The sequence below is a fragment of the Eulemur rufifrons genome, chromosome 26 (assembly GCF_041146395.1).
Source record: "Eulemur rufifrons isolate Redbay chromosome 26, OSU_ERuf_1, whole genome shotgun sequence".
Classification (NCBI taxonomy): Eukaryota; Metazoa; Chordata; class Mammalia; order Primates; family Lemuridae; genus Eulemur; species Eulemur rufifrons.
In genome coordinates, this window is record NC_091008.1 from 4,950,342 (window position 1) to 5,527,057 (window position 576,716).

The following is a 576,716-nucleotide window of genomic DNA, read 5'->3' on the forward strand; positions in this document are numbered from 1 at the left end:
GTGTGTTGAAGGGGACTTTCAGAGGACACGGAATAAAATTCCATTCCACAATGTGACGGATCATCAACAGTTTTTATAGTAAATACGCCGTTACTGTTATTTCTTGATCAGAATAAAATCACTCTCCAAACTCAAGATGGTAATCTTAAAGTCAATTAAATGAATAGGATAGTCACATGTCATTAAAAGTTTCTTGCTATAAGTATGCGGAAAAATGTCTAATTTAAATGAGAAAGAACTTAAGATTATACGTAGTCATTGAGAATAGTTTGAAAGTAGCACCATTTGTTTTTTAGGGTACAAACAGAATAAGTACTTGGTGAGGTCCACAGACAAATGAAAACGTACTGATTTACATGTATGACTAACTGAAACGCAATATCACTGCATTTCCCCAAGTAGTAAATTCAATATAACCTATATGTTAAAAAAAAAACCCACCAACCCCCACACAAAAACAAACAAACAAAAAAACCCCCCCAAAAAACCACCAAACCATATTGTCAAGCAAAATATTTTTAATTAGTAGGCTGATCATAAATAAATCCACATAAAAGATTTAACAGATTACAAAGAGTTTTGTGTTTCCTTTGTGGACTCAATTCATAATATGCATTAATCAACCTCATTCTCTAACTGTGACAAAAAGAGTTGTCATCCAACAATGCAGCACAGTTTAAGCAATTCATATTTTGTAGTTAAATTTTTACATTTTCTTTACAAATGTAACATTTATGTACATCATATATATATACTTTTTCTATAGTTCATGTACTGAAACTCTATTGGTTGTTTTTTTTTTTTTACAGGGAAAATGTTGAGTTCATTTAATGAATAAGAATCATTCCTTGTTAAAAAGTAATTCATATAAACGAGTTAACACGGTACCACTGCCTTTGGGCATCTCTTGTCAGAGTTCAAGTCCAGAGTGTTATGTTAATTATAAGAAGAAAGCATTTATCTAATTTTACATTATGACGTATCATTGCACAGAGCTACGTGAATTTGCCAGCTTGCAATGAACAGCGCGTGGCACTGCCAGCCTGCCGGAAAGGGGTAGAACCCATTCAAAACCTACGTGGTGACGCGGCGTCAGCATTACCGCTAATTTAGGCTGGAGAAAACCTGCCACTTTCTTTCTCCCCCTGGCCCTGGTGCCAAAGCCCCAGACGCCAAAGGCCCAGGGCGCCGAGCACCGTGTCTCGTAACAACACAGGACTGCACCGAAATTGCCTAAGCGCTTCTCTGACAGATTAAGCTCTATACCTAGGTGTGGATTCTTTTTCTTCTTACTCGATGTGATTCCACTTCACTTACAAATCTGCTGCTGAACGTGAAGCAGAAATTCATAGTAAGAGAACGCAGCTTCTGTCCGGTCTTCGATCAAATGCTGAAAAAATTCCGTTTTGGCAGGACTCTCGTCTCTGAAGAAGAGAAGAGGGCATCTGTCTAAAAATGCATACTCTTAAAAAGAATAATTACACATTTAAAATAGTACTGATACCTGGAGACGTCAGAAAACGGAACTCGGGTTATGAATCAAGTGACGACATTCTAACACCAGAATATACTTTGCCATTATTTAAAGTTTGTTTTGAAGACAAGCAATTGCATACAGATTGCACGGGAAAAGGCGACTTCATGATTAACTTGCAAAACTACTTACTTCACCACGTGAAGGACTGGGCTCAATGGTCTGCTGTCTCTAAGCCACGTTATAAAGGATCTGGCTCTTTCCGATGAAAGCGTGTCTAGTTCTGGAAGATGTGTCTGGGGAAAGGAATTAGGAAATCATTTCCTTTCTTATAGACTTCAGCAGTATTTAGAACTAAATCATGGTTCCCGTTACCACCAAACACCTGCCAGCACTCGGGTCCCCAGCCGCCAACAGCAGCAACAAGACAAACAAAATTCAAATGGTCGACAAATACGTTTCTATTTTCCTGGATAAGTCAATACAATATGTTTAGTAAGTATTTATTCTACCTGAATATTGAGCTTTTCTGGATAAGTCAATAAAACGCACAATATTAATTAGCATGTCACTGGTGTTGTGTGGCACCTTTATGCTTCTTCTAAAGGAAATATTCAAATGAAGGGGATTACCATTGAGTCCAAATTCCCTTAACAATTATACATTATATCCTAGTCTGAAATTAGACGTTCTGGGAGAATTTCATTTAATTCATTTCCTTTAATCCTTAAAGTTCAAAGGTAAGGAATTTCAAAGAACAGTGTGGATGTGTAAAATGTATTTTAAAACTATATGCAAGACTATTTTAAAAAGATCTAAAAGTCTATTATTTGTGTGTGTGTATATATACACACACACGTATACATAAAGGTAAGATTTATTTTTCTTTTTAAAAGCCAACTTAATAGTAGACTAAATAATTCAAAGTATATATAGCATGTAATAAAATTTAAATTAAAATGTTTGTGTTAATTACATTCATAATTCATGTCAGTGTTTAAAAAGTATAAAAACAAAAACATTTCCATTTTGATATAAATTTTTCAGATATTTTCTAAGTGTATACAGAGCTATTATTATTATACATACAAACACATTTTTAAAAATACAAATAGGGTCACATTATACTTATACATGTACTAGACTCTCTTCAGACTGTATTCGTTTTTTTTTTTTTGCCTTTTGAAAGAGACAGGGTCTCACTATGTTGCCCAGGCTGCAATGCAGTGGTTATTCACAGGCACAACCATAGCTCACTGCAGCCTTGAACTCCTGGGCTCTTCTTGTTTCAGTCTCCCAGTCCACTAGGTTTTAGTCATTAACAAGCAAACACACACAAATAAGTCACAAACAAGCAAACAAAAAGTTAAAGTTGTACAAAACCCACTGACCATTTTCTGTGGTATGGATGCAAAATTAGGATACCCAAGCACGTCCTCTATGAAGTTATTGTCACAGCCTTTCCCAATCCAAATATAAAAAACCTAAAAACAAAAGGCAACAAAATATTAAAACTCCCTAATAGTAAAGAAAACCCATTATAGCTAATGTTCCTCAAGATTATCATGCATAAAAGAGGTAAAGTATCTCAAATACAGTAGGGACAAACAGAAAAGTGACATGCAAACCTATCATTGGTACGTTGTAAATCTCCATCTAAGAATCTAGAGTGGTTCATATCTTCTTTGCTTAAATTCTAAGGTTTCCCATAAAATATATTTTACCTTCTTCTTTACTTACTTCCCCCATAGGAATGCAACGTTTTAATCGGGATAATCGACTCACTGTTTCCCATCCACTATTTCAATTACTGTCTCTATATTTTAACTCATGTGTTTCCCTCTCTTCTGTGGCTGTCCTAATTCTCTTCCAGCTCATGAGGTACCATTTTGAAGCTATCCTGACCATTCTGACACCCTTCACCGCTGGCCCTGTCCAGAGAGTTCTAATCTCCTAAATCATCAATGAAATTTCTGACAATGGATGTAAGCTGAGCTAGGTGAACTCTTGCGGTCCTTTTAAATTTTATGATTCTGTATGGTAAAGTCCTTGAAGACAGGAATTTATCTCTTCTCTTTATCAAGTATATATACTCCATGATAGTAAACAATCCATGGTATTATAGTTTATTAACCTATAATATACATCAGTATACAATTACGTCCAACTAGAAAAGTTTACAGTGAATTGACCTCTAGTACCAGTAACCAATCTTTTTTTTAAGAGACGGAGCTCGCTGTGCTGCCCAGGCTGGTTTCTAACTCTGGGCTCAAGCGTGCCCGGCACGGGGAGGTGCAAAGGCGCCAGGAAGGTCGGTAAGAGAGGGGAAGAAGAAAGGCTTTCTGGAAGAGACCACCAGGGAGCATCTACCCCCTTATCGCCTCTCAGTTCCCAATCCACCTTTCACTGTCTCCTCTAACAGGGCTGGACCCTCCAAGTGTTTCTTTTTCCCAGCTGAAACAGAGTGAAGCTTGTCATAGAGGGTGCTTACAGAGCCACAGTCCATTAGGAAAGCGCCTTCTCTGGTCAGCTTCTCTGCGGACAGTTTTTGAAGAGGTGGCTGAGGCACAACCCTGTCATTAACGTGCACTGCGCCCTGAAAAGACAAAGACAGAGTGTGAATGAGCTTACGTCGCTGCCGCCATAGACTGGGAGGGAATGGCTACTCTTTATGAAATACTGGAAAATGACCCTTGAGAGCTTCGTAGGATGCAAAAAATATTGATCATGTGTTACCATCTTGGCTGCAGAATCACGACCTTCAGATGTATTCAAATTAAAAAAGCGAAGACATGAATATGTAAAACAACCTATCACATTTCCTTCCCTTTTGGGGTTAGGATATACGAAAAGTGTAACTGTTGACTGCTGCACAGCAAGACACCTTTTACATTTCTTTAGTGACACAATACTATGCCTGGAATTCATACTAATTCCAAAGAATATAGTTTTCACATATGGAAGAAAAAAGACCCTCCACTACATATTGGCACACTGAAGTTATTATTGGATACCAGATTTGGTTTACTGTGTAATCAAAATTTCAACTGATCATATCAGAAACAGTCAATACCTACAAAATACAAACGGAAATGTCCACTCTACAACTTAGCTTTGTAATAAATATTATAACCAAACCCACAAGATAAATTACTTCTCATATGAAACCGTTTTTTAAAACTCCATAACCACTGATAGTATCTGAGAGTCCCATCATCCAATCAGATCCAAAGCTTGTGTCCTTAATTCATGTATTACTACCATGGGGGTGGTGGGGAAGAATGGAAAAAAATAGTTGATATTATGTTATTGCCTTAACTGTAGAATCAAGACACTCAAGTATGCTCAAATTTAAAAATTTCAAAGGCATTAAGATGCCTACCTCGTCTGTCAATCTGTCTATCCTGTATAAGTTGGGATGAATCATCTTCATCAGATGGACAAGTGGCTGAGACTTGATCTGACACATGGCGTACACGCGATCATCCAGGCGTGTGCTTGTCCCCGTTCTAAATGCTTTCTACAAGGAAAAAGATACATGTTTTGAAGTAAAATATAAATATTAAAGCAAATAGGTATTATCAGTCCTGGAAAAAGCATGGAATTCAAATCAGACACACCGGGAGTCAACTCTCAGCTCTACAATGGAGCAAGTTGCTTAGCTTCTCTGAACTGTACTGTCCCCGTAAGACAGAAGGAAAATAACACCTCCCTAGGTGGCTGTGAGGATTAAATAAGACGATAGCTACAATGGTGCCTGGGACATGGAAAGATGTTTGGTAAATATTAGATCCTGTCCTGAGAATCTCTTTAGAAGGACAAATTAAGAGTGAGCTATGGGCCGGGCGTGGTGGCTCACGCCTGTAATCCTAGCACTCTGGGAGGCCGAGGCGGGTGGATTGCTCGAGGTCAGGAGTTCGAGACCAGCCTGAGCAAGAGCGAGACCCTGTCTCTACTAAAAATAGAAAGAAATTATATGGACAACTAAAATATATATATACAAAAAATTAGCCGGGCATGGTGGCGCATGCCTGTAGTCCCAGCTACTCGGGAGGCTGAGGGAGGAGGATCGCTTAAGCCCAGGAGTTTGAGGTTGCTGTGAGCTAGACTGACGCCACGGCACTCACTCTAGCCCGGGCAACAGAGCGAGACTCTGTCTCAAAAAAAAAAAAAAAAAAAAGAGTGAGCTATGACCGCACCATTATTCAAATTGCTCACACATACAGAACAAAGAGAACATACGGTTTCACTAGAGTCATCGTGTATTTAGATACCTTCATTTTCCATTGACCTGTCTCTTTGGCTTTTCCAATGCTAGAGTGTATAATCCCTCTAGTTAAGTATTACAGAACAACCACCTGGATCGCATTTTTTTCATATATGTATTTGAAAAAATTTCAAAACCCTTATGAAATAAAACAGTGCATGGAAAGCCACCTGTTTGAGAAGGGCCAAGACGTAGAGAGGGAACAGCTTGAGGGAGCTGGGCGCTACCAGCGCGGAGTGCTGCAGATTGGAGACGGTCGAGCCGTAGGCCGACAGCGGGTCCACGACGGCGTTCACCAAGGCGTCCCTGGCATCCGACAGACTCGACGAAACCGACCGATCCACAGCTGTGAAGCAACCGAAATGAAAAGCATTTCACCATTAGATTCCAATAAGCACAGTATCAAATGTGTAAGTAGTATTTAAAAAAAAAAAAAACAAAATTTGAGTTTTTAGCATGGAAAAATGCACTTCTGATCCCTCAGTTCAAATGTCTTAATATACATTTTTTTCTGAACTAAATCTGACAATCAGAACAAGCTTAGGTTCTTTTGGACGTTTTTGTTTTAATCTCTTAAGTCTAAAACACTTAGCCACCACTGATGTTAGGGAATGTATACTGTCCGTCTACTGAGAAAGCCCTGGGCAGGTTCCCAGTATTCCAATGGAAGTCACGTGCATCATTTTTTCCTGCACAATCAATGTAGATTCTCCAATCTGAGTTATTATCCCTTGTGATCCTCTAAAATCTTCTTTACAGAGCATTCTAGGTCAACAAATTTTTGAAGAGGGCAAAATGAACATAGGTTTTCCACGCAGACATTGAAGAGACGTATCAATGTGAAGCTTATTTTCCTTCAGGAATATATTTTATTAAAATAGAGATAACCTATGCATACGCCTAAGCATTAAAAATAAAATTAGACTGAAAAACAGTTATGGTATAATTAATTCAAAATCTAGATACAAAACGATAGTTAAAAAACTGGGATCCTTTAGCGAATGTTATTATAAATTTGTCCCAAATGAGTATTAATGACGGTTTTTCTCTAGGACTTCATGAGAAATAGCAAGACTTATTTCATGTCTAAATTAATCTATAAGGCAAATTTGTTAACAACAAAACATTCAGTGCTATATTAATTCCCTAAAGGATTCTTTTTAAAGCTGACATACGGTAAAATCTGTATTTTGAGCATGGTTCTATGGTGGTTATGTGTTGAGTACACAGTCTCTTTTTGGTACAACCCCACTCTGTCTCAACCCCGGCAATCACTGATCTATTCTCCACCTGATAGTTTTCTCTTTTCCTGAATGTCATCCAGATAGAATCGTAGCTATGCACTTTTTAAATCTAGCTTCTTTCACTTAGCACAATGTCTTTAAGAGTCATGAATGTTTGTTCAAGTATTGGATAGTTCGCTCCTTGCCATTGCTGAGTTGTATTACAGTGCATGGGTATACACCATAGTTTGTGCATACATTGATTAGCTGAAGAACATTGAGGTTTTTACCAGTTTTTAGTGATTACGAATTCCCCAAAAGATTTTTAAACTAAGAATTAGCAAGAAACATCAGAACAGTCTAACTGACACTGCGGTGAATAAAAATGTGAAGCATATACTTTTTGAATAAGAGATTTCTAAGGTAAAAGAAAAACAACCTGGCTTCGGTTTTGAAGAGAGAAAAATGTGTTTCACCTATTCCTTCATTTTTTGACTCACCCATGTTTGCCAGGAGGCAGATGGCGGCTTGTACATCCACTCCTGCGTACACATCTGCCAGCGAACTTACCACTGGCAAGCAGAGCGTGTGCACTCTGATCCTCCGCTCACCTGAACAGAACCATGAATGAGTGGTATTGCAAAATACACGGCACCAGAACAGAAACAAAGCAACCATGTCAAAATTTTATTCGAGCTATTGTTTTGGCTGGATTCAATCACCAAGAAGATTGTGAAATGCAAAAATAAAGTTTCCTGGTTAACATGCTTTAAAGAAAATCACACACTCTCGAATCTAAAGGTAGACTTAGGAACATATACTATAGTTCATATACAGTTGAACGTTAAGTTCTAGCTTGTATTTTAACAAACCACATCCGACAGAATAAAATTATCAGAAAATGTAAGACGGTCAAATAACAAACGAAGGCCTTAATTGCTATGCAGTTGTTAACTTTATGGGGCAAGAAATAATGCAAAGGAAAGATGGCAGAGCTGGATTTAGCATGAATTGTTTGCCAGAAACATACAATCCTAGGGATGGAATCTCCCACAAATCAAAAAAAGTATATCGGCCGGACGCGGTGGCTCACGCCTGTAATCCTAGCACTCTGGGAGGCCGAGGCGGGTGGATCGCTCAAGGTCAGGAGTTCGAGACCAGCCTGAGCAAGAGTGAGACCCCATCTCTACTAAAAATAGAAAGACATTATATGGACAACTAAAAATCTATATAAAAAAATTAGCCGGGCATAGTGGCGCATGCCTGTAGTCCCAGCTACTTGGGAGGCTGAGGCAGTAGGATAGCTTAAGCCGAGGAGTCTGAGGTTGCTGTGAGCTAGGCTGACGCCACGGCACTCTAGCCTGGGCAACAAAGTGAGACTCTGTCTCAACAACAACAACAACAACAAAAAAAAAAATTATATCGTTTAAAGATTCAAAAGTGAGTGTTAAAAAAAAGAAAGAAAATAACAGGACATATATTTGATTAACGAATGCAAATTCCATTACTTCCCATTGTTCTCCCCGCCCCACTGAAGAGCGTGGGACGGGAGGGGGGACTGGCGCTGCAGGCTGAACTTCACCTCTGTCACCGTTACCTTTGCTCGATGTGTATAGCAGGGCCGTCTGAAAACACACCAAGGACGTATCTGTCAGACTTTCTTCGATCGACAGCTGCACCGCGAACCCGGCATCAGGGTTGATGTTGGCAAGGGACAATAAATCGGTGGAACGGACAAAGAAGTTTCCATGAAAAGTGTGCATTGAAAGACCTAAAAAAGAGAAAACTTCATATAAAAGATGAAGGTAACAGCAGGATCTTTAGCTCAAGCTAAAGTTACTTTTTAAAGTCACAGAGGTCTCTGATTTTGAATCAAAAAGCTAACCGGGGAGTACGGTTGAAGTGTAGGCAGAGTTTCTAAAATACTAACTCAAACAACCAATACAGCTTATATATTAATAAAAGGCAGGCTGGGAGAGGTGGCTCATGCCTGTAATCCTAGCACTCTGGGAGGCCGAGGCGGGTGGATCGCTCGAGGTCAGGAGTTTGAGACCAGCCTGAGCAAGAGCAAGACCCCGTCTCTACTAAAAAAAATAGAAAGAAATGATCTGGACAGCTAAAAATATACATAGAAAAAATTAGCCGGGCATGGTGGTGCATGCCTGTAGTCCCAGCTACTCGGGAGGCTGAGGCAGGAGGATCGCTTGAGCCCAGGAGTTGGAGGTTGCTGTGAGCTAGGCTGACGCTACAGCACTCTAGCCTGGGCAACAGAGTAAGACTCTGTCAAAAAAAAAAAAAAACCAACGCAGACTATACATTTAATTTATATTGATACCTAATCTTATTAACATTTCTCATATGTGATTTGAAGTCAGACATAGACCTAATGTACAAAATTAAATAAATGAAGGTTACCACACAGCTCATCTCAGACTTAAAATAAGGGATCAGAATCCCTCCCCAAAAAATTCGCATAAAACCAAGGAAATATAAATTAAATAATTATGAAGGCAAAGATCCTTAATTTGACAATTTTCATTTAAGATCTTCCCTATTCTCCTAATTCTCTTTCTCGAATGATTTCCAATATAAGCTTTCTTAGGTTCTTTCTGAGTAAAGCAAAACATTACTTTTGTCCACTTATTCAAGTTATTTTAAAAAATTGGGCGATTAGTCAGTAACTATAACTATATATATATATAGAGAGAGAGAGAGAGTTTTTTAGAGACTGGATCTCACTCTGTTGTCCAGTCTAGAGTACAGTGTCATGATTATAGCTCACTGCAGCCTTGAACTCCTGGGCTCAAGTGATCCTCCTGCCTCAGCCTCCTGAGCAGCTAGGACTATAGGTGTGCGCCACCACACCTGGCTAATTTTTCTTATTCTTTTGTAGAGAGGGGGCGTTGCTATGTTGCCCAGGCTGGTCTTGAACTCCTGGGCTCAAGCAAAGTGCTGGGATTACAGACAGGACCCACCGTGCCTGGCCCAGTAACTATATGTATTTATAACAGGGTGGGAGCTAAGTGGAGCAAACAGAAAGTCTTCCAGATGAACAGTCATCATCATAGGTAGGCAATACACGAAATGCTTCTTGATTTTGATATAAGTATTTAACATAGAGCATTAAATTTTACAACTTCATACCTTTAGTACACCTTATTCTCATAACAGCTTCGAATCCAATTTTTCTTGTGAGATACCGTTTTAGGTCTTTTTGTAACTTTTCTGCTTGTGAAGGGTTGTGAGTGTAGTGGAAAGACGGATAATAATAGATGCATCCCGCAGAATACTTGGACATGCAAGCTTTAGAGAGAAATACAGAAAGTATTAGCCACCGAAATAATAATATTTTGCTTGTCCAGTAGCATTACAGCCTCCACAGTATGAATAAATATAAGTCATAATGAGAAAATTCAAGCTGTCGAAATACGAATAGCACATAAATCTGAGAAAACAGAAACATTTACAAAATGTAACATACAATAAAGTTTATTATTGAGCAGAATGGTAAGGGAATCATTTTAGACAAACAAAACACTAAGGGCATTTTATATTTGCATAGTGCTTTAGAGTTCACTGATAGTTTTCATAGATAGATATTCTGTAGCTAATTCACAGGACGTTCTCCCCCCATATACTGAGAATGCTCCCTGAAGAGTTTAGATTTAGTTACGTGTTAAAATGTTGGTGTAGACAGATACACACAGTGCTGTCTCCTTACCTAGAGAAGCAAGATCAGAATACTGTGAACTCAGAAGGAATAAATCCACCGCAGTCTGCTGTCCTGAGCAATCTAGAGCGAGTTTCTTATAAAAATCAGTTGCAGGGCCAAGATGCTGGACCACCTAAGTCAACATATCATAAAGAAACAGCTAGAAATCTTTAATTATGCACACATTTTTATGTCACTCTTATAATAAGAAAGAGGATAACCTCTTTCCCCCTACCAAACTACAGAGTTTTTAAAATGTCTAGGCAGTGGGCATAGATTTCCTACAGTAAGAACAGCTTATGTTTACAAAAAAGCACGTATGCACCAGCGCTGCTTGAGATGTTTGATAGAAATTAAATAATTTAATTTTCATAACACATATTTCACATGGTTTTTATTATTTACATTTTGCAGATGAGGAAACTGAGGCAAAAACTGATTAAGTAAGTAACTTGCCCAAGATTACACAGTTATTGAGAAGTGGATGCCAAAATATAAACCTAAGAAGTCTGGCTCCAGAGTGAGCGCTGCTAACTGTTGTTAAAACTGTTACATAATAACATGATAGAATAAACAACTAAGGAAGGTTTTCCTTTTGGTATGAGGAAACTTGAGCTGAGATGGTGGCACTGGAGAAAGAGTCTCCAAGCTGTTTTTTTTTTTCTCCCAGAAGAGAAAAAAAAACTTGCTAAGAGTCTCCAAGTTCTTAATCACCATGTTATATTGCCTAACAAAATGTTAATGCTTTTTTTTCTTTTTTAAGATAAGGTCTCACTCTATCACCCAGGCTAGAGTACAGCGGTGTAATCATAGTTCACAGCAGCCTCAAACTCCTGGGCTCAAGCGATCCTCCCACCTTGGCTTCCAAGTAGCTGGGATTACATAAATGAGCCACTGAGCTTGGCTTAATCCTGTTAATTATACTGTATGATCATTATGTTACAGTTTACTCTAATATAAGGAATAAAGGGTATGAAGGAATACGTAAACCAGAACAGATACTGAAGCTTTTGAATACCAGGCAGATAGAGAACATTTTTGAAAGTTAAACAAGAAACAAAACTGTATCAAAGAATTCATTCCTGGGTTCCAAACATCACAGTAATTTATAATGGACTATAATAGATCAATGAACTGAATACTAGCTGTATTTGTTGATGAGTTTAAAAAATACATTTGTCCTAGTTTATTTGAAATCAGCTTCTTTCTCAAAAGCAATTTAAAAATATAATTTCTATGTAAACTGAAATATGGTACCATTTTTCTCTGGCAAATTGGTGAATAAAAAAGCAACAATACTCAGTGGTAACTAGAGAATGAGAATCCTGAAGAGTACAGGTCAATAAAAAACCCTAATAAAGAAAATTTATTTAATAACTTGAATAAAGTTTATGCCTTCTGACCCAATAATTTTACTTCTAGGAGTTTCTCCCAAGGACAAGCTGAATATGTGGCTAAAGATTTGTGACACTATTAAAACTGTTCAATTCATCCTTTTAACTGTTATGGCATTTTCTCAAATATAAGTTGAAGTTTCACAGAACTCATGTACAAAACAAAAAGGAATGTTCTAGTTTATTATTTGAAATAAGAGATTAAAAATGCCCTCACCAAATCTTCATGTAAAACCCAAGTACTTTTACATTTACTAAAAGGTACATATACACATATATATGGTTTTTTTTAGAGTTCTAGGGACCTCAGAGAATGCCCACAAAATACTCGCCAATGAAAAAGGCCAGTTAATACCTCACAAATTTAGAAAGTAAATAAAGGCAAAAAAGGGGGGGGGGGGGAAGGAGGGAAAATACCAGTTAAAAAATACAGTATGTTTGTATGATGCCCAATTATGCCTATTTGTGTGTTTGTATAACTAAATGCTAATATCTTCATGAGATTATAGACAATTTATACTTTTCTTCACTTTCCAAGTTTCAATAATTATTTCTGAGACAGGGTCTTGCTCTGTTGCTGGGGCTAGAGTGTAGTGACATCATCATAGCTCACAGCAACCTCAAACCCCTGGCCCTCCTGCCTCAGCTTCCCGAGTAGCTGGGACTACAGGCACACACCACCACCGTGCTCGCTCGGCTAATTTTTCTACTTTGTGTAGAGACAGTGTCAGGCTCTTACTCAGGCTGGTCTCAAATTCCTGGCCTCAAGCAATCCTCCCTGCTCATCCTCCCGAAGTGCTAGATCAGAGGTGTGAGCCACCACACCTAGCTTCACTTTCCAAGTTTTATACAATGATCTGTATTATATTTATAATTTAAAAGTTTATTAGTATGAGCACATGAAATTATAATGGCTTGCATTTAGTAAAGTTTACCACTTATGTAATAAAAAAGAGCACTGGAGTCAGAAAATCAAGCCACATCTTTACCATTAAATAGCAAGATACTTTCCTCATCTGTAAAACGGAAGGGTTACAATAAACGATTTCTAAATTTTCTAAGACTTGTACAGTAATAAAAATAATATACAGGCTGGGTGCGGTGGCTCACGCCTGTAATCCTAGCACTCTGGGAGGCCGAGGCGGGTGGATCGCTCAAGGTCAGGAGTTCAAGACCAGCCTAAGCAGGAGTGACACCCCATCTCTACTAAAAATATAAAGAAATTATGGAGACAACTAAAAATATATATAGAAAAAATTAGCCGGGCATGGTGGCACATGCCTGTAGTCCCAGCTACTTGGGAGGCTGAGGCAGGAGGATCGATTGAGCCCAGGAGTTGGAGGTTGCTGTGAGCTAGGCTGACGCCACGGCACTCTAGCCCAGGCAGCAGAGTGAGATGCTGTCTCAAAAAAAAAAAAAAAAAAAAAAAACTAATAATATACTGCAACACAAAAACAAAGAATTTGAGTTAAATTCTCTTACCAGTTTTTTTATTATTAATGATGTAGAAAAGTAGAATAATAAGTAATTACACAGTCCATAGAGGTAGAAAACAGCATCTTGAACATGACAGAGAAACTAAATGTACAGTACCTTTGTACTTGACCTCTGATTAGGATCTTCTCTGGACTGCAGCAGCCCTGCACCCAAGGAAGGTAACTGTGTCTGAAATACAGACACACGGCCACCTGTTGGAGACATTAATTTAAAGGCAGCCTGAAGCGCAGGACCAAGGGCACTGTGAGTTTCTCTCGTATTGGTGAACATATCTGGTAATGCACTCAGTAAGTCTTTTATAAGCTGGGAAAACAAAGATTGAAAGTTGAATTACTGAGCATTCACGGCAATATTCTTAAAAACATTCCAGAGTATACTACGTGTCCCTGCGTTTCTGGGGACTATAAACTGAGGAGTCAACAGACAGGCTACCTACATTGTTACTGTTTGCAATATTAATATATCAAGTAAGCAAACACCACACATTTCAGTTAACAGTTGAAATAACAGAGATATTTTGATACGTTAAGAAAAATAAATCAATCTCACCTCTTTACTTTCGTATAGATTCACAAGTAAACTGTCCGGTGTAGGCAGGAAAACATCTATGGGAAAAACATATATTTTCATTAACAAATCAAGTCAAAAGAATATAACAAATTAGAAAATGTTAGGTGTTTTTTTTTTTTGTTTTTTTTTTTTTAGAAAATGTTAGTTTTTATCAGGTCATACATGTAATACATACTATAATATTACTTTATTAAGTATATATGCTCTCTATATATTACACATACTTGTGTGTATAATATATACACAGGCATAAAAAACTTAGAATCAAGTCATTTCCAGAAAAAAAATTATTTCAAAACAGATACCAAAGTGCATGAAATTATTCTCACAGCATATAACGTGTATTGTAAAATAAAGCAGCCCCCATCTCAAAATCTATAATTGGAAAAACTTATTTTTCTGACCGCCTACCATCTATATCGGACACAATCAACATTTGAGGCTGTGACAATCCTTCTTGTAAATTGTAGAAATGAATAGTGCTATCAAAGGTCATGAATCCTATTCTTGTTCGTGAATCTCCAGGAAGCCTAAAGATAAAAAAGACAATTTTAAATTCAAAGTGCTCAGTAACATATTTTCTTTCAGAAAATCATGAAATAGTAAACTGAGTCTAATTACATATACGCTTTTTTATGGGTGACCAAACACTGACCCCTATTCTAAACTAATATATATCAGAAAAGATCAAGGATGAAATTTGCCATTTTCAGATGAAACCACTTGACATATTTAAAATTCACACTTCAGAAAACCGAACTACTCCATATTGAGATAAGAATAAACCAAAACTAAAAACAAAAGGATTAAAAAACACAAAAGATTGCTTGCTAACTTGCCTTTGAAACATATTCTTTTTCAGTGAAAACAGTGAAAACATAACTCATATTTTCAGTTCCAATTCTACCACAATGGTATATTTTGTTTAAGGGCAGAATGACAAATGAGTATTTTCTAAGAAAAGATTGAATATAATGCAAATCAGATTTTAATGTGTAAAATTTTAAACAAAGACCCCATTAAAAAACATGGAAACATTTATCTATCATCAATCTTTTAAAATTTTTTCAAAAGTGAATGCCACCATATAAAAGAATAAATTGCCATTTCCTTATTAATAATAAAACCGATGCCTCATCTTACAAGAAGTATATTTCACAGTACCACCAACTATGTTAACTTCAGTTATGCAATTTGTTTTAGCAATGCCTTTAAAATATCTTCAAATATCTTAAGATGCCAAAACAGAATGTGCATCAAAGCATGAAGGATTACTAGTGTTATGGAAAACTGACTGGCCTAGGCAAAGAATTTATGACTAAGACCCCCAAAAGCAAATACAGCAACCACAAAAATAAATGAGACTTAATTAAATTAAAAGGTTTCTGCACAGCAAAGGAAATAATCAACAGAGTAAACAGACAACCTACAGAATAGGAGAAAATATTCACAAACTGTATACCCGACAGAGGGCTAATATCCAGAATCTCCAAAGAACTCAAACAAATCACCAAGAAAACAACAAATAACCCCATCAAAAAGAAGACAGAAGACGTGAACAGATTTTTCTCAAAAGAAGATAGACAAATGGCCAAAAAGCATATGGGAAAATGTTCAACATCACTAATTATCAGGGAAATGCAAATTAAAACCACAATGAGATACCACCTTACCCCTGTCAGAATGGCCATTATTAAAAAGTCAAAAAACAGTAGATGTTGGCGTGGATGCGGTGAAAGGGAATGCTTATATACTGCCAGTGGGAATGTAAACTATTATTGGACAGCCGCTATGGAAAGCAGTATGGAGATTCCTCAAAGAACTATTAATAAAAGTAGAGCTACCATTCGATCCAGCAATCCCACTACTGGGTATCTACTCAGAGGAAAAGAAGTCATTTTATAAAAAAGACACCTGCAACCGACTGTTTATTGCGGCACAATTCACAATAGCAAAGACATGGGAACCAAACTGAGTGTCCATCAACTGATGAGCAGATACAGAAAATGTGAGATACACACACACACACACACACACACACACACACGCCCCATGGAATACTACTCAGCCATACAAAGGAATGAAATAATGTCCTTTGCAGCGACTTGGATGGAACTGGAGACTATTATACTACGTAAAATATCTCAGGAATGGGAAAGCAAATACCCCATGTTCTCACTTAGAAGTGGGGGCTAAATAAGGGATATGCATGGTCATAAAGAGATGTAATGGGCATTGGACACTAGGAAGGGTGGAGGGTGGGAGGAAGGCAAGGGATAAAAATCTACCTATCGGGTATAATATATGCTATTCTGGTGACGGGCACACTGAAACCCTGACTTCAGCATGACATAATTCATCCATGTAACAAAAAACACTTGTACCCCCTAAGATACTTGAAATCGAAAAAAAAAAAATCTGGTTATGTCTTCATGTCATCAGTTTCTTTTACAAGCCAAGATCAGTGATACGCAGACCGTGGCGACCAGAAGCAGCACTCAACAAGGCAAGGACTCTCGAGCTCAAATGGAAGGTGGATGAGAATCTTTCGGAATCCCCAGAGCACTTGTGACAAAGTATTCACACCAACCACCCCCGACACGTCTACACACGCCAAGACCCACTGCGGCAGCCAAGCACTCTTACTAACAATCTTAAGTCATATCTCTCGTGGGTGTTGGAGTAAAAAAAGCAATGTGCAAATAACTTTGTTTTCCAGAGTTTTGGGAGGTTCATTTTTAAATCTAGTTGAAAGGCTCCTTCATGAGCAATCTTGGCAGACACAGAAGAAGGAACGAGAGCCAGGTATAAACCACCTAGTCTATACTCTATTTCTATTTCCACAACACACCCTCAACACTCATGTGCCAAGAAGAAGAGCTCAGTTTCTGGCTCCCTAACGTAGTGAGCACAAAGATGATTCCCTCCTTCCCTTTATCTGGCAAATTCTCTCATTAGTGCAATCAAAACTAGCTTATAAAAAATTCCTTGCTTAGGCGTAAATTACGGCTAGATTTCTCTCACATAGATCCTTTTTTTTTTTTTTTTGAGACAGAGTCTCGCTCTGTTGCCTGGGCTAGAGTGCTGTGGAGTCAGCCTCGCTCACAGCAACCTCAGACTCCTGGGCTCAAGCGATCCTCCTGCCTCAGCCTCCCGAGTAGCTGGGACTATAGGCATGTGCCATCATGCCCAACTAATTTTATATATATATTTTTTTAGTTGCCCATATAATTTGTTTCTATTTTTAGTCGAGACGGGGTCTTGCTCTTGCCCAGGCTGGTCTCGAACTCCTGAGCTCAAACGGTCCACCCGCCTCGGCCTCCCAGAATGCTGGGATGACAGGCGTGAGCCACCGTGCCCGGCCTACAGATTCTTTTTTTAATAAATTCTTTCGTTTATTTTAAATTTTATTTTATTGAAATAGACAAATAAAATCGTATGTATCTATCGTGTACAACACAATGTTTTAAAACATATAGGCCTTGTTGAATGGCTAAATCCAGCTAATGAACATATGCACTTCCTCACAGTTATTATTTTTACAGTGAGAACACTTCAAATCTAGTCTCTTAGCATTTTTTAAGAGTATAACATATTGCTATTAACTATAGTCATGATGTTGCACAATACATCTCTTGAACTTATTCCTCCCATCTAACTGAAATTTTGTACCTTTGACCAACATCTCCCCAGTCCTGCGAGCTACTACCAGCACCCTGTCCCTGCTAACAACCATTCTGCTCTCTACTTCGATGACATCAAGTTTTTTAGATTCCACCTATGAGTGAGATCACGTGGCATTTGTCTGTGTCTGTCCTGTTTCATTTAACACGACGTCTAAGGTCATCCATGGCATCACAAATGACAACACTTTTTTTTTTCTTGTTAAAAGTGGAAGAGTATTCCATTTGCACATAATCCACATTTTCTTTTTTTTCTTTCTTTTTTTTTTTTTTCAGATAATTTCTTTCTATTTTTAGTAGAGACGGGGTCTCGCTCTTGCTCAGGCTAGTCTCGAACTCCTGACCTTGAGCGATCCTCCCGCCTTGGCCTCCCAGAGTGCTAGGGTTACAGGCGTGAGCCACCGCTCCCGGCCAATCCACATTTTCTTTATCCACTCATCCACTGATGGACACTTGGGCTGATTCCATATCTTGGTTCTTATGAGAAAGGCTGCAATAAACATGATGTGCAGATGGCTCTTCAACATACTAATTTCCACGTGAATCACCATACGACCCAGTGGGATTTCTGGAGCATATGTAATTCTACTTTTAATTTTCTGAGGAACATCCATACTGTTTTCCATAATGGCTGTGCTAATTTACATTCCCAAAAGTTTGCAGGAGTTCCCTTTTCTCCACATTCTTGCCAACATTTGTTATCTTTTGTCTTTTGGGTAATAGTCTTGTCTAATTCCTCACACTCAGGCCAAGTTCGGCTTTCTGGGCCCCAGTGTTCAGATCGGCTAAGTCAGAGGGATAAGTTAGAAAAGATCTAAGTTCCTGACTAAATATGAAACTTCTATGACTTTATGATTCAGATGCCAAGTCATAAATCATAATAATTCGAGTAGCAGGATCCTTATTCTATAGTAGACAAGAAGTACCCTTTAGTTGATGGATGAATGTAACCAAACTTAATAAAAGCCAACTGCATAAATTGGTAATAAACATTTCCTATTTATATACACACACACACAAATATGAGGAAAAAAAAATTCTTACTTGTCTAGATTTTCCAACAGCGACTGGCACAAAATTGTCAAATATCCAGCCTCCACTGCGTTATGAGACACATCTAAAACAAACAAGTAAACTGCAGGTTGGGGAGGACGAAGCTGAAAGGAATAAAAATAATGTTATTTAGTAGGTACAAGTTATTCTTTTTACATCACTATCACTACTGGGTATTTGCTGAATATAGTATACCAAAGAATACACAAGTAGGCTTGCTATTTTGTAAGATTTTATGTGCTAATAAAAATGGCATTCCTTTCTTTAAATTTTTTTCTTGTAAAGCTGGTTGTGGATTAAGGCAGTCAATACACAGTAATGGCCAAGTAGACGGGTTAAACGGTTTTCTGGTAAGGAGCGTTGGCTAAGATATCTTTTTTTTAAAGAGACAGAGTCTCACAATATCACCTAATAAGATGTCTTTTTTTAAAAATTCAGCTTGTTTATTATTTAATGCTAAGCTCTCTTTCCATAAATCCTTTCCTTATTCCTAAAAACATTTAAAAGTAAGTTTTAAACCTGACAACCTGCCATCAGTACCGGCTACTGGGCCACCTGGTGTAAGTGCAAAGTGTAAAGAAACTGCTTGTATTTCCAGAGACTCAAGAGGCTGAGGCAGGAGGATCACTGGAGACCAGCCTAGGCAACATAGTGAGACTCCATCCCTCAAAAAAAAAAAAAAAAAAAGAAAAGAAAAGAAAAGGAAAAAATCAGCCGGGCATGGTGGCGCATGCCTGTAGTCCCAGCTACTCGGGAGGCTGAGGCAGGAGGATCGCTTGAGCCCAGGAGTTTGAGGTGATGGTGAGCTATGGTCATGCCACCGTACTCCAGCCTAGGCGATGGAGTGAGATCCTCTTTAAAAAAAAAAGTCCTTGTGATATACTGTAAATATGTCTTTTTAAAAGTCTTTATGTTGATAATTGTTTTGTTTTGTTTTTCGAGACAGGGTCTTGCTCTGTTGCCTGAGCTAGAGTGCAGTGGCATCATCATCATCATCATCATCATAGCTCACTGCAACCTCAACCTCCTGGGCTCAAGCAATCCTCCTATCTGAGCCTCTCCAGTAGCTGGGACTACAGGTGTGCACCACCATGCCTGGCTAATTGTTTTATGTTTTGTAGAGACAGGGTCTTGCTATGTTGCTCAGGCTGGTCTTGAACTCCTGGGCTTAAGCAATTCTCCTGCCTCAGCCTCTCAAAGTGCTGGGATTACAGGTGTGAGCCACCACGCCCAGCCTTTATGTTGGTAATTGTTGAAGCCTGGTGACAGGTTAAGGGTGGTTCATTATACTGTTTTCTCTTCTTTGGAGTAAGCTTGAAAATTGCTGTTATAGAAAGGTAAAATAAAAGAATATAATAAAAAATATATAAAAATATACAAAAAATACGCCAACCAAGGGTCATATGAATCATATGGCAAAAATTAAAGGTTATTTCTTGCTTTACCGCTTCAATTAGATTAAGATTCCTAAGGGCCCAGAACAGAGTTGTGAACATAATGTTCTAAGGAAGGTAAGAAGTTGAGAGTAAAAGTGATCAAGAGAAAGTTTATTACAGTTACTATGGAAACAGACATGAAAATAGTAGTTAAGTGGACATAAACTAAACTAGACACAAAAGGCCATAAAAATTTCAAAATAAAGATGGATTAACCAGCCTGAGCGAGAGCGAGACCCCGTCTCTACTAAAAAATAGAAAGAAATTATATGGACAACTAAAAATATATAGAAAAAATTAGCCGGGCATGGTGGCACATGCCTGTAGTCCCAGCTACTCGGGAGGCTGAGGCAGAAGGATTGCTTGAGCCCAGGAGTTTGAGGTTGCTGTGAGCTAGGCTGACGCCACGGCACTCACTCTAGCCTGGGCAACAGAGTGAGACTCTGTCTCAAAAAAAAAAAAAAAAAAAGATGGATTAAGTACCAGGAACTTAGCGCATATTAGTTGCTCTTATTCACCTATTTTTACTAGGAGTTTTTTTTTTTTTTTTGATTTTTTTTTTCTGTTTTTTTTTTGGGAGACAGGGAAGATAACTAGGAGCATTTTAAAGTTCTGCAGACGAGGATTAGAAATGAGGATATGGAAGAAACATAGTTATTATAAATACATTAAAAATGAGAACATATAATAAACAAGATGGGCAGAACTTGGGCCAAGAATTCATTTTTGCAAGTGGAAAAAAGAATGAAATCTTAGAATCAATATAACTAAAGAATTGGTAGAATTTTATGATTGAAACAGAAAGAAAAATTAGAATGAAGTCATATCCATCTATCTTGATATCTATACTGGGTGAACTAGTAAGATGGTGATATCTTTAGACCCTGGGAACTTACGTTTTTGGCAAAAATGAACATTTTTCTGTTTTGAGGGTCTTAAATGCTAAATGGTAAAAGAATATCCACATTCATTCCATGCAAGTAATCAAATCAAAATGACAAAATTATAGATGGTAGTGCTCATCATAAAACATTACTAACATTTCTTAATGATGTAATACATTCTTCTAGGAGATCAAATAACCTTTAGAAAGAGTATTCTACTGGGTAAATATCAACTTTCTGTACTAGTGTTAAAAATTAATACTATAAACAACTTCAAAATCCGGGTAAGAATTCACTAAACACAATCACAGATGACCAAAACAATTGTGTCCCACAGCTAATTTCAACACTGAACAGTTACCATGTAATCTGAAGAAGCAATGAACTCCACAGTGGAATTCTGAACTTCTGGTCGTTTATGAGGTTCTCCATAAGATCTGGTGAGGGGATTATACATGAATTCTTCAGGAACTAGAGAAGAGGTAGAATCCAATACAAATTTAGTAACACAGCTTGTAACTAAACACACATATACATGCCTAGAAATAAACACCTTTATCATCAATATGAGGTTTACCAACAGTTCTGCAAACATTTAATGGTAAAAATGAATCCCTGAAAAAAATAAAAAGAAAAAGAATAAAAATGAATCTCTTAAAAGCCCTCTTTTAAAAAAGGATAAGGGCCAGGCACATTGGCTCACGCCTGTAATCCTAGCACTCTGGGAGGCTGAGGCGGGCAGATTGTTTGAGCTCAGGAGTTCGAGACCAGCCTGAGCAAGAGCAAGACTCCATCTCTACTAAAAATAGAAACAAATTATATGGACAGCTAAAAATATATATATAGAAAAAATTAGCCGGGCATGGTGGAACATGCCTGTAGCCCCAGCTACTCGGGAGGCTGAGGCAGGAGGATCGCTTGAGCCCAGGAGTTTGAGGTTGCTGTGAGCTAGGCTGACGCCACGGCACTCTAGCCCGGGCAACAGAGCAAGACTCTGTCTCAAAATAAATAAATAAATAAAATAAGATAAAGCAATGAGGAGAGAAACCAGCTAATGACAAAAATGTCAAAAAATGTTGAAAATAGTATTAAAATGTTGATTTCAAGAATCTGAAACTCACCATCGTTAACTCTGTAGCACAAATTGCATTTCCATCTACGTTGATCGATGAAGGATACAAAAGGGTTAATGTAAGTTCGACAAGATCGGCATCTCACGATGGTATTTGACGTTATCACCGGTAATTGCTAGGAAATAAAATAAAGATGTTGTAGCAGAAAAAGGGGAAACACAGAACACGTGCAGCTCCGCTCCACATACAGGACAGAAACCCGAGTCATGTTTTGTGCAGTTTTACCCTGACATGGATTAATAAAGTCCAGGGATGCGCTGAGCAACGCAAGCAGCAATCAAATTTCCTCCTTCTCTTATCACAAACTATAAGATAACACTAAAGTCAGACCAAATGTGATAAAAGTTACTTGTTAACAAGTAAAGCCTCGTTGGCCAAGAAAATAACGTAAGTTAGAGCTCATCAGCTAGACTCAAGAAATACCATGCGAGAGAAACATATGCCATACAAAAATGCCTTTGTTTCTGCCGACCGACTACACTGGCACTAGTCTATCAGGCCAGGCTGGACAGACAGCCACAGTCGTCCCGGTGGGCGTGGAGCCGAAAAGGCCAAGCACAACATGCCTTTGTGAAAAATACATCCCTATGCTTACTTTGGGAAAGGAACTTTATATGCAACGCAGAAAATTAAGAAAATATGAAAAAAGATTAAGAGATCACACAGTAGGTCCCTGAATTAAACCCTGTTATCATTTTAGGATATTTCATTCTGGCTACACATGAACATTTATATCTTTGCATTTAATTTTTTTCACATATACTATTTTTATTACACAACGACATATCCTTTGTAAAAAAAAAAAAAAAATCAGGAAATAAAGTTAACTGGAAATGAGAAAATAAAAAAAAATTACCCAGAATTCTACATCCCAGAGATGTGATATTTACTTCCAGAAGGTATCACATATGGTATCTGTATTTAGGGAAGAACTCTCATCTATGTATACAGGAAACTAACTGTCTTTGTTTAGAGATTACCATTGTGATAGTATTGTAGGTAACTAAATAGTATTTACTGAATGAATGAATTCATGGTACTTATTGCGTATTATAACTGTTTTACTTTCTATTCATGGTGATCCTTTCTGTAGTTCCTCGGAGGAAAGGAAGCTCCACGAGGAAGCTTCCAGACCTTCGCACCCCCAGCATCTGGCATGATGGGTGGTCAATAAATTTTTTTTGGATGAATGAGAGCAAAAGAAACCCAGTACCAGGAGGAAGGGTAGAAAACCACAGTAGTAATAAACCATGTGAGAGAAATGCAACTTATTAAGTACAAATAAAATGTCTCCGAATAATATTATTTCTGAAGTTTTAAAAATTTAGTTTCCATTCAACGTATTTGCATGAAATACCAGAAGGATGTATAAAAATCCAGCAAGCTGGGTATTAAACCAAACAGACTGCAGAAACGTAAAACAAGTAATGTTTTTGTTCAACAGATCTGAAGTGCTGGACTTTCCCTATTATCACAAAGGTTACTGAAATTGTTAAGGAATGATCAGTTTTCCTCTCTAAGTGGACACTACTGTTGGTTCTTCCTTTGGGTTTAATATCTACCTGCTATGGCCGTTCTAACTGCAAAAACTACTAATCTTTTAAAATCCACGGCAGATTTCATCACATATGGAGAATTTCTGTCCCTGTGCCCAGAGGGAATGACTTCTCATATTGCGCGCACTCCCTAAATATCTCATAGAAGGCGATTAACTGCACGTATTAATATCCTCCACTGTAATTATTTGTTTTCCATCTTTGCCCCCTGTTAGATAAGAACTTTTGGGGGGTCAAGGCCAGTGATTTAATCATCTCTCTGTCACCGCTGCTTAGTGTAGGGCTCGTCCCAAAGCCGGGTGCTCAGAAAACGATTGCAGCGTTGAATGCGACCGAAATGATTATTTCTTAACTTCAAACAAAAGAAGAGGAAGAAAATTCTACGAAAATGCAAAATCTAAGTGCCTTGTGCACAGCACACACATCGGTACCCACAAATATTTTAAGATCTGTTACTTTACCGTCAGGTCTCGGAAGGGATGCAACAACAATCCTAAAGGAAGTTTGGCTTTGTTCAGCAAAGCCTGAGTCTGGGGGATATTCGTCAAAGTGCACCGAAATGAACTGCAAAAAAACACAAACAGCGTGGAGAACGTGAGCTCTCAGGAAAAGACACTGATGTAGGTGAGACAATTGAGAACATTGAGGGGTATGAGTGACAATCATCTGGGCATGTTATCACAACTATAAATGAGCAGGAAGGTCCTGAATAAGCAGGTGTACGTGTAACATATGTCAAAAGACGTCAATTAAGGAGTCAACACTTTCATGGTGGAAAAGCACTACACACTCAGGAAAAGACAGTTACTCCACTGTGGCCAGCCTGGAGGATGTGAAGAGGAGTGAAAACACGAGTGAAAAGGCCTCTGATTTTTACGGAACTGATGGTCTTCCCGCTCACTGCCCCCTTTCCACCTGTTCACCAACCACTGTTACTACAAGACTCATCCAAGTTGCCGTTTCTTCTGAAACTACTCCCCAAGTCGGGAGGAATGACCTCTTCCTCTGTGATCTGAGATACACTCATGCTTCTACGACATCAGCAAGTCTGATCTGCTTTAGGTGGTTGTGTGTCTTGCCTCCTTGCCCGCCTGCGACCGGCCCATTCTGTCCTTATGTCAGCCTAGCACCGTCACCCTCCCAGAGGAAGCGCTTACGACTTGCAGGGTTCCAAGTTAAGGTCAACAAAGAATCAATAAAGGAGCAGCCAGGGCCGGGCGCGGTGGCTCACGCCTGTAATCCCAGCACTCTGGGAGGCCGAGGCGGGAGGATCGCTTGAACTCAGGAGTTTGAGACCAGCCTGAGCAAGAGCAAGACCCCGCCTCTACTATAAATAGAAAGAAATTAGCCAAACATCTAAAAATAGAAAAAATGAGCCAGGCATGGTGGTGCATGCCTGTAGTCCCAGCTACTCGGGAGGCTGAGGCAGGAGGGTCGCTTGAGCCCAGGAGTTGGAGGTTGCTGTGAGCTAGGCTGACGCCACGGCACTCTAGCCCAGGTAACAGAGTGAGACTCTGTCTCAAAAAATAATAATAATAATAATAAAATAATAAAATAAAAAAGGAGCAGCCAAAGAAAGAAGAAGCAGAGGTACTAGAAACCAGGAAAGAAATTTTAAGAAGAGGGGTTACTATTACGTGGAGATACACAGACATCTGTTTATTACAGGCGGAATGTTCTTGGAACACACCATGCTTGTCCCTGAAACACACCATGCTTGTCCCTGCTTCAGGACCCCCACATTTGCTCTTCGTGCCGCTTGGAACACCTTTTCCCAGAGGCCACGTGGCTTTTGCCCTCTCACTTCAGTCAGATCTGCTCATATGTTTGCTCCTTGGGAAAACTGTCCAGACTCCTTAACTAAAAAGAGTCCCCCTCTATCCTCCCTCCCTCCCTCTGATTTATTTTTCTTCACTGTAACACGCTGATATTATACACTAGCTTGACGATTCATAGTATGTCTTCCCTAACAGAATATAAGTTCTGTGATCCCACAGAGAACAGGAACTTTGTTTTGTTTACAACTGTATCCCCAGCACATAGAAACAGTGTCTCGCACCTAACTTACAAGGCATTCAGTAAATACTTACTGAATTAATGATTTAATCTTTTCTGCTTTTTTTTTTGGAGAAACAGTCTCACTCTACTGCCCAGGCTGGAGTGCACTGGGGTGATGAGAGCTCACTGCAGCCTTGAAATCCTGGCGTTCAAGCAATCCTCTTGCCTCAGCCTCCTGGCTAATTAATATCATACTACTTTGACTATTTTTGACAGTTATACAGTGTTTTCATCAAAGCATATTACTTAAGAACGACGATAAAACAAATACCTACTCTGGGCTACAGTTTAGTTTTTTCAGTTCTAAATTCAAGTTAGGGACAGGAGCCCAGACAGGAGTCCCGGGCAGGATGTTCCTCTCCTGCGTGAGGTTCACAGGTCGCAGGCTTTCTGGCTGGGGAGCGCTCTGAAGACTCAGTCCTCCCAGGCTGGAGGACAGCTGGCTCATGCCAGGGTACTGCTGAAAGAGCAATTCAAACAAAACAAAAGAACAAACATCCATAAAATGGCTTATACTCTTACAGAATTTCAACACACACAAAAAGCAAAGAGGTAAGAAAATTTAAATCTGGCTTGGTAGTAGAATGACGTAATAAGGCAGTGCATTTAAAGCATACTTGAAAAAAACTCAAAAGCAAAAATACTGAGTAAGTTTAAATCTTATTAGCAAGACTAAACCGTGCAACAAAATTTCAACAACAATACTTTCAACGTCAACAATTTGGTTTCCCTGAGTACAGTTCATACTGGAAAGGCAGGATAAATGCTTGTTTTCAAGTTGTTTTCAATTATCAATTTTCATAATAAGGAGTTGACGCCACAGAAATGTGCAATGGTGTTCAATGAGTTTTGCTTTGCTTATTTTTTCTATCTTTCCTATACTTTTAGTATTATCATGAATTCATGGCTATTTGTTAACTCAAACTTAAACTTCAGTGATTCGTATGATATTCAAACTACCCAGTATTTGGCCAGTGAGGACCCTTTCAAGCTGACCCCAGGGTCCTTTTGATATGAACCTATTAGTGTTTGTTAGCTTCCTTGCTTTTTCACACAACACTTTGTACTTTTCCTCCTCCAAGCCCAGGATTATTCATTTGTTCAAAAAGGAATCTTGGTTCCTTTTAAGTAGGGATGGTATCTAGAAACCATAATCTGGGTGATAAACGTGCTCATAACCATTGTGCTCTTATTGCTTCCAGACATTTGGAACAGGGAGAGATACAAAATACACATTCTTAAATACGAGAAAATAATGAATTCACAACGATATATCTAATTCAAATTTAAGATGACAAAATTTTAATTTAACAACTTTGATTTTATACCTGTATCTTGCTTCTCCCTTGCTAAAAATCTTGGTTCCTAATGGTAACAGCATTACTTGTTTTATCCTATAGTATACTAAAACAGTTTCAAAATAACAACATCAATATCATTATAAACGTCAGATTATTGATGTTTTAAAGGATACAAACAAAGGTAAAAGCAGTAACAAAAGAAGTTATAATATGACTGTATAAAATTTAAACATTTCCCCAGGGTCAAAAAATATCATTAAAATTAAAAATAAACGTCAAGCTAAGGAAAAACTGCAATATACATTAGACAAAAGACTTACACTTCTTAGATATACAGAACAATGGTGAAAGACTATAAACAGGGATTTCAGTAAAGAAACACAAAATAATTTTGAAAAAAATATTTTTGCTCATACAAAATAATCCTTGGTATACTTAGTAATACAGAGAAATGGGCAATCGTGTGCACTTTTGCTGGAACTATAAATTGGCAATGACTTCTCCACACCTGACCGGTGACCGCTGATCAACTCCTGACTGCCTGACGTCTCCATCCGTGTCTACTGGGCATTTCAATGTAACAGGGACAACCAAGTTCCAATTCCAGATCACTCCTCCCTTTGTCTTCACGACCTAATACACTGCCCCTGCCCCGCTGCTCTGCCAAAACCTACAGTCACCCCCGATGCTTTCCCTTCTCTCGCCAACCACAGCCAACCCAGGGGCACGTCACCTTCATCCACGCACTTTTCATTATGTCACTGGTGCCCCTCAGGGACGGTCGTCTATTTCCTGGGTCATGGCAAAGCTTCAATTTGCCCCCTGCCTCTACTTCTGTCCTTCCCAGTCCTCCCATCTGCAATCCATCCCTCACACAGCCGCCAAAATGATCTGCTAAATGGGTAAATTAGGTATCATTCCATTGCACAAAATCTCCGGCGTCTCCCCCTTTGCACGTGGGTAAAAGCGAAGCTTCTGACTGTGGTGCTTCCCCGGCTTAGCTGTGTTTGCACTTGGGACCCATCTGAGTCACCGGGGACTTGGCAGAGTGGGTAAGTCCTGCAGCTTGCACGGTGTCCTCACGTGACTGAACAGGTAACGTACCTGAGGATACTGCTGGAACCCCGGGTACGCGGGGCTGCCGGGCTGCACGCCCGCACTCAGCGGAGCCGCCGCGTTCTGGTAGCCGGGCTGGAGGGTCGGGTAGCCGTAGCCAAAAGGCTTGGCCAGCTTTGAAGGCGGAGCAGCGGCGGGGGCTGGAGCTGGAGCGGGAGCAGGGTCGGATTCGGGGGCGGGATCGGGAGCAGGGCTGCTCGCTGATGAAGAAAGCATGTCTGACAAAGGGAAACACACACCGTTACAGTCTTGACTCCTGGGTGATCCCAAACCTTTGGCATTTCCCTTTTCCTTTTTTTGCACTTTTTATTGTGAGAAATTTTGAACACACACAGTAGAAAAGAATAGAATAATGAACCTCACATACTATCACTCAGCTTCAATAATTAACAATAATGTGCTGATTTTGTTTTACATGTTGTTCTACCCCATCTTTTTTTTTTTTTACAGGTGTATTTATAAGAAAACCTCGTATTTCATATCACTTCACCAATAAAAATATTTCAGTTGGTATTTCTAACAGACACACACACATAGTAATTTTTTTTTTTTTTATTCTCTCAGCAGGAATGGGGCAAAAAAGCAGAAAACATAGCAAAGCAATACAAAGGGTGCCAACCACTCTTTTTTCTAACCTGTCTTTTATCTGACCCTGCCATCTATATAAAAAGGCCATGGAAGGTATGATTCCACAGTCCCCTAGAAGTCTGCATTCTTTGCCCAGGCAAAACTGTAAGTACAGTATAAAAGGTAGTGTCTAGAATAATGTCCAGCTCCTAGAACAATGTCTGGTATGCAAGAGATGCCAAAGAAAATTTATTTAATAAATGAATAAAATGCACTTTAAACTTTGCAATAATTGTAGAAAATTTAAACGTCATGTGCAAAAACAGCAACAACAAAAACAAACTCTAAAAGTTACTCTGCTACATGCCACCATTATTAACAACTTGGTACGCTGTTAGTCTTATTTTAAAGTCTACTCTATAATGTATTTTCATTTTATTCACATAAAAATGATATTCTTCACCAGCAGACTCTGCAAAAATATGTTCTTAAAAGCATCTCACTTAATAAAATTTATTTTTAAAAAGTATCTTGAGGGGCCGGGCGCGGTGGCTCACGCCTGTCATCCCAGCACTCTGGGAGGCCGAGGCGAGTGGATCATTTGAGCTCAGGAGTTCGAGACCAGCCTGAGCAAGAGTGAGACCCCGTCTCTACTAAAAACAGAAAGAAATTATCTAGACAACTAAAATATATATAGAAAAAATTAGCCGGGCATGGTGGTGCATGCCTGTAGTCCCAGCTACTCGGGAGGCTGAGGCAGGAGGATCGCTTGAGCCCAGGAGCTCGAGACCAACCTGGGTAATACGGTGAGATCCTCTCTCCGAAAAAAATAAAAAAATAAAATCTTCTAAAAAGAGGAAAAAGATTAAGAACATGATAACAAAAATAAAAAGAAGTCCTTCTGCCTCCCAGAAACAAATTCAAAGTTGTTATGTGACAGTTAACACTATTAAGTTAAGACTCAGAAAAATATAGCCTGCTGATTACATGTAATATATGTTCATGTTTGAAAGCAACTGATGGTCAATAATTTCTAAAACAAACATCGAGCAAGCACAAAACAACAACTTACCTGGGTAGCTGCCTCCTTCCAACACATCGTAACTGTTGGGCATTGGAGAAGCGCTGCTCGTGGTGGAAGAGCTGTCCACACCTAGAAAGAAAACCAAAATACCTACTAAGTTTAAAATGACAACGTCTCTTGGAGCAGCCTTTGGCAATTCTGACAAAGATGTTTTTCCTGAACTAGGAAAATTCCTGACTCTAGTAAAAAAGTAAAATGTTTAATGAAAGACATTTAAAAAACCATATATGAATTTCTGTTCATGAGAACGGGGGATGAGAGTGGGGAGAAGATGAAGCTGATGAATGGGGGAAAATTCAGTTCAACACATGTAGGGTATCTTAGAGAGGAGAGACATCAAATATGAGAAGTAGTCAAACACATAAATATACATTTGAGGTTGACCGAAATGTTAATATAGTCACACCTTAATGATTACACCTACCAAATCTCACACTATTAAATGTATTTTTTTTCAGTATTAGGACATTTTAAGATAATTAAATTTTAATGACTTTAATAACACAGCACATCTGTATGAAGTATTAATAAAAGGGGGGTCTATGGCTTTGGCTGCCACCTAACATGCTGCTAAGCTTTTCTGTGCCTCAGTTTATTCATCTGCAGGATAGAGATTAAGTAGTATCTGCCATATTTAATAAGGAAATACAAACGAAAGGCTCTAATAATGTTAGACTGTGAGAATTTTTATTATGTGTGTTCATTCAAACCTGTAAGATTAAGAGGAAAGTTCCACGGTACTTTATGAATTCTGGTGATAGGTCAAATGGATAGTAGAACATACAATATATTTCTTTCATTCATTCAATAAATATTTCATTGGGAACCTATAATTATCCTAGCTGGATACACTGGAGAATATGCTAACGAATAAAACCGGAAATGCACATGGTCTCTCTCCTGTGTTAGATGCCTTGGTCTCGTTCTCAGCAAGACAAAACTCTGTGGTCCAGGTGATCCCTGGCTCTTAACACCAACATTGTAACTGGGGTGTATCAACTGTGATGTAAAAAGAATAAGTATGAATGATTATGTTTCACTGAATAATTTGGAAGCCATGACAATCGGGCATATTGACTCAGGGTCTAACAGTTAATATCATTTGTGGAGAAACACTTCATCCTCAGGAAAGAACAGGACGTGAAGGCAAAAGACTGCAGTTACAGCGGACTCTGTCATTTACTTGCCGTGTAACTTTAGGTTAGTTACGATCATCAATATTCCCTTCCGCAAAATAAGAACAAGTTTTACAATGTTCTGTGTGAGCTTTTCGATGTGCTTGTGAGGCTTAAATGAGATAGCGAATATGAAGCCACCTGTAAAATAAGCAAGAGGTGGAAGACACTCATATTTGCTAAGCAACTTCTTCATGACAAATAGAAAAATGATGCACAGACAGACCATTCCTCTTACTGAAGAACGGGAGGGCAGTAACGGCTCTTTGGTTTTGTTCCTTGTATTTGTGAATTTTTAACTACAGCAGAATGCTGAAACATAAGGTCAAAAGTCTTGCAGTAATAGCATTAAAAAACAACACACCAAAATCCAAATACTCATCAACAGATGAATGGATAAACAAAATATAGATGATATCTATACAATGGGACATTATTTAGCCATAAAAAGTAATGGAAGTACTAATATATGCTCCGATGTGAATGAACCCTGAAAACTTGCCAAGTGAAAGAAGCCAGATAGAAAATGTCATGTATTGTATGATTCTATTTATATGAACTATCCAGAATAGGTAAATCTATAGAGACGGCAAGTAGACTCGTGGTTGCCAGGGGCTCAGGGGAGGGGAAAATGGGGAGCTACTGCTTAGTGTAGGGTTTTCTTTTGGGATGATAAAATGTTTAGTTCTATCTAGTTCAATCTAGTTTAGTCCTTCACAAAGTTACAGAAAACTAGATAGAGCTGGTGGCTGCACAACGCTGTAAATATACTAAATGCCACTGAATTACACAGCTTAGAACAGTTATGTGAATTTTATCTCAATAAAACCAAACACTTTACCGAGACATTTCAACGGGGAACAGACATTCTTTTCAACAAATGGTGCTGGAACAACTAGATATTAACATATCCACATAGGGAAGAATGAAGCCGAACCCCGTCCTTACATCTTCCACTACCCTTAACTCAAACTGGATCGAAGACTTAAATGTAAGTTCTGAAACTACAAAACTCTCAGAATCTAGTAGGAGTAAATCTTCATGATTGTGGGTTAGGCAATAAAATGCGTAAGCAGCAGCAGCAAAAAAAAAACAGATAAACTGGACTTCATCAAAATTAAAACCTGTGCTCCAAAGGTACTACACTACCAAGAAAGTAAAGAGACAGCCCACAGGAGTAAATATTTGCAAATCATATATCTGATAAGGGACTTGTATCCTGAATATAGAATAAGCTCTTACAACTCAACAATAAAAGGACAGCCTAATTAAAAATGGGCAAAAGATTTAAACAGATTTAAACTCTAAAGAAGGTAAACAAGTGGCGGATAAGCAAACGCAAAGATGCTCAACATCACTAGCCATTAGGAAAACGAAAGTTAAAACGAGATACCACTTCACATCCACTAAGATGGTTATAACCAAAGAGACTGTTACAAGCAAGTTTTGGCAAGGATGTCGAGGACTTGGAACCCTCAGGGGATTATAAAATGGTGAAGTCACTTTGGAAAATAGTTTGGCAGTTTCTCAAAAGGTTAAATATGGAGTTCTGGGCCAGTAGTTCCACTCGCGAGAAATGAAAACATAAACCCACACAAAAACTTGGCGACAAATGTTCATAGCAGCATTAGTCACAGGAGCCAGAAAGCGGAAACAACTCAAATGCCTACCAGCTCATGAATGAGTAAATAAAATGGGATTTATTCACATAATGTAATATCCTTCAACAATAAAAAGCTCACTGATATATGCCACAATGTAGATGAACCTTGAAAACATTATGCTAAGAGAAAGAAACCAGTCACAAAAACACACGTATATGATCTATTTATACGCAATGTTCAAAACAGACCAATCCATAGCGACAGAAGGAGATTAGCAATTGGCTAGAGCTGTGTGAAGCACGGGGAAGGTAAAATGGAGGGTTGACTGCCAAATGATACAGAGTTTCCATGTTGGGGGGATGAAAATGTTCTGGAATTACATAGCAGTGATTGGCTGTCCAACTTTATTCAATATACTAAAAGCAGCAAAAGAGCACAATTTAAATGGGTGAATTTTATTGCAATAAAACTGTTATTAAAAAATACCGTGACATTCTCTCTAATCAAGAAAAACTTTCCCCCTACCATCTTAGGTCTAGATGCCTTCACACTGTCATCAGAGGAACTTTAAAATTTGTCCTTCTCACCTGCATCTCTCACCTGTCCCTGTACCATTCTCTCTCTTGTACCTCACGATGCAGGTACACCAAACTTGAGATCTTCACCCAGTACATCAAATTTTCTTGTGTTTACGCACGGCACATGTTGGTCTGTTAGCCTAGATTTCCTTTCCTCTGCATGGCAAATTCCTACCTACCCTTCAAATTTCAAATCCTTTGTGAAATCTCTCCTATATGCCAAGGGAAAATAATTTCCTCTCCTATAAATAGGGGCGTTTTCGTCAACCCCGAATGACTGTACCTTTCAAGTTGTACTGTAATCATACATGACATCTGCTTCTCTATCATTTGGAGGCCGGAGCTATGCTACTATATTGAAACCGCGACACCAAGCAAAAGACTGCTTTCAGCAGACAAGCTGGTTTCAGATGAAGGAGCAGCTTTGGTCCCAAACCCTAGATAGCTCCAGGCTGCCTCGGTCCCTTCACACTACAATTAGTGATAACAAATATTCCGGGATCAAATGGGGCAGAGTATGAATGTAGTGCTTGGAAAGAATTTCCCCTCATTCTTTGACTGGCTCTAGGTCATCGCTTGAAAGAAAGGGGTAAGGTATAAAAGGGGTGGGGGGGGTAGCTGAAATGCGAGGAAGCAAGGAGGAGAATAGATCAAAAGAAAAGCTCAGAATCCCTGAAGCTGGGGGAAACCAGCAGGAAGTATTTAAGCCTTTCTAAAAAGGCTTCAGCTGCTCTCTCTCTAAAAGACAAGCAGCACGGAACCACAGAGGCAATGTACGTATTATACTGTTCAACTCGAAATTAACTAGATAATTTGAGATTTTATTTTCTCATCATTTGCATAAAATGTGGAAAAAGGCTGGGTATGGTGGCTCCTGCCTATAATCCCAGCACCCTGGGAGGCCGAGGCAGGAGGATTGCTTGAGGCCAGGAGTTCAAGACCACCCTGAGCAAGAGCGAGACCCTGGCTTTGCGAAAAATAGAAAAATTAGCCGAGTGTGGTGGCGCATGCCTGTAGTCCCAGCTGTCTGGGAGGCTGAGGCAGGAGGATCGCTTGAGCCCAAGAGTTTGAGGTTGCAGTGAGCTATGATGACACCACTGCACTCTAGCCCAGGTAACAGAGACTCTGTTTAAAAAAAAACAAAAACAGGCCGGGCGCGGTGGCTCACGCCTGTAATCCTAGCACTCTGGGAGGCCGAGGCGGGTGGATCGCTCGAGGTCAGGAGTTCGAGACCAGCCTGAGCAAGAGCGAGACCCCGTCTCTACTAAAAATAGAAAGAAATTATATGGACAACTAAAAATCTATATAGAAAAAATTAGCCGGGCATAGTGGTGCATGCCTGTAGTCCCAGCTACTCGGGAGGCTGAGGCAGTAGGATCGCTTAAGCCCAGGAGTTGGAGGTTGCTGTGAGCTAAGCTGACGCCACGGCACTCACTCTAGCCTGGGAAACAAAGTGAGACTCTGTCTCAACAAAAAAAAAAAAAAAAAAAAAAAAACAAAAACAAAAATCCACCATGGAAAAAGTGTAAGTCAAAGTCTATCTCCACCACCTACCAGTGGAGAGAATGTTACTAAATGCGTCTCATTAGTAACGTGCTTTATGACAATCCCTACTCCACAGGGCTGCTACTAATATTATGATTTAGCAGCTACAGCAGACATACATCACACAGATATCAGAAAGAGACGCAGGAAATGTTCTTCATTTCCTCTCTCCCCTCTCCCTATCCCCAAAGAATGCTACAAAGAGGGGGAAAAACAAAATAAGAAACTCCTGATCGATAAATCCATTTTTTTCCCTAAGATTTCAACCAAACTTTAACATTTAACATTGCTAACCTAATAACTTCTGATTTCCAAATCTGCTAGCTGAGTTTTCAGCACTGTTCGATAATTTTTTTAAAAAATTAGAGAACAATCCCACATAAACTAAACAGGCAAAAATCTCATGAATATAGGGAATGAATAACACAGCAATGCTTAAAAAGTAGAGCACTCCAGGCTGGGCGCGGTGGCTCACGCCTGTAATCCTAGCACTCTGGGAGGCCGAGGCGGGTGGATCGCTCGAGGTCAGGAGTTCGAGACCAGCCTGAGCAAGAGCAAGACCCCGTCTCTACTAAAAATAGAAAGACATTATACAGACAACTAAAAATCTATATAGAAAAAATTAGCCAGGCATAGTGGCGCATGCCTGTAGTCCCAGCTACTCGGGAGGCTGAGACAGGAGGATCGCTTAAGCCTAGGAGTCTGAGGTTGCTGTGAGCTAAGCTGACGCCACGGCACTCACTCTAGCCTGGGCAACAAAGTGAGACTCTGTCTCAACAAAAAAAAAAAAAAAAAAAGTAGAGCACTCCAAATCAGTCCTTTGTTAGATACTTACACCCACACCTATTTGAGCCACTTTTCTTGAAACCTCTTTATATAAAAAAAAAATTATTATAACTGGGTAGGGTTTAAAAAAATAAAACTAAAATCCCTTTTTTTTTTTTTTTTTTTGAGACAGAGTCTCACTCTGTTGCCCAGGCTAGAGTGAGTGCCATGGCGTCAGCCTAGCTCACAGCAACCTCAAACTCCTGGGCTTAAGTGATCCTCCTGCCTCAGCCTCCCGAGTAGCTGGGACTACAGGCATGCGCCACCATGCCCGGCTAATTTTTTTTTTTGTATATATATATTTTAGTTGTCCATACAATTTCTTTCTATTTTTAGTAGAGACGGGGTCTCACTCCTGCTCAGGCTGGTCTCGAACTCCTGACCTCGAGCGATCCACCCGCCTCGGCCTCCCAGAGTGCTAGGATTACAGGCGTGAGCCACCGCGCCCGGCCTAAAATCCCTTTTAAAGCTAGGTTTTCTTCCCCTCCCACTCCTCACTCAGAATGTCTCTTTAATTTGCAATCGGCAAAAATATCATTAAAAAACCATGAACAGGGAATACCTGGATTCTAGTAAACATATCAATAATATAGTCTTATTATTTTGCTACATAATGAAAAAGGCACAGGAGTAGGATAACGTGCAATAATGCTGCACTCACTACTGTCATGAGCCCTTAACTACTTTCCTCCTACTCCAGCAGTTTGTCTCTCACTAGAGATAGAGACACCTTCCTTTTCGATACCTTTCTGCAGAGAGACCTCAGTTTGAATCCTCACTCTGCTACTTAGCGGTTGTGCGACCATAGGCCAATGTTACTTAACATGTTCAGGCCTCGGTGAACCCATCTGTCAAACAGAGCTGAATATTTCTGCCTTGCAGGATTATTCAGAAGAATAAACTGAGATAAGAACACAATCTCAACATGAGTAATGACAGCTAATCTTTTTGCGTGCCTACCATTTGCCAGATACTTGCTGTTCTAAGCTCTTCACAAAAGAATATCTTCAATCCTCAAAACAACTATATGTAATTGTTACTATTATTATTCCCATTTTACAGATGAGTAAATTGAGACTCAATGAGTGGAAGAAATTTAAGCTGGGCGTGGTGGCCCATGCCTGTAGTTCCAGCTACTCAGAAGGCTGAGGCGGAACAATCACTTGAGCCCAGGAGTTTGACTCCAGCCTGGGCAACACAGTGAGACCCTGTCTCTAAAAAAAAAAAAAAATTAGAATAGAATAAAATAAAATAAAATAAAAAACTTGCCTACGGTCATAAAGCTAGTAAGTGACAAACTCAGGGTTTGAATCTAGAAAAATTTAAACAAAAACCCAGAGAGACACATTAGCTCTTTTGTGCTAGGACTGGAAGACAGTAAGTGCTCAGAAATGTTAGGTATTATTAAAATCTAAATGCCTTGAGTTAAGAACTCAGGAATTTTTAATCTGTAATATATTAAATAAAAAAATTTGTTAAACAGGACAAGGTGATAGGAGGGAAGCCAGGAATGCTAAATCTTTCTGATCTTCCAATTTTTTTCTACCTAAGCAAATGGAATTTTCAGCAATTGTACCTTATTATAAGCAGAACAAAAATGGGAACAATGACATACAAAATGACACATTTTTGAAATCTGCAATATAAGGACCATAAGATAGAAAAGTAAGGTGAAGCTAGGATATAGCTAATATATACACTATAAAAATACTTTTGGGCCTGGGAACAATGATCCCTCAGTAACAATAAGCACACGTTGCAATCAGATCTTGGTTTCTAAAATACCTTCCTCCACTAAAGGAGCCAGAACTCCTTGGAGAAATAAATGGTCCATTCCAGGGTCGCACGCAGGGCAAGTACAAGATGAGCAGGAACGTCTCACTGTAGCCTTAAAGTACTTAAAACAAGTACTCAAGTACTTAAAATGGGACCATTTTAAAAAGACATCAGAGCTGGGGTGAAGTAGTGGTCCCTGGCCAAATCCAGGACAAGTTGATATCAAAATAACTAATGACAGTAATGGATTATAACTCACGGAATAAAATAAAAATCTGCGAGTCAGTATGAACCTAAAGAAATCAATAATAAAGAAGGAAAAAGTTCTTTACAATAAACCCAACTCATCAATATAGAAGGAATGTCTAAGTTTGAAAGTCATCACAGAATACCAAAACTAATTGGTGACAGTCTAACAAAGAAAAGGACATTTACACAGTCTCAAAGAATCTCCCCACAAATTACTTCTTAATTTCAAGGGGGAAAAGGAGCAACTTTATAATACAGAAACATGGCGGATACTACCTTAATCAAGCGATCAAAGTTAACCTCATCAGTATGAGATCAAGGTGACATCATGTGTCTCAGGATGAACTGAGAACACAACATCACTGTAGTGGTAATTGCGCCCCCCCCCCAAAAAAAAAAAATCGCATGATCTTAATCTAATCATGTGGAAACATCAGATAAAGCCAAATTGAGGGACATTTTACAAAAAAACTGACCTATGCTCTTTGAAAATGTCAAGGTCAAAAAAAGAGGAAGGCAGGCTAAGGAACTGTTGCAGATTGAAGGGGTTGAAATAGCCATGAAAACTAAACTCAATGCACGATCCCCTGTTGGATCCTGGACCATGAAAACAGCGATAAAAGATCTAATTGAGACAACTGTTGAGATTTGACTTTGGACTGTGTATCAGACGTTATTGCATCAATGTTCAATTTCCTGATGATTGTACTGTGGTTATGAAAGACACTGTCCTTATAATTAGGAAATATATACTTAAGTATTTAGGGGTAAACTTCATGGTGTTACTTTCAAACACTGTAGGAAAAAAACATATAGACAGAATTATAAAGCAAATGGGGCAAAAATGGTTTATCTGGGTAAACTGTATATGGGAATTTCTTTTACACTCCTTACAACTTTTCTGTAAGTTTGAAGTTATGTTAAAATAAAAAAATTATAAAAAATTTCAGAAAGGTAGATGGGTATGTACATATTTAGAGTTAGAAAAATTACTTCCCCCCAGCCCCCTCTATTTTTACCCCCTCAAATCGTGTAAAATTATTTAAATATGCAGAAAAAATAGAAATTTTTGGTTGAAAAATTGTTTACAGAACAAATGCTCCCATTCGATTAAAAATACCAAAAGGAGAATCATGGTCATGTATAGTAAATTTGAAAGATCATCACTTACTGGTTCAGTCTTAAACTATAGGTTGAAACATCCCTAATCTGAAATCTGAAAGACTTCCGGTCCCAAGCATTTCAGATAAGGGATACTCAAACTGTCTTGGAATTGATCAAGGAACCGAACTGTTTAATTTTCAGCAGGGTTCTACAAAGGCAGAAAAAGATACGAAACAGGTTGTAACATATAACTAACAAGATAGGAACTCCTACTTCATGAAGCGGGAAAATAACTCCAAGTTCTGGGTCTTCTAAAAACATGACAAGAAGGGCCAAAAGGACTTCACGGAAACGCTGTCCTATTTCTCTATCACCACTATAAAATCCACATGGCTCATTTTGATTAGATGAAAGTAGCATGCAAAGCAGAAAATAAAACATTATTCCCCAGAGGGTGCTAGAGCAAACGTCGGCCAAAAGCTTCAGCCAGGACTCATTCTTTTGCGTGTGACACGGGAGGAAACGTATTTCTGAAAGAAGTGAGCACTCCACCATCATGAGAGAGGTACTCTGTTATTTACAAAATGGTCAAGGTGTCCAAAGGAGGAAAAACAAAACACACACTTCGAGTGACCCCACCTTCTATAGCCCAAACCCAGTGAGTTCATCATGGTACATCTTCAAAGACACACTTTTTTTTAAAGGCTAAGTGAGACTGTGGAAATAAAAAGAAAACTTGAGTAGGAGAAGATCGAGAACTGGTGTAAAGCTAAAGCAGACCTGCTTCCTCATCCTCCTCCTCCTCTTCCTCATCATCGGAAGTTGATGACAAGGGAGTCGGTGCGGAGCTAGCTTGATTATTAACATAGTCACCATACTGCATGCCTGTAAAGTGGAAAAGCACAAACACAAGAGTCAAACCAACAAGAAAGATGAGGAATAAACTTTTGACATTGCATTAAAAGTGAGAAAGAACTCTTGACATTCCAAAGCACATCCCAGCATGCACATTAATATGAGCAAATTCATTACCAAAACCAGAACCGTTAGAAAATCTCTTGCAAAGCTGTTTAGTAAAAGCAGCTTTCGTATGACCTGGTTTAAGTGTGGAAAAAAGTACCATGTGTTACACTGATGTTTAGAAAACTGCAGCAAAGTTCTCTGGACATTTGGCGGAGCTCTGTACACGGTTACCTTTTTTGAACTTGGGGCCCTTGTGGTATACTCCCTTCGGCACTGTGCACTCCTGGTAGGCAGTGAGCATTTCTACCCAACTGAATTTGCACAGCACACGAAACACGTGCAGAAACTGGGCACCTTCCTCCTGCTAATGGCCCTTTGATGGTGACTCCGTTCCCATAACGGAAAAAGAATGACAGTTAAGGAAAAGAACTGTATTCAGTATAGTTCTCTGCTCACAGAAGGTACTCAAGGGAAAAAAAAACGCTCATGAACGGTGGCCCTACAATGACAGAAAAGTCAATTTTCTGAGACAGACAGTCACGTAAGCATCGTCCTAGTGCCTACATGTGAGTCCGAAGTAGGCGAATGAGGCTGGTGCTCTGGAAGATGCGCCCAACAGGCCAATTCGGGGGAAAAGGCACAATAACTGCTACTAGGAACTGTATGATACTTCCCTTAAAAAAAAAAAAACGCTGATTGGGTATTTCTATTACTTAATCTGGTAGAATCAGGACTTCAAACATTAACATCCACACAATGTCTAAGAGGGAAAATAAAAATAACCTTAATTAAAAATGAAAACACTACATAATGAAAACACTTGCGGGAAAATTTTATAGCTCTACTTTGAAAGAAAGAAAAAAGAAAACCCAGAAACAGTGGGGGTTTTCAAGAATTCTTCACACCACTGGAAGTATAATAAAGCCCTGCCCACCACGAAGGGCTCTTATGTCCTCTTTGTTTTTTTTCAGATCACCTTTTGGATTAGCAGGGACAAACAACTCATCTCCACAGTAAGAAAAAAAGCTATTAAAGAATAAAATTTGAGTTTAGATGAGAAGCAAAGGTTAAACTGCAGATAAGTGAAGCTTTAATCTTCCAACTGTGACTAAAAAAGTCAGAAAAATCTGCTAGCTTTGTTGAAATATCTTTTAATAAGTAGGTAAAATAGCAGTTACCACAAATTCATCTCAGAAAGTAAAAATCACTGTAAAATAGGTTCAGGCAATACAAAAAACAAACTTGATACCTTGAAAGACCACATTCAGAGTGGCATGTTCCTCTAACAAAAGCCTAATAAAAATGAAAATTTGACTAATATTAGACCTTGAGTTAAATAAACTAGAAGTTTATGACAAAATAGGTTAACAGGAAAAAGGTTTTATAGAAAAGAAATTCTTCAATTTAAGAACTTGTTTAAAAATGGAGTACTTTCTCAAAACACAGTTAGCGCTGCACTTTAAAAAGCACACATATATGTAGGTACATAATAGGAAGAAACAGAAAATTCCATTTATTGTGCTGAGCTAAGCAAGGCCAATGAGTAGGAGAAAAATCAGAAGAAAATCCATTTCTTTCATGACTGAATATGCAGGCTGTTGACTCTGACTAATCAAAGGAGCCAAAGTACAGGGCATGTTTATATGTGTTATAAAATAGATATTTTCTTCTCTTTCTCCACAATTACTGAATGAGACCAGATTGATTTCATTTATTATTAGAAAAATAGCCAATGCTTAATTGGAAGCAAAAGATGGCTATATAATGATAAAAAATTTATAAAGCAACTAATTAATGCATAAGAACAAAGCTATGAATAAGACAGACTAGAGTAATATTATTTATTGTGGTTGTCAATGAACCATATTAATAGAATGTCATACAACACACCTAAATTTTCCTTTCTTGAAAAAAGGTACAATTTGCTTTGTGAAGAGGTTTTTTTTTTTTTAATTGTGTATTCATTTTGGAAATATTGGCTTTTTCTTTTCTTTTCTTTTTTTTGAGAAGAGTCTCGCTCTGTTGCCTGGGCTAGAGTGCTAAGGCGTCAGCCTAGTCACAGCAACCTCAGACTCCTGGGCTCAAGCGATCCTCCTGCCTCAGCCTCCCGAGTAGCTGGGACTACAGGCATGCGCCACCATGCCCGGCTAATTTTTTTCTCTATATATTTTTAGCTGTCCAGATCATTTCTTTCTATTTTTAGCAGAGACGGGGGGGTCTCGCTCTTGCTCAGGCTGGTCTCGAACTCCTGACCTCGAGCGATCCTCCGTCTCGGCCTCCCAGAGTGCTAGGATTACAGGCATGAGGCACCATGCCCACCCTGTCCTATTTGTTTTGAAAAGTGCTGGAGATTGAAGTGTCAATATTTAACCCCTTCTCCAGCTAAGACTCTTAATATGCTCAGAATTTAGCCTACAATTGCTTTTCAAGTAAACTCCTGTTAAATGCTTGGGAATATTGATTGGAGAAGAATGTGACATTTTAGTTAATCCACAGAGGAATGGCAGGAGCTTCAGGATAATAATTATTCCACATTTAAGTGCCCTACTCTAGGTGTTAGGTGTAGCACACACCGACTACAGCAAGTGGGGAGTGACAGCCGGAGAGGGGTGGACAGCCGTGTCATCCCTTCTGGGACAGGTGAATGGTTACGAGCACTTCCGGAAGCGCCTCTATGCAGACCCTCGTTAAGAGCCAGAATCTCCGTATGAGATACGTACATCAAATATACGAAGTGGTGGAACAGGACATCCTCTCCCCGAGCTCAGCCGGAACCCCCTGGAGAAAAGTGCATGGAGTGCCAACTACCTACGGCCACCACCTCTGCCACCAAACGGAGAGGGAATGTTAGGTCCTAATTTACTCTATCTTAACCGGCACCTCCAAGGTCAGAATCTAGCAAACTAGGAGGAAAGAAACACTTTACAAATCTACCATGATGAAGGGCCCCGATATTGGAAAAAGGACATTCAGTTTAAACTGCCTTCCATTAAAGCACCTTCAGGCCAAACTTTCCAGTTAGACCATATCCTTGGGGCTGTTTCCTGGAAGATATCTTCATAGTTCCCTAGATACAGCTATACTGGGAATAAATCAAGATAACCACAAATCCCTTGTGGAGGTTAGATATTTTTAAATTCAGGAGTATAAATTCAGGAGTTCAGACTTTTGAGCAACTATTAGCTTTCCCAAGCTGGAAACGAGGTACATACGCTAGATAATTTCTCAAGGGTCCCCACAAAAGAATCGTTTTAAGGGAATTAATTTCCAGGTATCAATTTTTCATAAGTACTCTTTCCTAAAATTTATCCATCTAAAAAAGTGCCTGTGTTCACAACAGCCTTTCTCTCACTTTGCAAAGGAAACACACAAACTTCACTCATCCTAAATCTCACTAGGACGCACTGCTCTAATGCGTACAAATCTCACCGGTGTTCATGGGAAAGTTTCCTCCTTCCTCAAAGGATTAATCAAGGTACCCTAAATCTACAGACTTTCATCTGCTTTGACAGACGTGTTTCAGTTAAGGATAAAATGTGCTATTAATAGAAACAGGATTGGTTCTCAGTGACAGATTCTTAGTTCAGAAAGATGGAAAGTAGGATGGTAGGAGTAATGACAAATTTATTTAATTAAATAACTCTGCCTTTCGGCAGACTCCAACCACTACTGTTAAAGAACCCACTGCTTTTTGAAAGAGTCTTGTGAGAATGAAGGAAAAACAATAGGAAATACTGGACAGAGAAACACTGGACAGAGAATGTCTTCAAGCACGACATTGTGCATGAAGAAGAGGACTGTGGATTCAATTCCACATTCTGTCACTTATGCTGGTGTGTCCTTGGGCAAGTTATTAACTCTGTTCTTCACCTTACGTCATCTATAATGGGGCGTTACTTCAAATGGTTGTCGTGAGGATTAAATAAATGAGTTTAATGTATCTCAAATGAATGGTGCTTGACGTATTAATACATTAAACGCTAAATAAGTATTAGCTATTATCACTAAACTATAAAAACATGTTTTGTGTATATTTAATTAAAAACAATTATTCAGCTGTTCTTAGTACCCATCCGCAGAGGAAGTCATTAGTACAAAAGAACCCTCCACCAACCTGACTAGTACACTCGGTCATGCTAATGTTTGCAAAAACAAATAGAATAAATTTTTCAAGATACACTGGATAAAACTGACTGATAAAAATTCTATATGTACAGAGCTTTTAAAGTATGGGAAGTAAATAAAAAAAGAAATAAATAAAAAAAAAAAGAAAAAAGAAATAAATAAATAAAAAGAAATAAAAAAAATTCTATATGATTGCTTTCAGAGTCAATGTGAGATGTACAGTACACTAAAGCATTTTACAATCTATTTTATCATAAAATACTTATAGTCAATGCTTATTTTATTATATCTTATAAAATATTTTTACTTTCTACATCCTTTTAACAATAAAATATTTACCAGTAAGTGAACCTATTAGTACTTACTAGTATATGCTCTGACATATTTTGAGGACTATTTTTGCCAATCAGGTTATGTGGCAATATCATCCATGAAATAAATGACCTATGTCACAGCTTGATGTTTTTGATAAAAACACATTTAAACGGTATGGTAAGGTATCATACTGACAATGGTATAAAGAAATTCACAATAATTTGAATAACTGCTGATACAGTAATACAAGCACTGGGTTTGAAGGCAGAAGGTCTACACTGGGTCTTGGCAACCCCTCGGAGAGAGTCTGTAGGTCTTTAGATAAGACACCTAACCTCTCTCAACTTCAATTTCTTCATTTATAAAAGAAAGGTGAGATATGTTATGCCTGTACCATATGATGAGCAAGTGAGATAAAGTTAAAGGTATTTGCAAATTGTAAACTGCTACGTGAAAGTGATATTAATGTTAGCAACTATCTACAACCTGGAAAATAAAATCTAACAACAATTATTTCTGACATGTAACTCAGAAGGTTAAAAAGATCCAAAACAAAACAAAGCAAAACAGAACAATATTGCTTTAACAGAAGTCTTCCAATGCCATTCTAATCTACTTCACGTGAACAAGGTTTCTCGTCAATCATATGTATGAAAATGGAAACTAGGAATGAAATTGATCCAAACCCTATCATATTCTAACAATGAATCATACGCAACCCCAGATACAAAGCTATGGGGGCAGGAGAGAGAGCCCATTCATTTCACTGAAAGACGTAGTTCTAATTAAAAATGTACTTCTTATATAAATAATATCAAAATTCATGACATTAATGCTGTTTTGACCAACTTTATACTAATAATAAAAATTGTAAAGATAGCTTAATCCAAAAGAAAAAATGGTAACATTTAGAGATTTATGGTCATAAAAAATAAAACACAGTTTAAAATTTCAATATTCTTGTGGCAGAAAAGCACAGAATGATAGAAGAGTTTCTAGCTTAAGAATATATTACATTATTACATTCAGGGGAGGAGATATGACTTCAAAGAGAAAAACAAAACATGTAAACTTTCCAAATGGTAAAGGACTTATGTGGGTATTTTGTAAAAAGATGATAGTAGATATCATTCCAGGAAATACATCTAAAAGAATAATGTAACAACTTTGTTTTAAAAGTCAACATACGTTAAAAATGACATTAACTACAACTATTAATATTTAAATTTTTGATGAAAAATTGTAGGTGTCAATCTGAAAAAAAAAAGTTCAAGTAGTTATGTAGTTTTTTCCAAAAATTTTTAGGGGATACTAATAATAAAAATAAAAATTTGAAGTCTCCCCTCTAAAAACCAGTAAAAAAAAATGCTTACTCAGGAGAGCAACTAAGCAAGGGGATCTTTGCAGCTGGGAGGGGAAAGGCTAACCTCTTTTAAGTCTTACCAGGCCCACAGCGCATCTGTGCATATGGCCCACGGTCCAACCACAAGAGACTCCAGTCATGCAGACTACAATTTGCACAAACATATATGGTAGCCCCGACTCAAAACAATTAGGTCGTTTACCTTAGATCTATCAAAGACACAGAGGCCACTAAAAGACCAACCTCTTAAGAAAAACGAACAATAAAAACTACAAATGTCTCCAGTATTATCTTTTCTGTTGCTTAAACAAGGAGCTTATCTTTGGTAAATCAAGAGCTTGTCAACGCCCAACAACAACAAAAAATTCAGCCTTATTTTTTTTTTTTTTTTTTTTGAGACAGAGTCTCACTCTGTTGCCCAGGCTAGAGTGAGTGCCGTGGCGTCAGCCTAGCTCACAGCAACCTCAAACTCCTGAGCTCAAGGGATCCTCCTGTCTCAGCCTCCCAAGTGGCTGGGACTACAGGCATGCACCACCATGCCCGGCTAATTTTTTCTATATATATTTTTAGCTGTCCATATAATTTCTTTCTATTTTTAGTAGAGACGGGGTCTCGCTCTTGCTCAGGCTGGTCTCGAACTCCTGAGCTCAAACGATCCGCCCACCTCGGCCTCCCAGAGTGCTAGGATTACAGGCGTGAGCCACCTTGCCCGGCCAAATTCAGCCTTATTTTAAAGAAAGAACAGAAGACCGAGAGACCCAAGTTAAAAATCTTTTGCTCCTTTATTTATTACAACTTGTAGTCTCAGGCAAGTTTACTTAACCTCAAAATCTCACTCTTCTCATCCGTAAAACAGGGATAATATCTATGTCATAGGATTAATATGGGAACTAATGAGATAATAAATATAAAATATCTGGTACATTTTATGTGTTCAATAAATGGCAACGTCTTCTTTTTTCAAAATCTATTTAAAAAAAAAGAAAAAATTATGGTTGTTTAGCAGGAAAGTGGTTCACAAAATAATGCTTATAGCAAGATGGTAGGATGGTATTTAAAGTAAGATACTCAAAAGAAAATACGGTAGAAAGAAAAACAGCAGGAACAGTGCAAAGGATCAAAAACAGCAAGGTATTTAAGAAATGGGAGGCAGCCATCAATGTAGAAGACATAAAAAGACACCATTCACTTGGTTAGGGTGTTGGCCTACCCTTCAGATTTTTCTGTTTATGACCACCAAAACTTTCCTACGAGCCCTTCATTTTGAAGGCAAATGCTTATAAGAACTAGATTCTATTCCCAGTATACCCACTGGCTTGCTGGGAAACAATGCACACTCTTTGGTGCTGCAGTTTGTATTCCTATAAAGCCAAATAAGAAAATTTATAATGTATAATCTGATCAATGTACAGAAAGACCTCTGTTGACCACGTAAACACTCAACATATATAAGCAGTGAGATCAGCCTAAGAATTTATGATGTTTTTTCCTTTTCTGAGTTTTAGAACATAAGAGAGAAAATTCTTCATACCCAAAATTAGAAGCTGTCATTACATAGTATATAGTCTCTAAAATATTACAATGATTGCTCTGGAAAGACAAACTATAGATTCCTGAAAACAGTTCAGCCATCTCTGATCACATGAAAAATACAGCATATTAACCCGAAACATCAATACTTAGGAATTTCAGCCAGACAGAAAGTAAACAAGAATACTGCCAAAAGAAAAGACAATGTGGAGAAACAGTCAAAATAACACATTTTATTACCTGTCACTTCCTTAACACATAGAGAATATTAAACAAACACATAAATCAGTCCGTCAATGATGTAAGAGTGTAAGTTACAATTTCATTTTCACCCCTTTCATTCCTTAAATTGTTCCAAAGGTTACTTTCTATTATCAATAATGACAAGCACTGAAATCATCAAATAGGACATGGAGAGTCACTAAATAAGGAAATCCTGGTTGCTTTACCCTAAAAGAAACGAAAATAACCTTTTTGAAAATAGGAACTAAATGTCCCACGACAGAGGAATGGATTAGTAAACCATAACGCATCAACACGATGGATTATTAGCCATGAAAATAGCTATGAAGACTACAGATAGATGAAGAACTGTGTATATAATCTGATAAATATCAAAGCAAAATACAAAATGGTATATAAATTATGATTGCAATAACGTCAAGTATACAATCGAACACTGGAAGTTCATACATAGGAAAGACAATAGTTGTGTCTGGATTGGGATTATAAATGACGCTTTTTCATATTTGCTATGGATTACAATTACGCAGTTTGACTTTTTATAATCAGCTCTTTGAATAAGTGTGTTACGTGTGAGTACATACATAAAAAATAATAAATTTCTCAAATACCTTTCTGTTGTGACAGCTCTGACGGCTGTGTCCCGGAGGCCACAGGCTCGACAGGGTGGCTTGCCGGGGGAGGCATTCTTGCTGAGGAGGCTGCAGATAAAACCGTGGGTGCTCCCGGGCTGGACTTGAGAGGCAGAACATTTTGTATAACAGGACAGGATAAAGAGTCTGCAACTGAAGACAAGAGACTATTTCATCCACAGCAACAAACTTGAAATTCGTTAAGATAAACTTACTAAACAAAATTATTTGAAATTCTTACAGAAACTTCAATCATATCACATTTGTCTAATATATCTAGGAAAGAAGGTGGTCCAAAGAAATGATTTTCAAAAATAAGCACCACATGTACTCACCATCAAATTGGTTTCACTGATCATCACCTAAGAGCACATTTAGGAATAACATTGATCAGGTGTCGGGCAGATGTGGGGGGGAGGGGATGGGGGTATACATACATGATGAGCGTGATGTACACTGTCTGGGGGATGGACACGTTTGAAGCTCTGACTCAGGGGGGTAGGGGGGGCAAGGGCAATATACATATCCTAAACTTTTGTACCCCCACAATATGCTGAAAAAATAAAAAAAAAAAAAAAAGAAATGATTTTCAAAAAAACTAAAAAATTTCTCATCAAATGCTCTAATAAATTTTAATGGCAATTTTCACAAAACATGCACAAGCTTCCTTACCTTCTTCAACAAAATGAACTCAAACAGCTTTCCTGTACTAATGATCTGTTAATACTAATTATTGTACTATGCAACGGTGTCTCAGGTAAGAAGATGAATGGAGGTTATTTGATGCTGAAATAATGTGTTCTGAATTCCATAAATGCCTCTTGTATCAGCTCAGATCTCATTGTGCATTATAAACGGCCATTTCTCATTGGCTGTTTCTAACCAATGTCTTATTTTGCATGTAATTAAGTAATGGCCTGACCATAACACTAGGCTGGCCTTCTGGAATAAAGTACAAGGGGGTCAATGTCATGGCTCAAATTACCAAATGTCTCTTTGGGGACAGAACTGTCCCTGGTTGAGAAAAACTGGTACTTCTTGATTCAAGAGTAAATCTTTTGTCTTTTTTTGATAATTAAGGTAGTTCCTTAGTTCTCAGTAGCTCCTTAGTTCCCTGTTACTTAGAACTCACTTCTTCATGAGCCTCTCAAAAGAATACTGCTCTATTAATACAATACTATAAAGGAAACCCTATTTTAAGTAATTGTTCCTAAAATTTTTTTAGGACCTAGGAGAGATTAAATAAATTCTTAGTTAATAGTACCACCACCACCCACTCAAGTTGTTCAAGCTAGAAATTTCAAGTCATCTTTGATTCTTCCTTTTCCTTCATAAACTATACCACCCAATCCTTGAAGTCCCCTCTATTCTGTCTTCTGTATAAATGAATCCCAGACCAGATCACCATTCCTCACCTAGATAATTGTAGGAATCCCTTTCTAGCTGGTCTTCCTGCTCTACGTTCCTCCTCCTCCAGTGGTCTATTAATACCATTCTGTTCGCACAAGTTCTAAAACATAAATCTGATGGCGCCACCATCTTGCTTGTAAACCTCTGATGGCTGCTGATTACACACACGGGACCAGACACGTGTTTTTACTTCATTAATCCCCTCGCCTGTCCAATGCCACAACCGAAGCTGGACACACTGGAAAGGGGACGACTGACAAAGATCAGTGCTGAAGGAAGCGAACACAAAGATGGACATCTCGTTTTCTGAGCGTGAAGGAGGAATAAATGCAGGAAATCTTACAAGTGGTGGGCACAAAGTTGAAAAAAGATGCTAAGGTTCAAGAATATCTTTAGAAAAACTGAAGGAGGAGTGTGAGGGAGCAAAATTACGTTATTCTCATCTCACAATTCTGCAATCGCACAAGTTTCCAAAGCTGAAAATAATCTCTTGTACTGTGCTGCGTGCACCAATCATGAGCATTTTATTCTAACTCATATTTCTTTGTCCAGATAATCATCTTCTGTAGGGTATTTACTTTGCTTTTCCTCAGGTGTATCACCACCCAGAGATGACAGAAAGAATATTAACTTATCAGTGGCTATATTTTAGTGTCTTGTGTGTAGTGGACTTTTATAGGATTATTTAAATGCTTATTATTTTTATACAAGTAGCATTTTAAATGCTGCTTCTATAAAACTGTGCGCCGTAAAACAGCATTAATCAGACACTACTATTTTATGAGATGCCATCAAGACGTGATTCTTATTAAGTAAGAAATGTTGAAAAATAATTAATTTTAATCAAAATAATTTTTCTGGCCAAATTCTACATCTTGGCAACAAGACATTTTGCCAGTTTTCTGAATTGTGTGCTTCTCAAAACAAAGTGAAACTAAAAATAAATTAAGAAAATGACTTTAAATGAATCTACAGAGTTTTGGTGCTCACCTTGCGTCAAAAATGGGTATCTTTACACCCCCGAGTCACACTCAAGACTATTTCATCTCAAACTAAAAAAGAGCTTCTATACTTGCCGAAGTTAAAAACTAATACAGCACCCAAAACATACATACTTGGACTTTTTAATAAAATCATGTGACGTTCTAGTGCTGAATTATAATATACTAACATGCTTTTCTAAAATAAAGAAGCAAATGAGATGATATTTAAAGGTCCTTTTTATTCCATGTTTTCAATGTGAACTCATCAACTGCCTAAAAAATAACAACGTGTGTTCATCACCATATTTTTGAGATTTGCTTAACTCAGGTTTATACTTTTGGATTTCCAACCCTACAAATTGCTTGAGGACCTTTAGTATATCTGAAAATGAACCCAGTATAATCAAGTAATAAAAAAAGGCAATCACTTTGTCAATTATTCAAAGGCTGAACTTCACACAAAACTATTCTTAATGCCTAAGGTTCTCATTTTAATATGACAATATAATTTAAGAATGTCCAAAGGAATTAAGTTGCCGGTTTTTCTAGAACATTCAACTCAATATTCCCAAACCTTGTACCTAGGCCCCAAAGGCACCACAGCAACTCACAGGGCTCCAAGGGATGTTTTGAATTTTCAGGAAAAACACAGCAATATGTGTCACATACCTTATGAACTATCACTACTACTAAGTTATGCGGGGCACTGTGAAAAAATATTGAGACATATCAACTGAGAAAGTTTCGGAACCTCTGCAATATTCAATCTTAAAATAGGTTTTAAAAGTAACCTCTAATTCTTTTGAAATAGTGAAGAGCAAGTCTCATATTAACCTGAGATATATTTGTCAACTTCTGAACCACAATTAAAAAGTAATTTACCAATCTAAAAGAGGAAGAAAAACCCCACTTAACACAAATGAACTTCTAAAATTATATTATGATGTTCACAGTACAGTACTAAGATTAAAAGAATGAAAATATATAGGCCGGGCGCGGTGGCTCACGCCTGTAATCCTAGCACTCTGGGAGGCCGAGGTGGGCGGATCGTTTGAGCTCAGGAGTTCGAGACCAGCCTGAGCAAGAGCGAGACCCCATCTCTACTAAAAATAGAAAGAAATTATATAGACAGCTAAAAATATATATAGAAAAAATTAGCTGGGCATGGTGGCGCATGCCTGTAGTCCCAGCTACTCGGGAGGCTGAGACAGGAGGATCCCTTGAGCTCAGGAGTTTGAGGTTGCTGTGAGCTAGGCTGACGCCATGGCACTCACTCTAGCCTGGGCAACAGAGTGAGACTCTGTCTCAAAGAAAAAAAAAAAAAGAAAATATATCCCACCTCTTTGCATAAAGGACCAATTACCACAGTTATTCAAATGGAGAATAATTTTGTAACTATTCTTTCATTATTTTTTTAATAACAAACCTTTCACAATTAGTTGTTTTGTTCATTAGCCAAGTGACCCATATTTCCCTGACACATTTCAGTAATAAATTGGTTCCATCCAGGGTGCCATTCTTATCTCGGAAATAAAATAGGAATTAACTGTATCTGCTTTGTCATGAAACTCACAAAATCCTTAAGTCAGAGGGACCTTATGATGAGTTGATCTGTAAAAGAACAGTTGAAAGAAGGGAGAAGAAAACAGAATTTCCAGAAAACAGAAAGCCCTGATTCTGAGAGGGACAGAGAGTCAGAAGAAACTGTCTGACCTCAGGCTATGCAACTTGGATAGCTTTCCTCATCTGTAAAACAAAAGGACTACGGTAAAATTTGGATCTGTTTCAAAGCATCACTTAAGTCAGAAATAGATTCCCAAGATTACCCTGGTGATTCTAGTCCGGCTCAGTCAATTGGGTTTGAAGATCACAATCTGTGCACAACCAGATTTGGGAACTGTGACAGACACTTGAAGTTGACTCACCCGAGACCCAGTCAATGTTCTCTCTTTCTTTCTCGCCTGTCACTGCTATGGAGGCCACCATGCTGAGGGTTCCTTTTCCAGCCTTCCCTAAAGCTAGGAATGATCTTTTAAAACAGCTTTGGCAAGTGATACATGAAATGAAGTCTGCCAATGCCACCGTTCTATCGCCATCCCCTTTCCTCTCCCTTCTTTCTGCTTATAACTCCGATTGGTGTCTACAGGTATAGAAGTATACTGTTTCTATAAAGCAATATACTAGGGATGGCGGAGCGGAAAGAGAAAGGACACCAAGATCACCTGGATCCATTGCAGCCACTCAAACTTCTTATTATATGAGAAAAATACCCCCTTTTCTGCTTAAACTACTATTTGTTGCTTGTAGTTGAAAGTGTTTCGAAATGACAGGGCGATGAATGAATAGATGATCTCCAATGTACAGTTCAGATCTAATACTAAAATTCTAATTTTAAATAATCTAATTGTCCAAGGAGGGATTCCTTTCCACAATATCCTTGACATATGGCTAACCAGACACTGACATACAGTCAAAAGACATCACTCAGGAGGCCGGGCGCGGTGGCTCACGCCTGTAATCCTAGCACTCTGGGAGGCGGAGGCGGGAGGATCCCTCGAGGTCAGGAGTTCAAGACCAGCCTGAGCAAGAGCGAGACCCCCGTCTCTACTAAAAAATTAGAAAGAAATTAGCTGGACAATTAAAAATATGTAGAAAAAATTAGCCGGGCATGGTGGCACATGCCTGTAGTCCCAGCTACTCGGGAGGCTGAGGCAGGAGGATCACTTGAGCCCAGGAGTTTGAGGTTGCTGTGAGCTAGGCTGATACCACGGCACTCTAGCCCGGGCAACAGAGTGAGACTCAAAAAAAAAAAAAAAAAAAATTAAAAAAAAAAAAGATAACTATGCAAAGGCATAAAATACATCATTAAATATTGACAGCGATCCCAATCATGGCAAGGAACCAGGCTAGCCAACGCAGATGTGTAGGTGGCTAGTTAGGAATGAGTGAGGGGAGAGGATTCAGGGAGATGCTGCAAAATATCACAGTAAATAAAGCAAACATGTTGCAAAAGTGAGCTAATTTCCAATTTTTGCATTAGGCAATATCTTTCTTTTTTTGAGACAGAGTCTCGCTCTGTTGTCTGGGCTAGAGTGCCGTGGCGTCAAGCTCACAGCAACCTCAAATTCCTGGGCTGAAGCAATCCTTCTGCCTCAGCCTCCCGAGTAGCTGGGACTACAGGTATGTGCCACCATGCCCGGCTAATTTTTTTCTATATATATAATTTTAGCTGTCCAGATCATTTCTTTCTATTTTTAGTAGAGACGGGGTCTCGCTCTTGCTCAGGCTGGTCTCGAACTCCTGACCTCGAGCGATCTTCCCGCCTCGGCCTCCCAGAGTGCTGGGATTACAGGCGTGAGCCACCGCGCCCGGCCTAGGCAATATCATCTTTAACCTTCATGTAAATAATACCCTGATTGGAAATGCACTGATCTTCAACCATGTTTTGGTGAACTTTTCATTCAACCTACCAGTACTTGTCGGGTTGTTGTTGGCCGTAGCCAGGGATCCCGTGTGGTTCCGGAGGAGATTGTCTTGGGTTGACGGAAGGCCTGCGGCTGACCACGACAGGGTGTTGTATCCTGAAAGACTCTGCTGCTGGTGCTGCTGCTGTGATGGTGGGGGTGGAAGTGGCGATGGATGGCTGATGGCTGTATTGTGACCGGAAAATGAATGATCTGTAACCGGCCTGACAGCTGGAGCATTCTGCGAGGTAAACACTTGCCCATATGGATCACCAGCAGGCAGAGAGGGATAGGAGACGCTAGGATATGCAGCGTTGGAAACAGTTGACATAGCATAATGACCACAAGTAGAGGGAAATCCCTGAGAAGCAACAGAAGAGTTGGCAGAGTACATGGCTGGACTATTGTAGTGATTCACAAAGGGGGAGTGTGGCTGGGAGGCACTCGTATGCAAATGAGATGCTGATGACGCGGCACCTTGGAAAGATCCGGGAGTGGATCCCCCAACATGAGGGGCAGGAGGACCCCTGCCATACATCTGCTGGGCTCCTGGCTGTTGGTGTCCTGTGCTAGGAGTCACCACGTTCTGTGTTGGAACTGTATAGAGACCAGAGTAGTAATCGTCACGCTGGGTATCCAATGGCAATGAGGTCATTTTTCCAGGTCCTTGAGAATAATGTCCCGAGGGAGCAATATAGTTCTGATGGTGCAATCCATACCCAGATGGAACCGGCATTGGATTCTGTGCTGGGCCTGAAAAAGAAAACAGTATTTACAGGGATGGGCAAAGATTTAACTAATATTTAAACATGGTTCCCATCTAAATGGTCACCCAGTTAATTTTCTTCTCTGTAATTCCAACTTATTGCATAAGATACACACTGTTACAGACTCATTGTGGTAGGAAGCCACCAAGATGGCCCCAGCGGTCCCCACCTCTTGTTATTCACAGCCGTGTGTAATCCTCCCTCACAAAGTACCAAGATTGGTCTGCGTGACCAACGGTATACAGCAGAGGTGATGATATATCACTCCAAGATAAGCCCAGTCTTAGGCTCTGGCTGTCTTATCTCAGATCACTCAGTCTGGAAGAAGCAAGCTGCCAAGCTGTGAACAGCCCCACAGAGAAGCCCATGCACTCAGGAACTGAACTCTCTGGCCAACAGCCAAAGAGAAACCGAAGCCTCCCAACACCCACATGAGTGAGCTTACAAGCAGATCCTTTGAACTCAGTAGAGTCCTGAAATAACTACAGCCCAACTAACAGCTTTACTACAAACTCATGAGAGACCCTGAGCCAGAACTACCCAGCTAAACTAAGCGCAGTACATTGACGGTTTGAGAGGTTCCATTCTGGTGAGTTTAGTCTTGAAAATGAGCCACGTGGGCGACCTGAGACCAAGGTGGATAGTGATGAGCCAAAAGCTGTAGTGGAAGCGAATCCATCTTAACCCATGCATCAAATAGCAGCAAGGTTTGACGTTACTATGCCAACAATATTGGACCATTTGAAACAAATGGGCAAGATAAAGAAGCTGGACAGATGGGTTCCGCATGAATTAAATGAGCATCAGAAGAGAAATCATCTGGAAGCTTGCCTTTCTTTGCTGTCACGACATAAAGGAGAACCATTTCTACACCATATTGTTACGTGTGATGAAAAATGGGTTCTTTTTGATAATCATAAGCGTTGGGTACAAGGGTTGGATAAAGATCAAGTGCCAAAACACAGTCCAAAATTGAATATTCATCAAAAAAAGCTAATGGTGTCTGTTTGGTGGTCTGGTGCTGGTATTATCCACTACAGCTTCATGAAACTTAGTCAGTTGACTACAGCGAATGTCTACTGCAACCAACTGGACTCAATGAGGAGGATGCTTGTGATTAAGTGCCAAGATTGGTCAATAAGCCAATCCTCTAGCAAGACAACGCTCAACCACATGTCACACAAACAATGCTGCTCAAACTACAGCAGCTGGACTTGGAAACTCTCTGTCATCCACCATATTCACCAGACCTTGCACCAACTGACTCCCACTTCTTCCAGGATTTGGACCACTTCCTGCAAGAAAAAATACTCAATTCTCAACAAGCTGTGGAAAACGCCTTTTGCGATTTCATCATCACTTGCTCTCCAGGATTCTTCACTGCTGGCATAAACAAGCTACCACTGAGGTGGCAAAATTGGGTCTATAGTTTAGGTGCATACTTTGATTAATGGTACTGCTTCTTGTTTGAGATATAATAAACTACACTTCTGATTTTAAATCAGACGTTTCATATTTAACGACCTAACAGATGATTCTAACAAATTATCTACTCACTGGTACCAACCTGAACTGAGAAATAAACAAAAGATTTTTAGCAAATAGTCTATATATCTTTTCAGTGGAGCTGCTTAGCTGGTCAGTTTGTTGATATTATGTACCAGCTAGATACAGCCTCTGATTTTCTATAAGCCTCTATGCCGTCTTCAGCAAGACTAAATCATCACAAGATCTACCCCAAGGATGTATGTATCCATCTCATGACATAATTTCCTTTCAGAGACTAGATTTCAGAGACTAGGAAAATGGATTCTATTCCTCCTTTAAGCAAACCTGCCATGAAAATTAAAATTTATAAAACAAGTATTTCATGGAATATCTAGTCACTGCACAAAAAAAAAAAAAAAAAAAAAAAATCATCACAGGATCCCTAAATAAATGAGTTGCTTTAGGGCACATGAAATATGATTTGGCTTGAAAAATTTCAAAACCCTCTAACTGACTTTCCCTTCTTTATTCCATTTTCATTTCCCTCTAATTCATGACCAATGCAACCACAGTACTTTTTAACACTCCCTATCACACAATCTTCAGTGGCTCTCCTTCAGTCCAGATGAAGTTCAGGCTTCTCAGGACTGTCTCCAAGAACCTCCACCAACAGCCCCAACATACCTTTAAAAAGTATTCTTTCATTACATTCTCTCCCTTGCACCACTCAAAGTACATTTTTAAAATTCCTTACCTTTGATTCACGCATTCTCACCTGACAATTCAAAGCCTGCTCATCATTTTAAACACAGCTCAAGTTCTACCTGACCTCTTTCCTTAAGTTTCCACTCCTACTTCAACCAAAAAGAACCGCTCCCTTTTCGGAACTCTTAGCACCATTCCCATCGGGCTTGGTGAAGGAAATAGATACTCAGTGTCTACATTCCTTTCTTCCCTTACTAGGGTGGAGCGGACTCCCGGAGTGCAGAGAACATTCACATTGGCATCCCCAGAGTATCTAGCACAAAACATCACACAAAGAGGAGCTACAGAAATACTTGCTAAGAACTGTGAATTAAATTTATACACAACTGCCAGGATCACAAATACGTGTTGCATAAAATCAGGTTCATTTGCTTAAGATCCAAATGGATGGTACAAGAAGTAACTGGAGGGACAAAGTCCTTAAGAGAGAGGGAATGGAGTCCTGTACCCACGTCATCTGTGGATTCATCTCAGGTCAAGCAGGAACAATAATATGCAGGAAGATTAACAGGCTTGGAAGTGGGAAGATCAGTACGTTCTCTTCAGATTGCTTTCAATTTCTTAGTAAAAAGAAGTGAGGTGATCAGCAGAGAGGGAGGTGAGAAGAGAGGATACTGAGGGTTTGTGGGAAAAGGGGAAGGTGCCGCATTGAGAATGGAGCAAGAAAATACCTACAGGACCAACTGGCCCTGAGGGACCACTTAAGATGTACTGTCATAAATTTAAAGTAAAGGAAACCTCAATCAAAACAGGATGATTCCAACATTAAAGAGCCATTTCATAGGGAAAAATTTTTACATAAAAAGGTTACCAGCCCTATCATAAATATGCAAGATTGATAAGTAATATAAACATATAGCAAAACACAAAAATATAGCAAGACGCCTGAATAACATTATGATAGTCACAATTCCCACTACAACACAACTATGGTTTAAAAAGAAAAAAAAAATGGAAGAGAAAGAGAGAAGATAAAAACAATAAACTGTCTCCAATTCTACTAATCCTGAGATTTCCATAACAGCATGGTCATCCCCCCATGACATAGAAGCAACATTTTCAATATCAAAAATGTTTCAAAAGTCTTTTCCTAAATCAAATTTTAATACTTCTTTTCCAAAGTCAGATTAAAAATTTTCATTATCTTAACACAAATGTCAAAGTCAGCAAAGTACAAGCTCCTCTGTCCTACTGAGATAAATTCATACTAACGTTGACAGGTAGAAGCAGATCCAAGAATATTTTAATTCATTCATCACTGAACTACCAAAAAGTAGGCTAATATCCAGCCAGCATGCCCCCTAATAGGCATTTTAACAATCATCCTTGTTAAAGTATTTCATACTTCTGAACCAGGTGGTGAGCAGTCGTAGCTCTGGACCTGTTCCCCTGTTTCACCCCTCCGTGCTGGTCCCTGTCCCAGACCCCCAGACCTTCTCATGATCCGACCACTAGAGGACTTATGCCTGGCACAGCTGGAGGATTAGGATCTTGCTCCGGTTTCAAGGCTGGTATCCATTTAGTGGCCAGTACACACAGTACTACTTGCTGAATATTTTGAATATACTACCTCTGCCAATCAAGTATCAATAACTGTGCTAAAATACAGATTTTTTTTAGCAAGCATAAGAAACATGCATACACGCCTAAGGAGTGTGCAACTAGAAACCTTAATGACTTCAAAAATGGGGAGTCCCAGATCACATCTGGATACGCTGGATTATTGGAACACAAGGCTATAAGAGTTACAGAGCATTCAAAGCTCAGAGAGAAATGTTTCCTTGTATTCTCTCTCTCCTGTCTTCCCCAAACTGCAAACACACTGGGCTAGCTGTCCCAGTCACTGCTGGCAGATAAAGCCTACAGACAAAGCCCATGTCACCATCTGGACTAGATCTCACTGCATTAAGTACAGATTATTACTGCCACTACATCAGTTATCCGCTTTGGATGCCACAGCAGTGAGTGCTAAGAGTGAGGGGCCAGAGAAACCAACAGAGGGTGAGACTCTACTACATGCCAGGGACTTTGCTTTTCCGGGTAGGATCTCACATAAATCTCACGACAATTCTGTGAAGTTTTTTAAGTATCACTATCACTTTCTCTAGGCAAATAAACAGGGCCATGAATGCTCACCAATTCATACACATTCAAACAGTTGGTAAGTTACAGAAAAAGCCAGGCCTCACTGCTGGTTCCAAAGCCAGGCTTCCAGTCATTTCACAATACCCGCTTCTCAGAAATATTAGCAAAAACAAGCTAAGACTTGGCCACTACTCCCACTCTTAACCTCATGCTGCTTCTCCTGAGTTCCTAGCACAAGTGGCTTTCGGCGCACAATTTTAGGAAACTTGTAACGCATTAAACCTACCTTCCTGCAAGCCAGCCAGCCAGCCAGCCAAGGCAGATGGCCTATCAGTGGAAACCTTCTAAGAGTGGATTTGGTGGGGAACGGAGGCTGGAGGAAGGAGAAAATAAAGACTAAAATAGTGACTGGGTCTTAAGTACACGACAGGGCTGGGGCGGGGGCGGGGGGGGGGGGGGGGCGGCCACACAGATTCCAGTCTTCAAAAGCAATTAATGAGTAAGAAGTCAAGTTCACTTAGGCAATTGAGCACCTACTGCATGCTGCTACTGGGAATATGATAAAGTACGGTCTCTGCCCTCTCAAGAATATGGAAGGAAGGAGACTCTCATTGCTAAGCACCGTCTAGGGCCGAGTACTTTTAAAATAGTAGCTCATTTAATGTAATTCTAGCAACACCTCTACAAAGCAGGGATTATTATGCCTTGAAGCTCAAAGGTGTAAGTTAATTTTCTCCCACAAAGAAGTGAGCTGTATCAAAGCCTGCAACCTTTTCACTAGTCCACAACTTCTGGACCATTCTGAGTATGCTAAGACTATTAGAAATAGGGCCTTCTCCAGGGCTGAAGATAACACAATCTTCTCCAGCACGGTGCTTACAACGAAGATACCTCACTTCCAGGAAAGTCCACTGAAGACTGGCTCAAAATCTGTTCAATTTCAATGTCTTCAGCATCAAATACTTCAGGATTTACAGATGAATTAGAAACAGGAAGTTAAATAACATACTATTGGTGGCAATTAGTGTGGTTTATGAAAATTATTACCACTATAATCTTAGAAACCTGAGGGGGAGGGGGTTAGGTGAGGAATGAAAAGATTGCAAATAACTAAAGCAATACATATAGCAATAAAAAATAAAAATTATACTCCGATAAAAAAAAACTCGTTTATATATAGAGTCAATACTTTGTTAAGATCCTCGATATATCTATTAATCAGCTTAGAAGGAAATTCTGTATTCACGGAGTTACATTAATACCATGGCAGTATCTTCATTTCAGGACCTGATGCTTCTGGTTAGCTATAAATGAAGACTAGATATCTGAGACAGAGATCCTGCTCTGATCAAAAGGAACTTAATTCAGACACACTAGGGAGATTTATATCATTTTAAATTTTGCATGTGCTCTCAAAGTTGAAGGGTTTCCTATAACTAACCAGATAGTACTGCTGAGTGAATGGTATGTTTATATATATCTTCCATAATGAATTCTAACAATTTGCAGTAGTATCTCATCTTTCCTGCATTATTAATGACAATAAAAATGATAAACCTGCCAGCAGTTGTACCATGCTTAAAAATGGCAGATGGAAGAAAACACATTTTCATTTGAAGATGAACACCATGTGCTTCCTAAAAGTAAAATTAAAAAGCAGTGGCTTTTTGTTAAATCTGGGTGTCTTCTGCTCAAACAAACAAAACTTTTAAAAGATCCCTTTCAATTCAAGCCAATTAGGAGCAATTTTGGAGTTACATCATTACCAATCCATTATTTCACTCAATCCTTCTATATTTGAGGATTGAGATTTGGAAGGAATCTCAAAAGGCAGAAAAGAAGTAAAAGGTGGAAAATATCCAACTAATACTTCATACGGAAATACAATAATTCTAAAAGTCCACATTATGCTCAGTGAAAAACTAAAGTATAGAAATATAACTTCGAGGAAGGAAGTGTAAGAAAAAGATTTCACAGACTCAACAAAGTCCAACTGTATCTTGAAATAAGTGGAGGAAAGCATGTTAGCAGTTAAACAAGCAAGCAAGTAAAAGTGATTACGAAGACTCAGTTTCCCACCTCTTTATTCCCTACCTTTCTCAAACAATGTCAAAGTTTCTAAAAAGAAATTTATTAGTGTCTGTTAATAGAAGGACATCTGGACTTGGAATTAGAAGCAAATTGTACTTCATTTAATAAATGTTTAATGAATACCTATAACTGGCTCGGTACTGTTCTCATTTCTAAATATACACCAATGAACGAGAGAAAGAAAAAACTATTACCTTCACAAAGCTTACACAGGAATTGGAGAAAAATGTACCCACTTAACCTTTCTGGATCTTGATTTCATCTGTCAAATTAGGGAACTGAAGTAGGTGTTTTTCAGATGGTGTTTCAAAAACAACTAGACCTCCACCTCTCTTTTAACCACATTTGCTTAGATTTTTTTTTCTGATTTCTCTATCAAGGCTTGCTCTATACATGATTTGCTTTGAAAAGACAAGTATGTTTTGAAAAACATTTGCTAACCGTTTGTAAAAGAAAAAAAAAAAACAGACTTTTGTCTCTCTACTCTCACTCCGCATAGATCACTACTGTGACCGGCCTATGTGGGGGTTTTATCTGTACCAAGCAATTCTCTGGCAGACCCCAACTGCATGTCCTCTGATTCAATTCAATTCTGACACCGTCTACCTGAAGTTGGAGTCAGAAGCCACGTGTAGACACTCAATCCAAGACTGCTCCCCAACTTCAGATGCCAATAGCAAGTAGTACCTTGTCTCCTACACTTCTTTTTTTTTTTTTGAGGCAGAATTCTGCTCTGTCACCCAGGCTAGAGTGCCCTGGCGTCAGCCCAGCTCACAGCAACCTCAAACTCCTGGGCTCAAGCGATCCTCCTGCCTCAGCCTCCCGAGTAGCTGGGACTACAGGCATGCGCCACCATGCCCGGCTAATTTTTTTCTATATATATATTTTTAGCTGTCCAGATCATTTCTTTCTATTTTTGGTAGAGACGGGGGTCTCGCTCTTGTTCAGGCTAGTCTCGAACTCCTGACCTCGAGCGATCCTCCCGCCTCGGCCTCCCAGAGTGCTAGGATGACAGGCGTGGGCCACCGCGCCCAGCCTCACTTACATTTCTGATCAAAAAACTATAAACCATTCTAGTGGGGTTTCTATCCTTGGGTTCGATTACTTTGCAAGGACAGCTGAAAAAACTCAGGGAAACATGTTTACCAGTTTATTATAAACAATATTACAAAGGATACAAATGAACAGCCAGAGGAAGGAGACGCACAGGGCAAAGAATTGGGGAGAATACCTTCGCTCCACATGTTCAGGAATTCAGAAGCTCCTCAAATCGTATTGTTCAAGAGTTTTTATAGAGCTTAATCTTCAGTCTACACCGCCCCCCACCTGCCCACCCACCCATCATTTACCTGGAGGTTGGTGGGTAGGAACTCAAAGTTCCAACTCTCTGATCACTTGGTCTTTGGGGTGACTGGCTCCAGCCTGAGGCTATCCAGGGGACCCGCCCTAACTCACCTAATTAGCATAAACTCAGAGGTGAGCAAAAGGTGCTCATTATGAATGACAAATGACTCCAGGAAATGACAAGGGTTTTAGGAGCTCACACAGGAACCCAGGACAAAGACCAAATACACTTCATGTTATAACACACCCCTGAAGTCAGTGATCTCCAGATCCCATTCCAGTTCTACGGTTCTGTGTTCTGTGATGTTTTATACTCGTATTTCCGACCTATTTCTTTTTCACCATGTCTGGAATTCCATACAGATATATTAAAAGACAAGCTAGTTTATGTAGGGCTGAAGGACAAATCAGAAACCCAAATGACTGTTTAATCTTTCTCTGTAGATGCTGATCCCATGGAGCAAAAAGGATTTTTTTCTAAGATTAGCGAACAAAACAAAAACAGCTTTGATACTGTTTCTCTAAACTAATCCCTTACACAAAAACAAAATAAAAAAACCTGACCCTAATTCTTTATTTTAATTTCCGAATGCCTTAGCATGACATTGAAGGCCTTTCTGCAACCTCGTACCTTCCAACTGTTCTTTCAGCTTCAGTGCCTTGGCTCTCCCAAACACCCAGCACCCTCTTGACTGCTTAGTTTCAAAACATGCCTTGCATTTTCACATTCCCAGACTTTATTTGTTCATGCTGTAACCTCTGCCTAGAGATTAGTCTTTCCCTCCCACCCCAACCAGTCAAATCCCTCAAGGCCGGCCACAGCGGAAGTCAAAATACAGGTCAAGATAGGAGAGAGGGAGGTAGAGATTCTGTCTTATACCCTAACCTTGAGTACCCCAACCGGTTAGCATGCAACAAATGTTGAAATGAGTACTGCAACAATAAAGGACAGTAATGATTATAAACAGGAGAAATCAAGCATCGTCTATATTTGGCATCAAAACATTGATTTGTTCTGACAGATTTAACATCCTGCTAAAACTGCTCACAAATAACATCATTACCCGTGTTGAGTACAGGAGAACACCAACAACACTGTTCACATTCAAAAACCATTATAGTAACCAACGACTACTGCAAGTAAAGTAGGTAATATTGACAAGTATGGCTGACCCCAAGAGTATTAAGGCTAAACCATCACTTTCGATTATGAAAAAAATTCAACCTCTGATTCTCAGGATGAACGATCAACTTTATACTGGAACAGCATCAGCTGTAAAACTTAGACGTTGGCTAAACTGATGTCTAAAGTCCAGTGAATTCTCATGAGCAAATTAGATAAAACAGGTCAATCCCTTGAAGGGCAGCAGCATAGCTCTGTTCTCTTACCAACACAGGACAGATGTTATTTTTTTTTAATTCAATTACTTTCCAAGGGTCTCATCAAGTCTATAAAGAGAGTTCCCCCTCCCTGGCCCCTCTATTCACGAACATCCCAAACCTGCAGATTAGGGGGTGGATATCCTAGAGACGATCATTTTCCAGCTGAAACTCCTGCACCCTAAAAGCCCACGACCTTAGCCTCAAAGAGACTTTCCCGTGGCCTCGGCTGCTGCCCGAATGCAGGCCTGGCCTCAGAGCACGGCCAACTCCGGCACGTTTTTCTATTTCTGAAAGTGGAGCCAGGAAAAACAACCAGATCTAAAGATATTCGTTTAAATCCGTTTGACACCTGCTCCCTTTCAAACACTACGAGCAAACTCCAAACGCCGGAGCAGCAGCGGCAGCAGCAGCGGCGGCGGCGACGGCGACAATGACAGATCTCGAGGCCGAACTGGGTCAGGGTTACAGTTACACTTCTGTAGCATATTTACACCCTTTTGTCTACAAACTTGAGCACAAACTTAAGTTCCCCTCGAGGCAGCGTGACCGCTGGGCCTCAGGGACCCCAGCGATGTTCCCGATGCGGGGAGGGCCCGGTCGCCCTGCCGGGTGGCCGCTCCGCCGCTCCCGGACCACGCACTCTGCGGCCTCGGCCGCTTCCCGGCTCCCTCGGCGACCGGGTCGCCCGGGGCCACTCGCCGCAGTCCAGGCCTGGGGACGGGGGTTGGGCGGGGACCGCGGCTCCCGCTTCCGCCGCGACCCCTCCTGGCCCCCGGCGGTTTCGGGCCTGGGGTCCCATTACGTAAACGCCCCGGCCCCGGCGTCCCCAGGCCGGCCCCCGCCCCCACGCCAGGGCGCCCTTCCCCCCACCCCACCCCCCGCAGGCGCCCCGCACCGCTCCTGCCCTGCCCTCCCCCAGCCTCCGCCCGCGGCCTCCGCACCGCGCCGCACCCCGCCCCGGCCCGGCCGCTGCCCCGGCGCCCTCCCGGCCCGGCCCGCCCGGATCCGGCCGCGCAGGCCGCCCAGCCGGCGCTAGGCCCCGCGTTCCGCCCGGGCCGCCCGCCTCACCGTTCTGCTGGGGCTGCGCCGGGCCCAGGCCCGGGCCCGCGGGCGCGGCCGCTCCGCTGAACTTGGGCGGGATCCGGGCGCTGGCGGCCGGGTGAGGGGACCCGGCGGGGGCCGACATGACGGCGCTGCTGGCGACGGCGGCTCCGCTTCGGGGGAGGTGGGCGGGGGGAAGGGAAGGCGGGGCCGGCGGGGCGAGAGGAAGAGGAAGGAACGCGCCCGGCGTCACCGAGGGAGGCCCCGGGGGCCGCGGCCGGGCAGCTCACGCTCCGCCGCGGGGCCCAGCGCTGTGGCTCGGCCGCCGCGGGCGCGGGGATCCCGGCCCGCCCGCCCCGCCTGGCCCCGCGCCGCGGGACTCCCAGCCCGGGTCGCGCCCGGTACGCGCGGGCCTCGCGCCGCCGCCGCCGCCGCCGCAGCGCCCCCTGCAGGCCGGAGCCGAGCGGGCGGGCCGGGGCGGGCCCGGCTCCCGCGGCCTCAACGCCGGCCCGCGATGGCAGGTCGCGCCCGGGCCGGGCTGCCTCCGTTCCGGGGCTGGAGGGCTGAGCCCAGGTGCGGGAAGGGACCGCGTGGCCGCTCCCACCTGGGGCGGGGGCTGGCCCGGCATTACTGGGGGGTGGGGATTTGCGAGCTGCAGGGGTGACGTCCGGAGCCCGGGGACAACGCCAGACCCCGCCGACCCGCGCCCCCTGCCTCGGGAGAGGACCGTGCAGTTTGGTTCGGGTTTTCACTCTTTATTCCTCCTCCCCAAATTCCAAAGGAAATATGGCAATCAAGCTCCATGTCTGTTGGGAATGTGTAATTCCTCGGCAAAGAAAGCAAACGCTCCTCTGTGATAAACACAGGAATAGCCATAAGAATAAGAATTCATTAATTAAAACTTTTTCCACCGACTTCAATAAAGTATCTAGGGAAGAGAAAGGGAAATGCAGTAAGGGAAAGCCGGAAGACAAACTTGATCTTCCCCCTTTTTTTTTTTTTTTTTTGCTAAGGCTTGGCTTGTCCTGTTGGTGTTCGGAGAAGTTGTGGCATCCGGAAGAACTCAGATTGTTCAGTCTACGTTAGTGACATCTTTACCTCTGCCTGGTCTGCCCCAGCGCGCCGACTGCCAAGCCCTGGGCTACATTTCCCGAGTCGTTTTGCCATCTTGGAACCGTCCGATGATGAGCGTGCCGTCATTCTGTATTGCAAATGAAATTGCTCAGAAACGCTGAATGCAGAATGGGATCGAGCAAGACGATATTGACTGAAAGATTATGCAAAGCATAAAGTGCATTGTCGTCCTGGTATAATCCAAAACTTCTCATTCATTGTGGCCAAAAATTAATGATACTTGGTATTTAGTGCACTAAATGAACTACAAATAGGATGTTAGCAGTTGGATTTATATTTTTGAATGCTAGGAATTTCAACTACGTTATGCACGACTACGATATACACAAAAGGGGCAAGCCCTTTTCACGGCGTTTCCAGCTTCTCTACAGAAAACTAAGCCCCAGATGAGCAAAAGATCACACTCTGCTTCATCGAGGAGATTACACAATTACGGGTTCCAGCGTTTCCCAGGAGTCCTTTGAATTTGGATTAAGGGCTACAATTTTGTGGGTAAGGGAATAGCTAGGCAATTGGCTTTCTGCCCCTGGAATGTATTCTCGTGAGTACAAGAAGCCAATTTTAATCAGAAGTATATGGAATTAAGGGGAACCCTGTCTCTTAAGGGGATACATTGGGGCCCTATGTTTTCATAGATCTTCCCCACGATCTTTAGCACCTAAGCTGCTTCCCCTTGTTCACTAATTTGCCATAGAATTTTTTCTAGCATGTTTGTGATGGTATTCAGGACACACTACCCCCAAATATGACACCCTAGCATATTAAATCTTCTATGCTGAAGGAATTTGAGAAATGGCAGGTGCAGGAAGGATTCTGACCTCCCCCTAAGGCAGGTCGTTACGAGCTTCATATGGGAGGTGTCCTCTCTGTGGCTGGAGGAAAGAAGCATTCTTATCTCTGAAGGCCTAAATGAACAGGCCTTGCTAGATTTCTCTTACTTTACCACTGTTAGCTCACACCTCTTTTTGTCCTATCACGTTTTTCCATGACGCTCTGCTCTTCATCACACTTAGAATAAAACATTGAGGATTAACTCAGGTTTCTTCAGGTCTTCATTTCCTTACAAAGGCTCCAGTGTCGTACAGAACTTATATTAAATAAATTTATATGCTTTTCTTTTGTCAATCTGTCTTTTGTTATGGGGACCCCAGCTGAGAACCTAGAAGGATAGAAGGAAAAGATATTTTTCCTCCTCTACATTCTTTTACATGACAAATCCTACAACTTTTATAAAAATATGTTATTTCACTCTGTTGCTTTAATTTCCATTACGGCTGTCAGTGAAGAAAAGGATTAAGGATTAAATGAACACTTACCATGTACTAGGCATTGTGCTTGTAATTTTAGATATATATATATTTTTTATCAAGTCCTCAATAATTCTGTTGAATATTTTTCGTGTCTCCATTTTACTGGTGAGGAAACTAAGGCTTATAAAGTTCAAGCAATCTTAGTAAAAATCATGCACTTGTATTAGTCATTAGCAAAACCAAAGATCAAACAAAGGTCTGTTAAATTCCACAAACTTTGCTCTATTCCCTATAGCCCAATCTACTGGGTTAATTTACATTTTTCTTCAGAAAGCTATACTGACTATGATAATTGTTTTGCTTGTCAAAGTATTTCCAGTTTTACATATTTAGAATTTGTTCCAGTATTGGTTAGACTGGTGGATCTCAAAGATTTTGAAATGCAAATTCTTAGGCCCAACCCCAGACTTACTGAATCAGAAACTCCGGAGATGGGGTCCCAGCAACAAGCTCTCCAGGAGACTCTGATGTACCGGAAAGTTTGAGATCCACTGCTTTTGAATTGCAAAGTTAAGCTGAATTGGTTCATTCTTTCTTACTTAGGGAGATGATGGTGCTTTCTGTTCAGGACATCTCTCTAATCTTTTGCAAACCCATAAAAGTGATCTTTTGTAAATTTGTGATCATAGTATCATGAATGCCAAATATTATAGTTCCCATGTCAACTCAGATTCTTTGACATGCAGTGTTGGGACAGAAGCCGAGGCCTAGTCTGTGTCCAGTGGGAAAGGGCCATAATTGAAATTAATCCCTGCCATGCATGCAGAAGAGAGGTTTTTGATGAGTGTCAAATTGTGACGCACGTGCCATGAGTTGTCATCCCCAACTTAGAACTCGTGTTCTCTATAACAGAAGTTGTGGAAACCTTGGGCAACTGAACAGCTATCTCTGTCTCAAGAAATGCTGGTTCTTTCTCTATTGTAGCCTGACTTCCGCTATTCCTCCGCCAAGTTTTTTATTCTCTAGTTTTAAACCACGTTTGACCTTTGTAGATTACCCTTTCTCTGTTAGTGGCATTCTCTGTTAGGTGTCCGCCTCCCTGTACAAAGAAACACTTTTCTTCTTTCTCCTCCTTTATCAGATCTGTTTACAAATTTGTTACATTTTTAGCAGGATAGGTATTGGGGATACAAAGATGAATAAGATACAGTCTGTCCTCAAAGGTACGCAGGATCTTTTACATATTTTCCTACAGATTTATATTTGTTTTTTTTTTTTGAGACAGAGTCTCACTCTGTTGCCCGGGCTAGAGTGAGTGCCGTGGCGTCAGCCTCGCTCAGAGCAACCTCAAACTCCCGGGCTCAAGTGATCCTCCTGCCTCAGCCTCCCGAGTAGGTGGGACTACAGGCATGCGCCACCATGCCCGGCTAATTTTTTCTATATATATATTTTTAGCTGTCCAGATAATTTCTTTCTATTTTTAGTAGAGACAGGGGTCTCGCTCTTGCTCAGGCTGGTCTCGAACTCCTGAGCTCAAGCAATCCACCTGCCTCGGCCTCCCAGAGTGCTAGGATTACAGGCGTGAGCCACCGCGCCCGGCCTGGATTTCTTGATTTAAACAACCTTGCTGTTTATTATTTTTTTCCCTCTGTGCTCCTTGTGAATCTTTGCTTCTTTTTTCCATTATGGCATTCCCTTTTGAGTTTCACCACTCATTATCATGAGAAGAATTAATTTCACTGACCTTTACATTGATTATTTATATTGATGTCATTTAACTATCATGTAAATCTCAACTAAGATACAAATTTAAGATTCTCAAAAAAAAAAAAAAAGGATGGAATTATTAGGCAAATAATTACCACATAGTCAACTTACGCACAAAAGTGCATACACTTACAGGAAATTCTCTCAAGTTCTCACACGGACTATTTGGCTATGATTTTAGACATGCTGTGATTTTTGTAGTTATCCACTTATGCAGCCTACAGCAGTTTAGAAACCATGTATCACAAAGCAGGGGAAAGAAATGCTGTTAAGATAGGTAGGTTGAGAGCAGCAATCACTATTAGTTGGCAGAATAAGTATAGGAAAGACAAGAAAATTGGAAAATGGAAGAATTAGAAATGCACAGTAGTCCAAGACAATTAGTTAAATTGAACAACTTTATGTATTCCACTGGGACTATGATAAACATAGCCAACAAGTCTCTGACATCTGAGAATTTATACCCTGGTATTCTAAAGGGAATAGAATGAAGGGAACTATCACTTACTGAACACCTGCTATATAACTTGATAGCTTCCTAGAACATCACTAAATATTAGGGCCAAAACAGATATCCACAGCTTTGTCCCTCAATCACAAAGAAAAATTAAATGATGCTGTGAACATGTTTCAGAAGTCAAGTGGGATATAAAACCCATTTTTAGAACCTTAGAAATTCTTTTTTTTTTTTTTTTTTTTTTGTTGAGACAGAGTCTCACTCTGTTGCCTGGGCTAGAGTGCCGTGACATCAGCCTAGCTCACAGCAACCTCAAACTCCTGGGTTCAAGCGATCCTCCTGCCTCAGCCTCCCGAGTAGCTGGGACTATAGGCACATGCCACTATGCCCGGCTAATTTTTTCTATATATTTTTAGTTGTCTGGCTAATTTCTTTCTATTTTTAGTAGAGATGGGATCTCGCTCTTGCTCAGGCTGGTCTTGAACTTCTGAGCTCAAACAATCCTCCCACCTCGGCCTCCCAGAGTGCTAGGATTACAGGCGTGAGCCACCGGACCCAGCCAAAACCTTAGAAATTCTTTTACGTATGAACTGGTTCCAAAAGCTCCATCGTTCAGCCTCGGTATTCACAAGTCCAGAGTAAGGCATGCATTTCCAACAAACAGAAAGCTGAGACAGTCCTTTGAAGTTTCAGAACCATGCTTACTCTTCTCCTTTTTGCCAAATTGTACAGTGGCACCTCTCAGACTTCAATGTGCATATGAATCTCTTGAGGCTCTCGGTAAAATGCCGATTCGGATTGGGTAGGGTTGAGATGGCCTGAGAATCTGCATTTTAACAAGCTTACAGGTTCTGGTTCCAAAGGGCATCTTTCCGTTTACATTTGAAAGTCCATTAAGGAAAGAAATGCCCCTCCTTGATGATCTCAAGGCACTTCTCAGCAGCTGCAGTATATTCACACCTGCTACCACTTGTGTTCATGATGTGCAGATTAAAATGTGCCTGGCATTTCCTACCTTCCTCCAGCAAGAGTACCACCTTAGTTAAATGCTGGAACCACCTCCTAATGGGTTAATGGCTGCCTGATGTTGACACTGAGCCCCTTGTCACATATTCAACAGTGCACCCGTTTGTCAATTACTTTTCTTTGATTATTTTTTTGTTGTAGAAAAAGGGTGAATTAGTCTGCTTGGGCTGCCAAAACAAACTACCACGAACTGGGTGGCTTAAACAACAGAAATGTATTTTCTCACAATTCTGGAGGCTGGAAGTCTGAAATCAGAGTGCCGACAGGGTCGGGTTCCGGCGAGAGTTCTCTTCCTGGCCCAGTCGCCTTCTCACTGTGGGGAGAGTGAGAACCAGCAAGCTCCCCAGGGTCTCTTCTTGTACAGGCATCAGTTCTATTGGATCAGGGCTCCACCCTTAAGACTTCATTTAACCTCAATTGCCTTCTTAAAGCCTTCTCTCCAATGTAATCACATGCCAGGGGTTAGGGCTTCGACATAGGAATTTTGGTGGCACACATTCAGTCCATAGCAGGTGGCGTTTTCAGATGGCATGATTCACTCTGTGCTCTTCAGAACTGTATGTTATTATTGTTGTATTTGTTTATTGTATTGTATTATGACAATCTTTATTACTATGAATTTCCATTTTTAAATCTCTGCTTTTATTGTCTTTCTTCAAATTACTCTTCTTACGACCACCTTGAAAATTTTCACGCTTTCACTGACATAGAAACAGGTGAGGAAGCCTCAGGGCTCCCCTTGGATCTTGGCTCATTTTCTCTTCCTTGGTGGTCTGCGACGTCAGTGGGCTTCTGTCGCCATCTGGTGGACCACGTGTAGAAGTGCTCTGACTTGAGCCGATCCTGCCGTGGAAGAGTGTGATTAATGAAAAGTTTTCCATTCGTGCAATTGATCTGAAAGGAATGCATGGGAATATAAAAACCAAATGGATAAAAAATAGTTTATTTCTAGGCAATTAAAAAGGGTCACAATTTTTATGTGTTGGATTACCGACTAGGACAATTACACAACCAAAGAAATTAAAATCTTCTTTAATTCTGGTAGCATCCTTCAACTCCACACCCCATGGCATGTGACACTTTATGAGCAATCCCAGCACCGTGGACCAACGTAAGTGACGCTGTGTGTGCAGTGGTCTCACTAGAGAGGACAGGAAGTTCTCTACCTGCATCCATTGCTATCTATAATCCCGCTTGTCCTACACCTAAAATTTCAACATTAGGAATCTACTTTTTTTCTGATAGGATTGTCCTGTTTCTTTTTATTTAAAAAAATTTTTTTTCCTTTTTTTTTTTTTTTTTTTTTTGAGACAGAGTCTTGCTCTGTTGCCGGGGCTAGAGTGTCGTGGCGTCAGCCTAGCTCACAGCAACCTCAAACTCCTGGGCTCAAGCGATCCTCCTGCCTCAGCCTCCCGAGTAGCTGGGACTACAGGCATGCGCCACCATGCCCGGCTAATTTTTCTATATATATATTTTTAGCTGTCCATATAATTTCTTTCTAATTTTAGTAGAGACGGGGTCTCGCTCTTGCTCAGGCTGGTCTCGAACTCCTGACCTCGAGCGATCCTCCCGCCTCGGCCTCCCAGAGTGCTAGGATTATAGGCGTGAGCCACCGTGCACGGCCTATTTTAAAATTTATATAAAGCTTCATCTTCATTTTAACCTGAAAGTGTCAGGGCAGGGACGTGGTGGGAGACAGTGCGTGGCAGAGGGAAAGCAGTTGGCAGTGCCGGTCACCACATGGGCCCAGCACGTGGCGGGATCGCGCTCGGCTGGGCCGTGGAACAAGTTCTGGTCGGTGAGTTATGAGTTAAGATTTTTAAGGCCGGGCACAGCGGTGGCTCACGCCTGTAATCCCAGCACTTTGGGAGGCTGAGGCGGGAGGATCGCTTGAGGTCAGGGGTTTGAGATCAGCCTGAGCAAGAGCGAGACTCCGTCTCTACAAAAGAAAAGAAAGAAAAATCAGCCAGGTGTGGTAGCACGTACCTGTAGCCCCAGGCACTCCGGAAGCTAAGGCAGGAGGATGGCTTGAGCCCAGGAGTTTGAGGTTGCTGTGAGCTCTGATGACACCACTGTCCTCCAGCCTGGGTGAAAGATTGAGATCCCATCTCAAAACAAAAACAAAAACAAAAACAAAAACAAAAACAAACAAACAAAAAAGGATTTTTAAAAATCCATCCGATTCTAGGCAAGTAGTTACCATTTGACAATAAGGCAGCAGAGCAGATTTCATAACATTCAGTAATCTTCTGGGTTAATTTCCTCCGTCATTTTTCCATTAGTAAAACAAATGAGACATCGAGTATACAGCATGCTCAATGTCATGCTCTCCTACAATGAAAGTGGTATGAGATGCGATAACATGTAATGAAATTATTTTTTTCATACTTACCAGAACAGAGCCACATAAATAAATGCTGCCGATGTGAAAATAAAAATAAAAATAAAAATAAACGCTGCCTTTCAAAGCTGTCAGCTTGGGTAATATGCTTATTTCATCCGGGATCTAGTACGCAATATACACTAGAAATCATAAGCTTCTCCCCAGCCCCGATGCCTTCGCCTGTTGGCTGCCCTCCACCAATTGCTAAGCTGCTCCTAAGCCAGCTATAAAGGACACTCAGTCCCCTAAGGGGTAGCACCTGATGTAAGTAGGGAGGCGTTCGCAGTCCACCGAGTCACATCAAACCTGACCCTGCCCTACCTATACTAGACTGCGTACTACTCAGATGAGGGCCAGCCCTACTGTTGTAGGTTTCCTGGAAGACTCGGTTTCTTCCTTTTAACCTCTGACCTGGGTGGCTTGGTGCAGTGGACAACTTACGAGGCCACTTCTGTCTCGTTCCACCGTGTCCTTTCCTCCTACCCTGCTCTACTCCCTGATTCTCAGTTACAGGGTTACTGCCAGCCGGGCTTTCGCTACATGACCCTGCAGTTGCTATTTCTATACTACTTAGAGTCCTCTTTGATCTCTTTTAGTCGTTGACCACATTTTACCACTTAACAATTATTTATATTAAACTGTTCTGTATAAATAGCTGGGATGGTTTTTGTCTCCTCATTGCATCCTGGCTGACGTAGTGAGGCACAGGGAGGAGTTGGGAATGACTCCACGAGACGCCAAAGCCATGCTATAAAAGAACTAAATAATTTGACTTCGTGAAAATTAAAGACTTCTGTTTTTTGCATGACACTTTTAAGAAAATGGAAAAAGCATGTCAGTCCAGTAAAAAATATTTGCAATACATAGATCTGACAAAGACTTGTGTACACAACATACAAAGAAGCTCAGAAAATAAGAAGACTGTATTCATTTGCTAGGGCTGCCATAACAAAATACCACAGGGGGGCGCCCTATACAATCCAAATTTGTTTTCTTACAGTTCTGGAGGCTGGAAGTCCAAGATCAAGGTGTTGGCATGTTTGGTTTCTTCTGAGGCCTCTCTCCTTGGCTTGCAGATGGCCATTGTCTGGCTGTGTCTTCACATGGTCTTTCTTCTGTGTGTGCATGTCTGTGTCCTCATCTCCTCTTCTTGTAAAGACCAACGAGACACTTGTAGATTGTACGGTAGGGGTGTCCCCCTGTTGGATAATCCTTTTGCATAAAGTCTCATCTTGCCCAAATCCAGATTTGTTTTTATTTGCCATTTCCTTCCAGCTCACCTTGTTTTCAGCAGTGGGGCGATCTAATAGGAATTAAGCCAGTAGATAGCCCACTACAACCTGGTAAGGTATGTATTATGCAGAATCTGTTATATAATTTCCGGGACTTGCATAATGAAAGTAAAAAGATGAAAATGCTGGGTGTCTTCAGAAGTGCCACTAAAGGTGCAAGAATATGTTTTCCTTTTTCTTCCATAGTCTCTCTCAACTTATCATGGTGTCTTTTTTTTTTTTTTGAGACAGAGTCTCGCTCTGTTGCCCGGGCTAGAGTGAGTGCCGTGGCATCAGCCTAGCTCACAGCAACCTCAAACTCCTGGGCTCAAGCGATCCTCCTGCCTCAGCCTCCCGAGTAGCTGGGACTACAGGCATGTGCCACCATGCCCGGCTAATTTTTCCTATATATATTTTTAGTTGTCCATATAATTTCTTTCTATTTTTAGTAGAGACAAGGTCTCGCTCTTGCTCATGCTGGTTTCGAACTCCTGACCTCGAGCGATCCTCCCACCTCGGCCTCCCAGAGTGCTAGGATTACAGGTGTGAGCCACCACGCCCAGCCTATCATGGTGTCTTTTACTTTTTATTTGCTGTCATTATAAGTAAAGACAAATTAAACTTTTTAATTATTAGCATGAATTTTACCATTTCTCTTTATATTATATAGTACAATGTCGATTTAAATGCAAATATCAGAGCACTTAACTCATGTGGAATTAGCAAAATTACACAATTCACACTTCTTAGCTCGTACGTGCCTACGCATTTTGTTCCCAGTAGGAGAATGCAAACTCTGCACAAAATTCACTCAACTCTTTTTTTCATTTCTTGATAGGTGCCCATTCTACCGACACTCTACTTTCAGCTTACTAACAAATAAGGAGAGATGAAAGAAAAAGGAACTATGAATTCTCCTATATTTCCTTCTCCTTCTATGTCATTTTCAGCATAAGTGGTTGGCCGATACTGGGACGTAGCATGAATAAGAAAGGATGTGATAAGGTTCCTTGGCTGCTGGGATTTCTTAGAAGGCCATTCTTTTTTTGCATTCAAAGCAAACTCTTCTTTGAATGAAACTGTGGCTTTGCGGGCTGTTCGCCCCTCCCTTCCGTCATAGACCTGCATGCTTACCTTTTGCTCACTTGGAGTCTCTCTGAAGCTCTATCTCCTCTACCGTCACCACCATCCTCGTGCAGGCCACCATCCTCTGCCATTTGGACCACAGACATAATCTACCGCCTAGCGACTAGTCTGTCTGCCTCCATTTCCCCCCCTGTAATCCACTCCACCCACTGCAGCCAGAGGGATCGTCTCAATACCAAATCTAATCCTGTTAGCCTCAATAAAAAACCCTTTAAAGCTTTGATCATAGGGATAACACTCCTTAATATGGCCTATAGACCCTGCTCGTTTTGAGTTTACATTTCCCCCCTGGTTTCAGTTTGCAGCACGCTTCGTCTGAGCACTATTCATTCCTGAACACTAACCAGCCCTTGCAGCTCTTTGCTTATGACCCCATTTCTTTTGACCCTTTCCTAGAGAACTCTTTCCCGCCTCCGTCCGGCCCTTTCTTCCATTACTTAAATTCCACTCATCCTTCAGATTCAAGTTCAAATATCCCTTCCTCGGGGAAGCTCTCCCTTACCTCTCTGACAAGTTCAAATACGTTAATTATTCTTTCTCATAGAACCACCCACCTGTCTTCGTAGCACTTACCAAGCTTAGGATTTTATATTTGTTTTTGTAGCTACTTGATTATTAGCTACCATTTCCAGCGTATAAATAAAGGAAAGAGAAGAAGCCTCTTCCCTGCATAATTTTTTTGTTTTCTTAACACTTATGAGAGACGGTGATTAATCATTTATGCAGATTACTTGACTAATGTGTCTTCCAGAACAGACCAGGTCTTTTTTGTTGTTGTTTCTGCCCCTCCCTCCATACCTGGAACCTTTCCTGATACATAGTCGGAGCTCAACAATTAATCTTTGAAATGATAGCCAAATTGATCAGACTTTTCCTTCTCTTTTTTTTTTTTTTTTTTTTTTTGAGACAGAGTCTCACTCTGTTGCCCTGGCTAGAGTGAGTGCCGTGGCGTCAGCCTAGCTCACAGCAACCTCAAACTCCTGGGCTTAAGCGATCCTCCTGCCTCAGCCTCCCGAGTAGCTGGGACTACAGGCATGTGCCACCATGCCCGGCTAATTTTTTCTATATACATTTTAGTTGTCCATATAGTTTCTTTCTATTTTTGATAGAGACGGGGTCTCGCTCTTGCTCAGGCTGGTCTCGAACTCCTGACCTCGAGCGATCCACCCGCCTCGGCCTCCCAGAGTGCTAGGATGACAGGCGTGAGCCACCGCGCCCGGCCAGACTTTTCCTTCTTAATTCTAAAGAATTGCTGTTTTCGGTGACTGCCCAAGTAGCATTGCAAATGACATATCCTCACGATGTCTGAACACGCCGTCCTTTTCTCTTTTGTCTTCAGTCTCTTTCAAATTTTCTTGCAGGATGGGTAAAATCCTCTGCCCCTTTGAGGTGGGGAGGTTGAGGCTTCACATGACCTCGCTTTAGCTTGTCTCTCTCCACTCCCACTCCCCCGTGGGCCCCTTCCTTTTCTGGCTGCCACTGACAGCGCCCTTTGCTGAAATCCCCTCCTCCTTTTCCTTTCGGGGCCAGTCTCTTAATGTTTGCAACATCCGGGACGGTTTAGAGGAACTCCTGCCTGGAAATAGAAGTTCTTTCCAGACCATGATATAAATTCCTAGTAAAAGCAAATGAATGAGTATATAGCAAGAAACACCCTTTCACAAGGAAGTTGCCCCGGAAGTGGGCTGTTGTAGTAAAAAGGAGGCATCTGCCTGTTACGTAGTCCCCGTAGCCTGATCATTCCTGCCCAGTCTGGAGTTTTCCATCGCGTTGTGTGGTTTGCTGTTCCAGCGCTCAGCAGACTGTGTGCGTTGCGCTCTGTGCGTTGGCACTTGTTACATAGCAAGTGCAAACAGCTGGGTTTCTTGCCGTTCACTCAGTGCCAAGATATTATTCCTCGTAAGACTTTTTAACTGCTTTTGCAGTTAGTAACACCGGTGCCTGGGAAATCAAACATTTTATCTCGCGGTTTGTTAACTTCATGCTATTTTCCAGATGTTTTCTAGGGCTGTTCCCCCGCTGTTGATTTGTAGTGGCGTTGATATTTTCTTTCTATAGCATTTTATTCTTTTTGAGCAGTGATATTTAATTTAGTTTGGGGAAATGTCTTTTCCAAACTTTTTGTGTCTGATGACATGCAGTTATTTTGTATCTTGTGTTAAACCCACAAACTATGGTACTTGGCCGGATAATAGACATGACTAGACAGAAGCAGCTTTGGAAGAGCCGTTGCACCAGACTTTCACTTTCACAGAGGCTTCCAGAAACACTGATGGATTACAGGCCCGGGGCATGTCAGAGACGGGGACATTCTTTACTCAAATCCCCTACTTATTCACAACAGAATGACTGGAGCTCATAGATGCTAAGTAATTTTACCCCGGGCCACACAGCTAGCTATTAGTAAGATCAGAATGAGGACCAAGTCTCCTAGGTATAAGGGAGAGGAAACCTTTTTTCCACGCTCCTCACCTGGAAGAGAACATGTGAATCAACATGCCCCCTTCAGCAACCTAAAGATTCATTCATTGGCAAGAAAAGACGCAGGACAAACTCCCGCTGCCAGTCTAAGGAGTCACCCACCACTCTTTCCCAGGGAGCAGCTGGCACGGTTAGCCCTCTCTTCCTGCAGGCGTGCACTGGTGACATCGTGCAGATGGAATGACTCCATGCAAAGTCACCGTGCCAGGAACTGTTTCCACAACACCACCCTCCAATCCCTCCTTTCTCCCCCCCGAGCTCTCTCCAACCACACAAACCCACCAAGGGCCTCTTAAAACTTTCTCCATCCATAGCAAGAGAGAGAGAGGGAGAGACAGGGAGAGAGGGAAAGCAAAGACTCAAGTTCAGCACGCTGGAACGTACACGCGAGGCAGAAAAATTTTGCAAGTTTGACAACAGTTTATAAATAACTCGGGGAGGATCTTGCCGACAATGGGAAGTATACATGGGAAACACCATCGTTAAAAAGATGTACTCTTTGAAAATGAAGGATGAGAGCATACAGACCAGACCCCCAAAAGCTCACCAGAAAGTCTCATAAAACGATAGCTAGGCTTACATTATAGTACACACGTTTTAAACTCTGGATCTGGGCCGAAAACCTCACCTGCTTTAGGTCTTCAAATAGACACTTAAGAACTGCGGAATGATACAACTGACCAGCAGAACACTTTAGGGTTGGGTTGTAATCTATAGACTGTCAACTTGGGGGTAACTGGTAAAGTCGTTTGTGGTCTCTCTTTGTCTGTTTTAATTGATGATCTTTCTCTGCAGCCAGCCATACAGGAGAAACTGAGACACAGCGGCTGCGTTGTAAATCCATACAGGCAATAAGCAGCGTCCAGAAAGCAACCCTGCTTGCTTGCTTTGCTGGAAGCCTTCCTCGTGGGCTCAGCGATGACTCATGCACGGAGGGCAGCGGGACTTGGGCTTCGAAGGCACGTCGGGGCAGAAAGGAGCCCGTAGCCTGTTGCTGAAATCGGACCAGACGAGTCGGCCATGGCAAAGAGAGCCTGCAATGTGAGCTTTGAAATCCCAGTCAAAACCCACCCCTAGGAGAATATACCTGATTAATCTTGATTATTTTTAAACACTTTGACTTCTTGTCATCCTTGCAGCACGCACACACTTCGGTTTGTGAGTACCTTTGTCTTGTAACATCTGCCAATCCAGGACACATTCGTGGTTAGCAGCCTGTGGCTGTCCAGCTTGGCATCACCTTGGAGGGCCGCCTCTTCCTTCTCCTGCAGGCCGGGCCAGACTTCACAGCACTCAAACGTTTGCAGAACAAGGGCCTACTGTCCCAAACGTCTGAGTCACCAGCGCCACCCCCTCTGTGTTGGTTAACTTGGTGATCACCAGCAGTTAACTGAGAAACGTCTCATTAATTAAACAAGTGATTATATCACTGGACTCTATGGAAGTGACTCTGTTCTTTTTTTAACCTTTGCAAAGGGCTCCATTTTGACCCCTCCCACCTTGCACCATTCTAAGGCCTGAATATTTCCAGCAAGTCTGATTCTAGAGGGAAAATAAATTTCTTTGAAGGATTGTGGAATTCCTCCCTCCCTCCTTCCTTCCTCTCTCTCTCTCTCTCTTTCTTTTTCTTTCTTTCTTCTTTTTTTATTTCAGCATATTACGGGGGTATAAATGTTTAGATAACATACATTGCCTTTGCCCCACCCGAGTCAGAGCTTCAGGCATGTCCATCCCCCAGAGGGTGCGCACCGTGCCCATTAGGTGTGAGTATACCCGTTCCCTCCTCCCCCTCCCACCTGCCTGACACCCGATGAATGTTACTACTGTATGTGCACATAAGTGTTGATCAGTTAATGCCAATTTGATGGTGAGTACATGCGGTGCTTGTTTCTCCATTCTTGGGATACTCCACTTAGTAGAATGGGCTCCAGCTCCATCCAGGGTAATACAAGAGGTGCTAGATCACCATCCTTTTTTTTTTTTTTTTTTTTTGAGACAGAGTCTCCCTCTGTTGCCCAGGCTAGAGTGAGTGCCGTGGCGTCAGCCCAGCTCACAGCAACCTCAAACTCCTGGGCTCAAGCGATCCTCCTGCCTCAGCCTCCCAAGTAGCTGGGACTACAGGCATGCGCCACCATGCCCGGCTAATTTTTTCTATATATTTTTAGCTGTCCAGCTAATTTCTTTGTATTTTTAGTAGAGACCGGGTCTCGCTCTTGCTCAGGCTGGTCTCAAACTCCTGACCTGGAGCGATCCTCCCGCCTCGGTCTCCCAGAGTGCTGGGATTACAGGCGTGAACCACCGCAGCCAGCCCACCATTGCTTTTTGACACGTGGGTTTTCTTAACCTCTATCTGCGGAGCTACAGACGAATCCCATTTGACCAGCAGATGGGGCTCTTGACACTTGAATGGTGCTTGCGTTAAGACGTTCACTCCTGGATTGCTCATCAGTCACCTATTAGTCAGAAGCAGCGTTTACTGAACACCTGCCCAATCCTGCTGCCGCTTCAGATTTGCACGATCACGGTCTTAGGCCCATCGCAACTGAGGTTTACATGCAGTAAAGGTGTCAAGTGGACACTTACCATTTCACCAAGAAGAAATCTCTCCCTTTGGAAAACTGGGTTAGACGATTACTGAGATGAGATGTTTTCCAACGCTGATCATCACGATTTGAGGCCTGGGCTGAGGTGACGTCAGCCGTCTAGAACTCCTTTGCGAAGGAGCTGATACGTCTGATCTTCTGCCGCCGCCAAATACCTCCCAGCAACTCACTGGCTAGAAAATGTATCTTTTTAAGGTGTTCATGATCATAAAGAGGATATAGCAGCCATGGAAAGTGGAGTAACATTCTAAAATTGCACATAAATTCTAGATTATTATAATAATATCTTTTATCTATAAGTGGATGCTAATACCATCTTTTTTTTTCTAGGTATCAATCAAATACTTCAACACAGGGAGTAGAAAAATCCAGATATTTATCAAACTTTGTTTTCTCTTTGCCTCTCTCAAAGGTCTCTTAGCGTTTTCCGTTATCAATTATTATTTTATAAACAGCCACATTCAATTATATAGGGAGGTAGGTACCTTGTATTTTCCCATTTCTAAGTAATAGATATGGCGAGATAGGAGTTGCAGTTAAGCGGGCAATGGCACTTACAACTGCTTCAACCATCCAATCGATTTGTCAAACATTTAAATAATATCTCAGAGGTGGGCTGGGACAAACTCCTAGCTCTACTTACTAAACATGGACACGTGTCCCTTTGGAAAAGTCATGCTCCCCCTTGGTGTAAATGCCTCTTTACTGAGGCATCCAGAGGTTGACGTGCTCATCACACAGTGTGGACCTCACAGTTTTATGTCCACTGTCCCTGTGCCACGCGCCTGGTCACCATTCTGAGAACAGGCAGATGTACGGGGACAGGCTTTATACCCGCTGTGTCTCAGGGTCTTTTGTGTCCACACGTGCGGGCAAGCTCTGCTTTTTCTTTCTCTACCCACCCTCTCCGTGAAAATGTCACATTAGCTGGCCATTACTCAAGTGACACTTTAGTAAGGAAATTGCCTCAAGAAGATTGGTTGTTTTCTTTGTCATTCAAATTCATTCTAAACCTCTTCCTCTGAGTGTTTTCAAAGGAAGAGAACAGTGTTGGTTCACTAGCCTTAGTTCGGCACTCTCTAGAATTTTTAACCCTTTTCAAACCTAATTCTTCTCTTTGAGAGGATTTCTTTTCTTTTTTTTTTTTTTTGACAGAGTCTCACTCTGTTGCCTGGGCTAGAGTGCCGTGGCGTCAGCCTAGCTCACAGCAACCTCAAACTCCTGAGCTCAAGCAATCCTCCTGCCTCAGCCTCCCGAGTAGCTGGGACTACAGGCATGTGCCACCATGCCCAGCTAATTTTTTCTATATATTCTTAGTTGTCCGGCTAATTTCTTTCTATTTTTTAGTACAGACGGGGGTCTCGCTCTTGCTCAGGCTGGTCTTGAACTCCTGACCTTGAGCTATCCTCCCGCCTTGGCCTCCCAGAGTGCTAGGATTACAGGCGTGAACCACTGCGCCCAGCCAAGAGGATTTTCTTTTGTTGTTGAAAAGCTTTGCTGTTCCAGGAAACACAGAAAATAAAAATAGTTAGCATAATTAAGGGCGTACTGTGCACCAGGTATTGTTCCAAGCACTTTTCTTACTAACTCACTGCATCCCACAAAAATGCTATGACATAGTACAATTAAGCCCATTTTGTAGATGAGGGAACTGAACCTCAGAGAGGTTAAGTCACTTGCCAAAGGTGGCACAGATACTAGGTAGCAAGCCTACAATCTGGACCCAGAGGAAGGACAATTTAGGTTTACAGAGCAAGAGCAAGATATATTCTCTGCAGAATGGCAAATGGGTGCTCCCGTGGTAACAAGAGGGCTATTATGGAAATTTGGAAGACAGGTGAAAGCAGAATGTTCCCTCGCCCATTGATTGGCTTCACTTGTTATCAACTTATGGCCTATCTTCTTTAATCAATGCTCACACTCACTCCCCTACTCTCGGCCCAGATTAATCTGAAGTAAATCTCAGATAATGAGATATGTACTAATCTGTAAACAAATACATGTTTTCGAATAAATAAATTTATCAGCATATAGCTATTAGGCAAAAACTACAACATTCATTCAACATTCCATAAATAGCAATCGCATTTCATAAATTGTTATGAAAAGGCAGTCATATAAATTTAGCCCAAATACCATAATTCTGATCTATTTAAATCCTATCATTATTCTTCTCGATGTGTTTACTTGTGACAAAACAGTATTACTGCCTGACTTTAACACTTCTCTTGTCTCCAGCCACTTCTGTGCTTTGTTTTCTTTTTTTGTTTTTATTTTCATATTAATTTCTTCTTTTTTTCGTTCTTTTTTTCTCTTCCGAGTACCAATTTTTTTTTGTTTTTATTTTATTTTCATATTAATTTCTTCTTTTCTTCATTCTTTTAGACACTTCTATGCTTTGGTTTTTTTTTCTTTTTTTTCCTTTTTATTTATTTTTACTTTAGTTTATTATTTCATTTTCATGGCATAGAACAGCAAGACACTTCTATGCTTTGAAGGTTTTATGTTGCCGTAGACATAGCTGAAGGTTTTTCCCCTGTGACAATCCTGGCCAGTTCCAACAGGCTGCGAGTGAAGTGACCCTGACACTTCTCACTGAGGACCCATCAATGTGGGACGTATTTTTCCGAACTGTTCACGAAGAGCGGATGGTTCACCTTTTGGGAAAACACAAACCAGCTGTCAGAAAGGCCCTCTTTGTGCAATAGTTCAGATTACAGCAGCGTTGGGCAACCCCTGTAATGGATCATCCGCCTTCGCTGTCTGAGATGCTGGGATTTCGTCACTTCAGCGCGGTGCTGCCGGGGTTGCACAGGCGATTTGCTTATCTGTGACTGTCCGTGGCCTCTGACCAGATGTTTTTGGGTACAGTGATTGCAATGCCATGTCCCCTTCTAACAGGGGGTAAAAACTGTGGGGCTGGGGACCATAGATAGTTCCAAGAAGAACAATCCTTTCTTTCTTTTCTTTTTTCTTTCTTCCTCTCTTGCTTTTTCTTTTCTAGTCTTTCTTTTTCCCCTCCCCTCTGCTTCCCTTCCCTTCCTTTCTTTCTGGAAGGCTTTCCTTCCAATGCACCTGGGCAGGGCGCTGAGAGGCTTGGAGCAGTCGGTTTTACCGACTCCTGCACCTACCTGCTGTGTAGACGACGCACCTTACTTGAGCACTCACTTTCCTTCCCTGAGATAAGGGGCGATCATAGTACCTGTGTCATAGGTTGCTGGGGTATTAAATGTATCCAACGTATATTTAAAAGTTGCTACTAATTGTCAAATGTTCTTCCAGATGCTGCAGCGAATGTAACAGTCAACAACATAAATTCTGGTCCTCTTGAGATTATATTCCAGAATACACACACACACACACACACACACACACACACTATATATACACATGAACAAATAAATGCATAATGTCAGGGAGTTAAGTGTTACGAAGGAAAATGAGGACGAGCGCATGGTGTTTAAAGGAGGCAACACAGCCGCTATATAGCGCCAGCGTTGCGACTGCGCCTGCGCGGACCGCCCAGGACGCAGGGCGCAGGCGCAGTGGCTCCGTCCTGCCCGTTTCTGGCGCCGCCGCCGGTTCGAGCCCCGCCCGATCCCACAGGTGTGACGTCTTCCCCACCCCCCTCATACCTGGGTGAAGGCGCCCAGGACGAGAACTCCGGGGTGACAACCCAGTGTCGCAGTGCGAATTTCCGCCCCGAGTCTTGCTAATACCTGGCCAGGTTGCGATTTCCGGCCCCGCTCAGAAAAGGGGACTCGGCACGCGGCCCCTCTCCGGTCCTTGAGGCGACACGCGGCACCTGGAGGCCCCGAGTGGCGTCGGGCTCACCGGCTGGAGGACAAGCGCCCGAGTCTGTGGCGAGGACTGAGGCGTCGAAGCCGCGCGGCGCTTCTCCCGCGCGTCCCCGCCGCGGCGCGGGGTCACCAGGACCGTCAGGATCGTTTTTTCCCTGGCTGGGGCCCAAGGGCGTCCTCAGCCGTCGGGTCTCTAAAGAGAGCCCCGCACACGGGGAGAGTCCTTTGGCCACGGCCTGGTGTCCGAGGCCGCGTCCTGAGGTCCCCGAGGAGGGGGAGGCGGCGTCCGCGCTCGGAGACCTGTCGCTTGTCCTCAGGCTGCGACCTCCCGCCTGCGCGCGCGCCCGGGGCGTCCTCGGGGTCCCGGGGCGCAGGGTGGCCGCCTGGCCTCAATCGGTGCAGAGTTCCTCGTCCTCTCGTCCCCGAAATGGGAACGCGAGTCGGGCTCCATCAGGACGAGGTGACAAGCGGCAGCCACGGGCTTCTGCGGCCGCGTCCACGCTGCTCCCTCGGCCCGGAGCCCTCTGCGGTCCGGGGCCGGCGAACCCGCTCGTCCCTCGGTAAAATCCCGACAAAAACCCGGCGGCCGCGCGCTCTCCTAAGCGCTCGTCACGCGTCGGCTCATTTGTCCCCGCAACAGCCTGTGGGACACGTGCTGCTTATTGTCCCCGTTTCACAGCTAAGCAAACCCGGGCGGCCCGGCCCGCACCCTTGACCGCTGCCCTTCCGCACTGACCCCCTGATAACGTAATTAATGTGCTAATGGCTCTAGCAACGCGATCACGACAGACAAAACTGTCGCTGCGGCCGAGGCTTCCCGAGGGACGCCTGCGACACAAGCCGCGTCCATGCGGCACGATTTAACAGAGAAAATGCAGATTCTGAACGGCGGGGTCACAGGCGGTGGCAGCACCCGGTCTGAACCGGGCTTGGCTGATGACAGATCTTTCGCTGATGACTCATCAGGACGCCCTTGTCCCCAGAGCCCCCCCTGCCGGACGGAGCAGCTTCCGCTTCCGGTCTCTGCCGGCCTTTGCGTGGGCTGCGCCCTCTGCCGGGAACTCTTACCTGTTTTGTTTTTTTTTCCCCTTGGTTGTGCAGCTACTCGGGCTTTGGATGTCAGCTCAGGGGTCACTTCTAGGCAGCCCTCCCTGTCTTCACTGTCCCCCCCCCGTGCACCCCAAGACTAGATGAGGCTTCCAGTTATGCGCTCTTAAAACGACTTGCACGTTCTCTTGTCACTCGTTGCCAGTTTAATCATATTGTCGTCTAGTTCTGTCCCTCTGGCCTCTTAGTCCCGGCCAGCCCCAAGTCCAAGGTCTTGGTTCTCCTCTCTGAACTACTCATACCCCAGGGCAGCGGTCCCCAACCGTTTTGGCACCAGGGACCAGTTTCATGGCAGACAATTTTTTCCACGGCCTGGGGGTGGAGGGATGGTTTGGGGATGATCCAAGCGCATGACATTTGTCGTGCAGTCAAACCTCTCTGCCGATGACAATCTGTATTTGCAGCCGCTCCCCAGCGCTCGCATCCCCGCCTCAGCTCCAGCTCAGATCATCAGGCGTTCCATTCTCATAAGGAACGTGCAAGCCAGATCCCTCGCATGCACAGTTCCCAGTAGGGTCCGAGCTCCTATGAGAACCTAATGCCACCGCTGATCCGACAGGAGGCGGAGCTCAGGCGGTGACGCTAGCGATGGGAGCGGCTGTAAATACAGATGAAGCTTTGCTGGCTCACCTGCTGCTCACCTCCTGCTGTGCAGCCCGGTTCCTAACAGGCCACGGACTGGTACCGTCCATTGCCCCGGGGTTGGGGACCGCAGTCATAGGGTCCATCTCCTACACATACAGCTAAGTCCCCTCTGCAGGCTATCCACACTCAAATTTCTATCTTCATCCCAGACACCTCCCCTGACTCCAGGCTCCTGCACGCTGCGTGCTGTTTGCCATCTTCACGGGGGAGGGTGGAGGGTCTCAGAGGTGTTTCAGGCTTTATGCCTCCTAAACTGAGCTCCTCGCCTTCCTCCCGGCCCGGCTTCCTCCCATCTTCGCCACCTAGGCCAGTGGCACCTCTGTCCTTCCAGTGACTAAGGCCAAACACCCCAGGGTCATCCTTAACCTCTCTTTTTCCATCATGGCCACTCCAGCCTGTCAGCAAATCTTACTGGCTTCACCTATAGAATCTAAACTCTTCTCCCTGCTCCACGGCCCCCATCCTGGCCCAGCCTCCGTCCCCTCCCTCCTGGACATCCCAGCAGCTTCCTCCCTGGTCCCTTCCCCCACACTCTGTCCCCACCCGCAGCCAGAGGGAGCCTGGGACACCTGAGTCAGATCAGGGCTCTCCTGGCTCAGAGCCCTGCCCCGGCTGCACCTCACTCTGGGTAAGAGTCAGAGTTCTCGCTGCAGCCACCAAATCCCTAGTGAGCTGTCCTGTCACCTCTCTGCCCTCATCTCCTCCTTGAGAGAGTGAGAAGAAACGCTGCTGAGAGCTTCACCTGGATGTCCCCAGCTGAGCACACACAAACTCAATGTGTGCGAGCCTAGCAGTTTCCCACAGCCCCTCTCCTGGCATGCGTGAGGCCCCTACTCCGTCACCAAGGTCCCCTTTAGTCCCCCTAGTGCCTCACTCTTAGCGCCTGAGGTCTACCCACCTAGCAATCTAGGGAAGGTCCTCTCAGATCTCTGATTTAGCCCCCACCCTCCCCATCCTATGCAAACACCACCGTTCCCATTTGTCACCTGCTAACATACTATTTATCCAGATCTTTGTCTGTCCCCTCCGCTAGAATGTTAGCTCCTGAGGGCAGGGACTTCTGTCTGTCTTGTTCACTGCTGTGTGCTCACTCAAAGCTACGTACCCAGTTCCTAGAACAGTGCTCAGCATTTGGCACACCATAGGTGCTCAATAAATACCTGTGAATGAATGGAAAAAAAAATAAAGCAGTTAATGCAGATGAAACTGTCAACAAACGTTAGGTGTTACTGTTTTGGCCAACCCTAATATAGGTCCAAAGGTGTGGCCAGACCACGGCTTAGCTGGGGAGGAACTGACCTTGTTTAAAGACTGGATGCGGGCCGGGCGCGGTGGCTCACGCCTGTAATCCTAGCACTCTGGGAGGCTGAGACGGGAGAATTCTTTGAGCTCAGGAGTTCGAGACCAGCCTGAGCAAGAGCGAGACCCCGTCTCTACTAAAAATAGAAAGAGATGATCTGGACAGCTAAAAATATATATAGAAAAAATTAGCCGGGCATGGTGGCGCATGCCTGTAGTCCCAGCTACTTGGGAGGCTGAGGCAGGAGGATCGCTTGAGCCCAGGAATTTGAGGTTGCAATGAGCTGTGATGATGCCACTGCACTCTACCCAGGGCAACAGAGTGAGACTCTGTCTAAAAAAAACACAATTCTTGTCACCTTTATTTTGTTCTAAAACCTGCCCAATTTCCTACCAACAATGTTTTCCCTCCATGGTCCTCACCTTGGCTGCTCATCACAGTTAGCTGGGGAGTTGGGACATTTAAAAAATCCTGATGCCGGGGTCCCAGACTAATCCCATCAGAATCTCTGGGGGTGGGGCCATGGCCTCATGATTAAAAAAATTCCCCAGGTGATTCCAATATGCATCTGTCTCCATTCCCTTCATTCCACCTTTTCTTTGTCTCTAGTAACACGCTTGAGCCTCTAGTTCTTTTTTGGAACATAGCCTACGGTTCTGCCATGCCCACACCTAGCCATTTCGTATATTGTACTTTCTTGGGCTCTTTCGAAAAGGGCCAGGTTTCTGGTGTCCATCCTGTTTATTTTAAACTGGGCACCAGTGCTAAGGCTGGAACTAGGGCTGCAGGATGGCGCCGGGGAGACGGTGCCATGAAGCAACCGTCCAAGAACACAGGTGGAGCTTAAAAGGGAAGCCCGGGTGGGCCTGAAGAGCTGCGGCCAAGACAGACCCTGCGGGCGAGCTCGGGGGCTCTGCTTATTCTCAGCCTGACTAGGGAAATGGAGAATTTTCCTTTTAACTTCTTCTTTCCACTCAAACTAGTTTAGGACAGAAACCAGCCAGCCGACCAACGTGGATGCCAATGAACAGGATGACAGGATGGGACAAGGACTCCAGGGTGGGGGCACAGGGAGCTCCAGGCGGGGCTGGGATGCGGAGCCACCACACCCTCGGAGCTCTTTCTCCGACCCTCCTTTCCCCTGCTTGCACCGTGGTTTTACTGCTGTCTCTGGTGAACAGGTTTCTCTGCTCCTCTAGGCATTGTTTCCTCATAGCTTCCTTTTGAGTTTCTGTGTTCCATTTCTGGCTAAACAAAGACACTCAAACCACTCTCTGTTCCAATTCCAAATTTTGCAGCGCAGGATCTTAATGGTTTTGGGTCAGGCATTGCTTGTGGCACACAATTTCTCTATGGCCCAACCAGCAGCTGATTTTGTGTGCAGTTGGTAATTTCATTTCCTTTGGATGGGGGAACAATTTGGCTATAAAGTGCACTTCTGATAACTGGGGTTATAAAGCGTGGGCTCTTCCACCTCCATCATCTCAGTTTTACTACGATGAAATCAATACTCATTGATCAGAGGGGATCATTGTGGTTATTTGTCAATTCTCTGACAATGTGACCGTCAGCCTGAGACAAGTGACTCAGGTTGGAGAACATACCATTGTCGGGACAGTCACCCATCGTAGTGATAGAACACATGGCGTACCAGCTGGTTTGTACGCACCACTGTGTGTGCACAGCTACCATGTCAACCCAGATCTTGTCATTACTCAAATTTAGATGCATAGTAAATGTCTCCACAACCTACTAGTTGTGGGACGTTTGAGCAAGTCGTAACCTCTCTAAGGCCAAAGTGACTTATCTGTAAGACAGAGGATAAAAATAATACTTATAATATATATTTAACAGACCTGTTTATATACACAGATGCTCCGTGGCATTATGTTAAAGAGATCTCAAATTAGGATGAATTCTCAAAAAAAATTCTACCACCGTTTGCTACAACCCAGCAATGCTTACCAGTAGGGGTCAAAGGCTATGGGTTCACTTTCTCTAGACCCGAGGACAGAGTGAAAGGGGTGGGGAGAAAGCCCTTTGCCAATTGGTGACTCTCGCAGGAGGCTGGTTTAGAGATAAGCATTATTGAACGGGCTTCACTTTGCCCTACACCAAAGGTGATGAAACTGACAGATGTCGTCACTTCCAGAAAGAGCAGGGAGATAACCTCCCTGTCCAGCCAACATTGCTTTCGTATACGACAGACTGCACGCAGGGGACCCCTGAATCTGTAACTCCCATGGAGGCTGTCCTGTCATCTCTGGCTCTAGTCCTGCTAGAGATTTTCGGGGAGGGAGAAGGAGATCATCATTTTTAAATCATCTGTCATGTGCTAAACACTGTACTGTGTGCTGTGTGCAACACAGCAGCCCCGCCTTATCTGGGGGGATTCACATTCCAAGACCCCCCAGTGCATGCCTGAAACTGCACATAGTACCGAACCCTATTATACTATGGAACCCTATATGTACCATGTTTTTTCATATATATATATATATATATACACACACACACACACACACCTATGATAAAATTAAATTTATAAATTAGGCAAGTAAGAAATAAACAATAGCTAACAATAAATAGAACAATTATAACAATATACTGTAATAAAAATCATGCGGGTTTATGTTTTACTATTCGCTGTATGTGATTTTTCCTGAATGTCTTTGATTTTACCACCCTCACCCTTAATATTCTCTGCAAAAGAAGGGAAAACATTTTCTAATAAAAATTTTTTTACAGCATCTTTTATTTTATTACAGTCAATAAATATACTTTCATATATGCAATCATTATGGAATTCATATTGTAAGGCACTAAATCTCCAAAGTTAAAGAATAATTTCTTTTTTCTTTTTTTCCCCCTTTCATGCTGCCCTAGTGCACTGTGCTCTCGAATCTCAGACACTAGAACGTGAGAAGCAAAACTACTGACTTAATTTTGAATTTACAAGTTTACACTTAGAATAATTAAGTAGCTTCAGAAATCTCAAGTAGGAAATTAATAGGCCGGAGGCCGCACTAATAATCCTGACATGGTTTGGTTATCACTTGGTTTATTCTTATCATTCATTGACCTTTTTGTTTACAAATCTAAGCTGAGTGACAATTCTAGAGAGCGCTAGCTAACAGACACATCCGCTCACGCCGGGCGTGCATCTTGCTTCAAACCGTTCAAGTTCACGTCTTGAGCCTCTTACTGAGCAGGGAATGTTTGTCTGCGCATGCGCCCTTTCTCTTCCTGCTGGGACTTTCTCTGGAGTCCGCGGTGCCGCCCCTGAGCGATTCCAGCTGTGCTTCCCTGGGCACCTGCAAGACAGGCACCAAGCCCACCTCTCAACCAACCAGACCACCCAGCCAACAAAAAACACAGAAAAGCAAAGCCAAACAACACTGGTTGTTCCTTCCTAACCCCCTTGTTAGTATCTGCAGCAGCGGACACTTGAAATGCGACGTCGACATAAGACCTGGGACTCCAAGGCTTCAGAGAAATGTGTGCCAACTTTGCTAACTCCAAAGTGGCATTTCCTGCACTGATATTTTTTTTGCAAGATCCTTTTCACCGTTTGATGAACTGGTTCTTAGAGTTGCGATTCTGTCTTAGACCCGAGAAGCTGCTCTGGAACATCAGACAGTAACCGATTCCTGCCACTGGTTGGTGTCGCTGGAGGAGACAGAAGCCACCCTGTTGGCAGAGCGTCTGCTCCCGCTCAAACAGCCCCATGTTTTTTTCAGTCGCGAGAAAGCCTTTGCTGACTGGCCTGGACGTGCAGCCGGGCTCCGGGCACTGAATGTCCCTTTATGCCTCTAAGCCACGAACAAATAACAAATTATGCAACGAAGCCTCTCCAGGGTCTGCCTTTCTGTTCCCTAACCCGGGGTGCTCTTTCTCACACCGCAGGCAGCGCCAGGGGAGAATGGAAAAGCCCTGGGCTGCGAGCACAAATGCAGGAACTGGGCCACTGGGTGCCCGATGGTTGCCAGGCCCGGCTGCCACCCGAGGCTGGCACGAAGTTCATTTCGGAACCCGACTCTGGCGCTGGGGAACCGATGACGCTCGTGCTGGCTGCGCAGCGCAGCGCGTGGGAACCGCAGAAGCGCAGCGCGTGGGAACCGCAGGCGCGCGGGCCATTGCTACCAATCTATGCTGAAGGCCTCCTTGCAGGTCTGAGGGTTGGTTTTCTGTTTTTGTTTCTCAGACGGCAACGATCCTGTAAGAATGGGCCTTTGGCTTTATTCTTCCCAAACGATATGACACGTGCTTTGCAGATTTAATTGTGCATTCAACAGTGCAACACGAAGCACACCTGAGCTTAGCCCAGTTTTGTTCAATTGTTTGTAAAAAAATAATTTGCATTCTTTTTCCTTAAATTCCCAAAGTTTTAAACTTCCCCTCTACAAGTAAAGTAGCCGAACTTTACCTCTGTTTTGCATGGAGTGTTCTCAGAAATCACACTTGCAGTTTTGGCTCCCAGGGCTTCTTCTAAAACTAAATCGAGGACGATATAATGGAGAAGGCAGAATAACATGAATATCTTTGAAAAAAACCTTTTTGGTATCTATACGAATCACTTTAGTGAAGAATAGAGAGGTAAATGTCATATCGCTATTAAAATTGCTTTTAGCCCAGGCGTCGTGGCTCACGCCTGTAATCCTAGCACTCTGGGAGGCCGAGGCAGGAGGATCGCTTGAGCTCAGGAGTTCGAGACCAGCCTGAGCAAGAGCAAGACCCCATCTCTACTAAAAATAGAAAGAAATTATATGGACAGCTAAAATATATATAGAAAAATTAGCCGGGCATGGTGGCACATGCCTGTAGTCCCAGCTACTTGGGAGGCTGAGGCAGGAGGATCACTTGAGCCCAGGAGTCTGAGGTTGCTGTGAGCTAGGCTGACGCCACGGCACTCTGGCCACTCTAGTCTAGGGTGACAGAGCGAGACTCAGTCTCCAAATAAATAAATAAATAAATAAAAATTAAATAAAATTGCTCAAAAATTTTTATTACGTTCTTTCATCATTATCATTGAAGTGGCAGTGAGCCCATCTTAACCTACGTCTCATTCACTGTATTCAAAGGAAATGCTTCCGGCCCACTGCTAACAAGGCTCAAGTTCTGAGTTGACTCAGACTCATGGTGACCGATTGCCCCAACCTACGCTCTCTCTTCCACCTGGCCCTGTGGACCAGATGACACACGGGCTTGTGAGCAATGCTGGCCAGGTCTGGGCTGAGCACACTCTCTCTGAGTTTGCAGTGAGTTTGCTACAAGTGACTCAGGATGACACCCCAGTTTCCAAACGTTAATGATCTATTTCGTATGCTCCATTGAGTCCTCGCTTCTCAGTCTCATCCTAACCCCAAAAGCCTGAGGAGCCAGCAGAAGTTGAATCTTAAAACTATACCTCAAGCAACAACCAAAATGCTCTATCGTTTTGATAGTGCTTTTTACTTTCTGATCTGTGTCCATCACAGAAAAATAAACGAATTTAATCACGTGATATAGGGAAACAAAGGATACATTTTTATGACAGACTATAATTCTGAATGACAAACAAAAGTCCTCAAATTAAATTGTAATAAAATAAAACTATTTTAATAATTTAAGTACCAATGACTGAATATTTTAATAATATTTTAAATATTATTTTAAAAAGAAAAGCAAAGGAAAAAAAAATTAAATACAAAGTTGAGTGATTCAGCATATAGCAAAAAATTGTTAACCTATAGCCTATAATGTTTATTATAAAAACTAAACAGTGTACTATTTCAGTAAAAGCTAAGGAGTTACACGAGTGCAAACTGAAAATTTCAATTTCACTAAGAGTCCATGTAGGTGTTATTTTTCAGCTTTCTTTTTCTAGTTCTAAATGGAAAGTTGTACATTTATTTCTGTCCTGCCTCATTTCCACGCCCAGACTGGGGCAGGGGGAGTTCGAGGGAAGGAAAAAGGAGACGTCTCAAACATCCCTGAACTGACCTGTTAGAATCCCATCAAGTTGGTCCACCATGAACTCCGCATCTTCTTCAGTGAAGCACATAGGTGGTTTTATCTTAAGCACATTTCTATGGGGTCCGTCGGCACTGAGCAGCACACGTTTTTCTTTCATCCTAATGGGTGCAGAAGATACACGTGAGTGCCTACAAATGGTGACTAAGATTATTTAAGAATGATTGAACACAGAGCGGTTAAACATTCTGCAATCAAGAAGGCCACATTTATAAATTGCACGTGTCTTAAATTTTCCTTTTTCAGAGCGGCAGGAGGAAGTAAAACAGGCTTTCAAGTGGGTGGGCACTTTGGAGCCGGGAGACTGAACAGGTGGACGTGGGTGACTTTACTTGTAGATGACGTGCTGAGCTTCGGCCGTGGCTGGGGTCCTTTGCTGACGGTCCTTCACTAAGTCAATTCCGATAAAAAGGCCAACGCCCCTGAGGGAGGTGGAGAAAGACACACACTCTAGCAAACACTGCGTTGTCACAAAAAGTTAAAAAAACACTGTCCCCAAACTTCAGTTTAATTTCAAACTTCCATGCAACATGCCAATGTAATATTCACAGTTGTTTCTAGTGTTTGTCATCCAAGCTTCTTCTCAATTATTTAAAAAAAAAAAAAGGCTTAAAAACAACCCTTTCATGCTATTTAGTTTCTTAGGACGATAACGAAAGTAAATGTTTACATACATCTATGAAAAATGTCCAGCTTTTCAGGATAATAGCATTTTAAATAATTTTCAATAGATTCTTTAGTGTTACTTTAAGTTCCTTCTTTTTATCTTTGGGCGCTGAAATTATCCCAGCTTCATTAACAGAGAAAAAGTATAAAAGTCGGGAAAGATATTCACCCAAATGCTAACAGTGGTGATACCTGGGTTCTGGAGTAAAAAATGATTTTTGATTTCTCTGAGTTTTTTTTTTTGTGTGTGTGTGTTTTGTTTTTTTGTATATAAGATAAAATCTTAACTATTTTCATTTTGAATGAATAACTACAAGACAACTTCATGATAAACATACCTAATATCTCCTATCAAAGGGTGTTTAGCCTTCTGCTTATTCAGTAACTCAGTAAGATAATTCCCTACTTTTGTGGCGTTCCCTTGAAGGCCTTCATTTTCAATTATATCCAGAACAGCCAAACCAACAGCACAAGATACCGGATTTCCTCCAAACTGTAGAAAAAAAGATAGATGAGAAACCATAGCAGTTGAAAGAGCAGTATTGCTCCATCCATGAGACATTATATATTGAAGATACAATTTCTTTTCTTTTCTTTTTTTTTTTTTTTTTTTGAGACAGAGTGTCGCTTTGTTGTCCTGGCTAGAGTGAGTGCCGTGGCATCAGCCTTGCTCATGGCAACCTCCAACTCCTGGGCTCAAGCGATCCTCCTGCCTCAGCCTCCCGAGTAGCTGGGACTACAGGCATGCGCCACCACGCCCGGCTAGTTTTTTTCTATATATATTTTTAGTTGGCCAGATAATTTCTTTCTATTTTTAGTAGAGACGGGGTCTCACTCTTGCTCAGGCTGGTCTCCAACTCCTGACCTCGAGTGATCCACCCACCTCGGCCTCCCAGAGTGCTGGGATTACAGGCGTGAGCCACTGCGCCCGGCTGAAGATACAATTTCCATATAATTTTCTCTTATAATATTAGTTTCTCAGATTATAGCACAATTCCATTCATTCAGGATTGAGTGAAAATTCATTCCAAATTATCTTCTCCAACACAACTTCCACTACATAACCTGTCTGAAGAAGTATCAGGGAGTTTATTGGCTTATCCAAATAAAAAACAGACATTCAGTTGGGAATTAAGATTTTCAGAGTGTGGTTCAGTGAGGAGATAGGGGTTTCTGCCATTGAAGAGCTGGGTGAAGGCCGGGGGCGCGGTGGCTCACGCCTGTAATCCGAGCACTCTGGGAGGCCGAGGCGAGAACATCATTCGAGGTCAGGAGTTCAAGAACAGCCTGAGCAAGAGCGAGACCCCGTCTCTACTAAAAATAGAAAAAAATTAACCAGACAACTAAAAATATATAGAAAAAAATCAGCCGGGCATGGTGGCACATGCCTGTAGTCCCAGCTACTTGGGAGGCTGAGGCAGGAGGATCGCTTGAGCTCAGAAGTTTGAGGTTGCTGTGAGCGAGGCTGACGCCACAACACTCTAGCTGGGGCAACAGAGCGAGACTATGTCAAAAAAAAAAAAAAGAGAAAAGAAAAAGAGCTGGGTGAAAACAGCTAAGCAATGACATTTTCTCCAAATAAAATTTCCCAAAGATAAAAATTTAGTGTTTCTTATGGCAGCCATACAATATTTACAGTCCTGAGTCATCTGAACACTTTAAAAGTCTATTGGAAACTTAAATATGATACAAAACAAAGATCATATCACCTTTAATGAAAGTACCCAAACCTCTAGAGTTTAGCAGGGCCACCATCTATCACTGGAAAAATTAAGAATTCTATTTTAGGAAGGGGAAAGGTGCACAAGGGAAAATACAAGGAGCATTTTGCTAGACAGAATGAAATCTACTGAGATCAAAGTCTGGCTAGGCGTCCTGGCGTGGCTAGCTGGCAAAACTGAGCTTTACTCTTTGCTACATTTGCAAGAAGTGTAAGAACATGCATTATGATTTTCCCTCTTAGCGTTAAAGGTGGAGACTGGAATTTACCGTATTGAAATACTCCATCCCAGAGCTGCTGAAGGCTTCTGCAATTTCCTTGGTTGTGACCACGCATGCCATGGGGTGGCTGTTGCCCATTGGTTTTCCCATAGTGACGATGTCTGGAACGAAGTCTTCGCCGTACATCTGGAAGCTCCAGAAATGTTTCCCAACTCGGCCAAAGCCCACCTGAACTTCGTCAGCTATAAACACACCCCCTGCGCCGTGCACATACCTGAAAAGCAAAAGAGACACTCTAATGCCTTCAGATCACCGAGAGTCCCCAAACCCACCCGCAAAGATACAGATTATCGAAGACAAAAAAGTGTTGTTAACCTGAAGCCTTAGTCGTTGCTAGAAACTTTTCAGTGCTTCAAGCCTCATGTAGGCATCACCGATTTTGCAATATAATCATGTAATTTCTAGATTAGATAGGGCCCATATTGTTCAGATTTGTGCTGCTTAAAAAGTAAGCCATATTGCAGCATTTTAAGCAAGAAAAGGAAGACTGGAACAATTAGCTTTTAGCAGGGTTCATCTTCAGATGTTTACTAATTGCAAAGTCTTGTGCACCAGCCAGCGAGAGAGGACGCCAGGCTGGGAGCTGCGGCCAAGCCCTGAGACGCCCCGGCTGGGCCAGGACCAGACCCTTTGTTTGCTGGATCTTGGAAAAGGCTGGGGGGTGGGGGAGGGGGGCGTCCGGGAGTCCCGGATGGCAGGCACTCAGGTGTGGCTATTTGCCAGCTAATCTGGAAGGACTTCAGTATTTCAGCCACCAGTGTGGCCCCTACAGAACCGTCACAGTGCCCTCAGTGTGACCAAGGATGCCCACGTCAAGTACGTACTCTGCCACTTTCTGGAAGTAGCCTGCTGGAGGGATAATTTGTCCGCCACAACTCTGCATGGATTCAGCAATAAAGGCAGCGATCTATACAAGAGAAGACGGGGTCAACGTCCATTAGGCCCCCCTCGTGCCCCCTGAGAAAGAGGATCTCTTATCGAGCGGGTTATTTTAAAAAAATGGCTACGAATAGACCCGTTGCAAATGGCAAATGGGCCATTTGATTAAACAGAAAGGAAAAGATGTCTATGTCGGGGAAGCAACGGATTTAGAACATTAGTTGCTGAAATTCTAGGCCACTGTGAGAAATAGAGGCGATGACTTCCAGTTCTCCATCATTAATTTAAGTGCAGTGGTTTCACTAGGATGAGCTGAATAAGACTGACGTCTTGATCAGCCTTTGATATAAACCTCTAAAAATTTAGCCAGGTTTCAAAGTCATCGTTGTGTTGCCTCTTTCCTCAGCTTGGTGAAATTCTGCTTGAGGCTGGAATTTGCACCAAGGAAAACAGGAGGGTGACTTGTGGCCACACACTGTCATCACTGTGCTATGTTTTTAGGTCCTGCCCTAACGCAGGCTTAACTCAATAGTGAGCAATTAACAAAACGACCCACAGATGAAGTGTTCTAGAGGCTAAGAAAATACGAAATAGCACTGAAGTAGGAAGAGAAAGTGCAAAAAATGTACGAGATAAATCAAGAGAACCAAAGGTCTAGTTCAGGCTCTTAGTAACTGTATTTACCTTGGGTTAAATCCTTCACTTTTCAGTTCTTTAGTTTCTTATTTGTAAAATGAGGCTGTGGGACTCAAGAGATTTCTGCTCTAAACCTCCCCAACTTTGCCAGCATATCTAATATTTAGAAGTCCCCACCTTACATTTGCTCTCTGCTTTCAGCACTGCTAATAAAAGAAACAGTTGAGAAAATGTGAAGTCAATCATGAAGACAGGAAGACAAAAATATTTGAATTCATTGGAAAAAAGCAAAGGCTTCATTTTTATTTTAATTATGGATTTTTTTAATTGCCGCATCTATGCCATAAGTCAGTTTAAAGGCAAAGTATTGTCAAGTTGCATTAAAAATCCACAAAAGTAACCCCTAAACGGGCTGAGAATGGAGCATGAAGCTGAAGACTAAGAAAATGAAAAACCCGTTTTTCCTGCTCCTGAGGACGCTGGTTCTGTCTTAGAAGGCCAGGCCCAGATGGGAAGAATATGTTTCTGCCTTGGCTTAGCAGGTGTAGACCACCCCCAAGCTCTGTGGCTTCAGGAAGGTTGAGCAGGTTGAAGGGAAGCACCCAGGGTCCCTCGTGGGTCTGGAAATCTGCCTGGGTCTTGGGGCCCCACGGCCACCATATATGGACCCCTGGGGCCATTCTCAGTTGGAATAGTCCATCCCTGAGTTATCACCTTTCCTAATTCTCTCTTCCTCTACCCCGCTGGACCAGACCCTGCACGCCACTGAAGAGGTCAGAATTAGGCCACTAGTTCTGGAAGGGACATAGCGATTATATTTCCAGGCTAACTAAACGCAGACCGTCTAGAGGCATGACTGTAATAATGCACTTCTTGAAATACGAACCAAAGAGCAAAGGACAGAACAGAAAAGGAAGTTAGAGCTAATCCTTGGCCCTCTCTCCAGTGAATCACAACAGTTTTGATCCATCTTGCAAATGATGTTAAAAATATTGCCAAAGCTGCAAATACAAACCTTCCTTCCACCGTTATGAGCTTCTTCGATAATTTTCTTGACTTCCTCTGCGTACGCACTGGCGGGGTCTGCGTGGTCTTCTCTGTATCTTCCCCTGTAAGTGTCTGGAACTGGTGCCTGAACACATCAAATCATGCGGTTTCTCATTATTTGCCTCTTTGACAAACTTTTTTTTAAAAAAGGTATTTTCCCGCAAGGGCCTGTTAGAGAGGTGATCATATGGATTTTAAGTGACGCTAGCTACTTCTGTTCTTTTTTCTTTAACATCTTTGGATTCTGAGAAGAACTGACATCTTTGAGTTGTGAACAGGAGCTTGGATTTGCGCCCAGACTCTAATAAATGAAGACTGTGTCCCTAGTCACATAAATAGCAAATTTGAATCAACAAGTGTGATTATACTACTTGAAAATGTCAGTGAATGAAAACTGTACCAACCAGACTTGATTTAAAATGAGCCAACACTTATCAACTGTATGACAAATTGTAATCATTCAGAACACTAAAAAATGCCTTAGAATGACTGCAGATCTTAAAAATATTGAAAGAAGGTATTGACGATTCTCTTAAGGAAGCCTGTTGATCCTCAGTTATTACAAGCACACCCAATGAACTTCACTGTTTCAACAACTTGATTGGTTTCTTTAGTTTACTTAATAAATAAATCTATATAATAATTCAGCACAGAGCAATTTAATTTTAAATAGTCAAACATACTCAGTTCAAGTCTGAATTGAGTTGGCATCAGTGATAGAAAAAGCAACTGATAATCAAAGAGCAAAACAATCAAAATGATAGCTCTGGATAATATACTCTCTTGCTAAACTAATATGCCTGTTATAATGTTCATCAATGAACTTCAAACCATTTTCTGTCATTATCTAGCTCTTTGACTCTAGCAAGTCACATAATTGCTCCAGATCTTAGTTTATTTTTCATGATTTTAAGTATTGGGCTGGATTATCACTAGGCATTCTGCCAGCACTAACAGTCGGATTTTAAGATTCGAAGATACTTACCACATGCACAAATTCTTTCTTGACGTCTTTGCCCTTCCGAAATTTGTATGGACTGATCTCAATTAAGGATGATAGGTGACCATGATAAGCGCTGAAAAGAAAAAACACAGTAACCAAAATCGCTCCAGGATAACCATACAGGAGCTAATTTTTCACGGCAAGACTGGCCATTTAATTTGTCCAATTCTTCTGATACATGCAATAAAACCGAAGAGCCAAATTCGTGTCCTCATTGACAATTTCTTTTTAGTAGGGGAAAAAAAACCAGATTTCTTTAGATGATATTGCTAAATTAGATTGTCTAAATATGAAAAGTTATTTTCTCTATCTTCATGCAAAACTTTACATGTATGTATTCTTTATATGTATTTGATAGATACATTCTCTTAAGTTTTAAAAACAACTTTATATCATAGAATGAGCCCATGTTTCTATTTGGGGGTGATTTCTAAAGAATCTCCAATTGCAAATATCGGGCAAATACTAGTTGGGAAGGAACAGAAGGTCTCTTCAAGAACTCAGATCGAGGGGTGATCAAAAGGCTATGAAGTTCCTTTCTCTCACTATGAAAATCCAAGTGCCTATGATATTCCTGTTTCTGTTTCTTGTCCGGAGATATAACTGGGAGATTGGAAAGGAAATTATAAAAGGCCCATGAATGGATAAAGCAAAGAGGAAGAACGTGCCCTACCATAGATTAAGATATGCTACAAAGCCATAGAAATCAATGAGCGTGGTATTGGAATAAGAACAAAGATACTACTGGAACAGAGACAAAGCTCAGAGACGCTTCCAGACAGACATGGCAACAAAACGTGACTCCAGGTAGACTCACTCCAAGGAGTAATTACAAAGGTAGTGGAAGAAAATGCAGGACATCCTTGTGATCTAGGGGGGTGGGGACAGGTGTGGGAAGAGCGATATTAACAAAACTCAGAAAACACAAACTCAAAGACAAAAATCTTCTCTATTTGATTTAATCAGAATCAAAGATTTCCACTGAAGGACACCAAACACTAAGTTAAAAGACAGATGATAGGCCGGGCGCGGTGGCTCACGCCTGTCATCCCAGCACTCTGGGAGGCCGAGGCGGGAGGATCGCTCGAGGTCAGGAGTTCGAGACCAGCCTGAGCAAAAGCGAGACCCCGTCTCTACTAAAAATAGAAATTATATGGACAACTAAAATATATATACACAAAAAATGAGCCGGGCATGGTGGTGCATGCCTGTAGTCCCAGCTACTCGGGAGGCTGAGGCAGTAGGATCGCTTGAGCCCAGGAGTTTGAGGTTGCTGTGAGCTAGGCTGAAGCCACGGCACTCACTCTAGCCCGGGCAACAGAGTGAGACTCTGTCTCAAAAAAAAAAAAAAAAAAAAAAGACAGATGATAGATTGAGAAAAGACATTTGAAATCTCTCAAATGAAAAGGGCCTAAACGGATGATTCTCAGCTCTGCCTGCATATTAGAATCGCTTGGCGAATCTAAAAGAAAATTAGGATTTCCTGGAATCCACCTCCAGAGATTCTCCCTTAATTGGTCTGGGTGGGGCCTTGGCATTTAAAAACTCCTTCCCCAGATGAATATAAATTGCAGCTAATGTGGAGATCCTCTGATCTAGACTATACAAAGCAACAACCAACCAACAAGAGAAAGATATACATTAAACATAGTAGAATAGTCGTGTGTAGGTGCGGGAGGATGGGAATAAATGAGAACAAGAGACGCCTCGAGGATGTCCACGTCCTAATACTCAGAGCCCGAGAATATGTCGGGTTCCCTGGCAAAGCGGACTCTGCAGGTCTGATTAAATCAAGCAGTTGGAGGCGGGGAGCGCCTGGGACCATCCGGGTGGGTTCAAGGTCAAGTGTGGGTTCAAGGTCAAGTGCAAGAAGGCGGCAGGGGTCAGAGACAGAGAAGGGGGAGGACGGAAGCAGAGGCTGGAGGGAGGCGATCGCTGACTGGGAAGACATAGGAAGAGATCACGAGCCAAGGGACGCAGGAGGCCCAGGGAAAAGGCGAGGGACCCCCTGGAGTCCCCACGATCGCAGCCCCGTTGATGGCTTAATTTCAGCTCAGCGAGACTAGTTTGGATTTCTGAGCTACAGAGATGTAAGAGAATAAACTTGCGTTGTTCAAACCCTTAATTAAGTGTGTGATAACTAGCACAGCAACACTAGAAGACGAACACACTGACCATCGCACAGGGCACAGCCGCCTCCAGAAGGGCACAAAACGGGACACGTATCTAATTCCACCCTCTGCCCCCAAGGTGGCGGGGGGGACCTCGCGTCCCAGACTTACTGCTCAAGAGTGATCACGTCTTGGTGGCCTCGGAACTGCCGGGCCAGGCGTAAGGCTAAGTCATTAGCTTCGGATCTGTTAAGAGAACAGACAGGGGACAATGTGACGTCATCGCTTTTTAAGCTACCTTAAATGTTAATTCCCAAAGTCGTGAGATTACATTTATTCCCAAATGTATAAAGGAGTCAGTGGAAGGCCTCTCCTTCCCCTTCGATCTCGCCCACCCTGCGACCCCACCGCTCCCTTCTCATACAGGGTCCCTCCGCGCTTGCAGTCAAGACTGAGCTACACAGAAGAAAGCGAATAAAAATTAAGGCGTAGTGTCCATGGCAAACGTCAGCGCCGTTCAGTCACATCAGCAGATGAGCGGCTTTGAGGACACCAGGAGCCGCGTTAAGGCTGATCTTAGCACAAGGCATAGGGACAGTCCGGGGACCATCAGCTGGCTATGCCACCTAACTACGCTGTATTGACCCAGTATCTCATTCGTTTCCTTATCTCTACAGTGAGGATCCTATTTTCTCATTCTGGTTCAGAGTCTAAACATACAATCCAGACACAGAGGAAGACAATAATCATCATTGTAATATTCACTCTCTGCCACACACTAGGCTGAGTGTTACATTTGTTCTCATAACAACTGGGCAAGACAAGCATTGCCATCTCCTCTTTAAGGACGAGGAAATAGCCCCAGAGAGGTTAAGGAACCAGAACGAAGTCTTACAGTGCGTGAGAAATAGAGCCAGGATTCAGACTGAAGCCTGTTTAACGTCAAGACTATAATTCTTTGTCCTAGATGTGCCCTGTCATATCCAGTCTCTGGGGACAGTATTGTTTGCAATTAATTTCTCTTTGCCAGTATAGAATTCCTTAGGAATGGAAGTCAAATATTATGCTTCATTTATTAACGGCAATAATGCCTGATAACAACAACAAGTTAGATTCTAAGATATCTTCTTCTTCTTTTTTTTTTTTTTGAGACAGTCTCACTCTGTTGCCCAGGCTAGAGTGCCGTGGCATCAGCCTCGCTCACAGCAACCTCAGACTCCTGGGCTCAAGCGATCCTCCTGCCTCAGCCTCCCGAGTAGCTGGGACTACAGGCATGCGCCACCACGCCAGGCTATATATTTTTAGCTGTCCATATAATTTCTTTCTATGTTTTAGTAGAGACGGGGTCTTGCTCTTGCTCAGGCTGGTCTCGAACTCCTGACCTCGAGCGATCCTCCCGCCTCGGCCTCCCAGAGTGCTGGGATCACAGGCGTGAGCCACCGCGCCCGGCCCTCAATTTCTTTTAAGAAAACAAATCAATCAAAAATCTTACAAACGTTTTAGGTTGTTTAGTAGTTACTTCCTTGCTGGAATTCCTCATGCATGCTTTGCAAGAACTGTCTTGGCCTGCGGATTCCTTAGCTACTGATTCCTTCGCTACTACTTACTCCAGCCCCGAGGAGGTGAGCGTCATTGACCAGTTAGGTTCAGAGCCATGCAAGGAGGCCGAGGAAGCAGAAAGGCCAGGCCCATGATGTGTGCGCGCTGAGCGAACGGCCAAGGATCTCAAGCCTTTTTAGACATCTACGCTCCTCCACGAACCGAAAGGAAAGGTTTGCAAGACAGTAGACAGTTTGGTAGAAACGGGGATGGGTAGGAAAGCGGCAAACATACCCTGAATTTGTAAAATAACAAACGGAGAGTTTCTCCGGCAGGGTTGCTGAAAGGCGTTTGGCATACTCCACAATGTTGTCGTGGAGGAATCTAGAATTCGTATTTAGCACTTCCATCTGTCTCAGGGCAGCTCTGACCACTTCTGGGTGACAATGTCCCACTAAAATTGGAGACAAAAGTCCAAGAAATATAGTTACCATGCTAAGTGCCTGGGAAGTCAGGGGAACTAGGAAGCAAGGAAAAAAAAATAGTTGAGTTTCTTTCTCTTATGCATTTTGCTGCAACTTTTCCCTGCTAGGACTACTGGCCCCCTCGGCAAAGACCCTGCAGCCACTGCAGCTCCCAGACAAATATTAACTGTTCCAACTCTGCCTCTTCCCATAAACATCGTCCTCAGAGCGCCACAGAGACAGGACAGTTACCATGGGCCACGTTGTTGATGCAATCCAGGTAGCGTTCACCTTGCTCGTCGAACATGTACTGCCCCCGGGCCCGAACTATCTTCACGGGATCCGCAGCAAAGAAAACTTTGCACGAGGGCCTAGAAAGAATCCAAGGAAACATTTTGGTCTGATCGGACGTCTCAGTATTTTTCCTTCTCCGGGAAGGTCACCGTCAGTGGAAAATGACAGTTACATAAAGGACAGGGAAAACACAACTTGAGTGACATCCTTGAGCAGCCTGGAACCTTCTACCTTAATCCTCCTTTGTGACATGGCTCACATTTCTTGTGCTTGTTATGAAGTTCACCGTGATGTGACAACTTACTCAAAGGACTGTGAATCAAACCTCTGACAGCTCGAAGCACACAGACCCGTAACCAATTTTCCTTTGGGACATTTTGTTCTACCAGAAAAAAAAAAAAAAATAACCAAACTTTTCTTGGGGGTCTTATTGTGTGTCAGAAACTGTTACGTATTTTATAAGTATTATTTCATTTAATCCTCTCAACAATCCTATGAACTAGGGGTTATGATCATTCTCATTTTTACAGGGGAGGAGACCAAGGCACAGAGAAGTTAAGAAACTTGCTCAAGGCCACACAGCCAATAAGTGAGAAAATCAGGATTTGAAACCAGGCTGTGTTATCACAGCCCAAGATACCTCTCTCTCTCTTTCTCTCCTTCTTATCTAATTTATAAAGAAATAAATAGCACTGAAATCTAAATACAAATAACTTAGAGTTAAATACAATGAAGATTTTATAGATCATTTCAATTTCTATGTATTTTGACTGGTACTTGTCCTGTCAAACTGTCCTATTTTCCATTCGTTTATTTTTTTATTTTTTATTTTTTGTAATTTTTTTTCAAGAGTTACTGTTTTCCATTCTTAAACAATGAAATTCAATTATTCTTCTAACCCCTGCCTGCATTCTTTCGAGCATAATGAAAAGTCACCCAGATTTTCAGTTATTTGAATGAAGAGAGTATAAATTTTAGCTACAGAAACATCACAAGTACCTTGTCTTGGTTTTATGGTCATTTACAAACTACAGTTGAATGCACACACACACACACACACACACACACATATTTATTTTGACGATCTTGCATATACACAACCCCACACACACTGAAGGCAGTTCCGGTGGTAATCAGACATTGCATTAGACATTACATATTAAATCAACATCTAACTGTTTAGAAAGCATTTTGATTATTGTGAGCAGTAGGTGCTTTCAAATTTTCAAATTGCTTAAGGTTGCATTATCCACCACTGCTATTTTTGAATATCATCAGCTAAAATGAAAATCATATTCAATAAGAACTTCATATTGGTTCAAACTCAGCTGTTAGTTTATACTGACAAGTTAAAACCCAAAGACAACCTTTGTCAGGAAGGTGAGCTGAGAGGCGCAGACTTCCCCTGGCCTTTTCAACCTGCTTCCCCCTGGCCAGGGGGACTCCAGGCAGGATTCTCCACCTTCCAGCCTGTCTGTCCCCGGCCATATTCCTGCTTTCACTGAATCTGTTCAGCCCTGTCAGAATCCATTAGGTCTTCACTGGAGTCTACATGGGGCCGAACACTAACAGAACGAGTGATCAGAAAAAGGGGGGGCGATTATCTGCTAATGTGGGAGGAATTTGACCATTTTGACCCCACTTTGGCTTGCGAGAGATCCGACAAGGCTCCTAAACATCTAGAAATTTCCCTGGGTGAGGTCAGGAACCTCAGTATGGGAACTTGTCCAGCATTTAGGGGAGGAGGATATTAGTTCTTTTCTTTCCTCGTTGCCCGGTTCTCTCTGTTAACTGCAGATTAACATCGCAGACAGGTGACTTTGCAGGGTGAGGGGTCGCTGACAGCCACCGTCATCATTTATTTTTTCATGTCCCTTTTCAAAAGCCAGACGCAAAGCACGAACACGCTCATTTCGTCTGCCCAGCCCTGCAAAGTAGAAGGTTCGTCCTACTTTCCTAGAAGAGGAAATTAAAGCGACTCGACAGGGGTCGCACAGGTAATGTGACACCCAGCGAGGGCCGGGGGGGCCCAGGTCAGTGTCGTCTGGTTGTCACGTCGTTGGCGACACGGGCAGCCCAGGGCCAGACCGGGGAGAACCCGCATTTCTAGACCCAAGCGGGGACCCAGCTGGGGACACCGCGCTGCGGGGTGGTGGCGTCCGAGGGAAGTTTGGGCTTTTCCAGAAGGTGGTTCCAGGTTTTTCTCCCCGCTGGGTTAACCCTTTACCGCTCAGTCGCCAGCACTAGTTGGTTGTCGCAGCATCATGAAAACTGTCCTGAGCTCGCAGTTTCCAAACACTCTGGAGTTGGGGACCGGGGAGGGTGGCGAGGAGCCGTCAGTGTCACCAGCGCCCGTCGTCGCCCGCCCCCCGCGCGGCCCGGCGCTCCGGGTTCCAGGCGCGCTCCCGGGAGCCCGTGCAGGCGGGGACGCGCGTGCGCAGGAGCGGGAGCGCGCGCCGGGCTGGCAGCCGCCCCCCGCCCGGGGTCCCGCCCGCGGCGCTCGCCGCGTCCCCCTGTCCTCGCGTGTCCCCCGCCGGGGCCCTTACCCGATGTGCTTGCCCCGGAGCGCCAGCGTGTCGCGCTTGCTGTACAGCTCGCACATGGTGACAGGTCCCGGGCACCCCGCGGGGACCCCCGTCCGGTCAGCGCACGTCCCTCGCGGACCCGGGGCTGCCTCGGCGGCCGGGGGGCTCCCTGCGCTGGCGCCCGAGGTCACCGGCGGCATCAGCCAGCCGGGGTCGTGTCCCTTTTATGTGTCGCCCTGCCGTGCCCTTGGCCAAGCCCCTCCCCCCGCCCCCCCGCCCGGCGCCTGCGGCGAGTCCCGGACTGGCCGCCCCTTCGCCACCCCCTCGCCGCCCACCCCGCCCCGGTCCCCTGCCCGCGGGTGCCACCGCCGCCTGGCCCCGTAATTCCTTTAACCCTGCCTTTCATTGTCCTAACTTTGCCTTTTTCCTCCTTTCCACTTTCTTTTGGCTACACTTTGTTTTCTTGTAAAAATTCAGAGGTAGGCGCTCCCCGGAGCTACCAAGACCCCCGTTTTCTCCATTGTCACCCGGCGCCGTAGTCCCGTCCCCAACCTGCCATGCACGCCGCACCAGCACGTGCCCTAACGGCAGGTGGCGGGACGCAGCCTGTCACCTCCGCCGCAGCGATGTCTACGCAGGGTTTCAAACATCTGCTTTAACGCTGATTGCATTTCCGATGTCCCCAGCCATGCAGGTGACAAAACGCATTGACACAATTGACCTATCCCGTCTGCAAACAGCCCCGAGAGCTGAGCGTGAGTTGGACCCTTTAAGAGACGCGGACAGCGAGGCTGCTCCCTGTTGGATAATCACGCGTCTACCTGGTGGCGAATGAACACCGGGTTCGTCTCTACAGGTTTCTCGACTTCCTTTACGATGCTCTTCTTACGCGGGTCAGATCTGAGGTTAAACATGTGGACAGAGAGGACGCTGGTGAGCTATCACTGTGCTCGTGGCAGGAAAGGTGAAGGCTCGCTCAAGGTCGCGCAGCCACTTGGCCGCTGGGTTGAGACTCGATCATTTCGTTGTGTTTGCTCTGTGTTTTGAAAGGGCAGCAGAGAAAGCCTAATCGCTGTATCAACACCTGTGATACATATTTGCAACTGCACTTTCTCCTGCGAAACGTTTTTATTAATTTGCATTTCTGTACGGCAGGAGGAGCATCAACACCTGTGATACATATTTGCAACTGCACTTTCTCCTGCAAAAAGTTTTTATTAATTTGCATTTCTGTACGGCAGGAGGAGCAGCGTCGCGTTGCCTAAACTAGGAGGAGAAATGAGCTCTGTGAGTAGCAGAGAACTCAAAATTCCAGGGTTTATAAAGGAAGGGCAGAAGGCACTTTGGAGACTCGCAACACACCCCAATCGCGTCATCTGGGTCTAGTTCTGGATTCGAAAGATGCTGCCAACTGGACATCTGCTCGCAAGGCACCTGGACCTGGCGAAGTCACTCTCCCTCCTCAAACGTCACAGTTCCTTGGGATTTCCAAGTGCCTTAATGCTCTTTAAATGACCCTGGACTAAGTCTTGGGTTCTAGATCTGGTTCTTCCCTAAACAGGCTGGGCTTCTTGACCTTTCCGAGGTCAGAGTTGTTTGTGTTGTAAAACAGTCTCTCTCCCCGGCTCCAAGGAGTACAAATGAGGTCGCGGTTTGGTGTCTTTGAGGGTTGGGTCCTTCGCCCTCGTCTTTGTCCCAAGGTAATCCACGATTCCCTTGGATTTAAAACCCATCGAGGTGCCACATTTACATCCCACCGAGACCTTTCTTCTCAGTCCTCGCCTCTCGTACTTGCTTTCTTTGTTGACACCTGCACCTAAATGTCGCATCGGACATCCCAGACCTAGACGTGCTGGACGCAGAGGCGCAGGAGGTGCGGCGCGCGGCGGACGGCCGGGGTGATCACGGTGGCCGGGGTGGCTGGGGTGGCCGGGGTGGCAGCTGTGACCGCTGGGGCTCCCTTCGTCGCGCGGGCACCGCCAGCCCCAGGTCCGGGCGGAGACTCAGCGCCCGCGGCCACAAAGCGGGAATCCGGTCACACCTGTCTGTCGTCTCCTACCCGAGGGCGCAGCCGGGACAGGTTGGGGAGAAGGAGAGAGCCAGGGTGGCGGAGTAGGGGTAGCGGGTCCAGGGTGGTCGGGGGAGGGTCAGGAACAGAGAAAGGGGACCAGGGACGACGCGGGGGGGGGGAGGGGCGAAGTGCAGGCCAAGGGGGGCGGGGGCCGGGTGAGGGGGTAGGAATGAGGGCGGGGGTGGCCTGGGACATGTGGAAGCAGGAGTCCGGGTGACACTGGTTTGGGTGGCCTCGGAGGGGGATGGGAGGCTTCAAAGGAGCAAGGGGGCCTGAGACGCAAAGTGGGTACCAAGTGGCACCTTCATCAAACCTCCACCAGCGCCCTCCGCGCGCCTTTCGCGACCCCTTGGGGACGGGAATCGCCCAGGGGTCCCCGGCTCCCGACGCCCACCCCCACCGACGGGCGGGGGGAAGGATCCGACAGCGAGTGTCTGTGTCCTGCAGGTCAGGGCCGGTCCCGGGCGGGGACGCTCTGCCGGGGACGCGCGGACACCCCCGGGGTGGGTCTAAGGGGCGGGCGGGTTAAGTCTAAGGCCGCGGTCCCCAACCCCACTCCCGGGCCGTGCAGCGACACCGGTCTCTGGTCTGTGGCCCGTTAGGGACCGGGCCGCGGAGCTGCACCGCCCCTCTGCCCCCAGCCCCGGTCCGTGGAAAAATTGTTTTCCATGAAACCGGTCCCAGGTGTCCAAAAGGCTGGGGACCGCTGGTGTCAGGGGCAGGGGCACGGTGCAAAGAGAGGGTCCCCGAGGGGCGGAGCAAGGAAGGCGCCCCCGGCTCGCTTTTCTCTTTTCCTCTCTGCTCTGAATTCCCATCATCAACGTGCTTGACCAGCTTTCCCTGGTGGTGCGGACCGCGCGGAGCTCTGGGCCCCGGTGTCCCGCAAAGCCTAGGCCGGGGACAGGAGCCAGGTCTGACCTTGAGTGTCCTGGGAATTGCGTCCTCGCTCGGGGCAGCGAGTCCCGCAGTAGTTGCCACTTTAGTGTGGCGGCCTAAGCTCTGCCTCTTGGGTGCCCAGGGTGCCCTTGTTTTGTTTGGTGCTTAAATGTTTGTTATGGCAGGAAATAAAAACGAGCTGCTGTTCCAGGTCTGAGTTTACTTTCAGCTGCAAATATTCTCACCGTTGCCCTTGGGCTGCAGGGGAGGTTCTGGGATTCAGATACACAAGCAGTACAAGATAATTGAGGACAATTTAGGAAATGGAAGAAAATGAAAATCTGTTCAGGCCTGGCCGGCGCGGTGGCTCACGCCTGTCATCCCAGCACTCTGGGAGGCCGAGGCGGGAGGATCGCTCAGGGTCAGGAGTTTGAGATCAGCGTGAGCAAGGGGGAGACCCTGTCTCTACTAAAAATAGAAAGAAATTAGCTGGGCAATTAAAAATAGAAAAAGTTAGCCAGGCATGGTGGCATGCACCTGTAGTCCCAGCTACTCAGGAGGCCAAGGAAAAAGATGCTTGAGTCCAGGAGTTGGAGGTTGCTGTGATTGAGGCTGACGCTACGGCACTCTAGCCCGGGCAACAGAGCTAGACTCTGTCTCAGAAAAAAAAAAAAAAAAAAAAAAAGAAAAAGAAAAGAAAATCTGTTGGATCATGTCATTCAGCATTCAGCATTAACTGCTATCAACATTTTGAAATATTTCCTCAGTTTTAGTTGTATTGATGAAATAAATGTGTAACAGTAATATATAACGTATAATTTTTGCAAGTTTAGCATTAAATTTTTTCCTGATTTTTAAAATTTAACATGAACTTTCATCTTTCTAAAAATTCTTCAGAAACACTGAATGGGTGCTTAAAAGATGCATTCTAGGCCGGGCGCGGTGGCTCACGCCTGTAATCCTAGCACTCTGGGAGGCCGAGGCGGGAGGATCGCTCGAGGTCAGGAGTTCAAGACCAGCCTGAGGAAGAGCAAGACCCTGTTTCTACTAAAAATAGAAAGAAATGATCTGGATAGCAAAAATATATATAGAAATAATTAGTCGGGCATGGTGGCACATGCCTGTAGTCCCAGCTACTTGGGAGGCTGAGGCAGGAGGATCGCTTGAGCCCAGGAGTCTGAGGTTGCTGTGAGCGAGGCTGACGCCACGGCACTCTAGCCCGAGCAACAGAGCGAGACTCTGTCTCGGGGGGGGGGGGGAGGGGGATAAGCAGAGGAGAGGATGAAAGTCAGAGCCCTAGAATCATCATTTAACGATTAGAAGAGCAAGAGCTGGCAGAAGAAAATGAGAAAGAAAACAGGCCAAAGTTTTCATGAACATCAATAAAGCTTTATAACAGTACAATTCATTATCATTGTTTGGATTAATATTGGAATAATTACACACTTTTTACATTATGAAAATAAGTCATAAATAGTGTAAAAATAATTCTGAAGATCAACTTCTCACAAACTAGGAACCCTGAAAACAAGTTTAAAAAAGCAAATAAAACAAATCAGAAACTGAACAAAAATGCAATTCTCTCCAAATTGCAAATCAAAAAACCTCATGCATCTTTTGATTCAGTCATGTCAGCTGGAGAAATGACAATGAAATTGAAATAAGAAATCAAACAGGGAGAATTCAATCTTTCAATTATTTACACTGCTGAGATAAACAGGTTTGTACCATATGTACAGTGACAAAACACAACACATCCTTAGTATTTGAAGAATACCCAAGTACACGAGACTGGCCCACAAACATTTAAAAAAATATGCAGTGTAATAATGCTTGCCAAATTTTTTTTTTTGCATTTTCACTTATTTTGTATTTATGTGAGTTTTTGGCAATACAAAAATAGCTGCGCATAGAGATGAACTTTAAAATGTAAAAAATACAAATAAAAATATAATATTTTCTAAAGAAAAATCAGATACATACATCTTTTTAAAATGTTAAGTTGAATGAAACATTTACAACAGCATAAAGAATATTCACAGAAATGCCAACAATGTGTAAGACATTCTTTTGTGAATCCACTTCATTATTTCTGAGATACGTGAGAATATCAACTGTATTTGGAGAAACGCTGATACTTTCTTTGTTAAATTGTCCATAAATCACAAATAATGGTTCAGTTTGAAAAATCTTCCTATTCCCAAAAGGACAGTTCTGTTAATAAGAGGCATAGGCAATTTTATGCATTTAAATATATTTTTAAAATCAAAAAGCCATTAAAATGTTTATTACTATTGGAATAGCAAAACCAAAATCCACTAAAAATTTAAGTTAGAGGAGTGTCTCTGCTGTGACATATAACAAATCTAGCCCACGTAAAAATATTTCAAGAAAAATGGGAAGAATTAGGGACTGAAGGTTCTTATATTCTAAAACAATTCAGCAGAATCATAACTGGTCAAGCTTGTTAATTCCACTAGAGGTGTATGATTGAAACAGCCAGAATCACATAGGATTGTTCTTACTTACTATTTTTGGAAAGAAAGGTTCCTATGGACTTCGCTTCCTAGAGACAGCAGGGTTTTTTTTGTGTGTGTAAATTAGAAAGTCCTATTTTTGGTAATGTGAAATAGTAATCTAATTTTACTATCAAGAAATAAGGAAAAGCAAGGTTTCAAAAACCAGCATCTGCATGTCTCTTATGATCACTTATTAGATGATGTTAAAACACCATCACACCAGTAGAGCTGAATTCTGGGTAAGACAATATATAGTGGGGAATAAAAGGATTGCAAATGAATAACTTTTCATGCTTCCTTAGTAACATTAAAAAAAACTCTTGGAAATTAAGCAAATGTCCTATGTGATAAAAATATAAGATACCAAAGACAATTTTTTCATAGGTACAGACATGCTGATTTGACCATTTTCTTAAACTAGCAGATATACATATATCTATATATAAACTAGCAGATATATATAGAGAGAGTGACACATATTGTTAGTCAAAGGACACGTAGTATAAACTGCTGGATGCATACGTTCTTGCTGTCCCGTTAGAACCTCATATGCACAGCCTGTAAGTTCAAAAACAAGACCTTTCTTCTGGTAGCAATTAAAGATATTCTAATGTCTTTTATAAAATCACAGGAGAAAGAAAAATCCTCCAAGATTGCTTTTGATAATGAAGAGTGAAAACTAAAAGAAAAAAATTAAGCATATTCGTGTGCTAGGTCCTCTGCGTGGTATTTGCAGACTTCTCTAACACTGGTTTTGTCCTGTTAAGTTAAATCATATGAGCTAAAAGATGAGTGAATGCAAAACACGAAATGAATGGAAGTTGAGGAAGGCCTGCGGTGTATGAAAAGAATATGAAATAAGGGATCATGATCCCAGTATCTTCAGCTACATTGTTTTGTTTTACATTAAGGAAGGCTAGCCACTGAACTGTAATTACAGCAAACTCACGAACTTTAAAAATAAAATCGCACACTAACGACTTAGGAATGCTATCAAATAGAGAAATGAAATTATCCATAGTAGTTGCATTGTCCATAATAAAAAAAGAAAAGAAATACATGAGCACCAACCAACATGAATGGAAAACAATTTTAAATCTAAAACACAAAAATAATTTGGCGTCCTTCAGAAATGTTTTATCAGAAATACAACCTTACTTCCAATGTATCTTTTACATATTTTTCCACAACCCTCTCTCTATCCAATAGTATAAATTAAAAGAAAGAAGTCTTTAAGGAAAATATATGTTATCTACCAACATATATCAACAAACATAATTCATTAGTTCCTTTAGAAATTATTTGAGGTTTCTCTATACTGATGACAAAATAGATGCTTGAAAATATTTTAGTAACCAAAAGTTTAGGATTATCCATGGCGTCAAGACCTAGCAATTCCACTGAACAAAGACGACTGTCATCCGTTTGTTTTTCCCAAGGAAATAAATGTAATGGAAACTTACAACTTCCTGTAATCATAAAATACATCAGTGTTGTCAAATCAGTTATAGAGCAAAACCCAATATACACACAAGACAGAACAGTTTTCTTTAAAGGGCTGTGTTCAAAACAAATGTTTTTTATACACGAAGTGATTCTCTTTCGATGTTGAGGTATTCTCTTTTGAAGCTGTGCAAGTTTTAAACAGTGACCCATCTCAATACCTCTTTCTACTAGAGTAGCAGAAAGAGAGAAAGGAAGAAATATAGCCACCAGACTTTCCTCAAGACACTCTGGTTTGTTTTTCCGAAGAGAATGTAGTTTCACCCCCTTCATTTCATTTTTACAGATCATTTAAGACAAATTCTTTCAGTTGAGCAATAATACCTTATCCTAACATCATGCCATGTAAGAAATTGTTAGAAAAATGCCCTCCAGTATTTTAAAAATGCTAAATCGGCTTAGGGGCATGGAATGTTACTAGAAATGTTACCAATCAGACTGATAGAGTAGTTTAAATGTCTATCTAACCTGGAAAACTCAACGGAATAAGAAAGGAAGATGCCATCTTGTATGAATGATCCTTTGGTTACATAATGTGAAAGAGATCGTGAGGATCGTAGGATCCTTGTCTGACGGTTAGAGAGCTTCACCACTGTCACCACAGGCCAAAGAGGAGCTACATTTCCCTCTGGTGGTGAAAACCTATGCACGAAACTAGAAATCTTCCCACAAAATTGCACTGAATTGGGACAGAAGTTAAATTCTCTAATGGGCTGAAAAGGTAACGTTGACAGTATTTCTCCCAAGGGGACCCTTCCACGAAGAATAAGCCATTTCAAAACATGCTACCAACTCTTCACTGTGCAAAGAAATGCTCAGTCTAACACAGGTAACTTCTGCACAACTAGATGAAAAAATACTCTCTTTATGGCAACTATATTTCACAGCTTTCTGAAATCTCAGATTTGGTCTGTGGTTAAAGGATAAGACAAACAAGTAGAAAAGTAAAATATAAAAGAGAAAGAAATCTAAATATAGACAAAACTTAAAACCATAGGAAATAGAAATTAGTTAATACTATCAAATGTGACAAAATCTTCGCTTTATATTAACTGATAATCTCTACGTATGTTACATTCATCATGTAAAACAGTCAAAAAGTACTGAAAAAAAATGCTTAACTTTCATGCTTTACAATGATAAAACTGAAAATAGAGATTCTTGCAGGTTCTCTTCAATTATCCCAAACAAGAGAGAAATCAGGAAAAGTTCATTTTGACTGTTGCAGCCAAATTAGTCTGATTTGAAGACTTAAAAAAAAAATTGTTCAAAACAGATGTGACAAAAACTGAAACAAATATTTCTGGGTCTAAAAAAAAAAAAGGATTAAAATGAATGGAAATATCTTTCCGTTTCTAGAACTTTGTAGAAAATGGTTGATAGGGGTTGGATCTTGGAAGGAAAGTGTTTACATCATCTTTGGCAGAGACGGTACCAGGGCCTCCCCTCCATCCTCAGGAGAGGGGACTTCGGCGACCCCTTCTCAGAGCTGTTATCTCTTCAGCAACCTGAGCTTTGGTGCGACAGACAGACCCCTTGCCCTCAGGGACAGGGGCTATTCCAAGAACCTCCGATTCCGAAAGAAGTGCTGTATGCCTCTGTGCTTTTCCAAAAGCACCCATATGAACACCGGCTGGAATTCGGTTTATTTTTAAACAACGTCTGCAGTTCTGGGTGTTTGCATTTGTAAACCTTTCCTGCTTGGTCACACGAGAGAATGTGCCGGAGGCTGGGACCAGTCCTCTTCCCGGGTCCTTCACTGCCGGGGCAGCCCCAGGAAAACTGGCGGGAGCAACAGGCTCGACCCCTCGGCATGTCACCCGAGGTAGCCACGTGAGCCCACAACACCGGACACTGTAGATCTGCAATGGGGACCGCGACTCCCTCAAAACGCAAGACAAAGCGTGTGTGCGCTCTCCAACACCTTATCTCTTTTTGGCAATCAGCCACGGTGTGACTCCCTTGAGATGACAAAAGGAAGAAAGTTTAGACGCGGTCACGGGACTCGGGATCGGCATGCGAGCATGTGCAGGGCACAACGACAGGTGTGGCACACGGGCATGCTTTTTTAGTCGGTTTCAGTGGGTGGCGTGGGCCAGTGCTGCCCGGGAAGGTGAATGGGACGGTGACAATACTCTACAGCGGGTCAGCACAGCACATTTTCATAGCTTCGAGTCCATATTTGGTCACAATTTCATGTAAACGATTTCATGGCACTTTTTGTCCATGCAATTAGCAAGCCCAAAGGAAGGAAATTAGCAAGTCTAATCATTCTCCATCACCGATCTGTCCACATAAATACATATCTTCACATAAGGGAAGGGACACTGAGCTATATTTCTGCAGGCTTCTCGCTGGTGTCACGGATGTAAGTGGAGGAGAGACGGACAGGTGTACTACAGCCAACAGGACGAAGCAGCCCTATGTAAACATATCTCAGACTTGTACAATCTGCAATTCAGTTTGCAACTATAAATATAAAGAGTGGACCGTTATATACACAACTTCATGCTGGGAAGGTTAGATTCATCACTGCAGGAAAACAGACAACAAAAAAGACAAATACATGGAATTAGTAGTTTTGGATCAAAATTTTAAATTAACATTTATTTGAAGAACACTGGTAGAACCTTGACTAGAGTCTCTTGTCAATGAGCCAATTGATTCTCTGACATATGCCCTTTGTGTGACTTTTCTAAATTCCGGGATGTCATGACAATTTCCATCCTAGGTTCAACCCACATTTTTCCTTTGCCACTGAGAATTTTGGGGTAAGTCTTTGTCTTAGTAGCTGTTCTGGGAAAGCAGAAAATCGGGATTTTACCACACACGTGTCATGCTCAAATTACATTTTGTAATTTACAGAATCTTCTCCAAGCATTCCAGCACAGCTGCGGAAAAGGCTGAAGATTCTGACCTCAGGGATGCCCACTTCCCTGACACCTGACTGCGATGCTCTGTGCTCCTCTGACTCCTGGCTCCTCTTCCGTTTGCTGGCCTGCCCTCTGGGAATGGTGTGCAAGGTAGACCCCTGGCCATCAGGCTTCACGCCGGATCGGGTGCCATTGTGATCTGAGGCCCCATACGTCTCTGTTTCCTCATTTTAAGCAGCTGTAATTGTTAAGGTTTTCCTAGAACTAAAGTTAAGTCTGGGCCGGGCGCGGTGGCTCACACCTGTCATCCTAGCACTCTGGGAGGCCGAGGTGGGCGGATCGCTCGAGGTCAGGGGTTTGAGACCAGCCTGAGCAACAGCAAGACCCTGTCTCTACTAAAAATAGAAAGAAATTATATGGACAGCTAAAAATATATGTAGAAAAAATTAGCTGGGCATGGTGGCGCATGCCTGTAGTCCCAGCTACTTGGGAGGCTGAGGCAGGAGTTTGAGGTTGCAGTGAGCTAGGCTGATGCCATGGCACTCTAGCCAGGGTGACAGAGTGGGACTCTGGCTCAAAAAAGAAAAAAAAAAAAGAAAAGAAAAAAAAAAGAAAAGAAAAAAAAGAAAAGAAAAAAAGAAAAAGAAAAGAAAAAAAGAAAAGAAAAGAAAAAAAGAAAAGAAAAAAAGAAAAAAGAAAAGAAAAAAAGAAAAGAAAAAAGAAAAGAAAAGAAAAAAGGAAAAGAAAAAAAGAAAAGAAAAAGAAAAAAACAGAAAAAGAAAAAAAAAAATGCTCCTATAGGACACATTCCTCTGTCTAACCTCTCACTTATCCCACATTTTAAATCTGATTCAGTTTTGGGTGCCATGACCAATATTTTATATATAATCTAAAGATTCTTTTTTTTTCTCTGATTTTAAAACTCCATTCAAAAAAATCTTTTACTTTGCTTCGATGAGGTTCTGCCACAAACCCGTCAGCCCTACCTGAGAAAAAGAAAGCTCAGTGAAACATGAAAAACGATGAAGGCCCAACACTGCTGAGGGCAGGGCTACAGGTGTTTTCCTACTAAATAGTTTCTAACCTCCGGATGAGGGTGGGTGATGAGCTTACACAGACCCTGTGAGTACTTTCTTAACAATAAATTCTGCCATTTATTCACTCCGTCAGTTACACTGTGGACTGGTACACTGTTACACCTCAGATGTGGTTTGACAACACATTTTGTGTTGGTTAATTTAGAAAACAGAACTCTATCTAGAAGAGAAAGTAATTTAAACAAAGATCAAATAGTTTTTCATGAAAACATTTTTATTGGGAGTAGCATGATCAAGAGGACTTGTTAATTAATTACGCTGATTTGCACCACTGCCTCGATCTGAATTTTAAGTCAAATATTTATTACTGTGCTCTACAGCCTCATAAACACAACAGTCTTTAAAAGTGTGGTCCACATAAAACAGGACTCACTAAAAGCAATCCACTGGCCTCACTTTCGAAATATAATTTAAAAATAATTTGACTTGACTATTTGAGATAGTTACATAAGTACTCTGAGAACATTTCATTTCTCTAGTTGTTTCTTTGTTGTTACGGGGGTGGGTGAGAGAGGTTGACCAGAACGCTTTGCATTTGTGTGTGCTGGGGGGTGGGGTTAGCAATGCTGAAGTTTTATCGCTGAGTTATTCTTTACATAAGAAAATGCTATATTCATGAGATCTGTAATCTTTTGTAGCCTATAGTATCTATTCAGTGGAAAAAGGAATATTTGAAAGGGAAGTTTCTGATTTTTCTAATGCCATTCTTATTACTACCAGGTTTGGCCATTTCATGAACCAAAAAGATGATGAATTCTTTGTTTGTTGCCATTATTATTATGCCTTTAAAAACGGGCCAATGGGCGGGGCGCGGTGGCTCACGCCTGTAATCCCAGCACTCTGGGAGGCCGAGGCGGGAGAATCACTCGAGGTCAGAGGTTAGAGACCAGCCTGAGCAAGAGCGAGACCCCATCTCTACTAAAAATAGAAAGAAATGATCTGGCCAACTAAAACATATATAGAAAAAATTAGCCGGGCATGGTGGCGCATGCCTGTAGTCCCAGCTACTCGGGAGGCTGAGGCAGGAGGATCGCTTGAGCCCAGGAGTTTGAGGTTGCTGTGAGCTAGGCTGATGCCACGGCACTCTAGCCCGGGTGACAGAGAGAGACTCTGTCTCAAAAAAAAAAAAAAAAAAAAAGGGCCGCGATTCAGAGGTGGCCAGAATGATTCTGAACCCAAGTTCTAAGTGGTATCAGAGGTGGCTAAAGTGAGCCTTGTGCCTCTCCCTCTGCGACGGCGCGGATGATTGGATTAAGAAATCATGACGCTATTATATTACAGCGCAAAGGTCAGAAGAGGACATGGCAATCCCAGCTCAGGATGGCACTAAGGATTCTTTCCCAGGTGAGGAGGAATGTGATGACAGGTCTGTCTTCCTGAGACCCACCTGCCCCCAGATGGGGCTAAGCTACTTATCTGACAGGCTGAAAGTGGAGTACGGGAAGCCACTAAATAAATGATGCTACCGAGAGACAAAGTTTTTCTTTCCCTGGCCTGATGTTCCTTCTCTGTCTTTCTGTTACATCCCGTCCCTGTGCTCTTGGAAGATCCCTAACCTCTCTCAATTTCAGCTCCTCATCTGCATCACTGAAGCTAATAGGACCCTATAGGGTTATTGTGTCGAATTAAATGGCGTGATACCCCCATACGAAAGGGCTCATCACACAGCCTTACCTACTGAAGGTTCTCTATAAAGGATGAATTCCTTCCTTGACTGAATCCATGCACAGTGTCTATGAGGGACCATATAAAGAGACCAGAATAAACTGATATCACGAAAGACACCAACTTAAATTTAATCAGGTTCTCCCAGATGAATCAAGACATCATTGAAAAAAATCATGCTTATATTTTCTGCTTTCTCAGCTTTGTGACTAACATTGACAGGGTTCTACCGTGTGTTTGCATGTTTGCCCAAGGAACCGAGGATCACTAGCAAAAGAATCAATAATTAAGTTGAAAGAATAGGTCTAAACAGTAGGAAGACACAGAGTTGGTTGAGAGACAAGCAAAACATTAGCAAGATGCAGGGCCCCTTTCTGTTCCAAAGGCAAACTCAGCTGGGGAAGGTTCCAGACTGCAATGTTTGCTGAGAATTGTTTTCACTCATCAGCTCAGGACAAATCAGCGGTAAACACGTTGATTGAAAGATATTCTGGAGATGCGATTTTTTTTTTTTGCTTTTTAATACCCAAACAACTATCAGGAATGTCAAATTCAATAGGTCTGTTCTGAATGGAAAAGTCTAGACCAAGTACAGAGAAAGGGAGAGGGCTTCTTTTTAGGAATAATTCTGTAAGCCTACCTTTTGCCAACAGCCGGGCATGGGTAATCCATCTGGTCCCTGTTTTAAGAAGAAGGAAAAAAGACATTTCTCAGGCTCCACCAGAGTGATAAAATTTCATAATTCACATGCTCAGAGGCTTATAAAATAAATTTCTACCTGTGAGATAGCTTCACTCATAGGCATCTTTTACTAATCAGCAACTCCCAATATATTACTCACTGTTAGTTAAATGAAGAAAATTCAAATGTTTTCCAGAGTGAGTACATGTCTGGAAAATACATAAACTATAGAAAAAGCTATACCTAATTTGGTAAAAGCAACTTACAAAGCATACTGGTCTACTCATAGCTACCCCTTTAGGTAATATATCTGTACTATAATTTATTATACTACAATAATATCATATGAAATTACTATACTAATTAAATCATTATTTTAAATTCAGCATTCTCTTGAATTTACTTTAATGTCATTAAAACACATTTCACAATTATCTTTATTAAATACACCAAAATAGCTTCTCTTCCTGGTCACTATGGATTATGGCCGAATGCATGATAATGATGAATAACCAGTTTTAAATCATTTCTATCTGAAGTTTCCCGCTCTTCACAAGGCAGTAGTTTTCACTTTTCTACGTTGAAAGTAACTAGAGTAACACATATTCACTTAATTGAATTAAAAGATAAGCAGCTTATCTATACTTTTATAGTAAAATGTTATTGATAGCATTCATCATTTTTTCTATTTAAATTCTTTGGAAGTTAGTTAACAAATTCTGAATACAATAAGGGCTTCCTAAGTATTGCAAAATGTATTTTAAAATATTAATATAAGCATTCTTCAGATACAAATGATATAAACAAGGCAGGAAGAGTTGGTATATTACGAAAGCATGCTTGTATTTTCCCCCAACAAAATGATTATAAAACATGATTGGACATTAATATCAAGCAAACAAAATAAAGACTGGGCACTTCATATTGAGATTTATGACCATAATTATTGACTGAATAAAATTTTTTTTATGTAAATGCGATCTAGTCAAAGACTTGAGAAATATAAATTTATCTTTAAAGAAGCATGCTTATAACTAAAGAATAATATAAGAACATGCAGACCAAGTATAACCATCAATACAACCATAAAAATTTTCCTTTATACCTCAGAAATTAAGAATATACTTTTCTTTTTGAATGTAAAAAAAAAAAAACAAACACTTTGAAATATCTTTGTAAAATATCTGGGAAAAAACTGGTAATGCCAGATTGGTACAAGGAGAAGGATAAACCAGCAGAATTTTAGATTTTAGTATAAGGAGGATTTGGAGTTCATGCCAATGGAGATCGGGGAGCTCTGTTTACTTTAGGAAAGTGAGTTTTGAAAGGAGAGACCATTAAATCGAAAGGTTATGCGACAAAGAAGAGGGTTTGGGCTGCAGACTATTATCTTTTGAAGCTCAGAGAAGTCTGGTATTCCCTTTGGTCTCTTAACAGCATTCCTTGGAATTGGTTAACTCTTGACCACAGAAGTTTAATTCTGGAAGTCTGGCCTTATTTACAGCCCGAGAGAAATTTAGTGGAAGAGGCAAAAATATCGTTATTTCTTTTAGAGAAAAAGAAGAAAAAAAGTTAAACTAAGGGGTAAAACCAAAAGTTATGGCCTAGCAGCGCCTTGGAATCCAATATTTTTGCATCACTTTAAGGTAATCTTGGAATATTTATTGAGTAAATTAATGTTGCAAAGAACACGGTGGTCATGTCAGGTGTGAGCGCACGTCGGGGCGGGTTTGCATTCGCGGGCGGAATCGCATGCTCGCGCTCCGCTGCAAGGGCGCAGGGGAGGCTGATCATGCACATGCGTGCAGGGCGCTTGTCGCGGCAAGCAGCGCTGTGCACGACAGAGACGAGTGCGTCATAGCAAAGGAACCGCATGCAGGGCGTAGGAGAGAGAAATACTGTACCAATTGGCAAGGGGCATCCAGCCCATCCAGGCCAGGCTGGCCTGGCTCCCCTTTTTCCCCCTTAACGCCACGGAATCCCTGTTTGTAAAGATTAACTCACAACGTTACCAACAGAAGAAATCACTTAGGCACAGACGCTGCTAACGAAAGGACCACAGTGACAAAACGACGGGAGAGGAGCAACTCTGGAGGGAAAAGTAACATCAAAATCAAACGGAGCTGGGCATGTTCCTGCGACCGGGGCTTGTCTGAAAACGGTGGCCTGCTCTTGGGTGGGGCAGGGAACGGTGCTGGTTCCTCTTCAATCCTGTGCTCAGGTTCCAGGCGACACTTGGGTGCCAGGACACCAGGCAGAGCTGGCGGCCAGAGACAAGATGCAGAACCTGGGACAGATGTTTCTGGTATCTTAAAGTCTATGTATAAGTGACCCTGCCGTCACAGGTCCCTCCAGCTTGCTCTTCTCCCGTCGCACCCGGCACACGCGACGTCCCCAGACCGCGCACGCGGCAGACGTACCAGCGGGCAGGGCGCATCCAAGCCCGGAGCGCCCTGTTCTCCTTTCTCCCCTTTAGGCCCCTTTTTGCCTTTCTTTCCCTTTTCCCCCTGTGGATACAAGGGTTTAAATAAAAGACAGTTTTTATTTTGGGCGGGGGATAGTGGTCATTCAAAAGAAGGTTTAGCTAAGAAAATTCTGGAAGGGCATTTACCACTGTTTTCTGATTTAGGTAAGGCATGATTTTTATACAAAATAACTTACAGTTTGAGAGTGACCATGGATTCTGGGCATCGGTATGTGGGATTATATTTAGGACACTAAGCAAGATGGAAGAAGGGAACTAAAAAGCCAACACAGCAGAAAGCAAGGTTGGTGCTGATGTCCGGCACTATGTCACGGTGGTCGTGAATTAGGTTCTTGTGCCACAGATCCGGGAGGATGAGGGACACCAACCGCATTGAAGCCAGTTGGTGGCAGGCGAAGTTCAGGAGAATAACGGATAGTTCACCCAATTTTCAACACCTGTAACTGCTTGTTTTCTAATCCTGTAACAGATGAATGCTACGCTGAACCAGAGGAAAAGCAAAGAACATTAACAGCCTCTATTTCTTTGAAATTTATCCCATTGTATGGTATTATGTTTTGTAGCTCTCATTAAAACATACTCAATGTATTAAAATATGCTTCTGTTTCTTTAGTTTCTTCTTTTTTTCTTTCTTTCTTTTTTTTTTTTTGAGACAGAGTCTCACTTTGTTGCCCAGGCTAGAGTGAGTGCCGTGGCGTCAGCCTAGCTCACAGCAACCTCAAACTCCCTGGGCTCAAGCGATCCTCCTGTCTCAGCCTCCCGAGTAGCTGGGACTACAGGCATGTGCCACCATGCCCGGCTAATTTTTTCTATATATATATTTTTAGCTGTCCATATAATTTCTTTCTATTTTTAGTAGAGATGGGGTCTCGCTCTTGCTCAGGCTGGTCTCGAACTCCTGAGCTCAAACGATCCGCCCACCTCGGCCTCCCAGAGTGCTGGGATTACAGGCGTGAGCCACCGCGCCCGGCCAAGTTTCTTCTTTTTTTCTTTTTTTTTTTTTTTTGGGTCCCAAGAGAGGGGCCCGGGCGAGGTTCATGGGTCCCGGGAGAGAGAGAGAGGGGCCCAAGAAGTCGCGTCTTTACTTTCTCATTTAAAGAAACTAAAAGCAAATTCTTTCCTTATTAAGTCAAGCAAACAAAAAATTGAAAGTGCTGATACTTCACAGTGATGCCCATGGGAGGAACAGACACATTTAGAATCCTAGAGATCTTTTTTAACTCACTCTCTATCGATCTCACGCCAGGTATTTACAATGGTAAACGAGTTTCCAGCTTAGCTCACGATAAAACAAAAGCCGTTAAAAAAAAAAAAAATCTGTTCAAGAGAGGAAAAGCAGTTTGGGCTCAGTAAAAAATGAGGTAGGCAGGATCATTACGTGGTGGGAACGGAGCCGTGGAAATTAGTGTTTAGGATCCAAGGTGAAGGGGGCGGGGAATCTGCACGGATCACAGGGATGGAGGAGCTGAGGAAAGGAGGCAAAAGGAGGAAGGAGGAGAGGGAAAGAATGCACCTCCGCTGGTTTACGTTAACAGAAATATCTCTGCGTATTTATAGACAGGCAGTTGGTGCAGCACAGAATTCAAAATACTACACAATACATATTTAAATCAGCGTCTTCATTCTGCAACCAGGATGGGAGGTACTATACAACTGAATAATCTCAGAAGCAAAGCGACATGAATATTCAAAGGTGAAAAGACGTACATATATAACAGAAACATATGATATATGCATGCAAATTCATACGTTCATTCTGACAGCGTGAGCAAAAGCTCCTCATTGAAGTCCTGTGTGCCAAAAACATTGCATCAGAAGGCTCAGAATCAAAACCACTTGGGTTTCTTGAATACCAGGCAAAGGGAGAAATTCTGTGTGGTTTAGCTGATCGTGATCAGAGACCAGGACCCAGGAAGCCAGGGTGAAACCAGGCAGGTGTGACCGGAAGTCAGCTGCGGGAGCATCGGGAGTGAGCTGCTCGCTCGTGCAAGATGCATCGACATCTTCCTTAGCAAACAACTTCCATGCCATGGCATAAAATTGATTTAGACTTGTTGGGGTGAGCTCTTTGCTCCCAGAAGGCAGTGGATTCTTCTTCACATTGTTGTATCTGGGACCAAGTGTGTTGGAACTCAATTCATTATTTGATTGGTAAATCACTCAGATTAACCACTCAATAAAAAAAAATGTCATATGAATGTTACTAGGCCAGGCTTTGGGAATCATTTTTCAGTAATATTTTAGTGAACCTCAAGCTTTATGGAAAAGAGGCACACTGTACAAAGAAAAAGGCACCAATATTATTAGTCAACATTATTTTGTAATACAGTCATTCCCCACGAAACACAAAACCACCTGTCATTGTGTAAGTACGTGAGGGACCTTGCTAATTTTTGTTTCCCATGTCAAAGAATTACATAGCAACAGAGTGAGACCCTGTCCTCCCCTCGCAAAAAATGAATTATATACACAAAGTGTTCACAGGTAGAATCTAATTTTTCTAAATATGAAACTTCTAATCATGAAATTGGAATATGAAAATATCTTTGTATGGGTGATTAACATTATTCTGAGGATCAAGTTTGTAGCTTTATGCTTTCATAAGCTATAATACTGGGAATTTCTTCCTTCTTTAAAAGATCATAAAAATGAGTATCCTCATAATGGTGACATACTTTTGAATGAATAAAATTTTAGACTCATATGACCCATTGGGTAAATATGATCTTTAAAACATACTCATCTTGGGCTGAAAGCTTACACACACAATATATCTATCTCAAAACATGCATATTTTATAGTCAGAATTTATAACTGGGAGTAAAAGAGCTTTTTATGCTTCACTTTCCCCTGTAAAATGATGGGGAAAATAATAGCAACAACTTTAGGGGGCTATTAATGAAGATTAAAAGACTTATTACATGTAAAACTCTGGGGAAAGCACACAAGTGCTCAGTAAATGTCATGATACTGATGACGATGATGGTGCTTTTGGATAACCACTCACATGGGCTCTCTCACCAATAGGGGGCTAAGTAACGTTTAAGTCCTAAAACATACACAGCAGTCTTAATATTGTTCTTTTTTTTGACAGCTCTCATTTGGCCTTCCTTTTCAACAGCTATGAACTTCACTATTCAAGAGAATTCAAAGAATTTTAAATTTTTTTTTTTTTTTTGAGACCGAGTCTTGCTCTGTTGCCCGGGCTAGAGTGCCATGGTGTCATCATAGCTCGCAGCAACCTCCAACTCCTGGGCTCAACCGATCCTCCTGCCTCAGCCTCCTAAGTAGCTGGGACTACAGGCATGCGCCACCATGCCTGGCTAATTTTTTCTATATATTTTTAGTTGTCCGGCTAATTTCTATTTTTTAGTACAGACGGGGTCTTGCTCTTGCTCAGGCTGGTCTTGAACTCCTGACCTCGAGCTATCCTCCCCCCTCGGCCTCCCAGAGTGCTAGGATTACAGGTGTGAGCCACCTCGCCTGGCCTGAAGATTATATAATTTTCTCTCCTATGCTAGACAGTGCCCTCATTTCTAGTGGGGTAGCCTTCTTCATTCCTCTTTAAAGACCTGATTCCTTAGATCAGGCATCAGTGTGTTTTTGGCGCACAGGACGGAGAAAGATCGGGACTCAACGCAGACTGGACGGCAGGCAGACAGCACAGGAAGCAGCAAACAAGGCGCGTGCTAGAGGAGAGATCACCTTTTCTCCCTTTTCTCCTAGATCACCCTTCTCACCCCGTGGACCAGGGAAGCCCTGTGGGATAAAAAGCAAACCAAAAAGATCTATTGGTGTAACTGTGGCAAAATCATACTGGAAAAAAATTATTAGATTTCAAATTTCTGAACTCAAATCTAAGAAAAAATGGCGTGCCAAACAATCTTAAAATTTAGGTGAAGTAGTACTTAGTAACAATAGTTTTCTAATGTCTCAATGGTCTATACACAACAAGTTTCTTGCTTTTTCTTCTTAGAAATGTAGAGTGGAAAGAATACCGGGATACTAGTTTGAATCCTGCCACGTTCACTGATTTGTGTGGATTTGGGCAAATTACTTACCTCTCTGCTCCGTAGTTCCTAGACTGTAAAATAGAGTTAATGCTACCTACCAGGCAGCCGTTGTGAATGTTGTCTGCACACAGCAGGTGCTCAATAAACAGTAACTATTACTACTTTTGCTATGGTCATTATTCACATCATACAGGATGAGCAGTGATTGTTTCTAGAAACATTTAATCTTGACATTCTCTATTTTTATAGAGTTGTGTTAGCACAAATATACAGAGACTTCATGCTAAAAGGAAAAAATATTGAATAATTGCTTTGAGAAAAAACATAACATGCCATTCCCTAAGGATAGCATGTGCGAGGTATATTAATTTTATGTATATATTTTTATAAGTAGGTCGTGAGGATGTTGAGTATCCTTAATTTGGGAAAGTATTTTGAAGTACCACTGTCTGTCAGGTATTAATTTTATGCCAGATAATTATGTTTTCTGCCTTTATGTTTATCTTATGCAAACACTAGTGTATTTTACATTGCTGTCTCCATGCACAGAAATATATGCTGTGTGCATAGCTATATGTGCAAAAAAATAAGAAGTATTCTTTCTGTTATAGGTGATGGAGACCACCTCATCTGTTGCAGTAGGAAGATGTTTATTGTGCATGTTACTTACATCAAGACCAGGCTCTCCATCTTTCCCCTGCCAAAGAACCACAGTAGCTACATTAGTGTTCCTAAGTCTCATGAACAGGTAGGTCATTGCTTTACTGAAGGCTGCCGGGACATGCAACACTCATGCTAGAAATTTCAGAAATGTGAAAAAGATTATCCATCAGTAAAACAAATTTCTTTAATTAAATCAAGTGCAGTGACTGTTAGTGTTGCAGTTGAGGATCGTGAGAAGTTTTGATTATGTATTGGGTTCAATAGACTCCTCTTTTGCTGGAGTTTAATGCTTGGCATCCAAGATATCAGTCCAGGAGTTACGTTGAAAGCAAACATGCAGTTTAGTGGATTTAAAATCGCACCAGCACGGACAGAGGACGTGAATCAACGCTGCTTTAGTCTGATAACTTTGTAGTTAGCTCATAAATGAGTAAAGAATGTGAAACCGCTTATTGTTAAATATAATTTGGCCAGATGTGGACCTTGTGGATAAATATGAAATGTGTGAAGTTTGAAACTTAAAAACTGGTTTTAAGTAAGCTTTGTAAAGGACTGACCCCCAAAGATACTAGAAGTCACGAGATCATTGAGCAAAGATGATAAACTTCCCCCAGGGTGCAGATTGTCACGGTGGTGACTCTACTGTGTCATACCACAGACCCACCCAAAGTTCCTGAGAGGCTGCTTTGATTCTGTCAATTAGATTTTGAAACATATTTTGAGATCGGCATTTTTTTTTAAACACTGAAGTCATCATGGTGTAAGTTCATTATTTCAGTTGACAAAAAGTACGTGGAAGGTACAGGAAGGCTAACTTTGATACGCATGCTTCTAGTGCAGTCCTACCCTACCCTACCGAATCAATCGTAATTATTCCCAAGATAAAGTTTCTGAAGTGCACCTTCAGCCTCAATGTGAATTCTGAGTGATTGGGGATCTTCAGAAGACAGAACACCATCATCATCCTGTGTTCTGAAGACCATTTGTCATCACAGTCATTTTGAAAAGTCAGAAACATCAAGTCATCATGAATTTCAATTTAAGAAATGATTTTTCCTAGCAAGAGTCCTTTCGGTAAACAGCCCGTGAGAACAGGCAGAGTCTGAAGAAGGTTGTTTGGAATGAAGCTTCCGCACCCAGTTTTGGATACAGGGACCTTCCGAGACTGTGCCCGCCATGGGCGTCCAGTCAGCTGGTGGAGGGGGGGTGACAGCCTGAACCTGAACTACTCGGTGCGGGACACAGCGCGGCCGGCAGTGTGGATAATTAGTAGGCTGTTCTCTGCTCCTCTAGCGTGATTAGTCTGCCCCACGTGGGAAGGGTCAACCGTGTCAGTGACGGTCATCTGTGCATGCTGAAGGTGGGGACCGTGCGTGTGACCATGAACTCACGGGCAGGCCGTAGGGCCCTCTGGGTCCGGGCTCTCCCATCGCTCCTTTTTCACCCTAAAATGGAAAGTAGAAAGTTCAAATCACACACGCATGCCTACATCCGCACACTTTCTCCTATGGCCTGTGTGTAAGGCCTCCATTTTAAGGACCATTCTGTCAAAATCCCGAAGATTCTGGCCATCGGAGCGTCGCCGACAGCGATGGGGTGAACGTAACCCACAGCGGCATCTTCCGCCAAGTCCCCTTTGAGGGAAGGGCGGTCAGAGCCCGCGGCTGCCCATCCAGCAAAAGCATCTGCGTATCTCGGATGCTGCACTTGGGTTTCTTTGGAATTTAGTTTGCAGCGTTTATTTGTCCCTAATTAAGTTAGTACTTTTTAAAAAATGTGAGAACAAGATGCTTTTTCCCCCGGAACGCTAATTAAAGACGGAAAAACAAAAAAAAGATACTTTTTTCTCCTATGAAGTATCTCTTCTTCAGAGAAGCCCTTCCTCGACTGTCCCCTCCCTTCCCAGCTGTGTCACTTCAGGGCCCGCACGTACCAGGGAAACAGGGAGCTAGGAACCTGCCACCCACACTAGAACTGTCACTTAAAGCCAAAAGTATCCTTTGGCTCCAGCCTGAATACTTCTAGGAATGAAATATTAATATTAACACAGGCATCTGAATGTGCACCTTCTTTCCCTGGATTAAGTAATTCCAAAAGAATTTCTGAATCTCTCAAACGTGACACTCTCTGTAGACTCCCAAAGCACTTCCAAGGCCAAACGAAGAACTCAGGTGAGGGCAAGGAGCACCGGGTACTTGGAGGGCTGAACAGTATGCTGGTACTCATATATTTGCCAATTCTTGAATAACACTGCCTGTCAAATGCATGGTTTCTTTTAGGCCATTCTGATTTCATTCAGGCTCTTTAACTTGCATGTCTACACTGAGCTATTATTCCAGAACGCCTCTTTTTGCTGATTGCTACTTCTTTAAAACTTTGAAACTTTTTCAAGAGAGTCCAGATGGCGCCTCAATCAATTAACTTTGAGAACCACACTCCAGTTTAGCGCTCTGGGTGAGGGGCGCTTGGAGAGTCCTGACACACGATCCAGTGGAGACAGTCAGCGTGCTGAGTAGATACAAGTGTAGCACTTTGCACCCCACGCCACCTGACTTAAACCATGCCTGCAAAAATTCTTCGCGATTTCATTTGCTCTTCTGGTTCATTCTGCCCCAGCCCTGAGACCGGATACTCTTGTGACACTGCGGAGCTATCGGAAGTAGCAGCTGATTTACCAAACGGTGAACCCTCTTGAGCCCCGGGGCGTTTTGCCAAAAGACCGCCTGAGATTTGCTGCTCCAATTTTAGTACATGGGCCGAATGTCTTCGTACAATGCTTGAGAGCGGATCTGCGTCAGCAGCATCGAGGCTCTCAGCTTTTAAACATTTTTAATTAAGAGGATCTTCAGAAGTTGTTGGTTTGATCTTAGAAATAAGACAAGTGCAGATTCAAATTAGGTAATCCTTTGGAATTCCTCTGTTTATGGAAGTCTTCATCATTGTATGCACAGCCTGTACTATTTGTCTTCACTTTGGCCTCGTTCTCTGGTTATTTCTCGCATAGATTTTTTTTTCTCTGCAATTGGATTATAAACTCTTATAGGTCAGGGAAAATATCTGCTTCCTTTGCAGCACTGAGTATTTATTTTTCAGTATTAAAGAAAGGCTAGGGGGTGAATAATTGGTTACAATGGTATTATCCAACATACTGGAGCAAATGAGCCACACAGGCTTTACCTAAGAGGGAGGAGAGTGTTTCCAGTTCACACCAGAAGTAATATCATGCTTTGCACATAGTAGCATTTCAGATATATTTGCTGCATCAATGAATTCACTTTATAGAACACAGAATTATGGAAATGGAAGGCACGCCAAAGAAACCACTACTGGCCCTCTTTCTTTAAAGCAAATTATCTTCGACTGATGAAAATCTATCCAGTTTTGAAAAGACCATACATTTGCACGGTGAATCATTTCAACATTTTGAAGCCCTCGCTATTAAAATGCTTTCTTTATATCCTATCCTGTATGGCGGGAAGGTTGATGACACAGTTCCATTCAGACACACACAAACACTTCTGCATTTTCCAAGGTGAGGAAAAAAAAAAAAAGCAGGAGGAAAACAGAGAGGGAGAGAAGGTCTGAAAGGATGAGCAGCTGCTGATACTGCACTCCATTTTTTTGTGTCAGATATTTGTCTTCCCTTCTGAATGTCTTTTTTTTTTTTTTCTCCCAAGGATATGGAAACATGGCCTAGTATTAGAGAGGTTAGTGAAAGGTTTTTATTTTATAATGAACTGAAATTATTTCCTTATGGTTAAAGAAAAACAGCTATTCTTTAGCTTTTTTTTAAAAAAAGGAAGCATGTGTAACTATGAGGAGAATACTAAGGTTTTGTAATTTCCTTTGGAAAAAAGTTGTAACTTTGAATGAATACAGTAGCTTTATATATAAAAGATTATCAACCTGAATATAGAGTCCTGGAAATTTTAAGGCCATTGACTTCAGCTTTCTGGATGAAGGCCAAATGAAAATATCTTCCTTATGGGTTAAGGAAGAATAATCTGAACTATTTATTTTAGCTATGTAAATCTATGCATTGTTTTTATTAAAGCAGCCGTATTCTATTTTATACTCTGTGGTTTTCTTCTCTCAATGTTAGGATTCTGAATAGAACTTACAATGATATCTATTTTCACTTAATATTAGCTAGCCCTTTATTTCTTCTGGAAAATGGACAGTTCAAGTTCAACTAACATGGAAAAGCCACGCTCCGCGTTTTTTCTTTAGGACACAGCTTAATGACTTCTGGGGCAACTTACTCTTTCTCCTTTGGGACCTGCAGGGCCATGGGGTCCCATAGGGCCATCTGTACCCTAAGGAAAGACAAAAATAAGATAACATGAGACATAACACAAAGGCTCCAAGAGTCGCAGTTATAATTTGTCCTGGACTTTTCCTGGGTGAATGATACCTTAGGACATCAGTAAGACAACTCGTCTCCTTTCAAAGCGCTTTACACTCGGTCCTTTCAGGCCAGTGGTTTCCAGGAAACTCATGCAAAAAGGATGAATAACGCAACTGCAAATTTCAATGAAAGGTACACACTAAAAGCTGTATATCATATTTAGTTATAGACTTACTTCCGGACCAAGTAAAACATCTTCACTTGGCCCCCATAATCTTAAGAAGACAAATGTCACTGTTTTTCTCTCCTGTCACCTCTTCCTGAAGCCCCCTCTCTCTGCACACCAACTGCCACTTGTGCCCAGCCATGCTCTGAAGTCTTGCTTTTAGCTATTTAAGAGGCTTAAACAGTTACACACGTGGAAAAAAAATTATTAAACAAATGAGAACAGTGTTGAACTGTTCACACCCAACTTTCTGCAGCTCCCCTGGGAGCAGCGGGGCCCGCAGGGCAGGACTGACTCCTACGGGTTCTGCCGCAGCGGCTGAAGTCGCACACCGGGCAGCCGGGATGCTTTAACGGCATAATTCCCTTCTGGCCTCCCGGTCCGTTCACGATCAGGATTTCTGCGGGAGGGGAGGTAATATTTGAAGGAATACAGGAACACTGAGTCCGGTGAAAACGATGACTGCCTGAAGCAGGTTTTTAGAATTGAAAAGCTGGGAATTTCTTTCCGATTCTTAAAAATGTAGCAAGGACTTCAAGGATATTTGCTCATTTTCAGGAGGACCGTGATTAGATATTCAAAGAATTGATGATCATATTTGCAAATGCAGGAACTACTCCAGCACAATTTGTCTATAGTATTCTCATTTCCATTCTACTATTCTGGTTTCTTCTGTCAGAGCCTTGTGATGGAAGAGAATTCAGAGTTCCAGACTCATTCTAACGTTGGTGAATTCACCTCCACTGATCTTTTTCTTACTGTCTGAGCTCAAAGTTCACCTTCAGAAGGCTTCTAAAGTACTGAGTATCTGTGGTTGAAGTTTAAGAGACGGAGCTGCTAAGAACCAAAGAAAAGACACGAAATGACAGAAGACAGACAAGTCACTTCTATGAGCAGAGATCTGAAAGTCAGTTCCAAGGAAAAGGTGACATTTGGAGGATGGAGATAAACCTAACAGGAAAAGCAAGTTAAAATAAAGTCACATTGTTTCACTCTCTTCAGAGGGCCTCTCTCACGGCATCGCAGGGAATGTCTACTGGTTATGGAAAAATCTGTCTGGAATTTTGCAACAATGAAGCTAATGAAACTGGCCATTATCCTGGCAACTCATCCAGACTTGAACGTGGGCTTCGGACGTGGGCTCTGGCAGCGTGGGCTGCAGCCCCTCCTCCGTCCGCTGCCCCCCTTGTGTTCCAGCCCCGAGTACCCCGTCATCCCTCGATGAGAGGACACGGAGCAAAGGGGTCCGTCCAGGATTCACGGCCGCAAGACACGTCAGAGCACGACGAGGGACTGAACTCACCCGGGATCCTGGCTTTCCGTCTAAGCCAGATGCTCCCTGCGTGATTGGGTTGGTGGCAGGGTTGGTGGGGGAGGGGACACGAATGACAAGAACAGAGATTAGTACGAGGTTCTGATGACCAAATGCAACACTTCAAGCAACATAACAGGCAGTCACAGGGCTCTGGGATGGATGTCACATTGCTACACATTGTTAGTGTTTTTTAAAAGAACAAATCATGTGACAACAAACACCCCACAGATGATGGCATTTTAATGACATTTCTAAGGCGACAAATTCTTACTTAGAAATCAGGTTAATGGGATTTATAAAGTGGGCTGCAAAGTAGTTACTGGCAACAGTCAGAGGCTCCTAATTTCCACATGAAACTCTTTTTCTAAAGACTGTACTACTCCGAATATATTTCTTTAGGTTCTGAAGAAAAAATAATGGCAATCTCCTAAGAAAGGGCTCATTATAATAACCAATCAAATTTAGTACTTCAGAGGACGAAAAAAGAGCTCTGATTACACTTGTTAAAATAGTATTTATGTTCATCTCGAAGCATTTTGTCCGGAAAAAAAAATTTAAAAATAGTATTTATGGATAACAAATGTACGGTTTTAACATGCCAGGATGACTCTCCGTGGGTTTTACGTGACAAGTACTCGTTTCCTGGGCTGCTTCTGCGTTCCCACTAGTTGCCACTAGAGGGACTTCTAGGAACAGGAAAAAGCCAGGCAAAAATTGTGAGACCCATCAAAAAATAACTCTCAAACTAAATCGTTCCTGATTCCTTCAAATAATCCTTGCATCAAAGCCTGAATGGGAAATGACTTAAAATCTAATGTTGTTTTCGGGCAATGCATGCTTTTCTTTGAACTCTAGGCTACACATTAATAGTGTATGATTTTAAAAGGGCATTTCCAATGCTTGTTTCAAGAATAAGCACAATTATTTCTTTGATATGTTTTTTGTAGCTCAAGGCCCAGATATTTATTTATAGTCCTTTAAAAACATTGATTAGATCAAGAGTATTTAAAAAAAGACAATGCACTGGCCCTAAAAATTCTCTTGGCAAGGTTGCAGAACTATGTAGCCCAATTTTATGCTTCAGATGTAGTCAATAATACAAAATGGAAGGAAAAATCTATTCCAGCTGCAAACTCTACCAATAATGCTATACTATAAACATTTTGGGTATTTTTAGTTTTTTATTTTAAAATTCCTTCTGTATAATCCTATTATGATCCATACCATAACGGCAAAATACATCTTTCGTTAGCAATGACTATCATGGAAATGTGTATTGTTGTTTGTTTAATGCTAGCATAGGTAGATCTCTTAGCTACATGTTGCATAAAAATTATCAATAGCCTTAAATTTGAAATTAGGGCAAACTTTAAATAAATCAGACTGAAAGTTAAAATAAAATAGAAAATCCAAACTTTCTTTTGCCTTTCGGTGCTTTCTTCAGTCACCATTATTATAATATTTGAAAATAAATGCGGAAATGGTAAAAATTTTCTACCAATAACATTATATCTACCTAGAATGCTGAATTAATGACTCACATTTGTTATAGATACTCTATGCTTGTGGTGCATTGATCTAATTGATGTGACTTAACCTATATTCTAATATGAGTCTTATGTCAGCCATTCAATGAATAAATACATATTGAACATCTACTCCATGCCTGAGCATTTGCTATCAAGGGGAATACCTTAGTACTTATGGTAGGACCCATGGGAAAAAGGAAATAAGTGACCGTCAAGTTTTTGTTTCCTCCTACATCTCAAATATGTGTATAAACTACTTATGACTCGTGACTTTATGTCATATTTTACCAATGTAATCTATAATATTCTTTGTTGACTTTTATCTGCATTCACTGAATAGACAGCTTATTCAAAGCTTGAAATTAAAGCCTCATATTCAATAACAATTTTTAAAAATCTCTTTTTAGTTCTCGTGGAAAGAAGGCTGGCATAAAATGCACGAAGGGGAGGACATCTCTTTTTCATTAAAAATAAAAATAAAAAACAACTGCAAAATACTTCTTCCATACTATCCACTATTGCCACAAGGACCTCAGGACGGGGAGTTTTCCAAACAAACAACACAGAACATGTAGAACACGGCATGATTGATTAATGTAAGGAGCCACAGCACTGACCTCTCGATGTCAGCGATGGCCAGTGGCATCCCTGCCACCCACAGAGGGCCACAGTTTTTGGTATATATGGAAACAAAACAACCGAGGGAGGATTTTAAGCTGCACTAAATTATCAAAAGCTTTGGGGAGAAATTATGAAATAATGAGCACGATACTTTCTAAAGAGGAGGATGCTGGGGGAAGCATTGTTAGCCCTGAAAGAGGAAGGTTGGCATGTGTGTAACTGAAGAATGACGGGACATTTACAGCCTTGTTTGTCATGGGGTCTTCCTCCGACACAAGAGCAGACACCAGAGAAAACAAAACCGGGCTGAGCTCTGCTCTGTCGTGATGTTTTCTAATCACAGAAATCTCAACAGTAAGACAGCTGCTGGTAAACCAGAGTTGTTACTTAGGGTAGAAAGAAAAATCTGAGATTTGCACTGAAATGGAAAGTTTTCTTTACTTACTGGAAGACCAAGGGGTCCTCTGTCACCCTTTTGACCTGGTTCACCCTTCAATCCTTTAACACCATTTAACCCTGGTTCACCCTAAATGCAAAAGCAAATGCCAATTTTGGTTGCTATTATGGGTGTTTAAACTGTGAGAGAAGAGAGCCAGTCTCTGAAATAGTTGCAGATTCCAGTTTTAGGTAACAGCAGAGTCAGGCTAATTTGTCTTGCATCAGCTTGAAAATTAATTTTAAAAAATTTAAAAAGTTAACACACTGAAATGGACAATTAAATAATATTCTAGAAGGCAAAACTCCCAAGAAAGCGTGCTCCTTACAATCAAAATACGTAGGACTGAATTCCTGAATCTTTGAGTTCTATCTCAAGGAAATTAGTATTATATTACATTGTTATGATCAAGCAAATTAAAGACAATCAGAGTGAAGGATGCTAAAAGAGGTTCAGTAGGAAAAACCCACTCTGCTGGGATGGAAAACTGGAATATGCAGGACAGTGTTACAGACAGATATTTTAAGCCTTTAAGCATTTTGCCCAAGGGAATGAGCTAAAAATGTAGCAGCTGATGTTTGAAGTAATGCCATTTAGCAAGTCCTCAGTCACTGCTATTGCCAAGTCAGGTCCCTACAAGGATTAATCAAGAGTCGTGAACAAATCGCCAATCCCAGAAGACAACACGAAGATCAAAGAACTTAAATGTAGTTTCACTGTCTGTCTGCCCAATGTTAGAATAAAGGAGGTATGGATTTAACTCTGGGTGACGTTACAAAAGCCACGGTAAATGATAAATTCTCTTGACTCTGTTTTTTTAAAAATCAAAAAATACAGTACACCTATTTTCCATCAGTAACAGCATGTCAGAGAAAGAGAAAGTTCTGGCCTGTACACTTTTCAGGTATAGACGTTAATTTGTCAAGAAAGTCTTGAAGGACTGGAGAAAGGAGGATGAATTCAGACTCAGATGCCCTGCAGAGAGTCTTGCTGAGTGGGGACAGGGGAGGGAGGAGGTCCCGAGCAGGAGGCAGAAGGGATTTCTTTCTTTTTTTTTTTTTCACTTTGAATGAATGACCTGGGGCTTCCAGAAGGGATTTCTAACCTGGGCAGAATTCACTCAGTTTGCCTGATGGTGAAGATCAGTGTGGTGCCTGTGAAACGGGAAGCGTCCAGAGCCCCACTCAGTCCACGGTAGCCAGTAATGGGTTTATTTCTGTATTTCTGTATTTGTTTATTTTTGAGACAGGGTCTTGCTCTGTTGCCTGGGCTAGAGTGCAGTGGCATCATTGCAGCTCACAGCAACCTCAAATTTTGGGGCTTAAGTGATCCTCCTGCCTCTGGCTCCCGAGTAGCTGGGACCACACAGGTGCTCACTACCATGCCTGGCTAATTTTCTTTATTTTTTGTAGAGACAAGGTCTTGCTATATTGCCCAGGCTGGTCTTGAATTTCTGGCCTTAAGCGATCCTCCTGCCTCAGTCCCCCAAAGTGCTAGGATTACAGGTGTGAGCCACCGTGTCTGGCCTTGAGTATCTTGAATAAGTCTGCCAGGCGATTCCCCTCAATAGGAAATTCCGGGAAACACTGAGCTAGATTCATCCATGGAATCACACTAAATATCTGAACTTTCAAAGGGGTCACAGAGTAACGAACACACTGGCAAGACACAGTAAATTTTCAGGAGTGTGAAGACAGGATGTTCACAGCGCGGCCACCGTAGCAAATGCACGGTGCTGTTGTCAGGAAGGGGTGGTCACGGGAATGCCACTGAGTCAGAGTCCACATGACACTGAGGCCGAGGCTGTAAACTCGAGATCCATGGCTCTGCACGTGTGTGCACGTTCCGCACGTGGTCTTGGGAGGATGAACGGCGGGGAAGCCTTGACAGGCTCTGGGACTCTTTGGTGGGGAAATAGGAATTGATAGGAGTGGGCATTAATTGAGAAGGATGGTTTAAAAACAGTTAAATCTAGTAACAAAAGACCAAATTTCAAGACTGGACCTAAACTCTCATCCTAGATCTGTCATGAACTAGTGAAATTTGGGGCAAAGAGCCTAAACTTCCCGGGCCTATAGTTTATCATCTATAAAATCAAGCATAGATAATCAACGAGGTTCTTTTCAACTTTATAATTCCCTGAAATCTATGAAGTGATGTGGACAATTGAAGTTATGTGGACAAAATAAATCACTGCATTTCAGATAATCAAAAGGATCTTGAACATCTCCTCACCCTGTGGTGATGGCATTTCTGAATGATCCGTGGAACTAAACTTAGTCTTGGTGGCTTGGCCCCTGATCATTATGATTAGGCTGGTCTTTGGTGGCATCTTAAAACCCAGGGAGAGGTTATGAGTGGGAAGCACTGATTTAGTCAGGAGGGGGGAAAAAGGCCCAGACAGGTGAAATAACTACCATGATCATGACGCTGACAGACGAGCTCTCTCTTCTGACCCCCTGAACAGAGCTCTACCCGCAAACTCTAACCCGTGCTTCTGGGACACAAGAACCAGGTGGGCCCCTTTCTAACGTCCCAGCCTACTACGGAGGCGCTGTCGGGAGTCCTTGCACCTTCTTGCAAGCAGCCTCGAGGATGAGCTACAGAACGTCTCTGTTCAGAGCAAAGGATCAAATAGCAACAATAACATCTGATTTGGTTTTTTTTTTTTTTGAGACAGAGTCTCGCTCTGTTGTCCGGGCTAGAGTGCCATGGCATCAGCCTCGCTCACAGCAACTTCAAACTCCTGGGCTCAAGCGATCCTCCTGCCTCAGCCTCCCGAGTAGCTGGGACTATAGGCATGCGCCACCATGCCCGGCTAATTTTTCTATGTAGATTTTAGTTGGCCAGATAATTTCTTTCTATTTTTAGTAGAGACAGGGTCTTAAGAGCTCTTGCTCAGGCTGGTCTTGAACTCCTGAGCTCAAACGATCCACCTGCCTCAGCCTCCCAGAGTGCCAGGATTACAGGCGTGAGCCACCACGCCCGGCCAACATCTGACTTTGATTGGGCATTTATCAGCAACGATGCCAGGTATTTTGCTAAGTGATTTAAAATCGTACCACATTAAACGATCACAACACCATGAGGCAAGTCACCCAGCTGAGTAAACGAAGGATGAGAGGGGGTCAGTAGTCTGCCCAGAGCTGAGACTAGAACGTGGTCCTCACCACGTGTGCTCCCTGGAAGGACTAGGAGCTTGCCTTCGGGCTCACTGTAATCCCCGGGATGTGCTCTCCGTCCACACAGAGGCAAAGACCAGCTGGAGGGAGGCCAGCTTCGCAATGCAGGCTGCACTAGCTCCGACAGAGGGGCTATCTTCCATTTTTCCTTTTTTAATCCAAAGAGTATAGGATACATGTCAGTAGTGTGACCTTCTCTGCAGCACAGCACATGGCACACGCCGCCCCAGCCTAGACCAGCGACTTCTAGGGAAGCTCAAAATTAGGGCACTGGGTAGTCCCAGCATTCAGCTGCAGGGCCGCTATACGGCAAGCAGTATCAATGAGTGACATCCAAATACACAACCAGAGACACCAGAAAAAGAAAAAGCGTCTGGACTAGTCTGATAATCTCATCAGATCCACTCTTAAATGGCTGGCTTGAGTATATTATGATTAGTCATTTAAGCAGCTTACATAGTGACGAGGAAAAAGGCAAAACGAGGACTCATGTTTCTCCAGGTGATATCGCTTAAATTTGTTGTAAGTCGTTGCGTGTTGTGAGATTTAAACATCTGGATGCTTAAAGGCTTAAAGATTATCAACATTACTCGACAAATAAATCAAACAGGACAGACATGCTTCCGCCATGCTTCTCCGTGATTATCAAGGAAACAGAAATCAAATAATCACGGGATTTGTGGGATTACCTTTGGTCCAGGGAGTCCATGGGGTCCCTGAAAATGGAAAACAGAGCTTTTAATTAAGAATTGATTCACCGTTTCCCAGCAGAAGTGAATATTATATCAAGTAACAAAAGAGATGTTAAACAAGAATCTTCTTGTTGGAGCTATAGCTAGAGGCAGGCCAGTGGATGTGATTTATTACCTACCAAAAGTTCCTTCCAGCTCTTGGATTGCTCTGTAATAGGAAATTCATTAGTAGCAATTCTGTCTGCTCTACACCTCTGCGGGGGACGGAGAAATCTACCAGCGTTAAATTGAAAAAGAGAATGGAAAAGAAAATATTTTGAACTCATATTACTCCTATTTCTCAAATTTCCATTTTTAAAAAAAATCTGGATAGAATATGTGAGACGCTCCATGAGTTTAAATGGAATAGAGATAAGATGTAAAAGACAGAAATTTGCCAAAGAGAAGTCCCAGACTTTAAGTACCAGGGAAGAGACCTTTTCCATTAGCTCCTCCAGACTGGAGGTGTTGAAGAATCTAAAGTAGACAGGAATACTCTGGTTTCCGTTCAGATCACATAAATCTTTTGCTTTTTAAAGGAGATGGGACGTGAGGAACTGACAGTGAATTTTGAGATCCTGTAGCATCATTTATGCAATTTAAGATTAAGGAAAACATTCTAATACGGGAAGGCTAAGCATTATTATTTTGATTGCATTTAATTTTACAAAAACAAATGCTTCAGGGGTCTTATAATAATTATTTACAGTGGAAGAAAGTGACAATGCATACATGAATCAGGATAGAAAAAAGCCATGCATTTTGTAGAAAATCTCAATATAGAGACTAAATAGCCAACTTAAATTAACTAAGGCTAGTGTGGATTGCTTTCAACTTTTCAAGTGATTTAAATAAACTATTTGTAGAGAAGAGTATTTAAATGTCCATCGGTGAAATCACACAACAGCAGGAAAACGTTTTTGCCAAGCAATGCCTAGATATTTGTTACATATGTCTACATTAGAATAATATTTTTCCTTTGGATAAGCTGTGAATAAACTTTTTCAGGAAATGGCTGCTATTTTATCAGGTATTCTTATTTCATTCTAATAATGGGTTAAAATTCCTTTCAACGAATTCATTTTCTAATAAGAACAGGATGTAGCATTTTTCTGATTTAACCTTCTACCTTAAAGTAGAGGAAGTATTAAACAAAGTCAAAAGTATGCCATTGGCTTAATTCTTAGCGAACCATTTGGTTTTAGGAAATTAAGGTCAATTATAATTGTTTGTGTCATGAAATAGAAATAGCAGTTAGGAAGAAGTGGGCGATTGTCTACCTACCCTTTGTGGTTTAGGCCATTCCAATGATGCTCTTTCTTAGAGCATAATGGGAGGAGAGCGTGATCACAATTCACTTAATCCGCATTATTGAAGTCTTTTGGTTTACTGAGATACCTTAGAGACGCATGTGACCTTATAGCCTGCTTAACTTGTCCCTATTCTGCACCTCTCAAGTGTTCTAACCCTAGCACAGCTGTCACGGGCTCAACATGTAGAGCGCTATGCTTCCTTAATGACCACCTTCCTCACTGGCCACAAGTTCTACGAGGGCAGGTCACCGTCTCCGCTGGTCACTGCAGTCCACGCTGGGCCTGGCTCATTGGATCAACCAAAGCACCACAAAAGTGAAACGGAAAAGCTCTAACACTGTAGGTCATCTGTGGAAATAAGCTTCACTTTCTTTAAAGAGACAAGATACTGCCATGCTGCCCAGCCTGCGCAGTGGCTGTTTCACAGGCGCCATCGAGGGACACTCGGCCTTGACCTCCTGGGCTCACGCAGTCCTCTGGCCTCCGCCTCCCGAGCAGCCAAGACCACAGGTGTGGCCTCTGCACCCGGCTGACCTTCAGTTTTTGTCACACTATTTTGTAAATGCGCTCTTTTAAAACTGAACAAATAACTATATATATTTCATAGGGTACAACGTGCTATTTCAACACATGCACACATAAATGTTCACGTCGAACATGTCATCAAAGCGTCTCAAAACTCGCAGTTTGTTAGAAACGTTCTTTCATGGCTAAAGTTATTAATCTTATTCTGCCACCCGCAGACCAGAGCAGAGACTGGTGAAGACGGTTCGCCAACGCGCCTGCCACGAGGTTGGAGTACAGCTCGCCAGACCTGTCTGTCCTGCCTCAGCTCTCCTGTCACAGAACCGCCCTCTCTCCCCAGCATCTGTGACCAGGTGAGTGGAGGACGACACTGTGGAGTCAGCATCTCTCTAAGCCCCTCGTCTGTTCTGTGCCCTCCGCAGAGAGCAGCGCAAAACACAAGCTGGCTGCGTGGACGCTGCGCTCGTGCCTGCTCCGGTGGCTCACAAACAAACAATCACACTTTGGAGAGACGGGAAACTCACCATGGGGCCGGGTGGGCCGTGGGGACCCGGTGGGCCTGGGGGGCCTATGATCTGTATGTCCAAAAAAATAAACACGGATTTGGTTACTCCATTTAGACAAGGCAGTTCAGCTGGAATCTCGTGCAGGGCTTCTGCTAAGGCCTTTAGTAGTTGCAGAGGATACTGGAATAAGTGACGAGCCTGAGTCTCTAGATTTAGAAATTCCTTCATGAGAATAAATAAAACACTTAAAAAAAAAAAAAATAGAGTTGTTTTACAAAAGCCAGAACAAATCAAGGGCACATTTAAAAGGAAAGGGAGCAACTGATGACCAAGAAATGCTATAATGCCATGACCACTATTAAACTTCCAAATACTTCATTGAGCATGAACAGGGCTCTAGAGAAAATAAAAAGTATGTTCTATACTCACAAAGTGAGTGGGAAAACCAGTGATTTTCTGCCCAGGATTGGACAGTCCTCTGAAAAACTGCTTCCACCTCAGACCTCTGAGACACTCTGCCTCTTACTGTACGAGGCCAACAGATACTTTTTCTACAGTTTGGCACACAGAGAGGTTCGAGGTCTTTCTACGACTGCCAAGCCTTCTGGCAGAGGTGGACGTAGGCAAAGGACAGGTCAAAGTTTCAGGAGTTGCAGGAACCATGGAAGGTGAGCCACGTGGACTTACAGAAGGACCCTGAGGACCCGGCATTCCGGAGTCTCCTTTTTCTCCTTTCATTCCGTTGGCTCCCTGCAAGCAACCATTACGCAGAGTTAAGCAGGTAAAGTTATTTTCAAACAGACAACCGAATTTCCTCCGGAAACCCATCATTCTCCTGAAATTTTCTAACATTATGCACATGATGTATACAAGAAAGATTTATCTCTTTGCATTCTAGCCTAAAACAGCAACCTTGCTAAAAACCCTAGGATTGCACGTCATACGTAAAATAAAATATAAAGTAAATAAAAACTAGGTTGGGCTTGATTGGTTAAAGTTATACAGTGTTAAATATATTGGGTTATAAACATTGTATCTTTTGTGGTGGTGCTCATTTTAAATAGCAAAAGCAAGTCTTTTAACTTAGTTTTTACTGACATTTATATGCTTCCTTGCTTAAAAAAAGATATAAGGCAATGAATTTTACTACTTTTTTTTTTTTTTTCAATTTCTACATTTTCCTCTCCAAATTCTCAGTAAAAATTATGGGGGAAAACCATAAAAACACCATCCCATAGTATTATACACACAGAGAGCACTTTTCAGAGTAACTTGTTTTTTAATTGTTCTATATTTTTGGCTTTATTTCTTTATTATGGTTTATTTTATAAGAACCACTTACCACTATCTTATGCATACTAAATTAAAGTGACCAACCATATTAATCTTACTATTGTCTAGTGAAAATAATTCAGGAATACATGACAGTTTACTTTATAATTTACTTGCTTACATGCTTTAAATTTTTAGTATCCCAGTTGGAGTAATTAACAACAATACGTCAAATATTCCAAAATAAAAAATATTAGATGAACCACTAGATGAGATTACAGTTAATAACTCTTCTGACGGTTTAATTTATTTTAATAAGAACATATAAAAAGTATAAACATACCGGTAATCCAGGAAGTCCAATTCCTCCTTTTTCACCTGGCATACCTGGGTCCCCCATGTCTCCCTTTGAGCCTTTGAGTCCCTGCAAATGACAGGGTTTGCATGTAAGAAGCATAGTGACCCCTGATAGTTACAACCTAGGGAAAATAGAATTCCAGATCAATTTTGTCAACAGCTTGGTCCTCTGCTGAGATAATTCTTTTCTTAGGTAGAGTTCATTTTTAGGTAGAGTTCTTTCCTTCCTTCTTTCTTTTTTTTTTTTGAGACAGAGTCTCACTCTGTCACCTGGGCTAGAGTGCCGGAGCAGCAGCCTAGCTCACAGCAACCTCAAACTCCTGGGCTCAAGCGATCTTCCCACCTCGGCCTCCCAGAGTGCTGGGATTACAGGCGTGAGCCACAGCGCCCGGCCGATTTTTAGGTAGAATTATTTCTTACGGCAACCTTCTACATGCAGTCAACACTATTTCCCCTGGTAGTGGAGGAGATTAAGTTCTATGAAGCCATTTAACTATGAAAAATATAAACTTAGATTTTGATGTCATTTCTCCTGATTTCATCCTTTTGCTTGGCAACTAATTTTATCTCAGTCCTGAAAACAACTTAATAGATTTAATTCTCAACAATATGTTATACATTTTAAATGAGGTCCCAGTGATACAATAACAAAGGTCCAAACAAATTTCTCCCATCTGCAGCCACTGTACTCCGCTAGGCCCCCTGAAGTTCAGGTCATCAGCGCTCCGTGGTCCTGTCTGCAGACGGGTAAATCATTTACTGCCCACGACTGTTCAATGGATGCCTAAAAATACTTCCATTTTCTCAGTGTTCTTATTTTGTTCTCATGATATCTCTATGAGGTGAGCCAGAATGTTATTTTTATTCTCCTCTGAAGAGGAGTCACGGATAGATTGACAGGGAGTATCAAGAACAAAACTAAAGCATCCTAAAGCTTGAATGATTTTGCAAACAAAACTAATGCTTAATTTAAAACCAACTGCTTTTTAGAGTTAATGTAATTTCTAGAACAGATGGTGGGGAAAAAAAGAGAGGAGATCCTACATCAAACGCTCATGACTTTTGGGCTCTGAGCCTATAATAAAAGTAACGATACATAATGATGCTTTAAATATGGTATATATCTTTAGAAATTACCTGCTCGCCATCAACTCCTGGCATTCCTGGAGATCCTTGCTCTCCCTGTTAAGATAAAAAGTGATGGCTTGTCTCCATTTATCATTCTGTTACACTAAATAAAAAACGATGCGAGTTGGTTAACAGTACAGTTTGACTTTCAGCAAATACATGGTAACCCAAGGATACTCTAGTATAGCACATATCTAAACTAAGTGAAATAATAATCTTCCTTGAAGATTATGTATAATACTCATGTTGAGTGTAGGTTCAGTGTTTTCACTTTCTTCTCCATGAGAGATACAGGCTGAAAAATATGGTAAAAGAAGACACAAGAAGTTGACAGCTGACCATATCCTACAGCAACAGCCTATAGGCCCCAGTTAATTTTTTTCTCCATCTGTATGGTTTCTCACATTTTCCAGTTTCAGTAAAAAGCAAAACAGAACAGTTAACCTAAGGAAAAATAAAACGCAAAGCCTCATGAATTTACAAGAATATTTTAATTGGCACGGTTTGAATAGTAGATTCAAATTCATGATTGTGAGTGTGCTATTTCTGGAAACGCCTCACTGAAGGATATAATAAATCAGATAATATCTTAATCCACATGAAGTTACTTTTGGGTCAATTCAATTTCCTATACGGTGCTGGGAATGAATTAAAATTTACTATTCATATTATTATTTATTAGAATTTTTGACAAACTCAAAATATACAGATTTTTTTTTTTAAACTGAAGACGTTCCATTAAAAACAAATTTATATTATACAATATGCCTGAGATGTATTTACAGAACAAATGCTTAGTCACTTTTCAGTTTTGAGAGGTACTGAACAGATTCCTTGACAGGTTAAGACGTTATTTTATATCAATGAGTCATCCATGTGGATCCCATTACAAACACCCCTGATTTGCACACTGCAGAAACTTCGTGAAAACAGCTCTTCTGAGTGTGGGGGCCTGCCTCACAGACAGATTTCCAGGGAAGCTGACTTGGGGCTGTATTTTCTAGAACAGCTTGTTTGGTGATGCTGTAAACCACGATGTTACAATGGGTAGAGCTCCTTGCCCTGGTAAAAACTTTAAGAGCCGTGGGCTACAGCATGAAATCTGAGCTTTGCAATGTTTAAGGAAGGCAAAATGAAATAAAAAAGTGGGGGAAAGGGTCTTTTCTTATTTCAGATTTCCTGTTCTTTGTGGTAGCAGGAAAGTTTATTTCGTCACAAACAAGTCTGCGGAGGTTGGATGCACCTGGCCAAGCCCTCGTCTCATTCACAGTCTGAATACTTGTCAGCACTGCGGGTCCAGTAATGATTGTTTTGTTAAGCTTTTCCCTTTAAAATGTGACTCACAAGTGTTTCAAAGAGAAGCATAATTCATGAGTTATTCATTTTTCCTTCACCCCTCAAATGTGGTTGGTAAGAGGTACTTGACGTCTAAGAAACCAAACAATTGTTGTTTGACAAGGGAAGGAGGCATGCCGACAGAGTGAGTCCCTGTTCATCCTGAGACCGAGTCCCGGGATTAGGATGAGTTTTAGATTTGACTCGGGCTACATTTTGCTGTCTCTTGGCCATAGCCACATCCCATCCCAATTGCCGCAACCTTGTAAAGGAGAGATCACGGAAAGCGTAAAGGGCTATCTCAGCTAACACAAGATCTCAATTACAAGACCGTCGTGGGGTAGGCGTGGGAGGGATAATTGTACAGTGGGAAGGATGCCAAGGGTAGGAGGAGAGGGAGAATGACCAACCCCCTCCTCCACACCACTCGTGAGATATTCATCTGGCCAACTTCTCCCCACCTTTCAGTTCCAACTCAAAGCCTTCTTGACTCCCAAGACCTAGAGCAGCCTTCCCGGGCACACGCCCAGCACATGTGCTAATCAAACACTTACTCTGTTTGTTAACAATTGTGCCTTTACTGGCCTCTCTCCCTCACTAGGCTGTAAGCTCCTTGCTGAAACCTCTTACTAGTACCCTCACCAGTTACTAGTCCTTATCACAGAGTGGAGACTAACACTTACTTACTGAATAACTGAATTAATAAATGAATAGGAATTGGATTATAAAGCCAGGGGGATTTATAGGTTTTAGTGATACAGACTTTTGAGTGAAGTGGTCCTTTTTGCCTCTTTGTGTCAAGGCACAGGTACCTTTTGGGCTTCTGGGCTACAGAGAAAAATTCTAGAAGCTTTGGAGGTTTGTAAGGAATGAGGTATGTATTTAGCTTTGGGAACAATTTTGGTTTTGGAAACTTAGTCAAGTGAGGAGAGGAAGCAAGGAACTGAGACCTTGGGTGACTCTACACAAGGAAAAAGGAACCTGCAGACACCCTTGTATGCTGTCTAGTCCAGTTCTCGACGATATTAAAAAATAGAGATCCAGGCAGCCTTGCTCACCAGGACTAAAGACTGTGTGTGACTGGAACATTTTTTGTGTGACATCTCTTAGGGAGACCAGAATGTGGTGGAGAAAGACACAGTTAAGAATCCTACACCTGACATTAATGTTATGCATGAAATCTGTTTGAAATTGGGATCTATGCTCTAAATATTAATACATCTCACATAGGCAAGGACCTCAGTAATATTTTACTTTATATTCCTTTATATAATAGAAAAATAAATTTTTCTACGTACTAGGGTTCTGTTTTTCAGTATCAGGAAAGAGTACAAAAGCTGGTATGGGTGCATGTGTGTTATGATAGACTTAGCAAATAAACTGCCTTAAGAAGCATAAACAAAAGATGAATTTCGAAACCGTTTGACTCTCCTACAAGAATCCAATGACAAAAGCCATATTTCAACATGTGTAGCTCAGTGCTGAAAAGCCGGAGTCACTGGCCACGTGTTAATTGATCAAACATGGCTGAATGACTAAGCTTTAGTTTGGAAGGATAAAGCTAACACATTCAACAGATTTAGATAGAATCAAGTAATGCTAGGTTACTACTGTTCGTAGTTAGTATGCTTCATTAGATAAGACTAAAATGGCAGAATGTCTGAATATATGTAATAAAGGAATGTGTCCAAAAAAAACTCAAAAATGATTCCTAAAACTGTCATTTCTAATGCATCATGTCAAAGTTTCCCTTGTTCTTTTTATTATAAAATAATTGGAAGGCAGGATCATTCTCAGTGTCAAAGTAAGTTTCCTTCAATCCTCGTCTATTTAAATATTTTCTTTTTTTCATGCACATTAATATTTCTTCACATTTATAAGTTCTATGGGACTTGTTTTTCTTTTGTTTAATATTCTGTTTTTCTCAATGTCCTCCCCTAAATTTAATTTCTCTCCCTTCTTTTCTAATTTTCCTTTCTTCTTACTAATTTTCCCTCTTCCTTAAGTCTAAATCTCAATTCTTTCTCTTCACTCTCTGAAGCAATATTGCTGATCTCAGCTTCTCTAGCATTCTGTAAGACTGATTTTCAAGAACACATGCTTAACATGGGCTTCTCTGTACTGTATATGGTAAACGGAAACAAGTAAATAAAGAATAACCTTTGGCCCTTGTAGTCCTTGAGGTCCGGGAGGTCCAGGGGGACCCTAAATCAAGAAAAGGTACAATTTTAAAAAGTAGCAAGTATATATATTAAAACTCATGCTTTAAATAATAAGCATATTACAAACTTCTCTTATTTCTATCAAAATCAGATATCCCCCAACATTGATTTGTAATGGGGAAAAATTTCACTAGTTATATAATTATAAAAACTACTTATGTATATACTAAAATATCGACACATTTTAGGTCAAAATAATACTGAAGATGCTTCTGGGTTGGTTCTGTAGATGATGTACAATTGCTGCTGTGCCCCAAATTCACCTTCTCGGGGTGAATTAGCTCATCAATATTATCTGTGTTTCTAGAAACACTCCTTGCCCCTCCACCCCAAGGGATTTGATTTCCCAAGCACTAAAGAACAAAGCTGTATGATTAAGATAAGGCCTAAGACTCTAAAGAAAATTAACAATAACTTTGTTTCATGACGTTTTCACTAAGTAGACAGAGTGACTCAACAGTGGCAAATGTTGTAAAAGGTTATTAACACAAAAACACACAAAATTAAATACCAGATAAAAGCGATTGCTACATTAGTACCATTTTGACGGGCATGCATCAACACCAAATACAAAATCACAAACCACAGAAACCATGCAATCGGAGTTACCGTGACGGTTAAGGTGGTAATCCTCTGTTGAGAAAACGTATTGACAAAGACAGAGTTACCTATTTGTGTGCCAAAGTACAACAACACAATTCTGAAATAATCAACTTTTTGAATATGTTTTGGCAAGTCGGAGAATTGACAAGACACCGAGAACATATTATCCTATTTTCAACACAGTAGAGTTATAAAGGTTTTTTTTTTTAAAAAAATTAGTTTTAGAGTCTCATTTTTAAAAATCTATGGTTGAAGAAAATAAAATGTCAAAATTTTAATTCACTTGATTAAAAAAATTATATAGTACAGCAATACACATTAGAGGTTTGTCAGCATAATTGTGAACTAAGAAATTTTGCTATTGATAAAAGCTCTAGGCTAGAGAGCACTTCATTTAGAGAAAACGGAAATATTCAATTGCATATTTTTCTCTTTTAGTCTATAGCTCATTTGTTGCATTAAAATTAACATTTTTTTGTGTGTTCGCCATGACTAATGATATTAGTTAACATGCAATTAATCTAGTTTCTTAAAGTGCTAGAGAAATGTAACAAAATATACTGTCTCAAAGTATGAATCTCTAAACATGATCCCTAATCCATGAATTATATTTTTGTATTAATATTTTCTAGTCTAGGTCCTCTGCCCAAATTTCTATAGGGCCTATAACCAACCACTTTATGAAATCACAGAGAGGGGAACACTTTCCACTAGGGGCTCTGGTCATAGAGAAACATTATCTGATTACGTGTAAACTTGTGGGTAATAGTTTAACATTATCCTTTTGTTTTCCGCTAGTCCATTCCAATGACTCAAGCTGTTGTTATTGTTTTTATTACTGTTATTGTAAAAAATAATCTTACCATTATCTACCTCACTTCAAACACTTAATTGAGTCTCTAGTGACATGATGTCATCATCCTTTAGAAAACAATATATTTATGCATGTGTACAAATGGTTAAACTTTGTATTTTATGATAAAATAAACAGTCATGGTCATATTATATAGCTTCAGAGAAACACAGTAGGAAAAAAAAATTCAGTGCTTCTAAGATAAAAAACAAAATGGCCACAAACTAATGACGAGGTTATATATATATATGTGTGTGTATATATATATATATATATATGTGTGTGTGTGTGTGTGTGTATATATATATATATTAAAAAAAGGGCCCAGAATTTTATGCCATGAGATCTGTGTAACATAAGGTATCATTTACTTCATTTTTAAGGGATTCACCTAGAGTAAGAGTTGGATTTATAGTTGTGATAAAGTTACTTTTTCATTCTTATAGTGTAGATGAGTCATTTAAACAGCGCTCTTAGAAAATTATAAAGTAAAAATAATTTTTTTTATCATTGCCTTCTGATTACAGATTACTTTTTAACTAGAAAGCAGAATCACAAAACCTTAGAAAGGAAAGGGAGTTTAAAATTCGAACTCTCTGAAATTTTTTCAACATGTGCCATATATGAATTCATTTTTCCACTTGAACACAAACTAGTTTGTCTTTTTTAAAATTGAAGATAACAACATGTTTTATAATGAGCTGCAAAATAAAAGAATATGATTAATGGCAACCGAACTAACAGATGGGGTTTAAATGATTTTGTTGAATAACTATGTTTGTAAGACCTGAAAATTGTGTAGTGTTCCATCCAAACGACAGCAAGCTGAGCTAACTTCACAAATACACAGTTTTGATCACCAGCTGGAAGCATCTGAGTACAGACACACAGAGCAGTCCTAAAGATATCAGCTCACTCTGGATTTCTTGTATGTGGCTCCTCTAAGTTAAAGCTACATAATCTCAGCAGGGTTCCCTCTTGAACTCCAGCATTGGTTTGAAAACCAGAATTTTTAGTAGTGATGGAGAAAGACATGCCATTCTCTAGTGAGACAGAACGTGAAATGAGAGGCATGAACTGCAAATTGCGTATAGACTATTTATTCCCTGTGATGCTTATATGAATCTCATTAGAATTAAAGGTTATTTTCTTTCATTTCTTATAATGATGCAAACTTAAAATCACCCATGATTTACACTAAAGCACAGGTTAAGTTTAGATGGTGATGAGAATTTTTAAAAGCTTGAGTTAGGAAACAGAGGTTTTACTGCTAGTTATGGAAATTTAATCACCTTAAACAAAAACAAATAGCTTATGGCAATGTTTATGTAAACAACAATTTTTCAATAGAGGCAACAGTAAAATTTTATATTTCTAAAATGGTATGATTATAAATATAATATACTCCTATTTATGTAATTTATCCTAGATTTTCTTTTTGGCAGATTGTTTTAAAGGAGGCAATAATGAAATGAAATCCGCAAAATTGTAAATATCCATCACTGGTTGGAGAATTAGAAGAATTAATGTCTACAGGTTGGGATATAACTATGAACTAGCCGACTATGATGGATAGTGACTGCTGTCATCTGTATAGTCACACAGAACTCAAGGTGAGAAAAAGAAACAGAGAGTATGTATCTTTTCATATCAAGATGTAGGTGTCACATTCTTAAAAAAGCATAGTGCTTTAAGCACCTTAGTAAAAAGTGTTCAGAAGCTCCTAAAAATAACCCTGAGAACAATATTAGATTGGATAGACTCATAGAAAAATCTATTTCAATAACATATTCATTTTGCAGATAAGATCAATGAAGTATAGATACATTAAGTGATTTTCCCAAAAGGACTCAGCTAGTTAGTAGCAGCTGGGAGACTGAAACAGAGATTTCCATTTTAGCCTAAACTAGCTTGCCTCGTGCCAGACTCTGTGCGTGCAAAGAATGCTTTAAAAACTCATTCACAGTTTTGCAGAAAATGGCCAATAATATTGGAGAAGTTCATGGGAGATAAGAGAATAAATACCTCTTAAAGGTGGTAGCAAGAATAAGATGCTACTGGAAGTAGTTTAAGGGAAATTGACAACACTGCTAATAAATTAAGTTTTAAGAAAGGGTCCACATATTTCATAAGCAAGAACTTTGAAAACACAGTAGGCACACCAAAACTTTGTGTTCTCTGTCTCTCTTTCTCTCCGTGTGTAGTTATCAACCCATGGGAAAAAGGAACAATTTAGAAAACTGGTTCTAGAACTTGCCAGTAACCCAGAGGCTGCTGTGTATGCACAATCTACTTACACTGAGGAACAGAACCAGATAGATACACCGTCCAAGTACAGTTTTTCCAAGCAGCAAACATGGTTCTCTTCACATATTACCAGATGATAAAGAATGCAAAGACCAGAAGAATAGGCTGAGCTGAACACAGATTTTGCAAAAACTATTTCATAAATACTAATTAAAAATAGTAGTTGTAGCAAAGGACCCACAGAAGCCTAGATCTGCCATAATTAGATGAGGTCAGTGAAATCATGAGGATGGAAAAATGATTCAAACAGGTACAAAATCGCAGAGAAATATTTAAGACCAGTAGTTTGGTTGTCAAACAGAGAAATGGCGGTGCATATGAGTTAAGCATACTTGTTCAACCAATAACTCTTTCATATGTACATGCCCAGACAATATAAGCAGAACACATGCTTTCTGTCACCAAGAAACTTACAGTCTGGTAAGAGGCAAGACTAAAATCAAGTCTGGATGTTAAACCACCGTGCCCTGACTACTAGTGTTTGAAGGATTAAGAGGAAGAACTCGTCTGGGTGGCAACCGTGGGTTGTAGGGTTAGGATTTAGATGGGAAAGAGAGGGAAAAAGTGTGGGATGAACCCACGCGAAGAGGTTTGTGTGGATATGATAAAAATGGTCCCACCCGGGGAAACCCTGTGCTGTGGAGAAATAAAAAGCTGAGCACAGGACGGGTGAGATTATGGAGACTTAAGGTGGAGAGAAGTTTGAGCTTGATCCAGCAGGCAGTAGGGGGTCATTTAGATTTCTGAGCAAATTAGAGCCATCAAAGCAGCGACAGTTTATTAAAATAAGCCTTGGAGTGATACACAAGATGGACGAGAAGGGCGGGGAGGCACCACGGGAAGAGGAGCTGGTCAGGGGCTGTTGCCACGTCAGGCATGAAGTGAACTCAGTGTGGACCTACTGGAAAGGTAGAACAGGCGGCCTCAAGAGGCACTTTGGAAAGGAGGTAGGAGCACCTGGTGAGATGGACTAAAGGAAGAACTAAGAATAGTTTTTAAATGGCTCTGAAGTTTCTATCCCCCCAAATTCAAAGATTCATGGTATCACTAACAGAAACTGTCCATCGAGGAAGGAACTCATTCGGGAGGTGGGAAAGGCGATCAGCGTAGTTGCGGGAACTGGTGGGAGTCGATAAGGAACTGGAGCTTCCATGGTGGAAACGTGCTTAGACAGACGAAGGCAGACACAGATGGAAGAACCGGGAGCTGCACCGTGGAAACACACAGAGGGGGTGAACACACCAAGAAAAGATGAGAGACTTGAGGATATAAAAAATCAGGGGATGGACAGAGAAACTGGAAATACCAAAATGGAGTGGATCCATCAGAGGAGAAATGAAATGAAAGTTGATGGTAGAGAGACCAAAAAAAAAAAAAAAAAAGAGTGGTTTGGTGTAAATGTCACAGAAAAGCAAAGATGATATGCACAGTGGACTGGACACAGAGGTTACTGTCGACCTTTGTAAGGGAAGTTGCAACAGAAGGGTAACGGTGATGGAGACCAGGACGCAGGAGTCTACACAGGAGAAGAATGAATCGGAAGTGGAGGTGGTGGAGACGAGCCACATGGTCCAGTTTTGACTTACTGGGAGGGAAAGGATTGAAGGGGAGTGACGATAAGAAGTCCTTACAGAGGGCTCACGACGTGCCCAGCGCTGTGCTAAGTGTCTAATAAGTGTTTAGCCCTCTGCTCCTCTCAAGAACCCCGCGAGGCAGAAGCTGTCTGCTATTAATGCTACCCTCGTTTTACAAATAGGAAACTGAGGCACAGAGAAGTGAAGTCATTGGTCATGCCTCTGGCGAGCGAGAAAGCCCCGATCTGAACCCGAGCGGCGGCAGCTCCAGGGCCATGGAGCTCCTGATGGCTTTGCCGAGCGCTCTCTGCAAGCAGGGGACAGAAGTCGGCCAGACTGACACAAGATTCACACCCGACATGGCGTAAGTACCTCTGAAGGTGGAAGGGAAAGACAAGAAGGGATTGAAAAATGCCCTAAAATGCAGAAGATAAACCGGGGCAGGGAGAAGGGCGTGGGCCCGGGAGAGCAGGGAGAAGGGCTACGTGGAGCAGTGGCGCCCGGGGACCAGGGCTGTGGGTGCTCAGCAGTGTCACCGTCCGTGGGCGGGGGTGGGAGCGGGGACTCGCCTGTAGGGCTTCGTGGAGGTTGCCGTTGTAGTCTATGATCTCGGTGGCTCCTTGATCCCCCTTTTGACCAGGTGGACCCTGCAACGAAAACCCACACGGGACAGTCACGGGACTCACGTTAGCACAGGGAGCGGACGCGCAAGAAACTGATTTTATGAAATCTGATTTTAAGAAAGATATAATTTTTTTTTTTTTTTTTTTTTTTTTTTAAAGAGACAAGGTTTGGCTATGTTGTTGCTCAGGCTGGTTTTGAACTCCTGGGCTCAAGCGATCCTCCTCTCTCGGCCTCCCAAAGTGCTGAGATTACAGGCATGAGCCTCCATGCCCAGCCAATCTCTGAAACTGTTTTCTGAAAATTCTAAAATATAGGCTAATCCGAGGTGACTTACAAAATTTTATTGGCTTTATCCATATTTATTAAAGTAACCCCTAATCTCTTTTTACTCATCCACACCTCAATAGCTTGCTTCCTCATTCTTTGAAAAGATAAAACATTGTTCTGTAGAAACGCTTGGTTTTCTCAACAGAAATGTTATGAAAATTAAACCAAATAGACAGCAAAAAGGAGAGTGTATATCTCTTTAAGAAGTCTTCCCTCATTAGGTCTGCTACTTAATTTCTATTAGTCATGTCCTAATTCCCTGACTTTTTTTTTTTTTAAAGGCTCGGAACACATGGGTTATTGCTTTCTCTATAATTGGGTTCATTGAAAAACGGCAAATTCTATTAGCGGATGGCCATGGTTTTGCCATTGCTCATTTAACAGAGGGAAAGTAGGCGGGAAGGGTTCTTTAGACTTTCTTCTCAAGGAGGCTTATCGTATGTGCTAGAATCCCCACAGCCCCTGTTCCTGGTGACTAAAATAACAGCAACGAGGTGAGGGGCAGCAGGAATAATTACAGCGGTCTACCTCCAGCGCTATTCCTGGGCATCATTAGACCAGATGTCTTGTGAAAAGCCACACAGATACGACTTCAAATCTGGGCTTGTGGGCTGCAAAGTGTGATGAGAGGCTCACTCACCCTCGGTCCCAGAGCTCCAGAGTCCCCTTTGTCTCCACGATCACCCTTTTCCCAAAGAAAAGAGAAAAAAACTCAATTAGTGGTGGTGGCAACAGTCTAGAAATCTATCTCTCAGGTCTACGGATGTATTTGTACCTTACAGCAGCACTTTTAACAAGAACTTCTGAAGTGGAAAACGACCACCGTGTCCACCACCAAAATGGCAAATGCTTTTTTAAGATGCAGCTTGAAGGGAATTAAAATTCCTTTTTCAGATAATAGAGGATCTTGGAACAAAAATATATAGTAACTCTCACTAGGTGGGATCTAAAGCGAGCGGTTTCCATGGCACCCAGAGTAAGCTTTTACCTTTCAGATCGAGGCATGTTCTTCCTGTTATTTGAAGCGATTTGGGGCAAAGGGACAAAGAGCCAAGCAATTGTGCCGTCTGTTCTCGGAGAAGAGAACTATAGATAATTGGGACAGGGGAGGGATGGGGAGCTCATTCCAGGGAGAATTAGGAGAAAAGGGTCACAGGCCCGGCCTCCCTCTGATGATGGCCATCTAAGGAGAGGTCGGTCTGCAGGGACACAGGGGCCTTGAACTCAGACGGTGCTGAAGTGGACAGCAGCCGGAGGAACAGGCTGGCAGGGCTGAAGGTCATGGCCAGAGCAAACTCAGCTCTCTTTCTTTTTTTTTTTTCCCCCTAATGCAATATGAAAAATATCTGAAGTTTTATTTACGGTGTCATTAGCTCACCTGTTGAGACGTCAGGAATAGTCTAAGCCCTCAAAGTTCTCAGAAGTGTAAGTTTGGGGAAGAGATTTGAACCTGTGTAGATTCAAAGATTCTTTAAAACAGCCTCAAATGTATAGAGGCCTTTTCCTATATGGACTTCGAAGCATTTTTATGTGTTTTTCTACATATTCGTATAAACTGGGTAAGGACCGATGAAGATTAGCAGGAAAAAGGATTCTAATTTTTCCCATCCATGTTATGCTAATAACATTGAGTATAACAATTAAATTTGCTATGAATAGAGCATTAATAATCTCTGCTCTCTGTTGTCTTCATTTTGCACCCATTTTTCCACGTTATTAGCTAATAGTGTTTTATTAGCTAATAGCATTTTATGATTCTGCTGACAGTAATATGCTATTGCAGATAATATAAAGAACACGTTAAAGGAAAGAATTTCAATTGGTGGCAAAATTTTAACGCACTGTAGGGAATCTACTAACCTAAAAGCAAAGCATAATTTGAACATTTCTCACAAAGATAGCTAAGGGGTGAAAAATAAGATTATATAATACATAATTTAAATTAACTAAAGTTCTTACTTTCTTCCAAAGAAGCTATTCTTATAAAACAGGAAATGCAACTTCTCTCAAAGCAGAGTCTGAAGCACAAGTATACAGGAAAACAAGCAAGAAGAAACAAACCAAATGTTTGGGGATGTCACAGGGATGAAATCGTTGCAATCCCAGTGTGTGACAGAGTTTAATCTAAAACAGGATTCTCTGTGCAAAAGGCAAAACAGCACAGACCTTGAAGGCCTCAAGTGACATTCAAGTGGTTGCCAGGTTACTGACCTTTGACCCCTTTGGGCCTCTAGCTCCTGGTTCACCTGGTTTCCCCTATTGTAGGAGAACATGAAGACGAGGAAGAGAAAATGGCAGAGGAGATAAGAACAGAAACGTGAAATTAGCAGTGACTCAGAACAATGGAGAAAATGGAAACACTTTATTTTAACTGCCTCCGTATACGGCTCTATATAATGCTGGTTATTACAACATAAACATGAGCCATGGCCATAACATCAGTTCATTCTCTGGTCTCCCCACCGACCTTCATTCCGTTATTATTCTGAAGGCTTCCTTCCCATCAGTGGACGGGAAGAGTTCTGTGACTAATTCTCATTAGGCTCAACTGTGTTTGCATAAATTTCCTCTTCATCAGAGAGGAAATCGTGGACTCTGTCTCTAGGATGGGTTATTAAAATAAAGTGTGACCACATCAGTTTGCAGAAAGTTTAGATGAACAAAGGTTGAACAGTCAAATACATCCTTAGCTCTAATATTTTCAAGGTGTTACACTTCATCAAGTTACCATAGAAACGAACACTGCATTTATTGACCGATTTTCTCAGTAAGTTTTAATACGCGCTGAGTGATAACGTGCTAATACAATAGCACTTCTCCCTTTATGTTTGGAGGTGTTATTAAATTTGCTCACCCAACAGAGTAGATTAAACAGGGTAAGTTGAATTTTAAAAATCTCTTTTGCAAAGAACGAATTGGTGTGCTTGTCAATAAACTGTTTGTGATGTGGCCTATTTTTATACCTGTTGAGAAATTTAATTTTAGTTTTCCATGTTCTAAAGCAAGTGATACACATTTGCACATCAAAGACTGTTACTTTCCAAGTTAAGAACAACTGACCTTTGGTCCAGGGACTCCGGGCTCCCCCCGCTCACCTCTCCCAGGAGGCCCTGCCTCCCCGCGTTCTCCCTGTCACAAAGCGCAAAACAGGTGAGTGGCAGCCCCCCCAGCCGGTCCTTGTAGATTAATAAATGAGTTGAATGAAATCAAAGAAAGCAGGAAGTTACTTTGTATTTACCAACTACCCAGAACCGTGGGCACCAAGAATACAGCAGGACATAAAACAGAGTTTTAGATGGCACCACACATCTTTCTTAATTATGATCCCTCATAATTAGTTTATATTTTAAGTCTGAATTTAGTGGTATAGATCCAGACCGTCTATACAACCAGAAAATAGTAGTGTTCAGCTCAAAGAGTTGTAAACAATAATGGCTTTGCCATCATGATACTGAACTCATGTTAAGGTAGGCAATTCAGATGACCATGAACTGCAAAATACCGTGGGGGGATGGGGAGGCATGGACAATGTATATAGCCTGATCTTTTGTACCCCCATAATGAGCTGAAAAACAAACAAAAAATAAAAAAAAATAAAAAATAAAAAAAAATAAAATGAATTTCCTACCCACATCCCTTCTCGTGGAAATATGAAACAGGTACAGAACATTCCTTAGTTTTACCGGGTTTCAGAGCAGTGTCTGTTATAAAGGTAAATCACGCTAGGGTCTTCGTAAGAGTAATTAATGCTGACTCTACGGCTCTACATCTGGATCTTTTTGTGAAACTGCAGAATAGTTTAAAATCGGTTAACTAAAGAGAAGATATTTTGGGATGAACTCCACTCTCCATGGCCTGTGTTTCTTCCACCTTCTCTTATGCAGCAAACAACATGCCACAGACGTCTGCAGATCTGGTCCCTGCCTGGTCCCCCACACTGACCGGTTCTCCCTCTCTTGGCCATTGTCCCTGACCCTGAACAAATACGTCAGTTCTCACGGTGACAGGGAACGCTCATTGTTCCCTTGCTTGCTCTCTCTTCTCATTCCAGAAAGGCATTTCGTGTGTGAATCTGCTCAGGCTAACACCGGCATCCCTCGTATTTTGTTAATAAGCCTGACAGCTCATTAGGTGAGGAAGAAACTTCTTAAGAAAACAACAATTTTGCATCATTCCACCAAGTTTCGGTCCACCTTAGGCCACACATAGTTTCCGTTTACTAGGATTAGGGTTATTGTCACTTGACCAGCGGAAACGAGTATGCTTCTGTCAGAACAGATCATGAACACATTTCTCTAACACTTGGAAATCGTCCCTGGCTTATTGCTGGTGAATGCAAGACACACTGAGGCAAAGACTGCTATGGTTTAAAAATAAAAGAATGTAATTTGATACCATTTTGCCCCTTCTTTGATTCACGAGCCTGTCCTGAGTAAAGTTCCAGCATCAGAGCTGTGGCTTTTTATGTCTTACTGGGTAGATGAAAAGAGAGAGAACCATGGGTCTGACCGTGTTTACAGCAACGTGTTTTTTTTTTTCCACAGCAGCATCTACATTTTGCTCGTAGGGTCCTCTCTGGGGTTGCCAAGTAAAGATTGTGAGATGGTTTTCATTATAGAATATTTCTGCAGACGTTATTCAGGGTGGATCCTTCTGGGATGAGGCACTTAGGAATCTCTATGACTTCAATACTTGCCTTTGAAATATAGGGAGTAATGGGAAAAGTAATAATGTCTGATTTACAAGTGTCATAAAATTGGTGATGAGGGGCAGGAGTTAATGAGTGTTTTTCTCTGCTTCTCAGAACTCCCCTACTTCTTCACATGGCCAGGAGGCTAACAACATCGTATCAGTTTAGGGGCAATCTGGGAGACAGCCGGAACCACTAACATATTCCACCATCCTGCTGCCTTGCCTGAGGCTTTCTAGAATCACCTTTGCATTGCTCTATTTAGTAGTGTCCCATTCGAAGTGTCAGTAACGGGTGGATTGAGCTGCTTTCGTTCTCTTTTCGGCAAAAATATCCGATCGCTTAAATAACTGAGTTACTCCACGTTTCTTTCAATGAACTAAACATAGAAGACAAACATTTCACGAAAAAAGGAAGGAAAAATGGTTTCCACTTACTTTTGTTCCTGGTAACCCTGGCAAGCCGGGTTCTCCTTGGGGACCAATGAAACCTGGTTCTCCCTTTAAAAAGATGGGCATACGAGATGATTATTCTACAGTCAACAAACAGATAAAGCTAAACTCATTTCCTTCCACTAGGATTTCACTTTCTTGATTGTATACAGCCTTCTGGCTGAGATCCAGTTATGGACCATAAAATAGATCAGAATCGGTTTTGATCAGCGGAAACACTTTGAACAAAATGTTGAAGAAGCTTTAGAAAGTGAAAGTGAGAAACTAACCAGATAAATGTCTTTACAAGTTCCTTTCTCACCTGTCGTCCTGTGTTTCTCACCACTTACCACGTTAAGGGACACTGTGTTTGGGTGGATATGGTAGGTGGCCCCTGAGAGGGGGCCCTTGTGTAATCCCCTCCCCTCGAGTGCGGACTGGATCTACTGACTCACATCTAAAGGCAGAAGTGATGGGATGGCACTTCCAAGTCTAAGGTGTAAAAAGACTGTGGCTTCCATTTTGGGGACCCTTTCTTGTCCCCTCTGACTTGGATCATTTGCTTGGAAGAAGCCAGCTGCCACGCTGTGTGCAGCCCCATGGAGAATCCCACATTGTCGAGCCTGATGGGTGAGAACCCCTGCACTGGCAGCCAAGTGAGACAGAAATGTGGGTAACCTTGGGACTCAATCCACGTGACTGGCGACTGAACTGAGGTCAGTCTTGTGAGACTGAGCCCTTAGACCTGTGGAGTCTGACACCAAGCAGGGCAGTTAGTTAGTGTCAGAACAGGATGGTGTCAGAGAATCAGAGAGTTAGAGCATTGGTTTTGGAAAAGACACCACATATTTGATGGGAGAAAATACCTGAGACCAGTGTTCATACAATGTAAGGGTTTAACTACTTGAAATCTATGACAAAATTTCAAAGCAAAAATCATAATGGCTCTATTCCCATATATCCTGTTTTTTTTCCTCCCTCTTGGATTATTTCTGGAGCAGTTGTTAATGTTGTTTGATATATTTGATTTCTTCTAAGGCAGCGGTATTTCAACCTTTGTTTCATGATACTTGGAGTTGAGCAGGAAGGAACAGAGAGAATGTTTTACAAGATGTGCTAAAATGTCATAAAATATTTTTCAAACAAGTGAATTTTCAGAATATGTTACATAAAACCTTGGGTATTGGGTGGGGAACAAAAGGATATCACCACCACAAAACATATCATACTGATCTATAACTCAAACAGATTTACCTCTAGCTTTGGTGCTCATGAGACTGATTTAAGAAAAAAAAGGTGGGGGTGGGGAATGAATGCTTTAGGTTTATTGCTTGTGAACTTTCTCTAACTGTCTATTCTGTCTACCCAACACCCTTACACCTAATGGAAAGGAGAATCTGAAAATATAATTTTGGTTGGATCTCTTAATGGTCTAAAATGAACATCTGAATTATATTCAGAGAAATCAATGATGACTGTTCTACTTCTAGTAAAAGAATTTAACTTCTTATTTCATAAATAAAAAATTGTAAGGAATACATTAACATGTAAAATATTTCTCCCAATAAAATTATATATACAAATAAATAAATGTTCCCTCCCCACTTTCAAGAGAGATGCCGTTAAAGTCAATGTGTATCATTGGTAACAGCTTAGTGTCATGGAAATGCAACGTAAGTTAATACGTCGAAAGTTTACAGGTAGACAAGAACTCTTGCATATCTTCAAGTAGAAATAAAAGGAGCTCACGTTTATTTAGCAAATCAAATAGAAGCACCATTAAAACATACTAATAAAAGAGAAGAAAAAACAGTAAATGTTGCAAAAACACATTTCTTATTCAGGTTAGTGTTTAGTTTATAAAAAAAAAGAAACATGCAGGTGTGTTATTCACAAACAAATGAGGCTTTGTGATCTCGGGAGCCAGACAAAAACATTTTTTCTTCCTTTTTTAATAGAACGTATTATTAAATTCCTTTTAGTAACTGTATAGAAAATTTTTTTAAACAGAATGTTCAGGGGGAATTTTTTAATTTTATTTATTAAGTTTCTATTTTATTTATTATTTATTTATTTTATTTTACTTATTAGCAATACATTTGACAGTCTCAACAATGTTAGCACTATTAATATTGGCTAATTTTAAATGCTTTGAGTATGATTATTTGTACCTGATCATGCCACTCTAAGAAAACATCTACCATATCTATACATTCTGACATACTTTTTTTTTTTTTTTTTTTGAGACAGAGTCTCACTTTATTGCCCAGGCTAGAGTGAGTGCCGTGGCGTCAGCCTCGCTCACAGCAACCTCAAACTCCTGGGCTCGAGTGATCCTCCTGTCTCAGTCTATCGAGTAGCCGGGACTACAGGCATGCGCCACCATGCCCAGCTAATATTTTCTATATATTTTTAGTTGTCCAGTTGATTTCTTTCTATTTTTAGTAGAGATGGGGTCTCGCTCTTGCTCAGGCTGGTCTCGAACTCCTGACCTTGAGCGATCCTCCCGCCTCGGCCTCCCAGAGTGCTAGGATTACAGGCGTGAGCCACCTCGCCTGGCCCTGACATACTTTTTATTTCAATTTATTCAAGGAGAAAAATAACATACTTAACTTTAGGATCGGATCACAGCTTTATGTTTATTTACTTCCAGAGTTCTCAATCACTTTAGAGACATTATTTCCATCCTCTCTGTATCTTGGCAGGGTGGGGAGGAGATAATTATCGGTTTCTTTTCTCTCTCAGCCCTCAGAAACAATTGCTGAAGTCCACAAGGCATGGATATATCTACTTGCAGTCTTGAGCTAGCTGGGCTGATTTTTACCTTGTTAAGCTTATACCAGAGGTTCTCAAAGTGTGTTCTAGGGCCCCCTGGGGATCTCCAGACCTTTTCAGGGAGTCTGTAAGGTCAAACTATTTTCATAACATAAAGACATTATTTGCTTTTTTTACTTTCATTCCCTCTTGAGTGCACAGAGCATGAAAAATTCATTATATGGTTCCAGATTGTACACTGTACCTAACCCCTTGGAAACTACCATGTGTGGAGTTTGGGGTAGGATCAAAGAAGAAGATCAATAATTATCTGAATAGGCTACTAAAATAACCTTCCTCTGTCCAATTACATATCTGTATGAGGCTGGTTTTTCTTCATATAGTTTAATCAAAACAACAAATGGCAACATATTGAATGCAGAAGCAGATATGAGAAACTTTCTACTAAGCCAGACATTAAAGAGATTTGACAATCCCCCCCAAAAAGTATAACAATGTCACTTTTCTTGCTCAACTTTTTAAATCTTGTCTTTACCAAAAAACAATTATAGTTCATAAAACATACTATTTAACTTGTAATCGACTTTAAAAATTTTCTCAGTTTTAATTTCTGATATAGAAATGTCAGTAGATATAACCTATGTAAACAAAAGCCCTTTCAATCTTAATTTCTAGGAGTGTAAAGGGATTATGAGACCAAAATGCTCAAGAACTGCTGGTACAAAAATGCAGAATTGTGTTGAAGGCTCACGTTGCAAGCCGGAGTCCTGAGTGCCAAATGATGGAAGATTCTGGCATTGTTGAGGGGTGGCTTAGAGAAGACTTAACATTAGAAAACGCAAGCAAAGCACTTAGCACTCTCCCAATAAAGTGTGTGCAATATGCTTGCTATTATTGTTTCCCATATCTTATAGACTTGAGAAAATATTAACTATCATTAATATTTTTATTATTAGTAGTAGTATTATAATCTCTAACTGGTAATACACAAGGTGACTTCTAGTCACCTTTCAACCTGCCTGGGGCTACATTCAATATTTCTTCAACTTCTTTTAAGAAGTAACCCTAAATTTTCTCATGTGAATATATCATTATTTTATGATATCTATCTTCCAGGGCAGTTAGGATCACAAAACCAAAAGAGGTTTAAAACATACAAACGGTGTAAGATAGAGATGTGTCAGGTTTCCCAAGAATGAATTTTCTTCCTTTAAGGAAGGAAAAGAAGAAAGTGGTCACACCTATTAAATTTCCCTAAATAAATTAACCCTTTAAAAAAAGCCCTACTTCTTTGAGAAGGACTGATACACAGTTTAAAGGTTCTAGAATCTCCTAAAATGTCTAGGAGAAAGGCAATCACGACAACCTAAAGTTATAGAAATACTTTCTTGTGATAAAAAAGCAAGTGGCTATTCGTCACAATTCTTGTCAACCAGGATAGAGGAAAGAGACTGGGTCGGGGGAAAGGCAGGGGTATGCAGCAAAACACTTCTAGAAAATCATCTTTGGAGTAATCAGACTACAAAAAAACAAGCTTATATAAGTTTTCAGGGCAACAAACAGGAGAAATAACTATTTACAGTGGAATATAGAATGATTCTCCCAGCTGTTTTACATTTTTAATTTTCTTTAATCAATGGGAAATGGGTGAATGCGAAATTGAAAATTATTCACACTTATTTGTCTGAGGAGACAAAGAGGGGGAGGAAGTTTGAACTATAATGGAATTAAGCTCTTACAGTACTTTTAATAAAGGAAAAAATAAATCCAGAAGTTTCTTTTCGCCGTTTTTTTCTTTTTTTTACTAGGCAATTACCTGAATTAGAAAATCCAAATCATAACTTCCAGGAGCTGCTTTGGGAATATTATGGGATGTAAAGCAGAGACCCCTGGGAAGGGCGGGTGCTGGCTGTCAGAGAAACGTGGATTTGAACAGCAAACAGTAGGTAAAATGGCTCTACCAACAAGGGGAGACAATGAAATAGGACATTTCCTGAAACTATTAACCTTTTAAGTTAATGATCTGTTAGTGCTTTTTAAAGAAAATAACAAAAATGTCTAAGAAAAATGGGGGAAAGGCAAAGATTTTAAACATCTAGTTTTCCAAATATACCAGGGCACCAGCAAACGGCATAAGAATGAGTTGAGAAGAGCACCATGGATTTCAGAGTTACTCTATTTTTCTCTAAAATTTCACATATCTATTTCTTCTCTCGTGTCATATATATCCATTCCACGTTCTCCAGCCTTCTATCTACTCAGCACTGCCTCAAGTTAGGCAGCATTTTAGGTTTTCACTTTTGTTACCAGTGAGAACACCAAGATGACAAAGTCCACCGGTTTGCTCAGCTGGCAGCCAACGCCGAGTCTTACAATCAGTCATTGCTTGCAAAGTGAGTGCCCAGCTAAAAAGACAGGGAAAAGAAAAAAGAAAGAAGAGAAGGATAGGAAAAGAAAGCAGGGAGGGAAGGAGAGAGAGGGAGGAAGACAAGAGGAAGAGGAAGAATGGAGAGGAACGGGTGTCTAAGAAGTTTCTGTTGCCTTCTCCATTACCACGACAGTTAAATCCAGATTTCATCTGTTATCTTTGTTTTGTCTTATGTTGTTTTATTTCCACTGATTCTGGAAATCTCCAAACTAGATTTACTCTTGATACAAACAGAAAAATCTAAACAATGTATTATTTACCCCTTAAAATAGGTACGGTACTGTGATTTAATCAAAGCCCGGGGATAAGAATACAACACTATTTATCAGAGCCCTTAATATAATCCAAAATTTTAATCACTAGAACATAATTAATAGCTGGCACCTTATTCTGCTCCCCAAGCCACATGCTAACCAGCTACTAAATGGGCTGTCACAGAAGTAGCTCAGCTCTGCTCGTGGACTGTAAGATGGACTAACGCAGCATTGAACTTCAAAATGAAGGAAAATTTGCTCTAATTTTCTGGCCTTTGCCTGGATATTGCATCTGATTTCTCCCTAAGTTGTTTCATGAATTTTATCCTTTGGTTATCCTTAAGATTAGTTAGCTCATCATCAATGAGTTAAAAAACAGTTCTCAATACTAAGACGATAATATATTTTCCTGTGTTGAGCTGGTGGAAAAGACGAGTAGCTTTGGTTTTGGCAACTATACTGGGGTTCAGGTAGGACAGAAGGAATGCTATTAATTCAGGGTAAAGCACTATATAGGCTTGGAAGCAGCAGCCAGCAGACCGGTCTGAAAATCTGACATAGGTTGCTAATTTGAACAAAAGCTTAGAACAGCCAGAGCACATAAAGATACAGAATCAAGCCTAAGGAGAAAAACTATAGCTGAAATCAGAAGTGTAGCTTCACCTGACCAGCTATAGAAGGCCTCATGGTCTCACATTGATCTTTCCAACTATAGTTAACCATCAGGGCAGCCACTCAATCTTACAGTGTTCCACTCAATGGACATAAGCCACCATAACTAGAATCCTATGTACTATATTTGAAAATCATCCTCTTTTTATACCAAACAAAAAGTTCTATCATTGATTAGGGTGTCAGTATTAAGTCAGTCTCTCTCTCCCCCCTCCCTTTTACCTTTTCTTTCATAAATTGGCAACATGTACACATAAAAATAAACACAGAAGATTTAGCTATAGAAAAGTGGGTCCTACTCATCCTATATAAGATACAAGGAAGACACCTTAAAGATAAGATTTTTGACTGAAGCTACTTTTCTTCTGCTCATTTGCTATTATTTGTAAAAAATTTAAATAGTCTACTGAGATATCAGCTTAAATTCTGTCTTTTGGCCAAAAATCAAAAAACTAACACATAAAATGACCACACAAACAACTACCATCTCTAGTAATCACAAGAGTAAAAAAAAAAATTGGCAAGGCAAAGCTGGGAAATTCCTTAGGAACATGACATTTCTGAAATCTAGCAATGACCACCAAAGGTCTCATTAAGTCTTTTTTTTTTTTTTTTTTTTTTTTTTTTGAGACAGAGTCTCACTCTGTTGCCTGGGCTAGAGTGAGTGCCGTGGCATCAGCCTAGCTCACAGCAACCTCAAACTCCTGGGCTCAAGCGATCCTCCTGCCTCAGCCTCCCGAGTAGCTGGGACTACAGGCATGTGCCACCATGCCCGGCTAATTTTTTCTATATATATATTTTTAGCTGTCCATATAATTTCTTTCTATTTTTAGTAGAGACGGGGTCTTGCTCTTGCTCAGGCTGGCCTGGAACTCCTGAGCTCAAACGATCCGCCCACCTCGGCCTCCCAGAGTGCTAGGATTGCAGGCGTGAGCCACCGCGCTCAGCCAAGTCTTAAAAATCTATATTAAATCTTGACTGATTTTTCTTCCAACCCACATTTAATGCATAGCAAGAAAGTATTTCAGATGACCTTATTTTATCTTCTCAGTGGTCACTGGACCAGTCCACTGAACACTCTTCTGTCAAATTTACATAATGATGAGAAGAGTCAACAAACACTTACATGGGATTATTATTCAAGATAAGAAAACAAGAGACAGCTTCATTTACACAGACATGGCTGGCTCGCCAGGTGTTTCCCTATAAAAGTCGGAATATACCATGCATTAAATGAATGGTGGCCAGAAAGTCCTAACTGATTAGCTCTGGTCCACGGAAAAATCTCTGGTTTTTCATTCATTGCCATTTGCTTTATTTGTATAAGTCAATATCAATTAAAGGAGTAAAAATTATTATATTTTTAGCCTGTCTAAAAAAAAATCTCTAATATACCGCTCAAAGCAAGTCATATTTTCCACTATATTTATTATCCCCAAGCAGATCCAATTTTCATTGCCCAATAAATAGTACAACAGGGCTTAAAAAAAACGTGCTGATTTGCCTGGGTGCTAAAAGCATCACAAATAATTTTGATTAATGTGTCTTGACACTGAATGCATTAGCCATACAATATTCCTATTGCTTGAAGGCTAATTAGAATTCAAGTCAGCATGATACCTGCTTTTGAGGATTACAGCAAGAACATTTGCTGTAAGAAGAATTTCCAGGCAGCCAGTTTTGGTAATGATTGATTTGTAAAATTATAGAGGTGGAAAAAAGAATGAGAAAGTAGAGTCTACCCCCAAAACACTTATTTCCCTTAAGGATCAAATTTGAGTATAAATTAAACATCTCGGTGGCTCTCATGAAAATCAACTACAATAGCAGGTTTATTTAAAATCCAGAAAACATACCTTTCTGATTTTTTTTTTTCTTAACAGGATTACATCATGAAAGCACATTCGTTGTATTTATTGGAGGTTTCATTATGGTTGCTAAAAATCTCTGAGTTCTGGTTGTATGAGTTTCCTAATTGGGCTCAAATTACTCAACTTCTCAGATGGACCTTGTGCAAGCAGGAAATAATTATAAGTAACAATAACACAATGTTATTCTTTCAATCAGTATTTCTCCTTTTTCTTTTTCTCTTTTAGGAATTCATTTCACATCCTATGCTACTTCCAAAAGTTTTCCTCTGCTATTTTTAAAATGAGATTTGATGTTCCTAAGGAAGGAACCTCATCTCTAGTGGATTTAGAAGATAAGTCCCTATTACATTACAGAACACTATACCTAATCCTAAGAATGCCAAAGTAAATGTTTCTGCCACCTGTAAAAGTTAGTCTTCATATGATTTAGTGTCAAGGATGATTTCATATGACGAGGTATAAAGAGTTAGTGACTGTCTCGTACCCTCCCAGTCCTCAGTTCTTGATCTGAATGTCAAATTTTCAGTAATGTGGAAGCCAGAACAAAAACCTCAAGCTTTGGAGCAAGCTATCCTGTGAAAATTTCTTTGTCATCTCAGTGATTTGATGTAATTGTTACCCTACTATGTCTCCCTTATTCCACTATTTTTTTCTAATTGACTTTGTGAATTATGGTGAGAGAAACTGGTGGTATATACTGGAAGGAGAAAAGAAAGCACTGAAAATCTATATTCATGAAAAATGTATTGGGTTAGGCAATGCTGACAGGGGCCTGGAGAATTTCCATCATTACACGTCAAGTTTTCTTTTTGCTTTTCCCGGGAACAGTGTCAGGCAGGAGAACTTCAACAGTGCCATGTCTTACGCCCAGAAAATTGTGCTTGTTCATCCTTTGTGTCTGAAATACATTTGGGTGATAGGAAAGGGGTATAGTGTGATGTCATGCTTCAAGAAAAAGCACGTGATCTTACTGCTCTTAAAGATAACGTTCACCCATCACTGCAAAGGAGTCTTCAGAATTTACATTATTAACCTGTAGAGCATAAATGCCTTTATGTTCTCTAGGTTAAAATTACTCACATGAGGAAACAGAGAACAGGTGCGTAACCGACGTTTCCAATATTCTGAGCTGCCCCAGGAGAAAGAAATAACAATAGCCAAAATTTATATAGCATTTAGTATATGCTTGGCAGTATTTTAAGAGTTGTACATATATTAATTCATTTAACTCTCATAACAACCCTCTGACTTATGTTCGGTGATGATTCCCACTTTATGGGGAAACTGAGGCACAGAGAAGTTACAGGACTTGCCCCGTATCCCTGCACTGATGAGGAGTAGAGCACACTGGTGGCCTGTCCTGAAGTCACTGTCTTATACTGCTTAAATACTAGGGCAATGCGACTGTGGAAAGGGGTAAGTAATGTATTTACATTCTTCAAAATAAGTATAGAGAGCGATATTAAAAAAATAGGAACTTAGAGTCTTATCCTTTTATGTGATATCCAAAAAGCTGGTTATAATAATTTTTGCCCATTAAAAATATTTGAAGACTTGTTTAAAAAACTAATTTTCCGAGTTCAAATCTTATTCCAGAAGATCAATGTCTGCATGGTACATTGTACATAATTTAATTTTCCCAGTTGAACATCTTGACACTATATGAACCATGAATGCACGAAATAGGAATTCCAAATGTCTTCCATATGGTCAGAGGGCTTTGGAATACTTCTGCAAGGAAGCTTATGAGTAGTTTGAAATTGTTATGCCTGTTCTTAGTGACTTTTACTATGTATGCCTAAGGTATTAGCACTCTTCTCTGAGTGGGACCCTGAGGTGACAGATAGATGAGTCTGCTGTCTGTATTTAGGTACTTTGCTCATTTCCTGAGCGCTAAGGAAAGCATGTGGATGCTCATTAAGTTTCCGACCATTCCCCGAGAGCAACAGGTGGTGAACCAAAGCTTCCCTGGTATGTCATGGCTGGTTTCCTCAAAGTCTTGGAAACAGCGGATGGCATCCGCGTGCTCTCTGCAGCACCAGCAGATAAGACGGAGGGGAACGGCAGCAGGAAGTATTTCCAAAGCGTAAACACACACTCGAGTCTAGGAAGTTATGACTGATGTTCCTGCCCCCATGCATTCTTATCCATACATGGTGGCTCTGGCTCTTAAATATCGTTACTCATTCACACTACGAAACCATGGCTACCTAGTGGAAGGAAGGTAAATTAAAGGAATAAAGAACATTTCAAGTGAATGAAACTACGTCATAAAATTATCAACTCTTAAGTCTACATTTATAAATATCCAATGACTACTAATTGACTGGGATATGTCTTCAAATTGTCTCCTTTTCAAAATTAATTATTTATAGTGATTACCTATTACATTTTAAGGAAAGCATGCCTCCTGTATCCGGAATTAGAGGGGGAAGACAAAGCTTATTAAACTAAAAATAGAACCTCTGATAAAAATCAAATACCGGATAGTTACCCAACAGCACTTGACAGTTACACAGAAAAATATTTCTAGTGAAATGACGAAAAGGGTTTTTGTCAATTGATAGCTTCTTTTCACTATAGTTACCAGTCAGGGATAGAAAAACAAAAGAAAATATCAGAGCTAAATGACCTTGACAGATACATCTGGCAATTTCCTATGACTCTAAGAATAAAAGCATTTACGAGAGGTGGCAAATCACTAACATCCTTCCCAATTTGAGAAATTTCCCAACATTTAGACTGGTCCACAGATGACCAGGCAGATGTCAAGGGCCCGGTGGGATATTTTTCATGGTGGAGGACATAAGATTAAAGTAAGATATTGATAACATAGACTAGCAATTGAAATCTTTTTTTTTTTTTTTTTTTTTGCTTTGGAGAGAAAGAACTGATTCCTTCATGCTGTTGTACTTTGTACTAAGAAAGTGTGTCAAGCTCCGGAGAAGGAACAACTGGATTTCAAAGCACTGAGGTTCCTGTAGGACGAGCTGGCGCTGGCGGCACAGCCCTGCTAACCTAGAAGCATTTGCTGCAGGAATCTCTGTCCCAGCCCTTCCAGACACCCCTCCTTTTAAATGCCTCCCCACTTATTTCTAACGCTACCAGTTTCTTTTAAATTAACGCTGAATATGATTTTCTTACATCTGTTCTAAAATTTTACGATCTTCCAATCATTTGTAAAAAGTTATCCCTTTTCTTAACGTGTGAAAGTTACTAAGGAACGGCCGTAAATTAACTCTCCAATTTGAAATCATGTTTTAATTTATGAAGCAATTCCTGCTAAATATCAAATGATTAGAAAGTGACTTGGACTCATTAGCAAACTGTTGCCATGGAGTGTACTTTTTCACCAAAGCAGCCAAAGACTAAAAATATGCTCAATGGACATATCTGAACTTTTATGATACTAATCTGGAAACATCAAACAAAAAGCCAGACAAAAAATTTCTGAGTGCCAACCTGAAAGACATCGTTTTTTGTGTTTAATAATTATATCAAATATACTCTTAAAATATTTTCTAGGATACCATATGATCTCTGAGAACTCAATAACCTAACATTTTTATTCTAAAATCATACTATTTCATATATCTCCCACTCTAAGTAGAACCTTCATAAAACAGACAACACTGGCAGTAGAGATATTAATTTTAGAATAGACTAATACAAGATAGAGACTGATCCAAAACTTTGTAAGATGAGAAAAATGTAAGGACAAATGTATTTGTATAATGTTATCCTATCAAATAGTTCTAGAATATATAAAAAAATTAAAAAATAAGAAGCTGATTTTAAAGGAGGAACTACAGCTAAGGCAGTATAACTTTAAGTCTTTTTAGATGCCATGTAAAATTTTTTTAACATTTTAAAGTGGTTTTTAAATCATTTAAAACAATGTTTCCAAACTAAGCTTTAGGCAATTATTTCAAAAGACAGTTACAAAGTCTATGGGAACAGTATATGTGTTGGGTCAAAATATCTTAGTAATATGATTTGTACTTTGCAGTGAGAGTTACTGAGAGGAAGTGGAAGCACAAACGCTTTAGAGGGATTATTTTAATGAGTGAATCACAAAAACAGCTGCCTAAACCTTAGATTTATGGGGAGGTTAAGACTCTAATTCTGGTCAAAATCTGATAGTAGCTTAAGAATAAAATTAAAATGTGAAGGTAAAGAAACATTCTAGACTTCAAAGAATTCTTAGAACTTCAAATGAAGTGGCATTTACACCTATTTAAGGGGCATAGTAAGTTTAATACCAGAAGATACAGTTCAAATACCTATGGCAAACTTTAGCAATATCTGTACTTCATTTTTAATTAAAAAATTTAGTCGGTTAAGATGGTTGGAGAATATTTAAAGAACAGCACTATATTTTTAGTTTTCATTTTTTCCTGTTTTCCTTTGAGTTGAGTGACTCTCATAACTACAGTTCCATGAAACCAAGACTGTCCGTGCAGTATTTACCTTTATCCCCGGAAGTCCAGGAAGCCCGGGAAGCCCTGGTTCACCCTACACAGGAAAATCACATAGCATTATAGAATGATATTCACTCAGTCACAGATCTGGAGAAACACATGGCAAATGTTCCCAGCTTAATACGTTCTGCATATATAAATATTTTTTAAAAACTGTCTACAGTTTTGTGAAATTATATAATTCAGTCAACTCTTGATTCAGGAATTGGTTGACCACTTTGAAGATTTTTCAGAATTTTCTCCCTCTTCCTGACAGTTCCCTGCTCATTGGCATCTCTAACAAAAGGCAAGAAAGAGGAGTAAAAGGAGAAAAAACCTCCCGTATTTTTTATTCCTTCTGTAAATGATTTGTTGGGGAGGCTGAAGCGATTGGCCGAACTGAGGATTATGTGTGCATTTCAGCAATGCTTCCTGCACCTCGGATAATAATCAAGAGTTGGCTGGACGAACAGATGGTCACATCAAAACAACATAGGTTAAAAATCTTGCTCACTTAAAAGTGTAGTAAGCTTTCCTTTCCATTCCTGAGTGATGAGAAGATAAATAAACGGTTAAGATTATACTTAACCCCAGCCTGTATTTCTGACAATTGTTGAGTCTGGGCAACCCTGCTTAGCAGCTTAGGGTTAATGGTACCCCGCAGCTGTTCCTGAATACAGGTTTGAGATTAACTGGTACATTTTGGGTGAGCGCATTGGAGTCAAGCTTAACCTTCTCATTTTCACAGAATTGTCTACATTATTTTAAGCACAAAGATTGATGACCAGAGGTTATATTGCTTAGAAAATCTCCTGAATTCTACTAAAAAAGTATAAAGGAATCTCAGGAAAAAATAAAAAGTCCTCTCTGTGTTGGACTGAAGTGACTATTATTTTGGAAATAACATTTAGAGGTAAAAGGGTCAGACCATTTCATGATGGTCAGTCAGTGAGACAACTATACCACAGGGTGTTCCAAAAGTCTCCATACAAAGGAAATGGTCTGTAAAATTTTGTAATTAATATTTTGTAAATAAAGGTACATTTAGCTACAATTTCCATTTTCCCTCTGTCTGGCGACTTTTGGGATACCCTGTATAGTGAAAGAGACAGAAGCATCAAGCTAATAATGAAACGGTCAAAGATAGTATTTCTTTTAATCTAAATGCTTCAATAATCCTCATTCCAAGGAAAATCTACTAAGAACAACCAGACATTCCATCCTTAATACTATTACTTTCAGATTATGAAGAGCTATAATTTGCTCTGGTTTGATCACAGAATGATTTCTGATGCTATTAAGCTGTTTGATATACCAAAAAAAGTACAATGACTTTCTTGATGATTTATGTCAAAAGTACTTCAGGAATGCAAAAGAAAAACTACTCTGTCTGAAACTATATAAATGAAAGTTTGCATTGTGAATGATAAGACTAAAATGAGATTAAGCCAGAGAAGAAAGGATAATTATTAAGAACTTGTTATTCTATTAAAAGAATACTTGTCCGAGTATGTTAAATTTTACCTAGCTATAACATTATACATTTGATTTTTTCTTTCCCTTTCACCCTTTAATCAATAAATTTAATAAGATGTAGTAAAAAGGGCGTGTAGGCATATTTTACTGAAAATTCTCTTTTACTTTTAAAAAATATATAAGGCTCTTGAAAACAGTAAGTTGCAGCAGAATATACAACCAACAAAAGTAAAACATATTGATGACAAATCTATTGTTTTGTATTGTTTTAGAGAAGTCTCCCAAAACTCATTTTGGAGACATCCTATTTGAAACATTAATGGAGACATATAGGTCCTAACATTATTTTCCAACAGGAGTTCTCATCACACCTTTCCCTGCCACCAAATTAAAAGATCGTATCACTACTTTAAAGAAAGATATTTATACACCCCCCCATGTTTTCCAACAATGAGAATGATCTAAAGATATTAAGAAATATTTTATACTGTAGACTGAATTCTTGCAGAGGCTTTGAGCATTTAGCTTTTCCCTACATCGTATGTGTATGTATATATATATGTGTGTTAGGTCACAAATATTTTTTTTTTTTTTTGAGACAGGTTCTTGCTCTATTGCCAGGGCTAAAGTGCTGTGGCGTCAGCCTCGCTCACAGCAACCTCAAACTCCTGGGCTCAGTGATCCTCCTGCCTCAGCCTCCCGAGTAGCTGGGACTACAGGCATGGGCCATCACATTGGTCCATAAATGTATTTTTCAGTGAACAAATCTTTCAGAAATTCGTATTTTATAATCTTGAATTTTTATAAATTTTATCTTCCCAAATTTATCTTTACTTAATGTAGTAGCTCACATAATGAAAGATTATAATACATGTCATGTTACCCTTTGTGGAACACCTCAACATCTTTAGGAAGACTTTTCTACTGATATAAATTCTCTATCTTTATACCAGGAAAGCGTATCTTCTAATTAGGAGATAGTTTTTCAGGTAAGTTCTCTGTTCTGGCCCATCCTTAGCTCAGGGACTTCTATGAGTTGCGTTCTTGGCCAGGCACAGCTGGCAGGTCAGATGTGGGTCGTAATTAAGAGTTGGCTTGTCATCTCATTCAAAGAGTACTTGTCCAAGCAGACTAAACTTTACACAGATATATATTCTTTTGATTTTTATTTCTTTCCTTTCCACTCTTCACTTTCCATTGGGGGAGACCTTCAAAACCAGGATCCTGCTTCCCTCTCACATCCCTGCTACAGACCTTGTTCTCTTAGAGAGAGTTCAATAGTGAGGGTCCTTTCTGATGGGGGATCAGGTAATTTTACTCCTTTAAAATGAAAAAATATATATATATTTTAAAAAGATACGGGGGAGTTAGAAAGGAAAGCATTAGGCGATGAAACACAATACCTATTTTATAAATCTATACACCCTATAAGCATACACATGCTTTCTAACTCACATATGAATCACATACTCTACTGTTGAGGCTATAAAAGAAAGAAAATCCAATGAAATCATCACTACGTTATGAATATTACTTTAGATATCAAACATTGATGCTGGAAAAGACTACCCAGTGGAAAGCTAAGCAATGAGCGTTTTGCTGTGTCATTATACTCTGTACTTTTCTGGAGTGGCCCTAACATAGGAGGGTAAGTGCCAATGAACTCACAGCACAGTTCTGCAATGGTGAGAAAAATGTCATGGAAGATCTCTCGAATTGATCCTGTACTCAGTTCAGTTTGTCATTTTTCTAGTCTACAGAAGCAGCAGGCAAGGAAATACTTTACTTTTAAATCAATGTTGGGATAAGTATCGCCAAATCCCAATATTAGACAAAGGAAGTCACATGTTGTGGGCAAGTGAGATTGTGTTCAAGGGTAGAAGCTGGCATAAATATTAATGAAAAAAGATGGCATTCATGTCAGGGCACATATTTATTCAGATGGGCTGTAAGCTTCTAATGAATCCACCCCTTCTCTCAATATAATTTGAAAATGATTTTTAATGAAATGTAAAAGAAGTCCAATGTTTCCATGTGTAAACCTATGTATAATACTTCCAGAATGAGGCCGGGCGCGGTGGCTCACGCCTGTAATCCTAGCACTCTGGGAGGCCGAGGCGGGTGGATCGCTCGAGGTCAGGAGTTCGAGACCAGCCTGAGCAAGAGTGAGACCCCGTCTCTACTAAAAATAGAAAGAAATTATATGGACAACTAAAATATATATATATATACAAAAAATTAGCCGGGCATGGTGACACATGCCTGTAGTCCCAGTTACTCGGGAGGCTGAGGCAGTAGGATCGCTTAAGCCCAGGAGTTTGAGGTTGCTGTGAGCTAGACTGACGCCACGGCACTCACTCTAGCCCGGGCAACAGAGTGAGACTCTGTCTCAAAAAAAAAAAAAAAAAAATACTTCCAGAATGAGTCTAAACTGTATTTCTAAATAATCATCATGATAAGGCAATGTTTACTAAACAATTGAAAATTCATTTGGATATTCCACTCTGAAAACAGTGGAAATTCTACGAGATTATAGCAAATTTGTTTTGGTTTGTTTTTTAGAGCCAAAACAGTCTTGCAGACTTTTTTTTTTTTTTGCAAGTCACAGATTTCGAGAGCAGTTTAAACTTAGCCTTTAAAATTTACAGACTAAGGGACTTAAAATTAGATTATCAAGAAGATTAGTTGCTTTCTCAAACCAATGCAGACCATGTGTCTCCAACTATATCACTAATTCCATATTTCTTAAATGAAGAATCAGTAGGAAATGTGAGAAATTAAATAGCAAAATTTGCAGAGTTTTTCTGGGCTCTTTAGAAAAGCCTTAACTTTATTGGAAACTGGCCTGCTGCGTCATCACTCGTAGACTTTTAGTTTCAAGAGAAAAATGTTAAAAGAATGTTGAAAGACTTTCTCAAAAATTATGTCCATCCTAAGTATTTAAGACAAAGCAATGATCCTCTCAATGATTTCAAGAAGGTGGGAATATTATTTTACTGTGTCTTAAGGTTCTAAACTACTCTCATGGCATTTATTCGTTCTTGCCCTTTCTGCTAATGAGGTGACTTCTATTTTTCTATTCATGCTTTTGTCTATAATACCAGCTATTGCTAGACAAAGGCGGAGTCATAATCTTAAGAGATTTGGCCCAATGTGGCATTCACATTTACTTGTTGGCTACAATACATCTGCTACCATTTGTTTCCTGCCTCAGACTCAATGAGAATATGAATCGAAACATATTCAGTGCATGTCTTCTAATTTATTTAGGAAGTGAAGCACAAATTATAAAAATATTAATACATCCACAGATTGGTTAGTTAAAGTGGTATGGCTAATGTCTCTAGTTAAAATTTAGCTTATTAACAAATTTAGTTTCTATAATGTAACACTCATGGCACAGTTAGATATGATTCACATAAAAATTATCAGTAGGGAAGCATTTTCAATGAAAGAAAAAGGAATCTAATTTTTAAAGACCTGCCCATCATTCTCTACTAAGACAGCTTAGCAAATATTCATTCCATATCTTCTTAAAGTAACATGCAGATTATCTTTAAGCATGCAACGTAAGTTGGCGTTCCAACCCAACTGATGTTTGTTAGTTTCAAACAGCTAAGTATATGCAGACTTACATTCACAAAGCATCATTTTACATATACCAAGTTTGCATATTTTGCTACGGTCAACTTTAAGAACTTCTAAAATGCAAAACAACCAATAACACCTGTACGCACAGCATGAAAACTGCATCATTTTGCAACAACTGGTTTCATATTATGCAGTAGCCAATAGATATAAAATGGTGATTAGGATACAGTAAGAACATACTAGAGAAAGAGACATGATTACCTTTTGCCCCGGACGCCCAGATTCTCCAGGTTCTCCCTGGCCAAAGAAAACCAAAGATGAAAAGGACAGTCTTACAAGAGTTTTCCAAAACCCTTAGGCCTCTGGGCACTTTCACAGGGATGGCTCAGCCTCCTTCCCGATCCACACATTTTATTCACTTTATTTGGTTACTGTACATCTCACTAGACACAGGAAAATCTTTTGCTGTGAATATACCTATAGCTCACATATAAATCCACATTTCCATAAAAACCAATCAGAAAGGGAAAAGGAGGCAAGACCTCTTATTTAGACCCTCATCAGATTCCCCACAGCTACCTCCTGCTGTGTTTGGAAGCTGATTACCACAGGAGAATAGGAACAGAGTTATAACCATCAAAGTTGGTAAAAGGGAAGAGACAGGGGAAGCCTATAAAAACCAAAACTGTGACTCTTGGGGCACTAGTATTTGCAAAGTTATAGTTACCTTAATTCCTGCAGCAGATGATCCAGGGTCACCCTAAAACAAAACCCATGAGAGATTATGCCACAAGTTATGAGAGCAGGAAACATCGCAAACACCCAGAAAGCCATTACCAACACGGGTACTCAAAGGGACCCATGACTAATGGCCCTGGCTACACTCCGGAACACTTCGTACCAGGATGTCAGCTGTTAAGATATCAACAATTTCCAAGATAAACAATGTACTTCCTAAAAACATGAGTGTACTTCAAATGCAAAATACATAAGAACTACATTTCTTGAAAAAAATATGTAAAAGTATATATATGTGAATCTCTTTCCTTGATACAGTGCTAAAAATGCATTATGAAGCAATAAATTATAATTTCGGGATCTGGAACTTTTGGTTTTCTTTATTCTGGAATTTATTAATGTCATTAGCTATCATTTACTGGGAGCTCCCTGACCCTTTGGGTCTTCAGCAAGTCAAGGTTCAACAGATGAAGTCAAAGGTTAATGATGTCGAGCTGGAAAAAGCCACGCAGCAGATCCGTTTGTTTTCCTCCTAAAGCACTGTCACAGCTACGAGCGGCACGTTTTTCCCAGCTTTGTACTTTATTTCATTGCAACTCGGTCGCTGGGAAGCTACAGGATGACGGATGACTGGCGGGGCAGGGGGACGCGTGTGAGCTCGGGGAGAAAGTCTTGAGACAGAATCTGGTTTTAAAAAGGCACAGTGATCCACCCAGACTTCGTAGAGGGTGACAACATTCTGAAGCAAGTAGGTTACAAATACGCAGACAGGGACCGGTGAGGAAAAGACTGTGCCGGGGATGTTGCTTATTTCTGAAACGAAGCCAGCAAAGGGCCTCAATTTTCAAGTTCGTTTTAGGCCCGTCTGTGCCATGAACATGCTAGAAGGAAAAAGAAAAGGTCATTTGAGACTGTCAAGAAAATAGAAACAGCCACAGGAGGACGGCATATATTGGGATTTCCTCAGCTGTCTCATCCGTACAAATGCTCGCGTCCAGGAGGTCTGGGGGTCGATTTCCTCCTTCTGGATTCCAGAAACCGCTCATCCATCTTCGTTAGGGACAGACATCAGGCCTCGGGCCCCTGCGCCTGGGGCACTTGCCCCCCTCGCTCAATTCCTCTCCCCTCGTGCCAGCCCTGGCATCTTCTCTGTCCTCTGCTCTCAGCCGACGTGGCTTTGCCACCAAGCACCCTTCACTGCCCAGCCTGGACGTCCGTCCCTGTCACACACATCTTGCCACGCAGCATCGTGCCATGTCCTGGGTGCCATCGCTCAATCTCTGTCCTCCCTTAGACAGCCAGCTGCACGGGAGCAGATTCTGCGTCTACTTTTACGCCTACAATACATGCTCCACACATATATGGTGGATGAATGGACAAATCTCATCAACAACTTTTAAACAGGTCAGCAGTCAAAGATCAAAATGAAAAAACCTTTCGGAAGGAAAAAAAAAAAAAAGCAGCTGAGGAAGGAGGAGGAAATAGTAAATTAGCTTGTTGAGGAAGCAGATATCTTTGTGAGTTCCTTTGACATCTGTAATTGCTATTACCCAAGGAAAAAAATTACAACGGGACTCCACATAAAGAAGAGGACCCCAAGTACTGTCTTGCTGTAGAATGATGTTGGTTTCTCTTCCCAGTCATTAACATTCAATTGAGTGCCAAATGGGAAGCAACATAAATGTGGCTAATAAAATAATACTTATTCTGTCTGTACTAAAGCCTGAAAGCCATCAATGCCAATGAATCGGGTTTGCAATATTTGGCACAATAAGACCTTTGAAGTCATTAAAAGTACTTTTGACTCTGCAAAGTTCCTTCTTTTATCTTATTTATACTTCATAAAACTTCTGGGAGATAGGGCAGATATTCCTATTTCCATTTAATGAGTAAATTGAAGCAACTAGAGGTCAAGTAAGTTTTGGGCATTCTAAATTCTACTGGCTGTTCTTTTTATTGAAATAAGAAAATAATTATTGGCTTACTTCATTTTGACAATAGGACATACAGGTTATAGTAAGCTTATAAATAAAAGAAAGTGGCTCGTATTAACTGTAGTTAAAAAATTTTTTTCAGTGTTTGCATGAAAAGTGGTTAGAGAATCCACTGATGAGAATACAGACTAGATTTAGTTCTCTCATAGAAAGTGGATGGACAGAAAAAGACAGTTTCCTGAAAGGCCAATTTACTTGTGGAAATCTGAGCAGTTTCATTTGATGGACAACGAAGCGTGATATTTTTATTTTCTTTTTAAAGATTTAGCACTGTGAAATCTCGAGGAATTTTTATAACTTTTAAGTGGCGAGGCAACTGCTGGAAGACATTTGTAAGTCAAACATTTTAAAGGATAATGCTGCAAGCAGTGGGATTAAAACAGTGTCTGTTTATAATCCTCCTTCCTCCCACAGTGGAAATGAATCCTGGATTCAAGTGGGGGGAAAGACCCCGACTACGCCTTAGGTATACTCATAGCTTCATAAGTCGGTTGGTTTGGAACTAGAAGTCTCCATGGGATAAGTCATAGATGTGGGCATACTGTGAGAAGATATTTGAGATAAATGAACATATGAAGCAAATGTGGTGACATTTCTATCATTTATTAACTCATCCAAAAAATATTTATCGCGTGCCAATTATGTGCAAGGTGTGGATGCAGGGAGGGGTGCTGGAGCTTGGGAGACAACAGTGAGCAATGCTGTTACACCCCTGCCCTTATCCTGCACGTGAAATAATCATTTCCTAATATGTGCAGCACAAAAATATTCTCAATTAAAAGCATGAAAGATTCTGTTTTTCTTTCTTTCCTTTTTTTTGAAATCTGGGATACGAAGAGACTGTCATGTTTGGGAAATTCTGTGTTATTCTATATACGTGTAAGACATGATAATAAATAAATGCATGGTACGGAGAAAATGTTCTAGCATTGAATGAAAATGAGAAACAGTTTAAAATAAAATTTTTAAAAAGATTGTTCATTCAATAAATATTTATTACCTTCTAACTATGTGTCAGGAACTGGGACTGGTACTGGGCATAGAACAGTCTGGCACCGTACAGTTTTTTGTTTATTTGTTTGTTTTTTCTTTTTCAGTGAGCTGGATGTCCAAGTAAACAAGGAATCATTACAGCAAACCCTGATGAGGGTTAGGATAGGGATTATAAACAGTGCTGTGGGATATATAGCAAGTGACCTAACCAATCCTGAGGGGACTGAAAGGCTGTCCAAGAGAAATGACTTATAAATTAAGTTTCATTTATTTTTATTTTTAATTATTATGGGTACACCATAGTTGTATATCTCACAGGGGATATGTGATGCTTTGATACAGGCATACAATGTGAATTTGTGAACCAAAGAATGAATGAGATTAGAAAGTGGAGAAGTGGAGGTGAGGAGTTTGGGGAAGGAGGACAGAGAGCAAGAGTGTTCCAAGCTAAGGGAATAACGTGCTCCCACAGAGACAGGCCTTCAGGTGTGATTTTAGGAAAAGAAGACAATTTGTTTGGTGGCTCCAAATATGGTGTGGCTTCTGAAAAGGCTCAGAGGATGCAAATCAAAGATGCTATGCAGATACAGAATAAAAAGGCAGCTTATGCATAGACATTCAAACGGGGGGAGCCAAAAAAAAAAAAAAAAAGGAAGACAGACAGGTAATGCCAGGAAAGTGAAGGTAGAGCCTTTGAATCAACAGATAAAATTGTGAATAGCAAAATGGGGTAGTCAAACCATTCAGTGTTCTGCACAAACACCCACTTTCTCGTGGAGGGAGCTAGATAAGAAATCCCCAGCCTGGGCAACACAGCAAGACCCCATCTCCACAAAGAATTAAAAAAAAATAGCTGGGTGTGGTGGCATGCACCTATACTCCAAGCTACCCAGGAGGCTGAGGTGGGAGGATTGCTTGAACCCAGGGAAACAGAGTGAGAGCCTCTGTCAAAAAAAAAAAAAATCCATTTCTACATTTCTTGGTGGGATTAACAGTCCAAACAACAGAACGTAAGCCATGTAATTCTACACGTGGTTGAAGTTGGTCTTTGGCAGGTGATTCTTAAACCCACAGTGCTCTGTGCTTGTGGGCCAGAATGCACCGAAGTTGCTGGCCACAGAGAAAACCCAGCCTCGGGGTTTTTATAGTTCCACAGCATTTCCAGATGACCAGTCTGGAAAGGCTTAGATTGCTTTACCATCCAAAGGCACTGAGTTGGATCAAAAGGCAAAAAAAATCCTATTAAAGTGAATCAGCCAATGATGTAATTTACTACATCAATGGTAGAAAAGAAGCATTTTTTTTTTATTTTACATTTCAAACTTGGTAAATGATAAATGAGTTTCACATACTGAACACAAAGGCCATGAGAAGAGTGTTTCCAACATGCTGGAAACAAATTATATGACAGAAGCAGGAAATGTTTAAAAAACACATCAAAAATTATATTCCAATTACAGCATTCTTGGGGTAAAGGCTTCCAGGTCAGATTACATATTACACACGCTACAGATTCCTATTTACAATTCCCTGTTTAGACCCATTGAAAGTTTATAGAAATGATTTCCGTTTCAACCGAAGCATTTTTTATACTTAATTTCAGCTGACTAATAAAACTTTTTGATAAAAAAAGAAAAACAATCAATCTAGTTGATTTCAATTTCCATGTGGTAAGAAAAGCTAATATTTATTGAGAGTTTATTATGTGTGAGTCAGCATGGTAAATGATTTGCATTAATATATAAAATAAGAACAGTATTCCTTTGAGATGACCCTGGTCTTTTCAAAGAAAAAAAGTTGCTTCAGTATTATAAAATTAAATTTCAAAAAATGTGTGATTAAAGAAACAATTATTGGTCTATGTTCCAAAAATGAAGCTTTAAACATACATCTTTTAAGCATAACATTCTTTACATAAATCTACATAAGCATAGTTCAGACTTGGTATAAATTTTTTTCACTAGAAGAAATTGCCCTGTGTTGAATATTTCCTTTCTTTTAAGCAGAGGTTAGCAATTACGGCTAAATCGAGCTGGCCACCTTCAAGACTCATGAGCTAAGAATGGTTTATACATTTTTCTTTTTTTTTTTTTTTTTTTTGAGACAGAGTCTCGCTTTGTTGCCCGGGCTAGAGTGAGTGCCGTGGCGTCAGCCTAGCTCACAGCAACCTCAAACTCCTGGGCTTAAGCGATCCTACTGCCTCAGCCTCCCGAGTAGCTGGGACTACAGGCATGCGCCACCATGCCCGGCTAATTTTTTCTATATAAATGTTTTAGTTGGCCAGATAATTTTTTTCTATTTTTAGTAGAGACGAGGTCTCGCTCTTGCTCAGGCTGATCTCGAACTCCTGACCTTGAGCGATCCACCCGCCTCGGCCTCCCAGAGTGCTAGGATTATAGGCGTGAGCCACTGTGCCCGGCCTATACATTTTTCAATGGTCAAAAAAATCAAAATAACTATAATATTTCATGACACATGAAAATTACATGAAATTAAAATTTTAGTGTCTGTAAATAAAGTTTTATTGGGACACAGCCACAATCATTTGTTTACCTATTGTCTATAGTACAACCACATGCTACAACCACAGAGTTAAATAGTTTTGACAGAGACCATATGGCCCACAAAACCTAAAATATTTATTTTCTGGTTCTTTACTGACCTCTGCTTTTAAGTGAAAACATGAAAGCTAAATATAACACCCAGGGTTTATATATTTAAGCTTTCAAATTTTGACTTCGAGAGTAGTCAGGGTCTGTCATTGGTCTCATTTGTATTCAACGTGTTCATGTCATGGGATACTTAAATTTGGCAGATTAAACAACAGGTCTACGGCAGTGGTAGTCAACTGGGGGTGATTCTGTCTCCTGAGGAACATTTGGCAATTTCTGGAGACATGTTTGGTTTGTTGCGACTCAGCGGTGCTTGGGCATCTACTGAGTAGAGGCCAAGAACGGACCTGAACATCTGACAGCCCCACAGCAAAGGTTCTCTGGCCCCAAATGTCAACAGTGCTGAGCTTGAGGATCCCTGGTCTACGAGACACTGAGAGTCCACTCTAATTTCTAGACTACTCCTGCAACACAACCACAATTGCTACGTGGTGACATTAATTCCTTCCTACCACCCATGCCATATTTATATTAATATTTATAAGAAGAAAAAAAGATAAATTTCTTTTTATTTTGCGGGTGTGTTTTTATGACTAACCGTCACCCATCTGCACTGTAATAATTTTCAAAGTGGAATAGTTTTATGCTCAGCTGTAAGCCTAGATGAATAATTCTTTTTTTTTTCAATCACTCAATTACTTAGCTTGATTTAAATTAAAACCCATCTGACTCTACTCTATTTTCAGTTTCTTAAAAGATCTTCTTAATTCGTAACACGTAGCACGAGTAAAGTAAAATAGCCTTCGTATGTTGGAGACGGCTGTAAAGTATGAATCCACACAGAAGCTATAATCATAGACCGGGGTTAAAAAAGAGGGGAGGCAGGAAGACAAGCCACAAGGCCACTGCACTGTAAGTGCTAATAACAGTTTAAAAGACCCCCCCCCAAAAAAATACAAAGGCTGATAAAACATCCAGATTTAGTGGGTTGCCAGTTGAGACAAACTTTCAAGACTGCATGAGAGGCCTTAAGGAAGTGACATGAACTTATAATCAAACATTTAAATCTCACCCCAATCCTCTGACAAGTTCTCTCCTACAACTGGGACAAACGGAATCACTTTAGAAACTCTATTTTTGTGTCTTGCATATGAAGGGTGTGTCTCATTTACACATGAGTAAGTGTTTTTATTTCTTGAAAGCCATTTGACTGGGAACTTAGCTATACATTTTCTAGAATTTTTTACATGCCATTGTACTTTCAAAATATTTAAGTTTATAGATAGGAGCTTGTGGATAATCATCTTTTAAAAACCAAAACCAAATATTTAAATGTTTTCTAATCTTGGAAAATTATATGTCATATTAAACCACTCTCACTCACAAAACTGTACCTTTTCGCCTGTCTCCCCTTTGGGGCCGGTCTCTCCAGCATCTCCCTGAGGAAGGGAAAAAGCAATCCATGTAAAATACGCTGGTGACATTAAGCAAATAGCATTTTTCATTCTTTTAAGTTTTCTTTCATAAAAACTACCTATTAAAATCTCTTGCAAATGTTTTATAGAGCTAAGGTACTTTTTACTTGATCAGCTATCTGATACCAATAAAATAAGTTTTATTACAGTGAGCGTGGCCAAACAGTTTTAAACTATGCCATGATATTAACAGAAAACAATCATTTATCGGTCTGCCTTCTCATAGCTCGTTTGGGCACTTCAAGCTTCCTTAACTTTGTCTCTTCTTCTCTGCTCAAAGCTCCTATTGAAAAAGTGCTTTCTCCTCATGATTCCCTGAATAAGCCACAAGGGTGCAGAGTACCACCTCTGCACCCTTCTTTCTACCCTTCCTGCCACCCGGACCCCTGGCCTCTCTTTTTCCTTCTCTCTGTATAAACTCTACCCTGTCTTCAAGCCCATCTCAAATCTCCAGGACCTTAAAGAACATGACATGTCCCTCAAAACCTGTGCACTGAATATATTTATTTATCTGGGCCCACGTGGTTTGCATTCATGAAATAAATGTTTTATATTTTATTAGAAAGCTTTTTTTTTTTTAATCATACATTTAAATGAATTCGGGGAGTTTGTGCTTTTTTTTTTTTTTTGTTATTTTTGAGACTTCCTAGGCCTATTTCCTCACTGACATCTCCTTTGTCTCCCTCCGAAGCAATGCACTAGGAAAAAAGGCATTCATTTAGTATCCGTGTTTTGCTCCTTTAAATTTTGAATGCTTTAATTTAAATCTTACAGCATGTTATAGTGGAAATGTCATAGACTTTGGAGTCAGAGAGACCAAGCCCAGCTCCAGCATCTGTTGGGTGAGCACAATTCTCTTTGCATCAAACTTCTCCTGTGTAATGTCAGGGTGAGGATGCCTCATGCAGTTGTAAGAAATAAGTCATACACTGTGTGCAAAGCAATTAGGACAGTATCTGGCACATCATGAGCTGTTAATGACAGCCATTAATGAAAACAATGCATTACTGTTCACATATTCCACAGGCTGGATTGTGATTGCTTTTTTTCTTCTTTTGTTGCTTTTTGTTTTTGAGATAGGCTCTTGCTCTGTTGCCCAGGCTAGAGTGCAGTGGCATCATCACAGCTTACTGCCACCTTAAACTCCTGGGCTCAAGAGATCCTCCTGCCTCAGTCTCCCAAGTAGCTGGGACTACAGGAGTGCACCATTACGCCTGGCTAATTTTTAAAAATTATTTTTGTAGAGATGGAGTCTTGCTGTTGCCCAGGTTGGTCTTGAACTCCTGGCCTCAAGCAATCCTCCCACCTCAGCCTCTCAAAGTGCTAGGATTACAGGCGTGAGCCAAGACTTCTCTATTATTTAAACATTTCTTTAAGATAAGACAGGAACTACTGATAATGGTTTCCTTGGCAGAGAGGAGAGAGGAGGTTGGGGAGGGAGACTTTCACTTTTTCTCTTTATTTTCTTTTATTGTTTCAAATAAGCATGAAGTTAACCTGCTTGTCATTTGTCTACGGTGGCAGACGCACCACTGCAGGCCCCGAGAGCCTGGGATACTTGCTCCGGTGAATGCCTGGGGCGCTGCCAACATCTCTCCTTTTCCTGCCTTGATTTTGACACAAAAGAGTCATCTGATGACTAATTAATTTCAAGTTAATTACCATGAACTGACTGGGTGCCAAATAAATGTACTGGTAATCTGTTATGAAGGACTTTTGACAGGCAGTTGATTTGCATGCTTTTTAAAAAAATTGCTTGCAAATCTCTTTATTAAAAAACAAAACAAACCCTCGTACGAGGAAAACTGGCTGAGAGTGGCTGTGAAGGGAAGGGTTTGACTGAGCTCTTCCCCTCATCAAATTGTCTGTTTCCATCCCACTGTTTTGCTCTCTTTCCATTCAAATAAATGCCTTTTCATCTTTTTTGCTTTGCCATGCTGAAAAATTACAGTTACAATCAAGAATTCTTCTTGACCTGCAGATGAAATTCCTTTGGGATTAGAGGTTATAGTATTGATTTGTACAAAGATTGCATCACATATGAAGAGTACCATAGAGTATCTTGATGGTTTCCTTCTCAGCACACTTTCCAACACTATTAAAGTATTATAAATTGCATGAGAATCAGAAAAATAAGTATCGCAATATGCAATGAGAGTCTAAACATAATCAGGACAGGCCCAGAAGTAATAAGGAAAGGAGGCTAAGGGAACTTGAACATTCAACACCCTGCTTCTCCTTTTGTTTCTCTTTTTGGTTTTTACAGGAATTCTTTGTGGGCAACTTTCAGATAATTGCTGCAGGTAAACATCTGTATCCCTTTAACCTAATGACATAAGAAGCAGGGAGAGAGATGTGGGTGCTTGGAAAAGTATTGGAATGGCATTAGCAAGTAGGCAGAACAGAGCTTTTGCAGGCCCGAGGATTTTTCAAAGTTATATAAAAGCCTGACATAGAATGTTGAAATTTGCTCCCCTTCTCTTCATTTTTTTTAAACCTTTTTATCCAAACTTTTGTCCATATATAAGAATTACACTATTTTATTCTTTCACTAATTAGCAGTTTGAAAAAAGAACAGTGGTCATTATAACTACATCTATACCATCTCTCCATCTCTCTATACCTATTTATCCACCGTGCATAGAATTCAATTGAGTATCTCTTAGCAGGAGGTGGGAGGGAGGAGATAAACACAGGCAGAATCGTTCTCACCTTTTTTCCTTGTTCTCCAGGTTCTCCCTGAACAAAAGAACAGAGATTGGGTGACCTTAAATTATAAAACACCTCATTTTGTTATTAAACAAAACATACTTTGAAACATACTAGGCTAATTATGTGTGACACTTTCTATTTGGGCTACTATGTAGTTGTTATATAAAAACAAATGAGTTTCCTGAAGAATTGAGTATATATATCAATATTAAATATAATCTGAAGTCTTTGCTTTCATAGGACTGAGGACATATATTTCAAGATTATCACTCAGAAACTGGCTTCTGGGGCACTGAGGCGAACAGTGATGTGGCCATTCAATGTCCTGAGAAGCTCCCCAGTCTACTCCTTTTCATTCTGCCCAAACTGAGGATCAGTAAGGTGGACTAGGATGTCCTTCCACAGAGGTTTTTATTCAAAGCATCCCCTGGGGCATGGATTATTTCAGGGGTCTGGAGTGTAGCTCCGTGTAGACCCCCAATCTGTCTTCCCCTAAGATGTCACAAACAGTCCTAAACTTGGAGCCTTTCAAAATGTCACGAATTCTCTCTAACTGCCAGTAACCAGCAAGTTCCAGATCACGCGTATTTTAGGAGGCGTTGGTGCCTTCAGGCAGGACACTGGAACGGGGCAGAGTTTAAGTGAGTTTAGGAGACATGTCCTTCTCCATATGATGACCAGGATAGCATGAGAACCAAAATGCAAAATCGCGCTCCGAATAGAATCTCATTTTCACTTTACCCAGGAAGGGATAAAAGTGAGAGAGCTCTAAAGTACATTATACACATTATGATAATATTTCCCTGTGAAAGGCTTGAGTAAGTATTGCCTTGAGATCAGCCTGCTTTTTTAAAAAAAATGAAATAAGACCATTATCGTCGGGTTTTTGGAAAAAAATTATAACCCACTGCAGAAGTCAGTTTGGAGGCAAGACTCTTTTCATTCCCTGGAACTGAACCTGACCCTTTGGTTTCTGAATGTCTGGTCATCTTCACTGCTCGACAGCCATCCTGATGGTCGCTAGGCAACACAAGAACAGCACAGTGAACATGCATTAAGCATTAAACTCCTATCATTTGGCTTTTTAGCATGGTGCAAGAAAGGGAAGAAGACAGGAAAACGGCTATAGGCCCAGAAGGAATATTTTCTTTCCTCTCTTGCAGGACAAAGGATAGGTCTATAAATTTTAGGTCGGTCCTCAGAGCCTGTCAATCGCAATGTGATCTGCAAAATCAGCTGACAGGCATCTGTGGGTGCGGATACACACGAGCACAGCTGATGGGATTAGACATTAGTTTTGTACTTCAAGGGATAGTCACTCATCAAAGGATTTGGGATTTGTCTGCCTGTTTGGTTTAAACCAAACTGTCACCAATCTTTTTATACTTAACAGATTCATTTGTTCTTCAAGAAACAAAGAAAACTTGCAATGCAAAAAAAAAAAATCCTCATTACATTTTTTTCCTTATTTAGTAATTCAGATTACATCCATTTTTAAATTTTAAACATCTTCATTCTGCTCTTCATCTGATTAACTGGTTATGTTGTGTAAGGGTTGGAGGTGGCCAAATCTTGAGGAAAAGCCACAGTGGCACTATGAACATCTTCTCTAGTTAGTCTTCTAGATGTGCAAATTTTAGGCAGTATGGACATGATCTACATTTTTATATGCTCATTAAGTGGTAACATGACAATAGTCTTATGGGCTTTCCTATGTTATTTAGGTATCCCAGAATAAAGATTTTAGACAATCATTCTATTTGTTTTTCTGCATTTTAATGCTAATGAGAATCACAAACATAATTTATTCATTGGTCACAAAGTTCTACTGTAGCCTATTATACTATTGACAAAAAATCCATTCTAGCACAACAAGTGGGCTATTAAAATATTGTAATAGCTTACAATTTCACAGACATTCGTGTATCAAATGATTTTGCTTGGCTTTATTTGTACTAACCTTTGGCCCTGGGAGTCCATTCTGTCCTACTGCTCCTGGCAACCCGGGTTCACCCTCAAAATAAAAAATAGATACTATTAAGTAAAATGGACAAAATCAATACATTATACAGATCATTAGAGGAGACAGCCATTCTTACAGAGCCGTGCTCTACAAGTAGATAGAGAACAAGTGACTATTAGTGTAAATTTAAGTTAGCTTGTATGGTCCAAAATTCTAGGTGCAAGGGAACAAGGATATAAGAAGGTTAATTACCTTTGTTTAGTCTTTTCATCATTAACAAAGCTGAAGAAATTTATTAGTGGAAATTAACATCTAGCATGGTGTTGGGCACATTGTAGGCACCAAATAAATATTTCTTGAATGAGTAAAGATATCTGAAAATGTAAGACTTTCTTGGTGGAGAATTTTTAAGTGATTCATCAGCTCAGGAAAATAAAAACTAAATCATTCTATTTTCATCTTAGACTTAACCACATGAACATTCACACATCTAAATCTTGAAGAATATGCCCATCTTTGAACATCTTAATTCATTTAGACACATTTGACACCAAAATAAAAAGTGGAAACGGCTGTGGTTTCTCTTTCCAGTTTCATTGTAAAAATAATTAGAATAAACATTCAGATTTACGGCTCTCATTATCATACTGACCAATGATCTATCTATCGGCTTTTGGGCAAAAGATGATTGCTATTAGGCTAGAAAAACTTCCCATTTCAGAAAGATAGCGATGTGTACTAGTCTTTCCAGATTTTGATTCAGCAATTGTTTTCCAAAGAGGAAAAGCCTCTTGCAGTGCCCAGAAGCCAAGGAAAAACACCTGGGCCCTCCGTGCTTCTGTGTGGCTCAGACTTAGAGCAAATAGAGTTCCATTTCCACTTAAGACATTCCCAAAGCCCTTTACTGTGTGCTCCAGCTACCGGGCAACTTTCTTCTTTCCGCTGAGGGTAGTAAAGTTTCTCCTTAGTTGATTTAAAAAAGAAAAAAAAAAGTAACTTTATTTTTTAGAGTAGTTTTAGGTTCACTGCAAACTTAACTGATTTTTAAGAATGTTCTCTAAGTCACCCGGAAAGCAGGAATTGTGTCATTTTTATATCTGTGTTTTCAGCTTCAAAAACACGTATATTAATAGTAACGTTTCTTAAGCACCAGAATCTTTACATTCATGAACTCAATTCTCACAAACTTCTATGAGGTAAATGCTATTTTTATCCTTATTTTGCAGGTGAAGAAAGTAAGGCACACAGAAGCTAAGTAATTTGTCCAGATTTATACAACTATAGTTACAATTTGAACTTTCATGATCTCACTTAAGAGGTTATGCTCTTAACACGTTCCATTGTATGTTACATTGGAATGTGTCTAGAAATTGTGAGAGAGTAGATGAATATTTCTATCCTTATTATCATTTGCTTTATACAGCCCATTTATAAATGACCTTTCAGAATGTATAGAAACCTAAATTAAATATAACTCACATAAAGATGATTTTTGCACACCTATCAGATAAACTAAGCAATATGAAGCCTGTGGTGTCTTTCTAGAAGAGCAAAAATGTTTTATTATTATACTGGACTATTATAATTGCTAAAGGCTTAACCTCCTGGAAGAAATTCTGCTTCCTGTATAAAGTCACACTGTAATTGTAACTCATGCACTTTCCTTGGTAAAATGACAAAAATGTTGACTTAGAATAATAGTGGCCATTATGGGAGTATTTTGCTATGCCATTTGTACATAACAAAGGATAAGAACTTGGAAACAGAATACCCCTGAAAGAGGACTATCATTTACTATGCAACCAGAAAAAGAGCTATCAAGTCTGCTTTCTTCAAAGCACCACAACAGGATGCATTAATGTCATAACTCATGGTTTAATGCAAATAAGAGATGCTGCCAGGGAACAATACAAACTTTGTTTAGACTTTCAAAGAATAACCATGGTAGTCAGAGTTATTTAAAAAAAAAAAAAACAGTTAAGCCCCTGGAACCAGACAAAATTCATGCTGAGATTTTGAAGCAAGGAAGAGAAATGTTGCTGAGGTATCTGCATAACATTCTTCTTAATATATGAACATCGGGGGACTCAAATGTGATCCCTTTTTTTCTTTGATTTTTACATATCTTTGACATGAAAGGCAACCAAAAAACTGCACCTATAATCCCATCACTCTACAATAATTGTTTTCACTTTATCCTGTCTTCTAGTCTTTGTTACTTATGCTTACATAGTTTCAAGCAATTGTAAGCATATTGCGTGGTTGGATTTTTTATTATCTTTACACCACACATGTGTTTTCACATAGTATTCATGATTATCTTGTGAATAGTTTATTATCTATCAAAGTCAGGTGTGATCATGCTTTTAATCAGCTCCACATTGTCGAACATTCAGGTTGTTTCCAACTTTTGCTATTGAAGAAATATTAAATATACACTTCAGTAAACATACTCATATTTTTCTGTCAAATGAGCTAATTATGATAAATTCCCTGAATTTGTTTTATTATTCAATGGGAACATTGTATGGCACTAACTGCAGATTTCTAAATTGCTTTTGAAAAGGGTTCTGAATTTTATTTGCTTTTATAGGCATCCACTCCACGCTACTTTTTCACCAATCTGTACAACTCTATCAGTGTTGCACATCACAATTTTAATCATTTTTTTTTTTGGTCTATTTTGGTAAGCACAAATGAGAGCTTACTGTTCAATTTTTAAGCTTCTTTTTTGTTTGTAAGGTTAAATATTTTCTCATGTGTTTATAATTTCAATAGGTATTCACAACATTTTAATTCTGCAAAGTGAATAATGCTGTTTCCTGAATGAATCAGGGAGAATGAAAAGAAGAAAAAATGACTCACAGCATTGTACCTAGTAAGTGATATCAAGAAAATTATATTTCAAGTTAGATTAGGAAGATACGGAACATTTTGATATCGTCGAAAGTTAGTTTCCCAGGTTGTGTAAAAGAAATGTTAAAGGTGAATTGCTGAATGACTTTGAGTGCCAAAGCCAAGCTCTGGGAACCTGTAAGGCACTGATTCATTAAACTAACAGTGAAAGTTTACTCTCTGTTCTACTCTGGGCTGAGTGCTTTCCGGAATGTAAAGATGAAATAGACATGACAGGTACCTGTGCCCAAAGGGTTTATTTTTGAGTTGGGGAAAAAAAGATATATACACATAATAACTTAAGGGGCCATTTCATCGAGTTTGTGAAACTCTTTTCACGAAGAGGCATAATAAATTGAAATAAAAGAAAAGTCTTAATGAGCAATGAACCATATGTCATATATTAATATATTCTAATATATGAGGACAAAAATGATCATGAAGCTTCTTCAAATAAAGTTACGATGATATACTACTACTATATAACAGCAAAAATGTACAAAGATAGAAAAATATATCAGAAAGGTACAGGCAAAAACATGGGAATGAGGCTGTGTGTGTTATACGTGTGTGGGGGGAGCTAGTCTCATATTTGTTGAACAATCTATCCACCTATTTCTGAATGCATTTCATATTTACAAACACTGAGGACATTTATAGATCATAATAAAGACAAACAGCAGCTGACATCTTAACTACAGGTAGATTTATAGGATTTTGTCTGCTATGCTTTAAATTTTAAGGCTACTCCCAGTATGACAATTCCCAAATGACCATTTCCATATTTAAGCTGAAAATAAGTTGTGCTGACTTTTAAGAAGGATGGCCTTCTCACTTTCATATTCTTTAAATCAAATACTCTTTAGAACTTGAATGGAAAACATCACTCAAAGCTTTCACGATTATTTCAGGTACTGCTACTCAAGGGCAACTTCAAAGAATACTGAAGGATAGAAGGAAATGCAGTTTTCTTACAGATATTGAGTGCTAAAGGGAAATAGTAATATCGTTCACCTTCACTTCAACCACCATAGTCGTCCATTCTGGCGCTGGGAAGGGGAAGGGAATGGGTCTACGGGCTAGACCTTGAACATGAGCAGAGTTTACACCTGTGCTGTCCAACGTGGTCCCACCAGCCACAGGAGGGCACGGAGCAGTGGCCAGGTGGCTCCTCCGAGCTGAGATGTGATGTGAGTGTGTAACACAATTTTGAAGATTTAGAAGGGAATAAAAAGAATGTAAAATAGCTGATTAATAATGTCAATACTATTCATCTTGAAATATTAATTCATATGATGTTCCAATGATAATTTTGACCATATATTGAGTTAAATAAGCTATATCATTAAAATTAACATTGCTTGCTTCTTTTTACATTTTTTCAACATGGCGAACAAAATTTAAAATTGCGTATGTGGCTTCTATGTGAGGCTTGTATTATATTTCTCTTCAGCATTGGTTTCAACTATGAAATTCTTTAATTATTCGAAGATGTGAGGAACCACAAGCCTTTAAAAGCAGGGAGGAGCACCATGGGTATAAAGCAGCTCAACACGTAGCAAGACCTCAGCATGGAGACCCGACTGCACAGGGCGCTGGACTCCACCACGCAACTCTGCAAGTCAGGGCAGCATCCGTGGGCTCCAGCAGGCGACAGCTCTGGCTCAGGCCAGAGGGCTGTCAGAGGGGCGGTGAGAACAAAGCCTGCGTGTGACTTGGTGTCACCACAGTTGGCCAGGGGTTAGAGGCTGACTCTGGGGACCAACTAACCAAGCTCCTTGCCATCCCCATCCCCTCCCAACATTCTCTTAAACACAGTCAGGCACAGAGCTCCTTCACTCAGCTCTCTCCAAGGCAGTCCCATCCCACTGGGGATAAGGGCCCAAATCCGCACAATGACCCCAGGCCCCTGTGATCTGGCCCTGCGGCCGCCCTGAGCTCCCATCTGCAGCGTCCAGCCTGCAGGCCGTGGCCTTTGGGGTCCTCTCTAACGGGTCTCCTTTGCTCTTCCCACAGATGTCCATGGCATTACTCTCTCGCCTCCTTTGCCCTCAGCCCAAATGTCCCTTATTACGGGGGTCAGCCTCAGTTACCCCGCCCCCGCTCTCTACGCCCATGGCCTATACTCTGGGCGTATGCCCCTGCCTTGCTCTAGAGCGCTAACTGCCACCTAAGACCAAATCGTTTGTGTCTTTTCTGTCTTCCCCATCAGGATTGCTAGGTTTGGCAGGTAAAGATAGAAGGCACTTGGTTAAATTTAAATTTCAGATACACAACGAATAGTAGTTACGTAAATCCCAAATATTAAATGGGATACAATCATATTAAAAATTCCGTGTCATCTAAAATTTGAAGTTAATTGAACATCCTGTACTTTGCCTGACAACCCTGTCCCCCACGCCCCCCACCAGACTGAGAGCTGCCGGAGCACAGCGGGACGTGGTCTATGCAGTCATTGTTGTTTCACGGGGCCTAGAAACCGCACTTACACGTAATGACCGTTCAGGACACGGGCGTGGGCGGGATGAGTGGATATGGGAGAAGCGATGCATGAAGCCCACACGAAGGTGAAGAGCACTGTGTAGGCTGCCTGGCTGGGAGACTAGAAAGTAACTGCAACCATCACAACAAGAGATGGCTCGGTCTCAGCTACAGCAAGGCTGTCATCACCGGGAAAAGGGAAGGGACCCAGGAAAAGGTAGGAGAGATGGTAACTTTGCAGGGACACACCTAGTCACCCCCAGGACTCTGGCAGGGGAAAAGCGGTTTCCGAGAGCAGAAGTCGCCAACCTTTTTGGCACCAGGGACCGTTGTCACAGAAGACAATTTTCCCATGGATCGGGGATGGGGGGAATGGTTTCGGGATGATTCAAGCACAATACGTTTATTGTGCACTTTATTTCTATCATTATCACATTGTAATATCTAATGAAATAATTATGCAACTCACCACGGCTTGGGGACCCCTGTCCCGGGGGACTCGTTTGGTCTGTGAATAGACTGGGCCACGATCAACGTTTCCACGCACTCTCCCCTCTCCCAGCTGCTCCCCCCTCACCCCATGTGCCTCAGGCAAAGGGTGAGAAGTAGCTGGGGTGAAGCTGGCTCTATAAATTATCATGTCGTCAAAAGTTCCCCAAAGACGCTTTCAGAATTTACTCGAGTGTCATCATTTACCCCATGACCTCAAACATCTGCTTTTCCCTAAGCAGAAGCACTCACGAAAGAGTGAAATATTTCAGTGGAAAGGAGCCGAGCCAGTGGAAGACACACACTCAGAGAGGGGAAGTAACTTTTCCAGAAACCCACAGCTGCAAAGAGGCAGATGTGAGATTAGAACCCAGGTCTTCGGATTCATCACCTTGCGTCGCTTCCACGCGAGCAGCTTGTGTCTGAAAAATTCATTCAGTTTCACCACATTTCCTTTACAGTTAATTTTGGTATAAAATAGTAAGTAGCTTCAGGAAACTTCCGTTCGAATCGCAGCTTTTCTCCCTCTGGTCTCGGGACGCGCTTCTGTGGGGCTCAGCTTTTCTTCTGCAAAGTGCACGAGGCTCAATTAATGTTTGACTCTGCTCAGCTCTGAAGGAGGAAGAGTTATTTAGATTATTATTATTATTTGTTGTTGTTGGACTAAAGATGTCAGCTGATGGTTCCTTATTCCATAGAGATCTGATTAAATTCGGCTCCAGTCCTGGTCTCGCAGGCTGTGGACGTCCGAGGCCTGCTTTCCCGGCCCCTGCCCAAGTTCCTGCATCCGTTCCTGTGGTCCCTGCTTTGTCCCAGGCCAACTCAGATGGGCCAGTCATTCTTCACCAGCCGCCTCAAGAACCACTCTCTCCTGGCTCCTGTGAACTCAGATGGGCCACGTGGTGCTCTTGGGAAGACATCACATCCCAGAGCTGAGTCTGTCTTCATCTCACCGCTTCCCCTCTCCCCTCTCTCCTCCTTCCCTTCTTCCTACCCCATCCTGGGAGTTCAGCTTCTCTCTGTGTGGAGCAGTTGAACAGTTTTTAGCTCCTACTTGCCACACTCGATTCTTTTTATTTTTCTTTCCTGGAGGCTTTGTAACACAGTGCAAGGAAAAACAGAAAACCCTAGCCTGGACAACTAGTTTTGGGTACGCACCAAAGAATTGGCATTCTTTTGGGGGACTTTTGCCAGGTTTATCTCATCAGCAAACCCCTTCCCTAAAATTTGAATCTCTTTGTCCACACGGAGTATGTGAATACTAATTAGTAGAAAAGTAGACAGGTGTATCAGCCAGGAACTTAATACAAGCATGCTATTTCAGATAATCTGTTGAAATGGATCTTAAACTGATTAACAACTAAATTAAATCTAGGAACCAAACCTTCATTATGCTTTTTTTAAAAAAAATTACAAATGCCCAAAAGCATAAAATAAGAAAATATGACAGTTCTATCAATCCTATTACAGGATGAGCTATTTCAGAACTAAGCCTGCTGGTTAACGCTTTTTCATTTTAGATTTCTATACTGTTAATGTAGACAGAAATACACACAACACAATTTGAACAAAGACACTGAAGTCCAGAGAAGCAGCTAGAAGTGTGCGGGGGAGGGGGGGTCACAGATAATAGCTAATTGAGTTTGTTTGGGGGAAATTTACAGAAATGAGAGGAATTATTCGCCTTGAGGTCTGGGTAAGAGCACACACGGGTCACATCCCCAGCCTCCAGCTCATTTCTTCCCTTTTATTCCCACACCCCCTCTCTTTCCAGCCCCGGTTCTCTCTAGGAAGAGCCTTGGAGGTAACACGGGAACGCCACAGCCTGGAAGCCCTGAACGCAGCTCCTCGCCAGCAGTGTTCCGTGGCCACCCAGGGTTTCAGGAGTGCACGTGCCAGCGGCGTGGCTCACGCTGGGGCATGCAGACCCGGGCAGGAGGCCAATGCCGGCACTGGAAGCAGACTCAGGCCAGTCGAGGCAGGAATTCTTGGCTCCTGGGTACCTGGAACATGATCTAGAAGTGGGGAGACTGGGCTCTGAGTCTCCGTGGCCCAATCGACTCCTCACCCCATGGGAAGGGCAGCATCGCAAGGCGGACAGAGGAGGCTTAGACGAGAAGCACGGCTTGCCTGCGGCCAAGGGAAGGACTGCTCAATATTTCCTGTTTAAATAACACACGAAAGGTGCAAAAGTGAGCAACGCCAGCCAGAAGGCATGAGGCTACAGAGGGTTCTCTTTTCTGAATTTGAAAAATTGTCCTCTCTGTGTACTCTTATGGGAAAAAAAAGATTCAGAACAAAAGTATATGGTTTAGGAAGATGAAATATCAAAATGATTGAAGGGGGTTAAATGAAGTGAGTTTCTTAAGGCTGGGAGAAGTCAGATACAACGCAGCTGTTCAGCTGTCCTGCGTTGTACAAATCTCTTCTAAGTGAGACAATGAGTGCCTACTGCAACTTTCCACTGGACAGGGACCATTAGAAGAGAAGTTTCTAGCCAGTCAGTGTCTGACATTCCCCCAGCAAGGGGATGAGGGGAGACCTGTGACTTCAGTGTCTCTGGTTACAAAGGAGCTCACAAGTGTTGCTGGGTGTTTGGGGAGAGACACTCTTTCACTCTCTGAGTGTAGCTACGGAAGAATGAGGTTCCGGGAGTGACTGGCAGCCACCTTCCGACCAAGAGAGCACAACCGAGGACAAAGGTAGCAACGTGGAAGAAGGATGAACAGATGAAGGAAACTGGGTTCTTGGTGATGGGGTTTAGTTGCCAGAGCAAAGCAAAGCTGAAGCCGCCTTAGTGCTGGGCTTTCAAGTTCACATTACTTGAAGAAATACGTTTATTTTTTCAACCAGTTCTCTTAAGTTTCTATGACTTGCAACATAATGTGCCCCTGAAAATATATCCCTTTTTAAAATTTTAAAACCCAGCTAATTTTTTTCTTTCCTGAAGTATAGTTCTCAAAAAATAAATCTATGCATAGTTTGAATGATAAATTATTCTTTTTCTCTTGGAAAGAGAATGTGCTTACTTATTAATAGAAATTTTAAATGGTATGTCCAACTGGCAAAATTCTAAGGGTCAGTGAAGAGTAGAATGAGATAATACTTCTTCGCATTCACTTGGACAGTGGGAGGTTTCTGAATCATGGAGGTATTAATGCCTCTAATTCAGAGAGGAAAATAGTCTTATTTAATAATGTCTTTTAATAGTTACATTTATTACTTTCTTCTTTCTTCATTTGTTTCTGATTAAACTTTAAGGTAAATATTATAATCCTTATTTGACAAACGAAGAAACTAAGGCTCAGAGAAGGTAAGTAGTTTGTTCAAGGTCAAATACTGAGTAGCAAAGCTACACACACACACACACACACACACACACACACACACATACCCAGACCCAGTGTGTTTAGTGGCTCCAGTGAGTGAATCAGGAATAAAAAATACTGGGTTCATTGTATAGCCCACTGTGTAGACTTAAATCAATGGCTTGACCTTTGGAAGTCTGAGAGCTTCAATTTATCTGTTCTCTAAATATATTTACAATAAAAATGCCATTCGAAGTATGCTGTGAAGATTAATGTCAGTGAATAACTGTGAGGCCCATGTGTAAGAGATGAAAAGGAATTCCAAATGTCATAACTATAAACTAATTAAAATTTAATGTTACTTGAGAATCACATAGCTATCTAGGATAGATTCATAGGTGACACACTAACATTAATTTTTACTTTATATTTTGCAGTTTTAAAAATAATAATAAATTCTAGAAAGCACTTGAAAAATACATGAAACAAGATCATCTGATATTTACCTTTAGATTGGGAAAGAAGCCCCAGGACTCTGGGGTCCCAGAAAAATTCTAGCTTGTGTAGACAAAAATGATTTGTTTTAATCATGAAAATCTTTAACATGATTTTCATAGTAATAAAGAGACAAGGATATGAATTATGAGCTGCATAATTTAGTCTTATATACTCTGTATCTGTCCCTAGCTCTTCTCTTTCTTGCCATTTGCCCAGTGCTGGGCACTAATTGCCATTCAAATAAATTGTTATTGTCATGCTTTAATCTTACAGATGCCAAGAAAGATGAAGACATACAAGGTTGTAATAACACTATTAAGAGTGCAGATTTTTAAAGAACTGACATATAAACACGCAAATAAAAACGGTAGACGGCAATTTATTTTGCTAAAGAATTCTTCAGTTTAAAAAATAATTCTACCACAACATTGTTTTAAATAGCCTGCACTTCTCTAGAGTGACAAATATTTAAATATACATCTCTCCGTGTATGCATTTGTGTGTGTGTGTGTGTGTGTGTGTGTGGTGGGGGGATGACTCATGGAGCACAAATAAAATGTTAAACCAACAAAATCTGCTCATGAGAATTACAAAAATTATTTTTGTGTCCAATACAATTAGCCAGAGAAGAAGAGATAACGTTTTATACTTTTAGGTAAGATTTTGCATTTAACCTGCCCCAACTGCTTTGGCTAGTGGAAGCAAGTCCAAATAATGGAAATAACAGCTTTCAGGATTGGGAACAGAGGATGCTAGAAGCTGGCTGAATTGGACACGAGACGTGGACAACTTTCTGTGGACTCACAGTAACTCTGAGAAACTGAGAGATAAATTGGTAAAGCCCCTTGTCTCATTTTACAAATGAAGCCCTCGAGCTCCCCAGCAAAAAGGAATGCTTCAAAGGCTACACAGGAGATGAAAGCTCAGGGAATCTTGAGGCAAGGACGGTGCTCCTACATTAATCCACTGGCGACTGGCCTTCTGAAATAATACGAGACTTGTCTTTCTCTTTCTCCCGTCTACGGTGCTGATATTCCAGCTACCCAGTCCACACTGGCTGGGGGTGGAGGAGAGAGTCAGGGGACAGAAAACATTCTACCTTCATGTGTTAATCTTGCATATTCATTTTTTCCCTCTGATGAATTCACCTGGCTTCTGCTCCCTGGTTTAGCGTTTGCATGATGATACTACTACAGATACGTGGCAACATTTATCAAGCATTTATTATATAATGTTCTCTTTTTTTAATTTTTTTGAGACAGAGTCTCACTTTGTTGCCCAGGCTAGAGTGCTGTGGCATCAGCCTAGCTCACTGCAACCTCAGACTCCTGGGCTCAAGCGATCCTCCTGCCTCAGCCTCCCGAGTAGCTGGGACTACAGGCATGCGCCACCATGCCCGGCTAATTTTTTCTATATATATTTTTAGTTGTCCAGATAATTTCTATTTTCAGTAGAGACGGGATCTCACTCCTGGCTCAGGCTTTTCTCGAACTCCTGAACTAAAACGATCCACTCGCTTGGGCCTCCCAGAGTGCTAGGATTACAGGCTTGAGCCACCGCACCCGGCCCTATAATGTTCTCTTTAGATACATTGTCCAGTTAATACTGCAAGGTCTAGCTCTACATTTCACACTGGAAACTTAGAAAGGTTAAGTAACTTGCCCAAATGAGGGCATGGAGCATTCTCTCTCTGACGCAGAGAGCACGCTGTCCTCCGTACCACTCTGCCTCCTACTTTTCACGGAAGGACGTTTAGCCCTTAGTGGATTCTGATGCCAGAGGAGTGAGGTTGGAGTTTAATGCCATGTCACTGCACATGTAAGTCTTTTCTCCTAATACAATCAGAAGAACTGGAAGACCATTACAAAAATAAGAAATATTCAGATTAGCAATCAGGGTGACCAAAACTTAAAGAACAATAAGTATTTAAAAAAAAAAAAAAAGTCGCCATCAAGTTTATTGGGCCCATCACCGATTTCGTCCATTTGAATGGATGGAAAATGTTCTAGTAGAAAACAAAGTATTTTCTTAAAATAGTTTGCTTTTCTTTCTTTTTTCAAACACAAGACAAAGAACTTTTTATTTCCTAGTCTGCCATATTTCTGATAGCTTAGAAATTATATCCTCCCTTAACCACTATCTGAAAACTACTTTCTAAGTATCAAAAATACTTCTTTGGAAAAAGTGAAATTGTAATGTGGACAAAAATGTTTTCTTATACAGTTTAAGGACATTATAGTGTTTTTTTAAATATTATGTCGTTGTAAGCTTTCTTCTTAGAATAACAAATTCTAGAGTTGAAGACACATTTCATATGCTTTAAGTATAAAATATTGCTCTATTGCCAACTTTACTTTTATTCTCTAAATGATCTGCTATCTCAGTCAAGGAGACTCATGCTTTTTGCACTTTATTTTCCTAACAATGATACAGCACGTATTAGAAATGTTAAATAATGACTAGGTTAAACGGAAGTTCCATGCACAGAATTTTAGGTTCAGTTCTCTGGAGTAGGAAAAACAAATTTAAACTACATTTTGCGGATACCTTTATAAAAGTGTGAAATCATTTAGTTTCCCTAAGTTTTCCAGAAAACGCTTTTAAAATGCCACAAAGATGTATAACAAGACATAAAACTACAAATATTGACTGTCTATATCCTTGAAATATAATTTAAACTTGGTGACTAGGACAAGAAAATGTCACATTCCTTTCTCTTGCTAAGGAAATTGCATATTTCCTTTGCAAAAATAAAAAAAAATATGCAGTCTTCAAAAGAGTATATGTGACAGTTTTAAAGTTGTTTTGTTTCGGGTTAAAGGTTTCTATAAATTTTCATGATTGTCTCAGAGTTGAAAAATGAAAAGAAACAAAGAAGAAAAAGAAAAACATCAACTTTGGGCATACAAGTTTTGTTTTTCACTAATGTTAAAAACATTTATGCTATGTTTATATTTTGCTTTTTCTAAATATCTTGAGTTATATAATTTTCAAATCCATGTTAGAATGAATACACTTGCAAATTTTTGCTTACGTTTCCTGCCATGATCTGTAATGTTCTAAGCAGAAAGCTAATGTTCTGTCTTTACCAGGATTCGCGAAGCAAATGGACATGCATTTTAGAAAGTGGAAGACGCAGCTGCCGCGTGGGTGGGGAACTACTGGTGACTGCAGTGTTTGCTGTGTGGACTAAATGACACCATAAGCCTTGGTTGAGAACACTAATTTCACTTGGGAACTGAGTAATTCTGGGAACAGAGCCTCTTCCAAAACATAGATTAACCAAATTTCCAGAATTTCTTTAAAATGAAGTGAAACAAGTTTAATAATAATATCTAACACAGTTGTAAGAGCTTTACATCCACTTACTCGTTTAACTCTCACACTGACTCTATTAGGTAGGAGCTGCTACCATCTCCTCTTTACAGATGAGGAAACTGAGGCTGGGGAACTCCCAGGACTCTGCCAAAATCCAGACAGCCTCAATGTGGCAGACTTATGCTTTTAGCCACTTACTAGGTCTAAAATTGTGGTTGTTTATGTCTTACTGGCAGAGAAGATGGACAAGATGGAAAAGGTCACAGGGAGATTTACTCCATCTTCAAGGGTTGAGCTACTTATGATTTCAGCATTTGCTCCAGGGCACATGGGAAGACAAGGTGGCGGTCACAGGACTTCAAAGGGCCAGGCCAAGAGCTCCGAGGAGACAGGAAAGTCCCCAGAGCAGCTTCCTTGCTCCTGGTGGCCCGGCCCACGATGGGCTTTGCTGGCTGCCACAGCTGCTTTCCTGGTCTCTGTGGAGGTTCCGGATTAAAGAGCCAGGCAGGGACGTTGGGGAGCACAGAACACAGACTCATCAGTGGGATGATGCGAGATGCTTTGTCCAACTAGCCAGTGTGTTGCCGGAGCAAAGGTACACACGCTCATAGGTATGTGTGTGTGGCATTTTTTTTTTTCCACTTTATTTTCCCCCTCATTATTTATTTATTATTTTTACAGACTTAGGGGCCATCAATGCAGTTTTGTCGCATGGATGTATTGTGATGGTGGAGTCTGGGCCTTTAGTGTACCCATCCCCTGAAGAGTGTGCATTGCACCCAATAGGCCATTTTCCACCCCCAGCCCCTCCCCCTCTCCCACCTTTCAGAGTCTCCAGTGTCTGTTACGCCATCTGAACGTCCATGTGCACCGTCGTTTAGCTCCCGCTTGTAAGTGAGAACATGTGGCATTTGGCTTTCTGTGTCTGAGTTGTTTCACTTAGGCCATTATCATGGCCTCCAGTTCGTCCATGTTGCCACAGGACATGATTTCCTTCCTTTTTAATGGCTGAGTAGTATTCCATGGTGCGTATGTGTGTATATACACACACACATTTTCTTTATCCAGTCATCTGGTGACGGTCACTTAGGTTGATTCCATGACTTTGTTATTGTGAATTGTATTGCGATAAACATACCAGTGCTGGTGTCTTTTTTTATGCGATGATTTGTTTTCCTTCGGGTAGTGACCTCATTATTAACGGCACAATAAAAGTGAAGTACCAGAGCCTGGCAAGTCTATTTAACCCCTAATTTTGCTGAATAGTAAAAAGAACTTTCTTCTGGACCCAGAAAGTTTTGATGGGTTCCCTCTGTGACAGTAACTTACGTTAAACAATGAAATAGTATATTAATTTTACCATGAGCAGAATAAACTAGAGTACATTTTATCACAATGAATGCTAAACATAGCATTTTTCTACTCCATATACATCTAATGAGAAAGATATAGTTGTATCACATACATAACTTATCAAAAGTAACACATCTGAAATATTTACAATGGAAAAATTTTCAAAGAATTTCTGATTATTTAATGCACCTTTAAAAATTAAACTAACTTGATCATTTGTACCATAATTTTCCTGTATTTCAAAGGTACATGTAGTGTTTTTATAAGCATATATATTTAATACTTACTGCTAACATTACTAATTTTGTGATTTCATTGTTCACCGAATTATATTAAAAAATACTATATCCTATAGAACTCACCTTTTGCCCATTCATTCCTGGAATTCCGGGTGCTCCAACGGAACCCTAAGGAGACATATGATTAAATTAAGTTGATATCATAACTATAAAATATTTCCATTCTAAACTGATATTGTATTAGTTATGTTAGCCATAACTTTACCTTGCTAACACATGTTTAACAGGTTGTTTTTCAGATCTTATCCACTGTGTTCCATTATATAATAATGTAGACAGATTCCTCAAGCTTCCCCAGAAAGTAGAGATAAAATTTAACCTTGTTTCTAAATATCCACTTAGCCATAATATGATTTTAAAGAAATTTCTAACATAAATTGAGATCCATATCTATCAGAGGGCCATATGGCTCTAAATTTTGGTGCTTTTAATAATAAATACGCTTGGTTTCACCTGGAAAAAGTCTCGCAGTAGCGGGAACACTTGAATTTTAAGAACTAAAATACCATGAAACAAAAGGCAATTAAAATAACCACTTGTCACGCACTCAGGTAAGGGCCCCATGCTGTACGCTTGCACCCATACTGGGGACAGAATGAGTGGTTGGACACAGATGGGTGAGCTGAGAATAAGAAAGCTAATTATTACCTGAGAAAATCCATGACATTTAACTGGATACAGAAACATTAGCAAATATTTTCAAACAGTGATGTCATTTCCCCCCGTTACACCCCCCCCATTCAGGCTCTGCAGAAACCATTTTTAAATACAATGTGCTTATTCTTTGTCTAGAACTAGAAAACAGATTTTTCTTAGGAGATGTATGATATTAAATTTCTTTAATAATAATGGGAGAAAGTTTTTTTTTTCCAGAAAAAATAGTAATTATAAACGTAAAACTACTCTAAGAAATATACTAAAAAAAAAAAGTAATTATAATCAAAATAAATTGAGATGGCAAGTTCCTTCATGTATTCAGTGATTATATTGAGTGGGTCATTAGAGGACTTCCTGAAGCCTGAAGCAGTAATTTTATCCTGGTCGTATGTGGATTAGGGTAGCTTTACAATTTCACACCATGCTTAATAGAGACATTATTGCGAAGGACAAAGTGTTCCTACACACAAGTTGTCTCACAACTCATTGGCTTTTCCTTGGTTTGCAGGATTATGTTTCAACAGATGCCACATGCCTGCCCGGTGCTTGGGGGATACAGAGTCTCTATCTTTGATGGATTTCAAAGATAAAGAATAATCACTTTTCCATCTGCTGTAATACAATTGTTTTCTTTAGTTTTGTGCAGGTTAAATATCCCTTCCCCCACCTCCTTGAGGGGCGGGAGTTAGGGAGTTAGTGGGGAATGGGGACTTAGTGATATTTCGTTGGCAAAGGGCCATCTACTTGCTATTGTTATGTTTACTGCTGTACTATAGGTGTAATTTCGGAAATGCTAGACCTTCTCCATCAGAATGCAATGGTCAGTGCTGATGACCGTGGAGAACATTGAAATGACAGTTAGGAAGTTACTTTTCAGGTTACCTCCGCAAAAGACACCAGTGGGCCACTCAATGCTGTGCACCAAGCAACAAACACACCCTTCATTCTGGTCAGTGCTGTGCCCATTTGCCAATTCTGTATTTGAGCAAGGCCATGCGTTCAGTCTGCAATGTCATATGATCGTTCACATTTTAACTTTTGTCACAAGGTTTCACCAGTATTTGAATTAAAACTTCAATAACTTACAAGGTCAGCAGACAACTTAAAAAGAGTCTGCTATGGACTTCCTGAATTTTCAATAATGGAGTTGATTAGAAATCTAAGGCTCGCATCATAGGACTGTATTTTTAGAAAGCAGAATGAACAGACCGGAGTAAGGACGTCAGCGCCTACAGCAGCTAATTTCACTCAAAGAACTTGCCGTTAGGCCGTGAGAATAATTACTTTCATAAGACTGTTGTTTACCTTTTGTCCTGGAGGCCCCAGAGGTCCCTAAAAAAGAAACAAATTCAATTAACATAATACTGTAGCTATTGAAGTTTAGATGACCAATTAAAACGGTCCTATTCCATAAGGTTCTCTTTGTTGTACTGACCTATGCTGGCACTTTGTACATGAAGGCAAATGAAAATTTTCAGTTGGAAGTACATGTTGAAGAACATTAAGCTTATGCAGTAGGATTCTGATTTTTCCTTTAAAAAACAAAAAAGAATCTCTGCTGTTCCAGCGCATGTGTTTCTTCAAATACCTGCAAAACTATCACATAGATCTCATCTAGAAGGCTGGAGACACTGTAGCTAGAGGTAGTTACAATGTAGTGCAGTTTGCCAACAAATGGACACATTGTATGACTTGTGCATCTGCAAAACTGCAGAAAGCAGATTTGCAAGGGAAATAGTTGAACAGCATTACAAAGAAGTATGTTCTGTTCTGTTCTTCCTCTTAGGAAAGATGGTCAACTGACCTGCAGAAAATCATGTTTACCAACTCGGGGAGGCCACGGTCAACCGCGGCACCTAGTATCTACCAGAAAAGGGAATGCGAGATGCTGTCGGCTGTTGCTTACACTCTGATGCTGGGTCGGGGTGGAGGATACAACACGTAGTGAGATAAATGAGAACATTTATACAGAATGGAACTGTGGCAGTTTTGAGATTGAGCAGTTTTCCAACCACAGAGGCAGCGTTGGGATTCTGTTTATTTAGAGCAAGACATGGCTTTGGGACAGTGGGAAAGAGCACAGAGAAATACAGCTCTATTTCCTGCTAGTCATATCTATTTTTAAGTAAAAATATTAAGCGCTTTCTTCTAGTTCTTTCAAAAATATACTTAATTTTAGTATGTTTTAGCGAAGTTACAGACGCTATCATTTCATGTCAAAGCCCTTTATTCCACTACACTTAACTAATGACTGGCTTGTTTTCAACGTGTGACATTTCAGTTAATCAGCATCTTGCATTCATACTCTGTAACACTAAACAAAGCACTAGGGTGGTCATTAGATGGATTGGTCACCCATCGTTTTTTTTTTTTTTAAATTAGAAATACATAATGTTTAGTAACATGCAGAGAATCCATTCCCCATGTTACTTTGTAATCTCACAGGAAGACTAGCAATTTCCTCACATAATCAGCATCAGGTTATTGAAAGTGCATCACTCAATCCCACCTTTATATCCTCCTGTTTGGTTTACCCAACCCACAGTGAGCCTGTTATCTGGAACGTCGGTGTGGTCCGACATTCTCCCTACTCATCCTACTCCCTCTATTTAAAATTCTCCCCGTTTTAGATTTCATGGAGGAAAGAGAGACTATCAGGTATTAATTCCCTTGACATCATGTCTCTCATCAACCCAAACCCTCTTTCCTGGACCTCTTTTCTGTACCAGAGGAAGAAGGGTCCCTCCTCCCGGACAAGGTAAATTCATCCGGTAGACTCTGGAATCCATCCTCACCCCTGTCCTCGGGGATCTTTGTTAATCAGTTACCCCTGCGTCCGCATCAGAGCCTCCACTTCTCAGCTAGTTCCTTCCCTACAGCACATAAACATGTTTAATTATTTCCTCACTTGGGTAAATTGTTTGGGAAGTAAATGCTAATGCTGAGTAAGGGCAGCATTTGGAGATCGTGGTGATAGGAGATCTGAGAACCAAGAAAAGGCTTGGGTTTTATCATTGTCTATCATTCCATTTTCTCAAGCGTCTCTAGAGGATTTTCCTTCTTCAATGTTGATGTTAGAAAGGAAATCATAGAACGAGAAGTACATTAATTCAATGTTTAGACTGAGAATGTGTATGTTCAATCCACAAAGGTTTATTTCCCTGTGTAAATCTAACTTTGCTGCTTGAAAAAATATTGTTCACTAAAATTGGATATTTTATTATGTTGATGTATAACCCTGGAAAGGAATATTTCGAATGAAAATAAGAGCAAATTTTACATCAAACATTTTAATTAGAGACTAACATATCTGGTATTTTCCAATTTGGTCTTTGTTATATGATCACATCCAATCAGAGATTTAGAAAGACTAATCACAACTCTGAAATCCATCCAATTATATTAGTTGTGTATCTTAACACAATATTGAAGGAAAGTCTAAGGACAGCTACAAAGAGAATAAGTATAATGTTTTTCTTCACTGTTAGGAAATTACTATTTCTGATAAAGTCCAAAAATAAAAGCAGTTTTTAAGATTTAACATTAGTTTTGAATTGTGAATATGTGCCTTATAGATTATTCATAACCATGCTGTCAAGAATATATTCTTAGCTACCAAAAATGTGCATATATTTCTTTGATCTCACTGGCAGGAAAAATGGTAGGGAGCCAAGAAGAGGGTCATCTGTCACTAGGAGAGACCTGGGAGTAGGGCAGAGGCGAATACAAGGCACATTTGAGTAAGTACAGACACACACACACACACACACACACACACTAGTTAGTTTACAGAGCAAGATTTTACTTACACGTCTATGTTTTGAGTACCCTTAGATTAATAATACCATTATATATCTGTCACATTGTGGAAATTAAATTTAAACTTACAAATTAAAGTTTCCTTGCTCAAGAATTGATTTTGAAATTAGAGTATGTTGCCACCAGTTGCTTAAGATGTCTACATTTGATTAATCTTATGGTTTCTGGTACAAATATAAATTTATACAGCAATGGGCACATACAATAGAACCATTCATTAATTTACCTAATCTTCCTTAAATTTCTTCAACTTTCAGCAGGCATAATGACTTGGATGAAGAATGTCAGAAATTCATTATTCACTAGTTAAACTAATGCTTTTCATTATTCATATAATTAAAGTCAATTGTTCTAGTGGTTCAAGATTTCAAAAACAATTTCATTACTATCATCCCCATGATTTAATAATATTTTGGGTCAAATAGTTTTCCAAACTAGAGTCATAATCTTTTTGGCTCATCTTTATTAATCAATGAAGTATTCCTTTCTGAGACATTTTTTGGCAGACACATTTATATTTGCATACATATTTGTATACAACCAATTTGAATGGAAATCTAATCTAGTTTCTTTCATCTTTCACAATAATTTCTTTGTATATGTCTCAAAATTAAAAACGGTGTAACACACAGAATCTCAACATATTAAGCTATTTTTTCCTGAAGTTTAACTCCAGAAATGTCAGCTATAATTAGAACTTTAAAATCCACTCATTTCAATACAAGTTCTGGGTGATACAAAGTGTATGAACATTTCATCGAAGAATTCTGCATAATGAACATAACTGTATTGAAAGGATAAAAACCAAATGAGTCACTGGAAAATTGTTAGCGTGGCGTTAACAACATCACTAATCTGCAGATAAGCCTTCCTGCCAGAGTTTTCAGGATCTTTCAGAAAAGACTGTGGAGAGCTGTGCAAAACAAAGTTTAGATAGAAACTGGTAAACACAGTAAGAAATTACGTAGCACACTTGATTTTCTTTCCTGTTCTCCCCCGCTCCTGCTAGATCCCATTTCTGAAGATGATATACAATATGCAGCATATGGTATGCAAGTAAGTTAAAGAACTATGATAGTCTCCACGTTGGCAAACGTCTTTACCAAAAACACGGCACTCAGGCCTGAGAGTAATTTTTTTCACTCCTCCTACTCTGAGTCCACTGGATACTTAAGCATCTCTCTCCAGTCCAGCCCTCTCCTCCAGGGCTTTGCTGCGCTCCTGTTAAACCCCCTTCTCTACCACCTCGTTAATGTGACATTCACTTACGGGCCACTCTGCATTTGGTCTCCTTCCATCCTTTCTGCACACCGCTGCCTACATGAACTTCCTAAAAGGTGAATGGGTTCATACCTTTCCTCTGCTTAAATATCCTTCAGTGGCTCTGTGTAGCTTTTGGGAAGATTCCAAGCTTTGGTAATTGTCACATAAGTCGTGCTTCCTAGACCTCCGGATGCCAAAGGGCTTTCTTCTCTCTGGTCTCCTCCCCAGTCCCCATCCCAAAACTCAGAGCTCAGTGTGCCTGCCCTTGGCATTAGGTCCCCTTTTTCTATTCCTCAAAGCACTTCTATAATAGCACTTTTTCATAGAACTGACCAACAATCCTTGTAATAGTCTGATTACTTCTTTATTCACGCTAAATGCATTTTATCACGCTCGTAGCTGGCACATGGTAATTGCTCAGTGAATTCTTTTGAGTTCATTAATTTATTCATTCACATAATAGTTTTTGAGTGCCAGACAATGTCCTAGATGCTGGGGATACAACAGTGAACAAAATAAGACAAAAATGCATGCTATATGGACTCCAGTGGATGGAAAAAGACAGTAAACAAACAAACAATGCAAAGTTGTGTCAGGTGGTAAGCGCTAAAGCAAAGAGAGGGATGTGGATGGGGAGAAGTGGACGTGGCAGCAATTTAAATTGGGGGATTGGTGAAGGCCTCAGGGATAAAGAGGTCAAGCAGGAAGCCACGCATATAGAAGGGGGAAGAACGTTCCAGACAAGGAATAGCAAGTGCAAAGGCCAAGAACTGGGCACATGCTAAGTGTGTCCAAAGAACACCAAGAGAGCCGTAAGTGAGCAGGAGGAGACGGGGATGCGGACAGGGAGGAGAGACTGCATTTGTATGGCCATTCAGGTGCTCATAAACACAAAGTTTACTTTGAGTATGATCAAAATTATAGAAATGAATATATAAAGCAAAGCAAGTTTTTTTCTTATCCCATAGATAATAGTGTCTCAAGACAGGAATGGCAAGACTTTTTACTCTTGTTCACCTGAGTCATTCTAACAGTACTGCCCTGTCTTAACGGCCTGCAGATTACCCCTAAGTGCAAGAGTCAGTGGAGGAATTCAGTTCATGGCTTTTATATTAAAACAGCAAAGCAGAAATCATCTTAATTATATGATATCTGTCATTAACACCGAGAGTGTTGTTTATGTGTGTGTAGGCCTGAGTGCTCTAATGCATTGCAGAAGGCCCATATGCAAACAGTACATAGGATTCTCAACCCAAGTTAATCTTCAAAACAAGCAGGTAGGAAAAGAATGATTCTATGACTATTATGCATTGACTGTACTTGCTAGTTTGCAAAAGAAAAAATAACGATAATTTTAAAAAGCCTTTCTTTGATAGAGCACGGAATGGGAAAAAATTAACGAATTTTTCTGACACTACCGATGTTAGCACAAATTTGATTGAGGTATTAATTACTTAAACAGGATGCAGAGTTTTTAAATGATGTGCTTTAGGATGCCTCTTGGGACGTGTTTTAAGGCGAGTTCTGGTTGCCTGCTATTAGGAAATGATGCAGGGGGCGGACACAGTTCCTGTTCTGTCCCTGATGGCTAACAGTAAAATCTGAAGCTCTGAGAGCTGCTGGTCATTTCTGGATACATGAATATACAACCAGCTTCTGTAATAAAAAGCACAGGGAACAAAAAAGAGGTGGTCCATCTGTGAAGGGGAGGATAAATGCCCCAAACTATTAAGCCATTTAAAATGATTTCTTTTTTTGAGTTAAGAATTTTTCCATGATTTAATAAAAGTTAGGCAGAAGGAAGAAAATACTTTTTTTAAAGTCTGGTTCCAAAGGGAAGAATGATAACATGTATAATCTAACTTACGGACTCATAAAACATTAGTACCAGACTTTCTCAAGGGTTTGGTGCAACAGACTTTAATTACTATTTTTTGAAAGATTATTAACCTGGTCAAATGCATCACAAGATCCCAAAATACATAAACTGGGTTTATAAGCGTAAGAGGAAATTTAAAACAAATAATGGAAATTTGTCTTACTTAAGAAGGAATCATTTAAGATGCATTTATATAAAATTCCGAGTTCTGCTCGGATGTTTGATGTGGGAAGGTTAAGGAACATAAACTCTCAGCCACTATTATATGTATGTCTGGAGTGCAATTCAAGTGATGTTTTATAAGATTCAGATTTCATAACTTAAGTGTGTGGAAATGGCAAACTGGAAACCAGTGGGGAATGTTCTAGAATATAAGAGTTTGTGCTGAAATGTTTTCTGTGTAAGAGCTGATGATGATTTAGGTGAACTGGGTGCGGAGGAACAGCACACCCAGGGACAGAACAAGATAGTGCTGAGATGGGGAAGCCTCATCTCTCGTTTCAAGTCTCTCACGGATCCTGTCTTCAGTCACACTTCATCATTTACATTTTCCCAAGCAGTGCATATTCTTCCCCGATTAGTCTTCATGTGAAATTCTTAATCATTCTTCAAGGCTCAGCAGTCATAACTCACTTCCTTCGTGGGCCTTCTCCGAGACGCCCAGACAGCTTGTTTTTATCCTTTGTGTTTCCCTAGCACATTTCAACAGGCTGTATTTTAATATGTTTACATATTTTTAAAATCGCTTGCCTAGATAGCGACTTCCTCAGGCCATATATTTTACATCTTCAGCACCTAGGTTAGTGCCTAACAAATCAATAATTATTGACTAAGTAGGAACAACGAATGAATGAATTTAAAAATCGTTAAATTCTCTTTGCTGGGTTTCCACCATATTTCTATAATTTCTATTATTTGAGAAAGCTGCTCTAAAACCAAGAGTCTGTTAATAAGATGGCATGCTGTTAAATGTATTCATGAATATTCAACGCAAAAAAGTTCTAAATGCAGTAATTATTTTTTAAAAAGAGTAAATGCCTTCTGACTTCCCTATCTCGTGGGCTGCTGACTTTTTGAGGAAAATATTAAACCAGGATGATTCATTTATTGGGGTTTCTCAATATCATGAGGCTATGACCTCTTTAAGGGAGGTCTCTTAGAGCTCAGGAAATTAAAGAAGTAATACATTTTTCTCACCACTTGACAAAACCAGAACCCAAGACTAAATATTGAGCATTAAATACCACCGGCGACTAAAGACAGGTTTAGGTATTTAAAAACCTATGGTTTGATCACGTCCCAAAACAGAGACTCTGTGTCACCTCTCACCAGATAGCCACGGCTAAACTTAGCTCACTCTGTCTCTTCTAAATATTTAATAAATTTCTTATTGCTAACCCCAAAATGGAAATGACCCAAAAAGAAAGAAAAATTAACAGGCTTCTCTGCCCTCTGTGATTGAACACAACTTCCCTTGAGCACCATAAAGGAAACAAATTTATGGTTCACAAAGGCCTATCACCCTACACTACTCAGTAAAAAATGTTTCCACTGAGTTAAGTGTAAGTGCTTTTCCCATTTTAAATCAACAGTGCTGAGAAACATCGGCTGCTAGCATTTAAATATCCTGTGATCCACAGAAGAAGGTCTTAAATTTAAAATGATAATATATACTCATGTACTCTTCAGAGCTGTTTTCTATCAAGGTAGATTGGGAGTGTCAAATAGAACTTTCTACAGTGACGGAAACATTCCGTATCGGCCAATCCAATAGGACAGCCACTAACCACATATGGCTACTGGGCACTGAAATGTGGATAGTACAATTTTTAGATAATGAATTTTTAATTTTATTTAATTAAAATTAAAATTTAAATAGCCACATGTAGCTAGTAGTTACCGTGACTTATTTATTCTGATGCTGTTTCTTTCTGTGAAGTGCTAAGCTAGATAATTTCTAAGATTTCTTCTATATCTTTTACATCCTACTTGAAAAATACCCACACAGTGTGATTAGAAATTGATGCAATTATTCTTCCACTGTCCTCATGAAAATCATTGTTTTAGTTATGCCATGCATGTTCGTGAGCACACATGTTCTCCAAGTAATCTATAATACATAAATGAATATAAGAAGATGCACAAGCAAAGCAGTTTTGCAGTAATTCTGTTGCATTTATCTTGCCTAATCCTACCCCTGGAGTGCAATGACATCAGTTGGGAGAAAAATATAAAGCTTATTTCTTTGTAATTGTATCTGATGTATTGAGTGAGTAATTGATATCATTTAGTCACTCAGTTTACTGAATACATTGAGTACCAACAATATTCTATTAATGGCTGTGGAAGAGGGGAGAAATCTAACTTAGCTTGGGGAAGTGTGAAACTGTATGTACCTGTGTGAAGTTTTCTCAAAGGAGGTGACCAAAGCAGAAGTCTATTTTTTTAAGGCTCCATTCAGACACACAGACCCTGTGCTTTTTAGATATGGGTAAGAAGGCTCCTGCCTCGGGGCCCATGCTTTAAAGGGCTCTTCTCTGGTTGTCCTTCTCATGGGGTCAGGAATCCATGAGTCTAAAGGGGACATGTTCCCCTGAACCCTCTCCCCACCCCCTGCCCTGATGTTAGACTGTATTTTGGGTACCAGGGGCCCCGCAATCCTCTGCCCCAATGACGTGAGCTCACTTCAGAGACTATGGCTGCCTCTTTCCTGGGTCTGCTCTGAAGGTGAACGGCACCACCGGTGCACACAGCGAATTGGAAGAAAAGGCAAAGAAGTGGGTATTTTGAGTGGTGTGGATGAAAGTTGGCCCTGTGAGTCTCCAAGAACCTGAGTCTTACAAAGTTAGAGCCTGAATCTTATAAAGTTGAGAGAGAGAGGAAGGTATGGGAGAGAAGGAAAGCAGGCCTGGGGCTTAGCGCTAGGGCTGGGCATGGCTGTCCTTACGGTGCCACATTCCGGCTTTGAACTCCAAGGAGTGCAAGAGTTCTGGATTTGAACTTTCCAAGTCGTTATGAGAGTAACAGCTATGAAGGTCAGAGGATAGAACACATTTTACTTAACAGTTTATTCGCTGGGTTTATAACTTTTAAATATTTAGACATTTTTGTATAAGGACTTCTATTTGTTCTCTTGTCCTAAGTTTGCAAATGTAAAGCACAGACTTCAAATGGACCTAACTTTATTTTGAAAGGTTTCTTTTTCATCTCGTGATGAAATATGAGAATTTGATGAGAGAGATTAAATATAATTTCTTTAATATTCTCATACAAGTCACATGTTTTGCTTCATTATAGTTACAATAGGTTGGATTCTACAGTTAAAAGAAATGATAACTAGAGAAGTTCATTATAGTTTTGAAGAAGAAGACAGTTTTTAAGAATTTCTTTCATTAAAACTTAACATATGACTGTTCATTGCATTTAACTATTTACAGAATTATAATGGATAAATATAATAGGCATCTGTGCATATATAATGACAACATAGTAGGATGACAGGACTTCAGAGCTGTAAAGGAACTTATTTAATCTCACCACTTACTATAGACGAGGAACCTAAAGCTTAGATATCTTAACTTGTCCAATATGATACAGCTTATTAGACCTCTAACTGGAACCAGTGTAGAGAGAGTTAATAGAGCTGATTCACAGTGTAGAGATCATTAAGAAAAACAAAATGAAAAACTGAGAGAATACAGTCATTTACTCAGCTGTTTAGACTACCTTTGTGTCTGCATGTTCTATGATTGTGCTTCTAAATCACTGTTGAAAATGCTCTCCCACGTTGACGTTTTGTTTCTAGGAGACAGAACCAGCCTCAAAGGAAAGTCAAATGTTCTAATACCACATTGAGGCACCTCTGGAGAAGTCTGTGCACACAGGAGTCAACACAGAGAGTGTTTTCTTGGGCGGGGCAACTGGGAGAGGCAGCGGTGGGACAGCGCCAGGAGAAGGTGGCATCACTTGTCTACTTTCTCTGGGTCCATTTGGAAAACAGCATTACAGGCTCGGACAAAAGCACCACGGAGGTGGGAAGAGCCCTGTAGCGGTGCCATTTATATGCACTGCATGGACAGTCAGATCAAGTGAGGACAATACAGCATTAGGATGGTTGCTACGGCGTCTCAGCAGGCAGGGCGCACACCCCAAGTGCATGCAGTTTCACCAAACAAGATTTCATCGTCAAAATCCAGCCTAAGAACTAACCCCATTGAGACGATTTTGGTCATTTTTGTTATTTTTTTTATATTTTAATAGCTATTTACATTTCTGAAAAGCCAAAAGATAAAGATCACTTGTGCTAGGATTCAGAACTCTACCCTTTCCAATTGCGGTCAATCCTTGATTTTATTCTTGGGTCCAGTTTTATAAGAGAGAGCGGTTCTCTCCTTATTTAGATGAAGTCAAATTTATTTATGCGCGAGATTCTGTCTTTTAAAATCTCATCCTGAACTTCTCAGAAAACCCAGAGGTCATGTTTACAGAACAGAGGCGCAGGAGGACTCAACAAACGTGGACCTGCTTGAGCTGCAGGTTTATTTTTCTAATCTATCCTGGACGCTGTTGATCTTCAGATGATGATTTTTGCAATATAAACTACATACCCTGGATTACGAAAACGAATCCCCTATCTGACACACTCATGAACAGTTCTCTAAGAGCTAATTTTAGACAGTTTCTAGCTTCTTTATGTCAACATCAGAGACATGTTAAATTTATAAAAATTCTCCAGTGCCTCTTAAGAGGCACTCTCGAAAGCAAGCGCTCGTCCTCGATAAACCAGCAACTGTAGTGGCTTTTGTGTAATGTGGAAAAGATGAGAGCGGTGGTCCTTATTATTTGTTCTTTGTTTGCACTGGTGGGTGAGGAGGGGAATGTTATGAAAAATTGATAATGTACGATGATGTGATATATAGGAGAAGGAGGTCAGAACAACAATAACAGCAACAACGAATAGGACAAAAGCAACAAACTGCACTCTCAATGGCAGTATTTGGACATGCTGTAATTTCACTGGTACCTATTAGTCAACTGTTCTTAGCCCTTACGTTTCTTACTCTTTCTGTATGCCAAGTTTTATCACTGGACATTTGTTTTCACAGTAATACTTCTCATTTGTAGCACTCTCTGTAGTTTATAAGACATTTCATTTTATTATTTCACTTGCTTCTCACCATAATTCAATAGACTAGGAATTATTACCTACATTTTATAGATCAGTAAAAAGGATCACAGACCATAGTCATAGACCCCGAAGTAGTTCCAAAACTAGAACTACTGGTACTTTTCTCCCTACCAGACTCTGAGTTAACACACACACATACATACAATTTGAAAGAAAATTTCCAAGGGAATTTTTCTCCTCATGAAAATTACAATTATGTTTCTAGCATCCTCTTCTCTCTATGAGATGGGTTGAAATATACAGGTGCTATTCAAGTAAACAAACAGAAATAGTGATTTTTTTTTTAAATGATAGGTTTTAGATCAGAGAAATATTTCATGTTAAGCAAATATAAAATATAGAAATTCAGTTTGCTGGGGAGAAGAATTAGGGGACTATACCGCTTTACACAAAGACTTTGAATAGGATTGCTTTAAGCAGCAAAATTTCCCAGCACATTTAAAATACGTTGATTTATGAAAATCTGATTTATATAAAACTTTACAGGAACGCATCTGTTATATAAATCCTTGCTCACCTGTAATTTACTCTAGAGAGAACAAGTGAGTGATAATAATAACATACTCATACAGTTCTTCATTATGTATTTTAAAGTGCTTTCCCCTAATTTATGGCATTTGTCTTTGGCAACCTTTTAAGGCAGTCAGAGAGGGTATTATCATTTCTTTACAGATGAGAAATTGAGAGGTTAAGTGACTTGCCCAAGGTCAGACAGACATTCATTCATTTACCGCCATCTGAGTGATGTAGTTTTAAGAGGGTAGTTAAGGAAACAAGATTCTTCCTTTTTTTTTTTCTTTTAACCAGCTGTGAAGGCTATTAAAACAGAGGTGGATGATCTCACAAATACAACGTTGAATGAAAAAAGCCAGACACAAAAGTATACCAACTGTATGATTCGATTAATATAAAATTCAAATGCAGGCAAAACTAATCTGTGATGACAGAAGTCGGAATGGTTGTTACCTGTGGGATGGTTACCAAGGTAAAGGAGGTTTATTAGAATGTTCTAGTACTTGATCTGGTTTATACATAGTTATGTTCACTGTGTGAAAATTCACTGAGGTATATGCTATGATTTGTCTACTTTTCTTTATATATTATAGAAGTTTTCTCTTAAAAATGACTCTACATCTTTAAACAAGTAATTTTCAATTGTACTTTAGAAGATCCTTAAATATATCTATCCTTGGAACATTTGTGATTTCAATTAAGTTTCTTAGCTGCATTTTAAAAATGAGAACATGAACTAAATCTGAAGAATTTAAAGAGGATAGAAAAGGTTTATAGAAAAAAATATCCAGTGTTATCTTCATCTGAGAAAGTTTCTAGACGAAATGGGAAATTGGACACCCTAAGATAATAACAGTTCATTTAAGACTAGGTCATATATATTTAATGATGTCAAACTAGGAATTATAGGGCAAGGGGATTATGTTGTTATTCACACAGCATATCTAGAGAGTATATATAAATGCAAGGAAGATAAACATATAATTCCAAAAACAATTTCCATTTTATTTTAGAATATTGTATATTAGGATGCTCCCGTGGGCATCAGGGAAGAAAGCCGATGCCAGTGACAAAACTTGCATAATCTGTGCATACCTGGGACACTCAAGGGCTCCTGGGCACCCCAAGTAGCTTTCCATATAAGAATGTGCAGAAGGAATATGTTTTGACCATTTTCTTTTTTTTTTTTTTTTTTTTTGTTGAGACAGAGTCTCACTTTGTTGCCCAGGCTAGACTGAGTGCCGTGGCGTCAGCTTAGCTCACAGCAACCTCAGACTCCTTGGCTTAAGCGATCCTACTGCCTCAGCCTCCCGAGTAGCTGGGACTACAGGCATGCGCCACTATGCCCGGCTAATTTTTTCTATATAGATTTTTAGTTGTCCATATAATGTCTTTCTATTTTTAGTAGAGACGGGGTCTCGCTCAGGCTGGTCTCGAACTCCTGACCTTGAGCAATCCACCCGCCTCGGCCTCCCAGAGTGCTAGGATTACAGGCGTGAGCCACCGCGCCCGGCCCAACCATTTTCCAGAATACAAATTATATGTACATTCAATTGCTTAAAGCAGTTTCAAAATTTATATTATAGTTTTCCAAGAATCCTTCCTACTCTGTGACTCCATACTACTGAGCTAATGCTGAACTTCTCTGCAGTTACCACCGAAGACAAATGTTTTGTTTAATTTTTACATATGGTTTTTTTCCTTCTCCTTTCACCTTATTCCTTAAAAAAAAAACAAAACCCATTATACTACCAAAAATTATCTGTATCAAGTATCTATCTTGCTATTATAGCTCAGGAACAGAGAATTTCCAGGTGATGGGTGATCAGATTTGGTCTCAGGGTGGTCAGATTTGGTCTCAGGGTGGTCAGACTGGGTGTCAGGGCACCTCCATTTCCCCAGAGACTGTTCCAAGGCAGCTCCACAGACAGCTAAGTTGGGGGCTTTTTCCCAGGAGACCCGCTGACGGCGTCCCACGCAGAAAGAAGCCTTTGATTTTTAACTCATTCACAAGTTTGTTCCCAACCAACTGTCATCCTCCAGTCGGTTAGTTTCACTAGGACCTAGTTAACTATATTTTTAAAGTAAATTTTATACCTGGCACACCTGCATGCTCAGTGCCAAACAGTATGTATTAGAGAATATTCTAGAATGCACATTCTCAAGCTTGTTGCGATCCCCTGCCAGCTCCCTGGCAGTCTCTGAGCCCACCCGTTCTGCCTGCAGGATGAGTGTGAGCTGTCCTCCGGCATTTGGGCTGTTACAGAATTGCCCTGTGTTTCCCTACAGTGTGTGCGTCATCAGGCAGGTTAGGAAGGCAGCTCAAGAGCAGAGACAGGGAGAGGCGGGTTGAAGGAATTCCACTCTCTGGGGCCCAACTGAACAAACATCTTTTCTGCTGGCAAAAGATAAACAAATCACAGGGAACTGGGCCCTGTGTGTCTGTGAGCAAGTCCACATGGAATCATTGCATGACCTTTTCTTAATGACAGAGATGCAACAGGCACAACTTTTGCTCTCTGGGTGAAGGCCTTCAGCAACAAAAACAACCACCACCACCACCACCTCCTTGAAATGCTACCCAAGGTTTGCTATGCTAATTCATAGTTAGTCACACCTGATCCCTTGGAACATTTAAAAATGCATTTCTATTTAAGCTAATAGGCATATCCCTAAATTTAACCTCTCTTATAACAGAGTTGCTTAAATTAACTTCTCTCCTTTGACCTTTTTCAGCGTCTCTCTGTCAGTCCCCCGCCTGGAATCTCTTTCTTTTTCTCCCGCATCAGTTCTGTAGATGTGTGGCCTTTAGCATATAGTGGTGTAAATAGGTCATCTTACTTTTTTTTTTTTTGTAATTTATGATTTTAGAGACAGGGTCTCGCTCTGTCGCCTGAGCTAGAGTGCAATGGCATGATTACAGCTCCTTGCAGCCTTGAACTCCTGGGCTCAAGCGATCCTCCTGCCTCAGCCTCCTGAGTAGCTGGGACTACAGGTGCACACCACCGTGCCTGGCTAATATCTTACCTTATAACTTTCACTAATTTTTACTTTTTTGTTATAGTCTGTCATATGACAGATAACATTTGTCACGCACAATCTTGACCAGTTTTAATAACGTGGCCTCCCATTATTTTTAGTACGGAAAAAGATAAACTGAGATACTTGCCGTCAAGCCTTGTTCTCCTGGTTTCCCCGGCTCACCCTTAAAAAAGAACAGTGATCGTTTTAATAATGCTGTAAACATAAAAAACAACTTCAGGCATCTTTTTTTTTTTCTTCTTCCTAATACCCACTGGACATGTGAATGTCAAGTATATTTTTCAGGTTAAATAGAGAAATACAAACAGCACAATTAAAAGAGAGTTAATATTCTTTCTTCAAATGAATTTTATAAACATTTCAGGATTTTAAAAATTTAGTCTGGATTATCATGTCTCCTTTATGGTGACATAAAAATGATGATGTGGTATCTTCTTTATGAGAACTCAGAACTTTCATATGTGGGACAGAGAGACAATTGCTCTTAGGGCAGGAATTTAATAAAATGAGCAGAGATTGATTTTAAATTTTGACCTTCCTGGATTAATGATGGCTGAAGTAACATGTTTTATTAAAATTGATAGGGAAAATTCTGTCATATCATACCAATATCACCATTTTCTAATAATCAGATTAATATGGAATTGATTCTTTTTCTTTTTTTTGAAACAGGGTCTTGCTCTGTTGCCCGGGCTAGAGTGAGTGCAGTGGCATCATCATAGCTCATAGCAACCTCAAACTCCTGGGCCCAAGTCATTCTTCTGTTTCAGCCTCCGGAGTAGCTGGGACTACAGGTGTGCGCCACAACCCCTGGATAATTTTTCTGTTATTTTTGTAGAGACAGGGTCTTGCTCTTGCTCAGGCTGGTTTTGAACTCCTGATCTCAAACAATCCTCCTGCCTCAGCCTCCCAGAGTGCTAGGATTACAGGTGTGAGCCACCTCGCCCAGCCTAACGTTTTATTGTCATATTATAATGACAGTCATTGGCTAAAAATATTTTTCTGGAAAACTGTGCTTTTAAGGCCAATATATATAAATGTTGCTGGGCTTTTAAAATAAGTATTTCCCAATTTATTTTTATAAAATCTTTTTTTAGCTGGGTATGGTGATTCACACCTATCATCCCAGCTGCTCGGGAGGCTGAGGCAGGAGGGTTGCTTGAGCCCAGGAGACCGAGGCTGGAGCGCACTATGGTGGCACACATGAATAATCACTCCAGCCTGGGCAAGGTAGTGAGACTCTGTCACAAAAAAACAAAAAACAAAAAGCATAACCCCCTTTTTAGAGTGGTTATCATAAATACATATGAGAGACCATGTCCAGTTCAAATTATATTTGTGGAATTTAAAAAGTAAGTTAATTTTTCCTTTGTGTAAAAAGTTCAATTTCTTTCTTACAGGAGTAAACCATATTCATTTAAAGAATGACATAATTTTGAATTGTTTAGTTTTTCATATCTTACCTTTATCTTTGTTTCTTAAAAGTAATTTCTACCTTGAATTTAATTTCTGTCATAGTATACAATGCTCAATGATCTAATTTCGCACCATCAAAATGGTTTTAACTACTTTATTTAAAGAGATAGTTATTGTCTCTCTCTGTTGGCAACCAGCAACAGGGGGGCTTTAAATATTCCTAAAGCTGCAGATCTCTCTATCTTTTGGGGTATTATGCTTAGAAAAGGAGAGACAGTAGAAGACAGTTTTAGAATTAAACCACTGCCTGTGAAGTTTCAGTGAAAGCAGTCCCAACAACCAGCAAATCATTTGTTAAAAATCAATTTCTCATGTTATATCAGCAAATTCATAGCAGCATCCATAAAGGAAAATGGGGCTTAATAAGGCTGTCTCAAAAAAGTTTTAAAGTATCCTATATTCTTACAAAGAGACTCACTCTTTGAAAAAAATTCACAAATATATGCATACACAAATGGAAGGAAATATACCAAAACAATAATTATGGCAAATTTTTATTATTTTCTTTTTGGTTTTCTTTATTTTCAGAATTTTCTTTGTGAATAAATATTTTCATTATTACTTTCATACTATGAAAATACTAATGAAAATAATTTTAGTTAAAGAAATACATTAAATAATCCAGTAATTTCTAGCCCAAAGTCATAATATAAATCCAAAATTGATCTTTTCCATATATTTCTTTAAATTGCTGAGCTGACTCTACCAAACCATTTATCTAGTGCTATGTCATAGACATTTGGCCAATCTTAGTAACTAAGTATTGAGATTACTTTTAAATCCTTTCTATTAATAATCCTTACATACAAAAGAAAAATGATATTTAAGTTGTACCTATCAATGTCTTAACCATTAATTTTGCTGTTATTAGCAAGTTTGGGGGTCATGTTGTTTATAAAGGATTAAATATCAGAAAGTTTTACTTCCTCTGCTTTCCATAAATATTAATAGTATGGGACCTTATCGTGTCTGCTATTGACCCTTGGAAAAATGTAAGCAATCTCCCACTTAGTTTTTCAAACTAATCTCCTGTTTAACCAAAGGCATTGTTGCATGCTAGATAGTCAGGACGCACACGCGATCAAGCAGCTCCAATCACAAACTTCTTAAGACTTACCTGAAAACCAGTTTAGTTGCTGTCTCCAGTTTCCCTTTGTGGTTTGCGTGGGTTCCCGGTGGATTAAGTGGTAAAGTCGCATGCGGCCAGGAGTGCCCTCCTCTGCTTGGGGACTTTTCTACCATCTCACGTCCCTCAACCCACTCCACTCACTTGACCCTCCGAGCTTACAGCCCCTCATCACCATACTCCCTCCTAGTTCTCAGCCCTTCACACGAAACCAAACCTGCGAGAACGACTGATCCGAAAAGCAACTCACGGGCACTCCTGGCGTTCCACGGGGGCCATCCTTCCCTGTGTCCCCAGGTGGCCCTCTGGGGCCTGGAGGGCCTGGGGGTCCTGGAGGCCCTGCCTGGCCTTGGTCACCCTGTGATGGAGATGGGAAAAGACCAAAAAATAACCATGAAAGATAAAAACCCTGGTCTTCTTTTCAACACTTTAAATTTGTAATATTTAATCCCACATTTACTCTATGAAAAGAACCAGAACAACCAGAAACATGAAGCCTGTAGGCAATCTGCCTGCCAACAGGGAGCAAATAAATATTCATGCTGGGTGAGCACAGTAGATGCTATTAAAATCAAAGCAGCTCGGGAACCAGCACTCACAGCTTTTGGAACTAGTGTATATGTTATCGCTGTGCTCAGAGCTGGTGTAAAACTTTTGCATAATTTTATCCACGGCAATGCTGCATCAGTTACATTCACCTTATTTAATATTAATAAAATGGATGCATTTGCAGTTAGAGGAACATGTTTACTTTTTCATATCCTACAAAAGTAAGCATATGAGGCTCCTGTCATATTGCATAATAATTTATAAATCACCAAAGCTAGGGAGCTCAGAAACTGAGCAAATAAGTTGTTTTATTTTAATTAGGAGAAAATTAGATAGGCTTTCTATACCTTTTTCTTTTGGTAATTTCACATACATTTCAAACCAATGCAGCCCACTAAACATGATTTGGTTCTAGGATATTTCGAAATAAATACCCATCCACCACCCATGCCCCGCCCCTGAGAGATAAATGGCAAAGCAACAGCACACAGAGCAATAACCGAATGCAAAGAAGAAATCAGACTTCAGCAAGAAGCAGCACTACCTTAATCAGGCGGCGTTTAATGAGCTGCTGATCAGCAGAGAGAAACCCATGATTGATTTTAGGAAACACCATCTGATCAGTCAGGTGAGGTCAAAGGTTGAAGTTCAGAGATGAGAGAGTTGGAGAATAGACATCAGAAGGCCCCAAGAAAGAAATAGAGATATGCGCATTAGACTTATAGTGACTATTAAACAAAACAGAACTGGCATTTGCGTCTGACATTAGACCCCCTGGCTCTTTTTGAAAGAAACAGGACCCTGAAATGGGAATGGTGAGGCCAGATTTTTCGTTAGAAGTGAGTCGTTTTCGGACCCCATCATTTTTCTGTGGGTGTTGGATCTTGCTAATGTCGTATATTCCCAGACGCAGAGAGGCTGGGGTGACCCTGCCTCCTGCACGCTGAGCCGGAAGTCTAGAGACGAAGCGCCAGTTCCATTTCCGTCAGACTTGGCAACCAGCATAATGTGGCACGAACTCGACTGCCCTTCTCCTGATGCCTGAGGTCCAGAGAGAGGACTTAGGACCATTTAATTGACCAGAAAAATAGCACAGAGCATTAGAACGCATGCGCATTAAACCACTGGGGTGCGGCACGGTCCTGGATGGTCATGCGTGCCTCTCTGCACTGTACCTGCTCGACCTCAAGGTCCTCCTCCCGAGCATGCTCAGAATGCACCCTCTTAATGCATGCTTGACCTCACCGATGCAGTGAGGTCCCAAGTGCACAGTCACTTGACGTGCACCATGAGAGGAGGCGACCCGGCTCGGCAAGCCAGTCAACCGTTCTTGCTCACTCTTATGCTGGCTGCGGCTCTGACCGGGCAGACGCGGGTGTGGACCACAAACCTTGACGGTGAGGATCTGATTACTGTGCAGGGCGGCAACTGTGGGGAAGCCCGGCAGGCCCTATGGACAGCACGGCACCAAAACAACACGACACAGAACGTCACACGGACATGTCACGGGTGGACAAACAAAACAAGCACGTTCCTAATGCCTCCCTTTCCTGGCTCTAACTCTGGCCTGGTTTGACACACGGTAAACAAAACTGGACACGTGAGGCTCCCAAGTGAACCAACCGTTCCTTAAAGCAGGGCATGGAGAGATTGAGAACTCATTGTCGCTGCCCCTGGTGGCAGGTACGTGGGATCTGTGTGTGTACACGCTGATGTAAAGAGTGTGCTACGCTTAACATTTTTGGAATCTCACTTAACAAAATGTTAGTAGGAAGTGGAGAGAACTCCAGACACTGTTATGAAAACAACACTGTAATTTACCTCCATTGATATTCTATTTACTCTGCAACTCAGGACAAACTATATATACTAAGTCTTTTTTAGACAACAAGTGAATAGAATTTTGCTGTCGGATCAGAAATATTCCTCAGAATAAGCACAGTATGCCTCACGAAATATAGTCTTACCACCCACATATCACAATTTCTCTCTCCAATCATGTGATGAATTTCAGGTCTGTCCTGTTTCAGGAGTTTATGCAGAGGTGGTGGATGGAAATCTGTCTCTTATAACATGCGTATTCCATGTCAGGGGGATTTATGGTCACACTCTGCAGTAATCACTTCTGTCACGTAACTTTTCCAAAAGAACTTGACAGTTCACACAACCCCTTAAAGCAGAAAAGTGGTTTTGAATTCCTTAGCCAAGGAGAATGGAGGAGAGAGGTTTTAGAGACTTTTACTTCAGTAACTTGCACTAACTCGTTCTCACGGGTGTTATCGATTGGGTAAATCTGAGAGCGAAATTCTGCCTTTGTTCTATTTCCACCTTTCTTCCAGTTTATTTTTTTTAAACACAAAACATGTTTACCATACAAATAATATAAACCACCACCGGCACAGTACATGCCTCAAGTTTCTGGGGGCTCGCTTCCCGCCTGTCCCCTCTTCCCACCCAAATCTATTTTGAGAATAGTTTTAGGAAAGCCCAGTAAGTTTCTAGGTTTTTAATTTTATTAATTTTGTGGACATTTTTCTCCCTATTTTCTTCATATCAGGGATATATCTGCATTTTTAAGAGAGGCAATAAAGTTAGGTTTGTAGTCTAAAGACGTTTTCTTCAATCCTAATGCCTTCGATTTTCGTTCTTTAGAGCTAGGACTTCTCAGGAAGCAAAGCAGAGGAAATCTTATCCCTTTTGCCAAATCCTTTCTGATAAGGTTATTAAGTGGCTGGAGAGCTTCGAGGTGACCTGTGTCCTCTTTCTTTTCCCTAAATAAAATTCCTTTAAATATAGATTCTGTACAAATTCAGAAATGCTACAAGTTGGAAAACAGATGTGTACAATTTGCTTTTGTTTTACTATGGAATATGAGTTTAAAATGTTATTAGATGGTAATGCGCCAGCATCCTTCCATCTGTGACTCATTAGCCCTGTATGACACAGTCAGAATTTTATATAGAAACCCCATATTTATGTAACAAAGAACAAAAACAGATACAAACAAGACGTCTATGAGGGATCAAAATCTTGATTAGTGGCAATACATCATAATGTCACTTGCAACAGGATTATCTAACAAAATAATTTTAAATTAAAGCCTTTTAACAGCATACAGGGTAGGTCTTACAAATGTTTTGAAATTCGAATGTGTAAATAAGTCACTTCTCTTACTCATGTCTGAGCGTGACCAGCTTCAGTGTTTGATCATATTTTCAAAATGCTCACCAGAAAAAGCCTTCCGTTTTCTAACTTCTTTGTTTGGGTTCCAAAGTTAATGAGATCTAAAGAGGGAATTACGTAGGTAATTCTCACCTCAGACCGATCCTTTCTCTCAAACAAAAAATCTCTCTTTGAGGAAGCTGATCTTACGTTTCTCAATCAACTTAACTGTGAAAATGATACCCATTGGGTGTGTAGAGCTACATTCTGAAGATCTCCTTAGTGAGGCAGACAGAAAGATTTCAGGAGTTCACGTGTAGAAGAGTGAAAAGGGGACACGTGGAAGGATTCTCTTACATTCTGACAACAATCCCATGGGCTGTGATGTCCTAGGACCCTGCGCTTTTCAAACCAGGATAGAAGCGACCCTCAGTGTGCACGCCAATGTCCAGAGTGTTTAAAGGCAAGAATAAATACGGTACATCTTCCCGAAAAGTCTATTGTCATTAACGGTAAATGATTTTTAACATTTTCATGTAAAGTGAACATTAATATAGTATATAGAATGCAAAACTGCATACATTTCTAAAAAATTCACCATTTGGTGATGGTGAAGAGCCATCACTTCAGAGGGGCAACCTCCAGACCCTAGCGATGCCAACGCGCCATTTCTCGTAGGAGACCTTTGGGGGCTACTTTGACAAGTGTCAGTACAGGTGCTTGTCTATGGGTCGTGGCCTCGTGTGGCCACAACTGCCAGCTTCCCTGGCTGCTCGTACAGAGAATGCACTTTTTCATTAACGATGCCATTTTTTCCCACAGTGTCATTAGTCATAGTCCTTTCTAAATAAATGACATGAACATATTTCACTTCACATCTCAGAAAACTTGCCTGGGACACAGATGGTTCGAGTGGGTGTGGAAAAGTGTCACCAGAAAAACATGGAAAAAGAGTCCAGGAATAAGCTGAAATACCGAAATAATGTGTACGTATTTTCACCCCAAAACATTTTGAATTTTTAAGAAACTGGATGTGTAAGAGTATGAAACTACTTTATACAACCCGTTTTTTTTACTCCTGAGAGCGTAAGGCCTCCGACGACATCATGAATCTTCATGACATTCTGTGAAGGAGGGGACATCTCAGGACCGAGTTTTGACATCATCACAGGAAGGGCTATATCTCCCTTTATTGCCTTCGAGTCGAAAAGAGGCAAGCCTACCCCAAAGGGATATTGAACAAATAAATAATTCATAGAAATGCTTCTAACTACCAAGAGGTCATAAATTCAAGATGTTATTGTCATTTTTATTGTGTACTCAGTAATGATGAGTGTTATATGATTACATTATAGTGAGAAAATTTTATGTTTTGTCAAAAGTATCCTGGAAGGCAATGATAGAGCCAGAATTTCAATACAGGTTTTTTGATTCCAGACTTTGTCATTGTGCAATTTATGTGTTATAATTTCTTTCTACTTGTTTTATAGTTTAAATATTTGAAAGCTTGAAAATTGACTAACATTCCACACTGTTTAAAAACTATTAAGTGTCTTCTGTGCAGCATTTGCTGTGCTAGTCCCTGGGGATTGGATAGTGAGCAAGACCTGGAGTCACAGGTTTAATGTCTAGTGGGGACACAGGGGAGATAAGCAGGTGGCTGTCACACGGAGTGGGAAGCATTATGAGGGTGAAGTAGAGGGACCACCGAGAAAATAAAACATGCAGCCAACATGAGGTTTGAGGAGCCATGGAAGCCCTCCCAAGTGGGTGAATGAGGGGCTGGAGGTTGGTACAGCAAGAGTAAAAGCAAAGGCAGAGGGACTTCAAGGAAGATGTTACAATAGTCTAGTTGTGGGACTGTGTCTTAGAACTAGCAAGAGGCCCATCGATAGTTCTGGTTGATATTAAGGGGGTAGGAGTCACGGGACTTGTGACTTGGCTAAGACCACAAGGGCAAACAAGGAGCAGACGATGGTCCTGGGGCTATAGCTTGGACAATGGGAGGGTGGTGAAGGGACACTAGAAGAAGAATGGGTGTTCTGGGGCAGGTAGGTGGTGACAGATGTTGAATTCAGTTAGAGACTTGCTGCATTTGAGACCTCTGTGGACAGCCAAGGGGCGGCAGTTGGACAAGCACGTCAAATCGTCAGAAGAGAGGTGAGAACTGTGTCACAGGGCTGCATGAAGTCACCTCAGCAGGTCATGAGACAGCAGATACAGGAAAGAACCCTTGGAAAGACTTAGTTTTAAAGGATGAGCAGCAACTACAAAGAGGATTAAGAAGAATGGTGGAGAATCAGAAGAATGCTAACTCTCCTCACAAATTCCACGTGGACAAATGACTCAAAATGACATACCTATCTTCACTATTTATGGCATCATTAATTACACTGTATAAATGAACATAAATGACCCACAGTAAGAACAGGGTAACGATGGCCAATGTCACTAAAAATGGTTGCCCATTGATCAGCATAAGGGAGTGTACCTGAGGTTGTAGAGCTTTGGAGGAAAAGATAAATAATTCTTTTGATTATAAAGGGTCAAGGGGCCCCAATAGCAAATCATACTGAAAGAAAAAATGTGATTATGCCGAGAAATGAAATCTCCCAGTTTCTCCATAATGTAAATACTACCATGATCCTGTTTGCCCAAAATACATCACGAGTTACAACACAACCATCACAGTGGGCATGTGTGCAGCATAAATAAAGATAAATATTCCTCAAAGTTGATAAAATAACTTCTAGCTAAGAGAGGCCAGATGGGGAAATACTGTAATAGGATGCAAAAATATTTAGGTAAAAGAATAACTTGAACAGCAGAAACTGTAGAAGGCTAAATAAAGAAAAAAAAGAAATGAAGAGAAAGAAATTTGCAGCTAAATCATTCCATATTGCAGGAGATGGTATAATCTCTCTGCTTAAATAGAAAGATCAACTATATAAAGCTAAATAGCTACAGGAATTCTTTGAACAACCAAATAATGTGAGAATTGGAGCCTGTGAAAATCAGAATTTATTACTGATGATAAAAGTTTGCCTTATGGAAGTATTACTTATGGAAAGAATTAGCCTTCTATAGTGGAATATAATATTTTCAAGTGGCTCAAAAAGTTAATTTTTTTCTTTATCTTTAAAAAAAATTTTAAGGCTAGTCAAGCAAGTTTTTTTTTTCTTTACAATACATACTCTAAACTCCATTAGGTTATGTTTTACTATAAATGTTAATCCTAGTCACTCCAGGAATTATCTTTTTATATGTAAATGATACATGTGTATTTAACAAATTATTTGGAAAAAAAGAGAACAATCTTTACATTAACAAATGTCATCAAATACTACAGCTACTAAAATGCTAAGTAAGGGAAGGCAACCTGCAATGCATCTGCGAATAAGAAGAAAGATGGAAGATAAGCGTTAACACCGCCAAGTACGAAGTATAAGAAAACACAGGTCAACTACACACACAGTGCCAAAGGTTCTACCCGTTGTATACGAGCTACTAAGGGATTCCAAGGTTATCGTAAAGTGTTCCCTAATGACACACAGCTAAGAACCGCCAATAAAAAAATGAGACCTCATGAAAAGAGGTAGAATTCCTGAAGAAGCTTTGTCCCAGCCTGAGAAAACCAGAGAAGTGTAGCCACAAGATATGGGGGAAAAAAATAAAACAGCCCTTTATTTATGTATTTTATTTATATAAACTTTTTTGTATTTGTATCAGAGTTATTCTCTCTAAACGAACATCAAGAGAGCAGTCCTGTCTTAGGGTTTCTTAATAACAATTAAAATAATACATAATGACAGGGCTGATGATTACTATTGTTTTCATCATCAAAATTATAGTGATTGTCATGTAGATTATAAATTCCTTAAATGATAAAGACATACTATCAAAGAAATGCAAAAAAAAAAAATCAATAAAAATCGTTAAATTGTAGCTAGTGTCTTTCTACCATATCATGGGTATCAGCCTTACTCGTGAAAAGAAAATACAGTAATTTATGATTTTTAAAACATCAGATAAAACTATGTTAATAAAACTATGCTCTTTCTAATGCTTACCTTCTCCAAGCACAGTTCAGTAGAATAAAAACAGAGTAGAGAAGAATCAAGGCTGAAGAACGACAAGGTGCTGCTACAACTTATGTTAAATGCAAGGAATATGTTACAGTCGCTTCTATATAAGAACGTTTATATTTCTAAAAGGAAATTTTGCTGCTGGAATTCTAGAAACTTCTGACTTCCTCAACCACTAAGAAAGATAAAGAAATAACATATTTAAGAAAAGGCAACTGACTTCTCCTGAATTATGTCTCCAACTTTTCTCTAACATTGAAGTCTAGGAAGATATTTGTCACTCAAAACTATCTTGAGAAATGTCTGTGGACTCTATTTGGAAGACAGACCCAATCTTTGATATGTTCATCAAGAAATGTCACCCTGGTCGTGTCCATCTCACTTTGCAAAGGAACACTGAAAGTGGTTTCCCTCGCATGGTAAAACATGCAAGCAGAAAAATTAAGCATTAAATTATTAAAAGTTAACTTAAGTTCTCTTTAATCCTGAAACACCACACTGAACAGAAAAATACTTTTTTTAATAAAAGTTAAGGAAGATATATCAAGTTAATCCAAAAAGCTTCATAGACTACTTAGAACATTTATCTTTTTTTTCTTAATAGGAATTAGAGTATAAATAAGAATAGGTTCACATTTATATGTGTTTAGACCTTGTATATGTGTATAATAATCTGTATTTATGGACAATTCTGTTTCATAAAGATGTTACAAGTGAGTGCAATTGTGACTAATTTTCACACACAGAAAATATATCTATGGATAAACTATTTCCTATTAGTGAGAACTGATATATGTACACACACCCACATAATGAATGATACATAGTACAATATTTTTAAAAACTGTGAAAAAGGCAAGTGTTTGATAATTCTTAATAAAAGAAACAACTTGTAAATCGTGCAAAAGATAATCAAAGTAATATACAGTATGTGTCTTAAAACTAAAGCATAGCTCAGAAGGTTCTCTGCTCTGTTCTGTGTTTGGGCATAGCTACCTCGGTCCCACCCTTCATTCTGTACTTCCTGCTTCACCAGTGGAAGAAATTCTCTTCGGCAATCCCGGAAATCTCACAAAGTCATGGCCGCCTCTCAGTGATGATGAGGTCAAAATTTTGGCAAGACATTTCAAGGTTGGGCTACAATTTAAATAGTCCAGACAAACAGATTAACTCAGCTTCTAAAAATAATAAGCCAGATGAAAGGCCCAAGGAATAAAAATATTTTGGAAAACAATTGAATGTATTCTTAATTTAAAATCTGACAGTGTCTCCCTTGGCCTTCTCCCTCCCCTGCCAATAAGCTCAGAATGTCGAGGCTGACATGTTCCTTTGAAGACACAGCAAATGAGGCAGGAATTACCACCTGTTGTTCCCTTGCACTTCCTAAGGTTACAGTTAGTTCCTGCCATTTTACATCACATCACACAGGCTTCAAGCCAGAACAGGACTGTCACTCTGCCACGACAATTTCTCTCTCTTCTTGTTTATCCACCATCATTTCCCTATCTTAATTCTTAATTCTAATGAATTCCTTCAGGCCTGAAGCTGACTAAAGTACCTGTCCTATGTCGCTAGTTCTTTGATTGTCTGGATGTTACGTTGGAGGTTTTTGATATCACCTTTCTACCACTGACTCCTGTATCAACAGATTCATGCTAAATTCACAAGCTAATAAAGCAGGATAAGAATGCCCCGATGTTTTCTTTGTATGTGGAACTATGAAAACAACAGTGTTTATATTATCATTATTATTATGGTTATTATTTGTGTGTATGTATTAAATCATTCATTTGTGCTAATTAAAAAAAAACACTAGTGGTTAGTAAGGGTTTCTCTGAATATTGACATTTTCAGACAAAGTTTAACTGACTTCTCAGAGATAAAAAGCACAGCTTCCTCACTCCTGCAAAGTCACTGCAGAATTGCATCTGAAGAAAGACCTTGCAACTGACATCCTTTTCCTACAAAGCCAGTCCTGTTTGTGGGTTTTGATTTACAGGCTATGTCTGTTACAAGGAGCTGCTGGACACATTAGTGCAGGTATGCTTATGAAAGGATGCTGCTGTCTGGCACTAAATGACTTTCCAGAGACCCATCTCATTCAGACCTACAGGAACTGTTCTCCCTGAACATGATCTGTCAGTGCATAAGCCATTATTCTACCCATTTCACCCATAAGAGTCAAAAATATAATCCTGCCCTCTACTCTCTTCTGTAAATCCTGATGTACCATTAAAATCTGCTGTTTTATACTTTCTTGATTGCTATTTGGTTAATCCACCTTAAACATTTCCAGTTGCAACTATAATTCTGCATTTGGGAGTGAAAGAAAAACAACAGTGGCAATAATGTTGAATTTTGTTAGTGTAAACTGCTTATAAATTACTGTATTTTCTATTTGCAATCTGTTCATTATTCATAGGTATTATCAACTGCAGTACAAAATGGATTTTTTTGTCCACTTCAAATACAGATTTTAGAATATTTACTAAAAGGCTTGCTTCTCTTCCTTATATAATACTGAAAGTCATCAACCCTAAATCTACCTTTCCCTTCACATTTTATTATATGCCTCAATTGTAGGCATTAATGCAACCATATTAAAAATCTTATGTTTGGATTCAAGTAAAAATTAAGCTTGCTTAAATATAAGACAAAGAGAATAGAATCTTCTGGATAGTTTAATGTTTAAGAGAGGATCATTAATATATTACTCATCAAGAAAGTCTTTAAATTATTTAGCCAATATTTTATAAAAAGCAGCACTTGGTAACATTCAAACAAAAGAAATATAAAGGGAATAATATTAAGTATATATCCACATATATTCTCTTTCATCTAAAATCATTTATTCCACGTAATTTCAAGAAAATTGTGTAAAAATTATGAGAAATGGTGCATATTAGTTAGAAAAGCTAATAAAGTATATGTCCAGATATACATGTAAAAAAGTGAAAAGAAGAATATGGAATTTGATATGAGCAATGAGTACAAAAGTGTGGACACAGGACATCGTCCCTTTATTCAATAAAACGGAATGGAAATAATTATTTGAATATGAAGGTCACTGAACTCAAAAGACAAAAAGGAAATCCAATGGTTACTTAAACTGGTTAGTATCATTCTCCAGAATTTCTTGTCAGAGGATATGCTTAGGATTAGATTTTGGTTTCATTTTAATGCCTCTGTGGTCATTAACAGAATTTTCAGTTAAAGGCTCACATCTCAGGCATTCCACTATTGTGCTATTATTTTTTTTAATATAAGAGTTTTATAAAATGTGCCCTCTTACATTCATATATTTTGTATAAAAGTTTACTCAACTGGATTACTACATTTATTCAGTAGGGATAGATTTACTTACATAATGTTACCTTAGAGAACAAATATACAGGATTTAAAGTGATATAAAATAGGTAGAGTCATTATTCCTCAGTTTTTCTTAATAATTTTTTTTTCTTATTTGATAAGCCCAGCCATTCAGCCAGCAACTTTGAGATAAAATTTACAACACTGAATTCCAAGGAAAATATTGCCTATATATCAACCAGTGCTTATAAAAATAATTTATTTTCTAAATTGACCTATATTAGGACAAATTTACAAATGTTCCTGGGTTCAATTCAATATACCAGTGCTTACTGGTTTGAAATATGACAGAGATCACTCAAAAGAGAACTCTGATTAGAAAATATAACAAGAACATTTGCAATTTTTAATGAGCTTACTGTTTCCATGCCAACCTCTGCTGAATCGGGAAAGCATTAAAATAATTTTCTCACAATTGACTTCTTTCCATTGTGTTATAGCCATTCCCTTTTCACAGGCAATACATTCAGTACCAAATGTATTCATTAAGGCCAAAGAGAAAGGCAAGGGTTAAATAAATAAGAACATCAAATTAATATCCTGGCCTAAATGTTTTAGCAGAGCCAAAAAATCTGTTTAATCATTCAAGTCAACAAAGGTTAAGATAATAAAATAAACTTCTAAATGCTTTCCTTTTCTGGAACTTAATCTGTCTTGCCAAAGATGTTTTTAAGATGCTATCAGTTTTGCATAGTCCCAGCTGTGATGAAAATTTACTTGAATACACTAGGAGGAGAAAGGAATTTTATGAAAATAGTTAAGCAGAGCTCCTGGGTGGCTTGTTGAAACTGTGGGAGCTTAGGACTCATTTAAAACCAGCTGTTGGCTGATGATGTTGAGACCAATAACCACTAAATCTCTTATTTATCAGGGCTCTGTGTTATTTGGCAAGGTGAGGGTAGCCAACTGATGAGAAGATTAATATATAATCAAAAGACAACTTCATGATGTTTGTTCATTTTATTGCCAAAGTTTGATTAATAAACTTGCCACAATTTCAGAAAAACAGAATACCCTAATTAAACAAGACACAATGAAGCATTAAAACAGTATTGCTTATTTTTAGTCCCTAAGTCACTGAGATAGGGAAAAGAAATATGAGCCAACATCATCAAAGCCCTGGGTATCACTGTGATTCCCAGGGCTGCGGTTCATGATGAGGGCAGAGGCCCTTATGAACCAGGCAAGCAAAAGTCCTCTCCAGTGACGAAGACAGACAGTAGTAGCACTAGTGGGTGCAGATGACAATGACAGAGCCTTAAAAGTCTTGAGACTTTTACACTTGACACTGAGGTGCTGTTACTGATCAAGAAGAGTAATTCAATTTTTTACAAAAAAGAGGCTCAGAATGTAAGTCAAATCAACAAAGTTATCTTCTAAAACTGTGGTCCCCAGTCCCCAGACCAGGACCAGTCTGTGGCCTGTTAGGAACCGGGCCGCACAGCAGGAGGTGAGGTGAATGGCAGGCGAGCCAGCCACTCCCCATCACTCGCATCACCGCACAAGCTCCGCCTCCTGTCAGATCAGCGGCAGCATTTGATTCTCCTAGGAGCACGAACCCTGCTGTAAACTGAACATGTGAGGGACCTAGGTGTCATGCTCCTTATGAGAATCTAATGCCTGATGATCTGAGGTAGTGATGCTAGCACTGTGGAGAGGCTGCAAATGCAGATTATCATTAGCAGAGAGGTTTGACCGCACAAAAATGTAATGCACTTGAATCATTTCCAAACCATCCTCCTCACCCACTCGCGTCCATGGAAAAATTGTCTTCCATGAACCTGGTCCCTGGTGCCAAAAAGGTTGGGGACCACGGTTCTAGAACATGTAAACACAGCATTATGAACAGCAGAAAACAGACTTCATTCATCTGGTTATGCTAAAGAAAAAATAGTACTAATAGCAAATATAACAAGGATCTTGATATCATACAGTTTTCAAACTGGTGCCATTGAGCTGAGAAGTAAAACCTGTATTATAACAAGGTAATTGGGTATTCTTACATTCCTTGGATGGGGTCAGCATTGCCCTGTCCCTCTGTGCTCCATATAGTGACGTTTTAGTGCATTACTGTTTGGCATAGAGGTTCTAGGGTATTACTATGTGGCATTCATTCATTTGTGTTTTTGGAGGGTTGGCAGTGCATGGACTGTATAGACGGGGTCTATCATGATTGTCAAGAAAAGAGATCCACCTAATTGTGTGTTCCAGCTTTTTCAATCGTATTCACAGAGGCATGGAATTCTACAGTTGAAAGGGTTCCTAGCAGTCATCTGGAAGCGTGTGATATTGTAGAAAGAGGGCAGGGTTTGACATCAGAGTGAGTCCCTGCATTGTCTTGGCAGATGTGTGTGAAAGAGCTTGAACAAGTTACTTAATCTGCTTGAGCTCAATCCTTGTCAAAAAAAAAGGTAATATTAATATTTGTCCTACTAACTCACAGAATTACTTTTGAGGATAAATTAGAGAATATATGTAAAATGTAATCTGTCAATACCTAGGTTCAGATCCTGGTTTTGACACTGACTAACTGTTACTTTGGACAAAATATTTAAATTTTCTAAGTCTTGGTTTTCTCAGATATTAAATGGAAACAGTAAAAGTAACTATTTCATACAGTTATTGAAATAAGGTATGTCTTCAAAGAGGAGTTGCCACAGTTTAAGAACTCAGTAAAATTATTCATTATCATTGTTATTATTTTAGCCATAGATATTTCTGTAACTCTTATCGTTTCACATCATTGTTGATGACTTCATAACAACTACTTCACTGATAGGGAAACAGTCTGGTCCACTGGAAACAACACAGACTAGAGGCTGAGAAAGCTGGGTTTGAATTTAAACTCAGGCAAGTTACTTTACCACAGATTTCTCATGTGAACTACGGGAAGAATAATCAGCTATGATTTGTTGAGGGCTTATCATAGACTTTTCATACATTATTTCATTGATCCTAATTACAATCATAGAGACAGAAAGTGGTAGAGTTAGAGTATGATCCCTGTCCGGCCCGACTCCAGCCTGTGTATAATCATTTCACTCCACTGCACCTACTCTTCCTATTTTTCTTCCCCGATAACCTATCTCACTGCACCGTAGTAAGGCGTAGAGAGGATGTGTGCAACTGACCTAGAAAGGTGATCGGTAAGTTGTAAGACTAAGCAATTAGCAATTAGCATTATTTTGTGTGGTATTATTTCCTAGTCCAACTTCCATCCAGTCTAGGAATCCCTTACAACTTTCTTACAGCCGGTCATCCAATCTCTACTTGAATATGGGGAAAAGTCCTGGCCCCGAAACTTTGTAATACAAAGCTTTGAGGATGAAATGAAGAAAACGGAGTCTGGGCGGGTGACTGAGAGCGCAGGCAGACAAAGCACCATCCCCATCCTACGCCTAAGGGCCTACGAAGAGCAAAGTCTGCAAACACAGACGGAAGATTAATGGCAAATCTGTATTGACATGTCCCCAAGAGTCACAGAGGGAAGCACAATTCTAACATCAGGATGCATTCATCTCTGGAAATCTAACACGTAATGCCTCCTAGAATAGAAGTAAGTGATATTTATGGTTGTTATATTATACATAAAATTGTAGGCTTGAAGTTGGCTCAATGTACATGGAAAGAAAGCTCATGCCAAAAGTTATCCCGCTTTCTTCTGCATTGAATCATATGCCATCAACACTTTTCAAAGACAGTCAACTTTCCCACCATTTACCTTTTAACTTCTTGCAATCTGACTTCCACTCTAACTACCTAACACAATGCACTCCCTTAATATCCCATGACTCCAAAACAGCAACTCCAAAACCTCTTCATAGACCTCATTCCTGAGGCTTTCCTTTTATTAAGAACATTCTGTTGACCACCCTCGATTTTTTGGTTTTTTTCTTTTTTTTGTAAAGTAGTTCTTCCTCTGGTGTTCGCACATTGCAACGTCCTAGTCCTACCTGAGGATGCGCTCTCTCTTTTGCCGACTCTCCTCTCTCGTCCCGTTCCCTACATGTGGATATTTCTATAGGTTCTATCTTAGGGTAGTTCTTTCCTTACTCTTTTGCCCACCATTTTTTTAATGCTATGATTTCAATTCTTACTCTGTGACAGTTCAGTTGTTATCAAGTATCAAGCCAGAAACTTCAGTCCTAGCTTCATCTTCTTTTACAACTTCTGTCCCTACATCCAATTAACTCCAAGACTTGTGCTGAATTTTCACCTCACTATCCTTCCTTTTTACTACCTGACTGCTTGTTAAAAAATCCCTAACCTGGCCACAACTCCACCCACGGTCACAGGTCCTGAATGTTAATCCAATACAGATGGATCCCACCTCCCATGCTCTGCTTCAAGACTTCTCTCTCATCAGAGCCTCTGTCAGTCTCATCCCTGGTTTCCCTCTTTGCTCAGGTGTTTGCTTGGCCCCGTGGCAAACTGTATTGTAGAGATGACCCAACTTTCCTTTTCAGCTCCATTCTCCTTATCCCTTCAAGCTTTGGGTAACTGTATGACACAGTCTGGCCAATGAGACCTGAGCAGAAGTCTGCTAGGAAATTCATGGGAAAAATTTTGTTTTCTTGATACAGACTTTTCTCTCTTTATCCTTTCTACTGATACAGATATAAATGTGATGGCTGGACTTGACACAGCCTTCTTGCAATCATGAGAAAAAGGCTAAGAGAGTCACACAGACTTTTATAGTAACGTCATTAAATTATATAAATAACACTATCAACTGCCTTCTCCAAAGTTCTTCTGATGTGGGAAAAATAAACTCATATCTGAGCCCCCATAGGAAAATTGGAGCTTTCTTCTTTATTTTGGTGACCACTCTAGAATCTCCTCCTTGGCTCACCAACTTAGCCCCTGCCTCTGATGAGCTTTCTGCTCAGCATGTCCCCCTGCTGCCAGTGGTACCTGATGTTCCAGGCTGAGCTGGCTCATCCCCTCTGCTTACCCCCCACTAAGGATGGTATCCTTATAGCCTGTCTCCTTAGGACCTTGTCCTGGATGACTGACACAGTTTCCCGCTTTACCTGGTCTCCCTTTCGGTTTATTCCAGTTCCATTTTATAGTGGACACTACCACCAAATAGATTTTCATAAAGAACATTGGTGATAATATCAGATAGGCTGGTGGTAATGAACATCAAATGATGTACTCAAAAATTCTCAATGGCTCCCTATTGCCTACCACACCAGACATTCGAAATGCTCCATAATATAATTTCGATCAAAGAATTTCAACCTTATAGGACATAATTTTGTAATATTTAACCTGTTTTCTTGGCAAATGAAATATTATTTTTTTGAGGATTCTTTTTAAATTTTTTTAAATTGACAAATAAAAATTATATATACTTATTGTATACAACATGTTGTTTTAAAGTATGTATACATTGAAGAATGGCCAAATCAAGCTAATTAACATATACATTACCTCATATACTTACCTTTGTTGTGATAAGAACACTTAAAAGTCTACTATTTAGCAATTTTCATGAATATAATACATTGTTTTTAACTATAGTCATCATGTGTGTAACAGATCTCTTAAACTTATTCCTATCTAACTGAAATTTTGTATCTTTTGACTGACATCTCCCCAACCACCACCCCTGACCCCGACACCCCACCCAGCCCCTGGCAACCACCATTCTACTCTACTTGTATGCATTCGAATTTTTAAAAATTCTACCTGTAAATGAGATCATGTGGTTATTTGTCTTTCTGTGCCTGGCTTATTTCACTTAACATAATGTCCTTCAGGTTCACCTACGTTGTTGAAAATAACAAAATTACCTTCTATTTTAAGGCTAAATAGTATTCTATTATATACACACACCATATTTTATTTATGCACCAATGGAATATTATTGTTCCTTAAATAAATTCTGCCATTTTCTCCTTGTATAGTATTACTAGTTTATACTATTTCCTCTTCCTGGGATGTGTACTGTCGTGCTCTCCTCCTTACCTTCTACAGATTATCCACTCATTATGTCCCCATTCAAGTGTCACCTCTCCCACAGACTCCAATGATTATCTAAAGTAGAAGAATCTTCACTTCAGTAGCATCTCTCAATATAGCTATTCAAGGCATGTAACATACAACCACATAGCTTTCTTAGGCACCCATGAGATTATCAGTTCCATGAGTGCAGTCATGATATAATAATATTTTAATCATACACTCAGCAAATATTTATCAAATCCTTACTATTCCATGTGGAGGTAACACGAACAAGACAGAGCAGGCCCTTGCTCTCAGAGAGTTTAGGTTCTAAGGAGAAGGGGTGGCATGTTTTGTAGAAAACAAGCAAGTAAATAAGCAAACAAAACAGGATAATCTCTGCATTAGATTAAGTAGTTAAGGAAGTTTTCCCTGAAGAAGTGATATTTGAGACGAAAGCTCAGTGATAAGAACCCAATCACAAGAAGACCAGAAGAGAGCAGATGGAAAGTCGCTGAGTTGGGTATGAGCATGGTATGTCTGGAGACCGCACGGAGGGCAGCGTGGCCGGAGCGAAGTCGTAGAGGGGAAGACTAGTGTGAGATGAGCTTGTAGGGACAGGGAAGGGCCAGACCCTGAAGGCCCATGGAGGCCAAGCACAGTGGTTTGGATTTCATTCTAAGGTTGTAAACAAGAGTAACATGATCTAATTTACAACGTAAAATGATCTCCCTGGCTGCTGTGTAGAAAATGGATTACACAGGGTCAAGAGAGGAAATAATAAGACTGATTGGAAGACCACAGCAGTCATCAAGGACATGAGCTGATAATAGGTTGAATTTGGTGGTAGGAGGAGAGAGAAAGAGATAACGGGACACATTTATTGTGTCTGTAATATTAAGCATGATATCTTGAACACAGTAGATGCTCCCTATATATTGCTAAATATATGTGCAAATACTTCAAAATAGTTTCACATCCTTAGTTTCTATATCATCTTCAAGTTTTTTCTGCTCTGAGTCACATACCATGGCTTAACATCTTCCTGTTTGACACTTAGAGAGCCAAAGAGAAAAAAAAGATCTCATATTCAAGGAAATGGTATAGGTCTGTGATGGAAAGTCCCCGAACAAGGAACTGAAACGATGGAGTTTGGAGTTAAGTTAATTATGGGAGAAATAAATCCTTTGAAACAAATAGTATGATAAAGAGTGGAATTTGAAATCTATGATAGGATGAGAATGGATAGAGTATTCAAATACAAAAATCTGCATTTTAAAAAAGAGAGTCTCCAGTCAGCATCAGCTAGAATAGTGTCCCTAAACCGAGTATGGGAGCAAAATTAATTTTCATTAAAGTTGAAAACTTTTCCAGTTCTTACTTTTGATTTTTTTTTGAAATATAAAACCTTCAGTTTACTATCTTGAGGTGATTAATTTCCTAATAAGTAGCTAATGCCATCTTACTAGACAATATATTTATAAAATCCCAAGGGCACTGAATGTGCCCTGCTTTGTTTCTGAGTTAGGAATCTGAGAAAAGACAGGTAACTCAGGAGGTTCTACTTCCCTTTCACCTGTACCGTCCAGGACATTTAGACTCATACCCACGAAGATGATGAAGATTCCTGCATTATGAATTTAATCCAAATTCCTTCAATACACAGCAAAATCCAGGGGCAAATGAGATCAATTTTTGCTACTTCCCCTCTGAAATGCTAAATGGCCCCTGAATTGTGTGAAACTTGGCCCCGGCCAGTGTGAAAACTGGCTGAAATCTGTATGAAAGGCAGTCTGGGTTTGTCAAAGTAGTTCATGAACTTTGGCCAAACTTTCAAGGAACCTGGTCCAAGTCTTGGTTTGTAATGCAACACGAAACCAGGTGAATTCCAGATGGTTTCAGGTTTCACCCTGAAAATTTGGCCTAGCTTTATAATCAATCATCACTCTTTGTAACGATGAAAGCCAAAACACCTTTTTGAAAATGAGGACTGTGTGCATACTGATGACAGCTAAGCTGTGAACCACCCCTTCGCTTCCTTTGCCAAAAGAAGATTTCTCAGAATGGAAACAGTTTCCCTCTTACCTAGAAAGGGCAAGTTGAGTGATGTTGATATTGTGTGTGGAAAGAAATGGGACTCAATATGTGGAGCCATGTCGTGAAACGATCACCACCTATGAAGCAAGTGGCTATGTCCTAATCACTTAAGATTAAGAAAGTTTTATTCTGTTCACATCCATGACACGATGTTTAATCTCCTTGACCATTAAGATGAGCTTCTAACTAACTGCCACGAGAAACAAAATGCTCTGAGGCATGATCATTCTTTCTGCACGAAGAGGTGGCTGAAGAATAGAAGGGAAAGTAAATCACAGCATAACTCTTACCTGCTTTAAGAAACATGAGGAGATAATTAGACTTCAAACCTTTCAAGTTTACATCAACTGCATCTTTTGTGAAAAAAATCTCTATGCAATATAAATGAACCGAATAATTAACTAAGCACAGTGCGTTTTACAGAAAGACCTACAGAGTTTCTGTTTTCAACCTGAAAGTTTTAAATGTGCGTTTCCACTGTAAAAAATTACTCTCTTCAACCAAATACTTGCCTTTGTGCATAGTGACATGAGAAAATTGAGAGGTATGTCTGAGCGGAGCCACTACATCATTGAAACAGTATGTCTGAACATTTGGGTAATAAGGCACAGATGTGCAGTAGAGGACTTGGCACCACAGGTAACAAAGCATTCGCCATTGTGTTATAATGGTGAAAAGCGCCACATCTGAGAAGCTTAAAAGAATGCCCCATCCATTCTGCAGTGCTAACTTGTATTACACCTTTTATCTGCTTAAAAATCTATAACAAACAAGAAATGCAAATATGTATTATTCAAACGTATGAAGAATATGTAAAATGCATTAATATTTTTTATCTATAATAAAACATATTTATGCAATAGCACGTAAAGTTTAACTGCAGCGAAAAGGCCAAATTCAATTGAAATCCATATGGCCTCTATGTTGCAAAACAATGCATGCAAATCCGAAGGACCCAGTGGTCATTGGAAAGGTGGCTGTTGTTGACTTTAAGAAGGGATTCCAGCCCTTAATTCGTAGGTCTAATTATTGTAGAATGTTCTAGTTATAGGCATCAGGTAAAGATAATGCAACAGAGTATAAACCGTAGTTATTATTAAGGCTTTTTCACTTACAAGTGGTATGCTATTTTTGCCAGCTGTTACTAAACCATGTGGCACAATGGCAGTTATGAAGCTGGGGTACTTTAATTCAATAAGTTTGGAGCTTTCTGCCCAGGAGAGGCAGAGCACAACTTACCCGAGGTCCCTGATCACCTTGTTCTCCCTGTAGAATAAGATGAGATGATAGTTTTAGCCAAAATCTATACGTGATCCTCATTAAAAACTCAAAATATAATAGGTGATGCCAATATGGATTTCAACTAACGTAATTTGTTTCTGCTATGCATTTTCTTACCTTATCACCTTTTGGACCAGGAGGGCCCTGAAAAAAAGAAAGAGAAGGAGAAAAAAATTAATTAAAAAAATATATATTCTAACCTGAATAGATCAGCCAGGTCAGTTAAAAGATTTATGCAAAGTACACGGAGATATAGCTGTCAGTGACGTTTCTCAAGGAATTTTGGTTTCTAAAGTATATTTGTAACTTGGCTAGAATGTAAAAATAGTAGTACATGTGTGTGTGTATGTACATGTACACACTATGTCATCAGCATATAGTATGCTGAATACATTTTCATCAACTGAACACACCTATGCAAGAAGAACCCTGCTAACGAAACAGAACAGGACCAGCAAGTCAGAAACTCCTGTTGTGACATATCCTTGTCACCACCCTCCACCAATAGTAACCACTATTCTGACCTATGACAATATAGATTAGTTTGCCTGTTTTTGTACTTTATACAAATAGAATCATATACTCTATGTGTCTAGCCTCTTTTGCCCAATATGTGTGAAATTCATCTAGAGTTTTTTAAGAGAGATGCTAATTTTATTTTTTCATTTTATTTTTACTTTTTTAATTGGAGAGCTGTGCCACTCCCCAGTGCAATGTTACAGCACAGAATCCAAGCAACCACCCGTTCAGTCTGGGGGTCCGCACTGGTGGTGAGGGACCCTCACAGCTCTGGCCGCAATGTCTGTCGGGGGGGGGGGAGTGTAAAGCCCCCGGGTTCTCTCCTCCTGTCCCTCCCCACGTGTGATGCCTCCCCCAGGTCCCTTCTGATCTTGCTGAGGGGTTCACTCCACCCCCTTCTTCTTCACTCTGCAAGTCCCCTGTTGTTTCTCCAACGAGTCACAATGCTCTTTCACGAAGGTCCATTCACAGGTGGGCATCCACCTGCAACTTTCAATCCTCTCCCTCTGAAATTCATCCATAACTTTGAGCATAGTTGTAGATTGTTCTTGCTGCTTTATAACATTCCACTGAGTACATATACTATAATTTATCCATTCATCCTACTGTCGATGGCCATTTTTTTTTCCAGGAGTTTCTAGGTCCTGGCAATTACAACTAGTACTTCTATGAACACAGTAGTAACTGGTGTCTTTTGGGGAAAAATTATATGCATTTCTTTTGGGTGTATACCTAGGAATGGAAATGTTAGGTTATAGAGTATACACATGTTCAATTTTAACAGATACTGCCAAGTAGTTTTCCAGTGTGGTTCTTCCCATTTACACCTCCACCAGCAATGTACGAAATTTCAGTTGTCCTGTGCATTCACCAGTACTTGGTATTTTCCATCTTTTTCACTTTAGGCCTTCTGGTTGGGAGGTAATAATTTCACATCATGTTTTAACATGTATTTCCTCAGTGATTAATAAGTTGAATCCCTTTTAATACATTTATTGGCCATTTTGCATCCTTTTTCATAAAGTATCTATTCACATCTTTTGCCCTTGGTCTATTGAACTGTCTTATTGATTTACTAGAGTTCTTTACATGTCATGTATTACATATTATGTATATATGTGTATGGGTAGATGATAGAGCTATAGATTAGAGTTCTTTACATATTCTGAATAGGAGTCTTTGGCCAGATAATTTATTGCAAATAATTTTCCCACTTTATGTACTATCTTTATGTTCTCTTAGAAGTGGTTTATGATGAACACCTCTAAATTCTTAATTTTAACAAAACTCAATTTAACATTTTTTCTCCTTATAGTTATTTCTTTTTGTGTTCCACTTAAAAAAATCTCTGCCTACTCCAATGGTTGAAGAGGTTTCTCTGTTTATTTTAAGTGCTGAAAGTATTATTATGTTATCTCTCATACTTAAATTTGAATTCATTGAGAATTGATTTTGTGTATGACATGAGATAGAAGTCAAGATGCTTTTTCTTAAATGCGGATATAAAATTAACCAAATATCATTTACTGACAATGTGCCTTTCTCCTTTGTTGCACAGTATTGCCTTTGTCATATATCAGGGATCTTTATAGAAATTTCTATTTTGTTGGGCAGCTGTCTATTCTTGAGCCACACTGAGATTTTCTTTATCTGTGAACAAAACTATTAGCAGGAAACACTAATTCTCTTTTATATTTAAAATTTTTTTTTGAATGCATAGTGTACAGCAAGGGAACGTTAATTCTGAAGGCATCGATTACGTTGTCTTTTCTAGCTCTTAGAGACAAAGTCATGTTTTGGGTTGAGCCCACCTGAGGAACTGGAGCATTTCAGGGCCACCTTCAATTTCTCACCCCCTTTTTAGCAGGGTTGGGAAACAAGGACAAGTCTAAACAGGAAGGAGAGCCAAGGTTCTAGCAAAGTGCCCCATCTTAGGTCTCCGTGGAGACCGCTGTGTCCCTATAGGTGGGAACGCAGCAGTGCTCCACCTTTCAAAATATCTCCTCCTGAGAAACTGCACCAACTCCCCATTGTCACTTGCAGCCCTTCCAGTAACAGCTGGGAGGTTATCATGGGATTAAGAACAACATAATGTCTTACGTTTTGTACATTTTACCATAGACAAGGAACATTCACCTGTTACTGAATTCAATCTTATCCACAATCCAATGAGGAAAGTATTTTGATAATCCTTTTAGAGATGCCAAAATGAAACTCAAAGATGATCAACGTCAGGCTTCTTGTAAATGAGTTAGCCGAGACTTTAACCCGGTCTGTGTGAATTTAAGTGCAGTGGTTTTGATGCTAAGTGTTGGAACAAGCTCCAGAACTAGATTCTCGGAAAGAATGACGCTTATGTATCTGATACCTGCTTTCATGAAATGTCTTCTAAAATGCCTCCCTCACATTTTCCACAGTGTCATAGACACTGTGAAGATCTCAGGTTCAACACGAGAGAAAGGAGAATCGAAGAGGAGTAGGGAGTGTGAGAGGGGCTAAGATAATGGAATCAACTTTACAAAACCTTTTTCTCTCTTACTCCAAAAACGGCTTTGCCATTGAAAAGAGGGACGATAAGAAAATTATTTTTCTTACTGTTTTCAGTAAACCTTAATGTTTCTAATTTTTTTCAGTGACTCAAGTAGTGATCAGTGAGTACAGTCTGTGTGCCTATCTCTGGCAAATTAGGTTTAAGGAATTTATTTAGTTATTTTAACACATGCAAAATGCTTACTAATGCTATACAAGCAGGATTTTACTTTTGGTGGGGAAAATGAAAGCCAAAGAAAAGAATAATGAGAGGATACCTATCATCAAGTTTAAGAAATACAATGGAGGTTCTAGTCTTGATTTAAGTAGCACATTACTTAATTTTATTTTGATTTGTATTGAATGCCTATAAAGAGTTGGGCAATGTTCTGAGCACTGGTGGAGGATATGGTGGAAGAGGCTGATTTAGAAAGACATGGTGTCTGTCCTGGAAAAGCTAAATAGTCTAGTGCCAAAGTCAAACACTTTCCACATACCAGCATTAAGAAAAAAGCGACTCCCAGAAAATCCAGCTACTTTAAGGTCAGCCATGACTGTAGACCCCTCCCCAGCCTCTCCCCCTACCCCTTTCCAAATTTCTCCTCTTTACAGTTTTGTTTGCTTTTACTGGTGAGATTTGAGAGGCCAAGTCTCTCTCTGCACCGATCCTCTAAAGGCACTTTGTTAGGTTACGTGGCATCTTTCAGGACAAAGTTTTTCTGAAATTATTTTACAGTGAGGAACAGAGATGACTTTTTTTCTCAAAGTCCAATTATTAACGCCAAAGCCACATGCGTCCACTAGAGCTCTTTAGCCAGCTTGCCCTGAGCAAGGATGCTTAATTCAAGAACACATGAAGATCTACATTCACAATGGAGCAATAAAAACTGCTTCTTCCAAAGAGGGTGTTTCTGAGCAGACAGCATGGCGTCCTGGCACCTGCCGGCTTAAGACAGAAGCGAAGCAAGGTCAACCTTCACTCACAGCTGTGGTGGCTGCTGAGGACACTGCGGCCCCCACTTGTGCAGCCGGGATTAACAGCAGGTGTTTTCTTCTCCTCTGACTGAAATCTCACTCTTCTTTCTGAATTGGACCCTCTTCACTGAAAATGTAGGTTGAACTTGAAGAATAAAGTGGGCTACCTTAGTCAACATAGAAAATATTTAAAAAACTGGGAGCCATGATTCAAAGTCAAAACATTACAAATGAAAGAAAGGTTTATTTGATTATTAGTCTTTAAAAATTAAAGTTATTATTTTTTTGTCTTTAGAGTAAAAAAAAACCTCACTAGTTTTAACTAAGGATGTGCAGCCATACAAATTAATGACTCCATAAACGACGGAGTATTTGACAATGATACTTTCTTGCTTTCGACTGTACCAAGCTTAACCACCTAATATTTAGTAGACATGTTTGTTGTTCAGGTAACAGTTTCAATGGATAGTTGGTGGCTATCTGAAGATAAACTGTTGCTAAAACAAGGTTGGGGTCAATGGAAAGGAAATACGGTAAAATTAAGTCAGAGATAAATGGTGGGTCATAGCTTTATATAAGGCTCTTTTCAAGATTTCTGGTTTGGTCTAGAACGTTGGAGTCAAATCTTCTATAAGGCCCACTTTAATAAATAAATAAGAATATTATAAATGATCCTTTTAATTAGTTTTATGTAATAAGCCTTAATCACATAAGTACTTAAAAGTGCTAATAAGTTTTTATTTATTAGTGTTGTCACTTGGTTGTTAGAATATTTAGAGCATTGTTAAAGTGTTATTAACTTACTACTAAAGTATTTATAAATTTCAGTGGCAAACTTCAAATTAGCCCCTCTTCAAAAGACTTTAAATTCAGCATTTGCAATAACCACCTTTTTGTTTGTACCAAGCCTTTAATGTTGGTCTTGTCCTATAGCAATTTTAGTCTTCCAAAATCTATTTCTGCCCAGATAACTGAGGTTTTAGCTTTTTTTCCATGCCGTATTACCTATTTCAATTAAATGATAAAACCAAACTAAAAGCAAAGAGAGACACAATGAATGACATTCTGGAAAATATTGAATTTCATTCTACATAAAAGTAACTGAAATATAGCTGGAAAAGAGAGATATACTCCTAGGGGTTGGGTATTCCAGTAATGGCCTTTTATTCACTTGAACTGTAAATTTTACCTACTTTGAAACTGTCAAAAGCCAAAGAGGGAGTGATTTTTAAAAGATAATCATGAAAACAAAATTAAATTTTGCTGGAAGTAGAAAAAAAAATGGAAAAGGAGCAAAGCCTGGAAATTCTTGCAGCTAGAGCTGCTAGAATAAGAATAGGATTGTGACTTCTATCCCAGGAGAGTGCAGATAGGTTTATTTTCATTTGTGAAATACAACAAAACTTCTTACTACTCTTTTCATTACTGTAGAATTATGAGGCCAAGCAAGTTTCCTTCTCTGAGCAATTATGGCTGACTGTTGGCCAAGCCATGTGCCCTGAGTCTGGAGGGGGGACATGTAAATACAATTACAATTAGTGGAATGAGCACTGTGTTGTGGGAGTACAGAGAAGGAAGGAGGTAGGAGAGCCAGAGCTGAGAGGTTAAAAGATGATATTGACGCAGGCTCCTGAAAGTTGGCCAGAGATAAGGTGTGCTGGGGAGCAGGGGTGAAGCAGATCAGGCAGAAGGGAAGAACGTTCATCAGAGGACACCACGCCACTGGGGAAGACCAGGGATTCAGGTGGTGAGACCGTGTGTGGAGCGGAGAGCGGAGGTGGGGAATGGCAGGAAAGAGATCTGGGGAAGCTACTTAACCACACTCAGGCGTCTGGGCCAGATTCCGTCACTCACTTAACAAAGGGAGGTGAGATGAAGTGCGCTTTGCTTTGTGGAACTCTGAGAGTGTGCAGTGTGAGGGATTCTTAGGAGGTATTTCCTTTGGTCCAGGGGAGAGATGGCAAAGGTCTGAGTTAAGGCCGTGGCAGTGGATGCAGGGAAAGTTCTAGATTCAGGAGACATTTCCGAGACAGAACTGACAAGACCAGTTAACTGACTGGACACAAGGGCCATTCACAGATCATCAACATGGTTGAAGAAGTCCTACTCATTGGAAGGTTTGCAGATTAGTGTATTTGCAGAAAAGTGTTGGTCTTAGCTGGTTCAACCCAGTCAAACATAGCAGTTCCAGAGGCAAATGAAACATATAGAGATTAAATCTGGTTTTAGGGGGATATTTCAAATCCATAGTGTTGGCAGCTTCAGCTGGCCTCACTGGAAGTAGCTGAGACGAGAGAGAGAGAGAGAGAGAGAGAGAGGACGAACACAAGCGTGCACGGGCACTCTCTGCCATCACTGTTGAGTAGACGCAGCCCAGCCGGACATAGCTGTGTTGCCACCCCCTCCCATGTAGCGTCTGCGTAGAGGGCACCTTGGTTATACTTCCTCTCCTCTACTTTTTAAACTTCAAACTGAATACGAAAGTTCCATAGCTTAAAAGCCATCATGTCCCTAGTCTTGTAACGATAAGGAAGAGAGCCTGCTGCTCGGGCCACGTCTAGGAGCACAGCACAGCCTCGGTGGTCCCTGCTCGTCTGATGCGGCGCTTCTTCCCGATGCGCTCAGGCAGTCTTGCAAACGCCACTGTGTCAGTGTTCGCAATCTCCCAGGGAGGACGGAAACAGGGAATGTCCAGTTTTTCACTTGTAGAATAGAAGCCTCAGTTCTCCGATTGTAAGACTTCCATCTCTCCCCAGACTGCATTACTGTTAATAAATTGGCCTATTGTGCAAATGAGACACATAGTCAAACCACAGGCTCATGAAAAACTTAAAGTTGGTGCCACCGTTTTTAGCAGATATCCAAAACTATAGAAAAATCACATTGCAAATAGTATTAACACCCGAAAAGCTAGTGTTTTACTTGAAAGATAGAAACCCTAGGTATTTAGGTGTGGATACATCTACCCTACTCTTGAATAAAGTGTTTTATGTAGTTAGCATAGGTTTACTTCTAACTAGAATGTGCGTATGTGTTCTTTCAGGTATATACTTACACCTTGAAGTCATACATAGTTTTGTGTTTTACTAGCATAATACATTTTACTAGCATAATACATTTGGATATTTTTTCTCCAAATCACCGAATTGTTTCGTTTTATAGACTTTCAACTTTGCAAATAACTTGAGTTAGTAATGTGTAAATTTTAAAGCTAAAAGAACTTTTTCTGAAAAACCTGATGTAAAATTATAGGAGTTCCTATATGTAAGTATAGATAAATTGTGTGTTTGCATACTTGTGTGTAATTTCTTTTTAAATGCTCCAGTAAAAGTACAATTTGGAAGAATTACTATAAAATGAAGTACATGAAATGAAGTATATTGGTGGTTAAGAGCTCGAGCTTTAGAGTCAAACAGATCCCGACTGAAATCGCAGGTTAATGAATCTGAGTCTCAGTTTCTACATCTGTAAAGTGGGAAAATAATGCCAACTGTTTGGCTAAAATGAAACATTATACATGAACCAATTATATAATGTCTGACCTACCAATAGTGATTATTAAATACACACTCCATAGTTTTAATATTTTAATCATGGTAAACATAAAATAAAATTATTTTTCAGATACTTGATCTGAGGATAAAGAAAGTAAACATTGATTTCCTAAACCAAAAGGAAATGTCTTAGGAAATGCCCTGGGTGGATGAATGAAAATATTTACAGAATATGCAGGTCTAATATAGTTGACCTCTGTTGCTCAGGAACTATTTCCGAACTAAACAAAGTAAATAAACTTCATTGGCGTTTGAACCACATTACTTTAATGAATAAAATGAGAATAAACTTGAGGTCCTAGCACCACTTAGTCACCCCTAGCGTAGACAGGAGATCAATCAGTTCTTGCAGGATTGAAAGACCCGGAAAGAAAAGAATGCAATAAAACTCTCAGTGTTCAAAGCAGCAACATATAAAGAATTATAGAAGAACCAGATTCAATGTTGCTGCAGAAGAACTGTGTTTATTATAGTGTCAAACTCTGCTAAGCCAGGGAAGGGAATTATAGCTATAAACAGATTTATAGCTTCAGACTTTACACCTTTCATTTTGCATTGGAGATTAAAAGAGACCAAGCAGAAGGGGGTGGGTATGAACAGAAATTGAAAATATCACAACCAGCCCCACTTACTAGAAATTACATTTTTATGACTATTATTTTCTGGGCATTTTCTGTGGTGAGATCGTAACTCTAAGGTTTTTTCGCGATGTCCGTTTGAGCCCTGAACAAGGGACTATAAGTGCCCATGATCAGTCTTAAATCATAAGCAGCTGCCATAAGGAAGCAATTAGTGGGGTCTAGCACTAAAGAAAATTTAGAAAAACCAAACATTAAAAAAAAGGACTCTCAAAAGTCAGACTGATGTAGCTCAATGGAGTTAAGGGCTTATAAAACAGCGGGAATCAGGGACACTCACTCTGGTTTTCTTTTCTAACACAATACAAATTAAATACAGTCAAAGTGTTGCCCCTGCCAATCAAACCCAAGGTTCCCTTCTTCCTAGTATCATTCCTTGCCTCTATATGTTTGAGATTGCTAAAAATTCTTTGTTTAACTTTGATTTTTTCTTTTACTTATTTAAAGGGGTCAAATAAAATGAACTCCATGGTGAAAGACTTGGAATCCTAAACATTCCTTTTGTCAAAAGAAAAGTATCAGCTTGCTCTTTTAATACCCATAGTAGCCCCTGTGATTTTCCAGCTCACGGTGTAGCTATCCTACAATTTTACTCGACTGTCCTCAATATGATTCAAATGCATTCAAAGACAGAGTCTTCTTTAAACCTTGGGCTTAATCTACAATCAACTATTTCATCATGTTTCCTAATATATTGTCCCAACATAATTTTAGCCAGGCCACTTAAGAAGCCTGGTTTCAAGGTGAGCTTGATCCCTTGCTTCATGTGTCGTACTGTGTGTAGAGCAACGTAGGTTTTGTGAAGGGCTGCTGAGCACAACACAACACAAGGATAAGGGTAGGATGTCCCTTGGCGTCTAAGGAGATACTCAGAAGGAATGAAAAACACAACTGTCAGATGCGGCTAGGACCACCTGAATCTTGGGGCTTCCAATGTAAGTTGGATCTTCCTCGTTTTCAGCTAAAGGCTAACAACCAAAAGCTTCTAATATGAGCTTCTACAACTACTCTGCTCTCCATCTTCAGATTTTCCTGTGTCTTCACCCTCCTCCCTCTGTGGAGGGAAGGTAATTCTGTACCTCCCCACCTGCCTGCCTCCCCCCAATCTTGTCCTTTTCTCACTTGCCAATTCCTTTGGGCTCTTCTCTGTGGTCTCCAAACATGTTCAGTCACCCTCTTTCAAAGACAAGGTGAAGAAAAGATGTCTTTGCCCACTATTCCCTCATTTTAATGCCTTATCTTCTTCTTTACCATCTTCACTAGCTTCTCTAATAATAGATTAATCGTAGAAAGAAAGGAAATTGGATTTGAGGAAAGAAAAGGGAGGGAGCAGAGAAGTCATATTTATAGTCTGGCTTTGGGAAAAACAAAGGAACACGAGTTGAAATACTACTGGTCTTGGAGGTATTTCTCCACTAGGAAGAAGCAAGCTGAGCTATGGGAAGGAAAACCGCTGAGCTAGTCCTCTGGGCCCTAGGAAAGGAGTTGTCTGGGCTAAACCAAAACCAAATAAACTGGAGTTTGGGAGGAGGGGTTTACAAAAGCCATAAATGTTCAGATTGCCCAAATTTGTCTAAACCTTTTCTTTTTTCATGATACTCCTTTATCAGCTATCAAATATGCCCTCAAGGCTTTAACTATTACCTGACTTATGCCCCAAGTTCTTTTCCAAACTGCAATCCTGTACTCCCAACTGCTCACCCGATGTCTAAGCCAAGACATACCATTATCAGCTCAAATTCAACATTCTCAAACCAAACTTCTCAATTTGTATTGCAAACCAATCATGATTCCTGAATTTTCTATTTTTATGTTAAAAACAGTACTACCTCACCAAGCCTAAAAGCTTGGTGTTATATTTGATTCAGTTGATCCATTGCCAAGTCCTATAGACTTTATTCTCTCTACAAAATCCCTTGAATCTATGTCCATCTTGCCACATATGTTGCTAGCACTCTTGTTCTTAGATAACTAGAATAGTCTACAAGCCTCCTCTGGCCTTTCCTCTTTCTACTCCATACTATGCACTTTTGTCAGCCTAATTTATCTGAACATATTTCCAAATGTATCATTTCTCAGCTCAGAAAACTTCAGAGGCCATTTTGCAATCCACAGTGAAAAAGCTGCTACAGGCAACAATCCCCAATGGATGCAAAATGCATTAGGAGGAAGGTTGCTGAAAATCAGGCTGACCAACCAAACATTATGTGCTTCCTGATATGAGGAACTCAGAAGGGTATTGTACCTTTGTAACAGATTTGCCTAAAGTCTGAGCCAAACCTAATCAAATTTCTAAATTTGACTTGCGGTTTAAAAGAAATACAGAAAATAGGGGAATAAATTAAACAGCACCATAAAGAAGTAATTAGACAAATCCAGAATGTGGGACACTCTATACATAGAACAAATGTCCTAGAAAAGTTGATGACATGAAACAATCAGAAGAAGAAGGACCACTGTAGAATATAAGAGACTGAAGAGTTTTAATAATTAAAAGCCAAGTGTGGACTTTGGGTCTTGATTCAAAGCATCTATAAAAAAGGCATTTTTGAGATAATTGGGAAAATTTGAATATGGACTGGGTATTGATATTAAGAAATTATTGTTAATTTTATTAGGGCTGATAAAATGATAATTATATTTTTAAAAGGTCCTATCAATTACAGATTCATGTTGCAGTATTTGCAGACGTAATGGCATGATATCTTGGCTTTGCTTTAAAATATACCAGCAAAGACAAAACAAAATAAATGAGGGAAAGAGATTCATGAACCAAAATTACCAATCGGTATTTCTTGAAGCTGGGTGATGGGTCTACAGCATGATATGATGCTATTTATGATACTATTTCTCTTCCTTTTGAGAATGTTTGAAAGTCTCCATTAGTAGTTACGTAGTTTAAAAATTTATTTTTAAAAGGCTCTTCAGATTCCTATCAAAGTGCTCACTTCTGCTTGTGTCCAAAGTCCTTCATAACCTGCTCCTAACTTGTCTTTTCTGCCTGATTTCCCCAGTTTTCCTGCAGCCTGCCTTGGATCCCAGCTGTTCTCAGACTGACCCTCCCTCTTCTCACTCTACCTTTGCTTTTGTCATTCTTTCTGCTGAATAGACACCATGAGTTACCATTCTGCTTGGAATAGTTACAGAGTAACTTTCTTAAAACCTCTCACCTGAGATTTTTAAAAAGGTGAGCTAATGGAGCTACTTGGAAAAAAATAAACATCGTAGAATTTTGAGTTTCTGGAAGAAATGTTTGTTCTTGCAGTAAAGTCCCGTCTCTACCTCCGCTACATCACACTACCTTTAGAGCCAGTCCTGGTTCTCACCGCAAGGATTTCCTTTCGTAAGCTTTACTTGACCCTCCTGCGGATGCGGGTTTCAAATTGCTCCTGCACCTTGGCTGAGCAGTCTTGTGCAGTGCACTACTTGCACAAGTGTAAACGGTGGTGCTGAGCTTACCTCAAAGAGTAACATTTTTTAAAAATATTTCTTATTTGCCTCCATTTCCTGGTGATGAGAAAGGAGTAACATGTTTTTCAGAAACCCAAAACTCTACTGTTTATTTTTTTTCCAAGTAGATCCATAGCTCAGGGGGCCAGGTACAAGGTTTCAAGGAAGGTGTGTTATACCTGTTCTAAGCAAAAATGGTAATTGATGATATTTATTTGACTATGTCAATTAAGGATGCATTACCTTTGATTTGTCTTCAACCCCATTATTTTTTATAAAAAAATTTACTGATATGAATTATTATGATAGATTCTGCCTGATTTAAGATCTTAAATAATTAGCACTGAATATGCTAATTATTTGGAGAGAAACCCTGAAATATAAAGGCTAACATTAACTTAGGGAGGGATTAAACTCTCCAACAGTCATTATGTTAACAAGCTTTAAATATACCCTATCCAAAAGAAGGAAGATAGAATCAAATGTTTCTGGAACTATCTTTCTAACTGCTATCATACAGCATTCCCCATTTTAATCTCTACACTAGCTAAGAAACATATTGTATTTGAAATGTGGTACCAATCAAAATGTCTGGAGATACAAAAATGAATAAGTTCAGGGAGTCACAACAGTTTCCACAGATGCAAAGCAATGTAGGAGTAAATTATTCATAAAATGCTACATGTTATTCACCTTTATTCAGATAGAATTCAGAGGAATATATTGATAGAAAACAGCACAAAGTTGGCAATAGAAGTTCTTCAATTAGCTTCAGTGGGAAAGAATTCTAAGCTGAAATTAAACTTTGAGATGATATTATACCATTTAAATACACAAATTATCATGTAACAATGAAGAAATACAGACTATAGTAAAATAAGTAAGCTGCTATACTATGTGTTCTCAAAGACATAGGCTATCTGGAGTACAATGGAGTCTTTCATATCATATTAACTACTTAATAAAAGCCAAAAAAATCTAAGACATTAAGATTTTCTTTATCATTCTTTTTACCAAATAACCACCACATAAAATATAGATAATGGAAGACGGTAATACTTTGCAAGTCTAGCATGATTTATCAGGATAGAATACATTACCAGTTTAACATGACAGTTCTATCCTGTAGTGAGCAAAAGACTTTCTGTATACACACACACGCGCGCGCACACACACACACACACACACACGAATGCAAGGGAACATACTTTTCAGATTTTTTAAAGAATGCATATGTCCTCCCCTTCCCCCAAGTCAGACTATATGGATCTGAAAAAGGCTGGATTGGAACACAAACATGAAATATGGGAATTGCTAAAGTGTTAGGTTAGAAGGAGCTTTGTATATAATTAAAAACATATGAATAGAAAAGTTAAATACTGCCCCAAAATATTACATTTTATTCAGGAATACACAGCTTGAGTTTTGTAAATTTTAGTAAAATATCATGAAATTACAATGACAATATCGGAACACCAAAAAAAAAAAATGCAAAAACAGATTTGGAAAAAAAGGCAAAGTGACATCTTCCACTTCTTTTCAAGTGCATCTGAGAAAGTACAAATGAAAGCCACACGCCTCCATGTGCAGTTGTCTGATGGTATTTGCTTGCGGTTTTCTCTTACATTTTTTTCTCACTGAGTAATACAGAATTACAACATGCACGACACTTTAGTCCTCCAAATTCCTAAAGGAATTATATCTCCTTTATGCTCACAGGCAACTCTCAAGGGGCGTTATGAGGAGGGCTTTGAAACTCTAAACACTTCATGCAATAGAAATGGCCTTGGTATGGAAGGAATACCCTTTACTTTATACACTGGTCCGACTAGAGTTCATTATCCTCAACTGAAGATACTGATGGGGTTATTTGGGCCAAAGAAAATGTCAATGCATCTTTGTAAAGAATACCTGAGAAGGTTCTTTAAAATAACTAGCTTCTACAATTTGTGTTAAATTATTTATTAATGGGAGAATATTGCTGCCTAAGCAGTGTGGCTTTACATATAATTTATTATACTTTCTATGATAGTCTCAATTGTTAAAAATCAAAAGTTAACTCTACAAATAAATTGTTACAAAATAAAATAACATACCATAAATATGGCCCTGGGTTAGTACTGTCTATTTTCACCAAAGATTACATGTCAATATAAATAAACTCTTATAATGAAAGGAAAGAAAGATATTCAAACTCCCCAAACCCTGTGGAAGCAAGACACTGAAACAGATAAATGTTCAGTAAAATTTCAGAGCTTAGAAACCTCAGAGACTTTATTTAAATGGCATTATTTATGACACATGACATTACTGTTGTACAGATGTCTCGAACCTATTCTTCTTAGCTAACTGAAATTTTGTATCCTTTGACCAGCGTCACCCAACACTCTCTCGACAACTCCCCCAGGCCTTGGTAATCACTGTTCTACTCTCTGCTTCTATGACATCAGCTTTTTCAGCTTCCGAATATGCATGAGGTCATGCCGTATTTATCGTTCTGTGCCTGGCTTGTTTTACTTAACATAATGTCCTTCAGATTCATCCATATTGTCACAAATTATGGGATTTCCTTCATTTTAAGGCTGAATAGTATTCTGTTGTATATACGTACCACATTTTCTCTATCCACTCCTCCCCAGCTGACTAGGGCAGTTAGAATTACAAAAAGCTGATTGTTTTCTTTCCTTCTCAACTTCCTTCTCCTTAAGCTCTTGGATCTACTATTCACAACTCAATATTTGTTGAATGTCCATCATGTGCAAGGAGCTAAGTTTGGTGTTGTGAAGGATACTAAAGATTAAAAAACCATAGATCATGCCCTTAAAGCTCATAAAAGCTATTAACAAAGAGAGAAAAGATGCTTAGAAATAACTATGATACAATTGAAGGAGGAAACGGAAGAAGGGAATTAATATTCAGAGTGCTTATTATGTACTAGGTACCACATTTGATGTTTTACATACATTGTCTTATTTTAATCCTCACACCATCTGTTGAGATATGACATTATTATCTCTGACAAGTAACTTGTGACAAGTAACTTGCTCAAGATCACAGAGCTTGTAAGTGGCAGATCCAGGATTTGATTTCTGATGTCTGACTGCGAAGTCTGTGCCCCTCTAAGAGTACAGTTATGCATTAATAAAAAGATAAACAGATCAAGTGCTGTGGTTATGCAGAAAAAGAGAGAAGTCACATTCAGTTAAGGGAGAGTAAAGCATCTGATGGAAGAAGCGGGATTCAAATACGAAAGGGGATCATATTTGGATGTGTGAAAACGGTGTGTCTAAGGGTTAGGAGGGAAGCAGCTCAGGAGAAAAGACTACTCTAAGAAACAGGAAAAAAATTTGAACAGAAAAAAGTAAATGGTTTGATTTGGTTTAGGTAAAGCATAGAGTCCAGACGGTAGATTAATGAAAAACTAATGGGAGGGAAGTCTAGAATAAACAGGCCAGACCAGAGGATTTGAATGTCAGGTGAGAAGCAAGACTCTATTGCAGTCTAAGTGGTAAATATATTGAGACTCAAAGTTTCGAGGTTGGAAGAGCGATGTAATCAGAACCATAACAGAAAACTTTATCTGGCAGACACACATAGGATGCTATATAGGTTATCAGTACACTTAGTCCCAGTCTTCGATGTCTCCGCTACAGATGCAGGAAAAAGCTAAATGTTCACTTTCCCAACTTGCCTCCCTGCAGCAACGAGTGGCTGGGCCACATGCTCATCTTCACTGTGTGCCAAATGGCAATGGGGGAGTCAGGGTTACAAGAAACAGAAACCTGGAATCCTGCCAGGTAGGAAGTAAGCTAGAGGGACTTAATTGTTCAGTCTGTCACTAGCAAGGTTGCAAAACGTATCAGTGCCATGCCTCTAATACTGGCAGTGGAGAGGAAAGGAAAAGGAGGGCCTGGGTTGAAAAGAAGAGTCGTGTAGAAAGGGAATGTAAGTGTGGGGAGCCAGGAAATGACTCAGTTTCCAGAACAGGGGTGTCCGGATCTGGGAAGAAATCCGATTATTACAACTAAGGCATGACGCCAGGACCATGCCTGGAGCAATGGTATTGATCTCGAGTCACTTGCATGTTGCAAAAAGTCCTCCTTAAATGACTCCTTTTGAGGTCCAGATTGAACCTGGGGTCATCCAGATGTGCAGATGCAGGGCAGGACTTGCAGGTGGGGTCAAAGTCATCCTCAGAAGGGGTGGGTCTGTGAGATTTGAGAACTTTGACACTTTATTGACCATTAACATTAAAAGAAACTATCACAAGAGATATGACATTTTTCCAAAGAAGATATACACAGAACCAACAAGTATATGAAAGGTTCTCAGAATCACTAATCATCAGGAAAATGCAAATCAAAACCATAGTGAGCTACCATCTCATGCCGTTAGGATGGCCATTATCAAAAGGACAAGAGACAAGTGTTGGCAAGGATGTGGAGAAGAGTGAACCCTTGTACACTGTTAGTGGGTATGAAAATTAGTACAGCCATTCTGGAAAAACCATATGCAAGTTCCTCAAAAAATTAAAATAGAACTACCATACAATCCAGAAATCCTGCTTCTGGGTTTATATCCAAAGGAAATGAAATCAGTATGTCAAAGATATATCTGCACTCCCACATACACTGGAGTATTATTCATAATAGTCAAGACATGGAACCGATTTAAGGATCTATGGCCTGACGAATGGATGAAAAAACTATGGCATATGTATACAGTGGAATATCACATGGCCAAAAAAGGAAATCCCGCCATTTGTGACAACATGGATAAACCTGATGGCACAGTGCACAGTGAAATAAACCAGACACAGAAAGACAGATACTGCATGAGGTCACTTATATGTGGAATCTAAAATGGTCAAATTCATGGAAGCATAGAGCAGGGGCTGGAAGGCAGCAGAAATAGGGAGGTGTTGGTAAAAGGGTACAAACTTTTAGCTGTAAGATAAGCAAGTTCTGGAAACCTAGTGTACAGCATGGATGGTGACGGACGTGTTAATTTGACTGTGGTCATATTATACATGTGTATGGATATGAAGTCATCACATTGCACATTTCAATATACTCAATCTCTGTCAATTCAATATTTTAATATAAAAATATTTAATTTTAAAAGATAAAAAATAAAACACAGAATTATCACAAGAACAGAGACTGAGTCTGTCCACCACAATTTCACAGCCTCATTGTGCCTTGTGCATAGTAGGGGCTAAATAAATACTTGCTGAATGATTCAATGGAATTTTGATGTCAATATGAATTAATGAACAAATATCGGGGTGACTTTCATTTCAAGAGATTACTGTGGCCCTACCCCCAAATCATCCTCATTACTTCTAGCGTGAAACACAAATGCTCATCTGTCTTTTCTCTGATTTCCTTTCCTTATTTCTGCCTTTATTTACCCTCTGTTGATATTTGTTATTTTTCCTCTTTTCACCCATTTTCCAAGTTGCTGTGACACCATTTACTTCCTCCCTTCCCTTTTTTCTCAAAGAATTTCATTTCCCTTGCTTCAGTGGATTCGCAGCAACACCCTCTCCACTCATTTCCCTGCCTCTTTCCATCTCAACCACAGCTGCGAGAATCGCCTTTTATTCTTCCTAATACCCTTTCACCATCTCATTTCCCCTGTCAAGAACCATTTTCTCACTCATTTAGGTAAATGCAAAGGCTCATCTCCCTTCCCCGAGGTCTACCTTCTCGTTCAATTTCATACCCTGGCTGTACCAGGGCTCACAGCCATTAGCTTTCCAGTCTCCACCGTTCTCAACGACCTATGCTAAATCCACCTAAGCCATCCTCAACTTAAGGAAAGTGATCGGAACTACTCACTGAATAACAGACGCTTTCTCTTTTTACCATCAGTTTCAAAATAAAACCTTATTAATCTGGAAGCCCTTACAAAAGAACATGTGGTACAAAAGTAGAACTGGCTTTTTCACTCCCAAAGGAGGAGTTTCACGCTGTATGATACCATGAATAAGACGATGTGGGAGTGTTCAGCCAATGCAAGAAAATTCCCATTGACAGAAACATTTGCACATGAACAACAAGCTGCTAATTACGATTCTGCCGAAATCTTTTAATAAATTGCAAAGGATGCACAATCTCCCAACTTAAACATTTATGCCTTTCCCAGCCCAATCCTCAAAAGCCTATTCCTAATGTACCTAAAAGATATTCTTATCGCACATTAAAAACGAATCACTAATAACGGTGTCTTAATGAAAAATCCACTGAAGGTTGGAATTTGGGCTTTTAGAAATGTACCTCTCACGATAATACCCAGTGAGAGGGAGTGTAGATTTTCAGTGGAGGTAGGCTAGCTAAGAGTCTCTGGGTGACATGGCTATGACTTTGGGGTCGGGGGTGGGGCGGCGGGGGGGAGTTGTTTTAAGGATTAGTTAATGGAGAACTTGCTTGAAGAGAGCTTGTGTAGATGGCAAGCTCTCTTCTTCCTTTCCCTCCCTTAACTCGTTACAAAAGGAGGCGGGGAGAGAAGGGCGAGCAGGGGAAGGAGGAAGTTTGGCACAGCTGACACATGGGCCAAGGAGACACAGGGCTTGGGAGGCATGGGATCACCAGGGAAGAAACGCAGGTAAATTAGTTATATTAAATCGTACATAAATAACAAAAAATAAGTCATGACGTTTTAGCTCAGAAATCTTATAAAATCAGGGAAGTTGACATTTTAAGGACAAAGTAGATAACACTTTAAGTCAGCAAAAAAAGAAGAAAAAAAAGAAAAAGAAAAAACACATAAATAAAATTTCTACTTCCTACTACTATAAATACTGTATGTGAATAAGATCATTTTTTAGTGAGCCAAATAACACAACGTGGAAATTTTAAGAGAGCTTCAATCAAGTAAAATAAACTTTTCAAGCATTTAAAAATCCTTAAGCATTTTCTAATTTGGCTTTTAAACGCAATGCGTATTGCTTGCTTATTTACTGAATGTACCTTATAGACCTATATTACACAGATTTAATGTATAATTTACATAAATTTGCTCAAGAAAAAAGTAGATTGATAGTAAGGTGTTAGCTAATGTAAGATATAATTGTATAAAATATGAAAACTCTGGTGCACATACTGGTAATCACATCTACTACATGGCTCATGTCTAAGTGTTCATATTTTCAATAGATAAAATTTGTTTTTATAGTTGAAAGTCTTTTCAAGGTCCACTGTTTTGTAAAAGAAATTTCCCAAGAGCAGGCTAGCAGTCGGGAAAGGAACACATTATAATAGGTAATGGGGAAAATGAAATATATACATGGATACGAGCCTATATATAAAATTTATCTATAATTTTAAAAAATCTCAAAGCAAAGGTAGTGATCGTCAAGTACTAAATGAAAAACTTCCGTAAGAACCCTTTTCTTTCCTTTGGAAAAATACTAACCATGTAGACAGGAGAGGTAGGCCAGCTGTGGCCATTTTCATGCTATAGAAAGGTGGTGTGAAGGTTTGTCTCGGCTCTACACTTCCCCTCACACCTGTCCTTCTCGAGTTCATTGCTTTACTTTGGCTGTTATGTGAGGACGACATTGTGAACTGCACGATCATGTGATTTCACATCCGCTAAAGCAAACTGGTCACCAACAGAAAGGAAACCAGAGCAGGCCACCACCTGATAACGCCAGTCCCGACCTGCTTGCACATTTTCAGAATTTCAAGCACGGGCAGTTATGTTTGCAGACCATGTTCTGCAGGACCTCAGTAAGCATAAGGCCGACATGAAGGAATGCCGAAGTAGGGCGATACACTTCCTAGTCTCAGCCACAGGGACTCCTAACGCTCCTGGTTCTGTCCACGCGTGGCTTCCGGTGCTGGTTTATCACCTTTCTTCTGTCCATTAACCGTGGCTGTATACTCAAGATTTGTTATGACTGTGTTTTTCTTTTTACAGCCACTTCCTTTAGCATCTCATTAACTAATGTGCTTTTAATGCTATCTTTATGTTCAATTTTCTAAGTCTTTATATTCATATCTGAATTTTCCACCCTGTTTTGTCTGTAGGACTCTTGCACTTAGCAGATGTAGGTGCCTACCTACACCGCCGCCCCACTCCAGGACAGTGCTAGGATACAGGGGCCATGGGTCCCTGTGGCTTCCTGCTTTCCTCTAGCACCAGGCTGAGAGCGCCCGGAGTGAACATCCAGGCGTGACTCTCTGACTCACGACTACGATGATGAAGGAAGGGAAAGGAGTAGATAAATCAACTTCTTTGCACCTCAGTGGGATGAATCTCGCAGGTGCCTCAGCAGGACTGAGCCCCACTTGTCCACAGCGGTAAGCTGCTCACTAATGCACGTGTGTGTTGGTTTTCCTGCCTCCCTTGTGTCATTTCTCTACTCCCTCACCATGCTTGCTGACATCGTCGCTCAAGTAAACTATTTATGCCTGAATCCTTATCTTAAGAACTGCTTTGGGTATGGAAAAGGATGTCCAGGCTGCGACAGAGGTCCTATTGAAACTTAAAATATGTTAACAATTATAATCTCTCAAAACCAACACACCTTCTGCTTTTATTGCCTGCTGTCTCCCCTTCCTCTCTTCTCTGGAGGGCTGAGTGCTACAGAGCGATGAGGGTTTGAGAGACTTCACTTCTGCTCCCAGTTCTATGGTATCGCCCAGGTGAGTAATTTGCCTCTTCTGAATCTGTGTGTGTAACACACATACACACGTGCACACACACACACACACACACACCTAGGATAGATAATACTTTCCAGGGCTGTTGGCAGGCATTAAATAAAAGCACACAAAACACCTTTTACTTTGTCTTCATTCCATTATAATGTAGCCACTTCAAATTTAGGGAGAAACTATAACTTTCTTCTATGAGTTTTTTCCCCCCTTAATAATTACCTTGAACTAACTTGGAATATAACAGTGAAAATCACAAATAAGGAGAATATAGGTATTCTCAGACATTAATATAAATTAATTAAAGGTCAAATTTTTCTCATGAGCTTGCTGAGATATGTGGGTTTTTCATTTGTTTAATTAGACATCTTTATACAGAGAGCTCATAAAAACCATAAATAATATTCCTGTGATCTAGTATGAGGATTTATTACATGCAATAGATAATTCATGATATTGACTGCAAAGTCATCATGAAAAGGGCTTATATATGAGACAATCTAAGGCATAAACAGCATAAATAGTACATCAAGGGGAAGCGATGGAAGGGGAGTTCAGTAAATAATTATGTAAGTTACAGGTATTAGAGTGTTAAAGGTAAAACACTAATAACTGCATGTCCTTTTCCATAACATCTTATAGAATGCAATTAGTATCGATACTGAATTTATTGCTTGTTGAGTTTGCTGTACTGACTCTGCATTTCTGAAAACTCACTTCTTTCGTACTTCCATCTTTATCCACCTTCCTCCGCTTCCTAAAGTTTGCTCATTGTCTTTGATATGATTTAGTGCTCAATAAGATTTTCTGTTGAATGCCTTCACACTTAATTATAAATCATGTCTTCAGCAGTTGCTTTATATTGAAAATGGAGAATGAATTCAATATCTGTCTATAATGAATCAAAAGTAGCTAGTAGGATCACAGTCTAAATAATCAGTCTGCATGGATTTACAACAACATTATTAGTACATGATTAATAGCACCTAATGCAAACCAGTGCATACTCGACATTTACTAAGTCATTCTGTCTTAAATTAAAGTCCTGTGGCACTGTTTCAGATCAGTTAAGAGTTCTGCTTTATATGATAGTACATTGTTAAATGTGCCATCTGGCCCAACAGCTGACGTGGCTCACACAATCCTGAAGAGGCCCCAAGGGTTTACTCCTGGGAAATATTTGGTCTACTGTGTGGTGTTATGATTACTCGTTCATAGCTTTTTTATATCCTTTGAAAAGAATTGCAGAAAAACCTCCATACTTGGGAAAATTCTAAATTGGAACTGATTTGCCAGAAAAGAGTTCACTTACCTGAGGACCAGGCTGGCCCTGAAATTTAAAAATAAGAAAAAGAAAAACAATTACAAAACTGTTATCCTGAGTATTTTCACTACCAAAACTTCAACTAGTTCTGAAAGTTTTTACAAAATATCTCTAAAGATAATAATACCTATCGACAAATTTCACTTTGGGGCTTAAAAAAGTCATATTACATCTTAATAGTTTTACTCTATGCTATATGTCTAAAATCCTAATATTATGGTCTATTATATTTAACTGCAAAATGAGTCAAAGGCTTTAGCATGCTTCAGAACGTAGCTGGGGAAAGAGAAGGCAAAAGGAATACCACGCCCCACGTTATCATAACGAAGGGGTTACTTAAGGGACAGTCTTCTTTCTAGCACAGACCATTACTATGAGCTACCTGCTCAAAGATAACGTAGAGTTAAGGAAAAAAAGAGGCAGATATTTTAGCTTTAGAATTCACTAAGTCTTTTAATGTCTCATTATTTCAGTACAATTTTAAGTCGATTTTTTACAAACATCTGTGCTTTACTCTGCATAGTTGAACCTAAGAGCATTTAAAAAGGGTATGAACGATCTCCAGATCATTGAAGTGCATCATAAGTTCTCCCACGTCAATAGATTACGTGACCTCTGGCCAGTCTAATTTGTTTTGAATGTCACTTTCTTGTTCAAGCTGATAAAAATTCCAAAGCAGCATAACCGTAAATGCTTCTAGCTAAAGAAAAATCACTTGTGAATAAAACTATTGATTATATATCACCTTCTCAAAATTTCCAATTGAATTTTGTGCCAGATGAGATTAAAGAAAAAGTTCACACTGAGTTAGGGAATCTTTAAAAAATTGATAAACAATGTGCAGTCTCATGGTATCAGCTGTATGTTACTGAGTATCATACAGAAAAGTGGGGAGCTATTATAACTCCCAGAGAAGGCCTGGGAACTCTCTCTCTCACTTAGCCTCTCTCTAGGCTTGGAATTTCTCTAGGTACTTGTTCTCTAACTCACTGGGGACAAAGCAGATGATTCCTAAGAGCTTTGCCTGAAAAGGTGGTTGACCACGTTTTATTAATATCTAGTCCAACCAGGAAGGGGAACCAAATCAAAATACTGTAGATGTTACCCCTCTCCTGTACCCGTTAGTGGTAGACAGAGACAAAGAGAATAACATATTCATTCCTTGCAGAGTACCAGGCACTTTTGGATATGTTATTCCATTTACTCCTTATAACCACCCAGCATTTTTCAGATGGAGAAACCGAGGCTCAGAGAAATATGCTAAAGGTCACACAGCCTGTAGATGGAAAAGCCAAAATTTAAACCCAAATCTGATTCCAAAGTTTATGCGTTTTCTACCAGATCATTCTGCTTTTCAGTCTGGAAGCTCACAGCTACATGCAGGCTTGCTCAGACCAACTACGGGACAAGAGCACTCTTCAAGTAAGCAGACATTCTAACTTCCCAACCACTCAGGGGCTGCCACGGAGGGCATCTCTGCTTCCAGACACATACCTAGGGCCAGGCACACCAGCCTGTCAACCGACACCTGTACAGAAACCAGTTCAGCAAAGCTTCTTAAGGTTAACAGCCTAAAATCAGTGCTAAACATAGAGAAGTTCTGTATCAAGAACCTACAAAGGCCGGGCGCGGTGGCTCACGCCTGTAATCCTAGCACTCTGGGAGGCCGAGGTGGGCGGATCGTTTGAGCTCACGAGTTCAAGACCAGCCTGAGCAAGAGCGAGACCCCATCTCTACTAAAAATAGAAAGATATTATATGGACAGCTAAAAAATATATATATAGAAAAAATTAGCCGGGCATGGTGGTGCATGCCTGTAGTCCCAGCTACTCGGGAGGCTGAGGCAGGAGGATCGCTTGAGCTCAGGAGTTTGAGGTTGCTGTGAGCGAGGCTGACGCCACGGCACTCACTCTAGCCTGGGCAACAGAGTGAGACTCTGTCTCAAAAAAAAAAAAAAAAAAAAAAGAACCTACAAAGGCAGGGTTTTCCACTTACATGTAACTATGGATCTTCCCAGATCCATCTACTGGATGAAATGACAACGTGTGTCTCCCCTCCCCCTTGCTCACACTCACTCCTGTACACACGCTCTCTTTCCCTCTCTTTCTTCATCAGCATTAAGCTTTTGGTCTTTCTGATGTTTTGAACTAATGTAAACTCACAAGTGTGAACAGGCACCTTTTATAGAACCCCCGAATATATTACATATCTCTTATATGTGTGATATGAAAATTAAAATGCAGGATTCTCTAAAATTAGAAGGATTTTCCTCTAAACAGTATGTTTAGCACAGTTGCTGAGATTTTCAGATTCCTATGGTTGTTCAACAAATGACACCCTTTTCTTGTTCATCTTTAAAACGTGACATTTCTGTCATTATATGGAACAAATGATTTAGCACTATGTGTGCATACATTTGTAGGTCATTATATAAAATATACATCATGTTACGGATTTTATGTTAGTGATAGTGAGAACAATGGTAGTAAATGACAGTAAAATTTAGAAGTTGACTTCTCCATAGGCATCGGAAAGTATATAGCACCAGGGAACTCCCATTATCCCAACACGGATATGAATTTCAGGTATGCATGGTGTGTGTGTGTGTGTGTGTGTGTGTGTGCAGGCTGGGGAGCATGAAAAAGAGGAAAAGGAAGTGATTGGTAGAGAAGCTTCCCAGAGAAACAAAGCACACCTGGCAAATTTGCTAACTCTGCCCTAAAACATGGATGGCACGATACAAGCTTTACAACTCTTATCCCAGATTCCAGAACTGCCTATATCACGCCCTCTCACTCAATAGGATGTAACAGTCTATTCACCAGCAGACGCCTAAAATACTTGTTAAGAGGACAATTTGGCAGCTGGAGTCTTGTGGTCATGGTAATAGAGTCACTTGGCCAAGCTGGGGAAGTGATGAGAGGAGAAGTCTCTGTGGGTGGGGCAGTGCCGGGGGAGCCCTAGGGTAGAGGGGGAGCAGGCCAGAGCCTTCCAGGAGCATCTCAGAAACTCCCCTGCAACCGAGGGCACAGGACGATAAAGACTTTGTCACAGACTAATCGCCAAAAGAAATATCTTAGAATTCCCTTGAAGCTGCTTCTGAGTAGTTCATCGAGAAATACACATGTTTTCATTCATTAGTGGATATTTTTCTAGTCTATTCTAATTTATAGGTAGAGAACATTATTAATAATGAACTGTGAAAGTTAACTTTTTCCTAAAATACACCCTCAATGAGTAGTCAGAAATTTTGATTGAGATTCACAAAACACAACTTGAGTCCATTTTTAAAACGGAATTTCTGAAAAGGCCTTTTCTCCCCCAAGCAAATCACCAAAATGTTTCTATAAATAAAGAGCTGAATCTAGGATAATCAAGGGCTGTGCCAAGCGAAACAGGGAAACCACAGAAGTGCTGGAGTGAAGAATACACATGTAAAAGCCAGAGCACCGAGTCCCGAGTCACTGATTAATGTCAACAGCTGACCACGATGCCCTCGGGGCAGCTTAGGCACCCGGAAGAAAAGGACCAGCAGGAGGAGGTGACTTCAGAAAGGGGTGATCGGGACAGTAAGGTGGAAGACAGCTAGCCAGTGGGATGTTTGACAGGAAAGTATTCAAAGGAAGTGGAAAGTTTTGTCAGGCAAGTAAACCACAATGGAACATGATAAATGAGATGACCTGTCACTGGAGAATGTATTGTCACTTTAGGCAATTAAAGAGCAATATTAACCGTTCTTTGTTGAGCTGTTATCACAATTATGGTTGCCAGAAAGTGCTAGCACAACTCTCTAAATCGACAAAGTCATTTAGATCTCTGACTGAGGCAATTAGTTTCACTACATGATACTTTTTTATGGACGGTAAATCTGTGTCGTTCCTTTTCAGATGAGACAAATGCTGTTTTTCCATTTAACACACACACTGACAGGCACACCAAAGTTGTAGTTTTAAAGTACAATATTATTTTGAAATATTGACTAAGATAACAGACTCGCATATGTCTGCACTGTGATTAATTTTAAATAAAAAAGTTCATCTACAAAAACTTGAAGGAATATTAGTATTGTTCATGCAACTCTGAAAGGCACTACCTCAGCCTCAAGGCAGAAAGAAATTACCTCAATAACTCAGGAACTCCTCGTTAAGACACCCAAGCAGGACTACCACTTTTATTTTAGTACACTCACATTCAGATTTATTTTATTCCTTTGAATTGAAACAAATAATTTTTAAGAGAAATTATTTTGGAATCCTTACTAACTATAATTTTATCATCTCTTAAAATTTCAATTTACACACTCAGATTCAAGCTTATTTTTCTTTTCAGGTGAAATCCTGTAGTAGGCATCTGTATAAAGCTTTGGAACCAGGTCAAAGAAACTCCGAGTGGCAACAGGATTGTCCTGGTGGCAGGAGATCTCAAGCACCAGTAGGAATCCTGGCACCGAACCATCTCCCGGCTGTTGATTACACCGTCTCGATGGGACCCCTTAACCTTTCAAGAGGCAGAGTTTGACCTGGCACCTGTGCCACGAGAGGAACAGATGCGCCCTACACTGGCAGCACAAGGGAGCAGGAATCTTGCCCGTTCCCACGACACTGTGAGTTTGTTCACACTTGACTCTCCAACGTCCCAGTACCCGAGCTATAACGTGCTTCAGAAACAATTGTTGAACTGCTGAAAGGTGAGAATGTTTTGACTGACCCAAAGAGGGCAGACAATGATATTTTTAAAGAATCATTAGAACAGTTACTGTTCTTACATTAGTGTTATATTTTCAAAAGGTAGGTTCTCAATCTAATATTCCAGAAAGGGTTCTTTTGGCTTCTGATCACTGCAAAATAAACACATCTAGGTCGAAGAGGAAGTTTCCCACTCAGTGGAATCTTATTCAGACAATAAAAATAAAACTAAGGCACCCAAAGACTGCAGAGGCTTCTAAGGAGGATGAGAGTTCTGTCTTGAAGGAAAATCACTCCCTAGTTTGCATAAGCCTCTGCATCCAATTAACATGAGAATATTATATCAAATTACTTAGTAAATTGTGCTCTATAAATATAGCTGGAAGTTTAAATAGGTTATATATTCTACACCAACAACTCGCTCAATTCAAATTTAGATAATCTATTAATTTTAAAAGCTAATTAATATGTAAATATATACTCAAGAGAGAAGCAATTAAAGAAATAAAGCATTATGGGTTATGTGTATTAATTTGAAAATGGCTTTGCAAAGACTGCAAATCTTCCAATATCTATAAGCTGCTCTTGCTTCTGAGGACGCTTATATACTTGACTGAAATAAACACTATTCATAATTTAGACTATCTGTTGTGTTACCCTGCGTATTAATATCCAGGAAAGATATTGATAATTCTTACCCTAACTGCAGTCACATAATATTACTTAGGTAAGAGTCTTTAAGTTTAAGGTTTTCCTTTGAAAAATACTTAATCCTCAGTAGTTTTAATGCTGAAAAGGAAAAGCCACATTCTACTCTAGAGGAAAATAAATAGCTTGTCTCATAACAGGTGGGTATTTCTTTTTTAAAATTTGAGAGACAAAAATAGAGAGAAAAAATGAGCATGGAGATGGTTTGTTAGGTTCAATGTAAAGAAAATAAAAATTAATTCAAAACGTGGGAGATTTCTTCCATAATACTTGCCTTTCATAAACAAATAACTGTATTTAAAAATCTACTCATATTTCAACAGGTTAACAAGTCCTTCCCATGTTAATTTAAAAACATTATTATATTTTGTAACACAGTAACATATTTATTTTTTCTCTCTTCTGATTAAAATGTTCATATGTGAAAGATAAGACTTTTATCATACACATTTTTGTTATAAAAATTCATACACAGAACATAAGAAAGATAAAGACTCTTAGTTACGCATTAATTTGCATCGTTAAAATTTATTGGATGCCTAATAGTCCATTGAGGCTTATTCAGATTTTTACTATATAAATAATGTTTCATTTTTCTATATACTTATGATGGTTCAACTTACAATTTTTTGGCTTTAGAATGGTGCAAAAGCAATACATATTCAGTAGAAACCATACTTCAAATTTTGAATGTGGATCTTTCCCTAGGCTAGAGATACGGAGTACAATATTCTCTCGAAATGCTGGCAGTCAGCCATGAGATCACAAAAGGGTACACAAGCAATGCTCTACAGTGCACTGTGTTGCCAGCATTTTTTGGAAGTTGTGTTTTGTGTTTTTCCATCCCATCTCATCTACAAAATGCCCATTTGTGTCTCCTGTTACTGGTGAGACAGAAGAAGAGGAAGGCAGTTACTCTTGAGATGAAACTCAAGGTAATTGCCCAGCGCGAAGATGCCAAGCCAGTAATGGCCATCACATGAGCGTTACGGTTTTGCAATCCACAATATCAACCATCTTAAAGGATAAGAAGCAAATCAGTGATGCAGTGAAATCGTCAGCATCAGTTAGATCCACTGTCATCAAGAAGAAAAGAGGTTGGCCAATTGGGAATGGTGGAAAAATTTCCTGTCACATGGATGGGAGACCAGATACAGAAGCACATACTGCTTAGCCTACTGACCATCGAGGCTAAGGTGAGAAGTCTTTTCTATAAGCTGTGAGTGTGCCATGGTTCCTATGTGTAGGCATATGTTTATAACAAGTCATGGGTAGCTCCAACACTTCAAAAGCCATCATAATTTTCATCATGTGAAGGTTAATGGGGAGGCAGCAAGTGCCAATACCAAAGGTGCCAAAGCTTTTAGGAAGAGCCACATGGGATAATCGTAGATGAGAAATATTTGCTATAACAAATATTTACTGTCAATGAAACAAGCTTGTTTTGGAAGCGTATGTGGGAGCATACATACGTTCATCAAGAGTCCAAGACAATGCCAGGATTTATGGCATTCAAGGACTGTGCAACACTGCTATAGGGTGGAAATGTTGCAGGGTTCAAATTAAAGTCTTTCCGAAATCTACCATTTGGAGAATCTGAGAGCATTCAAGAATGTTGGCAATGGAAAGGACACAACAAAAATAGAGAACTACAGACCAATTTCCCTCATGAATATAGATGCAAAAATTTTCAATAAAATACTAGCAAATTGAATCCAAGTACTTATCAAAAAAGTAATCCACCACGACCAAGTGGGCTTCATCCCCGAGATGCAGGGGTGGTTCAACATACGTAAATCTATAAATGTAATCCACCACATAAATAGAAGCAAAAACAAAAACCATATGATACTCTCATTAGATGCAGAAAAAGCATTTGACAAAATTCAACACCCTTTTATGATAAAAACGCTTAACAAAATAGGCATTGATGGAACCTACCTAAAAATGATACGAGCCATATATGACAAACCCACAGCCAACATCATACTGAATGGGGAAAAACTGAAAGCACTCCCACTTAGAACTGGAACCAGACAGGGCTGCCCATTGTCTCCATTACTTTTCAACATAGTATTGGAAGTCCTTGCGAGAGCTATCAGGCAAGAGAGCAGAATCAAGGGAGTCCAAATAGGGAAGGAAGAGATCAAACTCTCACTTTTTGCTGATGATATGATGTTATATCTGGAAAACCCCCAGGATTCAACCAAGAGACTCCTGGAATTGATTAACGAATACAGCAAAGTCTCAGGCTACAAAATTAATATACACAAATCAGAGGCATTTATATATGCCAATAACAGTCAATCGGAAAACCAAATTAAAGACTCAATACCCTTCAAAATAGCAACAAAGAAAATAAAATATCTAGGTATATATCTAACTAAAGAGGTAAAGGACCTCTATAAGGAAAACTATGAAACACTGAGAAAAGAAATAGCAGAACTTGCAAATAGATGGAAAAATATACCATGCTCGTGGATCGGAAGAATCAACATTGTTAAAATGTCTATACTACCCAAAGTGATCTACAGATTCAATGCAATCCCTATTAAATTACCAACATCATTCTTTACAGACATAGAGAAAATAATTATACACTTTGTATGGAATCAAAGAAGACCCCGTATAGCAAAAGCAATTTTAAGCAACAAAAACAAAATGGGAGGTATTAATTTGCCAGACCTCAAACAATACTACAAGGCCGTGGTTCTTAAAACAGCCTGGTATTGGCACAAGTGCAGGGACACAGACCAGTGGAACACAACAGAAAATCCAAATATAGAACCATCCTCATATAGTCACCTAATTTTTGACAAAGCGGGAAAGAATATACTCTGGGGACAAGAATCCCTATTCAACAAACGGTGCTGGGAGAATTGGTTAGCCACTTGTAGAAGACTGAAACAGGACCCACAGCTTTCACCTCTCACAAAAATCAAATCACGGTGGATAACAGACTTAAACCTTAGGCGTGATACAATCAGAATTCTAGAAGAAAATGTAGGAAAGACTCTTACAGACATTGGCCTAGGCAAAGAATTTATGAAGAAGACCCCCAAGGCAATCACAGCAGCAACAAAAATAAATGAATGGGACATGATTAAATTAAAAAGCTTCTGCACAGCCAAAGAAACAGTCCAGAGAATAAACAGACCACCTACAGAATGGGAAAAAATTTTTGCATACTACACATCAGATAAAGGACTGATAACAAGAATCTATTTAGAACTCAGGAAAATCAGCAAGAAAAAATCAAGCAACCCTATCAAAAAGCGGGCAAATGACATGAATAGAAACTTCTCGAAAGAAGATATAAGAATGGCTAACAAACATATGAAAAAGTGTTCAACATCTCTAATCATCAGGGAAATGCAAATCAAAACCACAATGAGATATCACTTAACCCCAGTGAGAATGGCCTTTATCAAAAAAACCCAAAACAACACATGTTGGCGTGGGTGTGGAGAGACAGGAACACTAATACACTGCTGGTGGGACTGCAAACTAGTGCAACCCCTGTGGAAAGCATTATGGAGGTATCTTAAACAGATTCAAGTAGACCTGCCATTTGACCCAGCAATCCCATTACTGGGCTTATACCCAAAGGAAAAAAGGTCATTCTGTAACAAAGACACATGTACCCGAATGTTTATAGCAGCACAATTCATAATAGCAAAGATGTGGAAACAACCCAAATGCCCATCAATACATGATTGGATTAGTAAACTGTGGTATATGTATACCATGGAATATTACTCAGCTATAAGGAATGATGAAGATACGACATCTCTATGGTTCTCCTGGAGAGAGTTGGAACCCATTATATTAAGTGAAGTATCCCAAGAATGGAAAAACATGCATCACATGTACTCACCAGAAAATTGGTTTCCCTGATCATCACCTAAATACAAATCTGGGAACGACACCAATTGGACATCAGACTGAGGTGGGGGGTGGGGGAGGGGATGGGGGTATGCCTACACAATGAGTGCATTGCGCACTGTTTGGGGAGTGGTAACACTTGAAGGTGCTGACTCGGGAAAGGGGGGGTGGGGAAAAAATATGAAACTATTGTTTTTAACTTGCACTGTTCACTTAATAATTTATCATGAATAAAAAAAAAAAAGAATTATTCCTATAGATATATTTGCAAATTTCTGTCATGATATACATTAAAAGATTTTCAGATAGCTTTGTTTGTAATAGCAAACATACCTATAAATAATGTCCATTGATAGAAACTTGTAAATATGTTACAGTACATTTATACAATATGATAGTCTTCAGCCATTAAAGAGAGTGAATTTGATGTGTACGTATTAACATGGGAAAATGACTTGTTTATTTAGGTCAAGAAAAAACTGTGTATTAAATGGTTGTTAGATAATTTTTAAAAAAAAAAAAAAAACCCCAAAACAACACATGTTGGCGTGGGTGCGGAGAGACAGGAACATTAATACACTGCTGGTGGGACTGCAAACTAGTGCAACCCCTGTGGAAAGCATTATGGAGGTATCTTAAACAGATTCAAGTAGACCTGCCATTTGACCCAGCAATCCCATTACTGGGCATATACCCAAAGGAAAAAAGGTCATTCTGTAACAAGGGCACATGTACCCAAATGTTTATAGCAGCACAATTCACAATAGCAAAGATGTGGAAACAACCCAAATGCCCATCAATACATGATTGGATTAGTAAACTGTGGTATATGTATACCATGGAATATTACTCAGCTATAAGGAATGATGAAGATACGACATCTCTATGGTTCTCCTGGAGAGAGTTGGAACCCATTATATTAAGTGAAGTATCCCAAGAATGGAAAAACAAGCATCACATGTACTCACCAGAAAATTGGTTTCCCTGATCATCACCTAAATACACATCTGGGAACGACACCAATTGGACATCAGACTGAGGTGGGGGGTGGGGGAGGGGATGGGGGTATGCCTACACAATGAGTGCATTGCGCACCGTTTGGGGAGTGGTAACACTTGAAGGTGCTGACTCGGGAAGGGGGGGTGGGGAAAAAAATATGAAACTATTGTTTTTAACTTGCACTGTTCACTTAATAATTTATCATGAATATTTCCCATATTATTTCATATCATTGTACAAGAAATAATGTATACATTATGAGGACATACTGTATCTAACAAAAAAAAAAATAATAAAATTGGGAAAAAAAAAAAAAAAGAATGTTGGCAAGCATACACTTCCAGTTTCTTATCACCATAACAAGAAAGCTCGTATGATATCAGCATTGTTTGAAAGCTGGTTTTTGAACTGTTTTATTCCACATGCAAGAGAATATTGCAGGCAAAACAACATTCTATACGAGATTCTTCTAATCTTAGACAATGAATGTTCCAGGGCACTCACAGCATATAGGGCAACATGCATCCCGATATAAAGGTTGTTCATTTGCAGCCAAACACAACCACACTCATTTAACCAGCAGACCAAGGTGAAATAGCCACATTCAAAGCATCTATTTAGCCAAACATTCACACAGGCTGTTGGAGCCACTGCATCTGGCCAAACGCTCCCAGAGTTTTAGAAATGCTTTGACATTCTGAATGCTATCTGGAACATTGCTGCGGCATGGGAAGAAGTCACACAGCAGTGCATGAATGGCATTTGGAAGAAAGTTTTGAAGACATGTGAACACATTCAAAGGCTTTAACAAAGATTCTGCTGTTGATGAAATAGTAACAGGATATTAGTGCTTGGGAAACAGCTAGAATTGGACATGGATGAAGAGGATATTCATGAGCTTGTTGGCATTGAGGCTGAAGAGCTTTCCAACGAGATGCTGATCAAACTGCGAGAAGAAAGAAGTTGAGGCAGAAGAAGTTATACCCGAGGCACCGAGAGTGTTCACAGCTAAGAAACTGGAGGAATATGCTGCTGTCAGCGTGGCAGGTGGTGTAGGAAATTAGAAGAAATGGATGTCAGTTATAAGAGAGTCTCAAGAGCTGACAGGGTGCTCTTGCTTAATATAGAGAAATATATAATGAAAAGAAGAAAAACTGTACAATTAACACTTGATATCTTCCTGACGGACACTGTGCCTGCCGAGCCATCAACAAGTGACGGTGCCCCAGCGCCTTCCGCCAGCCGTTCTGGAACCTCATCAGAAGAGAGGAGTTGCCGCCTGGCACTGCGGCATCCTGTCATCCAGAAATTAATTTTAGTTCAATGCTTCAAACATTGCTCAGGCCCAGGGTGCTCTCAGCTGTTCACACGAGTGGAGAGTACCCATTCAACCATTCTGCTTTTCACTTTCAGTATGGTATTCAATAAATGACATGAACCAGTCAATGCTTTATTATAAAATAGGCTTTGTGTTAGAGGATTCTGCCCAACTGTAAGCTACTGTTAGTATCCTGAGCACGTTTAAGGTAGGCTAGGCTAAGCGATAATGTTCAGTAGGTTAGATGTACCAAATACACTTTCAACTTACAATATTTTCAAATTACAATGGGTTTATTGGGACATAATCTCATCATAAGTTGAGGAGCATCTGTAAATATTTGACTGTATCCCTGATTATTTTTTTATGATACAAGACTGAATTGAAGTGTTATTCCGATTATAAATTTTATGTGTATTTATATATTATATTTTTTATATAGTATACAAAATACAGGTTATACATTTTCTAGGATACAATTTTATGTATGCATACATATGTATTTACTCAGACATATAGTTATAAATCTATGTAAAAGAAAGAAAAAAGAAAGAGAGGAAAAAAAGAAAGGAAAGAAGGCAGAGAATGGAGGGAGGAAGAAGGAAAAGGTGTACAAAGACAGTGGTTATCACTAGATGGTAGGATTATGGGTAATTATTTCTATCTTTATAGTTTCCTATACTTCTCAAAATTTTATTAACCCCATTTTGTGGTTAAAAAATATATTATCACATGATATCTAATTCATTGCAGAAAACTTTTAAACAGAACATTAAGTTGTTAAATTTTTTCCATATTAAAGTCATTTATTCAAAGATCTAGGTCAGTGATTTTAAATTCCAGTTTCTAATCCTCTCCCAATTCAGGATGTTTTTAATTACTTGGAGACTGTTTCAAAATTCTTACAGTACATTCTCCAAAATTTAGTAAGTAAGGGTTTTAATTTTACCTTTGTGTATGCTCCACGTCACTTTAGGTGTAGATTCAGAGCAGAGAAAGAGGTAGGAGAGTAATACCGCCAAACACCTATGGCAGGAGGTCATGGCTCTGTGGGGACTGGGGATCCCTGCTAGGCACAAAATTTGTTGGAACCTTTGCTGTTTTACAAACCAAAATATTTGGGTTGTAATTTAGCTGTATTATTTTTATAGAGCTGTATAAGGAACTTATGCTTTTGACTATAAATATGTATCAAGCTTCTAAAACATAATACATATCCAAGCCTTTTCATAACTGGCATGGAAGCAGGACTGGCTACCAAGGTGTAAATAAATGATCAGTTTTACAGACATATGTTCAGTAGGATACAATGAACATATGGAATACATGTGTGGAAAGACACCTGCTCAGCTTTAAAAACACACGCTTAGGCAATATTTACTGCCCTACCCATTTTTATTACATTGTATATATTGAATAATTTGGTTTCTGCTATGTTTAATAACATCTTTGGCTGGGTGCGGTGGCTTATGCCTATAATCCTAGCACTCTGGGAGGCCGAGGTGGGAGGATCACTTGAGGTCAGGAGTTCAAGACCAGCCTGAGCAAGAGCGAGACCCCGTCTCTACTAAAAATAGAAAAAAATTAGCCAGGTGTGGTGGTGTGCACCTGTAGTCCCAGCTACTGGGGAGGCTGAGGCAGAAGGATCACTTGAGCCCAGGAGTTTGAGGTTGCAGTGAGCTATGATGATACCACTGCACTCTATTTGAGTCAATGGAGTGAGACTCTGTTTCAAAAAAATAAAATAAAATAACAACCTTAATGTGTGATATTTTGATTGCTCCAGATAAATACTGAAAGCCAATTTATAAACATTTCTCAGTCTGATTAAATTTACATATGTGTCCAATTCCAATTTTCTAAATGTTGTGCAGAAAAGAAGGACCTGATAGTGCCTTCCGCAGCTGGCCTAGATGTTTTGCATTAATAAACGCGTGCTAGCTGATTTCTAACACCCGGAGAGTCAATTAACTTCTAACGCATGAGTCACATAAGGCTTATTGCTTCAGCAAAGCAGAATCCCAAAAATGAAAACCTAGTTTAAAATTGGGGAGGAGAGGCTCTGCAAGCCAACAAGCGTATGTGCTTTAGGGACCCAGATGTTTGGGGCTGCGTGATAACAGTTACCATTTACTGACTGCTACAAGACCCCAAGAGCTTTACAAATGACATCTCTCTTTGTTACAACAGTCCTGCAAATTAGGGGCCATAAAGCTTCCAAATGGGGAAGTTGGAATATGAACATGGGTTTGTCTGACTTGAACGCTTTTGTGCTCTCACTTATATCACACTAGTGGCCGAAGCTATGGGCAGTGATTCTTAACTCTCTTTTGAATTGGATAAAAACTATAGCACTGCAGTTAGAAATATCCACCTATGAAACACTTAAAACTCTGCACATGCACACACACACACACACACAGAAACTCTTAAATCCATCCACGGATTCTTCAGGAAGTCATTCACCCAGTTTAAGAACCCCTGGGCAGAGAAATATAACATTTCAGGGGCAGGAGAGGAAGAGTGTTCCAAAAAGGAAGCTAATGAGGAAAAGAATTTAAAACAACAACAACAAAAATGAGAGTTGCAGAAATCAAGACTGGAGAGAATTTCAAAAAGAGACGTTGATTAAAATGAGGACTGCAAAGAGTCTATTGCGTTTAACCAGCAGGAAGTCAGACTTTTTACTGCAACTGATTGAGCAGTAAGGTGAGGAAAGTAAGACAAGAACAAGTTCCATACATGGCACACAGGTGTCCTATGAAGTGCCAACTCTGGTTTTTAACAGCTGCCTGGCATAATATACATAACCTAAACTTTTGTACCCCCATAATATGCTGAAATAAGAATAAAAAAAAAATAATGCGTTAAGAAGGTTCTGAGCCTAGGTTACCGCCTTTGGAAAAAAGTGCTGGGATTAACCGGCAACGTCTACGGAAGACAAAAGGTGGGAAGCGTGTGTATGTGCTCTCTGCCAACCTGAGCAGACTATTCTCTTTCATGACTATGCGTGAAGGGAAGAAAAGAAACAAGATAGCAGCTAAAAGGGATAGAGGGCTGAGGAAAAGGTTTCTTTGTTTTTGTGGTAAGGGGGAAAGTATTTCAAAATGTTTACAGACTGACAGAAAATTGTTAGAAAAAAAGAAACGACTCATGGAGCAAAATCAATATGAAAGAGAACACAAAAGGGAAGGAAGTCAGAATAAGGATTAGGAGAAGGGACGCCATTTCCTCTAAGACGAGAAGAAAGAAAGAGGATAGAGATAAACGTGGGTGTGCAGAGGCAGGAAGTGGAGATGCTCTACGCCTTCGACTGCGAGGGACTCTGAGTAGAAGCGTGCTGAGGGTGGGCAGGTGTGGGAAGAATACAACTGACCGTGTGTTGATTCACTCACATAGACACTCTATAGGTACTAGGAATATAGCAAATAGAGTAAATAAACAAAGCCCCTGTTAGCACTCTGGGAGGGAGGTAGATTTTAAGAGAATGTTCATAAATCATGTGGCAGATGGTGATAATGGCTGAGCAAAATAAGTATGAGGATAAAGGGGGTAGAGAACAACTCCTTGCGAGGGTGCTGTGATTTTTTGGTTTTTTGCAAGTCATATATATATATATACACACACACACACACACACACACACACACACATACATATATACACACATACATACATACATATATTTTATTTCAGAGTATTGGGGGGTCCAAATGCTTTGGTTACATAGGTTGCCTTTGCACCGCCCGAGTCAGAGCCGTAAGCACGCCCTGTGTACACTGCATCTGTTAGGTGTGGATTCACCCCTCCCCTCCCCCGCCCCGCCCCACACCCTGTGAATGTTACTTCCCATATGTGCACATTAGTGTTGATCGATTAGTATTAATTTTTACCTATCATGTTTCAGCTGTTTAAAACATGCTTTCAATTTATTTTAGTTATTGTAGGTTTCTATCTCTTCATGGTCAGTTGCAGGAGTATAATCTCAGTAATGTATAACACAGTAGTTCCCTCCTTGTCCATGGTTTCACTTTCCACAGTTTCGGTTACCCACGGTCAACTGTGGTCTGAAAATATTACATGAAAAAATCCAGACATAATTCATAAGTTTTAAATTGCATGCCATTCTGAGTAGAGTGATGAAGTCTCACAACATCCCTCTCTGTCCCGCCTAGGATGTGAATCACCCGTTTGTCCAGTGTAGCCACACTGTGTGCACGACCTGCCCACTAGCCACCCACATCGTCTGCTCCTGACATCCAACCATCAACATTGTCATGGTTGGATGACCCAGGATCACCCAAAGCGGATGATCATCCTTTTGACATATCCTCAGAAGGTCAACAGGAGCCTAATTCTACACCACAATGCCTACGCCATTCACCTTATGTCATCTCAGCAAGCAGCCGTTTTAACATATCACATCATCACAAGAAGGGTGAGTACAGCACTATAAGATATTTAGAGAAAGAGAGAGAGAGAGAGAGAGAAATACCATAGTCACACAACTTTTATTACAGTATATTGTTATAATTGTTCTATTTTGTTATTGGCCATTGCTGTTAATCTCTTACTGTGTCTAATTTATAAATTAAACTTTATCATAGGTATGCATGTATAGAGAAAACATAGTATCTATAGGGTTTGATACTAGCCATGGTTACAGGAATCCACTGGGGGTCTTGGAATGTAAACCCCTGGATAAGGGGGGGACTACTGTATATAATTTATAAGATAATATTATTTATATTTATTCAATAAGGATTCAAAAACATTGGAAGTATTGAGTACTTATGCAAATTTGTAATTTCATGCCTAAAATATTCGGAAATTCTTAAATATTGTCATTAGACATTGTTCATGATGAGTCACCACAGAATGTACATGAATCACCCATTCCCACATTTCCTGCGATAAGGCCAAATAAACTATGCCAGTCCGGTCACAAAGCCTTAAGGATGACAGCAGAGTGCTGCTGAAACGCCAGAGGAAGAACAAGGCCCCCGGAGCACTCGGGCAGTTCCAGCGACCAAAGTTCCTGTGACCAAATGTTAAAACTTCGCTTTTACTCCATCAAAGGTAATGACGTCTCATTTTGACCAAATCAAGGCACAGTTAGACCTGGCAGCCAAAACCTGTGGCCCTGTGACCTCCCTCCAACTGCCACTGGCTCCCAGCCCCGAGCACGCCTCATTCCTGCCGGCCCCACAGCCAACGTGCCCTCCTGGCTCATCCCACTTGCCAGAATCCCACCCGTGCCGTGAGGCTTCCACCTCTTTCCAAAGCTTTGCCTACTTTCCCACAGCAGATGGGAACTGTATTCCTTCTGAATATCCACAGACCATTGTCATAATTCTTTTATGACATTACATTCTGCCTTAGATCACAGGTACTGGGATCTTATCTCTCCTGTCAAACTGCATGCTCCTTGAACAGCAAACATTCATGGTGCTGTGACAATATGCCAGGAACTGCCACTGGGTTGGTGGACACTAGGAGACACCATTATTAGCCCCATTTCACAGTTGTGGAAACTGAGACAGAGAGATGTTGAGTGACTTGCCCAAGATCACACAACTCGGAAGTGGAAATACTGAGGTCTGTCAGATTCCACAGCCTACACTTTTTAACTATCATGTTATACCTCGCAGTCCTTAGACTGTGGAAGGTATACCATAAACAACTGATTTTTTAAAAATACATTCTTTAAATAAATTTTTATTCAACTTTTATTTAAGCACTTACTAAATGCCAGGCACTGCAGCGATGCTAAAGAAACAAGGAAAATTAAGTCCTAAACTCTTCAACAGAACATACAGTTAATGTTAATACATTTTCAGATTTCCAGACTCCATTCTCACACTTCCCAAGCAACTGGAAAACCTTTGGCCAGAGGCTCCCATTGTGAAAACTAAAGTCCTCTCTTCTCACTGCAATAAAATTGACTGTATTGAAACATAAACTGCCTTAATTTATTTGAACAGATAATATTATACAATTAGCAATACTGGGACTAAATCAGATATGGTAATGTTATCACCAAGAGTGTCCTGAATACGTTTCTTTTCTTCCATAGTAGAAATGTTCTCCGTTGAGACAGGAAATGTAGCTGAGCATTGTTAGAGCCACTGCCTAAATTACCTCTATTGATGAGGCTCGGCAGGTGCTCTCTCAAGGATTCTGAATAACTGCTGGGGGATAAAAGAAAGTGTTCCACGGGCTGTAGCCACAGCAGGCTGGGGTCTACTGGGGGGAGAAGAAAGCACTTGCCCCACGCCTGACTGGCTCTGCGTCCTGCCTGGAGTACGGCTAACTAGCCATCCCTGAAATTGTATAAATGAAAGGAAGGAGGCCAAGGTAGACATTTGTATTAATAATTGGTGTGCACAAAGTAAATTAGGCTATCCCACCAGGTCCTTCTCAAAGGGTGGAAAGGCAGCACAAACCTTCAGAAACAAAGTCTGCGAAAGCAATCTTTTCAAAGCTTTTGACGAATTGCAAACCTCAGCCATTTATTTTTTTCTCATCGAAAGGAAAGTTGGGGGAAAAGTTCCAGTTCAGTTCACACACAACACATGCACATATACACACACAGAAAGAATGCGAAGGTGTGCGAAGCATGAACCAGGACATGAAAGTTATGTAGCACTATCCTTATTCACAAAGGCAGTCAAGAGACCTGGTTCTGCCATTAAGCAGGGGGAGGATTTGTCACCGATGGCAGAGGGCAGGGGTAGCACAGTTCCGGGCTCCCTGAGCTCCTGTGTGTATTCCCACGTGAACAATCTGCAGCACAACGGAACCCTGTCCCCTTGTTTGCACAGGCATGTTGCGGTGGCAGGCAGGGACCGTGAAAGGCCTTCTCCGTCAGAAGAGAGAGGTCAAGCAATTCAACCAAACTATGATTCAGATTTTCAAATTTGTAAAGGAAACGATTAATTTGGAACTTCTTTGCTTTTTGGTCCTAGAGAATGGAATTTCCTGGTGTATAAAGTTTCCAGGTTTCTAAATTCTTTTCAACATCTCCCTTTCATGAAGAGCACATAGTAGCCAAAGAATAATGAGAAATATTAGACTTTTTTAATAATGCTGTAGAATCAAGTTTTCCTCTAACCTTTGTAGAAAAGAAAACTAATTTATTTTTACAATAGTATGCTTTACATCAAACATACATATCACTCAATCTTATGTCATTACATAATACATTTTGATTCTTTCACTTGCACAAACATTAACTGTATCTAGATAATATTAGAATCCAAAAAGAATAAAATCAAATTTAATAAGTAATGCCTTGGGGGCGGGGGAAAAAAGAAAACAAAAAAGAAAGAGAAAAAAATAAATAATGCCAAATTATTCAAATATTTTAATTCAATTTAATAGTAAATAGATTCCCAAACTTCCTCTCAACACTATTGACATTTAAGTTAGGTTGAAACATAAGCAATTAGAGATTAACAAAGTTTTGAGGTTTAACTCAAGTAATTAAAGAATAATATTACAGTTCTTAAAGGAAAAAGATTCCCTTCAGAGTGCCATTCCATTCCCTCATCACACAAGTATTTAAAAAACAAAACTGTCATAGTTTATCGCTGATTGAGTCCTGAAAAACACCTTCATCTAAAAATTCTCATTTCTCTTAAGAAACGGGAACCTCCACATACAGGAACAGAATGCACGTTCTCATTCCTCTTGAGTGTCACTCAAGAGATACATCTGATGTGATTTGTGCCATGACAATGAGAATACAGTAAACTGTGAAAAATGTCATTTCTGGAAAATTTATTGGCAATAGTTCAGCAAGAAATGAATCTTTTTAACAGGTATGACATGGTGACTTTGACAAATTGAACTTTTAAATATATGGAGCATTTTAAAAGATATTCCCTTAGAAATGAGTTAATTTAGATGCAACACACAGTATACTGTGTACCATAATTCATTGCGTCCACTTCCATCACTGTGGAGTGGTTCTGTGTCAGTGTGTCAACCTCCCTCTTCAAATTCCAATCTGGGCTCCACTTTCAGTTCATGAACTTGTAAAATGAAGCAATAGCTTAGATGTAGTCTCTGAGGTTCCTTTCAACTATTAATTCTATAATTTTAGTATTTTATGCATTCTGAAACTTTCCATGGTTTAAAGATAAAAATCTCAGGGAAAGATCCTTCTAGAAAAATTTTTTTCTACTTAGCAGAAAAGTTTGAGCTACAAGACACTTTGACGGAAGGGTCAATATCTTGATCAATTTCTACAGATGTGTCACCTCTAAATTTGTTTAAAAGAAAATTAAAAGCCTATAAATGCCAAATATTAAAATTTACTACTCCATTATGGGGCTCTTCGTATTCCACAGGATGCATATTTGCCTGTTTAGATAAGGAGCTAAAGCTTTATGTAAGTACACATATTCATATTACTGGGCTCCATATGACGCCCTTGATGGATACAGCCAAACAAAATTTAGCTTGTTTTTGGTTATAGTTTTAAAAGTAGGAAGCTTGAAGGTCTGTAAATTAGGATACCATTTAGAGCCATTCTTGGTCTCCCAAGGTATTTAAAAGCCTAGCCAGCCCAGGGGGAGGCCAGGTGAGAACAAATGTGTAGCAGAAGAGGTATCCTTAAGAGATTTACAATGTTGATTTTAATAGTCTGCCACCTGTCACAGCTACTGTCAGCCAACAAAGGCAGGACATAGCAAGGAAACGTTTCACATCGGAAGTGATGCTGACTTCCAGTCCCCAAACAAGAAACCTTCTGACACAAACCATCCCTTAACTGTTACCAAACTCCTCCCAAAAGGAATGTTTGTATTGTCCATGAGTCTAATTTACTGACAATGTAATAACTGAAAGTATTAAAGAGGCTACATCTTGGTAATCACGGTACTTTAGGGCAATAGATTGAGTTCCTACTACCACAGAGAGATAAGACAGGCCAATTTCTAGTAATAATTTACATGAATGAAAACTTTCTATTTAATTTATTTTTAGCGGAACAGAAACCTAGAAATGATCCAGGTGCCTTAGTTATTGGAATCTCTAGAAAGTACTGGAAGTTCTAGAAATGATTAGGGATGAAAGACATTTCCTACTCTTTCAGGATAGTTTTTAATGGCAAAATAAAAGCTTCCTCTCCTCACAAGGATGAATAGGAGGGGGTTTCCCAATCCAAATTCGTTGGCCTTGTGGTTTTGATTAAAATCTGCACATAGGAAACTTCATATTATAGGAAATATACAATTTGTACGGTGAGTTTCTTATGAATTACAATATTTGATACAAGGTCAAGCAATTTTTCATTTTGTTTAAAATGTTCCAATGATCTGAAATTGCCATCAGCTTGTTTATGCTCTTCGAACTCTCTTCTCCTGAACTCTATTAACATCACCAAACTAAGGATAAAAAAAAAAAGGAACTTTTTTCCTCGAAACAGGCGAGCTAATGCCTATGGGAAAATAACGTTCTCAACAAATAAAACCCAGGGGATCTCGTCAAGTGAAGGAATAAATCCTCATCATTCACACGACTTTCAAACTGGTAAACAATACGAGAATTCTATAACAGTTTCTTTTTAACTCATGCCATCTAATGTACAAAGTACGTCTGTATGTAACGGCAACTCCAGATCCACTTTCCAGACGTGCAGATTCAGTGATTAGAGACTTAACTTTAATATGCAAAGTAGAGGGTTGGGTAGACTCGAGGGGGCGTCGGGATAAATAACGCTCACAACTGCAAGTGGAAGTTTAGGTCATTTCCCATCCAGGGGTATATCTAGGGCATACTGGGGAATGGTTCGACTACCTGAAAGGAAACCACAAGCTGATTAGTTCCACTCCAAGGGACGGTTTTTAAAAAGCAGTTCTTATTCTTTACCATTGATTAGAAGCTAAATGGAAGGTTACATATGGTGACAGATATATACATTCAGCCATTACCACAGAAGGGCGATAAATTATCCGGGGTGCCTGCAGAGAACTCTCTAATCCACTCTTTCAATTTCCACTCTCACCTGTGAAAAAGCCTGAACCCGTGTGCCCATGGGTTGTTAATAATGCTCTCTGGAAGGCAGCACGTTGAAATTGTTCCCCAAACTGCAAATCAAGAGACAAAGTATCTGCGTCTACTACTGTTGAATGAAATTACATATCAGAATAAAACACCGTGTCCGCAGTACAGGACCGAAGTATGTTTTCATGTGTTCCACGAACTCCATGGGCCCTGGGCAGCACAGAGCTCGAGAATGCTTACATTTCTTCTCCCAGAAGAATACCCTAACATAGAGGTAGCTAACGGAAGCCTCCAAAAGGAAGTTTGTGATATAAAATTTAAAATAATTGTTTTTAAATTTGTAGTTTCCAGATTGGATTTCTACTCTGCCTGCCAAACATTCTCCTTCTTTCTCTGTGGGTTAGCGGCACAAATATGGATTTCATTTGTTTATTGATAGAAGGAAGTGGTGATTCAGCCACTTTGTGTAGATGTCCTAGTTCCGCTAGCTCCCCTCGCTGCTTCCAAGACAAAACACTGCGAGGGGTGACAGCTCCTCAGCCAGGAGGAAGGCGGCGCACAGTGGGGCTGTGACTCGGAAGAGCCAGCCCTGGCCTGTCTGGTTTGCTCTGCAGCCCAGCCTGCCCTGCCGCCTCTCTCAGACCAACCCCCTGACCCACGCGACTCAGTCCCCGGCCAGCCCTTGCTGCTTCATTCTTCTTTTCCTGCATTTTGATGTCGGCTCTGGGCAGCAGAAATGCTACCAACAATGGCTCTTTGTTTTCCATAGGTTCCAAAGGCTCAAACGTTTCAAGTAATGGAGAATGTTTCATCCTCAAATGTGTCAAGTAGGAGACAGACCCTCTTGTAACCTTTCTCTAAGAAGTGTGCGGGTCTATATTGATTTGCTAAAGAAAGATCCAACGTAAGCATTCCAGAGCTTAGTGCTACCCACCTGCCACGTACAAGCCACATAAGTGAGCCCCGTAGCCTGCAACCCCCCTTCTCTGAACCCCCATAAATAGCTAAGAAGGAAAAGAGAGCGATGTCACCAGCCCTGCCTACGTCACAGGGTTGGGAGCATCAAATGATCTACATAAAAGGGCGTTTGATGAATAACTTCCAATTAAACATACTACATTATTATTCGCCAGGAGTGCTTATCAAGTCAGGCATATTTACACGTCACAGTCAAAGTTATAAGTTTATGCACAGGGAATGTGAAAACTGAATGAAGAAAAGAGACAAGGGAAGAAGGAGGAAGGATTCACAGAGAGGGACACGCCTGTCAAAGATGGCAGTCTGCATCAGTCTGGGTCCTTGCAAGAAGCCCTGACCCTCACCATGTCTAAGAAATAAATTTCTATTGTGGTAAACATTTCAAGGTCTGTTATAACAACTCAAGTTATTCTAAAACAGATGGCATCCAGAAATAGACCACAAGAAATAATAATGTTGCAAAAAAAAATATATTGTCGATGTTTTTCTATGTCTACTTCCTCCTCTTCCTCCCATTTTTTTTTTTTTTTTACTTTAACAGCCTTATTTATCTCAATTTGCAGGGTCTATACCCATTACTGTTGCCACTTCCAGAATTCCAAAGTTCTGCTTAACCTGGCATTACAATCTATAGAAACAATAGCAGCTGGATGTGGTGGCACGTGCCTCTAGTCCTAGCTACTCAGAAGGCTGGGGCAGGATGGCTTGTACCCATGAATTCAAGGCTGCAGTGAGCTATGATGACACCACTGCACTCCAGACTGGGTGACACAGTGAGACCCCATCTCTTAAAAGAAAAAAAAACAGCAGAGGAATCATGAAAACAAATTGCCACTGAACACAGTTCCCCCATACAAACATGGCAGCCTGAACCACTCACAACAGAAGACACGAAGAGACACCGGGAATCTATTCTATTCGACAGTTCGTAGTTATATTCTCTCTTTCTATCTTCTGTTCCAGGAGACAAAGCTGTGTGCTGGAACCCAAGATGAACTACCTATCTGTGCTAGCCTAGGGTTACTCTATTGTAACTCTGTCCCCAAACAGCTTTTAAACACACTGAATTCTTCAGGTTTTTGTTTCTTTACTTTGTCGTGGTAGCTGTTACAGTGACGGAATTTACACAGCTATTCTGGTATTTTGTACCAACACTGCCTCCTACGAGGTGGTTTGCTCCTCCCTCAACAATAACGCCACATTGTTACGGAAAAAAGTAACGGTCACCACACATCTAAAAGCACACTCTTGGATCCCAAATAGAATTAAAAATATTTTTATAATTAAGCAGGAATATAACAAAGAAGTAATTAAAGGAACATTGGCTGGAAAAGTTCATGAAAATTTTATACCTATTTTTCTTGACTCCAGAGGCAAAGCTCATGTGGCCACATAATTTGCTTCTGTTAGATGATAATTAGATGATTCCTGAGGGTTTTTTTTTTTTTTTTTTTTTTTGGTAACTGGCAGTAAAAAAGAGTACAAACTAGATGTTGAGATCTACAAATAACTAAGAAGGGTTTAATATGAACCATAAATGATAAAGACGCAACAAAGAAGATACTTAACAAAAAAGGTGGTAACATTTAAACCTTATTTGCCTGAAAAACATCTTGTGGAAATATGGGGAAAAATGGCCTTTGAACAGAAACAGACCCGGGTTCAAACTCCAGTTCTGCCTCCTCCTAGATGTACATTGTTGGGTAAATTACTTGACCAGCCTCAGTTTCCACTCCTGTAAAATGGGTCACAGGGATGGTATGTGAAGTGGCACATGGTAGGTACTTGCTACAAACTGTAGTTATTAGTATATTAGGAAAAGATTTACTTTTGACTTAAAAATCCTATCATATTTTCCAGATGAAGTAAAGTTATCAGTTTTTCATCTAAAAGTTTCACAGAGATTTCTTTTCCTGATTCATCCACCACATTGACAGAAATAGCACTGTACGCCTAACTTGGCTACGTCTGCTCCATTCATCTGTCAACAAGATTCTAGCGTTGACAATTGTCAAAGGTGGATGGGACAGAACAGGCGGCAGGACCGCGTCGTGTTTCACACCTCAGAGGGTTCTACGCTACCAACAATAACATCGTATCTGTCAGTCAAGCGTAATTACACAGCTTGATAGACTGGTGCAAATAAAACAGCCGCTTAGAACAAGGTCTCCTGGCTCTTTTCTGGCCACAATTATAGGACTTGCTTGATTCTGCGACCTGTGAATATTAGAGTGACACTTCCCTTTGGGACAAAAAGACAGAAAAAACACATCCCCTGTTGACTCTGAAAAAGATCGAAACTAGGTGCAAAATTTGCTCCATTTGAAAACCCTGAAATCATTTTGCAAATTTTGATCAAACTCTTTGCTCTTATTGAGATACGGATTTATTTTTAGGATATCCACAGTAGAAGGTACAATTTGATAATCATGTAACACAAGGGAAATCACTGCAGCAAATACAGTTGCGGTATCTGAGCCAGATGCTCAAAATGCCGCATGGAGTCCTTTAGAGTAATATTCTAATACATGTTACCTTTATGAAAAGGGAAATAGAAAAAAGTATCTGATATTCACAAAAAAACCCCAAATTATATACATTATCATGAAATTGTTCCATTGTAGCTATTCATAGCAGAGATGTCCATGGTAGCAGTATCTTTCTGTAGAAGTGGATAAGGCTGAGTAATAAGCTGAATTATATTATATGTAGGATCTAATTAAAGTTGTATTTCAAGTTTTAAATTATAAATGATCTCAATATGCAAGAATACAGAAACTGACAAAAGAAACGCATATGTCCACACATCATTCCAGTGGAATATATCCAAGTTTTCCAAAATACATCTGTAAAGATGTAAAGTTGCTAAATTCAATTTTATCATTAAGTATAGCTTTGCTTTTCTTTTTCTTATTTTTTAATCTTACTTGAGAGTATTACTTCAGGAGGGAATAAAAAAAGATGACTCTTAGTGACAATGAGAGACAATGAGATCTGCCATTCTCCCCTGGGGCATATGATTTTTTGTGTGTTTTAGTGAGTGCCCTAATGTCATCTTTTGCACTATTGGAGCACATTTCACAACACAGTGAAAGTGAATGACAATAAAATACACATCAGGACAGCCGGCCACACTTCATAAACTTTCTGTACACATGAAGCCACAGCATCATGGAAGCTCAGGGCCAGAAGGTAGTTTGAGAGACTGACTTGATGTGGTTCTGTCCCAAGGCCTGCTCACTAGAATCAGGACTAGTTAACCTCTCAGACTACCTCCGTGCTTTACATGTAGAGTACAGAATAGAAGCAAGGGAAATTGCGATTGAAATGGCAACATATGCCTTGGTATTTTATCCATTTCTGGAGATACTTGAATAATTTTTTAAAAGACACAAAATGAGGACAATAAAATTTCTCTGAAAATGAAATCACAGAAACTGTCAGTTTCAGTTCAGGGAAAAGAAGTGGAAACATATATATACAGCTGACCCTTGAACAACACGAGTTTGAACTACATGGGTCCACTTACATGTGGATTTTCTTCTACCTCTGCCCCCACCCCAGATAGCAAGACCAATCTCTCTTCCTCCTCCCCCCCTCCTCCTCCTCCTCCTCCTCCGTCTACTTAACGTGAAAACAATGAGAATGAAAACCTTTATGATGATACACTTCCATTTAATGAACAGTAAACATATTTTCTCTTCTTTATGATTTTCTTAGTAACATTTTCTTTTCTCTAGCTTACTTTGTTCTAAGAACACAGTATATAATACATATAACATACAAGATATGTGTCAATCAACTGTTTATGTTATCAATAAGCTCACCGGTAGTCTATTAGCAGTAAAGCTTTTAGGAAGTCAAAAGTTATACCTGGACTCTTTACTGAGCAGGGGTAGGTACCTCAACCCCCACATCGCTGAAGGGTCAACTGTACATAAAATTAACGTGATGCTAAAAATAGGAAGAGTGTGTTCACTAGAAATTAAAATTGTCAATAATTGGGTATTTCCTCTAAATTACTAAATTGCTGATAAATTTATCATAATAATGCCACTGCTCACTAATGTTCATTCAGATGCAAGAAGTACACTAGAAACTTGTTATAATGCCGCCTTCTCTAAAGCAAAATTTGATGGAAGGCAGATACTTCTCAGAAATCACATATGGAGGTTTAGAAATTAGAGGCTCAAGAGAATTTCATTATATTTTACCCATTAAGGTACCCATAATATTTGGTCCTAAGTCCTATGGTAAAACTTTATTGTATGAGTAAAGATAGCGTAATCAATAGGCTTTTTTCTCTTTTTCACAATTAATGGTTTTTCATCTCATCAAATGTGAACAATTTGAATTATCTTTTAGTCAGTATGAAAACTCCTGTTTATACCCCATTTCTTGGATTTGATGCAGTTTGCTAAACACATTATAACTTCCTCAGAATGCAGTCAAGGTAGGACAATATTAATGCTTGTTTTATAGATTAGCCATTTATATTTTTTGGTCATGCTTTTGTTATATGTAATTATTTATGTGAAGGAACATGATTGGACCCATGCCAAACCTGTGTAACAACGGTCCATGTTATAACAAAATTATAATTCATAAGGAATAGGGATCAAGTGGTAATAGATTGGAATTAGGCATATCTAATTGAATTTCAACTTTGCAAACCCTCTAGCTGTGCAACCTTTGGTAATTAACCTCTCTGGGCCTCAGTTTCCTCACTGAACGATGGGAATGGTAACATCAGAAGGTTGTGTGAGAACAAAATGAAATTATGCATGTAAAATGCCTACAATATTGCCTGCCATGTGCTGGGGGCTTAATAATGCTAGTGCTCTTTTCTTTATATATAATAAGAAAAGGAAGAATCACTGAAATGTTTAAGTAGAGAATTTAGACTCATAGATGGCTCCAAGAAAGCGAGAGCTATGTGGTTCTTTAACTTTTCAAGGAACCAAAAAGGAAATATTAGAAACCTGAGCATCATCATGAGGCAGAAAAGAGATTTAACTGCCTCTTGGCATGGCTAATACATACTTCACAAAAAAGCCTTGAATGCTCTACTCTGGCCTTAACCTCTGAAATTTCCTCTGCATAGCCGTGGTTTGTTACTTAACATGAAGAGGCTTACATATGAAGCCAGAGAGCAAAGGCTCCTAGACCCGGGGCATGCCATCTGCCTAGCATTAAGCAAGAGCTGAAAGTCAGTTACAGAAGCAAAGTCATTTCTAATATGATTTATGTTCCATCCTCGAACGTGGCAGGAAGACTGCGAAAGATATTTGGAAGCCAATGCTTCCTCTGAATAAAGCAACCGAGCATATACTAAGCCTCTCTCCTTGGACCACGCTGGCCTGTTAGATAAGTTGCCAAGGTGGAGTCTGCGAACCCTGGAGCAAACTGGTTATCTGGGATGAGAAAATATCTGGAGGCCAGTGATCACTGCTACCGTAAACGCACAGTGCACAGTATAAACACTGGGGTCAGACGACAGATATCCAGGATATTACTCAAAAACACATCTAGCTCAAAACTGACAAGATAATCTGTTCCTGTGAGCACAAAGCAGACTGGAATGCTGCAGCTATGACCTACTCAAGGGAAGAGAAAAGAAAGTGAAACTCTCCAAGGGCCCCATTGCAGGCAAAACTCCAAGAGACTTCAAAGGCAGTGCTGCCTAAGGAGGGAGCGCTGCTCCAAGCCCACAGGGGGTATCGTTTCCACGATCATGTTGCCATCTGCATTTGGTGGCCTGGCAAATGCAAATATTTCAGATACAAGTTTAAACAGATGAAAAAAGAAGTGTGAAATAGCTTGGAGATATTCTTGCAAAAGAAACCTCAGAATTCCAGGAAAAGCATTTAAAATCAGAAGCTTCATAAGTTATTCAAAAGTCCCACGAGGGTAATTGATGTGGGATTATATAAAAAAATAAATTTTTTTTTTAATGGACACATTGTACTCCAACATATCACATGATCACAAAATTGTGTACTTAAATAATTTTCCAAACTTAAGTACTCTTAAAAGGTCAGCAATATTTTTCTAATTGAAGCATAGACTATATTTTGATGTTTTAACAAAGTTGTAACATACGTGATCCTGATTAATTCAGAAGAGCCAAAATGCACCAATATACTTACAGGAGGACCTAAGGGAGGGGGGAGGGGGAGAAATAAGAAAAAGGGAGAGATGAATTAGTGAATATGAAAATGTTAATATTAAATAAAAGATTGGAGCCACATCATAATCATCAGCATAATACATGGGACATGGAAGATATTTAGAATTCAGTGATTCTTAATCTTTTATTTAGGGCATGGAGCCTTTGGGACCACCTCAGACACTTGCATTTACACCTACACACAAAATCTTACACAAAATTTCAAGGAATTTTCAGATTCCCTGGGGCCTATCTATGGATTACTGAGAGGTTCATGTATGTTTAGTAAAGACTGTCTAATTTATTAAAGTTTAGATAAAATATGAATTAGGAGGATCTTTGGTATTTTATGGTAGACTAGTCATAGACAATTGATATATAACTTCTTGAGTTTTCTAAAACAGCCAAATCAGAAATGTACCTATTCCTTGTTCTAAGAATGTATTTCGCCCAACAGTACTGTAAATAAATATATGAAAGACTAACTTTAGTGTTTATAGAGATTTCTTTAAAACTATGTATTCTCATGAAAATAGGCAAAGTCTAGGAAAATTTCAATATTTCACACACCATATACTCAATTAAAACACCAGCTCCAAGTAGCAAGGAAGTTGGAAAATGACTTTTATATTTTCTATAAAACTTTGCATAAGCACAAAATTTTCTCTCTTTTCCTTTAATCCTCTTTTTTTGACACAAAGATCATTTCATGATTATCTGACTCCACTAATGTTTTATCATTTTCTTTTTCTCAAAACAAATTTATAAAGTGTCCTCTATTATAAAACTTTGCACTTTGTGAAGAGACACCCATACAAGTTTCCAATTATTTAGATTCCACAGGGTTTAAAGATAGCTTCTGAGAATATGCTTTTAAAAATTAAGCAGGTGCTTTGTGCAAATTAATGAATTTCAATAAACCTTTTTTATTTTTGACATCTTTTTCAATGCAGAAGAGGAAATGAGACCAAAAAAGCCACATCAATCTACTATCTGCTGTTCTTGACAGGTTAGTGCTTCTATTGTTTCAACACTTAGTAACTGATTATTTTTAATACTGATAAATACTTATAGAAAATACTGGAAAATAACATTTCACAGCATGCTAGAGTCAAGCCTTAAATTACCTTATCTTGCAAGGAAGAACTGATGGCCTGCTAAGACCTCATGTGGTCATTTATAGTTTTGGAATCTTAAATTTTATTAAATAAGTAAAACAGTAAGTGAACTCACTTATACAGATTAACTTAGTTTCAAGAAAATTTTTTTTACTTGACTTTTCTGTTCGACTTTAAATTTACTGGGAGTCAGGACAATTGGTTCCATTTCAATTTCTGCTCATAAAAAATCACATGGCCTTGGCAAAATCACCTGCCCGCTCTGGGCCTCCATTTCCTCGACTACAAAATGAAAACTCGGGATTGATTACTAAGGCTCCTGTCACCACGAAAATTCTACGGTTACACGAGAAGGATAAGAGTTCCCAAAGTTTGAAAAGAATGAGAGTAAAAGCATGACAAAATTGTGCCAGTTGGATAAAATAATAATAAAGCTTTCCAAGACATGTGGCCCGGCGTCCCAAGGCAGATGTTTCTGCAGAGCACCTATGTTTGCTGACCACCTACAGAGATGAAAACATCAGGGACGTTGTACTGGGTGCCGCTAAGAAACCCTCCATCGTACACAGAAAGGACAGACTTAACCTAACCCAGTAAATAAGCCAAAACGAGGTGCCAATGGTTACTAAACTGTAATTAACAATATTTTGCAACCTTCTCTTTCTTACACTTGGTGGAAGTAAAGAGAATAAAAAAAAATTCTAGGTCTAGCAGAGATTTAAAGACACACTACCTCCAACGAGACAATATTATTATCATTAATTAGCAGGGACAGATGCGGGAACCCAACCAAAACATGAATGACACAGAGCAGCTGAAAGAGACACTTACCAGATTCTCCTCTTCGGCCCCTCTTACCTCGTTTCCCTGGAGGGCCTGAAATACAAAGGATAATGTTTTCAGTGTCGTTTTAACCATTTTTTTCTGGTTCCAAAATGGCTAGTAAATAATTTCCATATATTTTCTCACTGTTTTAAACTACCAACTTCAAGAAAGGGGCCAGATATTTGTAAAAGTCAGGATTGTCTTTAGTGTTTCAGGAAAACTCTTAAGCGTCATTTAATTATCAAAGCTGCTCTAGATATCTAATCATCTAGTGTTACTTAAGAACACTAACGATTCAGAATTGTTTATGCTGCTCAGATATCATCAATAAAGAGAAGTTTTGCTAAGAAAATTGGCGGTGTTGAGACTTTATGTTTCTTAGCAATATTTCGTTTCTGAAGGTTTCAGTATATTAATAATTAAAAGTACTAAGTCGAAACAACTGTAATTTCTCTTCATTCATGTTCATCATGATTTCTCTGAAAATATTTAGTTAGCAGTTAGTTAAATGTATATATTCGTAATGGAAATAATCCTTACAGATATTTCTATTTTATTAAACGTGAATATATTGACTTTCTCTAATTAAGAACCACCTGAATAAAATCACATTCCTTTTAATTGGACAGTGTTTAGGTAGTAACTATAGGCCTGATTTTTCTACAGGGACTGGATCATTATTGTCATTGAACAAATAGCCTTTAAGACGATCCCATTTTAAAAGCAGAGAAAAACCTTTTTTTTTTTTTGAGTGAGTTGCCAGTAAAGACCACCAAGCTAGTATGTATCCGACTTAGCACAAGATTGTAGACATTCATGGCTTTCAAGCTATTATTCTCAATTATATAATTTCTGTCCTCATTTCCTTGGGTCGGAATAGCTTCCATTGAATTATGGCGCAGGCAAATAGAAGAGAATAACTAGCCCACAATGAAAACTGAAGTCTTACAATATTTGCTAGGAGGAAAAGGCCAAGGAAAATAGTGAACTGTTTGGTTTTAAAGAATGAGCTGCTAAGCAGGACTGATGACTTCCAAGCTCTAGAAAGTTCAAGGCACAAGCAGCACAGGTCTTAGTATCCAGCTGACTTTCAACGTGATCCTGAGCTACCACCTTCCACATGGAAACGCTATCATGAGAAATAAAAAAAGTCAGTGAGGCAGTTAGTTTCCTCCTAAAGCCTTGCACAGAATAAGTCTGACCATCTGTGTTTTGTAGGAGGTTAAAAAACAACCAATAAAGTCAATTGAAAATATTAAGAGAAGCAGCTTTGCAGCAAGGTCCAAAACTGTCAATAGAAAATTCAGATTTCTTTCTATATTCTGGAAAAAAGAGATGTTTTCATTATACCCAAGGTATTTTGGGCCAGATATAGAGCAGAGGGAGGATCATATAAATAGATAAATAAAGCCAGGGGGACCCTAATAGGTATGAAAAATATACATTTGTACACCAGCTCATACACACATATTGACATATTCTGATATATACAACTTCCTTAAGATTAGGAATTATAGTTTTTCTACTATAACATCACTTAAAATAAGAACTATTTACCAATTACTACAGATTTACGAAGTCTGTAGTTCACACAGTAGGACCATTAGTAGAAGCCATTGTTGATGAGATCGTAGATGAGAATTTTCTGATATTGAATATAGAAGTTCGGACGTTGAGCTTATACTTCAAGTAGCAAGTAAAAATAATTCACATTAAACACATGGAAGGAGAAACTCAGGAATATTCAAGGATAAAGGGAAAATGTCAAAAACTTCCAGAGGGAAAATAACACAGTGGGAGGTACTTTGACTCACTGTTGTCTCATCCACAACAAAGGTGCCAGAAGGGCCCAGTCCCGATTTTTATGACATGTTTTAGAAGCCTATAATTATTATTTCTTGGAAATTACGCTATTTGCCATTTTACCCTTGAAGAATGTTGCTTTTAAACAAGAAAACTTATCAAGTAAAAACAATAGGTTGCACAAATGTTTAAAAAAAAACTTTTAAAAATATTTAAAAGATAACAGGTTATGAAAAATGACTAAAGCAATGATATCTTTGGAAGAAATCAAGAAACAAAGTAAGAATATTTCTGAACATGTCTGCAAGCTTAAAGGAATGAATCAAATGCTATGGAAAATCTGCTGTTCTATGGAGAGTTGAAGAAGAACAGAATGCAAGGAAACTGGCAAGACATTTGGCAAGACAGATGGCTATTGAATATAGCAGGGTTTTACAAAGAATATCATAATATTTGAGAGAGAAGATGAGGCTAAACCAAGTTATGAGAAGATGGGAATCTAAACTCTATCGAATTTACAAAGAAAATACTGGCTTTAAGAAAAGCATGTTGTAATTTTTATAGGAAACAGAAGACCACAGGGAGCATTGCAGTGAGCTCAGTGAACTAATAAATTATACAAAACTCTCAGACAGACATAGGTAAAGATCTTACCTATAAAGGGAATAAATTGATGTTTGAAGACGTCTACTGGACAGCTAGCATTATTTGATCTTGCTTCTGAATTTAAGGACAAAATAATAATAATAAATGAAATGGATGGGATGGATTTGACAAAGGACAGCTGGCAGATCACCAGAGTGAGAAGATAAAAAATAAGAAAAGACAAATGACAGATGTTTCCCAGACAAAACTGACATTAACAATAGTTGAAAAAGATAGTGAGCATTTCCATTCCAAACTGAGTAATGAAGTGTCAGCCAGGCATGAGCTGTATGAACAAATACAGAAGCTGGAACATAACTCTTATCCACTGATTTAACCAGATCCTTGCGACAGAAATTCTCAGTGAAATCTGTCGCCAGAAAGACACGACTCTGCAAGAGAAACTGGTTCAAGAATATGAATGCGAAAAGAAAAAGCAGACACTATCAGTGATAGAGGAAGTGAAAACTTAACAAGCAAAGAATTCATTCAATGAAGAATGAACTGCAGAAAACAGAAACTTCAAAACCAGATTGTTCTTCATGACTCGAAAATTCATGAGAATTGGTACTGCTCATGCTTCAGAATGAGTTCTTGCTGACTTTGCAAAGAGATGACGCAAACCGTCAGCCTGAGATAGAAATTTGCCATAATGGTAACGCTTTAAGGATGAGTAACTTAAGCCCAACTGCAGACCAACCCAGTTCATCCCATAACATCATAGCAAGGCCTCTTAAACCAAGCCAGTTCTTTTGGTCCACAACTAGGGTGTTTGAACACCCTACTCCTCACTAATGATGTACCCAGCTGTGATAAGGCTCTTCTCTAAGGTTAGATAGGTGCTTAGAAGTAAACATACGCCTATCTATGGGCCTTCACATGGTCTTGAGGATGGGTGGTTATTGGAGGTAGCTGGATACTCTTACCTGATTCATCAGAGGAATTACCAAAACCTGTCAATTCTGCTCCTATTACTTGGATCTGTTTACTTTTCTCTACTCCTATTAGTATTTCAAGGCTGAGCTCAAATGTAACCTTTCTAGGGATTTTTCACAGGTATTTTATTTATATTTTGAAATATTTTTACCTCTTATAAACATTTACAATTAAACACAATAAGCATTTAGAGAAAAGTTTCAGAATTCATAATTGGGTGGATATTCTGGTTTGGTTTTGAACTCTTGCTTTCTATTTCAATACACATTTCTGGCTATGTCTGCATTTTGGAGAGCAGGTATCATGTGGATAGAAAGCAAAGGGCAGGCTCATGCCCTGGGTGATTGTGCTTTGGTGTGTTGCCATGAAAACATAAGAATAGGGAGAAATGTAGCCATCTCATTACCAGAATGACTTAATGGTCACTAATGACACAGATCATTAGAGAATTAATTCCTGATTGATGAAGGAGACAATGAGTGTATATAAAGACACATACTAAGTGCTCAATAAATGTTGGCTCCCTCTTTTGCTTTATTTATATTTTCTTTTTAGTCAACAGTGATCACAATATATTTGAGTATTCTATAAGAGAGGCTGAAAATGTATGTGAACAAGATTATGAGAGATTAATATTACCTTTTAATTATAATATTCAAAGAGGCAATTTAATATAATGAAGAGAACATGGAACAGAGAGTTAAAAGACCTGTAGATTTTTTTCCTAATGTGTGAATTGAGCTGTTAATTTAACCTCTTTGACTTTAATCTGCTAAAATATCTGGTAATTAATACTAATTCCACCACATTTATCTGATTATTGTGAGGATGAAAACTGTAAAGTGCTATTACATATACTAAATGACTGTTTCCTTCAACTGTCATTAATTCGTTGAAGCTTATAAACTATTTCCATGCTATATTGCTGCCATATTCATCAATAAAAATAGTGAGATTTCTAAACAATTTGATGCACCCTAATGAAAAGCTGAAACTCAGACATTTCACCTCCAGAGGCATAGGGATCTTTTAAGTACATTAGGGAAAATATCATAAAATACTTCAAATGACAGTAAGTATTCCAAAAAACAAATATTCAGAATTCTGGAGGCAGAAAAAGGGAGATATTAAGGCAAAGGAAAGAGCTGGAAATTGAACCTGTGGTCAGGGAGGGAAAGAGTAAGAAGTAGCTTGCAGATGAAGCTCTCCTGGCAGATGCATGCTGGGCTGGGGGTGCTGGAAGAGAAATGTGTGCAGCCCAGGCTGCTCCTCCATACCCAATGATCCCAGGAATAGGTCCCCAACAGCTGCAGCTGGCTCTTGGGAAGGAGAAACCTGTCTGAGCACAGAGGAGACAGATCATCCTTTCTGAACCAACCTCCCCGCCCCCGCCCATCCTCCAGCTACGTCCAAATACTAAACCAGGTTTACCTTCAGATCCTCTGGATTAACCTTGCAAGTAGGCACAGATTAATTTCAGAGCCTTGCCCAAAGTCCTCCCACCTGTTTGCTTGCTTAATGCCTGAAATTCCTTCAAGATGGACCAAAGCCTTTCATTCCACAATTAGAAGTAAAGGGCTTAACCAGCAAATATCGAGTTGAATATTAACTAAAATGTATTCTCTCCATACTCATAAAATGTCTGTACATACCCAGGAGGTCCTTCCTACAAGCCAAAGGGTTTATACCTGGATGATGGGAGCAGTTCCAGTTGGCCATACTGGATTGCAACCATTTGAAGTAAAAGTTCCTTAGCTAAAACAAGCTTATAAATGATTCACACTGTTGCAAATATAAAGTTGAGACCAAGAGAGATAAAACAACCTGCCCAAAGTCCCACACAGCAGATGGCAGCTTCCTGATTCCAACCTCAGTGCCCTTTGATGCACCATGCTACCTCTCATTCTTGAATTCGCATTCCATAGCTGAGGGGCTGGATACAACCAGTGCAAACTTTCCAAAATGCTCCACTTCATCAATGACCTGCCTTGTTTTTTATAATATGGCTACTTAGGCAGATGTATTATTAATTCTTTGACAGTCTCCCACCAGACTGGAAGCTCTTGAGGGTAGGAGTCTCTTGTTCATCCTTGTATCTGTAGCAATAGGCACCAGGCTAATCAATTGCTAAAACTTTAAAGGAATACCGCCTGTGGGCTGCTTGCATTATTTCATAACACATTAGTTTTTTGAAAAATAATTTAAAAAATTTTTTTTAATTTTTATTTATTTATTTTATTATTATTTCAGCATATTGTGGGGGTACAAAAGTTTAGGTTACATATATTACCCTTGCCCTCCCACCCCCCTGAGTCAGAGCTTCAAATGTGTCCATCACCTAGACAGTGCGCATCACACTCATTGAAAAATAACTTTTTTATTCAGGAGATTTATTTCCCAAGATTTTTTCAATCGGCATGTACTCCACTATATATAACATAGATTTGTTTGTTTTAAATATCTTTTATGTGTGTGTTTTTGTTTCAAATTTCCACAAGTTTTTTTGGTTTTTGTTTTTATTTTTGTAGAGATGGGGGGTCTCGATATGTTGCCCAGGCTGGTCTCGAACTCCTGGGCTCAAGCTATCCTCCTGCCTCAGCCTCCCAAACTGCTGGGATTACCGGCATGAGCCGCCATGCCTGCCCATCCCCAGGTTTTAATCTCCATGGATTGAAAGTTAATCGTAATAAATAACAGGTATGTGCAGAAATTGTGGTCACTGAATGAAGATAAAAAACAATGTAGCCCACAGAAGGTATAAGAACAGAAAAGAACTCCCTTCAGTGGCTAACAAATGTGGGTACATTAACAGTGTACACACTAGCCACCTAAAGCCAAGTGGGAGGATTTGTACACATGTACTGGTTTAAATGTAAAGTGCAACACTTGCTAGGAGGTAGTCACCAAAACAGTTTAAAAGTCACCGATTTAGAAGAAAATAGGCTAGTTATTCCAGAATACTTCTCATTAGGAGAGTTCCCAAGCAGCAAGGCATGCCCTTCTGCCAGAGATGTTTTTACTTTTTCATGAAATACATTGAGAACAGGACTCTTGTTTTATCTATTTCTATGTTTTTCTAATTTTAAGTAAAGTGAAAATCTTTAAATTGCTATTAAAATGTTTTTAAAAATACAAGTGAATTACATTAGAATTGTGGTGAATCTAATTCTCAACATTGTGTGATCGTTAGAATTATTTTTAAATTGGTTGAGTTTCTCTTCCTGCAGAGAAAGGACAATGGACCAAAATTGCTTTCTAAAGCTTCTTCCGAGTCATCTCAATGTACATTTAGTTTTAATTGGCTCAAGGTTTAAGTGAAGCATTTCAAGTTTATGCAAGAATTAGTTGATATTTATACATTTTATAACTAGGAAAAAATGACCATGTTGATGAGACAATTGGAGACTCTCACAAGATTACACTGGAAAACTACTGAACTTAATAAAAGAAAGGGATTTCCAAACCAAGTGCAATGAAACACTTTCTGGCCTTTATGCAGATGCTTTGTTTCCAGAAATGGAATTCCAGCAAATGCGGGGTTGTCTTTATTGCTGTTCTTAATATTTAGATAATAAATATAGTAGAATATTCAATAGAAACTGTTCAGGACTACAAATAGCCTGATGTTGCAGCTCATTGACTTTAATGAGGTCTGATGTGGCACAGTTGTTATTTCTATCATTCTTTTCCCACACATAAAGTGTTTCATTATTATGGCACTAGAATGTTTTACCCCACGATCCTACAGGGGATTTATCATGACAGCTTTTTTTATTTGTACTTGTGGAGAAGGGGGCTGTAAGATGTCAGAGAGTAGGGATTGGGAAATAGGAAAGATGTGTTTCTTTGTGAGATTATATGCTATACGATCAGTGGTTATTATCTCTACAATGTAATATATTAACATGAAAAAAAGTTAGTTCCCAAGCTTGCAGAAAAACGTTTTAAATGAGTTTTCCTGATTACATGTTTCTAATGGAATCTAGAGTGGTAGATCTTGTAAAGATAAAGAAAATTTTTAAAGTAACAACAACAACAAAATAACAAGTTCAACAGTTGAATGTAGTTTTTCACATACTCAACAAATAAAATAATGTTAATTTTCAATTTATCAGAGATTGAAACAATCTTCCTCATGGAAAATGAATAAACAAAAAGTGGGTTACTAGAAACTAGGATTTGTTTTCATTAATGGCTTTGGAACGTCCCAAGCTTTTGCCAAACTGCTGGTGGAGGAATTAACACAGCAGCACCACCTACACCACTACACATATGTAAATGGCCCACTTTTTTTTTTGAAGCTGGTGCTAAATTAATTACGTAGCATGCCTATTGCCAAAATTAGCACCCAGGAGTAAAAATAATCATAACAGAACTGGCTTGACATTGAAAACTAGTGATGGAAAAGGAGTAAACACAAAGGCAAGATGAAGCAATCAGAGGAAGAGTAGAAGGAGTTCAGAGGGAAAGGACAACATGGAAGTCTGGATCCAGTGAGACAAGCGTCAGGGCACGAGTATACTAAAGCAATCTGTGCAGGAGTGATAAATAAGACTGCTGTCCATGGAAGAAGGAAAATGTGATGAGCCCACAGTATCAGGGGGCTCAGGGGGTGCACAAAATACTAGGATATAATAAAAGGGACAATGATGATTAATACCTATATTGCCATCGCACACCTTGTACTGGGCTAGGCATTGTACAGGCATCATCTTATTTAGTTACACGACTTGTGTGATCTCAATATGATTTTGGAAAGTGATGATATAGAGAGGTTAAATGACTTGCTCAAGGGCACACAGCTAGCAAGAGATGGGTTGGGGGATTTATATCCAGACAGCCTGACTCTTGGATTATGAATGCTAAAACTAAACACTGGGTCACTTATTAAGCACACTATATATAGATCACTGTATTTTCTGATACATGTATACATAACTGCTACTAAGGAAAATAGGAGCTTTAAGTCAACTTAGAAAAAATAGGTTCGTGAGTATTTCTGAAGGCTTTTGTTTAAAATTCTAGTTTCTAGGCTTATTTTTAGCTTCTCATTTGAAATAAAAAATAATCATGAGAACTCACTGGCCAAAAGTTAATAAACTTTTATTTTATAAAGCTAAAAAGGAACTATTGTTTCTTCATACACTGAAAACACTCCTGGTTAGCCTAAGGGGATGTGATTAACACATATTTCTGTGTAAGCTCCATTAATACACTCTCATACCATGCCCACCAGCTTTTATCCAGTGTGTTATATACAAGTATTTAAAGTGAGACAAACAAGAAAAATACTGATCTTTTAGAAATGAGGGAAGTTGTCGGTATTATTCACTATTGTATAGTAAATCATAGTAGCTACTTCATTTTTGTGACGATGTTACCAATTGATCCATTTAGAAACATGTCTGACACAGAGTAAACATTCTTTGAATGTTACCAATTATAAGTATTTTTCACATATCTGAATTTCTCATTTGTCTACTACATCCTTTGCAAATGGTAACTTCCACATATTGGGTTTTCGGTGTCAACTCAGTATTCTAAGAAAGAAACCCAATACCTTCCCGTCAAAATAGTTTCATGGCTTGTAGGATTTGGGCTGTGACCACACAATTGTTCATTCACACAAGCTAGAAATATCACAGTAATTTTTTAGTCCTTTCCTCTCATTCCTCAGAAATTTAGTGTTTTTTCAGTTTTTTCTTTGAAATAACTCTTGCATATCTCTTTCTTTTCATTTCCATTGCTAATGCTATAGTTTGGGCCCTTGCTCTTCAGCTCTGAATTCATACTGGTCTCTCAAAGCCATCTGCACATGACTACTATGGTAATCGTTTTAACCTATTTTCATCATGCAATTCCCTTGATCAATAAGCTTTCACACTAATTATGGGAGGAATTACTCACTTATGGGCCCAACACATAAGGTTTTCTCTAATCTAACTAATCCACCCCAAAATCTCCATATTGTGTTAAAGAGTCTCTTTTGCCTAATCCCTGGTCATTCATCATTCTTGTCCCCTCCTTTCTTAAATTTAATTTCAAGAAGACATAATACAAGAGTGACAATCCTTTCTCCTTAGCCATATATTTGGCCCATTTTTCTCCTCTAGTCTTTTTTCCACAAACCCATGGATTGATTCTTGTTGTGATATAAATTCTGCCCTGCAGTATCTTGCAATACCACTACCAGTTTAATACAGTTTAATTTTAATAGAGTTGTTAAGTAAAAGTCCACAATTTTTTTTTACCTTTATTCTCAGTTTCCTAAATAGGAATAGGAATGACATTTCATACTTCAAACTATATGTTTAGGAAGGAGCTGCTATATGCCTATTTAAGGAATGGTTTTGCCCAATGCTATGATGTATTTGGAAATGTCATACATATGAAAAGTGCTCTATAAAATGTCAAATTATCTTGTTAAACTAACTGAGAAAAAACGCAGCGCAGGTTAGGGTAATGGTTGGCCTCCCATAGACAATGCTAACGTAGGTGATCTTCACCAGAAAAATCAAGTCCCATTTGGCCATTAAAAATGATACTTGAAATCTCCTAACCTCCCCCATGGAGTTTCATTGCCTTCTTCAAAATAAACACAGTTATTTCCTCACAGTTAAATCTCAGATTCATCCTGACAGGAAAATTCCCTAGAATACAAAAACATTATGAGTAGATTTCTATGAATAAAATGTTTCCCCATATGATTTCGTAATAATTCTAGCACTTTACTGCTGCTATATCCATCACACAGCAAGCAAACATTTTCCAGTGAAACTGCAGAAGGGCCAATCCGAGACATACAATTTTAACTTTAGAAGTTGAATTTCTTTTCTATGTTGTGTAGGAACTAACACAGATGTTTTTTTAAAATATGAAAAGCCTTTTATTTTGGAAGACACACATTCTTATGCCCTTAAATAACACAGAAACAAACAGCAAAATTTTGTTGGCTCTCCATCTGTCATCTTTTGTACTAACAGAGATGGGAACCTCAAAGCATGCCAAGGTTTGGATGTGTGTCAGAGGCCTAACTACAAGTGCCAATCAACCTTAAAGGACTTATGAAAGACCCCTGATAAAGAAGACCAGAAGCTCTGGAACTAACTATTAGGGGTGAAAGGTCAAGGGTTACAACTCTAGGTTACGAGGAAGAAGGTAGTTTCAAAGTAGAATTGGAATTCTTTTATTTTGATGCTTGACTATCACAGGAGTTTTTCATAAAATAGGACTGTTTTAAATATGGCATTTTATTATGGTATCGTGTAACATTAGAGGGAAAACCTTCAAGGAAAAAATTAACTGTACTAAATATAAAAAGAACTGTGATGCTTAGAAATGGAATTGATACTATGAAATCTACTTTATGCTCCTGACTAAAATGACCTGTTTTTAACGTGCCAATAGCTGGCTCATTAGGTGTCTTTCAAGACACAAAAGAAAGTGTCTTGAATAAGACAACTGTACAATACGATTAAAATAAATTTCTTATACAAAGACCTTTGTGTAAAATATGTTTAATAGAATAAATTTTCATTAATAGTGATTCTCTATATCTATATTTGAGTGGGAACAAAAATGAGAAAATTAAGATCTTAATCCATTTTGACATGACCTATATTCCATGCATATGCATATTTGTGAATATGTATGACCTCATCAGGTTTAATCATTCCCCATATTCAGCCTCTTCATCACACAATCATTGTTAAACAATCCTTAAATTCTACTGGTAAGCTTTGAAGTTAGTTAATATTCAGCATGAAAAAGGATTACTATAAATAAAATAAATCCCCTGGACACCTGACTAAATTTGATAATTCCCTGAATATTTTATACTGAGATAAAAGTGGGCATAACTAAAATAGTTCTTGACTATTATCATATTTTAAGTCAAAGAACAGCCATGAATGCCTTATGCTATCGACCCGGCACATGTATGTGTATGTTTGGTTTCTTCCTCAAAAGACCTCACGAATTTGTGTGAGATGCAAGGTCTAAAACAAAAGCAAAACAAAAACAATTAAAGAACAATGTTAGCCGGTATATAATACATTGCTTATGCCACAGTTGGTCATAGAAGAGAGTTGAGAAAAGCTTGGCAGAGACATGAAACTTTAATTTGACTTAAAAGAGTAGATTAAAAAGAGGATTTGAAATGTTTCTAACACAAAGAAATAATAAATGCCTGAGAGAATGGATACTCCCAATTACCCTGATTGTATGCCTATATCAAAGCATCATATGTACCCTTATAAATATATACAACTATTATGTACCCATAATAATTGAGAATAAGGTAGAATATAAAATAAGGCATAAACAAACACGGCTAATTATGTGCTCTGCAGCTCACCATGAGACTACCATCACTGGGATATGAATTTCTGTTTGAAATAAGGTTGGATAAGTATAATTGGTCCAGGTTATTGAAGGCCTCAAATGGCAGGAGAAGAAGTTAAGAAATTCTCCAATAGGTAATAAAAAGCAAATTAGATAGAGTAGTAAGATAATGACATGAAGAAAGTGGTTTGTGAGGACTAACCTGGCAAGAGTTAGGGAAGTCAATTATGAGCCTCTTACAAAAGTTAAGACATGAGGTAATAAAGGACCTAGTGACAAATGGGGACAGAAAAAAGATACTGAAAGTAATATTTGATGAGAAGAATCAAACTTGGAGGTTTAATTGAAAATGGCGGTGAATAGAAGTTGAAAGTCAAAGATGTTCTTTAAAGATTTGAGTCTTACAGATAAAAAAAGTTGGTACTACTTATATATGTTGGGTAGATTAAACAAAATGTGCCTCTATCATTAACACAATAGATATCAACCTTGGCCCTTGGAAATAGTATCAGAATATTGGCATTTGATAGGAATTAGATCCTCTGCAGAGTCTGCATTTCCTCTTTCAAGACAAGATGCACAGACCTTTACAAGTGAAGGTGCACTCCCTACAACTTGGAAAACACTGGTTGTTGTATTTGGACATCTTTCCATTCAAGGTCAGTTTTGTAGACAATTACAAAATTCTACAGTAACAACAAATCACCAAACTGAGGCCAAACCTACTAGGGTTGTTTGTATCTTTCCATTGATTCCCTTTAAAATATGAGAAATCCTTTTCAATATTTCCACTTACATCCAGTGACTTAATTCAGAATTTCCATCAGTGGGATATGGATTTGAATCATCCCTGAAACAAACAGACAGCAGGAACAGTGGACAGAGAACTAGAGACCTCCTAGTTAATAAGCTTGCTCCATTAAGTTCTACAGAATCTTAGACTTCTTATCTATAACATGAAAGGATTGTACCAGAGCTCTAGATTGCCTTCCAACAATATGGTTCTGTCAGACGCAAAAGAAAATAATTAACTTCCTAACTAAATGAACACACCTGCTCTCTAGTACCTAAAAAAGTAGTAACCCTCGGTCCATCAAAGTCAACACAAGAATGCCAGCCAAGTCTGCAGACGGCACGTCACATAGGCAAGCATATTAAGCGGGTATCGTATCAGCAACCACTGTCTTGAGGAAGTGAAGGGTAGAAGGAGAGCGATGGTGGATCCCATGCAATGGTGAGGAGTCAGCCAGAGCCCAGAGTTCTACTGGCCTTTCAGCACCGTGGCAAGAACTCAGGAGTGGTAATGAATGAGAGCAACATGCTCTGCTCCTTTCAGGCTCCGCTAACCCCTCGGACTGATGGCTGCAGCTGAGAAATTCCAAAGGGATTGAGGAGGGGAAGTGCCCAGGGCATGATGCAGGCGCACAAATCCCCCCGGAGTCCTAATCATTCTGCCTGAGTACACACGATCATGAGGCACAGTTGCTTGGTCTTGCCACACGCTCGGCCTCCCTCGTGAAGAAATGGAGGGACTGACTGTTTGGGAGGAGGAACCCTCCCGCCCAGTCGCAGCACAAGTCGCGATAAATCAACAGCCAGTCTTTGTTCAGTCACGTCCATTCTAATCTGACCAGATCGGTCCTACGTTCCAGAAGAGTGTGGAGAACTGTCTTCTATAGTTACCCGATAGAAACATTTTGTTGTGTTTGTGGTGCTATAAAATATTAATGCAGTAACCCAAAGAACACCAAATGGCTTGTAAAAAGCTTTTCTGTGCTTTATCTGTGTGTATTTAAAGAATAAATTTCTTCTCCTTTAATTCTATTCCTTACTTCTATTGGACGAAACAACCAAAAATATCTAATATTAATTTAGAGGAAATAATGCAAAGAGAACTACGGAACAACCTCTAGTTTTATTTAAAGACTATCTTCAGTGTGGTCATCGGGTCTAGATTTTGAGCCAAGATTGACAAGGCCTTCTTTATGATGACAGATCCAAGTACTCATTGTGTGACGAGGTTTTTTATTTCACTGCAGCGACCAATGATGAAATGCAATATGGTCAGATTAAAGGTAGTACATAACTGCCCTTTTGTAGGAGTAATATCTTTGGCGAACCCACACGTGCTCGGTCATTTAAATCCATAACCTGAAGCTGAGCAGAGTCCCATCAAAGTCTTCTTTACACACCCACCTGCCCTGGGGTGGTACATACATCATTTGGAGCAAAGCTTAGTGACAGCTGCAGAAATGTACTCAGTGAAGTTAAAATAGACAGCAATCTGGAATAATGGTGATGGAAATACACGGACATTCATTTTTAAATGAATTAAATGATCCCTCCAAATCCGGAGCTGATTTGCAGCTGGTATACACGTCAGCACTACCACACGGGTTATCAGTCAGTGTTGGAAGCACCCCTCCCCCTAAGTGCATCCCTTCCTAATAGCCAACCATCCTGGCCCCTTCCCTGGAGCCCCCTGGAACTCCACACAAAGCTGGTACCAACGGGGCAAATACCCACCAACAGATCTCCGAATCTCTGTTCCAGCACTGAGGCTGGCGTCCATTACGATTTGTTGGTGCCTATACCATACTGCTTGGTCAATATTTTGAATACCAGCCTGTCTACCTCCCTCATCATTATAGCCCTTATCATATTGTATTGCAATTATTTCTTTGCAAGTCAGCTTCTATCTACTACTCTTAAGCACTTGGAGACAGGGAACCAGTCTAATCCATCTTTGAGCCTTGATGCCTAGGAGGGTGGTAGTCTTATGAATGAATGAACCATAAAAATCAAATTTCATCATGTCACTTTGATAACATAACATTTTCAGATAAAGTTACTCTCATTCTTACACAGTATTTGTGATTTCTTATAAGGATTATCCTGTAGACACACGTGGCCTTTAAATTTGCATTGGCCTTCACATGGAAAGAGAGCAAGGATGAACTAAAAATCCCAAGAGAGAATTCTTTTGAGTTGTGCTTTTTGTCTTATTCCTACAACTTTCCCATGGAAGTGTAATAAGGTTTAAAGGAGACCATCCTGAGTAGAAAAATATCAACATTAAAAAAATTCTTTCATCTGACTCACTATAGAATCATCTTTAGAACCTACATTCTTCAGATATCCACACTTCTGGAATGTGTACAATTGCTGAGAGACTCCATTGTGCCTCGCCAGTCCTCTACCTGACTCCTTTAACGGGCAACCTCATCATCTAAACACAGTGCAACTCTTTGACTTTCAGGGGAAAAAATACTGAAAATATTTTTATCTTCATAGAATTTTAAAATTAGAACCACAGAGTGTTTTTTTCATATTTCCAGTGGACAATGTTTTGGTGCCAGACACAAACCTAACTTTTGTTTCATCATGTTGAGGACCAGTTAGGACATCAGGAAGCATGTGGAAAAATTTCTTTTTGGGTGTATATATTCTTCATCTCCTGGTGAACAGTTTTTGTTTTCTTTTCCAGGGAGTAGTTTATGTGCTATGTTTAGGCCACACATGAAAGTAGTATCTCTCTCGTGAGGCTGCCTTTGGCTCATGCTGATTTTTTTGAGGCCAAGATTATGGTAATGATTTAAGGAGAAAAAGAAGCAAAATGGAATGGGAGGAAAAGGGAAGAAAAGGGATTAGAGAGGTGAGAATTTTTCCCAAATTAATTCAACACAATTAAACTATGTCTTGGGAAATTGAGAGGCTCAGATCTCAAAACCAAAGACACTGGGATAGTGTCTTCATCAGGTAATCAATACTGGGTATTCTGTAGCCTGATGCACCTAAGGAATGTCAATAACCTAAAACCAGTATTTTGTCTTCCAAGTTCAAGTCCCACTCCACACAATATCCAGAAGTCTACTGGGGCACGTGCCATTGCCTTTGGTGGCTCCTCCAAGGCCAGCTGTGCATATCTCAGTAGCTTGGAAGCTGGCCAGTGCAGTAAGCCCCATGCTGGACTTGGGAAACTAAGACCCTCTCTTATTGCTTTTTCGCAGGTGGGACACCTGCCCCTTTCTTTTATTGAGGTCTTTCTAATGACATATTAAAGGCTCCCAAACGCAACACAGCATTTGGATCATTATATTTGAATGAAAAAGATAAATGCAATAAAGAAACAGGAGTAATGAGTAAGCAGGATATTTAGTCTAAGGACTGGGAGCACATGCAACAGATTTATCATTTCTGACAGCCAGAAAGGGAGGGTGGGAGGCAGAGGAAGGGCAGAAAGTGAGAAACAGGGAGGGAAGAAAAAAACAAACTTAGGATAAAAAATTTTTTGTTTTTCAATTTGTCAAAAAGCAGCTTACTTCTAAATCTCCTGCGATGAATCTGATACATTCCTACACAGCGGTTTATTAATGAAAGGCAGCAGTGTGGCTGAATGAAAAGAGTACAGGTTTTGATGCTCACAGATCTGGACTAGAATTGCATCTCCACTAAACACGTGATTCTCTAAACGTGACTGAATTCTCTCAGTCTCAGTTTCCTCATCTATAAAATGGAAATGATAAATATGACCTCACAAAGTGTTCATTTATTCAAAAATAATTCGAGAACTTCTTACAGCCTGGCTCTAGGTTTGGTGGTCAAGTTCAAACAGAGGAAGGATGCACGGGGCATTTGTAATGGGATTTACATACAAACAGGGAGACAGATGAAAAACAAGGAAACCAAGAACATGTCATGTATTTATATATTGTGACAAGTCCTGTGAAAGGTACAGTTAGGTCCTCTAAGAGAAAATAATTACGATGGGGAATGAGATAATATATGAAAAGCACAGGCAATGCCACATATTAAGTACTCAAGAAAAAGGAATTCCTTCACTTGATACTTTAACCATTCCAAAGAATTTAAAGATTTTAAAAATATCTAATATTTAAATCCTTTTAAATTACATAAAATACGACAATATTACATTTTAGGCTTACCAGAAAACTCTTGCAGACTTGCCAAAACAGGCAATTTAAAACTAATAATACCTAATTAGTTTTAAAGTAGGATTGCATTTTATACAGATGACGAGTGACTGCAGCTAAGAGGAAGATGGGACGGCAAAGAAGCAGGATGCCCAGCACAAACCTTCCTGGGCTCCGTGTGAATGAAATGTTCATGTCCATCACGGCTCTGTTTTCTTTTTGGGGAGAAAAACAAGAGAACTGGGATTGTCCAGGAAATGTAGAAGCTGCTAGACTCTAAACATTTAAAATCTCATTTTATTTATTCAGACATGAAATAGGCACATGCAACTTACTTTAAATAGCTAAATTTTAAAAGATGGAATTTTTACAAATAAAAGATAACTATATAATAAGAAATTTTGAAAATTAGTGCCCTTATTTTGAAATTAAAATTAAAATTAAAAAATAAATTAAGAATAAAAGAAAAAAAAAGAAAATTGGGAAAGGCATTAATAAAAAAACCCTCACTTCCCCAACACAACTATTATTTGACTTGTGTATTTTCATGATCACATATTTGATAAGTTTGTTTTATATACATTTTTTCTTTTTTTGTTACTTAATCTCACATCATAAGCACCTTCCATATTGTATCAATCTTCATAGTCATTATCTTTAATCATATTTGGTTAAGTAGATGTTTCATTTTAGAGTAAATTACATAATCCATGATCCCGATTTTACTGTTGAAGATTTCGGTCGCCCACACATTTTGACTACTATCAACATGGCGAACATCTTTGTGCATATAGTTTTCTTTTTTCAAAATAGGTATTATCTCCTTGGGATGGAGCATCAGAAATATGACTCCTGGGTTAAAGGGAATCAAAGATCTAGTTTGTGGAAATTGACACATACTGCCTAATTGCTTTCTAAAACATATATTCTAATTTATATTGCCTCCAGAAACAAAAATGGTTCAAGTCTCCACATTTATATCAGCACTGGATAATCTCATTAATTTTGAAATTTCTTAGTTAATAGATAAAAGATATTACCTCAAATTAACTCACATTTCTTTCTTTACTAATTAGGCTAAACATTTATTTAATAGTTACATTTCCTCTTTATAAACTCAGTTTATGTCTTTTGTATGGACAAGTTTGGAGAAAGAGTGAAATAATGAGAAATCTGTATTATTTTGAAAATTGGTGTTTGAAGTTTTCTTTCCTGTGTACAACATAACCCAGTCATATCATATGGATCCCAGAGTTTGGAACTTTGCTCTCTCTGTAATTAGAGGATCCATGTGGGTCTCTCAAATCTGGTGGCTGAGAGTGATTTCAGCATTTCTGTCCTTTCTGAGGTCTGTCACACAGACTCGTCCACATTCTTAGCTTGCAGAACCCTCTGCAAGTTCTCTGTCTTCTTTCTGAAACCTTTTGAAGACGCTGAGATGACAAGCACCATGACCAGCACACATCTCCAACCTCACCAACATGTCTGATTTCTCAACAACAAATGTTGCAATCAGCACTACAGCAGCCAAGCTATGCCTTGCCCAGATGCATCAAATCAGTTGCATGACTCTACAGGGGGCCCACATAAAATTTTACACTGCTCAGCACCACCCCGTTCCAACCCCCAACATGAGCTGCCCTGACTCCACACCACAGTGTAGGATTTAATAGCCTATTCCATTCCTGCACTGTGCTCTCTGGGCTGGTACCTGCAATTGAGTTTTTTCAGGTTGAGGCTTTTCTCTGAGGACAGATTTACCACTATTCACTAAGTTTCCAGATGGGATCACTATACTGTTATACACACAATCTGGCCTATTTCAAAGAACCCTTGATAAAGTGTGTGTGTGTGTGTGTGTGTGTGTGTATTGGGTGGCTGGCAGGAAGGGAGGACTCATGTAAGAAGAGAAACCAAGACCTGGGCCTCTTCCTTCAGAATAAAAAAGCTCCTTAAACACCTTTTAACCCCTAAATATAATTTCTGTTGCTGATATTCCTTTAAAATCCCCCTAGGGTTTGGAAATAACTCTAGAGATAACCTCCATGATGGGCACCTTCATTAGACCAGAGATTCCATGAGGACAAAACTCACTTCCATCCTTTCACCTGGGCTCTTTCACATGGTATGTATTTGCTCAAAAAGAGTAACACAATTGCAGCAGATCTTTAATAAGTTTCCCCTGGTATTTTGGCGTCATAATATAGCATTTTATTGTTGATGGCTAGATATTGAAGGTTTAGCTGTGAATCACAACAAAATGTATCTTTGGAATATTGCACCTTTATCAGTTTGTGTGCTCTACTGACCGTCAATGTTCCATTACTCATTCTAGCAATAACTTACATAATTCAGGATGCTATCATATCTTTCCTGGTTGCTTTCCCTAGAGGCTGAAAACACTCAATTCTGTAATATCTTCTCATAGATCATATCTTCAAGCCTCTATTATTTTGCTGTTCACCCTTGGATTCTACTAATTTTTCAGTGTCATTTCCATGACACAAAAGCTATAACTAAAAATAGTAGTTTAATAAATAGAAAGAAAAACAAAAACAATGTCTTTTTGCCCAGACCTTAATCATTCAACCCACAAAAAAGATGTAGATTATCTAGGCAGGGTCAACATTCAATATCTGTGTGGCTGTTTGGACTAGTTGAGAAATGAATCAAAGTGGCTCCAGAAAACATGACCACTTCTAGTCCCCGATCCCACGGAATTATTGGCTTCCTTTGTTTTGAAGACAGAATAAGCAACTACTCTTAAAAATTCCCATTGTCATAGAAAATGAAGTGTACAACATTGTCATGCCAACTGATACAAAATGCTAAACAGGGTTAGCTAATATGTAAAATCCAAGGTGTTCTCCCATGTTACTTAAATCACATCCAAATCTAACACACAGAGAGCTGGATTTCTGATGATGTGACTTAGTTTAAGTAATGAAATTAACATAGTATCCAAAGGGATTTCTGTGTATTAGTCTCATTAATTTAGAGAAAATGACTAAATGATTCACATTACGATAGTCTTGTCATTTAGGCATTCAATGGAAACACATAGCTAAGAAAATTATAGATCTTTCATTTAAGAAAACTGAGCTTGTTTTAGCAAATTTTTACAAAGTTACTAGAGTGCCACTGATACTATTCAGGCACTAATACAGCACAAAGATTCTAATAAGATTGAAAGAATCATGCACATGACTTAAAAGGAATTGGTGACATCAATTCACACATTTCTACAACAAAATAGTTCCCCTGAAATAAAATGCTAAAGTAAGGTGAGCTTTGTCTTATATGTATCCCACAACAAAAAGTAAAATGACAAAGAAAATGTATTAATAATTTCACTAAAATGGGTTAGTTTCTCAGTAAAAGATACAAATAGATTCTCTAAAGGCAGATAATATTTCCCAGATGGCAACAGTTTAATGATGGGAATATGACAGTCAAGTATTAATTCAAAACGCAGAAAACAACATTTTCTGAGTTGCTGGTATCTATGGTGAAAGATCCAACAATCGGAACAGGATATCATTATTAGTCTCATTATTTTGTCCTTTAAAATTCACACCTATTGGGTGCAGTGCACACCATCTGGGGGATACACACACTTGCAGCTCTGACGCGGGTGGGACAAAGGCAATATATGTAACCCTAAACATTTGTACCCCCATAATATGCTGAAATAATAATAAAAACAAACAAAAAATTTAATTTTCAAGCAATTTACAGGTACTCTCTATGCTATTATAATCAAATAATTACTAGATTAGTTGTCTAAATATACTTTAATGTGGGAAACATTTTAAAACTAGGTTTACATACAAAGAAGAAATTTTAAGTTACTCCATAAGTTTGGGATTAAAATTAAGACAAGACCAGAATCATGTTTGAAGGGGGAAATAACCATAAGAATTGGTACTATGTGATCTGAAAAAGATAGAATGACAAAAAGATGAAAGATAAAATTATTATTAAAACCTTATTTTTCACCTATGAGATCTCATAAAATTGTGGGAGAGCACACACTTTTAAATTATGTTTTTTCCCCCAAAAAACTACTAACATTGAGGGCCGGGCGCGGTGGCTCACGCCTGTAATCCTAGCACTCTGGGAGGCCGAGGTGGGCGGATCGTTTGAGCTCAGGAGTTCGAGACCAGCCTGAGCAAGAGCGAGACCCCACCTCTACCAAAAATAGAAAGAAATTATATGGACAGCTAAAAATATATATAGAAAAAATTAGCCGGGCATGGTGGCGCATGCCTGTAGTCCCAGCTACTCGGGAGGCTGAGACAGGAGGATCACTTGAGCTCAGGAGTTTGAGGTTGCTGTGAGCTAGGCTGATGCCACGGCACTCACTCTAGCCTGGGCAACAGAGTGAGACTCTGTCTCAAAAAAAAAAAAAAAAAAAAAAAAAAAACTACTAACATTGAAAAAAAAAATGTAGCCCCAAAGGAAAAAAGTTAACACAATGTAATAAACAGAATGTAATAAAAACACATTAAGAACATTAACATATATTTCACTATTTGTGTATATTTACCCTCCACACAATCTATTCAGACTTAGTGAGATGAACAATCTGCATGATCTTGTATGTTCACTTGCACGCCCATATAAAAGCCAAAGCACTGAGTGCTTCCTGGGAGTCCTGACTGACAATGTAAAATGTAAATGTTTAAGCATTCACCATAAATGCAGTCAACCCTCTGTATGGACATGTTCAGCATCCATGGAGTCAACCAATTGCAGATCGAAAATATTTTTTTTAATTGCATCTGTACTGAACATGTGCAGACTTCTCTTTCTTGTCATTATTCTTTAAATAATACTATACAACAACTATTTACATGGCATTTACGTTATATTCGGTATTATAAGTAATCTAGAAACGATTTAAAGTCAATGGGAGGATGTGTGGAGTTGTATGCAAATTACTTAGTCATTTTGCATCAGAGACTTGAGCATCTATGGATTTCGGTGTTTGATGGATTTCCTAGACCCAACCCCCCATGGATACCAAGGGATGGATGACTGTACATCTATATGCCAAGTAGTTACCACAGTTCTGAAGGGCCACATGAATATGATTTTTCAGGTGTTTTAAACAAAACAGTACCTGCTTTGTACTTTACAGTAAAAACTGTAACTCTTTGAGAACTTGCTCTCTTGTCCCACTGTCAACTTTAATTAACCCTAGTAACTTATTCATTTATTAATCAATTTAGCATTTATAGAGTGCTTACTAAGTGCCTAACCCTGATATTCTGCAGATTCCTCACTGAGACAATAGCAAAGAAAATTTGCATATAATTCCTAACAAGAATATCTGCTATATTTAAGGCAAATTATTAGGTAAGCTAATTACTGAACATTACTCAACACTGAGTGAACAGTTTCATAAGTGAATAATGGGCTAAATAAAAATGGAAAACCAAACCAGGAAGCATAAAGTCACATGAAGGAAAATTCTTAAAAAACAATAAACTTTTAGAAATGAAACATAGTAGAGAGGGAGAGATTGTGGAATATATAGGACAATACTTAGGCGCAAGGCCGAGCCTTTGCTCTAGGGAACATGGGATAACTATCAGCTTGCGAAATTTTTTTCCAGACCTTTATTTCCATAATGGTAATAAAAACAAAATCAGCCTCCCGCCTCTGGCCTCTCCCCTCACCGCCTACTAAGAAACAAAGCAGCAGCATTATCTTTAAACAGTTCAGCTAACACCTAAAGGCAGCCTGAGAATTTTAAATAGCCTGGGTCCCCATTATTTATAGAAAGCCCGAAGAACACCAGCCTCAAACACTTTACCCCAGAACAATGGGCAGCCATTGAGACAGGAGGTCAACCGGCTCAAGGGTAAGAATGAAACCATTTTAAAACGGAAACAGACAAAAGGCAAACTCCCTCAAGCATTTCCAAGCTATATCATAATCAGTGGTGTTGAAAGCTGTACTGAGACCAAGTGCCGAAGGATAAGACTGGAGGAGAAAGCGAAATGTGCGATGTAAGGAGGTAGTTTGTAATTCTGACAAGGGCGGTCTCCCCACTCACCGTTTTTTAGGGACTGAAATTTTCACTTTGGCCATCAACACCCACAAAGGATGATTCTGGGAGGAGGAGAGAAGGAAATCGGTCTGGTTGCAGCAGTGGGGGTCTTTTCTTGTCTTGTCTTTTTGGCTATCCTGGAATGTCACCCATTTCCTGGGTCTGTCCAGATAGCCTCTTACATTGTGTGGTTCAAATTTTTTGCAATGTCTGGGTTTCTCCATTAAACTAGAATTTTCTGCTAATTTTCCTATACTCTCCAAAACTAAAAAAAAAAAAAAAAAAAAAAAAATTGGAATAACATCACCCATAATTCATCTCCTAGAATGTGTTGGAAGCTCTTGTTTTGCTTTGCTTTTTAAATAAGAACGAGGATCTTGGTACTATTTAAAAGTAGCCTCCGATATTTATGTTGCTCTGAGTATTTACCACGATGTAATTAAATCAACCATTCTGTCTGGGGAATTTTAGCACTAATTTATGTAATTTTTTTTTTTTTTTTTTTTTTTTTTTTGAGACAGAGTCTCGCTCTGTTACCCAGGCTAGATAGAGTGCTGTGGCATCAGCCTAGCTCACAGCAACCTCAAACTCCTGGGCTCAAGCGATCCTCCTGCCTCAGCCTCCCAGAGTGCTAGGATTGCAAGCATGAGCCACCATGCCCAGCCCTACTTTACATAATTCTTGAGGTTATCTATGTATCATATATTACCAGATACTCTCAAATCTGCATTTTATTTGAATAAAATAAAAGACAGGAAGCATTCGCATCATCAGAGCTGTCAAGCAACTTTTCTCAAAAAAATAAAAATCTAATAAAGCATATTTAAAAAAATATTTATCCTAGAACTGCTTTTTACAGCTCAGATTAAAAATACACATTTATTAAAACACAATAGATCAAGATTCAAGTAGATTCTAGAAAAAAGACACTTCTATAAGCCCATCCAAATGTTTAAGTAGGGCTTCTAACATGTAGGAGAGCTATTTCTAGGTGAAATGTTAAAATTTGCATATACAAATACCGTTTCATATTAATCCCGAGGTTCAGACTGAACTACGGCAAAGCCTCACAATCTTTTAGGTGGATTTTCTTCTACCCAAGATTTTCATTTGTTTTCATCTGCTCTTGGTGTTAAAATCCACAGGGGAAAAAACTAGAAGAATCACCAGGCAGGAGGCTAGTGTGGACTGCCACACATGGGGACAAAGGCAGCAACACTGTCGCATGCCTACAAATCAGCATCTGGGGCAGACTCTTCCCACCTGCCCACGCCTCAGTCCTGCACACTTCCCTGATAGCTTAGCAGCTGCAGCATGTTGGCTCCGAAATGTCAGTGTTGAAGGAAGAGCAGCCTACAGAGCTTTTGAACGCTGATCTCTGTTTCTGCTTACTACATGGCACACCAAATGCAAACAAACGGCAAGAAGGAAAAAAAAAAAAAAATACATGTTTTCACTGGCAAGCCTACAGAGTCTTGTGGTCAGAAGAATCTTACAGTTTCTGCTGATGCTCCTGGAAACAGATTGATGAGCTAGGCCGCTGTGCTTTTTCAGGAGGCGAATGAAAGAATGGTGTTAAATAAGACAGATCATTCTGAAATACAGTTTCATAATGACCCCGAGATTCAGACTGAACTATGGCAAAGCCTCACAATCTTTTAGGTGGATTTTCTTCTACCCAAGATTTTCATTTGTTCTTGGTGTTCAGACAGATTCCCAGCTAGACAGTTGAATGCTCTCATTGTTCTACTGAAGAACGTTCTCTATTATTCACTCTTAACCCACTTTAACTGTATAGGATAGTGTTTAGTATAACTGAAAACTTCACAGTCATTTGGGCAATGCTTTTGAATTGATTTATGCATTCATTCATTCCACAGCAACAACAAAAATGTCACTTTCTACGCAAGGTACTGTGCTAAGCATGGGGATGAAAAGCTGAAAAGTGACATTGCCTCATCCATGGGAGGACTCCAGTATGTAAACAGAGATATACAGACACCTATGATAAGAGCTGTAATAAATTCAAGCTCAGGGAGCTAAAAAGTACACACAACAAAAGAAGTTAATTCTAGCTTATAGGGGGAGCAGGTGGGAAAATTCTATGTCTTCACTGCAAAAAAAAATAAGAAGACAAAATATCTCTATTTATTTAGAGCAAAATTTTTGAGCATTTTGGAGCTAACTTGCTAATTTTTGTATCACATTCTTCCAATCGTCCTGAAAAGTCTTATTTATATTTCTAAGAGTTGAAGCGAGTTGAAGCTAGCACTGTTTTGAGAATTTTATTGCATCTACTGAAATGACCAGAGACTGCAGGGGCAATGTGGAATTGGAACCACTGATACGGAATTCAAACTCAGATTTACAAAAGGGATAGAAATAGGCAGCGAGTCAATGGCTTTCTTTCTAGTCAGTGTAGAGGTGCTTCTGCTAATAGCAGGTGACTGCTTTACTCAGGAAAACTGGACTGTGCCAGCTCCTGCGTGCACATCATCTCAAAATTGTGCTGTCATTATCGTCACCACCACATTAACAACTAACACGTATACGGCATAAGCCACGTGCCAGGCACTGTGCTATTACAGATATTAACTCATTTAACCCTGACCTCAACATTATATGATAGGTACTATTGTTATCCCCATTTTACAGATAAGAAAACTGAGGCACAGAGAAGTTAAATATTAAATAACTTCGTAACTACTTAGTAAGGTGTAGAGCTGGGAAGCAAACGCAGGCAATCTGGCTCTAGAGTCTTAGCTCTTAATCATTATACAAACTGTTCCTCTATGGATTTTGAAAATACAATGAAAGTAAATACTGTAATACAATATTTACCCAAGAAAGTTAAATCTAATAGAAAAAAACTTTAAGTTTATATACTAGAAGCAAGGGATAAATCACCTGTAGGGCTCCACAAATCTGTGATACCCTTATGCAAAGGTGTCCCACTATAAAAATTGACCAGTCCTTTTCCAAAATCTCTCTTATTTCCCTTGCCTAAATAAATCCAATTTATAGGACTAAATTTTAAATGCATTATTCAGTAAACCTACTTTAAGGATGATGATAAGCAACAATGTCTTTATGTAATTATCAAAGATGTTGAACCCCAAAGATGATGTTACAATCAATATTATATGGGATTCCTCTTTGTTTTATGTTCTTTAGATACATCAGACTCAAACAGTTTCGTATTTATTACTATTCTTTCAAAATTGTACACCATTAGATTTTACCACCTAAATTTCATGAGTATTTCCTAAATGTATCCCTTCCTTCCCATCTTCAATGAAATTGTTCTGTTTTCAGCTATCACCTCACTTCAGTTGTTGCAATCAGCTCCCTTAAATCACTGAGTTCATATTCTATGCCAAGCATTGTGCTAAAACCCTAATATATTTATCTCATTTGATCCTCATAAAAAAGTTCTGAGCAGAGCAGTAGTAGCTACACTGAACAGGTAAGTATAAATTTTCAGAAATTAAGTAACCAGTTCAAGGTCATGCTGCTGGTGAGCAGGACAGCTGGCAGAACTCGGGAACATTACATGCAGGGACAACCTCTTCCCCAAGCAAATCTTAATTCTCTGTGCATCTCCTCTGCCCCACACATATGAATTGATTAATACATGTTTTGTGCTTGACAGGAAAAATGCATAAAGTCCTTCCAACCTACTGTGTCTTTACGACTTAGCTTTCAGTACGGTATCACCCACCAGAGCTTTTTGCCTCATTTCAAAGAAATATGTTCAGAATAAAAGGAAAGGGCTATACACAAATTAGAGTAAATATCTTTAGATTGGACTATAGAAAATTAATTCCATTTGGGCTGGGCACAGCGGCTTACACCTGTAATCCTTGCACTCTGGGAGACTGAGGCGGGAGGATCCCTTGAGGTCTGGAGTTTGAGACCAGCCTGAGCAAGAGTAAGACTCCACCTCTACAAAAAATAGAAAAATTAGCCGGGCATGGTGGCTTGTGCATGTAGTCCCAGGTACTCAGGAGGCCGAAGCAGGAGGGTTACTTAAGCCCAGGAGTTTGAGGTTGCAGTGAGCTATGATGATGCCACTGCACTCTAGCTGAGGCAACAGAGTGAAACTCTGTCTTTAAAAAAAATTAATTCCATTTGTTTTCATTTCTTATAGTTATAATATTTAATAAGCAATGAACCTAAACTGATCTAAATATACTATGTTTTCAAAGACTGACATTTTAACACAATAATGTTTTTTTCCTAAAAAAAATCTTATGGAATATTATTAGATGAGAAATACAATGTGATGAGAAGGATATTTATGAAAACTACAGCATATAAAACAAGTGTGATACAGTCATTTCTAAAATAAAACTTCCTAAAGGACAAAAGCAGCTTTAAAAATCTGATATTGTAATGAAAATTTAATGGGACTTCCAAACAAAGAAGCATTCATCTATTTCAGGACCTTCCCAGAAACAAATCCAAGTATTTGCCTAAGAAGCCTAGTCTAAGAATTTCTGATATCATTAACTCTGTAATAGTCATCTGTGTGATTTACTTATATAAATTAGCATGGTTAGTTACTGGTTTCTTTTTTCTTCCTTCCTTTTTTTTTTTTTGGATACAGAGTCTCCCTCTGTCACCCAGGCTAGAGTGCAATGGCATCATCATAGCTCAAACTCCTGTGCTCAAGCAATCCTCATGCCTCAGCCTCCAAAGTAGCTAGGACTACAGGTGTGAGCCACTATGCCCAGCTAATTTTTCTATTTTTAGTAGAGATGGGGTCTTGCTCTTTCTCAGGCTGGTCTCGAACCTCTGACCTCAAAGGATCCTCCTGCCTCAGTCTCCCAGAGTGCTAGGATTACAGGCGTGAGCTACCACACCGAATCTGTTACTGTTTCTAAAAGTAAACAAAACAGATTGTGAAAAGATAAAAAAAGGAAAGCCTAAAAAATGAATAAGAACTTCTAAAGGGAAGCATAACAATTTGTATTACTCCATACATTCCAGACTGCTTCATTTTTAACTACATGTTCAGTATGATCAAAATACAGCAACACCAACAATTTTCATACTATAATAAAATACTTCTATGCATATAAAATGACAGACAGTAGGCAGGTTTCTGTAATAATCTTCCACAAAGAATGACATAAAATAAGAGAACAAAAAAAGAATAGCTTTCATCTCCTCTGGTTTTCAAGTCAATTTCCCTTCCATCTTTTCTTTTATCCTCTGCTCTTTTATATTGTGCAAAAGGAAAAAAAATTAAATTAAAGAGAAAAGACTATATGTGGGGTTTTGTTTTGTTTCTTAAGAAAGAATAATCCACTACCCACCCATATTTCAAGACTCATCTTGTCACAAACTCTACAAAGCTTCCCGATGACCTTGTCCCAAAGCAGAACTTGAGTTCCCTCATGCTGTGCCTCTTTCCAGTCATGTATATCTGTCTTAAATGATACAACAGATGACTAAATTAATTTGTTCCGTCTCTCTCCACTGGAAGTTCCTTGTGGGTAAGGGGCATTTCCTATTTCTTTGTGATTCCTCGTACAGCATTTGAAAGGGACTTCATTAACTGATGTGTGTTGAAAGAAAAAAATAGTCAAAGAAAAAATGAATAAATCATAGGTGTGTCTTTCCCTAATTAAGGCCACAGTATTAATATTATTCTTACAAAGCTGAAATTTAAAAATCAAAACGATAATGAAGGAAACTGGTTATAAATTAGCTCTCAAAATGAAAAATCAGCAATATTAAGTAGAGGAACACATTTTCCACTGCAGATTCTCAAGATATGATAATTGCTAGTGACCCAGATGGTTGAAGCATGTTTACTTTCACAGCAAACACTTAATCTCTCTAACACTCCAGGGGAGCCTAAACTACTTTTTTACATTACATTGAATTCCTTGAGAATTGACTCTGGTGTGTTATTATACAAGCAACATTATAGCAGGAACCATGCACCAGGTTTTTGTGCCCAATATTCAAGCCCACGTTCCACTATATCCTGTGGGCCCAGCATGATTCATTTATAATGCGATACCAGTCTCTCATTTCGTATAAATCAGTAGTTTTCACATCTGACAGCTACCTGGTTAGTTTTCAGGAAGTTTCATTTCATTTTGTTTTGTTTTCTGGGATATACTGTCTAGTGCTCCTCTGTTTTTCGAACGGCAACCCTAAGTAACGTTTCTATACATGCCTTATTCTTTTTTACGTTTTGATTTTTATCCCCACACTTCTAAAAGAGATCTCTCAAACTCACCAATTAACTTTCCACATTTTTTCAGTTCCATGTTTAGACTTCACAGCAGCATTTTGCACTTCTCCTCTTAGCTTCTGTGACACCAAATGATCCTGGTTCTCACTCCACTTCTGTCTGACCTCTCCTGCCCAGTCCTCTTTGACACTGGTGTGCCTGTTCCCCAGGGTTCTGTCCTTGTCCCATTGCCTTCTCTGTCTACTCTCACCCAACGCAATCCGGGCTCCATCACCTCTACTAGACTGAGTCCTGCATCTAAAGAGCCCGCCCTGAGCCCCACACAAGATGCCACTCTGCTTTTCCAATTGTCTTTCATGTTCAACAGGGGAACCTTCAGACTCCTCAAATGCAAAATTTTGAAACAGAATGTATCTTATCCTCACATGAACTGCAGTATATTTCCTGTCTCTCAGGTTCCAATCTTACTATAAAGTTTGACTACTTCCTTTCTTCCTTGTCTATTCCACAGTGTACCTTGCATCCAATCCAGTCTTTCTTCTGGTTCCACTTACTCCATCCCAATTTAGATCTTCAGTTTCATTCACCTGAACCATTCCCCTTTCCAATGCATTAAACATACCGCTTTTATATTAATCTTCCTTAAGGACATCTCTGATTATTTATTTCCACTGTACACAAAGCCATCAAGGGATAGAATGCAAAAACTTTAGCATTCAGTGTTCCCTCCAATCATCTGCCACTTTTCCAACCTATGTCCCTCTGTTCCCTGTAGGTATTTGGCATTACAGCAACACTGACTTACTAAATCTTTGTGCTTGCTCCAAGTGAACATGTTTATTTTTGCAGTGCTAGCACCAAAAACATTGCCTAGCACATGGAAGTGCTCAATAAATATATACTAAAAGAATAAATGATAGAATACAAGAATCTTTTATCGTGATAATACATCTACTGTATTTTATAGAGATGAGGTAGACATTACTATAAAGTTTACTAAATCCAGAGAGTAGAGTAAGCCAAAGGAATAATGGGAATGGAAGCTACTAAGGAAGCCCCAAGAGGACCCTTCCCCTAAAATGATTATTAGTTCTGTTGGAAAGCACATGAGTTTTCTAGACTTAAAGTAAAAGGGCAAATGGTAACTTGCCAAAGAAGCTCCCAGTACTACACATTTTTTAGAAGAAATTCAGTTCCTGTTGTTCTTTATTAATTTAAAAATGGGTGTCACCTATCAGAGTCATTTGTCAAGGGCCGAACAGTTGCAGCATGACAAATTTGAACCTTTCACTATGAATCAAATGTGTAATTAACATACCAGCTAAAGGATGCTGAATGTTCAACCCCAAAACATTCTGGTACCAAAAGAGAAAAGAAAATAAATCTTACTTGGTAAATTAAAACACATGTTGCATGTTTGACTCTCAACATCCAGAAAACTGAAGGAATAGGTGCCAATTTGTCTAGTAATGATGATAAAGTTGGAGGAAGAGTGGGGAAAATCCACCCTTAAATGATTATATTCCAAATAATTTCTCTCTCATCTTTGCTTTGAGCTATGTTTTGTGATGAGATATTTACAGTAGGATTTGAACCACTTAACATTAAAAATGTTAAAAATAGATAGAAAAGATCCATAGACTGTTCTCTAATCGGCACTTCCGATTCTGTCACTGTAACAAGGAACCAACGTTATATTCTGTCCTGCGCTTCACTGTTGGGAATTACTCCTTGATGGATGATTATAAATATCCATCACCTACACCTGGATAGTCAAGTAAAACTCTGGCTAACTCTTCTTGGAAGAGTCTCCTCTTACTCACAGGCGCCTAGACAAGCTGCCTTTGCAGGCATCGGTCTCCCTTTACGCACTTTTAGAGTTAGTGGAGCATCACTTGAAAGTGCCCACAGCATTATCAAAATGCCACAGATAAGTTCACTGACAGGACCTCCGACACAGGGTGCTGTATCCCATGCTCCCGTGTGGGAAGGGGAGGGAGACAAGAGTCAACAGATAGCAAATAATAGGACACCTGCTGTCACCTGGTCTGTGGGCGACCCTCCTGCTCAGCAAGCAAGTGCAAGTATTGCGAGGACTGAATGTGGACCTGCCAATCAACCTCCCAGTGTGTGGGCAAAATGGCAAAACGCTCCAAGAAGCCAGTGGAGAGGCAACATTCAAGTCATCTAAGAGCCATGGCTGAATCCCAGCCCTCAACAGTGTTACTGTTAGCATTCATGCTGTGGCATTATTCTTTCTTTTAGTTAAAAACAAAACAAAAGTCCCTCTTTGAAGGAAGCGAAGGAAGCACCATATACAAGAAGCCTTCAGATTACATAAAACTTTTTGACAGACAATAAAGGTGTCTGTACCTAAAACACAAAATTTAACCACTCTACTCATCTGCAAGCTCCTATTGCCTCCAGCCCCCGCCTAAGTGGCACCGGCTATAGAAACACCACTGCCTAACCTATGCCTTGAAATCAAACTGCCTTCTCTCAAGAGATCCATGTACCACCCTTGCCTGAAAGATAGAAGTGAACTCTCTAACTTACATGCATGCGTCAGCAAATAGATTCATCTATAATGTGCAAGATCCTTGTTTCACATTCAGTGGTCCTCTGCTCTATTGGAACACTTCAGGTTTATTAAGGACATTTAATACACTACTGAGTGATCTGCTTACTACACACTGAGGAAGGCATATTACTTTTTTTTGCTTCCTGTATTTTAATAAGCTCGGTTATTAAATACAGACATTCAAGTACATACATTAGGATGTATATTCCTAAAAGATTTATTGCTCTTTGCATAATATGCCCCACCTGTACTTTTTCTCGAATAATTAGAATTCCCATAATAGTTAAAAATTGGGTCAAATAGCTGCACTGGACTGAGATATATACTATTCTGTGATTATTATTTAAGCCTCATTCTAAACACTATTCATATCATTATATTTTAAAAAAAACAACACACAACTTGACTGGTATCCAAAAAGTTAGTACAGAAGTTATTTAATACTCTGAAGCTTCTGTGGTAATGAATGGACTCTGAGTTTCCTTTTTCATTCAAAATATTTAATACATTCTTAAAATATTTAAATATATATACACACACATATTTAAAACTTGAAGTAAGATTTCAAAATTAATCAACACATATAGAAAGGTATATTTTATGCTGCTTTTATTATTAAACAAATGCTTTGAAGTTTTAATCTTATCAATCTTATCTAATACTTGAGAAAGTTAGTTGGCGCGGTTTAGAGGCTGTGCTCAATTTCATTTCTAAAAAGCATCTTACATAGTGCCCTTTACAAGTGTTTATAAAAAACACTGTCCTGCACGTACAAAGAGAGTATGATTGATAAGCAAGAGAAGACACCTTTAAAAAAAATGTTTACTCTTAGTTACTCATAAAAATGCCTATCACAAGGCATTTAGAGCAAGGCTTTATATTATGAAATTTATCTAAAATGTCAAAGATATGTTATGTAATCCACAATTGTCAAAGTTAGTGGTAATAACTGCGGCTTTTGTTTTCTAGATTTTGTAACCTCATCATTCTCTACATTTCAAAAATATGTATTGTTAAATTTTTCTTTCTAATCTACCTAGGTATACACTTCATTTGAAGGTCCAAAATGAGAATTCTATGCAAATAAAAGTAAACTGCAAATATCTCTTATTTTCTCAACTTCATGAGTCTACACTTCTAATATCATTAGACGACAGAAATAATTCTGAATTTGTGAAGAATTAGAGCAATTCTGGCTCTGCAATGAGTAGCAGGTGTCAGGGCAGGACCTAAGGGTCTGATGCCAACCGAACTGCGGTTCTGAGATTTGTTTAGTTTTGTTTTTAAATAAGCAATTTTTCATTACAAATTGGTAATTTGTATACATTTATGAGGTAAAAAGTGCTGTTATAAATTATGAATCTGACTATACTAAAATGGTTGATTTATTTTTCTGCCTCCCCCACAAATCTGTAAGCTTCCAGAGACGGGGACCCCAGCCCATTCTACTTCGTCTCATGAAATTTAACATAGTCCCTATGAAGTAGACATTCAGTGTTGATGAATGAATGATCACTATACGTTTAGCAATATTTGTTAAGAACCGGGTACTATTCCAGGCCCTGAATTTATGCAAGTAAATGAGACAATTTCCCTGCTTTCATGGAATTTACATTGGAATGGAAGAAACACTCTTCTCTGTGGGGCCACACATAACCCTTCAAATGGCAACATGAGATCACCAGTGATTTCGCTAAGAGAACCCAACTGAGTAGGAGAGTGAAGACAGTGATTATAGAGAACTCTTTCAAGCGATTTTCCCATACCGTGATGGCCTCTTCTCCTAAAAATCAACCACATACGGCAAAAAGAAAGCAGAACTATAAGCGTCATCTTTGCCTAACTCTTTCCCTCTTTATTAGTAAAAAGTTTCAGAAAGAACTGAAAAAGGAGCTACACCTACACATGACGAGCTCACGAGAAAGAGGGCTGGATGAGCGCAGTGGGACACTTGGAAAGAGGGTTAATAGTTGGAAAAAAATCTCAAATGAAAGAAGACATGAATTGAAAAGAGTCATACCATTCAGGGAAAAAAAATGACACAGAACAATCACAGTAGAGACATAACCTAATGACGTCACAGATAACGCTCTGGTACAGCATACGTTTAGTCATCCTCGCAGAAAGATCAGGTCATTTCCAATGAAATGACTTTAACTGATTTTAGGCAGGTCAGCTTAATCTCTGATCTTCAGTTTCTTTACCAGAATGCCCACCTCCCAGGACATGAGGAAGGTGTACGGCAACACCTGTATTTAATGAGTTTCTCTTCCCTTACACTAAGTGGAAGATTGAAAAGTGCTTGAAGTAACTTCTTACATAAGCCTGTACTGATTTGATTTACTCTGTTCTTTCATAAAAAATGCAAAAGCCAACTTCACCTTGGGTCCATTTGAATGATTATAAGTGACGAGGTCAGATCAACTTGAGGCATTTAGGACAGTTACATCTACTATGCAACTTATTTGAGCATATTTTAGAAGTATAATTGCTGAGTGGGTATTTTTTTCAGAGTCAATGAAAGTAACATAAATATGAAGTGCCACAAATTCTGCAGGAAGTTTGAGTTTACAAAATTCAAGACATCTAAATGTAAAATATTTCTATTTCATAATATAGTATATATATATATATATATATAAATGTAAACTGTTTCTATTTCAGAATTAATTGAAGTTATTTCTTAAGTAAAATTACTTTTTCTCTAGATAGAGTTTAAGTTCAAAGTAGTATATTTAAACTATAAAAAACATAGGGAGCTGACAGTTACATAATTCCTTCTTTAGCAGGCCTTTGATAATTTATTCATGAATCTTTAATCTGAATTTCTGTCTTCTACTATTTCCTTTTTAGTAGGTTTTCTTTATTTTTCTTCTACATTCTACCTTCACGTAAAATTTTTTTTGCTTTGGTAAATGACTTTTCATCTTAATTAAACATAGAAGACGGTATCTGTCATCAGTCATTCTACTGCATTTATCAAAAAGGCAAGAAGCTGTTAGGAAACCAGGAAAGTGTTTTCAGAAATTAAATTGAAAATATACAGTTCTAGAACTTATAGCAACCAGAACTAAACATATTGCTTGCAAGTGCTGAAATGTAGTTATGTTATGTCTAAATGTCTTATTAAAGATAATATACTTGTAAGTAAGTGTTATTTAAAAAAAAAAAAACCTTCTTTACTACTTAGGTTTCACATACTTACATCTTGATCAGAATGCCAAGTGGAACATTATCAGTTTAAAATTCCACTTGAAAGTTCATTTTCTGAATGAATATCATTGAGAACCACAGTAGCGATGATATGATGAAATCACTTGGGAAACTGTCTTTTGGACTCAGCATTAGTGACTGACATCTTCAAGGGATGAATATGCACCCCCAAAGTTAAATCAAGGTTGCTGATATTTGCAGTCTGGATTGAACAAAGAGAACAATTTTCAAAATGAAACATTCTGAGCAGGTAGCTCTCCTCAGCACAGCTTATATTTTTTATCTACTGGAACAGATTCTAAATTTGCTGGCTTGTTTCTTTTTTCACCCACTGTGAAGGGCAAAACACAAATTTGGCAATACCTCCTGGAAGAAAAAGAATCATATAAGTGGTTGAAAAGGAAGTTAGTGGCAGCAGTTTTTGAAATCCAGTCAACAGACTGGCATCCAGAGGTTTCTATAATCTGACCACAACCTTCATTTCTAACCGTTTGCTTTGATTCTTCTTCCTGTAAGCCCTTAACCGCTGTTAGGCTGGTCTCCGTACTCCTCCAAAAGGCTTTTGCATTTGCGCTCATGAATACCCTCTCTCTTCTCTTTGTCTCGCCAAATCCCATTGCTATTTAGGGTGCAACTCAAATTCAGTTTACTAAGTCTTCCTCAGTCCAAAGTATTCCTTTACTCTCACAACCATGACAGCAATTGTCTATACGATTTATTTCTCAATTATCCTGCATGCCTTTCTGAGATGTCCTATGTTGTTGCTTAAACAGTAATCTTCATCCAAAGTGCGCGTGTCTATCTATACTTTTATGCACACACACAGCACTTAACATTAAGTTCCCCACGCATGATAACAGTGTTCGAGAGCACGTCTCACCTCCTGAGAGTTCTCCTAGAATCAGCTAATGCCTTTCCAAGACAGTTCTTCCCTCTCCTGCTTGCTAGTAAAGTAGTGGCTCACATGTCTGACTAATAAGTCTTTGGGTGGAAGAAAGTCCTGCACAACACGGCTCTCCTGAACACCAGACTCAGAGGGAATCTATCTTAATCTGAAATGGGCCAGGGCACATCAGCACTTACTCTGAAGACTCTGGCTGCTCTGCATAAACACACAAGCGCAGGAGCAAGTTTTCCAAGATTTGTTGAGCTGTGAGCCAGCGCTGTATACCTCAATTAGCACCAAGCACAAAGCTAAAAGATACAGACTTTTAAAACATCGATGACATGTCAGCCAGGAGCAATGGATGGTAGCCCAAGGAAACAGTAATGTGACACTGAGCTTTTCACCCTGAGGTGACAGGCTAAGACTCAGCTTGGGATCATGAGAAATTTACAGCACTCTAATGCAATAAAGAAAGCTGTTTGTGATCCAGGGAAAGTGACCATAAGTCAAGGGCCACTAGCACTGGTCCCAGTGAGATCTGGAACAGACACACAGCTTGAAAAGAAGTTAAAACACACACACACACACACACACACACACACATACACTCGCACCACATCACACACACCACCCAGAGCAATCAATGTCACTCAGTGACATTGTCAATCAATGACATTGTCGATCAATGTCACACTACCCAGAGCAATCAACAGACTTCCTGTGGGGCAACCCTCAAGATACACTCCCTTACCTTTTGACTCTCTTAGACGCTACCTTGAATCTTAAGATACTCGTACTAAACTATGAATTCAACAAAACTGCAAAAACTTGTTTGTCTTACTGTCAACCAAAAAGAAAGTGTGAACTTGATAAATGTGAAGGTCAGCAACATTGCCTATAAAACTACTCTAGGACCCCCTGTGTACATAGTCCTTTTATTTCTTCCCAAGATTTCTTGGAGGTGCTACATGCAGTGAAAACGAGCACATAACCTGGCATGAGAGGATCTAGTTTGAGTGTCAGACCTTGAGCGACTCCATCTGTGTGAGCCTCAGACTCCTCATCTATAGCCCCAGGAAGAAAATAACCTATGTTCCTACGAGATTGTGAGGATTGAAAGTTAAAGGAACTATTGTTAGGAAAAAAAAAAAATAACTCTGTCAACAACCTAACAAAATAAAGTAAAATTACAGTCACTTTTTTACTCTCTCTGGGAAAGGTGACACTGAACATTGGTCAGATTTCCTACTCCAGTCCTGAACAAAACAAGTTTTAAACTCTGATGATCTTCCAAACACAAGCGGAACTCAAAACGATAAATGAAAAGGGAACTATCAAACATGACTGTAATAATGCCTTGAGAAATACCAACTAAAACTAAAAATCACATTCCCTCTGCTCTCTTATTTAGTCTAAGGTGGCATTGCTAACACATTTGTAATTACAACTAAAAATGCTTTAACATCTCTACTAATTTAACATCTCAACTAATTCTTCCTCTTAAAATGTACAGATAGTCAAAAAGTAGGTTTAAAAATAAAATGCTGTGTTTCACTGAAAATCACTGACAGGAGAAAAAGAAAAAGAGAAATAAATAAAATAAAGTGCTGTGGTCTAAGGATTAAGAAAAATGTTCAGAACTAACGGCAATCTTATAAAGTAACATCTGAGACAAAACATGGGCTCAACATTTTTAAGAGCATATTTTGCACTAATTCTTAATGCAATTTGCATAACAATCTTTGGGTCACTTCAAAATTATCATCAAAAGCATTTCCTTTTTCTAAATTCATAGTGATTTAGTATTTCTCATTACAAAAATGTTTTAACCCTTTAGAAATCTAGTTGGAAAATATTCATAAGAAACCAGAGAAACTTTAATTTCAAAGGTCCTGCTTACATTATTATGTGACTAGTCAAATTCAGCATGGTGCCTGGAAAACAACAGAGCTTCAATAAACGTGTGCTGAGTGAATGACACAATAAATGGATGAGTGAGTGAATGATGACTAAAGCTTGTCTTCTAGGGTTTTGTAAAACTTTTCTGCATACACAAAATAACCTTCCAGTGAGAGACAGTGGGGTCTTCCTTTCTCCACTGAGAATGGCAGACAAGTGAAAAAGGAAACCCATCCAAACCACAGGCACGTGACAGGTAAGAGACAGCGTTTGGGGCTGACTAGTCAAACAAATCCTCATTCAGGTCCTGCCAGAAGCACTGAGGTTTCACAAGGCGAACCCTTGAATTTGGTTTTCCTCATTTCCATTACATTTGCTTGACAGACACTGAGCCCCCCCAGGAAAGAACCATTAACTACATCACCATAATCCTCTCAAACATTCGAGTTCACTTTGTATCATGAATTTTCTTTTGCTTTCCTTCTTTTTTTAAAAAAAAAGTTTTAAAAACAATTCCTCAAAGAAAATATGTGGTTTTACATTTGCTAACTTAGGAATCTTCTGTTCCTTCTCTTGTCACTACAACTTTTCTTTTGGACTTAGCTTGATTCATATTCATGCCTAGTACCTGACATAAGGTTCTTATGTTTGGTAGCTATCAACTTAATCAAATCATTTATATCACACAGCATTAAAATACTACATTTTGGCAATACACTTCATTCCACATGTCTGAACACTTTAGGATTTCAGGCATTCATCAGTGGAAATGTGGCTTGTTGATTAGTTTGCCAATCCTTCAAAAGTCAAAATAAGCCTTTCTTTATGTCACTGATGAGTTACAAAGACTACATGTGAAAGCAGATTTTTCCAAAACTATTATACAAAAGGTAGAGTCTTCTAATAATGAGACAAGAATAAATCAGCTGAAATACATACTAATCATGCATTTGAATCATTGGTTCACCTTTCTTCCTTGTCTAATTGTTTCAGGTTTTTAAAAGAATACCATTCACTTTATTCTACTCCCATATAACCAACCACCATTTGCTGTTAATGTGGTAAACCATTAACCCAGATAAACTGCTGCAGTGTGAAAATAGTTACAATATACTAGAAATCTAAAGCACATGTAACAAAATGTAACAAAATAATATTCAAACTAATGAATTAAAATTTCAGATACTCCTTAAATCCTAATTCTTTCAATAATAAATAGATATATACCATTATATTGATATTAACTAATAAATGATTGCAGTATGCCATGAGAATCCATTCCATTTTATATCTGTCATAACACCAAAAACATACTTTCTAAGGACTCAGCTTCCAATAGAACAAAGTAGATGATATACATAATTCTCTTTTTAAAATATGCTAGTGGTTTTTTTTAACCTAGGAATAGTAAAAAATTTGGTGTTCAGACAGGCTTGGGGAACAAAGGAAACTCACCCCATTATTCTTCTTCTGAGGAGGGCATAAAGATGCAAAACCAAAATGCCAGGAAGTGGGTAGGGCCTGCAGCTTCTCTTTTGACCTATGTTCTCAAGCGCACGTTACCAGAGAGTAGCACACGTGCAGCCCACGTGTCTAGGCCCGAAGGCTGCATACCAAGAGATCATACGGAGACAATGCACGAGCTGCTCATTCTTCTCTTGGGAATGCTAAACCAAACCTTACTGTGAAACCAGCTCTGAAAATCAGCTACCCTTCTGAAAAGTTTCTGAAATTATTATTCTCCATAAGACAACAGTAAAATGAATAATGATGGGGTAGGAGATCAGTGTATTTGTATAATAGAAACAAGGCCTAGCTGGACTTAATAAGGTGATCTCCTTACTTACTAGAGGCCCTTATCTAGAAAATGAGAGAAGAGATCAAGCTGTCAAATTAACCTGGAAGGGCACAGAATTAATCATGTAAGGGTAGCAAGAGAAATCTTGCACACCCAAAGATTGTGATTTGTGCAGAAGTTGAAGATGAATTCACTGAGTGGAGGTTTAGGAAACTGAAGTGGACTGAAAGTGTTTGGAATTGAAATGAAGTGCTAGACAGCTATAGAAAAAGCGTTGGTGACATGAGAGCCAAATGACCGTTGTCATTACCACTTGCAAATTAATGCATTTTTTCATGCATAGCAAAATAATGCATTGGCTGTAAACAAACTGCCCTACTATCAGCATTTTCTCAGTAGAGAATAAAACTTTTTCTCCTGCAGTTCACTACTAAGAGACCTACTTTATTACGATTATAGTCATGCGCTGCATAATGACATTTTAGTCAATGACAGACGATGTATATGATGGTTCCATAAGATTATAGTAGAGCTGAAAAATTCCAATTTCCTAGTGAGGTAGCCATTGTAACATTGCAGCACAATGCATCTTTTCTTTCTTTTCTTTTCTTTCTTTTTTTTTTTTTTTTTTGAGACAGAGTCTTGCTCTGTTGCCCGGGCTAGAGTGAGTGCCGTGGCGTCAGCCTCGCTCACAGCAACCTCAAACTCCTGGGCTCAAGCGATCCTACTGCCTCAGCCTCCCGAGTAGCTGGGACTATAGGCATGTGCCACCATGCCCGGGCTAATTTTTTCTGTATATATATTTTTTTAGTTGTCCAAATCATTTCTTTCTATTTTCAGTAGAGACGAGGTCTCACTCTTGCTCAGAGCTGGTCTCGAACTCCTGACCTCGAGCAATCCACCTGCCTCGGCCTCCCAGAGTGCTAGGATTACAGGCGTGAGCCACCTCGCCCAGCCCCACAATGCATCTTTTCTATGTTTAGATATATTTACACAAACACTTACCATTGTGTTACAGTTCCCTGCGATATTCACCGCAGTGACATGCTGTACAGGTTTGTAAACCTAGAAGCATAGGCTACACCATATACCCTAGGTATACAGTAGGCTCTACTGTCTACATTTGTGCAAGTACACTCTGTGGTGTGGGCACAACAGAATTGGCTAACAATACATTTCTTCGAACATGTCTCCATCATTAAGCAATGCATGACTGTATTACACTTACTATTGTTATTAAAAGTTCCATAGATTTGAAATGCCATTTGCCAACTAGTTAGCCTAATAGAAACTTTTTGTAAGTTCACCTTCTTCTATTTTTAATTTTGTATAAATACACTAATCAAAATACAGGTCATAGAATGTCACTCAGCTGCAGAACTTAATATCTATTTCTCCTTCCTGATTTACGGGGGTAGTTGCTGATGTCAAAAGACAAAAGTACAACTGTGAACTAAAATAAAATCTTAAGCACCTCCCCCAACTGATTGAATGGATCCCCTCCTGGCCTAAGGGACCCCAGAAATACTCTAAAGCTGAGTTGCTGGCCATGAGAAGGGAGGTCAAACATGCCTAATCATTACGCCCCTTCCTTCCTTGGTATCCTTTGTAAGTCATTAACAGGCCTAAGGCTATGCAAGACAAAGCTTAAACCACACCTGCAGGTCCTCAGTTTACTTAACAGATCACTTGAGTCTGGATTTATGTACAGTATATGTCCAGTGGCTTGTGTCTGATTAGCAGATTTCCTTATCTTAACTTAAAACATGCCAAGCCTTTACACAAAGCTTCATTTCTTTACCAGTTACAAATTGAAGCATCTTTAAACCCACCTATAACCTGTAAGCCCCCTGCTTTGAGATGTCCTGCCTTTTCAGGCCAAAACAATGTACACATTCCATGTATTGATTTATGACTTCATGTGTAATTCTGTTTCCCTGAAACGTAAAACCAAAACCCAAAACCAAAACATAAAACGTAAAACCAAAACCCATAAGACCAAACTGCAACCCAACCATGGTGAGTCCACTCGCTCAAGGCTGCTTGGGTGTGGCTGTGGGCCATGGTTCTCATACTTGGCTCAGAATAAACCTCTTTAAATTATTTTACAGAGTTTGGGTTCTTTTCCATTAACACAATGAATTTAGTTACAGCTCTAATTGGTATTTATTTGTGATTCATGAATTAGGGCATTCTCCAGTCTACAAAATAGAACAAGAGTTCCCACTGGGCAATGACAGAACAGTGAGTTTTGTAAATATAGGAACAAGGAAACAGAACAATAAAAAAGAAAAGGCTGATTGGTTAATATTAGGTTACTTTTTTCCTAAGAGTTAAAGCAGAGGGAACTTCCTTATTACACTGACTCAGGTAGACTGGAGTCTCCCGTTTTCAGGAAAAGCTGGTGTCTTTGGGGATCTATCTGGTTCCTTAAAGTTTCAGTATGAGTACATGGCATTTAGCACGAGTGACCCCATTTTGGTTTGGCCTGGTCTGGCGGGGTCTAGTGCAGGAGCTCAGTCCAAAACAATTGCATCCCATAATTTTTGTTTAACACAAGTGAGTCATGTTAACTGAAGTTATGTTATCTTAGGTAAACAACAAATTTCACTTTTAAGATGCAAACAACAATGACTTGAAATGATGGAGCAATGACATCCACCAGAGACAGATGGTGGATCACTCTTGTAAAGGACTCTGCTTCAGGGAAGTATTTTTATCACTCTGCGAGTGCACATTACATGAAGGCTTTTTCGTTCCTCCAGACATCACTTTTATGACCTTTCATCAATATCATATACTTGCTCAATTTATGGTGTGTTACTTTTCTTTAGGCAGACACAGAAGTGCTAAATTGCTTGAGCTGATACCTAGTTTCTAAGATCATGCATGCTATCTTGCAGATAAGCATCTGTGGGCACGGGAGGCCCTGGGTAAACTGACACAGGATGTGATGATTTATGCAGAGGTGTTCTGAAACATGGGAGACTGGGGACCCACGAATCCGCACCTCTGGACAGGTGGGTACTTCTGTTCACGACACCAGCACTTGCTTTAACTGAGAAGCCCCATAATCCACATAGACACAGGGCTGTGGAGAAGATGATAAAGCAAGCTGTCGTATCGACAGTAAACATTTTCCTGTATGGTACACGCAGTTTGCTTTAAATATAATTCAAATATCCTTGATATTATGAATCATTTTCACTCTCTGAAATATAATTATATCCTCTTATTCTCAGAAAACAAAATAAAACAAAACTTTGATCATAGATCATTAAAGCCTTCATCGGTCTTCTTTATTCACTTAAGTTTTCTTTACTAATTTAACCAACTGTACTGTCTAGATCAGATAATTCTACCTGAATAGCAAAAAATATAATTCGTCAAGAAGATAGAGAACAAAATGACCCTCATTCCTCAACCTACTTAAAGCATAGGACATTTATATAATCACCGCTAACTGCAAATTCTGAAAGATTAGAAAACAGACTAAAATAATGTAGAGGTCATATAAGATAGTAATGAGTTTATTTCTGGCTCCAGTACTTACCCGTTTGTGAGCCTGGGTAAGTTATTCAACCTGTGCAAGCTCAGTTTCCTTATCTGTAAAATAGATACTTCAAAGGAGGTAAACCCTGTACAACATTCAGGGCATGCAGGGCACACGGCAAATGCACAGTGGAGGTTAGCTCTATTACTATTGTACACTATGTTCTCATTTTTAATAAGATGCTTTCCTGCAAGAGGTTTTTTTGTACAGTGGGAAAAAAATACAGTAGAGTAAAAACTATCAATCTGAATCTTTGGTAGAATTTTGTAATCAGATAATCAGAAGAATGATTGCTTTTCTTGAGAAAAGGTAGATTTAACAACAACAAATAAGGAATGAGAAATCTACATTAATATAAAGGTTACGTTAAACTGACCTGAAAAAGCCGGCATGAAACAGATTTCCAAATGAAACAGCTGAATTTTTAGACAAGAGGCAGCGTATTTTAATATAAAAGAAAAGGTATGGCAAAAACACAATATCCCATTTTTACCAAAAGTTCTGTTTGACTTCCATGAAAGTGATCCTTCGTCTATATTAGAAATGGCATGTTTATATGTGTATCAAAAACAAATGGTGGGAAAAAAAATCCAAGAAATTATGGAAATTGTAGAATCAAAAACTGGATATTAGACATAAAACTGGGTAGGAAGTCTTTTAAAAATAAGTTCTCCCAAAGTTCAAAAAATCATAAAGAAAAGGAAACGATATATTTGGATACATGAGAGTCAAGTCTTCTACACATCTAAAAACATCACAAATAAATCTGAAAGATCAAGAATTTGGAGAAAAAATAAATATATATAAAATATATTAAAAGTTCTGATAAAAACAAACAGAAAAGTGGATAAAGATATGAATAGTTAATTTGCAAAAATAAAAACACAAACACAAAAAGCCAATAAACATATTTTTTAAATTATTTGAACCACTAATATTTGAATAACTATCTTTCAATAAAACTAAAACAAATAGATATTTTTTCTTATCTAATTGGCAGGTTAAAAATGATAGCATAATGGATGGGGGAGGGGGCATATGGGAAATCTCTTCTACTCAATTTTTCTGTGAGCCCAAAACTACTCTAAAAAATAAAATCTATTAAAAAGAATAATAAATTCACAGGAAATTGGGCACTTTCATACCCTGCTGTGGGAATGAAAATTGTGCAATTTTTCTCAAGGCCAGTTTAGCAACTTACGCATATTCTTCGGTATATTACTTCTAGTAATGTAATCTAAGAAAATCGTTAAGGAAGTACTCAAGGATTGTCTCAGAATTTGTCACTATAAAACATGCAGTCATTTTCTGAAGTGAAGGATCACTAAGCAAACTATTCAAAGAATACCAGCTCTCATTAAAAATTATAAAAGTAGAATATCAATTAATGAAATGGACAAACATTCTCAAAACATTTTTAAATGAAACCAAAGTGAATTATAGAAACTACAGACAATATGAGCCCTGGAATGAGTCTCCGAAGCCCATCGACTCCAGGGAATACAAATTTCCCTTCCCTCTTTCCACATCTACCGTTGCCTTAGTCTAGCTTTTCAGCTGCTTTTCTTTGCTCTACTGCAACAGCTTCCTTCTTGGTCTCCATGACTCCAGTCCCAACTCCCTGAAATTCATCTCCAAACCAGTTCCAGAGAGAGCTTTCTAAAATGCAAAGTGGACAACAATTTACCCTTTAAGGATTCTTCATCATCTACAGGAACAGTTCAAATCCCCATGTGGCACACTAGGCCCTTCAAAATCTTTCTCTGGTCACCATTCCAGACATGGCAGCTATTGTAAATGAGTTCTTGATTTGATTCTCAGTTTGGCTGTTATTAGTGCATAGAAATGCAACTGATTTGTGTACATTGATTTTGTAACTTGAGACTTTACTTATTTCTCAATTCTAGGAGTTTTTTGGAGGAATCTTTAGGGATTTCTAGATATAAGATCTTATCATTGGCAAACAGGAATAGTTTTACTGCCTCTTTTCCAACTTGGATGCTCTTTATTTCCTTTTCTTGCCTGACTGCTCTGGCTAGGACTTCTAGTATTATGTTCAATAGAAATGGTGAAAGTGGGCATCCTTGTCTTGTTCCAGTTCTTAGGGGGAAGTCTTTCAACCTCATCCCATTCTGGATGATATTGGCTGTGGGTTTGTCATATAGGGTTTTTATTATTTTGAGGTATGTTTCTGCTATGGCTAGTTTGCTAAGATTTTTAACATGAAGGGGTGCTGGATTTTATCAAATGCTTTTTCTGCAACTATTGAGATGATCATATGGTCTTTGTTTTTAATTGTTTATGTGGTGAATCACATTTATTGATTTGCATATGTTGGACCATTCTTGCATCCCTGGGATGAAACTTAGTTGATCGTGGTGAATTTCTTTTTATGTTCTGTTGGATTCAATTTGCTAGTATTTTGTTGAGGATTTTTGCATATATGTTCATGAGAGATATTGGTCTGTAGTTTCCTTTTTTTGTTGTGCCCTTTTCTGGCTTTGGTATCAGTGTGATACTGACTTCATAGAATGAATTAGGGAGGATTCTCTTCTTAACTTTTCAATTTTATGAAATGGTTGTAGTAAGATAGGTTCCAGTTCTTCTTTGTAGGTCTAGTAGAATTTGGCTGTGAATTTGTCTGGTCCTGAGCTTTTCTGGGGGGAAGGTTTTTTATTACTGATTCATTCTTGCTACTAAATATTGGTCTGTTCAGGATGTGTGTTTCTTCCTGATTCAATAAACATGAATAATAAACTCTGTTGTTACGGAAGAGCTTCAGGATATCTAAATGGTCCTGAGATTCCTCCCCACCCCACCCCCCACCATTCTGTAGTGATTTACTCCTTCTCATGGGAAGTAGATGGGATTAAAGACAGTGAGTACAGTCTATTTTTCATAAAGTGCACCAAGGCACACATGTCCTTTCCAAGCCAACAGTTGTCTGACTAATAAATATGGTGAACTATGGAATGAAAATTTTCTTTACCCCAAATTCCTCTCTGGTTAAAAATTATGCTTTTTAGAATATATGATTTTATAAAATATTAGAAGAAACCAGTGCTTTTATTTTGCTATGCTATCTATAAAAAAGCAGATTTCATTTTTTATCCTTTGAATATACCTCCTCGGTCTGTTATTAAATTTTTAAGTAAAACTAATATGCAAATATTTCCTTACTAAGAAAATTTATCCTTAAAAAAAGAAAGAAAAATGACAGTCCCAAAGAAAGTAAACTTTATGTTTATGATGACCTGAAAATTTCACAGCATCACAAAGCAGAGAAAAATGAACAAGTATGTGATATAAACTACTCCATCACATTTCCACGAAGACTTTCCTATTTCTCTATGCTGTCTTTCTATTCTTACCCTAGATCTCTCAGAGGTAAACCCTTGCCAAGAATGCAAAAGTCTGTTGAAACTTGTAGCAGTTTTATAAAATTGGCAAATGTCCATAAAAACTTTAAGAAGGACCACCAAATACAGCTGAGCTTTGAACTAAAAGCCCCTGTATAGTCAAGTTAAAATCTGATTGATATGGGAAAACCAAAGAACTGAATCAGCAGTGGTGGCAATACATATGTGCAGTTCTTCAATTTCTTTGATAAGTGGAAAATAGGAAAAAAGTTTCTACACTGGAGAGAGAAAAAACAAACAACTGTTTTAGTAGCATTGGGGCAAATGTGAATAATCTGCTCTTCTGATGTATTTCCCTGATCTCTTAGGGAAAAAAAGTCTCTCAACAGCACAGGAAGAAAGCTGCTTCTTTAACCCCCTGATGACAGAAACAAATTGTTTTGCAGCTCTGGGAAGAGATTTGTCACAAATGTGCAAACCAGATCCTGTATCCTGGACATTGCACAGAGCTGCAATATCACATTTTTAGGGAATTCCAAAGTGTCCCCCTAATAACACAAGAGAATCTTTAACACAAAGTTCTGTCTTGATGGCTTAACATGTATGGATGGTTTTGTGTGTGTGATCTCAAATGTAATTTTGTTTTTAGTTTAAGTATTATTACATTTGCTGTAATTCTCAGTGTGTCCAGGAGACTTTATTTTTACACCGACATAGTTTTCAAAAATGCTAATTCTGCTGTTGTTTGATGGATACATTTAACATCAAACACATTTAAAACTAAATAGCTGTATATGGTAATTTGGGCAATAAGGAAGGTGTGGTGACTGAGCTAACCATTCTATGGGCTCACTCCTTTGATGCTATTTCCATAAAGGGGATGTCCTCATGGTAACCCTTCCATAAGCACTTCATAAGCACTACATATTTTCGTAAGCATTTCCATACGCATCTAAAGAAAGACAACGATGTAGTACAAAAAGCATGAGCTCTAAATAATAGACAGACTGAGGATCCAAATCCTGCCTCTGCCACTGAGCAGACATGAAACTGAGTAATTGACTTAGCATCCCTGAGAGTCTATATATATAATGAAGATGACAAAATTCTTATAATATTACTTAGAATTATTAAAGTATACATCTGAAAGGTATCTTCAATTATATAATGAAGATGATAAAACCACTCTTAAATGAGTACAATAAACTTAAATGAGAAAATATGCTAAGCACCTAGCTGAAGGTCTGGCCCGCAATCAGATGACCAATAATTGCCAATGTCTGTTCATCAGCAAAAATAATAAAAATAACAATGATACTAGTTCGAGCACAAGATCCAAATATATTAAGAAATGAAAAGGTTGTTCCTATCGGATTTGTGAGTAATTTGGTATAACAATAAACTCTGCATACTATATCTGGGTATAACAGAAAAATCAGAATGGATACTCAAATAAGTATCTACAAGTAATATTCCCACCAGTTCATTGAACAATAATTGACTATCTACTATATGCTGGTAATACAGAGAAAAATGGCACAGTTTGTGAGATCAACAGGCTCACAATTTAGGACATGGGTTCATAAAACCATACATTTACAAGCACAGATGGTTATGTGTTAGTATGAATGTAGGATGGACATCCAATCCAGACCTGAAGGAGAGGGCAGAATTGAAAAAAGGCTTCTCAAAGGATCTGACATCAGAGCTGAGCTCTGAAACTTCAGTAGTTAACTAGGCATAGAAGAAAGTGATGAAGAGTTGAGAGGTGGGTGGCATGTGCCATGCAGGATAAGGGAGCAGTGTGTGCAAGTCATGAAGATATGAGAAAGCAGTGTGCATCCTGGGAAATCCAAATGCTTCAGTAGGGCTGGAGCATAGGACTCCAACACATTTACCAAGAATATGAATATGACATACAGAAATTTCATTTTTGGCAGGTACTAGAGTATGGTGCTGCCAACTCTATTTTTCTCCACACGAGGCATGTGCAATACTGGTAGCAACTAAAAATGGCACTCTGGGTGCCAAAATTACTCTTGAATTTAAATTGTGGTAGGACTACAGCATTGAGACCACTCCATTTTTTTTCTGTCTTCCAAAGTGAGGAGTGACTATCTATTTAAGACATAAGAAAATTACCAGCATAATAAAGAATAGTTTCAATTAAGTATTTGTTCAAGCAAAATCAAACTACAGTCAAATTAGATGGCTAGATCACTGTTCGAACAGTAGAAAATGTTATAAATTTATGAATATATGCATCCAATGAAATACTTGTAAAACAGAAATAAAATACATTAAAATGGTTTTAGTCTAAAATCAAATTCACATGTTAAATGAACAAAATAAGGTATAAAATTCTTGTACTATTACTTAGAATTATAACAGTATACATCTAAAAGGTATCTTAGAAATCATCTTATCCAGTAGATTTAAAACAGCAACTGAAAAAATAACCCCACTCCCACTTCTGGGGGATTTGCTTGAATAAAAAGAAAACAAATTTCTTTATTTTTCCCCTTTTTATTACCAGGTATTATTGTAGGTGACACTTTAACTCAGAGTTTGAAATGGCATAAGCTATGAAAAAAGTGTAATTTCAAGACCATGCCAAGAAAGCCAGAACACACATATATATATAAATAGCTGAGGTGTGGGGTATTTAACCAGTTTTTCTCTGTTAACAAGAACTTTAATAAGAGTGCCTTCCCTCAGAAAATGAATAGCACATTTGGGAATAACACCAATTGGGTATCGGACAGAGGTGGGGGCTGGGGGGAAGGGATGGGTGTATACCTACTTGATGAGTGCGATGCGCACTGCCTGGGGAATGGACACGATTGAAGTTCTGACTGGGGGGGATGGCGTGGGGGGAGGGGATGGGTGCACACCTACATGATGAGGGCGATGTGCACTGTCTAGGGAATGGACACGCTTGAAGCTCAGACTCGGGAGTATGGGGGGGGCATGGGCAATATATATAACCTGAACTTTTGTACCCCCATAATGAGCTGAAAAAAAAATGAATAGCAGCTATAAAAATAAGGATCCAATGTTAATGATGCTAGACTGACTGCCTAAAAAAACAGGTTTTTTCCTTTAGAGGTAAATCTACAGGTCTTTGCTTAACAAAATAAAATCATACCATCCCTGTTAAATATGTCCTTCTACAGGAAACCTTATTTTCATTATTTTTACAATCTAATCTATATTAAACCTATCCCATATTAATAATGCTTGCTGAACGGATGAATAAATAAATTCATATGATTAAATTCTGGCAAAAATAGGACTTATGTAAATGAATAACTACTTAAAAATACAAATCATATAGTATACTGAACTTCTCCCTAACAAAATGTGTATGTAGTAATATGTTTATATTTGGACCAAAGATTAAGAAATAAAAAGGCATTTCACAATTATAAAGAAATATAACCTATTGATAATATTGATATTGAAAAATGAAATTACTCCCACAGTTGTGCAAAGAACCATGATATATTAATATTTGCAATTATTCTAAGGCATTCAGTGAGCATTACAAGCTCTTGCTCTTGGACACAGGTATGGGTTCTACAGTAACCATGGGCTATGCTGTCTGTCTCCTTAGAATTTCTCCTTCATCTTGAAACCCCTGTATCTCCTGGTCCTGATTTGGGTACCTCTGATACACAAATGCAATAAACAGCAAGGTGAGTTTTTGCAAACTGAGGGATAGATACATACAATCTACAGGCTCCTTCAACCCATCCTCCCCAGTCCCAAATTTTACACTAATAACTTTACATTAAAAGTTTAGACTATGTAGCATTCATAAAAAATTTTCACAAAATGCAAAACTAGTATTACACAAGGAAAAACTCTACTTTCTGTGATTGTTTTTATCATTCTGTTTCAGGCATTGACGTTAACTTTAAAACTTGTAAAATCAGCATTTTACTTTGTGCAAGATAGTATTTTTGACGATCTCTGCTCCCTATTTAAAGAGCCTTTAATTTGATGCCATAAAATTTAAAAAATTGATGCTTCTCCTCCCCTATATATTTTTCTGCATTTTATTCTGACTCGTACATATTCAAGGTTTCAATTAATGTCCTAAAATATAATGTTAAGTTACACCATGCAATTATGTGGGCAAAGTACTCAGAGGAGGCTAGACATTATTAGCTATAATCACTCTCTAAAATAAAAATTTTAAATATAGGATTCTGCGAGATTTTCCATTCTGGCTACAACCTCTCCTTAACAATATATAAACTTTTTATTTTATTTTTCTCTTCTAACTACAACAACAACAACAACAAAAGAATGTCACATAAAAAACATGAGCTCACAAAGACCAAAAAATTGAAATCTTTTCTTTATTTTTCTATCTTCTGATCTTTCACTGCTAGTGGAGAATGAATAGTTATGATACCTTAAAAAATAGGTATGTTAATAGTTGAAAGTTTACCCTCTACAGCAGATACCTAACAATAAATTCAGTGTTTCATCTCTCACCTTGAATTGTCCTAATTCCTAGAGAGAAAGATTTCTACTCAAATCAAATAAGCAAAACATAGAATTATATAGGCAAATAATGCAGTTTTATTAATTCATTATCTTGAAAAAATAAGCACATATATACCTTTCTTCTTTGGGTAGAAAAACATAACAAAATATAAAAATATGTATATTTTACCCCCTCCGCTTTTACTATAACTGGGAATTTATCAATGAACACGTAACTGTGTTTGATACCGGCTGATTGTTCTGAAAGCTTGAAGTCACCTATTTGTCATGTTTGCTTAATACTTATAGAATTTTAAAAGGCAAAGAAAGTCCTCCAAAATTTTCCCCTGGAATAATAACGACAAAAGTAAGCAGAAGTGTTCCAAAATGTAATTCCACCTAACAAGATTCTGTTTTCTAAGAGAATCTTTTTCCGCAGATGGGAAATTGAGTTACCAAAAGGATGTGTAAATTTAAACTCTATGACCACAATGTTTGTGGAATGAAGGTGGGTAGCAAATTGCCATCCCTTAAGGCTGCTGCCCCCAACCCCCAGGCCACAGACCACACCATCTGAGGCCTGCTAGGAACCAGGCTGCACAGCAGGTGAGAGGCAGGCGACCCAGGGAAGCTTCATCTGTATTTACAGCCACTCCCCAAGGCTCCATCACCACGTAAGTAAGTTCTGCCCCTGTCAGGGCAGCAGTGGCATTAGATTCTAATAGGAGCACAAACCCTACTGTAAACTGTGCCTACGAGGGATCTAGGTTGCAGACTCTGAGAATCTAATGAATGCCTGATGATCTGAGGTGGAGCTGAGATGGTGATGCTAGCCCTGGGGAGCAGCTACAAATACAGATGATCATTAGCAGAGAGGTTTGACTGCACAATAAATGTGCCTGAATCATCCTGAAACCATCCCCTCCAACCCCCATCCGTGGAAAAACTGTCTTTCACCAAACTGGTCCAAGGTGCCAAAGAGGTTGGGAACTGCCGCTTTAAGGAACCAACTCTGATGGTATTACATCACCAATGATTACAAGGATTTTTTTTCAAGGGAGTTGCTATAATCTAGGTAGTCCATTCAATACACAGATTTATCCCTAGTGACAGGGAAAATAGCCTTCTCAGGAAGTAACACTTTTAAATTACAGGAACTATGTGCTAAGTACAGCTGGCAGGGTGCTGAACACCCAATTTCTTTCAATGGGTATATTTTCATGCTTAGTCTGAAGCAGCTCTGAATGAATCTTCAAAAATTGAGACTAAAATGGCATTTCCAGTACATCTCAAAGTATTTTTAGAATATAAAACTGTCAACATTTCACTTCATTTCTCTATAAAATTATTAATCCTAAAGTTTATGTGCCCATGATCATTGACTGAGAAGAACTAGCAGTTGATAGAATAGGTATTTTAACATCATTATTATTGTTGCAATCATCATCAGTTTTCAGCACTGGAATCAGTGACCTATTGTCACTGAAGAGTAAACTGAATACTGGAACAACTCTTGGAGGAAATAGGTATCAGTTCCACATTTGTAGCCCCTTGGGGCTGATGAGATGCAAATTGCAATTGTTACTATATATAAACACAGAATGAATAACATGATTTCAACATCAAATAAGAACAAACTTTTCCATTTTCTGGTAAGATTATTAAGTAACCAATACTTTGAGACAAGAATTTAAGAAAATTTCATTACCATATCACTATGTCATATACTTACAGTGAAAACAAAATACAGTAATAATGTTAGAATATAATATAAACTCAAAACACTTCACATTTTAATAATGTTCCAAAGTATATCAGCTCTTCTTATTTTAAGGACAAAAGAAACTAAATTATAACAGAAACTGGCTATAGGCTTATACAATGTCTATTGCATTTGTTCCAAATAATAGGTAAGGTGAGGTGAGCTGATAACTTTCATTTTAAAAGCTGTGGGATGCTACTTCACAAGAAACTTGTCTCTTTACTTTCTTTTTACACCATTACTTTCTCAACTTATTATTTTTTTTTTTCATTCATTGGAAGAACAATAACAGAAGTGGAGAAAGAGACAGAATACTGAGTAAGAATCACTCATGATCAGGTAGAATTTTACGCTAGTAGAGTAAATTATTTCCTAGCCATAAAACACTCTAAAGTGCTTTGATACATTTGAGTATTAGGACCACGTCTTCATTCCTTAGTGAGTGCTACTCTAATTAAACGTGTACATGACATAATGAAACCTCAACATTGCTTGGTTGTAATTTGGTCCGTTATGCTCTCCAACACTCAGAGAGAAGATTAGTTATCGATGTATAAGTAACTTCTAGTGGAAACAGTACGCTGAAGTAGAAGAAATCATTGATTTTGGATTCAAACGTGTGGCACATAAACACAGCTCCATCATTTACTAGTTGGGTGACCTGGGACAAGTTACTCTCTGAGGCTTAGGTTCCTTATTGGTAAAAGAAAAAAAAGGAGCTCTTTTGCTGCAACAAGGAGTCCGGCCGTCATCTGTGAAATATGCATCTTGCTCTGTAAAACTATGTCTTGCTCTTCCTCTATAATCCTGTCTTGCTCCCCCTCAATAAATTTCACCTCATGCTTCCCTTAAAAAAAAGAGAGAGTAAAACCAACCTTGGAAGCTGGTATGAGGGATAAATGGACTAAAATATCACTTGGTACTTAGTAGACAGTAAATGTTAGCTTCTTTGATTTAAGACACTGTGTCTTTATACTATGTATCTATGTGCGATGTGGATCTAATTAGTAAAGAAATATTATTGAATGCGATGGTGATGTGGTGGCCATAATCATCATTTGAGTGGGAAACAGTGTACAATATTGGCCTTCTACATACCACAAACTTAAACACAATTCCTAGACCCCTGAGTAAATAAAAGTGTAGGTACGACAATGCTCATAGTTTGTCTTTCAGTTTAAGTCCCTTCTTCTTATCAAAATGTTCTTATAAATATCAATGGCTATTATATTAACATGTATTAACAATGCTAAACAGGAATTTATTGCCTTTAAAAATTGTTACTGTAACACTCCATGTGCAGAATGGATAACTGCTTAAATATATTAATTCACCTTTTCCTTCAACAACAGTTAAGAACATATGGGATACTCTATTAATAAACCCTGGAGATAAAGATGAAGAAGACATGATCCTCAACCCCAGAAAACTCCCAGTCAATTAAGAAAGATAGAAAATAACGGATAGTAACAGTGAAATCTAGCAAGTGCAATGATGGAGATTTTCACAAAATTCCATGTGAACACACTGAACACACCCTGGGAGAAGCACAGGGAGAGGGATGGGGGCCAGGAAACGAATCTTGAAAGAAATGAGAACTAAATGATGAACAACAGTCATCCAAATAAAATTTAAAAAAAAAGGAAAGATGCCTTAGACAGAGGGAAGCGTGAAGATGAGAAAAAGACAGGGTGCTCAGAAATGACAAGTTCCACATGGCTGTGGATTAAATGAGAGGCAGAGCGTTGGAGAGGAAGACAGAGGCCAGACTGTAGGAACTGTTTTTGTTCTTGTGGGTAATGAGGAGTTTTTAAGAGGAGATTTAAGTAGAAGATGATAAGTTTTTATATTAGATAATTACTCCGGCAACTATGTAAAAGATAGATGATGCAGAAGGTGGAATGGTGTTCTAACAGTCTCTAATGGAGAGAATTGATAAGGGCTTGAACTAAAACAGTAGCATCTGCAAGGAAGAGAGCATTTGATTTTCACAATGCGTAGGACGGCAATTCTCAATCTCTAGCGTCTATGAGAACCACGTGGGAGCCTGTTTCAACCTATGCGTGGCCCCGCCACTCCCTCTAAAAATTTCACCTGAGTGTACCCCTCGCCCATTTCCAATGAGAACCACTAACATGGTGACTATTATCATGTCTTTAAGTGTGTCATAGTTCTCAGGTGTTTAGGAAAGAAAAAGTTAAGAAAGTAAAATCATCTGGACTGGGAACTGCATAAAGGAGCAAGTGATGGGAAAAAAGGAATCTAGGATCACGGTATGAACTAGATGGACGTGAGGCCATCGACTGAGATGGACAAGAAGGTGCAGAGAAGAAGCAAGTTGATAGTCTGAGATGCTTGGGAACATCAAGATGGAAAGGTCAACAGGGTTAGCAAAATAAGTCTAAGACCTGGAGAAAAAGTCTGAGCTGGAGATGTGAAGTCATCATAATATAGATGACAGATAAAATGCAAGTAAAGGAATCTCCTGTAGATCGGGAAGAAATGGAGGGTCAAAATAGAGCCTGTAGAGCCCTCTTGAGGGAGGGGCCAAAGAGGAATTCAAGAAGACAACTGAGAAGAAATTGACAAAAAGTAAAATTTTTTTTTGGCAAAAGGAGAACCAAGAGAATGGTATCCTGAAACACCCAACTAGAGAGAGTGTTAAAAACAGTGGTGATTACGAGCAATGTGTAGTAGAAAAGTCCAGTAAGAGAGGAACCTGGAGTCCCTTGCTTTTGGTAGAAAGCTGGTATTGGGAGCTTCGCCAGAGGTTCCATGACGATACGTAGGTAGAAGACAGGGTATATCAAACCGAGGAGTGAGTAGGAATTGAGGAAATGACTTCATTGAAAAGAGACTACTCTTTGAAGAAGTTAAAATATATTAATTCTTTCTGGCTACATTGCTTCACTATTGTGTTTACTCAGTAATAAGAATGTATCCTTATCATTTGTTAAATGAAAAAACAAATGTATAGTCACATACCTTTTCACCAGTTGTGAAACCAGGAAATAATAGATTGTTATGTCCCCATTTTCAATGCAAAAAAAAATTGATTCCACTTAGTTTGAAAGCAAATACCATGCTCAAACCAAATTCCCTTGATCCTGTATAACTTGCTATCAACTTTCAAAACAAGTGAGGACAGCTCAAGTCAAAGCAGGGACTGGCTTCTCCCAGGCAATTGAAGCTTCACTTAAACAGAGCTTTTTTTCTTAGTCTTATGCTCTAAACTCCAAATTCAATCTGCAACATAGCTCTACTTACTAACTCATAAAAAAATGAGAGGAAAAAATAGAATGAATTTATATAAAACAGAAACCTGGCTTTTTTTCCCCAAACAACAGACTTGAAACCTGACTCAATAAAATGTATTGAGAGGAAGTCACACATGGCAGCTCTCTGATAGATCCATATATATGAGACCATACGCTTGTTTATCACATTGACTATATCTTATGCACCTTGGTATTCATTTATCCCTTCATTTAACAAATATTACTATGAGCCTCATATTGTGCCAGGCAGAAGTCCTGGTGCTAACAGTTGGCATAAAAGGCACACAGTTAACAAAGCAATAATCTTAAAGTCCGATCCATGCTACAATTGAAGGAACAAGAGTTCTTATCTTACTTTAGGGAATTGGGAGGGAAAAGTTAGGAAATGCTTCCTGAGGAAGTAATATTCAAGCTGAAATCTAACTCAAGCTAACACATAAATTAGCCAAATGAAGAAAGTTCCATTCAAGGTCTGGAAGCAAGAGAGAACATGGAGCATTTCAGGAATTGAAAGAACTGTGATGTACCTGGAGTCTGGTGTAAAAGAAAACTCGCAAAGCAGGAAACTGGCAGGATGGGTAGGTGGGGTGCAGACGACACAAGCCACATGTGATGGGCAGCCCCTGGGAAAGCCACAGTGGTCCCCAGCTTGCGCAGCTGTCAGCCCTTGAGTGCGGACTGGATCACTGCCTCCCTCTAACAAATAGTATCCGGCTAAAGTATTGGGATGTCACTTCCAAGATTCGTGGCTTCTATCTTGGGTGCTCTCACTCTCCCACAGATCTCTCGCTCTGAGGGAAGCCAAGTGCCTCACCATCAGGCAGAGCTTTGAAGAGGCCCATATGTTCTTGGAGGCCCACATGCGTGAGCTTGGAAGCAGATTCTCCCCAAATCACACCTCAGGACGACTGCAGCTCTGCTTGACGCCACGATTGCAGCTTCGCGAGAGACCCTGCATTAGAACCATCCACCCCTGGACACCTGACCCACAGGAAGTGTGAGATAAGAAACACACGTTGTTCCCAGTCACCAAGTTTTGGGGTAACTTATTAACACAGCAATAGACAGGTAATAGACCATGTGAAAGAATTGGGTTGAGCATCAACCTAAAGGAATGAAAATTTATTAAAGGGTTTTAAGCAGAAAAGAACATGAAATGTTCCCATTTGCAATTTCAGACATCCAGTAAAATTGTCAGAGTAAGCTTGAAAGAATAATCTAGAACCATCAATGAAAATAAACATTTAAGCAAACCATTGCAGCCATAAAATTCTAGTTCTAAAGTTCAATATCCTGTATGAAACTTCCACCTCACTCTTCACACTAATCAGTCAGCAAGCAACCTGGTTAACCTTGCAACCCTGCAGCCTCTCCCTCTCCCCCCTTCAGATCCACTGGACCCCGGCCTCAACCTGGGCCTCTTCATCTCCAGCCTGTAACCAAGGTAAAGGTCTGAAAAAGGGCAACAAAATGTTTTACAAGTTGTCTCTTTAAAACCCCCACCCTTTTTGGGAATTAAAACCTACCCGAGGCCAGTAATCAAAGGGGCATGAAAATGTTCTTTACTATTTGTTTTCTAGTATCTCAAACCACAGGATATGGCTCAACAGACTTGTCCGGACAAGGGTCACGAGATCATCCTTACTGGGGATAGGGTCCACCGAAACCACTAATCATAATTAAACAATAGCCTGAAGCCACGACATGTGATGCTGGTCACACAGACCTGAGCTCAACCACCAAACCCCTTGTAAGAAGCCCTGTTTTTCTGCTTAGAGGCAGGATGGCAGTCTTTGAGATGCTAGTCCACTGTGCCCTCCTCATCTGCCAGCGAATTAATGAACTTCTCTTTCCTTTTCCTGGAACCACGTGTCCTTGTTCTTTATTCTCACTGATTCGGCCTTGGGGACAAGTACCAAACTTGATCATTGGCAACAGCCTCCTAATCATTTCCCCACCTAGAGTCTGGTGTCCTTCCAGTCCACCCCCAAACTGCACCCAAGTTATCGTCATGAAAGGGAAAGCTAAGTATCTTATATCCCTTTAGATTATAGAAAACAATTTAAGCTGCTGTGCAAATCATACATTGACTTCAACAATATGGATTCTGCTCATTCTCCACCATCTCCCAAATCACAATTTGGACTGGGTACAGTACTGTTGTCAAAACCACAAGCAGGTTTCAGTCTAGGTCCAGCTGCACATTGCACAAAAATCCAATTATTGAGACAGTAAGGATTGCCAGGGAAGAAGGGAATTTTTAATATGACAGATGTCTTGTCAGGAAAACAGGAGAAGCTGCCTCAAATCTGTCTCTCCAACTACCAGAGATCATGGGCATTTTAAGGAGGGGCCACGTGCCTTGCAGCAGGTTGTGGTATATTTCACAAGGGACTAGAAGCACTGGGGCAGGTTTGGGAGGATGGTGAATCTTGGCATCAGGAAGTCTTCCCTGGGGCCTTCAGAATCTCAACTCCTCTGTCTTGTAGAAAATTTGTCATTTCAGTCCGGGTGTGGTGGCTCACACCTATAATCCCATTACTTTGGGAGGCCAAGGTGGGAGCATCACTTGAGGCCAGGAGTTTGAGTCCATCATTTCTGGGAAACAACTCAAAAGGTCAAGTATAACAGTTAAGAATCAACCCAAGTGCCCATCAGTACATGAGTACATTAATAAAATGTGGTATACGTATACCATAGAGTGCTATTTGGCAAAAAAAAAAAAAAAGAAAAAAAAGTGAACTAATACCTCTTATATTATCCTGGATTGAGTTAGAGACCATTCTTCTAAATGTAGTATCAAAAGAATGGAAAAACAACCACTGTATGTACTCACCATTAAATTGGAACTAATCAATCAACACTTACGTGCACATACAGAAATAACATTCAGCAGAAATCAAGCAGTTGGGAGCGGGGAGGAGGGGATGGGTAAATTCACACCTCAGGTATACAATGCACACTATCTGGGGGATGGGCACACTTATAACTTTGACTCAAATGGTACAAAAGCAATTTACGTCACCAAACGTTTTATCCCCATAATATTCTGAAATAAAAAATAAAGAAAGAATAAGGGGGAAAAAAGACAGACCAGGATCCAAACAGAGGATTTCCTTATAAACAATGATGCAAAAGACCAAGGACTGGCTGGTTGAGGGAAAGTTTAGAGCAAAACCATCATCTTCTAAAATACCCAGAACTGGGCATTCCTTAGAAGTAGCACTTCCAATAAACAATAAAATGTAGTCAAATAAAACCTTGAATGTCAGAACCAGAAGAGATCATAAGCAATATCTATTCCACTGTACACATGTGTAACACGTGTCCCCCAGATGTTTGGAGACAGGATAGTTTCAGAGATAAGAGCTAAGACCCTGGAGTTAAAATCCTTCACTAGTTGTGTTTCTTTGGACAGCTTTTGTGCCTCTGTAAAAGGAAATAATAGTAATAGTACCTACTTCATAGGGTTGCTGGGAGAATTAAATGAGAAAAATCCATAGACAGCAATTGTAACAGTGTGTGAGTTATGTAACAACTAAATAAATGCAGGCTTCTATCATTATATGATTATTATTGTCACTCTTATGGAGTGAATTGTGTGCCCCCAAAATTCATATGTTGAAGTTCTAACCCTGAGGATACCTCAGAATGGGACTCTATTTGGAGACAGGGTTTTTAAAGAGGTAATTATGGTTAAATGAGGTCATACGGGCTCAAAGAGAGATGCTAGTTCTGAAATTTATTCTCTCTGTTCTCTACTGGGAAGTCTAGCCTAAAATCCATTGCTTTTGCAGCTATCTCTCTCTCTCTCTCAGAATGTTGAGGGTATTGCTGGATCTGGGCAAAGGGCGTAGCACATGAAAAAAGACAGGCCCAAACCTAGGGGGACAAAACCAATAAAATGGATTGTTTTCAACAGGACTTATAGTTGGAAACATTTTGAGAACAACAACAAAAAAAAAAAAGTTAAGGGAGAGGATTATAAAAAACATATAAGGGTTCATTCGGCCAGTTACAGTACTCCAAGTTTAGTAGGCCCTCAAAAAAAATTTGTAGAGTGCTTCATTTAGTTTTTCATCAAGTTAAAAGACTCTGAATGTATTAAACAATGAGTAAGGTATCCTACGTGCATCTCAAAGAAGGAGCTACACTGTTGAAGCACTTTTGATTGTTATCACTACTTTCAAATACCTGCTCCAATTTAGAGAAAGTAAAACACTAGAGAGGAAAAAGACAATTTCATTCTTTTTCATCAGTGAAGCCAAACATATTTGGGGAAAAATTTCAGACTCACATCTCAGCAGAAAACTATTCCATTTACCAGCTTAACACCTCTGCGTAGCACTTCACAGCATAGTCTAAGCCCATGGCCCACTCGGGGAGACACAATTTTGTAAGTATCCAGAAACAAGGCAAGATTAGTACCTCAGGAGCCATTAGCATTTCCAAAAGTATTATATGAATTGTCCCTGTGTGAGGCATTTATTTGTAAAAAGGAAATCAGTAATTAATTCAGTCATTTCAACTGCACAATTGTTTCAAGTAGTATTGATGTCATGAAATCCTTTAGCCAAATAACAAACTGTTAAGTGAATATGGAAAGTTCTAATAATAAAGAAAGGGTCCAAGGACCCTATCTATGAAATTAAAATAAACAGAAGTTTTCAACTAAAACCTTAGCTTTTATTTATCTAAATGATGCGGTCACATTCTGTGAAGTTTAATGAAAAATTACATATACTGTAATCATCTATCCTTAAAATTACCTTTGCTTGAGCAAAACTCTAATTCTTTATTTCATTCCTTTCATAACTTTGACAAGGTCAAATATTGTAGTTCAATAGTACCATTAAGAGAGAAAGTGAAAAATACTCTTCTTTACCACTTTGATGTATTTTCAAACATAAAATAACTCTCCATGCCACAGTAATATTAATTAGCCTATAAGGTAATTCTGCAAATTGAAGCCAATTTTTTTCCAATTTAAGTATGTAAGTCAAAATTAATGTCAAAAAACATCTTTTGTAACTTATTAAATAAATAAGTAAATTCTTCATTAACATTCTGAAACACTAGCATCAAAGGAAATATTCACCTTGCTATAAATTCAGTTTGGAATGAATTTTTTAAATCTTTAGAGTTTTTTTCCTAATCTGGATTAGAATAAACCACAATTAAGAAGTTAACTATTAAGTAAACATATATTTTCTAACATTCTTAGAAGTTATCATTAAGTATTAACACCCCCATAAAGACCATGTAACAAGAAAAATTCATTTACATCTTATTTGCAATGGACACTTCACTTAGATGGTTCAGAATCATAAAAGCATCCATGGAGAAAGATTTAAAAATCATTGTATGACAATATTTGTTTAATAGAAAGTGATGGCTTAAATGTTACAATATGTTTCTTGAACATCTTCACATTAAATAGCAATTGAACAAAAAGCCCCCAGTTCTGCTGGAGGGCAAGTCCCACAAAGCTCTTCATTATTGGAATTTCCAACTTGGAAGCCAAACTAAATAACAAGGAGTAATTTGCCAATTAGAACTTCCTGCTCTTTTCTCTTTATTCCTTAAACACCATTCAGAGGCTGAAACGGTCAAACACTTTTAGCTTCAAAACAGCAACTGAAAGGATTTAATTTGTGTCTCTCCAAGGTGAACCTGTCAAGAGGCAGCCGTGATGCATTCCATGTCCCCCAGCAGCAATCTCCCCTCAAGGCAGAGAAGTGGGTTTCCACTGCTGCAGAATGCGGCGTTTCCTTTCCTCATTTCCCATTACTTTATTTCAATTAATGACCTCCAAATTTTGTACTTGCATAACTACTGGGCCTAAGAATGTTATGTCAGAGTGTCCCTGGAATCTGCAAACATCTTCAGACCAAACCTGTGTGTGTGTGTGTGTGTGTGTGTGTGTGTGTGTGTGTACTGGAACTGGAGCATTTCACAGGTACCTGATACAAACATTGTAACAAGGACCACCAAAACTGTAAAATCCAAAACTCTGTACACCTAAAGAGGACCACGGTGCTCCTTATCAGAGTAGGCCTTGGCAAGAGAAGGGGTTAAATAACCAGCACTTACAAGACCCTTGGCAACATTTGCATCTCTTTGCATTTTCCTAATTGTAACCTGGCTTTGTGACTCAGTTTGTTATTCAATTTAAAATTCCCAACGATTAACAGAATTTAGATGCAGATTTGTAAATTGCAAACACATTTACAGACCAACACTAAATCAGTGAAATCTGTTTCTCCTTTCTAATCTAAGGAGGTAGGAAAGAAGCCCTGGGCTTCCCCATCAAAGACTCATGAGAAAAAGAGGCTTCACTGCTCATCCTGAGCCCACGCATGACCCTGAAGGAATCACTCCCTGCTCTGAACCCTGGGCCAGGAAAATTAGTTAAGGAGAAACTGCTTTTCAAATATCCACTTTCAAAAAGTATTTGTAATCAGGTTTTCTGTTTTAATTTGTCTTATTTGGGTCATAGTGATAATACATTGAAAATGCAGTGGAGTATTTCTACTTACATATTTAAAAATCACTCTTAAAATGAGAATGTATTGCCTATATAAATGGAGTTTGGAAGGTCACCCAGGTTGAGAGAAGAAATTGTTCTCACTGGAGGAGACAGCTGAGGGTCAGGAGCTCTGTGCTAAGAGTTCAGGAGAGACTAGTCCTTTTCAGACTGTTGTTAGGGCAGGTCCCCCTTACTTCCTATGCAATTCTAAAAGGGTCCAGAAGTATAAATTAAAGTGAAAATAAATATTGTAGAGAGAAAGTATCAGAAAGTATAAAGAACTTGAGTTTTACTGCCACTGTCTCCTCTTTTACTATGAAAATGTTTCAGTTCAAATAAACTAGATCAACAGAAATATATAGTTACAGAACCTAGAACTTTAGCAAATCTTAGTGATTATTTAATTCTTAAACAACTCGAGGCACAAAACTTTCCAGATTAAAAAAATCAGACTTATAAAATGAGACTTAATAACAGTATTTTAAAATAGTCACAGAGGTCAATTTTATACATAGATTGCAATTAATTCCAAGTATTACTTAACATGCAAAAAGAGTAGCTTGTTCTTATCTTTACAAAACAACCTCAAGTCAATTTCCATCCCACCAGGTACCGAGATTAGAAACCAGAAACTCTCTCGTGGGTGCTTGTTCACCTATCACCATGTATCGTTTCCTGAGTCTGTTCCCTGGTCTCTGTTCGTTCACACTGCCCTGCTCTATTCCAGGAGCCGATCACCTGTGTCACTGCCACCAAACTTCAATCCATCCTCCACACTGTTGCGGTAATTCTATTTCTCACTGGCAGTTTGATCCTGACATTCCCTTGCCTTCCAACCTCCAGTGGCTCCTTCTCGCCACCCTTCAGTATGGTGTGCTGTGACCCTGCCCACGCTGGCTTTGACCTCTGGCCAGTTTCCTCTGCTGTCCCTCCTCCACCCGCCTCTTGGGGTGTAGCTGCAGCAGCCTTCTCACCATTCCCCAAACATTCATGCTCCATGGCTTGGCTTTTGCTTCTCACTCTTTTTGGAAACTTCTTCCTACCCACTTCCCTTCTCCCTTTCTCCTCCTTTTTCCAGCTTGGCCATTGTCACACGTCACTTCACCTCCTCTTTGAAGTCTTTCTTCCAAAACACACCAGACAAATCAACTGATTGGTCCCCCCAGTTTATTACCACAGCACAGTTTCTTTGTATTATCATACATATACCTCTCCAAGATATCCTCAGTTTCAACTTCCATGTATACCCCTAAACTGTGAGCTGTTTATTTTTGCAGCCCGACTTTCCAGCAATGTGTTTGCACATAGTGAGTATTCTATAAATATTTGTGGGATTGAATCACTGTGGCAATGAATCTATAATTGCCAACAGACAATGATCAAGAGCCATTTCAGCAAGTTCCCTGCTGGATCATTGGTCATCATTAAAGTTGAAAAATATTAAGTAAGTTAATAATGTTAAATTTCAGCAATTAAATATTGAAATGTATGGAAAACTATGCTATTCTTAAATGTTCATCAATGAATATTGACTGAACCTACTGAAGGGCATGACAGTGCTATGCACTGAGGCGATTTTTGATAACATTAATAACATATAATCTCTGCCCATGGGAATTCACAGTCTAAAAATTGTGGCATTGGCAACATACACAGTTCTGACTGTAGACATAAGGGTAATATATATTATGTCACTGAGGTGAGACGTTGCTACATATAAATGAGTCTACAAAACACAGTGAATCAGACATCGATGTGGATGCTAAATTGATGTCATCATGAAATATCTGGCACAGCGCTATCTGTATTTTATTCTTTCTTAAACAATTGAGATGATTTTAAATGGATGTTAAAAAACATTCATATATATACAAAATGATGTGAAGTCCATACTAGCTACAGGATTAGATGGATGACGATATAGACACACATAAATGATCAAGAGGACATTTCTGGTTTTCACACTTAATGAAAATTTCTTGATTGGTAGTTTATTTATGAACATGTAGTTTGTGTGTGTGTGTGTGTGTGTGTGAGAGAGAGAGAGAGAGACTCTATTGTCTCTAATTTATCTAAGCTACTTCAAACAAATTGGTTGCTATTATTTTGAAACACAGAAAATAAAACCACGTTTTGGCCATCAAATACTATGAATGATCACATTCTGATCTATTTTCTATGATTTCTCCAAAAGCTGTCTAACCCCATTGTGATTCCTAAAAAGAGAATCCATTAGGCTTCTGAGGTCTTTGGCAGTTCTCTCTTGTCTAGTTAATCAAGTAATACCTCCTAAGGGTACTTCTGAGATGAGTGAAAACTGGGGTCATAATTTCTAGACTGTCAAGAAAATGGGAACTTATACATTGGATAAGCCCCAGGGAAGTTACATAGGAAGAACTTCTATTTCAGTCTGGGGGGGGAAAAGGAGAAATAGCAGGATGTGGTGAAAAGTTTCTTGCAGCTATCTAATTTATTTTAACAGCATGTTTCAAAAATAGTTATCATTAATAGAATCAGCAGTGTGTAAGTTGCATCTAGAATTAAAGTGGGAAAAATAACTTTTTCTATGAGCAAGAAACTTAAAATTTGGACTTTTATGTCTAATGACAAATTTCAATACTGGAATGTATTGTATATACATTTATTTCTTTAGCATTCTGCCACCTGAATGATCAATTTTAGATCTCAAGATGATCTGCACATTAAAGTATCATTGAATTTCCTGGGAAAGAAACTATTTAATCTTGAGATTATATTCCTTAATTCAAGTTTTGAATGGTAGATGAATAATCTACCATTATTCATTTATTAATTTAATATTTCCAAACTTATTAGCTCTGTAAATGCAAGGGGAAACAATTATTCGATATCCATCCCTATTTTCCTGACTTCTATTTTAGTTAGTTAAAAATTAATTAGTCATGACCTAAAAAAGAGAAGTTTAAAATCTTTTTAAAAGGCCTTTAACTTGGCAAAAGTAGTTTCCAAAAATGCCATAACAGTGTTACCTAAGGTCAATTTCTTGAGGTCCTTTGCCACTCAAGAACAAGAACTGTCTTAAAGTCTCTCTCTCCCTCTCTCTCTTTTTCTCTCTCTCTTCACCTCTCTCTCTCTCTCTCTCTCACACACACACACACCCACACATGCACACGCACACACGCACAAATGCAAACTTTAGTTGTTTCCAAAGCTCAAGGGGCAGGGGGATTGCTGAGGAAGGTGTGTCTGACCAAGTTAGGGACTATGTGGTGTGATTGCGGGGTCATGCCTGTGGGGCATATACAGATTGTCGACAGAGACCTTGGCAGGACGGCTGTTCCTCTCCACACCCGAGGCAGCTCCCTCAACAGCAAAGACATGAAGACACCACCGAACATGAGTGAGAAAGAAAACATGCACGATCATCATCAATAAGCAGGTGCAAATGAGAAGCTGAAATCATCAGCAGGAAACGAAAAGCATCTTCCCTGAGGAATTAAAATCCTATGGCGTGTCAACTGAGGCAAAGTATACAGAAAGTCTTTCTCTTCTTTTAATTTAACTTCCCTACTCTTGAGATTTCAATCAGAAGAAATCCTTTTAACATTTAGATATTCTGTCTTCCTTCTTTAGTGGACAAGGGGGAAGGGCCTGGCAAATGTATCTTTAGCTAGCAAAGGAGAAAAATGATCCTATTATACTCTCTCTTAGCTTCTATCCCCCCTCCCATTTACTTGGATCTTTCTGATCACAAAGGAAGCTCTGATATTATTCAAAGTATTTCAAAGCAAGGCAGGGAAGATGTTTATGGTGTTAAGTATATTCATAATATTAAATATTCTCTTTTTAAGCAACTGTGGTCAAGGGAGCAGGAAGCTAATCAAACTTTACAGTACTTGAGGATAAGAGTCACTTGGCACTGTTGCTTTCACTGTTCAGAAACAATTCACCCCCTTCTTCTTCAAGGACACTACAGACCCAAGAAACAGAAACAGACTTAAGTTGTCTGACCTCCCGTAGTATCCCTCAGGCTGTTGGGAAAAAGTAATACAGACTTTGGTCTCCAATTTATCACTCCTATTTTCACAGTCATAAATTACTTCTCAGGCTTTAAACCAACAGGATTTTAAAAAGGACACTATAAGGTATTTAAATTCCAGTAACTAAACTCAGATGTATGAGGCGATTTAAATCTTTATAAAAGCTCCCTGTTTCAAAGCTATGCAAAATGGAATCCTAGAAAAACCTGTTTACCAAAATGCTAGAGAAATATTGGCTTAAAATTAATGCAATAAAAATATTTCTTCAAAGGTCCTGGTACGTGGAAAGTAATCAATGAATGAAAGAATCTCAGATCATATCCTGTCATAGCTAATCAACTAATTTTTGTGGTTGTAATGTTCAATATAAATGATCACAGCCTAATCTATCACACATTATCTTCATCAACAGAACAATTCAGGTGTTCAGAGTTCTGTTTCCTTCACTCGCACAGAATGAATTTGGCTGAGCCAGGTGCCATTATGAAGTATGCTTAGACGGGATACATAAACAGGAAAAGTAGCAAATGCTTTTGAACAAACTAAATCATGGCAAACAAAAGGCAAAAGCAAAGAGAACAAAGTAGAAGTAAGATGCTTAAGGAAATACCACGGTTTTGGCATGAATCCAGAAGAAAAACAAAAACTGTCTATTAGGGACAAAGTCGGAGTGGGGCCATTTGTCAAGAGTCAGTAGGAACAAACTCTAAGTGGCTGTCCTACATGTCTCAAGAGGCAGAACCGAGCTGTTGCCTTCAACTGCTGGTGCCGTAGCCCCGGTTGCGGGAGCGCTAATTTGACCTCCTGAGAAAGGATCCCAATTAGAACCACACAGAGGAAGCCATTTAGACATGGTGATTTGGGACAAGTCTGACCCAGTGTGTCAATGTCAACTGAAAAAAAAAAAAAAAACTAAAGGAACTTTCTCAAGCACGTTGTCTGTTCTAGATAAAAGCTAAGGACCTTTTAGACCCAGCCTTTGAAGTAGGCCTCCCTACACCAGAATGAGGACAGCTCAAAAACTGAAAGCTGGCTTGATTTTTCTTTCAAGCCTGCTGCTGTGCTCTGCGAAAACAGGGAGTATCACAGCAAGCTCTGTGTCCTCTTCCAGCAAAATTTGCTAGTTAGAAATGTCTAATTCTTAATGGCCAAACAGCAAGCTATGAAAAGTATTCATCTGTTAGTGATTTTAAACCTGGCTTCCCATCTAAATATGCCATCACTGACGATTCCTTTTGGAAATGCCCCAAATCTATATTATGTTGCTATTACCACATCAACTACAAGGCAAATTCATCTGTTGAGATATAAAAACTTGGGCCTGTTTGGGGATTTACGAGGATAAGGGTATAAAAAAAAAAGATAATTTAGGCTTTCAACTATAAATTGCACAGAAACAAGAAAATAGCATGAAACAAAACAAAAATTCACTCCATTGCATCCAGTTCTTGTTGCCAGTGGACCATAGATCAAAGGTTCTTACTTGCACTCCAGCGAGTCTTTTAACCCCCTAATATTTTGCATATGTACTTTTTTTTCTGTGTGTAGATACTGTATCTTTCATAGATTCTCAAAGGAGTCTGTGACCCAACAAAAGTGAAGAGCCACTTTTCTAGATTTATGTGAATTTGCAGGTGGATGGATTCTAGCTACTCACGATAATATTAACACCCCGAGCACCTCTTTCATCTTCAGCCTAAGCTTAACAAAAGCAAAAGCATCAGAGCGGACCCGTGCACAAGAGCCTGTGTAAGATCATATGCCTACGTTCAGATTTTTAACCGATAGCCAAGTGCCTTGTATATAGCTCCTGAATTTGAAAAACTGGTACGGCATTTCCAGGAAGGACAAAGTGACCAAAAGAAGAGAGAAGCTGTGTATTATGGGTATTCTCAATTGATGAAGACATTGAGATGAAAGTATACAAAATGAATTTTGACCCCACAAACAATACTGGGATTTTAAAAAAGTCTCCTAACTTCAAGATCGAGGCTCGTTGAAAAATAGGAGTTAAGATAACTAAAATCCAAACAGCATACTCCAGTAAGAGCGTAACAGTTTCCAATTAACTCAGCGTGGGTAACCCTCCTTGGCAGATGGCCTCCACAGGGCAGCGCAGAGAGTCTGCCCTAAATTATTGTTCCATAATTTAGCCAGCAAAATAACTTCAGGTGCTTCCTGCCGGGTTTCCCGAATATATTTACCTGTGCTATTTCGTAACTCCTCAAGAGAACCTGGAAGACAATATGTACAATGTGTACATAAAGAGGGATGGTAATAAATTACTCATTTTAATACTTGCTGCTCTTGCTGAAGCAAAACTAAAAAAGTTGCTGCAATTTTGTATCATATTTATTTTAAAATCACCAATCCTGTCTTTTAAGAATTTTGATAGGATATTGGCAACAAGACAGCCATGGAGTACATAAAAGTCCACCTTTTACAAGTACAGCTGTCTGCGCATGCCCAGGAGGAGCAGAGGCTGACACGAGAAACCAGCGTGTGGGCTCTGAGCACACGGCCACACGGCGGCGGCTGCACAGCACCGCGTGGAGCGCGGGGCCATTCCTGGCACTGAGCACACACGGGATCAAAGGCACGGGCATAGCTGGCGTGCCACGATCTACAGCGCTAGATGCAGATCCAGCGCTAAAGCCTCTGAATACTTCTATATAAAATTACACCGATGTCGACAAACCACCTGTTGGACGAAAGAAAAAAATAAATTGTGCCTCTATAAGACCACTTTTTTCCCTGTATGTTCTTGTAAAATTGTTTCTTTGATTTTTTTTTTTTTTAAGGCATATATTCTACTTTAAATGTTTTACAGTGTCCAACCTATGGAAAGTCATGACAATTTAAATTTAAAAAGAAAAAACAATAAGTTTATATTTTTAGTTCATCATAATGCTTTAGAGCTTGCATATCTTTGTTATAATGTTTACCAATCCATGCGCCTTCCTATGAATGACAATGTTTTAAAGTCAATGAAAAAAACAGATTAAGCATTTTCTCAACAATGCTTCCAACTCTCCCAACTAAAAGTTTCTAGGGAACACTAACAAAAAGCCGTGTTCTGCTATACTGTATGTTCTTTTATGCAGAACATGTTAAATATGCAGCATAGTGGTAATAATGCAAGGTAGAAGTAAACATAAAAGACAAACAAGATGTTTATTCACTCATTAAACAAACACCTATTAAGTGTCTGCGATATTCTAGCAGCAAATCTGGGCTCCAGGAGTGAAAAGAGAATGAGGCCTGGCTCTCCCCATGGCCCTCCCCTCAAGACCATCTGCGAAGGACACAGAGATGGACAATCACTGGAATTAAATGTGAGCAGTGGATTAACAGAGGTGGGTACATGGTGCTGTGTTCAATGATTACCGGAAGGTGCTGCAGGGAACAAGCCTGAGAATTTTCAAGAAAATACCCTTAGTTATAAAGTTTTAACACTATTTTTTAAATAGTCACCTGGTTCAAAATTCAAAAGGAACAAATGTTGATATGTTGAAGACTTTTCTTATCACACTTATCCCTAGTTACCTAGCTGGCCTCCCATAAGCACTCAATGTTAATACAGGAGTTTCTTATAACACTGTAATATTGCTTCCCTGATTAATAAAGGCTTTGCCTGCCAATGACACTCTCAGGAGTATACTGTATTTTATTATGTATTTACGTAGTATATATTTTATTGTGACTAAAAGCCACTCTGTAGTAAGTGGAGCAATCCATAAAAACAGACTTCCAATGTTACTAAACTTACTAAGTAAATTTCTGTCTTTATTAGTTAAACATACTTAAAATGAAAACGGCAAGAATATCTTTAAAAATATTCTCCAGCATATAGGCTTTAATTGAATCTAAAATTACTGTCCTGGGTTCAATTGAATATATTACTCAAGTGGGTTTGGGTTACAATGTGCCCAATGCTAATAGCGGTGATTCTGGTGACAGTTTTTAAAAGAAATAGAGAGATAATTTATGCACAGTCCATTCTCACGTGTCTTCACTAATGGAGACACGCCTGAGAACAACACATGTGACAGGGACTCCTCACAACGGACTTTTCTCAGCACCATCCCATCCCACCCTGCTTTGCTAGGTCTCTGTCTCCCCAGCGCTAGCTCGCTCAGCTGTCTCCCAAATAACAGTGACGGCTAGCAGTTCAGCAAGCCGATAGTATGAAGCAAGGTTCACAGCACGGAATGGATGATGAAAAAAGAAAGAGCTATGGAGAGCATTAACCACGAAGAAAGCTGTCAGGAAAAGGCCCCAATCTCAGGTGTTCTAAACTCAAAAGACGGTTCTGAATATGTGACTGAAATGTGACTAAAGATGGCAGATTTGGTATATCATCAACATTGGAGACGTTTCTAGCATTTTGGAAATGGAATACTCAGACACAGAAGAAATATTCATGAGGGAGCTGAGAGGGTCAAAAGTGGGAAAGCAAGCAGGCTTGCTTACTTATTCTGTTTGAAATAAACAGAATAATCTACATAAACTAACAAGGCAATCAGAACAAAGAGATTGCTCATGAGGTAGGAAATCAAACTGATTACCAAAGTGCAAATAATACAACATAAATGTTTAAAATCATGTACTTTCAAAGAGGTCAAAGTGTAAAATAACAATTTGTAATTCTGACAAAACCAATTCCTCGTAGAATAGGTAAATTAACAAAACCATTATAAGACACCATGCTTGGAAAGGAATAGTGTAATAAAACCATGACTAAAGTTTAAACAGCAGGGCCAAAATCTACGTTGCTTTTTTCTAACTTACGTTCTATCACAGAGATTTATATTGCTTTCCTTCACTTAGAGTCAAGATGCATCCATGAGTAAATAAAGATCTAAGAAAAAAATATAATTCTATTGCTCATATCAGAGCTCCCTAAAAGTTGAGCATATGTGTAAACTTAAAGAACATCTCTTTGTTCATTTCTATTAATAAGTAATGCTTGAATTGGTGAAATAAAGTCAAATAAAAATTTTAAGCTGTGTTTATAAAGAGAGCAAACTATTTAAAGAAAGCAAAATTGGCCGGGCACGGTGGCTCACGCCTGTAATCCTAGCACTCTGGGAGGCCGAGGTGGGTGGATCCTTTGAGCTCAGGAGTTCGAAACCACCCTGAGCAAGAGCGAGACCCCGTCTCTACTAAAAGAATAGAAAGAAATTAGCTGGACAACTAAAAATATAGAAAAAATTAGCTGGGCATGGTGGCGCATGCCTGTAGTCCCAGCTACTCAGGAGGCTGAGGCAGGAGGATCGCTTGAGCCCAGGAGTTTGAGGTTGCTGTGAGCTAGACTGACGCCACGGCACTCTAGCCTGGGCAACAGAGCGAGACTCTGTCTCAAAAAAAAAAAAAAAAAAAAAGCAAGCAAAATTGCCTCGGAAATTGGCCATCATTAACTGCAAAATAACATATATTCTCACAAGTTCATGTTATTCAATTTTAAGGATATAGAAGCCAAACTGTCTTTAAATTAGAGGTTAAAAAAAAAAGCAGAGGGGACTTTTGCTTATTTTATATTTTTGTATCTAAATTCACCGTGCCTCAACCTGTCACAGATAAACTACTACTACCTAACCGTTCTCTCGGGAACAGGCCCTGTCCATCTGCACGATTTAGCATATTTGCTCTAATTACTACAAGAGTAGCCTATTGTTGGTCCCATAGACAGTGAGTGAGCCTGAGGTCAGCAGGAAGAGGGGTTTGACCCAACCGCTGACCCCAAGGGATGCCCAGTAACCTGCTGGCCTGACCTGTAAGTGAGGAAAGAACCAAAAATTCTCATTAGGATTCACTGGGGTTTTTTTAAACTCAAGAAATAAAGTTTTTAAATAAGCATACCACAAAATCCCTTTACCAACCTACCTATGATATAACTGCCTTATTTTTTTTTCATTAAAATAAAGCATTTTATTTTTATAAATTTGAATATTGTTAGACTGTATATTTTATACAATCACTATAGGAAATATTTATAATAATTTACATATTTCAACTCTTTTATATGGATTTCAACCACAACATGTTCTAGTTCAATGGTTCTCAATGAGGGGAAAATTTGCCCACAGGGGGTATCTGACAACCTCTGGAGGCCTTGATTCGCATGACTGAAAGGTGGGACTGGCATCTAGTGGGTACAAGTCAAGGATACTGCTGAACATTCTATGGTACACGGGACAGCCTCCCAAAACAACTGTCTGGTCCAAATGTCAATAGTGCCAAGGTTGTTCTAGTTAATAGAAAATAGAATTACTTCCTGTAATTGACTTGCCTTATAATCTAGTAAGTCAACTATTTCTTTCTTACCCCTAAATATATACATCAAGTAATATTATATTGCACCTATAACAGAATTACCTGGACTGCCTGTTTAAATATAAGCTGCCCGAACCCCTGACGATGAATGTGAATTTGTTAGGAAAGGGATAAGGGAATTTACATATATATATCCTCAACCTACTGCTTCTCCTGCACTCTAAATTGTGAAAGCCAAATATCTTCTTTGTTTTATATAATAAAGTGGAGGTTTTTCCAGTCTTAAATTCTAGACTTTATGTTGTATTTCCTTAAACAACCAGAAAACAAAAACAGATATATTATCCCAGTTACTATATCAATATTTTAAAATTATACTGAGGCTAGAAAAGATGTTAGAGTTCATTTATAAAACCTTCTCACATTTTATAGATGGGAAGTGCCTGAGATTACAGAGCCAGTTAGTGACTGAACCAGGGGCCTTGTTAACTAGCATACACTACAAAGAGGTGTTTCCCTCCAAACACCAGGCTACAGGTAACGTGCAGCGAACCTTTCCACAGGGCCCTAAAGTTCCCCGTGTGGTCTCCATCCCAGTCATTCCTGCGTTTACGTCCAATGCTCTGCATAGGGAGCCAGGAGAGTGATGTTGGATAAAGAACATCAAAATGAACTTGTGAACATCTGTAACATAATATAGGATTCAGTTCAAATTAGTGTAATGTAGTGCCATTAACATAAATGCAAGCAACTGAAGATACAACACAGGGGAAATATATTAGGAAAGGCTCCCTGTAGAAGATCCTGAATCAGATCTTGAAGGAGAAAGAGGAGAAAGTTGACGAGGAAGAGGTATAGGGCATTTCTGATTCAAGGAATGGTACATGCAAAGCCCCCAAAATAGAAATTAGCAAACTAAATTCAGAGAACAGCAAATATTTTTAAGGGACTGTAGCAGGGAGGCCATATTGAAGAGTGTTCAGAAATTAATTTCTTAAGATTAACAGGCTAATTCAGAGAAGGGAAAAGAATTAGTAAAACCATCTAATGCCAAGCTATGTGGATTCTTAGGACACCTGCAATTACTATACACCTGTTCTGTTTCTTACAGAGCATTTATTATTCTCTAAAATGATCATATTTATTTGTTTACTTCACTTTCGTTGGTCTGCCTAACTACAACGTAAGTTCAATGCACTAAGAGTTTAGATTGCAATGAGGAATGTCCACAGTCAAGGAGACTACTTTAAAGTGAGCTGGACTAGTATGGATGCCATAGGAATCAGAATGGGTGTGACTAAAAAGAATTAGATGCCAACAATCAAAGTTCACGGGACCTCAGTTTAGGTGCCCTTCGGATCTGCACCCTTGCCTTCCATTCTGACCACAGAAGCCCCAGAAACAACGCCTCTGTGGTCGTGGAGCCAGGCTGCTGTGACAGATGAAGTACCCGTATGCCACAGACGTGGGGCCCGAGAGGCACCATCTCACAGAGACTGGCTGCACGGGACATATGGAGAACTGGCATCCTGGCAGCTGCCTAGAGATGCAAGTGACACAACCTGAAAGTACAGAGGAGTTAATGTCCCCCTCTCCAGGGGGCTGGATGTTAACTAATGGGAATTCTACTTCATTCTGACAGAAGGGAGCCAGTGGATACATTCTCCTCTCTTCCTGCTCCTGAGAGACTGTTCTGACACGCATTAGTGGACATGTCCTCTGTGGTGACGTTCTGCGAGACTGAGCGATCACTGGGGAGTCTGTTGTGAAGCTTGGGCTGGTAAAGTGACCCTCCTTGCATTTGTTCACCTGCCTTGCTCCGTTTCAGGCTAAGACAAAAATCCTACCTAGTAGATGAAACTCAACCCAGATGTGATGATTTTCAATCTATTTGAGGAAATCCAGCAAGGTGTAGAGATTTGCACAGTGCTATTAAGTGGTGGCACAGGCTTTCCATTGCCAGTTCATCAGCTCCAAACTGTTTCCACCAGACACGATGGCCATTGCTGCAGCCATGCAGCAACCACTTGTCCATTTTTGTCGTCGTCGTTGTTCTATATGACTAGAGACTGTGCAAGATGGGATAAGAAGGAACTGAGGGCAAAAGAGAGGTGCGCAAGCAACACCCAGAAAAGAAGCAACGGGGAAATTGAAGGAGACTAACTGCAGAAGATCAACAATTCCCCCCCAGCAGGACATCCCGCTGCACACACAGGGTGCACAGCAGCCTTTGGAAGCCTAAACAGCATAAATGGCTAAAGGTGTTTTCTGATGAATGAGCTTTACCTCTTTGGCAGGTAACTCAAGTCTGACTTTGGCAACGAGAACACCTGGAAGTCAGTTCAGCTCTTGAACTGCTCCAAATTCCTCATATCAGGTTCATTATGAGAAGCCACCTGTGTTTCTGCTCATCAAATCCTGCTGGTTTCTGGTTCGGATCTGTTGCAACACACCAAAGAGTCATTTCTAATTACAAAAGTAAAATAAATAATTCATAAGGATTTCCTGACCCTTCAGCTTAGAGCCCATGTGAAATTGGTCTATGTTGATGATCACAGAATTGCAAATTGCTTCAACACTTCTGCTAAGTAATTACTTAATCCAAGTAGTAAAACCCGAGTAATATAAATTAACAAGTGGTATGGCTCAGTTTTAATTAGTGGAAATTGTGAATTACAAAAAAATTTTTTTTTTTAGGAAATACTTGTGGACGAGAACACTATGTATTCATCAAACTCTGCTTCCTTTTTCTCTTGGGCACACAATGGAATGTAGGCAGAAATAGGCCTGGATTGTGCAAGAAACCCTCCATGATTGCTCCCTTTTCCTAGCCACTGCTTCATAAGAGGAAGACAAGGCCCTGAGGGGAAGTTAGCACAGAGAAGCAAGGAAAGAATCCTTCGTCCCTACATGCATGCCTTGAGCAGAAACAACTCCTCCACCCCCACACTCCCATCCCCCACATAGGAGTTTGACTTAATCAAGAAACACATTTTTTTTCTTTTTTATGTTAAGAGACTGGATTTGGGGGAATTGTTGCTTACAACAGTGAGCCTACTTTGACTAGTACAAGTTCATAATCAAACTAGGTTAACAGCATTCATTTAATCATCTACTTAACAGAGATTATTCATCTCATTTATTCATCTATTCAAAAGGTCTCTAGGGAGCACGTATTAACGAATGCATGGGACCAAATAAAATTGTACAAACTCATTTTTCTAAATGGCTCCTCTACGTTGTATGAGGACGTTTTTTGTTCTCTTAAATATTGTAAGTATTTCCACAACAGTTTGGTTTATGATATTAATTAGCAATATGAAGCTTTCAGCCCAGGCTCTATCTGAATAGTCACAATTATGTCCAGTTTGATATACCAGCATTGTCCTGCTTTTCAATAATGTGCTTCTTACTAAGCCTGATTAGGATGTCTTAGAAAAAATATGATCCCTGAACCATTTAGTTCCACTTCACTCTGTGGTTTCAGACTCCATACCTGAACTCAGGGGCATCTTTCAAAGGTTTGCAACAAAAACTGTTACTTCCAAGTGGAAAAACCTGGTAATAGTCACATATTATTGGCACATAGAACCTGACTGAATTCAAGTGTACATATTATATTAACTCAAGTTTAGATTTTAATTTTAATAGTTCATTATCAAGAATGGAAATTTTTAAAATTTTTTTAACTTTCAAGCAGAATGTGTCCAGTGACCACAAAGTTCCTATGTCTTAGGCAGAGCAAGAAAAAAGGTCTCAACTCTGTAACAATCAAGAACTAAAATCAATTATCAGGATCATCTCTAAAAATTTCTAACCATTAACCTAAAAAAGTAAACCAGAAGAACATGCAGATGAAGTAGAATTGGTGCATATATATGAATTTTAAAGATCTTTTATGGGAATTTTGAACACTGTACATTGTTAAAAGAAATAACTAAGAATGAGCAGTTATGATGGTATAGACTAGTGAGAAAAATTATAATTCACATTAAGTTTATGTTATCTTCATAACATTAGGGACTTTTTAAATAAATAGTAATATAAATATTGCATTAATTACAGTTTCTAACCAGAAGAGAGCTTGTACATAAATAGGTGTTTGATATAAATGTTTCTTGAGCTGAAACATCTTCAGCATTAAAAAGCATCTGGAATTTCAACATTAAAAAATTCTAATTTATTTTAGCTCTTGCTTTAAAAAAAGATGATTTTTTTCAGTTTAGATTTCCATTTTTACTTTTTAAAACAACTTATACAAAAAATGAAATTAGTTTAAATTTTCTATATAAGACTCATACGCACACTGTAGTGCCTGAATTTCAAATCAGTATAGTCCAAATCAAAATGAATTGTCTATGAGTGTGTGAAAGTGTGTCTATTTTTAGTTACAACTTATAAGATGAGCTAAAGGTATTCAGTGGCATATTCCAGATTCCCCACCAAACAATAAATGTGTTTCATTTGGCATGTCTGTTAAATCAGTTGTCCCAATCTCTTTCCTTTCATCACTACTCATGCTTTAAAAACCCTAAAGCTTTTATTTTAAATACGGCTGGGACTCATTAGTTCCTTTCTGCTAATCTAACTATCATCCTGTCACTTTTTCTTCTTTCCTTTTATATCCTCAACCAAATAAGTGTCATTTGCTTGCTTTTATTTTGGCTAGGAATTCAACTAAATCTGCTTTCCAACAAATCTGGTGCACAGAATTCTAATTTTCCCTGTTACCTTTGGCTCACAAATAAAAACAAGCCATCTTCTGGTGGTGCAGTGACTCTGCTGTTTATTTGAGTTCTGCATTTGGAGTTGGAACAGGTGCTATTTCTTCCTAGGGCCTAAACATCAAAATATTTGTGAAATGGGCTTTGCATCCACTGATCTGTGTCAAGTCATAGTTACAGTGAAGCATATTTACAATGAAAAGATTTTCTGGCCCCTGTGAGAACTCAGGTCTTACTAAGGTTCTAAATGTTGCAATTTTTCATTGTGTTTCTCTCTGAAAAGTAATGCCAAAGAATGCATTCATTGAGTATGAATTGAATATACAAATTATAGCTTGTAACTAATGACTTTTTCAAGAAGTGTGAAATTCCTTTTTTTATTGCTAAGTGATAGACATTTCTACCGACTTTGATATTTCTATGACAGTTTTCTTTCGTTCTAGTCAGTAGGAAATCTGCAACAAGAAAGTATTTATAGGCAGTGGGAAAGTATCATGTAAATAATGTGCCTCTGAAATAGGGGGATTGATTTTAATCAAATTTCTAGAACATGGATATGATTATTGAGATCTTCGTTAGTAATTTTTTTTAACAAATATCCTCTTCTTGAATTTTACAAAACAGAAAGAAAATGAGAATCTTACCCTGATAGACAAAAGTTTGTAAGGGGGAAAAGAAACAAAAGCCTACAGGAATTTGTGTGACATCTTAAGTAGGTTTAAATAATCCTTGAAATTGAACCAGAAGCACATTTTATAAAACTCATCTTTCTCTCTCAAGGGTCCCATTCAGGACAACATGTGTCCAAATGCTAGGCAATATACGGCTGCAAAGTGAGGCCGGGGACTCCTGGAGAGTTAAGCCAAGTTCTCTCTGAGTTATGCCCCAAAACTCCTCTATATTTTTGGTCACTGATTCCACCTATGTAACACAAAATGAAGAAATAAAGTCTTTTTCTCTATGGCTTCTTGAATGGATGAAGAACAAGTTCGAGAACATTCAAGAACAACAAATATTGTGCCAGGCACTATTCTTAAAATATATCATTATAACATTTTTCTCATTTTAAGAACAATATCATTACAATTACATTTGTAACTGCAATTGAAATAAGATTTTACTCTCTTCTCTACTCCTCTAAAATCAACTCCCCCTTTTCCTCTCTCCCTCCCTACCTTCCTCTCTCATGCTTTGAGTCATACTGAATGGACATTAGCTTGGGGTTGAAAACTATGTTAAGGCCTGGCTATACCCCATGGACAAGATAAATATGGTAGAAAAGACCATCACTGAACAAGCAAAAGAAAAAGAAAAGGAGTATAAATAGATGCTATGGGAGCAGGTAACTGAATACGGTAATCCATAGTGACTACAGCAGCTCATCAATAATTTCAGATAGATGGAAGAAGATGGATTGGTTAATGATTTCATGGAATCAGAGAAACAATTTAGTCAAAACTGTTCATCTTGGCCTCCATTCATGAATATCCTCAATTCCATAACCCAGTACATTTGGGTAGAGACAGCATGGATAATGGTAACTAGTTGATTTTACGAAGTTGCCATTTATGAAGAGTTTAAGAAAGAATGATGAACTAACTAAGACTTGAGAATTCAACTCTCCCATAATGTCTCGCCGTTTCTTCTGAGGAGGTTCTGCACTTTGATGAGCAATTAAATGGACTGTTGCAATCCCCTGGCTAGAACTGTTTTCAGGGCTATGTGACACTTCAGTGACATCCTGATGAACTCTTCCTCCATGGCAACCCTACATTCTTGCTTTCTAGTCTGGCTTTAAAATGCTGACAATTTTAAGTGAATCTACTACAGCATGCTCACCATCATGGACCAAAGAAATACTAACAAATAAATATAAGAGATCAAAAGAAAGTACCAGCAAGAGAGTGGGGACATTTGCTAGTTCACTTTGTAAATGCACCATACTTCTCTTGCTTGGCAGTTTCTCTACAAGTTGTAGTTCTTTCTTTGACTTACAAATAAGAAAAGATAATTATTATGCCAACTAATTTTATCGCATGCATTTTACACACAAACATACACATAAATAATACTTAGGACACTCAGTCATAAAAGATTCACAAATTTATATGATTATTTATAGTATTTCCTTTGCTAAACTCAAAATATACTGATGAAGTTCCAGTTCCTGTTGACATATATGACTCTCAGGAGCTACTATATATCATATTAAAGTTTCCTTGCAGGAGACGCTATTTCAGCGCTGTGCCAGAAGTTTAATCTGGAGCCAGACAAAACTAAACCCTAAAGCTGTGACTCAAAGCTACTGTAAAAATTGATTCAGAAAGTATCACAAGTGTATAAATCCTAAGATTTATCCTAGAGCAAACAAAATATTTTTAAGCTAAATTTCTTAGAATCTCTTCACAATCTCCTGATGTGAATTCATTGGAACATCCGTATTTAACACTCTCCCTGCCCACATCCAGAGGTTTAGCTTCTCTCTTGGCATCTCTCACCTGCGCTGCTGCATGTGTCTCTAGGCTACTACAATCTCTCCCTCCTCTGTACCATCTGAAAATCATCCTGCTAAAAAATTGGTAATGTCATCCTCCTGCTCTCCAGTCACTCCAGCTGCAGTCCCCAACCACAGGAACCAGGCTGCACAGCAGGAAGTGACTGGAGGATGAGTGAGGGGAGCTTCATCTGTGTTTACAGCCACTCCCTGTCGCTCAGGTCACTGCCTGAGCTCTGCCTCCTGTCAGATCAGTCACTGTCTCCCATCACCGCCAGATGGGACCATCTAGTTTCAGGAAAACAAGCTCAAGGGTCCCACTGATTCTGCATTATGGTGAGTTGTATAATTATTTCATTATATATTACAATGCAATAATAATAGAAATAAAGTGCACAATAAATGTTAATGCACTTGAATCATCCTGAAACCAACCCCCACCCCCACCCCAGTCCCCCAGTCCGTGGAAAAATTGTATACCATGAAACCCGTCCCTGGTGCCAAAAAGGTTGGGGACTACTGCTCTACAGGATACATTTTAATTCTTTAACTTGGTATAAATGTTTTTATATAAATGTATTCCCAATCTACCTCTCTAGCCTCCTCTACTACTCCATTTCATTCACTCAGTGTGTCCTGCCACATGCAATAACTCACTTCTGCCCACATGTGCTGCTTAGTAAATCCTGCCCTGCGCCTGCCATTTACTTTGTTTAAAATTCCCTTCCCCTACATTCTCTGCCTGGCAACCTTCCCAACTCAGCCTTCTCTAATTTAGCCAGGAATGGTTACCAACCTTGTCACAGTAATTTGTTCACCACTGTTATGAAACACATTCATGTGTCATATGTTAGGACTCATATTTGTCTATATTCCCTTGTCCTTCACTTGCTGTAGCCCACATAATCTTTGAGGGCAAAGACCATGTCTTGCTTATCTTTGTGTGTTTGCATATATCTATATTTGTATATCTACCTACCTACCTACCAATTGCTTAATATAAGTGCTCAATGACAGCTGAATAAATGAATTTTCTAAATACATATTCAGACTGAATTGAACCATTTAGGCTGAGTTAGTCAGACTCCATCACAGCCCTAAAGATTTTAGTTAGATTGAATAGTCCAAATGAATCTATATCACAACTTATTTCCATCATAATATTATGCAGTGTACCTTTTCTTCAACTAATTTATTTGGATTTATATTTAAAAGTTTGCCTGAAGTCATGCAAATATTTGTTTCTCTTTCCAAAAGGGAAAAGGACAAAAGAGACAAATCAAAACATTTTAAATGTTCTTACTACAAAGCATGTCTCTTTGCAAGATATTGTTATACTGGTATTGTCTAATTAGCCACAAGAGTTACATAATTCAATACTTAAAATTCCATGACTTATTTGAAAACTATGTTATTTCATGTATTCATTTATATGAAAGTGTTTTCATATAATGGAGGAATAAACCTCCATATTAATTGTATAAGTCAAGAAAATAAATACTAGAGTTTGATGTTTTTAGCTATGAAAAGGAAAATAAATACGTTATAGAACTAATCTGACCTGAGGGCATATTCCATAAATTTCGCTGAATCAATACTTTATTTTTCATAGAAAAAATGCAAGCAAGGAGGAAATTAAATAGTATTCTATATATATATTTCTGATATTATATTCACTGAGGAGACAATTCCATAATAGAAAAGATAAAAATTACAGATAAGATTTTATTTATATGCTAAAAAGTATAGTTCTTGAAATAGGAAATCTATAACAAGGCCTTCTAAAAATATTCTGTGATAAGCAGCTTTCAGAAACTTTTTTGCTTAGTTTAAGTAGAGAACTGAATTTATTACAGTTCGGTGCAGGCTATGCAATTCACACATCTTTTTAGGGGTTCAAACACCCATATCTGGTGAGAACTCTCGGTGTTTGTGAATGCCAAAATGGCCTCCTGATTTAAAACAAAATGTTCTGCCCCGTGAATAGCAGAGGGGATTCGAACTCATTCTACCTCAATTCAGAGTACACAAGTCAATAGCACATTCCCTTCTCCCCAGTATACGGATGGGCAGAGAGGAAAAAATGGAAGAAGAAATCAATGCATTTTTTACTTGAACGAGACAAGAATCTTTAAAATGAATATAGCATAGTGGTATATTTGCTTGTTGTAAATAATCCAATGCAGAAATAGCCTGAGTGGGATATCAAGTTTTTAAACAATAAATAAGCTATATTCTCGCTCAATTATGTTGTCCAGATGTGACTTGTGATGGCTCCTGCAGACCTAACCGACCATTTCACATGACAGCAGTTCCTCTGGACACCGTATGTTGCCCTCCAGTTCCTCTACCCACTAAAATCATGTGCAGGTACTTCCCACAGGATATGAGCTCCATGAGGGAGAGGATTGTTTATCGTTCTCAGCAATCTATCCCCGGTGCCCTTCTCAATGCCCAGTAAGTTATTACTGATTAAATGAATGAATGTGAACCCTACCACCAAGACTCATTATCCACTAGCCCTTCCTGCCAGAGAAAGGTCATTGGGCAGAACTGGATGCTAAGCAGGAGGCAGGAGGAGGCCTCCCCCAGCCTCCCTCCAGAGAGGCAAGGCCAGCTGAGAGCACCGGCACCCCTGACTCTCATTCCAGAGTTCCCATCTCTTGTTTCACTTCACTGATTTATAAAGATTGAGTACAACACGCAATGTGATGGACTGAATGCTTCTGTACCACCTTCCTGTTCCCAAATTCACATGCTGAAACCCTAATCTCAGTATTTGGAAGTGAGCCTTCGGGAGATAATTAGGTCCTTAGGTCATTAGGGTGGAGTCCTCATGAAGGGATTAGTGTCCTTACAGGAACTGGCCAAAGAGCAAGCCACCTTTCTTTTCGTCATATGAGGACACAGCTGTCTATGAACCAGGAAGAGGACTCTCACCAAGAACCTGACCTTGTTGGCACCCTGACCTTGGACTCCCAACCTCCAGAACTCTGAGAAATAAATGTTTTTTGATTAAACCACCCAGTTTCTGGCATCTTGTTTTAATAACTTGAGCTGACTCAGACGACACAAACTACTGTCATTTCCTCTCATCAAAACATAAAGTGAATGGTGTGAAATACAAAGTAAAAACAAGATAGAAAATACTGAAAACTCCATTTCACAGTTGTTCGCTTGCACATTTGTTTTTCCCTGAGCTTTTCCAAGGTAAGGGCTGTGTTGGATTCATCTCGGAATAGCCAATACATGACATGGTACCTGACACATAACTGGTGTTCAACATGTGTGTGTGGAATAAGTGGTGGCCACACGCCTTGAAAATACACAAAAGTTAATGCACTTTCTGCAGATGGTGACTATCCAGCACATCTCTGGCCAGAGTGCTCCGCCCCCTTGACTGTGCTTCACCAGGTAACGATGCTGGGGAGTCAAGGCCACTATTTAAAGACCAGTCTCTACAGAGGACACAGACCTCTGTGCTGACGCAGAGCCAGAGGTATCCCAGGGAAAGAGGCCTGACAAGAAGGTTTAGTAAGTTGTTTCCCCTCAAGGGATTAGGACCTGATGCAACAGTTCCAGGCATGCTGAGGCCTAATGTGTCCTCAAGGGTCACCTGAACCATCAGCTCTGGAAGCCCGAGACTGCATAGCAGCAATTTGCTTACTGAGCTCACAGAGAACATTTCCTTAAAACTCCTTTCTCTTCTCCCTCTGTCCACTGTTCAAAAATATTTATTGTGCCAGGCACTGTCCAAGGAATGGGGATAAGAACAATGAACAACAGAGTTACAGTCTTCGCCCTCACAGAGCTCATAGCCTGCCTAGCAGGAGAAACAGATATTTAAGCAAGTAGATACAACAAAATGTGATAAAACACGAAACAGGAGAATGAGGTACTTGGCAAAGACACAATCCCAAGGGGTGGGAGTGAGGGGCAGAAAAGTCATCCCTGAGGCAGTAATGTCTAAGTTGGGACCTGAAGATGTATTTAATTGATTTAAGCCTGTCTACAAATCCACATCCTGACCACAATCTGATCCTTCTTGCCTCTTGTGGGTCTAAGTGTCCTGCCTGCAAGACCATAATCCATCTTGATTATAATCCATCTTGATTATATGACTTTGCCACAAATCATTTCAATTCTCCAACTAATGACTAAACCCCCTTTTGCCCTGTCAGGACACTAAGACCCAGAATCCCTCTCTGAGGCCAAAATTTGAAAGTTCCTTTAATGCAATTCAGTTGAATAAACTACATCCTTTGGGTAGATGCCCAGTAGTGGGATTGCTGGATCAAATGGTAGTTCTACTTTTAGTTCTTTGAGGTATCTCCATATTACTTTCCATAGAGGTATGGAAGTAACATTCATCAGGTGTCAGGCAGATAGGATAGGGGAGGAGGGGACAGTTATATTCACACCTAATGGGTGCAGTGCACGCTGTCTGGGGGATGGGCACGCTTGTAGCTCAGACTCAGGCAGTGCAAAGGCAATATATGTAACCTGAATGTTTGTACCCCTGTAATATTCTGAAATTTAAAAACATAAACATAAAAATAAATAAATAAACTGCATCATAGGCTCTCTTGAGACTGAGAACAGCAATGTAATGGTCTGTGTGCCTTTAAAACAGACATGCCTCCTTCTGTCAAGACCTTAATGGATCTAAGTTGAATGGGAAGACAAAATCCACATCATGAAAAGTTCAGCACGGGGCAAACAGTAATCACAACTGACTGGCCAACAATCTACAAATACGGGAAGTTACTATGCAAATATACTTAAAATAAAATGTCTATTTAAGCATTTAAAACATCTTAGAGGTGATGAACATTCTATCTAGTAGCTTTTGATGTAAAAAAGCTTGATTTTTAGGAAAGTACCAATAGAAGTTGTCAGGATTCTTCTTAAAATTGGACATTATAAAAAGCCATGCTGTGAGATGTGAGATATTTTTTGATAAATTAAATGCCCTTCAGTTAGATTCCTAACTGATGTATTACAGAAAATATTATTTTTCAATATATTAATAAATTGCATGGAAGTATATCATTTTACTGTATACAAGGACATGCAAAGTTACATTCATTTTGCTAAGAAAATTAGAATGATTGCCTTTCTATGAGCTTCTCTGTGAGTATTGCTTTTCTATAAGCCACTAAATGGCAAATCTTAACTGGCAAAAATACCAGTGTAAAAGAAATTCAATGGTACGATGTCCACTATTCAGGTGACAGATACACTAAAAGGCCAGACTTTGCCACCATATAATTCATTGATGTAACCAAAAAATCTCTTGTACCTCCTAAATTTATTTAAATAAAAAAGAAATATTGGCCGGGCACGGTGGCTCACGCCTGTAATCCTAGCACTCTGGGAGGCCGAGGTGGGCGGATCGTTTGAGCTCAGGAGTTCGAGACCAGCCTGAGCAAGAGTGAGACCCCATCTCTACTAAAAATAGAAAGAAATTACATAGACAGCTAAAAATATATAGAGAAAAAAAAAATTAGCCGGGCATGGTGGCACATGCCTGTAGTCCCAGCTACTTGGGAGGCTGAGACAGGAGGATCCCTTGAGCTCAGGAGTTTGAGGTTGCTGTGAGCTAGGGTGACGCCACGGCACTCACTCTAGCCTGGGCAACAGAGTGAGACTCTGTCTCAAAAAAAAAAAAAAGAAATATTTATCAAAAAAAGAAAAGAAATTCTCACAGTAATTCACACAATTATTGACACAGTTTGTTACGTGTCAATAATTGCATTCAGTTTAAAATAAGTCATTCATAAACTCAAAAAATAATCATTGTCAGATATAATTCTTTTATATTCAGTACAGGTTGAGTATTCCCTTATCCAAACTATTTGGGACCAGAAATGTTTGGAACTTTTTTGGGTTTTGTAATATTTGCATTATACTTAACCGGGTCAGCATCCCAAATTCAAAACTTCAAAATCTGAAATGTTCCAATGAGCATTTCCTTTGAGCATCCTGTTGGCACTCAAAAAGTCCTGGATTTGGGAGCATGTCGAATTTGGGATGCTCAACTTATATTGCTATATTTTTTTTTTTTTTTTTTTTTTGAGACAGAGTCTCACTCTGTTGCCCAGGCTAGAGTGAGTGCCGTGGCGTCAGCCTAGCTCACAGCAACCTCAAACTCCTGAGCTCAAGCGATCCTCCTGTCTCAGCCTCCCGAGTGGCTGGGACTACAGGCATGCGCCACCATGCCCGGCTAATTTTTTCTATATACATTTTTAGCTGTCCATATAATTTCTTTCTATTTTTTTTTAGTAGAGATGGGGTCTCGCTCTTGCTCAGGCTGGTCTCGAACTCCTGAGCTCAAACGATCCGCCCACCTCGGCCTCCCAGAGTGCTAGGATTACAGGCGTGAGCCACCGCGCCCGGCCTATATTTTTTAATTTCATAAGTACTAAAAGCTAAGTGCTGAGAGAGGTGCTAGAACAAAGAAATCATAACCTTTAGGCCACTTTCTAAATCCCATCCACAGATTATAAGGAAAAATTTATCACCTTCGGAGTCGCTGATGCTTATAAAAAATAAATTCAGCTCTGTACCTAAAAACATTAAAAGTCTATGAATCACAAGAAGCAACTGTGGTGTGAAACCTAAAATTAAGGCGCTATATCGTATGTAGCCTGGACATCTGGTGAAACGAGGAGGTCTGGGACGGCCTGCCTGCAAGTTCCCGTCCCCACTCTGCACCAACAAATCAAGTCCCCCAGCCAACTAACCCTTTTATCTCAGGGACCAGATACACAGTTTCTAGGAAGTTTCCGTTCCCTACCCATCCACAGAATTTTTAAGCAAGCCAATCACAATCTTCCACAGGATCCAGGGGGTACCCACCCTTTGATTCTATGAAGCCTGCCTCCCACAGCCTTTGCTTGTCACTCTGGCCCTGGTGCAGCCCCTCCGCGTCCCTGCAGGGCAGGTGGTATCCTCTCCCCCAGCTCTGAGAATAAGTGACTGGGAAACCGCTGTTAGAATCATCTGTCCAGTGTGGAGTGTTGTGTGCCCTGTAACTCTAGGGCCGGAATCTCTCCTTCACCACTGGGGTAAACAAGAGGCTATTAAAACAGCAACTTTACTGGCTGCTTAAAGCAGAACCACAGACTTGCCTTTCATTCGTACAGACCATCATTGCAGTTGAGTGTTTAAAGGGATATGGAAGTTTCTGTGGGCTTCTGCTCATGGTCAAGGTCATGAAAAATGACATTGAGTTTCTAGCATTGTAAAGCAAATAGTTTGTACCAAACCCAAACCTGCGTTTTTATGCAGCTAATATATTTTAATTTGAAAATTGGGACCCTAAGAGTGAGTCCATACCACTCAATGAATATGACACAAAGTAATCATTATTAACCAACTTTAGTGTACACTAGTGTAGGTTGAGGGGAATCTTGTGCCATTGAACCACTAGGTTGCGGAACTATATATACAGCATTCTAATAAGAGCTCTTCACAGAAAACACAGTTGTGATTGTATCTTAAAATCATGTTACTTTTCCCCCCCAATATTTTTTATCTTTTTATTTTTTTTTTTTTTCGTTCTTCTTTTCCCATTCAGCTTGTTGCTATACCCCCCCCAATACTTTTTAAGATTAAATATTTCTCTGCTGGTATATTACGTCAATCTACCCAAGTATTCACAAAACATGAGGTTTTATTTATCTATTTTTCCCAAGGTTTAATTTTTAAAAATAACTATATTGAATTATTCTGAGAATAAATAATTTCAGTATCTTTTGAACTTCTAGCAATTCAACAGACATATCTAAGGCCCCACAAAATGCCACGGTAGAGCTGAAAATACAGGTCAAGTTCTGTCTAATGAAGACCTACAGATGCCTATTTGCATCTAATAAGGTTTTTCCTACATCCTTATGAGGCCCATGGTATCAGTATTTTCTGATTCATTTTAAATGATTTTTAGCTTATACTTCATGACCTACCAAATGTCTTTTCCAATAATAGTCAAATCCTATAGTGAAGATATCGTTTGATGTGACTGCATTCGAGAATAGTATAATAGATCATAAATGTTCAGAAAGTTCTACTAATTGTCACACAGTCATTCAAATCCATTCAACAAACACTTACTGGACACCTACCAGGGCCACCTACAGACACGACAAAGATAAAATATATAGTCCCTGTCCTCAAGGAGTTCACACAGGATCTGGAGAGGGGACTTGACTTAAAAGAGTGGAGGATCCAAGGAAAACACTGATAATTAATGCTTCTCCCACAGACTAGGCAGAGTCCCAAAAACACAAGTCGGAGGGAAAAAAAAAAAAAACAACCAAAAGTGGAAATTAGAAAGTTCCTAGAAAGAGAGTGGAGTGCTGAGTGAGTTAAGATAGCTTACAGGTGATACATGGCTTGAATTGTGGTCCCCCAAATAGGTATGTCCAAGCCCTAACCCCCAGGACCTGTGAGTACGACTTCATTTGGGAAAAGGTTCTCTGCAGATGTAACTACGTGAAAGGTCTCAAGATGAGGTCACTCCAGATCAGCCAGGTGGGCCTAAGCCCAATGACAAGTTACCCTAAGATAAGAGGAAAAGACACAGACAGAAGCCGGGAAACACAGGAGAAGGCCATGTGAGGAAGGAGGGGGACAGAGTCGTGCTGCCAGAAGCCAAGGAATGCCTGGAGCTACGAGAAGCTGCAAAAGACAAGGCAGGATTCTCCCCTCGAGTTCCGAGGGAACGTGGCCCTGCTCACACTAGGGTGGTAGAGGGCTGGCCTTTGGAACTGAGAAAGGATAAATTTCTGTTGTTTTAAGCCAAGTTTGTGATAGTTTGTTACAGAGGCCATTGGAAACTAATACAGGCGGGGTACCTGTGTGTGGAAATTTCCTAGTCTAGGAACGAAGAGCAGGAATAAATACGTAAACAAACAAAATCAATTTCTAAATTGGAAGATACTATTCCCTTCTGTGGAGACAAAAGATAGAATGTAGTGGCATCTGTATTGGCCTAGATCAGAAGTCCCATCTGTCACTGCCTAGCTGTGTCATTTGGACACAGTCCTTTCAGAGCCTCCATTTCATTGTCTGTAGAGTGAGTGGGACCAAGGGGGAAAACGTTATGGGTTAAAAATGTAGGGTAAACAAAACCTAAACCACAGCCTACAAAACCGCCCACCCATCACTGCCGTTGAGGATTGTTGGTAAAAAGCTCTACTCACAAACATTAAAATGGAATAGCTTGTGTTATTCCAGGGACCAAAGTGAACTACACAACTTTTTTTCTGCTGGGTCTCCTCCTTGGACCAGTCCCCATCCCATACTGATGCTGAACTTTCAGACCAAACGCAGCGGGCACCATCTGCTACCAATACAGCCTCTACACTTCCCAGCCAAGATGAGTCCCGGGCCAAGTTTAGCTTGTGAGTTAACAGGAGGTGACAAGCCTGGCAGGACACGAATTCTCCCTGCGTGATTGACTCAGCCTGGCTGACCAGCTCTATGCTAATGAGGATGTACCAGATCTCCCAACAAAAACATTTTTGAATAATTTAAAATGAGAGCAGAAATTGCCAGGTAATTTGATTCATTGTGTAATTATGGTTCCAGTTAAATAGGCTTCTGTGGGTGCCTCTATGGCAAACATCAGTGATAGCAAACGGCCTGTTATCAAAATTGACCGTATAAATATTGCAAAAGAGCAGAGACACAGGTTAACCCTGGGAGGGAAGGCAGTGAAGGTAAAGCTGGCCTAAGCTATCGTGCACTGTCACTCTATAAAGAACAGAATAGTGCTTCAAACGCAATTCTAAATGAATAAGGGAATTAAACACAAGTAGAATATCTATTTTCATCCATTACAGTGGGTTTACAGACTGATACTTGTGATTTCTGGGGAATTGACTTTAATTTCTTACCCTAATACAGTTATCTATTTAAATAAGTTTTACCATCCTGGCAGTTCATGTCCCATTCTGTAGACATCCTCATGCCAATTATTCAAATGAGATACAACAAATTCAAATATCTGAAACATTCCTTACAATAGGGGGTTGCCAAGTACCTTTTTTCTAAGGAATCAAAATTCAAAAACTTTTTCAACTGTGCTGGGTAAGGGTTTATTAAGCATGGGCCCAGATGTTGTTTTGTAAAACATGGTCGGTTAGCCTGAACATTGGAAAATTAAGGGAAAAATAACAACAACCAGAACTTTCCAGCTAGCGGGAGCTTTGTATAAAAAAGAGCACCGAACTAAATGTGAAGCCAAATGATGCAGATTTACATCTGACCTTGAATTTATTAGCTATGATGAGGGTGGAAGGCAAACTGTCTGATCTCTCCAAGCCTCAGTTTTCTCATCCAGAAAATGGATTTCATAATATCTAGCCAATCTGCCTCCCATGAATTTTGAGACTCAAATTAAATGGAATATTGTATATAAAAGTGCTTTTGTGACATAAGGCCTTAAAAAGACTGTGGGATAATAATCACTCAAACAGGTAACATTAAGGAACATACTCATTTAAGCAAATGCTAGACTTGCATTTTTAAAAAGACAAAAAAAAAAAAAAAGTTGTCGTAAACTGTTTTTCCAAGTTTCATCTGCCACCAGGGACAAGAATTCAGGAAATCTTATCCTCATTTCCTAGTCTGAAGACACAGCAATGACAGGAGGAGCTTCAAGGTGACGGTCACCACCTGTGTCCCACTCTATTAAATCAACATCTTTGAGATGCCTCCAAACTGGCAAGAGAAGCACATCCTCTGTTGAGTCACAGACAGCCTTCCCTGCAACCTGCCTTAACTGTCCTCGCCTCCCCCCACTGCACCTGACACGACAGCTGTTTGGGCAGCTCCCACCAGAGCTGCGGATTTCAAAGCTCTGTACCATTCAACTATGCATGCTCGTCCCATCCCCTTACACCACGGTCATCTGAGACTTCTGATATGCATTCGTGATCCTAAACATTTGCTCCTCATTCAATTTTTTTTGTATTTCAGAAACCAAACTCCCTGTTAGAAGCCTTGCACGTTAGGGGAGAGAAAGGTAGTTTCCATGTGAACATATAATCATTTATCTCAATTTGTTTTACAGATCTTATTATTCGAAATAACCAGTCACAAAAGCACTTAAACGCCTGTCTTATTGATTAACTTTCTGTGTTATAAACTTATATATGTTTTTGAGATCTTCCACAAAACCAATCTGAACTTCTTCACGCTGTATTTTTGTTAATGTGGTCTTCTGTAGTTTGGAAACTTGGAAACTTACTAGAAGAGATTACCAAAATGTTGCTTTATTTTTAAGTAGAGGTTTAGAAAGTTCTGTGGTATGTTTCTTGTTGTTTAATTAACAATTAAAACTTAATGACAAAATGCTTTGCATCTGAAATCAACAAGGATTTTTCCACGAGCAGAGACTAAAATCAGCCTATTATGAAGAGATTTGCATATTTTAATTATTGTGTTCTAGGGCTTTTGTCAAATAGAAGCCACAGTGCAGAAAGCACCATAAGGTTTTAGGTAAAATGTTAACTCTCTGCTCTTAGTGTGTATGTGTGTGTATGTGTGTGTGTTGTTAACAAATGTATTTAAAAGCATAAATATGTTATAACAGGAATATATCTTGTTAGGGTGGGGCCTTCATTTCACTGCACGTATTTAATATCTTGTTTTCAAAATTTACTTGAAGAGAAGGATATTAGGAAGATTAAAATGTAGATAAATTGCTTGTAGTGGTCAAGTTAATTATTAATAAATAACACACAAATGACCATAATATATAAGACCGTTGGCAACATTGTCAAAGTGGCCTCAAAATGCAAAGCTGATTACTGAAATAATTTTGACTCTGAAGCCCAGATGAGAAGTCAAAGTCATAAGCATGCAGGTTTTTAATTCTCCAGCTCCGATGACTAGATACTAAAAAAAATCCCAAAATATAGTAAAGTTAATTCATTCCTTTATTTACTCATTTAAATATTACATAGAAAGTTGGGCAAGTCACCTAACCTCTCTTTGCCTCAGTTTTCTAATCTGTAAAATGGGGCTAATAGTAGCACCTACTACATAGGATTGTTGTAATAGAATGAATTAATGTATGAAAAGTACTGAAAATAGTGCCTGGCACTGATGGTATGTATGGTGGTGATGATTATATATAGAGCTTGGAAGATTCAAAGATTTAAAAAAAAGATAAAAAGAAAACACACACACCCCTTATATTAAGAAAGTTTCTAGTAAAGTTTGTTAAATAAGCTTCAAATCTATATTTTTGAAGTTTAAAGATTCTATTTAAATAGCCACCTGCCACAAATTTAGGAAGGAGAAAAAAGAGAACAAAAAAAAAGGCAAGAATAAGGGAGAAAAACTGATGAGGAAAAATTTGTCCCTATACCAAATGATGAACAGAAATCAATTTCATAGATTTCCATTCCTCCATCATAGCTCAAGCCTCAGGAGTAACAAATAAGCATTTGTTTTGTAATTAATAGGAGAAATGCAAAAAAACCTTCATTTCATTTTACAAGCTTGCCTAATTTCTCTGTGCTTTGCTTTCTTCTTCCCCTGCTCCAAGTGATTTCAAATATAAAAAGTTGTCTTAACGATGATTCATAGATACAGCAAACACTTTTTTTTTAATCTCTGTATAGATCAAGAACTTGAACCAGGCATTTTAGATTCTCTGGGCATCTTCTCAACATTAGAAACTCCTAATGCAAAAAACAACATGCTATGAACTGTGAAGCATTCTTCATCATCAGAAATAAATGCTAAACCTAAAAGCAAATTTTCCAAGGAGGATACAACACGTATGCCCAAATGTGCTTAAAATATTCAAAATAGCATTGCGATTTCTAGTGTGCAAGTTGAAATAGTAAAAAATAAATTAATTTTTAAACAAGGTATTTATGAGCCCATATTACTAATATCTTTAGAATACACAGCAGCTTTAAAAAAAAAAAATGATTGGGAACCGGAAACTCTATCAAAGGTCCTTTCACAAGTCTCCTTTGAAGCCGGCTTCATGAAGAAAATGCTGCTGACCAAAATTCTTCAGCTTGGAGAATACAATGTTATTATTGTCTTATGCTTCAGAGCTAGGAAAAGTATACGTTGGTTTTCTCAGCTCTAGGTTTTCACGACTGAGCAAGGGTATGGCTTTGTTCCGGATAGAAGTTTTCAAGGAATTTTGCTTACAAGGAAGTGCTAAACCGGGCATTTTAACATTCATATTTACTTTGTTGCTAAATGAAGGTAAAGATTCAATTGCCATGGATTAACTCTCACTCCCATAAATTCAAAACCCCTCCAGAGGATTCTACTCTGGGAAGAGAGTGAGATGCATTAACACTCCATTAATATCTTCCTTGGAAACATTCTTTCTAACATGTATCTCTTCATCATTTCCTGCATGTGTAATGAAATGCTTACGCTGGCCTCTAACAAAAGGATCCTGTCCAGAGCCTAATGAAGTGTTAAGACACCAAGGTAAGAAGCAAGTCTGCTGCGCTGGCTCCTGGTGTCAGATGCACAATGGTACTTTCTAGACTATATTTAGCTCCATAGTCACATAGCCCTAAGACTTAAGGTACAATCTGAAAGAACTTCAAGTTCCAGTGCTGCCTGAACAAGCCAATCAAGAGTTCTATTTTTAAGTCATAAGCCAGACACTGAGGTAATTTCCAGTTGTACATCCTTTTCTAAAGTGAGAAACGTCCCGAAAGTGACGTCCTGGAATCACAGAATTCCACAGTGGAAGAGATCTTGGAGATCACACGCAGCGGCTTCCTGTCCTTTGCTTGAAACCCTACCGCAATATTCCTGCCAAGTGGTCCGCGTTCAGAGACGGGGAACTCACCACCTCGTGAGGAAGCTCATTCCTTATTCAACGGTTCAAACTATTCCAAAATTCTTTCTTTAGTGGAGATGAAAGCTTTCTCCTGGGAAGTCCCATCTCTTGTTACTGCTTCTACCCTCCGGGGCCCCCAAAACAAGATGAGTCAGTGGAAACTTTTCACTGGCATAAACTGGTTTGTTGTTTTGAAATTCAAAGATTTGTAGAAAAGAAAAAAGTGTTGTAAGCAGTCAAGAATCATGTTAAGGTTAAAAAAAGTCAGTTTTAAGGCCTTTAAAAAAAAAAAAAAAAGTATGCATAGCTCTGCTTTTTTCCCTGATTATATACTTTAAAATAATAGCTTTACCTCCCCTAAGATTATCCATATCATAGGAGAGCCAGGGATGAGGAAATATTTGTTTATGATAGTTTTACTTGGATTAAGTAAATCGAGTCCTTGGGCTATCATGAGTCTATGGGCTAATAATAATAATTGCTTTCATACATTGAGTACTTAGCATATACACAACACTGTGTTAGGTGCTTTCTACAATAGTTCTGAAGCATCATTATCCTCATTTTACAAATGAGAAAACTAAGGCTCGGAAAGATTAAATATGTTCTCGATGATCACATAGGAAGTAACTGGAGAAGCCACAGGTTCAAATCCAGGTCTGATTCCCAGCCTCAGTTTCTTCTGCTATACAAACCCTTCTTGGTTATTTTTTGCAAAAGAATTTCTATAACGTTTTCCATTCTTTATAATTAGAAGGTACTACAGGTCTCTCACAGACTGAATGTGTCCCCCCCCAAATTCATATGCTAAAGCCCAATCCCCAGTGTGGCTGTACTTGGAGATGGGTCTCTAAGGAAGTAATTAAGGCTAAATGAGGTCATAAGGGTGGGGGCACTGATCCAACAGGATTAGCATCCTTCTAAGAAGAGACATCAGAGAGTTCACAAACTTGCTGTCTCCCCGTCACCTGACAGCACAGTGACAAGGCAGCCATCTGCAAGCCCAAAGGAAAGGCCTCATCAGAAACTGCCCCTACCAGGCCTTGATCTGCAGGACTTCCAGCGTCCAGAACTGTGAGAAAATAAATTTCTGTTGTTTAAGCCCCCCAGACTGTGGTATTTTGTTATGGTGGCCCACGCAGACTAATATGAATATTATACAATGTCTTTCTGCCATTTACTAAAACCTACCAACTATTGAGAGAAGAATGGCAGTGAGGCATCTCTCGCCAGAACCTTCCCGTGACTGGTGGGATGAAAAAGAAGCCTCCTTCTCGTGGCCTACCTGCTGGCTGTGCCACTTTAGAGAAACTACTTTAATTCTTGGTGACTCAGTTTCCCCAGTAAACTGAGAGATCTAAGTTCTAACATGCCATTATCTTATCTGTATGAAAACAAAACTTTTTCTATTCTTTATTTCAGATTTTTTTGCATATTTATTCCATTTTTCTCTTTTCTTGGATATTTATTACTTCTTTGGATTTTTCATGTAAAAAAAATATAGAAAATGATATAAATGGTAGAAATTTTCAGAAAAGAAGAGATCTCTAGCTTTTAAGTTAATTTTATTTGTGAATGCATCCCAGACCTCTTCCATTAAATGATCTTATGCTGCCTATAAAAGCACCCCAACACAATTTTTTAAAAAGCATCTCAAGAATCTAAGAATGTTCTAGTAGTTTCAAGAATTCTTGAAAATCCAGAAAAGCTCACCAAAGACAATGGAAGCTCTTCTGTGATTGCCTTTCAAGCAATCCCCTCCTGGAGGGTAGCTCACTGCAGTCTGACAAATGGGACAGGATTACTACACCAAGGAGACAGTAAAATGTAGGCTTCCCCACCTGGGGATAATTCTGTGTCCCTCTAAACAAACTGGAGAAGAAACTTTTACATAATGTTTGCTTTCCAGATGTAAATAATCTGCTCCCAGGAGCTCATTTGATTAGAGAATGTTTCTGAGGAGGTCTGAGGTCATGAAATCAACATCAGCAAATGGTTTGCTCTCTTCTGCGGCCAGAAACTGGACTGAAAACTGTGTTCATCTATCTCACTAATTCAAACTATTGATGGTCTATGGAAAGCGGTGTGAGAAAATAAAGAAGGAGCCAATGCAATGTGATCATTGTTACTGGGAAAAACCCTTAAGGGTAAGAAATTGGCTAAACACTAGTGTTATTTCTATATTAAGAAGAAGGAAACATTATTTATTTTCAAAATACTTGAAAGAAATGAGAAACTACAGAAATTATTGTAGTGGTATACTACCCTTTTTCCATACTGACATGAGTCATGTGTGTGCATGTGTGTGTGTGTGCATTCTCTCTCTCTGTCTCTCTATATACACACACATACACACACACACACAAAATAAACTTTTTCATCCTTTCTTCTTTTCAAAGACTTCTCCAGGTTTCTACACTTGTATTTAAATTAATTAGATTCAAAAAATACCTGAATCCAAGATTTTAGGATGAATACTCAGTTATTCTGAAGATAAGCTTCTGGTTATCTAACATATGAAAAGCAAAGATAAGGCAGCCACACTGTCTGATCAAAAATCCTACCACTTGTAAAATTTAAGGCAAGTTATTTGACTGCTCTCTGCCTCAGTTATCTCATCTGTAACATTTCAAAAAGAATACTTACTTCATATGGGGTGGTGGGATAATTAAATGAGTTAACATATGCAAAATGCTTAAAACAGTACCTGGCACACTGTGAGAGCTACATAAGTTAGTTTACATTATTAATTCATACTGATACATCACGGCATAGCTTCAAAATGAAGCTACTACATAATTCTGTAAAATTATTTTTTTCTTCACCCTCTCTGATGGTGGCTTCATTTGATTGTGGTGATATAATGTAATGTGTTGACTCAAACTGCAATGGAGAAATGTGGTACTTTGCTAAAACCAGCTGTACCCCTAGCCCAAGCTATACAAGTGTGATGTCTTCTCTCTCATACTATAGAGATGAAAGTGTATCAACTGAAGAAAAAATTACTTAAGGGTAAAAAACAAGCAAACAATCAACAACAAAATCTTTTCTCCTTCTTCTTACTTAGTTATACATTGTCAGGCATCCCCTATAGCAAGCCATAAGAAGGCACCTATGAGGGCACCCTCCTTCATAGTTGGAAACAGGAGGCTAGGAACGCATGTTGGTACACTGCATCCTGTGTACTTCCAGATACAGGAAATTCTTTGAAAGCAATGCTCTCCACAGTGCCGTTTCTCATGATTCCATGTGTTCAGAGTGTTAGAAAAAGGTGGAGTGGGGGAGTAAAACCAAGAGAAGACACTGTTTCAGTACAGCTAAGCCACCCTAGACAGAAGCCTATTAACATGAAGAACTGGGCATACAGGTACACATATCAATCCTCCAGGGGGAAGCAGATTTGAGAATCTACATCCAAGTGGTCCCAAGAATGGGAACAAACGCAAGCCACTGGCAATCATCACCTGTATGTCTGTCATCTCCCGACTGAGTAAAGAAAAATCAAGAGCGTAAAAGGAAAAAAGTACTACAAAACAAAGTAAGAAGACTATCAATCTGAGGAATAAGGAAACATCTAAACATTATTTACCACAGGAAATCCTCTATAGTATGCAAAATAGCATGCCTTTCATGAAAGGAAAGAAATCTAGAAGAAGAGCACAGGGTGATATTAAAAGACCATGGGACACAGTAAATAGTAATAATGTTAAATATATGATGATTCTGTGTGTGTGTGCATGTGTGTGTGGACAGAGAGAGAGAAGGTAATTTAGTTAATGGAGATCATACACAATTTTTAGTATTGTTTCAGTTAACATTAAAATGAATTTTGTTCTCAAATCATTAAATATTCTTTTAAAACAGGATTTTTTAAAAGGTATATAATATTTCCTCATATATGTGTTCCATCACGTATGATTCTCTTACTGTTGGATGTTTAGATTCTTATATTTTTCAACTTTAAAGTATATTGAGCATCTTTGTGCTTATAATTTTCATAACACTTTTGATTATTTCTTTAAGATATATTCCCACAAGATTGATGGGTCAATGAATTTTCTTTATCTAAGATTCTTAATACATATCAACAAATTGGTTTCAAGAAAGTTTGTTAAAGTTTGCTCTCTCAGCAATATTTGTGACCATCCTTTTCACAAAATCTACTTCAGCACTGTATCTACTTTTTATCTTAAAATTTCATAAGCATTGTGTTGATTACAAATTTTTGCTAATTAGGTTGAGCATTTTTCCTGTATTTGTCTAGTTGTTGCCTTCTGTGAATAGCTTATAATTGTCTGTGCCAATTTCACCTCTTAAGGCACTGATATTCTTTTTAGTTGAAAGAGCTTTTTTACATTTATCAACTTTTAATATCGGTGGGAATTTTTCCCACCAAGTATTTGTCCTTTGACTTTCAATTGTGGTATTTTTCTAAATGAATGTTAGTTTACAATTTTATGTTTAAAGAAAACTAACAAGACAGGGATAGAAATAAATGAGCATAGAAGCAATAAGAGCAAAATGTGTGCTCTAGAAAATACAATCGGTGATATGAAAGAAAAGTATGACATATTCTTTTAAAATGCAGAAGAAAACAAGCAGATAGAAAAAAATGAGAAAAGAAGACATGTTTGTAGATCAAAGAATGTAGAGCTGGCCCATTATTGTGGTATTTAGTTCAAAGTGATTGGAATGAAAACAATAATAGAAGACATAATCAAAGAAAAGCTTTCCTAGATTAAAAAAAAAAACTCATGAATAAATGAATGGAATGGGCTTACCACATTTCAGGCAAAATCTATGGAAAAAGACCAATGCCAAGAAAACATATTGACAAATATTTTAATCACAAGAATAAGGAAAATATTTCCTAAACAATCAGAGAGAGGAAGGGAGGAAGGGAGGGAGGGGAAGGGAAGGGGAGGGGAGGGGAGGGGAGAAGGATGGGGAAGGGGACCAAGGGAGGGAAGCAACATTCATACATAAATTGTCCCCAAACCTCCTATCCACTCCTATGCAATCCCGTTGTGGGGATCATTGGATCCTTTCTGGAATATAAACAATGCAACCTTGGCAGAAGCAAGTGAGAGAGATTGAGGTTGTAAGACAGGACAGTAGTTGGTCAGTGTCTCAGAGACAGTCATGTGTGATATGAGCAACCTTAATGATATGAGAAGGTACAATGGAAAATTTTTATGCAATGAAATTTTTATAGGCCTGAAACTACCTGATCATCTGGTTCAATTTCTTCTTAAAGAAAATAGGGAGTGGATGGGATCAGTTATACAGGACAGGCTAAATATTCTAAACCTTGCAGTTTCATCACTGTCTCATAGTCCATCTCTCCTCTTTTTATATAAGCCTGTAGATTTTAAAGCTAATTAATAAACTTGGGCACACTCATCAAATCTGACATTTAGAGCTGCAGAGCGGCATCTTTTCATCTGCCGTTTCACATAAGGCAGCAAAGTGATGATCCAAAATAAGACTTTGAGGATGGCCTTAATTTATGAGTTCTGAAATTATTTTAGATCTGTGGCATAAAGCCTATCACCCTTCTGCTCTATAATAGTATTACTTTTAAGGGAAGATGGCAAACTGCTTGACCATTTTCCTGCAAGGTTGCTAACACACGCACCAGATCACTATCCCAAAGCAGACAGCCTGCCAGAATAGTACACAGAAAGCAGGATTTTAAATAAGCCACAAACCATGCTTCTTCGTTTTGTTTACATTGGTTCCACACGTTAGGAAAACAATATGTTTCACAGTAAATTCAGTGATGAAATAAATTATGCATTTGCCCAACAGGTTGGGAAAAACACATTCTTGTGGGAAACCAAGAAGGACAATGCAAAAGGGAAGAGAGAATCTGTGCTATTTGACCAGGGTGACAACTTCAAGCAGCTGAGGCCACGAACCCCAAACTCTCCTTTTCATTCACTTGCGTGCCATAGAGATTTGGTACTTGTCACCCACAAGAAAGGGACCCATGAAACACAGAGAGCTCAGCAGCTGCTCCAAAAGATTGAGGGCTTAGTGGCCTGCTGTATTCAGCCACGTTCCCTGAGGGCCTCTCCCTCCAGCCAGCCACCTCGGGCTCCGAGGGCTCTCCTGTTTCCATAGGAGCTGCATTCAGCCTGACGAGCCGCCACACATTTTGGGTTAATAGACCCAATATTTACTGTCCAAAAAATGGGGATTATAGTTTAAATCCTCTATTGAATGCTGATAGTGAGAAGAACTGTGAGAAGCACTTATACCTGCAGCAATCCCCTGCTTTTAAAAAATTGTATCACAAATGATGGAATCTCTAAGTAGGATATCATAGGAGAGGCACTTAAGTACCCCATGAATGTGAGTTTCTACCTTACCAGGTATATGAACTCACTGTGGGAAACACAAGATTCAATCTCTACGCTAAAGGACTTGACTCACTGGTACCAGAGATAAGAGTCATCTAAATTACCATAATCGAAGGAGATCATGGCAACTTCTCCAAGAGAAATAAAATTCAGTGCAACAAGAGTAGTGGTCAGAGGGGAATTATTAGTAATTCCAACAAGAAATGTCAGAGAGATCTTTATGAGTTAAGTAGCCATTCGAGCCGAGTCTTGAAGAGCAGGCAGGATTGGAAACAGAGAGAGATGGCCAAGAGAATACAGAATCTGCCTGGGGCGCAGCAGTGATTTAGTCTGGCTAGAACAGAGGGCATGGGGAGGAGAAACGGCAGCCAAAGCTGGAAAGGCAGAAGCAGCTCCATGGTGGACAGCCGTGTATGTCAAGCTAAGAGTGAGTAAGGTGTCACTAATGAAAAAAGATCTTTGCTTTAAAGAGATTAACCCAGTGATCACGTGTAGTAAAGTGGTGAGAGAAAAAAGGCAGAGAATCTAGAGGGTGGGAGTGGGGAGAGGCTGCAATACTCTAGGTAAAGAGCAGTACGTTGATTAAAGTGAGAATGCACAGTGTTATAGGCTGAGTTGTGCCCCCTCAAAACTCATATGTTGAAGTTCTAACCCCCAGGACTTCAGAATGTCACCGTTTTTGGAGACAGGGTCTCTAAAAGGTAATTAAGTTAAAATGATGTCATTGTGGTAGGCCCTAATTCAATTGGACTGATATTCTTATAAGAAAAAGGAATTTGGATGTAGACACATGCAGAGAGAAGACCATGTGAAGACGGAGACAGAGGATAGCAGGCTAGAAGGCAAAGGAAGAGGTGTCAGAAGAAACCAACCCTACTGACACCTGGACCTCGGACTTCCAGCCTCCAGAATCGTGAGAAAATGAACTCCTATTGTTATGTACTATTTCATTATGGAGCCCTTGCAAACTCATAAGGGCAGGAATGGACAGTCTGTGATACAGCAATGGACGGATGTAAGAGATTTTGGGAAAGTAATTCAGATCAATGGGCAAAAACTAGAAGAAGAAAGATGAGGAGTAAAGGTTAACAAGATATGCATTCAGGCAACCTGGAAGTATAAGGAATAGTTGAAATTTAGGAAACTAGAAGAAGCCGGTTTGAGAAAAAATGATAATTCAATTTGAAAAATGTTAAGTCGGAGTTCTGATGAGACATCCATGTAACGACGTCAAGTAATTGGAAATGTGGCAAAATTGTTCAAGAATGTGCTGTATTTTGGAGTCATCCTGATAAAGGTGGAAGTTGAGGCCACAGGAATAGACAAGGCTGTTCAGGAAGATAATGAGGAACAAGAACAAGGATGGAGGACGCACGTGAAGGAAAAATCCTGTGGGCAAAAGGAAAAGACAGAGATTGAGGGAAACGAGTGGTCACTGATCACAGAAGTGGTCACTGATCACAGAAGTGGTCAAGTTTTATGGCAGCAAAATGTAGAGGTAATTTAATCACCACCTCGTCCTCTCTTGCTGCACCAACTTCGCCAGAGACCCATAATCCGTCAGTGCCTTTGGTTACCGCCCAGGGTAACAGGATGCTGACAGGGAGTCCCTGTTGCTCCTGATCAGCATTCACACTTGAGGCCCAAGAGGCACTAAATACAACACATTGCCAAAAACTGGGGTTAGAGAACCAGCCCTGCCGCACCCCAAACAGAAAGTCATAAAACCAAAGTCTTAAGGCACTTAAGTTAAGACTTTGGTCTTATGACTTCCTGTCTGACTCCTTTGATTGTCAAAAAGAATCCATTTGTCATCCCACATAACAATACAGTGTAGAAATGGTTCACCTTTGTGTCGTGACAAGCAAAGGAAAGGCAAGCTTCAAGACAATTTCTCTCTGCTCGTTTAATTTATGCAGAACCCATCTATTCAGCTTCTTTACCTTCACAGTTTGGTTCAAATGGTCCAATATTGTTGGAATAGTAACATCAAACCTTGCTGCTAATTCACGCATAGGTTGGGATGGATTCTCTTCCACTACAGCTTTGAGCTCATCATTATCCACCTTGGTCTCAGATCACCATATGGCTCATTTTCAAGATTAAAATCATCAGAATGAAAATTCTCAAGCCATCAATGTACTGTGCGTTCATTACCCACATCCTTTGTTGATATTTAGAGCTGTCTGGGCTTCATTGGTTCCACGATGGAACTCATATTCAGAAATAACACACATTTTTGACTTATCCATGGTTTCACAAAAATTGCTATAGAAAAAAATTTGAAAGACAATCACAAGCCAAAACATGTGTTTGAAAGACTTAGGATGTACCTTCACAATAAAAATAAGACAAGAAGTGTAAAAGTGAAATGGCAGAGATATCAACTGTCAAGCTTAGTACTTAAGGAAATCGGACATTTCATACTTAACCTGTAAAAAATGAATATTTGCATGTATATCTTACCTCCTTTGAGGTCAGAGGTTATTCCTTTTACAATGTCATATCTCATAGAGTGTTAATAATAATGTCACATGTATCATAAGTGATCAGGATAAGTGTACAAATCAGTTAGCCTGTTATTAATTGATTTGGGGAGACGTCTAGCTTTAGATAAAGTTCACCAATTCATTGCAAAAATATTTGCTTAGCTTCCATGCTGAGAGCTGTTTTAGACCCGGGAAAAAACCTGATGAATAAAGCAGATGTTGTCCTTACCACATAGAGGGACTGAGTGGAGGAGAAAGACATATAATCAGGAAATTAAGTACTCAAGTCAGGCAACAGATTGGGATGAGTTACTTTGTAAACCACTTGAGTCCATCAGTCCATTCTATTATATGCTCTGTTCTCATCAAAAGAGAACAGAAAATAAATAATAACCCTCATGGTAGATTGTGTTAATGACCCTGATTCTTCACCACTCCCAGTATCCATGTACTTTACACCATGTAATTGTGCAATTTCTCCTAGTAAAGAGAATGAGGTATCTCCATGTGACTTTCCACAGAGGTTGCACTAGTTTGCAGTCCAACCAGCAGTGTAGGAGTGTTCCTATTTCTCTGCATCCACAACATTTGTACCCCTGTAATATGCTGAAATAAAAAAAAAAAAGAAAATATCAAGAGAATGAGACTATTTCTCTGCTCCTTGGCTTTCGGTTTATCCATGTGATATGCTTTGGCCAACAAAACATTATAGGTGTAATGTGACACTCCTCCATCAAAACATCAGCGTGCACATGTGTGACTGGCTTGCATTCTTACATCTGCCATGAGAACATGCCAGGCCTGGCCCACTGGCCAAGGAGGAGGACGAGAGACACGTGGAGCAGAGTAGCCCCAGCCAGTTACCCTAAATGAGCCCAGTCTAGATCTGATGACTCCAGCTGACCCACAGGCACATTAGCGTAATAAATGACTTTTGTTTTATATCATTAAAATATTGCTATTGCATTAGTATAGCAATAATTGACCGATACTTTACATATATGAATCTTAACAGATCCTAATGCTCTGTTCATCTGCTAGAACTGAATAGGCACTTCACATGAAGTAAAAAAAAAAAAAAAAAAAAAAATGTAGTAGGATGTGCCTGGACATTAGAAGTTCCAACCTAAACAGCATAAAAAACTAAAACCCAGCCAGATGTGGTGGCTCACACCTGTAATCCTAGCACTCTGGGAGACCAAGATGGCAGGCTCAATTGAGCCCAGGAGTTTGAGATCAGCCTGAGCAGCATAATGAGAACTCGTCTCTAACACAAAAAAAAAAAAAAAAAAAAAAAAAAAAAAAATTTAAAATTAAAAAAAATACACGAAAACCCAATAATATGAATGAAGTGTACAAATAGAAGAACCAAGTTGAATTAAGTCCACTTCTCACTACCAGACTCACCAAAGTGAAGTCCATAACTCAGCCCTAAGACCTTGCTAAAATTTACTGTTCCTCAGACTGTCATATTGCATAGATCATGACATACAGAAGCCAAGGAAAACAAAATTTGTGTTTTACTGGGTCCCACATGCTGTGATGTTTTCAAATCCACATGCATCTACCTAGAAACACTCAGAACGTTTGATTCTGAAAACAAATCCACAGCAAGAATAGAGTACAGAAAAAAAATCAACTCAACAAGTCAACCCATATGTTTTTCATTTTCCTGTTTTCTATGAAGGAAGTGAACGTGGTATAGTATACTTGGCTCCCAGCATAAGGACTTCCAGCTACTCTTTTTAATTTCATATTTATAGAGCCCTGTGTTACCCTCTGAATTAGCAACAGAAGTGATGGAAGTAAGCCACTGAGGAGTAAACGTTGTATCTTTCCTAGTGTAACGGGTTTGGACTCATGCTGGTGTCTAATTCAAAGATGCTCCGCTGTGCATTGCACACAGGTGGCTGGATCAGCCAGATAAAGATAAGGTAACTCCATTACAGCGAGATGGGACCTCTGGCAAGTCACCAGTATGGTCCTGAAAGGAAATGCAATCAGCCAGCCTCCCTTTCCTCTTTAAGTCCAAAATAACATTTAAAGATATGTAGACAGTTTGGATGCCTATTTAAAGTTCACTATCGAAACAAAAAGAATATTTCTTTCATAGTTTGTGATGAATAAAAGAAGAAATACAAAAATATCACATGCATTGTAATATATGTATGTGAATGTGTATATAGGTATGTATAAATGTCTACAAACATATGCATATTTATCTTGTATACGTTAAATGCATTTACTCTAATATAGCTGTAAATACACAAATCAGGTATACTCAACTGCATCATTACCAGGATTCCATACAATGAACATGACAACACTCTCTGCTTGGTATTTATTTTTCATTTGTCCTCAGAAATATGAAGTCTATCATTTATAAAAACTTAGTGCAGCTCATGGGTAAAGTGAAGCCATATTCAAAGCATTCTTCTGTGCATACAGAAGTAAAAACAGATGAATGGACTTTATCTTACATATCTTCCACACCCAAACTACTATCTCTCGTGGATTTAATAAGAAAGCTATTATACGATGCCCCTGAGCAACACAGAAAATCAATCAACTGCTAAGACATTTTGATTAGCAATGTGCAAATACTGAAAGGTGCCGAAATCACTTTAGAGAGGCTAGTCTTTAAATATTATTATCATGTAATGCTAAAATGCAAAGATTTTTGGATAAATAGATTTGCTATGTCTTGTTACTCATGGTCCATTTAAAAATCTGTTAACCAGATATATATTCCACCAACACTTATTTATCAAACTGTATGTTCAATATTAAATATTTAAAGTCACAGGACAATCTTTTTAAAATTTGGAAGCATTCATTGAGAAACATAAATTCAAAAGCTTATATCTTATTTTTATAACACTAACATTACACAGGCTGTTTCTAAACCACTATTTCACTTAACATACCAGGTCAACACCTTAATCCAGAGCCTTTGAAATCAACTACTAATTTCTAAAAATTAATACCTGGCCATATTGCAGAGTCCTACTGCAGACTGAAAGTGACTGATTCAACAGATGAGTAAGTTATTCATCCTGTCAAAATATTGTTATATTCCATGAAATTAAATAATTAACAAATATCAGTGGAATGCCACATTAGTGTAAACTAAGATTATTCATAATACACATGAAACTTTAACATATTGTCAATGTAACATTCATCCAATACATTTTCTCATTAATAAAAATCTATTTAAAATAAACTCTGCTTCTTGACAACAGCAAGATTTTTTTTGAGATTATGCATATCTTAAAAACAATTTTTTCTTGTATTTTTATATCAACTGTTTGCTTTTACTTTGACTCTTTTCCATTTTATCTTTCTCCGGTTGCTTCAAAGATGAGTGTGGGGCTCTAGCCAACGCTTACTTCTTTTGTAGACTTTTTAATCCAACACAAGACAGGCCAGGAGGACCCCCTTCAGAAATAACTCATCTTTTCTTAGTTTCCTGAACAGTAAAGTCTACTTTATTAACCACATCAGACTCTACCTATTCACACATACACAAAACTGATGTGTAGCTATTAACACTATGCATTTAATCAAGAGAAAAACCAATGTTCAAAACACACTCCATTTTCTCTCTCTGACAGGCTTCCTGACATCGGATTTCAACTCCTTTTAAGTGTTCCAAAGGAACTTTATTAGAACTGTAGAGGAAGACTCTTTTTACTCTCTTAAATTCACTGATAACCAGGTAAAACTCACTGCACAATCAAATCCTACAGAGAGACTCTTGAAAAGTCTCTAGAGGACATCAAGGAAATGGATGTCACACAACAGAAGTAACACCCTGATTGCATTCTGTGCTAGCACTGGAGCCTCGCTTTTTAACAGACACAGCAGAGTGTTACAGATAAATCTGTTTCAGCAGTGATGAGAAAAATGTTTCAAAATTCATAAAATTACCACTCCTGTCATGCCCACACTTAAAATGGTTTACAATTTAAATCCTTAATAATGCTACAAATGTCTGGGATGCTTCCCTGAAGACTTCTAATATGTACAGTTGTGAAAAATCTGTCAGATTCATGAGATTAGTCTGGTTCTTGAAACTAGGATAATAAAGCACAGCTCTTGCTCTGAACACTAAACATTTCCCTGTACAGCATTTATAAATTGCAATTGGGGACAGAATTTAAATAAGAAAATGTACCCTGTTGGGATAACAGGGAATGTTCTAAACTGGGTGGGCACATTAAAGGGAGCTGAGTAGTTAACCTGAGAATGTGATCAGTGTAGCCAAGTTCAGACCTTCACCTTCTATTTCCCTCCTTTATATAGCACTTGACCTTTTTAAAGAATTATCCAGAATTTTTAAAGAATGTAAAGGGTCTTTAGTCAACTAGTTCTAAGAAAAATGTTTAATAATTTTACCTAACAAACTTCATTATTTCCAACTAATTTTAAAGTGGTATTGGTAAAATCCAACGTATTCCTTTCACATCTCTACCAACACGATCTGCACTTCTGGTATAATTGGAATAACCTTTCTGAAAATGGCACTGTAATGGAAATGAGATATATTTAATCTTATCTTCCCTTAGAAGCAAAGTTATGATATGGGATTATTTTCCTGAAGACTAATGCCTAACTTTTTATAGACATGAATACAAATGTTTTGATAACTATAAATCAATACAGTAACACAAATAAATGCAGGCTTATGGTAGCCCTGAGGGATGTTTACAAACACTCTGGTTAGTTCTCCTTCCTGGCGTGTGTTAGGATTGTACTTCCCACCCCTGGGAAACCAGCATGGTCATGTGACTTGATTTGGCCAATGTCAGTTAAAGTGACTGAAAGTCACTTGGGATTGGAAGATTTAAAAGCCAGTATGTAATTTACTGCAACTCTTGTCCTCTGCCAGGTGACTGGAAATGCTCAGGAAGAAGGCTGCTCTATTAACCCGGGTCCTAGAGAAAGAATAAGCTACAGCGAACCTCGAAGCTGACCCATTGCATAATATACAGGGAGCGTCGGCAAAAAATGCACCTGAGTTATTTTAAGATGCTGCGATTTGGGGATTGTGGATTATTGCAAACAACCTAGCCTAAATTACTGATACATAACTTTATATATTAAGATAAGTTTTCTAAAAGGCAGCTAAATCATTCAGTAACCAATCACACAACTGTTGGCTTATTTTGAGGCAGTAATATATTAAAAGGTAACCTCTTCCTATCCATTATTCGATTTCCACCTTACATCATGTCTTTCTCCAGTGGCTCCTTTCACATGGCAGCCAGACACGCTCAAGCCTCCCTGCTGGTGAGACACCCCCTTCCGTCTCGCCATGCCTGTGCGCTAACTTCTCTCCTTTTCACTGCCGACGCTGAGAATGGTCCACAGTGACCACCTCCACTTCCATTGTACCTTATGCCTTCTGGTGTCCATTCCTTAAACTTTGATTTAAAAAATTCTATCGACGAACTTTTCATTGTCAAATCCGTGGCTCTTTGCTTTGTTGCCATCTTTTCCGTTTTCTTGCATAGTCGATGCTGATTACCATCCCTGATCCTTAAAATTCTTTCTTTTATTTCTGATATCATATCATTTGGGTTGTCCCCTAACATATGTCTCTTCAGTCTACTTTGGTCCTTCTTTCTCTGTGTGTGAGGATCCTTAAGGTCTCTTTTCCATCTCTCCCTTAACAATCTCATCCACTGATGCAGCTTCAACTGTCACTATCAGACACATGATTCCCCAAACCCTCTATCTTCAATTTGTTTCCTGCTTACTCAGTTACTTAATACATACTCCATCCTGGTCAGCTGGAACCACAAAAATAAATTTATATTTTTGAATATTTATTTCCCTTCTGTCTTTTCTTTCATTAGTATTTTCAACAAGTCTCGACAGATTAGTGGAAATACCACAAAAGCTCATTTCCCTCATGCCTTAGGAATAATTTGGGAAAATGGCCTATATAATAGGCACACTCTTTTATTAGGACCAGAAAAGCAAAACACAGCAACAGTGATTAAACAAAACAAAAACAACTACCACCAACAATAGTGTACTCAGATAATAATTTAAATGTTACATTAAGGTTAAATGACCAATTACACAATTTAAAGACACTGAAACCATAAGGAACTTTTGTTTTACAGAAACGTAGGCTGCTTATAGACACAGCATAACCATTTTTGTTCACAACATAAAGTAGGAAGAGACTTGTTATTTTCTATCCTGTAAATGAAAACATTTTCTAAGCCATGTTGAAAGAAACTTATTTTTTAAAGGTATTGCAGTACCTAAAAAATAAAAGACAAAATAAGGAAAATATATACCTACATACCTAAAAACTATTCTTAGGGCTTTGGCCCAATGGGAGTTTATTCATTACCCTTTCTTGCAGTTAAATGGTAGTTCTGATTCCACCATGACTGACAAATTTGATTTTGTGATATAGAGTTAATAAGTAAATTCTTAATGTTTCCTCCTCCAAACTTCACTATCTTAATGAGTATGTGTGTGCTTAAGAAATTTCGTTACCATAATATGATTGCTCTAATACAAAATATTAAGGGGCATGACAAAAAGTGATGAACTTACATTTGCCCTTATTATATAAGAAATACATAATTCATTAGGCTAATGATTCAGCTATATCATGAGTCTCCACTGAATTAGGAAAATCTATCAGAGAACATTCATTCATCAGCAATATTATCCAAAACCATGTTGGATAACGCTTAGCTCCAAGACAATTATAGCGTTGGTAGATCTTGAAATAAATTAAACATCTGCCACAATGTGTTTCTGTAATGGAGAATGATGCTTTTTCAATAGCCTTCTTGCTTTAGTAATTTCTCTTCACATTTTAGCTGGGCATATGGCTGCCTGTCTAAAGACTATTTCCCAGCCTCTCCAGAAGCTAGAGTTCCACGGCCACACGGATTGGATGGATTGGATTTGGGCCAATGGACTGTAGACAGACACTGATACGTAGGATTTCTGGTTTGTGCACTCAAAAGTAAAGAGCAGGTTTTCCGCTGCCTTTCTCCCTCTCCCCACTGATTGGAAAATAAGAACAGTCGTCTTAGACTATAAAATGAAAGTCTCAGATTGAATGTAGGAGACAGAAGGATCCTGGGTTACTGATACTGTCAAGCTGCCTGGCCACCCTGGTCACTTACTAGACTTACGAGAGAGAATATAAGCTTCTATCTTGATGGTCACAGTAATTTTAGATTCTCCGTTGCCTCAGAAAAACCTGCATCCTGTCTAATAAAGTTTCTCCTAACACTTTCACCAACTGTAATTCGAGACTTTCGACAACAGGCTTAATTTATCAAACACCTTTTTTCTAAAGAGTCCAATTCACTTTCCATAATTTTACATCATTTTTCTTCACAGTGTCTCTGATGTGACATAAGAATGCTTTAGGTTTGGCTCAACCCCCGGGTTCCAGGACCACAGACAGTGCTCAAGTCAGGCAGCCTCTGCCCAGGAAAACAGCATCTGGTTCTGCTTCATACTTTTGGGCAAATGAAATTTCCAGTTTCCAGGGACCAAGAACAGGATTGTTTTAAGTAGTTTTTCAAAACAAATTCTTTTTCATTCATAGTCCTTTCAATTCTCCAAAAATACACTTAATATTTAGGATTTAAGAGATAGCAATTTATAGCTTTTCACTAAAGTCATCTTATGGTACAAAATGGTTAGCATCCTTCCACTGCACCCAATTTACCCATAATAAATAGCTTTCTCATGTAATAAAGACAGGTTCAGATATTTATAAAATACATTTTATCTATTTGGAAAGAAAAACACTACAAACATAAACATTCTGTGGCTCTCGGGTTTCCCCTGGAACCCCGTCCTCTCTCCATAAAAGGGGATAATTATACCTGCCACAAACTAGTTCATGCTGATGTTATGAAGATAAATGAGATAACCTATATATGAAAACATGTTGTGCTCTTAGGAAGAATAAATCCACCTAAATCCAAGATGGTATAATTCCCTATAATGTTTTCCAGGGATGTTCTGAACAGCCCCAGAGAGGTCATTACCCACAACAAACTTTTGGCACCAAAGGACCACCTTTCTAACAAGAATTTCATCTCTTGCACCTGACAACACTTTTTCCATTAATTGGGGGTAAGTCCAGACGCTGCTCTGTTTGGTCATCGCCAGTGCTCTAAAAGGATCCAGACTTTTTACTTCAATTTCTTGGACCAGCTGAAACGAAGAGAAAGCTCTCTAAATCACAGGGGTTTCGGCTGACAGGTTAACAGTGAGAACCATTTCAATCAACTTCAAATGCAAAGCAGATTTGGCAAGAACCAGGGGATAAGTGGGGAAGGAAAGGCCCGGTGGCAGTCTGACAACTCCCCCACGTCTGTCTGCTACGACACACCAGCAGCCCAGAGGACCCCTCCGGTCAGCTGAACTGGGCCTCAAACTCAACCAAATGAGGTTCTTTGAGTTGACATTCCTTAGTCGCATGCAGAAATCTGCTTTGGGTACCTAATTTCAGCAGAGAATTTCAAAATAAGAATTTACGGTTGTAAAAAAAAAAAAAAAAAAAGGCCAGAATTTTATCAATTCAACCCATAAATTACAGCCCTTCACCTGATTCCCAACACTTTAATGACTCTGGTTAACATCCTGTTGACCCTCACGCTGGGGTGAACTAACAGACTTCTCTGCTGGTAGGGGGAGTGCCAAGTGTCTCGGCCTGCCCCACGCTGCTTTAGGAAATCGCCAAACAAAGAAACCAGCAAGGAGTGTGCCAGCTGCCTCTGTACCTCACTGTGTATAGGTGATACGGCTGAGTCAAAGCCTCCCATATCAGATCATCAATTAGCTGTGGGGGCTGCAGGGCAGGGGAGGGGGGAGCTTTGACATCTTGGCAGTCTTCCTGGAGCATCGTTACAGTGATGTAAGGTAATATCAGAGCCTGAGTGAATTGCAAGAGGATCATACGAGGTCCTCAGCACAGTTCTACTCTCATTCCTGACAGCTTGTCCCTGAGGCTTCTATCACTGACATAACACTTGAGATATAGCTCAGGTGTTGAACGTCACTTTTCATTGAAATTTCCCAAAATGTTAATTTTCTAGTGCATGGTTTTTCCTTACGCAAATGTTAGTGAGAAAACAGCTGCTTATCTGTTTTGATAATGTCAAAGAAAACAGAAATGACATATTAACTATGTTTTGAAATAAGCACTACACATTGCCCCACAATTCAAAACTTGTGCTAATTCCTTTTACTAGTTAGTGACTACGGACCATATTTGTTACTGCTCACTAAAGAACATTAAGGATGTGGAAAAGTCAGAAACAAAAGCAAGTGAACATTTAATTTATAATTCATCCAAATAGACACTTGGGGTTATGTTTTGCAGGTTAATCCTACCTACACAGTGTTAGCAATATCTGTATCAGGGCACGCTCTATTAAAGAACTGCTTTTCACACTTGAAGCTCTGACTCGGGGGAATGGGCGGTACATGGGCAATGTATATAACCTGAACTTTTGTACCCCCATAATAAGCTGAAATAAAAAAAAAAAGAAAGAACTGCTTTTCAATGTGATACTATGACAACAGTTGCCAAGACGTTCTTAAACTTTTCCCAAAATCATCGAAAAGTCTTTTCTAGTCTTTCTAAAGTAGACTCAATGTAATCACCACTTTTCCTAGTGATCATAAACTAGGTTATCCTACAGTTTAACAGAGCATTAAAGAAAGAGATAAGTATATACACCCATTCTGTGTGCCCTCCGCTAATGAGAGTATAACATGGAATAACATGAAAATCATTCCACAGGAACAGCTAAAATATAATTAGCAACTCTGAAGTAAGTCTTGCATTTTACCATGCATTAGTCTCTGCAAAACCACTTTAACTGAAGGAATGGGTTCCATCACCAACTAGCTCTCATGCAGCCCAGTACCCCAAAATAATGAAATAGCTTGTCATGCCATGTTCTTTTCATCTACATTCATTCATTCAACTAACACACAGAGGGTTGTTTTATTTTTTTAGCAGACACTGTTCCACACCCTGAGGATGCAGCCTCCATCTCACTCTGCACAGCAAAACTTGGAGACCCCTGCAGGGAAATTTTTTTCCAAGAAAGGAAAATATTAGTCAATTTAAAAATACATATTTTTAGATCTCGTTCAGGTAGTTTAAAAACAGGAATTTTTCTCAAAAGTTAATCACATCCAATTTTAATATTTTTAAAAAATTCCAATATACTGTTTTTTAAAAAGACTATTAACTTTATTAAAGACACTACAAAGAGTCATATCATGAATGAAAGTGATAACACGTATTTTTTTTTATTTTGGAGAGAAGGAGGCACATATACACACGAGTCCACATACCTTTCCTACATCTTACCAAACTGAATATTCTTAATACCAAACTGCAGAAAGCAACAGCAGGTGACAGAACTATCACACACAAAATACAAGGTGCCCCAAACAGGGTCATTTCTCAGTCCATTTTCTTTATTCTCTTTACACACAGAAACATAATCCAGGCTATTTCTCATACTTATTTACCTCCCGCTCTTAGCACTGTGCTGAGAAAATAGGGAGTATATATTAAACACTAGTTAATTGAACAAAATGTTTTATTATTGCACTGGTAATTGTATTCATTGACTACTTCTCCTATTTATGTGATTGAGAATGCTATATCGGGGTATTTCTGTTGCAGATCCTCTTCCACTAGATACGCTATTAAAGCAAGACAACTTTGAATTAGTATTTTCAAGTAAATTTAATAGCTTAGGTGAGAGTTCTCACAAAGGATGGCCCCAAAATAAAGGGTGAATGCTGTTCCCTACATATTCAGAATAATCTAGTATCTATTTCTGTTTCCAAAAGCAGGTGAAGCTAATCACATAACAATACTGAACGGTAAAGACTTTATTTTTATTGTACCAAACAGCTGATAGGAGATTATGCCAGAAAAAAAAATGAGAGCTCCTGGCATATTCATATTTGACTGAATAACCCAGTGAACTCCTTCAGTGATAAAATTTCATCCAAATCAATAAGCATTTTCTCAATAAAAATAGAGGCATCATTTAAATGTAAAATAAAGCAGAAAAGATTAACCAATAAGCTCTATTTCTTTCCAGATATGTGACAGTAAATTTTAGTATCTTTGGGAGAAATATTTACAAGATCCATAAAATAGAATTGAAAATGTTATTGGTAATAACATTCATACATTTTCTTTGCTTTCTTTTAACAACCTTTGGTAAATAAAACATAATTATTATCCTTACAATACAAATTATGAGCATTTCTACATAATGTATCTATCTCACTGGAAAGAGTATATGATGTTCTCTCTTTACTAACACTATGCTCTCAATGGAAAAACTCTCAAAAATAAATATTAAAATATAATATATGATCATGTTAGATATTAATTTTATTATAGCTCTGCAATGAACCAATTTTGGAAAGGGGAAGAGGGAGGGTGCAACACAAAGGAGAGAAGCCTCAAAAAAATCACTTTAAGAGGCAAAAGGCTCCCACTACTATAAGCATCAAAACACACTGCAAGTCATATAATATGGTCAACAGGCAATCACAGCAAGAACATTTAACATTTAAGCTCCCAGCCAACGGTCAGCACCAATTGGCCAGCTATGTGAGCGAGTCATCTTAGAAATGGATCCTGCAGCCCCCGCCTGAGCTATCCCACTTTACTCCATGGGAAACAAAGACAGGCCCTGCCCAGACTGCAGTTTTGTGAGCAAATTAAATGACTGTTGCTATTTGAAACCACTAAGTTTAGGGTGGCTTATTACACAATAATAGGTAACCAGTACAGTGTCCTAATCTTAGCTGTCCAAATTGTAAACTTATTTTAATGCTGCCTTTGTAGCCCAATAAATTAAGGATAATGAGCTTCATCTAACATGAGAAACCACCATCATATTTTATGACAAGCAATGCAACAGAACTCTGCTATGACATTCTATTACACAGATAGAAAAAATAGTGTCCCCACATGATAGCCTTCATCCCTGAAAGAGCCCTACTGTCACACGTCAGAAGGTAGCGTCCCACAGTCATGACAGATGAGCCTCAACCCATCCTCAGCCCTTTGCTGAATTCTTTCTGTAATCAATGGCAAATATTGGTGAAATTAATGATCTGTGCTTACAAGGATAGTATAGTATGTGATTATGAAAGAGAATAAAACTTCTCACAGGGGCTAAATGTGCGTCCTTGGCCTCATAAATGGTCCATTTTAACCACCCTAACCCCAAACACAGGAACAAAAAGTAATAGAAAAGTATATTGAAAACGTCATAATATCAGTTAGGTTGTTTCATACAACAGCATTAAACTGAGATTCCATTATAGTGAACCAAAAAATTCTAGAGGAACTATACACAGTATTATACCCTGACTTTATAATTAATATTTTATATATGTGGTCTATAGGGATCTAGGAATAGTCACCAAATCAATCTACGTCGTTTGTGTGTAAGACCAATAAGACTAAGAAAAGCCCTAGATTATCGACTTTGTTAGAAAAGCTAATAAACAGTAGTTTTACAATAGTTAAAATGTATATATTTTAACTTTTAGCAACAGGACTTTGAAAGGCTCTAGACATTTAAAAAAATCTATAAAACAAGTTATGTGTTGGATGAGGACCAAGCAGAGAAAAAAGCACCGTGTGAGATAAAACACACAATAGAAGGGAAGCCAGGACCCATCTATCCTCTGCTTCAGGGAAGCGGAAGAGCCTCAGAACTGGGGATGTCGCGGAGACCAGAATGGAGCCTTCTGAAGTGCCCACTGAGTGTCATGGCTGTCCTCTGATCTTACCGTGGCTGGCACAGCCCTAGTGAGAGAGCTCCTGACAGCTTCCATTCCGGTTTAGTCTGGGGCTCAGGCTAGTAACAGATGTATTCCATAATTTTTGATTTAACATGATATACAAGAAAATCTAAATGTACAATCTGCTCGTGTGTCTGGCGATTCTTCCTTTAGCTTGATGCATTGCCTTCTGATGAACATTTAGCTCAGCAAATTTTATTTCTGTACACTAAGGAATTTTCTAGTTCTAAAAGAGCTTTTAAATCCTTTGGCAGAAATTCATTCATCTTAGTAAAACAATAGCTGGCAGATATACACAGTCTACAGGAAATCAGGGTAACAACTTAGGTCATTTGTTAGGTTAGCTACTCAGCAAACTTTGATTTGTCCTCCTCAAAATGAAGATTTGTTTTCCTAAATGAAAGTACACGGTTTCTTTTTATTCCATATTCTAAAAGTCAATAAACAAATCATCAAATAAAATCTAGTTTATATCAGCTTTCATGATTCACATCTGGGCTACGTAGATCACCATAATATTTTCCACCACAATATTTCTGTAAAAATAATCCTAGAACATATTCAACCCAAGAAAAACAACATAGTTTATTGAGGTCAGCCATCAAAACTTACACTAAAAATCTTCTTATCTCCCTATAGTTTTCATACATGACCTTTAGTAAGAAAGGAGCATGTAGGATATGTCTTTTAAACAACTAATGAGATTTTATTCAATTCTTTTGACTAGAGATCAGGAAGATATAAATGATGTCAGATCTGGATTGACCCCTCCCCATATGCCAAGCAGCAGCTGGTTCTTTGTTAGCCAAGAATGGTTTCCACGTTATACCAGGATTGAGAGAAAGTTCCACGAGGGCAGAGGCCACCTTTTCCTTCCCCACCGTTGCATCCCCGGCCCTAGCCCAGCTCCTGGAATGCAGCAAGCACGCGGCACTTATTAGTAGGATGAATAGAGCAGAAGCCCCTCCTCAAAGCCATCGTTTCTACCTTCTAAAATCAAATCTATATTAGCACTACTCCTCTGATTTAAGGAATTACTTCTAGAAAGACTTGTTCAATACGTTACATAGGTGAGTTAACACATTTGGTTCCTGGCAACAGGTTCAGATAGATTTGTGCAGCAGGGCAGCTAGCTGGCACTGACCAGCAGTTGAAATGTAGCTCCCACACACATCATGCCTCTCTAACCCTGTCTCTCTCAATCCTCTTTCCCTATTCCCTCAATCCTGTTCCCTATCGTAACAACTATCATCAAAGATGTTCTATGTACTTAACGTCTTGATTGTCTGTCAACTCCTAGTAGAATGTAAGCACAGGAGATCTGGGATTTTATTTCATTCTATCCTATGTTCCTACTGCCAAGGACAATGCCTGGCACACAGCAGATGTTCATTTTATTTGTTGGTTGGTTGGATGGATGGACGGATGGATGAATGAAACAAACAAGATCCAAAAATAATAGGAAAGAAGAAACTCAGTGGCTCCATGGAAGTAGAGCTTAGGAAATGAAAAATAATACATGGGTTAAATTGTTTCCCCCAAAAAGATATGTTTACGTTCTAACCCCTGGTACTTGGGAATGTGACCTTATTTGGAAATGGCCTCTGCAGATATAATCAAACTAAGATCAGGCCATACTAATCCAGTATGACTGCTGTCATAAGAGAAGAGACTCTCGCACAGACAGAAGATGGCCACGTAAAGGCGGAGGCAGAGATTGGCGCTGCCACAAGCCGCTAAACGCCCGGGACTACCGTAAGCTGGAAGGGGCAACGATGGATCCTCCCACGGAGGCTTCAGAGGGAGCGTGGTCCTGCCAACTTCTTGATTTCTGACTTCTGGCTTCAAAAATTGTGAGAGAATAAACTTAAGCCCCAGTTTATGATACTTTGTTACAACGGGGTATAGTAAAGGCAGGGTATGTTAAGGGAGGCGTCTCAAAAACAGAGTAGAAGATACTAAAGACAGACTTTGCCTACCTAACACATTTGCTGTTATATTCAAACAAAGCTGATTGTAAAACAACACATAAATAAAATATGTACTGGGAGTTTTAAAAAGGAAATTCTTACAGCAACAGAGTAAGTTATTATTCTTAAAAACCAGGGATATTTCTTAGTTTAATAACTTACTCTCATTTTTCCCTAATTTTTACTGCAAATATTTACCTAACAAATGCTTTATTTGGGGTCACTAACAAGAAATAGAAAAGTCTGACACCAAAGTTCAACCTCTTAACAGTAAGCTAATTATTTTCCATCAGATGGCAGATATCTAATTTGTTACTTTTATAATTTTATTAATTGCCCTAGCTTGCTACTGTTAATTTTTCAAAGATAAGATACGGAACTCTGGGGGTATTTTATATTTAATTAAAATTATTCTTAATTAAATCATTAAAAAGCCTTTCCCTGCCTAATATATTCAAATATTATTTCTCAAACTATTTAGCTAGTAATAACGTTGGTTAAAACTTTTGCTCTTCAAACAAAGGACACCATCAGAAAATGAAAAGACAACTCACAGAATGGGAGAAAACCTTTGCAGATCATGTATTTGAAAAGGGACTTATATTTCTAGTCCAGTGTACTTGCTATTAACTCATACTCTTTCTCACTTCTCAGGAGCCTGTGTTTTGAGGTAGTTACAATAAATGGTCACATAGAAAATGAGTTTTTTTTAAGGTACAAAAAAACTGAGAACAAATAATTTAAATCTTTTAATTACCAGGTTTTAGCCTCAACCTCCATCCCGTGTTACCTTCCTCTACCTCCAGCTCTCACTCTCCCCAGACCCCGCTTCTCACACCACCAGTCCCTGTGCCACCCACACCCTCAAGGAAATGTAAAGCAGGTATGAGTTCTCCATTATTCTTTTCTCCTCTCCTATGCCATGCCCTTATTTCCAATGATTCCCATCTGTCATTCTCCATAAGCTTAAAAGGAAATTACACATGCTAGTACGAGCAGCCTCCTGTGACTTTGCTTTGTTTACTAACGCCTGAAGGGAAAGACTAATACTTCCTTTATGTCCAAGCTACAGCTACAGTTTTAGTTTCTCCTTGAGATCACCTTTTATGTGACAATATGAAATTGCAAAATGCCAATTTTGCTCCCCCAAAATCGACATCTTTTTATACCCTACTAAACAAAAAGCCACACTAAAATAAAAAGTTATACCTTTATTGTTTCTATACTATTATAATCTCCCGAAAAATAAGTCATGTTTGTTTGTATCCGTTGTTCAATAATGTGACAGAAAATCTATATGTATTTGTTTTCTAATTAGAAAGCACGCTAGAAGGTACCACATGTCATTTATAGCCCTACTTCTAATCTAATAAAGGCAACAAACCCATTATCATGGCCACAAATTGCTCTGAATTCTCAATGAACTGAGTCTTTGTATATTCTATAAGGGAAAAATTCATCAAAAAAGCACACTATGAGAAAATCTCTGTTTTCTGGAAGACATTTAGTATGATGTCAGCCATTTGAACTGTAGTTCTTTTACTGGTTCATTACATTTTATTTTAAAGATTAACTGATTTTGCTCTTCCATGAATCCATATTTCTGAATCTGAAGATTTCTTGAGATTAAGCAGACACCCAGTCACTTTAGGAAATTGTGGTTTATCTCAACTGATGAGATATTCAGAAATAACTCTATATAACAGAACTTTATGAACAAAAGAAATTCTAACTGCATACAAAGAATATCCAAAAAGTTTTATACCAGACACCCTGTAGTTCCCCCCATAGAATGCAAGGAATTTTAATGACATTATTTAATGAAGATTTGAAGGTTAAATTAATGCTATCATGTATCAAGTATGGTAATGTCTTTAATATCATATTCATAGTACTATTACAGTGAATTGAATTTTTTCATAAGTATCTAGAAACGTGTGTTACTATTAAAATCAAATCAAATCTCACAGGGATAATATCACTAAGATTATAATAATACAAAAAAGTTCAAAAGTACTTTATTGAAATCTAAATATTCTAGAAACTAAATTCAAATTCCTTTAGGCACATGGAAATAATTTTCTCTCTTTTTAATAACCAAACATAATATGATTTGTTCCCTCTAATATTATTATTTTACTTTTTTCAATGTCACATTGTTTGAGAGGTTTCTGCATTTACAATTCCTCTGAAAAGAATATAAATAGACAAATATCTTACTGATACATGTGGATATTTTTCCAGAAAATTTTATGGCAGAATATAGAAATAGCACTGAACAATGTGCAAACTGAACATGAAGGTGAGTCTTTAGAGCAAAACTTTCCAGGAAGCAAGAGTTTCCTGACACCATGTCTTATCCATATCAAGGACTAAATAATATCGGTGAATAATTGATAAAAAAAAATCTATAGCAAAAAACCCTATATTACCCTTTGTGTGAACAAATTTTCACTGAAAAATGAAACAGTTTCAAAATTTTTCAAATTTGCCTAATCATCACTAAATCAGAGTAGAATAAAAATTCATGCAAATTTCTCCAATGGGGTCTAAAAGTGTCAATTCAGCTTTTAAAATCTATACCTATAGGAATCACATCAAATCACTAAACTTGTTTGAAGTAGCAATCAGTGAAATTACAATGTTTGCAAAAGTATGCAGATACACATCCGAATTCAATAGGTTTGTGCTGACCTTAAAATACTTCATGTAAGTGCTTCATTTTTAGTACCCAAAGTATAAATGAATACCTGCTATAACAAGAAAACGGCATTAGAAAGCAATTGAGACATAGATACAAAATAACGCTTTTACCACTTCTATTATTTGAAGCAATACTGTTTTTGAATATCAGATTGTGAGGTCACTGCAATGTTGTTAACAGTTAAGGGACCCAATTCACACCTCTGTGTTAAGGGTTCTAAGCCAGTGTTACTAAAAACCTAGCTAGCTATCCTTGCCTTCCTTTCACCGATCAACCTACAAAATGCACTTGTGAAATATAAATATTTCATTATTCAATATCTGTATCTTAATGTTCCTATTATGTTGGTCTTCTTCAGTGTCATAAATTTTAAGGACTTTGCATGTAAAAGAAAAATACCCCCATTCTCATAAGGACACAATCATGGGCCAGTGTTGCTGCTATTGTAAATCCTAAAAAGGGGGATAAAGGAATAGAACGGTTACAAAATCTCAGCACAATAGGCATAAGTGCTTCAAGAGAAACTAATAAAATTATAAATCACATTTTATAATTATACTTATTATCATGTTTTATAATTCAAGCACAGTGTTCCAAATAACTTTTTATTCTTTAACCTTAATTATAACACTTCTTAACATTTGAACAATTATATTTTTAAAAAGCTGGTTTTCAGAGAAACTTGATAACTAAAAGCTCAACTCTGCAATATTTTGGGCCTCTAGTAAGCATTTATAAGAATTTATATTATTAATATTAAACTATTTAATTTTAGTAATCAATTTAGTAATTACTACATAGACATTTTAATATGTTTAACCTATAAATTCCATCTTCCTTTACTTTAATGCTAAATGTAGGATTTCGAATCCTTATTTCACACACCTAGTCAACTATTTCCTCAGTGACCCAAGAGAGCTTAAAAAGGTCATGTTGTCTTCACAGCTATAAACCAGACATATTCCCAAAGGAGGCTGTCAGTCCTGGACTCAAGATTAAGTAAATCTATATTGCTAAATGGAAAACCTGCATTGTTTTAAATAACTCCCTGACTAAACAGATTCTCTACAAATCTACCTTATTGTTTTAATAATTTTGTCTTATGTGTATCTGGAAAGAAGTCTGATTTGTTTCATTAATTAAAAAAAATCATCTAAATCAAATTGATTTCCTAACAATAACTGTGAGCGGTTGTGGGTATATGAACAAGTTGTATCCTGAGGCCTGAGTGATATCACAGAACCTGATCCTCTTGCCTTCAGCTATATCACATGTAAATCAACTCAGACCAATTCCCGAAGGAGTGGTATTTCAGTATCTTTTTAAAGGATGCTTTCAGTTTGTATACTATTAGGAAATGTTTCTTTTTTGACAGCCTAAATCTCCTCATGCCACAATTTAATTTTTAATTTTCTGGCACCTAGAGAAAGAAAAATTTAAATGTAGTAGATATTTGCATCTTTCCAATCTATATCAGCCTATTAATCAGGCCACCAAAGTGACCTTACTCAAAAATAAATATTACTATTCTAATATATCTATTGTAACCAGGCAGGCCTCAATCTTATTCTTAAGATTTCTCTTAGAAATTTGGGGTGCGTTTTTACATGAAAACATTAGAAATTATTATTACATTCCAAGTTCACCAACGCAACTGCACTGGAGATGGTTCTATGTCCTAAATACTGACTTTAGAACCTGAAATCCCCAAAGTTTTGGGGGTATGGGGAGTAAGTGAAAGTTCCTAGCAGCTGGTGGCATCCAAAACCAAGTAAGAAAAGAGTTCTGAAAGGAAGGGAGTGGGTCATATATCCTTAATCTTAATAGTTAAGGAATGATAGTACGTCTTTACTTGGGGAAAGATGCTGATTCTCTTCCTATAACACTGTAACCTTCTCAGTAGGCTCAGAACTGCTTGTGACACAGTGAATTGTGCCCTGTCTACTGTATTCCCTGGTTAGGTTTTATTAATCAGCCTATTGTTTAACAAAAGGTCTTGTATCTAGTAGGGTCTCAGTAAAGGAGTTAAATGACAATATTCTCCATTTCTATTACTAAATAATGTCTTTCCTAGGCATAGCATACAAACTAGTGTGTGACAGGTGCTGAGTAACAGATATATACTCTGAACTCCTGTTTTGGAATTTTTAATGTTTTTTGATATCTCAATTCTTTTTATTTTTTGAGAGTACATATGACTTCTAGAAATAGTTACAGGTTTTTCTGAGGCAGGGCTTGTGATAACAGTGATAAACATAATGGATAATATTAATACCATTTGTGTTTAAAAGGAAGAAGAAGGTAAAAGTAATCAAACAGGTTTGGGGGCATGGTCAATAAGGTTCTGAAAAACTCTGAAAGGAAATATCAAAAAAGTCATCGGAACTGTCTGGGGAATGGTCACGCTTGGAGCTCTGACTCGGGGGGATGGGCAGTACACGGGCAACATATGTAACCTGAACTTTTGTACCCTCATAATAAGCTGAAATAAAATATATATATATATATTTAAAAAAAAAAAAAGTCATCGGAACTGCTCACTAAAATATATGTGGAACCTTTGAAGGCCATTGGGAGGGACCACATATAGTGGTCCCTTGAGTGATAGCATTTAAAGGAACAAGACTATTTATATTTCTAAGTTTGGGCATGTATGATTAAATATCAGTCACCTAAATTTAAAATGGTACCTGAGAGTTCGTCTGTATTTTCACATATTAGGTTTACTTAGTTTGGGCTACAATTGTACTCCTTCGAGTTTAAAAAAAAAACCAATCTATTTCAGCAAAAGCATGTATTAAATAAATTACTTGACTAAAATATAATATTAATAGGAATTCTTATTTCCACCAACTCAGTAGGAGTGATTCTCAAACTGCAGTGTACCTGGGATATTTGTTAAAAATACAGATACCAGAACATCTGACTTAATCGGTCTGGAGTGTGTCCCCAGGAAACCTGCAGTCGTCATGAGCCCTCATGCCACAGGTGGCCTTGGAGCCCCACTTTGAGAAACACAGCAGTCAGTTCTCATGAAGGTTAGACTTTCTAATTAAATGACCACTTCAGTAGGTATTTGACAACTGTCTCTAGAAATAATCCACAAAGAACTATTTTCAGTAAAACAGATATTTGCTATTAGCTTCCCATGGAAAAATGGGAATTTAAGGGAGATTTCTGAAAAGCACCATTCAGTCCCTACATAACATATTCAACTACTATTTTCAATATCAATCAAGGCTTATCAATTCCAAGGAACTGGAATCAATTCAATTCTATCAATGCTAAGGAAAAATCTCAGGGCTTAAAAAGGGATAATCCCAAATGCTATAATCCTGAATGCTGAAATCCCCAAAAATAAAAATCCCTAAGCTCTAAAATCCCAAAAATCACAATCCTAAAAAAATCAAAATCCCAAAAATATAATCCTAAAAAAAGTTTTTTAATCCTTTAAAAGACATTTATGTCCATATATTAAGGGGATTTGTTTGAAAAACGTATAAAAATATGATAGAATACTTCATAGGCCACTTTATACAATAAAATAGGCAATAATAGTATCTATACTTTTGCAAGCATAAACACTCAGATATTCTAACAACAGTTGCCTGAAGACAATAGCTATGAGGAAACAAGCCATATTCATCAAGAAATAGGTCAAAAAGAGAAATGTATAAACACATGTCACTATGTTGGTAATTGCGTGCACCCAGCTTTGTAACTACGTCAGTTATAAATGGTCATCTAAAATATCGTGATGGACAACCTAATTCATTTGACAAGATCGATCAAAAATGGTGGTGAGTCACCAACACATAAGCAGTTGCCCAAAGATCCTAGATCTCAAGAAAATTTATCTTTTACAAATGCAAATGTACAAAAATGACGTCTCTTCATTTCCTGAGGAAGTTTCAGCGTTTTTATGTACATGCACAATGCTTACACACAAAAAAGTCAACATTGTAATAATGCACTTCCATGAAGTCAGCAAAAAATACATAAAATAAATTAGAACTCTCTAAAAGTCTTTACACAATTTATACATCTGGTATTGGAAATAATGTTAAGATGAAATTCATAGCATACCAAATTGGCATTATGTATAAAGGGGCAGAAGTGGTACATGACTGAATGATTTGGCAGGTGAGATGTCTTGTTGTTTTGCCTGCATTTTCACTTTTCTGTAATCTTCTAAACACTCACTGCACTTGTACTTAAAGACTGTGCTCTATCAATTTCGTAAGTACATGCTGTCCATTTGAACGTCTGGTTGTTGCTTAGCTGTTGCAAGTAAGCAATTTTCTGCATTTGCAGCACCAATAATAATTAGCTTTTAAACTTTTACCTTTCACCATTAAGTAGCCTTGTACAATTATTACAACTTATCCCAACCTATCTGTGAGGGAACAATTTTAAAGATCTCTTCCACTGTGCTGTAAGGAATACAGGATGAAAGAATGATATTCAGCCTCCCCGATACCAAATCTGTATTAGTCAGGGTTCTTTAGAGAAACAGAACCAACAGGGTATGGATACAGATACATGAGGGGGATTTCTTAGCAGACTTGGCTCACACAATTATGGTGGCTGAGCCGTCCCATGACAAGCCGTCTGCACGCTGAGGACCCTGGGACACTGGTAGCATGGCTCTACGTCCAAAGGCCGCAACAACCAGGGAAACCAGTGGTATAACTCTCAGTTGGAGGCCAAAAGCCTCAGAGCTGGGGGGCTGCTGGTATGAGTCCTGGAGTCCAAAGGCCAGCAAGACTGGAGTCCTGACATCCAAGGCAGCAGAAGAAAAGTCTATCTGTCCCAGGTCTCAGAGAGAGACCAATTTGCCTTCTATATTTGTCCTCTCTGGGCCCCCAGCCGATGGGATGGTAACCACCATCAGAGAGGGCAGATCTTCCTTGCCTAATCCATTCAGACTCGCATGCTCATCTCCTCTGGAAACACCCTCACAGACGCACTCGGAATATGCTTTACCAGGTTTCCAGGTATTCCTTAATCTGGTCAAGTTAAAATCCAGTCAAGGTATAATTAAGTCCACGAGTCTGCCCCTTGTCTACTTGCCACCAATACACATCGGAATGCTGAAATCCTCCTGAAAGCTGAACTCTGGGGAAAGGACTAGTGCTTCTGGTTGTACACAAGAGACCTGCACCATATTAGTTGCATCATATTAGATAAAACTATTACCTTATTATCTCTATTTGGAAATTAAATATGGTTTAATAAGATATATATGGATTAGCAAGGATGGCCTTGTGACGGCTAATTCTACTGACTTGGACTGAACCAGTCAGTCAACTTGACTGAGCCACAGGGTGCCCAAATATTTGGTTAAATATACTCAATCTCTTTTTGAAGGCCCAATTGTGTAACTGACTTAAACATTCATTTTTGTACAATTATACAGTAACTTACAGTATAGGTCTAAAGAAGCAGTAAAATTTGGAAGTGACAATGAACAAAGATACACAAGATACCTTTTAATATCTTAAATAAACTCCCAGGGGATGCATTTATTAAAAACATAAAATAGTTTTAAGCTGTGGGGCACCTCCACCCCAGCCCCTAAAGACAACTGAATTTCTAAATAAACACATTTGAAAGGTCTTCCTGATTATTTCAGAGACATTGTGTCCTGACTCTAACTACAGTTTATTCTTGTTATTTGCAACAGTTAAGGTTTATAAAGTTTCCAGAAACACGGAATTCACAAATTCTGAACCATTGCTCCAAAGGGAAACAGAGGGTTAAATTCCTGTAAGCCTCTGGTCACAACCTCTGGTCAGCAACCATCTAATATATAGATTTGCTTTATATGTGTTTCTGTTTAAAGACACCTTATTGAATACATGTTGTTGATTCATTAACATTGAACTCTTGGCCAACAGCACTACTTAACTCATGCCTGAGCCAAGTTTACCCAACACATAAGTCACACCCTCCATAAGTCACATCACAGCCGTGCACTTAGGAACACTGGACAGCACTTCAGCACTGTGCTTGGGGGCCATTTTAAACAATAAAGTCACCAAAAAGGACAAAACTTCAAAAAACATGGCACTAAATAGACTGTGAAAAGGATACTTGTTTACAATGTAAGGGCTGAACCACAAAGGCAGTGTGTTGCCTTGCTGGAGTGTTAGGCAACTAAAATTTTTCACCATCCTGTACGTCTGACAATGGCTATGGAAGTGCATGAGTATTGATTTGGGGGTTATAAAAAAATTGTTGCAAGTAGGTGGATTGTAAATACAGAATCAATGAATGATAAGGATCAACTGTACTTTCACCATCGTGGTCAATAAAGCCCTACTACCCTCAAGGCAAAGTCCCTGCCTTAGATTGGATACATACAGAGCAGCATTTTCTAAGGTCCTTTTTCAGTGAGGTAATGGTGCAACAAAATATATTACTGTACCATTAAATAGTGTTATTTGTAACATTTTCAATGATTTATATCTCTCCTGCCTCAAGACAATCAACAGGTGTTATATTTTATCAAATATTTCTAATGTAGCCTTAATTAGGGCATGCATGTTTAGCATTACAAGTGTTTCAGTGCCCAGAAGATGCTATAAAATTTACCAGTGATACGTTAATAACCACATAAGGGCTGTTTAAATTGTCAAAAAGGGGAGCATATATGCTAATGTCAGAATGTCAGTCCAAGGTCCTATTTCAAAAAGCACTTAATCAGATTGGGTGCAGTAGCTTACACCTGTAATCCCAGCACTTTGGGAGGCCTAAGCAAGAGAATCGCTTCAGGCCGGGAATTCGAGACCAGTCTAGGCAACATAGAAAGACCTCATCTTCCCAAAAGGTTAAAAAAAAATTAGCCAGGGGTGGCCCATGCCTGTAGTCCCAGCTACTTGAGAGGCTAAGGTGGGAAGATTGCTTAAGCCTGTTGGGTTGGGACAAGAAGGAAGGGAAACAGATGCTTTGTCTAGGGGGTTTCCATTGAGAAACAGATGGCACTAGGAGATGCTTTGTCTACAGCAGAGGGAACAAACTGACCAAAAGTTGGACTTCCAAGAAGAAACAGGTGACATGTCAAGGTGGCTTCCAAGGACTGAACAGATGTTTGGTCTACAATAGGGGGTCTCCAAGGACTGACCAATCAGATAGAGGTAGAAAGGCCACAAAGTGGAGATATGAACATGGCCACAAAAGAGGGTCTAGGAGAATGTGTACAAGTAAGGTGACAGTATCCTCAAGTTACCTGCCCTCATTAACACAGTAAAAATCACACCACCACCCCTGGCTGGGCACGGTAGCTCACGCTTATAATTCCAGCACTCTGGGAAGCTGAGGCAGGAGGATCGCTTGAGCTCAGGAGTTCAAGAACAGCCTAAGCAAGAGCGAGACCCCGTCTCTACCAAAAATAGAAAAATTAGCCGGGCACAGTGGCGCATGCCTGTAGTCCCAGCTACTTGGAAGGCTGAAGCAGGAGGATCGCTTGAGCCCAGGAGTTTGAGGTTGCTGTGAGGGAGGCTGATGCCACAACTCAGGGCAACACAGTGAGACACTGTCTCAAAAAGGAAAAAAAAAGAAAAAGAAAACTCGTACCCTCCCATGCCATGACAGTTTACAAATACCATGGCAACCCCCAGAAATTGCTTTACCAGATTAAAAATGGGGAGGATTCGCCATTCCGGGAATTTGCCACCTCTTTCCAAGAAAAACCATGAGTATTACGCTCCCCACTTCACATAAAATTAGGGAATCAGCATAAAAGGGAAAATCTTGTTAAACTCAGGGTATCTTCCACTCGTAGGGGTTGACCCATTCCTTCTCCGGAATGTACTACATTTTAATAAACTTTGACACTTTGCTCGCTTGCATCTGCTCGGTCTGCTCATTTGCTCCGTCGACTTGGTACCAGTAACCATTCCTCCATACTGGGAACCAAGAACCAGGGAACACGGATCTGACATTTGGTCCCCACACCTGACAGGCCCAGGAGTTGAAGGCTATGGTGAGCTATGATCACACCACTGCACGTCAGCCTGGGTGACAGAGTGAGACCCTGCCTCAATAAAAGGCACTTAAGAAAAAAAAAAAAACCCAGAAGATGGAAAAATACATTCAAATAGACTCCTTAAATCAGTGACAAAGAGAAGAAATGGAGGTAGGTGTCAGACAAATAAGATATGTATTACCCAAAATACAAACTAAAAAATGTTTATAAAAATTAAAGTTAATCAGTAAAATTATTCACAGCCAGCGAGAGTTATTCAATATAACTATGACAGACCCTGATTACATTCCAGTATTCCAAACCCACTGAATACTCAGTCATGTTACATGTAAGATTTTAGTGACTCCCAGCTCAGCTTACGCTAATCTTAAACTGCAACACATTCTTGTTTGTGGTGTGTGATATTATATATCAAAGAGGGCAAAAATTCACAGAGAAATCCAGGAAAGACAACTGCAGGGGGGCAGCGGCTCTTTTTACACAACATGAGGTGTGTGGTCAGGGAGGTGATAACAGAAGTCTGTTTGGATGAGTACTGTAGCTCTGGTTACTTTTATTTTTTTAAACTACTCTAAATTCTGTCCTCATCATACAATTAAATGGGATTTTCTAGACAGGCTTATTAGGATTTATTGGGAGAGACGTTTCTTTATTGCTGGGGGGCAAAATGGAAGAACGGATGAAAGCAGGGTCTTGGAATGCAGACAGACCTGGTTTTAGCCTCAGCTCTCCCAGTTCCAAGTTATAATAGAAATGTGCTGAGCTTTTTGCCCCGTGTGCAAAATAAGGAAATTAAATCTTTACACCAAATCGTTGTGTTAGGAAAACAGGTTAAAGCATAAACGAGCATCTAACATAGAACTTAGTTATATATAATTCCTCAACACATGGTAGTTCTTTGGCACTGGATAATGTCAAAGAATTCTGATGTCATCATCTCAATTTCTTGGGTTAGACCAGATGTTACCAAAAATTCAAATATGATTGCTGATTTCAGAAGTCACCCCAGTTCTATATAATCCATTTGCAGAGTAAGTAGGTAAGAAGAAAATGCGCCTTCAAATCATGAATACAAACATCAATATTTTGTGAATAAAGCCACACTATGAGCAAGAGGACATATCATAATCCATGCTGACAATATTTTCCCGAGTCTTTACCACGATATACTTAGAATTCATCATATGAACTGATTTTCTAAACTGGCATGCTGAAAAACAAGTGAGATAGTTACATATTACCATTTTCAGTCAATAAAAATTACAAGATGACATTACATATTGAATCAGAAAATGTTGATGCTAAGTAACACTCCTATTTATTTTGGCTGAAATTTTGATTCATAGTTTTTAACATATGGAGTAAAAAAGACTTTGTCTTCGACAGAAAGATTTTCAGGCTGAATTATCCTACTAGTTGTGCCACCATTTCAAAGCACTTCTGTAGCTACCAAGAAAGGCATCAAGAGGTTTAGCCAATAATCATTTCCCAGTATAAGACTGTGTTCTCCTTTATCACAAAAAAAGCCCATTTTCTGTTCTGCAGTTACATCCACAGAATTTTTTTTTCTGCTAGATATACATAAGTAACCTCTGTGACAAATCACGTAATTTGGTCTAGACAAGAAGGAACAATACATTATAAATCAGTGTCTCATTTTGCTATAATCACCTCCTTAAAATAGAGGCAACTGGATCAATGTCTCAGATTCTGTTTTATTATACACACATTCTTAAAAGCATCAATGACAAAACGCTAACTGACTAAGGCAGAAGAGCAGCTGGTTCCATGGCTCCATGAAAAGAATGTTCTGAAAACAGTTCAAGAATGTTTGATGCACTTCACGAGGATTCTGTTCTAAAGTTTCAAAGCCACATTAAAAAGTGATAATTATTATCTGCAGTGGAAAAGAGGAAGTCAAAAATTTTAGAATTAGACCAAATGTTAGACAAAAACTATTCTTGGGATACTCATGAATTTTTCTATCTTCCTTCCAAATACGGCTTTCACCTGCATATTATGAATTCAGGGACCTGGGGTTGTTTCTATTTCTTTGAGGGAGACACAGCTTTTTAACGCTTATCATCTGTATAGCATTCCAATTTACTTACCAGGGCAGAGGAATGTGCTGCCTAATGAAAATATAATTACTCTTATAATTAACTACTTAATAAATGTATTACTTACACTTATTTTATTTTGAGGCTGCTAAATCCATGTTCTCTTTGTTTGCTCTTTCTTTGTCCCTACCTGGAATAACACTTGGGTTTCTTTTCATAGTATCCTGTTATGTTCATTCTGGTTCAACTAGTGCAAAACTATCTTAACCTTATGAACATCAGGAAAACAGAGATATTGAAAGACAATATGTAGAATTGTTTCTTTTTCCTGAATATTGGAAAAAAACATATTTAATCCCATTTGCATGAGGAAGCTCATTGAAGGAGCACTGAATAATCACTGGAAGAACTGATTCAAAAATCTAGTTATAAGCTATGTGTGTAACCTTTAGTAATGTGATTTATGTTCTTGAGATTCATCATAAAGGAGACAAGTAATGATTATAATAATACTGAGCTACTTCACAAAGATATGGTGAAGAATGATTAATAAATGAGCCATCTGACATTATTATATAGTACATGAAGCTACATTACTCATACTCTAATGTTCTGCAGTGGGTAATTGTAAGCTTCTAGGGACCAAAGTACATAATGTACCATACTTAATACCACTTGATAAGTACAACTCTGTCACCCTTTTCCAGCTACTGAATAATTTTATGCTCTGCAGATCATAGCTGCGGCTATGATCCAAACATAATACTGCACTCTTAACAAGGCCCCCAACTTGAGTAACAGAAATGCAATAGAATATTTCTCAGCTTCAAATATATTCTGATTTCCCAGCTATTTACTCCTTACAAACTTGTTCTCAATGGTCAATCCATTGCCCCACACTGTTTCTTGAAGCAACTCCATTTAAATCTTACTACATTACAGAAAAAAATGACAGGTAGAAGCCAATGTGGACAAATTAAATTACTCCATGGTGTGATTAACGTAAATATTCTCCCCACATCAAAATGCATCTTTGCATAAATAAAAATAAAGGCAAGCACTAAAAATACAGCTTGGGCAAGAATTGTCAATCGTTCTCTCCAGTCTTCTTTTTCTGAACTAGTTTTCTCCTTCACCTTAGAGACTATGCCTTCCCCTTGCCTAAGGTTATTCTACAGAAGTAAGCCTGCTAGCAGTGTGGCTGACTCTCCAACACTCACTCCACTTTCAAACGTTCGAATTAAGCCAACTATGCCAATTTCTTCCTCTTTGCCAGTAATTAATATTAGTTTCAGAGGAGAGTAGCTCTATGTCAATTTGGTTTGTTCAAGGTTTCTGGGAAGGAGAACCTGATCCTTCTCTCTTTCTCTCTCTCCTTCTCCAACTTGAGAATCAAAAACATGTCCAAGTTGCTGCTGGCAGCCATCTTATTTAACAAAAAACCTTGCCTCAAAATAAAGCCACCAAAGATGTACTTCCAGAATGGCAGGATAAGGACCTCCCAAAATTCATTCCTCCATAAAGACAACAAGAACACTGGCAAAAAATAAGTCAAAATAATATTTTCCAGAACTCTGGAAATTAACTAAATGCCTGCAACAATATGAAGAATGTTTATTGAAGAAAAACAACTGAATCTCTATAAGAACAGGAAGCTTTTTGGAATTTTAACTTACCCTATTCCTGTCCCCCTCTTCCCAGCTTCACCATAGACTTCAATACCAGCAGGCTTGAAACAATGGAAGCTGTGAACCCCAGGCAATCCAGCAGCCACTGGATGGGGCAGAACAGGTCTGGAGGTCCCCCCATAGCTCCAGCCCCAGAGACTTGTTGCTATTCAACCTGTGTGGCAGCTCCCTGGGGAAGCTCTGTTCTCAGGAACAGAATCTTTTGACCTGACTCAGAGATCACTAAGCAAGAAAAGCCCTATCCCCAGAGTGCTTGCTAAAAACAATCAGCAGCAGTTGTTTAACATTACAGCTGACTGAGGCAGTGATACTAGCTGGGGCTAACAACAGGCTGACAAAAAAAAATTTTTTTTTAAGGAAAATCTAGTTAATGAGACATTCATGGGGGCTTTATAAAGCTCCAATATATTCCTGGGGATCTAGATGGCCACCTACAAGTCCAATGCTTACCCAGGAAAGACCTGAGAAGGTCCTAGTCTCTCACTTCTGGCTGACCTTGAGGCAATGCACCAGCAAGAAGTGAAGGCTAGGGCAGAGTTGTAAATGGCTGGAATGCTGGAGGCATGCCCCAACACACAGACACACAAACACACACACAGCTCCTCAACAAAGCATGGGAGACTTATCATTTCAAGGAATTTAAGGAAATCTCTGTCCAATCATTAGCTGACCACCAAACTAAAGGAGCAGAGACTTCAGTGGCAACATATGACAAAGAATACAGAATCCCTCCAGTGAAATCATGAAACAAATAAATAGCAAGGTACAGGTGAAACAATCTATGGGCACAGATTGTACAATTATGTCAAAGTATACCCTCTGTGTGGCACAGATTTTGCAAATGGATTCGGGTGCAATTTCCCTTATGGCAAAGATATTTATTACTTACTTATAGCAAAGTTATTTCTACGTATAATCTCCTAATTGGCACAGATTGAGCATCTAGCTCTGGGTGTAACCTTCTCTGTGGCATGGATTGTTCCACACTCCTCTGCACCCCACAGGGATTAGGCACAGGGCTGAATATACCATAGTTGCTCAATATATAGTACTGATTTCTTGTACATTGCTTATACTTTGTAGTTATTTCATTCATATTCTTTATAAAATCATTTGAAGATAAAAATTTATGTCCTATTGTAAAATAACAGCTAAAAAAATCATCAAGGTACACTTGGATTTTCTTAATTATAACTTCAGAGAAGTGATTCATTTTACAAAAGGTTCCTTCACTTTTGCAATATCACTTAAATTAGAAGTTCCCATATGCATTTAAAACATTTAATTTATAAAACCTTGTTATACACAATTTTGAAGAATACATCTGCTGAATAAAGCAAGATATACTTTCAAGAAACCAAGATTGATTTTCTCTAAATAAGAGTTATTTTTAGTTTTCTGGTTTGCCAGGCACCAGGGGCAACAGAATCTGTCAGAGAACATTAGTTCCGAATTGGATGAAACCTAAAGCCATTCCCCAAACACCTGTAACTTCTCCAGCTCATTCTTAAAAGCTCTCATAAAACTTATGGGTACAACCACAAATGGTCACTTTTCCCATTCAATACTTCAGGAAATAAATAAATCATGTACAGTCTATAAGCTTGGCATACAATTTGGCTAATTGCTAAACATTGTTTATATTTTAAAGAGTTGTCCTAATCCAAAAGAGGCATTTTCACTCTGAGTCTCCTCCAAAAACTAATTTCTAGAAATGCCCTGTTATTTATTGTCCTACAACACATTAAAATAATCTTATTTGTTTTGAGAACATTCTTTGATTTAATCTCTCTAATGATTTACATTACCTAAATATCATTTAGAAACCATGTTAAGAGTTATGGATATTGAATATGAATCCTTTTTGTTATATTTAGCTCTCAACAGGAATTGATATGGAAGATAGCCAGACTCTTTTTGCTCCCCTAAAACAATTAAGTGTAGAAGGAAAAATTTCTAGGAACACTGTTATACAGCTTTAAGTTATATAGACTGGTCACTAAAAATGAAGGAGCGGCTTCAAAATGTTTTGTAAATGTAAACATGTAAAATCAAAATTTAATTTAAAAACTTTTAACTAGCATGTGTGCTACAAGCTAGCCGGTGGAACATGCTAAAAAGCTAAGCTAGTGTGATCTGAATCGCTTACGTACAGGAGATACCATTTACAATCTGCCCCATTTAATAAAAATGCTACATACTATCCAGCATTCCTGCAGCAGTACTTTCCTTCATGGGGAACCAGAAAGGAGATATAAAAACATGCCTAATGTGAGCTATACAAAAACATAACTGCTCAAATAAATGGCACAAGGAGGGAAAAAGAAAGCAGGGGCAATTCATTCACGAGCAGAGAAGAATAAAACATCTCATACATGAAGCATTTTGAAAAATTCTCTTTCAGAGCTTAACATATTTTGGGGGAAAATTAGGGTCCAACCAGATGGAACTTTTCAAATGGAAACTTTACAAGGGCATAAACCTTCAACCAGGATAGTAAAAAGAGAAATAAAAATTACATGAATAAACAAGAGAACTGCCCTAAGGGTTATTTCAGCCAAGATTGGCAAATTTCCACTCGTATGAATGTGCAGAATGGATGCTGGTGAAGGAATGGTTTGATGGCAATCTTTGAACGGACAATTCTTAAATCCATCCCATCGTTGGTGAAAGAATATGCTCATGTATCACTTAATGACAGGGAATCATTCAGAGAAATGCATTGCGTTAGGCAGTTTTGTCTTTGTGTGAACACCGAAGAGAGTGCTTACACAAACCCAGATGTGCAGCCTCCTCCACACCTAGGCTATATGGTACAGCTGACTGCTCTTACGCTACAAACCTGTAAAGCATGTTACTTTATTGGATACTGTAGGCAACTGTAACACAATGGTAAATATAATATTTGTGTATCTAAGCCTGTCTAAACATAGACAAGTTACAGTAAAAATATAGTAGGAAAGATTAAAAATGTGGTACACTTATATAGGGCACTTGCCATGAATGGAGTTTACAGGCCTGGAAGTTGCTCTGAGCGAGTCAGTGAGTGAGTGGTGAGTGGATGTGAACACTTAGGTCATTATTGTACACTACTGTACACTTAGGTTCCACTAAATTCATTTTTTTTAATGTCTGTTTAAAAATAAATTAACCTTAGCTTACTGTTCTACTTTACAAACTTTTTAAATTTTTTAACTGTTTGACTCTTATAATTAAAACACAAACACATTGTACAGCTGTATAAAAATATTAATATTTTCTTTCATTATAGAATTTTTCTATTAAAATTTTTTTTTTTTTTTTTTTTTTACTTTTTAAAACTTTTTGTTAAAAACTAAGACACAAACACACGCATTAGCCGAGGCCTACACAGGGTCAGGATCTTCAATATCACTGTCTTCCTCCTCCACATCTTGTCCCACTGGAAGGTCTTCAGGGACAATAATGCACATGGAGCTGTCATCTCCTGTGATAACAATGCCTTCTTCTGGAATATCTCCTGACGGGCCTTCCTAAGTTAACTTTACAATCAACTTTTTTTTTAATAAGTAGAGAACTACACTCTAAAATAATGATAAAAAGTATAGTACAGTGTAGTAAATACATAAACCAGTAACGTCATTTATTATCGAGTATTATGTACCGTACATAATTGTATGTGCTATACTTTTACACAACTGACAACGTAGATGTGTTTATACCACAATGACCACTAACATGTAATGTGTTACACTATGTCATTATGACAGTTATAACATCATTAGGCATAGGAATTTTTTTTAGCTCCATTATAATCTTAGTGGACCACCACCATATATGCAGTCTATCTTTGTCCCAAACATCATTATGTAGTTCATGACCGTAATATGGCATCCTTAAACTATCAGGAACATCTCATTAATATCTATCTGAAATCCACTATCCCTTAAAGATCATTACCAGGGCAGCACCTCTAGTCCTGCCCTCCACCTTGGCGCAGGTGATTTTCTCCGTCCTTTGAATTGCACATAGACATCCGTTCACATCTGTCCTGCAGTGTGTTAGTGTTTTGCCTTGCATAGTCAGACGCATCATCATGAACAGGCTCCACTGACAGGAAGACCTGAGTCCAAACCCTGAGCTTGCCACTTAGACTAGTGATTTAATCTCTGTAAAACAGGGAGGATGACAATAATAGCACCTTATAAGATCACTGCAGGATTAAATGAGATAATACATGTAAGCTGTCTGCCCACTAGTTTGACAGCTCCATAAGTTCAACCAATGTTACTGTGATCACTTGCACAACTTTTTGTCCCATGTTAAAGTGTAAATCCTTTTTAAAACAATGCAAGGTACAAATAAAATAATTCCTTGAGAGTACTTATTTGCTTTCTCTAAAGTCAATTTGTAATTATTTGTTAATTTGAATGGAGATTAATTCTTCTAGAACACCACACAATGCCTCCCACATTTATCCATTTAATTACTCTTCATCCCACCCGCCTATCAGAAGAAAACAGAGGCAAAAGAAAGGAAGACCTTTCTGGGACTCAGGAGTTCTTTTTTTTTTTTTTTTTTTGCTTGTTTTTGTTTTAAATCTATAAATTTAAAGGAGTGGGCTACACACAATCTCTGAAGTGTCTTTTCATTCTCACATTCTCAAAACCTGTGTATTATCCATTAGAGTCAAGTCATTCTGGCCCCATTTCTAGGCTACTCCTTTTTAGCTCTGCCAACATTCTCCCTTAAATGTCCTCTTTCTTTCCAAAATGTCATCTATATGCTTTGTATTTTCTAGAGTGCCATTTCTCTTCACTTTCACCTTCTTTGTCCAATTCCTAAAATAACAGAAACCTGGTTTTAATAATCAAGATCTACTGCTAAAAATTCTATTAAGGCATATATACACCAGGGAGGGTGGTCTGTTTTCTAGACGGTTACTGAAAACACCATCATTAAATCACCTGGTAGCCACTGAAGGGAGGGCCTTTGGAGAAAACAAGGCATGTGCTAACTCAACTCTATGAAACATTTGCCTAGCAAAAAAAAAAAAAAAAAAGAAAGAAAGAATTTGGCTTGAGGAATAAATGACTCAGATAGACACCACCAGTTTTCACCTTGGCATTCCTTTAGTCCCCAAGTCCTTCTGAACTTACAGATGGTCTTAATTAAAAACAAGTAGTTTCTAATTTACAACACAGGAAACATTTAGAATTTGTTGTAGCAGTAGAGTTAGTGGAACCTAGTAACCCCAGTCTCACCCCCAGACAACTACCCTCCATGACTTTAATTCATTTGTACAGATTCCTGATGTGTTCATAAGTCTTTTTTATTACAAGTATAACATATTTCTATTGCATTTAAACTTTTTTTAAAAAGTTGACAGAAAGGCACCCTATCAAGTCTTGACTTTCTTCCACCTTGTGTCCTTGAGTTATGTCAAGCTCATAGCAGGAGCTGAATACAAAGACCAAGAGCGCTGGGTCCAGAATATTAGCGGCCGATGGACTTCACCCTTCAGATATGCCACATTCTCTAGCTGTGACATCAGTGTGCTGAGCCTGTACGAAGTGGAACGCTGCTTGCTTTGCACACGCTTGCTTGTATGCTCACCATCCCGTTTGTCCTACAGACACTCCGGTAGCTGTTGTGTTTCACACCTACATTTCCTCCACTTTATATCATTTGTTTAACAAGAAGTCAATTCCACCAACAATTCTTCTAACAGCCTATTCTTCTTGAAAGTATTTAGCCTCATTCTTTTTTAAAGGCAAACACTAACCTTGGAATAATGAATGTCCTTAACTGATATTGCACTCCGCTTCACTCTTTGCAATAAACACACACTGCAACACACAATTTGTCAAAGTTTTTCAAGAGGTGAGGGGATGAGGTTGAAGTTCAAATTAAGAATGGTAGTTTTATGGTCTGGGAGATGAGCCAACATTAGTCTTCATAAAATGGAGCTTGAACTGGACGAGGTTTATGGTATAATCCCAGCAGACCAGAAGTCACATATTATTTTGAATGATTCTTCCCTATTACTGAAAACGTACATTCTATGTCAAAGGTGGCTTTATATTGACATTATTTGCATTTAGACACCAACACTTATGAAAACAGATAGAAGTGACTGGCTTTGTATTTCACTAAAGTTTTCATAACTCTTTTATTTCTAGAGTTTGAGAAGTTCTTATGCATAATAATTATTCATTATTAACTTAACAAATGTACTTGTGTTTCCTTTCTTTTGTTTTATTTTTATTATATATATTTAATATGATATATATTTTATATATTTTAAGGTTTCCAACATGATGTTTTTTGAGGTTTTTTTTTTGAGACAGAGTCTTGCTTTGTTGCCCAGGCTAGAGTGAGTGCCGTGGCATCAGCCTAGCTCACAGCAACCTCAAACTCCTGGGCTTAAGAGATCCTCCTGCCTCAGCCTCCCGAGTAGCTGGGACTACAGGCATGTGCCACCATGCCCGGCTAATTTTTTTTCTATATGTATTTTAGTTGGCCAGATAATTTCTTTCTATTTTTAGTAGAGACGGGGTCTCGCTCTTGCTCAGGCTGGTCTCAAACTCCTGACCTCGAGCGATTCATCCGCCTTGGCCTCCCAGAGTGCTAGGATTACAGGCGTGAGCCACCGCGCCCGGCCAATAATGTTTTGATATACATATACATAGTTAATAATTGATTACTATAGTCAAGCCAATTAATCTACCCATCATCTCACATAGTATCGTGTGTGTGTCATAAGAGCACTAAAATCTACTCTCTTAGCAATGTCCTGTATTAATACATTATTATTAACTATAGTCCTCCTGCTGTACATTATATTTCTAGACTTTGTACACTTTCACCCACATCTCCCTTGTATTCCTTTTATCAAATTTCTTAAAAAATTTTTGCCAAGTAGATTTCAGTATCTCTAAAAATTTCAATTTCTTGATATTAACTATCCTCATTTCTTAATCTAATAGTTATAGTCATAAACTACATAAAAATTTTTAATGTAGGACGGGAAAGAAAATAGGAGCTGAAAGGAGTATCATCTTAAAGTTGAGCCTTCATCTCTTTTTGACCCCACCGGTCCTCACGGCATCAACACACAACAAAAGAAACGGTTCTGTGCGCTTGGAAGGAAAAGGTCCACGTGCCAGCTCTCCCTGTGAGGTGAGCGGGGCCTCTGCTGCAGCTGTAACTAAGCCAAAGCTCTCTAGGACCAGAGAGTTACTCTTTATGCCAAAAGGAACAGTTTTTTAAAACCTGTACCCAATTTGGAGGGTTCAAATTTAACTCTACGAAAGTGGAGAAGAGCCACAAAGATGATTAAAGGGTTGGAAAGTAGTATCTATTGGGAAAGATTAAAGAAACTGGGATTATTCTGCCTGGTGAAGGGAAGACTGATGGATGATTTAATAACATTCTTAAGGTATTTGATCAGTTATTCCAGTGACCAGCTGTTCTCTATCTACAATGAGGACAGAACCAAGGGAAATAGCCTTAAATTCCAATGTGAAGAACTTAGGTTAGGTCTAAGAAATAATTCTCTGACAGTGAGGCTGTTTAATATTGGAATGGAATATCCACTCTAAAGTCTTTGGATCTGATGTAGATTACCATCTTCCTGTAGTAGGGAGTTGTGCTCATGAAGGTAGGAGGATAGATCCTCTCATTGCCCCTTTTATACCTATAAAATCTACAATTTTTGAGTCAGATTCTCTTATGCCTATTGGGCATGCACAATTACTTATGTAGGAAAGTACTGGAGGCAGTGAAGTTAAATATCAAGGATTAAAATGGTCTGGTAGACATAGACTCTTTTGTACATAAAGAATTCTTAGACCTACACAGAGCAGCTGTAGACTACAGTAAGCCCCCACCTTTGTTGATCTTACAGTTATACACAAACACTATCCTCTTGACCTATCCTGGAATAAGCAGAGGGATATGAGAAAAAAATAAACAGAAGCAGATTTGTTTTTCTCATCATGAAAAATGGCCCCCAAATAGACATTTAACTCCTTAAGTCAAGGTAAACTGGGCATGCACAATAGAAAAACAGTGTCTATACCATGGATTATCTTTTTTCTTATTCCAATATCTCAGTATACATTGAAATACTAAGAAAAGCAGGATAATATTATCCTTAAATTCACAGAATATATCAGAAAAAGTGCTACGTCACTTCGTAGGCTCTCCTATGATTATGCTGCATTTAAAAGTACTCACAAGATCTCACTTTTCCCCTTCTATTGGAGCAATTTGCAAAAATTTTAAAGGTCTTTGCAAAGTGAATAAAAAGGAGTTGAAGCATCTGCAATACAAGGCATTTAAGCCTTAATTCACAGACTGCAGCCCTGAGAATAATTACCAGGACTTAGTCATTTTCTGCTATGCTGCACATGAAAGGCATCCGATCACTTAAAAAAAAATACTCAAGATGCAATATTGTTAGGCTTGTTATCATTCTTCACTTGAGTGATTCAATAACGGCAGCACGTGCAATGTGGTTTCCAAAAGAGCTTACATAACTAAACATATACAATTACAGACACTCAAAATTAAGTGGCTAGATGGTGCGTTGCCTCACAGAATATTTGACGAATGGCATAAAGTAAATCTTTTAAAATCAGCTTCCCAGAAATTCTTAAGCCTATGATAATATAATGCACAATAAATGTGTGGACCATGAGAAAAATGTTCTGTGTCTTGATTTGCCCATTTGAGATATTTATTTACATTTTTATAATCTCTATTAAATAAGCCTAAATTCAAAATCACTTAATAAGCTGGATACCTTATGTTCTCTGATTTTTAAAACTAAACCTCCAGGTTCCTCAATATGGCACCATAATTGACACAGATATGATAAATTTTTTTTTTAAAGTTCAGTTACTATCATATCTTAGGAAGAGGTTAGGTGACCATATTATGTAATTTATTATCCAAACCAAGATACTTTTGAGAGCAAAGAGGGCTGCATTAATAATTATACCAGAATAGTAGGCAAAAGCCAGAACTGGTCTTTGGCAAATCAGAAAATATGAACATCCCTATCACAGACCAACATGATCCAGTTTGTTGTGGCCAAGCACAGAAACCTACATGGTTTCTAGGTACTTGGCCCTCTGGGTTGAGACTAGCAGACAGGAGATAATCAACTGGTACAAAGGTGCAGAAAGAACGTTTATTTTGGGGGTCAAAGTATCTACCGAAAGGCCACTGCAGAGAAGCCCTCAATGATGGAGGCCCAAGCTGAAAAAACAGAGATGTCCTACCATATGCCGGAGCACGGTGATAGGAGAAGAAAAGGCAGGAAAGACCCAGAGTCCCAGACAAGCAGGGAACAGTCAGCAGGATTAATATTTCCCCTTTTCAGACTGTCATCATTTCCATCAATAAACATGCATATGTTCAACTACTGCAAAGCTTTATTTTGCTCACAAGTGTGACCTAGACATATTTTGGTCCTAAATGGAGGTTGAAATCTTCATGTGCTATCCAGGCAGATGTGCGGGACAGGTCCCCTGCCCCAGCCACTCACTGAAAGAGCAGCAGTGAAGACACGTGAATCTGGAGTGGGCTGTACCGGGTTCTGTGCTCTGCTTGCCTCCGTGGACACAACATTTCAGGAGTATCCCACACAAGAAATGTCAGTGTCTCCCCATCTTCATAACTGGCTTGAAAATAAGCACCCATCCGTCCCCACCCATGTAATGTAGTAAAGCCAAGCAGAGCACTTGTAACCTCCCAGCTGCCAGGCTACCCCTCCCCTCATGCCCTGCAGAGGATCATCTGTTTGTCAGACTTCGGTCCAGCTCTCTCATGAACAGCTGATTAGTGAGGGGTGGGTGAAATAACCACCAAGCAGCTGCACCATGTTTCAGGGACAAAACATGATAGCCAGTGTTTATGAGTATCTGAATGTAAGGAAACAGTAATTAAAGCCCTTGATAAGTGAAGACGCACTGCTCAAGTCAGCTCCTGGGTAAAGTTTTCCAATTATTTTTCTGACATCACTCATATAAGAAAGACAGTCAGCCAGTGGCATATTAACTGTGTGGTTTGTGAAATTATTCAGCATACACTTAATATATGTCTACAAGGTGCTAGACATTGTAGTAAGGACTAGATATTTAGCCTACTTAACTGATACATAAACATAGTAGAAACAAACCAGAAATATCTCCTTTTGTTCAAATCTAGCCTTGACTTTAAGAGCCCAGCTCAAATGCTAGATCCTCTAGGAAGGTTTCCCTGGATCTCCCCAGGCAAAAATAATAATTCTTTACTCTAAATTCTCATTGCACTCTATTTGGACCTCTTCCATGGGACATGGTCAATATCCCACATTGTACTCCTTTATGTGTCATCTCCTAATAGACTACAAGTAACTTTAAACCAAGATTCATGTTATCTTAATATCCCCATTATCTTCATATTCCCCAGAGCATAATACAGTTCTTCGCATAATGAATATATTAATATTAATGAACTACCTGCTATTCACCTTGGCCCAACATAGGTTAGATACTTGGGGGGAAGATCATTTTCTTATTCTCTACAGCTAAAATCAATTTTAAAATCTAAAAAAAGAAACAAAATAAATTTTAAACATGTTTTTCAATATGCATATATGCAGTAAATAACCATAATTCCAATGTCAATAATCCTGAATCTAGCACATTTTAATCAAGACAGGATTTAACTTCACCTTTGCATCTATTAAAGAAAGGGTCTACTAAAAAGAAAAAAAAAATCACTAAATATTCACGACCTACTTAAGCTTTCTAGGTGAACTGTTTTCAGGTATTTGAAAATACTAATTACACTTAAATCTTATATATTCATTAAAACAGGCCCAATACAGGCCGGGCGCGGTGGCTCATGCCTGTAATTCTAGCACTCTGAGAGGCCGAGGTGGGTGGATCGTTTGAGCTCAGGAGTTCGAGACCAGCCTGAGCAAGAGCGAGATCCCATCTCTACTAAAAATAGAAAGAAATTATCTGGCCAACTAAAAATATATATATAAAAAATTAGCTGGGCATGGTGGTGCATGCCTGTAGTCCCAGCTACTCGGGAGGCTAAGGCAGAAGGATCCCTTAAGCCCAGGAGTTTGAGGTTGCTGTGAGCTAGGCTGATGCCAGCACTCTAGTCTGGGCAACAGAAGGAGACTCTGTCTCAAAAAAAAAAAACCAGGCCCAATAAGATTTCTACTTTATCAATAAAACATTTGTTAGCAAGGAAATTGGGTTACTGTATATGCTCAAAATAATTTTAAACTTATGCTTACTTATAAATAATCTATATTCATGTATTTTGCTAACTGATCCCCACTCACATCAAATGCTTTAATTTAATGAGAGAAAATTTAACATTTTGGAGATAAACTGAAGCCCTTATGGACTACACAGATAAAGTAAACGGGAAGTGTGAACCAAAATCCACTTTCCTTCTGGAGGAGATGGCAACCAGTAGTAGTGGGAGTGTGGCACAGCGAAAGCGGTAACAGGTTAGGGGGTTGGAGACCTGGATTCTAAGCCCCATGCTGGTATGACAAGCTGCGTAGCTGTGAGTCCTGGGACAAGCAATTTAAACCTCCCAGGTCTGCTCACTCTTCTATAAAATGAGCTAATGCCTACCTGATGGGCTTGCTGTAAAACATAAAATGAGATAACAACAGTCTCATTATGAATTGTCGCCCGTGTGAATTGTATAGAGCTAGTATGGCTCAAACAACACAGACGTTTTAAGGCACAATATTTTGTGGGAGGTAAACCTACTAGCCATATGTACTAGGCAGGTTTCCCCAGAGAAACAGAACAAATAGGATACATACAGGGAAAAGGAGGGAGGGAGAGAGAGAGAGAGAGATTACAAGGAATTGGTGTATATGATTATGGAGGCTGAGAAGTCTCAAGTCCCCAGATCTGCAGTTGTTGATCCGGAGAACCAAAACAGCCAGCAACATAGTTAAGGTTCAAGTCCTAAGGCCTGAGAACCAGGAGAGCGGATGGTGTAAGTTTTAGTCTTGAGTCTGAACCTGAAGGCAGAAAAAGACCCAAGTGCCAGCTTGAGGGCATCCAGGCAGAGAGAGCAAATTTTCCCTTGTGCTACCTCTGTGCTCTATGCAGGCCTTTCGGTGGATGGGAAGAGGTTCACCCACACTGGGGCAGGTAATTTGCTTTACTCAGTCTACCAACTTAAATGTTAATCTCATGCAGAAACACCTTCACAGACACACCCAGAATAATGTTTAACCAGGTATCTGGGCACCCTGTGGCTCAGGCAAGTTGACATACAAAATTAACCATCACAAGTCCATCCTTGTTAACCAATATACATCTTCTTAAACCACACTTAATCTCCACATAAAGACAATAACAAGGTTATAATTCTACCTAACATGATGCAACTATCCTGCACACAACCAAAAACACACTAGCCTTTTCCCTAGGAAGGGAGGTAAAGTTCTTGAATGAAGTTTATATCTTGATATTTCATAATTTAAATACTATATAATATATATCATCTTATTGATATCCCATAATTTAACAATACTTAATACTATGATACGAAGTCAATAGATCTTTTGTTACATGATAAGGGAATTAGGGGAAAAACAGATATTTGCTTAATATATTTACATATATACACATAAACACACATATAAACATACTCATAACAAATAAAGAAGAAATACTCATGACAATTATAATTCTCATTTCTGTAGCTGGTCACGTGGTCGTAGATGGTATTTATAGTTGCCTTCATCCACAGCCCATTCTGTATTCCCTCTGCCTTCAGCAAGCACCTCTGCTGGCTGTGGCAGAGTGATCCAAACCGTCATTCATGAAGGTCTGGGCCATTAATAGCACTGCCTGGATAGTGTTGTTGTAGTTTTGTATTGACATTAATCACAGGGCATGCTGATACCAAAAGATGCCCTAAGGGATTTCCCATATTCCAGACATAGTCTTCCTTACCTCCATTATAGATCACAGTCCAATTTCGCCTTGGTAGTCAGGATTAATCACCCCAGCCAGCACAGTAACTCCCTTCTTTGTCTGTTGATTCACCAAAGTGGTCAGGCAGTAGTCTTAATTTCCATTTCAATGGAATCATTGTTGAGTCTCCTGGTGGCAGCATCCCTCCCTTGGGAACTAAGACCTCCAGACCAGTGGAGCATAAGGTCGTGGGAGCGGGAAGGAGAAATTTTGCTAGTGGGTCACTAGGGGTAATGTGAGTGGTGCCACTTCCATGTCTACTTCTTGATTCCTGGACCCATGAGTTCTGGCTTTGGGAAAAACAGCACCATATTGGATACTGATTCAGAGAATATGCGGCCCTCTGGAGAACCTTGCCCCAGCCCTGCAAGGTATTGTCACCGCACTGGCGTAGCAGGGACTCGGTGCTGGTCTTTGCTGCTGGCATATTGTGCACTAAGCAGCGGCTGTAGTCAGGTCAGCCTAGGTGAGTGGAAGTCCATGTTCCTGAGCCCATGTATAATCTCTGTCCCTGCTACCATGGCCACTTTGTTTATGAGCTCATGAGGCGAGAACAGGTGTGGCATGGGGAAAGAGGCTGACTAGTATCCACAAAAATTGTCATCCTATCCACTTGATTATTACAATCCTCCTCTGATGAAGTCACCTTTTGGTGAGCATTGGACACAGGGGACAAATATCTTCATGTTTTTGCCCATTGCCCATTCAGACAAGTCTATTCACATACCTCTTCTCCAAATTTCCTTGTCGCCAGTTTTCCAATCATGTTCCTTCCAAGTCCCTAATTGTCCAGCCAAACCATTGGCCACAGCCCATGAATCACACATAATCACATGTCTGGCCATTTCTCCTTCCAAGCAAAAAGTTTACAACCAGGTGCACTGCTCAAAGTCTGCCCACTGGGAGGATTTCTCTTCATCACCGTCCTTCAGGATATCCCAGGAAAGGGCTGCAGTGCTGTCGCTGTTCACTTTCAGATGGTTCCTGCATGTTGCTCACAACTACGTGAAAGCAGACCCAAGTCTTTTCTCCCTCTGCCAACTGACCATAGGGAACTTGCTGCGAGGCCACAGGTACAGGGTAGGAGAAAGAAGGCAATGTAGCAGGAGTCGGGACCATAGGCACTGGAGCTATTTCATGGTGTAACTTGTGCCTTCTCTTTACTACTGGAAACAGAGCCATTTAGCATCTTTAAATCTAATCAGATGAGAAAGGCAACTTCAGAAACCTCAGAGCCAATTCAGAAAACTTATGCTAAACTTTGTGTTCCTCTAGAACCACTCTCAGTACCAAAATCTGTAATAGTCAGGGTTCTCTAGAGACACAGAACCAATAGGATAATGTAAAGACATTTATTATAATGAATTGGCTAACATGAGTATGGAGGCTGAGAAGTTCCAAGATCTGCAGTCATCAAGCTGGAGACCCGGGAGAGTTGGTAGTACAGTTTCAATCCGAGTCTTAAGGCCAGAGAACCAGAAGGGCCAACAGGGTAAGTTCAAGTCCAAGTCTGAGCCCAAAGGCAGAAGAAGACCTATGTCCCACCTTGAAGACAGTCAGGCAGAGAGAGCAAATTCTCTCTTTCTCTGACTTTTTGTTCTATTCGGGTTTCTGGTGCTTTCAGATAGCTTGCAAAATAAAACTTGATCAATAGTTAAATGGTAAGATTTTTTTTTTCATTCAGAAAATGTGCAGACAGATAAATTAATTTTCTTCAGATCATATTCACCTTGGGTGAATATGTACAACTGCAACTAGCTTGGCCATAAGCGACCTTTGAGGCATATTCTCAAACTGGAGTTCGCGCTCCCCAGCAGAACGTAAGTCACACAGGGTACCCAACAGGGTGCGTACTTACGACGCGGCCATTTCACATGACAATTTGAGAGGTAACTGAATTAGTGTGATCTTAAAGGTTTTTAAATTTATTTTTAAAGAAATGTGGAGTAGAAAGCGTAATCAGGGATAAGGATTAGAGTTGTTTTAGTTCCAAGTCTTTCTACTTACATTTTTTCAATTTCACAGAAGTCCCATTTCTAGACCAGTGTTTGGTTGAAATAATGTTAACACTCATGGGGATTTTGTGGTAAAATAGCAAAAATACTAGGAATTAAAAAGACGTAAGTTTGATCTCTGACTTGCCACTAGCATTACTGGGAGCTCTTGGCAAGTCCCTTTAAATCTTTAGGCCTCAGTTTCTTCCTCTGTAAAACAAGGTGGTTGCTCTAGATCATACCTAAGCCCTCTGCCTAGTCTATATTCTGTGATTATTTTTAATATTTTATCTTTAAGATACTGAAATGCAAGAAAGTTAATTGAATCAGGGAAAAATCTCCTGTGGGTCATTTCCAAACCCCTAATAAGAACTTAGCTAACTTGACCATGTTGAATAGTTCTCCTTAGCAATTTTATCTAGGATCATCTACCTACAAAAAAAGGTGGTTCAGATTATTCTATATGAGTCAGTATTTTGTTGAGATAAATTCTTTTCACAATAGCATCTGTTCAATCCAATGAAATTCCTACTCTAATTGCTACATAAAAGATCATTATTTCACTCCTAACATCTGCACAAATAAAATTTCTAGATATGTAAGGGGTTTAGAAAATTTCCATTTCATATATCATGTTCCCACAGCTTGTCTTCATGCTGCACTTAAGAATCCAATTTGAAGATAAATTTTCACCCTCAGTAACTTCACATCAAACCAGTTTATTATTACGTCTCTTTGTAGCTCACATCTTATATTTTTAGAGTATTAACTCATTCCATGCTTAAAACAGAAAGACAATCACTGTGCTATTTATCTATGAAAGATGATAATGTACAGTTTAACATCTGGTAAGCAAAAGAAAATCATGAGAACTTCTCTTAATGTAGGAAAAGTCCCCATCAGAAAAGCAACGTGAACGAAAGGAAAATGTTTGGAGAGGAGGAAAGGGGACAAAAGGAACAAATGAAACCTGTCAAGCGACTACTGTGTTTTGAGCCTTTTCCCTGGACAGATTTAGTGCTCACAATAACTCCATTAGGTAGGTATCATTCCCATTTATGAGTGAGCAAACTAACATCAAAGACACTGTTATTCCATGGCTAATAGCGTAGCTGGGCTTCAGGCCCAGCTCTGTCTCCCTCCACGGGGTTATGCTGACTTCAGAGTAAAGGTAATTGGACAGCATATACACTTTATGATGACGTGGGCATGTTAAAGAAAAAGAAACAAGTCCCAGATTGGGACTTTAAAGACTACTCTACAGAAAATAACTCTGAAGGAGGAATTAGGGAAGAGGAGAACCAAGATTTAACAATGGTCCCTAACATAAAAAAGGAAAGAGAATTTCAAAGGAGGGATGGTGGGAAATGTTAAGCATTAGGAAGTTGGCTAACTCTGAGAACAGACTGACCACCTGTTAATGATATCACCATTAACCTAAGTAAACACCTATAAGTCATCACTGATGCCTTCGTCTCCCTCAGCAATTAGTAACAGAGCCCAGCGGACTCTAATTGAATCCTCCTTTCCAGCCCTTCTTTCCATTCTTCCTGCCCCCACCCAACCTCAGACTCTTATCATTTCACAGTTTAACAGCTGCAGAAGCCTCATCTTCACCCCGTGCCCTGGACCAGCTACACTTCACACTTTCCAGCTTATCTTCCTAAAACACTGTTTTGACCAAATCACTCTTCCGTGCAGAAATCAAAATGGCTTTCCACTAACGATACAATATTCATCCTTACAGTCTTTTCCATTACTCATACGCATTTTTATGTTTAAGCGGAGGCAGTGAAGGCTTCCTGATGCCAGGTACCGAGTCCTGTGTCAAGTGGAACAGAAAAGGTAGGATGAGGTCAGTCTGGGCTCCATCCAAAAAGCAATGGGGAAGAAATGAAGGTATTTAAGCATGATACAAGATTTGCATTTTAGAAACGTCCCACATGGCCCTGTGAAGAATCAACTGGGGAAGCGGGATGGAAAAGGGGAAGAAGGATGTCTGAACTCAGTCCAAGACCAAGGGGATGACAAAAGATTGGAGGCCACATCTAGCATTACTTTCTCTGCAATCTCCCTACAGCCACAGGCCCACTAAAATACTTCATTCTCACCAGATTTTCAGTTTATAAAAAAACAAAGACTATAGTAATTGTCTGAATGACTAAGTAGGTCTTCCAATAAAAAGTAATGAGATTTTTAAATTAAAAATTAATTGTGTAAGAAATATATCCCCAATGTTTTATTAAACTAGATGCTAATAATAGAAATTTTTAATTTAACTCAAATTAGCTAAGTGGCATGCAGAGCCTTACAGAGTCCTAGGGAAGGACCAAATTGGCACTGAACTGTATCAGCAAATTGGTCTGATGAATAATGATTAATATACAGAAAATTAATGCAATCTTTACATTTCTTGCTTGCCATAATAAATGCCCAGATGTCAAAATAGTATGTTCTCATATGATTATTACTTTCGAATAGATATAATTAGTCAAAAGCAATTACATTTGACCCAATGGTTTCCAATGGTATCAAAACTACTAAAGGCCATCTTTCTCAGCTGATCAGCAATCCTATTTTAAGGATAATAATCCCTCTGCATCAGTAGAAAACCCACCCTTATACTTAGGAAAAGAAGAGACCAACACCGATAGCTTGGGCAAACAGCATTACCTCTGGGTCTCAGTTTTCTTATATGCAAATTGTGATAGCAACGTCTGCCAGATCTGCTGTCCAGGTTGTATAGGGATCAAATGAGATAACTAATGTGATCAATTATAAACTGTAAAAAACTAATTAAGGGATCTTGAGAAAGGCCTTTCTTCTCTGTGTGGTAAGAAACAGTACTCCCTATAGACCTGAATCATCTTTCCTCAAAACTCACAGCACAGTCAGCACATTCACTTGAAAATCAATCACCGATAGTGTTATGTTTCTTTATACATACATTGCACTAGCCCATATTTTTCAAAGCATCTTTTATTTTCCTTTCAATCAAATATTCTATTTACCTTTTTGATTTAAAAAAATCTTGATAATCAAAAATTCAAAATCTACTTTTTAAATTCTCTAATTAAAGATACCCCAATTTACTGTGTACAAATTAGTGTCATCTCAAATTTCTAAGACATATGCATCGGACATAACAAAAATAGATGAAAAAAACATGTTTAATAAGATTCGAATAAATCAACAGTTACTCTTCTTAGCTTTAGACTGGTTTACAGAGGAAGAAATCATTTCCTCAGATTAGTGAACAACTATAGAAAGCAGATTGTTGACTTCCATATAATGAATGCATAATATAGATTCTTTCATCTAATATTTTAATATTGTTGAATATCTGGTAAATATGCCAAAATATCCCAGGGAAAAGAGGTAGTCATTTAAAAATGCTAAAAATTATCCTGTCAATTGATTAAAACAAATAAGTTAAAAATTTATAGAAATATATAAAACTATCCTTTTTTAAAGTTAAACTAGGTACTTAAGACTCAAAAATATTAACAGGACAATTATATTGTATATATAACCAGAAAATGATTACTAAATTCAGCAAGTTAAACTGGCACAATGAATACTTAAGCAACCTGGGACAAAATACATGGTTGTAACACTTACAAACTGTCTAGGGACATTTTATCACAAATCTTCTTATATAACACACAAATGATTGCCTTTATGAAAATTTTCAGTATGTGTTAGCGCAGTGAAAACTACTAATTATATGTTACCACAAATAACTGGGACCCAGAGCTGTCGGTTGCTGAACTTCTCTTTGTGTTTAAAATATAAAATTAGTTTTTACACAGAATGTACAAGTATACACAATGGCCCTCTTTATGAAGCCAATGTTTTACTAAAACCCCTTTTTATCACCTACAAAAGGGCAGTCGGAGCCTACCAACAAAACAGCTGAAAAGAACAGTAGCAACGAGTAAATGTCCCCCCGCTGGGTCTATAAGAAGTGTCTGCTCCCCTCACGAAGGCGGCTGCACGTAGCAGGGTTGGGAAGCAAGTACTGGGTCTATTGTGTATTGTGTGTAATCTCAAGTGGGGAAAACCAGCTGTCCTTTTGCCCTGGTAAAGGACCCCCTGTGAGCCTCTTCTCATGGGTCGTTATAGTTTCCTTCACCCCTGACACTAAATGGGCTTTGAACTGACGGCTGTCTGTCACAAAAAGTTCATCTCCAGATACTTTTCCCCAGAGGTTTCATAGGGTTTAGTTTGAGGTGACCAACCATGTCCTAACAAAAAGATGAGTGTGTCCAGGCACAAAGCGCGACAGAGATGTGAGTGACCCTCTTTGTGACATCTTGCCACACAGGATAGAGAACAGTGAATGTAGTCAGCTAGAGAACACGCAGAGGCGCCTGAGGGGGGAGGAAAGAGGCTTGGTGAGGGCATCTGTCTTCACTTGGAAATAAGTGCTCCTTAATGCCAGCAGGCATGACTCTCCCAGAAACATGTCATGATCCTGTCTCTGTCACTCTTCCTACAAGAAATAGGCATCGAAACGACAATTTCTAGTCCACCTTAGGCAAAATTAAGAATGGAGTGCAATGTTAGGCTTCTCTCTGTAAAGCGTTTTTAGAAGGCAATCACTTGTTATGGCTGTAGAATTATAACAGGCCCTAGAGGTTGTCTAGCCACCACCCTGATGACAAAATGACAAGAGCCTTTCTACGATGTCTTTACCAGAAAGTCATATGAGCATTTTCCTTCCTCTCAAGCTCCCTGTACTTTCTCTTCTCCTCAGTCCACTGCATAAACACTTACCCACTGTTCGGCGTTAAACGAAAGGCCATCTCTTCTGCAAAGTCTTCCCTAGCTCCACATACACTGCTCTCACAGAACTGATAACATTGAATTATTATTGCACGTTCTTACTAGATAATAAGCCCTCAAGGATAAACACTATGTCTTATGTCTTTTTTTTTTTTTTTTTGGTACACCTAACACAGTGCTTGACACATAGCAGGCACTTAATAACTATCGATAGCGTAATTCTTTTTTTTCCAGGGCAGGGGCAATCTTACAAAGCTGGGTTTTATTCAACTTGCTGAGCAGAAGAAAGCACCACCTTGAAGAAGTCTTAGCAGGATCTTCAAAAGGGTACAAGAGGTTAGGGAAGGGAACCTTCAGGGTTTTAGGGGCTGGTGTTAGTCATGGAGCAGTTTCAGGATGGAAGTTAGTAAGTGTGGTCTATGCAGGACTTGGTCTATACTGTAATTCTTGAGTTCTTCCAATGGTGGTGAGCCATTACATCAAAAGGAAACCATTTTTAAACAACATTGTTAGAGGGGAAAATAACTTCCTTATTTTCAGCAAAGATTTGCTCCCTGTTAACTTCCACCCCTGGATCCAAGGTCTGCCCTGTAGTAGAAACCGCCCACCACTCACCGGAAGACACACTGGAAGACAACCACCATGCTTTCCTTAACATCACTACCGCCACCGCTAGCTCTTGCCCTTTTCAAGCTAAATGTCCCCATTTTCTTTTCCTATATTATTCCTAAAAGAAACATTTTAGATGCTTTCATCTCCATTGCCCTCCTCTAGAACTGTTCTATTAAAAGTTTGTAACCATTTCCTTTAAAACTAAACAAAATATCACATGCATGATTCAAACTGTGCATCACACAGTAGAACCACTACTACATTCCTCCAGGAATGATACTGTTTTGAATACAGCAATAATTATTCCCCCTTAGCCTTCTCCTGGGTGTCCTTCTATCCTTGCTCCTGGAAGGGATGACTGAAAACCTCAGTGGAATTAGGACCTCTGTTTTCTCAATGACCAATGTATTCATATTTAACGAGAGAGGAACCCATGTATGCAGTCCATCATCATCACACATTCATACTAATTTAGAGCTTTTGTTAAAAGCCCAAGATTACAAGCAGTTGCTTCAAGTAATTAGCCTGGTTGAAAGACAGAAGGAAGGAGTGGGAACAGTCTTAACTGAGTTCTTCAGATTTGAAACAGAATTTTTTATTTAACTTTCCTCTTCTGAAAGTATCTAGCTACTAATTTGGATTTGTCCTATATGTAAATATCAGAACAATGTACCAAGAGAACCAGTGTTTTCATATACTTCAAACAACAAATAAGACTCTTTGTTGAAAATATTAACACATAGATCACGGGAAAATTTCACTCAATAGCAAATACCATGGGAATCTTTCAGAGAACGTAGATTATATCACATTTCCATGTATCCATTTCTGATTCTATAGTCCAACATTTGAGTTTTCTGACCCAATTAATGCATTTTATTATCATTATGTTACACCATGTTTGCCTGTGAATATTATTTCTCATTTCTAGACCTGAAAAATGTGCTATTATTTTAATGAGCTTGAGCTGAATCAGCATATCAGTTCCGGTCACCTCTCCGCAGCATAGTAACAGAACTTGATCTATATAATTTCAAACCCAGTATAATCTCCTTGTCTGACAGCATGCAACTATGCAGCTTTATAAATGTACAGTGATTGTATCCTCTGTCTAGCACTCATATTTCTTATATGCTGGTGTATTAAAATAAGAAATATTTGGCAGTTTCATCAAAAAAAAAGGGCCAGATGACTTATACTATTAATTTTTATTGAATTTAGTCCTATAATTCTTTGGGAAATGTTTTACATGATTTTCCTCTGAAAGTTATATTTGTAGAGCTGAAGAGCCATTTACATTTATATTTGTAGAGCTGAAGAGCCATTTATATGAGAAATGCGTTTCTTATGAAAATTTACAACATGCTACACTGAGTACTCAGGTCTGACTGATTGTGGGAAGTGGTCTTCCATTAATGATACAGTTAAAATAAGAATACTGACCCCATTGCACCCCTTCTAGTTTTGATTCTGTTTATGAAGAATTTGATAACTTAGACATGACATTCACTTCCTTTAAGGGACTCTCTCGGCAAATGATTTTTTAAGAAAGCATCTTAGCCCATTCAGCTTGCTCTAACAAAAACATCATACATTGGGTAGCTTACAAAATTCATTCAATGAAATTCTATACAGCTACTAAAACAACAGAAAATGAGACAGCATAACCTATAAAATATTCTTGCCAAAAATGTTTAACCTGAATTTATCAAGTTTAGAGGAAACACAAAAAAATGGAGGAGAAGTGAAATAACACCATACATAAACAAATAGATAAATTGAGAACATGGAACATTTTAACAAATACAATGCATAAACCTTGAATAGATCTTGATTTGGGAAAAAAAGTTATCTGTAAAGACACTGAAGAGACAACTGGAGAAACTTAAACATATACGGGATATTAGATGACAGTAGGAAATTTTTTCCTAGGTATGATTACACTATTGTGGTTATATCTTTATTCTTAGAAAATTCATGCTGAAATATTTAGTGGTAAAGTATCATAAAGTCTACAACTTACATGCAAATGGTTCAACAAAACACACACTGATAGCTATAGACACAAATAGATATAAACATATAGATAAAGAAAGCATATATAGGAAAACATTAGACTTAGATATTAAATAGGAAAAGCAATTAATTGGGAGAGTACAAGAAAACATTTTACAATATTCTCTGCAAGAGAATAAGCTTCAGTTTTAACCAAAAACAGTGTAGAAAGGGCTCTTCTAAATAAATATAGTTAACTACAAACTGTTACATACTAGTTAACCATTCACTAGTTTTCAAAGAATAAAATTACAATGAAAACTAAAACTTAGGGCACTGCTTAACTTTTCTTTGATTATTTAGGATGCAATCAAGCAATCAGAGTACAGAGGTTGTTATAAATTGACTTGAGGTCATTCTCTGAAAATTGCTTTTTTGAACAAATTCCAACATCAGCTTCCTACAGTTTTAAAAATTCTTTCTTTTCCAAAAAAAAAATAAAGAAAGAAAACCCAGATTCCAAATAAATAAGGTATTCTAGGGATGGGAAGAACTGTTATTTTGAGATTTTAGGCTCCTTTTTAATTAAACAGTAGCATTCTAATTTTGCAAGGAAGGACTAGCACTTTGCCTCTCAAACTGCTTTTAGGATGTTTAGGTGATCAGATAGATGGTCCCTTCTAGAAGGCACCTGAATATGATCTGGTTGTGACCTGAAGAAACAACTTCAGTGGTTGTTTGAATACGAATTATCTACTCAGAACCATAGTTTACATGAAGGAAGCCCAATGGCATTCAAGAACAGCAAAAGCCACTTCCAAGTTCTTAAATATTTATTCAATTGTTATTAATCTGGTTATTTCCAAGAAAACCAGTTTAAAAGAGTGTCCCCATCTATTTAATGAGGAGTGATGCTAAAGCAAAGAGAACTGTAGAGGGTGTTTTCTTTTTAAGACTATAGTTTTATTTTAGAGCAATATATGCACATTTGCTGGTTACAAAACTTTCTTCCTTAAAAACACTCCACTCCCTAGAACAGTGACGGTTTTTTCTAAGTCACAGTCAAATGTGCCATCGTTAATACAGTCATAAACTCTCCTAGCTGATCCTAAGGGTATGTGAATATGCCATCCTGCAGGCAGCAGAAAACCAACCTAATGGAGAAACTGATGATTCACATGGTTAAATTATATTTTTGCTTCAAGTTTGCTTTTAAAGCTAGTTCATCTCTCAGTGAAATCTTTTTTTTAATACAAACACTAAAGTTCATACTAAGCAATTCTTCAGCTACTCCAAAATATACAGTAGAATGTTGATGGATTTCTGGCTGGGTTTTAAATCCAGCTCCCCAAAGAGTAAGAACAACAGAAACCAAAGTTCCTGCAAAGCCTTCAGGACAAAACTTCAAGAATAATGATTGTAATGAAAATACTCTTTGGAACTTAGAAGACTACAATATTTTTTCCCTCTACAGCACCAAAACTGAGCCAGTAGCAAAAGTGGAAAAGAACTAAAAGGTGTTGCATATAAATGAGAACAAAACAGTGAGAAAAACAATGCAAAGATTGAGCCTACCAAAACATCACTGATTTCTGGTAAAGAGTAAAAAGACGAACAGATTTTGGATGGAATTCTGAGAAGAGTTCGTTTAACTACAGAATCAAGAACTGGTCTTAAGTATTCTTAATATCATTAATGATTTTCTTAAATATCACTTGCTAATCTTTTATACCATGGTTATACCACCCGCTTTTGAGAGTTCACTACAATGTCAGTGGGTTTGCCGAAAGATCAGCACTTTCATTCACTTTCCAATGTGCAACTTCGCTGTACACATCATGGGCTGTACAAATGTTCATAACATTTGAATCATCAGTTCCACTTATAGGTAATTATCAGCAATGTACACAAACATATATATCAGATTATTTGCTGCAAAGTTCTTTATGAAAACATTGAAAATAATCTAAATGTACAAAAAGAAATTGTTAAATTGTGGGAAATTCTCATGAATATTATACAGAGATTTAGCAAGGCTTTACAATGCGTGTCTACTACATTTATAAGAAACTATTTTTTCTACCTTTATGCTACCTTTATAAGAAAAAACATCTTTTTAAGTTTGCTGTGTTCTAGATATGTCTTTGGATTCTTGAGAACATTCATTTAAGCTACACATTATTGGGTTACTTGATTCAGACTCCACATGAAAGGCTTTGATAAAACTTAAATATTTATTGTACCTAATTCTGACTAGTTATTATTTAGATTCTACTGCTATTGCTCTATCCATGGTGGAGCATTGAAAATCATATCTTTAAGGAAAGAAAAATATCACAATATTCTTAATGAACATAAGAATGGGCTGTATACTCTGAAATTTGTCACAAAGAAAATGGCATTAACTAGGACAAATAACTGTATTGAAAAAGAAGTTATATAAAATATAAGTTACTTCATTTTTCTCCAAAAGTGAAAGTAGTTGAGTTAGGTAGCTGCTATAGCTGAGTTAGGTGGCTGAACTAAAGGCTAAAGTTCAGCCTTTAGATAGGATGAAATAATATCCAAAGACTTGCTGTGTTTGGCAAAGTACTTTCAAAAATCACTTAAATGCTTTTAGGTAGGTCTGATACTCCAACCTGATGGCAGGATAGCCTCATCTAACAAACCACACACTTTTATGTTACTTGCCTGACGTTTTGAGTTTGCCTTCTGGCTTTAGGCTTTCGTCCTACCTGGAGAAACCCTGTTTGCATTAGGTTTTGTTCTTCTTCTTCTCTTCCATCTCCTTCTTTCTAGAAACTCATCAAGCTCTACTTACACAAATTGGGAAACACGTTCTTTATCAACCTTGGACTATCTCTGCTAAAGTTTTACAAACCTCCAGACTCCTTCCCTGTAGATGGCCCTGGTGGAAAACAGTTATCAACCATGGAACAGCTTACTCTTAGCCATATTATTTTATCTAAAAGGAAAAAAAAGTGTTCTATGACCAAAAATGTTTGGAAAGCATGACATATTAAAGTTTCCATTTTGGAGATTCACAATACACAAATCCTATAGTAAATAAATCTGCTAGTTGAGAACCACTCTTTTAAGTATGAATATTTGCCATTGCTGTTTCCTCAGTCATGCAGCTGGACTGAATCATAAGCACATCTATCGCCCAGGAAAGGTCTAGAGACTTTGGGACCTAAGGCCGATGAAGCCCCAAATTAGATGCCAACAGTCATCCAGGTAAAGTGTCATCAATGGAATGGAAGCAAAATAGAGTTTATATTCACGCTAGAGAAGGGGAGGGAGGATAGGACAGTGGCCCAACCAGAATGAGGGGTCTCGTTTAGGACTATGGAAGATACTCTATTTTTGCAGTGCCATAGATACATGGCTACATCCCAAAGACAATCCTGTCCACTCTGTTTGCCAACAACGAAACCCATTAGGGCAATGCTGTTCATTGAGGGCTTGTTTGTTGTGTTTACTCTTGATTTTTAGGAATCCAATGAACATCATTAATCTCATCACATCCTATAAATGCAAAAACAATGTGAATGTTTAAAATGCTAGTGGCATATGATTACAATTAAACAAAAGTGGCGACATAATAAATTGAAAACGGTAAGAAAAATGATGTATGATGCACATATGCAGGAGATCCATGTGACTGATTATAAAATTCCTCTGTCAGATTTCTTCTTGAGGATTGATGATGGAAACAAGGGTTTTCTGCTCCAAAAAATGAAGGCTTAAAAGAATAAAATATATTCTGAGTCCAATGGGTCATGAGCTCACACATAGAAAACAGAAAGTATACCTCAGACCTCTCAATTCAAGGATACTTCTTGCTAAGAAAAAAAAAATTGAATTCTTTTTTTAATATTCCAAAAATGGTAACATAAATTTTACCATCAACACATAGCATTCCTCATACAGAACTTGATTATAGAACCAACCCAATATTCAGAAAAGTATCTTTAGAAGTAGCTGAAATTTAGAACATTAAATAACTTTTCACAGAAGGAAACTATATATAAGAACATAAAAGCCCTGGTTTCTTTATGGATGTAATTTCTGAATGCAATAGTTTTTCTTTTATTAAAAACTTCCAGATGCTTAACATGTATAGTAGTACTAAGTCACACTGTCAGGCTTGCTGCTTAAACTCCTGTGAAACTGTCAGTAGATCTGTAGAGTTTAGGAGGTAGATTTAGGGGACAGTATATTTGGCTAAATTTCTTCTTTGTAGTTTACAATAGCTTTGGTTGGAATAAATGATCTTCCCGGCCTTTATTACTCAATCTACTTTCCTATCTTTCCTGATAATTGTTTTCTCTCAGAAGGCAAAGTAACTAGTTAAAAAAAAAAGTCATTTTCTCCTCCAGACTTCCTTGAAGTCCATACTTTGAAACTGTATTAAAGAAAAAAAAAATTGCTCACCAAAGCTTGATAACTTGTACAATTCCTGTCACTCTACTAGGTGTCCTACAAGACAATTGACGAAGGTGTTTCACTTGGCCAAACCACTGTCCACACTAGCTACTCGTGCAGTAAGCAAAGAGCATTGCTGATGACAGTGGACGTTCATTTCAGCGGGAGGTAGCGTACTGGCTTTCAGATTTTCTTTCATAGTACTTGTCACCGTGTGGTTGTAGCCAGATTTACACTTTCTCTGTGAAATGTATTGCATATTTCATTCACCATTGGCTAAAATATTGTTAATTCCTAGAGATTTTTCCTGTTATTATTTAAACATAGATGTACAATTCATGTATTCTCATTGTGCTGTCAATTTAAATTTCAATGTAACAGCATTTTTACATACAACCAAAAGTTAAATCAAGTAAGAAAGTCTCAAAGACCTAAGAAGCATCTTTAATAACTTTCTCACAATATAGATTTTCTATAAATAATACAATTTAGGGGAAAGTTATTTTTCACATACTACCTTGTGAACTAAGTAGTAACTATTAGTCAAAAAACCAACCAACTGCTTTAAATAAATACATAAAAAAGCAATGGAAGCCAGGCAGGGTGGCTCACATCTGTAATCCCAGCACTATGGGAGGCTAAGACAGAAGGATTGCTTGAGGCCAGGAGTTCGAGACCAGCCTGGGCAACATAACAAGAACTTGTCTCTACAAAAAAATCTATAAAATTACCCAGGCATGGTGGTGCATGCCTGTTGTTCCAGCCACTTGGGAGGCTGAAGCAAGAGGATCCCTTGAGTCCAGGAGTTCAAGGTTACAGTGAGCAGCTACACAGTGAGCTATGATAATGCCACTGCACTCCAGCCTGGGCAACAGAGTGAGACTCTGTCTCTTAAAAAAAAAAAAAAAAAAAAATCAATGGATTGCTGTAACTTGGTGATAAAATCCCATATGAATATCTAGAATTATATTACAGGTCAAAACATAAAGGAAAAAAATTGAAAGACATAGAAAATTGTCATTAAAAAAACAAGAACAATACTATGACTTGAAAGCTTAAAAATATAAATGACTTTTTTAAAAAGCATGTGGTGAGATGTTGACCGTCTAATGAATGGCAAGCTCAGTCAGTTACACGTTGTATTTCCCCAGCTTTCCAGCTCTGCTATTATTCCATCACCTTCTTTGCCAGCATACTACATACACCCCACGAAAGAGACAGTATTACATTAATAGCCATTTCCGGATTCCATTAATTTTAATAAATAATATTACTACCATCATTTCTAGCAATGCTTCTGGTACAGAATTTTGAAGACAAGTTCTGTGTTGAAAAGTGTACGTTATCTCTAGACATAGCGGCTTGGATGACACTGGAGATTGGACTTTTAGTAATTTTCGGACAGTGTCCTATGGAGTCCTAAGGTTCTTTGAAGATGCCGCAGGGAAAGAGGTGGGCAGCAGAAGGAAAGCACATGTAGGGTTTTGGCCTCTGTCCTCTCTAACTTCCCAGGTCAATCAGTGTTGCTAACATTGTATTCAATTTCATACGCTGGAGTTTCTCATAAAATTTCATTTTTTAAAAAGGTTCAGCCTCTTTAAGAAATGTGATAAAACCCCTGAACTAATTGACCTCCAAGATATGTATTAGCTTTAACGTGCTATGGCTCACAAAGTTCTCAGAGAAAATGTTTAAAAGGCATGGGGTGAGAATATCAGTGTATGGAAAGAGATGGACCACAATAAAAGTCCTCTACCAAGCCGAGCTGTCAGATCTTCATTGTAATTACCATGAACTTTCACAGAGAACCTCCTATACAGAGCTCTACAATAAGCCCTAGAGATACACAGATACAAACTGGAGTCCCTGCCAAGGAGCTCATAAATGAGATTGGTAGAATTGGACCCTAGACCCCATTCCCTTAGGAAGTGGGATACAGTTATACCATGAGACCCATTACCAGTTACCATGTCCGAACTGCCCATGAAGGTCCTGTGATCCTTGGTCCACTTAACCCACTTGACTCCCAACCATCCTCAGAAAAGTAGTGATTTAAGAAACTCACTTCCATCTGAACTTTGTCTACTCTGACCTTGTGCCCTAATTCATTCAGTAAAAAAAAAAAAAAAAAAAGATTTTTAGTATTCCAAAGTTCACTTAGAAGCCCTAGAACTTGCCAGCATTTCTGGCATGACTTTAAAGTAAAAAGGTTGGTTTTTGGATGTGGTTTGTGGAAATCACTTTTATCTTATGATCATATCACATACATATCTTTAAAATGCTGGCTACAGTTGGAGCCTCTGAGACCACAGACTGGAGTTTCATAATTCCTGGAAGGGTAATACAAACAACTTACCTTTGATAGCTCCCAGAACTGGCCTAAGACAGGAATGTTGAGTAAGAAAGGTATCATTTTTCCTGGCATATTTAATTATAGCATTTTAAAGATCAGAAATGGAAGTATAATATAGAGCTATAATGGAGAACTCCTCTGGCTCCCAAACTATATTCCAGAAGTATGTAACAATAAGAACTCTAAATTACCAGGCTAAGTATGATGGTAGAGAGAGATGATTCTGAGAGGTTAGGGGATATGGATGGCTTTTTCTTCCCATCCTTTATGCTTTTTACATGGGAACTCTTAGATAAAGAAAGGAAAAAATAGATTTTACCCCTGCCCCAACCAGCTACTTCTATGAGGCATAGTCTGACTCTCAACATAACCATAATGTACAAATTAGAGCTGGCTACAACTCACACAATTTACTCAGCCACTTAGTCTAAATGTGAAAATTGTATTTAAGAATGTCCTGACCACATTTCAAACACAGGAATAAAAACTTTGTGTACATAGTCTAGGACACTAGAGCTCCTACAATCTAAATTATTAACGTCCAAGTGAACAGATACAATTTTGGCATTTCTGGAAAATAAGGCCTACATCTACTACACATGCCTTTATAGCAAAAAGACAGACTGAACAAAAAGACTAAGGAACACAATATGAGGAAAAATAAAGAATGCATTTCAACTATCATGTGGCAATCGAAGTTGAAATTGAGACCCCCAGATGAAATGATGTCAAAAGCATGATGGTGATTCCAAATGATTCTTACAGGATTCTGAGAAATTACCAAGTGTCTGCACAAAATCCCCAACTGGTAAACTCAATTACACTCAGGCCATTTATTCTAGTTATTGGAATACCAGCCTAAAGTTCTTATGTTTGCATTTATCTACTAAATGAACTTTTTAACTAATATAAACGTGAAATTTACTAGATTTTTAAAAATATCTTAAGGCTCTAGCCTTCAAATATAGGTGGAAGAAATTATTTTCTTTCTCCAGGAATATTTGCCATTGCAAAGTCAAGTGATAGAAGTCAGCTAGGGATTTAACTGGGAAGGAGCTGGCAGAATAAAGCCCCACCATTCAGCTCAGTCCCTCCTCCTTGTGGTCACAGAGGGGAGGCGCCTGCCACCTGGTGGCATTTCCTCAAGGAATCCTATCATTTAAACGACTTACAAATACTCATTTGGAGAAATATATGATGCCAATGAAAAGTGCTCAGTTTTATGCAGTGAAATAGGAACACTTATCACTGTTGGTGAGAATGTAAATTAGTACAACCTCTATGGAGATCAATATGGAGATTTCTCAAAGAACTAAAAGTAGATCCACTATTTCATTCTGCAACCTCACTCTAGGTATCTACCCAAAGGACAAGAAGTCATCGTATCAAAAAGATACCTCCACTCGTGTGTTTATCACAGCACAATTCACAATCATAAAGACCTGGAATCAACCTAAGCACCCACCAATTGATGAGCGGATTAACAAAATGTGGCACATGTGTACTTGGAGTACTAGTCAGTGATAAGAAAGAATGAAATGATGTCTTTTCCAGAAACTTGGATGGAACTGGAGGTCATAATCCTAAGTGAAGTAACTAAGGAACAGAAAAATAAATGCCACATGTTCTCACAAGTAGAAGCTAAACTATGGCTATACAAGGGCACACAGAGGGTATAATGGACATTAGAGACTCACAAGGGAGGAAAGTGGGAGGTTGGGGGATAAAAAATTACCTGTGGGGTACAATGTACACTACTTGAGTAATGGGTACACTGAACGCCCAGACTTCACCACTATACAATACACACATGTAATAGAACTCAACTTGGCCGGGCGCGGTGGCTCACACCTGTAATCCTAGCACTCTGGGAGGCCAAGGCAGGAGGATCACTCGAGGTCAGGAGTTCGAGACCAGCCTGAGCAAGAGCGAGACCCTGTCTCTACTAAAAATAGAAAGAAATTATCTGGCCAACTAAAATATATATAGAAAAAAATTAGCCGGGCATGGTGGCGCATGCCTGTAGTCCCAGCTACTCGGGAGGTTGAGGCAGGAGGATCGCTTGAGCCCAGGAGTTTGAGGTTGCTGTGAGCTAGGCTGACGCCATGGCACTCACTCTAGCCCGGGCAACAAAGCAAGACTCTGTCTCAAAAAAAAAAAAAAGAACTCAACTTATACTCCCTAAATCTACTAAAAAATTTTTTTAAAGTGTTCAATTTTAATTTGTAACTGATTTCCACTTACTTCTGCATCTTGCTTTTCCTCATTTCATCCTTTTTAAAAGTCCATTTTGAAATACTGCTTCTTAATTGCAAGACTGCTAAACAAATCCCCAATGAAGCAGTATCTATGTCTAAGAATTGAGTACACAGGCATGCCATAGTCATTTTGAACACAAACTGGGGAGGAAAAAGTGCTAAATGTCATGGTGCATTAAACCACTGCATGGAACTTCACCCACACTGGCAAACCAGGGAGGGTGGGGATGCTTCTATGTTTAGCCGTCACATACTAGACTACAGCCTGCAGCCCAGGCTGACTCATACATTGTTTTCACATTCTCAGCTTCCATCAAACCACCAAGTAATGTTTATAAAGTGGTAGGATGGAATAAAAATGTGTTTTCATGATAGGTTTTGGACGGTTTCCACTCCAGATAACACAGATTGATGTTATTTGGGTAAGTGTCTAGTGAGGTCCCCCCTCTAGCAGGAAATGCCCCCTCCCCAGCAGGCTGCAAAGCAGTCCTGATTCTGGCATGTTTCCCCACCAGCTCTCCGTTCTCCCAACCCTGTTGATGGGAGGACGCCCTTCTCCATTCCCAGCCCTAATCCTGACATCCAGATACTGTTTTCGTTGATGCCATGTAGTTGATTTTGCACAATTACAAAGCAATCGGAAGCTCCGTAGGCTGTCATGACCCTGGGAGTCTACTTGTACCTGCACATAATTCAAATGAGCTAGAAGGAATTAAGCTCTACGTAGAATTTATACCCTTCTCTTAAATAATTTCCAGATCAAGGAAAAGCAGAATTACCAAGGTAAGAAAGAGAAAAGAGTATTTGAAGAATTAGCTTCATAATAACTTACAGGCAGGGAAAGCAAAAGAGAAGTTAAGAAACAAGAAGATTGCTTCAAGAGGCAATTTGTCCTCAGTCCTTTGGGTGACAGGGAATTTTGCCAGCTGTCACTACTGGACCAACTAAAAGTGTTACACCCAAACTGCTGTCCTCATCAGGATTGAAACAATTTAACACGAATGCTTGAAGGCACCCGGATGTCACATTGTATTGTTTGGCCTTATAAGAAGAGGGGAATGCCTGCTATTCTCATTTAAATAATACGTATAGCGTTTTAGTTTTTTTTTTTATCATTTTTTTCATGTCTGAAACGTATAGCGTTTTAATTTGCTTTCTTTCTGCAAACTGTTTCTGACTATTCTTTTCCTGACATAATTGAAAATCTGCACATTATTGTTCCCTTACTTAGTGCACTCTTCAAATTCATTGTGCAATGTGTTAGAAAAATGTACAGCATAAGTGAAAAACCACGTTAGTAAGAAATAAAAGTTTTATATGATAAAGTAAATTTATGTTAACAAGATAATTGAAAGGTTCTTATACAAAGGGTATACAACTGTAAAGCTACAGTTAACATTTATTTCCACCCCAAATTGAGAAGATGCCACAAAGTCAGACACCAGGGGATATATCATTCACATAAATGTTTTTGTTTGTTTTTTGTTTTTGTTTTTGTTTTGAGACAGAGTCTCACTTTGTTGTCCAGGCTAGAGTGCCATGGCATCAGCCTAGCTCACAGCAACCTCAGACTCCTGGGCTCAAGCGATCCTCCTGCCTCAGCCTCCCAAGTAGCTGGGACTACAGGCATGTGCCACCATGCCCGGCTAATTTTTTTCTATATATATTTTAGTTGGAATTGTACTTTTCTCTTTTTTTCCCCCAGAGAAAAGAAAAAGAATCCTTAGTATTTACAAAAATGGAAGAGATTTTGGTCATGTGCTCCAAAGCACACTATACTTTTTCACAGTTGCACTTATCACACCTGTGAATTCACATCACTTTTAAACAAATGTCTGTAATCCTCCCTGAAATATAAGCTCCATGAGGGCAGATACCAAGCCTGCCTTGTTCACTGGCACTTTCCTAGTATCTAGTATTTGGCGTTCAACCTGGAGAATCGACCAGTGCCCTTCAGAATCATTCTTGTCCAGCACTCTCATTTTAGAGATATGAAAATAGATTCTGTAAAAGTCATTCTTGGAAAGGACTTGCCCCAAATCATACAAAGTGTTAATGACAAAGCCAGGATTACAACTCTGGATCCTTTATTCCCCATTTACATTCTCCACCCATTACACCACAGAGGTTCTTATATCTAATACCCTGGGCAAGCAACACTACTGATGAGTAAGATACACAAATCTTTGTGATCTAAACATCTTTTGGTTGGCTGCCTGGCTCCCAGTGTTCTTTATCAGTTGGAACATAGAAACCTTCCCATAAATATGGCTGGTTTATGCATACTTTATGTAGGATTCCAAGAAAAGAACCCAAAACAGAACTCTACAGCCATAGCAAAGAGCCAACTAAATCTCTCAAGTGAGAGTTGAATTTTACAGAGGCCAAACCACAGATGCCAGCTGAATTTCCATGGCTCAGCTGCTGCTAAATCAAATATTCTGCTAAACACAGCTTTAATTTGTATGGGCTTTTTAAATTATTATTTTGGGGTTTCTTTAAAGCAAATATTTTAGAAAATAGAGCTTCTCTTTAGCGCATGAAAAAAGTAAATGTGAATTTTTAGGAGTTACAAAGATGATCTAAAACTGAATCGTGGTTGATGGTTGCCCAACTCTATAAATTTATTTTAAAAATATTAAAATGAGCAAATACTACAAATTATAGTATAATAAAGCTGCTAAAATAAGTCTGAAAATGAGTCATATAGTTAAACTACTTCTTTTTGTAAACACCTGGCATTAAAACTGTAAAGATATTCTTTAATATCCCCATGCTCTTTTAAGCCCAGGTCCTAATCACTTCAATCATGGCTTACCTAAAAGGTCAAAAGTTTTCCTTGCAATTTTGGTAAAAATGATCTTTGAGACTGATATAAATATCTATAAAGAATCAATCTTCGTTGATGTAGCACCAAGACATATTGACTAGTATGAAGAATTTGCATGAATAATCTATAGATATATTTGTTTAATTAAGTGTAGTGTTCTAGTCCAAAATTTGCCATTAATTAGGCATGGAGTTGTAATCAAATTACACAACATCTCCAGGTCTCAGCTTTCTCCCCTATTTCATGTGTCTCTGTAGACCAGACTAAAGGCAAGTAGTATATAGTACAGTAAAAAGAACAGTAATTGTTATCATCTAATGAATGGCCAGCCACTAATATGCCAAGCTGTTTAGGTAAATTATCACCCTGTGAGGAAGGTATTATTCGCCATTTTTTGCAGATAAGGAAACTGGAACATGGAGAAGTTTATCAGTTTGACCAATGTCACAAAGTTATTCCATAGCAGATCCAAGATTTCAGTCTAGAATTACCCAGTTCCAAAACCTGTACTCATTCTCTATTCCTCATTAGACTTTGGACTTTTGATTCTGTCAGATGTGGGCAGGAATCTTGACCTTGCCTTTACTATATTAACTTAATTACCTTTTCTGAGTCCTAATTTCCTCATCTGTAAAATGAGATTACTAATACTTAACTCTCTGGGTTGTTGTGAAAATTAAATAAGAGAGTACATCCCCTACAATTAGAAGTCATTCAAGAAATAGTCTTTGTCATGTCTCACCCACAGAAGTTCCTTCCTGTGCATTTAAAAAAAAAAAATCTACAAATTCTTTGATTAACTTATAGCCTACCTGGATAAACCTCACTGGGACTGAGTTCTGTCGAAAGCAATTAGCGTGATCACAAACAACATAGCATTACTTCTTTGCTATCAGTCCTTGGCTCTGTGACCGAAACTGTCATCAAGAGTGTCAACTTCAAGGGGTGGGCATCTGTCCACAGGAACTGAGCTGAGGTCACAGACTTGTCTCACTCTGCCCAACAAACAGATGTCTGGGTGACAACTCTTAGTCACTGCAAGCCAGGGTTAGAGCCAAACCAGGTGGGAAGCGCTGTATCTCCTTATTAATCCTCTTGGCCAGCCCATTCATTCCCTAAGACAATACCTCACTGAGCATAATTCAAAATAACTAGCTTTTCCCAGGATACGATTTTCAACATAATGCCTTTATTTGGATAATATCTGATTATTCCACAGGCAAAAGGGACTGTTTCTTTAACAGTGGTTTGACAGCAAGAAACCTGCTTGGTTCTGTATACTGGGACGCACACCTTCAGATGTTTACCTTGCAAGTAGCCAGGTAAAAACTGAGGTAATGTGGAGCTCTAGTGGTGAGAAGGAAGTAAAGCAACTATTAGGGAGAGCCAATAAAAAAGCCAAGCAAATCACCATTCATTATTAAATCAACATGCTAAGATGAAAAATGTTCCAAAATAATCTTCTAAGATTATTAATATAAGGTAAATTCTAAATGTAATAGCTTTCTTACAGACTACAAGTTAGACTTCAGTAACTAACCTATGTGAAACATCATGAAGCAATTGTATCCTCTCGAAAAACAGAACTCAGTGTTGCTGTTGTCACTTTTCTATTTTTTAGCAAGTTTACTAAGAATCGTATTAATTAAGCACTAGTTATTTTTCACACAGCTAGAAAGAATGCTATATACAAAAAAATGCTAGACCCTAAGTGGTATGATCAGTGAAGTCCTGTACCATCTGTCCTGGGAATTTAAATAATCCCTCCAGGCTGATGAGGTGCCTGTGAATTAATTCCTGCACTAGAAAAGTGCCTTCCTTGAATATCTGACTTCTGAGGTCTTTCCCAACTTAAAACAACTAAGAATGAAGTCTACAATGTCGAACATTAACTCTTCGTTTTTCTGGTACCTAAAGTGTATGTCTTCTCAGTCAAAAGAGCTTCATGTGAAAATACAGTTCCATTCTGGTCAACAATGTAACAGAATATAAATAGTAACATTTATATAAGGTACAACCTGGAGTTGACATTTAAAATTGCTAAACATGGTGCCTGGTTTAGCTGTGTCAAAACAAGTTATCATGAAGGGAAAAAAAAATCTCAGAATATGAAAAAAATACAGAAACTAGCTTTTCTATATATAAGTAGCTAAGTATCACATTCCTGGATATTAAAGAAAATGAACAGACTCACTACCGTGAGATGATGAAAGAAACTAAAATGTTCATAAATGCATTAACAATGTTTATCTGCTTTCCAGTGGCCATATTCCAAGGGCTTCTAAATTGTGAGGTCTGTGGATGACTACCAAGCCTCAGAGGTCAAAGATTTAATGACCACCCAGGGAACTTTACTCATGATGTTCCTCTTCTCCATCCTTCCACTAACATGCTGTCCTTAACACAGTTCCCTGAAGCTGCACAGAAAAAAAAAGGTAAAAATATGAGCCTTTTCTAAAAAGTCACCGAGAATGCAATAGTCTATAATGGGAAGCTCAAGTAAAGAACTAATTTCCCTTCAGTTCTTATCTTTAACTACAGGATTGGATACAGAACCTTTTTGATAGAATAGAAAAAGAGCAGGAAAGGAAGTGAAGGTGCTTTACTAACGTAATTGTATGCCAAAGGGAACCAAAAAAAAAAAAAAAATCCTGCACTACTGCAGTGTTGGCCACCAGGGAATTCAGAATCTAACAGTTCTACAGTCCATTTCACCAGACATTAAGATAATTTAATAAACCTGATGAATATTTTTCAATCTGTGAATTCAAAGAAGTTTGTCTTTGCACATCATCATGCCTGTATTTTCCTTGGTGATCATCTCTATCTCCTTTGCTTTTCCATAACACACAGTGGTATGCTGCTTAAAATAATATTTAGGGCTTTTATTTGCCATCCTTTTCACTGAGACATGTTGATTTTATTAAAGCAAGTTGGGTCTGCATTCTTTCTTTACTATTATTATAGAGAGAGTTGACAGACACAGGACCTTTGTTTTCAAGTGCTCTGCTCTGGAGGAAACCTTGTTAAATAAGTTCCATTTTACCTGCTGGGCAGTTACACTCGGAAGGTGCTTCTCTTGCGATTCTTATTTTGGCCATATGGTCATAGGATTTCTGTAGGAAAAGAAGAGGTATTAACAATCATCAGTAGCATTATAGAGAAATGGAGTCCTTAGGGACTCTGTCCACAGGCTCGATTTACCAGCATTCGATAGCCTGCATAACTAATATTTACATGCCTACTTGGATTTTAGTCAAAATGTAACTGTGCCCAAACACAGCTTCCAAAAAAAAAAAAGAAAATGACCATTGACGTGGTATCAAGATTGCTGGGTTTGTATAACATCTTTCTCCATTCTCCAACTATCACCACTCTCTCCCTCAGCTCAAGCACACGCAGTCCATGCGTAAAGCCGGCACTAACATGTTGCAGTTAGTATAAAACTGCAACTGCCAATATTGCATACATGAAGGTCAACAGTCAATATTTTATACAGGGAGGTTAACTGCTTTATCACGCTGTGCTGCAACTACTGACAAACAGCCTCCTTGTTGGAAGAACAAGAGCCAGAAAACCCCCTAACTCTAGTCTAAAGGTGCCCTTAAACATAACATGAATTCCTTTTAACTCTCCACTCGAATGAGTCTGCATTCATAAACATCCCTGGCCCTGCATCCTTTACCAAAAATAAAGCTACTTTAAAAAAAAAAAATCAGACTGTTAATACGAAAATATTCAACGTGTGAAGTTATTGATTTTTAAATACATGGTGTTATTTCACTTTTAAGGGGGATTACCTTTTATATATTAACACCACCTACGGCTCTGACCTTCTCCTAACCCATGAAAGATACATTGTGTCTGCAAGAAACATTCTCCACATAATTGGGAGAGGCTCCTATGCAACTTCAGAAAACTAAAAGGACATAAAATACCCCGTTGCCATTCTCGCCACCCTTCCCCCTTTTAGACGTTTATATGCGTTTGGCATGAAACACGCAGGGAGAGCGAGGGACGATGACAAAGGCAGGGATGGCACCATCAAGGCACGTGCATGTGCCAATATATGCCACGGTCCGTGCGGATCGTCACCCAACGCGCGCACACGGCCACACCAAGTGTGCATTCGGTGAGGGAGGGCACACACGGAATCACGCCTGTGCACCACGTTCTCCACGTGCAAGACACGCCAGCCCTTCACACCTGAGCCAGAAGTCGCTCCACTTTCTCTTGCACCATGGCCTTGAGCTGATCCGCGGGATCCGGCAGCAGCCGAACGGAAGGGGCCCCTTTGGCGGATTCCAGAGCAGCGATCCTCGCCTGCAGGTCGTTGGTTTTCACCCCCAGGTAGAGACAAGACATCAAGGCCACCACCGACAGGAGGGCCGCCAGGACGGCGCACGGGGTCACGGTCCGGGCACAACGCTGCCCGGCAGGGCTCGGGTCCTTGGACGCGGGATCCCGGGCCGCCCCCTTCCCCGCGTGCTTCTTCACCAGCATCGTGGCAGGGTCGGCTTCGCTCCCGCCCTCTATCGCCCCCAGTAATCGCGAAAGGAAAGAAAAAAGGACGATCCCTCCAAAGTTCAGCCCCTGTGGCCGCACAACTTGGCGGCGGTCAGAGCCGGGGCGCGGAGATGGACCCCGCTTTCCTCAGCGCCGAGAGCGGCGGGCAAGCAGCATCCTCCGCGTCCTCCTCGCCTCACAGCCCGCGCGAAGGGCACCCTCCGTCGGCGGACGTGGGGGGCGACGGGGTAAACACCGAAATGAAGCCCGCTCGGACAGCTCCCCCGAGTCCCCGAGGGCAGACACCGCTTCCGAGGCGCCCGAGAGCGCAGCGCAGGGTCCGAGCGACGCGGGCGAGGCCGCCGCTCCCCTCGCCACGGGGCACCGGACCTGTTGCGTCCGCTAGTTTGCCTGATGCCACCGATTCGGTGTCTCCTCACGCCGCCCTGTCTCCCACCTGGATGCAGCTCGGGGCAAAGAGGCTGAGGGAGCCCGCGGGAGCCCGCGGGAAGGCGGCGTCCCAGGGGGAGAGGACGGAGGAAAACGAAATGCAGCCAAGCGGCGGACGCGAGTCGCGAGGCCGAAGTATCTCCTCAGCGCCGCGAGCGCGAGCCTTAAATACCCTCCGGGATGCTCGCGCGCGCGCGTGTGTGTGTGTGAGAGACTGTGTGAGCGCGCGCTCGGTCGCGACGTCCCGCCCCCGACCCCGCCGGCGCCCGCGTCCGGCCGCAGCTCCCGCCGCACAGCGCCCCCTCGCAGGCAACGCGGGCGCCCGCCTCGTCACCGTAACGCGTTCACCTTGGCCCGCGGGGGACCCTGCGGGGGCGGGGAGCTTGGGTGGGAGCGGAGCGGGAGGTCTGTTATTAGCATAATGTATGCAAATTGCCCGGAGCGGCCGCCGTGATTGGACAGGAGCGTGGCGACCCCTCCCCCTGCGCGGAGTAACTTAAGGGACCCCTCAGACCACCGCTCCGGCCTGGGCCGGGGGCCGAGGCGGGGTCCGCGGCGCGGAAGGCGCTGTTTGGGCTTGTACTGACTGAGCCGGCGCCCCCCTTCTTTATCCCGGTTAAAAATGGAGAAATGGCCTCCGGGAGGGAAGAGGTGAGGCAGAACGTTCTATCTCTCCTGATCTTCCCTCAAATGCAGCCTTCGGAGCTCCCCTCATGCCTCACTTTCCACATGCGCGAGGCAGCGTGTGGGGCTGAGGGCTGAGGTGCGCGTCCCCACGTCCCGCTCTTCCCGCGGCCGCGCGGCAGATGCTCCTGAGGGGGAAGTTTTCCCTCCCCTCCCCCAGCTTCCTTCTGCATTGACGGCGCCTCGTCCCCTCCCAGCTCTGTGGTCCTGGTCTGTACCAGGGTGCTAATGTGTTTTCCTGATTCCCTGTTTTGTGGGATTGGAGAAGGGAGTCTTGAGGTACACGCGTTCCTCGGGATTTAAGAAAGGACTGACGGATGAGGTCAATTTTTCCTCTTACCTGGCTCTCCACATGCTGGTCCCTCTGGATCAAATTACAAGGTCTCTAATGGGATTTTTGAAAGTTGGTAACAAGTAGCATTTTATATCTCATTGACTTTGGGGGAAAAAAAGAAATCCCACCTCTAACTCCAAAGAGTTCTTATCTCCTTCTCCCCATAAGAAATATCCTATCTTGTTCCTGTCCTCGTTAGTCGTTGATCGCTACTGTGAACAATCAACAAAATACTGCGGTGATCTGACCTCTCACTTGTGTGACTGGATGTCGCCAGATGTGAAACAGGGTGCAGAAATTTCGACGTATTAGAGGATGAAAGAGACATAATTATCAAAGGAAAACTCAATGAGTTTTGTTAGGAAATCAAAACGGTAATTCTGTACCTTTGTATTATGTAGTGGTTGTCAAAGGATGGTCCTGAACCGGTCACATCAGCATAACCTGAGAACTTACGGGTCATTCAGAGTCCCAGGTCTCACCCCAGATCTTCTGAATCAGAAACTGCTGCTACTGCTGCCACTGAAAGCAGAAACACGGCATTCTGTGCGACAGTTCCCAAAATATTTTCAAACACATTTTTCCATTTGAATCTCATAACCTGGTGATGCAAGTGAGGAATTACTGTCCCTGTTTTAGACATAAAGAAACAATTTTCAAGTCACATTTAACGGTGACCAAACATGCTTCCAATAATAGGACCCAAGAAATGGGTACAGATGTTTTCATCTTTAATCTTTCTGATTTTCCAATTACCTCTCCATGTTGTTGCTCCTTGGGTCTCTGTCTTCTGCCATCTTCTCTTCTAATTCTGTGTGCTGTCTCCAGGAGAGTCCCCAAATGCCATCCTTACACTGATGAGTCAGAAATCCACGTTACAAGCCTAAACCTCTCTCCTGAGCCTCAGACTCCTGTAGCCTGGTTGCCATGTCCATTTGGACATCCCACTGGGGATTCCATCTTACCCTGCATCTTGCGTCCAAGCTCTCTGCTCGTCTTCCTCTGTCTTCCCATCTTAGCTAATGGAGCTGCCGTCCATCCAGTGTCTCCAAGCCAAAATACCCAGTCGTCAGCCCTGACTTTTCCCTTGGCCTCCTCTCCTCATCTACCTAGACTTCCTCAGTACTTCCCACTGTCCTTAGGATGAAGATTGTGTGTCTTACGAGCCCCCCACCTCTACCCCACCTGGTGTCTGCCTCACTGGTCATTCCTCCCCTCATACTCTCCACACTGGCTTCTCTAAAGTATGGAGACAAAGAGAATAAAGAGCATTTTTTGTTTGTTTGTTTGTTTTTAGTTTTTTTTTTTTTTTTTTTTTTGGATGAGGCACCACTCTTAAAATTTCAATAGAAAAGCATTTTCTGGTCTGACTGAAGCTAACAATAGATTGCACACTGAATGTGGGTGATGCAAGGTTCTTATAGCATGCTTTGTGGAAACTGGCCATGAGAAGGTACAGTAACAACTCTCGCAAGCTCTCATAACTGTCAGATCTTAGTAGAGAGACAGAGTTGGAATTTTATGGATTTGGAACCTTTATCCAGGGGATTAGATTTCCTTTATATCTTTGGTGGGCACAATACCTCAGGAATGTACCAGCCATTAGCACTAAGATTTCAAAACCCAGTAGATTCTCTGCGTCAAGCGCCGAGAATGCATGGATCAACAGAGCTCTGGGGGTTTGAACTCATGTTGTTCTTTAGATTGATCAGAGCACAGTTGTTATTTTGGTTCCTATGGGGAAGATTCAAAAAAGGTAAAAATAGCACTAAAAATGCTATAATCCCTCTGACTCCAATTTGCCTCAGACTAATGTCAATAGCAGTAAAAGGTAAGCACCTGATTGTAAACAGGCATGTGGTGGGAAGGATAGTGGACCCCCAAAGATGTCCATGTCCTAATCTCCAAAACCGGTGAGTATTTTACCTTGCATGACAAAGCAGATTTACAGATGTGATGAAGTTAAGGATCATGAGATGGGGAGATTTTCCTCAGTCATGTGGGTGGGCCCAATGTGACCACAAGAGTCCTTGTAAGAGGGAGGCAGGGTCTCAGAGTGAGAGGAGATGTGACAGTAGAAGCAGACATCAGAGTGATGCGCGTGCTGGCTTTGCAGATGGAACAGAAGCCAAGGAATATAAGCCACTTCTAGAAGCTGGAAAAAGTGAGGACCGAGTTCTCCCCTAGAACCTTCAGAAGGAGCCCCGCAGCCCCGCCCACTCCTTGATTTTAGGACTTCTGACCATCAGAACTGTAAGTCTGTATTGTTTTAAGCCACTAATTTGTGATAATTTGTTACAACAGCCAAAGAAATCAATCTTCATCTGCTGCAGCATCGTCAGTGACATTGGAAACGCCAGAATGCCCTATAATTCAGGCAGGCCCTGGAGGAATAAATCCCTGCCTCTCAAATGTTTATGCATTTCTGTTTTATTGCCATGCCCAGGGGGAAAGAATTGAGGAGATATGCTTTCTCCCATGTCATGTAAAATTAGGATGCCTTCTATAAAGGCATATTAGATGGAATAAAATATGTTCTATTTCCTCATTGCCTCCCATCGGTGCAACTCAAAACCAATAAACCAGCCAAGCCGAATGGTCACTCTCATCTCTCTTCCCTACTACTGCTGGCCTGGCCGGGATCCTGGCCCAAGACTGTTAGTACTATTGTTACCAATCTCCAGGTCACCAGAAAAAAGATATAGATTCTGGCAGAGAGGCATAGCAGGAAGTTAAAGTGAGAAAGACGGTGCGTGGGAGAAGAATTAAGAAAAACAAGATAAAGAGGAAGATAGAAGAAATTAACTTTTTAAGTGAGAAGTGTTCATTTAAAGAAAAGACAATCCACTCCTATATCCCACTAAGAGGTTGATCAATAAAGGATACATAGCATAGAAGTGAGGGACTAACACAGATCAAAATTTTTGGTGTTTTCTGTGTATTTAGAAAAATTATCCAAACAAAGTAAACAGCTGGGATAATCATGGAATGCTGTTTTTAGATACTAATGACATTGCAAAAAAAAAAAAAAGTCAGTTTAGTTAGAAAATAGCTTTTACCACCATGAATTTATGAGGCTAATTAGTTTCCTAAAACCAGTTTTAACCAAGGTTCGCCACCAAATTTATTAAACAGAAGCTAATGTATAAGGGCATTTGTGGCCATCTTCGTATACCCACAACCACCCATTGTGTCTGAGTACCTCAATAAAGAAAATGGGAGGATAAATTGTGTGTTATTAGGCATGCTATTTTATAAACTTCAGATGAGAATATGATCTCATGGAAACATCTTTTAAGAAGACAAAGTTTCCCAAAAGGAGTGGACTAGGCAGTCAAGAGTTAAGTAAACTGCAACTTAAAAGATGCAGTTCTCCCACAGCCAGGCAAATTTCGATAAATCACAAAAACAAATTATAAATATCTTTAGGAGCAGAAGAGCAGAAAAGAAGGATTTGGCTCTTAGTGACAGGCTGAAAAATTCTCTTGCAAACAGATCAAGGAACTGATCCCATTTACACAAGCCTGGTTAAGCAAGGCGCTTACCACTGTATGAATCCAATAATCTGGATAATACAAGCCCTCCAAAACCCCAATCCTCTGTGTAGAGTCAGCTTCATGTTTGCTGTTTTGTTTTTGTTTTGTTTCACTTGGAGGGAGGAGGTAAATTTTTTTCTCAAACCTTAAATAACAAGGTAATAACCCCACGTAGGGGGGTTTTCCCCAAATTTACAGATTTTAATGCTAATTCAAATAAGAGGCAACTTTTCATTGAACTCACCAAATCAATCTTTTCCTGTAATGAATGCTATGTAGGTAGAACATGTTCATGTCATCGAGTCAGCTCATGGTTAAGAACAGAGGCTCCAAGGCCAGACTGCCTGGGTTCATTATCCAGCTCTGCCATTTAATAGCTGTGGGACTTTGGGTAAATTACTTAACTTTTCTGTGCTTTCCCTTTCTATTTATAAAACAAGAATAATCTGACCATATGGTGTTTTGCTGTGAATAAACGGGATGGCATGTGAAAGCATTCCAGTGCCTGGTAGATATTAAGTATGATATACCTTTTGCTCTTATAGATGCTATTATTATTATTATTACTTTAATAGTGATGGTTTATTGATCCATAGACACCGAACGGCAAGAACAATGCACGCTCTTACACTACGGGGAGCCCGTGTACCCTAATCATGATTTTAGTCCTGTTTCAGTTTACAAGAATAGACTAGCATCAGGGCACCCTCTCAGCTATTGAATGATTTGAAGAATTCCCTACACTGGGCAACTGTTAATGTGTTTTATATCATTTTAGATTAGTTTTGCCTGTTCTAGAATTTCATGTAAATAGAAGCATACACTAAGTATTCTTATGTTTCTGGCTACTTTTGCTCAATGTAATGTTTTGAGATTTATCCATAGTGTTATATAACGGTATTTTGTTCCTTTTTTCTGCAAAACGATACTCCATTGTTTGAATATACCATGACTTGTTTAACCGTTCACTTATTGGTGGGCATTTGGATTGTTTCCAATTTTTGGTTATAGGAATAAAACTGCTATGTATATTCATAAACATGTTTTTCTATTTTGTATATTTCAAAAAAAAAATAAATAAATAATTTCATTAAGAGATGACAGATCATCTCAAATACTTTTTTTAAAGAAACAATATCTTATTTCAAAATATTAAGAGAGGACAAATGTTTTTGTTACATGGATACTTTTTATAATGCTTAAGTCAGGGCTTTAGTGTACCCATCACCTGAATAGTGTTCATTGTACCCCAGAGGTAAGTTTTACCCCTCCCCCTTGTTGATTTACAATGACCTTTACATCTCTTTGCGCCATATGTGCCCATCGATTAGCTCTTTTTGATAAAATGACTTCTTTTCCTTTGGGTAAATACCCAGTAGTGGGATTGCTGGGTCAAATGGCAGGTCTACTTTTAGTTCTTTGAGGAATCTCCATACTGTTTTCCATAGAGGTTGTACTAATTTGCAGTCCCATTTGCAGTATAAGTTTTCCTTTCTCCTTTCCCTAAAACAATTATTGAAGACAGAAGTGCTTGCTTGTGAAAAGCATATAATTTTTCCCAGAGTGTGGTGACATCTCAAAGAATATCTGAGGTCTCACTTTTTGGGATGTCACTGACTATAATTAACAGTATACTTAGCTCATTGCTAGCATGGTGTCCATGTTCTTACTCTTGTCACTAATGTGTCTGGGTCTAAGACATGTGATTAAGTAAATCCCAGCACTCAGCACTGGATAGAACTCATTGCAAAGCAGGGAGAGTGTGGCCTCAGGAGGGTCTGGCTGTGGGCACAGGGAGTAATAAGCAAAGATCCAGACGGGCTGTATATTTTAATCACCTCATTAATTAAGTCTTCCCATTATATAGGCATTTATTACATATCTGGCACCTGAATAGAAACACTCTCTGATTTGGGAATCCAAGTCTTACAACAAGACTGGTGTTAGGTACAGTTTTGTCATCATGACTTGGCTACTCTCACATTATCACCGTAATAAATCTGATCCAGGGAACCCTGCACAAACCCAGCTTCTTAAAGTTCCCCGAATGACTAATAGTTTGTTTGTTTTCAGTAACCTGCCTTGGGTCCTATAATCAAGCACCCCGTGGGGTCTTGTGAGCGACCAACCTCATGGCCAAACTCTATCCACGCCTCTCCACCCCCACTTCACACGTACACACAACAGCGTCATTCGGTAGGAAGTTCCACTGTCCAATACGCTCAGCACGGTGAGGGGAGAGCACAGCACTGGAACTGAGCCCAGTGGACCCTTCGCTCTGTTAGGAGGAGAGTAGCTGGGGCAGGACCCAGACAGTAAGAGTGGTACTGCCTGAGGCTGATGCTAACAGCTCCATTACCGACAGGGCCAGGAGCCATTTCTCTTAGGACTGGCCTTATCAGAGTGAGTTATAAGGGGAGGAAGCTCGGTGGAGAAAGCCCAGCCACCACCCTGCCACAGGGAAATGGGTGTGTCACACGAGGTTTCTGACCTCTTGTCACTCTAAAGCCCAAAGCACTGCTCACCTGTTTCTCCAAAAAGGTCAAATATCTAATGCTGGGGGTGGGGAGAAGAACCAGAGAGTTTTAGTCAAGGGCAGGTGGGAAAAAGTCGAAGGTCTCTGACTTTTTCCCTAGTCCTCCCGCACTTCAGGGTGTCCTCAGAGTGGCAAATGTCCCCAGGATAAAACATTATCAGTTCACCAATGTGTGCTCTTAGGCATGTGTGTTCTTTCAGGCAATTCTTCACTGTCTTGTGAGGTCTTTGATGCTACTAATAAGATGCTTTCCATATTTTGTCCAGATATTGTAGTTTATTTTGCAAGAAAGTTGGACTGAATTACAGCCGACTATTACTAAAAGTGGAGATCCCAAAATGGCGTTCCGATATCTGGCGTTTGGCAAATTGGGTTTCAGTGACTAAAGCCCAAGCAGAGCTTCAAGTTTCCTTAAATCAGCTTTGAAAATGCATTATTTAACAAACACTTCTTTAACCAGCCCTTACTGAATGTTATACTATTTAAGGTACTGTAGTAAACCACGGAGAAGACACAAAAACAAAAATGACATGATTGTGCCATTACAGGGATGTATAATCTTGAGAGGGAGTCAGACATGTGTGTAAATAATAAAGGAGCGAAAGAGGAAGGCGAAGTGCAGAAAATGAACTGAGTCTGGAAGTAACAAGCCTCCAGATTACAAATTGGAACAGAAATGTCATGTTTTGTGAGGACTATAAATCAAAGGTCTCAAAATGGTAGGCCACAGACTAAATTCAGCCCACAAACGTGTTTGGTTTGGCTTACGTAGTGTTTTAAAAATAGGAGATTTCCCATTTAAGAAAAAAAAAAATCTGGATTTCCATCTTCTGAAAACTCAGAAGATCTGGCAACTGTCCTCGTTGCCAACTGGCAGGCGTCAGCTAGAGCTGAGTGAAGCTGCCTCCTTGGAGAGGGTGAATTTCTTCAACTCACCGCATTTCCCATCAGTCCCCCACCGTCACCCCGCACACCACGCACAGTTCGCTTTCACAATCTAATGAAAAGTGCTCTCTAAATGCAGCCTCCAGCCCTTCTTCTTGGAATCAGAGAGCCAATTTTAGGCCCTCATATCCACCCCCCACACACCCACCCCCACACACGTACACACACTGCTAACCCTGTGTTTCTAGATAGAAAACCTAGACCACAAGGCCTCGCCACCACTTCCACTCACTTAAATATCCTTCCTGTAGGCACTTAAGTTTATGACCTCTGTGTGTTGATCCGATCCCTGCAGCAGAGTCCGTGGAGGGCCAGTCCATGAAAGCTCTCTTCCTGCAGTCTTAACCGCCAGAGGCTTTAGACGAGAAGCCACCCCCTAGAGTTCTGTCTCAGAGCAGGGTTTAGGGATTGTGTCCTGACCATTAAGGTATATGTTGAGTTTTGAGTATCAGATTCTAATATTCTTCCATCGGCCCTTAGGGCCTACTTAATCATCTGATCATGCTTACTAGGGGAAAATTTGTAAGTCTAGTCCAAAGGTGCAGAAGGAATAGGAACTCCGCTCTAGGAAATCAGGGAGCCTGGCTGTAGCTTCATACCAGATTCCTAGCATTGGGAAAGTTCCTGAAGCTTGAGTTAACTAGTATAATCACAAGGAGAAACAGGTTTCTGGAGCTGTGGGAAAGATAAGATAGACATCACTAATTTGTGATCAGGGTTAAGAATACCCCTACTCCATGTGGGTGTCTCCAAAGCTTGTTTGATTCTAGCAATCAACTCCCTGTTGTTTTCTCTGTCAGGGGCCTCTGGTCAAACAAGGTTGGGCATGGTCCCTCAAGAGGTGTCCCTTTCAGCTGGCTACTCAGGAAACAGATAATTAAATCTAGTTTATGAGGAACGTTGTCATACAACAGTGTGGAGTTTAGGTGAGAGAAGTAGGTGAACTTCCGAGATCTCATCCTATAAAGAAGTAAGGAGCCAAAAGCACAGTGATTGGAAATGTGAAGTGTGTATACACTGAAGGAGGAAATACTTGCGTGCTCAAGGAAGCGCACAGAGTAGATACCACTGGAAGAGTCAGGTGGGGCAGCTTAGTACTGGAGACAGACACAGTCCACACCCCTGAAGGGGCAGCAGCTACTGTTTAAGCCAACACCTTAGTGCAGGAGGGATCCGATGCTTTCCACAGTGGCCCAGACTAGGAGAGTGTTCAAAACATTTTGCCCGTTTTTAAGTAGGTTTTTCCCCTTATGATTGAGTTGTAAGAACTCTTTACCTGTAATAGACCCAAGTCCTTTGTCAGACAGCTGTGTTTCAAGTATTTCTCTCCCCTTCTGTAACTTGCCTTTTACCTATTTGTCTTTTGAAAAGTAGAAAATGGAATTCATTTCAATGAAATCCAGTGCATCAATGTTTGCCTTTATAGTTCATGCTCTCCGTGTTCTAAGGAATCTTCACTTAACCCAAGGTTATGAAGATTTTCTCTTGGGCTTTCCTCTAGAAATTTTATAGTTTTAGTTGTGTAAAATATTTAGGCCTATGATTTATTTTAATTAATTTTGTGTATGGTGTGAAATAGGGTCAAGAGTCCTTTTTTCCTGTATGGATATCAGTTGTTCCAGCACCTTTGTTGAAAACACTATCATTTCCTTCCATTGAATTACCTTGACAACTTTGTCAAAAATCAACCAATACTATGCATGGGTCCACTTTTGGACTCTCTGTCCTGGTACATGAATCTATATCCCGGTCTTGATACCAGTACTACACTATCTTGAAATCTGTTGCTGTATAATAAGTCCAGAAACTAGGTAATATAAGTTCTCCAATTTTGTTCTTGCTTTTAAAAATTGTTGTAGCTATTCTAATTGTTTTATCTTTCCATGTAAATTTTTAGAAATAGCTCGTCAATTTTTACAGAAAAACCTATTGGGATTTTGGTAGATACTATGTTGGACCTATAGATCAACTTTGAGAAAATTGACATCTTAACGATACTGAGTCTTCTAACCTATAAACATAGTGTATATCTCCATTCATTAGACCAAAACACTACTTGAAAGTACATGAAATAAAAAAAAAAGACTTACACAAGAAGAGACAAAAAACCCGCCATGATTACATTGGGAGATGCCAAGGCTCATCTCTCCATCTTTGATAGGAAAGAACAGACAAAAAATCACTAAAGATAATACAAAACTTGACATTATTAACCAACTATGCTTAATTGATTTTTATAAAACACTTCATCTACCAATAGCAGAATACAAATTCCTTTTAAGTGCACATGGACTTTAAAAGAGACTTCAGGGAGCTCCCTCACCCCTTCCACCATGTGAGGATACAAGGAGAAGACACCTGGCTTTGAACCAGGAAGCAGTCCCTTACCAGACACCACACCTGCAGCACCTTGGCCTTGAACTCCCCAGCCTCCAGATCTGTGAGAAGTAAATGTTTGTTTTTTAAACCATCCAGCCTATGGTATTTTTGTTATAGCAGCCTGAATGGACTAAGACAACATAGGATCCATAAATCAGTGTGATTTTATTCTGGGTCTTTGTCAGTCTTTATTATGCTCCTACATTGATGAGAGACTAGGAATTATTTAATAAATCAGTAGATAAAAGCTGGTGTATTTGTTACACCATATTTTACTTATAGAAGTCACAGCATAGTTTGAAAACCAGCGAAACTTTCAAGTATGAGGCATGACTATATGAGTAAATGATTTATAAATAAAATGGTAAGTCATGTAGATTTTTTTCTCTAGTGTTTTATATAAACTGTACAAAGTTGCCAAGCTCTCACTCCTGGGCGAGAGTCCTTTAAACGCAAGCAGGGTTTGGCAGACCATGCCACGCTACTGGGAAATAAACTGCTCACACCACAAAAGGTTTGTTTTCAGAACTCAGGCATCCTGGCCTGTCTTTGCCTCTGGTCTTACTCGTTTAGTAACCACAGTTGTGTCTGTGCTGACTCAAGCTTGGGTTTCCTCCAGAGCTTTTGAATATTAGTTTCTATTGTTATTTATCGTGACCTAAGGTTTTATCCAAATACAAATTCTATTCCTCTAAGTGATATCATACTGCACCCTCCCTTCAGCTTTTCATCCTGTTTAAAACTCTACATCGTCCTTTCTTGCTAAAGTTACTCCGTTATGGGAGGAGGGTAAACTTTTTATGGAAGGAACACACATACAAAAATAGAAAACTGCACAAAACCTACGTGTACAGCTCCACAGATGTTTGCAAAATGAACGCTCCTGTGTAACCTGTGCCCAGTTAGGAAACAGTCACAGTCCCTGTCCCCTTCCCCATTAGAGAACTACTAGTTTAGTTTGAACTTCTTCTTATTAACTTTCAATAAATGGAATTAAACAATACCGACTTGTCTTTATCTGACTTCTTTGCTCAATACTATATTAGTGAGATTTATTCATATTTTGTATATGGTTGTAGTTCACTTATTCCTGTTAGTATATGTATTACTATATATTTTTCTTTACTTGATATAACACAATTTATTTACCCATTTTATTATGAGTGGATATTTGGTTGGATCCAGTTTTTTTGGTTATTAGAGATAGTGCTGCTAGAACACATTTATTTGAGTCTTAGTACATATCTACACGTTTCTGTTGCTTATTTACCTAGGGGTGAGATGGCTGGTTCATATGATTTGCGAATGTTCAGCTTTAATGAATACCGTCACCCAGGTTTTCAAAGTGGTTGCAACAGTGAACACTACCATGGGGAATTTATGGAGTTCCGGGAGCTCCACACCCTTGCCAACACTTGCTACTACAGAGCCCTTTTTCATTCCTTCATTTATGCTGTACAGCTCACCTGCCTCCCACTGAATTGAGACAGTTTTTGTCTTCTCATCCCCACCCTCGATCCCTGCGTGCCCTGTATTAATAATAATAATTAAAATTAAATTCACCCCTCCGGTAGTACGTTATATGCACTATTAGTAAGAAATGGCACTACACATTATACAGTCTCCTTAGGCTTCCCATACTTAACTTTTCCTGTCTTGGAGCATTTGATATTGACAGCCATAGGCGTGTATATACAACTGGTGCTAGCCGGTGAATGTGCAAACTTTATAAACCTTCTATTTAAAAAAATCTTGCTATATTAGATCCTAAAATGTAAATAATGCTTTGAAATGATTAAAAATAAGATGAATGGGGATAAGATAGCAATATTTAAGACTGACTTCTTCCCAGCAACAAGAATGACTTCAGTGCCGTAATATTGGAAACATCATAGAGTGAAGATTAAAGCTTAATGCAAGTGTATGATATCAAGTCCCTCTAAGATCTGCTTCTTATTACATTTACCCAGAAGAGAATTCACTCACATTTGTCTTCCTAAATGTAGTTCCTTTTACTAGAAAAGAGATCACGTAAATTCTGAGGTATTCAATATCCCTCTAAAGCACTTCTCGGTGCTAAATTCAACTTTTTCCCAAAAGTAGAGGACACATGAGACACTTCAAAGAAAACACTTCAGGTAAGACATTACATTTTTTTCAAATCCGTCTTATGTTCATGCATCCTTCTTTACTTAAATGTTTGAGCACCTATTTAATGCACATAGAATTATGAGGAATAAAGTAGGGGATTACAACACGCCTGGTTTCAAATAACTTACGGCTTACAAGAAGTAGGTAGTACATACTCATAAAGAAAACCTTTATTTGTAACCCCCAACTTTTCTTTATAAGAAAAAACATCTTTAGTTTTCTATCTCTTTCAGATAAAGGACTTTATTGTTCACTTGAAACTCTATATAAACTACAGCAAAGCAATCGCAAATTATTCTTCCAGAAACCAATTTCTCCCTCAGTTAAGAGATTTCCATTTACTAGTTTGTGTACCATTATGGTTTTTAAAAAAAAAAAAAAAAAAAATCTGGTTTGATTATGCTCCCTTTTGTAAATAACCAAAGGTTAGAGTTTTGTTTCTATGTAAATGAGTCTCAGTCTCTGTCTGTCTCTCTCTGTTAGGAAAAATGGGCAGTGGATCTGAATTCCTTATTCAGTAACTCAATATTCCAACTTGAATGCAAATTATAAACTTTGCACAAGGGGTCAATTTTACCATCTGGAGGGCAAGAATATATTTCTTAACTTTAAACCATGATTTTGAGAGCTAAGTTTTGGCTTATTTAAAATTATTTTCCCCTTACCAATTTTATATTTTTTGTCTTTTGTAAAAGGAAAATGTATTATGCCATAATTAAAATTAAATTCTTCTCTTGCAGATACCTGTATGTCTATTAGACTCCTAAACTACCCTTTGTGTTGTTAATTGACTTTTCCTAGACTTAATTTAACCACACATACACAAGTCACTCCATTCTCCCCTTGAGTCACGCATTTAGGTCCTATTAACGCTAATGGAATTTATATGCATGCATGCCGAGGAAGAATAAGCCCCTTAAACACCTTTTTAATGGAACAGTTTTGTTTCTTTCCATTCCTCTTCGCACTCCTCTGTTTGGACTTTCTCTTACCAATCTGCGCTTCCAAATAATGTAGTTCTGATTTCTTTTTCAGCTCTTATACTTTATTTTTTATTGAATTCCAGTGCTCAAGGTGGGACTTGACTTCCCCTCTTTTATTGATCATTCCTGGAAAAAGCAGCATGACTAAATCATTACTACTGTATTAGATTTTCTGGTTTCACAGTGAAATTCAGATGTCGCTTTAGTTCCAGTCCTTTCCTTTCCAGCAAATATATTTAACCCACAGAGTATTTTTTATCCTCCTGAACACTTGACTAGCCAGAAGCCAATTAAGATAATGAATATTTGCCCAGGAGGCTAAAGATTTTTCCACGTTAACATGAAAACAAATAGGCATGTTTTCAGACTCTCCCACTTTATAATGCTTTTATTTGTTTACCCCTTAGGGAGTTTTATTTTTTTTTTTTTTTAATTTTTTAAGTACCTACTACATAAGACTTCAACATTTTCAAATTTAGAACAGAAAAGTATCAGGAAAGCAAACCTTTGGAACTATAAATCTGCGGGAAAAACCTCTAATGTGTATGCTAACAGTCATATTTGTGTTTAGCTCTTAAAAATGTATTACTCCTTATTTTCTTATAATAGCTTTATCAGTGGACTTTACAAGCCAACTTTGTTTTTCCTTCTCCTTTGCAAAGTGAGAGACTGGATAAGACTGTTATGACTAAGTGCCTAGCAGAGTGCTAGACATACAGCATTAACTTGAATCACGTGAAATTGCCATTGTAGTAGATCAAAACTGTTGAATAAGTGTTAAAAAATATCTGTTGAAAACATGTGTTAAAAATTGAATGAATGATTGATGAAGTCTTTCAAGTCTAGAATTCTATTTTTATTTTCTATTTTCAACAATTAAAGAATAGACTAGTTTAAGGTAGTAAAAATATACATTAAGCAATGAACTTTTCCCAATCATTTAATGAACTAAAACTCTAAAACTCACTAGTCTCTGTTGTTTTCTCATTCGTTTGTAGATTTTTGTTTGTTTGTTTTTTTGTTTTGGTATAACAGCAGAGTACAGCAAACCTGATGTTGATTGATTGGCACTATGAAAGTAAGTTTAAATTCACATTATAGGGCCAGGTGTGGGGGCCGGCGCACGGTGGCCCAAGCCTATAATGCTAGCACTTTGGGAGGCCAAGGTGGGAGGATCGCTTTACGCCAGGAATTCGAGTCCAGCCTGGGTAATAGCAAGAACCCATCTCTACAAAAAAAATAAAAACGTTAGCTGACTCTGGTGGCACACCTGTAGTCCCAGCTACTAAAAAGGCTGAGGCAGGCAGATCAGAGTTTGAAGTTGCTGTGAGATTGCTAGAGATGGCACTGCACTCTAGCCCAGGCAACAGAGAAAGACCTTGTCCCAAAAAAAAAACAAAAAACAAAAAAAAAAAACCGCATTATAAAGAGATGATATTTGAGCATTTGGGAAATAAAATTGATATATCAAATGGTGTATGTGGAAAGAATTGAGGATAAACATAAGAGAAACTGAATAACTACCTTTTGTAAAGAACATTATGCAGGAAAAAACACAGAATTATAGCACAGTACTTAACTGTTCAGTAAATGATATTCAGATATCGCAATAATATAACTCTGTTGAGTTAGTCCAGAATATTATCTAAAACTATAAATGTCAATATCAGCAGTAACATCTTTTTTTTTTTTTTTTTTTTTTTTTTTGAGACAGAGTCTCACTCTGTTGCCCAGGCTAGAGTGAGTGCCGTGGCGTCAGCCTAGCTCACAGCAACCTCAAACTCCTGAGCTCAAGGGATCCTCCTGTCTCAGCCTCCCGAGTAGCTGGGACTACAGGCATGCACCACCATGCCCGGCTAATTTTTTCTATATATATTTTTAGCTGTCCATATAATTTCTTTCCATTTTTAGTAGAGAGGGGGTCTCGCTCTTGCTCAGGCTGGTCTCCAACTCCTGAGCTCAAACGATCCGCCCACCTCGGCCTCCCAGAGTGCTAGGATTACAGGCGTGAGCCACCGTGCCCGGCCAGCAGTAACATCTTGAAATGTTGTAGCAGAATATGGCCCAGACGTGGAACTAGGGGTGTGAAGGCGTGAGGGGGGAATTTCTGCTTTTAATTATGACTTTTACAACCTCGGGAAAACCGCTTGATCACACACCCCACAATCCCACGAACTCCAGTGTTACTGCTCTGAACTAGACTTAACTTCAATTATGTTTTTCACTTCATAATACTGCAACCCCATTATACCCAACTGAATTTTTTGATTCAATTTAGAGTGTTATGTGGGGTTTTATATCATTTTCATTTTGACTATGTGCGTATGTTAATATGAAAAAAAATAAAATTAATTTATTAATTGATTTTCCTATTGAACCTATCCAAATTTTACTCTTTGAAGCAATCAACTCCAAGCTGGAAGGTGAGCGTAGCAATGAGAGAAGAGAGGAACCCAGGCCGCTCCTAGGTGACTTTAGCTAGACTTCCCAATCTTACCTTTTCTTCTCTGATTCATCATTATTTCCAGCAACCTTTTCTCACAGCTGAGTGGCAGGAAGGTGTGCGGCATTTTAGGTGGTATGGCCAGAATGAACAGGAGAGGGAAAAAGCATTCAAGTGCCTTAGTTTTCCTGCTGTAAGCCCCAATGCAACCTCATTATTTTGCATTAATGCAATAAAATAGCTTTCACTATATATTGTAGGGATATTAAAAGTGTGAGAAAGTAATATAGTTCATGAAAACTGACTTTGTATTTTCTGACTTTCAAGGTTGGAAAATTTAACTGTGCCAAAGTGTATCTATACACTTCTTTCATTAATGCATTCTCCATCGTGTCTAATTTATTATGGAAATAAAGTCTTTATCAGAACCATTAATCAGATCAAATAGTTTTGAACACTTTCTGGAGCTGTGGTATCTGCATTCCTTGCATACAAAGGTGAGGATTATGCATGAAATATGGTATTTAGTAGCCACTTAATCAGAAAAGCTTTTCAGTTCAATGCACTGTCATCTTGGAGTTGAAAGAGGATTCTGATTAAATAATGGCTTTTAACATTAGCCCCGGGATGACTCGGAGAGAAAGGTACCCAGATAGTGGGGCCAGAATGGAAGCAAAATGAATGGGAAGAAAACAGATTAGGTAATATTCAAAAGGAAAACCCTCTACGGACCCATCTCTAAGAAGGTCTTCTCTGTTTGTCCGAAGTGGTAGCCCACCACGCTGGGTCAACTGCGAGCCCCTTGGGAGTGAAAACCCAGAGCAGCCCCAGAATAACCTTGAACCCAAGTTCCAGTTAGTGTTCCAGACTGCTGGCACTTGGCATCCGCCCACTATACAACTGCTGCTTCCATACCATTGTTCTAACTTGCTCATTCTAAAATCTTTTTTTTTTTTTTTTGCTTGGGGCCAGGAGTTCAAGACCAGCCTGGGCAACATAGTGAGACCCCCATCTCTGCAAAAAATAGAAAAATGAGCCAGGCATGGTGGCATGCACCTGTAGCCCAGCTACTCGGGAGGCCACGGTGAGAGGATCACTTGAGCCCAAGAGTTCGGGGATACAGGGAGCTATGGTTGTGCCACTGCACTCCAGCCTGGGCGACAGATCAAGACTCTGTCTCTAAAACGAAAAATAAAAACAGCAATCCTTTTTCTATGAGTTCTACAGCATACTTTTGTAACCATTTTCTCAGAGAATAAGCAAAGCGTCGTGTGATTAGGAACATGAACTCCGGAGCTATACTCCTAGGTTTAAACCCCGCCTCTCCACTTGTTTGGTATGTGACCTTGTCCAGTTATTTAACCACACTGGGTCTCAATTTCCTCATCTGTAAAATGAGGGTAATGACAGTAGCTGTTTCACAGAATTTCTGTGAACATTAAATGACTTCTCACATGAGACACAGTGGTGCCAGGCACGTAGCAAGCACTTTGTAAATGCCCGCCATTATTGAACAGGCTGAACTCCATAGTCGCACTCTCTCTCTCTCATGCACACCACACCCCACACCGCATCCATTAGATTTAAAACAGTGCTTAGATTTAAAACCCATCCTAAGTACTTATTTCTTCCTGTCCCTTGGATGAAATCTTGAACTGGCCCTATAACTTTTCCCTAATTTTCAAGATGACTCCAATCATTCTCTGTCCCAAGAAGTTATATCTGAGTAATTAAAATATTCAGTGGTACAAAGTCACTAAAATTTCCAACTTCTCTCTCTTTTTTTTTTTTTTTTTTTTTTTTGAGACAGAGTCTCACTCTGTTGCCCAGGCTAGAGTGAGTGCCGTGGCGTCAGCCTAGCTCACAGCAACCTCCAACTCCTGGGCTCAAGCGATCCTCCTGCCTCAGCCTCCCGAGTAGCTGGGACTACAGGCATGCGCCACCATGCCCGGCTAATTTTTTCTATATATATATTTTTTTTAGCTGTCCATATAATTTCTTTCTATTTTTAGTAGAGATGGGGTCTCGCTCTTGCTCAGGCTGGTCTCGAACTCCTGAGCTCAAACGATCCGCCCACCTCAGCCTCCCAGAGTGCTAGGATTACAGGCGTGAGCCACCGCGCCCGGCCTCAACTTCTCTCTAATGTAGACATTTTCCTCCACTCCAGCTTGAAACCCTTTATACCTGGAAGGCTTTGTGTGTTGGACGGGGTGGGAGGAGATACTCAGTTGTGCTCTGTCCCCTTCCCTCCCAGCATCCTCATCAGCACCCCTGGCCGTTCTACGGCCTGTACGAGAAGTGGATATTATGGAAAAGTCCACAGCAGTGACTGCTGTGGCTGGTGCAGCTCTGATCTGGCATTGGAGTGCTCTGAGCTTGGCAGTTGATTAGAGCTGGCACTTTCTCTAGCAGAGTGGTTTTGAAGTTTTCTCAGAAGTTTACATTTTTTTAAAGGAAGAGGCCTTTTTCTCTGGCTGGTCACTAATAACCCCAACTCTAATCCCCTGGGCATTTGGCAGTCTACCCCGGACTCTCTCAACTGGGATTCCATCACCATCCAAACAGCACTCTTGGCAGGATGACTTTTAAGTTGGCTCAAGTCGAGTCTACTCACTCCCCTATCCCAAGCTCCAATGGTTTCACTTGCTTCCCAGGAAAATTCATGCATCCCTGCCTTGCATGAAAGCATGGCTCTTCCTTTTAGTCTTATGCGCTGTGGGTCAGTAACACGAGGCACGCACGCTCAGCTCCAGGGAACACGTGCCAAGTTTCCAGGAGGGCTCATTAAAGCTTCTCTATCATAGATCCCAATGTGGATGGCACAACCAAACAGCCTCTTCCTTTCTACAGTTCTGGAAGTACTGGCTACTCAGACCATAAGTCTCCCCAAAGGAGTCTTCTCCCCAGCTCCTTTGACCCCCACGTAGCGTGTCCTGAAGAGGCAGTCCAGCACCTCCTTTGGCACACGGTGGTGACTGTTTTATTCCCAGCCTTTGGAGCCTCAGCCAAAGCTGTGATATGAAATGTTCCATCTTACGTTGTGTGACACTTGTTTTAACTACTAGTCATGTCGTCTATACATTCACTGAGGTATTTGATTGCTGGATCCATGTTCTTCTACATCCAATGCCTCTTTCAGTGGAGGGATTTAATTTATGTGAATTTAATTTTACATGCCTGTAGAGCAAGGGGTATGGGTAGGGAAAAGATAAATAATAATTTAAACAATACCTGCAGTTCCATGACCATCCCTCTGAATGTGTTTGTAACCCTGTGCAAGCTCAGCTGGAGTAAGGTTTGCTATTTTCTGGGATGTAATCTGTTCCTCATATGCTCTCATACCATGAACATCTCACCTCACTGAGTGTGAGTTTATTATTTAAAGATGTATGTTTTCCATACATACAGCCCCTAAATGCAAGCCAAAACGCATTTGGTTATGAATAAAGAAACACTGATATTTTCTAAAGCTAGAGGGAAAACTGAAAATTAGCTTGTGTTAAAAGAGAGAGGAGAGAGAGAGAGAAAAAACAGAAATAGGATCACCAACTCATCCTGGTTTGCTCAGGACTTTCCTGGTTTTAGCAAGAAAATTCCCATATCCCAGCAAGTTCCCCAGTCCTGGGCAAACCAGAATGGTTGATGAGCCCACTAGTAGAGTCCAGTGTGATGGTTAATTTTACATGTCAGCTTGAGCATGCTAAGGGATACTCAGATACCTGGTAAAACATTATTTCTAGGTATGTCTCTCTGAGCGTGTCTCTGGGAGAGATTGGCATTTGAGTTAGCAGACTGAGTGAAAAAGATCTGTCCTCTTTGGATGTGGGTGGGCAACATCCAATCAGCTGAGGGACTCGATAGAATTAAAAAGTGGAGGAAGGGCGAATTTGTCCTCTCTTCTTGAGCTGAGACATTCATCTTCTCCTGCTCTTGCACATTGGAGCTCCTGGTTCTTGGGTCCTAGGGCTCCAGGACTTACACCAGCACCCCTTCTGTCCCCCGAGTTCTCAGTCCTTTGGCCTTAGACGGGGAGTCACACTACTGACTCCCCTGGTTCTCGGGCTTTGGACCAAGACTGAATCACACCACCGGCTTTCCTGGGTCTCCATATTGCAAATGGTGGATCATGGGAGTTCTTGGCCTCCATAATCTGATGCGCCAATTCCTGTAATAAATCTCCCCTTACATCGCTCTATGTAAATCCTGTTGGTTCCGTTTCTCTGGAGAACGCTGACTAATACCATCTACGCATCAGGAGGAGCGGAGGTTCTTGCAAGGGTGGCAGGCTGTGCCTGGGCGCATCACAGCCCAGGATCCAGCTCTCCTCAGCATCACTCTCCCCACTCTCTTCCTGCCTTCCTCACTGCTTTTGCCCAGGGCGAGTGGGAGAAAGAAAAATAAACCTCCGATGAGTCTTGACTTAAGCAAAAGAACTAGAAAGCTGGGTTGCTAATATTTTATGCAAAGTTTTTTTAAAGGGATTTCTAGAACTTTTCACTGTGTATTTCTCAAAGACTCCTTTATACCACAAGGAGGAAAAGGAAATGAACCACGAATAGCAAAGTGGTCTACCCTGAGCCACACAACAATTACGGGGAAGATCTACAGTTTCCTGTTCTTGGCCTAGGCCCACTGAGCCATTTTTCTTGGTAAATTACTTAAGCCTATCTGGGCTTCAGTATTGTTTTGTTTGTTTTTAAATCTTTAACCTTTTTAAAAAGAAATAATACATGTTCTGTCTAACACCCTGAGTGATGATGAGGATCAAATAAGAAAAATTTGATAATTTATATGAAAAATCTCTCCTCCGACCTCCTTCCTCTCAACCTCCAGGCCACTCACATTGCCAGCTCCTGTTGGCCTAGTTATATCCAAACATTAAAACTTGCCTGTCCAGAATTCCTTAGCATTTTTTTTATTGTGCATGTCAAAAGAAAACCAAGTAATATGAAAAAATAAAACTCTTGGCTAATGGAAGAAGGTAAATGGGTCTCACTCTCCTTCTAGTTCACATCATGGGCTTCTTATATAAAGAAGTCCTATGTTTTTCTGGCCCAGAAGAGTGATATCTAATGGCAGGAACTTCACATCAGGTAGGAGATGATGGCAAAAAAATAAGTGGAAGAACTATTTGAGAGCAGAGAAAATTTGGGAGAATTTTCTGAAACAGCACTAAGTAATCCATCGCTGATTCCCTCAAAACCTCTTTAATATCTGGAAGCGACAGAACAAGGGTTCAGAGCTAGAAACGCAACCAATAGATCCTAGTCGTCAAGTTGAGGTGATCAGTTGAGTTTTGTTCTACTTCTAACACATTTACATACTAGCACGATTTTCCAAAACTGTGACCATTTCCAGGGACGAGTACAACCAAAACCAAAAGAACACAAATAGATAACGTGTTCTAAAACTAGAAGTACGCATCTGAAATTTTCACTTGAAAAGCTAAACTGCAGCCAGGTTGGGAATATTAATGAATAATACTGATGTCAGCAAACATTAATTAATTAGTGAGAATGACTAAGATGTGAGTCTGTTCAAATGACTGCGGTCACCTTAATGATGTGTTCTGGTTGCTCTTCAGTTACTTTAAAGATCTGTTCTGTCCTAGGAGGGAGAAATTGGAGGATATTTTCTGCATCCCTTCCTATCCAGCTCCGTCTTCCACCCTTCCAGGCTCTAGTTTGACAGTGGCTGTGTTGCTCTGTGCAGGGCCAGAGCTCCTGTGGGGTGGGCCTTGTGAAATGGCTACAGGTCTCATCAGCTTTCAGGCAAACCATTTCCTCCACTTGACTTATCAGGCCTCACAGTTGGAATAGCTCCCCGCTGATACTAGTGCTTAGACGGTCACCATTTCTCGTTGGGTGTCATAACCCAGCTAGCCTTTGTAAACAGGCTCTCCCTTAGACTCCTTTCAATCAGCCCTCTTCATTGCACTATCAGCTGCCTGCCAGGACATTGACTGATACATATGCAAATGATAAAATGGATAATTGAGGAAACCTATGGATTACATAGGTTTAAAAAAAAAAACATAAAAAGAACTTTTTGGCTGGGTGCGGTGGCTCACGCCTGTAATCCTAGCACTCTGGGAGGCTGAGGCTGGTGGATTGAGCTCAGGAGTTTGAGACCAGCCTGAGCAAGAGCGAGACCCCGTCTCTACTAAAAATAGAAAGAAATTATATGGACAACTAAAATATATATAGAAAAAATTAGCCGGGCATGGTGGTGCATGCCTGTAGTCCCAGCTACTCGGGAGGCTGAGGCAGGAGGATCGCTTGAGCCCAGGAGTTGGAGGTTGCTGTGAGCTAGGCTGACGACACGGCACTCTAGCCCGGGCAACAGAGCGAGACTCTGTCTCAAAAAAAAAAAAAAAAGAACTTTTTATCTGAAATTTTTACATAATTAAAGTACCTCAGTGCTTCAGTATTTTCCATGTGGACAGTGTAAGAATCAACTCCTTTCAAAACAGTCTCTTCATTTTCTCTAGTTTTTTTATACAGGCTTTTTAAAAAAAAAAATCTTAATTTTAATATTAAATTTTTAACTATCCTCCAAAAGATCGTTTTCACCTCTTGGGGGCATTTTGAAAGATTTCATTTTTGTATAATGCCAAAAGAGAACATTATATAATTTTTTCTTTTGGTGCCAAAACCTGGGAGTAAACCAGGGACCCATTACATGAAAATTTTTAGCTTAAAAATATGTATACGAAAGCATCTAGCTTTCTTGTTCCCAAAACACATCAAAGAAGGTGAGCATAAATTCAGGGATACTGGAGTTGCTGAAGAAACCAAATGAAAATACTCGATTCTAAAGGAAAAATAATCACTACAAAAGAAGACTGAAGACCATTAGACAATAGATTTAATATCAAGGAGAAATAGCTATAATCCAACTCTATTTGATATGTATTTACTTCTCAAAGCTCTTTGTAGTTTAGAAAATGTTTCCATACATGTAGAAGCTTGCTAATTGCCTCCCAGGTACAATTCTCCCCTTTTACCTTGGAAACAGAACTAGAATTCTGGGTTTCACTTGAAGCATATAGCTTCCAAACCACTTTTCTTTAAAACAAAAATCACACAGAAAAAGTGAATATACCTATGCACAAGTGTACCCCAGTCTGAATCACCACAGACTATGTGCTGAAACACCCCAATTAAGGTTGTTATAGGAAATACAGCATAATTATAGCTCAAAACGTAATTATATTGTGAAACGCAAAACGGACTTGTGATACGGGTTAGTTTTTAAACATTCAAGTACATACATTTTTATCTTCCTCTATGCTTGCAACAAAGATTCCTTTTCTCTGTGTTCACAGTGAAGGACTGTGTTCAACAGGAAAAAAAAAAAAAACAAAACCAGTCTCTCATACTATTCTTTTCCTAAACACCTGGTTATTCAGTTTTAACAAGGTGACTGGTTTCCACCATAACTCGGCTATTTTTCCACTTGGCTGGGTCCCCCTGAAGCTTAAAGTAAAATCTCTGTAACATTAGCTTTCCTACTAACACTGTATGGGTCCCCCCCAACACCATGCCACTAATTTACGGGTGACCGTGTGAATAATGCAAATAGGGAGTCTTTCCTCTGCTCTTTCTTTGGAATTTCTGTTAGATACACCAAAAGGCAATATTAGTCAGATCTCTTCGGTTCTGTGTTCTGCCTCAGCCCAAATTTCACTGTTTATAAGCACAGGTAGAACTCTTGCCTCTGCTGCTGGCTCCTTTCTTAGTTTATTGCGTATTTGAAGTCACCATAAAGTGAAAAGCTTTTCCAAGTTCTCTTATTTATAGGATTAGCATAATGGCTGCCTTTTAGCCTTCAGACCAAAGCCTTGTCAAATATAACTAACTGGAAGGAGGTCGTTCCTCAGTTGCAGTTTGCCTTCCCAGTGCTGTAGACATGTAGAGGAAGAATGGTCTTCACATTGAACCACCAGGTTGCATATTTTATATTCAGCAGTGAGGAGTTTACCTGGTCCTTACTGAAATCACTCCTGGCTTAGAGAGTAGATGGGTCATAAACACCAGGTAAAGAATACTGGCTTTAACCATTCTTAATTAAACGGAGAACTTAGACGTTAACCACAAAGTCCTCCTCCCTATCTGGCTGTGCAGGGAACAATATTATACACATTGAGGTCTGAAAGTAAAGTGTTGTTCTTAGACGCAAGTGAATGGACCCTTGTCTTGTGCTGTGGAGGGCCCCACTCTGGCCCCCTCCAGCCCCACCATGTCCGTGTTGCCAGTGGTCCGCTGTGCAGAGAGGGTGTGCCCACTCAGAGCCTGGGCCATCCCGTCTGGGCCACTTTCTGAGTTCCAGAGCCCCAGAATTCCTTGCCCAAATAGTCCTCAACCTGCTTCCAGAGTTTCTAGAGAGACCTAAGGGCAACCATAGGGAAGCTATCAGCAAGGGAGTGGATGGAGCCTGGGAATGAGAGTTGGGGTGTCCACACATGTGCATGAAGTCCCCCTTGCCGTGTGAGATGGAGCCAGCGACAGAGAAGGGGACTGGCTCCCTCCACACCGCCGTGCTCTGGTAGGAAACTGCAGAGAAAGAACCTCTCTTATCTAACAGTTTGTCCACCTGATTTATAACTTGTGCATATTTAGACATATGGTTTGCGGGCCTCTACTTAGATTCTTGCCCCAACTCTCACAATTGTGAAGGGTGGGCCTTTGGAAGAACGTACTGAGTTCAGAGACATCAGTGACTGACAATAAATTGTGAAACTTTATATCTTTTCTAAAGATAAATCACTAGAACTGTAATACAAAAGATGTGACAAGGAAGGGTGAGTGGAGCGCCACTCTTTAGATCAAACAGTAGCTGCAATCTCTTAAGTTGTGCTCTTTGTTCGTAAAGCATGAGGAGCCAGAGAGAACATTCTTCTCTCTGCCACAAGAATTCCATCTGCAGAACAGTGGCTCCCAAACTGCCAGCTGCTCTTCACTCCCCTGTTGTAAGAATGCAGCCGAGGTTGAAAACTTGTCACCAAGTTGGAGCCAATATCCACCTGTCCCTCTTGTCAGTCTCCTTCTGTAAAGTCTTCCTGGGATTTAAAAACTAAAGCCATAAAAATGGGATTGGCCTTGACTCTTTCTAGAACAGCTATAGACCGTGCATACATCGTATGTCCTACGATGATGGTGTCTCTTAAAAATTGTCATATTTAACTAAAATAACAGCTGTGCACTGTGAGTGGCCATGACAGATATTCTTAGGAACTGTTTGCTCATTCAAATCGTTGAGTGTGGATTTTTTCAAGTAAATCAAAGAGAGAGGGAGAGAATGATAAAAGGAAAAATGTTCACAGCTATAATTTATACAAAATCATATCAATAAATTCAGTCTACTTCCCATAAATAAAAAGTTACTATGTATAATTATATATGTCATGAGTACAGGCTTTTTCCCTTCTATAGTAGGAAAGAAAAATCTGGCTATGTAATATACTTATTAACATATTTTGAAAATATATAAATCCTTAGTGGATTTTGCTTCGGTTTTGAAATTATATATAAGAGCATGTCTATCTTCATCAGATCATTAGTAGGAAGAAATGATTATGACATATGTAAAAAAACTTTATTTGAAAGAAAAGTATTATGAAGATATTTTACGTATCAAACCTTGTGTCAAAAATTGAAGAGGAAGTGTAAACCCATAAGGTGACATTCCTCTGGGATCTAAACAGTGTCACTGGGGAGTGGAGAATGAGCCTGGCTCCAGCCCTGGATCAATAGGCCCCTCTGTAGCAGACCAGACTGGGAAATCGAGGTTCCGGCTGGGGTTTTGTGAGCAATAGCCATTCACACATTTGGGGGTACTTTCCTTGTTCCAGGGCTGCCTTTGTTGCAGACAAATGCTGTTTGTGTGGGTTTGTTTTTTTTTTAACAGCTTTGCACAACAGTTATCTGTTCAAACCCTTTAAATGAAGAATCCAAAATAAAAGAGAAAGAAAATGGACTTCTATACTTTCCAGGGCCACATGGCTCCTATTTAGGAACCAGAAGGGGGACATCAAGTTAGGTATTATGTATCCTAACTTTATTATGATCATACATAAGTAGATTCCCTGAAGGACATCCTTTTTGTATCTATTAACAGTGCTCAATCCAGATATAATAAGGATAGTGTACCATGCCATTGAACAGTAAGAGCCAAAAGAGAGACTAAAGCGACATACAGCACACATACTAACATGGAATTAATATGACACATATTATCGGGAGCAGATACTTAACAGAGCTCCCGTTTAGAGTGAAATCTTTAAACATGGTGTCCAATTGACAGATTCCGATTGAGCTAAAGAGAATGACTGAACAGTGATATTTATCCAATCTGTATATACATTGATCTCTAAAGATCTTCCTAACTTTTTTAACTTTTAAGAAAGAAACCACATATTTCCATATTTGACAGGTTAAGAATGTCTATGCCTTGGGGAACACACACTATAGACTCACAGGGCCTCCTGAGCGTGTATCTTTTGTTCTGCTGACACTGAGATCAGAAAATAGTAAGTGAGGCCAAGGCGGGTGGATCGTTTCAGCTACGGAGTTCGAGACCAGCCTGAGCAAGAGCGAGACCCCGTCTCTACTAAAAATAGAAAGAAATTATATAGACAACTAAAAAAATATATAGAAAAAATTAGCCGGGCGTAGTGGCGCATGCCTGTAGTCCCAGCTACTCGGGAGGCTGAGGCAGGAGGATCGCTTGAGCCCAGGAGTCTGAGGTTGCTGTGAGCGAGGCTGACACCATGGCACTCTAGCCCAGGCAACAGAGCGAGACTCAGTCTCAAAAAAAAAAAAAAAAGAAAAAGAAAAAGAAAAAAAGAAAATAGTAAGGGAAAGTAGTTAACAGTCATTGAATTGGTGTAGCTGAGCGACTCCTGAAATAGAGCTTATCAGTGAGAAATTGGTTAGCAAACTCGCTTTTCAGTTCTCAACATTTCAATCACAGAAAGTGACGGAAATGTCACAGGCTGTGATTTTGTAGCTCCCTCATTTGCTTTCCCTCGTGCATACCACTGTTTCCTTTGGACAGGAGGTAGCACCTGGAAGCCAGCAGCTGAAGGTGAGTCCCACGCAGCTACTGCCCTCACTTCCCGTCCTCCTCGCCTCTCACTTCCCCATCTCCTTCGCCTTCAGTGCTGTGAAGTCCCAACATTTGCCAGGGAGCCAGGAAGGGCTTTGTAGCAAAGCTCGGGTTTGGCAAAACCTAAACCCGTTTTAGCCCTTCCTCAGTCAGAACTCGTGGCTCCACCTGGCAAGGAACTCCATCTCCTTCTAAAATATACACCGTATCCAGGCACAATGCGAGCACTCAGCACCACACATACGTGTTAAATAGTAATAACTTCAACATTTGCTCACTGTAACCTCTGCGTATGTTCAAATAACACGGGCTGCTAAGATTTCACTACATGTGTGCTTTTCTACCCCCTCTGCTACACAGAAAGCTCATTCAAATTGAAGTCTCAGCAGCCCTGAAACGTGTTTATTTATAAGATTACTTTTCAGTTCGGGTGGAGAGCCAATTTACACACTTTCGATAATTTCAATAAATAAATAGACTGTATGCTTCCTGTCACAGTCTTCATGGTAAGCCTGTTATCATATACAGCAAGCCTACTTTACTAATGCTGACTGTGCCACATGGGTGTATATGTGTGAACTGATATCAATATACACGTAGATGCAGATAATGCCATTCATTAAGTGCTTACTATACACCAGGCGACGTGCTAATCACTTTACTCATTTGTTTCACAAATATTTGTTGAACACCTCTGATGCGTCAGGCACTGGGTTAGGTACTGGTATGTAGGAGCTAAAAAGACAAATATGGCCTTGATCCTCATGAAGCTTATAGTCTAGTAGAGAAGACAAACTTTTTTTTTTAAAGCATGATAGCAAGGAAATGAACCGGTCCAAGAGCTTGCCTTTCTAATAAAAACAGCGTTTTTGCTACCTGAAACGTAGCTCCACAGGTAGAAAATGTGGGCAGAATGTTACTGTTAGAGAAGAGGGCACACAGGAATGTGTGGTGGGTTTGAGAAAGGAGAAAGAACTCAAGGGGAAGGGGGAAAGTGGTTAGTGGGGGCTGGAGGAATGGGCAGTGGCCAGGACAGGAAGGGCTTTTAAGCACATTAAGGAAGGAATTTGGGCTTCACCCCAAGACAGTGGGGAGGTGTCTAGGGCATGCAAGCAAGCTGGCATCACTATCAGATTTGCATTTCCCAAGATTACCCTTGCCTCAGGATGGAGCAAGGGTTAGAGACAGAGACACCAGTTAGAAGCCATTGCAAGGACCCCAGCTGGAGATAACAGTGACCTGAACTTAGATGCAGAAGTGAGGAGGAGCAAAGGGGACGGGTTCAAGAAAAGTGATGTGGTGTTGGGGTCCTCAGGACTTGAAGACAGATTGAACTGCAGGGGGGAGACATGAAGGAGAGAAAGGAACCAAGGTTCCAGCAACTGCCCTGCTAGGTGTGACGTGGTGGAAACCACACCTCCGGGAACACAGCCAGCATTTCCTTTACTGCGGTGTCTCAGTTATCTTAGTTCTCCATTGGGATGATACCTCTTAGGTATCATTAGGACACCTCTTAAGTGAGGAACACTCAAAGCACTTTTCAATTAGTGGGCAAACACTATCTTCATTTCACACACAGAAAAAACATAGTTGATTAAAAAAAGGACTGTTTGTACCTGCTCTTGATCGTTGAAGGAAAAAAAAAAAAGAAAAGAAAAGAAAAGAAAAAGGATGATTTGTACTTTCCTTGGCTTTACCTGAATCTTTTTGGAGACCCATGAATAGAAATTGAGACCCAATTTCCAAATGAGTATGTTTTCCTAACACTCTACTTTATCATTAAAATTATCTTGTTTTGCTTTGCAGGCACACTAGGTTATGTTAATTTGGGACTATTACCAGGAATCATAAAAATATATGATTTTAGAGTCCAATAAGCAAACTCTCAAAATTTATTTAGTTGCTTAGTGATCATGCTCATAGCATCATAAAAGCTAAAATTGGGCCGGGCGAGGTGGCTCACACCTGTAATCCTAGCACTCTGGGAGGCCGAGGCGGGTGGATCACTCGAGGTCAGGAGTTCGAGACTAGCCTGAGCAAAAGAGCAAGACCCCGTCTCTACTAAAAATAGAAAGAAATTATCTGGCCAACTAAAAATATATAGAAAAAAATTAGCCAGGCATGGTGGCGCATGCCTGTAGTCCCAGCTACTCGGGAGGCTGAGGCAGGAGGATCTCTTGAGCCCAGGAGTTGGAGGTTGCTGTGAGCTAGGCTGATGCCACGGCACTCTAGCCCAGGCAACAGAGAGAAAGAGACTCTGTCAAAAAAAAAAAAGAGAGAGAGAGAGAAGCTAAAATTGATGAGAAGCTGGCAGAGCCTATTTCAAAAACCAGTGAACTCTATTCCAATAACTTTCATCAACCTCTAAAGCTTGAACATTAGCCCTATAAGACCAATAAGTTTTCACTGTGAAGAAGATTGGACATGACCCCACAATGCACACTCATTAATAGGATAAAGTGCCTATTTGTGAAGTAGGTTTCTACTACAGATCAGATGTAGGGAAAATAGAGTGAGTGACAGCGAGCTCATCAACAACTGCATCTCCGCTAAGAATATACAAAAAATCATTTAAGATGGCTTGATGACGTCTATTATCAACGCTAGTGATATCATGATAAGAATATGCATACTTTGGGAACTCCTCAGAATTAAGTCTCTGTCACAGAGAAAAAAGGGTGGCTCACGCCTATAATCCTAGCACTCTGGGAGGCCAAGGTGGGAGGATCGCTTGAGTTCAAGAGTTCAAGACCAGCCTGAGCAAGAGTGAGACCCCGTCTCTATTAAAAAGAGAGAGAGAGAGGAAAAGATGCATGTAGACATTTGGCGAATACTTTCTCTTATTCAACAAATAATTCTCTCAAATAGTGCAATGCTGATGCTTCAGGTTTGCTCAGTGAAAACAAGAAAGAATTAAGAAAATTAGGGCAATGTTGTCCAAATGGCATACACACAGAAAAAACCAACCAAACCAAGTAAGTAGTTGAAGTGTTATTCCCAAGAGGACAATATATAAAACCAGATTGTATAAGAAACTAACTGGGCAAAAAAGGACATTAGTCAAAGCCGACTTTGAATGTAGTAAAATAGGGAATTATCAGTTGAAAGATCTAGCAGAAATGTACACAGACACAAATGGCTTTGGACTCTGGCTGCCCTGAAACCCTGCGGGATTAAACTTGTTCTTGTGTTACCTGCTTTTTAACAAAAATGTTTAACCTTTTGTTTCTATGTTATCATTTTATGAATGTGGCAATGTATTAATCATTCTTGGAACCAACTCACAAAAGATTGCCCCCGGTGGTTTTTATGTGGGTAGAGAGAGGCAGTGTCAAGAGGAGCTATGTCAACAGAGCAGAGATTGCTGTCCTCATCAGCAGGGATGAGGAAGGTGGGCAAAGCTGCTTCCCTTGGGGAAACCACAGAAAAATTGATGTAGAGATCTTCTTGCCCAGGTCTTGTATTGACACTTTTAGTACAACCCACTATAAGCCAAGCTTCCAAAATATTAACACTGATGAGTGGACTCACCAAGGGCTCACTATAACTTTACTGCTGGCAGAATAGCAGAAAAGGTCAGGATATCATCTACTTTAATAGGAGAAAGAGAGGGTCTTGCGGGTGGGGAAGCAAGAAGGAAAGAAGGAAGGAAGGAAAAAGACCCACAGAAGGGTAGGTAATCTATAATAGAGAGAACAAACTGCCCCAGTCCCTATAAGACCAAAACCTTTAAAGGTTTTCCAATAATCATAAAAATAGCAAAATCTGTTTTCTTTTTGTAGAGATGGGGTTTCGCCATGTTGTTCAGGCTGGTCTCAAACCTCTGGCCTCAAGCGAGCCTCCCACCTCGGCCTCCCAAAGTGCTGGGGTTACAGATGTGAGCCACAACACCTGGCTGCAAAATCGTAATGGTACTTACTTTGTACCAGGCTCTATTTTAAAGGTTTCATACATACTAACTCAGAGATATTATATTAATATGTCCACTTTGCACATGAGGTTTCTGAGGCACAAGAAGGAAAGTAACTTGCCCAGAAAAACTAACTAGTGGAGCCAGGATTTGAACCCAGGCAGCTGTAGCTGCAGGATCCAATTGCTGTATCCTTAATCTTTGCTATAGTATCTCTAGTTACAGTGCTACTCAAAGCACTTGTCCATGAGATGTTTGTTACTGATCTAAAATGAGATAAAGCATTTGCACCAGCATGTAACAATGAGGTCATTAAACACACTGGGCTCAAGTTGCTTATTTCATCTTCAACTGGTCACAAACAGTTCACAAACTAGCAAGAGTCCGCGAATCACCCTTTGAGTGCACAGCTCTAGAAGGTTCCCTTAACTGGATCCAGAAGAGGGAAGGGCACTAAAATTTCTAAGCAGCGAAACCACAACTTGGCTTTGTGCCTGTGATCCTGAAAACAGCCCTCCAGGCGGGTGCCAGTCGACGCGCTGAAGCTGAGACTCAGCAGTAAAATGTCCAGTCCACAGTCTCACGACGAGTGGTGGAATAGACAGGATGTGGACCTGGGTCGCACGGGTGCCCAGACAGACTTTGGGCTGTGCCACGCTGCCTCCCGCTCGCCGAGAAGCCACTCAGACCAAGGATACGGAATAGAGCAGCCCAGGGCTCTGGAAGATTTGTGAGGCGGCACATTTGGGCTTTGGTTCTCTCAGCTTGCATTCTGGTTCCACCACCATCCCTCTGACCCTTCCCTACCCACTCACCCTCCAGAGACGTCTCTCTAAAAAAAAAATTTTTTAATTTATATTTATTTTTAGAGACAGGGTATCACTGTAACCTTGAACTCCTGGGCTCAAGCCTCTGCTTCCAGGCAGGGAGAAGCAGTAGAGACTGGATTTACCCTCCCACCTTAAATGCCTAAAAAAACTGGACAAAATACATGAAGCAAAGGTTTTCAGACATCAGAAGACAGGCGGCAGAGGACAGGGATCCCTGAGATACTCCCTGTGACTGCCAGGGCACAGCGTGGGCAGGGGGGACCCAAACAGAGTGGCCAAGTTCAGGAGACAGGGTTGAGAACTCAGGAGGCCAAGGCAGGGCAAGGACTCACAGGCTAGCGGAGCGGAGAGAACCGCACAGAGAACAGGCTCTGGAGGCTCCAGGGTTCCTTCTAGAAGGGCTGTAGCCCGGCAGCTCTCCGAGGCCAAGGAGAGAACCACGGGACAGGAGCAGGTGGACCAATCCCCGGCATCACGCAGGGCTGGAAATCATTTGCAGGGTAAGAGCGGCACGTTCCGGTGCTCGCGGGAATTACTCAACACAGAGGGAGCAGTTGCCAGTGTGGGGCAGGAGGGACAGAGTCGCCCCAGCAGGGTCTCTGGGGAGGCAGGAAGGCGCCTCCTCCAGCAGCAGTCCGTGCTTGCATTGAGATCATTCTGGCGCAGGCGAGAAGGTGGCACGTGCGGGTAGGGACGTGGAACGGGGAGTAGACACAGTGGGTGGCGTCTGCACGTTCTCTCCTGGTCGCTGCAGTTTTCTCATTAGAAAGCGGGAGCATCCGCTGGGAAGGGGAAGGGGGGAGACGCCGAGGATTGAGGAGAGAGGAGAACATGCAGATACTCAGCAGAGGGGACGAGGGAACGTCCCAGTGCAGCCAGGGCGTCTCTACGGGCCTGTGAGTGGCAGCGCTAAGGGCCTATGTGGTCACAAATACAAAGCGGGGTCTCCCCGTGGGGTTGTGCCTTTCTCCAGCCACTCGCAGCCGCGCCAGTGCAGGTGTGGGCCAGCAAGGCCTGGATTTCACCTGGGCTGTGGATTTGCCACCTGAGACAAAGGGGGAGAGGGGCAAGGAAGCCGTGTGTCATCGTGGTTAACTTAGACCGAATGTAGACTTAAACTTTCGGTTTTTCTCCCAGGAGCTGCTATTAACCCAGGTCCTCTCTCTGCTCTACTCGTGTGATTGAGTCTTTGCAACCCAGGGCCGTTCTGCTCATATGTTTTTATCCCACCAGCCATCCCTAACAGCTGTCCTTCCAACTCCCAACCAGCGAACTTCTCTCTTGTCTTCCGTGTCACCTCCAGAAATGTTGCCCGGGACAAAGTCAAGGGCAGAGTCTACTGGTTCTCCTCTAAAGACTTCTGGTTGGATTAACATTAATCTATTTGTCAGCATACTTGGTAAATATACTCAACCAGCTTTCTATCCAGGCAACGCTACTACCGTCAGGTTAAATTGCTCCTTTTTGCAATGACGGCCAGAGAGTTTATCCAAAGCCTTGCTAAAGTCAAGGCACTCCATCTCTACAGCGTTTCCCTATCTTTCAGTGTAATTTTAAAAAAAAATTTAATGAAGCTAGTTTGGCATGATTTGTTAAATTCATATTTGCTATCAGCAATTAACGTTTGTTATTTTGAGTGTTTTAAAACAGGAGAGCACTTTTCTGGGCAGGCCAGCTGTGTTTGCCGAAAGTGGGAGACTGCAGAATTACAACAGCTGGTGGCCAAAGTACCTTCCCCTGGGCCAACCAAGCACCTCTTACCTCCCTGTGGTTCTAACTGAGTCCAAGATTCACTCAAGTTCCCCAAGTAGCGGGGCCTAAGTACACTGGGGCAGACACTGCTAGTTGCTAACCCAACTTTCCCCTTTTTGCTTATCAACTGGCCTCCCAATTTTGTCCTGGGCAGCAGCAATTCGCTAAGCTAAAAAGAGAAAAGGGTGGGGAGCTATATTTTTTTTTAACTCTTGCTATTAGGAGTCCATGCAGGCAATGAGACAAAAGCAGGATATTTGGGGGGAAGTTCTGCATTCCTGATACGTATGAAAAACACATTTGTCTTCATCGTTTTCTTCTTCTTCTGGCATGGAAATAGAGGTGAGGCTAGAGGCCATGAGATGGCAAGTGGGAGGGGAAAAGCTACACATCAGGGGTGGGAGAGGAAAGCTGGAGAAGCTTGGTGTGTCGTTGATGTTGTGGGTCTGCTGCTCCAGCCCTGAACCGCCTGCCTCCAGACTTGAGTTATGCGAGGACTACAAAGCCCCTTTGGGCTCGGTCACTAATGCAGAGTTCCTGTGCTGCGCAGCAGAACTTGTGCATCTACTCGTGCACAGAGGCTGGAAAGCCGCCAGTCACCAGAGCAGCCCTAGGAACTGGCTGCTCCTTCTGCCTCTCTCCCTCCCACAATTGCTACCTGGTCTGTCTCTCGTGGTGTGTATTTATTTTTCCTGAACATTGATTTATTTTCTTCTCTCTAGCTGCTTGTTTATCTAATCATTGTATCTATTCTCTAAGTCACACCTTCTACTCACTAGTCATTTCTGCTCTCCCAGAATTTTAGTTTACCCATGGTTCACCATAGCCTTTCCAAACTATCTTCACATCATGACTTAACTTCAGTTCCCACATGAATTTTCTCATCCTTTGTTATTCCAAATTCTGGAGAGGAGTGTGATTGTCCTGTAATGTTTAGGCCACAGGCCAATCTATTGATTGGCCACTGCTGGGTCTGGAGTCCACCTCTAATCCAGGCAGCTGTGGTTTGGGAGACGAATGGTTTTAGGAATAGAGTAAGAAACACGGCCCTGTACGGGCCCTGCTCAGTGGGGACTCTGGGCAGGTCAAGGCTGGCAGGAGGGACACGGCAAGTATCATAATATATAACTCAGGTCTGGGACATTGTGCCAATGGAAAGCATGGCCACCCCTCCAGACCAAAGCCAATTAATGCCTCATTTTAAATTATGCACATTTCAGAAAACATAACCTAATAAACTATGGCTAGGAAATTCCAGGCCTCAGGTCCTAGTCCCAGTTTTTCTATTAACACACGACGTGAAAGTTTGAAGATCTCTTTGCGCCTTACTTTCCTCATCTGTAAAAATAGGGAACTCGTATCTATTACCTCTTGAGGTTGCAGGGAGGAACAATAAAATTGATTTGCAAAGTGTTTTATTGCCATAAAGTGCGATGTTGAAAATGTCCTGTATTTAAATAGGCTGATTTGTTGCAGTATGTAATAGAGAATGCTATTTAAGGAACATATTCTAAATAAATGCATGTTTAATTGTCCTTTCTGTTGTGACTTTTGTGAAAGTCATTAAAATCCAGGAAAAATGCTATGAGATGTTAAAGTCTTCATTCACACTGAATTTTTCCTTACTCCCCAAATTAAATTCTGGTCCTATATTCTTAGTTTATCACAATTCACTTAGCTAAGATTTAAGTAGAGTATTAAAAAACTATGACCAGACTTTATGCTTAAATGTACAGAATCAAAAGCAGTGGGAGGAGCTAGTACTGACTCCAGGTAGATAAAGCTCGTCTCTTCCCAGCTGTTTCCAGTTAGGTCATGTTGGCAGCTTGAAATTAGGTACGATGGGAGTATTTACACCACAGAAATTAGCAAATCTACAAACGAGGGCTTTCGTTTTTCTCTTTTCCAGAGAGCTGGTTATTAAACATTTACCAGGACACCACTGGATTTCACGTACCTAGAACTGAAAAACACACAGATACAAACACACGTCATTATTCAACAATGACAGCAAAAATATGCCTAATAAGCATCAGAGAGGTTAATTTTTTAAATAATATATGGTCTCTTCTTTTAAAAACTTTTTCATGGTAATCTGTAGGAATACTTTGAATATTGGTGAAGTGGAGCCAGATATTTTCTTGGCCTAAAGCAATGATTCTCAAACTTTAGCATGCCATCAGAATTACCTGCGGGGCTTATCCAAAACACATTGCTAAACTCCAACCCTTAAGTTTCTGATTTAGTAGATTTGGGAAAGGCCCTAGAAATTTACATGACTAACAAGTTCCCAGGTGATGCTGGTAACGACTGGCTTAAAGATATGTGGAGTAACACAAAACAAACCAAAAGAATAAATAGAAAGATTAGAGGATTGCACTGATAAATATGGATTGGACCAGCTTAGATTTAGTGAAATATACAGGATTTTTATGATCCTCTTTGCAAACTGTATGAAACGCCAATTTACAATGATGTCTACCCTGGGGATCGCCTTGTTTCTGGGCCTTTTTACAGTAACTGAGGTTATTAGTGTTGGTTCTTTATAGATGAAAAATGCTGTGAATTTGGGGTTAGGGCTTTCGCCTCAATAGAAAATCACTTTGCTTCCCTGGGCTTCAGTTTCCGTATGTTAAAAGTGAGAATTAAATTTCACGTTCACGTCTGTGTGTTAATCAGCTTTAAAATGAAAAAATAATTCACTCGCAGCTTTCCTTAATGAATGAATGCTTGTTATAATAATAATAAACCAGAAAAATATTCAGAAGAAACCACGGTCAGAGCCCAAAGACACAGACGAACAGGATCCACACCCGAGCCAGCTCTCAGGGACGGAATGGAATTTGGAAACTGGGTCACCCTTGGAACCCAACGCAGCTTTTACAACCCGATTACCTTGCTGTCATCTTATCAGCAGGCTGTGGGTCCCAAATCTAGAATTGTAACAATACCATGACCTTGCAGCTCTTCACCCCTGCTTCTGTGTCTCTCTCGGCTTCCCCTTCTACTGCCAAACGGTCTCAATTCTCCTCTTAGCTTCTCTCCCTCCGTGGCTTCTGCATATCAGTGTGATATACACACTTCGTACTTCCAGCTTCTGCCATGATTTCTCTCGTGCCATCTCTGTAAGCTTTGCGTTCAAAGCCTAATAAAGGATGAGTTTAAATCTACCTTGTTCACTGCTATATTCCCAATGTCTGGGATAGAGCTTGGCACATAAAAAGTATTTTTTTAATGAATGAATGAATGTGAGTGCCTCATTTAGGTCAATGCATAGACTGGCCCACTCCAGATCTATTTATATTTATGGTCAAGAAGACAAAGTTACATGGTATGGAACTTGTTAACATCTGTCTGCTCAGCTGGAGTCTGTGGGAAAGCCTTCAGAGCATGAATATTCATCTGTAGACATTTGCCTATGGACATTTTTTATCTTATGTGGGTCCAGCAGAGCAAAGAAATTGGGTTGGTTGAGGAGAGGGGTTGATAATGACCACCCTTACCAGCTGTCTAGGGTCGCCTGAAAACTTCCACCAATTACCAGCTGAGTTAGTCTTCAGCCACGTTGCCAGTGAACAAGAGCAGATCCTGAGACAAAGTTTTAAGTGCTGCAATTTATTGGGGTGTCATCCCAATGAGCGAACACAGAAATGAGGTGGGGAGAAAAGTCAGTTAATAACAGAGTGCTCTCTGCTGTTCATTTTTAAATCCCTAACATCTAGCACGATAACTGGGCAGGTAGTTGGCACTCAGAAAGTGTTTCTGCAGTAGATTAACTGAGTTGACAAGACTACTGTGGAGCCCTGGAATCACAAATGCTATGCTCAGAATCCCACACGTGCTCTCCTGGACACTGTGTTCCAAAACAGAGCGTGTTCACTGCGTGATTGGGACTAGCTCCTTTGCCAAATTCAGGCATCATTTCTGATACTTGAGAATGTTGCTATTTTTCGGTCAAAGCTGTGCTGCATACTTCACTAATTAAGAGCTGCGAAACTATGGTACTAGAGTTACCACTTTTAGGACAAGAGAGAAAAAAAAAACCAAGAACACTTTTTTATTTCCTGCACACCCAATAGTGTCTATTACTGGTACGCTTGGCACAGGCAAAACACATCTGTTACTGCGGGCCCCGAGTACCCTCCAGGGAATAGAGCTGATTTTTATTTTGTCTGTTATGTTTACAGGCACCTATTTATTTGTGTTTTCTCTGGTTCTCTCCTAAAGTGTAAACTCAAGAGTTTACACTTTAATGTGCATCTTCTGCTTCTTTTGTAATTCTCTAAAGTCCCTGGGAGAGTGCTTGGCACACGAATGTTTGTCAATACACCACAGCTGATGGGCAGAATGGCGCTGCTAAGGAGGTGGAACTACCCTAAGCGAGCACTAATCGCTAGGATTTCTTGAGTCCTGAAAGTAGTCAGTGTCTAAAACCTGGTAAACGGGCCGCCTGGCCTCATCAGTGCTCAGGAATAACTAAGTATTTCAGTTCTGCAGCCACTGAGATTTTTTTTTTTAAAGTCATCTCCAACGGCAAATCAACACATAGTGACCTTAATCTTTCATTTTTATGACCCGCTGGTATATAATAAACAGTAACCACGAGGTAGGCTCAATGCTTAATAATGGTGGCGTAAGAGCACTCATTGCAAAGGTTGGCACCCAGCGAGAGACAGGAGCTGGGGAAGACAGAACTGAATTCTGTGAGTGCCTATTAGTTAGCTTAAGGGAAGATTCCAGCGGCGGCTTTTGCACTCAAATCCTGCAATATTAATCTCTTTGCTTGTGAAGCCTTCTTTTGGTGTCTGAGAGTAAAATCAGAAGCAAATGTGTGGAGTGAAATTAAGCATTAGGAACTGTGACTCCTTGAGAGTAACTCCGGCTTTGTGACTCGATAGGGTCAGGAGCTGGGAGGAAGGATTCAATTTTCAGCAGCTCTGCTCCGGCCCCGCAGCCGCCATGTGTTCCAGCCCGGCCTTGATCTGCTGCCACCCGTGTTTACTGTGTGACAGACAGCTGTTCCCTCCCGGCTCCCCACGGCCATCCTCCGCCTCGCACACACCCCTGTGTCGAAGGAGGCGCGGGCAGAAACTGCAGCCTGGCAGGGGCCGTAGTCTCTGGCTGCAAGGCTCAGCCTCAAACCAGGACTGATCGTCAGAGGTTCTCCCAAGGGACCGATGGAAAGACGGGCAGAAAAGAAAATTCCCTACTATGTCAGCCGACCGAGAAACAAAGCTTACAATATGCCACCAAAAAAAAAAAAAAAAAAAAAAAATCGACTTGCACTTTCTATCATATCTGGTTCTATTTTCAGCCGTGACAGCTTTCCCTTCACCTGCTGGCCCTTTCTGAAATCAAGACACCAGGAGACGGAGGCTCAGGGCGGCTGGTGATTGAGAGCTCCCCGTGCGAACCCGCAGATCACACCTGGCACGTGACTGCTGCTTGTCAAACGTCCCGTCCTGACTGTCAGGCTCAGCGGTGTCCCCACCGCATTTTTATTTGATATTTTAAGTGTGCGTGTGTGTGTGTGTGTGTGTGCATGTTTTTAACACGACGTGCCAGTTTACTTTCTTTTTCTCTTTTCTATTTCGGGAAGACCATGATTAAAATGAAGCAGAAATGGTTGGGGAGCCCAAAACGCAGAAATTTACCTGTTTCCTTAGCATGACTTATTTTATGATTTCCGGTGATGAAGAGCCCAGGTGGCATCTGTCAGAGACACTGAAGAGGGAATGTCTGCTGCAACGGGGAGGCTGGACGGGTGACCCCCTCTGTTCCTCCCAAATTAGCAATTCTATGATCATCATGAGCCGGGCAAATTGCTTTTTTTTTTTTTTTTTTTTTTTTGAGACAGAGTCTTGCTTTGTTGCCCGGGCTAGAGTGAGTGTCGTGGCGTCAGCCTAGCTCACAGCAACCTCAAACTCCTGGGCTCAACCAATCCTCCTACCTCAGCCTCCCAAGTAGCTGGGACTACAGGCATGCGCCACCATGCCCGGCTACTTTTTCTATATAGATTTTAGTTGGCCAGATAATTTCTTTCTATTTTTAGTAGAGACGGGGTCTCGCTCTTGCTCAGGCTGGTCTCGAACTCCTGACCTCGAGCGATCCTCCCGCCTTGGCCTCCTAGAGTGCTAGGATGACAGGCGTGAGCCACCACGCCCGGCCTAGGGCAAATTGCTTTTAAAGTGTTTTTCCAAAAAAATTGTCAAACTCAAAAGCAGCCGATTCATACAGATAATTGCTATTAAAATTGGTATCTTTTCTGTATGAACAGGAAGAGAGGGGCCGAGAGGAACAGTTCCGTGGGACTTGGAAGTAGAGAAATCCATTCAGGTGGTGACAGTCTCTGCATCATAACTTCACGTTTGCAACACCGTCGTCACATGGTTGAGTTGCAGTTGGCATCAGAGGTCTCATTTTCAGAGCTCTGTAGTTCGTGCCTTACTTGACATTACTGACTTTAACCTGGGAAGAAATATTCCCATGGAAGACTATGAAATTTATGTTATCAATTTGCTTTATAGAAGAGAAAACAAATACAAAATCAAAAGGCATGGAGATGAATTTACATTTCAAGAAATCTCTTTGCCATGTCGAGCTTCACTATCATACCAGGGACACTTAGGTAACATTTTCAATTAAGAAAAGGAGCAGAAATACACAGCAGTGGCCACCCAAGGAGCATGCAGAACAAGTCCTGCTGCCAGGACCCCCCAACACAAAACATTTTTATGTCAGTGAGACCTATTGAAATAAAAATCTGGGGCAGCCCTAAAGAGTGAAAAAAGTTTTGTTTTATTTTTTAATGCAACTAACCAGCCAGAGAAGTGGAGCAGAGGAAGGGAATGCTGTTGCTGACCCTTAGCCCCAAATCTGGGCACAGCAAGTTTAAAGGATAATTGTATGGACTGTTTATGACAGTCTTGGATTATTTTTAGTGCTAGCTGGTAGGATCAGCTTCCCCACCCTGTAACGATGCTTCTGACTACCTATTCATAGCACAGGTCTTAGAGGATTACCCACTTGAAAATAATCATTAAAATCATCGACCGAGTATTGACGCCACATCAGACACTTTAAGATGCATTTTCTGTCATTCTGAAGGTTAAGCACTTACAGTACCAGAAAGAGACAAATAATTGGTGTTATTACTCCCAGGACGTGGATGAGGAATCTGAAGTTCAGAAAGACTATCTACCTTGCCTAAGCCATACTGCTAGCATCAATGGATACAGAATTTGAAACTGCATTTGACAGATTCTAAAGCACATGTGCTTCCCACTCTAGCAGATGACCTTTCAACCCCTTCTCCATGTTGAAGCAGGAACTCTGCGTAGAACTTGTTTTGTCACTAATGAGAGGAAGGGGTCTGCATTGCAGTGAAGTGCATGGTTCTTAAGTTAATGTTAATACAATTAATAGAGACTCCTTTTGCTCATTAAAAACAATAACTAAAATATGAAAATCTAAACATCAGAAATTAATGTATGAAAACAGTTGCTCATTTAGCTATGGAGACCTTTCTCATGGCAGAATGAATGTTTTGAGGTACAAAAGAGCTGCTTAATTTTAGTAGCCCTTTCAGTGAAAGCTTTCCTGGTAAAGCTTCATTTGTTTGAAGGTAATGAGGTTAATCTACTACATTGAAAGTTGGATTACCACCAAATCCCAAATAGGAATGTGGCTGGCACATACGGTGGGTAGCATAGTTTTGACCACTTGGGGCAGAACAGAACAGAACACGCTGGGCGAGGAACCAAGATGATGTGGCATCTGAACTTGACTTTCTGCTGACGACCATAGTCCATTTCCTAAGCTCAGTAAATCTCAAGTTCTCGTTCTGTGTGACGCACCGAATAATCTCCAGCTCCACTCAGCTATAAATTTCTATGATATATTCAACATACACACTCACCATATTGAAGTATTGGTTAGAGACCACCTTTGAATACTATTATTTTTTTAAAAAAAAAGAATGAGTTCAAGAATTCATCACTGACACTTTGATTACATCCACATGTTCCAACATGTCTCAATAATACTGCATTGTCTAGCTTGTATCAATGAACTTTCTCTCTCATGCTTAGTTCACCCAGAGCTAGATATAAAGTGAATGGAAACCACTTCAAAGTTAATAAACCGATGGACAAGGCTATCTTTGGAGCTCCTGGTCACCACTGCCTCTCTCTACTTCCCACAGACCCACCAGTGGAAACTATACTGGCTTCATCACTGAGGGACATTCTATAAAATGTACTCTTCAAAAATGCTAAGGTCAAAAAAGGTTGACTGTTGTAGACAAGGAGAATAAAGAGACTTGATAATTAATTAAATGCCGTGTATGCTACTGAACTGGATCCTGGGCTGGAGGAAAGTAGCAACACAAAGCATACTATTGATACAGTTGATAAAATTTAAATCTAGACTTTAGATTAAATCATAGTCTAAAAGCAATGATAAATTTCCTGAATTTTTTGCTGTACTTACATAAGAGAATTCCTTGTGCTTAGCAAATACATATTAAACTATTTAGGGATAAAGGGGCATGATAATCTCTAATATACTCTCAAATGGTTCAGAAAAAATATATATGAAAATATATATTTGTATGGAAGTGACATTTATATGTATACATATGGAGAGAGAATCATAAAAACAATAGGACAAAATATAAACAATTGGTAAATCCATACAATCGGTATATGAGAATTCCTTGACTATTCTTGTAGCTTTTCTGTAAGTCTAAAATTATTTTAAAACAAGGTTATTTTAAAAAGTGGCTCAGAAAGGACTTTTTAAAATAAAACGTGCTATTAACTACCTTATGGGGAAATACCTATCGTCTTATACCCCCAACAAAAGCATCATCCCAACGTGTGTCCTGTCTTCTGTGAATAACATCCTCCTGAGCCTTTGACTTGCTCCTTCCCTCCACTCCCTTCAGTTCTGACTCTGAATACTCCATCCCTTTCCTAGCCACGTGGTAGCCACAGTATCCTTCCATGGCCTGACTGTAGCTGGTTGGCCCAGGGACACGCACTTGACCCAACATGGGCCAATCTAAGAATTTCTCAATAATTTTTGCACTGGTTCACTGTTGTTCTTGGGTGGTTGTCCGAGTTTGGATTCCCCCAAAAGTAGACTCTAAAAAAGGATTTGGGCACAAGCAGTTTCCACAGGAGCTGATCCTAGGAAGCATGGTAAGAGAGTGTGGAGGTGAGACAAGAAAAGGAGGAAAGCAATAATAAAAAGTCCCACTGGGGACCGTCTAAGAGGTCCCTGAAGTATGAGAAATTATGAGAGAGGCATTTACGCACCAGCTCCCATCCTCTGTGGCCAAGGGCTACTCCTGGGTGCACTAACCACCTGGCACTCTGGTCCTGCCATCGCAGCCCGCTCCCTCAGCTAGAGCACGTCCTCAGGTGGAGAGATGCAAGTGCTTGGGGTGGAAGCCAGAACAAACAGGGAACAATTCCCCGATTGCAGGTGACTCAGAGACGGGCGAGGGTGCGTGGCCAGGGCAGCAATCGCGTCCGGGGCAGCGGTTAACGGTGCAAGATTCTAGGAAGTTCTCGGTGGGCTCCGCTTCCTTCCACACGGAGGAATCTGGTCTATGGTGAAAGAGGAGGAGGAGGATGTGCAGAGAGAAGACACAGAGAGACGCTGACAGCGAGGAAGCCCTGGTTCCGACTACTCTTGAGGCCCAGGCGACAGCTTTGCCTGTTCAACCTTTTCTTGGATTCAAGGAGCAATTAAAATAACCCTTATATCTCAGCAAATCTGAGCTGGGTTCCTTTCACGTAGTCAAAAGAAACCTGTTCAACGTAATAAGATGTTGTCATCTACATCCCTATGATGAGATTCCAGTATTGTCATCCCAAAATCCCATCATGTAAGTGTGATCCAAGTAGAGTAACAATCATAAAAACTTCAGGTCTAACCTCTATATTTCCCTTAGTAGCAGGGTTCTGCTTTACTTATTTTTAAACTGAGACCATTTTTAAATTGCCTTAAATATGCTCTGTATTTATCCACTTCTGCATATATCTTTGTACAACCCAAACCGATTAGTCTTGGTAAAACATTCTCCGTCTATCTTGAGGATAATTTTGTGGCAAAAGTATTAAATGATTTGCATTTTTAGAAAAGACTTTACATTTTTTGAATGAAATGTGTTTACTGGGTATAAATTATACACTAACCGAAAAAAAATGTCCGGTGGTAAAAGAAATCTAAAAGGAAGTGAAATACAATTTAGCCTAGAAAAACAACTCAAATAATTTATTCTGGAGGACAGGAAGCAAAAACATATTTATTTCCTGATCCTGAAAATACAGTGGTGTTTGGAGACCTAAGGAAGATGGATGATTTTAATGTGCAGCTAAGCTGAAAAAAATGAAACAGAAAAAATATCAAGATACATGCAGCACACACACACTTTCTTTATAGACAACCCATAAAAGAACAGTCCTCAGAACACATTTTTACATTTCTCATGAGACTCTGGAGTTTGTACAGCAGAAGCACATGTGGAATATATGCAAGGTAAGAGACAGGGGCAAATCAACAGCACAGGAATGCATATTATGGGATGATGACTATCACCAGGCTTCCCATGCCCCACACTGGCTGTTTAACTATGAAGAGTCTATTGTTCTGGCTCATTTTTCCTTCCTAGAGTAATATTGCAAATTATTATAGAAGATATTCTAGGACATAAGAAATACCTGAAAGCTAATACTTGTAGATAGTAACAGTTTAAACAAGAAGCTCTGTTTCATGAGGCTTTCACAGGCCAGCCATTCTTCCTTTTTAATTTTCTTCTTATCTATTTCATCCCGGCTGTATTTACACAAACAGGAAATTGAGAGTTCGTTTAATTTTGAAAATATGAACTAGCCTTACTAGATTACTCATACCAAAGCAATCCTCTGAGTAGGATTTATTTTGAAAGGCAACTCAAAAGCAAGATGCTTTCCTGAATTATCTGGATAGCTGTCAACTTAGAATTCATTCTTTCAGAATAGATATAACCTGAATATAATTTTTACTGTATTGTCCTTTGAATGTGGTGAATGATAAAAATTAATGCCTGCCTCTTACTTCATAGACAGCAAACATGGTTTTCATTTCTCATCTTTATTTTCTATTCACTGGTGCAAGACACCTGGATTTCTCTTTTGGAAAATGGTCCAGAGTGGCGTTAAACACGGGAGTTCAGGAACCACAATTACTTAGCACGTTACCTAATCACTATATGTCTATTTCCACCTCTGTAAAACTGGGATATTAATAGTACCTGATTCATAAGGTTGTAGTAAGGATCAAATTAGATAAATCTCGTAAAACACATAGAAAGTAATTAAAAGCAGCATCTTTTTATAGACCATTTTGGGGGTTTAATTTGAACAAATCAACGGCATTACACATTTTTGAGACAATGTAGAAATTTGAACATCAAGTAGGTATTAGAAGACATTAAGAAATTGTGGTTAATTTTGTTAGATACGTTAAAGGTACCATATTTTAAACATTTATTATCTCTTAGAGATGCATGTTGAAGGGTTTTAAGTGAAAATGATATGATTTCTAAAATAAAAAAACTTCAGAAAAAAGTAAATAAAAAGTAGGTGTGGGAATAGATAAACCAAAATTAGCAAACTCTTGTTGAAACTAGATTATGTGTGATGTATGGGTTCATTACACTATCCTTTTTTAATTTTTGTGTATGTTAAAAGTGTCATAAAAAGAGTTAAACAATTTTTTGAAAAGAATGAAAAGGGATTGCTACTTTACAGACGTACAGTCTTTGGAAAGCAGGGTCTTGAAGAGATATTTGTACACCCATGTTCGTAGCTGCGTTATTCACAATAGAGGAAGGAGGAAACAACCCAATGTCTACCAGCAGGTGAATGGATACACAGAGTGTGGTATACACATACAATGGAGTATTAGTCAGTCCTAAAAAGGAAGAAAATTCTGACACGTACTACGACAGGGATGAACCTGAAGGACATTCTGCTAAGTAAAATAAGCCAATCGCAAAAAGACAAATACTTCGTGATTTCACTTATAATGAGGTATCTATTAATAGGATAGTCAAACTCATACATAGAAAATAGAACGGTGGTTGCCAACGGATGGGGACTGGGAAGTTATTGTTTAATGGGTACAGAGTTTCAGTTTTTTAGGATGAAAAAAATTCTGTAGATTTGGTTGCATAATAATGTGCAGATACTTAACACTATTGAACTGAACACATTAAAATGGTTAAGAAGGTAAGTTTTCCAGTTCCAGCACATCTGGCAGGAAAACTCAGTGGAAACCAAGCAGTTGGGAGGGGAGTGGAGGAGATGAGTAAATTCACACCTAACAGGTCCAATGAACACTAGCTTGGTGATGGGGACACTTGTAACTTTGACTCAAATGGCACAAAAGCAATTCATGTAAGCAAAACATTTGTACCCCCGTAATACTCTGAAACTTAAAATAATTCAATTAAAAATTTTATGTATATTTTACCACAATAAAAAAGAAAAAACATGGAAAGAAAGTTTAACAAATAAAAGATTTTATTTTACCTTCAAAAAAAAAAAAAAACAAACACTGGCATAGAGAGCTTCAGTAGAAAAGGGCTATTATTTTCCTCTTTCTTTCTGAAATATTCTGATCCATGACCAGGCTCTTCATATATCCTGTGATACCATATAGATATTTAATTAATATGGGAGCAAGTCTCTGGGTTCAAATGGAAACAAGCGATTGGCTTTTTCCTGGGGTCGTTCAGGGGGCCCTGGGTGGAGATGAGCCCGTGAGGAAGGAAGTGCCTGGAATCAGGTGTCCAAGCAGGGTGAGAAGCACAGGTGTGCCCACTGCGGGTGGCACCATTAAAGCTGGTGGCCAACCAGCTAACTATTTATACAAATGAAGGAAGGCCACTGCCGATTCTGGTTCTTGGTCAGCAGCAGGTCACTGGAAACTCTCCACAGGCCATAAAAAAAGGGTAAGAGGTGGCCACATTCAAGCACAGGAAGAATAAATAATACTCAGCAGACCTCTGGCATTCAAAGCTCACATCAACTGTTCTGACAGCAGATGTACTGCCGAGAGCTACGGAGACACTGACTGATACAATAGGACACAAAGAACTCGATACAGGCCAGGCACGGTGGCTCACGCCTGTAATCCTAGCACTCTGGGAGGCCGAGGTGGGCGGATCGTTTGAGCTCAGGAGTTCGAGACCAGCCTGAGCAAGAGCGAGACCCCATCTCTACTAAAAATAGAAAGAAATTATATGGACAGCTAAAAAATATATATAGAAAAAAAAATTAGCCGGGCATGGTGGCACATGCCTGTAGTCCCAGCTGCTCGGGAGGCTGAGGCAGGAGGATCGCTTGAGCCCAGGGAGTTTGAGGTTGCTGTGAGCTAGGCTGACGCCACGGCACTCACTCTAGCCTGGGCAACAGAGTGAGACTCTGTCTCAAAAAAAAAAAAAAAAAAGAACTCGATACAGTAACCTAACCATGGGGAAGGGACTCCAAATTCCAGATACCTTGGAGTAAACTTGACAAGAAATACGCAGCGCTGACATAAGGAAAAATACAAAATTTCACTGAGTGATCTAGAAGAAGTCCTAAATAAATGGAATAAAATACCTTATTCTCAGATGAGAAGAATTAATATTATAAAATTTCAAATCTCCCAACTTTCATTTATACATGTAATTTAATTCGACTCAAAATTATATAACAAAAGAATAAAGATTGGAATTAAGGCTATTAAGCAAAAATATCTAGACAATGTAATTCTGGCCAGATACTAGACAGGTAGATAAATGAAAAAGGTCCCAAATCCAGTGACACATCTAAAATACGCACAGATTTACAATTAGTGGAGAGCTTTTTTAATCAATAGAGAAAGGTCAGATTTTTAGTATTAATAAATAGGTGCTTTAAAATTTTGTTAACTGTGGAAAAAATGCAATTAGATTCCTTATTGAACACCATATAGTATCATATATTTGTGTATTTCTCTGTTTTCAATCACATATGATAAGAATGCAATGTAGTTCTTGTGTAAATGTATTTAAAAAATAAAAAGAGAAATCAAATGGCCAATATAACTTTGAAAAAAATGTTCAAACTCATGACAATTTAAAAGTGCAAGTTAAAATAATAAGATAGGAGTTTAGCCCATCAAATTGGCATTTTAAAAAATAATAGCACACATGCTGATGAGAGTTCAAGGAAAGGAGCATTTCCATTAACTGCAGGGGAGACTGCAAATTGGTATAATCTTTTAAGGAGCAGTTTGGCAGTAGGCTTCCAAAAATGTTAAAAAAATGTTCAGAACTTTCTACCCCCGCTAGACCCCCAGAAATATGTTTAAGAAATAATGAGAGGCCGGGCGAGGTGGCTCACGCCTGTAATCCTAGCACTCTGGGAGGCCGAGGCGGGTGGATCGCTCAAGGTCAGGAGTTCGAGACCAGCCTGAGCGAGACCCCGTCTCTACTAAAAATAGAAAGACATTATATGGACAACTAAAAATCTATATAGAAAAAAATTAGCCGGGCATGGTGGCGCATGCCTGTAGTCCCAGCTACTCGGGAGGCTGAGGCAGTAGGATCACTTAAGCCGAGGAGTCTGAGGTTGCTGTGAGCTAGGCTGACGCCACGACACTCACTGTAGCCTGGGCAACAAAGTGAGACTCTGTCTCAACAAAAAAAAAAAAAAAGAAATAATGAGGACTACCTAGAAATATCATGAACTATGTAACCTAAAAATCTTCTTGCTGCAAAACACCCAGAAATGCTGGATTGAAAATAAACTTCTTTTTAAAATGCTGGGGTGGGTTAAGAAGAAAGAGAAGGGGGAGGGGTATAGAGAAGAAAAAGAAGAGAGAAGAGAGGAGGAAGAGGAAGAGGAAGGGGAGGAGGGGGGAGAGAAGGAGAGAGCTGTGACAGAGAACAAATAAGTCTGTGACTAAAACTTCAGCGGCCCCAGAGGAGTTCGTTGGTATCTGTAATCAAAAGACTTTTCTTAAATGTTGGCAATAGATTCAAATGATTCAAAATTCAGGTTTTATAAAAGAGAGGAAAGGAAAAGACTTATTCCCAAAGCTTTCCTAGCGTGGGGGGTCACATGGCCCAGATTTATGAAATCTGTCCGTCTGTCTCCAAAGCCCTGGTAGCCTATTACTAGCAATACGGGGTTGAGGCGTCCAAGAGGGAGATCAGAGACATCCTCATCCAGTGTGACCGGCCCCTGCTGACCACTGGCGCCCCTCACTGCAAATCCAAGATGTTTGGAGGCACCGGTGGCAGAAATCCAGTGACAAGCCCACCGTGAGGAGCAGGGTCCACCTTTATATTAAAGGACGGTTGTGGGATTTTAGGGTTTTAAAAGAAAGGAAGGGGGGACTCTTCCAGGTTAAGAGGATGTGAACACACACGCCTATTTTTCTCCACAGAAGTATAAGAAATGAGTTTTGTTTAATACCTAAAGCTACAAGCATGAGTAAAATAGTAAACAACAGCAACAAAATTTTGGAAGTCGGAAAACCAAGGCATGTGTGATAACTGATTTAGCACCCCCAAGAAGCCCAGATCCTTCGCTGGCAGCAAGGAAAGTTCAAAAGCAACACACTTTGCACCCCAGTCCTCAAAATGATCAGAAATTGGCAATACTAGAACTATCTGGAACTGAGTGTGAAAGCAGCATTCCTAAACAAGGAGGTGTGGGTGTGAGCTGTTTGAGAAGCAGTTCAATTCCCAAATCCTTCACCCCAACCCGGATGAAATAGGAGGGTCACCATGAGACCTTGTGTCCAACAATTTCATGTCTAGCGCTGAATGCAGACACCCCCAGCCTTCTTCCCAAACGCAACTCCCAGAATGCTGGCAGCCAGACATTACCATCCAGAAGGAAAATTTAAGAACTCTTTTCTGCAGAATCTGACCTGCCCAAGAGCAAGACCTACATACTAAGCTCAGAGATTTCCCTACATACAGCTCACCCAGACTCGGCTTCAGTGAAGCTCCAAGCTAACCCCTTCCCGCAGGGTCACTGTGCCAACCAGCTTTTTGTTGGTTTTCTTTTTTAAAGATGGAGTCTTGCTCCGTCGCCCAGGCTGGAGTGTAGTGGTGTGATCACAGCTCACTGCCGCCTCCAACTCCTGGGCTCAAGTGATCCTCCCGCCTCAGCCTGCCCAGTAGTTGGGACCACAGTTGTGTCTCATCACAACCAGCCCAATCAGTTTTTTTAGCCTCACGCTTTCTTGATCATGAGCGGAGAGCAAAGTGATTTACAAGCCCAATGAAGAAAGCCTCTTCAGAAGATGGAAGCCCAGAGAAGCAAACAAAATAAAGAAGGCAACTTTGGAGGAGAGAAAAACTTCAAACACGTTTCATTAAGTTATCAAAAAGAAAGAAAAGAGAATATATTGCATCAGTGAAACAAAAACAAGATGCTACAAAAAAAAAAAGAAAAGAAACATTCAGAAAACATAGAAAAGAGCTCTAGGACATTAAAACTATAACAGCAGAAATGAAAACTTTGAGGCCGGGCGCGGTGGCTCACGCCTGTAATCCTAGCACTCTGGGAGGCCGAGGTGGGCGGATCGTTTGAGCTCAGGAGTTCGAGACCAGCCTGAGCAAGAGCGAGACCCCACCTCTACTAAAAATAGAAAGAAATTATATGGACAGCTAAAAATATATATAGAAAAAATTAGCCGGGCATGGTGGCGCATGCCTGTAGTCCCAGCTACTCGGGAGGCTGAGACAGGAGGATCGCTTGAGCTCAGGAGTTTGAGGTTGCTGTGAGCTAGGCTGACGCCATGGCACTCACTCTAGCCTGGGCAACAGAGTGAGACTCTGTCTCAAAAAAAAAAAAAAAAAAAAAAAAAAGAAATGAAAACTTTGATAGGTGGGTAGGAAGATAAAGTTGAGAAAAGTAGAAAAAGAAAATCAAAGTGTTGAAAAACAGCGAGGAAAGAAAGTTAGAGCACCATTCCTAGAGGTCCAACATCTGAGTAATGAGGCAAAGAAATCATCAAGGAAACAACTGAAGAACATTTCTTGGAACCAAAGAATAATGAGATTACAGATCACAGAAGAAAAGGCCCCGCAGACATAGGCCCCACAGACACATCAGCAAATTTCAGAATTCTAGGAAGAAAAATAATTTCCTGTCTCCACTCCCACTGCTTCCCTTGACCAGCCTTTAAAAAAATAAAAATAATAAAAGAGAGAGAGAAATAATTCCCTAAAAACTTTTGGGGATAATAAAACAAATTGCATGCAAAGGATCAGAAATATCCTTTATCTCTTGAAGAGATAAATACTGAATACTTACAATGAAATGGTGTGCTTCTGGATTTTGATTTAAAATGATTAAAAGCTGGGTAGGAAGTGGAGGGTGGGCTACAGGTGCAATGCTGTTGGCTGGGAATTGTGCAAGCAGAGTGATGGGTACATGGGGATTCATTACATTATTCCTCTTTGAGCTTTTTTTTTTTAAAAAAAGGAATGATGGGAATGGTTTGGATTTCTTGGACACTGGAAACAAGATATGGCCCTGGCATGTCGAGTGTGACTAGAGACCAGAAATGAAACCAGAAAGTATTACACAGCTCTCTGTTAGCCAAGGATTAGATGCATTGTTATGAAACCGCAGAGTCGGGAAAAAGTTTTGAAAACTGCATTCTGGAAGAGGAATTAAGGCTCTAGAAAATTTAGGAAACACCCCACACGGTAAGTTCCTGAGCATCTTAAATGCTTCTCCTACCAATGGACTTCTGTACTCCGTCTTCGGAATATTCTAGCTGACTCGCAGTTCGCAAATTATTTTTTAACTGAGATTGAATTTCGCCTTGGCTGATATTTCCATTCGTTTACTTCCGCAGTGTTTATCATCATTTCTTCATTTGCTAGTTCATTCTATAAGAATTTTAAAGCATGTTTGTATAGACACTATTTATGCAAAAAAGTCCTTGTGGTGTCTGCAGTCCAGTGGGAGAGGCAGATGCTGAAGAAATACAGGCACAATTAAATATGTAAATGGCATTTGTGTATGACACAAAGTCCCTGCCCTATGACAACAATCAGAAGGTTCAAATATTTCAGTACCACTAAGGTCAACTTCAGTCTTAAAAATACTTCCTCAGTACAATAGTAATTTTTAGTGCATATTATAAACAAGGGCCAGGGGAAAAAACCCTATTTTGGTCTTTATGTTTGTTCATTTTTAATGAAAACACTAATCACTGTTTACCCATTTCTGTGAAACTCTAAATTTTTATCTGCAATGCGTCCAGGGCTATTGGCTAGGCTTTCAGCATCAGTGAAATGACAGAACATATTGCAAGGAAAGTATAAGAACATACAGATTCGTTTTCTTTTAAGTCGGAAAAAAAGGAGTCTTTGATTCAAATGAGTTTCTGTTTGGTGGATGAATGGGTCACCATAACCAGACGATTGTAAGTCACAATTTAACTGAAAACCAGAAGGGTAAAAATAGCAAAGACTAAACATATAATATCCTTCTTTCTTCATCTCTGCTTCTGAAAGGTGTGTCTTTCCTGAACCATGAATCACTGCCACAGCCCTTGCGAATTTGTTCCGTAAGAGGGAAGGGGCCAGGGCAGCAGCCGGCTCTCACCGCCGTTCCCCTGCTTGGGAGGGGAGTTTGGATGACTCTCGTTCCCCCAGATGGCACAAAATGGAAACTAACGTTAAAAGAGAAATATTAATATTCCGCCTTATTTCACTTTATACGCCAACTGTAATGACAGTACTCACAACAGGCTGGTCTTCCTGTCTCCTAGCTTTCTTGAACTTGAGTTGTGCATATTGTCACAATCAACAACGTCATAGAACTTCCAACATCTCAGTCCTAAACGGTAAAGAAAGCATGGTTTGTAAAATTTACAGTTTATGCTTGATTTTTTGGCAACTATTGCTATTCTGTAGGCCTGGAAATAAAAGAAATAGAGCTTGACTTTTGAGCCAGAATCAAAATTAAGGTTTTTCTCTTTCTTGCAAGAGTTTACTACAGAATTTGACCAAATTCACAGATTAGTAATTGTTACATTAACCGACAGTTTTCAACATTGTTAAAACATAGCATTGTCTAAAGTCTATATATATATATAATATATACTTTATTTTTAATTTTTTTGCATGTCTTAAAATTTCTATTTTTATATATTTCCTTTGATGGTTTTTCTAAAAAATAAACATCAGCATTGACCTACTAGCTTCTCTTCTAACATAACTTTCTTTCCATATAAGAAACAAAAGTTGCAAATCATAGCTTCTTCAAAATTATATAGAAATAAATTATGTATCATTTATTTTCTTGTTTGTCTTCCCCAAATAATTGCTCAAACAATCATGATAATGAATTTGTGGGTGGAATTTTTACCTATTGTATTACTTTGCCTTCTTTTGGCTAATTCAGGGTGCAGCAGCGACACCTAGTGGATGTTTGGGTACCTCTCAGTGAAGAGTTATTTTACTACCTTCAAAGTGTGAAACTAATGTTTTAAAGAATGCCATTTGTATGACAAATAATTGCTGATAATTATTTTTCTTAACATTGCTCTCATGAGCAAATGTGTGAATTTATAGTGTTCACCTCATATAAACAATGATATAAAAAAGAAATAAACAAATTTTAAGTGCAGTTGCAGGTGTATGGAAGTTAAAGAAGGGAAAAAAAATGAAGAATGATAATCAGCCTTACAGTGATTGCGTAAAGATAAGAGAGAAATATTTTAAAATAAGTGTGGAAATACACATATAGTCTGTGTTTTAAATTTAGTATGTCATATTAATTATTCCTAAAATAGACTTTATAAGGAAGCAAAGCCAATGCCTGAACTGCCGATAATAATAATTCTCAGGGTGGGCTATTTATTCTCACTCACATTCCTGTCTAGCAATGGAAAGGTGCCTACCAGTGGTACTTACTGCTGTTGTGATCAAATCAAGGCACAAAGGAGGAAATAATGCAGGCTATCCCAGGAGTTGATATGCCAATGTACTTAGCAAGGAAAAAAAGCTATGCTAATACCAACATTCTCATTTTCTTTTGCCACAGTAAAGATGGATTTGTCAAACAGTCCATTAAAATAGGCGTGGGAGCAAGGATTTTATGCATTCGTGGAGAAACATAAATAGCTGCCATCTAAATGCAATGATACAGTATTTAATATTGTTCTAATACCCTCACTGCTTTTTCTCCCCAAATCATTTGACTTCAGTGACTCCGCCTGCGTACAACTCCCATGCTGGATTGCATTAGAGACAAATTGACACCCCAGCGAAGAACTGCTGTGCGTTAGGAACAGCCCACCTGTGGCTCCATGCTTTAAGGACTTCACCCAATTTTTCCTAGATGGGACTGCAAACTAGTACAACCTCTGTGGAAAGTAATATGGAGATACCTCAAAGAGCTACAAGTAGAACTATCATTTGATCCAGCAATCCCATTACTGGGCATCTACCCAAAGGAAAAAAAGACATTCTATAAAACAGACCTCTGCAATGGAACATTTATAGCAGCACAATTCACAATTGCAAAGATGTGGAAAAAACCCAAGTGCCCATCAATACGTGATTGGATCAATAAAATGTGGTATATGTACACCATGGAGTTCTACCCAGTCACAAAAAACAATGGTGATCTAGCACCTCTTGTATTGTCCTGGATGGAGCTGGAGCCCATTCTACTAAGTGAAGTATCCCAAGAATGGAAAAACAAGCACCACATGTACTCACCATCAAATTGGTATTAACTGATCAACACTTAAGTGCACATATAGTAGCAACATTCATCGGGTGTCGGGCAGGTGGTGGGGGGAGGAGGGGGTGGGTATAAACACACACAATGGGTGCGGTGCGCACCGTCTGGGGGATGGACACACTTGAAGCTCTGACTCGGGTGGGGCAAAGGCAATATACGTAACCTAAACATTTGTACCCCCATAATATGCTGAAATGAAAAAATATATAAAAAAAAAACCCTATGTCAGAAAATTTTAAAAGATTAAAAGGAATATCAAAGATGAAAGTGACATTAGAGATCATCTGACCCAATCTTCTTATTTTGTAAATGAAGAATCTTGTTACAATACTGACATATTCCCAACCAGCAGTGGAGAAAGTCAAATATTCTAATTTATCAAAATTATAGTTCTCATAGAGTAAATCGGAGAAATCTTGACGGTGATACCAACAATGAATATGGAATTTTATAAGATGAAATTAATTTATATATTAAAGATGCTTTCTGGTTTAAAATTGCTGCCCATTTTTCTCAGGGGAAAAGGTGAGACGAGATTTGGACTTGCAGTCAAACTAAGGTTTGAATGGAGCTTTGACCACCGCCAGCTGTTTCTTGGTTGAGATAGTTACCTCTCTGGCTTAATAAACTTCAACCTTAAAGTGTGAGTCGTAATACGCCACCACGAGAATGCAAGATCACCTATTTAAAATACAATGGCAAGCACACAATGGGAACCCCAAACTGGAGAAGGAAGAGGGGCTGTGATTGTTGTTATTGTTAATATTGTAGACTAACAATAGCTTTCCTGTTTGTCTAATTCCAGGATTGTCAGGAGGATTGAGGTCATGTAAAAGTAAGTAAAAAGCTTGCACTTTGAAAAGAAAAACTGGCTTTAAAAAAACTTCTTATTGGCCGGGCGCGGTGGCTCACGCCTGTAATCCTAGCACTCTGGGAGGCCGAGGTGGGCGGATCGTTTGAGCTCAGGAGTTCGAGACCAGCCTGAGCAAGAGCGAGACCCCACCTCTACTAAAAATAGAAAGAAATTATATGGACAGCTAAAAATATATATAGAAAAAATTAGCCGGGCATGGTGGCGCATGCCTGTAGTCCCAGCTACTTGGGAGGCTGAGGCAGGAGGATCGCTTGAGCTCAGGAGTTTGAGGTTGCTGTGAGCTAGGCTGACGCCACGGCACTCACTCTAGCCTGGGCAACAGAGTGAGACTCTGTCTCAAAAAAAAAAAAAAAAAAAAACTTCTTATTGAACTACATAATTCAGAAAGAACATGCACTAACCCTAAGTATACAACTCAATACATTTTCCCAAAGTGCACACACTCACCTAAGTTGTACCCAAACGAAGAAACATGACCGGCGACCCCCAAACCTCCCCTCACATCCCTTCCTGGTCACCGCCCCCACCTCTCAAAGTAACCACTGTCCACAGGAAAGACCAACTTTTAACAGTGAATTGGAATATAGGACAAGAAGTGTATGATGACTCTGTAGAAAGAACAAGGGATTTAGAACTACACACGCTTCCGATCAATCCCAGCCAGTCCCTGTAAAATGGAGACAATAGTATCTACTAGAATGAATTATTGTAAGGGTTGGAAACAGTATGTATAAAGCACCCAGCATGGTACCTTCCCTTGTTGACTCGACCAGCTATTGCTTTTCATGACACTAAGAGATCCAGAAGGTAATTGGGGTCCTTGTTAGAATTAAATGAAATGATCGATGTGAGGTCACTTTCGGAAGTTGAAATATGTTATTCTACAGGTGTAAGATGTACGTGAAAAGATACAGTACAGCAATTTCCATGGGGCGGGGGTTAAAATTGCGAGTTGTTTTATCATCATCTCGGTTAAAATAGTGCAGACAGTGGGGGGAACTGATTTATGGCCGTTCCAACCTATTAATCTGGTCAGACCCTGAGTGCTCCGTGTTTAGACTGGCGCTCACACTCTGCTGTCAGGAGGAAACTCTCTAAGGTGGAACAACTGCCAACATAAGCACTTAATGGCATGTGCGAAGGGCCATCCTCGACGGGAGGCATGGAAGACAAGGACTTTATGAGGAGGAGATGCCATCCATTAACCCAAGGCAGCTCCTGGGCCTTCGGTCTGGCGGTGGCATCCTGCTGCTTGGAAACCATTTCCACCCTGCAGTGGATGCAGCATAAATCATAGAAACACTTTTGTAAATGGACATGCAAATCAAAGCAGACATTCCACGCCTCAACTCTACTGATCACACGGGCCAGCGTGTGCACGGCCGCCCCTCCCAGCCCCGGAGGAGAATGGATAATCCTGCACTGAATAAAAGTCTGGGGTGTGAGGGAAAAAATAACCACAGATACGCTGAGAACTAATATTTGTTTATAAAGAAAATATTGTAGAAGAGAACTAACATTTATGGAGCACGTTATATGGTGCAGAGGCAGCACATTATCTCATTTAATTCTCAGAGCATCCCCATGGGATAGGTATTCTTTTTTCTTTTTTGAGACAGAGTCTCACTCTGTCACCCAGGCTAGAGTGCCGTGGCATCAGCCCAGCTCACAGCAACCTCAAACTTCTGGGCTCAAGCGATCCTCCTGTCTCAGCCTCTCGAGTAGCTGGGACTACAGGCATGCGCCACCATGCCCAGCTAATTTTTTCCTATATATATTTTTAGCTGTCCGTATAATTTCTTTCTATTTTTAGTAGAGACGGGGGTCTCGCTCTTGCTCAGGCTGGTCTTGAACTCCTGAGCTTAAACAATCCTCCCGCCTGCGGCCTCCCAGAGTGCTAGGATTACAGGCATGAGCCACCGCGCCCGGCCAGGATAGGTATTGTTATTCTCGCTACTAGGAGGAAAACGAGGCTCAGGGAATCAAAGTAACTTGCTGCAGGTGACACTGCTCGTGACTGGCAAAGCTGGCGTGTGAATCCCAATTTGATCGATCCCAAAGCCCAAGTGCCTAACACCACACGACAGTGCCTGTCTGGATTCCTATAACTGTTGCCGGAACACCGACATTAACTTAAATTAGAAGTATTCAGCCACCAAAAAGGCTGTATTGATCTAACCATAAGCACCCCAAAAGCAGTACATATTCTTCCAAGGACTTGATTTTCAAATGAATGTCAACAACTTAGAAGAGAAGAGTGATCATAAAGGAATCAGACCTCATGTTTCTGAGGCTGAAAAACTAGAAATGGTTAACCTGAAAAGATAGAGAGGCACAGGACAGGATTTTAGTATTTCAACGCTGGCTGTCACTATGCCATGCAGTTAGGTATGTTCTACGTACACACGGGTGGAACCGAAACCAACTAAAACAATCAAAAAAAGATAGCTTTCTAACAGAGAGATCTGAAGATGGAATGGGGTGCCTTGAGAGGTAAGGAGGTCCCTTCACTAGTAGTATCAACAGTAGTCAGAGGACACCTCATTTTGGATGAAATTAGAATTAGAATTTTCTTGCATACTTTATAACAAGTTATATGAACTAAATTCCATAAACTTGGTAGCAACTGGACTTCAGGTAATTTTGCCAAGAGGTAGCCAGACCATTGGGTGCAGCGGGGGCGGAGGGAGGACCCAAGAGGAGGGAAGAGGTGGAGTCGACATTCAAGAGTGCAGTGGGGCTGGGCGCGGTGGCTCACGCCTGTAATCCTAGCACTCTGGGAGGCCGAGGCGGGTGGATTGCTCAAGGTCAGGAGTTCGAGACCAGCCTGAGCGAGACCCCGTCTCTACTAAAAATAGAACGACATTATATGGACAACTAAAAATCTATATAGAAAAAATTAGCCGGGCATAGTGGCGTATGCCTGTAGTCCCAGCTACTCAGGAGGCTGAGGCAGTAGGATCGCTTAAGCCGAGGAGTCTGAGGTTGCTGTGAGCTAAGCTGACGCCACGGCACTCACTCTAGCCTGGGCAACAAAGTGAGACTCTGTCTCAACAAAAAAAAAAAAAAAAAGAGTGCAGTGGAATGATCGTAGCTCAATGCAGCCTCAAACTCCTGGGCTCAAGCGATCCTCCCTCCTCATCCTCCTGAGTAGCTGGGACTACAGGGGTGCACCACCATACCCTGCTAATATTCTTCTATTTTTTGTAAAGATGGGGTCTCACTGTTTTGCTCAGGCTGGTCTCGAACTCCTGACCTCGAGCGATCCTCCCACCTCGGCCTCCCAAAGTGCTAGGATTACTGTCGTGTACCCCTGCGCCCAGCCTAAGATTGACTTTTTAAAATAGTGTTATTGAGATATAACTGACATTTTAAAAAAAACTACACATATTTAAGATGTATTATTTGAAAAGTTTTGACCTATGTATATGTTCTTGAAGCCATACCACAATCAAGATAATAAACATAAGCCAGGGGTGGTGGCTCACACCTGTAATCCTAGCAACTTGGGAGGCCAAGGCAAGAGGATCCCTTAATGCCAGGAGTTCCAGACCAGCCTGGGCAACACAGACTCCTGTCTCCAAAAAATAATAATTATTATTATTTTTATTATAATACCTGACAAGGCATCCTGCCAAACATATTTCAAAACGTTAGGCTACCAAAAGCAGCTAAAGACAGTCACAAGATAGGACTAAATGATTTATAGACCAAAAAGTCAGTAATACTATCAGTTAAAAAACAAATCTGGAAGGTGTTAATTATAAAAATTATTTATTTCTGCTCCTTTCACACATCTTATTGTTCAGGACACAGTCTTACACACATCTCTGAAATAACGTACGGTCACACACTCTGTTTAAAGGCAAAGCACCGTGGGTAAAGCTGACCAGCTGTCCAGAGTTCTCAGCTTATGGAATCTTGCTTCCTGATTTTACATTAATTTCTGAAAATGAGAAGTGTCATCTTCAACAAATGTTAAGAGGGTTGTAAAAAATAATCATTTTATTTAATAGTATAGTTGTAGACAGGGAGGGTATTTTTAAGAAATGAAAAACTAAGAAGAAAACGCCACTTAATGTCGTTGGTATGTCAGTATAGGTCTGCAGGAAAAAACACTGTGATGAACTTGTTTTTGATACCAAGAAGAAATTCTGGTCCAAGCTTTCATACACTTCACTAGATACTTCTTTCATTGCTGCTCTTCGCTCTTTTCCACACTTTGTGTTAGAGGATTGGTACAGCCTTTAAAACTTCATCAACAGGAGCAAATCCAGTATCCACTGATTCCTTCTCCAAAGGCACTCTAACCCATGAGATAGCCCCTGCAGAAACAAAATCATACGCACGAAAAGTGAAAAGGAAGCAACATTCCAAAGTGCCCAAATTTTATGGTGAATCCAATTAACATCCAAAAATATAATTGTGTGATTTCTCATTATGTTCCTTATTTTATATCTTGCCCCCTTGCCCCAATACATAAATAAATACTAGGCCTCAGTTCTATCACCCTTCCTCCTCAGTGTATGAAGTTACAAAGCAGTATGCTGAACGACACAGAATAAGAAGTAAAGAAAAAAATGTTACGTAAAAGTTAAAGAGTCGGCCGGGCGCGGTGGCTCACGCCTGTAATCCTAGCTCTCTGGGAGGCCGAGGTGGGCGGATCGTTTGAGCTCAGGAGTTCGAGACCAGCCTGAGCAAGAGCGAGACCCCACCTCTAAAAATAGAAAGAAATTATATGGACAGCTAAAAATATATGTAGAAAAAATTAGCCGGGCATGGTGGTGCATGCCTGTAGTCCCAGCTACTCGGGAGGCTGAGACAGGAGGATCGCTTGAGCCCAGGAGTTTGAGGTTGCTGTGAGCTAGGCTGACGCCACGGCACTCACTCTAGCCTGGGCAACAGAGTGAGACTCTGTCTCAAAAAAAAAAAAAAAAAAAAAAAAAAAGTTAAAGAGTCAATCGATCTACTTTGGACTTGGAATTGCCACAAAAATCAAAACCTTTTTATGGAAAGAAATTAGTCTAGATTTCTAAAAACCCTAATATCAGCAGAGGAGAACGTGGGAGAGGCAGGAGCTATTCGCGCTTAGAAGGTGGGCCTTTGAGCCCACAATAAACAGTGTCCAGAAAAATCTGCTCCTGCACCTCTGTTCCTTTAGGAGGCGTCTGGGTAGCACTTAGGTGCTTGAGCTGCACCTGTTGGTAAGGTCCAACTTCTGTGGATCCAATAGGAGATTGTTTTACTAAATGTGCAAGTTAAGCCCTGAAACCCCTTTTAAATTAAAGCGTGTTACAAAGTTCCACACCTTTCCTTTTACAATAAACCCTTGAAAATCTATTATTAATTAAGGATCTATAGAAACAGGAAAAAAATAGAAAAATCATGTAAAAGTGCCCACATTAAGAAAGCGTTTTAATACACCGTGTATTCGCTGAGGCTCTCCTTTTGACCCTGCGCCTACCGCTCGCTGGGTAAGCCTGGCCAAGGCTCACTTGGGTTCGTCATCTGTACACGGGGTTACCTCATTTTAAGGGTTATATGGGAATCTACTCATGTCCTACCTGCTACTCAGAATAGTAAGCGCGTGACAAATGTTAGCTGCTATTAGTAGAGTCTCAAGTTTCTTCATCAGTAAGGTAGGGTTTAAGGTTTAAAAACTACCTTGTGTAATAACACTGAGGTCTGCCTCAGGGCTTGGCACACATTAAGCACTAAAGCATGTGATTTTCCTCCCTTCTAGCTGCTGGACTCACCTCCCTACTTGACTTAGATCTATGTGCAACCAATAACCTACCAGAATTCATACGCTCTTTGCCTGCTGCTGTCAGCCTGGCCGAGCCACATGTTAAGTAAAGAGAACTGTCCCCTAACACAACCCCCCTCACAACTCTAGTATAACCTCACACTTCTCAACTCCCCCACTCCGAAAGTGAATAAAAATGTAAAAATCAAAAGGTTCTTTGAATATATAAATTGACTTTGAGGACTTCACATAAATTTGCTACTATAATGTTGGATGGTTCACAAAAAAGATACTTTAAGACCTAAAGCTTTGGCTGGGCTTGGTGCCTCACACATGTAATCCTAGGAGGCCGAGGCGGGAGGATCGCTTGAGGTCAGGAGTTCAAGACCAGACTAAGCAAGTGCGAGACCCCGTCTGTACTAAAAATAGAAAAATTAGCCGGGCATGGTGGCGCATGCCTGTAGTCCCAGCGACTCGGGAGGCTGAGGCAGGAGGATCGCTTGAGCCCAGGAGTTTGAGGTTGCTGTGAGCTATGATGACACCATTACACTCTAGCCCAGGTGACAGAGAAAGACTCCATCTCAAAAAAAAAGGTAAATCAAGAATTCACAAAACAACTAGAGATAGGAAAAGCCACCATAACTGATCTTCTATTTAACCTTTATTTTAAGGCATCCACTCTTTAAATAATCATTGAGTGTCTTCTGCATATTAAGGCAGGCACTGTGCTAGGTCAACGCTAACACAGAAATTTCTCAGAATACTATGACATACATTATTGCATTTAATCCTTGCAACAATCCTAAAAAGGTATGTGGAACAAGTATGAATATTATTCTCATTTAAACCAGGTGAAGAGTATGAGACTATAGGGGTAGTTAAGTGGTTTGCTCACAATCACAAGGCCGGAAAGGAACAGAAGCAGCGTTAAAACACAAGTTTCCTCACTCCTGGTCTACTAGCTTCTCCGATGGTCCTAGAAATCTCACTGTCTTCTTTTAGAAAAAGTAATGGTTTATTTATTTATTTTTTTGAAACTGTGGCCAGAATCCAACTTGAAACATAGAACTTTCAAGACTCTGTTTATCTTTGCAATGAAAACCCTGACGCTGACATTTACGCTCGAGGGCACCTAAGACACCGTTTCATTTAATCTGGACAGGAACTCTCTGAGCACCTTATTAACTTCATTTCCCAGGTTTGGAATCTGAGGCCAAGAGAGTGCACAGAACTAATCGGAAGTCTCAGAGCTAGTGAGTGGCAAGCCCCAAACTGGACTCCGGATTGCTCACTCTCTCTACAACACGCTGGCCCCGGCAGCTGTGCAAATGTTTTGTTTCTGCGGAATCACCGCTACCATTTGCTCAAAATGAACCTTGGATATGAGATTTTACTGACACAACGCAGCTGCCAGACCCTCTACAGCCTTAATTTTATGGACTAGAGCTCCGGATCTGGAAGCAAATGGAAGAGACTCTCAGACATCTCAAAGCGTAGTTACAAAGCCAAGCCACTAAGCTCTCCTTCAGCCAGTACTGATTTAAAAGGCAATCAGATAGCGAGTTCATCTATTTCCTCAAATCATGTACTGGCCGGCAAACTGACAAGAGGAGGAAGGAAAGGATGAAATTACGATCGTGTACACTGAAAACAATGGGGAGCGACGGGCTGCACCAAGGAAATAAACTAAAAACACTGAAAAGTAGTACTACCTATAACACAAATATAAAATGACCCTTAGTTAAAAAGGTAAAATCTTGCCTAATGCTCGGTGTCCTGCAAATCACAGGTATCGAGTAAACACCTGCTGCATACGGCTGTGTTAAAGGTGACAATGCAACTTACACACTAGAAAAATGTCAAAAGTGAATAAAATAATGTTTAAGTATTTGTAGGGCTACATTTCAGTTACATGAAGGAATCACATAGCTGAACCACGTCATTCCCTAAATGATGTTAATTTAAGTATTACTATGATCTTATTTTTTATTTTGCATTTCCCTCCTCCCTGTAAGAGAACTTTTCTGAACTGATCGCATTTACTCAGGAGCTCCCTGGCTTTTCTCACCAGGCTTAATAAACATGACTTCAAATTGTCAAAAGGTCGTTTTTGCCAGTCTGGGTAAAGCAGGCCTTTTTTCCTCGATTACGCAGCAGCATGTACTTAGAGTAGTTTTGTACGTACAGGTTTCTAGCAGACCTGCCTAAAGGCAGAAACCCATCCCTCCACTCCCGGCCTCACACCTGCCTGATCTCAGGCCATTAAAACCACACTATCGCAGGCCACCTTTCATTTTTATTCCTTTTTAATTTTTAAGATTCTGTTTTTAAGTTAAAACCACCCTAAGAGTGGAGGCTAAAGACACTCTAATGGCCATTCATTATTTTTCAGAAAAACCAAGTAAAACTTGTACCAAAGTCTTCTATCCCTGCCCAAACATCACTTTATTTTTTTGACTCTGTGTCCATTTAAAACATATTGGACACACACAGTCACATACACAATTTCACATACACGATCTCATAAATTATATTAGAAAATGTTTATTTTCACAATGAAAATTACTCCTATACTAATAGTATTAGGGACTAAAATTGCATTTTTCATTTTAAATGTATTGCTATATACGCAAATAGTTAATGAACAGTCATTCATTTTATTAGCATCCACATTTCTTCAGAAGTCAAGGCATCAAATAAAGCCATGTTTTAATTAGTAAAATTATATTAATAGTGGAGATATCAGGTCTTTTTTTTCTTTTTTCTTTTTTTTTTTTAGAGACAGTCTCACTCTGTTGCCCGGGCTAGAGTGCCATGGCATCAGCCTCACTCACAGCAACCTCAGACTCCTGGGCTCAAGCGATCCTCCTGCCTCAGCCTCCCGAGTAGCTGGGACTACAGGCATGCGCTACCATGCCCGGCTAAGTTTTTATATATATAGTTTAGTTGTCCAGATAATTTCTTTGCATTTTTAGTAGAGACGGGATCTCACTCTTGCTCAGGCTGGTCTCGAACTCCTGACCTCGAGTGATCCTCCCGCCTCAGCCTCCCAGAGTGCTAGGATTACAGGCATGAGCCACTGCGCCGGGCCTCCTTCCTCTTCTTATCCAAAACTGTCCATCATTTCTCCCCACTCCACACCCAAGGTGCCAGGCATTAGAAATGGTAGATGAGAAATGATATCAAAGCGGGAACCATAAATTCATTCCTCTTAAAAATTCAAATCTCGCTTTAGCTGCGTAACAAGTTACAGAAAGTAGTAACTTTTTGTTTAGACCTCTGTTCTGCTTTGATTAGATCTAAACATAATCTATACCTGAAACCCAGAGAGTATACCCAATTTCCCCACCCTCAAGCTTGAATTTAGTCAATAATCTTGCATACTGGCCTATAAAATGGGGGTGGGAAGACAGATGTTTACATAAATAATTATAAAAGTAAGATGGAGGCAATCCAGAGAATTAAACACTTGCCAAAGCTTTTTTGTAAGCATTAGATGGCTCTATTATCTTAAAAGTCAAATGCAAGAGCGAAAAGACAAATACTTCTTTTCTTATTTAATATCCATCCTAGGGAGAGGGCCTAACACTATAAGGAAGAATGAGAACATGGGGTAGAATGAGAACAAATCAGGTTCTAGAAGCAAAAGCAGGTCACTTCCTCCGTTCTGCTACATGCCTCCAAAGGCTTCTTTCTTCTGTCTTGGTCGTTAATTTCTAGAAGCCTCTTTATCTTCTCTGGGAGCCTCCTCTTTTCTTGCTCTGCTATGAAAACTTCAGTTTCTTACATACCGGTATCCTTTGCTAGGCTATGCCGACTTATTTCCAACAGGGGCAGAAAAACAGGGAACAAAAGGCAGAGGCTGGAGTACCTAAGTCTTCATACAGTTTAGCCAATGGCCAGAATTGTTTTCCCCAGAGGAAAATAAGGGCCACTGGCAAAGGCGACTGAGGGGCTATTCGGCCACACAGAAGTTCAGCTAAAGAAGAACCCTCTGCTCTCTTCCTATCCTGCCAGGGCTAAGACGGGAACATGACGATTGCGGTGGGGGGATGGGGACTTCTGGCTTTCTAGGGGAAGTCTGCAAACTGTACCCCGGAAGTCTTACAGACAAGGGACAGGTTAAGCCATAGAAGGAGTGAACTGTGAAACTCAAACACACTAAGAAATCAGTATAGTTGACAACTGATGTTTAACACAGTCCCTAAAAAATAAAATTGCTAGGAACTAATCTTTGTGCTGTGCTTGCCCAAGTTACTAATGCATTGGAATGAGAATATATGGAAATGTGATTAGACTTCACATTTCAAATTAATGACTGTAAGTGGAACTGAATTGTAAAAGATGCCAAAAAACAATTTATTTTTCTTCTAAAGACGTTGAAAGTTTTGAATCAAATCTTTAAATATCTATCTATTTTTCTGTCCCCCATGTCTGTGAGGGGCAACAATTCTCCCTTCCCATGCAAGACTTAATAGGTTTTCTTCACACCAACATTCAAACAGCAGCAACAATCAATGGCTTGAAAGTATTTCCTACTATTACCATTACTACTGGAATCCTGTTACAGATTAACCAAAAGGCACTTTAGGAAACAATAAATATCCTCAGTCCGTGATACTGAGACAAAATAAATTTTCTCATGGAGGTGCATGGGGGTGACAGCCAAGAAGACCTGTTAGTTTCAATTTTGCTACTAACTGCAGCTATAACCTTGAGCAAGTCACAAATTTCTTTGGTTCTTGGACTTTTCACCTGTCTAAATGAAAGTTAAATCAAATTTCCTATGATTTTATGATGTCTAGGTAATCATTCACCAATTTGTAACATAAATTAAACTGCTGATTAGACAAATAACTTACGGCAGTTTCATTCTCATGAATACTCTAGCCATGAAAAAACTCAATAGAACACAGACGAATCCAATGAATAGAAGAAGAAATCTATTGAGTTTTGGAATATTTGGTGCATTGGATCGGTCCAGGATTATGAAACCTAAACCTCCCATTGTAAACAGGAAGCTGGATGCAAGTCCTTCCATGATATATTGTCCATTTACTCTGAAAAAGAAAAGGATGACCACAGTAAAACATAATAATAATAAATAAAAAAAAATCTGGATATTCATATGTTCATTCACTGAACAAATATTTATTGAGAGTCTATTGGGTATCAAGCATTGTTTTAGATTCCAGGGATACAACAATGAATAAAACAGACAAAAATCTTTGTCTTCATGGAGCTTACATTCAAAAAGTGTTTTAAAACCTAAATGAACACAACTGTCTATATAAAATATGTACTCATATTTTAATTATTAGCTAAGAAAGGCCAATTATTTTATGTATATGAACCCTTTACTCAGAACTCCAGCTTAGCTTTTAAAAGTTATGCTATTTAAATTTCTACTACCAATTTCAAACGAATTTCGTATTGGTTAGAAGTGTTTCTTGACGTTTTCTTTTTTTTTTTTTTTTTTTTTGAAACAGAGTCTCACTTTGTTGCCCAGGCTAGAGTGAGTGCCGTGGCGTCAACCTAGCTCACAGCAACCTCAAACTCCTGGGCTCAAGCGATCCTCCTGCCTCAGCCTCCCGAGTAGCTGGGACTACAGGCATGCACCACTATGCCCGGCTAATTTTTCTATATATATATTTTTAGTTGTCCATATAATTTTTTTCTATTTTTAGTAGAGACGGGGTCTCACTCTTGCTCAGGCTGGTCTCGAACTCCTGACCTTGAGCGATCCACCCGCCTCGGCCTCCCAGAGTGCTAGGATTACAGGCGTGAGCCACCGCGCCCGGCCTCTTGACGTTTTATGGTAATAATTAATAAACTTCTTGTTTCAAGGGGAAATATTTTAAAAGCAAGTGTTCTTAAATAAGGCTCCATGAACCCCACAAGGACTTCAGTGAGCTATAAATCCTGATTATTACATGCAAATTTGTGTGTGTATACATAAGTCCCGTCCGGACAGTACCCAGCCATGTATCTGTTCTCATTAGATTAACAATGGCTGGATACTTCCTGGACAGCCCTTGTATATGTGTCTGATTTTTCTAGAAATACAGAGCTTTCAACGGACTCTTAGAGTTCGGGGACCTCAAAAAGCCAATTGCTCTGTTAAAGGGATGATTACACATAGGCATATGTAAAGAAGACAGATATATTTTTGCTAATTGTTTTCATTGAAAACACAATATATGCACCAGGTTCAAAATTCAAACAGTACAAAAGAGGACACTATGAAAGGTCTCCCCACCATCAAGGTCTCCTGTCATTGAGCTCCCCTCCCCAGAGAATCAGAATCATTATTTCCAGGAATATCCTATGCATAAATATACATATTTAATATATTTAAATGTAAATATAAGCATATAGCTACGTTTAGGTAGATATTTATCAAGTAGATTTTATTTCTTTGCAAGCATGAAACAATGTTTATTGAGGAAGGACAAGATAGGTTCACAGAGCAAGAGCAAGATACATTCACCATAGATGACGAACAGATTTTAGGAAGTAACATAAGCATTGTTCAGCTGAACCAAACCTGGAATGGTGTTTCATTGCTGAAATGAAACCCTCAAGCCTCAAAAATTAATTTTGTTATTTAAGGGTATAGCCCAGGGTCCACAAATACTTTCTTAAATGCCCATATAGTAAAAATCTTAGACTTGCAGGCCACATGGCGTGTGTCACACTTACTCAACTCGGCTACTGTACCTTAAAAGCAGCCACAGACTAAAGACACACAAATGGGCATGTCTGATTTCAATAAAACTTTATTTACAGAAAAAAAAAAACAAAAAAACTGGCTGTAGTCTGCTGACCCCGAGAATAGTTTATAAATGTATTTTAAATTGACACCCTCCTTTAAATTGGTGATACATCAATCACTGTGAAATACTTGATTTCCTAATAAATGAGTAAATCATATACTTCTACTCTTGCTCTTGCCCCTCTTCCTGGCATTTCAGAATTCAGCAGTTTAAAACAGCTGTTGTCTAAATACCGATGGATCTCATAGGTTCTACTGTGTTTTTGAATAGGCAGGCAAACCCCGGCAACCTTCCTTCCTGCTACCAAATCGCTCAAGAAGCTGTTTTTACCTGTAGGCCAAGAAAGCTACTGGCCTCTGGTGCCCGTGTTCATCAGTCATCGAGCCAACGCTTGGAGGTTCGACAATAACATCGTAAATTATTCCTAAATGAAAGCCAACAGAGAAAATTAGATTGGATGCCTAATTTTTAAAGATAGGATTATACTTTTCATTGTCTCTAAAGGTTCATTTACTTTTAAACAGGACTGCTTTGAGTGTATTATTATAATCAAATGAGGCTCAGCTATTCTAAGCTTCCAATAAGCCACTCAGATGGTACACTTGATGTTTTAGAATTACTTCTAAAACGATATTATCTCTAAAAGGAGTACAAATTTCATAAAGGAAATTTATTCGATAACAGTTGCTCATACTCAGGAATGATTCTACAATAAAGGAGATTTAGCATTAATGGCTGTATTTTAGTTCGAAAAAAAGGTCCACATGTGCTTGGATTTGTTTCTGTGAATGAAAAGGTTAACGAGAGAAATTTTCTTGCTTAAATGTGAAACAAGGACATTTTATAATCACATCATGAGGCAGACTAGCAGTACAAGAGATTCATAAACATTAATGTTATTGTTCATCATTAATGTCATAATGTCATGATCATTAACATTAATGTTCATCAATATAAATAGTTCTCGCAATCTCCACCGTCAACATCTACCTACTCTTTACTTTCTCCACTGTTTTCAAACATCCTCATCTCCAGCTTTTCTTAAGCAAAGCAAGCCTGTGTCTCCCTCACCCTAGCCAGACAAAGCATTCACATAGGAATCCCCTTATCTTCTCCCCACCAAATCTACAAACTTCTGGTAGAAGCATCCAACCTATCTCCTCTCCAGCTACGCTAAAGAAGAGTCCCTCCCCCTATCAACGTGGGATCCCTTCTGCAAATTATCAGGACTCCGTTCCTTCTTGCCTTCTCAGGGACTTTGTTTCTTTGCATATCTGTCCTTCCTCCTATATTGTCAACCTCTCTTTCCCTACATGAAGCCCCCCCTGGACTTCACACCCTCCTAGCTAATAATACTATTTCTATCCTTCCTTTTTGAAAGGGAGTCAGGCTTCCTTCTGGAAAAAAATGAGTCAAACTTGCCATCTTCCCTTCCTTGCTTACCCATCCTTCAGTCTTCCACCCACTCCAATCTACCTTCTGCCACCCAGACTGCTCTAGCAGGTTGCCAATGACTTCCATGTTGTCGAATTCAATGCACATTTCTCAGTTCTCATCTTAGGAGGCTTCTCAGAAGCACTCAATCCAGTTTACTAAACCCATTTTCTTGAAAAACACCCTCTTCTTAGGACTTTTGTGACACTCCTCTCCATGTTTTCTTGCAACCTCTCTACTGAGCCTCCTCTTCTACAAAACCACTAAATGTTGGAGTCTCTAAGGGCTTGGTCCATTGTCCTTTTCTCTCTACATTCTCTCCAAATTGAGTTCCCCGGGCTTTCAATTCTAGGCACTGTAGACTCTCAATGCGACAAGACCTCTCAAATAACATTAACACCACTGGAGGTCAACTGCTTCAGAACAGGGACTTTGTCTATCTTTTTCAAAATCTCATGGGAGTTCAGTAATCATCTGTTCATTGACCAACTTCAACACAGACCTCTTTTGACAGGTCTAGAATCTTATCTGCAAATTTGGCATATCCAATCGATTATATCCCAAAGTGACCTCTCTGGTTTACCATTTCCCACCAAAAACTTTATTTCTTCAATCTTAGAAAAATGACACTTCCATCTACTCAAGGGCTCAAATCAGAAATGGGTAAGATTCCCTCCCACTTCATTCGTCCCCTGTACCTGATGAATTCATCAAGATTTACTGAATCTACTTCCAACATACTTTTCATTATATTATCCTCTATCTCCACGGCCATCAATATAGTATAGTCTAAGTCAACTACAAAAGCCACCTAATTGGTCTCTAGATCCCATATTTGTCCTGCTTTGCCTTCTGCCTAACATAACCTTTCCCCCAGCCCTTCAGGTTTTAACTTACACCTCATTCCCTCAGGAACCATATTCCAATCTAAATGATGTTCCCAACTCCCACTATTTTCTCATAACCTCTTGTTCTTTTCCTTCATTGCATTTGTGACAACTGTTAGTGGAAAGAAATTATGTGCTATTTCACATGACATTATAAGCTTCAAGAGGGCACAATCCTTACGTTTTGTTCAATTATCTCCAGTACCTAGTGCCTAGAACTTAACAGGGACTCAATACTATTTGCTGACTATTTCTCAGCAATAAATATCGTTTGTTTATAAAAGCACACCTACAGTTTTAAGAAGAGACTCTTTTCCTCCCAGTAGCAAAACCAATTCATCATACATGATACTTCATGGACTTGGTCCCTAAAAGGTGTCCTTTCTATTTTCCCCCAGCAGCTGGAGCAGAGAAATCTCCCCAATACAATAATCAACAGGGGAAAAGCGGCCAGAAGGAAAACTGAGGCTTCTCATGAAGGATCAGGCTCCAAGGTTAGTAAGGGTTACACCAAAGTGACTTGCAGATAAAGACTCTATCACTCATTCAAAAAAAAAAAAAAAAAAAAGCACATGCATTCTGTGTTTATTCAATACTACCGTAGCCATTAACGTGCTGAGCAAATGTTAACGCTAAGCAATGCTAACTAGTACCCTGCCAACTAAAAAATATTTAAAATGCGATTTATTTAAATGAACGTAAGATAACTGTCACTATTTTAGATTGGGGCAAGCGATAAGACCCCTCAGTTTTTTGCTGTTGTTGTTTTTTAATTTTAAAAAGATTTGTCCTGAGCCAAATTGGAGGACCATGACCCAGAGGCACGCCCAAGAAGCCTTGAGCAAGTGGACTCCAAGACCCCTAAATTCTAGATTCTTCCCTCTTCAGTGCCAACTATTCTCACAAAACAGGTATGAAAAATAATGATTATGTGGCTTTTCCCTTAAAAGTAGAACTACTTTTGCTGTCCTTAATCTGTAGAGCTCTCATTTTTATAATTTCCAAATTAAGTACGCAACTTCCCCAGACCTAAAAGTGCAGTAGCACAGTCCTGAGTAAATCTCAGAACTGTGGCTCCAAAGGGTGGTGGCTGCGAAAAGCCCGCAGTCGGATTGCCAGCTCACCAATACGCAAGGAGACGCCCCTTTGCAATTTTCTATTTGAAAAGGACAGGATAAGAAGATAGATAATTCAGAAGCGTTTAACAGTAACGTTAATTTTATTTTTTTAAATTCTCAACTTCTGGCCCAGATTCTTCTGCAAACCTCATCCCTAATCTCAAATATTTAACAAAACTGTGGTTTCGCAAAATGCCACCCTTAGCTATTGCCAGATGATGCAAAAAGCAACACAGGACCCTGACTTTGCGCTAACAAACGTAAGGACTGTCAAGTCTCTTCCAAGGGACCGGGGACCGCAGACAAACACAAGTTAAAAGTCCCACGCGCACTTGACCGTGGAAGGAGAGTGGGCCCAACAAAGCGGACTGTCCCGCACCTCTGTCCAACAGCGCGTGGCAAGCAATAAAAAGAGCAACGATTCTGGGCTTGAAAAATGTATCTGACTTGGACCCCCGGGGTCAGCGGCTGGCGGAGAGGAAAGGCGGAGGGAGCGGGGACGCGAGTTGTCCCCAGACACCGGGCAGGGAGTGACGGCGAATGAACCCGGACGTTACCGCCCGGGACCCCAGGGCTCCCCTCCACCTCACGGGACGGCCGGGAGCAGAGCGACGCCCCCCGGGGCTGGGAGAGCGGCGGGACGGACTCGCCTCCCGCGCGCGTCCGCTCTCCGCGCCGCAGCCCCTCGGGCCCCGGCCGGCCCGCGTTACCTCCGGTGATGAGGAAGTAAGACACCACCACCAGGGCGTACACCGTCATGGCCGACGGCATGTGCACCCAGGGCGGCTTCTTCAGCTTCAGGTTGGGACATTCGAGCACTAAGAACGGGACTCGGTACAGAGTCTCCATGTCGGTGGCGGCCGAGGCAGCTCCGGGCCTCGCGCCCCACGCGCCGCCCGGAAACAGGCCCGCCCTCCACCTCCCCCGCGCGTGCGCGGGGCGGGGAGCCGCAGATCCGCAAAGCTCAGAGGTGGACTACAGGCCCAGAGGAGACAATAAGACACTAAATCAAACGAATAAATACCAGGAGGAAATAGAATTAATTACTTAATTTCCTTAATCTCAAATTGGAATAGGAACGCAATTCTTCGCTAAGGGATTTAAAGGCTATTTATGTACCTTCAAGGACCTGCGGGGCTTCAAACGTGGCCAAGCCTGAGCCGCGGAGACGGCCGGACCCATCGGAGCCCCGCCCACTCGTGGCGCAGGGGATCTGGAAGCTGATTGGATGCGACGCGCGCCGGGTTCCCAGCGCTGGAGCATGAATGGGAACATTTGCACAGCTCTGCCTTGCCCGTTGGCGGTTTTTTTCAAGGGATTGAGACAGCCCTAGGTTGCTGAGCTTCTACTTCCCGATGTAGTAGTGGTGATGATAATAATTATTATTGTTATTAATTGATAAAATAATATGTTATCAATTTTTTAAAAAATCCAGCCCGGATCTATCGCAGGTACCCACAGGACGTCGCAGGGATGCCTTACTGCTGATATCTTGGCAGAAGCAAAATACTCTTCTGAATAATCCTTGTTTTCCCTCTCAACTTGGCTCCTCCCTCAGTCATCCCTTTGTTGGTAAATGGTATAACAAAATCACTCAGGCCAAAAATGTTGAAGTCATCCTGATTTCTCTCCTCAGTAACCCTCTGCATCCAAAATAGCGTGTCTTTTTGGCTGTGCTATCAAAATATCTTTAATTCATTTACTTCTCTCGATTCCACTGCTGTGACCCGGGTCTGAGCCACCATCATCTCTGGCCTGGGCTACGTTTACAATCCAAATAGATAAAAATACGTGACACAAAATTCATATGGAGATGGGCCAGATGATCTAAAAGGCTTTTTGTTTTCTGTTTTGCTTTTCTTTTTTATATAATCTTTACAAATGTCAGTTTCCCTTTGGAGTAAGAGTTGAGTGACTGATTATACAAATCCAGAACATTATTGAGCCCATGTTTATGTATTTTTTGTTTTCTTGTTACTAAGCCCATGGTTTTTTTACAGGATGCCATGAATTGGTTCTGCACTTTTAATTAGTTAATGATTCAAATATTGAGAAATGGTTTGAAGACCATAATCATAAAAACATGTACAAACATTGTAGTATCTAAGTACAGATGAGGTTTGCTGCTCTTACTGTTCATTAGTGAGAGTTTCCCCAGAGTCTTATCCATCTATGCATTGTGTTGGGTGGAAGCATGAATGATGCTATTGTCCTCGTTTGAAAAGTAAGTTAAATATGATTCTAAAAGGTACACATGGATGCCAAGTTGAGAAGGTATCAACTGTGGTGGATTTGTATCGTGTCAACTTAGCTAAGCTGGAACTACATTTCTGACAATCCCTTCACGGCATAGTTCTGAATTAGTGTAGACCATAAGAGACATTATTATTTTTTAAGAAACATTATTGTTTAAACTAGTGAAATAAATTTCCACTTTATCTTCAGTTATTTCTGAAAGATTAAAAAATACCCAATTAAAACTAGTGGATTAATTAAATTGTAAAGCATCTATCTAGTGGATTATTACACAACCATTAAAAAGGACACTGTAGAATTTTATTTTCTGGAATGGACAAATGTTCACAATAGGCTTAAAGTGGAAGAAATTGGCTCATTTGTTGTTATATGCGTTTTCCAGGGATTGTGCATTGAAAAAAAGTCTAAAGGGACACAAAGATGATCATTTTTATGTGATGAGATTACAGATTCTTTCCCGCTTCTGTGAAACTGCTGTATTTCCTAATTTTCTACAAAAAGTGCACATTACTTTCGTAATTTTTCTGTAATACAAAAGGATACATTACTTTCATAATTAAAATAAAAATTTTAAATATTGCTTTTTTAGAACACAGCAGATGTCTCCCTTCTGGTCTTACGTCAGCACATCTCTCTCCATCTGCTGTGTTCTGTAGGGACAGATAATGCTGCTCATATTTACTTGCATCCAAGCGGGAGTGGCAGGGTGTTAATTGCTGTGCACCCCCAGACAGCCAATTGTAGTGTCAGAAACTCAGTGTCTCAAATTCAGGGATAAATACGTTTTTCACCGCTAAATTCCCAGCACCTCTCACAGTCCTGGCACGTAGTAGGACTCATGAAATAAGTTGAATGAATCAATGAACGAACTCGACTCTTCCACTTCTTTTGATTCTTCGAAGCGTCATCTTCAAAACCGCACTTCCCTAAATATGTCTTCAGTCTGTTCCCTCCTCTCCATCTCTCTCACCACTGATTGGTTCAGACACACATAACATCCTGCCTCGAGTTCTCGACACGTTGCAGCCAGGGTGCTCTTTCCAAGAAACTGAACAGCCAGGTGAAATTGTGCGCACCTGTGATCCCAGCTATTCAGGAGGCTGAGATGGGAGGATCCCTTGAACCCAGGAGTTCGAGCCCAGACAAGAAACAAAAACAAACAAAACAAAACCAAAAAAGAACCTGAACAAATCTTACCATGTCAATTGAGCTGCTGTCTTTACTGCTAGCTAGAGAGAAGCAAGTAGCTGGATAAGAAGTAAAATTTGGCTTCTTTGTATTCATTCTTTCCTTGCTACGTCATAGGTCCTTTCCATACGTCAGTGCCTGTTTTGCAGAAGTTGTGGGTGTGCTCTGAAGCCGTCTACCTGATCTCACGCAACTCCCTTCCTTCCTGTGCAGAGATGAGGGGATCCATGAAGGTGGGCAGTGCTGCTGGTGACAACCGTGTTCACCATTCATTCACTCACCGAGCGTTCATGCAACAGGCCTCAGAGACAAGCTCTGTTCTAAGTGCTGGGGTGCAAAGATGACCAGTGCATGACACCCGCCCCCCTCTAGTGAGGACAGCCACACCTGCAACCAATGGCGGGGCTGTCTGAGAAGCACATGCTCGTTGGGGGCTCGGGCCAATTGCTTTGAGACCCCGGAGGAAGGGGTGATTCATTCTCACAGGCAGGAGGAGGCAGGCCTACAGGAGCGCTCACATTTGAGCTGCGGCATTGACGGAGGAGCTGGACTCTTGGACAGTTTGGAAAAGGCTTTTTCAGGCCTGAGCAAAGGCAGAGAGGTGGGGAGTCCTAAAGAAGGTGACGGCAAAGTGACTGGAGGACAGAAGGGGAACGTGGGAAAGAAAAATCGCTGGAGATCCGACCTGAAAAGGGGGAACGAAGCCTGATTGGGGAGGGGCTTTCAGCGTCATGATGTGTTTGGATTTCGTTATGTAGGCCATCAAGGAGCATGGAAGGATTTTCTTGTTTTTAATTGAAATGATTGGCCATGTGTTTGGAAGATAGAAGGAATGACAGAGGCAGAGAGACCTTTTAGGACCTTTCCTAGGGGCGAGGGGAAAACGATAAAAGATCCTTTTTTGCAGACAGAGAGAGAGAGAGAGAGAAAGGAATTTGATCAAAAGTGGATACGGGGCTCGGACTCTCTGGAAAGAGAGGGCTCCAATGAAAGCAAACAGTGTAGTAATGGCTCCAGGCTGCTCTGGCCGCTGTGTTGAGGGGCAGGACCAGAGAAGAAGGTTTTCCTGGAATGGCAGGGGGAGGATGGGAAGGTGCTGGATGGCACCATCTGCGGTCAGAGCGGAGCTGCTGCACCCTGGGGACTCGGGTTACACGTGCACCCCTGCCTATCACCCCAGCCCACCCAAGGCCTCTCAGCAGGGGGTGCACGGGGGGGGGGGGTTCTGCCACCTGCCTGATGGGAACTGTTATTCTAGAAGGACCCTCCTTCCCGGTGGGCCCTTGGTGAGTTGGGGAGACGGCCACTGGAGCAAGGGAGAGAGGCCAGGGTTAGAGATGCAGGTGCCAGCAGCATCTAGGGGACAGTGGCATTCATGACAGCGGAGGGACAAGCCTACCTAAACATGGGATGGAGCAGGGAGGGGGTTTTATGTTTTGGAAGGGTCACAGGCTTTTTGCAAAGCTGGTAAAAGCTAAGCTGTGAACTCTTCTCCTAGAAAAATGCCCGCACATATCCACCAAATGTAGTGTATAATTACAGGGACTTCACAGAATGAAATTAAAAGAGTGGGAGGGGCCGGGCGCGGTGGCTCATGCCTGTAATCCTAGCACTCTGGGAGGCCGAGGCGGGTGGATCGCTCAAGGTCAGGAGTTCGAGACCAGCCTGAACAAGAGCGAGACCCCGTCTCTACTAAAAAAATAGAAAGAAATTATATGGACAACTAAAATATATATAGAAAAAAAATTAGCCGGGCATGGTGGCGCGTGCCTGTAGTCCCAGCTACTCGGGAGGCTGAGGCAGGAGGATTGCTTGAGCCCAGGAGTTTGAGGTTGCTGTGAGCTAGGCTGACGCCACGGCACTCACTCTAGCCCGGGCAACAGAGTGAAACTCTGTCTCAAAAAAAAAAAAAAGAGTGGGAGGGAAGAGAGCTGGAGATGGACGCCTGGAGAATCGCCCACACGACTAGGAGGGTAACTAGGAAGTAAATACAGAGAGATCAAAGGAGCAGGGAAGCCTCAGAAGGGGAAGTTTCCGACAAGTCAGAGTGAAACTGAAGGAAATTATTGGGTTTGACAACTGGTCACTGGCGACCTCTGGCCAGTGAGGGTATTGCCAGGTGCACAGGATTATAAGGATTTAAGTTACTGAGCATGTACCTGGGACGTGGTCTCATGGCAAATGCTTATAAATATTTGCTGAATGAGTCTGCTGAAATTAAGTAGTGTGTTGGCAGGACAAGCCAGAGTGCGGAGGGGAAAAGAAGTGGTGGGAATTTTAAAAAATAATGGTAGTGAATGATCTATCCAGGCAACACAGTTGGGGGTGAATGGAAGAAGAGAGCTGAGATGGTAGTGAGAGAGGTTTTTTAAGGATGGTGAGACTTGAGCACGTTTGTATAAAAGGAGTGAAAATAATTGGGGAGAAGAAGGGAACAAAGATGCCAGAGGGAGGGGAAGGGGTTAAGTAACAACAAAATCAGGGCCATGACAGGACAGCATGGGACAGAACTCAACAGGGGTGAAGTTTGCCTTGGAAACCATCCAAGCCACCTTCTAAAGAAAAGAGAGTAAGCACAAGGCAACGACACTTAGTGTCTACTGCGCACACGAGTTGTATTAGGTTGTCTTATTAAGTCCACCCGGTAATTCTTTGGCATAGGCATCAGCGATTTCACTTTTTAGATAAAGAAACCGAGGGTCATAGAGTTTGGACAGTACGCGCACGTTGACGCAGGCAGAAAGTGGCAGAGCCCTGGCCTGCTGATTCCAAAGCCCGTGCTTTTACGTATATTAAAGTTTTGAGGTGCCAAAGAGGGAAAGGAAGTTGCAAAAGTTCACATCGGACAGTTTCTATATTTTCAGGTACTAGAAGGCCGCTGGGAGGGCGTGTTGGATTAGGGAGAGAGGTAAACACTCCAGGCAGCTGCCACAGTGAAGAGTGGATTGCGTGTGGCATTAGGGGTCCAGATGAACACACACACACACACACACAGATAGATATTAAAATTTTTGGAAGAAAAATTACTGCAGATCTACCGATTTTTGACCTTGCTTGCAAATCTGGTACTAAATAACAACAGCGCGTTTTTCTGACCGCCGCCCACCTGCAATTTCTCTCTGTGGCCACAAGAGGGCAGAAGTTCCCTTTTATAGGAACCACAGTCCTGCATAATTTTATCCTTGACAAAATGTATTCTTGATGCCTTGAGATTTACAAACTACATTTGCAAGCATAATGAAAAGGCAAACTTATGTAAAAGAAACTCGCCTCAATGCTGTGATCAAATAAGTGCAATTAAACATCACATAAATGGAAACGGCTGCTTCCCACGGCATTCGAGCATATCTTTAAAATGCAAATGATTTACTCTTTGAATGATGAAAGAAATATCTTGTGAAAGCATCATTTTCAGATGAATAAAATATCAAACCCAGAGTATTTTTTTGTATCTAGTTGCTTTGAAAATCATATAGATTTGCAAACTTTAAAAAAAAATTATTTGGCAAGTTGTGTGTAGTTGAATCTTTAAAAAAAAAATAATTCCTAGTTAAGCTTTTAAAAGCATGCTTATTAGATTTCATTTTTCAGTTCAGAAATTTGTAAAGAATAAATAACAAAAATGGCATACAACACCATCCTTAGATGATTCCTGTTTTAAAAAAAAATAAGATTACATGTTCAGAGTTACAAAATACAAAGAGTACAAAGGACAAAAAAAAAAAAAAGAAAGAAAGAAAGCGAATGCCATCTTCCCCTTGTCCTCTTCTCCCCTTCCCTATTCCTTCTCCCTGTAAGTAACCACTGTTAATAGATTCTTGCAATTGATTAATAAGAATATGTTTCCGAGGAATATTTTACAAAGATTAAGAATGGCATTTGAAGCAACAGACTTAAATCTCTTCAAAAGCATTTGAATCAGAATGCGGGTTGCAATTTAACGGCAGGTGTGAAATGTGACAGTGGCCTCAGAACCTGTGTCAATGACCCGCCACACCACCGCCATCTCCCCCTGACACCTCTCAGAGGGAACAAGAAATCACACTGCCTTCTCACCTCCTGAAATGATCTTTCTAGAGAAAAAGTGTTCGGGGTATGTTTAAGCACCAGCTGCTTCTGTTGTCTGCCGGGAGCCCAGAGAAAAAAGACCACTGTCCCCAGGGCTGTCACTTGGGACCTTTCGTACACACAGGGGTCGATTGAGCAAAACAAAACAACGAGAACATTCTGGCTTGGAAATGACGAGGAATTTACCCATACTCGCGCACATTGAAGAGAAAAGTATGTTTTTTATATATACTGCATACAATATCTGACTTTTTAAGAATGTTGCAAAATATTTCCATATGTACATTATATCAAAGTCCTTTTCCCCAAGTTCAGTTGAAAGGAAATACCCAGAGCATTAGGCCCATCAGAAATGATGGCTCCAGTTGCGGTTTTCAGATGCCCTAACCCGCCTCTGCCCAGAACTAATCCAACACATCTTGGCACTGTCAGCTCGTGTGTGTGTGTGTGTGTGTGTGTGTGTGTAATTCCTTGCAAAGAGGAAAAAAAAACGTTTTGGGTAAAACATGATATAGGAGGCTATCCGTTGACTTTCTGGTTTATTTCCAATATTATCATTTCTCTTTAATCATTCAGAATGAGGAGACTCCGTGTGACCATCTTGATGCATGTTGTTTCTCTCTAAGTATGTAAGAAGGCGGGTCTTTTACTAGAAGCCGGAGAGAGAACTACACGGAACATCTCCACCATAGACCATGCCCTCTGCGGTGTGGACAGCACGGGATAGTTCAGCAACCCTCAGAGCCTCTGAAATGGTGATGGTTTATCTTCATTTGTACAGGTGAAGTGACTAAGACGTAAAGAAGGTAAGAAAATTGCTCACAATCACTAACTGGTTAATAATAGACCTACAATTTAAACCTATATTTGTCTAACACCAGCTAGCATGTATTTTCTACCATATCTTTGTGAAAGGACAACTCAAGACCTGTCTTGGTGAGAATCAGCTAGGAACTCCTGGGCTCAAGCGATCCTCCTGCCTTAGCCTCCCAAGTAGCTGGGACTACAGGGGTGCACCCCCATGCCTGGCTAATTTTTAAAAATTTTTTGTAGAGATGAGCTCTCGATATTGCCCAGGCTGGTCTTGAACTCCTGGCCTCAAGCAATCCTCCCACTTCGGCCTCCCAAAGTCCTAGGATGGCGTGAGCCACCACTCCCGGCCCAGGAATCTGAATTTTAACAAGCTCACGCAGAACAGTCCCAATGAATCTAAAGTGTGAGAACCATTGACTACATTGTCAAGCTCAGACTTTTGAAACAGAAAAGGAAATTTCAGATGACAAACCTCATCTGAGCCTCTGATGTCCATGTTTAAAGACATGGCAATCCCAGCGTTAGCTTTGCATTTGCGTTGAATAGCGTGATCCTTGACTCCGAACAGACTGAGTTACCAGCTTCACCTGCTTGAAATTCCTTTCGCAGAAGTCAGTCTTTCAGCCACCACCAGGAATTAGAAGACTAAAAATATAAATACTCCTCGAGGAAACACACAGACTCATAGTCTCACGACCTCCCTTTAAAAGGAAACCAGAACTAACACTTATTAATTACCTACCAGGTAGCAGCACACTTAATCCCTACAACCGCCCTGGAAGACGGGTATTTTAATTCCCCTTTCTGGGGTTCACAAAACAGACTCAGAGAATTTAAGTAACTTCTCAAGGCCATAGAGTGACCAAGCAGTGGGGCCTACATTTTGTCCGCTAGACCAAGCCACATACTCGTGTGTGTGGGAAGAGGGTACAGGGAAGGAGACTGGGAGAGGAGAGACTGTATACTCCATAAATTCCCCTTAGGGTTGGTGCCAGCGTAGCGCCTGGTATTCACGCTGTGCACAGTTAATGTTTGTTAAATGAACTAATGTGAATTCTTTGAGCCAGTAGAGGAAACTTTCTAAATGTTAATGGAATTAAAACCCTTTGATGTCTCCCAGTTGCCCGCAGGAGTGGTTCTCACACCTGCTCAGAAAGCAAAGCACTTAGAAATCAAGGTGCTCTTGGCAGAACATGATAGATTTATATATTATACCACAAATTAATTTACTGTTAATCAGATTGTGTGCAAACAACATCCAGCACCAAAGAGTTAAGAAAAGAATGTAAATGAGCAAATTCACCCGTACAATTACATTTTCTCTAAAAACTGAGAATCTTAGATTACCTCGTAGAAGATCAAAGTTTTAGGGATTATGATGACTGTTTTCCAAAACGTTGGATTTGTCCAGGTCGTATTCAGAAGAAAAATAGAACTTCCTTCCCCTGATTTTTACATAGTGGTTGCATTCCTGGAAATTTCAGTATTTATTAACACCATGCAAAAAATACTTTGTGTGTTTACGTTTAAATGGAGTTTACCAAGGCTTGGATAATAAATAACAAACAGGTTTCCCACATACATAAAAATCTGATTGGACGTTGGGAAGTCACTCAGGACGGTCTGTTGACCTGTTGACCTGGACATGATAAACTGTCTGGTGTCAACCCCCCAGCAAATGTCCCAAATGCCTCACAGGTGCTCACAGCTTGGATCATTGATTTAAACTAATCTACTAAGCGCTGCAAGCAGCTGAACTAAACAGAGAGACTCTGAACTCCTGGAAGGCACTGGTGGTATCATATTCACCGTCAGAGCCCCGTCCAGGGACTGGAGCACGGCAGACACCCAATCCGTCAGCAGGACGATGAAATGAATGGATAAATCCAAGCACGGAAGACGTTGCAGACCACTCATCCAACCTCCCAGAGCAGGTAAGTCACTTGCCCAAGATAACAGAAGTGGTTCGTGGCAGAACCAATACTATAGTCCAGGCCTTTGAGCTTCTAGTACACACTATTTCCACGACAGCAGAGATCTTCAAATTGGGGTTCTCCGTACCATTGGGGTACCTTTAGTCTCCAGAGTTACGTGAGACATCGCAGGGCGTACTGGGGCATGGCTAGTTTTAAGGAAAGCAATTTCTAGATTATCAACTGCCATACATACGCTTTCCCAAAATTGGTCTCCCCAAGGCGTCATGCCAATTCTCTTTCCTGTTCCCCTTTTACAATTGCTTTTCTCCCATTTTACAAAAGAAAGGAAACCTCAAACCCAACTGATGTTCCGTGGTGCGTCTAGTCTGCTCTGCTGTCCACTGTGGTAGTATTTATCCAGCAGGCCCGTTTCTGGCACGTGGTATATTCTAATATTTGTTGAGGCGATGAATGAAAGCTAAAGCAAAGTATAAAAGAATGTAAATGTATGGCTAAAGTACTTATATAGTCCTTCAAGGTAACCAGTAACATTTAAGAAGGCTTATGAAAAATTATTAAATGGCTAATATTTAGAAAGCATCTTTTGATTCAGAATTACTGTGGATCTTATCCTTTAATTTAGAATGTGTTATGTACTGAATGTTTGTGTCCTGCCAAAATTTGTATATTGAAATCCTAACCCCCAATGAGATGGTATTAGGAGATGGGGTCTTTGGCAGGTAATTAAGTCTTGAGGGTAGAGGCCTCATTATGAGTTTAATGCCCTTCCTTATAAGAAGAGACACAAGAGATAATTTCTCTCTCTGCCACTTGAGGACACAGAAATAAAAGATGGCCATCACGGCGCCAGACGCTGAACCTGCTGGCACCTTGACCTTGGCCTCTCAGCCTCCAGAACTATGAGAAGTAAGTATTTGTAAGCCACCCAGTCTGTGGTGATTTGTTACAGCGGCCCAAACTAAGACAGAAATGAAACTCATGGAGACAGTATTAACTTTTCTACTCCTGGCTTAGAATACAATAATTATCACGTCTGGTTTTCATTGTTTAAAGAGATGAATGACACTTTTGCCTTTGCAAAATTTTTAATTGTTTTCCCCATACCCTACATTCACAGAGAACTGATGACACAAAGAGAACTGGATGCAATAAAAGGTTCATTTTGGATTTTATAAAATCGAACCCCAGAATACTTACAGAATCAAAAGCATTAATAAAATTTTTAAGTGCAAATTATTATCAAACATGTACCAGATATGTATCAGAGCTCCTGGTACCAACAGTATCATTTGTTAAGCTGTGATAATAGACAGTAACTCGATACTATCTAGTGGCATGTAGGTAATAGTTAACCTGCAACTCCCTGGCGGGGAGAAGAATTCGTAGCATTTGCCAATTCCCCAGGTGTAAATACTCTCACCATCACAATTTCAAGGCACCAACCAGACCTGCTGCATGCAAACCTGGAAAGCTGTGTACACAATTGGCTCTCACAAGCTGGGATGAGGTAGCTCTAGCACACCACTGTTCTGCTTGTAACACCTAATAACTATAGGATAATTATTACCAGCGATAAGTCATCTACCTTAGAGAACAATCTTAATATTCAGAACTGCTTCACAATCTTCCTCCACAGGATTGTATTATGATTTTAGTTGGTTTGGGAAGATGCATAGTTTGCAGTTAACGCTGGACACAGCCCTCACTCTCAAAATCCTGGGAGTCCAAGTTCTTCATCATTAGGGTAAACATTATCTGAGGCTGCTGAAGACAAACTTGATTTGCTTATTTAAACATATGGTGATTTTCTACTTTTAAGGATAAAAGACCCCCTCAACCTTCTAATAGAATTTATTAATATAAGCAATTCAATGGAAGGAGAAATACTAGACTTTAAAAAGAAAACCACTGACTACATTCACATGTCTTTTAGGAACCTGTCAAGAATACTTTGTCAAACACACAGAACTGGATCCAATAAAAGCTTTTTTGTTTTTTACAAAATCAAAACCCCAAAGAGTCGAAGAATCCATTGTGGTCACTCGGACAAAGTTCGTGCTATATTCACACCAATGAGTGCTCTTTGATTTTCTAAGTATTGTAATTTAACACAGCTTATGAATTTTAAAAAACAATCAGCATAAATGAAATAATCAGGTATATAAGAATGCTCATGAGTTTTAAAGTAAAGGAAATCTGGAAACAGCCCAAACGTCCAAAAGAAAGCGAATATTTAATTTGTGGCACATGGATTTGGTGGCAATGCAGCCACTAAAACAATCTTTCAAAAGATACATAATCACAGGGGCTACGTGGAGAAAGAGAATTAAAAATTTATAAATAGGGTATGCTTCCAATTTTGACTTAAAATGTCTATTTTCTGCCTATAAAGTGAAATGGAAGGAAAAACATCCAACTATCTGAATAGCGAAATTAAACAAGATTCTTTTCTTCATTCTATTTTTCCATCCTTCCCAAATTGTCTACAAAGATGTTTTATAAGTAAAAACATTTTAAATTTAGAAAAGATTAAACCATTTAACATATGAAGAATTCTTTGAAAAATATGTATACTTCAATGCTTTAGTTTGCTCAAATTTCTCAACGTTAACCAATGGCATATTTTGCTGAAACCTGATAGTTCTCGGTGGTTCCAGCCTGTGCAGTCACGTGGTTTGACCTAAACTGGAGTAGTCCGGAGAGGGAAGAAGCTCAACCCGCAACTCACGCTGGGCAAACAGGCTTTCCCCTCCATGCTATTTTTGCAAAACTATACCCAGACCGCTTCAAATAGTCTACAGAGCAATCAACAATTGAATTCAAATTTTAAGGCACATTGTTGTCAGAACGTATCACTTAAAAGTACCAATTTTTATATTCTTTTTTTTTTTTTTTTTTTTTTTTTTTTTGTTGAGACAGAGTCTCACTTTGTTGCCCAGGCTAGAGTGAGTGCCGTGGCGTCAGCTTAGCTCACAGCAACCTCAGACTCCTCGGCTTAAGCGATCCTACTGCCTCAGCCTCCCGAGTAGCTGGGACTACAGGCATGCGCCACTATGCCCGGCTAATTTTTTCTATATAGATTTTTAGTTGTCCATATAATGTCTTTCCATTTTTAGTAGAGACGGGGTCTCGCTCAGGCTGGTCTCGAACTCCTGACCTTGAGCAATCCACCCGCCTCAAGGCCTCCCAGAGTGCTAGGATTACAGGCGTGAGCCACCGCGCCCGGCCCAATTTTTATATTCTTATACCACACCAAACGCTACAGGATTAGAAAACCCCTTGGTGCAGTATATATAAGCCTAAATCATGTGGAACTGATGTTAATCTGTTATCTGAAAGCTCGTGGTTTGTTTGCCTGGTAACAAACTCTCCACGCAAGTGTGGGTCTTGGTCAGTAGAGTTTTAATCACTTTCAGCAAGTGAAGAGAGCACTGGGAATATTTCTTAGAGTAGTGTCTCCCCCGCTCCCCCCACCAGGGAAAGTGGCATGAGGCTTTTATGGGGTAATAATTGTCATCACATTTAGGGGTGTAGTTTTTCTTACGTGTGGTTAGTTTGTCACGTTAATACACAAGTCATGTAACATAACAAAACTCCAAGTCTTCCCAGGGTAAAGACTGTAACATAATAAAGTTTATTTACTTAAGTTCATTTACAGGCTGTCAGGGTCTGTTGGGGGGTAGTTTTAGCCAACTGGGTAGCCTCATAAAGGCTACAGAACAGATTGATGGTTCAAGTTGGTTAAATTCCTATAGTCCTTAGAGAACTTCTCTATTTTATTTATAAATCCACCTAGAATCCAAGGCTTTCCATTATATCCCTATTTATAAGTCTCTTAATTTTTAATATTGCAATTAAATGAACCATTGTACGAGATAATTCCATTATCCTGGTTGCTTAACAATCCTTGAGATTGGCAGGTGTTTGGGGAAACCTAATGGATCTCATTTGTCTCAGACCATGAATGGTGACAATAGCCATCATCTTATGCTACCATTTAGCAGGGTGCCCAGTCAGATCACTGAATATACCAACTGCAAAGATCCTAGCGCCAGTCCAGACGGCTCTGGGCTGTGAACAATTGGAGTTCGGGTTCCCTCATCTGTAAAATGAGAATAACAAAGGTGTCACAGGGTTCTTGGGAGGACTATCGATGTGTCTGGTGCTTTGAATGTTAGCTCTCATGACACTATCAAGTAAACTGTCAAGTATTGTGGTAAAAGAGAAATTCTTAAAACTGAGTTCAAATCCCACCTTAGGCACTTTCGGGGACCCCCTTCTTCTTCTGCAAAATGTTTATTGAAGATTTTCATCCACCAAGAACAAGTTAGCTGGCAGTGGGATACAGTGAACTGTGTGAAGAGGCCAGAAATATTTTTCTGCCTTTTACTTTAAGGGCATTTGTTATAATTGGGAGGAAATTCTCTCCTTAAGGAGACCTTAAGTTACATCCTGCCAGTTAATACTAAGGTAATGCCTAAATTGAGGACAATATTCAAAATTTACTGAATTCCCCGGGTATTTTCAGCCCCTACATTCCTTGGCTTGTGGGCTCTGTCTCTACTCAAGCTGGAAATAAGCTAGACACGGCTTCAGGAAATGGGTCTTGGAAGACGATTCAAATGAGCTTCCGTATGCTGAGCACTTGGACCCCTGCTGGTAATCTGAACATTTCAAGAGTGAACTCTAAAAATCTTTATATAACCTTGCGCTATTAAGAGTTGTCAGAAATAGTATTACTTAGTTCCTAAAATACAATAAGGTCCTTATTTTAATATGGTTCTGACTTGGACTATAAATCCAATCAATGTAAATCAGAATTTGAATTCTACCACACCCTTGACCTAAGCTTTTATATATAGTTGCTAATCATTTAAATACAGACTTATGAGCTTTCCAAAAGAAATCCATTTTTGAACCAAAGTGACCTAAAAGAATAGAGGGTCTAAAGATGGTGTCAAAAGGTTCCAAATAATTTAAAGGCCAAGGTTTCTGTCCTATGAAACTTGATGAGGTAAAGGAGATGCTCTGATAAAGATCAAAGCAGTATTAAAGAAAGGTCCAGATAAAAGGGCCAGTTTTCTCGAACACCCCTTCGTCCCAGCCCACAAAGGGAAAGGCGTATGTGCTCCAAAACAGTGGCTAGAGCTACCATCCAACTATTCTAACAATTAGCGCAATCAACAATAAACCGCTGGGTCCCCAAATACCAAAGAAACCAAACCTGCATACTAACAAATCACAACAGGAAAAAAAAAAAAAAAACCCCACAGAATAAGCCTTTTAATTTTTATTACTCAAAAAAAGCTTCATTTTCTTATTTAGCTTTCTGGCTCTGTGCCTGTGCCTTCAACACCTTCACGACAATTTTCTGCTCCTCGATAAGGAAAGCACGCTTGATCCTAGAAAGGAAAATAACAAAATGAACAGCTTTTAAACAATGAACTTCGCTCTTAACACAGGGCAGCAAAAGTATCATAAAAGAACTAAGCAAAGCAATCGGAGAACCCAGGGAAGTAAACGAAATCCTTAAGTACAGGCTAAAATTTAAGAGGTGAAATTATACAGATGGACCCTTTCAGTCTCCGGTCTCCCTGCACTGACATCTAAAGCGAGATAACTCTTCAACTTCATGCCAATAGAACCTGCCCTCTCCTTCTGAGTCACAATACACTATAAAATCATCCCCACAAGCCACTCTGCCACTTAAGATAGCTTTATTTTAATTTCTTTATTAGGATCCAGGACATAAGGATATTATTTGACTTTGCCTTAGAATATTTTAACATTTTCTAAAACCTTCAGTAAAAAAAAAAAACGCAGAAGAGGCGATGTGCTGAGAACCTGCCCCCACAACAAAGCCAAGTTCCTCATAATGGCTGTATCTAGCCATAAAGGTGACCCCAAATTCTGACTGTATTAATCTGAATATCACTTATTGATTTGTACAGCATCAATTACTCATAGTTAAGGAAAAATTCTATAATAGGCAACTTTGGTTTACAATGAGTTATTTTTTCACCAGTCTTCTAATAATGATTAGTATGCAACATAACGGACACACATACACATATGTGCTTAAGAAAGCCCATTTTTTTTTTTTTTTTTTTTGAGACAGAGTCTCGCTTTGTTGCCCAGGCTAGAGTGAGTGCCGTGGCTTCAGCCTAGCTCACAGCAACCTCAAACTCCTGAGCTCAAGGGATCCTCCTGTCTCAGCCTCCCGAGTAGCTGGGACTACAGGCATGCACCACCATGCCCGGCTAATTTTTTCTATACATATTTTTAGCTGTCCATATAATTTCTTTCTATTTTTAGTAGAGATGGGGTCTCACTCTTGCTCAGGCTGGTCTCGAACTCCTGAGCTCAAACGATCCGCCCACCTCGGCCTCCCAGAGTGCTAGAATTACAGGCGTGAGCCACCACGCCCGGCCAAGAAAGCCCATTTAAACATTTTACTTACCTGTCACGAACACATTTAGCACACATGGAACCACCATAGGCCCTGCTGACGTGTTTTTTTGTTTTAGACAACCTCATAAGAACTTTGGGTCTCACAGCGCGAACCTGCATAAGGAAAACACAGAGTTTGTTTTGTGATGCTTTAACAGAAACAGAGGATTTCGTAGATTTTGACAGGTGCTGAGTGCAAGTTTAACTAGGCTGTGAAAGGCATCTCACTGCACTTCTCAGATTTAAAAGGAGGCCTGTGTTCTCGGCAGAGCTGGATCATGGATGTTTAGCAATTCTCAGCCCTCTTAGTGGGGACTCATTCCTGTATCCAGGGATTAATGCTCAACAGTTCAAGCTTTGCTACGCTGTTCACAGCAAAAGGAACACTTACCCCTCGAAGTCTGCCTGGGCACACGCCACACGCAGACTTTGGTGCTTTCCCAACCTTCTTGGTATAAAGGTAAACAATTCTATTACCAGGGGTTCGGGACCTAGGAAGCAAGGTAACAGGCTTAAAAGGTCAGCATTTTGAGTGAGTGAATGAATAAAGGTCAATGTGTATTTTAAATTTTAGAAATACTTACAGCCTAGTTTTGTTCGAGGCTGTGTTGTAGGAAAGCCTACGCCGGTACGTCAGACGCTGGACCATTCTGAGTGCCTGCGTTAAGAATGGAATAAAAATGTTAGTTTTTCCTGATGGTAACCAAGTGTGGCACTGCCTTAAAATCAATCACCAGGCTCTTTACTCAGTCTGATTTTGTTTGGAGTGGTGTCCAGATTAAGTGCCACCACCAGGAAATTTGCATAAACACTGCTTTAAAGAAAGCACAAAGAAGTGAGCTCTGAAGTTGAATCCTCTCAAGGCCGGTTACTGGGAATACACAGCACGACAGCTTCCTTATCTTTAAAATGGGATTTTTTGACTAGTTTATGCAGCTGTCATTAGGATTGAATGACATAAGCCATCCAACCCAACACAGTGCCTGGCACGTAGATGATCAGGGTTTTCTTGCCCCAAAGCAGCATGTGAGTCAAAGGAAGTAACGTTTAATACTTCGTTATTGAAACAAAGTCTTTGAATTAACAGAGTCCCTTAGAACAGTTTGGAATCATCGAACCAAAAAAAAAAAAAATAATAATAACAATTAAAAAAAAAAAAAAGAGTCCTTGAAAACCTCTGAAACAAAGTTCTCCCCCCACTTATCAACTGGAAACAATACTCGATTATAGCAAATCGATTATACAGAGATGCATATAAGTGACTTTTTTTTTTTTCAATTGCGCAATTTTTACAATTGCGTTACTGGGAAGCGACTTCGTTTTTAAGTGAACTACCGAAAGTAACATAAAACATAACCAGGACCCGAACCCATCTCATCTTTCGTTCTAAACCTTGTAACCACTTCATTTCATAACAATGTTTCCTGACAGCATTTTGTTACGTAAAACAGCCCGCATGTGTTGTCACGAGCTCCCAACATCACACTAAGAACCAACATCACACTAAGAACAGGCACGTTCAGGCCGGTGCGACTGACCCAGGAAGCCACCACCCCATCTGCCATCTCAAAACCAAGATGGAAACCTCTCCCCAAACGCATTTTTCTCGTCCTCGCTCTGGGCCTTGGAGACAGAAGCCCACAGTGAAACCAGCACCCGAACCTGCCGGCCCCGCGCACTCCCAAAGCCTGCGGACAATCCCCCGGCGCGGGGTTAAAACCTAGGCGTAAAATGTGAAAACGCTCGGCGATTTCCTGGTCTCAACCAGCCAAACCACAACTCATTCCTGTCTGTCTCCAAACGCTGCATTTCAGAGGCGGCAAAGCCCGCGGGGGTGAGCTCCGACTACTCACGGCTTCGGAGGAGCAGCCAGGATCGCGGAGTTTCTGAAGCTAAAAGAAGGGAACTCGCTCACCACCGGCCTCCCTCTTGCGCCTCTTACCCCTGCGCTAGCTCAAAGGACTGTTCTAAGAGCTCTCGGCTCCCGCAACATCTCGGATGGCGTCCGATTGTAAAGAGACTAAAGCAGAGGGAAGAAAATTAGCTCCCATACCTGCAGACACCGACCCCGGAAGAGGAAAAAGAAAGCACTCGCGAGTTCAAAGGTCAATGTGATTGCGCAGGACAGGAAGTTGCGTCAGAAACAGCGGCGAGCGCCGCCATGTTGTACGAAAGTCTCGACCCACCGCCCCTCCTTGGGTGGGCATGCGCGGCGCCGCCACGTTGTACGGCAAGCAACGCGCCGCCCTTCTGTGGGCGGAGACGTGTTCTAGTTCCCCACCGCAAGGCCGTACAAAAATCTTTTGGTAATGGTTGCAAAAACAAACGCAGGTAACAAAGCAACCGCAAAAAGGCAGAGATGGGACAAAATCAACTTCTTTCCTTCTCAAGGGCGACAGGACACGTTAAACGGGAAGAGCACCGGATCTGGGGCTAGACCTGAGTTTCAATCCCAACTCTTGACGCTTATCATTAGACGACCTTCAAGGTTCTTCTCTCTCTTTTTTTTTGGTCATTTATTCAAAGCACAAGCTTTACAAATTGGGGTTTTAATCCAGGGTCTGCTAATTATTAGCTGTGTTACTTTGGGCAAGCTGTTAAAGCTCCAAAAGGAAGATGTTAGTAACCACCCTGTCGAGTTAGGTCGCGATCAAAGGCGCTATGAAGATAAAGCACTTAGCAGACAGTCTTAGACAGGAAGAGCTCAGTAAACGCTGGCTAATCTTGTGATGATGTGCAAAGAGCTGCTTGAGGTTTTCCATGGGTGGTAAAGTTAGAGCTGGGCAGTAAAGAGGAGGCGGGGGTGGGCGAGGTGGACAACCTCTAAAACAGTATGTAAACTTTTACATTAAGTGTTTTGTTTGAGAAGAGTGTCCTTAGCTTTCATCGTATGGTCAAAGGGATTCATGACCTCTAAAAAAGTAAAGAACAATTTGCTTGGGTCCTAAGGGAGAATGCTAAAAAGGACCTTTAAATTTTTATCTGAGATTAGGTTCCCTGGAAACAGAGAGAAAGTGGAGAGCTGGTTTATTGGGAGTGCTCTTAGAAACTACACCTGTAGCGAGTTGAGAAGGACAGGATCAGGTGACTCAGGACGTTGCTGCAACACAGGCCTCAGCTGTTCCAAAAGGGAGCTCTGGAATTAGGATGGCACCTCATAGTTGTCCCAAACAAGGTAGAGGGCCCAGCCTTGCGCTCCTGTATCAGCCAGTCCTTGGCCCGCTGCCCCCGATGATAATTAAGGCGGCTTCCTGAAGCTAAAGGCAATATCCAGTTTGGAAGGCAGTTGCGAGCTGGCTGCATTGCCCCAGGAGAGAGGATTTGCATGGAGCATCCCAGTATCCATTCAAGTTTCCTTCAAGGTTTTCCAATCCAACCAGCAAACCGAGAAAGCAGGCAAGTGACTGAAGGCGTATAGAGGCCTGTCTTGGACTCTGAGGCCTGTTAATTCCATCCAGCCTCTCATCACTGCCATCTTTTTCACGACACCAGATGGAAGGCTTCCGCTCGCTCCCAAATAGCTGCTTCTCTCCTGACCTTGTCGTCAGCGGCTTCCCGCCTCTCCAGTCCTTTGATTTTTGTCCTCTGAAATCCTTTTCGTCTCTGTGCCAGGCATTGAGATGGAGGCTGGCACACAGAGCCAAATGTGATTTTTGAATAAAAGAACTAATGAATGTATTTACTTGGAATATGTTCTCTGCATTTCAAGAGAGACTTTGCTGCACAGATGAGTACAATACGAGAAGGGAGCCCTTAACACACTGTAGTACAGCTCACATCTCTTAAAATATAACAAATGGCCCACTCCATCCCAGTGGATAAGAACAGTGGTCTCTCTACTTCAGTTTTCCCTTATTGTACTCAATCCAATTCTATAAGGTGATTTTTTTCTTCTTTCAGTGTTTGCATTTTTTCTTGATCACTCTTCCCAGCAATATGGAGATCTTCTTAAAAACTTCAGAGAACCTCATTTGTTTTTATTACCCTCTCTCTTAATTCTCTGTTAATTAATTTTTGTGTACACATTTACTAAATATTTCATAAATTTTTGTGCAATTAAAATAAGATGAACCTATCTCACACTTTTTTTCTGGCTTGCATCGGGAAACTTTGAGGTTTAATATTTAAGAAGTTTTTGATAAAAGTTATTAATTTTCATATGGTCAGATTGATCAATCTTTTCTGAGTTTGTGCTTTTTGTGTCTTGTTTACAAAAATCCTTTTCCACTCCAAAGTCTATAAGACATTCGCCTATATTTTCTAGTCATTTAAAGCCTTATGATTGACTCATTTAAGAACTTGTATTTCTGCAAAAGAGTGAGTTAGGGATATAATTTTCTTTCTTTGCATATTTTTTCCCAACTTCATTTTCCGAATAGTTGCGAATCTTTCCCCACCAATCTGATATATTACTTCTAGCATAGACCAAAGTTCCATGTATCTATGGGTCTGTTGTGACTCTCTGTTCTGTTCCACTGGTGACTTTGTCTTTTCTTTATCAGTTTCCCAATTCTCTTAATTCTTTAGTAAATCCTAATCCCAAGAAAGGGAAATATATGCACCATCTTTCCTCCTTGATTTGATCACCAAGTGACCTGGAGGGGGCGGCCTTCTGTGGACCCAGCGACCGCCCAGTAGGAGAGACAGCCGGGACACAACTGCAGAAGAGCTCTCCACGGGGGGAGGGGACGCCCGGGTCCTTGTCACTGCTGTGTCCCCAGATGGGCGCTCTGCAGCCGTCTGCAGGCGGAGGCAGCTGGACAGCCTGGGACGCTGAGTCACTCTGGAGCACTCACACCTTGTGACGCACGTCCTCCCCACCAGCCAAGATAATATAATCCAGATCCTGCTGCCGGGCCGGCTTTAGCTCAGCGGTTCCTTCGACAGTGCTTTGACAATCTCTTTGCGGAAGTGAAGCGGTTCGAGACCCGCGGGCGCTCTCTGGCCCTTTTGCCGCCCAGAACCCGGAGCATCCTGTCGTTCTAGAAAAGCAAGGAAGTGCTTAAAAACAATAAAACAAAACTCTTGTAAAATTACTTCCAGTATTTAGTAATGCTTTTATTCTAATAGTTACCTGTATCTGTTCTCATGTCCTTTTTGCCTCATGCCTAGAGGATTTTTTCTTTCAAATCTACTGGATTTTCTAAGATGTACCCCAGAGTTGACCATTCCAAATGCATTGTCCTAGGTTCATGGAAGACCCTTTGGATGTGTGGACCCCAGCTTTATTTCCAGAGAGTTTGCTTGTATTATAGTCTTGAATAGTCATGGTTTTATTCTTCCTCAAGGACTGCAGTGTGTCTTGGATCTCTGCCTCTGTGCCTCTTACTGCTTTCTTGGTTTTATTTTTATTTTCTTGGCTGCTTTAATTCCTTTCTCCAATATCAGTTATTACATTTTAAGTCAAATCTCTTCCTCCTGTGGACATCTTATATTTTAGTCCTTTTTTTCCCCCTGAGATAATTTTTTTTTTCCTTCAGTACCTCCTGATTTGACAAACGTTCTTCTTAATCATTTTGTTCCTTGTCCATTTCATGTTCTGGGTTATTTTTCTGATTCACAATTTTTTTTTTCATGTTGCCGAATGGCTGTTGAAGGTTAAGTTAGGTTGGGGTGTTGTGTTTTATTGTTCGTGAAAGATGAGGTTTTTTAAAATTATGATTTTCATTTTTAGTTTCCTTTTTATAGTATTATATCTGTCTTTTTCTTCTTCTTTCCTTTCTAACTCTAGGTGTATTCCAGGAGTAGTCATTTTCTGTCTGTTTTGAAACGTTTTATTTTCCAGTTTCGGAAATTGCAAATGCAGGAGTTTGGGCGCTTTACCAGGGTGGTTAGTTCAAGAGCGCCCTCTCGTGTTGGTGGAAATAAATGCACTTTCCCCCCAAATAGAAGGCCCTTTTGGGGGCGGGGGGGGGGGCCACAGGTTGATAACCATTTTAGCATTCTCGTGGATTCCATGGGTCAGGAACTTCTACAGGGCATAGTGGGAATGGTTTGTTTTAACTATATAATGACTGGAGCCTCCATCAAGGGGTGACTTGAACAGCTGGCCTGTGTTAGGGTTTGCCAGAGAAACAGACCAATGGGATATGTACGTATGTAAGTATGTATTTATTTACTTATTATGGGAATTGGCTCATGTGATCATGGAAGCCCAGAGGTCCCAAGATCTGCCATCCTCGAGTTGGAGAACCACAACTTAAGCCAACTGTGTAAGTCCCAGTCTAAGTCTGAAGTCCCAAGAACCAGAACACTGGTGTCCAAAGGCGGGAGAAGACAGATGTCCCCGGTCAAACAGGGAGCAAATTAAGTTTGATTTTTTAAAATAACATTTAGTTTAAAACACAAACACATTGTACAGCTGTACAAAAATATTTTCTTTGTGTATATCTTGTTCTATAAGCTTTTTTATAAGTTTAATTTTTTTTTTTTTTTTTTTTTTACTTTTTATACTTTTTTGTTAAAATCTAAGACACAGGCCGGGCGCGGTGGCTCACGCCTGTAATCCTAGCACTCTGGGAGGCCGAGGTGGGCAGATCGTTTGAGCTCAGGAGTTCGAGACCAGCCTGAGCAAAAGTGAGACCCCATCTCTACTAAAAATAGAAAGAAATTAATGGACAGCTAAAAATATATATAGAAAAAATTAGCCGGGCATGGTGGTGCATGCCTGTAGTCCCAGCTACTCGGGAGGCTGAGGCAGGAGGATCTCTTGAGCCCAGGAGTTTGAGGTTGCTGTGAGCTAGGCTGACGCCATGGCACTCACTCTAGCCCGGGCAACAGAGTGAGACTCTGTCTCAAAAAAAAAAAAAAAAAAAAACTAAGACACAGACACACACATTAGGATCATCAATATGACTGGCTTCCTCCTCCACATCTTGTCCCACTGGCGGATCTTCAGGGACAATAATGCACATGGGGCTGTCACCTCCTGTGATAGCAACACCTTCTGATATTCCTCCCCAAGGAGGAAGCTCTTTTACATTTAACTTTTTTTTAATAAGTAGAAAGAGTACAATCTAAAATAATGATAAAGGTATAGCATAGTAAATAAACCAGTAATATAGTCATTTATTATCATTATCAAGTATTATGTACTGCACGTGATTGTATTGCTATACTTTTATTTATTTATTTATTTTTTTTTTGAGACAGAGTCTCACTCTGTTGCCCAGGCTAGAGTCAGTGCCGTGGCATCAGCCTAGCTCACAGCAACCTCAAACTCCTGGGCTCAAGGGATCCTCCTGCCTCAGCCTCCCGAGTAGCTGGGACTACAGGCATGTGCCACCATGCCCAGCTAATTTTTTCTATATATATTTTTAGCTGTCCAGATAATTTCTTTCTATTTTTAGTAGAGACGGGGGTCTCGCTATTGCTCAGGCTGGTCTCGAACTCCTGACCTTGAGCGATTCTCCCACCTCGGCCTCCCAGAGTGCTGGGATTACAGGCGTGAGGCACCGCGCCCGGCCAGTATTGCTATACTTTTATACAACTAGCAGCACAGTAGATGTTCACACCAACATCCCCATAAACACAGGTCATGCATTGTGGTACGATGGTTATGATGGTTACAATGTCGTTAGGCAACAGGAATTTCTCAGCTCTGTTATAATCTTTTGAGACCACCGTCCTGTATGCGGTCTGTTGTTGACGGAAATGTCATTATACAGTGCATGACTCTATATTACTTTCAGTAAGTTTTGTGTATTCAAAGGGTAATTGGTTCAATGAAAACATTTAAAATGTCATGATTTTGGTGACCTTGTTCTGGCATGTCTTCATTTTTAAATTTACACTGGGAACCCTAAGAAAAGTAGCAGGAATGGCGTAAGATTTTCTCGACCTCGGAGAGGTCCTTGTACTCCTCAGCTCTGGGTTTTCTTCTAACTGCTGTTGAGTCGCTAAATGTGTCACTGCACCTTGAATTGCTTTGCCAGCTTGAGCGGTAATCTAGAGATAATTTTTTTGCTACAAAGAGTTAAAATATCAGAGCATTTTAACCATTCTAATTTTGGAGAAAGGAATTTGAGACGCATTAGATTTTTCTAATAGAAATGTTCTGAGCCTAAAGCCCTAAAGGGGAGGAAGGAAACCAATTAACTTTAATTTAAATAATCACGTCTTAAGTAGCAAATGAACCAAGTTCTATTGTTAAGAAACAACTGCATTAAATCCCCAAAAGGTTAGATTCAAAATGGCATAAATGCAGGGGCTTCACGCCTCACTAACGAAATAAGTTTCTGTTGGTCACTATCGCCTCTGTTTGTTGTCTTGCTGGACATTGCTACGGAGAGTAGAGGACGGGAATGATTGAGAAATCAAGGATAGAATAATTTTGTGCAATTCTCACTAATGTTCCTATTGTTAGTAACATTTTTTTAAAAGCAACAAATAGCTAATGATTTTAGTTTTATTTATTTATATTTTTGGCCACACTGTCCTGATGCCATAGCTAATAATTTTATTCCTGGGGGAAAATAGTTTAAACAAATGTGAGAAAAGCTTATTTTCTTCTTCTAAAACTTGTGTCTATAGGCCAAGCGCAGTGGCTCACGCCTGTGATCTCAGCACTCTGGGAGGCCGAGGTGGGACGATCCCTTGAGGCCAGGAGTTCGAAACCAGCCTGGGGAAGGTAGCAAGACTCCCATCTCTACAAAAAACATAAAAAGTTAAAAAACTTAGCCAGGTGTGGTGTGTGCCTGTAGTCCTAGTTACTTGAGAGGCTGCGGCAGGAGGATCGCTTGAGCCCAGGAGTTTGAGGTTGCTGTGAGCTATGATGGCAACATTGCACTCTAGCCAGGGCAACAGAGCGAGACCCCGTCTCAAAAAAAAAAAATGTATTTATGATAATTGGGCGACTGAGATAACCATTGCTATTTTAGATACAAACATGCCCAGTATTTATTGCCACAACGACTGAATTTCTGCCTATGTCTGTAAACAATAAAGCAACCGTCAAAAATTTATTAATAAGGCATATATTACCAATAACGTATGATATGATATATACTAAATTCTGGCCTGGAGATTGATTTTCAGTGAGTTAATGTAGTAGAGTAGAAAAGAGCATGAGTTTGGCAGACAGTGTGAAACCAGATCATGGAAAGCTTTGAAGGCGACACTCAAAGGTTTAAACTCTTATTTTTCTCATGAACTCTTCTGATTTGTTCCTCCTCACGCGCTACCTTGGTGACTTTCAGAAAGCAAGTGAGCCTCATTGAGATTGTCTCTTTATCTGTAGTGTGAGGGCAATAACCCTATATTATGAGTGTGCTCAGAGAATTAATAGATAAAGCACACAACGGAGGCTGACACACAGGGATGCTCCGTAAATACTGGTCTCAGTGTTGTTTTGTAGAAGTGAAACGCTACTTTTGCTGTACCTTATTAACCAAATTGGCACATCAGTGTCATGCCCCGCCCTATACTGATATTTGCTGTGTTCTTGGGAGAAGCTTTTTATTTCCTTGTGGCATTTTGGGGAGGTCTAAAGAAACCACTACAGAATTTGTCAAAATGGAAAACAGCATGAGTTGACAGCAAAGGGCAAAAAGTTAAAAGGGTTTGTGTCTCGTTCCAATTATTTATGCAAATCATGACAATGTTTCTTCCTGTGAAAAGCTCGGTGAAATGATGCTATAGAAAAATCCGGTGCATTTCCCGTGATTGCTTGCTCGGCGGTAACACACTTACTGTAGCAAGAGGAAAATAATTTTGCAAACTGCTCCCCTACCCTCACCCCCCCCCCCCGCAAAAAGTAAAAAGCACATAATATCATGTTTGCGTTGAAACTTTTTCTTCCGAAATGCCATCACCCCATCCGAAAGAGAATTAAAATCCCGTGATTTTAATTTACATCTAGCCACCAGATAAGTCAAGTCATCATTGAAATTCTAATTAAATGGGATGATTGACGAAGGTAGCACATCAAAGGAGGAGAAGTGAATATGATAAGTCGGAGACTTATTAATTAGTCCGCGTGGAAGAAATTCCAGGGATGTCAAGCTGCGCCTGCTGCAAGGAGGAAAAAAAGCAGACAAGAAAAATGTTCGTTTCTTTGAAGTTGGGAGCTGAGATAGTGATGGAGGTAATTGCGTCTGACTGGTTCCAGTAATGAAGAGCCGTAAATCAGACCTCAGAATGGAAGGGAAGGTTCCAGAAACCAATGTGGCAGGGGGGGCCCCCCACCCCCACCTGCTGCGAAGAAACAGAATGCAGCGCGCACTAATTGACCCAGCCTATTTCCCAGTAGTTCTGTGTTATTATTTATTAATTTTTAATTTCTGAATTATTTACGTCCTGGGAAATTATTCTTGACAGCCTGTTAGGCGTGCCAGAGCTAATGGAGGATGAAAGGGTTGGTACCAGAATTAGCAGGGATGTGGTCGCGGGCTCCTTTGGATTTAATGATTTTGGAAAGCAAAATTGATTTCACGCGACGTGTCACTTTATGCTACTTGAGGGAGACACCAGCTTTCTGATTAATTGAGGAATAACCGATTCAAAGTATATTTGAAGTGTAAATGAGTCACAGCGCTCAGCTGAGCTGTTTACTTTCCTACCTTTCTGCGAGATCTGAATTTTCTGGAAGCCGGTGATGAAAAGTGGAGGAAGACACGCTTGCAGGGGCTTTGAACGCACACCTGTTTGATTCATGCGGAACTCAGAAGGGAGGAAAGGCCCGGAATACGAGAGAAGATGTTGTCCCTGTTCTTTTTTTTCTCCCCTTGCAATCGCTTTATGTGATTTCTTTCCTCCAGCGCAGGGCTCAGCCGTGGTTGCGGTCTGCATCCCAAAGGCACCAGGCTCTGGAACGTTCCTTAGTGGCTCATGACCTGTGAGCACCATCAGAAACAAGCAGTGCTTGCTAAGGAATAGGGGAATCAAGGAGAAAAAAGTGCATTAAAAGAAAACAGTGACTTTAATGAATGAGGGAAGAAGATTGCTCTCTTAGGAAAATGAGGGAGGCAGAGATATACCATCACTAGCCAGCCCCAAAGCACCGTGTCATTTTCCACCTCTCTCTTGCTGACCTCCCTCTTTGGCTTTGGTGCATCTACCGTCCCCATCTTTGTGCATCTGTCTTTGGCCGAGTTCTCTAACTGGTCCGCCTAGCTCAAATCTTCCTCCTCTTTTATTCTATATCAGTGCTTTTCTCAAATTTTAATGTGCAAGCAAATCTCTTGGAGCCCTTGCTACTCTGCAGGTTAGACTTAGTGGGTCTGAGATGGCGTCTGAGATCCTGCGCCTCTAACAGGCTCTCAGGTAAAGCCCATCCTGGCGGTTCTAGACCCTTCTTTGAGCAGCAAGGTCCTACAAAATTCTGACAAACTAATTTTCTTTAGGACCCTGCTCTGAAGCACGTGACTATTTCATTCAGAAACCCTAAGTGACTTCTAGCGGCTGTAGTTAAATATAGAGTCCTCAGCCTGGCGTTCAGGGTCTGCCTATTTTGGTCACAGCCTGCCCCCTGGCATATCATCTCCATGCTTTTTCTTTCTTTCTTTTTTTTTTTTTTTTTTTTTTTTGAGACAGAGTCTCACTTTCTTGCCTGGGCTAGAGTGCCATGGCGTCAGCCTAGCTCACAGCAACCTCAAACTCCTGGGCTCAAGCGATCCTCCTGCCTCAGCCTCCCGAGCAGCTGGGACGACAGGCATGCACCACCATGCCCAGCTATTTTTTCTATATATATTTTTAGCTGTCCATATAATTTCTTTCTATTTTTAGTAGAGATGGGGTCTCGCTCTTGCTCAGGCTGGTGTCGAACTCCTGAGCTCAAGCGACCCTCCCGCCTCGGCCTCCCAGAGTGCTGGGATGACAGGCGTCAGCCACCGGGCCGGCCTCCATGCTTTTGTTTTTGCTATTTCTTCTTCTTGAAATGCCTGTGTCTTTGGAAATTCTCCCAGTGCCCCAAGGCGTATTTCCAACGCCACATGCTCAGTGTTGGCTATTCTAGCCTTCTCCCACTCAGTGAGACATGAGTTCCTCAAATTCTTTCTCCCCTACTTGTTTTACCTCTTTCTTACCAAGTAGCATCTTCAGTCTCGTAGCATTGCTGTGAATATTTATTTCTCCCTAGTCACATACGGGTCTGTGAGTTCTGTAAGCGGAGGGACTGGGCCTTATCTTCGTATTTTCCCCAAGCGCAGGTGCAGAGCACGGAGTGTGTCTAACAAATATTTCAGTTAAACTGAACTATGTGACATTCTTCCCTCCACGGTCAGCCCTACCGTTGCCAATTTGTAGCATCTCTGAAATCCTTAAAAATAGCTCACAGGCTATGACTTTTTGCTACTTCTTTTGTTCATTTACCCAGTTCCCTATTTACTCATAAGCATTTATGAGGGTTCTTTTTGTGTCAGGGCAGTTCCAGGGGCTGGGAAGTTAGAGGTCAAACAATAGTCTTTGACCCCTAAGAGCTGATGGTTCTCTCCCATTTTATGCCCTGCTCCACCACTTTGAGGTTACCTAACTTCAACCCCCAAATATGAATCCCATGAGCAATAATTTATTCAGCTTTTAAAAAAGCAAAACTGTTCTTGGTAATTCTTGCAACCGTCAAAGGCCCCAGCACCACGCCCTGGGAATCTGGACCGCCACGTCCTCGGGGAGACCTTCTGCCGTGTCTAGACTTCGCATGTATCATGCTCCTCTCCAACGGCTTTAAATATCCTACAGCCTTGGCCATTCACTACAATTCCCACCCCTTTCCTCACCCTCGATACCCATTTTTCAGCATTGCACCGGTTCTAAACTGTTGCTTCTACTCGGTCTAGACTCCTTAAGAGTAGGGCTCTCAATATGCGTAACAGACTCACCCACACCAGCATCGCCTTCAAGCTCTTTCCCTTTCCTTTCTTCCCTCCTGTTCTCTCTCTCTTTTCTTTTCATGCTCTTTATCCTGCCCTGATTTCCAGCCTTAACCAACTGCAGAGGGGAAAAAACATTTTTAAGAAACGTCTAATTTTGTATCTACCATAAAAGTTCAGCCAAAAGTAAACCACAACAAGCAATTTTGTCACAAAGTGCATGACAGGGAAGTGTCCAGAGGTCTAACTACCTAAACTAACTAACTAACTGAAAGAGACCAAAACCATTGTATCATGCTTCTTTGGTTGTAGGCAACAGAAACCAACTTCGGGTAACAAGGAAAAAGGGAAGGAGAAGGATGCCGGGGTTCTCAGAGGATAAACAATATAATCCAATGGAACTGAATTTAGGAAAGCAAGATGGCACCCAGTAAGAGACTGATCTTAGTGCCCCTGCCAGGAGAACCTGCTTGGGTCTAGAGCTTACTGTCTTCCAAGAACTGACCCAAAAGTGGAGCGATCCGTTCCCCTTGGAAAGACTAACTAACTACTCATTCCTTTATCTCCAGAGCTGTTCTGGTTCTGGGTCTTCTTGAGTCCCAGATGTTTAGTTTTTTCTTCAACTGATTTTTATCACTGGAAGCCAAAAAGCTCTAACTGATACGAGAGACAGTTACAATAGCAGGTGTGCAATAGAGGTTTTCTCATCATCTATGTTTTATCAGATAAGAACAGACTGGTTTTGACTCTGTCACAACTCTAAAAAAGAAAAGACGCAGAAGAAAAAAGAAGAAAAGGCAGTCAAAGGAGTTCCAATGATAGTATTTATTAATATGACTTAGAAGGTCAAACTCTATAGGTGATAAGGGAAAGCAAAGAGAAAGTATAGAAATTTTTATTGGAATTTTTTAGGTGATATAGTCATATCAGCATATGAATGAGGAGTGATTCCACCTGCTGGTTATTATGAAATATTACAAAGCAGAAAACAGTATGGTTCTGGTACAGGAACAGACAAATGGAACAGAATGGAAAGTTCAGAAATAGATCTGTGTGTATGGGAATTTGATATACAATAAATGCAGAAAAGGAAGCCTTGTTTAGTACATAGTATTGGGAAAATTGGCTTATGGTCTGGAGAAAAAGCTGGACTTTGTATAAAGTAATTATACAAATGTGAACTACAAATGAGTTAAAGACCTCAATGAGGCAGGAAAAGTAGAAGAAAATAAAGAATATCTTTGTGAAGTTTATTAAACCATGAAGGCACAAGCAGTAAGTGAAAAATTGATGAGTTAACTGCATTAATGTTAAGACTTTCTGTTCATCAAAAGATACCAAAAACAAGATTAACGGACAAGGAGAAGATAGTTGCAGCCTCAAAAACTAACAAAGTTAGTGCTGTCCACTTAAAATAAAACGTGAGTCACCTATGTATTTTAAAATTTTAGTAGTCACATTAAAAAGTAAAAACAAAGAAGTGAAATTAGTTTTAATAATATATTTTATCCATATATCTAAAATAGTATCAGTTTGATATGTAACTTAAAAAGAAAATTAAATAAGATATACATATTTTTACTAAGTATTTGAAAATCTGGTGTATATTTTACAATTATAGCACATCTCAATTTAGACAATGCATTTTCCTTGGAAATAAATGGTCTCTTGTATTTATATTTCATAAAAAGTAGATTCACATACCCAAGTTGTTCCATGTATACTTTAAAAGTTTCGGGCCGGGCGCGGTGGCTCACGCCTGTAATCCTAGCACTCTGGGAGGCCGAGGTGGGCGGATCGTTTGAGCTCAGGAGTTCGAGACCAGCCTGAGCAAGAGCGAGACCCCATCTCTACTAAAAATAGAAAGAAATTATATGGACAGCTAAATATATATATAGAAAAAAAATTAGCCGGGCATGGTGGCGCATGCCTGTAGTCCCAGCTACTCGGGAGGCTGAGACAGGAGGATTGCTTGAGCTCAGGAGTTTGACGTTGCTGTGAGCTAGGCTGATGCCATGGCACTCACTCTAGCCCGGGCAACAGAGTGAGACTCTGTCTCAAAAAAAAAAAAACTGGCCGGGCGCGGTGGCTCACGCCTGTAATCCTAGCACTGTGGGAGGCCGAGGCGGGTGGATCGCTCGAGGTCAGGAGTTCAAGACCAGCCTGAGCAAGAGTGAGACCCCGTCTCTACTAAAAATAGAAAGAAATTAGCTGGACAACTAAAATATATATATACAAAAAATTAGCCGGGCATGGTGGCGCATGCCTGTAGTCCCAGCTACTCGGGAGGCTGAGGCAGGAGGATCGCTTAAGCCCAGGAGTTGGAGGTTGCTGTGAGCTAGGCTGACACCACGGCACTCTAGCCCGGGTGACAGAGTGAGACTCTGTCTCAAAAAAAATAAAAATAAAAATAAGAAAGTAAAAGTTTCGAATAGCCATGTTAAGTACCCAAAACTATTTTTCCTTTAATATTTGCATCCATATTGACAAAACTGGTGCATCTCTTTTTAGAAGAATTTGTTGGACCTTGAAGCAAAAGATTATCAATTTCAAAACTACGTTAATCCGAGCTGAGTAAGTTCATTAACTCTTGGGTCAATTTAGTATTATTCAAATTGACTTCATGGGAGTATTGCATAATTTGAAAAGCAACTCTACATTTATCAATATTAACAAAGTATTCTTCAAATACTGTCCTGTGCTTTCTTTAGTCAAATGACATAATGCTGTTGATCATAATTAAAATCTCCTGCACTTTGATTCATGTTAAAAATTTATAAACTCATTATTCATTTGTATTATGAAGAGTTTCAATTTCAGCATAAATTGTTATCCCTGTCTGGCTAAATCACAATAAAATCGTTCCTTTCTTTTGGAGTTTTAAATTTAGCTTGTTCATATGTAGTATGATATCTGTGAGAAATGTTAATCACTTTGTCATTTTGTCTTTAATCAAGAATCTTGAATACTTAACAAGCATTCCTTCCATTTCAGGAAAATATTAAATTGGAATTAACAGTGCCCTTTTTTTTTTTTTTTTTTTTTTGAGACAGAGTCTCACTCTGTTGCCCGGGCTAGAGTGCCGTGGCATCAGCCTAGCTCACAGCAACCTCAAACTCCTGGGCTCAAGCAATCCTCCTGCCTCAGCCTCCCGAGTAGCTGGGACTACAGGCACAAGCCACCATGCCTGCCAAATTTTTTCTATATATATTTTTAGTTGTCCAGGTAATTTCTTTCCATTTCTTGTTCTTGCTCAGGCTGGTCTCGAACTCCTGACCTCGAGCGATCCTCCAGCCTCGGCCTCCCAGAGTGCTAGGGTTACAGGCGTGAGCCACTGCGCCCGGCCTAGACTTTTATTTTTAATTAGAATACAATATGCAGTTTCTGACTGGCCAGCAAGAACAGGGTCTGTTAGGAGAGCTCAACACCGTCTATTATATTAATTGCTAACGCATTTACCCACCTTCCCCATGTTTGTTTTGTTTTGTTTTGTTTTCATCACAATTCGGTGTTTAAAAGCTAAAGCTTTTTCAACATTCACTGTTGCTGAGTAGCTGAATGCATGTGCTGTCCTAGATCGTGAGGTTAGTGGTGCTTATTTCAATATTAAATAAAAGGATTCATTTTCACTGAAGCAAGCAGGGAATTAAGCTTACAACTTCAATTACCAATAATTAATTCCCCACACTGCAAGCCATGCAGTTTGCATTTAAACTCCCAATGCCCGAAGGATAACAAAAATCTATTTTGATCACTTTCTATTTTCATCATTTAGGGAGTACATCTTCCTTCAATTAGGCACATACATTTCTAGATTATAAGAGAGAACAAATACCCTTCTGAAAAACCAGGGAGCTGGTGGGGGTGGCAGGGGGGAAGCCTTTTAACCATGACAAAGAAATTTCTGGGATCTTTTCTTTCTCTTGGTTTTGTTGAAAGAGCACCTCATGTTGTATAGAATTAGCTACTTCGTATACATGAAGCTGTTATTTACAAGCTGGATAATTTCTCTGAACTTGTTTTTTCTTGTGCATGAAGCTAATCTTGGCCAGCTTTTCACTATCTGCGAGAAAGAAAGAAAGCAATTGAGCACATGATTTAAAGTGAGGCAAAATTTTAATTCCTGCTCCAAAAGCAACCCCAGCGACTCTGGCAGCAGGCAGAAAGATCAGAAGGACTCTTCAGAGAGGGACCCTGAGCTCATCGTGATGTCCCACATTCTTTCGACACTTCTGAGCCACAGAAAGAAGCCACCAGGGTTTCCCCAAAGCAGACACAATCAGAGCGGGAGTTTTTAGAGATAAAAAGAGATGCTTGGAATGAGGTTTCACCAGAAACAGGCCCAAAATAAGTTCTAAGAAGACTCATCTTTCAAGTTTTAAAGACATTCGATTTTTTTTTTTTTTTTTGGCCTGGAAGTGCTAACTTTGCCCTGGATAAATCTCATAATTCATACTAGAGTTGTCCATATGACAGGAAAATCTCATTTAAGTGGAACTCAATTAAACGAAACCATAAATTAACTGGAATTAGCTTCCGCAGTTGGCTTTCAGGAAAAAGAGGGAAATCATAAGAAAAGAATGCAGTATCAGTCATTTAATAAAAAGTAATAGCTACAAAGGCAAGTTCCAAGGTCAACGTATGTTCATCTCAGTCTTCAATCCACAACTGTGCAATGTCCAAACATGTCCAGAAGCTTGTCTTGGTACCACACAAGATCTTCAATATGGTAGTAACACACTGCAAAAAAGGATGAAATTAGATTCAATGCATTGTACTTCCCTTTGTAATAAAACAAACCAGTGCCAACCAGTATATTTTTTAATGATTCTGTTAACAAAGATTGAGGCAAAAAATATTTTCTGGCTAAGGGACTCTTCATGATTAAAATTTTCACCAGCTATTCGACCTATTAGTCAAGCATGCTGATTAATCACTCAACTTTTTCCAACGTTAAATACATTAAAAGAGACCAGTCTGTCTAATAAAATTCAACCCAAATTTTCCAAATGCAAAGAAAAACAGGAAAACGTTGCTGATATTAGCATATAAAGCAAAAACAGAATTTATTCTCCTGAAGGCCAAGAGCCGAATCTACGAAAATCATTTCTACACAGAGACCCACAGTGGCCCTGGGTCCATATGCTGGACGCACTGTGGTTAGCCCAGCTAAATGTCTCCACCCTACTTTCTTTTTTAAAATAACAGTAGCTGCTTGAGTTTTTTTCTTTGTAAAGCCCTCTGCTAAGTGGCCTTAAACATTTAACCTACTTAACCTTCCTCCAAACCCAGGAGGTATTTTTGACTCCCATTTTACAGATGAGAAAACTGAGGCCAGTGAGTTAAATATCTTTCAGTTGGTTTGTGAAAGGCAGGCAGGATATCAATCAATCCACGAGGACACCTGAAACAGGTCTCAGAGGAATCTCCCAGGAAGGCTACTGTGGAATCCAATTTGGTCAAAAGGCCACACCTGGCCCCAAGGCCACAGGTTCCCCACCCATCTGCCTCCCAGGACTGTGCTAAGATGGAGCAACCAGCCTCTCTCAGCCCTTTCGTCTCCTTCCAGGTCAGTCCCTGCAGGGGTTCAATCCTATCAGCCCCTCCATCCTATCAGTGATTTGCTGTTTCCCCCTGGGGCTGTGATGTTTAAAAGAAGACACAAGTCAAGCTGTGAGGTTTTGCCTGAGTTTTCTGAATACTTTCCTCGATTTTCTCCTTACTTGTTGTTTTGGAGACTGGTTTTACAATGGGTAGGTTAACTTTTGCATCAGAGGTCCTTAGAGCAAATTGGGAAAGCTTGGTAATGAGCAAGGGCTCAGGAAATCAGACCTCTGCCAGGAACTTAAACTGAATGAAAGATCGATCCGTCCAGAGACTACTTGGCTGATCTGTGGCGCTATGTTGAAAAACACGTAGCTACAAAAACCAAACACGACAGAACACAAACGCTGCAGCTTCAAATTGGTTCATGAAGTATACTATTCAAAACACTGGTTGGGACTCATAGGCTGGGGAGAAAAAAAAAACACACACATTTGGTTTATATTTAATTAGATTCACTCCACCTTTCAGGATTGAAGTTAAGTCAAAGTTCCTGTGTCTGCCATTTTTGATAGCCAGGTGAGTGGAAAAGAGAGGAACTGTCAGAACTCAGAGATTCAGAGAATTGGATGGGGAAACTGAGTCCATGTGCCGTGGAGAGGCACCAGAGATACAGATGATTAAATGTCACGTTACATAGATGGTTATTGACTCCTTCATGTCTTTTAGTGAGAAGAGTAATGTGTCACTAAATAGACTTTATATTTGTTATTAGATGATAATCTCTCTGGTTATAAGAGCAACTGTGAGATTTTCTTCTTTTTAGCAAGTCCCTGCTGAAGCTATAGAGATTTTTGTGGCAAGATTGCTGTGTGTCCACCAAAATCCATTTTCTTATCTCCAGGGCAGACAGCCTACGTTTCCCAGCCTCTGCTATACTTAATTGTGATCATGTCACGAGTTCTAGGCCCTGGAATGTGGGGAGAAGCTACACACGTTTCTTCCAAGCCTAATTCCCACTCCCCTGCTCCCACCTCCCAGCAAACCCCAAAGACTCCTGTAATATTCTTCATACTCTCTCTGATGTCCACCCTCTAGCTATATGATCCAAGAGAGGACTCTGAGACTCTAGTTATTTTTGAAGTCACAAAATGGAATGACCACACTGGACATTGAGAGAGAGAAATTTTTATCGTGGTAAACCATTAGCTCTTGGGATCTGTTATGGCAGCTAGCATTGCTTACCCTAACTGATAAAGAAATAGTCTTCGCAATCAAAGTAGAAGACAGTGCTGTTATTAGCAGGCTTGAATGTGTAAAACTGTATCACTTTTACAAGTTAAATTGGATTTGAGTTGAGATCTCAAAATCTATGCTTTTATTGCTATAGGATACAATGCCGAAAGAACTAGTTGCTATCTAGTTACCACTGTGCTATTTGTTATCATGTTCAACAACTGGTTTGTCTGATATTTAAATGAACAGCTATTTAAATTCAAGAGGCTATTTGTTTTGGTGACATAAAAAAATTCCCAGCCAGGCACCATGGATGGCTCACACCCGTAATCCTAGCATTTTGGGAGGCCGAGGCAGGAGGATCACTCGAGCCCAGAAGTTTGAGACCAGCCTGAACAACATGGCAAGACAAAAAAATAAGAAAAAATTAGCCAGGGGCAGTGGCACACACCTGGAGTCTCAGCTACTCAGCAGACTGAGGCAGGACCATCGCTTGAGCCCAGGAAGTGGAGGCTACAGTGAGCTATGATCATGCCACTGCACTCCAGCCTGGGTGACAGAGAAAGACCCTGTCTCTAAACAAACAAACAGACAAACAAAATTTCAAGCCTCACTTCTTACTTGTGTTAGAAACACGAAAAAAAAAATTTTTTTCATTTATTTTCAACCTCAATAACAGAATTTCTTATCTGTTTAAACTTTTAGCCTATCTGCATCATTTGAATATTCAAGTCAAAGGAACAGTATTTAGTTTATCTTCAGAGTATTTCAATGATACTTTCACCAATTTAGTTTATTTATGTACTTAATCTTTTGTTTTTTTAGAAAAATATTCAAGTGAGTCTAGAATCCTTTGGGAAAAAATGATAGGGAATATGATATAAAATAGTGAATTTTTAAGTTATAATATTCAATATGAGATTGTTCTGTGAAAACAAAGTAGTAACAGGATGAGAATTTATGAACAAGTGTAGTTTCAAATCTTAAGGTATGATAGGAGAAAAAATGGAATTTTAAAAATAAATCTCAGTGGTAGAATTCGGATGCCTTTTGGAACACAAATTGGAAGCTACTTATTAAATAAGGATAATTTGTTCTGGGTCCACACCACAAAATGGCTTCAAACGTTTTTAAAGTAGGTCGTTTGAGCACTCTTAAGTGTCTGGTGTATGGCAACCTCCTTAAGCGAGTTCAGATGATAGCTAGAGTGTTTTCCAAAAGCATCTTTGGGATTTCTGACCATATCAAAGCAAACTGAACTACATTATCAGGGAGCTCTAATGAGACCGTTTGTTTAATTGAAATGCTTTAAATTACCATGTAGTACAGCATGAAAAAATCATTATTTTCATTAGCTGAACTATTTCTGTTAGCCCCAAACTAAAAGTTCTAATATCGAAGCACGATGAATGCATTGTAAAACGTGTTAAATAGCAGGTCAAAAGGAGGAATTTAAATGCAAGAATTCATCTAAAATACCAAGATTTTGCCTTGAACGTTATTCTTAGGCATTCATATCCTATCACTGACTCTACCAAGCCAGAAGAAATATCAGCCAGAAATAGGCTCCATCTACACAAATAAAAAACTAATAACTGTGGCATCACCATTTTAGTTACTGTTCTTGTCTTCCTAGGCCGTACAGCTCTTGTGTCAACGCATGGTGGAGTGGGTCGCTTTAGACACAGTCCACCTCTGAGTTTTTCTTTGACTATTTTATTATTGAAGATAAGCTTATTTTGACGTATAGCCAGGCGCAATGGCTCACGCCTGTGATCCCAGCACTTTGAGAGGCTGAGGTGGGAGGATTGCTTGCGTCCAGGAGTTCAAGATCAGCCTGAGCAAACTAGAAAGACACTTCACCACACAAAAAAATAAAGATAAAAAATAAATAAGAAAAATTGGCTGGGCATGGTGGTGCACTTCTGTAGTCCCAGTACTGGGGAGGCTGAGGCAGGATTGCTTTAGCTCAGGAGTTCAAGACCAGCCTGAGCAAGAGTGAGACCCCGTCTCTACCAAAAATAGAAAAAATTAGCTGGGCGTGATGGTGGCACCTGTAGTCCCAGCTACTCAGGAGGCTGAAGCAGGAGGATCGCTTGAGCCCAGGAGTTGGAGGCTGCAGTGAGCTATGATGAGGCCTCTGAACTCCAGCCTAGGTGATAAAGCAAGACCCTGTCTCTAAAAAAACAGGAAAAAAATTGTGCCCCTCACTCAACTGAGGTTCTGTATCATGATTTAGATCAAGAAGGTCCCACGGAAGTGGATGGAATGTGAAAGAAGACGCAAGAGGGAGGGGACCTGAATCTCCTGGCAGGATAACCCAAGGTCACCTGAAGGTACAGTTTCCATTAATGCATTAGCTCTACTCAAGAAAAAGAACAAGCCTCAACTCTGATGCCTGCGAAGTGGTGTCAGATGGATTTTAAAAATCTTTTCTATTAGCAAT

The 576,716-nt window shown here is 39.8% G+C and overlaps 5 protein-coding genes across 11 annotated transcripts; all 5 read right to left on the minus strand.

Moving 5' to 3' along the window:
• Positions 1-522: 522 nt before the first annotated feature.
• Positions 523-65,058, minus strand: SEC24B (SEC24 homolog B, COPII coat complex component). Of its 4 annotated transcripts, XM_069459074.1 has the most exons (24): positions 64,884-65,058; positions 53,899-54,645; positions 48,015-48,188; positions 39,645-39,749; positions 29,997-30,077; positions 28,346-28,575; positions 26,216-26,400; positions 24,344-24,446; positions 22,315-22,441; positions 21,555-21,664; positions 18,865-18,977; positions 14,549-14,667; positions 14,117-14,172; positions 13,664-13,870; positions 10,686-10,809; positions 10,109-10,267; positions 8,562-8,735; positions 7,465-7,575; positions 5,912-6,087; positions 4,857-4,994; positions 3,966-4,070; positions 2,866-2,958; positions 1,667-1,770; positions 523-1,424 (listed from the first exon to the last, which is right to left on the minus strand). In XM_069459074.1, exons 1-24 carry the CDS (start codon positions 64,999-65,001, stop codon positions 1,310-1,312), a joined length of 3,774 nt encoding a protein of 1,257 aa, XP_069315175.1. In that variant the 5' UTR covers positions 65,002-65,058; the 3' UTR covers positions 523-1,309. The 4 variants fall into 4 exon arrangements, with proteins under 4 accessions (XP_069315175.1, XP_069315177.1, XP_069315176.1 ...); XM_069459076.1 differs by lacking the exon at positions 39,645-39,749 and having other exon boundaries at positions 26,216-26,397; XM_069459075.1 differs by lacking the exon at positions 39,645-39,749.
• A 25,238-nt stretch (positions 65,059-90,296) lies between these two features.
• On the minus strand, positions 90,297-106,617 carry ETNPPL (ethanolamine-phosphate phospho-lyase). Of its 2 annotated transcripts, none has more exons than XM_069459199.1 (13): positions 106,425-106,617; positions 103,837-103,955; positions 103,415-103,556; positions 101,753-101,827; positions 99,453-99,543; positions 98,436-98,552; positions 96,730-96,812; positions 95,894-96,119; positions 94,243-94,397; positions 93,571-93,660; positions 93,209-93,339; positions 91,653-91,720; positions 90,297-90,540 (listed from the first exon to the last, which is right to left on the minus strand). In XM_069459199.1, the coding sequence occupies exons 1-13, from the start codon at positions 106,601-106,603 to the stop codon at positions 90,412-90,414; spliced, it is 1,605 nt and encodes a 534-aa protein (XP_069315300.1). In that variant the 5' UTR covers positions 106,604-106,617; the 3' UTR covers positions 90,297-90,411. The 2 variants fall into 2 exon arrangements, with proteins under 2 accessions (XP_069315300.1, XP_069315299.1); XM_069459198.1 differs by having other exon boundaries at positions 103,415-103,574.
• An 8,209-nt stretch (positions 106,618-114,826) lies between these two features.
• COL25A1 (collagen type XXV alpha 1 chain) lies at positions 114,827-466,285 on the minus strand. The gene is made up of 38 exons (XM_069459052.1): positions 465,989-466,285; positions 464,829-464,898; positions 295,771-295,815; positions 293,802-293,809; positions 265,058-265,075; positions 243,532-243,558; positions 243,373-243,399; positions 224,016-224,087; positions 223,173-223,280; positions 220,448-220,483; positions 205,922-205,948; positions 204,023-204,067; positions 189,316-189,369; positions 187,356-187,382; positions 184,563-184,607; positions 177,559-177,591; positions 177,093-177,128; positions 171,775-171,819; positions 159,311-159,373; positions 157,244-157,312; positions 156,395-156,439; positions 154,824-154,868; positions 153,802-153,879; positions 148,505-148,528; positions 147,834-147,878; positions 144,348-144,392; positions 143,197-143,277; positions 142,269-142,331; positions 141,600-141,650; positions 139,196-139,222; positions 132,727-132,762; positions 131,112-131,165; positions 128,241-128,294; positions 126,857-126,883; positions 125,879-125,932; positions 121,593-121,670; positions 119,648-119,686; positions 114,827-115,234 (listed from the first exon to the last, which is right to left on the minus strand). Exons 1-38 carry the CDS (start codon positions 466,283-466,285, stop codon positions 114,827-114,829), a joined length of 2,406 nt encoding a protein of 801 aa, XP_069315153.1.
• A 59,773-nt stretch (positions 466,286-526,058) lies between these two features.
• On the minus strand, positions 526,059-538,878 carry OSTC (oligosaccharyltransferase complex non-catalytic subunit). 2 transcript variants are annotated; one of them, XM_069459070.1, is made up of 4 exons: positions 538,683-538,855; positions 534,864-534,957; positions 532,620-532,817; positions 526,059-526,336 (listed from the first exon to the last, which is right to left on the minus strand). In XM_069459070.1, exons 1-4 carry the CDS (start codon positions 538,819-538,821, stop codon positions 526,318-526,320), a joined length of 450 nt encoding a protein of 149 aa, XP_069315171.1. In that variant the 5' UTR covers positions 538,822-538,855; the 3' UTR covers positions 526,059-526,317. The 2 variants fall into 2 exon arrangements, with proteins under 2 accessions (XP_069315171.1, XP_069315170.1); XM_069459069.1 differs by lacking the exon at positions 532,620-532,817 and having other exon boundaries at positions 538,683-538,878.
• A 14,644-nt stretch (positions 538,879-553,522) lies between these two features.
• RPL34 (ribosomal protein L34) lies at positions 553,523-556,752 on the minus strand. 2 transcript variants are annotated; one of them, XM_069459090.1, is made up of 5 exons: positions 556,627-556,752; positions 555,269-555,342; positions 555,076-555,175; positions 554,695-554,798; positions 553,523-553,636 (listed from the first exon to the last, which is right to left on the minus strand). In XM_069459090.1, exons 2-5 carry the CDS (start codon positions 555,331-555,333, stop codon positions 553,552-553,554), a joined length of 354 nt encoding a protein of 117 aa, XP_069315191.1. In that variant the 5' UTR covers positions 555,334-555,342; positions 556,627-556,752; the 3' UTR covers positions 553,523-553,551. The 2 variants fall into 2 exon arrangements, with proteins under 2 accessions (XP_069315191.1, XP_069315190.1); XM_069459089.1 differs by having other exon boundaries at positions 556,538-556,752.
• Positions 556,753-576,716: the final 19,964 nt, after the last annotated feature.

Excerpts from the sequence above, each read along its gene's own strand:
- SEC24B (XM_069459074.1), bottom strand. The coding sequence starts at position 65,001 with ATGTCGGCCCCCGCCGGGTCCCCTCACCCGGCCGCCAGCGCCCGGATC. Across the intron at positions 14,173-14,548 it reads GATTGTGTCCGATATAGATG|ATGTTTTCCTGCCTACACCG; the intron begins GTAGGCGGTCAG and ends TTTTTCCCATAG. Across the intron at positions 4,071-4,856 it reads TAGACAGATTGACAGACGAG|GGCGCAGTGCACGTTAATGA; the intron begins GTAGGCATCTTA and ends TTGTCTTTTCAG.
- ETNPPL (XM_069459198.1), bottom strand. The coding sequence starts at position 106,603 with ATGCCGCCGGTGACCTCGGGCGCCAGCGCAGGGAGCCCCCCGGCCGCC. Across the intron at positions 103,575-103,836 it reads CATCAACAACGTGGCCCATG|TGGGACATTGTCACCCAGAA; the intron begins GTAACTGTCCTG and ends CTCCAATTTTAG. Across the intron at positions 94,398-95,893 it reads GGATGGAGTATTTCAATACG|TTTGGAGGAAATCCGGTATC; the intron begins GTAAATTCCAGT and ends TTTTTTCTACAG.
- COL25A1 (XM_069459052.1), bottom strand. The coding sequence starts at position 466,285 with ATGCTGGTGAAGAAGCACGCGGGGAAGGGGGCGGCCCGGGATCCCGCG. Across the intron at positions 223,281-224,015 it reads TTAAACGCCGCCTGATTAAG|GGTGACCAAGGCCAGGCAGG; the intron begins GTAGTGCTGCTT and ends TCTCCATCACAG. Across the intron at positions 177,129-177,558 it reads CATCTGCTGCAGGAATTAAG|GGAGAACCTGGAGAATCTGG; the intron begins GTAACTATAACT and ends TTCTTTGGCCAG.
- OSTC (XM_069459070.1), bottom strand. The coding sequence starts at position 538,821 with ATGGAGACTCTGTACCGAGTCCCGTTCTTAGTGCTCGAATGTCCCAAC. Across the intron at positions 534,958-538,682 it reads TTACTTCCTCATCACCGGAG|GAATAATTTACGATGTTATT; the intron begins GTAACGCGGGCC and ends GCTTTCATTTAG. Across the intron at positions 532,818-534,863 it reads GTAGCTTTCTTGGCCTACAG|AGTAAATGGACAATATATCA; the intron begins GTAAAAACAGCT and ends TTTCTTTTTCAG.
- RPL34 (XM_069459090.1), bottom strand. The coding sequence starts at position 555,333 with ATGGTCCAGCGTCTGACGTACCGGCGTAGGCTTTCCTACAACACAGCC. Across the intron at positions 555,176-555,268 it reads GCCTCGAACAAAACTAGGCT|GTCCCGAACCCCTGGTAATA; the intron begins GTAAGTATTTCT and ends CTTGCTTCCTAG. Across the intron at positions 553,637-554,694 it reads GCTAAATGTGTTCGTGACAG|GATCAAGCGTGCTTTCCTTA; the intron begins GTAAGTAAAATG and ends TTTCCTTTCTAG.